Source organism: Balaenoptera borealis, assembly GCF_965194805.1.
Source record: "Balaenoptera borealis genome assembly, chromosome: 13".
NCBI classification, from domain to species: Eukaryota; Metazoa; Chordata; class Mammalia; order Artiodactyla; family Balaenopteridae; genus Balaenoptera; species Balaenoptera borealis.
The window spans coordinates 93393755-93953436 of NC_138870.1; the positions used below are offsets into that span (position 1 = coordinate 93393755).

A 559682-nucleotide genomic window follows, 5' to 3' on the forward strand; every position below is an offset into this window, starting at 1 on the left:
TCATAAAGGGTATACACAAATCCTATAGCAAACCTCTAATCTGATGATGAAACATTAGATTATCTTTAAAGTCTGGAATAAGGTATTATCCTAGACGTCTTAGCCAACACAGTAAGAACAGAAAAGTAAGTAACAGATACAAGAATTGAAAAGGAATAAACAAAGGATAATGACTCAAAGAAATAATTTTCTACAAAGAAAAGCCAAGATAACCTGTAGACATATTATTAGAGCTAACTAGAGTTCAGCAACATTGGTAGTTATAAAGTTAACATGCAAAAAATGAGACTTCCATGTTTAGTTTTATAAGAAACTGCCAAATATTTTCCAGAATGACTATACCATTTTACATCATCAGTGTATGTGTGATTCAGTTTCTCTGTATCCTCACCAGCATTTGACGTCACAGTGTGTAATAATATCTTATAGTGGTTTTAATTTGCATTTCCCTAGTGACTAATAATGCTGAACATCTTTTCATGGGCTTATTTGCCATACATATATCCTCTTTGTTGAAATGTCTGTTCATAGCTTTTGCCCATTTTCTTATTAAATTGTTTTACTATTGAGTTTTGAGAGTTCTTCATATATTCCAGCTATCCCTTTGTCAGATATGTGGTTTGCAATCATTTTCTCCTACTCTGTAACTAGTCTTTTCATCCTCTTAACAGATCTCACCCAGAGCAAAACTTTTTCATTTTGATGAGGTCCAATATTTCCATTTTTTCCCTTTATGGATCATGCTTTTGGTATCAAGTGTAAAAATTCTTCACCATGCCTAGGCTATGAAGATTTTCTCCTGTTTTCTCAGAGTTTTATCATTTTGCATTTTATGTTGAAGTCTACGATGCATTTTGAGTTAACTTTTGTATAAGGTGTGAGGGTTTAAGTCTAGGTTCATTTTCTTGCCTCTGGCTATCCAATTGTTCTAGCACCATTTGTGGAAAAAAAACATCATCCTTCCATTGACCTGGAAAGACAAAGGAGCCAAAATAACTAAGAAAGGAAGAATAAAGTGGGAGGAGTCACTTTACCCAATATAAGACATATTATATAGCTACAGTAATCAACGTTGTGTGGTCCTGGCAGAGGAAGACATGCAGATCAATGGACTATATTAAAGAACCTAGAAATAGCCCCACAGCAGTATGGCCAGCTAATTTTTGACAAAGGTGCAAAAGCAATTCAATGGCAACAAAATAAATTGACCCTCAATCTAAACCTCACATCTTATACAAAGATGAACTCAAAACTGATCATATGTTTAAACATAAACTACAAAACTATAAAACTCTGAGAAGAAAATATAGGAGAAAATCTTTAGGATACTGGACTTGGTTAAGATTTCTTAAACACAATATCAAAAGCACTGTCCATAGAAGAAAAAATGACAAATTAGACCTCATCAAAATGTAAAACTTTTACTTGGAGACAGACCTGTTAAAGGGCTGAAAAGATAAGCTACAGAGAGGGAGAAAATATTTGCAAACTACATGTGTGACAAAGGACTAGTGTCTAGATTTTTTTAAAGACTCAACAGTAAAAGAAATAATCCAATTAGAAAGCAAGCAAAAGACATGAATGGACATTTTACCAAAGAGGATATATGAATGGCAAATAATCACATGAAAAGAAGTACCACATCACTGGTCATTAGGCAAATGCAAATTAAAACCCAGACATGATACCACTAACACCTATTAGAACAGCTAAAATAAATAGTGATAGTACCAAATGCTGACAAAGATGTGGACAAACTAGATATTGGGTGGGAATGTAAAATGGTGTGGCCACTTAGGGAAAGAGTTTGACAGTTTCTTTAAAAAAAACTAAACACACACTTATCATACAATCTAGCAATTACATTCATGGAAAGTCTATCCCAGAATAAATGAAAGTATGTGTCCACCCAAAAATATTCATAACAGTTTTACTTATAATAGCCAAAAATGGAAACAATCAAAATGTCCCTCAATAGGAAAACAGTTAAACAAACTGTGGTACCACCATACCATGGAAACTACTCAGAAATACAGTAAAACAAACTATTGATACACACAACAACTTGGATGGATCTCAAGTGCAATAAGCTTAAGGAAAAAAGCCAACCTCAAAATGTCACATATTGGGTGATTCCATTCATATAACATTCTCAAAATGACAAAATTATAGAGATGAAAAACAGATTGGTGGTTTCTAGGAGCTAGGGATCGTAGTGGAAAGGAGATAAGAGTGGCTATAAAGGGGTAGCAGAGGGAGATTTTTGTGGTAATGGAACAGTGCTGTACCTTGATTGCAGTGGTGATTATACAAATCTACATATGTGATAAAATGGCATAGAACTAAACACACACATTGTAAATGCCAATTTCCTGGCTTTGATATTGTAATATAACCATATATATATATAGAGAGAGAGATCTATAATACATTGTATATACATTATATATACAATGTATTATATATGTATATACAATGTGTGTATATATATAGCTATATACTTTGTGTGTGTGTGTGTGTGTGTGTGTATATATATATATATATATATATATAGTTATATACATAGTTATATATAATAGTTATGAAACTGGGTAAAGGATACAGGGACCTCTACTATCTTTGCAACTTCCTGTGAATTTATAATTATTCAAAATGAAAGTTAAAAAAAGGCTATCAACAATCAATATCTTTTTTCTAGTATGTGAGAAGCCTTCAATAAATGAATCGTTATTATAACAGTAGCGTTATTATGATCAAATGCCTAGTCAGCAATGTAAATGGCAAAGTTACTTTTCTACCGAGTTAGGAAATACTGAAGTTAACTAGTTGCAGAATAGGAAATCAGATTGTTCAGCCACATGTCTCACAGATGTTGAAAGCAGCATGGTTTAGTGTTCTCTAAACTGATGTTAGAGCCTGACAGACCAGGGTGCACTCAGGCTTCACCACTTACTGGTTATCTCTTTGGACAATTCCTATAACTGTCACTAATGGCTCACCTCTGAATCCTTAGCACCCAGCACAGCATCTGACACTCAATAAATAATTGTGGAATTGAGTATCTTGACCTCTCTGAATCTCCATTCCTTCTATTGAAAAATCATTGTTTTTCTCTCTTTTCTGTTTACCACCTGTTGCCTCCAAGAAATTGACATTTTCAAAAACCATATTTACATATGAAATCGGCAAGATTAACACATTTATTGGTCTACTGCACAAAGGAAGTATAATGACAATACTGAAAAATAGCAAAGGAAGATTTTAACAATAGCTGTCTTAGAGTGTGCAAATGGAATTTCTGACCCCCAATCAGGAGGTCAGACACTTGGACTTATTCTAGAGGTGACTGACATCGTCCGCTCCCTCTTGGGAAAGCTCTCTTGGAGTGACTGCTGATTTGGACAATTAGTCAACCCATAGTGAGGCAGCGATCAGATCTTGGTTTCTTTTTCTCCTTTTGGTTCTTTTTTTTCTCTCCTTATTTTTTTCTTTTCTCCATTCCTCTATTTCTTTATTTCCTACTTGAGAAGTATAATTGATCATTTCTATAAACCAGAAGCACAGAACTAGAACAATCTTTGCATCTTCAGTCTCATTAAACTTACGGGGAACTGAGGACAGGACAGCAAGGTGGTTTCCCTAATTCACAGCTCAAGTCAGTGGCAGAGCTGGAAATTCAACTTGGGTCTCCAGCAACCAATCCACACCTCATTTACTCTGAACTGTCTCAGGGAATCTCAGATCCAAAACGCTCTTCTGGAAACTGGTCAGGTTCATTCTCTAGAAAGTTGAAGAGATGTTAAGGGAGTCTCACAGCAGCCTTTCTTTTGAGGTGGCAAGAGGTAAGAGTTATCTGTGCAATGTGGTACATACATTAAATCTGCAATGCCCTGTGTTCAGGACACACATTCTAAATTCAACAGGATAGGTCTAAAGAGAGTTGGAGGAAGATGACTTTGTCTAACTACAAAATAAATCACTTTAAAATAAACATATATAATAAGAAAAATGATTTTAAAAATTGACAATATCAACTGTGGGTAAGAATGTTGGGAAATGGATACTCTCAACCACTAGTACATGGATAAATTAATACACTCTTTGGGGGCCCTACCTAGTAAAACTAAAATGCATATAATTATATATCTAACAAAGTACTTATAGGATCTGTATGAAAACTAAAATAGGCTGATGGAAGAAATCAAAGAAAGCCTAAATAAATGGAGAGACCTATGGTGTTCATGGACCAGAAGACTCAACATAGTGAAGATGTCAGCCCTCTTGAAACTGATCTACAGATTTAGCACAAATCCAATCGAAATGCCATCAGGAATTTTTATAGATAGATAAGCTGATTCAAAAATTCATAGGAAAAGACAGTTGAACAAGAATGGTTAAAACAATTTTTAAAAAGAAGAACAAGGTTGAGGAATTACACCACTCAATTTTATGACTTCTTATAAAGCTATGGTAATTAAGACAGCATGGTATTGGTGGAGGAATAGACACAGAGATCAATGGAATAGAATATGGTTGAGAAATAGAGCTACGTAAATATAGCAAATAGATTTTCAACAAACATACTAAAGCAATTCAATGATACTCTAACTGGAAGTCCATGTGTGAAAAGGAACTCAGATCAATACCTCATACCATATGTAAAAATTAACTCAGACTGGATCACAGACTTAAAGATAAAGACAAAACTAAAAATTTTAGGAAAAAAAAAAGGAGAAAAAAATCTCTGTGAGCTGAGTTAGGCAAAGTGTTCTTAAATATGACACCAAAATCATGATCTTTTAGAGAAAAAAAAAGGTAAACTGAACTTCATCAAAATTTAAAACATTTACCCTGCAAAAGACACTGCTAAAAGATTGAAAAGACAGCTATAGGCTGGGGTAAAATGTTTTCAAATCACATATCCAACAAATAATTTGCATGCAGAACACATAAAGAACTCCCAAGGCTCTACAATAAGAAAACAAACAACCCAATTTAAAAGTGAGCAAAAGACTAAAGCAGACACTTCATTAAGATGTTATTAGTCACAAGGAAAGTGCAAAAACCACAATGTGATACTACCACACATCTATTATAACAGCTAAAAAAAAAAAATTACCAATAATACCAAGTACTGGTGATGATGCAGAGAAACTAGACATTTCACACATTACTGATGAAAATGCAAAATGGTACAACCATTCTGAAAAATTGTTTGGAAGTTTCTTATAAACTTAAAGATATATTAACATATGGCCCAGTAATCCCACTCCTCAGTATATACCCTGAAGAAATAAAAATGTATGCTCAAACAAAACCTATACACAAATATTTATAGCTTCTCTTCATAATAGCCCCAAACTAGAAACAATCCAAATGTCATTCAATGGGTAAATGAATAAACACAATGTAGATCATTCATGCAATAGAACCCTACTCAGGAATGAAAAGGAAAGACCTACTAATACATATAATTTAGATGAATCCCAAAAGTATTATGCTGAATAATAGAAGTCAGTCTCAAAAGATTACAAACTATGATTTCATATATATGACATTCTTGAAAAGCCAAACTATACTTATGGAGAATGGATCTGTGGTTGACAAATTTTACTACAGAGATGGGAGAAGGTGTGACTCTAAAGGGATAGCAGATGGGAGGTTTGGGGATGGTATATCTGTTCTATATTCTGGTTGTGGGGATGATTACACAAGTCTATACATGTATTAAAAGCCATAGAAATGTACCCCCCAAAAAGATCAATTTAACTGTATGATAATTTTAAGAACAAATGTTAAAACTGCATACCATTAATGGCTCTAACCAATGATCATCAAAGGATGACAGGAAGGTTTATGAAAGATGCTCCAGCTGTCAATTCCTGAACCCAGTCAGTGGTGGGAGAAATGGCAAGTCAAAGGAATGAAAAAACAGGCTGACCTAAGACTTTCCCACAGAACATTCAATATGTGAAGAAATAGAACAATATCTGCAAAATCTTGAGAAAAAGAAAATATGGCCCAAGAATAATATTTACATTACCAAATTGCCATTCAAGTATAAAAGCAAAAGACAAATATTCTTTAAAAGCCTCTTTCTCTTTATTATTCTGCAGTGATAGTATGCCTCAGCATAATCTAATTTTTTTATTTTCATGCTCAACATTTGTGCTTTTTGAACTGAGAATTCATGTCTTTTATAAATTCTGGCAAAGTCTCAACCATTAATTCATCAAATGTTGCTTCTCTTTTATTATCTCTATTCTTTCCTGTTAGATACCCACTGAACCTTCTCACTCTAGCTTTATGCTTCTTAATTCCTATTTAACATATTTTATCTTTTTTCTTTGTTATAACTGCATTCTGGATAATTTCCTCAGAACTAGCTCCAGTTCATCAATCCTCTCTTTAATTGGGTCTTAATCTGCTGATTAATTCAACCATTGTTTTTTTTTAATCTATCATATTTTTTTCATTTTTAGAAGTTCTGCTATTTTCTTTTTCAATGCTACTAAGAGCTGTTTTCTAACTCTTTCTTTTATAGCTTTGATCATTTTTAAAATATTTCTTTTATAATTGCCATCCAAGAGATTAATTATATAAAGTGTGAGATGTCCTAATTGTACTGCTGACTTGCTCTGACTTAGTGTAGTGTTGCTTTGTGATATATAACTTTTTTTTTTTTTTTTTTTTTTTAAAGATTTATTTATTGATTGATTACTATGTTGGGTCTTCGTTTCTGTGCGAGGGCTTTCTCTAGTTGCGGCAAGCGGGGGCCACTCTTCATCGCGGTGCGCGGGCCTCTCACTATTGCGGCCTCTCTTGTTGTGGAGCACAGGCTCCAGACGCGCAGGCTCAGTAGCTGTGGCTCACGGGCCTAGCCTCTCCGCGGCATGTGGGATCTTCCCAGACCAGGACTCGAACCCGTGTCCCCTGCATTGGCAGGCAGACTCTCAACCACTGCGCCACCAGGGAAGCCCCGATATATAACTTTTTATTGTGAACTCATCTTCACTGGGACTTTATCTGTGGTAATCCTATGCTATCTGGCTAGAGGGCATTCCTTGCCAAAACAATTTGCTCACGTACGGCCAAATTTTCACTCAAACTCAGTTTGGCCATTCCAAGAACACAAATGTAGTACAAATGTTAATCCTACCCCTACATGAGAGTAGGTCTATGATTACAACTTCTTTTTTTTTTTTCCTTTTGTATCTGATTTATTTCACTTAAGCATAATGTTCATTCACGTTGTAACAGGTATCAGTACTTCATTCCTTTTTATGGTTGGATAATATTCCAATGTATGTACCACATTTTATTTGCCCATGGACAAACATTTGGGTTGTTTCCACTTTTTGGCTATTATGAATAATGCTGCTATACACATCAGCACACAAGTATCTGTTTGAATGCTTGCTTTCAGTTTCTTTAGATATATACCTAGGAGTGGAATTGCTGGATCGTATGGTAATTCTATGTTTAGCTTTTTTTTTTAATAGATCTTTATTGGAGTATAATTACTTCACAATACTATGTTAATTTCTATTGCACAACAAAGCGAATCAGCCATATGCATACACATGTCCCCATATCCCCTCCCTCTTGAGCCTCCCTCCCATCCTCCCTATCCCACCCCTCTAGGTCATCGCAAAGCACCGAGCCGATCTCCCTGTGCTATGCTGCTGCTTCCCACCAGCCAACTGTTTTACATTCGGTAGTGTATGTATGTCGATGCTACTATCCCTTTGCCCCAGCTTCCCCCTCCCACCCCACAGCCTCTTAAGGGAGACTTTCCACACTGAGAGAAGAAGCCAGACAGTTTCCCCTCTTACCTCCTTAGGCTGGTGGGCAAAGTTTTCTCATACACACTTTCACTGAGGATGTAGCTATTTGAGAGTCCTGGCTTTAGTGGCTGTCTCATTTCCAATCAACCCTCTCAGGGAGCCAAAGGCACATATTCTATCTCTACGTGGCCGTTAAACACAATCCTCTTAGCAATGGAAACTAAAAACGAAAAAGAAGACTGCTTCTCACTGTAGTTTTCAGTTTCCTCTTCTTTTTGACCCCATAAAAGTCCTTTACATTCTTTTCCACTCAACAATGCCTTGAAAACTATGTCTGATATATTTAATCCAATACACTAAATGACTTGCATTTCAAATTTATTTTGATTTTTCTAAATTATTAAATTGCTAGAAATGTAAGTTCTAGGGCAAACAATATCAAATATAAAATTACTTAGTAAATATAGCACCTATTAGCTTTTCTTTAAAAAAAAAACAAAAACAAATCTATATAGTCTTATCTGTTTGTGTATGCACATATATATGTCTAAAAATCAACATGCCAGCCTCTCAGTGATTATTCTGAGAGAAGTCAATGGGAAGTCAGGGAGGATCAGATATAGGGGAACAAACTTTTATTCTTCAAATATGTGTGTTGTTTAATTTTTTAAGATAAAGGCTTGGTGATAAAGGCTTTTGCATTTATATAATCCACAGGTTATGTTTTAATGATAATGAAGGGGGAAAGTATTTATTTACCAGCATTCTTTTGAGACCATATGCTTTTCTGTATTTAGAAAAATGTGTTAGTATGTATTGGGGATAGAAGATGAATCCCATTGCGCCAACCCTCACGCAAGCCTTTAAGTAGGAGGTGACACTGCCCTGAATAGGGGCAGTTTGGAATTCCTGAGAGAGCCCTAGGAGAAATCCTTACGTGTAAAATGGGTATCATAAATACCTTGTAAATTCGCTTGAGGATTTAGAATAATACCATAGTTCTTAAACTTAAGAGTAAATCTGAATCACCTGGCATGCTTGTGAAAACACAAATTGTGAAGCAAAATCAGAGGCACAGAAAACAGATCAGTGGTGGTCACCAAGGCCTGGGAAGAAGAGGTGGGGTAAATTTTAGGGAGAGATGGAACTGGTCTCTATCTTAATCATAGTGATGGTTACATGATGGTATAAGTTTAATACAGGAATGTATACTAAAAGTGTTGAATTTTGCAGTATGTAAATTATGCTATTAAAAAACATATAATATTTATATACATAACATATATGCACACACACTAAAGGGTTGAATTTTGCAGTATGTAAATTACACTGTAATAAAAATATTTATAAAATGCATATACACAGAGAGAGACATACACTTTACGAGCTTCACCCTCAGAGAAGTTCTGGGATGGGTCTGGAGAATTTGCATTTCTCAGAAGTTCCCAAGTGCTGCCGATGCTACTGATCTGGCCGTATTTTGAGAACCACTGATCTGGCCCAGGGTAGCTAAGCAGTATTATTGTGGTTATGTGTTTTTTACATGTGCTGTTCCATCTGCCTGAAACACTGTTCCCCCAGATTCCCACAGGACTCACTTGCATCAGGTACCTGTTCAAGGTTCATCTCCTCAGTGATGCTTTTTCTGACCATCATATCTAAGCCTGCAGCCTCACCTCTAACAAATCTCTTCTCCTGGTTTATTTTCCTCTATAGCTTATTAACCTCTCGTATACCACATATTTTGCTTCTTTTTATTGTTTATTTACTGTTTGCTCCAACTAGAATAAAAATTCAGTGAAGGCAGGGATTTTTGTCTATTCTTCCTCTACCCAACCTCCAGGGCCTACAACAGTGCTTGCATGTAGTAGGCACTCAATAAATATTCTTTTTTTTTTTTTTTAATTTATTTATTTTTGGCTGTGTTGGGTCTTCGTTTCTGTGCGAGGGCTTTCTCTAGTTGCAGCGAGCGGGGGCCACTCTTCATCGCGGTGCGCGGGCCTCTCACTGTCGCGGCCTCTCTTGTTGAGGAGCACAGGCTCCAGATGCGCAGGCTCAGTAGTTGTGGCTCAAGGGCCTAGTTGCTCCGCGGCATGTGGGATCCTCCCAGATCAGGGCTCGAACCTGTGTCCCCTGCATTGGCAGGCAGACTCTCAACCACTGCGCCACCAGGGAAGCCCCAATAAATATTCTTGAATGAATGATGGAACTATTAATAACAGTACTGCTGCTACTGATACTAGTAATAACAGTACCGCTGCTTCTGATACTAGTAATAATTCACCTGCCTCCTTGCGTAACCCTCAGGACACAGCATTGGATCTTCATCTCTCCCCACATTGAAAGAAGAACCCCTTACAATATAATACAGCTCTGGAAAATATTTGGCTTTGGGGTCAAACAGCCACAGATTTGTACTTTAGCTCTGACCCTTACCAAGAACTGCTGAACAATGTATCTAACATTTGTGAGCTTCGTCTCCTCAGCTATAAAATGGGTATCGTAATACCTCCCTCCTTAAATGGGCTAATGTGCGTAGTATTATAGAGGGACAAGCACGTGGCTAGGACTCCACAGTTGGTAATGACTGTTCTGAACCTCCCTCAGGCACCTGGTGCAGGAACTAGTTCCAAGTGCCAGTCTTGGCTGAGGGCAGGATTTAGTCAAAGATGAGTTCAAAATACAGACCACACTCCTCCTTCTCCATAAACAATCTATAAAAGAGTTTCTCTTCTCTTCAGCATTACTGAGCAAGCCATTTGCCTTCTCCAAGCCTCAGTTCTTCACCTCTACAATGGGATTAATAGCTGCCCCCAAGATGAGTCTACAAGACCGAACAAAATAAAAGAGTAAAATCAACCAGCACCCAATAAATCTCTAAAACACATCGGTGTGCTCAATGCTCGCTCACTCCAGCCACCTCCTTAGAGGTCCTGAGATCCTCAGGGGAGCCGTGAAGGCTGCATGCCAAGGTGGAGGCCAGAGCCTGCCCTGGCTAGCTCAGAGGACTTCCTGATTCCCTCCTGGGCCAGCACTTAGTTCCAGGGGGGATGCTATACCAGGCCCAGAGAGACCTGTGCTCCTCCCCCACTCCTCGCCTATTACAAGAAAGTTGTGGAACTCACCAGAATCAGAGCTTTTCCCTTCTGAGTTTTATCACTGGAGCTCTGGGACCTTCTAGAAGTATAACACTAGTGCTTTGGGTAATTTAAATGCTGCTACAATGCTCAATCTTTTCTTTTCCACCCAGAGCCAACAGATTCCTGATGAGCTAAAGAAATGCCAAGTGACCTGCTACCCCAAACCCCTGCAGCCTCAGTATCTAGTGCAAAAGAGGCTCATTTGTAAATTGGAAGGCAGCTGGCATCTTTTCCTTCAACCCCCAGTGGATCAGACGCGAAACCCCGTAAACACCACACGTTCATTTCTGCCATGGGGTTTGTCCATCCCAGAACTCGCAGGCTGAAATCAAGTGTCCAAAAACAAATGCCAGACCAAGGAGAAAAGAAGTTGTTGCTTTTTCTTCTGCACGCATAAGCCTTTCACCAGATCTAGGACCTTTGAGGGAAAAGGAAATAAATAAAATATTTTCTTTTCCTGACCCAAGTTGTATGGGGTTTCTGGCAAATAGGAGGCAATCGGCAGGGTATCAAATAACGCAAGTGATTAAAAACTGATGGTGGGTGTCTGGGGGTATGTGTGCGCCTTCCTGCCAGACACAGGCTGCAGCCACTGAGGTCCTTTCCCCACAAAGAGCTCCGCAGGGGCTGTTAAAACCAGGATGCCCGGTTACTTTTTATGAGTCTGTTGGCCTTACTTTGATATGTAGATATATATAGCCACTGTTGTCCTTCACAGCTGAGACATGCCTGCTGACAATGTTACTTCGCACACAGGCAGATTAAAATATTGGTGATAATGATGCACTTGGGCAGCAGATGTGAGAGGCCCCTCCGGCTTCCACACTCAGAACAAAGCAGGCCTGCGCAGGGGCCCCTTGCATGTTCCTCCAGCTCTCAGTGCCCACGGAGAGTTTTCCTCTCGTGCTTCTTCAGGCCCCAGGAGGGCCTGGGTATTTGCTTTTCCACCCACAGAAGAAGTAAAACCAAAAGTTATTGCAGGTGCATCAGGACCCCTTTATAATTGGACCTTTCTCTTCCTGCAAATGCTTTTGCCCAGCAGCACCGACTGTGCACGCAGAGAGGGCGGCGGAGAGGGAGAGGGGTGGGTTCTGACTTGCATTATCTTCCACTCTATTTCCCCTGTTGCCTCCTTTTGTATCTGAGCAGGACCCTATGGGGCCTTCCTGGGACACACCGCTCCCCCATATCCTCCGCTGTAGCTCCTCTCTGAAGGACCTAGGTAACAGTATCTGATGCACACTTCCAGAATTGTTTTCAGATGCTAAAACGCCCACCAAAGGGAAGAAATTAACTACTTGATGACCAGGAGCATGTAGCCCCCAGGCCTACTGGAGCCTAAGAGTTGATAATGTTAACCCCTGTGACACGGCCCTGTTACCTCACCATCAACCAATCAGAGAATTGTGCACAAGCTGATCACATACCCTGGAATTCCCCTCCCTCATCTGGCCTTTAAAAAAGCTTTGCTGAAGCCCATCGGGGAGTTCAGGCTTCCTGAGCACTAGCTACCCCTGCACTCTTGTCTGGCGCCTTTACAATAAACGCTGCACTTTTCTTCACCACAACCCGGTGTCAGTAGATTGGCTTTACTCCCCACGGGCAAGCGGACCCCAGTTTGGTTTGGTGACATTTTCTTTTATTATGTGATGTCACACTCCCTCCCCAAATCCTTCCCCTACCCATTCACTGGCCCACACACCTGGTTCCTTCCATCCCTGCAGGTGGTCCTGGTCCTCCTGTCTCCCCTCTGGCCCCATGCCCATCCACAGTCCATATTACTGATGGAAGGTCTCAGGAATGCAAACCAGAGTACAGCATTCTCCTGGTGCAGGGCAAGCGCCCCCAGCCCCTCTCCAAGTTCGCCAGGTGGTCTGAGAACTGGGCCCCACCGCCTCCTACAGACTCAAGTCCCAGGCAGGCTTTCCGCTTGACCCTCAAGGTTCCAGCCCTACTGCCCTACCCGCTCTGCTGTGTGCCGCACCTGCCTCCCGGCGGCCTCCCTTCCCACTCCTCTCTTACCTGACTATCACTTGCCTTTTGAGCCAAAACTCAGGGGGCGCCTTCTCTGACCTCACCCCTTCCCCTTAGTCTGGGTTGGGCCTCTTTTCTTTGCTCTAAAGTGTGATCTGTTGCCAAATCCAGCCTGCCATCTGTTTCTATATACAAAGCTTTGCTGGAACGCAGCCTCACCCATTCGTTTCGACATTGTCTAGCTGAATGCAGGCTATAACAGCGAGTCGAGGGGTTGACACAGAGACCATATGTCTGGCAAAGCCTAAAGTCTAGCCCTTTGTGGGAAAAGTTTGCCCACCCCTGTTCTAAAGGCCTGTGGATCGAATCACTTCCTTTATACAGCCATCCCTGGACAGACGGTAACATTCTCGGGTTGATGATCTCGGCTTATCCATTGCTCACCAGAGCATGGTGTTTAATGGTCTGACTCTGAAGTCAGACTAGTTGAGTTGGTGGTATTTGGGCTTCATTACTTACCAGCTGTGCAATATTGAGCAACTTACTTAACCTCTCCAGTCCTCTGTTTCCCCATCAATAAAATGGGAGCAACAATGGTGCCCACCTCACAAGCTTGCTAAGAGTACTAAATGACTTCAATGTAAATTTCTTATTACAGTACCTAGTGCATGGAATATGTTATACAAGTATTGACCATTATTATTATTATTATTATTATTATTATTATTATTATTATTATTATTATTATTATTATCCTCAGACCCTAGCACATGGTAGGTGCTTAGTGGATATGTTTGAAGTTGAACTATTCTGTCTTGATTCATGCCTATGGAAAATCAGCAAATTAGAAAACATCGAGGAATGACATCTCTAGCTCTTAACCCAAAGACCATATTATCATCATTGGTTACTTCTCTTTTCATTAGTACTGTCCTTTTTCCTCTCTTTCCCTCACTCTCAGAGTCAATCAGTCATCAATACTTGTCAATACTAACTCTAAAGCATTCCATATCATGTTATACCTCCCCAGAGTCACTACTATCCAGGTCCAAGTCACCATAATTTTTGGCCTGGACAACCTCAATAGCCTCTGTATCAGTTAGCTTTTGCTGTGTAACAAACCACCCAAAACTTAGTGGCTTAAAATCAATTATCTATCTCATAGTCCTGTGGGTCAGCAATATTTGAGCTGGGCTCAGCTGGGGGGTTCTCTGCGGGGCTCACCCATGCATCTGCAGTAAGCTGGTAGATTTGGCTGGGGGCCAGCTGGTCTAGGATGGCCTCAGCTGGGATAGCTCCTCTCTGCCCCACATGGCTGCCCATCCTCCAGCAGGTCAGCCTGGCCTCATTCACACGACAGTTGGCTTAGGTTCCAAGAAGGCATGCCTGGTTTCTTGAGGCCTAAGCTGGAGCATACTGTGACTTCCACCCCATTCCATAAACAAAGCAAGTCACAAGGCCAACAAGATGTGAGCAGTGGTGATACAGACTCCACACCTTGATGGGAAGAGCTGAAAAGTCACACATAAGAAGAGTGGAGACTGAGAGGGGACCAATCACACCTATTTGTGCAAACAACTGACCACAGCCTCTTCATTTGTCTCCCCATTCTCCCTTCACTACAACTCCAATCTAGGTTCCGGACAGGAGCCAGATTGAACTTTCTAAAATACAAATGAGCAGGACAGGAATAAAGACGCAGACGTAGAGAATGGACTTGAGGACACGGGGAGGGTGAAGGGTAAGCTGAGACGAAGTGAGAGAGTGGCATGGACTTACATATACTACCAAATGTAAAATAGCTAGTGGGAAGCAGCCACATAGCACAGGGAGATCAGCTCGGTGCTTTGTGACCACCTAGAGGGGTGGGATAGGGCGGGTGGGAGGGAGACGCAAGAGGAAGGAGATATGGGGATATATGTTTATGTATAGCTGATTCACTTTGTTATAAAGCAGAAACTAACACACCATTGTAAAGCGATTATATTCCAATAAAGATGTAAATAAATAAATAAATAAATAAATAAATAAATAAATAAAATACAAATGAGATTGGGTCACACCCCTACCTAAAATCCTTGATGGTTCTCACTGCTCTCAGAATAAGACCCAGCTCTCCTGCCTTGGCCTGCAAGGGGCACTCTGCCCTCTTCTCTCCATCCCTCCTGCCTGCTCCCTCACTCAGCCTTGCCAACTTCCCTCTGCTCCTTTAAGAGGCTCACCTTGCCCAGCCATAGGGCCTGAGGCTTGGCTTTTCTGACTGGCTGGAATGTCCATCCTTCACACCCATGTGATACATCACTTCTTGTCCCTAGAGTTTCAACTTAAATATTTAATCGTCAGAGATGACCACCCAATTGAAAAGAGCCTCAGCCCTTTGCTTTATTCTCTTCCTAGCATGATTCTATTCTCTGAAGTGTCCTGGTGTATTGTTCAATCTTTCTCTCTCCCCACTTAACATGGAAGCTCCGTGAGAACAGGGTCCGCCTCTGTTCATAGGCTCCAAGTCTAGATGGTTCCAAGTTCACGTGCTCCACAAAGAACCATGCAAAGGATGACTTCCCTGGGTCATACCACAGACCAGGCTCTGAATTAAGCACTTTCTTCTCATTATCTCTTGTAATCTGAGCAGCAACCTGTGAGGTAAAAATGCTCATCCCAATTTTATAGTTGGAGAAATCAAAACTCAGAGAGGTTGATGTTCTTTTTAAACTCTAAGTCATTCTTAGCAGAAGCTATTCATTCTTCTCTGTTGCTTACACTTACTTCTCAGGGTGTGTCTTTCTGTGTGGTGTGTCATTTTTGTTTTGTTTTGTTCCATTTTGCACCGTAGTGCACAGAATTGGATTAAACATGGTATGTGGTACATGATGCTTTTCCTTTGGGGTGAATATTTTCCTCTTGACCTTAGAAAGCCAGCCTCTTAAAATAGAGATGTTATCTATGCATTATTGATTCAATGTCTCCTCCAAGCCCAGACTCAAGGGTGAGGCTGTCCGTGACACTGGGGCACATAACATATGTTGGTAGAGATTATGGGTGTGTTAGGATACCTCCGACTGTTGAAGACGTGAGGTTCACTGGGGGTCACCTAATCAGCCTCCATCACACCACAGTAGGACCTGCAGAGAGCAAGAGATGGGCTGTGACATGCCAAGGCCACCTAGTGACTTCTGCCACTTACTGGCAGATTCTAATGGAAGCAAGGTCTCTCGTGCCATTGGACTCCTTCTGTTCTCTGATGTCCCCTTCATTTTCCAAAGCAAATGGGGGCAATCAGAGGACTGAAGGAAAATGCGGAAGTACTTCAAGTGTTTTTCCTTTATCCCTCTCTGGAAATGATCCATTTTCTTGAAACTCCTTCTAATGCCAAACAACGTGCACTTCTGTGTGACTAAAATACTTTCAAGTATGTACTTTAAAGCTAATGGGTCCGAGTTAACATTCCATCCAATAGGGAGCACTATGGCTGTATGTATAACATTCTGCACAACCCTCTCTTATGGATCCTGAATTACGGGATGGCCTAAGGTTACCACCAGCCATCTACAGAGCCCACATCTGTTAGATCATCCCCTGCCCTTCGTACCACCACCACCACTCTAATTCAAGATGCCACCATCTGGGACCTGGACTCAACAGTCCCTCCTCACCGTCTCCCCCAGCCCCTTTGCTCCCTTCCCCTCTCACTCCCCACAAGCAGGCAGAATATCACCATCCTGCCTCTGTTTACAGCCTTCCACTGGCTTTCCATGCTGAGAATAAAGGCAAGATGTCTTGGCACCGGAAGCCAGGTGAGCTGGTCCTTCTCCCCATCACTACAGTTCTCACCATTCTTATACTTATGGTCCCCTCTGAGGCTACAGGAACCCTTCTGTAGTCTTCACCACGTGTGCCGCTTCTTCCCGACTCACGTCTCCACCCTTCCTGCCCTTTCTACCTGGAGCCGTCATCACACCCTCCCAATCTTCCCTCAACTCCCCATGACCTAGAAAATTCCCATTCAACCTTCAGCCCTCAGTTCAGTGTCACCATCTCAGGGACGTCTTCCCTGAATCCCTGCCTGAATCAGTCTCCCCAGTACATCTGCTCATTCTATGTAGCGGAATGAGCTGCATGTGTTTCTGTCCATGATCATTTGCTTAATGTCTGTCTCTTCCATTAAGTTGTAAGTTATTTGAGGGCAGCAACCATGACTCTTTTGCTGATCACTGTACTTTCCAAGCCTAACACTCTACCTGGCACACAGAAGGACTGTAATTAATATTTCCTGATGGAAGAAAGAAAGAGAGAGTGGAAAGAGAGAGAGGGGGAAGGAGGGAGAGAGGAAAGAAAGAAAGAAAGAAAGAAAGAGAGAACGAAAGAAAGAAAGAAAGAAAGAAAGGAAGGAAGAAAGAAAGGAAGGAAGGAAGGAAAGAAGGAAAGAAGGGAGAGAGAGAAGAAAGGAAAGGGAAGGGAAGGAAAGGAAAAGAAAAGAAAGGAAAGGAGGAAGGAAGGGTGGAAAGAGGGGGGAGGGAGGGAGAGAGGAAAGAGAAAGAAGAAAGAAAGGAAGGAAAGAAGGGAGGGAGGGAGGAAGGAAAGGGAAGGAAAGGGAAGGGAAAGAGGAAGGAAGGAAGGGAGAGGGGAGGAGTGGGGAGGGAGGGAGGGAGGGAGGGAGGAAGGAAGAAAGGAAGGGAGGGACGGAGGGACGAAGGAAGGAAGATACTCCTTTGGGGGTTTTTCAATCACTATAACTTGTTGGTTTGGCAGGTTCATGGGCCAATCAGAATAAGGAGAATAAACAGGTCCCAGAAGTAAGATAGTAATGCCCAGTGGTTACAGCAAGAGTCTAGAGTTGCTCTCTGTGTTATCACTGGGCCTTGGCTTCAACTTCTATAAAAGGAGGATAATAATAACAACAAAAATAATAATACTTATCCCACAAGATTTTTTAAAAATTAAATGAGAGTGTGCCTGGCAGACAGGAAGTGCTCCACAAGTGTTAGCTATTATGGTTATTATAGGGATACATCGAGATGTCAATAGCAAAGGACAATTTTTCTTAACATGCAGAGAGCACTATGGAAACCTTTCCTCAAACTATTGTTAAAATCTTCCTAAAGCCCAAGGGCAAACAGCAGCCAAGCCCTTATAACACCTTGGGATCCTGACCCCATGCTTACTCAGGGTTCCATCTTCCTTGCCTCCTTCTCTCTCCTCCTGTGCCCTTGTTTCTGCCCTTCTTCTCTCCCCTCCCCCCTCCCCCCTCCCAGGAATCTGCTTAGCAACTAAATCTGTCCAACCAGTGGGTGTGGGATGTACACCTTCCAAATCATTCCAGTGTCTCATCTTTCTCCCTTCTCTCTCTCCTTCCTAACTTCCCACGCCTTTGCCAATTAGTCACTTCCTTTCCTGAAGGCCCTCTACTCCCCTGTAATAGGACAGAAATATCACTCCCGTTTCAAAATCTAGAGCACCATTTTCCCACCTCCACCAAAGACACACACTGACACTCCTCTCCATCTTCCCTCCTCTCCTTCCCATTTTCTTGCCCCATTTTACCTCGACATCATCTATTTCTTTCTGCTACTTCTAACTTCAGACTTCCAGATCAACATGGAGAAGGTACGCGAGTGACCTTAGCCATGCCACTTACCCTCACTGAACCCTGTTTGCTCGTCTGCGACGCAGGAGCCCAGAGAAATAGAACTAACTCCTCACACGGCAGTCATGAGGATGAAGTGAGATTAGATGTGTAAAGTAACGAGTATGATGTTTGGCACATAGTAGATACTCAGCAAGTGTTGGTTCCCATTCCTCTTACTGTAGGGGTCTTTTCTAAAGCATAGGTCAGCACTTATGCCTGACAAAGGAACAGAATGTCTAAAACTGGGACTCTTCGGCAGAACCTGTGCTATCTCCCACCTATAGCTTCCACCGGTAACGGGATGCAGCACCCTTCCTGCGTCAGAGTTCAGCCACTCTCCCTGCCTCCTCTCCCCCCACCAACTCTCAGAAAGGTTCTTGGGTGAGATTACAATCTTCAAGGGGAGGAACCACGTCATGCTCAACTTTGTACCTGGTCCGGTGCCTGACAGATACCAAATGCTCAAAAAAGGTCTTCTCAGAACCAGCCCAAGATTGACTGGTACCTCCACAGTTAGCTAGAAGGGACCTTCACTCTCTTTCCAGACTTAGCAGTTGGGCTGTGTGATTGTCTCCTAGGACAGAGACTAATTCCCTGGAACGCATCTATTTTTTTTAATTGAAGTATAGTTAATTTACTATGTCTTGTTAATTTCTGCTGCACAGCAAAGTGATTCAGTTATACATATATATTCAATATATATACATTCTTCCTTGTTTTCTCTTCCACTAGGGTTTATCACGGGATATTGAATATAGTTCCCTGTGCTATATAGTGGGACCTTGTTTATCCATTCTATATATAATAGTTTACATCTGTTAATCCCAAACCTCCCCCACCCCCCAACCCCTTGGCAACCACAGGTCCCTTGCGAAGTATCTTTGCTACATCCTCGGCGAAGAGTAATAGAGTCCAACAGGACTGCATTTAGAGTCTGTGGCATAGAAGCCTACAAATATTAACTCTGCAGCCCACCCCATAGTGCCCTCATTACAGAGTATGCATTCAATCATTCTTAATACACTCTTTTATTTTGTTTTCATTAAAATCTGACTTTAAGAAGACCACCTCTGGGTGAATTTGTAAGTAAGTGTCTCAACAAGTTGGAGCCTACCTCTTAGAAGCAAGATTCTGGCAGCCACAGTGGACCACACCCATCATTAGGATACTGCCTTAATCAAGTTCTTACCTGTCAGCATTTACTGAATGCCCTTCAAGAATTATGCTTGTAAGAAACATTAAACTGGTGAATTTAATAAACCAAACCTTCTCCCTCTCCCTAACCTCATCCATTTCTTGCTCCCCTCCTCTGCCACTGTCTCTACACACTGTTTAGTAATTTTCCTACTACACATAGAAACCGGACAGCTGGAGAGTTTGATTTGCAATGGAGATATTTCCTTTGGTGTGTAATTCTGTCCCCTGCCCTCCACCCCTTTCAAAATAGCTTTTTCTACATATATGTGTTATTTACCAGAGCAAACCAGAACAAAGTCACAGATCGGATAAACCATGTTGGGATCCCCAAAAGTCCCATTAATGGGCACCAAAAAGAAGTTCATTTCGACAATGTAATATCCTTAATGCACTTGATGTGCTCTCTCCTGTTCTAACAAGTTCATGAATAATTGATGAAGGAAGCTTCATCTGTTTTAATTAATTTGGTCTTGAAATTAATTCAATGCAGTACAAAATTAGCGGGCAATTAAGCCTCATTGGCCCAACTGGACAAAAATATGCCAATGTCATTGGCTAGAGAAGCAAACTGGAAATGGACAAGGGCCGTGGTCCACTCTCCCAAACGTGAACACCAAAAACGAGCATCACCGATCCCCATGAGACCACAACTTGATCCCCTTTCCAGATCTCGTAATTAAATTAAAAACCTCATTACTAGGAATTTCAGCATTTATATTTTTAGGACATTCTGGGGGCGGGGTGGGGGGGCAGGAGGTTCCAAATGCATAGCAAAATTGCTTTTGTTTTGGTTACATTTCATTTTTGAAACCTTCAAATAATTGATGAGAATGTACTAGGGCTAAGGAATAGGACATAATAGCAATTATCAACTACAATACTTGGGCACATGCAATAAACACATTTGGTTCTAAGAAATTGTCACAGTTTGTTATGTGCATGAGTTTAGCAAATTCTTGGTTCCATTATCCACTTGGCAATTACATATAGTGTTATAATAATAGGTTATCTTAAAATAGTGCATTTCCTCTCTGGATCTTGGCATGCTTGATGAACACTTTTTTCTTAACCCTCACGATGCCCTTTAGAATTGGGAAGATATAAATATCATTAAAATTACTTTGGGAACAAAGATACATGGCAATAGACAATCACAGCATTATAAGAAGCTTTGAAAGACATCTATTCCAACCATCTCTCTGGTTGCTTGAATTCTACCTGGCTCTTTTTGAACACCTCCAGTAATGGGAACTCATTACTTCATGAAGCCAACTATTCCATCTCTAGTGATTGTTTGATGGATCTAAAATTTATCTCCTGTAGATAAAGACTACTTCTACCCCAGAAAAGTTTGATTCCTCCTACATGTGGCATCTGTTCTTTAGAGTTAGTCATCAACCCCCATCCCCACTCCTCCAGGCAAACCTCAGGACATAGCTCTGAGCCCTTCACCATCTTAGTCATTCTCCTTGGAATCAGCTTCAAGGGACAGTGCCATGTAATAGTAGAAAGCATCAGCTTGTGAGTCAGGCCACCTGGAGTTCAGTTCTAGGGGTATCATATCAAGGGTATCTCTGAGTTGACTTTATGCTTAACCCTTTGGACTTCAACATCCTCATCTATAGAATATGCATAAACTACCTACCTTGTAAGATTATTATGGAGATTTCATGAGATGATGTATAAAGAACATGTAGCATGGAATCCACCGTGATTAAGTGTTCAGTAAATGATAACCAAATAACAATTATAGTTAATCCCAACATAGCATCGACTAAGCACTTTATGCATAACTCATTTGCACTTCACAACAAGCCATGACACTGTTATTATAGATGAGGCAACTGATGTACAGAGAGGTTAAGCAACTTGCCCAAAGTCACACAGACAATAGGAGACAGAGCCAGAACTTGAGCCTCCACAGTCTAGTTCCAGAGTTCATATTTGGTAGCCTCGTCGATCTTAAATTGTGGTGCCCCAAACTGAATGCTTTTCAGGTGTTGTCTGATCCAAGCAGAATAGCAGATCAGGACCCTCACCTTCTCCCGATGCAGCTCAAGATTATACTCTTTTTCCTCAAATGGGCTTTTATCCATTTAGACACCCGTCCCCTGATAAGGTTCTCACTGTGACTTGTGCAGCCTTGAATCCCCTACCCTTTGTTTGTTCAGCTGATTTGCGAATCCAAGCATAAAACTACCATTTGCCTTTTTTAATGTCTTCTCATTAAATTTGGTCTAGAATTCTAAGCTGTCGCATCTTCTGGGATCCTGACTTTCTCACTCAATACATCTTCCCCACTCCCAACTTCCAGTCTTTCACACATTTGATGACAGTGTCTCCCCTAACTTCACCGCAGACACTGATAAAATTATCAGGTCAGACAGGGCACCGTGCCATTAGAGTCCTCTCTCCAAGATGGCATTGATCTACTAATCAGTACCCTCTTGGTAGGGAGCAGTCTTGGACAAAAATAGCATATGATTCACTTTCTCTTTAAGACCCTGGCTTCACTGTTGTTGTTCTTGTGGTTGCTGTTTAATCTTTTCCTTTTATCTAAGGTAATTCTGGTTAGTAAAACATGTAAAGGCAGAGCAGTAATCAAACTCTAAAATTAAGTCATGTCCCTTTCTTGGACTTTCATCTGCCCATGTGTAAAATGGGGAGGAAACTGGTAATCTCCAAGAACACTTCCACCTCTAACAGTCAAGGAAAATGTGAGGATGTGCTAGACTTTCCATGGTCTGGACTTTGCCTCCTTAAATCCCACCACTCTCCTTTCACATGCTGTGTCCCAGCCAAAGACAAAACCCATACAGTCCCATGAATGCATCCTCTCTTTCTTCTCACCACCATGATTTTGCACCTGCTGGCTCCTCTGCCTGTCCTCCCTTTACTTGTCCAGCTGCTGACATTCGACTTATTCCCCAAAAGCAACTCAGATCAACAAATTGTTCTGGAACAACTGAACATCCATATGCAAAAAGAGAACTTCAATCCATACCTCACACCTTATCAAAAAGAGTATGATCACAGGCCTAAATGGGAAACATAAAGATATAAAAACTCTAGAAGAAAACATAGGGAAAAATCTTTGCGACCTTGAATAGGCAACGATTTCTTGGCTATGATGCCAAAAGCGTGATATGTTTTTTAAATGAAGAACAGGACCTTATCAAAATTAAGCACATTGTTTTTCTTTGTTTAATTCAATTTTATTTCATATTGGAGTATAGTTGATTTACAATATTGTGTTAATTTCAGGTATACAGCAAAGTGATTCAGTTATACATATACATATATCCATTCTTTTTCAGATTCTTTTCTCATATTGATTATTAGAGAATATTCAGTAGGGCAATGAAGCACATTGCTTTTCAAAAGACACTCTTAAGAGAATGAAAAGACAAGGTGTGGACCGGGAGAATGTGCTTATAAATGGCATATCAGATACTACTAAGCCCACTCCTAAACCAGTTTCTCTCATATTTATTTAAAGAAAGAATTATTGATCAAAAAAAGAATATATATGTACGTATATACATATACATACATATATAAATATATATATATATATATCCGAATCACTTTGCTGTACACCTGAAACTAACACAATATTGTGAATCAACTATACTTTTGTCAATAAAAAAAAAAAAATTATTGAGCATCTTCTATGTGTCAGGTACTGTTCTAGGCACTTGTGATTGGATAAAACAGCTGAAGATCTCTGCCCATGTGAAATTTACATCTTAATAGAGGGAACTTATATTCCCAGGAAATAACAAACATGACTCATCCTGGACTCATCTCTCCCTCAGACCCCATCAGTATGTCCTGTCAATTCAATCTTCAAAATCTATCCAGAGTCTGAGCATGGCTCTCCACCTCCACTGCAACAAGCCCAGTCCAAGCCACCATCTTCCTCTCCTGGATGATTACTGAAGCCTCCTAACTGCTCACCCTGCCTCTGTCTTTCCCTTTTTCAGAGTGTTTTAGAAATAGCACCCAGAATGATCTTTCAAAACGTAAGCTGGATCATGTCACATCTCCTCTCAAAACTCTCAATGGCTTCCTCCCTCATGCAAAGTAAAGGAAACTTATTATAATGCCTGACCAGCCCAACCTGATCTTTCTCTCCTCTATCTCCCTAAAGTCTTCAAAACCACTCTCCCCCTCACTCTCTTCAATCAAGCTGCACTGGCCTTCTTTTTTCTTAATTTTTATTTTATATTGAACTATAGTTGATTTACAATGTTGTGTTAGCTTCAGGTGTACAGCAAAGTGGTTCAGTTATACATATACCTATATCTATTCTTTTTCAAATTCTTTTCCCATTTAGATTATTACAGAATATTGAGCAGAGTTTCCTATGCTATATAGTAAGTCCTTGTTGGTTATCTATTTTGTATATAGTAGTGTGTGTATGTTAATCCCAAGCTCCTAATTTATCCCTCCCCCACCCCTTTCCCCTTTGGTAACCATAAGTTTGTTTTCTAAGTCTGTGAGTCTGTTTCTGTTTTGTAAATAAGTTCCTTTGTATCATTTTTTTTAGATTCCTCATATAAGCTATATCATATGATATTTTTCTTTCTCTGTCTGACTTACTTAGTATGATAATCTCGAGGTCCATCCATGTTGCTGCAAATGGCATTGTTTCATTCTTTTTAACGGCTGAGTAATATTCCATTGTATATATGTACTGCATCTTCTTTATCCATTCATCTGTCGTGCACTGGCCTTCTTGATGTTTCTCAAATAGACCAAGCAAGGATTCTGCCTCAGGACATTTGCACTTGCTGCTCTCTCTGCCTGAAATTCATGCCTTCATTGCCTTCAGGTCTCTGTCCAAATGTTACCGTCTCACTGACCACTCTACATGAACTAAAAATTCATCTCCCCAACCTCTCCAGAAGACTCCCCACCCTCTTACTGCCTTCATTTTTCTCTGTATTTATCTCTGCCTGACAAAAGATTGACTGATTGATTAATTAATTCTATCTATCCCAATGAGCCCAGTGAGCCATTACGCACCTGGAGAGCAGAGGTCTGCCTGGCTTTTGTATTCCTGGTGCCTGAAATAGTACTGGTATATGGAGGCATTTTACAAATATTTGCTAAATGAATGAATGAATGGTTTCGAATGACAAGAGATTCTTTCCACCTCTAGGGACTCATACACACCAGAGTTGGGTTACAGGTGCTCAAGAAACCCACTATGTGCCACCCTCATAATAACACCTGCAATTAATTGAGGCTTTACCTCTCGCTGTCCTTCATTCATAGATGCTTATGTAAAAATACTGGAGTAACTCCAAGAATCTAAGAGGAGTCACAAGGGTCTCATAGACGGGGACTGAGCAGATCTTTAAATTCCAGCCCTGCCACTTGACAAGTGTGTGACCTTGGGCAAACCATTTGACCTCTAAGCCTCATCTTGGAGTTGTTATGAAGAGTGGAGAATGTTTGCTAGGCACTAAGCACAGTGCCAAGTGTCATGGCAGCCACTATTAAAGAAAGCTCAAAGAGGAGGTGATAGTGGAGGGAGCTTCTCAGGTTGAGGTTGATGGGGATGAAGCATCATCCAAGTCACAAACTTAGTAAAGAGAGTCGGATGTTGCAGGAGCAGCAATGAGACCCAGGCAGGACCCAGGATGGAGACAATTCCTAAAGCACGTAGTATCTGTCCCAAGCACTCAGCTACTGTGTGCAGGGCTCAGAATGGGGCTAAACACAGTAAGTATGAGATCCCAGGACCTAATACATAGCCAGAAACAGACGATATTTAGCATATGTGAATGCATTGGCATTTGAAAGACTTAAAACTCAGACACCAGGTTCTTATGGAAGGTGTGACAGCCGAGACAGGAGCTCTCCACGAGAACTTTGGAAAAGGAAAAAGGTCTTTCCTGGAATGGACTAAAATCCAGCCCAGGTTTTCATCGAGGCCTCCAGTCCTCCAGTCTTAAGAAGCATGATCAGTGATGGTGTGGCTTCTGGGGAGAATGGATGTTTTCAATAAAGGGGCAACCTCTTTCCCTTTGAGGGAAGTTAAAATATATTCATTATCAGCTTTGAAGTTCAGACAGAGTCAGCAAAGACAGTATTTAGAAACAAGGAAAATTCATCAGAGACTGGAAACTCTGATTCTCCTAATGATTGAGTAGCAAACAATGGTACAAGCTTATCCTTGGGGCTCCGCAGAGAATGTGGAGCTCTTTTTCTCTGCCCCCACCTCTAGAGCAAGCCTGCCATATTGTCCTTCCATGGGGAGATTTAATGGAAATTTCCCCTAAGTAAAAAATGCTCCCTCCTTCCAACTTCCTCCCCCATTTACTGTCAACCACTCCCTACCACAAGTACACACACACACACACACACACACACACACACACACACACACCAGAATGCCTAAAATTCCACCATTAGGAATTCATCTGTCTTCCAGCCATTGTCATTTAAGATGCAAATATTCCAGAAGGGGTAATAACAATGCAATTTGCATTTAGTTAGCAACTTAGAGTTTGTGAAACACTTTCACTCCCACTATGTCTTTGCTCTTTTTCTATTATTATGTCATTTTTACAAAACTTATTCCTATGTATTTTATAGTTTTTAATGCAAGCGTGATTGGAATCTTTACACTTTATTTTCTAGCTGGTTTTCATTAGTATAAATTGAAAAAGCTATTGAGTTCTGTATATTTATTTTGTATCCTTCAACTTTATAACACTTGCTTTTGTAGAGTCTGTCACATGTTCTAAGTAAATTTTGTAACTTTCTATCGACTGAAAAAATTAGTATATTTTATTTTCTCCTGGTAATTATTCTACTTTTTTTTTGGTTTTACTCACATTGCATTAGTTGGAACCTCCAGGAATGTTAAATAATAATGAATATCCTGTCTTGATACAGATTTCAGAAGGAGAGTGTTTAGTATTTCAGCATTTAATATGATCCCATATGTCTGATAAATATTTTATAACATTTAGGGTGTACCTATTATTCCTATTTTGCCTACATGGAATTTATCAGAAATGCTGAATTTTGTCAAGTATTTTTCAGGATACTTTTATATAATAATATGGTTTTTGCCATCAGTTTATTAATAATGATAATAGCTAATGCTTATGTCGTTCTCACTATATACCAGATGAAATTAAACATTTTATATTTATGAACTCATTGAGCTATGTCATATCATTACCTCAACTTTTTTATTTCCTTTGAGTTTTCTTATCTTTTTTTTAATTATTATTGGAGTATAGTTGATCTACAATGTTGTGTTAGTTTCAGGTGTACAGCTAAGTGATACAGTTATAAAAATGGATATATGTCTTTGGTCTTGAACACAGTCTTGAGCTCCGCACAACCAACACTAGCACATGACAAAGGCTAAGTGCCAAGGAAACATTCCTTGAATGAATAAATGAATGAAATGAATGAATAAACTGACACTACGAAATTTGTGAAACATGAATTACTGTCTCTACTGAAATCAAGAGTCAAAAAAGTAAACGAATCGCCCCCATTTGGAAACAGGTGATAAAACCTAGAGCTTGAGCCCTTAGTCACACAACCAGAAGAGCGATCAAGTTTGATCAGCCATCATCTTTCCTTTGGAACAAAGCATCTGATGCCAAGTGGGAGTTTGCAGGGTACCACAGGGTTGACATGCAGTGGAATATTGGATGCTGGGCTTGAGGAGATGCTGGGCTTGAGGAGATGCTGGGCTTGAGGAGATGCTGGGCTTGAGGAGATGCTGGGCTTGAGGAGATGCTGGGCTTGGGGCTGAAAGATTCAGGATGATTACGCAACCTTGAGCTTAACTCTTCACTTAGTTTCATTTTCCTAACTGGCAAAATAGAGATAACAGTTTCTTAATGTGCAAGGTTCTTATGAAGATCTAAATAAATAACAGCTATAATAGCACTTTGCAAAACAGTAAAGAGCTACACAGGTAATAATAAAGAGTAAAGAGGTGATCAGAACCTGGGAAGCCCATAGTTCAGTGTAGTCACTTACCTTTAATCTCATTAAAAGTCAATCTCGGGCTTCCCTGGTGGCGCAGTGGTTGAGAATCTGCCTGCCAGTGCAGGAGACACGGGTTCGAGCCCTGGTCTGGGAAGATCCCACATGCCGCGGAGCAACTAGGCCCGTGAGCCACAACTACTGAGTCTGCGCGTCTGGAGCCTATGCTCCGCAACAGGAGAGGCCACGATAGTGAGAGGCCCGCGCACCGCGATGAAGAGTGGCGCCCGCTTGCCGCAACTAGAGAAAGCCCTCGCACAGAAACGAAGACCCAACACAGTCATAAATAAATAAATAAATAAATAAATAAATAAATAAATAAATAAATAAATAAAATTTAAAAAAAAAAAGAAGTCAATCTCAATAAATCTCTATATAAGTTAAAGAGAACCTCTTCTCCATTTTTTATGTCCCTACTCTCCCATCCCACCACCCTTCTCCGTGACTGGGTCCTCTTGGGCATATCTGTTGCACATCTGTTTTGGGGTGATTCTCTTTGGTACTCCTTTGTCCATTATTTTGTACCCAGTGGTTTCCTTGCAATCTTGCTAAGTCGTTACTGCAAACTTAATTTTCTTTGAAAATTAATTGTTAGGAAAAGCAGATTTTACAAAATGAGTTACATAAGTGAGAAAGCAACATGAGGCAATCACATGTCTACTGCCAAGAGGTCATTATGAAAGAAACTAGGACAGCAAACTGTTAGACACTCCATGGCCTGGTCGTTGAACTCCAGTTTGACGGATAGCCCAGGTCATGTGTTCATAGTCAGACATCCAAATCCTGCCTATGCCACTGAACCCCCCTGTCTTTTAGAAATCCTTACTTCAAGGACAAAAGACCCTACATGAATGTCTGTTTAGAGCTAGCAGAGAAATTTCACTCACATTTTCCCGAAACAACAAGCTTTGCTTCCTATGCATCACACTGCTATGTAGGAGTGCCCAGTGGTCTTCCTTTTTAGGAAGCCCACTGCTTCCCATCATAATTGTCCAGCTGTCTATACTTCTGACATATTTAGTTCCATTAGACTTGCAGAACTCCCACTCTGGGGGACTTTTAGAGTCAATTCCCTCAGATGATGAGAATCTGGGGCCCAGAGAGGGGGTGGTTTGGCCCAAGTCACCCAGGTGACTTACAATTTGCCTAAAAGTTGGAACGGAAATTAAAGAACCATCTAATCTAATCACCACCCACTCCATGAGTATCCTCAGTCTACAGGATTCCTGTCAAGCATCATTTATCTTGGCATCTGCTTGAACACCTAACGCAGGACAGAACTCATCACATCCCAAGCCGGCTCAGTTTACCTTTGTTTACCGCCGACTGCTGGGAAGTTGAGCTAGAATCGATCTCTCTCTCTCTCCTTCCCTCGCTCCCTGTCCTTCAATTTTGCCCATTTACTCTGGCCGTCCATGTTCAAGCCACAATGAGCAGATCCCCTCCAGGAGCAAAGCCAGTACTAGAACTGCCTGATTTCCATTCCCTGCTCCTCCCTCACAGTGCTAGCTCCCTCACCCTAGGACAGACACAGGAGAACGATAAGTAGAGTGTTTCCAACAATACTTTTGGTATCATAGTAATATTCATCTGTTTGTCTTATGACTATAATCTTTAATCCACCATTCTCTCATTCACTCATTGGATTTATTGAATATTTTCTTTGTACTAGGCACGGTACACTAAGCATTAAAAAGTGTAGGGCCTGTGTGATCAAGAAGTTAAAAAAAACTCACCAAAATGTGATGTGATAAAGGCTACGCTAAAGGGCTTTGCAAAGTGCTATCTGAGCACGGAGGAGAATACGGCTAATTGGCTGGGAGTCATTTTACCAAAAAAGCCCCATTTATCTTTATATCTCATTGGTTGGCTTGTAGTAAACAATCAACTAATGTTTTAATGAATGATGAATGAATGAAGTGGTATTTTATCAAGCTTTGAATGATATAGAATTGTTCCCAACTTAGGAAAAGGAGAAGATAGCTTACAAATTCTTTACAATGCTAAGAAAATAATACTGTATTAGTATTAATACAGGATACTGTATTAGTTTTCCAGAGCTGTCATAACAAAGTACTACAACTGAGTAGCTTAAAAAAATAGAAATTTATTCTCTTACCGTTCTGGAGGGTAGAAGTTTGAAATCAAGGTGTCAGCAGGGTTGATTCCTCCTGGAGGCTCTGAGGGAGGGTCTGTTCCATGCTTTTCTCCCAGCTTCCAGTGATTTCCAGTCATCTCTGGTGGTCCTTAGCTTGTAGGCACATCATTCCAACCGCTGCCCCAGTCTCCACATCATGTTCTCCCTCTGTGTGTGTCCAAACTTCCCTCTTCCTATAAGGACACCATTCATTGGATTAAGGCTCACCCTACTTCAGTATTTGCTCATCTTTATTAATTACATCTGCAAAGATTCTATTTCCAAATAAAGTCACATACACCAGTACCAGGGATTATGACTTGAACAAACTTTTTGGGGAGACACTATTGATCTTACAACAGACAACTTAAGTAAAAGGGGGATACTTTGCTTTTAAAAACATTTGTCTAGGGCTTCCCTGGTGGCGCAGTGGTTGAGAGTCTGCCTGCCAATGCAGGGGACACGGGTTCGAGCCCTGGTCTGGGAAGATCCCACATGCCGCGGAGCAACTAGGCCCGTGAGCCACAACTACTGAGCCTGCGCGTCTGGAGCCTGTGCTCCGCAACAAGAGAGGCCGCGATAGTGAGAGGCCCGCGCACCGCGATGAAGAGTGGCCCCCACTTGCCAGAACTAGAGAAAGCCCTCGCACAGAAACGAAGACCCAACACAGCCAGAAATGAATAAATAAATAAATAAATTTATAAAAAAATAAAAACATTTGTCTAGTACCTGTTATGAGACAAGCACTGTTCTAGATCTAAGAGACACAGAGACAAACAAAACAGACGAGGTATTTGCTTTCAAGGAGCTTATATTCTAGAGGTGGTTTTGGGGGAGCAGCCAGTATGGAAGGTTAACTAACAAATACATAAACAAGAAAACATGGGTAGTGTTTGCAGAGAACAAGCATCGTATAAGGTGGTTAGGAATGACAACTTTTGAGGGGGCAGTCATGGAAGACTTCTCTGAAGAGGTGACATTTAAGATGAGATCTGCAAGAGAAGCAGGAATTAAGCAGAGGGCGTGTCCTCACTTTAGGCCTTGTCCCAGAAGATCAAAAGAGCAATGAGAAGGACAGTGTCAGAGCTCTGCTTCTCCCTGTGTGCCCACTGCTGTGTCCTCCTGTTATCACAGGGTCACTTTTTTACATATTCCCTCTTCCAAATTCAGAAGAAGCCAGTCAGACTGACTTACCTAATCACAATTGTACCTTCAGACCAAGGCATGAGGCAAGAACAGTTGCAGTTAAAAACAGACAAGGGCATATCCAGTAACTTTGACCCCACTGTACAATACACAGCCACTTCCTACAGAGGGTGTCGCCGACAACGTTTCCATGGTGAGGATCACAGTGGCCACTGGGCCTCTGGTTGTGAACAACTCTGACTTCTGCAAAAATGAATTATTGTCACAGTATGGGTAACTCCCAGACTCAGATGGAAAGCTGGAGAAAGGGGTCTTAGAAAGAATGGAAACTAGGACAACTCTAGGGATCTGAGAGTCAGGAACAAATGGATGTTCCCTTTCGGCAATTGTTGGCATGAATGGATGCCACCGTGTTGTTTTTGTGTCAAGATTCAAATTGCAGGGAGAGAGAGTATTTGATTGGCTGAGCTTGAGTCTCATGCCCGCCCCTTGGCTGGGGGTGGGGCATATTGATAGACAGCCCTACCAAGACTGCATTCAAGAGACAAGAGAACATTTCCCACAATAAAATCTGGGTGCTGTAACTAGAAGAGATCATGTTAATCAGGCAGGCAAAACTTATAGCTGTCCTTCACAATTATCAGCAAATGCATTTCAGTGGACAAGGTCTGGTGAAGTAGAAGAGTCCACAAAAACTCTGTGGAAGTTTCTGGATTTGCTGATTAGTGCATGGCTTTTTGCCTATTAATTTTTTTTTAATTTTCCAGTAGTCATGCAGTTCATTTTTCCCTAGGAAAAATTTTTCCTTCCAGTCAATCTGATAAGCAAACACATTGGCATTTGAAAGGCCAGGGCTGCAGATGGTTTTTTTCCCAAAAAGTAATTCATATTAGGGCCCTGGTGAAGGATGGAAAAAATAACATGCCCTGGTGCTGAATGAGTTTGAACCTTAATGTCACCCAGCTCTGGATGTGGCGGGAGCTGATCTCAGATTAAACAGCTCCTTTAGGGCAGAGGCACTGGGTCCAGGTAATGCCTGGAGAAATGGAACTGTCAGAAGTGGATTGTCTTTCTGCTTCTCAGGGAAATATCCAAATTGCTCAAATGCTGACCCTTCCTGGGGAAAAATCATCCCAGTGGAAGAGACAGGTTTCCATGTGGAGTTCAAGCCTGGGCAGTCCTTCTTAAGCCTTGCAGCTGGCCTGGGGAGGGTCCCAGCCAGAGCGAGGGTACTCACCTCTCCTGATGAGGGTAGAGCCAAGGAGGGGCTCTGTTCTTACTGCTCCATCCATCTCAGGATTCTATCCCACTTCAGCAGATGGGGAAGGAGACTTGAGGACTGCTTCACAAGGAATGCACATGCCATGGGCACCGAGGAAAACCCAGCAGCCTCCTAGGGCAGTGAGACCACAGTTCAAGAACAAGAGATACCTCCCTTCTATTCAGGAAGTTCAGAGCAATGATGAAGAACACCGGCTCAAGGTCCACAGAAAAAGACGGAGCTCCTGCCTCAACCACATACCCACTGAGTGACCTCCATTTTTTCAGCTCTAAAATGAGAATAACAAAAGGCCCAACCCCATAGGGTTATTAGGAGAAATAAATTAGTTAATGGAATCAAAGCACCTGAAATGATGCCTGATGTGTAGTTAGTTAGTGCCGAATAAATGGCAGGCATGATTTTCATCGTTATCGCCAAAGGGGGATAAGCTACTTGTCATCCCCTCTCCAACACTGAGATTTTATTTATTAAACCAAGAAAAAACAAATAGGATCAGAATGCAAGCAGCGGGGAGGAAGAGACAAGGAGCACAGTTGTTCTTTTATGTGTAAACCTGAAACAATAGCCAAGCATGCAAATGTTGCAGAGATTTTGAAACTGAGACCAGTGACAGCCAGCTTTAGTCCCTCTATGTCTAGAGCCTTAGAGCTAAACCATGGCAAGAGCCCCTGCGGGGTCTCCTGAAACCTGTACAGTCAAGACAGGGCACAGAGGTGTGTCAGGCAGGCTGATCACAGGCCCAAGCTGGAAATAAGCTGCACTCAGGGAGCAGAGAATGGATTCAGAGTCTGCACGCTCTCCAACCCTGAGCCTCTTGACTGTGGCTGCAGATTGGAGTCACCTAGAAAGATCTTTGAAATACAGGTTCCCCTAGCCAACTCCCAGAGACTCCTACTTGATTGATCCTGGGTGAGGCTCACATAGTATCTTCTTAAGGCTCCCAAAGTGATTTCCAAGTGCAGCCAGGGTAAGGGACCTCTGCCTACAGGTACACTCAGTGTATTGGTCCGATATGAGACCAGGAGGAAGGACAGGATTGGACCCAGTGCTGGAGAATGGAGCTCTGGGAGGGGATTCAAGAGAGCCTGAAAGCTCCTCTTTTGCTGGAATATTCTCCTTGTTGTGGCTTTGGGGATTGTTTTACCCTCTCGGAACTACTCTTTCAAGGAGAGAGGAACTAAGGAGAAACATGACCATCACCACCCCCAACACCTCCCATCCTTGAAGGACAAACTAGAAAAACTAGGAGTCCGGGGGAAAGAGGCAAATCTAAGCCCCCAGAATAGCCTGCTCTGCCCTCTAACCCAGACAAAAGCAGGTCTCAGGGCCTCACCACTCTCACCTGATCCTGCCCAGCTCACCCCAGTAACCTGAGGCCAACACCCAGTGAGAAAGCAATGGCAGCCATTGGCTCAACGGTCCTCTGCCATATTGGGGTGGTAATGGATTTTAGGGGATCTCGGCCAAGTCTTTCTCCCTCAAAGACCCAGCTCAGAAGCAAATGACAGGAGACAGGCAAGTAGGTGGCAATTTAAATATCTATGAAAATAATCACAAACGCATGTATGCGTGCTACCCTGAACAAGGCACTCCTTTAAGTGCTTGGCATGCATCATCCCATTTGGAACCCCCATCGCTCTTGGATGTGCCTATTATAATCTCTATTTTACAGATGAGGAGCCAGGTCACAGAGAGCAGGTAAGTTGCCTGATGTCGCACAGCTGGCAAGGAGCAGAGGCAGATCTTTCCAATTCGGCCCATCTGACTCCTAATCAGCCACAGAGATGGGCGCTCGGTGGGCAACACCAGTGGAGAATGCCTCAGACCGTATTTGGAGAATGTCTCTGCTGGAGCTTCTAACATCCATGGCCCTGAAGCCATGTTCTGAGGGTTGGGGGTCTCACAGCCACAGTGGGCTCAAGGCCATCTACCCTGGCTGCTGGGAGCAGTTTGCATCTGTCAGGCAAGTTTGGGAAAAATCTTAAGCTTTTTACTAAGAAAATTTGGGAGGTTTAAGTTTTCAGTCTCAATGGGCTTATCAAAGAAATTCCCTTCACTAGAAGGCGAGTCACGGAATTAAGTCAAACCAGTGGGCAGCTCTGCTGAGCATGGAGCTGGGACTTGATTTAGACTCCAGGGGATGAGCAGAGTGCAGTCAGGGTGGTGGAAGGGGTGGCTGAAGGAAGAGACTCATCCCTGCTTCCTGGGAGCTGCTCCCAAACAGGGTGAGGAGGGCATCCCCAGACAAAGGCTTCTGACTATGAATTTGGACCTCGCAACGATCTTTCCCCTCCCCAGACACATCCCTGACATGTACTATATTTGTGTGTAATAAAAATTGTATGTCAGGGTGGATTCTCTTAGCTACATGCGTTCTTCTGACCTCACCTGCCATTGCTCAGCAGGTCCTAATTGCACAGTGCAGCGGGTCCTACAGATGGACCCTTTGTTTCCGCTCGTCCAAGCACTGACCTGGGGAACAGTCCCTGGCTTTCTCCGGAGCTTTTACACCAAAATCTGCCCATGGAGATCCTAAGTAGCTGCTCTGAGTCAGCAGGAATGTCTTTTTAGTTGAAGGAGCTGCATCTCACCCATGAAAGTCTTTTATTACCACCAGACTGTCTAAAATTATCTGTTTATCAAGAGGGAAGTGAATAGCTCCATTTTCCTTCCGTCACACCTATTCCTCCCAGTGGGCTTCATTCAGAGGCAGGTGATACCTTTCCCAGAACATGCTGAAGGTTCTCAACTCCAGCCTGAATTGTTCTGGTTCCCTCACCGTTCACGCCTGACTCCCTCCCTTCCTCCAAACGCCTGACTTTAGCCTCGCTCCTCTGTCTTGATGCACCACCTGGCCACCTTCGCATTTTCCCATCTTTGGCTTCAATTCCTGAGCTTGCTCATCTCATCCCTCTGGCAGAGCTCTGTACAGACTGATACTTCAGTAATAGACCTTCAGTTTGGTATGTCCAAGACAGTTACCCGTGTCATCAGATCCGAGAGGGAAACACTTGAAGCATGGGTTCTAGTGCTTCTTGTTCACCATTACAACTGGAAATCATTGAGTCCTGAAGACTTTTCAGTTCAATTGAATGAGCGCTTACTATACACCTATTATACATCTGTTATACACCTACTATGTGCACATCCCTGGGCTGGGTGATCTAGGTGATAGACAGATGGCTTAGACTGTTGGCTCTTAAAGAGACCAGCTGTCCGTTTTGGAGATTAATCCTTTATCAGTTGCTTCATTTGCAAATATTTTCTCCCATTCTGAGGGTTGTCTTTTCATCTTGTTTATGGTTTCCATTGCTGTGCAAAAGCTTTTAAGTTTCATTCGGTCCCATTTGTTTATTTTTGTTTTTATTTCCATTTCTCTAGGAGCTGGGTCAAAAAGGATCTTGCTGTGATTTATGTCATAGAGTGTTCTGCCTATGTTTTCCTCTAAGAGTTTGATGGTGTCTGGCCTTACATTTAGGTCTTTATTCCATTTTGAGTTTATTTTTGTGTATGGTGTTAGGGAGTGTTCTAATTTCATTCTTTTACATGTAGCTGTCCAGTTTTCCCAGCACCACTTATTGAAGAGGCTGTCTTTTCTCCACTGTATATGCTTGCCTCCTTTATCAAAGATAAGGTGACAATATGTGTGTGGGCTTATCTCTGGGCTTTCTATCCTGTTCCATTGATCTATATTTCTGTTTTTGTGCCAGTACCATACTGTCTTGATTACTGTAGCTTTGTAGTATAGTCTGAAGTCAGGGAGCCTGATTCCTCCAGCTCCATTTTTCTTTCTCAAGATTGCTTTGGCTATTCAGGCTCTTTTGTGTTTCCATACAAATTGTGAAATTTTTTGTTCTAGTTCTGTGAAAAATGCCAGTGGTAGTTTGATAGGGATTGCATTGAATCTGTAGATTGCTTTGAGTAGTACAGTCATTTTCACAATATTGATTCTTGCAGTCCAAGAACATGGTATATCTCTCCATCTGCTTGCATCATCTTTAATTTCTTTCATCAGTGTCTTACAGTTTTCTGCATACAGGTCTTTTGTCTCCTTAGGTAGGTTTATTCCTAGGTATTTTATTCTTTTTGTTGCAGTGGTAAATGGGAGTGTTTTCTTAATTTCACTTTCAGATTTTTCATCATTAGTGTATAGGAATGCAAGAGATTTCTGTGCATTAATTTTGTATCCTGCAACTCACGCAGCTCAATATCAAAAAAACAAGCAACCCAATCCAAAAATGGGCAGAAGACCTAAATAGACATTTCTCCAAAGAAGATATACAGATTGCCAACAAACACATGAAAGAATGCTCAACATCATTAATCATTAGAGAAATGCAAATCAAAACTACAATGAGATATCATCTCACACCGGTCAGAATGGCTATCATCAAAAAATCTACAAACAATTAATGCTGGAGAGGGTGTGGAGAAAAGGGAACACTCTTGCACTGTTGGTGGGAATGTAAATTGATACAGCCACTATGGAGAACAGTATGGAGGTTCCTTAAAAAACTAAAAGTAGAACTACCATACGACCCAGCAATACGACCCAGCAATATACTGGGCATATACCCTGAGAAAACCATAATTCAAAAAGAGTCATGTACGAAAATGTTCATTGCAGCTCTATTTACAATAGCCAGGACATGGAAGCAACCTAAGTGTCCATCAACAGAAGAATGAATAAAGAAGATGTGGCACATATATACAATGGAATATTACTCAGCCATAAAAAGGAATGAAACTGAGTTATTTGTAGTGAGGTGGATGGACCTAGAGTCTGTCATACAGAGTGAAGTAAGTCAGAAAGAGAAAAACAAATACTGTATGCTAACATATACATATGGAATCTAAAAGAAAAAACAAATGGTCAGAAGAACCTAGGAGCAAGACGGGAATAAAGATGCAGACCTACTAGAGAATGGACTTAAGGATACAGGGAGGGGGAAAGGTAAGCTGGAACAAAGTGAGAGGGTGGCATGGACATATATACACTACCAAACGTAAAATAGATAGCTAGTGGGAAGCAGCTGCATAGCACAGGGAGATCAGCTCGGTGCTTTGTGACCACCTAGAGTGGTGGGATAGGGAGGGTGGGAGGGAGGGAGATGCAAGAGGGAAGAGATATGGGGACATATGTATATGTATAACTGATTCACTTTGTTATAAAGCAGAAACTAACACACAGTTGTAAAGCTATTATACTCCAATAAAGATGTTAAAAAAAAAAAAAAAAGAGACCAGCTGTCAATCAATCACCAGTATCAAGGCTGCAAAGAACAAAGAGCTTTATTGGGGAGTCTTAAGAACTGCAATTCAGGAGACACAGATTTGGGTAAAACTGAAAGAGTTCCAAGAACAGAAAGAGTTAGGGGCTTATAAAGGTAAAACCACAAGGTTGTTCAAGAATTATGATTGACCTTGATGCAAGAAGGGAAATATTGGTCCTTAAGGGATAGGCTGTCACGAGTTATTTTAGGGTAAGGGTGCCATAAGTATCTTGAGTTTCTGGAACATTGGGCAGATGTTCTGGATGCCTACATTAAGAAAGAAGTGGTTAAAGTTCAGATTGCATCTGGGCTGAGATGTGCATAAGTCACACTTCCTCAGTGGCCCCCCGGCTCTATTTCAGAGAGCTCTCTTAGCAATACCAACTCCATTTTGATTTTCCTTTTTTACACAATGAAAGAAATTCTTAATACGCAACCTATAGACCCCTGGGGTTACATGGATGGTTCCAAGTTATCTGAAAACACGGCATAAACTTTTTCCTATACTACATTGTAAATTACCTATCTGGAAAGGCATTTTCACGTCAAATGATATTATTAAGGTACCATTCCACTTCTAACAAGTGCTATCATTGTGGTCACCGTTTTATGGTATCTAGAATAGGACCTCAATGATAGGAAAGAAGAAAACATAACTGCAATTATGATTCTAACATGGCTGGTCTACAACAGTCTTAGCTTGAACTTGAACATGTCATCACAGCTCACATATTCTTTGCTCATACTTCTGTGGTGTGGTTCCAATGTAGCTGCCCTTTTGTGTGACTGTTACCTGACCAAGGAACACTCACAGCCAACCTGACTGAAGTGCCACCTGACCCTTATCCATCCTTAGTCTAACATTGAACAGTGTGAGTCACTGGCAAAAAAACCAAAATAGACCCAAAGCAAAAAATCTACAGCATCCTCCTGAAGAACAACAGCAACGACAATGAAAATTTAAAATGATACAAGAATAATGGTTAACCTTTATTGAGCACTTATTACGTACCAGGCATTCTGCCAAGGACTTTGCATACCATAGTTCACTTCACTGTCTTAACAAACCCATGCATTATCATTCTTCACATTTTTCAGATCCGAAAACTGAGGCCTAGAGAGTTTAAGTAACTTGCCCAAGGTCACGCAGCTGGAAGGGGGTAAACCAAGATGCTCATCTATCTTCACAGACCTTAGAGCACTGTGGCGCTGAGCTATGGGACCTCCCCACTGCCACCATTCTCCTTATTCTTTGGAGGGGAGAAGTTTTATGTTCCATCATTGGTGAGAGAAAAATTTCCTGATGGGTGATACATTGTGGAACTACCAATGGAGCTAACATGGGTGCTCAAGGTGTCTGTGCAGCCGAGAACAGCTTTCTGCTCTCTTCAACCCATAAGTGGAGGCACCATCTCCACACCTGTGTCCACCCCAGCTCTTCTGTCCTCTTTGGTGACCTGCCTCCCAGCCCCGGCACTGCCGGCATTTTTCTCTTTCCCAAGAGTACCTATGTAGACTTACCACTGCCTCTAGTTGGATCTTTTGTGAAAATCATGTTGAACTTGGAAAAATCTGCACTGTTAAGAAAATTTGGATTTTCCCAACACAGAAACCTTATCTGGAAGATGTAGAAGGTGCTATAGGAGGATAATATTCTGTGACATTAACTGAGAAAGTTTCCCCTGTATTTCTCAATTTTACCCTCCACACTCTACCATGTCAACCAGCAGCAAAATCTTTCTCTACACTCTGCCTCAGTGGGGAAGGGAGATACAACCTAAAACAAAAGCTCAGTTAGTTTTCAGAATGCCTGCTTTATAGCCATAATAGTCCCAGCCATCTTAAAAGCCTTGAGAGGAAAAAAATCAAGAGCTGAGCCCTGAACAAAGCAAAGTAGAGGCATTAAATAAAAGATAAAGAAGACTGGGCTAAGAGGAGGAGATAATCTACCAGAAATCTGGGAGAGGGGAGTGAGAGAATTAGATATTTGGAGATAAAGCCCAGAGGAAGGGACCATACTTCCTGCCCTTTCTAGTGGCTGAAAGATGGGAAGGAGGGAGGTTTCATAGAAACTCCAAATGATTTGGGGAGATCTCAGAGCACAGCAGACCTGTGCTTTCGCTTCTTGTATCCCCAGGAGAATCTGCAAGCCTTTCAGAGAAGCTGTTTCCAACAAGTGTGAGAGTGGTAATTTAGCAATGATGGAGGGAAGAATCTTGCTGGATGGGCCCAGAGTGTTCCCTCTCAGGAATGGTTCCCTCCATTCCCCTGGGCTAGCATGGCACTCTCCTCGTGCCTCTCCTAGCTTATGTGCTATATCACATTATGGTCACTTGCTCATCTGTCTCTCTCCAGCTAACCTGAGCTTCTAAGGTCAAGGATGGTGTTTTTTTCATCTCTGTATCGCCAGGACCCAGCACAGAACCTGGCTCATTGCAACTGCTCATTGAATATTTATGCAGTTGAGAGAAAGAATAAATGCGCGGCTTCCATTTCCTTCCAAACAAATCATAGCCCCTGTTTGATTTATTTATTAACTGTTATTATTTTAGTTTTAGTGGGAAAAAACTGATTTAAACAGGTTTAAGTAAAGAGGGAATGTATCTTCAGCTAAGAAGTCCAGGTGGCTAGCTTCTGGCATGGATACAGGCGCAGTATCTACCTCTTGCCTCTGCTTTCCTCTGTGTTGGTTTCATATTGATGTATTTGATGTATATGTATGTGTGTATATGTACGTTTATCTATGTATATATGATGTAATGTATTTGTATATATGTACATATGATGTATGCATCTCCCCCTTGGTGGCAAGATGTCCACTGGTGACCTCAGACTTGCATCCTTCCAACCTACCAGTCCCAATGCAGAGTTTCTCCTTCCCGATAGCTCCATAAATGTCCCCAAATTGCAATTCATTGGCCTGATACCCACCCTTAGAGAAAGGTAGGAGGAACCCCACATGACAAGTGGCTTCCCAATGGAAGTTGGGCACAGTCACCAGAAGAAGGGGGGATGGATGCTGAACAGACAAAGATACACATGTCATTTACAGGTTCCCCACCTGGTTTTCCCACCCTGCTTGCTTCTAAACCCTCACCTGGAGACCTGGGCTTCCACCAACACCTACCACCTGCTTTCATCAACAGCAGTTTGTGGATGGCCCCTCCTTATACTCTGAGGAGACCCACCAGCCATCCTCGGTCCTCCTAGGAACACTCTGTTATGGTCAATGTTTGGGTTGACAGGGTCCAAATCCAGGACACCCCTTCCTTACTCTGGTACAAGATCAAAGGAGAAATAAGCCAAGGAGACAGGCAGGGAGGATTTGAAATGTCACTTTCACCATTGATATGGCTGTTAGACAACAAGACTTAAGGGAATGGCAACAGCTGGCTTCCTGATGCCACACCCCAGAACTGGGCAGACTTGCCTCCCTGGTCACAAACAGTGCTGAACCCCTGTAGGCTCCCCCATGGAGCCTGACCCCAAAAATACCCTACAGCATGGAGGAGTAGAGGGAGCGTGCTTTCTGCAGGCGGGTAGAACGAAGAGAAGAACAGGAAGGGGCCAAGTCAGGGATGCCCAGTTCCTTCTCCAAACCAACCAATCAGGTGAGTCTCTGCTCTCCGAGAGGAAGAATAATGGCGGTGAGGGTGTTACTCCAATGGACACCCTCTGTATGGAGCAGGAGCTAAGCGCCTCCCCCTAACAGCCAACCTGATCTGGCTTGTTTGCGCACTTCTAGTGCTGCAATTCTGAAAAAAGAAATCTCCCCCTTTCCAGCCATGCTCTCTTTGCAAGCAGTCAGAAGTAACTAATGGGGATGTCGTCACTCTTGGAAATGAGCAACTTCTATTCTGGAACATCCTCAGGAAGATCCCGCCTCACATTCTGCAAATGGCAGGACGGGGTTTGGGAGAAGGGGATAGAAATGGGGCAACTAGCTGACCCGTAAAACCAACTTGATGGCCGTTCCTTTTGTCTTCCAGAAAACAAAGTGCACAAACTGCCGAAGGTTTTTGCTGACTCTTGGCTTCTTTGTTTTTACATCTAGTGCTATTGTTCACCCTTGGGATTTATGGTAATTCTTACTTCCTAAAAGATATCTCTGTAAGAATGCCCATAAATTTAGGAAACACTGTTTCTATTTTCCTCAGTAATTATTTTCCCTCTCAGTTATTTCCCACCAGCAATTTTTAAGTCAGACGATGTTTCTTAGAGACAATGGGGTACAAGACACAGGGCAGTGGGATTCTGTAGACACCCAATTAAGGGTAAAACAGGCAATTGCATTGACAGAGAACCTACTATGCACAGAAGACCACTCTAGGTGCCAAAGGAGACCCAGGCGAAAAGGAAAGTGGAGCCTGACCTTGAAGAGATAGCCATTCCCAAGGCTACTTCCCATGAATACAAAATGACTTACAAAGCAAGCACATTTTAGTACATTTTAATAACTTTTGTTAAGGATATTTCCCACTACACCAGACAGGGTCCTCTGGATGAGTACACAAAGGAATCAATTCTTTCTGTTCTGTGTAGAAGGAAAATTTAGAGTTCCACTGACAAATTATTTTGTTTTCAACCTATGGACCGTGAAAATCTTACAAACCAATTGTGATTTCTCTTTTTATTTTGGCTGCTAGGGAGCTCAACGCCGATATTCAACCAACACCTAGCAAGTTTACAGGACCTTGTAGCAGGCATTTTACACCATAATCTTAGTTTTATTTGACTTTCCAATCCTTGTTGTCCCTTAGCCCTGATTTCTTCATCCGGTTATTGCAGCCTGCTTACTGGGTTACAGACTCGCTGGCCTGCACTGATCCACAGTTTTAGAAAGAGGTCCCACCTACCTTCCTCTGCTTCTCTACTCAGGATATCAGATGTTCGTCATCATATATAGCTGGTAGCTGCCCACACAGGGAAGAGGATAAGAGGTGCCTGAAATGAGGGGGTTTGGTGACTGTGGGTAGAAGGGAATAAACTAGAGAAAAAACCCTATAAAGGGAGCAGAGAGTAGAACAGACCGTGCACAGCCCAGAAGGATAGTTACAGAATGGGTAACGTCATAAACAAGGAGTTCCCAGCAGCTGAATTGCGGTAGGGGGTACAGAAAAGTGGGGGCACTTGCCTGTGCCACGGAAGGTGGGATCATAGGAAGGAGAACATACTTTCCACGCATGCGGGAAACGTGCTGTCTTGTTTGTTACTGTTCCACATGGTGGCACGTGGTTGGCACTCAACAAAAACGTGTCCAGTGAATAAATGCCTCAACAGGGATTGTTCATCAGTAATCTGATTCTCTGTTGGATCCTCTCTAGTTTTCCATCATCCGTGGTGAAATGGTATTTGAGAAGGTAGAGAAAATGCAACGGCCTCTGCTAAGCACAGTTTTAACACCAGTGACCCCTCAGCATGTTGTGTTGGCTGATATACCAGCCAGACACACTGATACCGAATTATGATTCAGTATCAGAGCTTAGTAGTTCTACCCCGAGTGCATATCCCAGCTCCCCTACTTGGCATCTGTGTGATCTTAGGCAAGTTACATAAATACTCTTGGCCTCACTTAACCTCTGTTCCATGGGGATAATAATAGTAGCAACTGAATAGGACTGTTGTGATGACTAGTTGAACCAAGATACGTACCTGGCATATCATGAGTATTATATCTGTTAGCCAAGACTATTTCTATCTTGAGACCTGGTCTGCTATGGCCATCACCTGCAGACTCTGCCTTCTAGAATGGACCAGACACTGGGAGCTGGGGGCAGGCTGGGAGGGGGCAATACAGGGTGTAGGAACAGAGCAAACTATAGAGAAAAGGAAGAAGTCTAGGTAGGATGGCAGCCAGAATAGGGCACAAATGGGGATGGGGTCAAAAAAGATAGGTGTATACCAGCAGAGCATGTACCTGGAGAATGTACCCCAAATCTCCCTAGGCTAGGATTCAAACACAAGACCCTGGTCTCTGGACCAGACTGGAAAGAGCGAGTCAGAAGCCCAGACCTGGAGGGTCTAGCACACAGGGGAGGATTCCTGATTCCTGATTCCTGGCTCTTTCCTACCCTTTTCCCGGGGAAAAAAGAAAGAAAGAAAGAAAAATCTTAGTTCCTCCCCCGGTGTTTTATAAGACACCTCAGTTCACCTGGACATGCAGACTGAGTACCTTAGAACCATCCTAGAGTCCTGCCTTGTCCTTGCACCCAGAATTCCACTGCCAAGACATGGCTGGAATCCAGCTACCTCTCTCCATCTCCTCCATGGCGGCCACCTGGGCCAGACCACCAGCCCTCATGCCTAGAACATGGGCAAGACCTTCCTCACCTACCTCCCCGGAGCTTCCTCTTTCTTCCTGCTACCCATTCTCCACACGACAAGCAGAGTGATTTTCTTTTTAATGTACGTCTAATCACACCCTCTCCTACTTAAAAGTTCCCACTGGCTTTCTGTCACCATTGGAATTAAATGCAAACTTCTTCCTCTAACTCAGACGCCCGAGTCATCTGGGCTCTGCTAACCTCGTCTTCCATACCCTTTCTTCTCATGCCCTGTGATTGATCTACATTGCTCTTCTTTCTGTCTTTACTGCTTGGTGACCCTTTGCATGGGCTCTTCCCTCTGTTGTTCCCTCTCTGCTCTCCAGTCTTTTTCCAGGATTGGTGCCTCCTCGTCATTCAAACCTCAGCTTAAGCGTAAGACCTCTCCTGACTCTGACTGTTACCGACCAGGGTTCTTGGCCTGCTTAATCAATAGAAATTGATAAGAGGCCAGGCAAGGAATTCAGGCAAGGCTTTACTGGGGTCCCTGCTGCAGCAGGGGGGAGCCAGCACAAACAACAGGTTCCCTTACTTGCTCGCTTGCTAGCTCCCTCAGCGGGGATGAACTGGTTCCTTACCTGGGGTGACAGTAGGGACAGGTCCAGCAGTCCAGCAGGAAGGGTGGCTTAGGTGGTCTGCCCACCCCTCTGGTGATGTTGTGTGCAGGGGGCATGCGCAGTACCCTGCTTTTGCTTCCAGCTCTTCATAATTTGCCCCAACTGCTCATGCACACAGTTATTTTCAGTCCCTTATAGTTTCTTTGAATTTTGTTGCTTGAGATGACATTTGTCCAGGTGCAAGCCCTGCAGCAAAGGGTCCCAGGTCCCAGATCCCAGCCTGTCTCACGACCACCCCATGCCACCTCATCCCCACCCCCTTCGCTGCCCTGAAAACCACCAGGACTGATCGTGCTCCCACCGCGACGAGGAGAGCTCCACAGAAGCAGGGACAGGGCTTGTCTCGCTCACGGCCGCTCCTCCAGGGCCGAGAACAATGCCTACCACCTCGGTGGTGCTCGGCAAGTACTTGTCAAACGAGCAACTTAATCAACAATCAGGAGGTCCCCTGGGGTCTGAGGTGGTTCTGAGCCCACAGGTGAGCATGGGCAGAGGCAGGACACGGAGACCAGAAGCCAGGGAAGATGTGAGCAGGAAAGTTCAACTGGATATTGCAAAGTCCCTGCCCTGGGGAAGCTTGTGTGCACCATGACAGGCACAGCCGCTAAGATGAAGCAAGTCAAGGTGACAGAGGGCCCATCTGATGGGATCATCCTGCCCACAAACCTCCAACGACCCCTACCATGAGCAAGGCACTAAGGGATAGGGACACAGAAGTGAGTAAAAGGTGGTCCCTGCCTTAGGTGAGCTCCTGGGCTCTAGGAACACAGGCAGTGCTGGGGTCCTGTGTTGTAAGTACCAGGATACAGGTAACCTTCAGAGTCTAATGGGGCACACAGGCAGGAGTCGTCACCCTACCTCTACCTTGGAGCCCAAGAGAGCTTCACAGAGGAGGGGGCACTGGAGCAGGGCCTTGGCGGCTGAAAAGGAATTCCTAGGAAGCATGTGGGATCCAGCGGAGCAGAACCTGGAGACTCTGTGAAGTCCCCAAATTCTGTCCCTGTGCTTATTGGCACTCTGCTTCCCCAGCTAAACCTCCTCCAGCCACCGGCCCTGCCAATTGTCCCCTGTCTCCTTGACATCCCCTTTCAAACCGTGCCTTTCATCTGAAACACCTTTGAAGCTCGCTGGGCCAGCTCTCTTCCACTGTTCAAAGTAACTCCTGAAAAACGTTACCTCTTAGCAGTAAATGAGCTCTCTGAACCATCACTGGTGAGAGGTTAAATTGGTGCACCCTTTGGGACAGTAATTTAGAAAACGGTTTCAGAAGTCTTTTTTAAATGACCATGGCTTTATTATTCTAAATCATCCGGCTTTGGGAAATCTAGCCCAAGGAAGAAATCCTAAATTTGGAAGGGGAAAAAAAAAGCTTTATGTGTAAATGTTCACTATATATACTAGCAATGTTAAGAACAACCAAAATGTTCAATTATAAGAGAATACATGTTTTAAATTTTTCCATGTATGGAATGTTATGTAACCATTTTGAAGGGCGTTTCCTTAGAACATGTCAGAGCTCAAGGAAATATTGCTAAAATAATATTAAGTGAGATAAGCTTTCAAGAATAATGGGCAATATCCTCACTCCAAACCAAGTACTTGTTACCCCACTCCTTTCCAATAAATCTTTTCACACAATTATCTGAGGTTCTGAATTTAAGCAGTAATACAGCATTGTCACCAAGAGGTTGGATATCAGACAGTGTGAAAATTATTCAACCTCTTTAAGGTTTCACTTCCTCCTTATAAAATGCTAATGATAATAGTATCTACCTATTGTTGTCAAGATTAAATGAGCTATTGTTTGGCAATTCATGCGTATTATTATTTCTATTGCCACAGTTGTTCTTACGTTCCAAGTATGTTTGATATCCTATTGTTTATGCTAAAAATTTTAATTTGAGTTGATCCAATAAAATACAATATCTTGGGGTAAAAAAGAGTTATGGGCAATATGATCGATCGTAACTATGCAAAAAAAAAAAAAAAAACCTCTCTGCCTTGACCATCTTGTGACAGAAGCTGAAAATGGTTAGGAGGAGTGCCATATGCTATACTGCTGCATCTTGGGGCGGGGGCGGTGTTTATTGGTGATACACAGGAAGCGCCGGGCCGTTTGAAAGGAATGGGTCAGTGCCCTGTGGAAACCCAAACTGAAAGTCGCTCTCAGTTGGGCGTTTTAAATGCCCGATTCCACTGGTGCAGCTTGTCTGCCCCTCCCCTATCTTCCCGCCCCCCCCCCCCCCCACACACACACACGGAGAATACAGGCTCGGGTCACCTAAGACCTGAAAAGAGGCAAAGACTGGGAGGCAGAGAGAAAGAGAACCGTAGCAACACAAAAGCATCGCGGATGACAGGAAACTCACAGAGGCAGCACGTCATCCACGGAAATCGGCTGATGAACATTCGACTGTTTTTTTAAAAGCTGTGCATATTGAATGTGTACAACTGATGCCTTTGGAGATAAGCGTATGAACCCGGAAAATGATATACTGAGTGAAATAAACCAGGCCCAGAAGGACAATGCTTACACGATCCCACATATATGAGGTATCTAAGGGTCAGACTCGTAGGAGCGGAGAGCGGAATGGGGGTTGCCATAGGCCGGGGGTAGGGGGAGGGAGGAGGAAACCGGGAGGAACCAGCCAAAAGGTACAAAGTCTCAGGTATACGAGATGAACAGTTCTCAGCGCTCATCACTAACAATACTGTACCGTATACTTGAACATTTGATAAGAGGGTAGATCTTCTGCTAAGTGCTCCTCTAACAACTGCACCAAAGAAGAACTGGGAGCAAGTACCTAAGCACAAACTCAGAATGATCTCACATCAGTTGGAAGATCTGAGAACTTGAGCCAGACGCTCCAGTTCTGGGCAACTCAGAACTCCCAGGAGAGAGCCAGCGTCTGCCTGAAGACACAGGGTGCCAACCACACCTGAACAGCACCGGGATCCCACCCATCCCATCCCGGGCAAGAGCTCACCCCAGTTCCTCAGCGTGCGGAACCAGAAAGCATAGTGGAATCCACTCTCTGGTGTTTGTCTATGCTGTGAATGTTATGAGTAAATTTTATGTATCTTCTACTCTACAATTTGAGTCATTTTGTTATTTTTACCTTTGCAAAAAAGAAAGCAAAGCCTTTCAAGTTCTAAATATTCGGGGGGGGGGGGAGAGATAAATTAGGAGTTTGGGATTAACATATACATACTGCTATATATAGATAATAGGTAAACAACAAGGACCTACTGTATAACCCAGGGAACTAGACTCAATATCTTGTAGTTACCTATAATGGAAATGAATCTGAAAAAAGTATTTATTAGGATCCCATTAAATTTATGCATTAACTTGGGAAAATTGACATTCTTATGAATCTGAAACAATCTAAAAACATCGTTTTTATTTTTATTTGTTAAAGTGTACTTCTTTCTCCTTGACTATTTTAAAGATTTCCCTGTTTATTCCTAAGTATCTTTTTATTGTAAATGGGGTCTTTCCTATCTTCTGGGTTTTTTTAGGTATATATGAAAGTTTTTGATTCTGTTTATCAATTTTATATCCTGTTACGTATTAAGTTCTCTTATTATTTGTAACAGTTTTTCACTGTTAATTCTTTTTGGTTTTTCAAGTATATTGCCTACATATAAATAGTTTTGTCTTTTCCTTTCAAAAAAAACCCAAAACACAACATTGTAAATTAACTATACTTCAATAAAAAAGAGGAAAAAATTCTAGATATTCAGATTAGATAGATAGATGATAGATAGATAGATTGATAGATAGATAAATGGAGACAGTTTGAATTATTGGAGTCAAGATTATGTTCCATAAATTGACAAAAACAAACAGAACATAAAAGCAGGTCTCCTTACAGACTGTGGTTTTTAAAATGCTTAATTTAAAAATAAATATAATATATATTTATTTGTGTAATATATTAAAATACATATATACACAGGAGGGAAAAGGTGGCTAGAGAAATATATTAGGAGTTAGCAGTGATTGTCTTTGGGTGATCAAACTGGGTGATTTGTTTTACTTTATTTTTCCATTTTTATGAATTATACCAATTTTACTTAATTCTCATGTATTACTTTCATATTCTTAAAAGAAAATCTGCCTCTTGCAAAGATTATGTTGCACGTGAATTGGCAGGGTGAGATGGGGGGATTTTGATGTTATCCCATAGACAACCACAAGGCTTTGTGGGCAGAAATTCTCATCACACAAGAGCTGTCTCCTGGCTGCCTACACATCATCACTGATGCTTTATTTCATAGTGGTACCTGCTCTACTTGGATCTGAATATGCCAGCTCTACCCCAATCCTAGACCTGATCAGGAGAAATATACGAGCCTGGGCCCTGGCTGCTGTTCCTGTTCTGACCTCGATCCCTACACCTAGTAATGGGGCCATTCTAATTAGGAACTATGGTAGACTGACTATACCCGTGGCCCAAATTAATGTCTTTCCTATACCAGTGCCCCTTGCAGTGGAATTTTGAAATCCTCCCACCGCCACATATACACACACATCTAAAGATGGTATCTAGTTCCTCACCTCCTTAAATCTGGCCTGACCTGGTGAACTGCTCTGGCCAATCAAAACGTGGCAGAACTGACAAGGTGCCAGGTTTAAGTCTGGCTTTGTTTTTCATCTCTCTCTGTCTCTGTCTCTCTCTCCTTCCCTCCCTCCTTCCTTCTCCCACATTTCTGCCATGCCATAAGAACATGCCCAGGGTAGCCTGAGACCGAGTCCAAGCTAGCCTGCAACAGAATGAAAATCCACTGTAAGCCCACTAAGAGAGAGAGCCTGTGTAAGACCCACAGGCTTCCTACCAAGCCCACAGCTGATTACAGAAACTATATGAGCCTACCCAAGGCCCGAAGAACCACCCACCTGACCAGTAGATTCATGGGCAATAATTAATGCTTGGTTCAAGCCACAAAGTTTTAGGGTAATTGTTACACAGCATTATTGTGACAATAGATATTGATACTCCAGTTCCCATGACTGTCTTTTCTACCAAATCATCTAAGTCTCTGCCCGGAATGCAACCCCGTGCTCTAGTTTCCAGATAAACTTGAGTCTTACCTTGGTCTGAACAGTGGTCCTGTGCTTTGGTCTTCTCATCTGCCTGGCCAGATCCTCTTCTAGTGCCTCTTGCTGAGACTTTCCAGACACATTTCTTCTCTGGGCCACTACCACCAAGTTCCTTGATAGTGGGTATTAACTTCAACCACTGCGTGCGGAGCCCATCCCAGAGCCTGTGAACACAGACACTCACTAAATGCTTACCAGAGTGAAAGAGCAATTGGGAGAATGAAGAAACTCGTATTTATTAAGCATACATCTGCGCCAGGTGCCATACTAGGTGCTTCCACTAATCCCATTAACACAGTGTCTCTAGGCATATTTATCCCCATTAGGATGAGGAAATTAAAGTTCAAAGAGTTTGAGGAACATGCCCAGGATCACACAGCTAATAACTGGTACAGGTGTGACTTGAATGAATGTTCAACTCTGAAACTCTGGTCTTTCCACAATCACCACGGGTATCCATTAGATTTGCTGAGTAATAAACCACCACAAAACCTCAACATTTATCTGTTACTACTCTGGGGAGTCAGCTGGAGTTTGGCTGATCGAAGTCATGCTAGCTGACCTCAGCTGGGGTCACTCATCCATCTGTGGCCGGTTGGGATTGCGGGGAGCGGTAAATCCACTCTTGACTGTCCTTGGTGGGAGCAGCCTAAGTGGGATAGCTCAGCTCCACGTGTCTCTCATCCTCCTCACCTCGAGGAACAGCAGACTAGCCCAGGTATGCCCTTCTCCTAACAATGGCGGAGGCACAAGAGAACAAGTAGAGACCTGCAAGTTCTCTTAAGTCCTGGGCTCAGAACTGGCGCACCATTGCTTCTGTCTTTTTCTGTCGACCAAGGTAAGTCTCATGACCGAGCCCAGAATCAAAGGATGGAGAAGCACCTTTTGCCTACAGTGGAGGGCTCTGCAAAGTTACATAGCAAAGGCATAGATCCAGGGAGAGGTGAAGTACTGGGGCCATGAAACTTCCATGTTATACCCCCTTATGCCTTTAAAATGGGAACAAACGTGAATCTTACAAAGCAATGCCATGTGGATTAATAGTGTGAGTTTGGGATGAGACTGCTGGGTTCAACTTGCAGGTTTGCCACCTTTTAGCTGCATTTCTTTGGTCAAATTATAAACTTTTCTGTACTTCAATGACCTCAGTCATAAAATAAGAATAAAATTTAAACCAACCTCTTAGCGTTGTTTATGAAGGTTAAATGAGTTAATACATATAAGCACCGCCCTTATATGTATTATATATAGAGAGAGAGATGATATGATTGTCTACATAGAAAATCTCAAAGAATCAACCAAAAATCTCCTGGAACTAATAAGCAATTACAGCAAGGTTGCAGGTACAAGATTAACATACAAAAGTCAATTGTTTTCCTAGATACAAGCAATGAACGATTCAAATTGGAAATTAAAACATACAAAGCACTTAGTAAATGTGAGCTATTATTATATAAAGAGTTTCCAGCCACAGGGAGCAAGGTGTTTCCTCTCTTGTTCTATTCATTTGTCTCAGGCTAAACCTCTATGGCCGGTCCCTGCCTTCAGCACCAATCACCGTGGCGTAATCTCAAGGCACCCTGATGATTGGTCTCTGGCACTGGCCTTGTTTTCCTGATGAGAGGCGGAACCCTGGAGGAGACTTACAGATTTTACAGGGTCACAGGTTGGTCGTTGCCATCATCATCAGTATCATCAGTATCACCATGACTCAGCACCCTCAGTCTCCAGGCTCCTACCCAGCCAGTGAACCATGCTGGTCATCTAACTAAAATGAGGTATTTGCAAGAGAAGATGGAGAGAAATCCTTGGGAAATTTGAGAGAGATGAGTGAAGTCCATAAGAAAAAAAAAAGCACCCTTTTACCAAACAAAACATTCTTGCTTCCCAACCCTGACTTGAAGACACTCTTTGCTCTGGAGGAGTACTCCAGACTGGGTGGGAGCTTTTATTTCATTAGCAATGTTTCCCAAAAGTAGCTGTGCCTCTTTTGCACCAGGCAGATCCTTGGCAAACTTAGGCCAAGTCACTCTGCCTCTTTGGGTCTTAGTTTCTTTGCTTGAAAAGTAAAAGTGATGCCTGCGCTGTCGGCTTATCAGCTATTGTGAGAACCAAGTGAAATGATGGGCAAAAAAGAGCTGTTCAAACTGTAAAATACAGTATTAATGTAACCATTAAAAAAAATGAAAATCAATCCCCTCCACTCAGGCTGTGGCCTAGTGCCTTGCAAATATGTCAAGATTTGTTGTCCTGGTGACATTTCTGCATGAATCCTAGGGAATAAAGAACATGCCATCCACATGCATACCCTCAAGGGCTCATTGTTTGTGGATAGAAATACATGCATGTGCACACACATAAAAAGGCATCAGTTATGGTTCTCTAATAGTTCCTGGCTTTTTCAGCTCAAGAGAAGCTGAAAGCAGGGATCTGCAGGAACCCAGTGGTTCATTGGAGTGATTGTCAACCAAGGCTTTGAAACCAAAGAGAACTGGGTTCAAATTATTTACCTAAAGTCTGTGAGGATCAAAGTGTCCATTGACAGATGAATGGATAAAGAAGATGTGACACATATATACAATGGAATATTACTCAGCCATAAAAAGAAACGAAATTGAGTTATTTGTAGTGAGGTGGATGGACCTAGAGTCTGTCATACAGAGTGAAGTATGTCAGAAAGAGAAAAACAAATACCATATGCTAACACATATATTTGGAATCTAAAAAAAAAATGGTTCTGGTGAACCTAGGGGCAGGACAGGAATAGAGACACAGACATACAGAATGAACTTGAGGACACAGGGAGGGGGAAGTGTAAGCTGGGACGAAGTGAGAGAATGGCATGGACTAATATATACTACCAAATGTAAAATAGATAGCTAGTGGGAAGCAGCCACATGGCACAGGGAGATCAGCTTGGTGCTTTGTGACCACCTAGAGGGGTGAGATAGGGAGGGTGGGAGGGAGATGCAAGAAGGAGGAGATATGGGGATATATGTATATGTATAGCTGATTCACTTTTTTATACAGCAGAAACTAACACACCATTGTAAAGCAATTATACTCCAATAAAGATGTTAAAAATAAATAAAATAAAATAAAAACGATAATTCCAATAGCTAAAATGTGTTGAGTTCTCAACAGTTGACATGTATTAACTACTTTAATCCTCACCACAATCTATGAGGAAAGTATTATTATCCTTATTTTACAGCTGAGAAAACCAAGGCACACAGAGATAAAGCACTTCACCCAAAGTCACACAGCCAATAAGTGGCATTGCCAGGATTCAAGCCCAGTCTCTCTGGCTCCACAAGTTATGTCCATAACCTGTATAACCAGAAAAGATGAAAGATCTAATTCAAAAAGATACATGCACCACATTGTTCATTGTGGCACTATTTGCAATAACCAAGACATGGCAGCAACCCAAGTGTCCATTGACAGATGAATGGATAAAGAAGCTGTGGTACATACATACAATGGAATATTACTCAGCCATAAAAAAGAATGAAATAATGCCATTTGCATCAACATGGATGGAACTAGAGATAATCATACTAAGTGAAGTAAGTCAGACAGTGAAAGACAAATATTATATGATATCACTTATATGTGGAATCTAAAAAATAGTACAAATGAACTTATTTACAAAACAGAAACAGACTTGCAGACATAAAAAGCAAACGTATGGTTACCAAAGGGGAAGATGGGGAGGGATAAATTGGGAGTATGGGATTAACAGATGCACACTACCATATATAAAATAAATGATGATAATTTACTGTATAGCACACAGAACTATATTCAATACCTTGTAATAAATTATAATGGAAAAGAATTGAAAAAATATAGATATTTACATATTATGTGTATAACTGAATCACTTTGCTCTACATCTGAAACTAACACAATATTGTAAATCAACTAGACCTCAATTTTTTTTAAAAAAAAGGTATTCCCATAACCATTGCACCACATAGCATCTTAGTTGATGAGTCTCTTCTCAAGACCTGTTAGCTCCTTGAAGAGAGGGGCAATGTCTTATTCACTTGTCTTGTCCATTCAGACTGCTCTAATGAAATACCATAGACTGAGTGGCTTATAAACAACATAAATGGACTTCTCACAGTTCTGAGGACTGGAAGTCTACGATCAAGATACCAGCATGGCTGCACGAGGGCCCTCTTCCAGGTTGCAGACTTCTCACTTTATCCTCACATGACAGAGGGAATGAGCTAGCTCTGTGGAGCCTCTTTTATAAGGGCATTAATCTCATTCATAAGGGCTCTGCCCTCGTGACCTAATCGCTTCCGAAAGGCCACACTTCCCAAAGGTCACAATTCCTAAAGACCGCCCACCATCACATTGGGCATTAGGATTTCAACCTATGAATTTGGGGTGGGGGGATGCAAACATTCAGACCACAGCACTCTCCTACCCCCAGTGCCCAGCAGGGCACCCAGAACTGACAACTTACTGACCGGATTTTAACTAAATTGAAGGCCTTTTATCACACAGCTGGGAGAATGCTGGATCAATTGGGTGACCCAGAGAATGTGGCTTAATCTCACCACTGCTCAAAAAGTACATCTACAAATGGGAACAGTAGTGCTGCTATCATTGTGTTACCACAATTATTACTTAAGACAATGTCTGGAAAGTACTTTCACAGTGCCTGGCACATGGTAAATTTTCAGCAATGGTAACTATCATTATTAATGGTGGCAGGGGAAGAAAGACAAGAAAACAAATCTGGTGGTGCTGGCCAGACTGTGCATGTGCTCAAAAGAGGTCAAGACAACAATGGCCAGGACATGAGAGCAACCTAAATGCCCATCAATGGAGGAATGGATAAAGAAGATGTGGTACATATATACAATGGAATATTACTCAGCCATAGAAAAGAATGAAATAATACCATTTGCAGTGATATGGATGGACCTAGAGATTGTCATACTGAGTGAAGTAAATCAGAGAAAGACAAATATCATATGATATCACTTACATGTGGAATCTAAAAAAATGGTGCAAATGAACTTATTTACAAAATAGAAATAGAGTCACAGATGTAGAAAACAAACTTATGGTTACCAAGAAGGAAGAGGGGGAGGGATAAATTGGGAGGTTGGGATTGACGTATACACACTAGTATATATAAAATAGATAACTAATAAGGACCTGCTGTATAGCACAGGGAACTCTTCTCAATACTCTGTAATGACCTACATGGGAAAAGAATCTAAAAAAGAGTAGATATATGTATATGTGTAACTGATTTACTTTGCTGTACAGCGGAAACTAACACAGCATTGTAAATCAACTATACTCCAATAAAAATTAATGTAAGAAAACAAAAAAATAAAATAAAACCTAAGACAAATTTTAAAAAAGCAAAAAAGAGGTCAATACAGAAATCTGGAAAGAAGAAGTCACATCTGCTCAGAAAAGAGGGGAAAAGGGATGACTTCAGAGGGGGCCTAAGTCAAAAAAGCATTTTACCTAATCAGCTCTCAGATATAGACTCTTACATGAGTCTCAGAGTCTACTCAGCATATGCAAGGGAGGAGCTCTGCTCTGGGACCCAAGGACTCCTAGAGTCAAGGCCTGGCTCTGCCAAAGACTTGCTCTGTGACCTTGGACAACTCACTCAGCCTCTCTGGTCCCCAGTTTCCTTATCTGTAAAAGAAGGGGTTTGAACTGAAAGATCTCTAGGTCTCCTTCCAGCTTTAAAGAATAATCAAGCTGAAGGACTGGAAACAAAATGTCTTTCAGCCCATCTGGCTGGCTCCTTGGTGGGGGACCAACACAGAGCTTTATAGTCAGGGGTTGGGAAGAAGCTCTAAATTGAAATGATAGCTTTGGGGAGGGTTTTGTTTATTGTGACCGTAACTCACAGTGGCATGGTGTTATACCATTCACAGCACCATTTTATGTAGAATCTCATTTCCTCTGTGTAATAGCACCACAAACGTGGTCAGACGCACTCTGTCGAAGAGGAAGCGCGTTCCAGGAGCGTGTGTATCAGGAATTTATTCAGCTGCAAGTCACAGAAGCCCTTACCAGTGTGGTTTAACGAAGGAAGAGGCTAGAAGGAGGCAGTTACGGGCCGGGGGGGAGGCAATGGCAGCAGGGCCAGCATCTCTACAATTCTCTTGTACTTTCTCTCATGGTCATAAAATGGTCCAGACATCCCATCCGCAGTCAAGGCAGGTGAGGGGGAAATGGGTATACCAGCCGCCTCTCCCGGGAATGCAAGGCTTTCCCAGAAACCCTCCAGCATCCTTTTCTCTCAGGTGGCTCACATTTCATTGGCTAGCAGTTGTGCCACGTGGCCAGACGTAGCTGCAAGGGAATCTTCAGAAGTCCTTTTCCCTGCCTGTATTAGTTCTAGGGCTGTCATAACAAAGCACTACAGACTGGGAGGCTTACACAACAGAAATTCATTGTCTCACAGCCTGGAGGCTAGAAATCCAAGACAAAGTTGTCAGCGGGTTTGCTTCCTTCCAAGGACTCTGCTTCCCTCCTTGATGGTAGATGACTGTCTTATCCCTGTATCATTTTTTTTTAATTTTATTGAAGTATAGTTGATTTACAATGTTGTGTTAACTTCTGCTGTACAGCAAAGTGACTCAGTTATACATATATATATTCTATTTCATATTCCTTTCCATTATGGTTTATCACAGGATATTGACTATAGTTCCCTGTGCTACGCAGTAGGATCTTGTTGTTTATCCATCCTATATATACTAGTTTGCCTCTGCTAATCCCTCCCTTACCCCTCCTCCCCCTGGGCAACCCAAGTCTGTTCCCTATGTTGTAAGTCTGTTTCTGTCTCATAGATATATTCATTTGTGCCATATTTTAGATTCCACATATAAGTGATATCATATGATATTTGTCTTTCTCTTTCTGACTTACTTCACTTAGTATGATAATCTCTAGGTCCTCCCTGTGTCATTTTATATCGTCTTCCCTGTATGGATCTCTTTGTGTCCAGATTTCCCTCTTTTATAAGGATACCAATTATATTAGATTAGGGTCCAGCCTGATGACCTCATTTTCACTTGATTACCTCTGTGAGACTCTATGCCAAATCAAGTCACATTCTGAGGTGCTGGGGTTAGGACTTCAATACATGAATCTGGAGGGAGGGGAACACAGTTCAACCCATGATACTGACTCTGTAGTGGAGGCAGGAGGGGACTGGCCAACAGGGTCTGATGTTGAGAGTTAAGGGCTTTGTTCAAAACTGGTAAGTGGCGAAGCTGAGGCGCAAATTCAGGAAGCTTTGGGCTCAGCTTACTGAGACCCCTTGCCTCTCATTTAGCCTCTCATTAACAGGAAACCATATTGAATAACGGCTGAGGGAACAAACTCTAGATTCCGATTCCCTGGGTTCAAACGTACACTAGCTGTGTGACCTTAAGCAGTTACTTAAGCTCTATGACGTCAATGAAAAAGGCAACTCATTCAACACTTAACAGATACAAGCTGAGTCCCTTCTATTTGTCAGTCACTGTTCTCAGGGCTGACAGTGACCATCACAGAAATAAAAGCACCCACTGAATAGTATTGGGGGGGATTTGATGAGACAAGGCAAGTAAATAAAATACTTAATTCTACAGTGCCTAACACTAGCAAGCAATCAGGAAATGTTATTACCATCAAAGTAATTGTTATCAGTCACCCTCCCTCTCTCCTTTCCTGGGCTCTCTGAGACTGTACTTTATACCCTGGTCACTGCACATAACAGGATGATGGGTGTAGGTCAGCCGTGGACACTGCTGCTGGCAGGCAGAGAAGAACACTTACTTCGCTGCAAGGGAATCTTTCAGGGGGGCATCAGTGCCTTATCCGTGCCTAAGATGCCCTGGAAACTGCCTAATGCTCCAATGTGTGACGTGTGTTTGCTGGCCCAGAAGTCTGGAGAAGGAAGCCACTTTCCCCTTGATGCCCAGCAGAGCAGAAATGATGGAGAGACCAGAACAGCAGCCTCCAGCAACGCAAAGGGGATCGGGCTACCACTGCGACTGTGACGGTCACAAAAAAGTGAGCTGGAGCAAGAAGGAACTGGGGAGCCTCTGGGAAGATAGCAATGGGAAATGAATGACTTACTTTGAAACACTGAGTCCAGAATAAGATGTTTCCATAGGGAGAGCTAAGGTTTGTATCAAAGTGGGAAATTTGAGACTGCATGGCAATGACCTTGAAGAGGAGAGGAAGGAAACTAACATTTAGCATCATCCTACTACATCTCGGACACTTCATAGACTGTATCTCCATGGATCTCTGCCACAACCAAAAGAGGCAAAATGGTACCACAGTTAAAGGGGAAAGTTAAGAGGATGGTCAGATAAAACCCAGATATAAATCCCTCCTCCGCTGGTGGCTACTATGTCCTGTGCTATCTCTGGCAAATCACTTAACCTCTCTGAGTTGGTTCCCTTGTTTGTTAAGATGAGAGTGATAATGCCCAACATATAAAATGAGTGAAAATAACGACACACATGCTCAAAAAAGAGCAATTGCTGCTGTTGTGTTTGTTCTTATTCTTATTCTCACTGCTGCTACCGTCTTGACTCCTAAGTAGATTTCGGCGCCAAAGGAAATTTGGATAATTCTGACTCATTCTGCTAAAAGACTTCTTGGTTGTTTGCATGTGATCATCCATCTTTCATCTCTGAACATACAGAATGGACACATGGATTCCAGGAGAGCTTAAGCCCTTTTGTTCCCAGGAGATAATTTATATAAGTTATAGAAAGTGATTTAGAAAAAAAAAAACATAATAAAGGAAGCCCCACCTCTCTAATGACAAAGCTCCCATTATCAGCTTATCTTTCCCTGCCCTCCCATCTCCCCAATCCCACCCACCCAAAATGGGGAGAGGTCTCCAGGTCTGCTCAGATGGAGGAGACTTCACCAGCAAGGTAATAATCGCTTTTTACTTGATAGCATCTTGAGTAAAAAGCAAAGGCTATTTGAATTTTTTAAAAACTTTCTAATCAATGTCCATCTCTTGAAGTTCTGAACCTTTTATGCAGTGCTTCTGAAAAGAATACATTTTGTGACAGGCAAGAAGAATTTTTACCCTAAAACTTCCCTAAAATTAAGTTCTCTCCATTTTCCATATAAGGAGCCTGAGGCACAGCAAATATTGGTGACTTGCCAACATGAGGCAGACCTGGCTTTTGAGGCACATCTGACCATCCTCAAAGCCTATAGAAGAGAGCACCTCCCCTACATCCTTCCTTTAGACAGAGAACCTGTACACTCAGCAGCCTCAGGGCCCAGGAATGGAGTCTCAGCCTTCAGCGTCTTACCCAGCACATGGGAATAATAACAGCTAACCTGCAAATGAAAACTTCCCAAGTGCCAGTACCTGCACTAACTTTCTCATGAAATTCACTTAATCTTCCAACAACCCCTTGAGGTGGGCACTGTTACCATTGCCCGTCTGTACAAGACCCTGAGATTAAAGCGGTCCAATAGCATGCCAACAGCCATGCGATTGTGACGACTAAGTGATGGGGACAGGACTCGAGCCCAGGCAGAGCGACGTGGGGATGAAGTCTCCTACTCCTACATACTGCAGTCTATGAAGTCAACACACCTACAAGGTGCTGGGGAAGGCTGTGTACAGAGACTGGCCACGACCTGTCTCCCCAAGACTTTCCACCAGTGATTCACCCTGAATAACATTAGTAATAACTCATAGCTATCACTGATGGGCACTCCTTCTCAACTAGGGACTGCAGGCCTAGTAGCAAGAGAAACCGAGAAAGGGGGTGAGTGAGAGAAGGAGAGCAAGCCAAGGCGGGTGCGAGCTGGCCACTGCTAAGGACAATGAATTGCTCCCCCTTGCAGGGCCATCTTCCAATCAGCCATATCAAAGGCATCTCAGGAGTGTCCACCCAGGGGCAGGGGAGAGAAGGGAGAATGTATCCCTTGACTCGTATATCCTATAACCCATCAAGAGTTGACTCCCAAGGGGGCATAAGCAACACCCCCAGTTCTAAAGGTGCCTGACCCTTCAGCTTCAACATGAGTTAGGGTCTTCCCAGCCCACCCCAAGCTATACTATCTTTAATTCACACTCATGATTCTTTGACCAGGCCTGGGAACCTCTTCTCTGGAGCACAGCACCTCTGAAGTTCACTGTCCTCCCATGGATGGGAACTAGCTCTCTCTAGTTCAATAAAATGACCTTCAGGGTCAAGCCTTAGCCAGACCCAAAAAGAAGAGATCACATAGTTACAACCCCCTCTCTCTGTATAATTCTCTAATTTAGATTTGGGTTATATTCATCAGACTCCTGACCACTGAGATCATGAGGCCTTGGGTTCCCAAGCTGCAGTATCCCCTCCCCCATTCTAGCGATCTATTCTAGCTCTACCTGGATACACACTCCAGTTTGCTGAGTAGCCTGCATTATATGCTTCTCAAAATCTGGGACCCACCACACCTAGGCCCTTTATGGGATCCTCACATCATTTCTAGTGTTTACTGGTCTGCTCCTCTCTGGTCCCAGATCTGCCCCTCCCTGCCTCAGGGAGAGAGTTCCAATCCCAGTGTACAACCCACCACTAACTTCCGCCAAAACCATGTGCATTTTACCCCTCTGCTCTTTGCTGCCCACCTGTTCAGCTACTCCAATAAACCCCACTACCAAACCTGGGTCTAAGATAAATGCAGCCCCCAGACCCTACACCTGGATGTCCCAGCTGTCCCTTCTGGAGCCAGCCTCTGTGACCAGGCTGATTTCCCCAGCTCCAACCCTGCCTGGTCCCAACACCCTCCTCCCACTGGTGGGGCCTGCGCTGCCAGGACCCCAGCGTGCTGATTTCTGAGCCCACCCAAACAGAAATAATAACTTCCTTCCCAGAATGCTCTATTCATCATGCCCCACACCAAGCACAGAAATCCAGAATAGAGATAAAGTTAATGCAGGCAGGGACACCACCAGCCCTGGCAGCTCTGGACTTCATTTGGCTTCATCCATTCAGCTGTTTCTCATATTTAACAAATACTTATTGACCAAGTTCTACATGCCAGGCACTGGAAAATTGCAGTAAAAGAGGGAGAGAGATTCATTACACTTAGAATCTAGTGGGGGGAACAGACTATAGTTAGTTATACAAGGCACTACCTAGCAATAACATCTGTGCTGGATGCTAGAGAGAAAATGTATAACCCCGGTCCACAGAACACAGAGGGACCAGTGACTAGCCCTCCGTTTTTCACAACGGACATAACAAGGAGGTTTTAAACTAATCTCTTTTTTGATTCACAAATTCTTTGGCATTATTTCTGATTGTACTTAACTTTAGTACAAGCCACAAGTTTATGATTCAAATAAAAATTAAAAGCAAACTTCAACCTTCCTAATTACCACCATCAGCTCTATTAATAGCTTTTAGCTCCTTGGAAAGAAATTTGAAAAAACAGAAGAGAACCCTCTGGATAGATAAAGGCCAAGCATTGTTTGATGATTGTAGTTCACATTACAGAGAGGAGCAGAGAGCTGGGGGCAGAAAGAAGGCGGCTTTGGGATTTCACAGACTGGAGACCCCATGCGTTTTTCTAATTCAAATAGGATAAGCCTCAGAGACCCTTAATGCAAGAAGGTTAAGTGTTTCCAAGCTTCCTGAGAAAGATAAAACCGCCTTCTTCATCAGAATTATTCAACTGTGGCATTACTGCTTAGCATGGGATGGAAGGTGATTGCATTTCTCCCATAGCCCGCCTAACCTGTGCTGACCCTCTTTTCTCCCAGAATGATTTGCTTATGGCTAGAGCCACCCCCGAGCTCACTCCCTGTTCCTTTCCTGGCCCCTCCCCACCCTGTCTTCCCAAGACCCTTTCCCCTTTCCTCAAATCCCCATGCCACACTGAAGCCACCTGCCTGCCCTCAACCCTCATTCCAGAATCACCTCATGTGGTGAGACCCCGGGCACATTGCAAAAGTGCTTGGTACCTCAGTTTCCTCATCAGTAAAATGAGGGTAACAGTAATGTCTACTTGAGAGGGTTTTGTGAGAATTTAATGAGTGAGTATGTAGAAAACCCTCAGGTAGTGCTGGCAGGTCTGAATCACTGACAATATAAGGGTTAGCTATTTGTCATAATAGCAGTAGTAGAATATGCTTTGCAGGATTAATGTGAAAACTAAATGTGGGAGTGATTGGGACAATGCACTTTGTACTCCAAGGGCTGATGGGAGTCTCAGAACTAGAAGTCAGTGATTGGGTGTCTTAGGGGCAAAGGAGGGAGAGAATGGAAAGAATAAAAACTGTAGTCAGAAGTGGGTCCCTTGAGGGTAAAGACTATGTCTGTTTTTATCACTATTGTATTCCCAAAGCACAGTACAGGGTCTGGCATAGAGTTGATACCCAAGGAAGGAAGGGAGGGAGGGAAAGGGGATGGGGGAGGGAGATGAAGAGAGGAAAGTCACACATACGGTTGGGTAGTGGGAGTTGAGTAGCTGAGGTTGATGAAGGTGAAGATCACTGAATTGGAGAAGGTCAAGGACATATGAGAAGAAAGTACTGGAAGTGCCATCCTCAGAGACATCAAGGTCCTTCCTGATGACGTTAGGAAAGGATGTGGCTAGGAAACCGCTGAGTCAGGATCTTCAAGAAGGTGGAAGAGGGACCAGGAGGTTGAGAAATGTCAGCCAGGAGGAAACATGGGGTGTGGTAGAGCCGGAGAGGCCATGAGTCTCAGAAAAAGGACTTCTGCACCAAAATGGGGTGGGGGGGGGGGGAACAATGGAACATCTGAGTCCAGGAGAATGTTCTACAGCACACAGTGACATGCACACACCCTCGTGGGGTGACTTACTGCAATAAGCAGTGCTTATCACACTCAGGTCTGTAGGCCAGCTGAAAGCTCTGTTTCAGGCTTCAGGTCTGTGGGATGGACGCCAATGTCACCGGGTAAAGGGTGTGGAGACAGGAGGATGGAATACAGGAATGGCAGTGCACTCTGCCACGGCAACCCTGCCCTCCAAGCACCGGGAACTCGGGCCGTCCTTGCATGCTGTCCTCTCAGCTGTCCCCCTCCACTGTCGCTTTACGCCAACTCACGCGGGGTCTGTGTGAGCCACCAGCTTTCACTTAGTTTCCAGACAGGAAGCAGGCACCAGAGCAGGCTTTGGAATCTCCACTCATCATGGGAAACACGTAGCCCCCAACCCTTTCCCTCTTAAAGCGGGAGAGAGGGATACGGTGACCTCTCTCAAAAGTGCCCCCTCTCACCTTTAAGATTGCCTGACCCGTCCTCTGAGAGAGGATGGGACACAAATCAGATATTCTTACACTCCAGAGGGTCTCCTTTGGGATGAGTCTTGGGTAAGTTGGCATCTTTACTTTTAGTGATCTGGGTGGAAACAGAGAAAAAAGCATTACTCAGAGTCCAAATTATTGCCACAGGAAATACTGGATATTCCACTACTTTGTACTGGGAACAGGGCCTTCAGAGTATGGAAAGAGAAAGCACAGAAGGAAGAGTGGAGATGAAAACACAGGGAGAAATATCATGGCCTCTCACGGGGATTAAAGGGGGTTTAAAAGAGAAAACGCGGATGTTTGATAAATATTTGTTTGATTTTGTTAAACTTTTAATTTGCTCCACCTCCACTAAAAAGAGCTCTGGCCAGAAACACCACTGAGTGACTTTACAGAAAAGTAGCAGGATCAGGGAATGTGGTCTGAGAATGATAATGTGCCAGTGTATGGAGGGAATTTAGCCCAAAAAAAGCATTATTTATCTTAAACTTCTATAAGTGCCAACCTGGCCCAGGCACAATTTTTTAAGTGACACACATGCACACACAAACCCTGTTATTATCCAAAACAAATAAATATACTAAGCAGATTTCACACAGAAAGGAAATAATGGCATGAAACAAAGAAAAAGTAATAATGCCTAATTCCCTGAGAAAACCATAATTCAACAAGAGACACGTACCACAGTGTTCATTGCAGCGCTATTTACAATAGCCAGGACATGGAAGCAACCTAAGTGTCCATCAACAGATGAATGGATAAAGAAGATGTGGCATATATGTACAATGGAATATTACTCAGCCATAAAAAGGAATGAAATTGAGTTATTTGTAGTGAGGTGGATGGACCTAGAGTCTGTCATACAGAGTGAAGTAAGTCAGAAAGAGAAAAACAAATACCGTATGCTAACACATATATATGGAATCTAAAAAAAAAAATGGTTCTGATGAACCTAGGGGCAGGACAGGAATAAAGACGCAGACATAGAGAATGGACTTGAGGACACGGGTAGGGTGAAGGATAAGCTGGGATGAAGTGAGAGAGTAACATTGACACATATATATATATTACCAAAGGTAAAATAGAAAGCTAGTGGGAAGCAGCTGCATAGCACAGGGAGATCAGCTTGGTGCTTTGTGACCACCTAGAGGAGTGGGATAGGGAGGGAGGGAGGCAGGGAGGCACAAGAGGGAGGGGATATGGGGATATATGTATACGTACAGCTGATTCACTTTGTTATAGATCAGAAACTAACACACCATTGTAAAGCAATTATACTCCAATAAAGATGTTAAAAATAAATAAAATAAAATAAGAAGTAATAATGCCTAGAAATTGTGGTTAATAAAAACATAAAGCTGGCCAACTTTTGCTCTTTAATTTGCATATTAAAATTATTACAAGGCATATGCATTAGGTTGGCCATAGGCATACACAGCACTTTATCCACCATAGAAAAGATAAAATCTTAGCTTAACCCACAGGCAATACTTCCTACCACTAGAATCAAGTCCACCCCATCAGGCAAGAGGGCCAAGGAAGAGACGATTTGAAGAAACTGGAATGTTGCCTGCCTCCTGCTTGAGGTGAGTGGGAGCATCAGGAGGTCTGGTACATTTTAGGAAATAGAAAGAGCTTGTGCAAAGGCACTGTGGTAGAGGTGACACAGAGCATTCTGGGAATCAAAAGGCCAGTATGGCTGGAACACTGAGTGGGAGAGATAAAGGGCCAGGAGGTAAAACTGGAGAAATATTAATGATTGGACCATTCTGGACCTTGGAGGTCACGTTAATTACAACTTGTCTGATGACACCAGCTTTTGGCTCATTTCAGCTCACTTTCTGAGCAGACATGATTGGTTAGCACACACAGACTCCAATAAAGAATCAGACCTTTCCTGACTCATGTTACTAGACACGCCCTCCTGTAGTTTTCTTTACTTACTTACATCTTAAGTGATCTCTAAAGCAATGCTCTGACAAAACAAAAACCTCACTCCAACCCTTGGCCATGAAGCAGATTCTTTACAAAAGCACAAGTGTCTTTTAATCTTATCTGACAGCTGAGGGATTAAAGTCTACACCACAGCTAACCAGCTGTCCACCAGATCTGTTTTCCTTTCACACTGGGACCACAGCTAGACTATGTTTCCCAGCCTCCTCTGCTATTAGTTGGGGCCATATGGCTGAGAACTGCCAGTGGGTTGTGGGCAGAAGTGATGTATGCCACATTTAGGCTTGACCCATAAATACCCACCAGGTCAACCTTCATTCTATTCCTGTCTGCCAGCTGGATCTCAAAGCCCAGAGCAGCCATAGAGCCACCATCAGCCTGGATCCCTGGATGACTGTGTGGAGTAGAGCCCAGTCCCATCTTCATTCCTCCTTTGATGGGACTTCATGTGAGGGTGAAATACACTTCTGTATAAGTCACTGAGTTTTGGATGCATATATCAATAGCAACTCCCATTACCTTAATTAACATAACACCCAATCTGGCATTTGACTTATTTTCTCAAAGACAGTTTGGGCAAACTTTCTCATCATTTGAGGTTGCAGAAAGCAAGAGTCATGATCCTGGAAATTCTCTCTCAAAGAGGGGATGCAATAAATTTGTTGGAACCAGATATAATCACAGCAGGAGTGCAGTCAGGCAAGCTGGAATCATGGCAATCTGGCTGTCCGTTCTGGAATCCCCAATTATATTTTTATCATCCATTGCTGCACAGTTATTCCCCACCTCCTAAGCCAGCTGAGAGCTCAGAGCCGAGATATGGCTTCTGTCACTCCAGAAACACCCAGACTCCAGACTCCATCAACCACTTCTTCATAAAGGTTTTCTTCAGGGTCCATTTATAGAGCCTGTAGACCCAGAAGCTACAGACCCAATAATCATTAATATTCTGGAGAGGTCCCATAAATGCCCTTCCAACCACTGACACACAGGGACAGAAGGCACTTCTCAGGTGGGCATTAAGCCATCTTATAAGTCAGCAGAGGTTTAGGATTGGTTGTTTCCTTAGTCAATTTCACATTTGGAAACTTCCAATAACTGGAGAGGAACCTGGATAAAGGGCAGTATTTAGGAGATCTATGCCTCTTTAGACCACTGGCCACTACTCTCTATCTTTGGTTCTGGGAACTGAATTTTTTTTTTTTTTTTTTTTTTTTTTGGCTGTGCCAGGAAATAAATCCCACGTGCGTTACGGCACACGGGATCTTCCTTGCGGCATGTGGGCTCTTAGTTGCAGCGTGTGGGAGCTAGTTCCCTGACCAGGGATCAAACCCGGGCCCCTTGCATTAGGAGCATGGCGTCTCACCCACTGGACCACCAGGGAAGTCCCTTTTTACAAGAGTCCCTTTTCCCTTATCTTTTCCCTTATTACAAGAGTCCTTTCACTAGGAAAAAAAGCTGGGTTTAACTTCTATGATGGACGGTTGAAGGAGAAAAGGGGACCTGTGTGTGTGTGTGTGTGTATGTGTGTGTGTGTCTGTGTGTAAACTGAAACAAACTTCTGTGGCAATGACAATTCTATTACTTGGATTTGACAATAGCAAAACCTTAACTGTTCAGTAAAACCTTCCATGTTATTGTCACCCAGAAGAGAGGAAGGCAGTGACCAAGTGAGTTGAACATCCTATGTAAAAATGGAGTGAGTCGTTGAAAATCTTATGAAAGGAAGACTGAACAATGCAAAAAGCATGCATGAACTTCAAGGTCAGACAGCCCTGAATTCAAATCTAGGCTGCACCATGTAGCCTGGACAAGCTACCTAACCTCTCCAAAGTGGGATTGCTTTGTCTGTAAATGGGGATAACGGCAGCTCTTGCAGGACTCCCGGGAGGATCAAATGGGAACATATGTATAACCCTCTGGCACAGAGTAGATATTCAACAAATGGCCACCAATATGGCCTTATAATCAATAAATCCTACCTGTGTACCTGACTTTCCAGAGCAAACCTCTAGAGAGGCACTGACCAGTATGGTAGCCACTAGACTCAGGTGGCTATTTAATTTTAAACTTCAATTAATTAAAATTAAATTAAATTAGAAATTTGGTCCATCAGTTGCACTAGCCTCATTTCAAGCACTCAATAGTGTCATGTGGCTAGTGGCTACTGAATTGGACAGTGCAAATATAGGACATTTCCACCATCACAGAAAGTTCTATTAGGCAGCGCTGGGCTAGAAAGCAGTGTGAAGACTTATGAGCAGTTTTCCAGTCATCCCAAAGGCCTAATGAAAACCGCACATGTACCCACAATGAGGCTGCCCAGGCTAGCTGATGCACCCAGGGGACTGCTTTGGGCCGAAACTAGAACGGGCCACTCCCTGTGAGAAGCTGTTGATTTCTTCACTGCCAAAGATCAAATAGGTGGGCTGGGGAATGAGTTAGGGCGCTAGGTCTTGAGCTGAGACTATGTGGCGGGTGCAATGACTGGTGAGCAGTGGACTGAGTCTCCAGCTCAGATCCACGTCCTCAGAATCCTGGCAGTAGGGAGTGTGCAGGCGTCAGGAGCGATAAAGCCCAGGGGAAGCCTAAGAGGCAGGCAGGAGAGGGCACTAGTAGACAAAACCAGGTGTCAGGGGTGTGGGAGGGAAGGCAGCACTGGCTCCAAGCAGAAGCTGAAATATGTGATCATGAAGATCACAGGGTGAGAGTAGTTCAGCATCTCCATCCTGTGTGTGAGACACAGGCTCTCGATGGCAGGGGAAATGGATTTAGATATTACTTGTCAACATTAAAAATGCTCTTCTTGGGACTTCCTTGGTGGCGCAGTGGTTAAGAATCCTCCTGCCAATGCAGGGGACACGGGTTTGAGCCCTGGTCCGGGAAGATCCCACATGCTGCGGAGCAACTAAGCGCGGGCGCCACAACTACTGAGCCTGTACTCTAGAGCCCACAAGCCACAACTACTTAGCCCACGTGCCACAGCTACTGAAGCCTGCGTGCCTAGAACCTGTGCACCGCAACGAAGAGTAGCCTCCAGTCGCCGCAACTAGAGAAAGCCCGTGCACAGCAACGAAGACCCAACGCAGCCAAAAATAAAATAAACAAATAAATTAATTAATTGTTTAAAATGCTCTTTTTAGAAGTTGTACCTTTGACTCATAAAAGGGGATAAACAGGTTAAATATTACTCTATACATGCAGTTTACTTGGTGGATGTGACGGACATTGCTAAGAACACATAGGATCTAGTCTCCTTTTTTTTTCCTTACTAAGAGGATCTCAATTTTGCCCAGTGTGGTATGTGTCTGGCTAAAAATACTCATCTCCCAAATTCCCCTGCACCTAGATGTGGCCATAGGTCCTGGTTTTAACCAATGCGATTTAAGGGTGGACCTTCTGAAAAAGCTACAATTTCCCTGATTAAAAAAGAGAACAACTTTACTAACTCACTCCTTTGATCCTTTGCCTAACCCCAATGCTTCCCACCTGAAATTAAGGTTTGAAGGCTGGATGTGCAGCAGCCACTTTGTGACTCTCAGGCTAGAAGCTACACCATAACAAAGGCAGAGCAGGGAGCTGGATGAACACTGGGTCCTGGATGGCTTTGTACCTACTCTAAACCACCTAACTCTGGTCTTCCTGTTACGTGGAAAAAGCAAACCCTTATTTGTTTAGGTCATTTCAATCATGTTTAATTATATGCTGTCTTACAGTGGGCAAAATATATCAAAATGCAAACTTTGTGGAGGGAACACTAGAAAAAGGGGTCTTTGGCAGGGAAAAGACATTGACCAGCTTTGTGCACTCAGAGAGCAGGCTCTGAAGTCAGACTTTAGGGCCTGAATACTGGTTCTTCAAGAGCTACTCTATTCCATACCAAGCCTTTGTGCAAATCAGAAAAAACAACTTTGGGCAGATGCAGCCCCAGTGAATCCACAGATTGGTGAAATATTATATCTTTTAAAAAATCAGATAAAGGGTTCATTCCTCAGGCAAATACAGCCTCATACCAGTGCCCATGAGTTGCTAAGCAGAGTGCTGGCTAGATTTCAACCTGCTTGAGCAGATATTATTGAACAGATAAAAATGTCTATAACCACACAAGGTGGCCTGGTGCTTCACCACCTACCAGCTGGGATTGACCTCTCTTTGTCTCAGTTTCCTGATCTAATAGATGAGGCTAATAATAACCTTCTTTTGGGATCAGAGATTGGGGCATTGGTTTAGAGGCTCCTTTAAAGCAATGAACTTGAGCCTTAACTCTCCAACTTTGTCCTGGGCAAAGTCAGTTCATTTTCTGTCAAATAGGCATAACAAGAGTACCTCTTTCTAAGTGTTACTGTGCATTAAATGAGATACCTGATATCTATTATCTATGTCTGGAGATAAAAAGCACACAATTAATAATAGCTGGTGTTAGTCAAGGTCTTCTTCTTCTCCTCCTCCTTTTTCCCCTTCTTCTTCCTCTCCTCCTCCATCTCCTCCTTCCCCCTCCTCCTCCTCCCCCTCCTCCTCCTCCTCCTCCTCCTCCTTCCCTCTCCACCTCCTCCTCTTCCTTCCCCCCTCCTTCTCCTCCTTCCTCTTCCTCCTCCTCCTCCTCCTTCCCCCTCCCCCTCCTCCTCCTCCTTCTTTTTCCTCCTCCTCTCCTTTTTCTTCTTCTTCTTTCCCTCATAATTTGTTTATAAACTATTTTTTTTACTATATTTATAAGTTTGCTTTGGCTGCCGTCAAAAAATATCATAGACTAGGTGACTTAAACAACTGAAATTTATTTTCTCACTGTTCTGGAGGCTGAAAGTCCCAGATCAATATTCTGGCTAATTCACTTTCTGGTGAGGGCTCTCCTCCTGCCTTGAAGACAACTGCCTTCTCACTGAGTCATAACCTCTTCTCTGGGTGAGTGGATAAACAATCTCTCTTCCTCTTCTTGTAAGCCACCAATCTTACTGTATTAAGGTCCCACCCTTATGACATCATTCAACCTTAATTACCTCCTAAAAGCCCTAACTCCTAATACAGTCACATTGGAGGATTAGGGCTTTAACATATGAAACTGGGGGGGGGGGAGGGGGAGGGGTCACAATTCAGTCCATAGCATAAACCCTGAAATGTTGGCCAACAAAGAAAGACTCAATCATCTTTAGTACAATTTGATTGAACAGTAGCCCACCCTCCACTTCCATTCCATTCATATGATCCCCTCATGTCTCTCAGTTAAACATACTACTACTTTGATTCCATTCTTGACCTTCGCCCACCTCTCTCTTGTTGAACACGGATGTAGTAATTATCCTAGAATCTAAGAGTCTTTTTCAATATATATTTTTACCTTTAATTTAACCCTGTGGAGCAGGGGTCTGTAAACTTATTCTACAAAGGGCCAGATAATAAATATTTTAGGCTTAGCAGACTATATGGTCTCTGTCACGACTGCTTAACTCTGATGTTGTAGCACAAATGCAGACATAGACAATATGTAAATGAATGAGCATAGCTGTGTTCCAATAAAACTTTATTTACAAAAACAGAGAATGGGCCAGATTTGGCCCACAGACCATAGTTTAGAGTCAGTGCAGCAAAATAAAATGGGCACAGGCTTTGAAGTGAAACAAATTTGGGTTCTAATCCTGGCTCTAGAACTATGACCTTGAATGATTTTGTTCATGATTTAAGCCTTTTTTCTCAGGTATTAAATGGGAATATTCATCCTTACTTTGGAGGGTTGCTATTTGGATGCAAACCTATGTAAAATACCTAGGCATAGGAGGTACCACATACTAAATGGCCTCTAGTGTTGGCTCTTTTCATCAGTGTGTTTGAAGCTGCAGTTGTTCAGATTTATCAAAGAACAGATGATAGGTCTCTCATGCAACCTGCAGGCTCCCACCTTGGGCAGGTGTTGTTCGACCCCTCTCCCTTTATAAGGAAGGCTTTACTCTCCACCATGAGGGTCAGTCTGTCATCTCTGCAACAGCGTTGGCCCAGAAATGAAACAGTTCTTAAAAGTCATGTTGAGCCAGTTGAACAATGAGGGCTTGCACAATGCCATGTGTATTTGTTGTCACACCAGCACAAGTAGAAGCGTCTCTCAGAGGGAGAGGAAAAGACAGAGGTGGGCTGGGCTGTCCTAAAGACAGGAATAAGGGGCTGTGTCAAGTCTGGGAGATTAGGTCAGGATTCCTTTGCTCAGGACTCAAGAAGGCAGGAACAGAGAGTGATAGCCCTGCTCTGTACTCAGTGCTGAAACAGTGCCTTGTGGAATATGGGAGCCACAAAGTGCCAGGTCAACTGGCAAAAGGAGCTGTGTGATCTATCCTTTCTCCCCTCCCTCCCAGTTATAACCTATAGGTGTGAAAACAGGTGGAGAGAGTCACTGACAAGATGTCCACTTCGGAAGAGCACCGTCAATGTTGGGGAGAAAGCCTGGATGATGTGTGTGGCAGGGACCCCTTCTACCAAGCAGCCCCCAGCCTGAGTGTGGTTGGCTCCAAGTCTTCAGAGGAAGAGAGTAGATGCTTTGAGGAAAGGGAGTGGGGACAGAGTGGAGAGTGAGATTGGAAGAAGACTGAGAAGTCGAAAGGATGGGGACAGATTGAGGTTAACCGAGGGAGCAGTGATACTCCACGGTGGTAGGACAGCCAATCAATGATGCCACCATGTCTCCCACCACTAACTCTCCAGCCAGGTCTCCACTGCCCACCGATACTCAGCGTGAGTGGATTCACCTGGGGGGACACAAAGAGAAAATGAGATGTATGGCTCAGTCCCCACTGTGCTGAACAGAGAAGGCACAGGAAATTCAAGCAGTCCTGAGACAGGGAGGCTCTGGGACCCCACAGAAACCCAGAAACCCAGGGGACAAGCTCTGGACTCCAGGGTTGACAAGGGTTTTAGTCATTTACACCTTCAATGGGCAAGGGGGGCCCAGTGAAGACCTGGGTTAACATCCAAGTCAAGACGGACAGGAGTTCCCACATTTCATCTTATCCATTGTTTCTTTGGAGGCGGGGAGGGGGGCTGGGGAGAATCCAGAATGAAGACTCAGAAGATACCCGTGCAAACGCCATTCCTGCATTTACAGGTTGCTTGACCTTGAGCAAGTTCCCTGACGTCTTGGAGTGTCATTTGCATCTAGCACCGGGGCCTGGTTCCTAATCGCCCTCAATCACTCTTCAATGACTGTGCAAATCAGCCTGATGCTAAAGGCAGCCCTGATGCAGAGCTAGGCACACAGACTCGGCCAGCGGGAGAGCCGTGACAAGCAAGAGGGACACGCTGTGTCTCTGGAGAGGAAGGCGGCACAGGGGCCCTACCCACCGTTTGTCCCGGGTTTTCCAGGAGATCTGCATTTCCCCCCAAATACACACCAACGTGCCATGCCATGTAGAGATATGGAATATAAACTGGGATCGTATTGAAAATAGTTCACAACTGGTACAGTCAGAATGGACGCCACCTGTAAACCAGTGTGTACCAGCCACATATTTAGGCATTGCCTACGAACTATAAATACTACCCCTCGTAGGGATGGTAGCACGTTGTGGTCATCAGAATACGAACGCATGGCCTTTGAAGGAAGACACACTCTCTTCTCCACTGTAGACCCTCACCTCACTTACTACCAAGCGATGTTAGAAATATCCCTTCCCTCCACGAGTTTCAAGTTCCTCATCTGTAAAATGGGTAGAGGAGTACCTTGCAGGGTTGAAGTCAGTATTGGACATCGTAAATAAAGAGCACCTGTTTGGGTCAGTTTTCCCAGAAACAGGCTCTGGGGCAGGGATTGGGGGTCATGTGTTTTAGTAAAGAGAAACCAGATGGGCGTGGAGGGGAGCAGGGCAGAGAGGGGAAGGGGTTATGAGAGTGCGATTTCAGGAGTCCCAGCCTTGGCCTGATCCTCTGGGGAACTTTGGGGTGTAAATAACACCTCAGACTTGGACGATGTTTGTCTGGGGACAGAGAGGCTGGGCGTTTTACACCCGCACTAGTCAACTCCTGGCTACAAGCTGCTGGGAGTGGGGGTGAGGTAGACTCCCAGGCAGGTCCACTTTCCCCGTGGTCAAGAAGGCTCCAGCATCCAAAGGCCGTCCTCTGAAGGTGGCAGGGGCAGGTGCGAGCTGTAGCAACAAAGCACACAGTGGCTGGGGATGGGCACACAGAGCCATGAAAGGGATCCGAGGAGATGGGGCCAGGTGCCAGCACTGCCCACTCCACTACCTTGCACTGTTTTGCGGGAATCAAGTTAAAAAGCATCAATATATATCAGGGGTTTTTTTTCATCTTCTCACCTAGGGGTGTAATCATACTGATAACCACTTACATGGCTCTTTCTATGTGCCAGGCACTGTTCTAAGTATATTAACTTATTTAGTTCTCACCCTCAACCCATTATTATCCCCATTTTAAACACGTGAAGACTGGGGCATAAAGAGGGTAAGTAACTTCCCCAAGGTCACGCCACTAGTAAGTGGCAGGAAGGGTATTTATGCCCAGAAAATGTGTCCAGAGTCCTTTGTTTAAACATTATGCTACACTACATTTGGCCAAGTCCCTGCTTTCTCATGCTCTGTTCAACACAGGAGCTGCCAGGCACATGTGACTCTAAAAAGCTAGTTAAAACATTAAAATGACATAAAATTTAAAATGCTGTCCCTTGGTCACACTAGCCACATTTCAAGTGCTCAAGAGCTCCAAGCAACCAGTGGCTACGGAGTCAGATAATGCACACACAGGACATTTCCAACAGCAAGTTCCACTACATAGCACTAGAGAAAATAGAATCCTGGAGAAAGGGGATACAGGGGATAAGACGCCAGGATCTGAAATAAGAGAAATGTGGTCCCTACCACAGCTTTGGCACTATTAGCCATGCCATTCTGGGCAAGCCTCAGTTTCATGACCCTTTGAAAAAGGCATAGCATCTCCCTCTCCTGTGCTTATTGTGAGAATAAAATGAACATAACGCACTCACACAACGTCTGGCAAAAAGTAATCACTGAATAGACACTAGCTATTTTTACACCTGTTATTTCTACTTATTATTGTTATTGTTACTGTTACTACAGAGCTGGGTGGAGCCACCTACGATCTCACACCACATCACAGATGGAGAAATTGAGGCACCAAGAAGGAATTTGGCATGAAGGCAGCAAAGCCAGGACAGACTCTAAATTCCTCAATTCCCTACACAGTCGTCTTTCCACCAGTTTGTGCTATAAAACAATTCCACAGCCATTTTAGCTCTTCAACTTCAGGCTTTGTCTATTGGGTTTAAATATTCCATCTCTGACCAACCGTGAAACCATGGAAACTGAATGGCAAATTGAAAAGGCAGCAAACAAATTAGCTTGCAAAGCCCCACAAATTATATAATCGTTCCAGTATTTAAGCTGCAGATATTCTCTGCATTTTGGCCAAGGCCTCTCTCAGTTGCTTTTGTAAACCTGCACTTGTGTGTCCCACGATCAGCATCAGCCCACACAATATTGTGGCCAAAATCTACATCCGTGCTGAGCCGCATGGATTCAGAGCCAAACTCCAAATGGTAAAACTTCCGTCTACCCAGTGCGGTACCTCTACCGTCCCATCCTCTGCAGAAAGGTCAAACTGCATAACCAGGTTTCTAGTTCTGCTGTCTGCTTCCTATTGGAAGCTCCAAGAATAAACAAATAGGAGTGGTGTCCTGTGGGTGGAAAAAAAGGAGAATTGTTTGGAGAGTGGACCAAGAGGGAAATTATAATGAAAATTAACCAGAAGCATGAGAAGCATCTGTGGTAGGTTGTAATAATGGCTCAATTCCTCACCCCTCATGGTACCCACACCTTTTGCCATTTAACTGGGTAGCAGTGCTTCCCATATGCTAAAGCACAATTCCATGGCCCTGTGGGACTTTCTTTGGCCAAGGGAATGTTAGCAAATGTGATGCAGAGTCTTGAAATGCTCTTGTGTGATTGCTGCCTTTTGTGCCTCTGCTATGACCATGAGGGGAACATGCCTGCTCACCCAGGAGGAAACAGAAGAGAGTCTGTTGGACCAGAGCTGCCTCAGCTTAGCTAACCCAGATGAGCCTAGATTCAAGCAGAGCACCCATTACCCCCACCCCTGCTGATCCACAAAAGTAAGAGCAAGGCCAGCTGAGATCAATAGGGAACCCTTCTTAGGCCAGCCAATTGATAACCAATCACAGAGGCATGAGCTGTAATAATAAATGATTGTTTCTCAAGCCATGAGTATAGGGATGATTTGTTACAGAGCAAGAGCTAGCTGATACAGCATTCCTGAGTCCTCTCTCCCTCACCTCCCATATCCAATCCATCAGCAAGCTCTAAATAAGTCTACCCACTTCGCTTATAATTCTATAGACACCAACTTAGTCCATTTCAACATCATTTCTCTTGTAGACTACTACAGTTGCCTATTCACTGGTTCTCTCACCAATACTCTTGCCTGCCTCCAATTCAGTTTCTACACACTTTTCCCAAAGCAAAATTGGTTTATGTCTCCCTAGACGTGGAGTAGGAATAAATCGTCTTAGAATAAAATCCCAGCTACTAACCCTAAGGATCCAGCCCCTGTTGACCTCTCCCAGTTCTGCTCATATCACTCTCCCTGAAGTCAGACCAATCTTCTTTTTTGTTTCTGGAACATGCCAAACTCTCTCCCACCTGGAGGCCTTCACACATGCTGTTCCTTCTGCCTGAAACACCTTTCTCCCTACTCTCAGCATGGCTGACTCTTTCTCTTCCTGGAATCTCATCTTAAACTTTACTTCCCTGCCCATAGTCCTAAAGGAAAGCTTCTTCTGTTTTCTCCATCTCAAAGTAGTTATATCTTTCTGTTCTCGAATTATTGGAACTGGCTGTTGTTTTATTTATTTGTCTGCTTACTTTACTCATTTACTCAAAAATTGCTTACTGAACTCCTATTATGTGTCAGATTTTGTTCTAGGTGTTGGGCAGATAGCAGTAAAGAAGACAGACCAGGTCCTCACCCTCATGAAGGTTTCCTTCTAGTGAGGGAGACAGACAGTGAACAGGTAATAAACACACACACCTTATCCTCCCTGGGTGTCTGGTCAACAGACTAAACAGGGGAGACTACATAGACTTAAATCATTTGACTTGTTGGAATTGGCTACAAGTGACATAGTGGGAGAGATAAGTATAAACAGACCCCAGAAGTTCTGGGTCAATCTCTTCTCTGCATGATTCAGTGTCATCCTTTGTGATCTTTTGCTCATTCTGCTGGACAGTTCTTCTCAGTCCCCTCCTCCTCCCCAACCTTGAGTTACCCATCTTCACCGTTGTTTACTCCAGCTGCACAGGGCTTTTCTTGTTACTATTTGAATGGGTCCCAAGACCCAAGCCACTGAGTTGTGAGAGATGAGTCCAATCCAGCTGCCATTGTACCTTCTGCCCCATCCTACCACCCCGCACCCGTGTTCTGGGCTCACCTCCCCCTTGGGCTCATCAGAAAGCAGACCTCTGCTGGGCTGCAAACTCCCTCTTATTTTGTCTATTTCTCCACACAGTCATGATGATTTATACCAGTTCCAATGGATTCCCTAACTTCCCACATAATATTTCTTCTTGCAAAACTTGCTAACTTTCCCTTCTCCGATGCCATAAATTTACCTTCTGGTAAATACTACTGCACTCAAGATAGATAATGTAATTTTCGACCGTGATAAGTGAGATGGAGAAAATAGAGCAGGGAAGAAAACACAGCTGACTCTGTTGGGTGGATTTTCCAGCACGTGCTCAGTAAGTATTTGTGAATTAATAAATTGACAAAATTATTAATTTGCTCTGGATACATTGAGGGGTCTGCAGCTTTTCTCCGGCTCCCCAGATCAAGCCTCCCCTACCTCTTCATTTTCTTTCTTCTCCTGGGAGTTGGACTGAATTAATCGGATGACTCTTCCTCCAGACTTGGTCTGGGTTCAGATCCAAAATATTAGGGCACAGACTAAGCTGTTGTAATAAAGAAGCCCCAAATTGTAGCTGATTAAATAAAATAACAGTTTACTTCTTTCTTACCTAACAATCAAGGATGAGTGGTCCAAGCTGACAGGGCAGCTCTGCTCCACAAAGTCGCATGAGGGCCCAGGTTCCTTCCATATTCTTGCCACAGCAGATCCTAGTATGCCACCTTCCCCTCCATGATCATGGCTGGGTCATCATCTTGCCCATGCTTTGGTTCACAGGAAGTAGGAAGTAAGCATTTTGTTTTTAAAGAAATGACAGGTAAGTTATACATTCCATTGAAGAGAATTTAATCAGCTGACTGCAGCCAGGAGCAAGGGAGTTTGGGAAATGTCATCTATAGCTGGGAGCCAAGTGCTCAGGTGAAAGTTAGGGATATGCTATTTTTAACAGAAAGGAGGCAAGAATGGACATTGGGGAACAGTGACAGTCCTAGCCACACCCAAACCTTTCTGAGGACCAAAACTTGGCAAAGCGCCCTTGATTCTACGGGTCCTTATCTCTTAAATGACTGGTTTCTTCTTCATCATCTATCAAACTCCTACTCTTCCTATAAATCCCAGCTCAGATGATCCCATCACCGTTCAGCCATTCAGAGTCATTTGTGCTGAGGGCTGTGGAGGGAGGGCTGAGCCCCTGCCCTTTGAAGAATTCACCATGAGCTCCTATAGGTAAAGCACTAGCACTGTACCTGGCACTTGCTACTCAGTAAATGACTAGTAAATGACTACGAATAATGCTTCCTCAATACATGCTAACCACTGTCGTCACTGCTATCATTCTTATTTTTATTCTTTTCCCAAGGTTTTCCTGGGAACTGGCCACATGGTATACAGTGGAACAACCACAGGCTTGGGAGCCAGTAAACCTGTTGTTGAATCCTGGACCCACCACTTTCTTACCGTGTGAGCATGGCTGTGGCTTAATCTCTCTTAGACTCAGTTTCCTCATCTGTTAAATGGGGGCAATAGTGGTTCTACCTTATAGGGTTGATGTATTTATTAAATTACATGATCTAAGTGAAGTGTTTAGTACGATGCCTGCAAAAAGTGTTTCAATAAATAAGTGGTTTTTGTTATATTGTGATCATCCTCATCATCAGGGAAGGATAATCATGTGTACCCATCAGGCATGAATTTAGCTACAGAATAGCAGAACCTCATAACCAAGGCACCAAAATATAGGAGTTTATTTGGCTCCCAAATCAAGGAGCCCAGTGGTGGGCAATGGAGTGGAGGCTCGTGAATGTCTCAGGACTCGGGCTCCTCCTCTCTCCTCTTTGCCATCACTGGGGGGTTGAGTTTCCTCCTCATATGTGTCCCTCCTGGCCACCAAATGAAAGCTGTACCTCTAATGACATGTGCATATTCCAAACAGGAAGTGAGAAAAAGAGGCTTACCGATCAAGTGTATTTTTACTTAGGAAAATTAAAGCTTTCCTAGATGGCTCATCCCACAGACCTCCCTGAGGTTTTAATGGCCAAAACTGCGCCATATGATTGCCCCTAAGTGTCAGGTAGCTGGGAGAAGGGTGCTGCAGATGGGGGTTGTTTCAGCCACCAACAGTGACATGGTAATGGGTTGAATGGTGTTTCCACAAAACATATATTCAAGTCCTAACTTTTTGGTACCTATGAATGTGAGCTTATTTGAAAATAGAGGCTTTGCAGATGTAATTAGTAGAGATGAGATCATACTGGTATAGTATGACCTATTACATTAAAACCCACCTCTGATTGCCAAGGGTGGGTCAGAGGGGCTACAGCAGACTCAGTGAACCCCTAATCTTCTTGATGACGCTGGTCCTCGGAGTCTCCAGGGCCCATTGCTCAAGAGCAGGTTTACTTGACCACATGTCAAGTGGTTGCCTGTACACTACTTAAGCCAACATTGAGAGAAGGCTCAGCCCCAAGTGGCCTCTGTGCCTGCATCCAGCTGTACCAGTGGGTAAGGGGCTGGTGATGGGTAAATGTGACCCAGGACCATGCAGCTGCAGAAATCACCTATGAGAATCTGCTGAGGCAACAAGCTTGGTAAACATGTGCTAAGGGTGGATGCAGGGAAAGTCAACCCATAGGACAGTTGGGACAAAAGGCACATTTTTATGCAGGTAGGTAGACTCAAACCCTGGGTTACTGTGATTTATCAGAATGTCTCCCCTGCTCTGCAAAATCTCTTTAATGTCAAACAGTGCTTCTGCCCTAAGATGGAGCCCTTCTCCTATATTTGTTAAAGTTTATTGAGCAAGTATTATGCATCATGCCCCATGCATGATTATACTTCCGTCTCACTACAAAAGGAAAAAGTGGGAAGGATTTTTATAGACAGAGGACCTGAGGAAATTGCCTAAGTCTGCACCATCAGCAAGTGGCAAAGCTTCGACTCAAACCCAGATCCATCTGGTTCTGATTCATGTCCTTTCCCATGAAAACAATTCTGCCAACCTGGAAATCGTGCTTTATGAGCTCAGGAAACCAGTTTCTTTATTCAACCTTGCAGAATTCAAATAAGGTAGTTCCACCATATTTCACAAATATATATATATATTGATCTTCTCACACTTAAGCTTGTTTCCCATAATCTTTCTTTAAAATATCATACATCTTCTGGCCTGTGTGGGCAAAAGACAAACAAATGAACAAATAGAAATGTGTTTTTCTAGAAACCGAAAAAAACTGACTGTGATGTCTTTAAGATTCTTTGTATATTATTTTTCTATTGAAGAATAGTTAGTTTATAATACTGTGTTAGTTTCAGGTGTCAGGATTCTTTATTTTTTTTTTTTTTAGGTTTAAAGACCAACATACACATAATAGAGTCAGATATTAATCTTATCATATTATCAGCAATATCACTTCTAGTTTGATTTCCAAAAGAAAACACATCTGTGTGTCACAGCATTCCATACAGAAGTAAACGTTTGCAAGTACTCCAACCCCTGAATAAATTGGAGAGTTCAGAGAATCCTGGGTTCAAATCCCAGCTCCCCTGTGTCAAGTGAAAAACCAACCTGGACTTTGGATGAGAGAGACATTACTCAAAAAGACTATTGCAGTAGGAACAATTCTTTGACTTCAGGATCTTCAAGCACCTCAAAATCCAAAAGAAAAAGCCTTTTCTTTTGTGGGAGGTGTGCAGTGTGATGAGCTGGGTGGAACTTTGGGGAAGGTTGGCAAGCATAACACGATTTCTCTTTGTAGCCAGCCTTTTGGAACAGTTGTTCTGCACCTTGGTTCTGGCTTAAAACTTGGGGACCAGCCAAAGTTTAAGAGCTTGTAGGAAAGAGGTTAGCTTGACTAAAGTTTGGTCAAGCCAAGCCCATGGATAACTGGGAGCACTTGGTCACCCACTTATGAGCTGTGTGACCTTAGGTAAGTCACTTTTCTGCTCTTAGATTTGGTTTCCTTGTTTTCAAAATGTGGGCAATATCTGATCCATACCTCACAGCATAGGGAGGATTAGATGAAACACTTTGCAGGGGACCTTGGATCTCTATTCTCCCAGGGCGTAGAAGGGCACCCAATAATAATATGGTAAGTTCCTGCCACATTAGCTGCTATCCTGATACACCCCCACCAAGAGGGCTGCAAGAGGCAACCTGCGCTGATGTTGGTAAAGTGCGTCTGAAGCTGCAAAGTGAGAGGGAGGCTGTTTCTACTCTCTATGCTTGAGGACCCTTCACTCCCCCGCAATGACAGCGTCTCCACTGCAGGACTGGTAAATAAATGTGTTCTCAACCTCAGAGAAAATGGATCAGAAAGTTCAATAAAGAAGTAAATTCTCCTTTCTGTTATTTTTTAATGCAACGGGTTAGGGAAAATAAATAGTTTTTATCAGCTAGGACATTCTTCAGATACATTTTAGACTGTGATGCCAGAACAGAGCCAAATGCTCAAAATCTGGAAAGCTTCCAGACAGTCTCAGAATAAGATCTAGAAGATGGGAATGGAGGAAGGGAAAGGAACTCGGTTGTCTGAAGCATGAGGAGTATGGCTAACCCATCTCTGTCCCCTTGCCCAGCAGAGGGTCCAGCAGATGGTAAGTGGTGAGGGATCGCTTGTCCAACTGGCCGTGAACGCCTACTATGTCAGGTACTTTACATGAAGCTGTCTCGCAGAATCTAATTCCGAGACCTCATCCAGAGCTCTGGAGCTCTCCACAACCCAGCCCTGCTCCATCTCACCTCTTTCCCTCCCATTCTTCCTTCTGTCCCCTCAAGCCATGTCGGCCACCTGGCCTTGCTGTTCCTCTATCAGAGCAGGGGGGGTCCTCCCTCAGCCACTGCACTGGCCGCTCCCTCAACCTGAAAGCAGCTCCCTTCCTCACTTACCTCATGTCTCTGCCCAAATATCACCTCCCCAGGAGGGCTCCCCAACTCCCATGTACAACAACAACCCTGCCGTCCCTGTATCCTCTTGCCATGATTCCTTTTTGGATTTATTACCACTTGAGATGATTTTTTTTAAACTTGTCTTCAAGGTTCTTGTCAAGGCCAGCTAGAATGTAAGCTCCATCATGTCAATGACTTGGTCTTCATCACCGGTTCCCCATTGCCCAGAAAAGCCCCTGGCACATAATAAATGCTTGATAAATATAGCGCTATTATCTCACTTAATCCAGCCTGGGAAGTTGGTACTGTGACCCCCCCATTTGACAGAGGAGGAAATGGAGGCTCAGGAAAATGAAGTCACTGGTCAAGGGTTGCATACTAGGAAAAGGCAGCCCTGGCTTTGAACCCACATCCATCATCTTCCTCTGCCAATATCAGAAGACTCCCTTGCTAAGTTCCAGCGCATTGAGATCATCTGTCACCCTTTCTAAATTATTTATATTAAGAAACTGATGGGACTTCCCTGGTGGTCCAGTGGCTGGGGCTCCGTGCTTCCACTGCAGGGGGCATGGATTCGACCTCTGGTCAGGGAACTAAGGATCCCACATGCCGCATGGCAGCGGCCAAAAGAAAAAAAGAAAAGAAAAGAAACTGATAATGAGAACACTTCAGACGTCCACCTTAAAAGCATTTTAAAGGGACCGTCAGTGGGAGTAGTGATCTACATGTTACCTGGTCTTTGCTAAACATCAGCTCAAATACCTAAATAGACTAGTCTCCACTAGAAGTCCAGGTGCAGGTGAGATGAGGAAGAGTCTGGCTGTGTCAGACCATGGCTAGACCCCTCAAATCCCAAGGATGCGGTATGGAACCTGGCCAAGAACTCAGCTTTTTGAGCCAAATGAACACCACAGCCTCCCCTCCTGCTTACCACCTGGAAACTAAATGGGGAAAAGGGTAGGACTAACCTCTCTGAGCCTCATTTTCAATTTCTCCAAAATGGGGGCTAAGAGACGTAACAGTGGTACTGATATCCATGGGTTACTATGAAGAACAAAAAATATGCTGCATACAAAGTGCTTGTTACATTTCCTGGCACACTGTAAGTGTTTAATAAATGATGGTTGACACATTTCTCTTCAGTGTACCTCTTTCCTGAAACAAGCTGCCCCAGAAGTGGGGCTTTTATTGCTTTTTAACAAAGAGGATATGCAATTACAAGACCAGAGTACACTTGGTCATTCTTTGAAAAACCATTCATTGATCACCTGCCTTGTGTTCAATTCTAAAAGAGACAGAGGACCAGACATTGAGAGACCTTCAAGATGGTGGAGGAGTAAGACGTGAAGATCACCTTCCTCCCCACAAATACATCAGAAATACATCTACAGGTGGAACAACTCCTACAGAACACCTACTGAACACTGGCAGAAGACCTCAGACTTCCCAAAAGGCAAGAAACTCTCCATGTACCTGGGTAGGGCAAAAGAAAAAAGAAAAAACAGAGATGAAAGAATAGGGGAAGGACCTGCACCTCTGGGAGGGAGCTGTGAAGGAGGAAAGGTTTCCACACACTAGGAAGCCCCTTCACAGGCGGAGAAGGGAGGTGGCGGTGGGGGAAGTTTCAGAGCCACAGAGGAGAGCGCAGCAACAGGGGTGCAGAGGGCACAGCGGAGAGATTCCCGCACAGAGGATCGGTGCCGACCAGCACTCACCAGCCCGAGAGGCTTGTCTGCTCACCTGCCGGGGCGGGCGGGGGCTGGGAGCTGAGGCCCGGGCTTCCGAGGTCGGATCCCAGGGAGACAACTGGGGTTGGCTGCGTGAACACAGCCTGAAGGGGGCCAGTGCATCACAGCTAGCTGGGAGAGAGCCCGGGAAAAAGTCTGGACCTGCCTAAGAGGCAAGAGACCATTGTTTCGGGGTGCACAAGGAGAAGGGATTCCTTCCCCGTGTGCCCACAGAAGGCAGAGCACCACCTAAGAGAGCTCCAGAGATGGGCACGAGCCGTGGCTATCAGCTCGGACCCCAGAGATGGGCAGGAGACCCTAACGTTACTGCTGCTGCCACCAAGAATCCTGTGTGCAAGCACAGGTCACTGCCCACAACCCCACACCCTGGGAGCCTGTACAGCCCGCCACTGCCAGGGTCCCGAGATCCAGGGACAACTTCCCTGGGAGAACATACGGCACACTTCATGCTGTTGCAATGTCGTGTCAGCCTCTGCTGCCGCAGGCTCGCCCCACATTCCTATTATGACTACCATACCCTCCCTCTCCCCAGGCTGAGTGAGCAAGGCAGCCCTAATTAACCACTGCTTTAACCCCCTCCCATCTGAGCAGGGAAAAGATGCCTGAGGGTGACTTACATGAAGAGGCAGGGCCAAAACCAGAGCTGAACCCCAGGAGCTGTGCGAACAAAGAAGAGAAAGGGAAATCTCTCCCAGCAGCCTCAGGAGCAGCGGATTAAATCCCCACAATCAACTTGATGAACCCTGCATCTGTGGAATACCTGAATAGACAATGAATGTTCCCAAAATTGAGGGGGTGGACTTTGGGAGCAACTGTGGACTCGGGGTTTGCTTTCTGCGACTGATTTGTTTCTGATTTTTATGTATATCTTAGTTTAGTTTTTAGTGCTTGTTATCATTGGTGGATTTGTTTGTTGGTTTGACTGCTCTCTTCTTTTTTTTGTTTTAATTTGATTATTTTTTCCTTTTTTTTCTTCCTTTTCTTCTGAGCCGTGTGGCTGGCAGGGTCTTGGTGCCCCAGCCTGGTGTCAGGCCTGAGCCTCCAAGGTGGGAGAGCTGACTAGATATCAATTACAGGAAAAAATCTGTAAAAAATACAAACACATGGAGGCTAAATGATACACTACTAAATAGCCAAGACATCACTGAAGAAATCAAAGAGGAAATCAAAAAATACCTAGAAACAAATGACAATGAAAACACGATGACCCAGGGCTTCCCTGCTGGCACACTGGTTAAGAATCCACCTCCCAATGAAGGGGACATGGGTTCGAGCCCTGGTCCAGGAAAATCCCACACGCTGCGGAGCAACTAAGCCCGTGCACCACAACTACTGAGCCTGCGCTCTAGAGCCCACGAACCACAACTATGGAAGCCCACTCACCTAGAGACCGTGCTCTGCAATAAGAGAAGCCGCCCAATGAGAAGTCTGCACACTACAGGGAAGAGTAGCCCCCTCTCACTGCAACTAGAGAAAAGCCCGCATGAAGCAACAAAGACCCAATGCAGCCAAAAATAAAAATAAATTAATTTTTAAAAAAAACACGATGACCCAAAACCTATGTGATGCAGCATTAGCAGTTCTAAGAGGGAAGTTTATAGCAATACAACCCTACCTCAAGAAATAAGAAACATGGCAAATAAACAACCTAACCTTACACCTAAAGCAATTAGAGAAAGAAGAACCAAAAAACCCCAAAGTTAGCAGAAGGAAAGAAATCATAAAGATCAGATCAAAAATAAATGAAGGAAACAATAGCAAAGATCAACCAAACTAACAGTTGGTTCTTTGAGAAGATAAACAAAATTGATAAACCATTAGCCAGACTCATCAAGAAAAGAAGGGAGAAGATTCAAATCAATAGAATTAAAAATGAAAAAGGATAAGTAACAACTGACACTGCAGAAATACAAAGGATCATGAGAGATTACTACAAGCAACTATATGCCAATAAAATGGACAACCTGGAAGAAATGGGCAAATTGTTAGAAAAGCACAACCTTCTGAGACTGAACCAGGAAGAAACAGAAAATATAAACAGACCAATCACAGGCACTGAAATTGAGACTGTGATTTAAAATTTTCTAGCAAACAAAAACCCAGGACCAGATGGCTTCACAGGCAAATTCTGTCAAACATTTAGAGAAGAGCTAACACCTACCCTTCTCAAACTCTTCCAAAATATAGCAGAGGGAGGAACACTCCCAAACTCATTCTACGAGGCCACCATCACCCTGACACCAAAACCAGACAAAGATGTCACAAAAAAAGAAAACTACAGGCCAATATCACTGATGAACATAGATGCAAAAAATCCTCAACAAAATGCTAGCAAACAGATTCCAACAACACATTAAAAGGATCATACACCATGATCAAGTGGGGTTTATCCCAGGAATGCAAGGATTCTTCAGTATACGCAAATTAATCAATGTGGTAAACCATATTAACAAATTGAAGGAGAAAAACGATATGATCATCTCAATAGATGCAGAAAAAGCTTTTGACAAAATTCAACACCTATTTATGATAAGAACCCTCCAGAGAGTAGGCATAGAGGGAACTTACCTCAACAGAATAAAGGCCAAATATGACAAACCCACAGCCAACATCGTTCTCAATGGTGAAAACCTGAAACCATTTCCTCTAAGAACAGGAACAAGACAAGGTTGCCCACTCTCACCACTATTATTCAACATAGTTTTGGAAGTTTTAGCCACAGCAATCAGAGAAGAAAAAGAAAGAAAAGGAATCCAAATCAGAAAAGAAGAAGTAAAGCTGTCACTGTTTGCAGATGACATGATACTATACATAGAGAATCCTAAAGATGCTACCAGAAAACTACTAGGGCTAATCAATGAATTTGGTAAAGGAGCAGGACACAAAATTAATACACAAAAATCTCTTGCATTCCTATAAACTAAAGATGAAAAATCTGAAAGAGAAATTAAGGAAACACTCCCATTTACCATTGCAACAAAAAGAATAAAATACCTAGGAATAAACCTACCTAAGGAGACAAAAGACCTGTATGCAGAAAATAATAAGACACTGATGAAAGAAATTAAAGATGATACAAACAGATGGAGAGATATACCATGTTCTTGGATTGGAAGACTCAACATTGTGAAAATGACTATACTACCGAAAGCAATATACAGATTCAATGCAATCCCTATCAAACTACCAATGGCATTTTTCACAGAACTAGAACAAAAAATTTCACAATTTGTATGGAAACACAAAAGAGCCTGAATAGCCAAAGCAATCTTGAGAAAGAAAAATGGAGCTGGAGGAATCAGGCTCCCTGACTTCACACTATACTACAAAGCTACAGTAATCAAGACAGTATGATACTGGCACAAAAACAGAAATATAGATCAATGGAACAGGACAGAAAGCCCAGAGATAAACCCACGCACATATGGTCACCTTATTTTTGATAAAGGAGGCAAGAATATACAATGGAGAAAAGACAGCCTCTTCAATAAGTGGTGCTGGGGAAACTGGACAGCTACATGTAAAAGAATGAAATTAGAACACTTCTTAACACCATACACAAAAGTAAACTCAAAATGGATTAAAGACCTAAATGCAAGTCCAGACACTATCAAACTCTTAGAGGAAAACATAGACAGAACACTCCATGACATAAAGCACAGCAAGATCCTTTTTGACCCAGCTCCTAGAGAAATGGAAATAAAAACAAAAATAAACAAATGGGACCTAATGAAAGTTAAAAGCTTTTGCACAGCAAAGGAAACCATAAACAAGACGAAAAGAGAGCCCTCAGAATGGGAGAAAATATTTGCAAATGAAGCAACTGACAAAGGATTAACCTCCAAAATATACAAGCAGCTCATGAAGCTCAATATCAAAAAAACAAACAGCCCTAACCAAAAATGGGCAGAAGACCTAAATAGACATTTCTCCAAAGAAGATATACAGGTTGCCAACAAACATATGAAAGGATGCTCAACATCACTAATCATGAGAGAAATGCAAATCAAAACTACAATGAGGTATCACCTCACACCAGTCAGAATGGCCATCATCAAAAAAATCTACAAACCATAAATGCTGGAGGACTTCCCTGGTGGTGCAGTGGTCAAGAATCCACCTGCCAATGCAGGGGACAGGGGTTTGAGCCCTGGTCCTGGAAGATCCCACATGCCGTGGAGCAACTAAGCTCGTGTGCCACAACTACTGAGCCTGCGTTCTAGAGTCTGCAAACCACAACTACTGAGCCGGCGTGCTACAACAAGAGAAGCCACCACAATGAGAAGGCTATGAACCACAACGAAGAGCAGTCCTCACTCGCAACAACTAGAGAAAGCCCGCACGCAGCAACAATGACCCAACACAGCCAAAAATAAGTAAATAAAATAAATAAGTTTTAAAATATATATATATATAAAATAAATAAAATAAATGCTGGAGAGAGTGTGGAGAAAAGGGAACTCTCTTGCACTGTTGGTAGGAATGTAAATTGATACAGCCACTATGGAGAACAGTATGGAGGTTCCTTAAAAAACTAAAAATAGAACTACCATACGACCCAGCAATGCCACTACTGGGCATATACCCTGAGAAAACCATAATTCAAAAAGAGTCATGTACCACAATGTTCATTGCAGCTCTGTTTAGAATAGCCAGGACGTGAAAGCAACCTAACTGTCCATCGACAGATGAATGGATAAAGACGTGGCACATATATACAATGGAATATTACTCAGCCATAAATAGAAACGAAATTGAGTTATTTGTAGTGAAGTGGATGGACCTAGAGTCTGTCATACAGAGTGAAGTAAGTCAGAAAGAGAAAAACAAATACCGTATGCTAACACATATATATGGAATCTAAAAAAAAAAAAAAAAAAGATTCTGAAGGACCTAGGAGCAGGACAGGAATAAAGACACAGACATAGAGAATGGATTTTGGGACACAGGGAGTGGGAAGGGTAAGCTGGGAGGAAGTGAGAGAGTGTCAGGGACATATATACACTACCAGATGTAAAATACATAGCTAGTGGGAAGCAGCCGCATAGCACAGGGAGATCAGCTCGGTGCTTTGTGACCACCTAGAGGGTGGGATAGGGAGGGTGGGAGGGAGATGCAAGAGGGAGGAGATATGGGGATATATGTATATATAGCTGATTCACTTTGTTATACTGCAGAAACTAACACAACATTGTAAAGCAATTATGCTCCAATAAAGATGTTTAAAAAAATAAAGAAAAAATAAAGAAATAAAAGAGACAGATGAATAAGACATGAACCTCCAAAAATAATTCCCTGGTGAATATGTCTATGCAGGTAATATTGCATTTTGTCTTTTAAACAAAACATTTTGTCTTTTATTTTGTCTTTTTTTGTTTCTTCATGCTTAATTAACATCATTTCTTCTATATGCTTAGCTTATGGAAACACAAAAAATGGCTTAATGGATTGTTAAGACTGTGGATAACTATGGAGATAAAAGAACTTTTGGGTTTTGAACTTTAGCACATTCTTAACTGTTTTACTCATTCAGTATATATTTATTGGACATTGCCTATGTTCCAGATGCCGTCTGAGGTGCCAGGGATACAATAATGAAAAAAACAAAGTTCTTGTCGCTATGGAGCTCATATCTAGTGGTTTTAAGTCATGTTTCAAATTATTTGACCTTTTTCCCAACAAGAGGTAGCGTCTATATCCCTCACCTTGAACCTGATCCAAATTTAATGATTGGTTGGTCAATAGCGTAAGGAGGAAGTGACACAATGTGACTTCCACACCAGGTCATAAAAGTCAATGCAGCTTCTCCCTGGTTCACTGGAACACTTGTGCTGGAGCCACCTCGCAAGAAGCCTGACCATTCTAAGGTTGCCATGTTGTAAGGAAGCTCAAATTAGCCCATGTGGAGAATTTCTGAGTCTACAAATAAAAAAGACAGAGATGCCAGACCAGGTCCCAGCTGCTCCAGACCTCTGCTGCTCCAGCCACACTCTGACTGCAACCACATGAGTGACCCCAGGACAGAACCATCCCACTGAGCCTTTCCTAAATTCCTGACCCACAGAAACCATGCGAAATAATAAAATGATTGATGTTGTTTTAAGACATTACATTTTGGAGTGGTCTGTGATGTATCAATATATAACCAAAATAGGGAGATAACAATAAACACATTTATCAGGTAGTGATAAATACTACTAAGGAAAGGAAAGCAGGGCAAGATAATAGGTTGACAGGGGTGTCATCAGGGAAGGACTCCTTAGGTGGTGACAATTGCACAGAGACCTGGAGGGAAGAAGCCTCGTATCTACAGGAAAAGCATTCAGAGAAAGGGAACATCAAGTACAATGACCCTGAGGCAGGAATGTGCTTAACATGTTCAAGGTCAAACAAGAAGGAAAGTGTAGCTGGGACATAGGAGGGAAGGAAGGAATAGAGAAAGGGGAGGGCAGAGAGGCAGCCAGAGACCTGATCCTATAGAGCCTTCTGAGATAACATCATCCTAATAAAGGTTAACACTCACGAAGTGCTTGCTTACAAAGTATCAGGCATTATTCTAAGCACTTTACATATATTAACTCATTTAATGCCACAGTATCCCTCAGGATAAATAATATTATTAACTCCATTTTACAGATGAAGAAACTGAGGCACAGAAATGTAAGGAGTCTGTGGATTTGGGACATGGTTTGAAGTTGACAGGACCTGATAACCAAGGGTAACTTCCTACATGTTTCACATGAACAACTGGGTAAGAAGTGATGCCATGTAATGAGAAGGGAGACTCTGAGAAAAGGGCAAATTTGGGCTTCAGTATCTCTAGGGCATTGTCTAAATCTTAGTCCTTTCTGCATTTACCCACCAGTCCCAGCACAGTGCCTAACATATAGGAGGTACTGAACAATATTTTTTGGACAACTGGTCTACAAAGATCCAGGTTGCCCTTGCCAGAGTCCATTCTATGCAAAGATTAAAAAACACAACTTCTCTCTAAAATTATCAGACTACTTCAAAAATCCTTCTTTGTCATTTATACCTTGGTATGAATGATTTTTATCATACCCTCTCCTGGGACTACCTGCAAGTAAATGATTCCATTGATTCAGTGGCTATGATATTCTAGTACTCATTAAGTACCAGTACTCATGATGACTAAGTAATCATCATACTTTATCTCATTTGAGCCCAACAAGGCTGTGTAAGGACAGTACTATTACCCGTTTACAAGTGATACAAATACACTCATAGAAAGCAAATAATTTGCTGAACATCTCACCACTTATAAGTGATAGAGGTAGTATTTAACCCAAGGTTGATTCAAAAGTGTTTTTCCCATTTTGCCACCCTTGAAACTGACAAGGTACAATGAGTCCCACAAGGGGTCATGCATACGACATCCTCAACCTGGCCCCACCCTTCACCAGCTGGGGACCTTAGGCCAGTGACTCTCCTTCCCTGGGCCTCAGTCCCCTCATCTTTAAAAGGGGAATATTAATGATAGTACACAACTTCCTCATGTTTTCTGAGGATATAACAAGTAAGGTGTTGACAGCTATCCTTTTTACAGTACTAACAGTCACTGCACGCTTCTTGGAGGAGTAGGAAGGCAATGTGCATTGGACTGAACTGCGATTCCCCCCGCCAATTCATATGTTGAAACCCTAACTCCCAATGTAATTGTATTTGGAGATGGGGGCCTTTAGGAGGTAATTAAGGTTAAATGAGGTCATAAGAATGGGGCCCTGATCCAAGAGGATTAGTGTCCTTATAAGAAGAGACACCAGAGTGCTGTCTCTCTCCCTCTCTCTCTCCCCTTCTTCCTTCCCCTCACTGCCCTGGGTACTCGGAGGAAAAGCCATGTGAACCCAAAGTGGCTGTCTGCAAGCCAAGAAGAGATGCCTCACCAGGGACAGAATCAGCCAGCACCTTGGTCTTGGACTTCCAGCCTCCAAGAACTGTGAGAAAATGAATTTCTTTGGTTTAAGCCTCCCAGTCTATGGTATTTTGTTAATGACAGCCACAACACACTAAGACCCAGTTCCATACTGTGCTTCCTCTCTCGCTGCCCAGACTTTCCCAATAGTGCTTCCCACCGCCCGCTCTCCCAGGGCTCTCCTCCTCCAGACACACACGTGTTCACTCCAGTCCCAGCAAATGCAGTGCAGACAGCTTCGGAATTCAAAACAGCCTGCAGAAGGCAGCCTCTTATTTTAATGATCCTAATTGATCTCCAGCATTATCAATAATAAATCAAACTAAGTGGAACTACAACAACTTTCCCCGGGGCTATGTCATGTTCTGTTGGAAAAGACGACCCCCTTCAAAAGGCTGTGCTGATCACCAGCCGCCTTGGTCTGCCATTGGGGAGCAGGTTTCTCAGAAAGGCTCTCAGCAGCTTTTCTTCACGGAGAAAGATGTTTTCCATTTGTGCCTAGAATTCACTGCACACCTGGCATCACACGCATTGCCTCATTTAAGGTAAGCCTATGGAATAGAAATGCGTATGGCCCCATTTCAGTGATAGGGAAACTGAGGCACAGAGGAGTTCAGTGACCTGCTCACAGTCACAGAGCTGGGGCGCAAACCCAGATCTCCCCAGTCCCCAGTCCCACATCCCTTCCCATGAAGAAGTTGCTCTGGCCTGTAGATGGCAGCCTGGTGTTCTGGCAAAGGCTCAGGTTTTGGAGTTAGAATCCTGAGGCCCCTCCTCTACCTCCAATAATAAGTAGGTGCTCAGGGAAGTTACTGAATCATGTTGAGCTGCCTTCCCATCTTTAGAAGGGGCAGCTTATAATGCTTACAGGGTCACCAGCTACCCAAGAGGTCCTCTTGGTAGATGCATTCCGGAGAGGTACTCCAGCAAGGACCATGCACAAAGAACACAGGAACAGTGCCCCCTGGAGACAAATCTTAGGATGAATACATCCCTCACCAGGTAGTAGGGAGATTTTTGGATTAATAACTGCAAAGCACATAGCAAAGTATCAATCACATTGTCAATAATCACAATTATTATCATTTATCTATTAGGGTGTTTCTCTGGGTTCTTGTTGATACTCATGAGCTGAACTTGAGGAGGAATAAGAATGGCATTGATTGTACTGCCTACTGCTCGGGCAGTTGAATTGTAAATGATGGTCAGTAGGGCAGAATGTTCTTGAAACCATAGGAGCTCGAAGACACCTCATGCAGCCTGAAGGCCTCATTTGAAAAATGAGGAAGATGAAGTCAAAGAGGCTGTAGACTCATTGGAGGTCACATGACCACCTTGTAGCAGAATCAGGGTGAGAAGCCAGTTGTCTCAATGCCCAGGACTGGCTCATCCCTCGACTTCCTTCCCAGCAGAATAACGGGGCTGGCCTGTTGCATCACGCTCTGTCACTAAGTCACTAAGTTTGGGGGTAACCCGGTACACAGGAAGAACTAAATGATAAGATATGGTACCCCAAATCATCAGGGTTCTAGGTTCTAAAGGAGGTATCTGAACCGGGGTCTGCCTGCCATGGAAGAGGGTCCCTGCCATGTGTGGACGTATTCTCAGGTCTTCATCTGGCTGGCCTCTCTAAACCTTCAGAAGTGGTGGGAAAGGACAGTGTTTGTGTACAACCCTGTACAACCCAGTACAAACTTGGGTCTGTTTTGTTTCCATCTCTCCCTCTTGCTGTTTCCTACTATCACACAAACATATCAAAAAGGAAAAATGGTCCATTCCTGCAAGTCAGCCAAGTGCAGGCTTGGCAATTGGTACAGTGGTTGTGCAGCAAAGGCAGCTGCTGAGATTACTGGCTTCCATGGGGTACAGTACTGCAGGTTGCCTTTCAGACAAAGAAATAGTCTGGGACCCACTGTGAGAAGCAGCCCTGTCCTCACAAACATTAGGGTTTGGGAGTCAAAGAGATTTTATAGTAGTGTAATGGGGGCTGCAGTAAAGGTCCCAGCCTCAGACATTGCATTTTCCTCCCCCCATCACCTGACAAACTGATGCCTGAAATTCTACCACTCATCCCCTTCATTTTGTGTAATAGAAAGTGCTCTGACATTAAAATGTATACAGTCTGTATAACAAAGCCAGTATAATCAAAGTTAAAATGCTTTAGACTGGGAGATGTTTGCAAAGCATGTGACTGACAAAAGACTAGTGTCCAGAATATAAAAAGAATTTCTACAAGTCAATAACAAAAAGACAAACAACTCAGAACAATAATGGATGAAGGCCATCAAAAGACAATTCACAGATGAGTTCACCTGAATGGCCAATAGACATTTGACAAGGAGGTCAGCCTCACCAGAAGCCAGGGAGAGGTAAACAACAAGCAATTGTATCAACTCACCCCCTACCAGGTAGGCAAAAATCATTACAGGGAGGAACATAAACCGATGCAACCACTTTGGTGAGAAATATAGCAACACCTAGTAAATTTGAAGATGCACATACCCTAAGGCCCAGCCATCCGACATCCCAAATCTAAAAAATAAAAGTCTCTCACACACGTGCGCAAAAGATGTGCCCAAGCGGGTTCACTGCGGCATTGTTTATAATCGCAAAAAATTAGAAACTACCTAGATATCCGTTTAAAGGGGAAAAAGTAAATCAATTATGGTATAATCATACAATGCAAATGGAATTCTCCACCAATCTTAAAGTGAGTGAATTAAATTTGCATGTATCATCATGAATAAAATATAATGTTGATATAAAAAAGCAAATTGTAGAAGATTAGGTATTCAGTTTATATAAAATTTTAAAACCCCAGAACAATCCTGGATACACATATAAAAATATAAAATCATGGCCCTGAAGACTACACAGCAAAATCAGAGTAGGGTCACCTCTTGGAAAGTAGGAAGGGGACAGGGACCTGGGGCCTCCAACAGTATTTAGAGCATTTTATTTCTATAGAAAAGAAAGAACTGAGGGAAATAAGGCAAAATGCCAACACTCATTAAACTGGGTGCTGGATACACAGCTGTTTGTAATTTGATTCTCAATACTTTTCATTCATTCATTTTATGAGTATTTATTGCACACCTGCTGTATACCAGACACTGTTCTAGGTGCTGGGGACGCAGCTGTGAATGAGACCAAAGCCTCGATCATCTGGAACTGGCATTAGTGAAATGGGCAGACAACAAATACATGAGTGAGATATATTAAATTGTTAGATGCTGATAATACTATGGAGAAAAAAGTAAAGCAAGGAAGGGCAATAGGAAGTAGAGGTGTCTGGAAAAGGGGGGAGAGGTAATAAAGCAGGAAGCCGGAAAGGACCTGGACGAAAAGGAGACCTAAGAGTCAAAAGGGGCAGGGAGAAGCGAGTGAGCCATGGAAGAGGGAAAGCAGAATGGCAGGTGCAAAAGCTCAGAGTGGGAGAGTGCCTGGCGGGGTCCCAGGGCAGAGGGGGAGGCAGGAGATGAGGTCCAAAAGGTAAAGGGGCAAGGCAGGAGCATCACGTATCTTTTAAATAGATCATAATTTTTTACAGAGAAGGAAGAAAGGGATGGAAAGAGAGAGGGCTTTCCAAATTATTATCTGATTGAGTTCCAACAAAACTATGATTAGGAAATACAAATTTTAAAAGGGATAAATTGGGAGATTGGGATTGACACATACACACTACTATATATAAAATAGATAACTAATAAGGACCTGCTGTATATCACAGGGAACTCTTCTCAATACTCTGTAATGACCTACTTTGCTGTACACCTGAAACTAACACAACATTGTAAATCAACGACACTCCAATAAAAAAATTTTTTAAAGACTTAGTGAACTCTTCAAAGCTTTGATGTACCACTGAGCACACTGAAGACTCAAGACAGGGAGAGAACAGAAGTCCCCACCCAGGAGCTTTAAAACATCCATATGCCCAAGTGCAACCAAACCACTTAAGCCAGAATGTCTGGAGCTGGGGTCAAGCATAGATATACAGAAACGATCCCTTGGTGATCCCAGGGTGCTGCGAAGTTGGATACCACAGGGATAGAGTATGCAGGGTGTCCCTGACCTAGCTGACTATGGCGCCTTCCTATTTTCGTTTTATTTTTCACAGGTCAAATCATGAGACTAGGTTTCCCCACAGAGCGTTGGTTCGTGAACAGTGACTCAGCTGTTTTTGTTTTTGTTTGTTTTTTTAAAAAAAACCTGGTTTAAAAAAGCAGTCTGTTCCCAGTCATTAAACAAAATACAGGTGAAGCGCTTAAAACAGTGCCTGGCACATCATAAGATTATAAATCTAATGGATAAAGATTACTATTAATTGTTGTTCTTGTTATTTATACCTTAAGATGAAGAAGTTTCTCAGCTCTGTTCCTGAGAATAGGTCTTAATTAGGACATCAAAATATCTATTAAGAACATTTAATGCAGTCTTAGGGTATGCCAGGAACTTTATATGTTTGCAGGTCAAAATGCCCTGATGTTAAAGATGAGGAAACAAAGGTTCAGAAAGGTAAAGCAAACAGCCCAAGGTCACACAGCTAGCAGTGGCAGAACCAAGGCAATTTGCATGGTTCTCACCCACCATTAAAATCCAACCTGACTTTATAAGATCTTTGTTTTTCTCTGATATGTAAGGTTCTCCCCTGGGAGAACAAATCTCTCCCCTCTCTGGGCTTCCACGAGCCTTTGTACATCCCTCCATCATAGCTCTTAGCATATTGCCTTACAGCTGGAGCTAAGATTCAGGTTAAAATCAGAGAATGAGGCAGCCTACCCGGACACCAAGGGCTACAGCACTGAATTGTGCTGTGTGTATGGGCTACAATGCACAGGCTGTGGATTTGCTGGGAATGCTGCCCACCCTAGTGAAAGGGATGAGACGACAAAAAGGGAGTGCATGTTATTGGTTGAGAGGGGGAGTCTGGAGACAGACTGTCAGGGTTCCAATCCAGGGTCTGGCCCTTGATTGCTGTGTAACCTTGGATGACCCTCTGGACCTCTCTGTGCCTCCATTTTCTTATCTGTAAATTAGAGATAATTTTAAAAATCATAGGTAATAACAGTACCTTCTTCACAGGGTAGAGAGGATGAAAAGAATTCACATATGCAAAGTTCCTAGCACAATGTCCAGCATAGAGTAAGCACTAAATAAATCCTAGCTATTAGTGTCATGTTATAATTAAAAACTGACCAGCCTAAATCCACAGAGACAGAACATAGATTCGTGGTTGCCGGGAGCTGGTGGGAGGGGTTGACAAAAATGTTTTGGAACTAGAAGGAGATTGTGATCGCACAACATTGTGAATGCATTAAATGTCACTGAAATGTTCGCTCTAAAAAGGCTACGTTTACGTTATGTGAATTTCACCTCAATTAAAAAAAAAAACCTGCCCAACCTGTATTCCCATCTGAGTTCACCATGTGTTAGACAAAACTCTATCTTCCTCACCTGTCAAAAGTAATGATAGTACTATTTTGACCATAGGTCACATGTGAGAGTTAAATTAGGTGGTTATGTAAATTATTGCATGCATATAAAGCACATGGAACATAATAAATGCTGAAGAGATAACACCGATTATTCTTTGAGTTTAGGGCTCAAAGTAGTGAGCACTTTGGAAGTTACCCTCTCTGCCTTTTCATGAGATGGATTGACGCATGCCACCCCTTATTATAGGACTGTCAAGCACGCGTAGATCCTATAAAAATTAAGTACGGAACGTTCTCCAAGATCAATCTTCTGAGATTCACCTGGGAAATTCATTCTCTGTAAGTCAAAAATTCTCACCTTAGCTCTTTTAGAATGAATATTAAGTTACTTAGCAAATATTTGAAATAAACCTGTCAATTACAATCAAACATATTAGTAAATGAGTTATTTCTGTCCACTTTTACTTAAATACCAGGAAATAGCTCCTACTCCCACACAAAAAGACACTGCTCCAACGAGTGACTTTGATGGAAGCCATTGGCAGAAAGGATTCAGTTCTGTTTGAAAAGCAGTCACCCAGGAATTTCTATAACACCTGTTCCAGCCTGCGGGAGGGGAACAGTTTTCCTGAAAGGGGTAAGTGTCTACACTACCCTTCCATTATCTGGTCAAACAACAGAAGGAGGGGAAGAAAAAAATGCACAGAGAGATTTGTAAGATATAAATCATAAGACCGAACAAAAAAAAGGCAGAAATACAAATGGAAGACCAGGTGTGCTGTTTCCAAATTATTCTGAGTTGAGCCCAAATCCCTAACATCTCATTTGGTACCAGCTATCCAAACAGATGTCTTAGCCTTCGGGAAAATTGCTAAAAATGGAAGTGCAAATCTTCATTGGGCTTCTGCTTTGCCCAAACCTGCCACTGTGTTGATGCTGGTGGCATTAAAATTACCAGCAATAGAAGCATCGTGGTAAAACAGAATGCCAGGACGTGTCATGAAACTTTTCTTGTTCACCTACTATGTGACAGGAAACACACTAGAAAGGTTGGCATTTATTAGTTCGCTTAAATCCTTAAAATAACTCTGGGAGGAAGACTTATTAACCAGTTTTTTTTTAATTTTTTAGATTTATCTTTTAGTGAGGTAATGTTGGTTTATAACATTATATGTTTCATGTGTGCAAAACTATATTTTGATTTTTGTATACAGCGTGCTCACCACCAAATATTTAATTTCCATCTGTCACCATACAGCTGACCCCCTTTACCCAATTCACCCTCTGCATCCCCCTTCCCCTCAGGTAACCACTATGCTGCTCTCTGTATCTACGTGTTTGTTTGGTTTGTTTTCCACAGTGGCTGCACCAGTTTACATTCCCACCAATGTGCATAAGTTTTCCCTTTTCTCCACCTCCTCGCCAAGACTTATTCTTGCTTGCCTTTTTGATAATAGCCATTCTGACAGGCATGAGGTGATATCTCAAGTTTTTTTTAACATACAAGAAAACAAGCTCAAAGCCAACAGCCAGAAATGGCCAGGCGGGTTTGTGACCTGTACAGTCACATGAGTGCTGTGTTTGGTTTCACGATCCACCATTGCTGTTTTGAAATTCTTAATTTTTGAACAAAAACCCTGCATTTGTATTTTGCACTGGGTCCTGCAACTTATGTATCAAGTCCTGCCAATAGCCATGGTGATGTTTCCCCAGGCTTACCTCCTCCTTACGCATCTCCAGAGGCAATAGAACCAATCCCCCTGGCTGTTACTCTTTCTCTTGTATCAGGGAGACAGGCTTGCAGAGAGGAGAAGAGGAGATGACACACTGAGGAGGGGTCTTTACAAGATGTCTGGGACTTCCCTGGCGGTCCAGTGGTTAAGACTTCACCTTCCGGTGTAGGGGGTGCAGGTTCGATCGCTGGTCAGGGAGCTAAGATCCCACATGCCTCCTGGCCAAAAAACCAAATCATAAAACGGAAGCAATATTGTAACAAATTCAATAAAGACTTTAAAAATGGTCCACATCAAAAAAAAAAAAACAAAAACTAAAAGATGTCTGACAGTCTACAGTGTGGCAGGCCCTCAGGAGGGACTCTAGACCTAGGTTACAGACCAGAGGCCAAATTCGGCTCACCACCTGAGTTTTACAACCCACAAGCTAAGAATGGTTTTTACCACTTTAAATAATTGAAGAAAAAAATTTTAATATTTCATGACACTTGAACAACATACGACATTCAGATTTCAGTGTCCATAAAGTTTTACTGGAATACAGTCACACCCATTCATTTCCATATCATCTAGACCTGCTTTCAACTACTGTTGAGTAATTGCAACAGAAACCATAGGACCCAAAAGCCAACCATGCCAACACAGGCTCCAGATCTTTGATGAGTGAATGAATGAATGAACAAATGTTTTTAAAATAGCACTGTTAGTATTGGGTAGGCCAAAAAGTGTCTTTGGTTTTTTAAGTAAAAATAAAAGACACATTTTTCATTTTCACCAAGAACTTTATTGAACAACACATTCGTCCTTTCGTTCCACTACCTTCTGCCATTTTTCAGGCAACTTCATAATTCCATCTTCCCAAAACTTTTTTATCTTTTTGAGCAAAGAACTGTTCCAGGTGCCTTTTACAGTCTTCCAGGGAATTGAAATTTCTTCCATTAAGAGAATTTTGTAAAGACCAAAATAAATGGAAATCTGAAGGTGCAATGTCTGGTGAATACAGCGGATGAATCAGAACTTCCCAGACAAGCTGTAACAGTTTTTGCCTGGTCATCAAAGAAACATGCAGCCTTGCGTCATCCTGATGGAAGATTATGTTTTCTGGTGACTAATTCTGGACGCTTTTCGTCAAGCGCTGCTTTCAGTTGGTCTCATTGGGAGCAGTACTTGGAATTAATCGTTTTGTTTTCTGGAAGGAGCTCATAATAGAGGACTCCCTTCCAATCCCACCGTATATACAACATCCCATTCTTTGGATGAAGACCAGCCTTTGGTGTGGTTGGTGGTGGTTCATTTCGCTTGTCCCACGATCTCTTCTGTTCCACATTATTGTACAGTATCCACTTTTCATCACCCGTCGCAATTTGTTATAAAAACGGAACGTTTTCATTATGTTTCAGTAAAGAATCGCATGCAAAGATATGGTCAAGATGGTTTTTTTCGCGTAACTTATGTGGAACCCAAACATCAAAGCGATTCACATAACCAAGCTGGTGCAAATGATTTTCAACGCCTGATTTGGATATTTTGAGTATGTCAGCTATCTCCTGCGTGGTATAACGTTGATGGTTCTCAATCATTGTTTCGATTTGATCACTATCAACTTCAACTGGTCTACCCGACCATGGAGCAACGTCCAGCGAAAAATCTCCAGCATGAAACTTCGAAAACCACTTTTGACACATTTGATCAGCCACATCACCTCCTCCATACACTGCACAAATCTTTTTGTGCATTTCAGGTGCATATTTACCTTTCTTGAAATAATAAAGCATAATATGCCAAAAATGTTGCTCTTTTTTCTTCCATCTTCAATGTTAAAATGGCTACACAAAAATTCACCAATTTTGATGTCTTTTCTTAAATGCACACTGATATGACAGCTGTCGCATACAAACTAACAAAATTGTTTCAAATGAAGTTAAAGACAACTAAGTGCTACTAGAGCCATCTTACGGGAAAAAAACAAACAAACATTTTGGCCCACCCAATATTATACAATGTCAACACAACTTCATAAAAAGTCCAAAACTCAGTGACAGGACCCAATCTCTCAGAATTACCCAAATGTTTTAGAAGTGTAACATTTCAATTCCAGATCTCTCTAGTTTCTGATCTGTGGTTGATTGATTGCAAACATAGCCCCAATTCTTCCATTCTCCATAACTGTGTCCCTTGCAACGTGGCTTTGCAGCTCCTCCCACTGAGAGATAGAGTCTATTTCCCTACCCTCTGAATCTGGGCCGGACTTGCGATCTCCTTTAGCCAATAGAAATGGTGGAAGTGATGGGGTGCCAGTCTTGAGCGGAGGTTTCAAGAGGCCTCATGGACTTCCACTTGCTCTCTTGGAACTGTGTTTGGAATGGACTCCCTAAGGACAAGGTCGGGCTAGCCTGAAGCAGAATGAGGGGCCACATGGAGCAGAGACAAGTCAGCTGAGTTGTCCCTGGGAGGCCCCAGACAGTGAGAGAGACCAGCAACATTAGCAAAGCCACCTTGCTGGCCTATACTTGACCACAGACTTGGAAGTGAGCCCCACCAGATCTGCAGAGCCCCCAAATCAATCCATAGGCTCATGAGCAAAAATTAATGTTCATTGTAGAATGCCACTGTGGTCTGGGGATTGTGTGTTACACAGCATTATTGTGGCAAGAGGTAACTGATACACGACCCTTTTCTGTCCACTCATATGCATTTTCCTTCTCCATTATCATCTGTAGAAGAGCACAGTAATGAACATTTGTCAAACCATAATACTAATAGCAATAAGAACTGCCTCAGACATTTACGATGTGTTAGGCAATAGGCTAAAATTTTTGCTGAATCTTCACATTGAATCTTCAAAGTCTTGGCAGGTTATGTATGATAGGATGGCTCCCAATGGAGTCTGCTTCCTGGTATTTATGGCCTTATGTAATCCCATCCCCCAGAGTGTGGGCCAGACCTGGTTATTCACTTCTAATGGAGAGATAACAGGATGTGACTTGTGAGATTAGGCTACAGAAAGACCACGACTTCCATCCTGCTCACCCTTTTTTGCTCTCACTGGCTCACTCCGATGGAAGCAGCTGCCCAGTTGTGAGCTGCCCTGAGAAGAAGCCCACATGGGAAGGAACTGAGGGAGGCCTCCACCCAACAGCCAGTGGAAACTGAGGCTGTGGATTCAACAACCCGTGAGAAACCAAATCCCACCAACAAACAATTGAGTCAGACAATGTGTGAATCCTCCCTCAGTGTGGTCTTGAGATGGTTGCAACCTCAGCTGACACCTCAATGACAGCCTCCTGAGAAACCCTGAGTCTGAGGATCCAGATCCCCAACCCACAGAGACTGTGAAATTGTAAATGTTTGCTGTTTTAAACTGCTACGTTTGGGGGTAATTTGTTACACAGCCATCAATAACTGATACATTATATGATGTCACTTTTACAGATGAGAAAGCTAAAGCTTAGAGACGTTAGCAAACCTGCCCACATCAAGCAGGTTTGCTGCCTGACTCCAGAGGCCACGTTCATACCACTGGCTGCCCGCTGCTTTGCTGAGACATGAATTTTATTTCCCCTTCCCTTCAGCAGCCCCTGTGCCACTCACCCTCACTTCCTGTCTTTCAAGCTCTTGGCTTCATTGCTCCTTCTGGTCTCATTCTTTCTCTGCCCCTTGTCCTCTCTTTGTTCGTTTTCTTGCTTTTTGTCTTCAGTGGGGTCCTTGCCTCAATCTCTTCCTTTTCTCATCCTTTCTTCCCCTTCCTTCCTTTTTCCAGGGCCCTAGAACCTGAAGCACAGTGTTCACAGGTAAGACGACCTCCATTAAGGCTTTCAGTTGCCAGTGTTCAAAGACATCAACGTAGAACAACAACTAAATGGCATCTTAGAAATAAACTAGTCAAACACCCCCATCTCTGCGGTTCACCTGGGGGAAAATTCTTTCTACCTGACGTTATAGTACCTAATAGTTATTTTCTTATTTATTAACTTTTGTCCTTGATATATGTAAGCTCCAAGGAGGCAAAGACCAGGACTTTTTCACCACTCTTTTCTCCAGGCCTAAATTAGGTCTTACCCCACAGTGAACAGGCAACAATTATTTCCCAAATGAATGGATATTAAATGAGGAAGAGGAGGAGACATAAAGATGGAGAACAGGGTTGCAATTTAATGAACACCTTCTATGGGCCAGGCATTTATCAAGATTATCACACGTAATGATCACAACAACTTTATAAGGTTTCCCATCTTGTAGGTGAGAAAAACTGAGGCTAAGAAAAGTAAATTAATTTGCCCAAAGTAGCACAGCTAGTAAGTGACAGAACAAAGATTTGAACCCAGGTCCTCCCTGGCCTCAGAGCCTGTTTCCTTTGTTCTACATCCCACTACTGTCGCCCTGTGGGTTTCCAGAATAGCACCTCATACTCTCAGACCAGCATCTACATCTCTTTTGACCTGGCTTCTCAGAAATCAGCCTGAGCAACTAGAAATCTCACCTTGGCTCTTACCCAACACCTTTAGAGACACAGGTCAGAGATATGTAACCCTTAGCAGCACCCCTTGCTGGTAACAAACAAGTAAATCCAGGAGATAGAGGACCGGGGTTGGAATCCAGCTCTCCCGATTACTGACTGCATGATCTTGAGCAAGTCACCTAACATTTCCATGCCTCAGTCTCCTCATACAGAAAATGGGTATATGCATATACTTAAACTCATAGGGTTGCTAAGGAATTAAATGAGTTGATACGTGAGATGCACAAAAGTCTGACACATAGCAAGTGCTCAATAAAACTAAGCCACAAGAATTATTATAGTTTATCTTTAAACACCAGTCTCCTGACCCAGTTAAGTCAGGATGAAATGTAAGTGACTGGCCCAGATTATACAACAAAGCTAGGAGAAATGAAACTCCACACCTCACCCCATCCTGTTCACCTCACCCCGGACCCCAAATGGCTTCCCCAACAGCTCTTGCCCACCCCCTCCTGCACTCCCTCCCAAATCTTTAGCCAGTTTATTTAGCCTCACATCTCCAAGCTATCCTGAGTCATCCTTGAGGTCACGGCCAAGAGTTTTTTGGGGTTGTTCAGTGTTTGCTTTGGAATGAGCCTTTTTCTAAGAGAGGAGCGTGAAGCCAGAAGATGGAGTCCCACAGGTAGGGGGAAATTGAGCAGGAGGACAGGAAAAAAAAACAGTAAGAGGACTTCCAGCAGAGCCCTCTCTGTCTCCATGAAACTCAGTATATTCATTCCGCAGCACAAGACTTATTAGTTGCAGAATAGAATGGGGAGCCCACAGTAAGGAGTCTTTAATTACAAAACTCTTTTACCTTATTGCTTTTCTGTGGTCCCAGTGAAAATGAGCAGTGGCAGTTTCTATCAGAAATGTTAATTACTTTCCTGGGTAATTAGACTCACTGGGTACTGCAAGCACCTGACCCTCCTTTCATAACAGCAGAGATGGGAGGGAGGGAAAACACTGGTTGGGGGGTGAGGAGGGGAGGTGGGAGAGAAAAGGAGAGTGTTTATAAATGCTGAGAAAAGCAAAATCATCCAAATTAGTTGAATGGAAAATGAAGTTACAGAGGCCGCGAGGGGAAGGCTGGGAGGACAGGAAACCTACTAGGAGGGGCTTTTGAACACGGGGCGGGGTGAGGGGGGGAAATCTGTCATGAAGATGGAAACAGTGGCAAACCCCTCTCGAAATGATGGGTCTTTAGAGAGATTCCCACTCTTACAGATGAGGCTACTAAGGTGCCAGGCTGCTCAGAGACTTCCCGAGGTCACACAGCGGGTAGAGGCAGGGCTGGACCAGAACCTGGTGAATATTTCCTCCTTCCTTCCTTCGAGCATTCATTGGGTACATGAGAAGGGCTACGTTGGCACCTGGAGAACAGAACTGACACAGTTCTGGTTCTCAAGGAGTTTCAGGTCTGGGGGTGTAGACAGGTAATGGCAACATTGCTGTGAAGTAAGCATATAGCAGGCTGTGATGAAGAATAATTAGGCCAGAGGCCCTCAGTGTAGGTGGAGTAGTCCGGGAGGGCTTCTCTGGGGAGGTGGCTTTTTCCCTGAGACCTGAAGGTTGGGAAGAGTCCTGCTATTTGGAGAGTTGGGGGTGAATGAGTATATTAATTGGTGTTGTGGGTTGAATAGTGTCCCCACCGTCCGCCCCACCAAAGTCATGTCTACCCAGAACCCCAGAATATGACCTTATTGGAAATAAAGTTCTTTACAGATACGATTGGTTAAGATGAGGTCTTACTGGATCAGGGTGCACCCTAAATCCAGTGATTAGTGGCTTTATAAGAAGAGGAAAATTGGGCACAGACACACAGGGAAGAGGTCCCGTGATGACAGAGGCAGAGATCGGAGCAAGGCAGCTGCAAGCCAAGGAACACCGAGGATTTCCAGCCACCACAGAAGCTGGAAGAGGCAGGAAGGATTTCCCCCCCACAAGGGGCTTCAGAAGGAGCAGGGCCATGCTGACACCTTGGTTTCAGACCTCTAGCCTCCGGAACCGAGAGAATAAACGTCTGCTATTTGAAGCCACCCTGTTTGTGGTACTTTGCTACAGCATCCCTAGCAAACTAATGTCCCTGGATCTCTGACATCACAGACTAAATTCCCAAAATAAGATAGGAGGAGGTCATCATGGGAGCCCTGGGCGAGGAGTCCAGCTTTCCTGCGAACCTGCCTTGTTACTCTGGGCAAGTCACTCCCCACTTTGAGCTTTTATCTAAGTCAGGAAGAACTTGGGGTTCCCAACCACATGGTTGGGGAAAAGCTGAATCATCATTACCTTGGGGAGGTCGGTTTAGAATGCAGATCCCTGGGCCCATTCTCCCCGCCGCCCCACCCTGAAACCAGCATCTCTGGTGAGGCTCCGGAATCTGTATTTCTAACAAACTCCCCTGGAGAGGGAGTCTGATATGTCACCAAGTCCTTGGAATCTCTGGATTCCAACACCTACCCTAAGGGTACTCCTAGAGCAGTGTATGCATTACTCTAAAGACCGTCCACTCGCCATGAGCCACGCCTGCCCGTCCACGCTGACTTAACACACTGCTGGTGTCTGTGAGAAAACCCAGGCATCCAAGATGCCAGCAGATGCTTGCGCCAAAGGAGAGAGGCAGGCTTTGTCCTCAGTCATTAAAGAAGCTGTTTACAGAGCCCTGCTCCTCTTTTAATTTGTTTGTCTTTTCTATTGTGTAATTGAATCTCAGCCACGGGGCTCAGCCGAGCCTTGGCAGGGAAGGCAGAAAGCCATCAATACCCAGGAGTGACTGACAGTCGTTTCCAAGGCGAGAGGATCTGTGGGCAGACAGCAGAAAGGCTTGAATCCTGCCAGGCTTCAGAAGCAAGGCCATGTGGTGCAGGGGAGGGAGCATGAACTTTGCCAAGGAGACAAACCAAGGTTCAAATTCTAGCTCGGCCATGAGCCAGCTGTGTGACCTGGGGCAAATTTCTAAACCTCTCTGTTCCTCAAATTCCTAATCTGTGAATCCAAGGGTAACATACCCACCTGGCAGGGTTGCTGGGAGAATTATAAGAAACAAGCCCATGGAGGACCCAACGAATTGTGGGTGCCTAGTAAACTATAAATTATTATTATTGTCATTATTATTATTATTATTATTATTATTATTATTATTATTATTATTGAACAGTAGAAGGCTTGTCCTGGAGAATGCCAGTTGATTTGGCAAGGGATGGTACACAACAGCTAGAGCTGCAAGAGGTTATGAAAAGAGCCCAGGATTTGGGATCAGAATTTCTAATTTTGAATTTCAGTTCTGCTGTACATCCTCTGCGGCCCTGGGCAAGTCACTTAAACCCTCTGAACACCGACGTCTTCATCTCCCAAGTGGAGCCCAGAATCCCTATCCTCCCCACCTCTCCTTGTGATAATCAAATGAGACAACATTTGTGAAACTGGGTAAACTCCCAATCTTTTGACAAGTCCAGAAAAGAGATTACTATTATCCAGCCCACTGGTTCGTAAGCCTGGCTGCCCACTGAAATCCCCCGAGGAGCTTCTAAAATAATACCAGTGTCCACACCTCTGCCCAGACCAAATGAACAGCGGTCTCCAGGACTGGGGTCTCAGCAAGGCCGGCAGCCACTAGAAAGCCGCGGATCTGGCACAAAGCCCCCTTTCTGCAGAGGAGGAAGCAAATCCTCCCCACCCTGACCCTAGGGTGGGGTCTTGCCCACTTTTACACAGCAGCTTATTAACTCTCTGGAGTGTCCCTCACTCCACCCTGCCCTCTGTCAGCATAAAATTCCACCAGACACATTCTCAAGGGCCCATCAGAAAGGATTCTTTGTGGGACTTCCTTGGTGGTCCAGTGGTTAAGACTCCCGCGCTTCCACTGCAGGGGGCGTGGGTTCAATCCCTGGTCCTGGAATTAAGATCCCACATGCTGCGCAGTGCGGCCAAAAAGAAAAGAAAAAGAAAGGATTCTTTGTGTTGAATAGTCTGTCTAGGAATCTAAGGAGCACACAGCTGGCATTCTCCGGGAGGGCTCTGCCCAGAAGCTCCTCCATAGCGGGCACTGACCCAGCAGCGGTGTCCCGTTCCTGGGCCATCGAGAGAGGCTGGGACTTTCCTGCAGGTGTCCTGGCTGGCGACAGGGGGCAGGTGAGCAAGCCTCAGCATCAAACCCGCCTGGTTCCAAGTCCCCCTCTGCCACTGGCTAGCTGTGTGTACACCATTAGGCAGGCGGAATAAATGAGAATTTTGCTGTTTAAACACAGAGTTTCCCTGCCAGGCGGACTCTGGTTCCATGGACATATATACACTACTAAACGTAAAATAGATCGCTAGTGGGAAGCAGCCGCATAGCACAGGGAGATCAGCTCGGTGCTTTGTGACCACCTAGAGGGGTGGGATAGGGAGGGTGGGAGGGAGACGCAAGAGGGAGGGGATATGGGGATGTATGTATATGTATGATTGATTCACTTTGTTATAAAGCAGAAACTAATACACCATTGTAAAGCAATTATACTCCAATAAAGATGTTAAAAAATTAAATTAAATTAAAAGAAAAGAAATGCTTCCTTCAACCCTGGGGTTCAGCACAGCCCTTTGGATGAATCAGCCCTTTGCGGGCAGGAACAACGTCAGGCGGCTCTTTCATCTATAACAGAGCAGGTGGGGAGTTAAAGAACAAGGCCAGGGTGCCAGGAGAAGGCCAGGGAGCAGAGGCAGTGAGGTCTCAGTCTCTGAAAGGTTGTATAGGGAGGAGGTCCCAGGAGCAGAATTAGGGTGCTAGGAGGAAGGCCCAGGGAACGAGATTCAGCCCAACAGAAAGAACTTTGTCAGAGTAAGCTGTGAAACAAAGGAGCCAGCTGCCTGGTGAGGTAGTAAGCTCCCCGTCACACCGGAATTATGTCTGTGGACGTTGCCTGGCCCCTGGTAAGGATGGACATGCGAGCTAAATGGACTCCAAGGGCCCCTCCATGCTCAGATTCTATGTGTTGATGACCCTGAAGTCCCAGCGACCAGATTTGCAAGAAGAGAGTCAGGCAGACGTTCCAGTCCTCACTTCATCACTTGTTAGCTGTGTGACCTTGAGCAAGTCATTTGATCTCTCTAAGGCTGTTCCCTCATCTGCAATACAACAGTCATCACATCCGTTTTGAATGACTGGGGCGAGAATTGAACAGTGCACGGTGCACAGAGCACTTGAATGGGCCTTGTACACGGTCGAGTCTGAAACAGCAAAGCACCCCAGCCGCCCTCCTAATCGTGACCAGGCGCCTCCCAGCAGTTCCCAGGTCTTCTAGGAGACGTGCTCATTAAGCAGCTTAGTGCACAAAACCAACCGTCACTCACATCCTTGGATGCCCAGGATTAAATGCTGGTCGCAGTCTCTTCCCATTAAACTCATGCCTCGCAAAGCCCAGGCTGTTTCACAGGGAGAGAGGTCTTAATAGCCATGCCTAAAAGGAAGCTGCTACTGAGAGGAGAGAAAAAACTAGGCCTAAAGGATCTTGAAGAATGCAGGCGTGGTGCTGGAGCTGAAAACCCACATCTCTGAGTGCGGGTCTGCACTGCTGGGCAGGAAGGCAAGTTCCTTCCTCTGTGCGGGTGCAAGAGCCAGATATTCTAATCCCCAGGGCGCCAGCTGGCTGTCTCCTCCACCGCCTCCCCCCACCCCGGGCCCACCCTAAAGATGGGAGGTGAGCATCCGTCTACTGGACAAAGGCCAGCCAGGGCCAGAGTGACACCACATGCCCTACCTTCTATGTGTGTGGTGTAAGCAGGAGTCTCCCACTAGGATTTGAGGGGACCAGAGCATATTCCCACCTTGGTCTCCAAAGCATCTCCCCTATTAATTTATCACCCAGGCTTGGAGCTTATGACTTTTCAGCTTTTAAAGTACCTTTACTTCTGTTTCCTAAAACTGCATTCCCAGCCGTCAGGAAATCAAAGAAAATGGTCCAAACCATTTCCAACAACTAAGAATTCCTAGTTGGCTTGGAAATCATCTCTGGGTTAAGCCACCTACCCTGAGGAAAAAGTCGGGAAGGGGAAAAACTTCATCTCTGGAAACTGAGAAGAGAGTTTATAGAGTGTCCAGAAGCCCTCACCTCCTTTCCCTCCCCAACACCCACAGACATAGACACAGATACACATGCACACACACACACACACACACACAAGCGGAAATCACCAGAATCTATCTTGAAGCCATCAAGGTTCATTCGAGATGACAGCAGCTAATACTCTCATTTCACACATAAGGGAGCGGCCATGACCAAGTGACCAGGTCCTGTACTAAGTATTCTAAATGGTTCATACTTTAAGGAAGTTAATGACAAACTTTGTAGCCAAAACACAAGAACAGCTGTTTTCTTGAATGGACCAAATAAGGGAGAGTGAATGTGAGGATTCCTTTGGTGTCACCATGCCCATTTTACAGATGAGGAAGTTGAGGTGGTGAGAAGTGACTTGCTCATTACCACGGCCAACAGGTGGCAGAGCTAGCTGCAAATCCAAGTCCTCCAAGCACTGAAGGATATATTATTTTCATTATGTCACATGCATTCTTACCTGAAAGCCTCATTTGGCTTACTTCAGGGTTGAGAGAATTGGTTTGCGCCCTTTGGAAGCAAGGCTACTCCCCAGGACCTGTGGCTGTCAAAATTTAATGAGCACAAAACTTCACCTAGGAAGTCGTTCATGCCAAACATAAGCTCCAACCTAGTCCAGATCAGCTCTAACTTTCGTGTGCACAGAATCATCTGGGGAGCTTGTTAAAAAGCAGATGCTGACGTAATAGCTCTGGGGTGAGGATGAGACCCTGCACTTCTAACGTGCTCCCAGGTGATGTTGATGATGCTGGTCTGTGGACCAAACTTTTGAGGTGCAAGGGACTAGAGTGAGTCTGCCAGTGCTTGAACCCCAGCGTCACCTACTAGCTGCACAAGACCTGGCAAGCTATTCAACCTCTCTGTGCCTCAGTTTCTTTATGTGTAAAAAAATGTGTATCAGTACAGTGCTACCTCGTGGAGTTATTTTTAGGATTAAGGGAGGTGATCCATGTAAGTCACTTAGCACAGTGCCTGGTGCATAGAAAAATTTCAATAAATAATTATTATTGTTGTTATTATTAGTGAGTTTTGTCATACATTATAAGCTTTAAAAAAAAATGGTACCCCAATGTTCATAGCAGAACTATCTACAATAGCCAAGACATGTAAGCAACCTAAATGTCCATTGACAGATGAATGAATAAAGAAGATGTGGTACATATACAATGGAATATTGCTGGGCCACAAAAAAAAAGAAAAAGAAAGAAATAATACCATTTGCAGCAACATAGATGGACCTAGAGATTATCATACTATTTGAAGTAAGTCAGACAAAGACAAATATCATATGGTATCACTCATATGTGGAATCTAAAAATAATGATACAAATGAACTTATTTACAAAACAGATATAGACTCACAGACATAGAAAACAAACTTATGGTTACCAAAAGGGAAATGGGGGAGGAGGATAAATAGGAGTTTGGGATTAGCAGATACACACTACTATATATAAAATAGATAAACAACAAGGACCTACTGTGTAGCACAGGGAACTATATTCAGTATCTTGTGATAACCTATGATGGAAAAGAATCTGAAAAAGAATAGATATGTATGTATAACTGAATCACTTTGCTATATACCTGAAACTAACACAACATTGTATATCAACTATACTTCAATTTTTAAAAAATTAAAAATAAATAAAATGAATGAAAGCTGTTAATGTTATATCTTCCCACAAGTTTACATTTATTCAGCTCTCCCGAGCCCTGTAGCTTCCTCTAGAAATGAATTTTAGAGCCAGCAATAGCACAGTAATAATGCTTTTTCATGTATATTTGTTCTCAATAGTAACTTTGTGCTTAAAACCACCATGATTTATTGTTTCTGCAATTCTGTGGTCAACTGAGTTCCACTGGGCGGTTCTTCTGCTTTACGTGGAGGAGCTGAGGTCTCTCTGTATTCAGTAAGAGCTTAGCTGGGAGCGATGCTGAGCTGAGTGTCACTCTCATCGCCCTTATCCTCCAGGGCTCTGTCCACGTGGCCTCTCATCACCCACTAGTCTAACCAAGTTTCTTTCACAGCGCAATGGCTGCCTTCCCAGAGTGAGGGTCTGAGAGGAGAAACCCCAGCGCGCACGTATGTGTCAATCCTTTACTCGATTATGCTCGCTGATGGCCCATTGGCCTAAACAAGTCACAGGGACACAGACTACCAAGGGTATGAACACTAGGAAGCGTGGTCACGTGGGGAGCCGCCAGGGTGAAATCTACCACAATTAACTTATTTGATGATAAGCCCCTGAAAGACAGCTCGTCTACCCCATGCACTCCTGTATTCCCAGTCCTAGGAGACTGGTGAATACGTCTGATCCTGCAAGCACCCTGAGATACAGTTAAATCAAAAAGGTGATCTCCGTCTGCAGACAGCTGTGAGAGCTTGGAGTCATGCAGCTAGTTAGGGGCTGGTGCCCAGGACATCAAGCCCAGGTCTGTCATCCTTTCCTCTCCACTATTCCTGTTAATCTTGCCATACAAACTTTTTCTGCCAGCCCCTCCTTACCCTGTATGTCTCTTCTCTCCAAACTTCCTGGTGACATGGTTAATTATTTATAAATGAACATTTAAATACACGAGAATATGTGCTATTTAAAGGAAGCCTGTGGTGACTGATAGAGTAATGAAAATAATCATTTATTCCACAAGCTTTTATTGGGGCTCGGTTTGCACCAGGCACTGTGCGGGCAGTGGTGGAGGGACAATGGGGGGATTCGGGGTTAGAAGACGGGGCTGCTGCCCTCAGGGAGCTAAATCACTTATGCTTCCAGCAACAGATATTTGTCAGGCACCTCCTGTGTGTCTGACTAAGTACCAGGCAACAGGGGTGAACCCAGCACCGTTTCTGCCCTCAACGTGCTCACAGACTGGCCGGGAGACCAGCAAGCAAGCATCCCGCATCACGTGGGTGTAATGGGATAGCTGTGTTTGGGAAAGGTCCTCTGAGTGTGGAGAAGGGCCAAACTCTGCCTGGTGGAGAGACAGGGGTCAAAGAAAGCTTCCCAGGAACAGTGACCCACGAACGGTCCCTGGACACTGAAGAAGGTGACATAGTAGACAAGATCCCAGAGAGCCACGCAGGCTGGGACAAGAAGGCACTAAAGATAATCCAAGTCACTAAGTCAGGGACAGAGGGTCTCCTGTATCCTGTGTGCAGAGCCTGTTTCCTAAGATGCACAGCCCAAGGCTGCTCTACCCAGAGGTACCAGCTTGGCCAGAAGGTGCTTTCCGGCCCCATCCTGCAGATCCGGTCAAGGTCATGTGCTTGCACAGGCCTTCCCTGATGACCAGAGTGGTCCCTCCTTTGCTATCACTCCATGTTTATCTTCTTCATGGAGCTTAGCCCTGACATGGCCGACTTGCTCATTATCTGTCACCTCCACTCAAAATAGCTCCATGGGGGTAGGGACTTGGCTGCTCTCTGACATCCCGATTAGAATGTAAGCTGCATAGGGACCAGGACTTTGTCTGGCTCATGTGTCAAGCACCTATAGGAATCTCTGGCACCTAGAATGTGATTAAAGAATGAATGAAGGCAAGGGTCCCTAGCAGGAGGAATGAGGGGCTGGGGAGTAGGGGGGGCACCAGGAGTAAGTCTTAGGAGTCCTATGACTTTAGAACAAGCCCTATCTGAGTGCCCATATTGCCTCTGTCCCTTACTCAATCACAGACTATTGGAAAGCACTCCCCCTCTTCAGATCCCCCAGATTCCTCATCCCCATTGCCAGGCATCATTTTCCAGATCAAATTTCAGAACAAGTACAAGGGTTCTATTTTTGACAGGTCTTGAGATTGTGGGGGCAGCCTTATGGGTGCACCAGGGAGGTCAGGCCTGGCAGGAGCCCAGCCAACATCATATGATCAACATCGTGATGAGGTATGAAATTCAAAGCTCAGCTGTGCTGGGTTCCAGAGAGAGGGCAAGAAGCAAGAGAGATTTCTTATGGACTTTTGTGTTTTCATACATGCTGATCCCTCTTCAGGAAAAGCTTTCCCTCCCTTTACATGGTGAATTCTTATCCATCCTTCAAAACCCCACTGAAATACCCCCCCTTCTCTGAAAACTGCTCTGCAACCCATTGCATTAGTCACTCCCTCTTCTGTACTCCCTTCAGAGCTGGAACATGATTCTATGAATACTTTATCATTTTTGCTGTTCAATGAGACCTTTCCTAGAGCAGAGGTGGCCTGATCTCTCTGTAGCTCCAATGCGCATCACAGAACCTCATACGTACTACACCTAATAATAACCACCACTTGGTACGCACACACTCTATTTCCAGGCTCTATGCTAAGAGTTTTATGTACATCATTTAACTGAATCCTTACAACAGCCCAGAGAGTTGGATTCTAATAGGATCCCATGTTGCAGGTGAGAAAACTGAATGATGGAAGTAGAATCTACTACATGTCTGATGAGTGTGTGTTCAGTAAATGGGCAAATGAGGAAGTGACTGAGTGACAGAATTAAGAAATAAAGTCTTTTTTTTTATATTTTAACTGCCTTTGTCTTCTAGGGAGATGATCTCTGGGAGATCCTCTTAGACTGAAGTGCTCAACATCCAGTCCTTAGAATCACTGGGTGCTCAGAAAGGGAGGAAGGGAATAGGGAGGCCTTCAAGAGGCAGAGGAGAAAGACATAGAGATCACCTTCCTCCCCACAAATACATCAAAAATACATCTACATGTGGAACAACTCCTACAGAACACCTACTGAACGCCGGCAGAAGACCTCAGACTTCCCAAAAGGCAAGAAACTCCCCACGTACCTGGGTAAGGCAAAAGAAAAAAGAAAAAACAGAAACAAAAGAATAGGGACGGGACCTGCGCCAGTGGGAGGGAGCCGTGAAGGAGGAAAGGTTTCCACACACTAGGAAGCCCCTTCGCGGGCGGAGACTGCGGGTGGCGGAGGGGGGAAGCTTCGGAGCCACGGAGGAGAGCGCAGCCACAGGGGTGTGGAGGGCACAGCGGAGAGATTCCTGCGCAGAGGATCCGTGCCGACCAGCACTCACCAGCCCGAGAGGCTTGTCTGCTCACCAGCCGGGGAGGGCGGGGGCTGGGAGCTGAGGCTCGGGCTTTGGTCGGATTGCAGGGAGAGGACTGGGGTTGGCTGTGTGAGCACAGACTGAAGGGGGCTAGTGCGCCACAGCTAGCCGGGAGGGAGCCCGGGAAAAAGTCTGGACCTGCCTAAGAGGCAAGAGACCATTGTTTCGGGGTGCACGTAGAGAAGGGATTCCTTCCCCATGTGCCCACAGAAGGCAGAGCACCGCCTAAGAGAGCTCCAGAGATGGGCACGAGCCGTGGCTATCAGCTCGGACCCCAGAGATGGGCAGGAGACCCTAACGTTACTGCTGCTGCCACCAAGAATCCTGTGTGCAAGCACTGCAAGGTCACTGCCCACAACCCCACACTCTGGGAGCCTGTGCAGCCCGCCACTGCCAGGGTCCCGAGATCCAGGGACAACTTCCCTGGGAGAACATACGGCACACTTCATGCTGTTGCAATGTCGTGCCGGCCTCTGCCGCCGCAGGCTCGCCCCACATTCCTATTGTGACTACCATACCCTCCCTCTCCCCAGCCTGAGTGAGCAAGACAGCCCTAATCAACCGCTGCTTTAACCCCCTCCCATCTGGGCAAGGAAGAGATGCCTGAGGGCGACCTACATGCAGAGGTGGGGCCAAAACCAGAGCTGAACCCCAGGAGATGTGCAAACACACATGAGAAAGGGAAATTTCTCCGTGCAGCCTCAGAAGCAGTGGATTAAATCCCCACAATCAACTTGATGAACCCTGCATCTGTGGAATAACTGAATACACAATAAATGTTCCCAAAATTGAGGGGGTGGACTTTGGGAGCAACTGTGGACTCGGGGTTTGCTTTCTGCGACTGATTTGTTTCTGATTTTTATGTATATCTTAGTTTAGTTTTTAGTGCTTGTTATCATTGGTGGATTTGTTTGTTGGTTTGATTGCTCTCTTGTTTTTTTGTTTTAATTTTATTATTTTTTCCTTTTTTTCCTTCTTTTTCTTCTGAGCCGTGTGGCTGGCAGGGTCTTGGTGCCCCAGCCTGCTGTCAGGCCTGAGCCTCTGAAGTGGGAGAGCCGAGTCCAGGACATTGGACCACCAGAGACCTCCCAGCGCCATGTAATATCAATCAGCAAGAGCTCTCCCAGAGATCTCCATCTCAACACTAAGACCCAGCTCCACCCAACAGGCAGCAAGCTACAGTGCTGGACACCCTATGCCAAACAACTAGCAAGACAGGAACACAACCACCCCCATTAGCAGAGAGACTGCCTAAAATCAGAATCAGGTCACAGACACCCCAAAACACACCACCGGACGTGGCCCTGCCCACCAGAAAGACAAGATCCAGCCCCACCCACCAGAACACAGACACCAGTCCCTTCCACCAGGAAGCCTACAAAAGCCACTGAACCAACCTCACCCACTGGGTGCAGACACCAAAATCAAGCAGAACTATGAACCTGCAGCCTACAGAAAGGAGACCTCAAACACAGTAAGTTAAACAAAATGAGAAGACAGAGAAATATGCAGCAGATGAAGGAGCGACATAAAAACCCACCAGACCAAACAAATGAAGAGGAAATAGGCAGTCTATCTGAAAAAGAGTTCAGAATAATGATAGTAAGGATGATCCAAAATCTTGGAAACAGAATGGAGAAAATACAAGAAACTTTTAACAAGGACCGAGAAGAACTAAAGAGCAAACAAACAATGATGAACAACACAATAAATGAAATTTAAAATTCTCTAGAAGGAATCAATAGCAGAATAACTGAGGCAGAAGAATGGATAAGTGACCTGGAAGATAAAATAGTGGAACTAACTCCTGCAGAGCAGAATAAAGAAAAATGAATGAAAAGAATTGAGGACAGACTCAGAGACCTCTGGGACAATATTAAACACACCAACATTCGAATTATAAGGGTCCAAGAAGAAGAAGAGAAAAAGAAAGGGTCTGAGAAAATATTTGTAGAGATTATAGTTGAAAATTTTCCTAACATGGGAAAGGAAACAGTCAATCAAGTCCAGGAAGCACACAGAGTCCCGTACAGGATAAATGCAAGGAGAAATACACCAACACACATATTAATCAAACTATCAAAAATTAAATTCAAAGAAAAAATATTAAAAGCAGCAAGGGAAAAGCAACAAATAACAAACAAGGGAATCCCCATAAGGTTAACAGGTGATCTTTCAGCAGAAGCACTGCAAGCCAGAAGGGAGTGGCAGGAAATATTTAAAGTGATGAAAGGGGAAAACCTACAACCAAGATTACTCTACCCAGCAAGGATCTCATTCAGATTCGATGGAGAAATTAAAGCCTTTACAGATAAGCCAAAGTTAAGAGAATTCAGCACCACCAAACCAGCTTTACAACAAATGCCAAAGGAACTTCTCTAGGCAGGAAACACAAGAGAAAGAAAAGACCTACAAAAACAAACCCAAAACAATTAAGAAAATGGTAATAGGAACATATATATCAATAATTACCTTAGATATAAATGGATTAAATGCTCCAACCAAAAGACATACACTGGCTGAATGGATATAAAAACAAGACCCGTATATATGCTGTCTACAAGAGACTCATATCAGGCCTAGGGACATATACAGACTGAAAGTGAGGGGAAGGAAAAAGATATTCCATGCAAATAGAAATCAAAAGAAAGCTGGAGTAGCAATACTCATATTAGACAAAACACACTTTAAAATAAAGTCTATTACAAGAGACAAAGAAGGACACTACATAATGATCAAGGGATCAATCCAAGAAGAAGATATAATAATTATAAATATTTATGCACCAAACATAGGAGCACCTCAATACATAAGGCAAATGCTAACAGCCATAAAAGGGGAAATTGACAGTAACACAATCATAGTAGGGGACTTTAACACCCCAGTTTCACCAATGGAGAGATCATCCAAAATGAAAATAAATAAGGAAACACAAGCTTTAAATGATACATTAAACAAGATGGACTTAATTGATATTTTTAGGACATTCCATCTAAAAACAACAGAATACACTTTCTTCCCAAGTGCTCATGGAATATTCTCCAGGACAGATCATATCTTGGGTCACAAATCAAGCCATGGTAAATTTAAGAAAATTGAAATCGTATCAAATATCTTTTCCGTCCACAACCCCATGAGACTAGATATCAATTATGGGGAAAAAACTGTAAAACTGTTTGGAAAAAATAAGAACATATGGAGGCTAAACAATATGCTACTAAATAACCAAGAGATCACTGAAGAAATCAAAGAGGAAATCAAAAAATACCTAGAAACAAATGACAATGAAAACATGATGACCTAAAATCTATGGGATGCAGCAAAAGCAGTTCTAAGAGGGAAGTTTATAGCAATACAATCCTACCTCAAGAAACAAGAAAAATCTCAAATAAACAACCTAACATTACACCTAAAGCAATGTGAGAAACAAGAACAACAACAAGAAAAAAAACCCAAAGTTAGCAAAAGGAAAGAAATCATAAAGATCAGATCAGAAATAAACGAAAAAGAAATGAAGGAAACAATAGCAAAGATAAATAAAACTAAAAGCTGGTTCTTTGAGAAGATAAGCAAAATTGATAAACCATTAGCCAGACTCATCAAGAATAAAAGGGAGAAGACTCAAATCATCAGAATTAGAAATGAAAAAGAAGTAACAATTGACACTGCAGAAATACAAAGGATCATGAGAGACTACTACAAGCAACTATATGCCAATAAAATGGACAACCTGGAAGAAATGGACAAATTCTTAGAGAAGCACAACCTTCCAAGACTGAACCAGGAAGAAACAGAAAATATAAACAGACCAATCACAGGCACTGAAATTGAGACTGATTAAAAATCTTCCAACAAACAAAAATCCAGGACCAGATGACTTCACAGGTGAATTCTATCAAACATTTAGAGAAGAGCTAACACCTGTCTTTTGTAAACTCAAAATATAGCAGAGGGGGCTTCCCTGGTGGCACAGTGGTTGGGAATCTGCCTGCCAATGCAGGGCACACGGGTTCGAGCCCTGGTCTGGGAAGATCCCATATGCCGCGGAGCGACTGGGCCCGTGAGCCACGATTGCTGAGCCTGCGCGTCTGGAGCCTGTGCTCCGCAACAAGAGAGGCCGCGACGGTGAGAGGTCTGCGCACCGCGATGAAGAGTGGCCCCCGGTTGCCACAACTGGAGAGAGCCCTCGCACAGAAGCGAAGACCCAACACAGCCAAAAATAAATTAATTAATTAATTTTTTAAAAAAATATATAGCAGAGGGAGGAACACTCCCAAACTCATTCTATGAGGCCACCATCACCCCGATACCAAAACCAGACAAAGGTGTCACAAAAAAAGAAAACTACAGGCCAATATCACTGTTGAACATAGATGCAAAAATCCTCAACAAAATACTAGCAAACAGAATCCAACAACACATTAAAAGGATCATACACCATGATCAAATGAGGTTTAATCCCAGGAATGCAAGGATTCTTCAGTATATGCAAATCAATCAATGTGATACACCATATTAACAAAATGAAGGAGAAAAACCATATGATAATCTCAATAGATGCAGGAAAAGCTTTTGATCAAATTCAACACTGATTTATGATAAAAACTCTCCAGAAAGTAGGCATAGAGGGAACCTACCTCAACATAATAAAGGCCATATATGACAAACCCACAGCCAACGTCGTTCTCAATGGTGAAAAGCTGAAACCATTTCCTCTAAGAACAGGAACAAGACAAGGTTGCCCACTCTCACCACTATTATTCAACATAGTTTTGGAAGTTTTAACCACAGCAATCAGAGAAGAAAAAGAAATAAAAGGAATCCAAATCGGAAAAGAAGAAGTAAAGCTGTCACTGTTTGCAGATGACATGATACTATACATAGAGAATCCGAAAGATGCTACCAGAAAATTGCTAGAGCTAATCAATGAATTTGGTAAAGTAGCAGGATACAAAATTAATGCACAGAAATCTCTTGCATTCCTATACACTAATGACGAAAAATCTGAAAGAGAAATTTAGGAAACACTCCCATTTACCATTGCAACAAAAAGAATAAAATACTTGGGAATAAACCTACCTAAGGAGACAAGAGACCTGTATGCAGAAAACTATGACACTGATGAAAGAAATTAAAGATGATACAAACAGATGGAGAGATATACCATGTTCTTGGATTAGAAGAATCAACATTGTGAAAATGACTATACTACCCAAAGCAATCTATAGATTCAATGCAATCCCCATCAAACCACCAATGGCATTTTTCACAGAACTAGAACGAAAAATTTCACAATTTGTACGGAAGCACAAAAGACCCTGAATAGTCAAAGCAATCTTGAGAAAGAAAAACAGAGCTGGAGGAAACAGGCTCCCTGACTTCAGACTATACTACAAAGCTACAGTAATCAAGACAGTATGGTACTGGCACAAAAACAGACATATAGATCAATGGAACAGGATAGAAAGCCCAGAGATAAACCCATGCACACATGGTCACCTTATCTTTGATAAAGGAGGCAAGAATATACAATGGAGAAAAGACAGCTTCTTCAATAAGTGGTGCTGGGAAAACTGGACAGCTACATGTAAAAGAATGAAATTAGAACACTCCGTAACACCATACACAAAAATAAACTCAAAATGGATTAAAGACCTAAATGTAAGGCCAGACACTATAAAACTCTTAGAGGAAAACACAGGGAGAATACTCTCTGACATAAATCACATCAAGATCCTTTTTGACCCACCTCCTAGAGAAATGGAAATAAAAGCATAAATAAGCAAATGGGACCCAATGAAACTTAGAGGCTTTTGCACAGCAAAGGAAATTATAAACAAGATGAAAAGACAACCCTCAGAATGGGAGAAAATATTTGCAAACAAAGCAACTGACAAAGGATTGATCTCCAAATTTACAAGCAGCTTCTGCAGCTCAATATCAAAAAAACAAACAACCCAATCCAAAAATGGGCAGAAGACCTAAATAGACATTTCTCCAAAGAAGATATACAGATTGCCAACAAACACATGAAAGGATGCTCAACATCACTAATCATTAGAGAAATGTAAATCAAAACCACAATGAGGAATCACCTCACACTTGTCAGAATGGCCATCATCAAACCTCTACAAACAGTAAATGCTGGAGAGGGTATGGTGAAAAGGGAACCCTCCTGCACTGTTGGTGGGAATGTAAACTGATATAGCCACCAAGGAGAACAGTATGGAGGTTCCTTAAAAAACTAAAAATAAAACTATCATACAACCCAGCAATCCCACTACTGGGCATATACCCTGAGAAAACCATAATTCAAAAAGAGACATGTACCACAATGTTCATTGCAGCACTATTTACAATAGCCAGGACATGGAAGCAACCTGAGTGTCCATCAACAGATGAATGGATAAAGAAGATATGGCACATATATACAATGGAATGTTTATTACTCAGCCATAAAAAGAAACAAAATTGAGTTATTTGTAGTGAGGTGGATGGACCTAGAGTCTGTCATACAGAGTGAGGTAAGTCAGAAAGAGAAAAACAAATACCGTATGCTAATGCATATATATGGAATCTAAAAAAAAATTGGTCTGATGAACCTAGAGGGAGGACAGGAATAAAGAAGCAGACATAGCGAATGGACTTGAGGACACAGGGAGGGGGAAGGGTAAGCTGGGACGAAGTGAGAGAGTGGCATGGACATATTTACACTACCAAATTTAAAATAGATAGCTAGTGAGAAGCACCTGCATAGCACAGGGAGATCAGCTCGGTGCTTTGTGACCACCTAGAGGGGTGGGATAGGGAGGGTGGGAGGGAGACGCAAGAGGGAGGGGATATGGGGATATATGTATACATATAGCTGATTCACTTTGTAATACAGCAGAAACTAACACAACATTGTAAAGCAATTATGCTCCAATAAAGATGTTTAAAAATAATATAGAATAAAAATCCCTGATTATAAAATATCATTTCCCAGGCCCCCTAGAATGAAAGACAGGTCCTAGAACTCTCAACGTGTGGGCAGATCATCACCTCTTAGAGGGCTGCTGGTTCTGGAATTTCTTTCCTTCCATAATGTCCCCTCAACCCCAGGCCACCTGCCTAATCCTCCATCCTGCTTGTGGATGGATTTGTCTGAGATTTGCATTTCTCAGGGCTTGAGCGATCTGTCCATCTGGGGGTGTTAATGCACATACATCTCCTCTCTGACTTTGGTTGGCAGGAGCCTTCAATAGGAGTGGCGTGGCCAGTGTCCTCACAGATGGAAATATATTTCCTCTTTCACTGCTTCTCTCTGAAGCCTTGGGCTGGGAAACAGCAAGCTCTTGTGATTACAGCAGATTCGTGGCTGGGGTGTGAGGATAAGAGCATCTGGACTCAGTCTCAAAAACCACCATTAGATGATGTTGCTGCTAGTTATGGACCAGAGATAAGAGGTAGGTGAGCTTTGGAGCCTTGCGGGAGCCCTGACCCCAAATAGACAACCCCTTCTCAGGTCCACCATCCAAACAGACTAAAGGTTTCCCCAACCTACCCCTTCCCCAAAGCTGTGTGTTAATTACCCCAAGAGGACAGAAGAGGTGCCTCCTCACAGTTGCCAGCTAGAGCCACGGGAATCATTTCAACATGAAAAAGTCAAGATGAAGGCATAACATGTTAAGCCCTGCAACAGATTTCTGCATTTGTTTCAGATCAAGATGGCATAACTTGGATAACAATCAGATTTTGGCATCTTGGGAAGTCTTGCCAATTAAATCGCCTCTGAGAAGAGCTAACAGTTATTGGGCACTCGTTGGAGTTAGGCTCTGTGCTAAACACTCCCATAGGCATAATCTGATAGAAATCTTTCAACAACCCAAAGATGAAACAACTGTTAGTACTACTCTCGTATTATAGGTGAGGAAACCAAGATTCAAATGTCTGGCCCATGGTTTCACAATCCACAGGTAGTGGACCACAGATCCGACCCCAGGTCTGTGTGACTCCTGCGCCTCCATGTTTTCCTGCCAGAGTAAGAGTCAAGCCCAGCTTTGGTTGGCCAGCCATCTGATTTGTGGAGCTTAAAAGCCAGGAATCTCGGAGTTACAGAAGTATACCAGGGCTTCTTGGCAAGCTCTGAGAAAGCAGATGGAAGCCACCATCATGAAGGGAACCATCTACAACCAGTAGTCTGAGCAAACAAACTACCTCCTTGTTCTGACCACCCAGAATGGCTACCTCTCCCAGCCCCATCCACACCCATTCTGACTCTCTAAGGATTCAGCAGAAGGGAACTCCCTCGCCTTCTAGAAACGACCTGAGCTGCTGGACCCATCACCCAGAGTGTCTGTTGATTATTAAAATCCTTAAGTCACTACCCGAGCACTTTACCACACTGGATCCCAGGACAATTGTATTTCTCTGGGCCTCACTTCCTTTCTCGGTGAAACTTGGAATCAGACTAGACGGATTATGATAACTTTGTTAGCTTTGGGATTGTCAGGTCTTCTAGAACAGTACTGTTCAATACAAGTTTCTGCAATGAGAGAAATGTTGAAAATCTGTGCCGTCCAATATGGCAGCCCCCAGCCACATGTGGCTGTTGACACTTGAAATGTGGTAGAATGTGATAAGGAATTGAATTGTTAATTTTACATAAGTTTGATAGATTTCAATTTAAATGGCCACCTGTGGCTAGTAGCTATCACACTGGACACTGCAATTCTAGAATTAATATTAAGATTACTGCTGGGTCCCACAAGATATGGAAGCCCATCCCATATTACCAGTAATATCACTATAATAACCAATAAGGCACCACAGGGTGGCTTGAGGGGTTTTTAACTCCCCTACAACCTCCATCAACCGCCCAGCAAAGACACCAGAAAATAAAAATGTAAATTTTCTGAAAAGAAAAATATTTCCTCTGCAAACAAGCTTCAAAACTATTTACCTGGTTGCCCTGCATAATTACACTGTGTCCCTAACTCTTCCTATACAGGTATTTTGGTGTCACCACAGCTTCTCACATTGTTTGAATATTTTTTAAAGTTTTCTGTCTTCACAAAGCCATTCTCTCTTTGATCCACACAACAGCTCTCTGAAAGAAGTACCATTATTCTCATTTTGTAGCTCCAGAAACTGGAGTTTCCAGGATTCAAATGACTTCTAAACCAATGAGAAATTTCATCCCAGACAATGGGGCACAAGGCCAATTGGCCTATCCTCCCACAGTTGAAATTGATGGAAACCTGGATCTGTGATCATTTTCAATAGGTACCTGTGTGTATCTCTGTAGCCTGGAGATATTTACTGAATGTACAAAGGAGAGAGAAGCGCTCCAGGTCTGGACATAAAGCAGATAGAGCCTGGCTCAACAGAGGGAGGGAGGGGGCACATCACACTTGGTATTATAGGGACACTTTGTGGGGCTCTGTTCAACTTCAGTGCTCTGTGTGACCTCCAACGTATCTCTCCATCTCTCTGGCCTTGGTCACCTTCTCTGGACATCACAGGTGGGGGTACACCAGATGATCTCTAAGGACTCAGACTCCTAGGACTCGAGGAATTGATGGAGTACTCGCTGCTTGCCATTTGCACAGTACTGTGCACCAGGAAGACACAGGGAAGAAGAAGGCAGGGCTGCAAGAAACTTTGCTAGTTGGTCCTCGTAATCTGCAGAGTCACCTGAGCTGCAGAGGTGTATTTGGAGGGGATAGTACTAAGACCTGTGCTCACCATCCTGGCCCTGCCACTTTGAGCTCTGTGACCTTGAGCAGGTCACATAACCTCTCTGAGCCTAAGTTAAGCCAACTGTAAAGTAGCACCACCACCTATCTTAGAGGTTGTGGTGAGGACTACATGAGACAACCAAGAAGTGTCAATCAGTGGTACTTGTACCACAAATGTCACTTCCTTCCCCTTCCCTTTCTCAGCCAACTGAGAGAAAGCATCCACTGTCTGCCAAGAAGCTCCCATCACTGGTTGGGTTCACTGCAGGTTCCCACCCGACCTGCTCTCCATCCCTAACCTGCTGGATGCCCAAAAATTATCAAACCCACCTGGCAAGGCAGGAGGCAGAGACAAGAAGAGAAACTCAGGTCTCCATGATGGAGAGCAAGGGCTCCCTCCCCAGGATGGAATCTTTGGCCAAATCTTCCCGTGTCTTGGCCCAGACAGGCTGGAAAGTTGCTCTCCTGAAGGTTCCACCAGAAGATCCCACTCAGACGTCATCCTCCGAGAGAAACAGCTCCCACAGCTACAAGGAAGAGACATCTGTCCCTCTCCTTCCCACCAACCCCCAGAATGAGCCTAATTAGATTGTATCTTCTTTCAGCTGCCACGATGATCATGCCACAGAAGTGCAGTAACACAGTGGCTCCAGCCACAGATGTCCGAAATGCCACACATTCATCAACCCCGGGCACAGGCGCTTGGCTGGTGTCGAGAGGCTGTAGTCTAACCACAGGGTCCTGCAGAGGGCACAATAGGATGAAGCCAGGATAGGAACCGGGTTTCTGGAAGGAAGTGAACATTTCCTCAAAATGGGCTCCGAGCCAAGCTAGCTTTTGAAATCTTATTCCTGAATTTTGGATCCCTCGTGAGAAATTATATCAGTCAGGGTCTTGGCAGGAAACAGATGCTCACTCAGCCGGTATTTTGAAGAGATTTTTAATGAAGGGACTAGGGTGGGCACACAGGTGTGGGCAGGATTCGGAGAATCCACAGAGAATGTTAAGCACCAAGGGACCAGCAACGGCAGGAAGCTGGGAGCGCTCCTAAGCCCGAAAGGTCAAGGGGAGAGAAAGTTACTATCAGAGTCCATTTGAGAGCTGGAGCCTGGAAAGGGGGTCACCTATATCGACTGCAAAACCACAGCAAAGCAGAGAGGAGCAGAAAGCATTCAGATACCAACCTCCCTTCCTCCCAGCCTCCAACTCCTACACTGGCTGAACCCAACCAGAAGTGACAGGTCAAGAGCCTTGCAGGTGCAGCCCAGAGGAGCGGCCTCCTGGAACATGAAGCAGAGCAGGGCAGGGATGAAGATGAATATGGGGAGATGAGGAGTGTCCAGGTCAGAGCGAAAAGCTCTTGGTTTTGATAATACCGACTCGGGATCAGATCTCAACTCTTGCACATATGATATGTGACAACAAATTCCTTACCTTTTCTGAACCTCAGTATCCTTGTCTATAATGGTATTTTATCCAGTTTCAAGGATTAGAAATAATGTTGGTAAAGGGCATTGGTAGGGGCTGGCACAGAAGAGGTAGACAATCAATGACATGGCAGTGGCTGGAAAATCACAGGCTTTAGAATCAAATACCTGGGTTTCCTCTCCTGGCTCCACCACTTCTTAGTTGTGTGATTTTGGCAAGCAATTTAACCTATCTGAACCCAAGCTTGTCACCTGCTACATAGGTGTTTTAAGAACACCTGATTCAGAGGGTGATGTTAACAATATATGTGAAGTGTTTAACACAGTGTCTAGAACAGAGAGGGCCAACAAATAGTTGCCGTTTTCTTCTTCTTGTTGAAAAAGATTGGGTAAAAACTATCTCTCCTGGGTGCCTGAAGGTGTGTGCTTCCCTCATCTTGACTTTGTTTCCCCTAGCAGGGGCTCTTGAACTTGAATTTCAGTGGTCTCCACTCAGCAGAGCCTCTTCCATACTTACGATTCTCTCCAAGTTCAGACTCACAAGTTCTGGGAAAGACAGACCATCTGTCTTCCCATAGACTTGGCTCCCATCTTCCATAATCGGGCTATTCCTCCATCCAGAGAGAAGAGCAGCCCTTAAGTGATGTATCACAGAAGGAAGCCCAGATGGATGAAAGGAAGTTTGGCCCCTCCATGTCCAATGACAAAGGTGATGGTTTCCCTAAATTATAATGAAGCTGGAGACACAGCCCAGAAAACCTGGGCTTTGGTGTTCCTTTTCCAGTTGAAGAAATGGGTGTGCTCTGACCCAGGCCCACACTCAACCATGGGCACCTGGAGGCTCAGTATGCTCTTATGCAACTTACTGCCCCAGCATCTCTCACAGTGATACACCTGAGCACCCCAGTGTGCCAGGTACTAGGTGTATTTCACTGAACAAATCAGATATAGTTTATGCCTTCGTGATGCTTACAGACTGGCAGGGGAGTCAGGAATTTTATAAGTAATCACAAATGTTATAGCTGTTATAAAAGGTAACATAGGAGATCCACTGCCAGCTAGGATGCACAAGGTTGCAAAGGATAATTGTTTCCATCATTAACAGAAGAAAACATCAGATAAAGTCACCAAAGAGTGGTAGATGCAGAGAAGTTTAAATGAACCAAATTCCAGAGAGTAATAAGCCCCACATTGGTGAGGAAGGATACCTGTGGTAGGTTATCTGATCTGGGTTTGTGCAGGCAGAAAAATAGGCCTGCCATAGACAGAGGAACTTTGCGGAAACAAGGATAAACCAGCAAACTTTTAGTGACCACGTGGGCTGGCGTGACAGATTGGAATCTAGAAGAGTCCAAATGCAATAGTAAATCTCTCGGCCAAACAGTTCTCCTCTACAGGAATTGTGCTGAGTAAGCAGCTGTGGAGGTGGAGCTGGAAAGCAGAGATGGATCTTGCAGTTTCGTGCAGTGCTTAGATTGAATCTAGAGATGAATTAAAACTAACAAAAACTGCAAACCAAATCCCTCCTAGCTCATATTCTGATAATATCAAAGGACCAGTCCCTCAGCAGTGGCAGCATAGGAAGCTGGATTTGGGGATGAAGGACAAAGAGAGATCTCTGTTATCTCATTTAAAACCAGAGGTAAACTAAAACTAATTAAAGTTTCACCTTAGCCCAGCTTAGCTTGGTCATGGTGGACTCTCAATGATCAGCCTCTCATCCTAGCTTCCTGATAGAGAAACAGGTGTGCCCTCTCTTGGGTGGAGGGGAAAATAGATAGATAGATAGACAGATAGATTCTAGTTCAGTCTCTACTGTTCTTTTAATCAAGATATCCAACATACAATTAAAAATTAGAAGACATGCAAAGAAGCAAGAAAATATGACCCATAATCAAGAGAAAAGATAGCCAATATAGATAGACCCGCAGATGACCCAGACATGAGAATGAGCAAATGAGGACTTTGAAATAATTATTATAAACATGTGAAAGAATTTTGGAAGAAAATATATGCAGAATAAGTTCACAGATAGGGAATTTTAGAAAATAAAGGAAATATTGATAAAAAAGAACTAATTGGAAATTCTAGCACCTGAAAATACAATGTTTGAAATGAAGAATTCAGTGAATGGACTTAACAATAAACTGGATTCAGTAGAAGAACAAATCAGTGAATTCAAAGAGTCGTCAATATAAAATACCCAAACTGAAGCACTGAGAAAATAAAATATGGAGTGGGGGAGAGGGAGAGAGTAGGATAGAGTGGGAGAGGGATGGAGAGGGAGACGGAGAGACTTGTAACATAAGATCTAATACTCTAACATACTTATGATTGAAAAGGTAAAGTATAATAACTATAGGAGTATGTACCCACCAGTGTATTTTCACCTAGGTCTTTAAAAATGCTGTTGCCTGTGCCTGGAACTCAGAGAGTCACGCGGATCATTCCCTCACAATCCTTCAGAGTTTTGCTCAAAGGTCTCCATCTCAGTGAGGTTGTCCCTGACCACACTATACAAAATTCACATTGCCTACTCTCCCACTCAGAGCTGGAATTTCTTATCCCCCACGTGCTTATTTTTTCCTTAACCCTATTGTTAATAAACTATATATTTTATTTATTCTTCTTGTTTGTTACATCTCTCCTCTGCTAGAATGTATGTTCCTTGAGGGCAGGAATTTTTATTTTTAATCTATTTGTTCACTGTTGAATCTCCAATACCTAGAACTAGTAGGTATTGAGCCTAGTAGTCTCTCAGTAAATATCACTCACTGATTAACCAATAGAGATGTTTAAACCTGCTCAAAAGTAAAAGAAGTCATGACCAGTGATCCTCATTGATTTATCACCAGAATTTCCACTACGAAGATATCTCCATGAAATACATTAGAAGAGCAGAGTCTCCTGAAGTAAGAGAGGAGAGTGAGGTTCTGTGTGGGCATCAGGGAATACAGAAGGTCAGGTCAGAGAAGGAGATCTCTGGGTATGATGGAAGGAGGACCAGACGCTAATGATCTGGATCTAGTTCTGATTCCATTCCTCACAAGGTCAGGTCACCTTGAAGAAACAGGCTTGTGAAGTTTGTCTGTAAATAAAGGAGAATTTCTTTAAAAAGTAAAAGAAGGCATGAATAAAGAGCTTTCAGCTGTAACTGGAAAGATGAGTATATTAGGCAGGTCCCTTTTGAATGCAAGTGAATTCAGAATAGCCTAAGCAAAACAAATAATGGATCGGTTCACGTAACTGAAAAGTGTAGGGTTTCACACTTCAGGCATGTCTAGCTCTAGTTGCTGAAAAGATAGTGCAAGAAATGTTCTCTGTCTCTGGGTTCTATTTTCTGCATGAGCTTCATTCTCAAGCAGGCTTTCTCCAGGGGTTAGTAAAGAAGGACCCAGAATCTTCAGCTTTGTGTGCTTTCAGCTTAGCGGGTCTAGGAGGAGAACCCCCAGTGCTAGGCTCATGGGCCAGGCTCACAGACAATTCCTGAATGGACTCACCGTAGCCAGGGAGATACAGAGCACTGACTGATCAGGCCTGGGTCATGTGACCACCCTTGGAATTGGAGTGCAGGTTCACTCCTACCAAACCACATGGCCTGAGAGTGGGAGCTCCTCAATGGAAAATCAAGGTGCACTTTCTAGAAGAGGGAATACTGGACAGATAAAAACACACATTTATTTATGAAAGCATCATCTGGAATGTAGAGACAGGGAAAGCAAGAGTTGTACCAAGTGAATGCTTGAGGCCAAGGAGAGCATGAAAAAAAAAAAGTTCTATTCAGTTGGAAAGAGCAAGGAAGGAGTGATAAGAAATGGGGAGGTAAACAGAGGCCAGACCTTGTGAGCCTTATACATCATGTCTAGAATTTTGGATATAGTACTAAAAGCAAAGAGAAGCCTTTAAAACATTCCAAGCAGGAGATTTAAATGTTTAACCTGTTTTAAAGAGATTTTATTAACTACACTGTTTAAAATGGTTCAGACAAAAACAGGACTGGAGCTGGCTACCCATGAGGTTGCAATTGTCCATAGGAGAGAGATGATGGAGGTCTGTGAAGGTGACAGTGGGAGTGGAGAAAGTGAAAAGATTGGACAATTTGGAGACACAATTCAAGCATTCTCTAAACAGATCAGGATTTATCGATAGCTTTCAAAGCCTTTACCTGGAAGATCTCCAAGCTGTCTGCTACTTCTCTGCTCTTCCTCCTTGGGTTGTGAGAAGTCCTGGTAGGAAGGCAATGTTGTACTCACCTCCTTGCCTTCCCCTTTCCTCCCCCAATCTCACTCCCGGGCAGATCCAGCCAAGCTTTTCCCAGTAGTGGGTCCCTGCTCTGAAATCTACATGTAGATGAGCGGTATAAATTTGTGCAGATAATAAAGGTAAGTGAAGAGAGCTCATGCTGGCACCACCTAGGGCAAGCACAGTGCCCTAGAGTCAACTAGAGCCAGGTTTTATTCCTGCCTGCCACTTATTAGCTGTGTGCCCTTGAGCAAGTTACTTAACCTCTCTGAACCTCCGTTTGCTCATTTGAAAAATGAATATATTACATTAGTTCACAGAGCGCTTATAAGATTTAAATGACTGTGCTTGTGAAGGCTCGGACCGCGCCTGGCACACAGAGTGAGCTGAACTGAGATGAGTTCCATTTTCCTCCCAATCCTTCTTCCATAGGTGCCTAAGGACATATTTGCACCTATTTTCCTTTTTGACAGCAATCCTTCATCATGCCCCAGTTTTGTGATATAATTTTGATAAATTAAATGCAAATAGTCAAGCTGTCTAATTCATTACATTTGGTTTCAGTGACAGTTACTAACTGATCCATGCCTCCTGGCAGGACACCACAGTTGCCAGGTAGCCTCAGGATACTGGTTAGGCCCTGCTGGGCCATGAGTTCATTTCTTTGGGCTAATGAGGAAATAGCACTTATAAAAATTAGACATACCTCTTTAACAACTGAGACATTGGTTAGACCCCTAGACATTAGGAAATTACTGTCATTCCCCAGAAGCATGCAGCTCCCACCACCCATTTATTCTCACACATAGTACTTACTCAGGGATACTCATCCCACTACAGCTAAGGATTACAAAGTATGGGGGAAATAAGAAAAAATAACTCAAGTGTGGCTGTAACCTGTGACTTGCTTCTAACCAACAGAATGCAACAAACGTGTTTGGATATACATGATTACATTTAAGTGATTATGTGATTGTGTTACATTAGATTATAGCACCCCTCTTGGTGGAATCTCTTGGTCTCTTGCTAGTTTTGAGCAAGCAAACAGCCACCTTAGGGCATACCTTGTATTAAGGAACTACAGGCAGCCTCTAGGAGCTGAAGGCAACCTTCACTAACAGCCATCAAGAATCTGAAGCTCCGAGTCCCTTAGCTCAAAAAACTGAAATCTACCAAGAACTATATGAATTTGGAAGCAGACCCTACCTCAGTCAAGGATCCAGATGAGACCCCAGCCCTAGCCATTACCTTAATTACAATCTCACAAAGACTCACCTAAGCTATGTCCAGACTTCTAAGCCACAGAAACTGTGAGATAATAAATGCAAGTTGTTTTAAATCACTACTTTATAGTAACATCGTTATGCAGGAGTAGGTAGCTGATATACATGGTAAGTGTTAAATGAATAAATTAATGACTCAGTGAATGAGAAATTAGAGAAAATTTGTAATCAGAAAAGGGACAGACCAAGACAGTTAGATTCAAAACACATATATCGGGCTTCCCTGGTGGCGCAGTGGTTGAGAATCTGCCTGCCAATGCAGGGGACACGGGTTCGAGCCCTGGTCTAGGAAGATCCCACATGCCGCGGAGCGACTGGGCCCGTGAGCCACAATTACTGAGCCTGCGCATCTGGAGCCTGTGCTCCGCAACAAGAGAGGCCGCGATAATGAGAGGCCCGCGCACCGCGATGAAGAGGAGCCCCCACTTGCCGCAACTAGAGAAAGCCCTCGCACAGAAACGAAGACCCAACACAGCCATAAATAAATAAATAAATAAACCCAAAGTTTAAAAAAAAAAAATCACATATATCTATTTTAAGCTTTATTTATGCAGGTTCTAGCTAATTATGCTGAGAGCTGGTGGAGACGACTTATTCACATGGGTAGGCCAACTGTTATAACAAACAACCCCAAACCCTTAATGCGGATGAACACAGTGAAGGTTTGTTTTTCACTCCCAGCAGAATCCCATGCGAGTTGTAGAGCAGTAGGAAGGGAACGGACCTCAGCTCCACTCAGTCATTCAGGGACCCAGGCTCTTGCCATCCTGTGGCTTTTCCATCCCCTGGGCCTCAGAGTCTTCCACTAGGTCCTCTGCATCCCGTTGATAGACGAGGGAAGAGAGCATGAAAACCATAGGCTGGCTTTTTAGTTAGGGGCAGAAAGTAGACAAGTCACTCCTGTCCCCATTCCTTGTTCACAACTCTGTCCTCTGTCACATGGGTTCCTCTGACTGCAAGGGATGCTAGCTTGTGCCCACAAGGGAAAGGAAGGGGTCTGATGAACCCATACTAGTCTCTGACTAGTATTTACTTACCTTCTCTGAGCATCAGTTTTCTCACATTTAAATTTGGAAAAACAACTTAATCTCTCAATACCTCAGTTTCCTCACCTATTAAATGGAAATAATATTGCCTCCCTCAAAAGTTTATGGTGGAACTTCCTTGGTGGTCCAGTGGTTAAGAATTCGCCTTCCAATGCAGGGGACGTGGGTTCTATCCCTGGTTGGGGAACTAAGATACCACATGCCGTGGGGCAACTAAACCCACATGCCACAACTACTGAGCCCACGCACTCTAGAGCCCACGCACCACAACTACAGAGCCCACATGTCACATCTACTGAGCCTACGTGCTCTGGAGCCCACGCGCCACACCTAGAGAGAAGCCCACGAGCTGAAACGAAAGACCTCGCGTACACAACAAAGATCCCACATGCTGCAACTAAGACCCAACACAGCCAAATAAATAAATAAATATTTTTTTAAAAGTTTATTGTGAAGATAATTCATGTAAATAAAATGCTTAGCCTAATATCTGTTACATACCAGATAGTATAATATTAGTTATTATTGTTAATTATCATTACTATTATCATTATTATAAATTTTTGGAAGTGCTTCATAAAGTATAATACGTTTTTCTACATGCAGCAGGTACTTGTTATATTGCCCAAGAGCTTTGGAAGCTGAGAATAAGAAGGGATTCTGACCCTTGGTGATTAAAATGGGCTACCTGGAGGAGGTGGTATTTCATCCAAGCTTTGAAGGATCAGAGCTATTTTCACTCCATGAGCTGTTGCCTGACAACCAGAAAAACCATCCTCTTCATCCCAGAGAGATACCAACTGAGAGGAGAGGGATGAAATCCACAGAATTCAAGACAGGCTGAGAGGTGACAGTGGGTACATTCCTCAGCTCCTGATTGGAGTCTGGGACCCTCCCTCTTCCATCTTTTCTGTAGCTTGGCTGATTTAAACAGAAATTTAAAAAGAAGTACCAGGTGATGCAGCAGGTAATAAACTTATGGAATTCATTTCTCCAGGAGGCTGCTGAGGTGAAAATTTTAAACCATTTCCCAAAAGACTTAGTTAAATTGTTAAATTCATGACTGATTGATTCCTAATGGATTATCAAAGACTGTTAGGAAGTAAATCCTTAAACTTTAAGGTTGAAGTCTTCGAAAACAGATGTCCTCTCCTATGATACTTCTGTCTGCATCTCTGTCGTAGGCAAAATATTAGGCTGTATATATCTCCAAGTTGACTCCCTGTGACAATGCAGTTAGAGAATCACTACAAGAAGACACTTTGGACCAGGAAGGGCCAGTCCAGGGCACCTGTGCCATGACTCCTCCTGACCAGTTCACAGCAGACATTACTAGCCCATCACAGCGCCATTTGCTGCTGAGTCCCATTATGGCTCCAGACTCTTTCCTAGCAGTGTCACTCCTTGGTCATCCCCAACAGATCCCACCTCTTCACGGAAGGCCCAGGGAGTGGGAGAGGTTAGTTCAAGATGTTTGCTCCAGGGTTAGCCCTTTAAACTCTCTAGGCAGGCCATGTAGTGTGGGAATCCAATAAAATCCAGGTGTCCAGTCTAATATCTACACCTCTATGCCAGGTGATTGAGAGACAGGCAATCCTGCAGTCCCTTCCCTCCTTTCCTATTCATAAACCTGCTATTTGCTTTAGGTAATGAAAGTCTGGACTTAGGAGATAATAATATATGAGAGTCAGGAAGAGGGAGGGGGAGAAGATGAGGCGGAGGAAGCATGAGCAGGAAGAGGGGGAGAATGTGGAGGAGGATGAGGGAGAGGAAGGAATCTTTCATGTATGCTTCACATATGACATTTTACAAACACATTTAAATCTACTATTGTATTTAACTCTCACTATATCCCCAGCTTCATGAAGAATGAAAAGATGAGCCTCAAGGAGGTGAAGTTACTGCCTAAGATTACACAGGTCCTAAGTGGTGGACCTAAGACTCACACCAGGCCTCCTATACCAGCTGAGCTCATTTTCCACTCCTCCAAACAAATTCATTTGGAAGCAAATCTCTCTCCTTGTCTAGATATCAGACACCCCGGTTTTCCACGTGGATTGAAGGGGCAAATCAGCTACACCAGACCCTGTCTCCTGATAACATGACTTACTCCCTTGGCTGGTGCTGTTTCATCTCTGTTTCTCCTGCTGCCCAGAGAATGAAGACATATCTGCTGATCCGCTAGCAGAGAATGTCATTTTGTCGCAGCTGAGGAGAGCGCTCAGGTACCAGATGGTCACCATCTCCCAAGCCAGATCTCTGTCCCTCTCTAATGATGATATTGGTGCCACTAAAAACAACCTAATTTCCTGACTGCCTATTATTGATTCACCCAACAAATATTTATTGAGTGTTGACTATGTTCTGGGCACTGGACCAGGCCCTGGGGACACAGCAGGGACAAGATAGTTCATGGAGGATAAATAATGAACATGTTTATAAAGAAATGAAAATCATTTCAGAAGTGACGCATATGATAAGGAGGGTAATCTGATGGAGAGTAACCGGGAGATTAAGGAGGGCTAGTCTACTTCTACTGAGAAGGTGACTTTTCAGCCAAGACCTTAAGGATGGAGTGGAGTCATTCATGTAAAGAGAAGAGAGAAGAGCATAGTCAAGTCAAAGGCTCCAAGGCAGGAAAGCTTGAGTTCAAGGAGTGGAAGGCCAGCAGGAAGCTAGGGCAAGTGTTGTTATCCCATTTGAAAGATGAGCAAAACTGAGACCTGGCCAGTTGGAGCAAATTGGCTAAGATCTCACAGAAATTTTTGAGTGTCTTACATTAAACGGACACCCCCAAATGGATCATGATGTAGTAAATGGTGCCCCAAGGCCTTTGTCAGACAGCAGCCTTTTCTGCAGCTTAATATTCACTGCACCTTACTGTTCAGTCCCTGCTCAGGGTCCTAATCTTCCCAGAGTAGCATCACAGTCAACTCCCAGGCAACTGACCGCAGGACCACCAGCTAGAGGTGATCATCTGAGCTGAGGCAAGGCTGCGAGAAAGGAGGGGAGACGCTCTCTGAACAGGGGAGCTCCTTTCTGCTTGCAACGTCTGGAGAACAGCAGAGAAGGACATAGCACAACAAATGACATGATCAACGAGGCAGACAGCCGGTTTGTTTTTCCAAAAGCATCAGCTACCCTCAGGAGCTGGGCTAGGATTCCAGTGTGTGATGTCTGTTGGGGGAAAGTCCTCTGTGTTCTCTTCATCTAAGTTCGGCAAACTATTTCATGAGCAATTATTTTATTCCTCACCCTGGGTTCGTCCCTCACCTCTAGAACAGAGCCTGCACCCATTAGACACCTAATAAGTAACCATGGAATGAATGAACAGGCAGTAAGAAAAGAATGTAAAAGTGTATAGGCCCATTCATTCATTTACTTGTTATTTATTAATAAACACTGTGTGCCTGACATATGTCTGGCATTCTGCTAGATAGGAGGTGGGAGGAGATAAAAGATGGAAAAGACAGGTTTGTTTGTTGATTTCCTCACTCACCTGTTTTGGGCACCTGGATTAGCATTTCACACCACTTTGTATTTACGTGGTTTCACTTTATAGCAGCCTTTTAAGAGTGAAGTCTTCGGAACCAATCATGAGTTCAAATCAGGCCTGACCATCGGTATAACCTTGGGCAAGTTACCTAACCTCTCTTTTTCCATCAGAAAAATGGGAATAATCACAATACATTTCTTCCTGTGTTATTGTAAGTCTTCCTGCCATAATGTGAGGAAGGGGCTGAGCAGAGATCCCAGCCTATGGTACGTGCTCAGTGAGTAGTAGCCAGTCTCATTACTATAACAGTTGTTATTTTTGATCCTCCTATCAATACCTTGGAGTAGGTATTTTGTCCCCATTTTGCAGAGCTGAAAGTCAGGGAAAGTCACATGGCCAAGTATCTCGAGGAGCCAGAACTAAGTTTGAGACTTGGCCATCCATGGCAACAATCCCCCAAACTCATGCCCTCTGCTTCCAAATAAAGCATTTGGAGGGCTTATTAGACACCAGAGTAGAAATTTTTCCATCTGATGCTCACTTTTTAGATGGGGTCACTGAGCCCATAGAGGTTAAGCAGATTGCCCAAGGTCAACAGTCTTGGTGGAGCTGGGATTCAAACCCAGCTTTCTTGGGTTCTCACTCTACATCAGACAAGGTGCTTAATTCCAAAGATGTCAAAGTAAATAGGGCCCAGGCCCTGCCCTTGAAGGCACTCAGCCTAGGGAAGGATGAGCAATTAGAATGGAGATATATCTCCTGAGAAGAAAGACTCATGGGGAACTTGACTGCAGTCTTCACAAACAGATGAGGACTGTCCTTTGAAAAGGGAAGGCAGCACAATATATAAGGTAGCACAAAACGTGGACGTTAAAGTCAGGCAAACCCAAGTTCAAACCCATCTCCATCACACTCAAGCTTTGTGATCTTGGGGAAGTCATTTAATGGCTCTAAGGCTCAGTTTCCTTGTCTCTAAAATGGACATGATAACACTAACCTCCATAGGCTGCTCACAGCCAATCACAAATGGGCTCCATCCTTAGTCCTGCCCCTTCCCAGAGGATATAAGTCAAAGGAGACTAAGCTCTATGTTCCATTAGGGCGGGGCCTCTAATCGTCTTGCTTATTGTGGTATTCCTCACGGCTGGCACATGGCATGGGCACCACATGGACGGGGAGGGGGGACAGGGCAGGCACCCAGGCACAGAGGAAAGCACGAGAAAAGTCATGGAGGTATAAAACAATGGGGAACATTCAGAAAATTGGAAATAAAAAACCAATATGTATGGTTGTATAAGAAGGTATATGGGGGGGAGGGGTAGGCAGGGGCACCAACAGAGGCAGCGACCTGTGGGCCATACTAAGGACCCACCCTTTCCCACCTGGTTCCTTACCTGGAGTTGGGTGTCAAGTCTGCCCACCCTTGCATTTCTCACAAGGGGGCTGGTGTGGACACTGTGAATTATCTACGCAATGGCTATTTATAACTGATTTCTCTTTGTCTTTCTCTATTAGAAAGGTTGATAATCTAAAACAACCTCTTTGCCACCTGCCTGGGGAGCTTTTAAATGGTTCTGGCCAGTGAGAAGTAACAGAAGTACCAGGGGATCTTTTCCTTTCTAGAAGAAGTCACGTGTATACATGTGTGTGTGCGTGTGATTGTGTGTATCCCTTTTTGCACTTGTCTCTTTCCCATTCTAACCTACAGAAGACTCCTGGGAATGAAGCAGCCACTGTGCAGCTATGAGGTGACAAGCATTAAGGTGTAAGGTCTACGTGGTAAGCAAGGTGGAGCACTTGTTCTCTTTGACAAATAATCCTTTATTTGTTTAAATCATTATAGAGGGTTTTCTATCCTTTGTAGCCAAAAGCAACCCCAGTATATGCAAAAACTGGCTAGCCATCTTACCTAGGTAGCCCTGCACCCGACAGATCTTTGCTGATTTCCCTGCCTCTTCTCCTTAGACCAATCTTCTAGATGTTTCCAACTGGAGTCATCAAGATGCCCCCCAGTCTGCCCCCACGAGATTTAGACTTCTCTTCCAAACCGTGATCCTGGCCTAGTGACCAAGATATTTCCTTTTGCCTTGTGACTAGGGCACAGGAATAATTTCCTTATCAGGGTGAGACTCGAGGTAGAAATGACTAACACATTGATGTGGCCCAGATTTTGCAGTTTCATCTAATGCTGCTTCCTGACAGCTCTGTCTGCCCCGTTGAAAACATCACAACTCCTGGGATATCAAACTTCAATGGGACCTTTCTCGGAATCACGCTGTGGCAAGAACAGCTCTCAATATGTTAATCCTTACGCTTTTTCTCTTCTGCATTGCCTGGAGAGTAATTAAGATTATGATGATCTTTTTACTGTAGTCTTTTACTTCCTCAGTAAGCTCTTTAGAACCAAAGAGACAGACCCAAGAGAAGCTGGCAATGTTGCTTATACCATAATAACAAACCAGAAAAAGAACAGAGAGCCAAAACACCCTGTCACCCGGGAGACCAGAAGAAGGTTCCCTCATGCCAGGAAATGAGCAAAGGATAGAAAACCCTCTATAATGATTTAAACAAATAAAATAAAATTTTGCAAAGACTTGGAAATGAGCAAAATCAAGTGTCCTGCTAGTGGAGTTCTGGGTTTTGTCTAGTAGATCTCAAGGGATTATATGCTCCTACCAGGATGAACACCTTAGACAGATTTCAATCAACGAGGCTATTTTTCAGTTCTATAGAAGTTGTAGGAAACATAGTAATGCAAATCATTCTTGTCCATGGCAATGAAAATGAATTTTATCTGGTAGAGATATAATTGATTTCCACCCAGTAAGGAAAAACTAACCCCAAGCATTCCATTTTATTGCCCAATAGCAGTGAAGCTCATTCATGTGTCATTTGGGTCCATCTGTGGATTGCCCAAGATGCTTTCAGGGAGTCTGTCAGATCAAAACTATTTTCATAATAATATTATTTCCCGGCTTCCCTGGTGGCGCAGTGGTTGAGAGTCTGCCTGCCAGTGCAGGGGACACGGGTTCGAGCCCTGGTCTGGGAGGATCCCACATGCCGCGGAGCAACTAAGCCCGTGAGCCACAATTACTGAGCCTGCGCGTCTGGAGCCTGTGTTCCGCAACAAGAGGGGCCACGATAATGAGAGGCCCGCGCACCGCGATGAAGAGTGGCCGCCACTTGCCACAACTAGAGAAAGCCCTCACACAGAAACGAAGACCCAACACAACCAAAAATAAGTAAATAAATAAATAAATTTATAAAATATATATATATATATTGTTTCCCTATTTTTCTCTCGTTTTCTCACAGGTGTACAGTGGACTTTTGGGGGGGCTACATGACTTGTGATGTGCTTGTTGGTATGCTCCCATGTTTTTAAATTTTCTCAGTCTTAATTTCTAATATGGCAAATATTGGTAGATCTAACCCACATAAACAAAAGCTCTTTGAGATCTTCCACAATTTTTAAGGGTGTAAAGGGATCCTGAGATCAAAAGTTTTGAGAACTGCTACCCTGTAGAATATTAACTAATTTTGCATCTATTAGCTATTTCATCGAGCATTCCTCTTTGGGGTGCGTGCGTGTGTGTGTGAACTGGTTTTAATATCTTACTGTCCCTATATTAATTGAATTAAATAAAATCTTTGTTCATCTTATAGCTGTATGAGTGTCATATTTTTAACTTTTAAAAATTGCAGGAGGGGACTTCCCTGGTGGCGCAGTGGTTAGGAATCCGCCTGCCAAGGCAGGGGACACGGGTTGCAGCCCTGTTCCTGGGAGATCCCACATACCGCAGAGCAACTAAGCCCATGTGCCACGACTACTGAGCCTGCGCTCTGGAGTCTGCAAACCACAACTACTGAGCCCGCGCGCCTAGAGCCCGTGCTCTGCAACAAGAGAAGCCACCGCAATGAGAAGCCCGCGCACCGCAACAAAGAGTAGCCCCCGCTCGCCGCAATTAGAGAAAGCCCGCGCGCAGCAACGAAGACCCAATGCAGCCAAAAGTAAATACATTAATTTTTTAAAAAAATTAGAGGAGATGGTCAAGGGACTTGGACTAAATTGAGGACACCTGGGCAGCACTGGGATGGCTGCCATTCTCTCCCTATGCCCAGCGGCACAGAGCCTTGCAGCGGGTCAAGCCAACAGCCCAGCCCATCCCTCATCCTTCAGACAAGGACAGCACATGGGCCCCCACAGCAGCAGGATGCCAGCGCATGTCCAGAGGCTTGGCTGAGCCCGTCCAGAGCTTCCTGCTTGGAAATCCCTCTCTTCAACAGCCCTGTGTTTTTGGAAGCCCCTCCAAAACAAATGTCGAGGTTCTTGACACCCAGAAGGGTGGTGGTGGTGCAGAAGAGAAAACTCTACTCCCAGCACTAAGGTGGGTGATGTTACGCCGTCCAGATTCATGGCTTAAACCCCCAGAGAAGCCGCAAGACCTGCCGCAGGTGACACCGACTCATAGAGGAGGTGACAGAGATAGAATGTGGGACCCTCTCTCCCACCCCAGGGCTCTTGCTGCTGCTTTTATGCCTCGTTACATTAACAATTCCTATGAATTCCTGTGCTCAGCTCTCCTGGGAATTTGTAGAGGCCTTCAGAGCTCCCAGAAGGAAGATGGGTGTGGACTTTGTCCCCTTTGTCCCTGGCTCTGCTCTCACTGGCAGCTCATCCTCACTCAGCCTTGGTCTCCTGGCCTGATTGTGGAGATAGTAAGAGAAATAAAATTAACTAGCCAGGCCTTGGGCCCATAAAGGGTGCTGAGCAGATAATGCTGACTCAGAACCCTTTTCTCTTTAAATCAATCCCTACCTGTTGCTCTGAATGGAATCCCAGGGCTGGCCAGTGGGGGGGGCAGGGGGTGAGGGAAGGAGGAGAAGAAAGGGGAGTCTTCTCCCAGTCAAATGCAGGTTGCATAGCAGATTTTTCTAAGGTAATCTTTTAAAGTGCGTGTGCGTGTGTCAGTGTGTGTGTGAGCGCACAATATCCGTTTAGTGTAGCAGATACAACACTATAAATGTATGAGTATTCCCAAGGTCCCCCTCCATCTGGATGCTGAGAGGGGAGGATTCTTGCCTGGAACCTCAACCTCCTACGACCCTCCTTCACCAGGAAGAATTTAGGGTAATGGGTGAAGCAGAGGGAATGCTAATGACATCTGAGAAACTAAAATCATCTACCTCAGGGGTCTCCAAACTATGGCTTGTGGGCCCAGTACAGCCCTCTGCCTGTTTTTTGTACAGTCCATGAGCTAAGAATGGTTTCTGAATGTTCAAATGGTTGAAACCAAATCGAAAAAGAATAATACTTCATGACCCATGAAAATTACATGAAGTTCAAATTTCAGTGTCCGTAAACAGAGTTGCACAGAAACACAGCCATGCTCGTTCATTTCCTTCTTGTCCAGAGCTGCTGCAGAGATACAACGGCAGAGCTAAGTAATTGCAACAAAAAAGTATGGTTTGCAAAGTCTAAACGATTTCAACTCTAGCTCTTTACAGAAGTTTGCCTGACCTACATAATAAGTTAAGAGAGACGTAGAACAGAATTCAGGCAGGTTGAGTGTCAGGATGAATGTGAGGGGTAGGGGGGAAGTTAAGGAGGAGGAATATTCGTGCTCCGTGGAATAGAGCGGGGGCAGGGAGATGATTACGAAAGATCTGAGCCTCTGGTCGGACTGCAGAGGTTAGCACAAAAAATCCATCCTGTTCAGAGGAAACCCTGAGACTCAACCCAGCTCTTTCGTTGTCCTACCACCATGCGAGAAAACAGAAAACTGAGAGGACAGGCAGCTCCTGACGCCAGATAAAGAGATGCCATTCCCTTGATTTAAGTGTTTAGTTTAAGAACGTTGAATTCAGTTGAATTTGTTACCCACTCGGGTAATGTATGGATTCTTTCATTCAACAGACATTTTTTCAGTAAGTGTTAGGCACTCTTCTAGGTTCCTAAGATAGAGCCCTCTCTCCTGGTCCTCACATCCCTCCAGTTTAAACTCCACTTAAATGATCTCCCTTAATTCTCTCAAAAATCCTATGAGGTAGGTACTGCTATCATCATAGCATGGTATGCTATGTTACAGATGATGAAACTGAAGTTCAGAGAGCTTAAGGCACTTGCCCAAAGCTACCCAGCTAGTAAGTAACAGAGCTGAGATTTGAACCCACAGCATCAATGCTCAGAGTCTATGCTCTTAACCACTCTGCTATGTCACTCCTCTAGATGGAAATGAAAATGAATGCCTGAACATGGCTCTACTCTCTTAGAAGTCATTCTGAAATAGGTGATAAAAGCCTGGTTTTTGCATATGATCCAGCAATCCCACTCCTGGGCATATATCTGGAAAAGATGAAAACTCTAATTCAAAAAGATACATGCACCCCAATGTTCACAGCAGCACTATTTACAACAGCCAAGACATGGAGGCAGCCTAAGTGCGCATCGACAGATGAATGGATAAAGATGTGGTTTATATGTATACAATGGAATACTACTCAGCCATTCAAAAAAAAGAATGAACTAATGCCATTTGCAGCAACATGAATGGACCTAGAGCTTATCATACTAAGTGAAGTAAGTCAGAAAGAGAAAGATAAATACTATATGATATCACTTATATGTGGAATCTAAAAAAAAAATGATACAAATGAACTTATTTACAGAACAGAAATAGACTCACAGACACAGAAAGCAAAGTTATGGTTACCAAAAGGGAAAGGGAGAGGGGGAGGATAAATTAGGAGTTTGAGATTAACAGATACACACTACTATATAAAAAATAGATAAACAACTAGGACCTACTGTATAGCACAGGGAACTATATTCAATATCTTTTAATAATCTATAATGGAAAAGAATCTGAAAAAGAATAGATATATATGTATAACTGAATCACTCCACTATATACCTAAAACTAGCACAACATTGTAAATCAACTATATTTCAATTTTTAAAAAACCCTGGGTTTCAGAAATCAGACAGGAGTTAGAATTCCTTCCCACTGCTGGCCTCTGTCTCCATGAAGGCAGGGACCATGCTTAGCTTGACACCTTTGGGTCCCCTAGCATCAAGCCTAAGACATAGTGATACTCACTAAATATTTGTTGACTGAATGAATGAGTGAATTCATTTACCAGCAAAAGGATCTTGGAAGAACCCCCTAATCTGTCTTCCCTCTGGGTGCTCCCATGTATCAGTTCCTCCTTACAGAGAAACTGCGAGGACGCAATGAAGTTAGGTATTTCAGATGCATAACATATAGTTTTGCTCAGTAAATAAGTCTGACGCCCCTGCCATGTGTCCCATTCCTGGACCACAGGCAGTTGCTGTTAAGGAACGTGGAACCTGGCTTTGGAAGACAAATCAGCATAGAGGAGACATTTGTTATTTGGGGGCAGGAGCAGGGGAGTAATGAGGGTGGTCCAGAATCCAACTCTTCTTCACATTAGCACCCTCCAGCTCTTTCCAGCATGCCCCCATGGCGGGCAGTGTGGGTGGGGACTGGCACCCACCTGCCCCTGCCCCTGTGGAACTCTGAAGGACCCATCCTCACTCTCCCAGCCCCAGCTTCTTCAGGGGGCCCAGAGATGTGACTCAGATTCAGCCCATCAGGTACCTGCTCGGGGGGGAGTGGTTAGCCAGGGATCAAGTCCACTGTGGTGTCAGGGCTGCAATCCTTCCAGGCTCTTCGCGTACTGCATCTGTGCTGTGGGTCCCACGTACGCTGTGGGTCTAGCCACCTGTTATTTACCTGATGCCTCCCCTAATATCTTTTCAACATTTCCCTTTGTGCTGAGGCAGCTGTTAGGGGCTTAACTATGTCCCTGCAAAATTCCCATGTTGAAGTCCCTAGCCCCCAGGACCTCAGAATGTGTCCGTATTTGGAGATAGAATCTTGAAAGAGGTAATTAAGTTAAAATGAGGTCATTAGAGTGAGCCCTAATCCAATATGACTGGTGTCCTTATAAGTAAGAAGAGGAAATTAGAACATAGACACGCCCAGAAGGAAGACCATGTGAAGACACAGGGAGAAGATGGCCATCTACAAGCCAAGGAGACAGGCCTCAGAAGAAACCAAACTTGCCAACACCTTGATCTTGGACTTCCAGCCTCCAGGACTGTGAAAAAATAAATGTCTGTTGCTTAAGCTCCCCCGCCACTCCCAGGCTGTGATACTTTGTATGGCGGCCCTAGCTGACTAATACAGCACCCAGGTCAGTTTCTATTATTTGCAATCCTTCAACGGCACAGAGCATGACTTCCTAATCTGAGAAGTGGGTGAAGAACAGCACGGGATGGAAGTTAAGGCCTTTGACCTTGGGACCAGGCCACCTGGGTTCAGATGCTAGCCCTGACACTTCTACCTGCAGGACCCTGGGTGAGACACATGACCTCTCCATGAGCCTCATCTGAAAAAGGGGCTGATAGTTGTACTTTTCTGATGGGATTGCTACAAGTAGGACCAATATAGGAAAAACACTTAGAACGGTGCTTGGCACAGAATCAGCGCTACATGCATGTTATTTATTATTTCTGTTGTCCTCTTCATGGAAAGACACATGCTCTAAGAGAACCAGAGGAGTCCTTCCTAGAGATGGGCTTGGACCTGGGCTCTACCCAGCCTTCCACGAGGATTTTCTGTCTCTCCCAGGGCTACCCGCCATGTTTTAAGCCACGGAACCACAAAAAGGGAGCTTGAAGAACTCCACCTCCTCACCCCTTTCTCCCCTCCCCATCTTTACAGTGGAGCACAGTATGGAAACAACCATTTCTAGTCCAACCCACCCATTTTATGCAGGAGGGAACTGAGGCTCAGAGAGGAAACGCCCTGCCCCCAAGATCACACAGCCGGCTCCTAGCAAGGCTGAGAGCTGGAGTTTGGCCTCTGTTTTTTGACGCAGGGAATAAAGAACCACCAAAAGAAACATTTATGACCTCCATAAGCCAGGGAAGGAAATGATGTGAAGAGAAGGGGAAATGGAATTTCCTGCTGCCTGGGACATCAGTCCTTGGAGGAAACTAGCAAACAACGGAGAGACTTGAAAGCTGGCTTGCCGGCCCCCAGCTGGAGCCCTCCCACTCCCTTTCCCATGGACAGCCCGGCCCTGGGGCTGCTCGGTGCCTTCGGAGCTAGTTTACCCTCCCTTGCCTTTCCAGCTGAATGTCTTCCATTATCTTTCCTCCCTCTCACCATGGTTTGGCATGCTGTGGCCTCCTAAAAGGGCCGCTGAGCAAAACAGAGGAAGCTGGGTCCAGGGGGACATCTAAACTCTTCAATAAAGGACACAGTACCGACCCTGGCCATTGGCCCGCCCATGGGCCAGAGTACTGGAGCAGGGCTTTGCCCTCTAGTTGATCTTGAAGTGGTCTGGGGGGTCTTAGGGGAGGGTCCAGGGTGCCCAGCTGTGAGTGAGGGCAATATGGGTGCTTGGAATATCATTGGCTGTTTATGTACCACCAAAATGGAATGGTTTTAACCTTTTAATACCCAGTGTTGGCTGCAATCCAGCATTGACTAAACCCAGATACCTGACTACCAACCAGCACCCCGTTGGACACCTCCAGGGCTCCAGCTGGCATTCAAGGCCCTCCGAGATCTCTCTGACCCCTGTGTCACTTCCTAGGTCCATCTCCCACTTTCTCTCTCTGTGTGGGGTTGTGTGGTGTCATGGGAAAGGCAATGGATGTGGAGTCGGAAAGACCTGGATTAAAATTCTTGCTCTGCCACTTACAAGCTTACAAACTAAGGTGAACTCAGGAGACAAAGTTCTCTGAGAATGATTCATAACAAAGAATAACCAGCCGTCAATCCCTGGCACTGTGCCAAGCATCTTAAACGCTCATTGAATCCTTACAACCACCCTATAAAGAAGATCCCCTCGGGCTTCCCTGGTGGCGCAGTGGTTGAGAGTCTGCCTGCCAATGCAGGGGACACGGGTTCGAGCCCCGGTCTGGGAAGATCCCACATGCCGCGGAGCAGCTGGGCCCGTGAGCCACAACTACTGAGCCTGCGCGTCTGGAGCCTGTGCTCCGCAACAAGAGGCCGCGATAGTGAGAGGCCCGCGCACCGCGATGAAGAGTGGCCCCCGCTTGCCGCAACTAGAGAAAGCCCTCGCACGGAAACGAAGACCCAACACAGCCAAAACTTAATTAATTAATTAATTAATTTAAAAAAAAAAAAAAAGAAGATCCCCTCTGTAGTTTTCTTTTACAGACAAGGAAACTGAGGCACCAGGGCCAGTTCAATAGCTCATCCAAGGTCATCAGCTTCCAAGTTGCAGGATGAGAACCCTGCCTAAGGTCAAGCCTGTGCACGTGACTACATCATTATACGTCCCTGTTAAGGGGGAGTAGCTAATATAACCTGCAAAAGGGCACTGGTCACTCTAAAGCCTCCATGCAGGTGGATTCCCTCCCCTTCCCACCCCCCATAGGTACTCACTGTTCCTGTGCTCAACCCCGAGACGCCAGGAGGAACCCCACCTACGCGCTTCCCTCACACAATCTCACCTGCCCGTGAAGTTGCCTCCTTGCTCGCTCTCCACGCAAGCCCTTCTATCTGCAAAGCTGCAAGACACTGTTAGAAAAAGTCAGATGGGCGGTACTGATCGGAAGCAGACGGGGCGGGGGTGTGGGTCCTGTGTCCTCCGCTGACCAACTGCACGGTCTTGGATGCACTGCCCCTCTCTGGGTCTCAGTTTCCTTGTCCATAAGGTCAGAAGCAACAGCAGCTAACACACAAGGTTGTAGTAAAGGGTTAATGCAAGTCTGTGTGCAGTATGCCAGGCACACGGTAGCTGCTCAAGAAACGCTGCTGCTGTGGACGAGGCTCGCCTACGAGCCGGGGAACTGGCTGGTGGAATCTCTAGTCGGCCTTGATCTGAATCATTCCGGAAATGTTTCACGACAGGATCCACCTAAGCGGGGGACAGCAGCCTGCTTGTGAATCCCCTACAGGTCCTTGGGTGTTCTGTCTCCAGCTAGGAAGCAGGCCGCCTAGGTCTCTCAGGGAAGATCAAGGGCCCTCAAAGTAGTTCTCCCAGCTCACCCAGCCTCCCCATCACCACTCCTTGGAATTCCCACCCACGCTTCATCATCACACAGTGTGGCCTTCCCCAGAGTCTGTACTAGAAGAGGCCACCCCGGCCAATGGAGCCGATCCCAAGAGACAGACAGCCGTCCTCCCCAGCCACCCCAGGACTGCCTTCAGTGTCACTGACCAGTGCTTTCTAACCAACAGCCCTACCAAAAGTGACTGAATCCAAGCGGGTGGTCTTGGGGCCTCGTGGAGGACAGCTGCCCACTGAGATGGCAGTGCCCAGAGAGTTTCAGTGTCTGGGTCTCAGCCTCACACCTCCACCGCAATGGCCACATCAGCCGCTCGTTAATGGGAAGAGAGGCCTCTGACTCTGGATGCCAAACAGATGTTGCCCGTCCGTGTCCTCCCTGCGTCCTTCCCCTCCTCCAGCCAGGCTTCCACCAATAGCACCCTGCCGGCCCCTTCCACAGCCGCCCCGGCAAGGCCCACTCTGAGCAGAGAGGGAGGGGTGGGCAGGTCGAGAAGACAGGAAACTGGCAGGGAGGGGGTACCGTGAGATACTCATCTTGGACCTTATATCCATTCAAGAGGGAACCCAAGAGTTGGCACCATCATTTACAACCACCATCTCATCTTTCGAGATGGAAAAGGGGGGTCCAAAGAGGGGGTGACTTGGCCAGAGGCTGGAATAAAACTCCTGCTGGAGCCCAGCCTGGGTTCTGGAGCACTGCCTTCTACCAATCGGATCCATTCTCGCCCTCAGCCCTCAGACCCACCCAACACACACACAGCCAGCACCCCCCGGGTGTCTGGAGGGCTCTAATTTGGACAGAGGCCTGATATTTCACACCTGAGATCTCACTGAGTCCCGACAGCAAAGCTCGGCATCCTCTACAAAGGTGGGCGAATGCACATCTCTCCCCAGTGCCTGAGTCTGCACTGTCCTTGAGAAATATGATGACGAGCTGACGCCAGCTTGGCAGAAAGACCCAACCTCTCAGTGATGCTACATGGAGTCTCCAAGCTCAGCACCCCTGAAGCCACGAGCGTGGAATGATGCCTGGCTAGATGGGTGGGTGGGCAGGTAGATGAACAGAAGAAGTCATGTTTTTCCATCACATCGTCTGTGATTTTTTTAAGGACTGGGAGTGGGCGGTTTCCAGGCATGCGGCTGTTTTCTGCCTGGTGGGAAGAGCACACAGGCCCCCACTATGGGCTCTCCCCTTAGAGCCGAGTCAAAGGTCATGGGCCCATGTCAATATCTGGAACTTCAAATCCATTTCCTCAGCTTCCAAAATCCCGGTCAGATCGGGGAAACAGAGGTAACACAAATCTCGTTTGGTTAAGACCCCAGGCCCTGGAACCAGGCTGCCATTTCCTCTGCGTAAACTTGGGCAGGTTATTTAACTGCTAAGTGATTCAGTTTCCTCCTCTGGGGACAAAAAATAACTTTTCAGAGGTTCTTTTGTGTATGTGTGTATGTGAATAGAGTAAAGCACTTGACCCCAGCTGAATCTAAAACTCTATGACCCTGGGCACTGGGGAAGGGATGGGGTGTCACCCTGCACACAGCCAGGCTGCTTATTATGGGATGTGGCTGTGACAATTACAGGGGGTGGGACAGGATGAATTGGAGAGGGCTGTGAATGGGGTGACAACGTAGGAATGGTTTGGGGCTCTGTAACTTGGAGTAAAAGCAGATTCCCCACAGCAACGGCAAAATAATTGATCTGTTATTTCCAACCCCCTATATCCCCTGAGGAGGTGAATCCTGGTGATCCCTAGGGTCTTCCGTTCCTGAGCTGGGGAGAGCGTGCCTCCTAGGAGGAACCCAGGCTGAGCTTAACTGCTTTGCCAAGGCACAGGAGAGAGATGGTAAGGCCCCAGAGGAAACCTGGGAGAGGACAGCTGATTGAAGACACAGGGTCTGGAGCCAGACTCAGCTAAGCCGGGGCAAGTCACTTAATTTCTCTGTGCCTCAGTTTCCCCCTCCGGAAATGGGGATGCTAATCGTTCCTTGATTCATTGAGTTGCAGTGGGAATGAAATGGGTTCCTGTGCACCTGGAACACAACCTCCTCCGTGGCAAGGAGGCCTGAGGGTCTAGAATTCCCAGAGGGTATCATCTCAATTGAATGCTTCTTTCCCTAAAAGAATCCAAAGCCTTTTCAGAGGCTGCTCACTTGGTTTAAACAGCTCTCCACATGGCAGTTTCCTCCAAGCTCACTACCATTGTCTCTACCTTACTAGGGTGTCAGAGGTATGCAGAAAGCGTCCCCCGAAAATACGGGGCATCAGGCGAGGAGATCGATGTCCTGGAGAGCGGCACCCGCCGGGAATGCGGGTCTGCACCCTCAAAGCCCGCTTGCGTGATGGAGCAACCTTCCTCACTGGGGACCGTGGGCCTTCACCAGAACCGGGAAAAAATTAAATGAAACCAAACAATCCATAATTAGAATGGTAATAAAGGCAGGGGGGAGGAGTAAGGCAGTGAACTCTATTAATAGTGCTGATAAATGTTCTGGGATAGTACTGCTGTGTTCCGAACCTGCCCGTGGGAAGTGTTGCTTACGCTCATTTGCATATTAATTTGGAAGGAAAATGCCGGGCTTTTTCTGCTGGGATAAATCAATTCCAGTGGAAGTTCTCAGATGGGAAGCTGCTAATTCTTCTTCCCTTTTCCACCCAGCACAAAGACACCCATTTGCTGCCAGGAAAATATTTTTAAGAGCCACCATGGTGTGAAAAAAGCTAGGCCAGAAAACTCCAGGCAAAGTGCAGAATTTGACGATGGCTGGAGCCATGATGGGCTTCGTAAGGCCCAGCTCAGCGGCGGCTCAGGGGCCAGGGTGAGCCTGACAGGTCCTGGCTTCTCTGAAACAACACCTTTGGAGCAAGTATGCAAAGTAGGTTCACCTCGAATCCCAGGGTTTATTGACTGGTACTGGCTGTTAATGGAACATGGAGTTGAGAATTTGAAATCCAGGATTTGAGATCCTAGACCAGACTCAGAAGACAGAGTGCAGTGACGTATTAGTGATGTCTGCCATGGGAAAGGGTCCAGTGGGAGGAGTCATGTCTGCCATGCTGCCTTAAGGAGAATCATGCTTCATATTCTGGAGCAGAGCTTTATAAACAGGCCTTCTGAGGCACAGTGAGGCAGGCAGGGTTGAGAATGGGAATAAAACGGCAGAGCAGCCAAGTAGATAAGAGACAGTCCAAGGAATGGGGTGAGACAGGACGTAATTGAATACCAACATTTTTTGAGCAACTACTGTGCATTGGATACAGTGTCAAATCTGAGGAATACAGAGATGACTAAGATCACACTTTCTTAGACAAATACCATATGATATCACTTACATGTGGAATCTAAAATATGACACAAATGAACTTATCTCTGAAACAGAAACAGACTCACAGACATAGAGAAGAGACTTGTGGTTGCCAAGGGGCGGGGGTGGGGGAAGGACGGATTGGGAGTTTGCAGTTAGCAGATGCAAACTAGTAGGTATAAGATGGATAAACAACAAGGTCCAACTGTATAGCACAGGGAACTATATTCAATATCCTGTGATAAACCATAATGGAAAAGAATATGAGAAAGAATATATATATATATATATATATATATATATATATATATATATATATATATAAATAACTGAGTTACTTTGCTGTACAGCTGAAATTAACACAACATTGTAAATCAACTATACTCCAGTCAAATAAATTTTTTAAAAAGATAATGCTTTCTTTCAAGAAATTAAATCTAATGAAGGAGACACGCATGTAAACAGGACTTATGACATAATGAGATATCACTCCTCTGCTTCTTCTAATGACTGGGCTGCCTCTTTCCACACCTTCCACAAGTCCTATTTCTCCACTTCTCCTCTTATTTACTAATATTCCCCAAGTTCCCTCCTTGGACCGTTTAGCTCCTCTCCTCACTGAACATACTCACAATGGACTCTCTTTTGTTCCCCAAGCTTGAACTTCCTCCCCTGCACCAATGGCTCCCAAAAATCTGTCTCAAGGCACAGTTTTTCTCCCTAACACCATTCCCAGGTGCACACTGGACATCTCCACTATTACAATCCCATTTTACAGATGGGGAAACCGAGGCATGGAGGGATTCACATGATAACAGGTGGTAGAGTGAGGATTAGACTTGCTCTCTCCTTAGAGCGTCCTCCCTGCAGGGAGAGGGAGCGTGGTGCAGGGGCCAAAGGCAAGGGGTCCAGGACCAGATGACTCATGGTCCAATCCCAGCTCTTTCCTACTGGCCGGATGGTCACCTGCTTCCCTGATCCTCGACACCCTCACTAACATGGAAAGAGTCACAGCACCTGCCTCATAGGTTTGTCATGAGGATAACATGAGTTCAAAGATGTAAAGACAGAATGACACCTGGCACACAAGAGTTGATCCCCCTTAGATTCTTACATGCTACTTTCTGTCTTCCCCACTGGCACCGAAAAACCCCCAGGACAGGGATTTTGTTCTGTTCACCACTGGATCCTTAGCATCTAGAATAGTTCCTGGCACCGATCTGAGGTCAATTTGTAGAATATTTGTTCAACACAAGTTCTGCCAGGCACAAAACATGGCAGAGACAAAAGGATTCGGGAGGCAGTAGGAGAAAAGGATTTTTTCTACTAGGAAGAAATGTAAAGAGATTATCAAAACGTGGAATGCTGAGATCTGTGACCCAAAAACCCTAGGCTTTGGGGTCAGATAAAACTGGGTCTGAGCCCTCAAGGGGTGATGGTCTGGAGGTGGGCCTTCACATATGGGAGGCTGCTTCCTCACCTGAAAAGTGGGAGTTCTCATCCCGCGTGGAGGGGTATCGGGGGGCAGATCACCTGCGTGTCTGCAGGTACTTAGTAAATTTCAGTCTCCTTCTCCTTCGGGGTCCCTGCAGAGCCCTCTCCCACCCCATGCATCTCCCCAATCCTCCTGACGGAGTGACGGCTGCCCATACCAGCAGGGACCCCACATTTATCCGCCAGACCTCACCTGCACTCCATGATAGAAGAGATGCGCTTTTTCTGCTACGCTCTGCGCAGGAGGAGGGAGGGGGTTAAGCTCCTGTTTTTGTGTTTACAATGCAAAATTTGTCAACTTGGCGCAGTTGACAGGCTGCCTCTGTGTTCCTTTAATTGCCTTCCCTGCGTGAAAGCATCTGTATGTGTGTGCGCGTGTTCCCTGGGAAAGGCTTGCTTGCTGGCTTGGGCAGAAAAGGAGCTGATTTCAGAAGATGGGTCTGTCCCTTGGGATGTCTGCCCATGACCCCAACCTCGAGAGGCAGTGTGGGGTGGGATAAGGAAACCTCTCTGGGAGTCAGGAGACTTGGACTCAGGTCCACTCTCAGCCCCTTGAATTATAGTCAATAGCAACAAAATCAATAATAATAGTGTGACAAGGATGAAAATGGGCTTTTTCTAGCTCAATTTCAATTTCAGACCCCAAGACATTCTACATTTTAAGGTGAGTATTTGACCCCCGCCCCCTCCAGGATGTAGGAAGCAGGAGGTAACTGAACATCTGCTTTGCAGTCATTGGCTGACCACCCCCTCTGATTGAAAATCAACTATAATTAACTTAAAAAATTTTTTTAAGGATATAGGAAGTACTCAGTAAAAGTGTATTCTGAGAAACCGTTATAGATCAGAGGGAAATAGGGAGACACAGTAGCTAAATGCAATATGGTAGCTGGGATTGGATCGTGGAACAGAAAGAGGACATTAGTGGAAAACTGATGAACTCCAAACAAAGTGCGGAGTTCGGTTAAAAGTAATGTACCAATGTCAGTTTCTTGGCTTTGACAAATGTACCGCGGCAACGGAAGATTCTAACAGTGAAAGAAACTGGGGGAATGGTACACGGGAACTCTCTGCACTATCTTTGCAACTTTTCTATACGAAACCTAAAATGATTCTGAAATTAAAAGTTTCTTTTTAAAAAGTTTATTGAATGACTGATGAATGTGTAAGAAGTCTAGGTCCAGGGATTAACGGAATACCTATCTTTCATTATAGTTACTTAAGTAACTCTACCTACAACTGAACGTTCCCACATCTCTTTCAGTACCTTCCATAGCCCTGTGAGGAGTGCAGCACACAGTACTTGGCACATAGTAGGTGCTCAGTAAATATCCATTGACTGCATGAATTAATCCTCTTTGCATTTAAGGAATTTGAAGCTGAAAGAGGCAAAGTCCCTGTGCCCATGACTCCAAGGCTCACGCTCCTCGACTCCACCACCCTCCCAGCATTAGGGGTAGAGCCATGTCAGAGCCTGGGATTCTCTCCGCCACCACTCTGGGCTACGGCTGCTCAACTTCATGGTTTATGCTTAAGAAACCTAAAAGCAAGAAGCTACAGCCTCTCCATGCCCCAGAAATCAGCACCATAAATCTCAATTCTAAAATTTAATAATATCTGTTTTTGCATTTATGGCATCATTATTACAAGCCAACTTGCTTGGGCTCAAGATGGCTGTAGGAAATTATTTCATTTGACGGACTCAGCCCACCCGCCACACCTGTGACCTGGCCTCCCCTAATGGAGGGAAAAGCGGGCCAAGATAATTCCAAATGGCATGGGGGGGCAGGGTTCCAATTAATGGTGTTCAGGAGGTTGGGGGGGCCTTTTCCTGCAGATCATAAATACCTCCTGAGGGTTTCCATTGCTCTAGTGTTTAGGGACCCACCTGCCTTGGTGGCAAGAATTCTAACAAAAGAACTCAAAGGAAATGGAAGAGATACAGTGGAAAAGTGAAATTGGCTAATCCCCTTCCCGCCACCCACTCCTCCCCTAGACATGACAATCCCATCCATCCTTCAGAGTCCAAGTCAGACTCCACCCCCAACACACACACACACACACACACACACACACACACTCACTCACTCACGCACGTTCCCAGTGGCGATGAATCTTTCACTCCTCCAAGTGTCCTGTATTCCTATCATAGCACCAGTCAGAGTCAGCCTGGATTGGGGAACTCGTTTATTCATTGATTCACTCATTCACTCGACGAATATTTATTGAGAATTTACTATGTGCTATGTTCTATAGATATAACATTGACCATAACAGACACGAACCCTACCCTCACAGAGCCAGCCATCTAGTTGCTTATACGTGAGTCTGTCCCCACTCCCCATTGAATGGTGGGTTTCTGGGAATAGGCATCTATATCTTCATCTCTGATCCCTAGTAGTTAGCACAACACCTGGCACACAGTAGGAGCATAATACATGCTTGCTGAGTGATTGAATCCATGAATCACTCAACACTAAAACCCAGACTGCTTCTCATACTTAAAACTCTCAATTGTCCCCCGCCCCCCATTGTCTGCAACAGGGCCAGCAAACTGCAGCCCGTGGGCCAAATCTGGCCTATCGCCTGTTTTTGTAAATAAAGTTTTATTGGAACACAGCCACACTCATTTATTTACGTATCATCCATGGCTGCTTCCACATTACAATGCAGCATTGAGTAGTTGAGACAAAAACTGTATGACCCACAAAGCCGAAAAATACTACTGTCTGGTCCTTTGCCAAAAAAAAGGTTTGATGACCCTGGTCTGTAAGATAAAGCTTGAACTTCTTAGAGGAGCCCAGGGTTCTGTCCAGCACACATCTCTCCACTCCGCCCTGGGTTCTGGCCACACCAAACCACACACAGTCCCCTCGTGGATCCAGCCTGCTAGGGCCTCGGGGATGCTCCTGATTCCCTGCTTTCTTTGCTTTGCTCAAAATAGTTGTATCTCCAAACCTTTCCACCCAGATGACTACAAGACTTGCAGAGAATCTGTTCAAGCTTCTCCTGCAGGTTGTCTGCCTCATCTTCCTCCCCTCCGCCCATCCTCTGACCAGATTCAGGGCTTCTCCTAGGCTCCAACACAGCCGTATTTTTCTCTCTTATGGCTGTTATCACCCCAAACTGGAATTACCTCTCTCCTAGTTTTTCTCCCCAACTGGTTCAAGTTTCCTGCAGGCAAGGACTTGTCATGGATGTGATTGTTTTGGTGATGTCTTGTGTGTCGGTGTCTTCCAGCAGCTAACCCAGGACTTGGCACAGGGGAAGTTCTCGGTGAATGAACTGCCTAGACCTGGATGTCTCTCTGTCACTTCTCTCATTTCCATGCTCCCCAGTCCCCACCCCGCAGTGCCCAGCCTCCCACCGACTCAACGAGAACAGAAGCACAGAGGTCAAGGAGAAAATCCCAGTTACATAAATTGGGGATAATCTAGGGTCTGGTACCCGTAGACGAGAGCAGAGAACAATGGGGCTCCTGCATGTTGTTATAACACAGCAGAGGGCAGGAATGGGCAAGGGCAGAAACCCAGGAGTGACCCCGAAATCAGGTTCCAGTTGGCTGCCTCACTGGGAGACCAGCTGGGGGTGCCTTCAATGGCAGCTCAGAGCCAGAGATGCCACCAGGGTCTGGCTAAAGGTGGGGAGATGGGAGTGGGCCAAGCCCACTGGTTGGCTCTGAGGTTGCTTAAGTGTTTTCTGCCTCCAGATTGGCTTTACCTGGAAAGCAAGGCTGTGGCTGTGGCAGCAGGAGTAGCGTGTAAGACACTGCAGAGGGAAAGGGTGGATGGGTAGGGGAAGACAACACTTCATCCTGTGGCATCAACTCAGCCTGTGGTTCCCTGTTACTGTGATATCATACAATGTCCCTCTACCTGCCCACCCCCATGCCCCTGCTCCCCATGCCACAATCTTTTTTTTTTTAAGATTTATTGTTTATTTATTTATTTAATTTTTATTTTTGGCTGCATCAGGTTATAGTTGCGGCATGCAGGATCTTCCTTGAGGCATGCGGGATCTTTTGTTGCAGCGCGCGGGCTTCTCTCTAGCTGTGGCATGTGGGTTTTCTCTCTCTAGTTGTGGCGCGCAGGCTCCAGGGCACGTGGGCTCTGTAGTTTGCAGCACGCAGGCTCTCTAGTTGAGGCCCGCAAGCTCAGCAGTTGTGGCGCGTGGGCTTAGTTGCCCCACAACATGTGGGATCTTAGTTCCCTGACCAGGGATCGAACCCGCGTCCCTTGCATTGTAAGGCGAATTCTTTACCACTGGACCACCAGGGAAGTCCCTACACCACAATCTTGACATCTGTGACTTCAAAAAGCCATAGCTGGCTTCCCTGGTGGTGCAGTGGTTGAGAATCTGCCTGCCAATGCAGGGCACACGGGTTCGAGCCCTGGTCTGGGAAGATCCCACATGCCGCGGAGCAACTAGGCCCGTGAGCCACAACTACTGAGCCTGCGCGTCTGGAGCCTGTGCTCCACAACAAGAGAGGCCGCGATAGTGAGAGGCCCGCGCACCGCGATGAAGAGTGGCCGCCACTTGCCACAACTAGAGAAAGCCCTCACACAGAAACGAAGACCCAACACAGCCATAAATAAATAAATAAATAAAATTAAAAAAAAAAAAAAAGCCATAGCAAGACTAAATCCAGGCAAATATAGAGGGGATAACTTTCAAGGTTTGCAAAAAATGGAGACTGGCTACCTGATAGACGAACAAGGAGTCATCTGAGACGGACAGGACAGCAATCAATCTCTGTCTCAAATTCCCAAGAGGTAAAAGCCCAGAAAGCATTGGTCTGATAAATCATCTGGGGCTGACCCTCTCTGGATTCTCTCCTTGCAGTTCAAATTTTGTTCTCTGCCCAAGAAATTGGGAGGCTTTTAGCTTGGACCTCTTGACTTATGTTTTGGAAAGTGATGATGTGAACTTGGATTGTGTGTTTTGCCCCTGGTACCAGGACTGCCCTCTGGGTGGCAGTGGCTTTTGAGATTCTGGGATAAATGGAAATGAGAGAAATGCCCTGACTAATAGGATCTTAGAAGATTTTCTAATTTCTTAAAGCCTATTGGCATGATGGGAGCAAGGCATGGAAGTTTCTCAGTGAACCAAGGTTTCTGTGTCAATTAAAATGAAACCTTTTTAAAACCTTCTCTCCTTGCAAACATTCATAGTCCTCACACAGTTCCAGCCCCTTCCCCCATCTCTATTTCCCTGAAATAAGCTGCATCCCATAAGTGATGAGGGGTACATCACGTAGGAATGACCTTCACCCCAAGTCATCCTTTCGGGGTTCTCATTTTAGAGGGTAAATTCTCAGCCTACTATGCTGCTACTGTGGGCTCTGGAGAGTTTCCACGTGATCAAACATTCATTCAACTTCTTCACATAGAGATGACTTATGCCCCCTCCAGGTCCAACCCCAATGGATCAGAAAATCCCTGAATTATATGGTTTCTCTGTATCGTCTAGGACAGTGTTTCTGAATGTATGGTCTCCAAGTCAGATGCAACAGGATCTCCTAGGGTTCTTATTAAAAATGCTTGAACTGCCCTCAAAACCTACAAAATGGGAATCTGGGATGATGTTGACCATCTGCATTTTACATGTTCTGGGTGAGTCTGAGAACCGCAGGGAATCATAAAAAAGATCACACCCAAAGGTAAGTGGAAATGCATGTTCACCCTGGAGACTATAAATGCCAACCAAAGCCAACGTGGCCCTCAATACCCGCCATTTAACAAATGCACTGAATCGGGCGCCCTCTAACCTCCATTTTCTACCTCCCTAGAGGAAGCGCCATGAGCTCCCATTTGCAGTGGCCGCAGTAACCTCCTGACTAGTGTCCGTACTTTGTCCTTCAGCCCCCATGATCTCCTCCCCCCAGAGCAGCCAGAGTGCCCGTCTTGTAAAGTAAGTTACATCATGTCACTTCTCTGTTCTCTACCCTCCAATGGCTTCCCAGCACACTTGGAACCCAACCAGTCCCATGCTCTTACCATGGTCCACTGGGCTCTACATGACCTCACCTTCTCATCCCCATCCTCTGGAGGAAGGCTGGAGTGCCAGCATCCCATCCAATTCATCTGGCCCTGGTTCCCCAAGTACTACTTCCCAGCACACAGAGCCTCCAATGAGACACTGGCTGGTCAGTGTCTTCCAAATGTGCCCTGATTTGTCACAGACCTCCTGCCAGTTTTCTGTTAGGTCAGGCAAATTAGGCAAGAGCTCATTTTCCCAGCTCTTCCAAAGAATGTCCCTGGACATATGCTGTCTTGCTCTTTCCAGGGCTCATAAAACGTAATATTTACACAGGTGCACGGGAGGCACTGCCCAGCTGAGCCTTCTCTCCCAGCCGGCAGGCATCCAGGATGCAGATCCAGCGTCTCTGTCCCCATGGAACTGTCCTGGTTGGTAGTTCTGCCTCCACAACTTCGTCCCAAGTCTCCCTAACGCCTCTCTTCAGAATCTTTGCCCTCAGATATTCCCTGGAGGAGACTGGAACAGAAGAGTGATTGACAGAGTGACTTCTGCAGGATGGGCTTAGTTGATGGGGATGAAGGGAGAGAGGAAGCAGATTCCATGGTCAAGTAAGATGAGACACCCTGGGTAAGACAAAGGGCCACTGGCTTCTTTACTGTCAGACCTCTCAGGGCCTTGAGTGTGCTCAAGTGCATTAGAAATCTACTTAAGGGGCATCATTTGATTCAATAGATATTTATTGAGGATCTATCAGGTACATTCTTTAGGCACTAAGAATACACCAGTCAATAAGGTAACCAAAAAAGAAAATATTCTTTGTTGGAGACAGACAATAAACAAGAAACATGAGAAATAAGTAATATACATAGGATGCTAGACCGTGGTATGCATTATGGATTTTTTTTTTTTTGAAAAAGCAAGATAAGAGGGATTAAGAGGGCCACAGAGGAGGCGCAGCATTGCAACGTTAAACAAGGTGGTCCAACTAGGTCTATCGAGAAGACATCATTTGAACAAAGATGTGAAAGGTTGGCTGGGCAGATATGTGCAGGACCAAACCATCAAAGAACATACTGGAATGTTGGAGGAGCAGGGGGAATGGGCATCAGAAGCCTTGGTGCTATGGGCATTTGGGGCCAGATCATTCTTTGTCCTGAGCACTGTAGGACGTTTAACAGCATCCCTGGCCTCAACTCCCTAGATGACAGAACCCCTTCACCCAGTTGTGATAACCAAAAATATTTCCAGAAGCAACATAAATGTCCATTAACAGATGAATGGATAAAGAAGCTATGGTACATATATACAATGGAATACTACTCAGCCATAAAAAAGAATGAAGTTTTGCTATTTACAGCAACATGGATGGACTTGGAGGGCATTATGCTAAGTGAAATAAGTCAGACAGAGAAAGACAGACCCTCTATGATATCACTTATATGTGGAATCTAAAAAAAACACAGCAAACTAGTGAATATGACAAAAAAGAAACAGGCACATAGAGAACTAACTAGTTGTTACCAGTAGGGAGAGGGCAGGGGAAAGGGTAATACAGGGGGAGGAGAGTAAGAGGTACAAACTATTAGGTATAAAATAAGCTTCAAGGATATATTGTACAACAAGGGGAATATAGCCAATATTTTATAATAACTATAATGGAGTAAAACCTTTAAAAATTGTGAATCACTATATTGTACACCTGTAACTTACATAATATTATACAGCAACTATACCTCAATTTAAAAAATCCTAAAAAATAAAAATTTTTTTAAAAATCTCATCTCATGTAGATCTGTAAGCGGGCAGCTGGCCCAAGTGCAAAGCCTTGAAGTTCTGTATTTGAGACCAGCCTGGATCACCCACCCAGCAAACTTCTATGTCGTCCTTGGTCCCATTACTCTCAAGGCAAGATCCCAGGAAACAGCTGGGCCATGGAGCCCAGAGGCAGGGAAGCTTCTGGATCGCCAGCTGGGGATCCAGGCTGACCGGGGCTTGGATTTGGCTCTGCCACTTCCTAGTTGCCTGACCCTGCAAAGTAGGGGCGTTGATATTAACCTGCCTTATGTGGCCATGGTGAGGCTTAGGTGAGAAGACATTTGTGAACACACCCAGCAAAATGCCTGGCACAGAGTGGCCCCTTCCGTGCTGGCTTCTGTCTTAACACCTTGTATTTGTTTTCTGTGGCTGCTGGATTCCCACAAACCTGGCTGGCTTAAAACCACAGGAATTTCTTCTCTCACAGTTCTGAGGCCAGACGTCTGAAATGGAGGTGTTGGCAAGGCCGTGCTCCCTCCAGAGGCTCTCAGGGAGAACTCTTCCTCACCTCCTCCAGTTTCTGACGGTTCTTGGGTTCCTTGGCTTATGGCTGCATCACTCCAGTCTCGGCCCCTTGGCCTTCTTCCCTGTATATGTGTGTCTCTCCGTGTTCTCTCCTTTTATAAGGACTCCAGTCATTGGATTTTGGGCCCGTCTGGATGACTGCATCTTGAGATCCTTAACTAATTGCATCTACGAATATCCTTTTCCCAAATTAGGTTATATTCTGAGGCTTTGTGTGGCCATAAATTTGGGGACACACTATTCAACTCAGTGCACACCTCAAGGCCAAGGAATGCAGGCCAGGGCCTTTGCCCTGTACCTCTGCTCCCTTTCCCCAGCAAGAAAGGCCATCCTTGGGTCTTCTGCTCACACAGTCTGGCTGTTATCTCTCCTGCAGAAGAGACCTTCCTGGTGTCTGGGTCCCACGGGTCCAGGTCCCATCCCAAGGCTGACCCAGGGCAAGAGAAAGGAGCTCGCTTTCCCGACATTTCCTGTTGTGGGTTAGTCCAGAAGTTCTCTGGGGACTTCAAGGACACAGTGGGTGCCCAAGTGGAAGAAGGCAAAGTGGGAGCTAGGGGGACGCGCCTAGATGCCCATTTTAACTCTTTCCTTGCCGAAATCAGCTCTAAGCCTAAGCCTCCGGTTGCGGCCAAACCTGAGCCCACAGCGCCCCCTGGCGGTCGGCCTGGGCACTCACTGCGGCTCCCCTGCGCTCACGCAGCCGCGCGCGGCGAAGGCGGCTGAAAGTGAATTTAGCATCAGCACAGTTATTTAAATTGTTTTAATTAATCACAGATTGAGCAGTAAATGAACCACTAAGTGGAGAGAGAGCGCGGAGTGAGCGAGAAAGAAGTGAGGGGAGAAAGGCGGCGCCTAGGTGAAGGCTTAGAGAAGCACAAATGGCTTCCGAAGGGGCAGGGGGAGAGGGCTGGAGGCGCAGATCGCGGAGCTTTTCCTCCCACTCCCGACACGTCTCACCGCCACAGATCGGGCGCCACGCGGTGCGGCGGGAGGCGGCCCAGCCGGCCCGGTGGGGCTGCGAGGGGCGTGCAGCCTTGGCAGGGCGCGCGGGGCGCCTACTCCCTTGACAGAGAAGGATAGAAATTTGCCTAAAAGGGAGAGCAAGCAGGAGGGCGGAGTAACACTTAAGTGTTTAAAACGTGCCTCGGCTGTGCTCAGCACTTTTACACCCATTTCTTGTATCTGAAAAGCACACACAGTTGAAAACACCAAGCAGCCTGACCCAGCAATGCCAAGGGCGCCCCGTGGGACCTCGAATGTGTATTCGGCGCCTGGATCTGGTTTCCCGGGATCTGCAGAATGGGAAAGGGGCCCAGTGGAACTGCAGAAGATAATGCCTAAGAGCTCCCAGGTGTAGGATTCTTTGCCCTTGAACAAGACATTTCAGTGATGCTCTGGGCCCGCTTCCCCACCTGTAAAACAGGTTTACCACCTTCTCCAGAATTTAATGCGGGATTGGGCAACCTGCAGCCTGCAGGCCTGTTTTCATACAGCCTGTGAGCTAAGAGTGGATTTTTTTTTTTTTACATTTTTATACGGTTAAAAAAAATCAAAAGAATAATATTTCATGACACGTGAAAATTATATGAAATCTAAATTCCATAAATAAAGTTTTATTGGAACGCAGCCATGCTTTTTCATCTTAAGGGTTGTCTGAGGCTGCTGGCACAACACAGAGGCAGTTAAGTAGCTGCAACAGAGACTGGATGGCCTGGGAAGCCTGAAATACCGACTATCCGGCCATTTACGTCAATGGTTTGCCGATCCCTGATTTAACACATCATTTGTCAGATGCGCGATTTTTATGTGCCACCACCAAGGAAGCACGGGACCAAATTAAACTATACCATGATGCTTTCATATTACTTAGATTTTATTATTTTACTTTGGTTTAAAGTTATTTAGACTATTTACACCTAGATTTGGATCACACTTGTGCAAACGTAAAAAGGAAAATGTACGTGAAATAAACTGGTTACAGTATTCCCCAGACATCTTCATATCCGGAAACCAACTCTTCTGCATCACTTTTTGACTCAGAATCACGTTTGTCCTTGTCTTGCACACAATCTCCTCCTCAGTGTCCCTGTGTGAGGAAGCATTTCTTTTTTTCTCTTCTTTTTTATTTAAAACAATTAAAACAATTGAGGTAACAATGGTTTATAACATTATCTGAGTTTCACGTGTACAACGTTATATTTCAACTTCTGTATACACTACACTACTTCTGTATACAACTTCTATATACCATCAGAAGTTTAGTTTCCGTTCATCACCCTACAGTTGACCGCCTTTATTCATTTTGCCCGTCACCCTTCCCCTCTGGTAACCACTACCCTGTTCTCTGTATCTGTGTGTTTGTCCTGGTTTGGTTTGTTTTGGTTTGTTCATTTCTTTTGTTTTATTTTAATTCCACTTATGAGTGAAATCCTAAAGTATTTGTCTTTCTCCATCTGACTTATTTCATTTAGAATAATACCCTCAAGCTCCATCCATGTTGGTGCAAATGGCAAGATTTCATATTTTCGTGGCTGAGTAGAATTCCATTGTATATATGAAACACAACTTCTTTATGCATTCATCTGTTGATAGGCACTTAGGTTGTTTCCATATTTTGGCTCTTGTAAATAATGCTGTGATGAACCTAGGGTGCATCATCTCAGGATTTTCCTCCTAGCTGCTGACACCTGATCTGGAAGTTTTGAGTCCAATGTACAGGCTGTGACAACTACATTGTGACTGCTGCCTGACATCCCAATTTCAGAGACGTTAGACTGCTTGTGGAGGGGGTGACATCAATGATAAACTTCTTCAAAACTGTAGCAATTGTTGTCTGACTGGACTATAATAGGAAACAAATCAGATCAAAATTCTGCCCTCAAGGAGCTGCAGTCTAGTGGGTTAAGAAGACAAGAAACAGAACAATATGGGTTGTGTCAGTGGCTGATGAGTGCTCTGAAGTAAAATAAGTGGAATAGGAGGAGAAGTGTGTGACAGGAGGGTGCTACGGAGGCAGGTTATATCCGGTAAGTCCTCCTGGAGGAGGTGATATTTGAGCAGAGACCCAATAGGGTGAAGGAATGAGCCATGGAGAGACGTGGGGCTGGGGGGAGTGCTCCAGGTGGATGGACAGAAGGTGTGACCCTGGTGGGAGGGCCATAAGGTGGGGGAAGGGAGGTGGAGCCACATCAAGCATGAGAGAATTCTGGATTTTATTTCAAATCCGATAGAAAGCCACTGGGTGGTTTTGAGGAGAGGCATGTCACAATCTTATCACGTATTTTTAAAGGCTGGCTCTGGTTTCTCTGGTGTCGAATGTAGGGGCTGGGCAAGAGCAGAAGCAAGGAGACCAGCTCAGAGCGGAGAGGTGAAGGCAGCTTGGACCAGGGTGGCTGTGATGGAAACAGTGGGAAGTGGTCACAATTTATCTATATTTTGAAAGTAGAGCCGACAAGATTGCTGATGACTAGGAAGTGAGTATGAGGGAAAGAGGGACACCGGGGATGGCCCTGAGGGTTTAGTCCTAGGACTGGAGGCAGAAGCCCCCACTCTCTGGGAAGGGCAAGACTACAGAGGATGAAAAAGTCCGGAATTCCATTTAGAACTTGCCCGGTGTGAAATGTCTATGAGATGGCCAAGTGAAGATCCAAGGAGGCAGTGGCAAGGACAGCTCTGTGTTTCAGTGGAAGGAACGTCTGGGAGAGAAACCCTGGGAGACATCAGGGCATAGATGGCGGCCAAAGCCATGAGCCTAGATGGATCACAAAGGGGGTGGGTATCAGTGGAGAGGACACTCCTCCGAGGGCTGAGCCCTGGGGCCCTCCATGAAGAGTCCCGAGAGATGAGAAGGAAGCAGCAAAGATGACAGAAGGAGCCATCAGTGAACAGGACAGCTACGTCATTCGGGGGACCCAGTGCAAAATGAAGACGAGGGATCCCTTGCTCAAAATTATTAAGAATTTCAAAATGGCAGTAGCAGAGCTTTTTTTATTGAAGTATAGTTGATTTACAATGTTGTGTTAGTTTCGAGTGTACAACAAAGTGATTCAGATATATAGATATAGAGATAGATAGATGTTCTTTTTCAGATTCTTTTCCATTATAGGTTATTACAAGATGAATATAGTTCCCTGTGCTCTACAGTAGGTCCTTGTTGTTTATCTATTTTATCTATAGCAGTGTGTATCTATTCATCCCAAGCTCCAAATTTATCCCTCTCCCCTCCTTTCCCCTCTGGTAACCATAACTTTGTTTTCTGTGTCTGTGAGTCTATTTCTGTTTTGTAAATAAGTTCATTTGTATCATTTTTTTAGATTCCACATATAAGTGATATCATGTGGTATTTGTCTTCCTCTGTCTGACTTACTTCACTTAGTATGATAAACTCTAGGTCTATCCATGTTGCTGCAAATGGCATTATTTCATTCTTTTTTTTTTTTGGCTGAGTATTATTCCACTGTATATATGTACCATGTCTTCTTTATCCATTCATCTATCAGTGGACACGTAGGTTGCTTCCGTGTTTTCGCTATTGTAAATAGTGCCACTATGAACACTGGGGTGCATGTATCTTTTCAAATTAGAGTTAAAGCTCAAGGCTCTTCTGAGCATTAGTCCCTAAGCAAATGCATAGGACACACATCCATGAAGCAGGTGAGATTGGGCACCAGGGGAGTGTGGGGTCCCAGAAGCCAAGTGAAAAAGAGAAAGAGTATTTCAAGGAGAAGAGAATGGCTGGTTAACTGGGTCACAGACATGAAGAATGAGGGCCGACCATCAGGTATGGCAAGATCGATGCCACTGGCAGCCTCAGTCAGAGCAGCTCCTAGGGTGGGGTGGGGACAAAAGCCTGATTGGGTGGGTTCAAGCAGAAAGAGAGAGAAGATACAGAGTTGGCAGGTAGACAGCTTTGCTGTCTTTGTTGGCAGGAGGGGTTTTGCTATAAAGAGGAGGAGAAAAGTGGAGTAAGATCCAGAGGCCACTATGGAATCAAGGCAGTATTATTATTATTCATTATCCTTATCACCTATTTATACACTGATGAAATTATTCTGTAGAGAATAGAAAGTTGCTAAGGCAAGAAAGAAAGGGGGTCATTGGTGGGAGAAGTGTCCTTGAGGGTTGGAGGAGTTGACCTTCTGTGGGAGAACAGTTTGCTGATGGTGTGAGGAAGGAAGGCCAGCCTAGGAGTGGGCAGGATCATGTGGTATTGTTGTCATGACAACTACTGTCTCAGTGAAATGGGAAGCAATGCCAGGGCATCCTTGAGACGCGGGACAAAAAGGGACACTTTTGAAGCTAAAGAATTATTGGTGAATTATTAGTGAAAAGCAAGTCTGAAACAGTCATCTAGGAAAGCGTGGGGGAATAAGCCCAGTTCTGTATCCAGACCTCTTTGGACCACACCCCACAGTAAGAAATTCATTTACATCCAGACCCGGTAGACAATGCATTTCACAAAACAGCATTTAACCTTATTATATCAGGGGGGCTCTGACCTTTTCTATTTTATCTCACTTCCTTAATGCTTGTTAGACTCACTAAATCGGCTTGACCCGCGAGTGAATCTTGACCTGTAGTTTGTAAAACACTAGGGAGCTAGGGAAACAGAGTTGACCAGCAGACCCCCCTGGGGGCTTGCTGAAAGGAGCGGTCATCGAGGTAAAGGAACACCTGGGTCCAGGTGTGGAGTAGAGAGAACGTTGGATTTAACCTAGACCCTGTTTTGCCAAGCAGGTGCCAGCCAGCGAGAAGTGATGGGTCATAGTCTCTAAGGAGGGCGCTGAGGGCATGAGGGGTGAGAGGCAGTAAAAGGATGCTAGTGAGGGTGGCAAGGAGGGTGAGGTCCAAGAGCCATGGCGACAGGGAACCGCAAGGAGTGATGGGGAATGACAGGGGGTGTTGTTGGTTAAAGCATGGAATTGGGTGGGCGGTAGGGAGGGGCAGATGTCAAATATTGGTAGAAACAAGGTCCACAGTGTAACCGTGGGCGTGACGGGCTGAGACAGGGTGAGGAGTGGAGTCTAAGGAACCAAGAGGCGGGGTTATTGGAGGGATCCTCCCCGCAGATACTAAAATCCCCCCAGATTAGCACCCCACAAGTCCAGGTTCGAATCTTGGCAGGGGCTAAAAGCTTCAGTCTATGAGACACAAACTCAGGCGCTAGAGATGACGGCAAGGAAGGAGGGGTGGCAGGAGGCTTGAATCTCACAGTCTATGGCTGACCCTGGGCAGCAAGGATGGGCAAGGAGTCCCCGTAGTATGGAGTATGGGAGAGGAAAAAAAGTCTACCTGACAGGCTGCTGGGGCCTCGTGTGCTCAGGGGAGATCCGGGTGTCCCCCAGAGCAAGAGGGCACAGGGAAGGCCCCGGGGAGGAGGCTGAGTGCGTGGGGAATCTTGCAGACCGCGCTGCTAAGTTCTAGAGGGCACACCCCAAGGGTCTGGGCAGTGGCGTCCCTGGGGAGGGGGGTGGGCGGGGGAGGGGGAGGGGGACCTCCTGTCAGGGAGGGAGGAATATTTTATCGCTGACATTGTTTAGAATTGTGGGTGCATGGTGATCATGGAAAGCAGACTGACTTTGATCGGTTTCATTCTTGTTTTAAATTCTCTACAGCCCTTCCTGCCTGAACCGGACTGCTGGCTGGGGGAGTTGCGAGACACATGAAACTGAGTCCGTCAGGGATGCACCGAGAACAGTAGGGGATGAGATTTGGGGGTTGGGGGTTGAAACAGCTAATGCCCCACGTGTGCCACCCTCTTCTAAGGGCTTCTTCACACAAAGCCACTCATTGAATCCTCACAACCACCCGTGAGCTGGGCTCTGTAATTAGCCCCATATTACAGAGAAGGAAACTGAGGCACTGAGATGCACGTGACCGGCTGGAGGGTCTAGAGATTCCAAGTGGAAGAGCCGAGGCTCCCACCGAGGCCGGCTGGCTCCAGACTCTGGGCTCTGGACCCCTGTGTGCCCTTGCCTCACGCTGGGCCCCATCGTGTTGACCTGGGGTTCTGGTTTCTCGTGGCAGCTGCCGTACACAGGGTTGTGAGCGTGTTGGGTTCATCCTGGTGGTCCCTCAGTCTGTGAGGGTTGAAAGCAGGGTGTTTCCTGGGCTCCTGAATCTCCCTTCCCCTACCCCCCACTCAGTCACTCCAGTGGCTGTGACCTTGAGCAGAGGGCCGGTCCCTTGGGCCCCAGGACCTCAGCCGCCCCTGTCTCTGTCTAATGAGGATGGGGATGAACAGATTTCTGGATGCAGCAGTGACTATTAGAGGCAGGGAGATGCAGGACTCTACACCTGTTACTGGAGATAAGAAAATTTCTTTTTTTTTCATACATCTTTATTGGAGTATAATTGCTTCACAATACTGTGTTAGTTTCTGTTGTACACCAAAGTGAATCAGCCATATGCATACATAGATCTCCATATCCTCTCCCTCTTGAGCCTCCCTCCCACCCTCCCTATCCCATCCCTCTAGGTCCTCACAAAGCACCGAGCTGATCTCCCTGTGCTATGCGGCTGCTTCCCACTAGCTAACTCTTTCATCGACAGATGAATGGATAAAGGAGATGTGGGGGGCTTCCCTGGTGGCGCAGTGGTTGAGAATCTGCCTGCTAATGCAGGGGACACGGGTTCGCGCCCTGGTCTGGGAAGATCCCACATGCCACGGAGCAACTAGGCCCGTGAGCCACAACTACTGAGCCTGCGCGTCTGGAGCCTGTGCTCCGCAACAAAAAGAGGCCACAATAGTGAGAGGCCCGCGCACCGCGATGAAGAGTAGCCCCCGCTTGCCGCAACTACAAGAAGCCCTAGCACAGAAACGAAGACCCAACATAGTAATCAATCAATAAATAAATAAATCTAAAAAAAATTCTTAAAAAAAAAAAAAAAAAAAGGAGATGTGGCACATATATACAACAAAAATGTCTTTTTTAAGGCAGGTCGAGTTGGAGCTTCCCTCGCTTGCAGCCACAGCATCGTAAGTGAATTACAAGGAGAGTCTGCCATGCAAGAGGTCCAGGACAGAACAGCGCAGAGTCTAGGGAAAGCCAAGATTTGGAGATTCGAGCTTCAAAGAGGACTGGCAGCCGGGCTGTACCCACCAGGAAGACCTTCATGATCCCTGAACAGGGGGGCCTGGAAAAGTAGTGGGGGGCCCTATGGGAGAACCGGATGTCAAGCAAGGACCCAGGATGTACCATCAGGCCATTTCCTGGCATGCAACATGGCAGGAGAGGTAAGAATAAAAGCCGGAGAGTGGAACTGCCCCTACTGGAGCCTGACCCCCACCCTGTATTAGCTGTGTTCCCTCAGACACACGACTGAACCTCTCTCTGTATCAGTTCCCGTCTCTGCCGAGTGAGGATGGTAAAGTAGCTGCCTCCAGGGTTGCCAGCTGGGCAGATGAGACCATCCTTGCCAGGTGTTTAGCATGACGCCTGGCGATGCTGAGAAAGTGCCGTCGATGAATATTATTCCCCTCCCTCTTCTCCCCTAGGTTAGCTGCCTTGTGGTCATGTCCTCCCAAGCTCCACTCCCCTCCATTTCTGCCTGTCTGACTTGTGCACATCCTTGAAGAGACAAACTTAGGCGTCACCTCCTCCAGGAAGCCCTCCCCGCTTTCCTCCTACTCCAGGTCTGGGTAGATGTCTTCGCTGTGCATTTCCCTGTTGAGTTTTGAAATCGTCCTCCCAGCACCTATTATAGCAGGTGGCACATTATAGGTTCTTGGTGATTGTTGAACAAATAAGGGTGTGAACAAACAAGCTGGGAAAGTGGGGACTGGGTTTCAGGAACAAGGTAGAGGTTTATTTATTAAAACTGGGAATCAAGGGACAAGTGATGAGAAGGGCTCATACTGAATGTCCTGATGCCTCCTCCTACACACATTCTAGGTCCTGTTGGTCTCAGAGCCATTTTTCATTCATGCAACAAATATTACTGAGCTCCTGTTATATTCTATACCCAGTTCTTGGCACTAAAGATAGAGAAGTAAACAAGATATTCATCATTCCTCATCTCTTTGTGCCTGTTATGTTCTAGTAACAGAAACAGACACACAAGGAAATGCATAAAACACAAGATAATTTCAGATCAAGGTAAGTGTTAGGGAGAAAATGAAAGCAGGTGGGGGCGGGGCAGGGGGAACCAAGGCAGAAAGTTCCTCTAAATGAGGTAGTCAGGGAAGATATTTAAACAGAGATAGGAATGAATGATGAGAGGGAGGAAGCCAGGCCAAGTCCTGAGGAAAGACTGTCCACACAGGGGGAACAGGCAGCAAGTGCAAAGGTCCTGAGGCAGGGCCAGGCTTGGTGTGTTGGAGGAACTGAAAGAAACAGGGAGGTGGTGCTTGGGAAGCCAGATGGAAGAGGAAAATGTAGGTAAAGGTAACACAAGTGCAATAGGAAGCTTTCAGAGGGTTAAGCAGGTTTTAAGCATGATCTGACATGATTTTAAAGGAGCAATGCGGGTGCTACATTAAGAAATGACTGTGGGGGGCAGGGGCAAAGGGAGTAGCAGGGAGCCGGTGAGGAGGCTTTCTTGGTTGTCCAGGTAAGAAGCAATGGTGGTTTGAAAAAGAGCAGTGGTGGCAGAAGTAGAAGGAAGTGTGGATTGGGATATAATTTGGAAGAGGAGGCAATAGGGTAATCAAGCGGCCCCAGCTGCTTGAGTACTCAGGCCCGAGAGGTGGCTATTTTCTCTCCAGCTTTACTCCGGCTTGGCCCTGAGCTGCCCACGCTCTGAGCCCTGCTGCCAGTGTCTGCTGTTCACCCCGCAGCTGGCCACCAACAGTGGGTGGACACCTCCTGCCCTGGAATAGCCTTCCTCCCTTCCCCGCCTCCTGTAGCTAACACCTGCTCGCAGAGTTCTTTACCTCCATTCTCTTCCCTAAGGATTTCTGCCTCTGTCTGAAAACACCTTCTATTAATATAAGGGAAATACCAATGGCCAGCCCCAGCTCTGCCCAGTGTTCTGTCATTTGCAAAGAAACTTTATGCGTTGTGTCTTCTATGAGACTCAGAAGTCATAATAATGGCTAATATTGATTGAGCACTCACGAGGCACTGGACCAAGCTAAGTGCTTTCCTTACTGTTATGGGTTTAATTGTGTCCCCACAAAAGACATGTGGAACCCCCAGTACCTGTGAATGTGCCCTTATTTAGAAATAGGGTCTTGGCAGGTGTCATCAAGTTAAGATGAGGTCATTAGGGCGGTCCTAATCCAGTCTGACTGGTGACCTTATAATAAGAGAAGGGACAGAGAGATGTGCGGGATTTCAAGCCTCCACCTCTCCGCCTCCCCCCCGGAGCCCCGCCCCTCCCGTTTGAGGGCTGTCACCTTGCGGCAGAGCTCGGTGCCCACCTGGCTCTAGGAAGGGTGCACCGCTGGATTCCGTCCAGGTGTGCTGGCCTGCGGAGCTCCGCTCGTTACCGCTTTCCCACCCCAGTCATACCCGCTCCCGTGTTGTTCTTGCCCCAGACTGCGACACGGCTCGTTCGGCAGCCCAGCACGACGCAGGAGACTGAGGACCGGCCACCAGTGATTGAAAGACCCATTTTCAGTATCACGGTATTCCAGATTTTGGAAAAATACAAAATTTGAATCATTTACATCTTGAGACATACCGGAAAGTTATATGCGGAATAAAAAAATCAAAATGAACCAAAGTGACTGCTTCAGAAAGCATTCCCATCCCATCCCTCCCTCATATAAAACAAGTTCCAGGTTGTCATCTAAATTCCCAGGACTTCCCTGGTGGTCCAGTGGTTGAGACTCCGCGCTTCCACCTCAGGGGGCACGGGTTCGATCCCTGGTTGGGGAACTAAGATCCCACATGCCGCGAGACGTGGCCAAAATAATAAATAAATAAAAATTTTAAAAATTAATTCTCATTTTCCGGGTTATTGATGAGATGTAGCCCTTCTCCTTATGTTAATAATCATTTAGTAATCTTAAAATGTTAATAATAATCATTGCCATTTCCTCCAGAGTCTGTTTGAACCCCAAGACTATTTCCCAGAGTCTTCATGGAGTCACCTTAGCCTAGGGTGGGGAGACTGGAGGGCGATGAGAAGGGAAACTGAGGAAGTTATCATATGGGGAATGAGGAAAGAGGGAGGGAGGGAGGCAAGGGAGGTCCCAAGTCCAGCACAGCCTCTGGATCCTGACCACTTCCCTTCCTGCGAGGCGAATCCCTCTGTCCCCCTCTCCACCCCCATCACCACCACCATCAGGGCCCTGACTACCTGTGATTGTCTAGGTTGTACCTACACAGGAACGCCAGCTGGGAGAGCTGGGAGAACCCAGCTCTCACTGTTTACCAGGTTCTACCCCCTCCCGCATCTGCCCCGAGGAGAGCATCTTCATAACTGGCCCCAGGCCCTGTACTGGCCGACAGCAGCTCTGGCACTACAGAGGATGGAGGGTGCAAGGGGGCCCTACTCAACGCATCTGGACCAAAAGGACGCTGTTGACCCTCAGCCATCTAGGGAAACGGAAGGGAGAGAAAGGAGGTCTCCCAGCCTACACACACTGACTGCGAGATGTGTGTGGCCCCCCTCTCCAATGATTCCTGGATGTGCCAAAAATATCACCCACTCCATCAGCCTCCAGGCCGGGAGGTGGCCGGCCGGAGCTGAGCAGAGGCCTGTGTGGGCTCGGGCACAGACAGATGCTCCTCTGCTTTATTTCCTATTAGCCTTGTAATACACCGAGTGTAATTGGTGCGTGAATCAATAGACTCACTCCCTTTTATGTTCTCTGTGGAAACCGCCCTGTGTCCCTCTGCCTCACTCTGGCACTGTCCATCTGGTCACCCTGACATTTCTGAAGCTGGCAGAGAAGATACTTTGTTACAGCCCCTAAACTGGGGAGTGACATATTCTCAGGCTCTTGTAAGTGGCAGCTATCACATCATGGGAGGACCAGCCTCCCTTTTCATTCCTGGAGAAAGAGTTTGTTTCCAAATATAAGGAATTGGTGAGGCCAGGTGGCAGCCAGTGGGAACCGAGGCTGGTGAGCGGGCCCCGCCATGTTTGTCCAGGGCTACAGCTTCCTGCAGGCCCCGCTTCTCACTTCCTGCCACCACTGCCACCCTGGCTACCTCCCAGCCCAATTCTGCCAGCGATCCCCAAGGTCCCCCGCACAGCTAATCTTTCCGGACTACCAAGGAGGCAGTGCCATGGGAAAAGTCTGGCTTTGGGAGACCCACAAACCCAAAATTGAATCCAGATCTGAGTACCCAGGCCAGGTGACTTCACCTCCCCATGCCTTGGTTTCTTCATCTGTAAAATGGGCAGGTCATACCTTTCTCCCTGGCTTTTGGGAAGGATTAATTAAATCTCCCAGAAGCTCTGGCACAGCATTGGTGTCCAACAAATGTTAGTTTGAAGCCCCCTTATATCCTCCCTCCAGTCTGCTTCCCCTATCAGATTGTCATGAAGGGCTTTCGTTATGCCAAAGAATGAATCCAGGAAATAGTGTGGGGAAGGCCCGGGCTCTTCACTCTAAACACATAGCTGCGGGTTTACTTATCCCTAGAGCAATTCTCATGCAGTTCCTTCCATGGCCAAACATAAAAATCATCAATGAACTGGCCACTTATATACACATCCTTGCCCGAATGTCCCACCCCATTTAACACCAGTGTCCCTGGTGGCTCATCACACCATCTGGTCAGTGGTGAGTCAACCTCACAGACTGACCTCGGCATCCCATGATGCTGTGCCCATGAAATTCAGATTAATTTCATTTGAAAATGCAAATCTCACAAACAAGGCAGGATTTCACGAGCTCAATGAAAGTGATATTAGAGCATGGTTCCAATCACACACAAAGCCTTTGACCAGTGAGCAGCTAAGAAGCAGCCTTGTGGATTAAGCCCCTCCTCCTCCCCTTACTCATTACACACCCCTAAGCAAGTTGCTTAACCCCTCCTTGCTTCAATTTCCTTGTAAAACACACCGAATATGTCCTACCATGTAGAGTTGCGGTAAAAATAAATCCATTAATATACACAAAGAGCCTGGCACATGGTAAGCACTCAGAAAATGCTGGTTATCAGTACAATGTAGAAGGGTGAGACCAGTTAATAATTAACAAAGAGGAAATCAATGAGGATAATGAATAAGTACGTCCAAAGAGAATAATTTACATATCAAAGTACTAAGAGAGGCCCTTAGGAAAACTTGGGACGCCCTCAAGCATTTTTGCAAAAAAAGACCCTCTTCACAGTGGTGCTGTGAAAATCTAATAAGAAGTGAAGGTTGTCCTAACACACAATTAGACTGTCTTTTCAGAAAAAATCCACCAAAAGGAGAAAAATGTGATTCATTCTTTGTTCATTCTAAAAATTCGAGGGACTCGTTTAATTATAGTAAAATAGTGTTCAATGTAACTTACAATTTACTTACTTTCATAAATTTTGCTTTATGTTTAGTGACAGGTTGGTCTCATCCAAAGAGATGGCACACGGGCTGACACTGGGCTGAGATGACACTGAGGTCCTTGCCCTTGTGTGACATAAATACTTGTGTGGCTGGAGAGAGGGTTCAAGCCAGAGGAAATGGAAACAGGAGATTGTCTTTCTTTCTTTGGATCAGTAAATATTTACTGTGCCAATTACTGTTCTAGATCCTTGGGATACAGTCATGAACAAATAGACAAAAAATCCCAACCCTCAATTATGATCTAATTGGCAATCTAACTGGCAAGAGGGACAGAGAGTAAGCTCTAAGCCATAGACACACACTTATTTAAGTTACTTAAATTAGTAACTTATATAGCGCGTAAGTGCTGTAGAAAAGGAAAGGAGGATCAGGGTACCAGAGCAGGGGTAAGCAGGGAGGGCCTGGCTGAGAAGGTGGTGCTTGAGCAGACGAGAAGGAATGAAAGAGTGAGCCATGAGATTGTGCAGGGAAAAGCATTTCAGGCAGAGGGAACAGCAAATACAAAGATGCAAGTGTGTCTGGTGTGTTCAAAGGATCTGCCCGGAGGTCTGTGTAACTGGAGCACAGAGAGGCCGCGGGTCAGATTTCACAAGGCCTCGTAGGCTGTTGGTTCTCCTCTGGATTCATGGGGGATCAGGGAAGGGGCTTGAGCAGAAGAGGCCAGATGTGGCAGCTGTATGGAGCAGAGACCGGAGGGGAAAGGAGAAAAACAGGGAACCAGATGCAGCTGTCCAAGGTGGGGACACAGCTGGCTCACCCCAGGGGCAGCGGAGGTGGGGTGGGAAGTGGTGGGATTCCAGACACATCCGAAAGATGTAACCAACAGGAGTTGCTGATGGATTAGATGTAGGATGAGAGGGAAAGGTGTGGGATAACTCCTAGGTTTTCGGTTTTGGCCCCTGTGGGCCCAGGCCTGGGACCTAGGTCAGCTCCCCATCCAACAGGTCAAGGCCGCAGTGAGTGGTGGAGAGTCAGACACAGCATCCCACAATACAGCCACCGCCAAGTGCAGCCTTGGAAGTAATAATAACGGCACACGTCAAGTGGGGACTTACTGGGTGCCAGGCACGGTGCTCTGCTCTGCTCATTTAAGGCTCACAACAAGCCTGTGACATGGGCATCATTAGTTCCGCTTAAGAAATGAAGGACCCTGAGCCCAGAGACGGCACTAAAGTTCACAAAGGTAGGAAGTGACACGACTGAGACGTGAACCTAGGATTGTCTGACTTGATAGCTTGGGTCCCTAACCACTGTGTGACCCTGCCCCACCCCCGTGCCAGGCAGGTCATTTCCCCTCCCTGACCATCTCGCCTATGGGAGGGATGACCTCTAGTGGTCTCCCAGCTCTGGTATATTTTGTGCTACAAAATCAGGAGTCAAGAGATCCACATGCCATCTGTCTTGACTTTCCCACTAACTGAACCTGTGACCCTGGGAAAGTCGCTCCCCTGATGGGTCTCACCTGGGCTTGATGATCCCTCCAAATCTTTTCTGCTCAAAAACCCTCTGTCTATATGAATACCACCATTTCCAGAAAGTTCTGGTGGGCACCAGTGGACCTTTTCAGAATGAGTGATGGATTGTACTGCCCTCTACACAGAAGACTTCCCAGAGAAGCCCTGTCAAGCCGCCCATCACCCCGGCCTGGCCTGTCAGCATCCCCGCTCTAGCCGGCTGCCCCTCCGAGAAGGTGGCGGATGGAGCGGGCAGCTGGGGTCCTGCCCAGGCCCGGTCCCTCAGAGCTCCATCCACACCCGCCTTCCTCCTGAGCTCCCGACCTTCCACCTGTCCTCCCTTTCTCTCTTTCATTCCCTTAATCAAAACAAGAACTGTTCAAATTCAGGGCTTCGTTTCAACTGAGATAAGGTCTCTAAATGCAAGTCAACATTCACTGCACCCCTGCGACACTGACCCTGTCAACAACCAGGGAAGGAGACAGTTTTATCCCCACCTGTGTTAGTGAGGCGAGGGCCTGGCACAGGAGGGTGGGTCCTCGCCTCCCTCCACCCCATTCCCTGCTCTGGGCAAACCCAGCCGCGACTCTTCTCTGGGCAAGTCCCACCCCCTAGGTTAACATCCCCATCTCCACAGCACCTCCTCCTCCCCTTCCTCTCAGAGATGCCTCAAGTGCTACCTCCTTCAAGAAGTCCTCCGTGGTTTCCACTGCCCACACCCCACCACCCTCCGCCCTGGGTGCGGGGGTGATCAACATTCCAGTGAAACCACATAGACAGTTTCATCTTCTTTTTTTCATTTTATTTTTTAATTAAAATTGTATATATTCAAGGTGTACAGCATGATTTGATATACATATACACAGTGAAATGATTACTACAGTCAAGCTAATTAACATATCACCTACTCACACAGTTACCGTGTGTGTGTGATGAGAGCACCTGAAATCTACTCTTAGCAGATTTCCAGTATTCATTACGCTGCTCCTAACCATGTTCCTCATGCTGCATGTTAGATCCCTAGACTTCTTTATCCTCTATAACTGCAAGATTGTTCCCTCCACCAGCGTCACTCCACTTCCCCACCCCCCTGCCCCTTGTGACCACCATTCTACTCTCTGCTTCTACGGAGACAACTTTTTGAGATTCCATATAGGAGCGAGATGATGCAGTTTTTTCCTTTCTGTGTCTGCTGAACATGACTTCTGGTTTTGGTTATTAGGATGAGAGCTGGAAAATAAAGTGCTTTCTGAGTGTAGAGGCTCTAGGGGAAAACGGATCTGGGTTCAAATTCCACTCCTCCTGTTTCTTCCCTCGGCAGCCTTGGGCAAGATATTCTCTGGGCCTCCCTTTCCTCATGAGGCTTCCAGGATATTTCAACTGAATGATCAATTTTAGGGACAGGACTGATAGCAGTACTTTCTGCAGACCAGGCACTGTTCAAAGCCCTTTATGGTCAATTCTCACAGCAGCCTTGTGACATGGGTTCTATCAATAAACCCATTTTACAGAAGAAGAGACTGAAGCACAGAGTGTTGAAGTAACTTGCCCAAAGTTCCCTGGCTTCTCTCCTTCTCTGCTGTGTGGCTTTGGGCAAGTCACTTCACCTCTCTGATCTTGGACAAGTTATTTTACTGCTTGTGTGCCCCAGTTACTTTCTCTGGAAAATGGAGTATCTGGCGTGTATTAATACTCAAAAACAGATGGGGTGGTTTTTTTTAATCCTTATCACCTTCATCATCACTACTGATGCAATTACAGGTTTACCCAAAGAGATACTTCGTATACATTCAACAAAGGGAGGAGGGAAGGCGGGCAAGAAGGAAGGAGTAAGTGAATGAAGAATGCATGAACATATGAATGAATGAATGTTATCACCCACCCAGAGAAAGCTCTGGAATGCAGAATGGGGGCAAGAGGGTGTGAAGCATATTTAAGTGATACACCTGTGAATTGATGGACCCTGTGGGTGCAGAACAAACAAGGAGCCACATCACTGTAGCTAAATAACTCTCCACCCCTCAGCTGATATCTCCCTTCAACCCCCAGAGCACGAGTCGAGAGGCATTTGCACCCTGATGGATGGTGATACAGACGGAAACATCAATTGATCATAACTGGTCCATAAATGGACCCCACAACCCAAATTATCAGTTTAAGATCCCAGGGATGCTTTATTAATATTTCTAATGTATAGGCTCATTTGAGAAGTCATTAGGGGCGACAAACCTAATAAATCATGGGTTAAAAGGACTCCAGACAGCAGCGCACAGGGTCTTCCACACAGCACATGGCGGGTGGTAGCCATTGAACTTTTCAGACAGTCATAGCAACTGTCACCAGGGAAACGGGCTGCCAAAGGGAGTCTGGAGTTGGCGGTGGTGACAGCTGGAAGCAGATTATCAAGAAGACAGCATTTCCTGGTCCAGCAGGGTAGGCAGGGGAAGAAACTGCTATCAATTGTTCAGCGCTTTGTGCAGGCACTTTATGTGCATTGCCTCGTTTAAGCCTCCTCGAGTCACATCTGTGCAATTGCTGCCCTGATTCCCACCTACAGGTGAAGCAACCGAGGCTCAGGGAGACTAGGTCACTGGCTCAGTTAAGAGTTAAGCTGGGATTTAAAGGCAGGAGGCACCCACCCAATGATCCATGCTCTTAATCACTGAACTTTTCTGGCCACCAGTCTAATGTCCCCATTCTACAGAGCTGGAGACTGAGACCCAGTGATGTAGACACACACACAAGTCAACAGCAGAGCTGGGATATGGACTCAAGCATCTCGACATCTATTGTCTCATTCTTTCTGGAGTTCTTCCCTGATTCTCTGTCATTCTCGTCTCCTTACTCTGTTGTTTTTGTTTGTTTGTTTTTTCCTTTCCTTCATAGCATTTATCACCTGCCATATTATAGATTTATTTCTTTGGATCTCAGCATGCTCATTTGTGAGGGGAGGGTTTGGGCTGTTTAGTCTTATAACAACTTGTACCCCAAGTGTTACAACTGGTTGCACACCCATCTCAAGCATAGGATCTTCCCAGTGGTACCAAAATAACTAAAGTCCACTTGCTAAAATTCTCCCTTTGTTTACACTCCCTGCTACCAATGGTCAGGAAGAAATGGGACCTCCTACGTTTGCCCCTTTGAGAGTTTTCTCTGTGCCCTGGGGAGTGGACCAGCCCCTTTCACACTGACACGTTTCTTCACAGGTTACAGCTTTTGTGTCTGCTTAAGTTGCCTTTACACTTCTCTGTTTCAGCGTTTTATTTGTTCATGATTAAGTTTGTCACCAAAAAGGCCATCTCACTTCCTTTTCTAAGTTTTTAAGGGATTTGTTCCTTGTAGCTCCAAACTACAAGCTGTAGTCAGGCAATTATTCTTGCTTCCCTTCTTGTTAACAATAGAACCCCAATCTTATTCATGGTGGCAGTGTTCCCAGGTTCTAGATTACATTCCCTAGTCCCACCTTCAGCTAAGAGAGGAGGCTTAATGAGATGAAAGAGAAAGTCATTGGATGAGTTTCCTTCCAGAAAGCCTCTTGACAGGGGGCAGACCAAGCTAAGAGACTGGTCCTTCTTCCCTTCTACCTGGAATGTGAACTTGATGTCTGGAGCCCCAGCAGCTAGCCTGGACTGTGGGGCAAGCTCGAGGATGGAAGCTGACAATAAGGTAGGTAGACCCTAATGATAGTGAATCTGCCAGCCCAGCCCTGACCTGACACTCCTGGCTCCATTTACATGACAGAAAAAATAAATAAATACTCTATGATCCCTCTTGTGTGTGAAATTTGTGGTTATTTTTATCCAGGATTTCCACCTGTTGGAGCAGGAATGGGTTGCTTCCACAAAAGCTAAACTCTTCTTGTTAAACTCATGTGCCCAGATCATGGTCTGACAGGAGAACACCAGTGAGGCAGTCAGGAGACCTGGGATCCAGTCCTCAATACTCAGGAGTTGTTCTAGGATGACAGATGGATTGTTCCATTCTTCACACTAGTGTTTATTTACATCTCTGCCTCATTGTGGAAAAGAGTTGAGAAGGTTTATTTGAGTACAGAACAACCCAGCACATATTTTCAAGGAAGGAATTGATGAAGAAATCAGGGTGAAGGAAAGGAAGTCCAACACACTCTAAGATCCAAGAGGCCAAATGAGGTGTTTAACTTAGCTTCCTAGGAGCCACAGAGAAAACAGAAACACGACTACCTACAAGTGGTCAGGATGACAGTGATTCTGAAAATTAGATAGCTGCTCAGGTGCTCAAGAGAAGTGGGCTTTTCTCCTGGCCTGGTGGTCTGAGAAGAATTTAACTGTGCGTTCATTAAGAAAACATCATGTGAGCCTCAGCGAGAGCCAGTTCCTCCGGGGAATTCCCAGGACTTCTCCCCCCATCTCTGTAGAGATGAAATGTGGATAGCAGACAAGTTTGACGTTACAGTCTGGAGTAAGAACTGGCCTGTGGCACGGGCATACTGTGCTACCAGTTAAGGGAAGATCTATGTGCATTAACAAACAAGTGGACCTACCTCTACACAGAGAGAGGCCAAAGGAATACCTGTGGGAATGCCTGTGGGAATACCTCTGAGAACACTTGTGGGAATACCTTTGGGAATACTTTAGGGAATACCTCTGAGAATACTGGTGGGAATACTTGTGGGAATACCTGTGGAAATACCTACAGAAATACCTGTGAGAGTACCTGTGGGAATACCAATAAGAAAGCTTTTGAGGATGCCTGTGGGAATACCTATAGAAATACCTGTGAGAGTACTTGTGGGAATACATGTGGGAATACCTGTGGGAATACCAATAGGAAAGCTTTTGGGGATGCCTGTGGGAATACCTGTGGGAATACCTGTGGGAATACATATGGGAACACTCTGGTAATACCTGTGAGAGTACCTATTGTAATACTGTGGGAATACTTGTGGGAGCACCTGGGAGAATACCTGTGGGAATACCAATAGGAAGGGGATGCCTGTGGGAATACCTATGGAAATACCTGTGAGAGTACCTGTGGGAATACCTATGGAAATACCTGTGAGAGTACCTATGGGAATACATGTGGGAATACCTGTGGGAATACTTGTGGGACTACCTATGGGAATACATATGGGAACACTCTGGTAATACCTGGGAGAGTACCTGTTGTAATACCTGTGGGAATACTTGTAGGAATACTTGTGGGAATACCTGGGAGAATACGTGTGGGAATACCCAAAGGAAAGCTTGTGGGGATGCCTGTGGAAAGCTGTAATCCTTAAGAGAACAGCTCTGGATATATTCCCACACCAAGAAATAATGTCCAAGTCCATCAAGCTGAGCCATAATAATTTTAGCTTAAATTTTTTTTCAAAGTATATTTTACAAATCACCCAAGAAGGCATTAGAGAAATCCTAACACTGCATCCACAGACACCTAATGTTAAGCAAGTGTCACCTCCTGGTGAGTCCCACAAATGGCTGAGTAGGCAAATGTAGCCCTCAGTGACTACATGAGTGAATGCAATTCACAGGTTGTTGAATAAGAGCCAACTCAATGTCGGAGGACATCTGCCAACAGTGACAATTGGGGGTTGCAGCAGTTCATCCTGAGCCAGTTTTTTCTGACAGTAATGAGGCCATTCCTGGTTTCTGACAATAAAACCATGTCATTTGCATAGAAAAGACTTTCAACTTTCTGTTCCTGATAGCAAAGGGCAATTCATTCAGCTCATCCAAAAATTCTTTCAAGTCACAAAGCACCCGTTAGAGGGAGCAGGGACCAGAGCACACGGCTCCTGTGCTCTGTTTGAAATCATGGTCTGCTTTGTCAGGACATGATTCCTCCCAATGCCAGCCCTCAGGCGGTGCTAAGGGGCACATTCTGTCTCAGTGCCCGTGGCAGGGTGGGGATGGATACCAGCACCTCTAGGTTAGCCCATAATTGGTTTCTCTCCACATAATTAGTTTCTCTCCACTGAGTCAAAGGTCAAAGTCAGTCATTGCTGCTGCAATTCTTATATTGTTCCTGACAAATTTTTGCACCAGTGGCATAAAAAAAGTCAATCATGTGGAATAAATATGCTGAAAACCCAAGGGTTTCTTCATACAAAATATCAGCCAGAGAAACCCAGACTTGCCATTTCTAAAAGAGGAAATTGGCAGGTGATTTTGTTAGAATAGCAAGTAAACCAATAGGTCTGTCATTTGGGGGGAAATAGAGGATGAGCCTTTACAAAGTGGGATAATCTACCCTCTGGGTCCATCCAGACAAGGCTACCTGTAGAATTAAGGAAAATAAGCAACTCGGCTAATGAACACTTGAAACAGGGCAAGTCCTAATAGAGGTGAGTTGTAAATGTAAAATATACATCAGAATTCAAGCTTAGTATAAAAAAGAATGCAAAATAATTTTATATTGCTTATATTGATATTATCATAGTATTTGGATATGTTGAGCAAATAAAACGTATCATTAAAATTAATGCCAGCTTTTCTTTTTTAAATTTTTTTATGTGACTGCTAAAAAGCTTTAAATTACTTGCATGCACACTGTGGTAGCCATCTCCAAGGTGACCCCCGGTGATTCCCTCTTCCTGATAGTCACACCCTCTTGTGATCCCCTCCCACATTGTATCAGCATTGGTCTGTGTGACCCACAGAATATTTTTGTTTAAAAGTCCATTTATCATTATGATGTCAATGTTTATGTAACTTTTTGTGTGCATCGCTAAATGTGAACGCCACATGCTTGTCTATGACCAGTATACAGAATGCAAGGCATCTTCTAGGTTCAAGTAATTCACAAGTTGGTGAATGTCACCTTACCACATGCCCTGTATGGCTTCCTTAAAGAAACACTACAGTATTCTTTTAGTAGAATATATCAGAAGCAATGGTATGTCACTCAAAATTAGGTTACAAAAGCCACTGCTGCTTCTGCCTTGGTCTCTTTCTCAATCTCTCCATCTCTCTCTCTCTCTCTTTCTCTCTCGTCACTTACTCTAAAGGAAGTTAGCTGCTAATTTGTGAGCAGCCCTATGGAGGATCCTGCAGAGTGAGAAACCAAGGCCTCCAGGCAACACCCATGTGGATGAACCTTCTTAGAAGCAGGTCCTCTGGCCACAGTCCAACCTTCATATAACGGCAGCCAAATCGACATCTTGACTACAGCCTCACGAAAGACCCTGTGTGAGAATCACCCAGCTAAGCGACTCCTGGATTTCTGGTCCTCAGTAACCATGTGACATCATAAACCTTGTCTAGGGTAACTTATTGCACAGCAATAGATAACTAACATGCACGCATTTTATTTCTATTAAGTGGCACTTCCCTGGTGGTCCTGTGGTTAAGACACCGCGCTTCCACTGTAAGGGGCACGGGTGGAATCCCTGGTCGGGGAACTAAGATCCCGCATGCCGTGCGGGGCCAAAAAAAAAAAGAAAAGAAAAGAAAAGAGAATCCTCTAGAGCAGAGGCTCCTACCCCTAGCTGCACATTAAAATCACTTGAAAAACTTTTTAAAATAGCTGATGCCCAGGCCCACCCCCCAACAGTTGAATGAGTCTCTAGGGGTAGAGCCCCAGCATGGGTATGTTATAAAACTCACCCAGGTGACGTGAATATTCAGCCAAGGTTGAGAGCCCTGCTCTAAGGAAAGGCTTCTCCAGTGTCATGGTGCTTAATTCCACATATCATCTAGGGCTTGGCTACCCCAGGTGTGCTTCCAAAGCCACCTGGGAGCTGTTAGAAAGGCCAAGTCTTGGGCTCCAGCTCAGGTGGACCAAATCAGAATCTGCATTTTAATAAGTTTCCCAGGGAATGTGGATGCACACTGAGCTCTGAGAAGCACTGATTTAGGGCATCAGTTCAGAACTGGTCCTCAGAACCCACACTCCAGATCCCTGCTAAGGGTATCCCAGAATCTCTTCTCCCATAAGCGTTTATTAAGATTGAGCTGTAGGGGCTTCCCTGGTGGTGCAGCGGTTAAGAATCCACCTGCCAATGCAGGGGACACAGGTTCGAGCCCTGGTCCGGGAAGATCCCACATGCCGCGGAGCAACTAAGCCCGCGAGCCACAACTACTGAGCCTGCGAGCCACAACCACTGAAGACCGTGCCTAGAGCCCGTGCTCTGAAACAAGAGAAGCCACTGCAATGAGAAGCCTGTGCACCGCCACGAAGAGTAGCCCCCGCTCGCCGCAACTAGAGAAAGCCCGCGTGCAGCAACGAAGACCCAACACAGACAAAAATTAATTAATTAATTAATTAATAAGATTGAGTTGTACACGATCTCCCTCGCCAAGGGATTCTGACACACTGGTGTGTGTGGGGCTGAGCCACGGAGAATTTTGTCAAAGTTCCCCCCAAGGGATTCTAAGCTGTAGCCTGGGTGGTGAGATGGGTCTCAATCCGTCCTTTCCCTGAGTCTCTCATCTCACCATGACAGTGGGAGTCAAGAGTTTAAAGATGTCTTATTTCCATACAACATAAATCCTACGCGCCAACTGCCCCATCTAGAACTTACCTAAAGAAACAGTCATTTCTTCCAATTCTAGAGAGGGAAAACTTGCCACATAGGATTTACCCAGTGCTAATGTGTTCATCTCAATGCTGAGGACCAGTCATCATGCCCTGAATCACATCCCTGGGGACGAAGCCCCAGCAAGATGCACCACTATGGCATAGCAAGATTTAAATTTTATTATAACTCTAATAAGCCTCCAAACTCCTCTTCATACATCAACTCACTTCTTTGGTCACAGTTTAAGAATTGTTTTTATTTCTTAGTTCATTTATTTTCTTTTTCCTTCCTGACAGCCTTTATCAAACCAAGAACTACAATGACAAAATCCACATTGAGCCAAATCAAAATGAGCCAACAAAGCCAGTTTTCATTTACTGACAACTCCATTGATAATGGGTGAGCAGTAAAACCCAAGGCATTTCACGGCATTTCAAGAGATTTTCAAAAAAGCAACTTCAACCAATCTGAAAATTCCATTCCTCTCTTTGAAATGCCCCCATTCTTTGAGGTATAACCATGAGTTCTAACAGGCCTGGCCATACCTGTGGTTGAGGTGAGATGGATATTATCGCTTTGTCCCTGTCTCAAAATCACCTTCCTAAACATAGTAAAAAAATAAGACCAGCTAACTAACTGTAATACAATTTACAGCACTATCTCCTTCAAACTGCTTACTATAATTTGCAATATCTATTTGACTGCTTGCTTATCATGTCTCCTCTCTGATCATAACCCTATCTGGACAGGAGTCATGTTGGTCTTAATATATTCCTCCTCCTTAGCCTAGTATCTGACACATACTAGGTACCAAATGAATGTTTGCTGAATGAAGGATTGAGTGGAAAATTTCCCAGATCCATGCCATGCACCGATACTCAGAAATACTAGACCCTATAAATCCATTGGTGACGAACTGCCCTCTCGGCTTGTTACAGCTGTCTACAGGAGATATGATCTATAGGTAATCAAGGCGGTTCAAGCTGACCCCTGCAAGCCCTATGCCAATATTGATGTGCTGGTCTTCCGAGGTTATTATGACTGACTCTATTTTTTCTTCAATATAGAAAATTTATATTTGTATATATGAACAACAAACATGTGGGAAATGAAATTAACAAAACAATTCCACTTACAGGGGAGGCTAAAAGTAACATAGACCACTTAGAAATAAATTCAACAAAAGATGTGGAAAAACCTCTACCCTGAAAACTATAATACATGACTAAAGGTAATTAAAGAAGATCTTTTTTAATTTTTATTTTATATTGGGGTATAGTTGCTTTACAGTGTTGTGTTAGTTTCAGGTGTACAGCAAAGTGATTCAGTTATACATATACATATATCTATTCTTTTTCAAATTCTTTTCCGATTTAGGTGATTACAGAATATTGAGCAGAGTTCCCTGTGCTATACAGTAGGTCATTGTTGGTTATCTGTTTTAAATATAGTAGTATGTATATGCCAATCCCAAACTCCCAATTTTTCCCTCCCCTCAACCTTTCCCCTTTGGTAACCATAAGCTTGTTTTCTACGTATGACTGACTTTAAATACATGATGAAAATAGAGGATTTTGACCATCACACACAACCCAAAGTCCAAGCAGACTGCACATACCTGACCAGAGAGATATGAATCAACTTTAAACTAGGTCCAGCCCCTCTGGCTACCAAATGCAGAAAGGAAAGAGCTTTGTGTTCTGTCCTGTGCACTGAGTATCTCCACTCTCCATTTTAAGGCACCTATAGCATATGCCCAGCCTGCTTGGAAGGACAAGTTTTCATTCCCAAGTAAGGGAACATAAGGACCCAGCAGACTACCGAAGGGCTTTGAATGCTCTCAACAGAATCCAGGGTGAAAAAGAATCAAACACAAGCTCAAAATGGCAATTCTAAGCATCTCAGTTCCCCCAACAGACCACGTCAAATGCAAGTCTCAAGTACAAAGAGTGCAAGGATGGGGGTCCACCGAGAACTCCTGATCCTCTCACCAGGCCATCCCATGATGGGCCATCTTTATGTCCTTGTCCCATTCCCTCAGTCCATATAAAGTAGCCCACAGAATCCCTGATGCACAGAAGTCTAGATCCTGAAAAACTGCTCTGGAGAGAATAGAATGGGAACCCCCTACCTCCAACCTCAAACCTCTCAACCACCAACCCATTGAGGTCTCCATATAGACACTTTTTGGGGAGTTCCTTCTTAAAACTCAGAATTTTGAAATAACTCAAAGAGGCAGCATGGGGGTGCAGGGGTCAAACGGGTTAGGATGGGTCATAGAAAGATTGGGTTCAAGCTGGGACTCTGCCTCACTGGTAACTACCAGACAGACCTTGGGCGAGTCCCTTCCCTCATCAGGCTTCAGTCCCTTTGACTGCACAACAGGGAGAGTAACTTCCACTTTCTGTGCAGGCTGCAAACATCAAACACACCAACATGAAGAGGACTTAGGAAATGGTCCAGCTGTGAGCAGTGCAAATACGTTCAAGGGTAACCAGGAGGGGAGGACCGGAGGAGTGCTGTTTCCTTCCTGCCTTCCTTCCTCTCTTCCTTCTTTCCCCACATCTTAGGAGGGAATTAGTCAACGTGCACGTTGCTGAGGAACAGCCCCCATCCCCAGAACAGGTGGTCACACACCTTTCCGGACACAACATCCCAAAGCAAAACGCACTAGATCTGCCACACACACACCGCTGCTCATCCCCCCTACAGCGATAAATGACCTGCCTTCTTCCTGCCCATCGGGCCCCTGGATTTATCCAGAAACGGAGCAGCAGGGGGATGAAGGCAGGCGGCCCTGCTGCAGCGTCCCAGGGAGTGAACGGTGAATAATGAGATCCCCATGGCTGGTTCACTCTTTCTGCTAGCCATGGGTTTAAGTGTGAGCACGTGTCACAGTCCTGGCCAAGGGGAATAAAGGAAATCCACTTGGAGGTTTCTGGAGAATGTTTTCCTCCGTGATGAAAAGAGTGACAAAAGGCCAGTCTTCCCCTGCAGCCTCGGGATGAGTGTGTGAAGCCACGAAGCCTGGAGCTGCAGAGACCATCCCCAGCCACGCGGGGACAAGCTCAAAGACAAAACCAAGGCACTGGGGATGGCAGAGGAGAAAGATGCAAAGTGCCCACCCTCGGCATTGTTACTGCGCCCAAATGAACCAGCTCTGGAGCCTCCTACCTACAGATATTCTCCTGTGAACTAAAAGACCCCTACCGTTTAAGCCTCTTCAAGTTGGGTGTTTGGTTACTTGCAACTGAGCCCATCCTGATACACACCTCCCCCCAGACACCAACACACACAGCCTGTAATTCATCTCTGACTTATTCAAATCCCCAATGGATGCTCCCCTTAACCCTACAGTGGGGTTCATGAACCACCGTTCACAAAAACACCCACGGCTCTGTGTCACCTGTGGGATAAAAGTCAGATCTGAAAAAACTAAAGTACCTTCCCTCACCTGGTCGCTCTCCAGCTCATCATCCGGTTTTGTTTTCTTTATAACATTGTCACAAACGGAAAATACATCATTGGACATTTATCCATTACCTGTTTATTATCTACTTCCAATGTAAGCTCCATGAAAAGAGGGGGGCTTGTCTATTTTGATCACAACTCTATTTCCAGTACTGCAATCACAGTCTGGCACATCACTGTGGGTACTTTAAAAATATTTTTAAATTTTTTTATTGAGTTATAGTCGATATACAATATTATATGCTTCATAGTGATTCACAATTTTTTAAAGTTCTATTCCATTTATAGTTATTATTAAATATTGGCAATATCCCCCGTATTGTATAATATACCCTTATAGCTTATTTATTTTATACATAGTAGTTTGTACCTCTTAATCCCCTTCCCCTATCCTGCCCCTCTCCCCTGCCCTCTCCCCACTGGTAACCGTTAGTTTTTTCTCTATATCTGTGAGCCTGTTTCTTTTTTGTTATATTCACTAGTTAGTTTTATTTTGTAGATTCCGCATATAAGTGATACTCATACAGTATTTGACTTTCTCTGTCTGATTTATTTTGCTTCACGTACTACCCTCCAAGAACAGCCTTGTTGTTGAAAATGGCAAATGGATGGACATATAAATGAACAGATGGCTCCAACATACCTTTCCAGCGTGTTCTTCCTAAATGCCTCTTCATAAGATAAAATCTCTCTCCCATCAATGAACTAGTAACAGTGCACCATGCAGCCAAGTGTCTTTCCTTGCTTGTGTGTTTTAGGGTAGATTGAGGGAACTTGTGCGACGGCTCTCCTTCTCTCCTTCCTCCGCGTCAAAGCTTTCTTTGATCCAAACAGCTGCACAGAGTTACTCCTCTGAACTCCTCTGACACTGACCACTGACCACTTTCCACCAAAATGACCACTTTGCCACTCGCTGGCCTGTCTGCCGCCATCTTCTCCCCTCGCCGACACTCCCCACCCTAGAGTGTGATTCCCTCAGGGCAGGGTCTGTGGCTCATTCATCTGCATCTCTATGTGCCATCTAGTGAGTGGCACATAGTAGATGCTCAAGAAACATCTGTGGGATGAACACACGTGGGAATGCCCAGGCTGTGGCTCACCATGGGGGTGATGGTTTGGAAGGAGAGCAAGTGTCTAGGTCCACACCACAAGGGCTGCTTTCTTACCCTCCGGGGGGCGGGGGGCAGGTGTTGGAGGGCGAGGCTCACCCCAGAGAGAGAGGGAGAATACAAGGAACTCAAATGAGGTGCCGAAAAGAACAGGTGTGACTCTGGAAACTTCTCTCTCTGAGATGTGGTTCTTCATCTGCACGGTGAGAAGTTTGGACCGGATGGTCTCTGGGGATTATGGCAAAGGGAGCAGAGTGTGGGTTTCAGAGCTGGACTCACCTGGGTTTGAGTGCTGCTTCTTCTACGGGTTAGCTGCGTAGCCTTGTAAGCCGCCACTCATCTCTCTGGGCGCATCTCCTCAGCTGTAAAATGGCATGAGTGACCGCAGTTGATAGGGCTGTTGGGGGGATTAGATGAGGCAGTGCGTGCACAGCCCCTGGCTCCAGGCCTTCCCTCCCCTCCGCTGCTTCAGCCCCTGGAGTCCCTGTCCTCCCTCCTCACCGGCCACCGCAAGTGTCCATCACACCTCCGCCCCAAGCAGAGGGAGACCCACCCTCCCAATGCAACAACTCCTTTGGCCGCCAACAGGGGGCTTGACTCCTGTGGGACTCTGGCCACCTGACCGTAAAGGAGGCATTTCCCTGTGCACCAACCCAGCTGGGCTACTTTCCTCCTGGCCCAGACGAGAAGTCCCCTTCCCAGCATCTAGACAAGGCCTTATGACTCATTCTGGTCACAGAATAGGAACAGAAGTCACTTAACCGCTTCCACTGCTGACGCATTACCATTCCCTCCTCTGCTCTCTCCTCTTCCCTGGAAATCCTGAAGCCCACAGTTGGAGGACGGGTGGTATCACAGTCTGGAAGGAGCCTGGGTTCCCAAAGGGTTGCTCAACTACACTGACTGTGACGTGAGTAAGCAGTGAAGCCCCCAAGATTCGAGCGTTTGCCTGTGACTGCAGCGGTGGCAGTCTCCCCGAGCTAGACCAGACCACCTGAGCCTTCCCAGGGCCACGGCTCCTGAAACAGGACAGGTGCTCTTTGCTCTGACTCGTCCTCCTCAGGGAGTAAGGATCAGCCTTCCCCTTCCCCCTCCCTCTGAGAGAAGGTCTGGATTCTAATGCCCCATTCACACTCCCAGTCTCTCCCAGGGTATCTGTCACCCTCGTGCAGATGGCACCTTGTGGCCAGCCTGGCACCCTGGAGCTCCCCCAAAGGCCTTAGATGAGACTGTGCCGTGGTCTGGGCCTCAGTTTCCCCACACACCCCATGAGGACCTCAGGAGACCCCTCTCGCTCTGACATTTGCAAGCCCAGGAAAGCACATCTTAGAGGGACTGCCCTCGGCCAACACCAAGCGGACCACACCCTGGCCCAGGCTCCAGCCTACGCGTGACCCATAAACTCTCCCTGCTGAGTAAACATGTTTTATGGGGCCTGGGGACACTTCCTGGCCATGCTGTTCCCACCTTCCCTTGTCCCGCTCCGGCCTGGCCAGCTCCCCAGCACACACCCCCCCGGGACCCCCAATTCCCATCCTTCACTTTCCCTCTGCTTCTTACCCCTTTCCCCCAACACCTGCATCCCCGGCTGGCCGTAAAGAGGGTGGAGAGTTGCCTCTCTTATCAGCCGTTTTCTCCTCCTCCCTGGTTACACAGTAATTGGGAACAGAACTCCTGGCAAGGACGGGTGGGTGCCTATCGGCTCCCAGGGAACAGTTTCCTGGACAAAGAGAAAGTGCCCCTTCAGTGCAGTCTCAGGAGGCAAGAGGCATGCAAATAGGAGGGGGGGCAGAAAGGACCCCAAAAGGAAGGGAGAGGCACCCCGGGCCAGGATCCTATGGAGAGGCTTGTGCAGTAAAGTCAGGGAGAGAATGGAAGAAAGCGATGGTCGGACCAGAGACGCCAGGGGAGATTCAGACACCAGTGCCCAGCGCAGCCCCATCACAGAGAGCCAGCCTGGCAGTGGTGACCCAGTGACCCCCTTCCAAAGCCTCCATTTGCAGGGCAGCCGAAGCACGGGTACTCTGGAAGGTCTGCTCTGGAGTCTGGGAACAGCGGAAGCAAGGGAAACCCAGGAGGGTTTCTGGGAGCGCCCCTCCAGCTACACTGCGGCCCAGGACTGAGCTGGGCACCTGCGGCCCGCCGGTGGCACTCCAGCCTTCCAGAGGCCTGGCCGGATCCAGCGGAAAGGGCCACCAGCCAGAGAAAGGGCAAAGGTGGGCACCCCACCTCCAGATCTCCCTGGGGCAGGCTCCCTCTTCCTTCCAGCTCTTTGCCGTGTTCCCCACTGTCCATGACCTCGGGGTCCCCGGTCTATGCTGGGGATTGTGAAGGTGACCACCCCGGAGAAGACTCGCTGCAGTAGGACTGAACCCAGTTCGGCAATAGTGACTCCCTCGACGTGGACCTGGCGAGGGCTCTGAGCCCATGGGCACGGGGTTCAGCCCCTTCCGGTGTTCCCGACGTGACCTGCCTCCTTGATCCCAGGGTGTTTTGAGGTGACCCACGGAAGTCCCCATGGAGACATAACCCTGCTTGGATAATCCCACATGAGGGTCCACCTCTGCTCACCTTCTTGATTCCAGGAGCTTCAGGAAAGGAAGGACGCCACCCTCCACTGGCATAGGCCCCTCTGTCCCCCTTGCAGCTGCCCGCGGAGGGTGCCAAGGCGGGCCCGGCTCTCCATGGGGGGATGGAGAGGAAGAGCTCAGGGTGCTGTGGGGCCCCAAAGAAGCGGGGCCTGTCCTTCTCCATCGAGGAGATCTTAAAGAGGCCGGCTGAGAGGAGTGATGCGGTCAGGCCGGAAGGGGCAGGTGGGCAGGGCACCGGGCAAGCAGCAGCTGCAGACTCCCGGCCGGAGAGACCCCCGCAGGACCAGCCCCAGGGTAAGTGTCTTCTGGTCATTTCTCATCTGCTCCGGGGTCTCCAAGACCCAGCTGCACTCAGGCAGAGAGAAAGGTGCTCCATATCAACAGAAGCGAAGCCTTCAGAATTCAAAGAGATGTTAGGCACTGGGCTGGTAGCCTTAAATACTTTTCTACCCAGCCCGGGACTGGGGCTGTTCCAATTGTGGACCAAGGCTCGGTTCATTGCAGGATGCAGGGACCTGGGGCTTGTTCCTGTAACCAGGCCACAGCTGAGAGTTATCATTTATTTATTCAGCATTTACAATGTGGTCGGCACTGTCCCGGAGGCTGTGCATGTCTCTTCCTTAACTTCAGTAGAAAAGCATAATTATCATAACTTGACAGATGTGGAAACTCATCTGTAAAGAGAAGAGGTGGGTGATGCCCCCAAGTCACAAAGCAGAGGACCCGAGACCCAGCCGCCCCCAAACACCTGCTCGCTCTGTCATGTTCTTTCCCTTCGTAAGCAGAGTTCAGCCTGCACGGCCTCTAGTGGCTGAAGCTCTGCCCCGGATCTGCCCACCCTGATCACACCCCAAGCCAGTGCCCACCCCAGGACTTGCCCCCAAATAACAATGACCAGATCCCAGGCCCCTGCTTGAGAGCCAGCTTGAGGAGGGCTGGAGGAGGGCACATACACGCTAAGAGTCAGGAGTCAGCAGTCAGTGTCACCTCTCCCCCGGCCTGCTGAGCCACCTCGGCAAAGTGCCTTTCCACTCTGGCCTCAGCTTCATCCTCGGTGAGACGGCCGAGTGATGGAGGAAATGGAGCTGGTGATGCCTCGAAGGTCCAATGGAGTCTGATAGGAGACGAGCCTGGAGTATCTCACAAAAGGGTCCCAGTCCTCTTTCCTTTCCACCCCTTTAATCCAAGGAAAGGAAGCTCAGGGGGGCCCGTGATGTCTTCTCCTACCAAGCATGGAGCTCCAATCCCTCCACCAAGTCAAGTCTCCCAAGATGGGAATTGTGCTCAGAGGCGGGCCAAGGGAAAGACCCTGGCGGGCAACACGTCCCCGGGGAGCTGGCAGCTTTCCCAGTAGCTCAGCCTATCAACAGGAAAGGGCCCCAGCTTGATTTTGAGAAGTTCATTAATATCTTCCAGTGAATTGAATGAGCAACGAGCATTCACAGAAACCACTCTTCTAAGGGTCTAACCAGAGTCTCTCCTGCTGCAGCCACATAAAATCCATGTCTGTCCTCTCTGCCGTGGAGAAAGAGAGAGATCTAATTTCCCCTCCCAGAGCAGCTTCCCTTCTCCTAGCCTGACACTGGCTGATGGCAAAAAGGAGGCCGGTCATTCTAAACCTCCCCTGAAGCTGCTGGCATGTTTCATGCCAGCTATCCCGCTGGACCCAGAGGAGACCCCCCAGTAAGTGCTTACGAAAATAGCAGTCATAAGATTGGACGGTACTCCACGGCTCTCATGGCAATCTCACGGCCGTTGTTCTATCCATTTGTCACAGTTGTGAGCCCTGCCTTAGAGCTGATGAAATCAAGAAGACAAATCACCTGCAAAAACCGCAGAGTAGGTAGCATTAGAATTGAACCCTGGTGGTCTGAGACCATCCAATCTAGATTATTCCTGAATGTGGCCTAAATCCATCCGTCTCCCCGCTGGGCTGGAATTCAGCATGTCCAAGACTCGTAAGGGTCGCCGTGGTGGTTTTCAAGATGACTTTGAGGGGCAGGCAGACAAAGATTTTTTTTTTTAACATCTTTATTGGAGTATAATTGCTTTACAATGTTGTGTTAGTTTCTGCTGTATAACAAAGTGAATCAGCTATATGTATACATATATCCCCTTATCCCCTCCCTCTTGTGTCTCCCTCCCACCCTCCCTATCCCACCCCTCTAGGTGGTCACAAAGTACCAAGCTGATCTCCCTGTGCTATGCGGCTGCTTCCCACTAGCTATCTATTTTACATTTGGTAGTGTATATATGTCCATGCCACTCCCTCACTTTGTCCCAGCTTACCCTTCCCCTCTCCCCATGTCCTCAAGTCCATTCTCTACATCTGCATCTTTATTCCTGTCTACAAAGATTATTTATGTCAATCATTCTGTAATGATTTCTACACTAACCTTCTATTTATGACACATGATACCATTTACCCATTTATGGTCATGATGTGAGGTTTTCTTTTAAAATAAATGTATTTACTTAGGTAAAACAAAAAAAAAGTCTGTTTAAATGTGAAGTAAATAATAATGCAGGTGAGATGCCAGCTTGTCAGAAACTACAAAGGTAACTTGCACAAACTGCAAAGAGCTGGATTCTGTGAGATGCTAGGCTGGGCAGGGAGGGCAGAAAGCTGGGGTTCCAGAAACCTGGCCTCTAAGACCTGGTCTGGCACCGATGCACTGGAGGACCTCAGGCAAGCCGCTCCCCTGGCTGGGCCTTCATTTCCTCATCTGGAACACGAAAGAACAGAGCTAGAACATTCCTAAGGGCCCTCCCCGCTCCGACATGCCATGACCGATTCCACAACAAGCTGCTTGCGCAAAAGCCTCGGTGGTGTCACTTGTGGGCATTTTCCATGGCAGAAGCTTCCTCCCTGCAGAGGGGTGTCCGTGCCAGGCAGGGCAGGACCTACTCCCCACCTCCACCTCTCACTGCCCCCCAGAAGGCCCCACCCCCACCAGTGCTGGTGGCCCAGCTGATGCCTTTCCACCTCTGTCCTGTTCCCCACCAAACACACACACACACACACAGATACACACACACACACACACACACACACACACACACACAGCATGCAGGAGCCCTCAGGGAATGGGCAACAGGACAGAAGAGGTGCATCCAGGGCCCTCCCCTGTCCCAATAATAACAACAGAGGAATAAACTCCTCTTTGTCTCCACTTAAAGGGCTTCACAGAGGGGCTCCTGGAGGTTGACCAGCAAGCGTTACCTTCGGATCCCAATCCCCTAGGGAGCTCGTGAAGCTGCAGCATTCCAGGCCTGGCACCTAAGACTCTGCCTCTAGTCTAGGGTGGAGCCCAGGAATCTATTCTAGCACGCTCTCCCAAGTGAGTCTGACGCAGGTGGTCCAAGGACCATTTTTTTGAGAAGGCTGAAGTCCAGAGAGACAAACTGGCTTGTTCGGTGCTACAGAGCAATACGTGCCAGAGCCGGGGCCAGGTCAGCGATCCAGACCAAGGCCAGTGCTGGGCCTCCCTCATTTCTCATGGCAGGGACCAAGGTCCCTCCCCACAGCTTCCCACTCTCACAGGGACCCTCATAATCTAAGGCTTGGACCTTCCCCAGCCTCAGTGGAAAAATCCAAGAGGGTCTCTCAATTTGAAGGGATGCTAAGCCCAGCTGCCCTCTCACTCCTCCTGAGAGAGGAAAGCCCCCCCAGAGTTCGGGGAGCCTCAAAGTCCAGGGAGACCCAGTCAGGAGGAAGTCACTTTGTACTGGAGGATCAGACCCTGGAAAGAAAGAGGTCATCTCTGCACCTGTCCCACTGATGACCCTCTGCAGGGAAATTGCGAGTCCCGGGGGGGAAAGGAGAGAGGAAGATGGGCAAAGAAGGGACCACTTCAGTGGGTAAACCAGTGTGGATCTTCTGGCCTGGGAGGGACACAGATATCTTCCCTTGTCCATTCACGGGCCATTCAGTCCCTCAGTGAATCATTGCGGAGTACTTACTCTGGGCCAGGCTGCAGGCTGGGGAGGCAAAGGTGAATAAAACCAGAAGTAGTGGCCACCCACCTGGAGCAGAAGTGGGGTCAGCAATGAGAGTCCTGGCAACACCACCTTGGGGCGGTGCTGACTTCTGCCCCTCTTATCTGGTGGGGGTGGCCGGGGGCACCGTGCAATTCTTGAGACTGGAAGAATATCTTCTTGCAGTGGTCAGCAGCGTTTCTACAAAGGGCCACACGTTAAGTTTTGATAGCTAGATGGTCTCTGTGGCAATTACTCAACTCTACCATCATAGCTGAAAAGGAGACAAGGTATAAATGAACGCGTATGTTTATCTTCCAATAAAACTTTATTTACAATGACAGGCAGAGGGCCAGATCTGGCCTCAGGCTGTAGTTCATCAACCCCTAACCCACTGGTGTGACATTCAAAGTCCTTCACAGACTGGCCCTGCTGATCTCCAGCTTCCTCCCCCATCACGGCCTCCTGCCCCTCACCTTCCAGGCACATGGAGCATCTCTCCCACTTCAATCTTTCTTGCCCTTTCAATGCCTCCAGACTTTGCCCTTTAGAAGCCTCTGCGCCCCTCCCCCTTCTTCTTCCTCCTTTTCCTCTTCTTTCCCCCATCCTCTCCCTCTGTCTGAGCTTCCTGTGGCCATTGTACCAAATTACCACGAACTGAATGGCTTAAAACAACAGAAATTTATTATCTTAGAATTTCAGAACCAGAATTCCAAAACCAAGGTGTTGGTAGGGTTGATTCCTTCCAGAGGTCCTGAGGGAAAACCTGCTCGATGGCTCTCTCCCAGCTTCCAGCGGTTGCTGACACCTCTGGGTCTGTGTGGAATCCTCCTCTCCTTTCTCTCATAAGGACACCTGCCATTGGATTTAGGGCCCACCCTAAATCCAGGAGAATCGCATCTCAAGATCCTTAGCCTAATCATATCTGCAAAGACCCTATTTCCACATAAGGTCACATTCACAGGGACCAGGGGTTAGAACTTAGACATTTCTTCGTGAGGGGAACACAGTCCAACCCGCTCCACCTTTCCTCACTTCTTCGTCCCCCTCATTTTCCTCTTTCCCCCCTCTCTTCCCTGTCCCCTTCCTCTTTCTTTTCTCTTCCTCCCCCTCCTCTCCCTCCTTCCCCTCCCCTTCCTCCTCAGCCCCCAGCTGCCTAGAGCTAAAGGCAGTGGCTCTGCTCTGCTCTGGGCCCTGGGAGAGGGAGCCCTGGCTCAGGGCTGGGGCCAAGCCTTCTTCTCACTGTTCCTCTTCTTCTCTCACACTCTTCCATGCTGGGGTGATGGTTTCTTATTCCTTATGACTCCTCATAGGTCGCTTTCGGTCCCCATATATAGAACTCTCAAAGTTCCTTTTTTCCTTTCTTTTAATCAATGCTTGTTGCTACAGAGGTTTACTCCTCCAAATACTCCTTGTACTGTGGCCCTTGTTAATCATTTTTTGGCCAGAAATGGCTCTTCTCCCTGTTTACAGGGCCTGGGGCTTTGGATACCTCTAATCTTCGTGCTCTGCATACCTGCACTCGGGCTGGCCTTCTGTATGTATTTTCACAGAGATAAGAGCTAGTTAACTTCTTCCCCAGTTCTCGGCAGGAAGGGTAACTGAATATGGATTCCCGCATTGAATAGAAACAAGTTCTGTGACACTTTCTGTGTCACATCAGGAAACATCCTCTAGCTTCACAGCTTGTGTTGTCTGTCTGTTCCCCTGCATTGTCACAAGTATAGAATGGAAAGGAATAAGGGCAGGAGGGAAGCAAACACACACACACACATACACACACACACACACACACACACACACACACAACTTCTCAGTGAGGAAAACAGTTATAACTGTTGAAATATGATGGCACCTTGAAAGCACATGTAATCAGCCCATGTTCCAGTACCCTGTGCCCAAATCCAAGCACACCGTCTCGAGAGCCACACTGTAACAACACAGAGAAACATACAAACCTGGCAAAGTGCTTTGAGAATGCAAAGGAGAGAGCAACAAACTCTGCTTGAAGGAAGGCTTCAGAAGGAGGTGGCATCTGAGATAGCAGTCAGGCAGAGGAGGGGAGAGAGCACGCCAGGCAGAGGGAAGCAGGTGAAGCAGCCCAGAGGAATAAAAAGGAATATTCCTTTTGAGAAACAAAGAAACTCAGAGTGGCTGGAGTTGAGAAATCATGGACCAATGTCGGTGGAGATGAGAGGAATGAGGTAGGCTGAGGTCACGTGTGCCAAGCCAAGCACCTTGGCCTTTATCTATGTCCATCAGCATCTTTAAAACCTACGTTTGGGGAATTTCAGGCTTCCGCTGAGACGCACAGTCAGAGAGACCTTGGATGAATGGGGGACGGAGCAGGCTACACTCTGGTGCCCTCACAAGGTGTCAAGAGAGGAGCCCTCCTGCTATTTGTTTTGTAGCGTTCCTGCACAAAATCCTTTAAACAAAGGAACAACTTCTATTTTAAAAAGAAAAAAAGCATATGAAAATGAAAAGTGTGGTAGAGTATGAGGGGACATATATGCTGAGAGCCGTATATAAAAAATATTATGAAAGGGAGACCATACATGTGGAAAATAACCATCTTCACACTGCTGAGGGGCGGATGGGCACTGACCCAGTAACCCCTGGGAACAGGGCGCAAATCCGTGGCTGGTGAGCTTTCCAATGGTCTCCCAGCTGTTTCTTTTAGCAATCTCTTTATCCTCATCTCTTTCCACTCTAGCTGTATTCTCTGGGTTGTTTTTTATTTATACAAGTAATCCACGTTTATCATAGAAAAATTAAAAATACAGATAAACAGAAAGAAGATAAAAGAAAATGTAGCTATAACTCTACCATCTCCTATCCAGTAGTTAAGCACCATTAACACTTTGATACATGGATACATAAAGATTGAGAGAGATTTTTTTGGTACAAATATGGAGGCTGGTTTCTTGCACACTGAAATTTAGCACTCTTTACTTATCGATTAAAAAAAAAAATCTGTTGTGTTTCCACATGGAGATTCACAACAGACCTTGGAGAGAAGGAAATCTTTGACTGATTTGGGCTTTGATGGATGAGTAAGAGTTTACTAGGCAAAGGAGGAGGACAGGCTTGCAGATGTAGGGGGTAGAGAGAACAAGTCCCTGGAGGATAAAAAGGCATGGCCGATTTGGGGAATCTAGAAGCGATCAGGTGGAACAGAGATAATGGAAGTGATGATGGGGCAGAAAGCAGGTGACCCTGAAAAGGGGGGAGCCTGAAGAGCTTGAATGCTGGGCCAAGGAGTGTGCCTTGCACGCTGTGGGCACGGGGAACTGTAGAAGTCCAGGACCACACCCGGAGGGAAGAGGCCAGAGCATCTCTGCCCTGGGAGGCACCTCCCTGCACCCCACCTGTCCTGTTCAGGTGTCCTCAGCCTGCAGGAGGGCCCCCAAGGGAGCCTGGATCTCCATCCTGCCCAACCCGCTGCCTTGGGAAGACAAGGACAAGGCCCATTTCCGGAGTCTTAGCCCAGCTGCAAAGCCCCCGGGGCCTTAGCTGAGCGGCCAAAGCCAATTAGCAGACCGCAGAGAAGGAGCAATCAGGGGAGGGAGACATGCACGGAAAAACATCAGTTTATAATTAGGTGGCCTAATCACCTGTGTAAATTGTGTATTTCTTATGATCAATGTGCTAAACGTCTCAGGTTTAATTAAGTTCTGCTGACTCGTTCTCTTTGAAGACCCACTGAAGTGTGACTCACAGCTCCAACAATTAATAACCGGGTGAGAAGCAACTTGAAAGGGGCGGCAGTTCCCTGCCCCCTTCCCCATGACTAAGAATCATCCCATGCAATGGGTGCTCCATCCATGAACTGGTACTTCCAGCTTCCTGTTTAATGAGGTTCCTTCTGGTTCCAAAATTCTACCTGCAGAGTCCTGTGTCCTGCCTTCTTCTCTGTTCCATATTCCATTTATGCTGTTCTGCCTTCCCTCACCTGCTTCATCTCTCTCGTCACCTACTGCGGTCTGTAACCCAAGCATCAGGCTTCCTGGCCCCTTCACTCCTTTCCTACAGCAGCCTCCCCCTGCATTTGATGGGCAAACTGAAGTGTTGACCTTCATACTTCCTGAGCCAACCCCTCAGATTCTGCTCTTCCCCATCCTCCCCGCCCTGTGGACCATGGGCAGGTCATTCTGCCCTGAGTCACCACCCGGAGCTCCAGGGCACCATCCTCTCCACTGGACATGCTCCTTCTCCCCAGGCACCAGCAGAGAGATGGGCCTGGGCCAGTCTTCCCGTCCTCTCACTTTCCCTGTACTTCCAGTTTTCCCAACACCATCAAAGTCAGCTCTATGACTGATGGATACTCTCCTTCCTAGACATACGTGGCAATTAGAGGAAACTGCAACACAAGAAGAAACTTAAAGTGAGACCCAGAATATGACTTTTTCAAGAACCCAATGAGAAAACCTGTAAGGTAGCACTACCCAATAGAACTTTCTCTGATAATGGAAATGTTCTATATCTGTGCTGTCCAATATGGTAGCCACTGGCCACATGTGGCTATTGACCTATGGCTAGTGTGACTAAGGAACTGTATTCTTTATGTTATTTTAACAGCCATAGGTAGATAGTGGCTACCATATTGAACAAGGCAGACCTAAGGAGTTAAACTTTTAACAAGGTCCAGCCTTAGATCCTAACCTTGTTTCCCTAGCTCCAGGTTCAAGTCTATCTGTCTCCCAAAATGGCTCTTCTGGTGGGGTGTCACTAGTCATATTTCAGGGACCCCCACTCATTGGGGATGATCTCAACTCCAGGACCCCTCTCCCTACCACTCCTTTTTATAGTTCTCCAATTTAGGGATATTCAGTCTCAAATAACAGCCCAAGAAGAGTTGTATGGGGATAATCAGTGTTTGACTATTGACACCCCAAGAACCCATGCTCAGTCTTAGGGGAGGAGCTTTGGCCCTTGAGTCCTGCAAACCGGTCCCCTTGGGGCTAAGCCTCCATCTCGCCAACCATGTGAATTTTAGACACCTTTCTTCACAGGAGAAGTCACTACAGCTGTTGGGCACATACACATAGATCCCATAACCATCATTATCATCATCTCTCAAGAATAAACATTTATCCTGAGAATGTATAGTTCAAAGCTAATGAGAATAATATTTTTCTTACTGGCCCATAACTTGCCAAGCAGCCCCTCCCCAATTATTTTGCAGGGTAGGATTCAGATCTTTTCCTCTTCACCTTATCTCCAAATTATGCCCTTCTGGTCCTACAGGAAATATGGGAAAGCCATATATATCTTAATAGCTGCTCCCTTAATTACACAAATGGAAACTTGAAATAATCATTTTATTAAGGAATCTATACTTAGTCATGAGCCCTTGTTTGCCTAATTTTCCTTCTGGGGAAAAAGGAGGAGATAGCTTATTTCTATTGCAATCTACATTCTGTTTCTAATCCTCTGTTCTCCACATTGCTTACTTTCCTGTATTCCGGTTTGGCACCCTACGTTTTCTGTTCAGTATCCTCTATTCCAAAGCTCTGTATTCCCAGAAGAATCCCAGATCCATGCTGTCCTTGACCTCAGTTTTCCCGTCCAGCCTGGAATCTTCCATTCTGTGAAATTTTTTAGCAATTTTCTATAGAACTGCACTGTATCACTAATATCATCTAAAATGCTGACCTCATGAATGAATGAATGAGATACTGTCAGCATGGCTTGCCATTTCTCTCTACATCAGTTCTGGCTGGGTTTGGCTCTATCCCTTAAATACACCACCAGCTCTAAACATAGAATAAATCTCTCTTTTTTTTTAATTTAAAAGGTAGGGTGGACTTGAGGAGGGAAAAGGGGATAGAGAAGGAGAGAAATCAGATCACATCAGCTGGTTCAAAATCCAATAGCTTACTCTAGGGGGTAATCATGTTTGAAACCTCACTGTCCGGGACTCCCATGAAGCTTCCAAGAGTCAGAAAAATGAGTAAAAGTACTTTGAGGGGATAAAAAAATGGACTAACAAAAATGAGGGGTAGTCAGGAGGGGTGAGACCAAAGGCAGACTATGAAATGCACTTGTTGATTCTCAGAGATGCAGGAGCAATTCAGCCAGGAGAGTTACCCTCAGCAGAAATCTCTCCTCTCTGGCCCTCTCCTTTCGCCCACCAGGCAAGCCCAAGGCCAGGCCTTTTAAGCCATTCAGCCTCCAACTGAAGAGAAAAAGAATTACAGAATGTCAGGACCTTAGCGACTTGATCATTCAAACCCTCTCTCCTCCCCCATTTCTACAGATGGGGAGACTGAGGCCCAGAGAGTAAATAAAACATGGCCCAAGCTGTAGACTGGAGCCAGGAACAGAGCTCAGGGCTTCTGACATCCAGCTTCATGGGTTTTCTACTGTCCAATGATAGCAGGATGGATAATAAACGCACACACACACAAAAGTTAATTGATCTCTTCAGCTGCTAAACCATCACAAGTGAAATCCATTTTTCACTGTGTCTACTCCAGCTCATAGTTTGTGGTGGTTTTACCTCTTTTGGGGGGAAAAAGAAAGTGGACTGAGTGGAAGTAAGGAGACCTCAACAAGAGTTTAGATCCCCACCCCTCCTTTCCAGCTAATTCTGCTCTCTCCTGACCTGTGACATCTGACAGTGCACAAGAGTCCAGACAAATCATTCCGCGTTGCTTCTTGTGACAGTGTCTTATCTGCCGAATGGGTTGAGAACAGAGCCTAAATTTCACCTTTATTCATTTAGAGCAAATACTTAGGAAGCTCCCAATAGGTGCCAGTTACTCAGCAAGTCCAATGTATAGTCCCTGCCCTCCAGGAGCTCACAGTGGAGAGAGACACAGAGACACAGAGAGACAGAGAACAGCAGCCTTCTTTCCCCAGAGGGTTTGAGTCTTGCCAATATGCGTGAGGGATGCCAGGACAAGACGTACCTAGATTCACCATCATTTTCTGAGAGCAGACTTTTCTTACAGGAGTGAGAAAGAAATCAGGAGCCATGGTGGTCAACTAGAATGGTAGGAATTGGCCCCAAAAGTGAAGGTGATCTGGGGGGGGGGGGGGGGTGTACCTTTCCTACTATTCCTAAAATTGCATCATGTGGTCTTTGTTGCAAGTCAGACTAGAATTGTAACCCTGGCCTCAGAAGTCCATGGTCAGGGAGACAAACCTGCCCCACCTGGTTTGGTGCTTCCTCCAATGTTGACCGTCCCTTGGTTCCATCAGGAGGTACAGCAAGGCTGGTTGAATCTCCATCCTCCCTACTCTCCTAGCTTCTCTCGCCCTTCTCCAGAGCAGCTTTCCAAATCCCTTCTCCATTCCTCCAGCCTCTAATCCCTCCCACCTCCTTCACTCTCTGCTGATGACCTGAGCTCCCGTTGTCCTGTCCTGAACAACTCAATGCCGGGTTTAGTGAGCACCTCTGACCCGCCTGCCCCGCAGCCCTGCTCCATCAAGCAGCCGCCAAAGCCCTCACTCTTCTTCCTCAGTTTCTCCTCCTGAGAGTCTTTAGGTATATGCTCCAGGCTGCACTCCAGACTTTTCCCCAACCTCCCTCTAGCCTTTTTCGCACCTTCTCGACATAAAAGTTCCTCTTTTCCTCCCTGCCTTGACTTCATCCCAACCACTCACACCTCAATCCAATTTAATACAACATATACTTGTTGAAGTTCCTACCCAGTATCAGAGACACTGTATTTAGTGTGTTTGTGGATAACACAAAATTGTTCTTTTTCGCTTGGCTCTGACCATCCTAATTCGACCCAAGTGGTCTTCCTGCGGACCTCAATGACGTCCTAAATGCCAAATTCAGGACCACATGCCTCACAAATCCATGTTGGAACAAGGCAAGGTAAATATACATACACACAGGCCAAGGTCAGGGTCTGGCACTATACCTGGTACTTAATAGGTGTTGAATAAACACACTGATTGTTTCTTATTTTTCTTCCCCTTCATCCTCTCGAATTTAAAGTCTGTGATCACTCCTTTCTTTCCAAACCTCTCTTCCCCCACGTTTTCTATGGAATTTTGTGGATCTGAGCTCCCTCTGTCTTAGGTAGGGTTCCCCCAAAAATAGACTGAGAGAGAGATTGGCTGGAGAGATTACATGATGTTATACTGTTAATTTGTTTTAAATCCCTGGGACCACATGAACATGGTCTCTCCAGCTGTCAACTGCAACATTTCCTCCACATTCCAGCAAACCTTTCTGAAGATGTGCACAGTTGTTACGTCCTCCAATTCCCCTCCCCTTCTCTCCTCTGCCCACTGCCCCTGAGCCCTTGCTGCCCCTATTCTGTGGGAACTGCTAACGTTAAGGTCCTCATGCAGCCAGGTTCAAGGACCCCCTTTCTGTCCTCATTGCAATTAATCCAGTCACAGCATGGACACAGCTGAGCCTTCTTTCTTAAAGGAGTTTCTTCACTAGGTGTCCATGTCACTGCACTTGTCGCCTACCACAGAGACCTGTTCTTGGCCTCCCTCACTGATTTCTCCTGGGTCCCTCGTTGGCTCCTGAACCTCTAAATGGTGGACGGACACAGGCTCACTCCTAGACCCTCCACTTTTCTCGTCCTGCCTAAGTGATCTCACCCACTCTCATGAGATCAAAGGCCAAATATACGCTGATGAGTCCCAAATGTGAACCTCAGTCCCGAGATCCCCTTTGAGCTCCAAACGCATAAGCATCTGCCTATTTGATCATTTGCTTTGAATAGCCAACAGGCATCTCAAATTTAACACGTCCAAACTGAATACCTGATTTCCCATCTCTCTCTCACAAACACCCACACATACACACACACACACACACACACACACACACACACAGGCACGCAGGCCTAGCTTCATGGGCCTGTGTGTGACCAGTGTAGTTGCACAGGGCCCTGTGCTCAGAAGGAGGCCTGGCACTTGTGGGTTAAAGCTCATGGTCACCCTCTTGAAATTCTTAATGATTTTATGTCTGAATCTGTGTTTCGTAAGCGCAATCCAGTGGAACCACGAAGCACGTACCGGGGGCCTGGAGCCTCAGCTCAGGCTCAGGGCCCCTCTCACCGCCTCCCTGCTTCCCTGGGATGGGCTCTCAGCCACCTGTTTCCCCGCCCCTACCCAGTGACTGCTGCCTCCTCTGTCGTCTGTGTTGGGGGTATTGGGGAGGGAAGGGCACGGATGTGAGGAGGGTCAAGGTCAGGCACAGGCACCCTGGCACCAAGTTGAAGGGTGGGCCCTGTGCGGGTCCACACTCATGCTATTAGTATCCCTGTGCCCAAGGGAGCAGGGCCTTAAGTAGCAAATAAAAATCCACCCTGACAAGTCAAGAGAGAGAGGGGAAGAAAGGAAAAAGCTTTCTTTCTGAACCCACATTTTCCTTTTGCACTAGGACCCCACCTATGATGCAGCGGCCCTGAGTGGGCATGAGACTAGTCAAGTGGTTGGAAACAGGCTGTCAGGGGCTGACTGCTGTGCTTTTTCTGTAAAGGGCTGGATGGCAATTATTTTAGCTTTTGCAGTCTCTGTTTCGACGACTCAACTCTGCCATATAGAGTCGCCTATGGCTGCCCAAAGCAGCCATAGACAATACATAAACCCATGGGTCAGGCTGTGTTCCAATAAAACTTTATTTCTAAAAACAGACAGTGGACCAGATGTGGCCCCCAAGCTGTGGTTTACCATTCCTTGTTACAGACAAGGGAAATTTGTTTGAAGGCATCTGAGCAGCAGAAAGGACAATGAAAGAAGTTTCTAGAAGGTCATCTTGGCCACACTGTCCAGGATGGATGGGAGAGGAGGGTCAGCCTAGGAGCAGAGTTTCTAGGAAAGAGAACCTTGTAAAACTCCAAACCTAAGGAGCTAGAGGCCAAGTAGTGGCAACAGGGGTTGAACGGGTAGAAAAAGAGAGCACAAAAGCTTCACTGAGACCAAGGTCACTAACCCAACTTGGACCCTCTTCCATCCAGAGGAGAGGAAGGGCAAGCGGAGGATCCGAACCACCTTCACCACCGAGCAGCTGCATGAGCTGGAGAAGATCTTCCACTTTACCCACTACCCTGATGTCCACGTCCGCAACCAGCTGGCAGCCAGGATCAACCTCCCAGAAGCTCGGGTACAGGTACAGCTATCCCCGCCCTCGGCCCCCCACCTCAGTGCACTTGGGGCCGTGGGTAAGATCCCATGTATCCTGCACCCTCTGGGGCTGCCCCAGCAGAAATTTTCCATTGGCTTTATCCCACGAGTACAGTTATATGGGCCAAATATCATTTTCCAGGAAATGAGGCCACCATAGTTATAAGATGGTTTCTCACCTTGCAGGATGGACACGGAGGTAGCAGAGATATCTGCTTCCACTCCCTCCTTCTGCACTTGGCTGTAGCTCCAGAACAACGTTCACCACACAGCCTCATTCACAAAATAGGTCTTGACAATCTAGACCAGGGCTCAACAGACTTTTTCTGTAAGGGACAAGATGCTAATTAAGTTAGGCTTTGGGGGGCCATAACGTCACTGTCACAACTATTCAACTCTACCCTTGTAGCACAAAAGCAGCCGTAGTTTACAGTATGTAACAAATGAGCATGTTCCAATAAAACTGTACTGGTGAACACTAAAATTTGAATTTTGTATCATTTGCATGTGTTACCAAATATTATTCTCGTTTAGACTTTTTTCCCAACCATTTAAAAATTTGTAAACCATTCTTAGCACAAGGGTTGTACAAATACAGGTAGGAGGCCAGAGAAAGCCCAAGGCTCTAGTTTGCCAACCCCTGACCTAGAACACGTGGGCATCACTTTGGAGGCAGCACAGAGAGGTGGCAAGGACCCTCTATGGTCAGAGACCTAATCTGTAATCTGTCATTTTTTCCCCCCAAGTGTCTATGGCTTCCTCTGTGGTTAGAGATACAGTAGCCCCTTGTCACTCACTAGGGGTATGCCTCGCCGTCTGCATATCCCCAGTCCTGCAAGAACCGCTCTAGCAAATCCAATTGTTACATGTTGGCACTCTCTCTAAAACAGTTTTCTAAATCACTCTTCATTTTTTTTTAACAAATATGATGGAGGAACTATACTCAATATCTTTTTTTTATAATTTCATTTTTAATGAATAAACAAAAAAGCAATCCTTGAAAAACAGAACAATATAAATTTTTTTATTTTATATTGGAGTATATTTGATCTACAATGTTGTGTTAGTTTCAGGTGTACAGCAAAGTGGTTTAGTTATACATAAACATATATCTATTCTTTTTTTCAGATTCTTTTCCCATATAGGTTATTACAGAGTACTGAGTAGAGTTCCCTGTGCTACACAGTAGGCCCTTGTTGATTTATCTATTTTATACGTAGTAGTGTGTATATGTTAATCACAACCTCCTAATTTATCCCTCCCCCCATCCACCTTTCAATATCTTATAACCTATAATGGAAGAGAATGTTAAAAAAGAATATATATATTTATATGTATATGTATAACTGAATCACTTTGCTGTACATCTGAAACTAACACAACATTGTAAATCAACCTTATTTCAATAAAATTAAAAAAAAAATATGATGGACTCATTTGAATTCAAAATCTGCTCCAGGGTCCATGTCAACATTCCACCCTTCATTTCACTGGAACCTACTTTTCTTCTGGTGAACGACCACCTCTGTCTGGACTTCTCCCCTTTTTCTTCCTATTTGAAATCAGTCACCAGCTAGGTGGGTAGCATCTGCATCTAGTGTAAAGCCCAGAATTCAGCATCTGCCTCGGCAGAATGACCAAGTGCAGACGGCAGCATGTCATGGACAATCAGGGCACTTGTGAACACAGGGAACCGTCAACATTCAACCAACCTATAGATGCCACGGGGCCCAAAGGGGTTGCAAACCGGTGGCCCACCAGCAGGAAAGAACCCAGATGGGTTTTATTTGAGCTGCACGGTATCTTAAATCTCAGCGCTTTCACATAAAAATCAAGATTTCTGCCTTAGAAGTTGGATGAGGTTGCAGCGCTGGCGTCACATTTCCGCATGGTGACTGTTGGCTAAAGCTGAGAAGCTGCCCCCTTTAGCCCTTGTTCACCGCAGACCCCACCACTCCCAGTTACATGGCACCCAGCTGCGTCACCCCCTCCCATGAGCCCACACCCCTGCAGGTATTGAAGGTTGTGATCCCGGATCCCCTCTCCCAAGGCAGATCAGATCCAAAGAAATCCTGGATGCCACGGAGCTTCCTGAACTGTAAAGGGTTGGTCCCTTGGAAGGCGCCGTCATTATGCATTTTGGGGGGAGGAACTAGATGGAGAAAATCCCTTTTGCTTATGTCCATCCTCTCTCGCCTTCATCTCAGATCTGGTTCCAGAATCAGCGAGCCAAGTGGCGGAAGCAGGAGAAGACCAGCAGCCTTGGGGCTTCGCCGCAGCCGAGCGAGGCCGACTTGGCCCCGCCCACAAACCCGGACGTGGTCGTGAGTGGCTGAGGCGGAGGGCGGGGGGCGGTCGCTGGCGGGAGAGGGGGTGTGGCTGGGGACCTCGGGAGCTCAGTAAAAAGTGCAACTGCAATTCTTTTAGAAAGATAGTGGGCACGGATGCTCGGGAAGTCGCTGCCTCTGTCCCCGTGTCCTCCTCCACTGAGTGACAATCCCACTCCTCTCCCTCCTCCGGGGACCCACGTGTATTACTTATGCAAAAGTTCCCAGTTTATGGAGCAGGATCACAGAGTAAAGGGCGGTGCGTGGAGGTCGAGCCCACTGGCTGGGGGGTCAGGCTGCCCCGGTTCGAATCCCAGCTCTGCGCTTAGCAGCAGTGTGGCCTGGAAGAGTCACTGTGCCCCTCAGAGGACAGTCATAGATTTGATGAGGATGAAAGACCGCTCATCACCTAGGAAATGCTCCCTAAGGATTAGCTGTCCACTGACTCAACACAGATTTGGAATGTGTACCAGACGCCAAACAGAGGGGCGGCAGCAGTACACAGAATAGACACTCCTATGGGTAACGGTTTGTACAAAGCCATGAGTGACCCTATGAGGTAAGATTTTTAATGTACCCATTTTTTGCTCATGCAGAAACTCGACTCTGAGAAGCAAAGTGACTTTTCCACAACAAACAGTTGCTGTAAATTCCGGGGTGGGGACGAGGTTTCCTGGCCCCCCTGGGCACACACTTCTCCCCAAGTTGGTCCCCCTACCCACTCCGAGCTGCCCTAGAGTAACGGGGAAAGTTTGGGAAGCTGAGGGACAGCCCAGGGTAAAGCTCAGGGCTCACTTCTCTCTCCTGGCCTCTCCTTGTGACAGGGCCCCATGCTGCTGCCCCCTGCACGGCCCAGGCTGGCTCCTCCCATAGGTTGGTATCCACCGGCTCAAGGTCAGCTGGCCTCTGGCTGGCTCCCCGCCCAGATCGCCCTCCTCCCATGCCACCCATGGGAGACACAGCCTCTCCCGGGCCCTCTCATCATCCAGCAGACCTGCATCCCTGCACTTTGCTTTTTTTGCACCTCCGCACCCCAAATGGGGCAACATCTGTGCCACTTCCACACAGGGACCAGACATCCTCTCCTTAGTGGAGCTGCTCTCTTCTCCAGGTGAAGGCAGGTGGCGGGAAGGTGCCCAGGTCTCTGGGGGAATCAATCTCATGATCCAAAGACAACCCACAGCCCAGGAAGCCACCCTGAGCTTGTCCCTTGGAAGGTTGCATCGGACTCAGCAGCAAGGTGACCAATAAAGGAAGCTCTCATCTCTCCTGGCCAGTGTCACCCTCCTGCTTCAGGCGACAGACACTGTGTGAGGTCTCAGGATGATCTCTGGAAGGAAGAGGTCGTCCTCTTGCACCTGTGCTTCCTCTAATTTGCTGTGTGACCTCCAGCCAGTCACTCACCCCCCCTGGGCCTCATTTGTAACACAGGCAGTTGGACAAGGTGACTTCTGAGGGGTCCTTCTGGCCCTTACTTTGGTGAGATGAACTATGGTGAGAACAGAGGCACAGAGGAGAGGAAGGAGAGGTTTGTTCATTCATTCATAAGCGCTCACCTACTGAGCGCTTCACAAATGGAACTGGATATTGACATGAACAGCTGAGGCTCTGTGCCCTGAAGCTCAGTCCAGGTTGGTGGAAGGAATGGTACTGACCTCCCCCTGCAAGCAGAACATTTGCTTAATGACCTTGCAAGAGGCCCATGTCTAACACATTCTGTTTGGCTTTGATATGAATGTCCTAAAGAGGGAAGGAAATATAGAAACATTTCTTTAAAAATTTAAACAGAATTTAGTGTCTTTGGTTATTCTGCTGGCTTGGGGAGGGAATTTGTCATTTCTGGTTTGAATGAAGGGTAAGAGAGTAAGTAAGCTCGTTTCAGAGTTTTACTTCCCACGATTTGTGCAAGGGGCCTAGTTAGAAGGCCAGCCTCACTCTATGCTGAAAAGCCTAAGAAAGAGGGAGGGAGAAAGAAACTGGGGTGATTAACTTTTATGGGCTGGGTAATCTCATAGGCTAATGAGTGGAAGGATTATTCCAACTACTTTGGAGAGGGGGTGGGGACTTCCAGGAATTGGGCCACTGCCCACTTTTTGGCCTTCTATGTAATGGCACTGGTGAAAGTCTCGTTTAGCGTATGCTAATGTATTACAATGAGTGTATAATGAGGCTCAAGGTCTACTGGAAGTCGAATCTTCCACCACTTTGGACCTAATTGGTTCTAACCAGTTTATGTCGTATCCTCAACGGCTATCTCATTCTTTTAAAGGTTGTGCCCTGTCCCCTTCCCCCCTGGTTTCAGTATGATCATATAAATATAAAATGAACAAGTGCCAACGTTTTACCTAACTCACTAATTAATGGGGGAACCAGTAAGACATCGTAACAGTTCAAAGGAGAATTCAAAGAACAGACACAAGCAGAGGCAATCAGGAATGCTGAAATGAATTACAAATGGAGACAAAAAGGGTCAATGGCCATAGGGGAGTAATCAATGGCATCTCCACCAGGCAAAATTCATTTGCATTTCTATAGACAAGTATCATTTGCATTAGTACCAGTTTCCAACAATTATAAAGAGTGGAAAAATAGCTCACAGACAATGAAAGGGGCAGAAATTCTGGAAGAGTGAGCTAGACAGAACAATCTTTTTATGCCTATTTCAAAGTCTTTCACAATTTTTCCTGACCTAAAAGTTACTTAATCTCTCTGGGGATACCAGGACCTGCCTCAGAAGTTAGCTATGAGATTATATTAGATGATATAGCCAAGTGTTTTGTACTTGTAAAACACCATGATGTTAGGAAATGATTATTTATTGCCTTTCAAACTCCTCTAGAACTCAAGTTTAAAAGTCTACATCTAGAAAGTGTTTAGAAATACAGTAACATTTCTTTAATATTCATTGACCTTTGATGGTTCAGTTTTTTAAAAGGCTAAACAAGACACAAAACGGGCAAAGAGCAGAAATAAGAGATTCGCAGGAAAAACATATAAATAGATACTAAACATACAAAAATAGTCTCAACCTCATCCATCATTTTAAAATGTAAGTAAAACAGTAATGCAATACATTTTTTTTTACCTTTCAGGCTGGCAAATATTTCAGTGTTGGTAATGGCTTGATGAAAGTCACTCTCATATAGAAGGAAGTATAAATTAATAAATTATTTTGGACGATAACTTCACAACTACTAATATTCAAAATGCACATCTCTTTGACCCCGTAATTGTTTTTGCAAGAACTTATCTGATAAATACACATGGATATAAATACTGTCTATAAGAATGTTCACCAAGGCTTTGTGACAGCAAACCCTGGAAACCACCAAAATAAGACACTGGCTGAGACGACTGATTATAGGATATTCATCCAGCTGTTAAAAATAATGAGAAAGACTGAAATATACCTCATGGGAAACTGTCATTAGACACATCACTGAATGGAAAAGGCATGTTTCAGAACAATATCATGGTCTCATCTGAGTAAGAAAAAGATCAGATATCCTGATATTTAAACACATCATCAAAATGTGATGGTTTCTGCACCATAATAAATCCCACCAAAACTTAGTTGCTTGAAATAATGATTTCTTTGGCTCAGGCTTGACCGGGCTTCTGGTCTAGTCGGTGCTGACTTAGCTGATCTCGGCTGGGCTTGCTCATGTGTCTGCGGTCAGCTAGTCGGTCAGTGGCCACTGGGGGAATCTCAGGTGGCCTTACTCACAGACAGGCCTGGGTTTGGCAGGCTGTTAGCTGAGGCCACAGGGTGACTGGGCCTCACTAGGCTTCCTCGTAGTGTGGCCACAGGATTCCAAGAGCACAAAGGCAGGAGGTACAAGGGCTCTTGAGGCTTGGCCTGAGAATTCACTTCTCACTTCCACTGCATCCATTGGTGAAAGCAAGTCATAAGGCCAGCCCAGATTCAGGGGGTGGGAAAATAGTCCTCCTCTTGTCAGGAAGAGCTACAAAGTGTGTGCCATGTTTACCATCCACCATAACGCCCAAATAAATTTCTCATCTAGACTTCTTCCTTGAAAGCTCCTGACACCTCCACTTGACTGTCTAATGTCATCTTGAGGCGGGAGATTGGTGGGCCCCCGGCGCAAACAGTTGGAGTTTGTTCTCTGTGGACCGATACTCCGAGACGAAAACAGTCGGACAATCGATGGAGGAGGCTGGGCCCTGCCCAGATAGAAGATAAAAGACCACATATCCCTCATTCTCAAAGTCAGGAGACCTCCCCAACTACACATGCGCAGTAAAGCTCCTTGGAGGTCAAAAGGGAGGGGGCGCCACCCCATAGTAAGTGACGTCAACCACCCATAGGCCTCTTCAGTAGAATCCATCTTGACTAAGAGATGCGCGCACACACGGGAGGATCCTGAGATGTACCAAACACGGACTCTGAACCAGGCAAAGCGAAATGATTGGCCAAAGAAAACCCAGAAGAAATGCCCCAAACAAGTGATTTAAACTACCACGAGAGCGCGACTCTCTCCCTCTCTGAGCCCGCCTGTGTGTCTGTCCCCACGTACTGTACTCTGTTTTCTTCTAATAAACACTTTACTTGTTTCACTACTTTCCATCTTTGTGGGAATTCTTTTCTGCAAAGCCGAAGGGCCAGGGCCTTGTCACTGGTCACTGGTCGAGTGGCCAGCATTTGGTGCTCTCACCGCCGTGACCCGACCTCAATCTCTCGCTGGGAACCGAAAGCCTGTTTCAAGCTGCTGCAGGCCGCGGCCACCTGACATCACTCTCAAACTTAACACGTCTAAAAACAAACTCTATTCACTCCCCACCCCAAACCTGCTTCTTTCTCAGCCTTTCTCCTCAGCACACGGCAATGCCTTTCTTCCAGTTGCTCAGGCTAAGATCTTTACAGCAATTTTGATGACGATCTTTTCTTTATAAATATATTTTTTTAATTGAAGTATAGTTGATTTACAAAGTTGTGTTAGTTTCAGGTATATAGTCAAGTGATTCAGTTATAAATATATTCTTTTTCCGATTCTTTTCCATTATAGGTTATTATGAATATAGTTCCCTGTGCTAAACAGTAGGTCCTTGTTGTTTATCTATTTTACATATAGTAGTGTGTATATGTTAATTCCAAACTCCCAATTTATCCCTCCCCTTCCCTTTCCCCTTTGGTAACCATAAGGTTGTTTTCCACATCTGTGAGTCTATTTTTGTTTTGTAAATAAGTTCATTGGTATCATTTTTTTAGATTCCACATATAAGTGATATCATATGATATTTGTCTGATGACTATCTTTTCTAATCAAGCAGCAAACCCAACATCCAACTCCATCTCCTTGATGCCAGCCACGATCATCTCCCCACCGTCTCCTTGTGGTCACCTCGCCCCACCTGGGCTCTATTCTTCTCTCCGCAGCCAGAGGGATGCTGGGAGAATGTGAGTCAGATCATGACTCAAACCCTCAAGTTCTTCCCTGCCTCACGTGGAATAAAGTCAAAAAGTCCTTCCCGTGGCCAACACGGAAGTTTCCGTGGCTCCCATCATTTTCCCCAGGGCTCCCTGCTCCGGCCTTGCTGGCCTCCTACCAGCTGCTACTCCACAGTGCTGAATACAGTCCTACCCCAGGGCTTTTGCACTTCCTGTCACTGCCTGAAACATCCTTTTCTAGCTATTTGCCTGGCTCACTCCCTCACTCAAATAGTACTCAGACAGCCCTCCTCAGGCCATCCTATCTAAGAGAGCACGCACGTACACACCTTGTCATTCCCTACCCCTTACCCCATTTTTTAATTTTTACAGTGCTTATCAATATCTGACATACTATGCATTTATTTATTGTCTATCTCCCAACAGTAGAATGAAAGTTCCATGAGGTCAAGGATATTATCTGATTTGTACACTGCTGTATTCCCAAAACAGTGAACAAAACAGGGCCTGGCACATAGTAGACACTCAATATTTGTTATGTGTGTGTGCATACTCACATCTATATATCTAGAAAGTTCCTAGACAAATACAAAAAAACCCTGACAGCAATTACTTCCAGAGAGTGGGCTGATGGTCTCACATAATGGAGAGAGGAATATTTCTTTTCCCTGATGCCTGGCAGTGTTTGAATTTTTTGCCCTAAGTATATAATTTTAGAAATTAAATGTTAACAAATAACAGGACAATGATGCTTTTTCTCACTTCTCTTGTGCTTTACAATATGCCCTTTTGCTATCAAAGAAAATGCTTTTCTGCCTCTTCTGGTGATGGAGGGGTCCCATGTGGGGACAGGGGGTCACCCAATGAGCCACTGCGGAGAATCATATGAGGGGATGGAGGTCTGGAAAGCATCCTCTGGAGGAGGGGAGGGCAGACTCAGGACACAAGGAGAAGTGGACCAGGAGCTCTGGGACAAAAACCAATGGAGATCAAGTTCATTCACAGAAAAAAACAACACACGGAGCAGGCAGGCTCGGAATCTGAGAAGAGAAGGTGCCGGGCCAAGAGCTCTTGGCTGTAGGATGGATTTTTAATGCAATCTCAGGGAAATAAATGCAGAAGATGGTCAGGTGGAAAAGACCTTTTATGGCAATTAGACCAAGAAGCTGATTTGCTGCCTGGTGGTCTAATAAGAGGGCAGATCCGCATAGGAACAGCGGCGATGGCTTGAGAGAAATCCTCTAGTAAATTTCTGAGCGAGATGTTACAGGGGAAATAAGGAAGAGAAGCCCAGGGACTGGGTACTGGCTCGTGAGCAAATCATCTGCAGAATTCGGCAAAACACGGATTCACTTTCAACAAGGATTTGAGCCCCTGCTCTGGTGACAACTTTTGTTTAAAGCTAAGTGGCCCCACCTCGTCACTAAGTCTGGACTCCTGAAATGGAAGAGAGTCAGCTCAAGTAACTGAAGAGTGTGAGTGGGGCTGGATCTGAAATTCAGTTATGTCTCCACCTCGTTCCCATCTCTCCACTCTGCTTTCCTCTGCGTCAGCCAGACTCTCAGGTCTGAGGGAAAGAGTCTCCCTTTCCTAGGATTATCACAAAGGTCCTGGGATTGGGTGCCACTGGCCACACCCAAGGCACAAAGCATCCCTCAATCTGTCTATCCCTAAGGTTGAGGGGAGGGTGTGAAATGCTCTGACGGACCCTAGGGTACAGCCAGAGGTAAAGTCAGCTCCACCCCAACCATGTGGATTGACAGTAGAGGAACAGGGGATCCCCTGGGGAAACTGGGATGCTGCTACCAGAAGAAAGGGAAATGGATTCTGGGTTGACAAATAATAGTCATTCACTAGAGAGAACCCAAAATTGTATCTATTTTATACCACATAAGAATGCTTTCAGCTACAAGAAACCAACAGTAGCTTATACCAATGTGAATTTGGATTTCTCATCTAACAAGAAACCTGGAGGTATGGCCAGCATGTGTACGATTCACTTGATCTTTCTCCCGTGGACACATAGTGTCTGCTTCAGTTCCAGCCATCACATCTGCACTCAAGTTAGGAAGAAGCAAAGAAAGCAGTGTCAGTGACGTCTGTCTCTTCTATCAGGAAAAACAAATAGACTCACAGACATAGAGAACAAACTTGTGGTTGCCAAGGGGGAGGGGAGGTGGGGGAGGGATGGACTGGGAGTTTGGGGTCAGTAGATGCAAACTAGTATATATAGAATGGATAAACAACAAGGTCCTACTGCATAGCACAAGGAACTATATTCAATATCCTGGGATAAACCATAATGGAAAAGAATACTAAAAAGAATGTATATATGTGTATACCTGAGTCACTTTGCTGTACAGCAGAAATTAACACAACATTGTAAATCAACTATACTTCAATTAAAAAAAATAGATTAAAAAAAAAAAGCCCTCCCAGAAACCCCCCAGCAGACTTCCACTTAAGACTGTGTAGACAAAACTTTGTAAAAAGCCACACCTAGATGCAAGGGAAGTTGAGAGAACAAATATTTAGATTCTCCAAGCATGTTTGTTTGATGGAGGCTGGCAATGGAGGAGAAGGTTGGAAATGGGTGTCCGATCATTCAAAACAACTGTGGCTACCACCCAGGCAGTGACTTGCCAGGGTGACAAGGTCAGAAAGCACAGAGCTGGGTCTTGAACTCAGGCCTTCTGAATCCAGAACTATGGCCCTATCTCCTTTGCCATGATTTCTCTAAAAACCAGGCTGGGAGTCAAGAGCAACCAAATAAACAAATTCTTTTTCTTGTACACAAAGGAGGAGAATCATTTAGTTAAAAGACAACAAGCCCCCAAAGATGGAGACAACGAGTGCCTCTCCCTCCTTCTCCCCTCCCAGGGTGCTGGTTAGGCTTAACATCTTCCACAGCGGGTCTCTAGGTGCTCTTTATTCAGACTTTCACAGTACAAAACAAACTTCTGACTTGGAATTCAGGAAGCCTGAGCTCTGGTCCCGTCCCCATCATGCGCAGCAGTGGCCAATTTGCTCCCCGTCTCCACAGCTCCGCTTCCTCATCTCTAAAATAACATTGGTCAAGATGGCTCTTGGGGCCTCTTCCAGTTCTGATGGTCTTCGTTCCTCAGAAAGCCAGGGTCTGAGCCCAACTCGTCACCTGAGTTCCCAGGAGACATTGACTCACTTCCTCTCTGGTCCCCAGGGTTCTAGCCGGAAATTGGCTCAAATAAGCACTGACCCCTTCTCCTACCCCCCACAAAGGTTCAGTGTTAATGAAAGATCAGGGTTAATGAAAGTGTTTGCCATGAGCCTCAGGCTCTGCAAAGAAAGGTTCCAAATGGAAGCTATTACTAATCTTTCTCTGGGGTCTCAGCTAAAAAAAAATGGTCCCCCTCAGGGCTGAGTCACTCCAGCTAATTGTTTGGTTCCTTGACCTGGAGTTAAATGCAGTGGATGAGCAGAAGAAACTCGCTGCATCACACAAAAGGACTTTTCCACTTCTTACAACAGAGCCCTGCCCTTTGGTAGCATCTTGGGAAGCTGTGAATCTATGGGTGTGCCCAGCTTTATCAAGCCAGTAGTTGACCTTGAGTCTTACAAAGGAATGGGTAGTCTCCAGGATTTGACAAGGGTTCATCCATCCCATAAACACTTACAGAGTCCCCTTCTGGGTCCCAGAGAAACAAAAACAAGAAGACACAGTCCCTGGCCTCAAGAGTGGATCTGGCAGGAGAGGACAGACACTTAGGTTAGACAGAACATTAGGATCTGGGGGGATGTGAGTTAAATGGAGCAGTGTGGGAGCACTGTATTGAGGTGACTCAATCTGCTTAGGGAAACCAGAGAAGACTTCCAGACAAGGGAACATTTTACTCATACTTCAAGTATGAGTAGGAGTTTGAGAGGTAAAGAAGTAGGAGAAAGAACACTTTGGCTGAAGGAATGGTTACATAAATGGGAGCAGAGATGGATTTACTGAAAAGCTATGAAACTTCATTTTCGAGGTTCCTCCTTCGTACGGGTCCCTTCCAAGATCTTGGACTGAATTTGATACTTGTAATGTTGCATTCTCTTGCTTTGAAAAGGTCCCCCGAATTGCATAAAACTTAGGCTCCATAAAATATGAATCTGCCTCTGAATCTAAGGAATGGCACACAAACACAGGAATAAGGATGTCTCAGGCTGCGTTTTTCTTCTACACCAAGCTAGATTCCAAAATCTTCCTTGGTGTAATTAGATAGGAGTCACCTACTCAATCCAGGTACCTGTTCAGACAGTACCTGAATGGATTCTGTAATCCCAGCATTATTGCATAAGGACAACAAAAGGATGGGTTGCAGATGGCTGAACCCACAAGAAACCTGGAAGGAGAACTCAATGGATCTTTCTCTGCAGACCTCAACTCAGCAAACCATCAAGCGCAGGCTCTGTTTCCTAATAGCGATGCCCAGCTATTTATACTAAAGCCCTCGTGAAGATCCTCAAAGCACTGTGACCAAGGAATGGATCTGGCAGTGGTTTTGAGCACCCTGTGTGTCCCATGCCATGGCTCAAGCCATGCGACTGCATCTGGGGTCTCTAGTCCTCACTTCCAGGCCCTCAAGAGCATGTCTTGATCTTTGTTGGTTCATTTGCTTGAAGTCGAGGTTGAAGCCTTGAGTTTATACTTATATCATTCGATATTTGAAGCTTTCAGATGCTCCAGAGAAGATCGACCCTCTGCTGTCCTTCTTCATGGAGCAGCAAGTTGTGGACAGCTACCCGGGTGTCCCTCTCTAGCCCCATCACCCTGTGCTCTCAGCCACTGGAGGTCCCTCCCCACTGGCATCGCCAGGGTGAGCCTTCCAAGAAGACAAGCACCAGTACCTAAGTGCTCACGGAGCCTCTGCTAACATTGCTCGCTAATGTCTCATTGGCCAAAGAGAGTCACGTAACCACTCCCCCATGTGGGCGGAGGCTGCATAATCAAGTGACCACCCGGAAGTGTGGTTCAGCGGGGGTCACCAGCATAACTGTCTGCCCCATGGTGCGTGACCCTGAGCAACTTAACTCAAGAAAGGGAATTTCTCTATACTTCATTTTCTTCATCTATAAAGTGAAGGAGCTAAAATCAAGGCTCTCAGCAGTCCCTTCTCCTATCAGCCTTCCTATAATGACAAAAATCACAATGGAAACGAACCTTGAAGAGTTGGCTGAGACAAAACAAAACTTCACTTTGAATAATATAATACATATATAAATGTTATATATGTATAAGATATATAAGGTTTATTTGTATAAATATAAGGTTTACTTCAGACCAAAAAACCAAATGGGAAAGTTCCTGAAGAAAGAGGTGGCTTATCAGTAACCCATGAAAAAGAGGCTTAGGGGATTTATTTAAAGTGAACTTAGGGCTTCTCTGGTGGTGCAGTGGTTAAGAATCTGCCTACCAACGCAGGGAACACGGGTTCGAGCCCTGGTCCAGGAAGATCCCACATGCCACGGAGCAACTACGCCCGTGCGCCACAACTACTGAGCCTGCGCCCTAGAGCCTACGAGCCACAACTACTGAGCCCGCGTGCCACAACTACTGAAGCCCATGTGCCTAGAGCCCATGTTCTGCAACAAGAGAAGCCACCGCAATGAGAAGCCTGAACACTGCAACTAAGAGTAGCCTCTGCTCGCCACAACTAGAGAAAGCCCGTGGGCAGCAAGGAAGACCCAACGCAGCCAAAAATAAATAAATAAGTAGTTTTTTTGTTTTTTAAGTGAGCTTAGTGGAAGTTAGCAGCGTGCTGCAGCCCCAGAATGAGTTAAGGGAGCCGTTGGCTGCATGAACAGAAGTATGAGGTACAGAATGAGGGGTGTGGGTGATACTTCTTTTCTATAATCCAACAACAGCTGGAGTGATGCTTTCCTTTCTTGGTGCCTCTTTTTAAGAGAGAAGGGTAGACAGAAGAGATGTCCAGAAGAGACGACCTATAGAGAGATCCGACTGACACCATCTAAACCCCCATCAGTTTCCGCCTCATTTAACAGTGGAGCAACACTCCACTGTGTGACTCCTAAACATTAGGTAGTGGGGAGCACATACCACCATCTGTGAATTGTTCTCCCCTAAAAAAGAAAAAAAAAAAAAAAAAAGAACTTGACTCCAGTTATGCTGTAGACTTAACTACCTGTTTCAGGAAGTATAGACAATAGAAGAATAAATTAAATTAAATACCAGGAAGAAGCAATCAGTCATATTCAGAATATGGGATAGTCAACAGAACAAATGATTGTGTTTCTCCAACAAATCTGTAGCATGGAAAAGACAGGGGAGGAATTGTTACAGAGTAAAAGAAACAGGAGATATAATAAGCAAATGCAATATATGAATCTTTTCTGGATCTTGATTTTTTTAATCATAAAATCTCGAATACAATCAAGGAACTCTGAACATGAGTAATAGAGGATATTGAAATTTTCTGTTAATTGTGTTGATTGTCAAAATAACATGGTCAGGGGGCTTCCCTGGTGGCGCAGTGGTTGAGAGTCTGCCTGCCAATGCAGGGGACACGGGTTCGAGCCCTGGTCTGGGAGGATCCCACGTGCCGCGGAGCAGCTGGGCCCGTGAGCCACAACTACTGAGCCTGCGCGTCTGGAGCCTGTGCTCCGCAACAAGAGAGGCCGCGATAGTGAGAGGCCCGCGCACCGCGATGAAGAGTGGCCCCCCGCTTGCTGCAACTAGAGAAAGCCCTCGCACAGAAACGAAGACCCAACGCAGCCAAAAATAAATAAATAAGTAAACTACATTCCTTAAAAAAAAAAAAAAAATAACATGGTCAGGTTTTTTAACATCCCTTTTTTGTTAGTGATGCATACTAAAATCTTATGGATGAAAAGATGTAATGTTTGGGATTTGCTTCAAACTACTTCAGCAAACAAACACACAAACAAAACAGAGGAGGAGAGAACAGAGAAAACTTGACTGGCAAAAATGATCATAGTTGTGGAAACTTATTATGAGCGTGCAGGAGTTCATAAGCTATCCTCTCTAGTTTTGTATATGCTAGAAATTTTTCCTAATAAAGAAATTTTAATCCAGAAGCCATTCATTTAAAAGAGGGAGTGCAGAGCAGGAAAAAAAAATGACCTGGAAGGCACAGGAGCACAGGTTCTAAAAGCCAGGCCTCCTGAGGGTCGCATGAAAGCACCAGGTATGTCTGGGACACAGGTGAGGGATACCAGGAAATCTAAGGTTTGAAGGGCTTGTCAGGAGAAAGAGGGAAGACTCGCTCTGTGCAGGCACCCCAGAGGGCAGCATCAGGACCAATACAGGAATTATAGGAAGAGAAGTTTAAGGCCAATGCAAAGAACACTGGAACTAGGTTTTCCAAAGGTCCCTTCTCCCTCACCTCTCTGACTTTCTCTTCTCCTGCAGCCCTTGGTGAGCCCCGCATTCCAACCACAGTAAATCATCTGAGGCCCCTGGAACACAGCAGGTACATTCCTATCTCACACCCTTTGCTCTGCATTTTCCTTGGCTAGGAATGCCCTCCCCTCTCCCCAGCTATTGGAATTCTACTCATGCTTCAAGGCCCCACTCAAACGCTGCCCTGCCCGCCTTGCCCTTGATCTCTCCTTTGAAGTAATTGCTCAGAATCTGCTGGTGGCTGTTACATGCATATCTCTATAGATAGATATCAAAGATAAGTTATAAATTACCTTTTATAATGATTCCTCCGTTTCACTCCCACAACTCTGTGTACCTTTATTGTGATAATAGTGGCCTCCACGTATGGAGGGTCCTACCACGAGCCAAATGCTTTAATTCTCACCCCAGTCCTAGGACACAGGCACCATAAGTGTCGGAGGGGGATGCAACTGAATGTCACACAGCAAAGGTCTGATTTCAACTCAGACTTGCCCGACGCCTAAGCTTTAAACAAATGTATATGTTATATATGTTTATAACATATACAGTATATATATGTACATATATGTGCATATGTATATATACTATTCTTTATACTATGAATGTATAAAGGGTGTGTGTTTATGTGTGTGTGTATACACTCCTCCCCTTATTAATAGAGTCTGTTTTCCTTTCTAGTACACTGTCTGGCATACGGTAAATGCCCCATAAATATTTGACGAAGGATGGATAGATGAATGAATACATCCAGCATAATGACTAGTTACACAGACGCTTTTCCCCACAAAGCCCCACCGTGGTAAACTCTGGACGACACAATAAATAAATGGGACTAGCCTCCAGGATTCCACACGGGGTAGAAGGGCAGTCCAAGTGGCAAGAGCGGCAGGGGCCTGCCAAGGTCCCCAGGAAGTCGAGGGGGTGACAGAGGGAGGGGAGTTGCCAACAGGGTCCCTGTGGACCACCACCCGGGCTGGCATCAGCCCAGGCTGCTCCTAGCCGTTCCTGGAGCCAGCGGGGGGCGGGGGGGGGTGGGTAGGGAGGGAAGAAAGCCTCTCTCTTCTTCTCTAGCTGCCAGGGCCCTGACCGCTGTGTGACCCCTGGGGTGGGGACCTGTACTCCCCAGGGGAGGAAGGTTTCAGCCCTGTTATCGCAGGAGGCAATGAGGCCATTTCCTGATAATTAGAATCCTAACCAATTTAAGTCATTTACAGCTCTCAAACAATTCCCTGGTGATTCTTATCTCCCCAAGAATCCTGAGGTGTTATTCGCAAGGGGTTATAAACTAAGAACCTGGTTGGGGGTGGGGAATGAACACAGAGGACAAGGAGGAAAGATGGCCTCCCAGGGTGATGGGAAAAGAGGAAAAACAAATTTTTTTTAACATCTTTATTGGAGTATAATTGCTTTACAATGGTGTGTTAGTTTCTACTTTATAACAAAGTGAATCAGGTACACATATACACATGTTCCCATATCTCTTCCCTCTTGCATCTCCCTCCCTCCCACCCTCCCCATCCCACCCCTCTAGGTGGTCACAAAGCACCAAGCTGATCTCCCTGTGCTATGTGGCTGCTTCCCACCAGCTATCCACTTCACGTTTGGTAGTGTACATATGTCCATGCCACTCTCCCACTTTGTCACAGCTTACCCTTCCCCCTCCCCATATCCTCAAGTCCATTCTCTAGTAGGTCTGTGTCTTTATTCCCATCTTACCACTAGGTTCTTCATGACCTTTTTATATATACAATGGAATATTACTCAGCCATAAAAAGAAACGAAATTGAGTTATTTGTAGTGAGGTGGATGGAGTTAGAGTCTGTCATACAGAGTGAAGTAAGTCAGAAAGAGAAAAACAAATACAGTATGCTAACACATATATATGGAATCTAAGGGAAAAAAAAAAAAGAGGAAAATTTTTAGGGCCCCATTCGCGTGCCTGGTCCTTCATTGGATGTGGGCAAGGTAGGCCTATCCTTGTGGATTTTGTAAGAGAAAAGTGTTCTGTCTCTAGAAGGTTTCTCTCTAGAATCATGAAATCTTGGCTAGAAAAGCTAAAGAAACACCTAGGAAAGTATTTCCCAAATCAGAAACCCTGGACATCTATGGTTCATGAGATGTTCATGGGTGTTGGATGAAAATCTTCCTAAGGTGAATGGGTTTGGGAAATTCATAAACTGTGACTCCCTCGTAGAAATCACAGGCCCCACTGCATCTCAAAGATTCTGGCAAGATTTATAGGAAAGAAACTAAGATCTACAGGAAAGTTTAACTCAGTGAAACCCAGTGTGTTCAGACTTTGACCACTGAACCTTTTCACCCCCACAGGAAATCTATTGATAACAACACAAGAAGCCTCTAGAAATATGGATCTTTTTATCCTAGTTTCCTTCTCATTCTTGGACTGAAGTTAAACTGAGTGGCTTTCTGTTCTATAACACACCCCTAGTTAGGACAAGTATTTGCACTCAACAGTGGGCAGTCAGCCATCTGTGGATGCCTTTGGAAGATAATGGGGGACAACCTCCGTTTTTTTTTGGTCTTACCTGAGAGGCCATGTGAAAGAGGAAAAGGAAAGGAAAAAGAGAATCTTTTGACAAACCAAAAATCGGATCACCAACTGGCCTCACCTCCAAAGGTGATAGGAAGAGACTTAGTCTGTGGATACCAAAAGGGCAGAATTGATCCAGTTAAAGAAGGAACTTTCTAACAGTCAAAGCCGCAGACAGCAGAACAGATGGCCTCAGGAAGGAATGAGCTCCCTGACAACATGTGCGTATGAGCCGAAGCTGAACAGCCTCTTAGGGGTGTAGTACTCAGTCAATTAGTAAATACGTGAGAATCTGTATTGTTCAAAGCACTGACTGAAGGCAGAAAAATAGTGATGAGCAAAGTCCCTGCTGTATGTGAGCTTATATTCTGATGGGGAGGGAAGAGAAACAGGTAAGAGCCAAGTAAACAAAAATAAATGTAATAGTGACAGAGAACTATAAAGATCTTAAAACGGTGATGTCCTAGTAGTGGGAGAGAGGCTAGTGAAGTTATGGTGGCCAGGCAAAGCCTCCGTGGGATCAAGACACCTGAGCTGAGAGCTAAGCTCTAGGAGCAGTGAACCAAGCATACAGTTCAACGTGTCCAAAGGCTCTGCAGTGGAAATACTTTGAGTGTATTCAGAGAACCAAAGGGAGGCCAGTGTGGTGAGTGGGGCTGGGAGAACGCTGTGGATGAGGGAGGAAAGGGACAGCACAGTCTAGCATCAGTGGCCTAGGCAACCCCATGTATCCTTCTGGTTCTGAGAATCTTTGACGGCGCCCCTGACTGATCAGATTGAGATCGTAGAGTCCCTCTCCCTTGACAAATGTCAACAATCTCAGGCTCAAGCCTCAGTTTCCTCATCTGACAACTGGAAGCTGTAAACTTTGCAAAAATGCTACCCAGATAAGGGATTATGTACTTACTTAGCAAGCACAGAATCAGTAATATGTGCCATTCTAAACACTTTATAATATTACTCATTGACCCCTCCTAATATCCCTAGGAGGTAGACACTGGTAGTATTCCTATTTTATCAAGGGGAAACTGAGGCACAGAGAGGCACTTGGCACATTTAATCCTAGTAGATGCTAAGAACATCAGAGCTACTGTATGCTTAGATTTTAAAGTTTCCAGGAGATGTAAATAAAATATTTTCCATGGTCTTTGTGCTTCCCCACCCCCACTTTTGGAGCTCCCAATCTGGAGCATATACATGTCCTTATAGATTCTCAGTAAAGAATTATTCAATTGAGTCATGTGGCACCAATAAATACAACCCACCTCCAGAACCTGAGGATAATTAAGAGTCTTGCAGTCATCCCTATCAAAATTCCAATAGCATATTTCACAGAAATAGAAAAAGCAATCCCCAAATTCTTATAAAACCACAAAAGACCCAAATAGCTAAAGAAATCTTGAGAAAGAAGATTGCAAACTATATTACAAAGCTATGGTAATCAAAACAGTATAGTACTGGCATAAAAACAGACACATAGACCAATGGAATAGAACAGAGTACCCAGATAGAACCCAAATAAAACCACACATATATGGTCAACTAATCTATGACAAGGATGTCAAGAATACGCAATGGCGAAGGGATAAATAAATGGTGTTTGGAAAATTGGCTATCCAATGCAAAAGAATAAAACTGAACTCTTGGGGCTTCCCTGGTGGCGCAGTGGTTGAGAGTCTGCCTGCCAATGCAGGGGACACGGGTTCGAGCCCTGGTCTGGGAAGATCCCACATGCTGCAGAGCAACTAGGCCCGTGAGCCACAATTACTGAGCCTGTGTGTCTGGAGCCTGTGCTCCACAACAAGAGAGGCCGCGATAATGAGAGGCCTGCGCACCGCGATGAAGAGTGGTCCCCACTTGCCACAACTAGAGAAAGCCCTCGCACAGAAACGAAGACCCAACACAGCCATAAATAAATTAAATAAATAAATAAATAAATAAATAATTTAAAAAGAAAAAAGGGAAAAAAAAAACCAAAAAACCCTCTTTAAAAAAAAAAAAAAAACTGAACTCTTACACCACTCACAGAAATCAACTCAAAATGGATTAAAGACAAATATAAGACCTGAAACCATAAAACTCCTAGACGAAAACATAGGGGAAAGCTCCCTGGCATTGATCTTGGCAGTGATTTTTTTGGATATAACACCAAAAGCACAGGCAACAAAAGCAAAAATAAAGAAATGGGATTACATCAAACCAAAAGGCTTCTGCACAGCAAAGGAAACCATCAACAAAACTAAAAGGCAACCTGCAGAATGCGAGAAAATATTTGCAAACCATATATTCAATAAATGGTTAACATTCAAAATATACACGGAACTTTCACAACTCAATAGCAAAAAAAAAAAGACAATAAAAAAAAAAACCCAAATAACCCATTTTTAAAATGGGCAAAGGACCTCAAAAGACATTTTTCCAAAGACAACATACAAATGGCCAACAAGTACCTGAAAAGGGGCTTAACATCACTAATCATCAGGGAAATACAAGTCAAAAGCAGAATGAGATATCACCTCACACCTGTTAGGATGGCTATTGTCAAAATGACAACAGATAAGTATTGGCAAGGGTGTAGAGAAAAGGGAACTCTTGTGCACTGTTGGTGGGAATGTAAATTGGTACAGCCATTATGGAAAACATTATGGGGGTTCCTCAAAAAACTGAAAAGTAGAACTACCATGTGATCCAACAATCCCACTACCAGGTATATATCCAAATGAAATGAAATCAGTATCTCAAAGAGATATCTGCATTCCATGTTCATTGCAGTGTTATTCATAATAGCCAAGATATGGAAACAACATAAGTGTCCCTCTATAGATGAATGGATAAAGAAGATATGGTATGTACATACACATAATGGAATATTATTCAGCCATAAAAAAGAAGGATCACCTGCCATTTGGAACAACATGGATGAACCTGGCGGACATTATGCTAAATGAAATTAGCCAGACAGAGAAAGACAAATACTGTATGATCTCACTTACATGTGAAATATTAAAAAGTTGAACTCATAGAACCAGAGAGTAGAACCATGATTACCAGGGGCTGGGGGCTGGGGGAAATGGGGAGAGATTGGTCAAAGGGTACAAACTTTCAGTTATAAGATGAATAAGTTCTGGGGCTGTAACGTGCAGCTTGGCAACTATAGTTAATAATACTCTGTTGCAGTCTTGAAATTTGCTAAGAGAATAGATTCTCAGTGTTCTCACCACATGGAAAAAAGAAATAACTATGTGAGGTGATAGACGTGTTAATTAATTTGACTGTGGTAATCACTTCACAATGTATACGTATATCAAACCATCACGTTGTACACCTTAAACACATACAATTTTTATTTGCCAATTATACCTTGGTAAAACTGGGGGTTGGGGGGAGTCTTACAGTTAAAGGAGAGGGTACTGCACAACTATAGGACCACAAGGGAACTCATATTTGTTTAGTCTCTACTCTGCATCACATCCCCGTGGGGTTTGGATTATAATCTCCACTGTATAGCTTGTGAAAAATGAGGCTCAAGTAAAATCTATGGTCACCCATAATAAGTAGTAGAGCTTCATACTCCAAAGAGTTTCCCCCAGACCCAGTCCACGTGGACTCTGGGTAGGGGGAGGAGGCGCATCTAGCCTTCAAGAGATCATTTCCTTATTGGGGGGGGTGGGTGTCGCTCCCACCTGGGATATAATAGGTCCAATTCATGAGAACCAAACAGTACACTTACACCTGAGCTGTGGCTTAACAGAGGGAAAAATAAGTTCCCTCCTATGCTGAAAAAATAAAAAAATAAAAAGGTATCTTTATTACAAAATATATATTTAACACAGTTTACCGTGTTAAAACGTTTTTAAAAGATTGAGAAAAAAAGACCTCATAAAGCAAACAAGGGTATTATTTAATATCTTTCCATTTAACCTTATTGCAATCAATTTATTCAAAACACTAACCTTTTTTGAGCCTTTGGCTCAGACTATTTTCTTATTATACATCCACAACCGTGGGCGTGTGCATCTGTATTTTCATGAACCTCTAACTAAGATGTAGCATTTCCTTCCATTAAGACTGCAGACAACAAATTACACGGTGGTGTATTCACAGTACCCATGACCTGCAGATACCTCAAAATATCTAATGTATTAATAAAGAAGCACATGTATGCCACAGTATCACAACTGTTTTACTATTTTGACAGCTGGATTTCAGTATAATTAATTACTTTTAAAATCTGTATTTTATATCATCAATTCATTATTCAGAGAAACGGTCATGAGTTTCGCCAGACAGCCAGATTCTACGGTTCCAAAAAGCTAAGAACCCCGCCTCCACAGGAAGCCTTCCTTCTCTGCCAGGGGCTTCCAATGAGGAGACCCCAAAAGCCTTTTGTGACTTTTTTTTTTTAACATCTTTATTGGAGTATAATTGCTTTACAATGGTGTGTTAGTTTCTGCTTTATAACAAAGTGAAGCAGCTATACATATACATATATCCCCATATCCCCTCCCTCTTGCATCTCCCTCCCACCCTCCCTATCCCACCCCTCTAGGTGGTCACAAAGCACCGAGCTGATCTCCCTGTGCTATGCAGCTGCTTCCCACGAGCTATCTATTTTACATTTGGTAGTATATATATATGTGTCAATGTTACTCTCTCACTTCGTCCCAGCTTATCCTTCCCCCTCCCTATGTCCTCAAGTCCATTCTCTGTGTCTGTGTCTTTATTCCTGTCCTACCCCTAGGTTCATCAGAACCACTTTTTTTTAGATTCCATATATATGCGTTAGCATATTGTATTTGTTTTTCTCTTTCTGACTTACTTCACTCTGTATGACAGACTCTAGATCCATCCAAAACAAATAACTCAATTTTGTTTCTTTTTATGGCTGAGTAATATTCCATTGTATATATGTGCCACATCTTCTTTATCCATTCATCTGTCGATGGACACGTAGGTTGCTTCCATGTCCTGGCTCTTGTAAATAGTGCTGCAATGAACATTGTGGTACATGACTCTTTTTGAATTATGGTTTTCTCTGGGTATATGCCCAGTAGTGGGATTGCTGGATCATATGGTAGTTCTATTTTTAGTTTTTTAAGGAACCTCCATACTGTTCTCCTTAGTGGCTGTACCAGTTTACATTCCCACCAACAGTGTAGTAGGGTTCCCTTTTCTCCACACCCTCTCCAGCATTTATTATTTGTAGACTTTTTAATGATGGCCGTTCTGACCGATGGGTGTTGTCACTATTTTTAATTTTAGCCATTATGATAGGTATGTAGTGGTATCTCATTGTGGTTTAAATTTGCATTTCTCTAATGGCTGATGATGTTGAATCTATTTTCATGTGCTTATTTTTCCATCTTTCTATCTTTTTCAGTGAAATCTCTCCAAGTTTTTTTCAGAGTTTTTCCTGAAAACTCTGATTAGAATAGAGAGCTTTATTCAAAAAGTCTCTGTGTTGCTTGGATCCCACTTTTCTGGCCCTTTGGCTAGAAAGAGCGGGCTTTGTGGGGCTCTTTGTCTATTTTCTTGGTGGGTCCAGGTTTCTAGCTTCAACTCCAATTCTTGGAAATATGAGGCAAAGAGAAAACCCTGGGAACTCCCCACCATGTCCTTCCTTGGGTCCCAAGATCCCAAGCCAGTCTCCTTCTTCTCTCCACCTTTCAGAGTCTTTTCGTGTTTGTTTTACATACCATGTCCAGGGTGTTTAATTGTACTTAGTGGAAGTCACTGGGAAAATGCAACAACTAATCTACCTTCCAGAAGCAGATGCTTTTCTGGATTATGCTTTTCACATCTCTGTGCCTTTGCATATGCTGTTCCCTCTGTCAAGAACAACCCTTCCGGGGCTTCCCTGGTGGCGCAGTGGTTGAAAATAAATGTTGTTTATCCATTCTAAATGTAATAGTTTGCATCTACTAACCCCAAACTCCCAGTCCATCCATCCCCCACACCCTCTCCTGCTTGGCAACCACAAGTCTGTCCTCTATGTCTGTGAATCTGTTTCTGTTTTGTAGATAGGTTCATTTGTGTCATATTTCAGATTTCACACATAAGTGATATCATATGGTGTTTGTCTTTCTCTTTCTGACTTACTTCACTTAGTATGATAATCTCTAGGTCCATCCATGTAGCTGCCAATGGCATTATTTCATTCTTTTTTATGGCTGAGTAGTATTCCATTACACACACACACACACACACACACACACACACACACACACACATCTTCTTTATCCATTCTTCTGTCGATGGACACATGGACACTTAGGTTGCTTCCATGTCTTGGCTATTGTGAATAGTGCTGCTCTGAACATAGGAGTGCATGTATCTTTTTGAATTATAATTTTGTCTGGATATATGCCCAGGAGTGGGATTGCTGGATCATATGGCAACTCTATTTTTGGTTTTTTGAGGAAGCTCCATACTGTTTTCCATAGTGGCTGCACCAGTTTACATTCCCACCAACGGTGTTAGAGGGTTCTCTTTACGAGAGTGAATCTTAAACATTCTCAACACAAGAAAAAAAAAAAGGTAATTATGTGAGGTGATGAAAGTGTTAGCTAACTTTATCACGGCGATCATTTTGCAATATATGTATGTGTTGAGTCATCCTGTTGTACACCTTAAGCTCACACAATGTTATATGTCAATTATATCTCAATAAAGCTGGGGGAAAAAAAGAAAGAAAGGGGAAAAGATAAGCCAACGAGTTGAGTTCTAGTACCTCCACTGTGCGTGTAAAGAGCCCGAGGCTGAGGCTGATGAACCGCCCTTAGGCACAGAGTAAGTGTAAGAAAAATGTAGGCTAGGAGTCGAACCTGGATCTCTCGGCCTCTGTCGCCCTGTGTTCAGATGAAATTCCACAAGACGTTTCTCCTGAACATAAATTGGATCAATTCACACACCGTCGTAGGATGCTTGCCCTATGCTAGGAGTTGGAGATTTGCTTAAATCTCCAAAGTTACAAAGATTGCAATCAAAATCAGATAAAGATTTCAGAGGTGCTTAAAGCATTAAAAGGGAGGGGATGGGAAGGAGAATAACTGCCTCTCATAGAGCGTCTCCCTCTCGATCCTCTCCGTGGCCCTGCGGGGGTGTTCTTGCTGTCTTCACTCTCCAGAAGAGGAACTGTGCTCTTAGGGAGGGGAAACAGCAGGCCAGAGGCCAAAGGACAGTAAGCAATGCAGCCAGGTCTGGAACCCAGGACATCTGTCTCCAACAGATACAGGTACCATATTGTGATAGTGGCCTTAGTTCAAGAAATGAAGAGGGCTTCCCTGGTGGTGCAGTGGTTGAGAATCTGCCTGCCAATGCAGGGGACACGGGTTCGAGCGCTGGTCCAGGAAAATCCCACATGCCGCGGAGCAACTAAGCCCGTGAGCCACAACTACTGAGCCTGCGCGTCTGGAGCCTGTTCTCCGCAACAAGAGAGGCCGCGATAGTGAGAGGCCCGTGCACCGCGATGAAGAGTGGCCCCTGCTTGCCGCAGCTAGAGAAAGCCCTTGCACAGAAACGAAGACCCAACACACCCAAAAATAAATAAATAAATTTTAAAAATAATAATAATAAAGTACAGACAGTTTAAAAAAAAAAAAAAAGAAATGAAGAAACTAGAGGTCAGGCCTCATCCTGAGGTCCCTGTAGATTTAAACCTATCGAGTGTGATGAGTTAAGTATCCAGATTCTGAAAGTCCTGGGCTTGTGTCCCAGCTCTACAGGCTGTGCTAGCTTCTTTAAGCCCCAGTGTCCTCATCTGTACGATGCGATGACAAGAGGACCGCTGGCTCCAGAAGGCAATGTGTGAGGCCATCTGGCATATCCCTGGCACACGGCAAGCTGTCCATCAATGGTACTGAGGGTCATCCTCCTCAGCCCCATTGGGCCCAGTGCTGTGCCACAGTCCTCTCAGTCTAGAAGGCGTGACACGTGGCCTCCAGGAAATATGGCATCTGGTTGGAGAAACAGGCAATGAAACAGCTAAATTCCAAGGTAAGGTTCAAAACTGTGGCAAAATTAATTCTGCCAAAGGAGTTCAGTAAAGGATGGGAGATGAGTGAATGCTTTGAGGAGTCTGAAAAGGTTTTATGAAGGTGGGGTGGATTCCTAACTGCCAAGAGAAAGACAGAGACAGACACACAGACAGAGATAGAGATGGAGGTCTAGTTCTCCCAGAAGGAGAAACAGCATGAACAAAATCCCAGAGGCAGGAAGAGAAGGCCGGTGGGAAGGCAGCAGGTGACCTTGACTGGAACAAAGAATCGAGAAGCCCTTGGGCTTCTCAGTAAGTCCCAGGAAGTCTGATTCTCCAGGCTTGGGTCCTTCCTTGAACATTTTTTGAACATTCCTTGACGCAATCAAGCCCAGGACAAAGTTGTCTTCTTATCCAGCATGTGATCTCTGAAATTGCATTTATGGCCCTAAAGCAAAGTTCAGTTTCCACTTTCAGATGACCATCAGGAAAGAGATGTTCATTCATTCAGCAGCGTTTGCTGAGCACCTACTATGTGCCAGGGAGCTGCACTGGTGCTGGGGATTCAGGAGCAAACAAGTTGGACATGCTTTCTGAGTTTGCTTTCCAGGAGGGCAGTCAGATCATAAGCAATTTCCTACACAGTTCTAGTAATTCCTTTACTGTCATTGTGCTGTGTGCACACAGGTAGAGGTGTGACAGGGGATGATCCTCCCTGGGGGCTCAGGGCAATCAGATGGGCTATGAAGCCTCTGGCAAAACCAGGGCAGAATTGAGAGCAGGGAGGTGATCTTCACCCCAAGGGGCTGAATGCCTTTTTAAAGGTCAAGGGCAGGCCAGCAGGACATTTCTCCTACATCCCGGGGTCACCATCTCTCATAGGAACCAGTAACAGAAGCCAGATCAGGTCTGATTTGACAGGTTATAAATGCAGGCCTTCTTGGGGATGACAGCGTTTTGGAAAGGAAAGCTCACAGGCCCAGAAGCTTCTGCGAGGGTATGGGTTTCAGTGTGACGTGGATCACCAACTTAAATAGGTCATCTAACCGCAGCTTGGGAATGTAGAGCCTGCCCAAGAGGTGGGAATTCTCCTAGACCCATGTTTTTAGAGTATATTCTGTTGAACACTGTTGTCCTGCAATATCTGAATAGGGACGGTCTCTAAAAACAAAACAAAATTAAAGTTCCTTGGCTATTTTTTTTTTTCTCAGAGCCTTGAATTTGCTGATGTGCATGTGATTTTTTAAGATGGGCCATAGTATACAGCATTTTCCAACTTTATTTAACTAAGAACATTTTTTAGGGACAGCTTAATATTTTCCCTCAAACAGTTAGGAAAACACCCTCCTAGGGTTAACATCTACGGCTGCACAAGATGATAAGCCTTAGGAGGCTCATTTTCAAGCTGGAAGTTACTTTGGGTATGGTCTAGTGCAGCCTCCTCTCACTAACGGGTTTCTTTCATTCCATCCTGAGAAGTGATCCCTCAGCCCCTGCTTGAATGCCTCCATTCACAGGGCACTCATTACCTGATGGGGCAGCCCACCCCCACAGTTGAAAGTGGAATTCCATCCAGAGCCCTTCATTAAGCTGAACTGAAATTCACCTCCTTGACCCATTCATCTATCGATACAAGTAATAATTATGGCTACCATTTATTGAACACCTTCTATGTGCCTGGCTCTGTGCTAAGTATTTTCCATATGTGATCTCAAAGAAACCTCTCAAGCTCTCTGAAATCAGCATGTGACTCTTCTACAGCTGAGGAATCTGGTTTAAGAGAAGTTCCTTTACTTTTCCATGCTTATCCAGCTAGGGAGGAACAGAGCGAGGACTCAAACTCTGACGGTCCGACCCAAAGGCCAAGAACATCAATGTACCTAACCACTGTACTTCCCTGCCCTCCACTCAAAGCTCTGCCCTTGGAACCCTAGAATAATAACACCCACACCTGTGGGTCGTTCCCACATACCAGGCTCCATTCTGATGGCTGAACGCATCTAATCCTGACGGCACCCATGAACTAGGGTCTGTGACTATCCCCGGTGCACAGATGAGACCCTGGTCAATCACCCGCACGGAGTGCACAGACCCAGGTGGCAGATGGGAGCTTGGAACCCAAGCCATTGGGCACTAGAGCCCACCATGTTGGCCACCACTCTGGCCCTGTCTCTGCCCTTTTCCAGACCCCCTCCTGCACACTGGCTGAAGGGACTGTGTCCACGTGAGCCTCATCTTCCCCGTCTCATTGGTCCCTGACCCCTCCCAGGCCAGGGTGTCTAGACCCCTGTCCATCCTCGCCATTCTCCCACAGCCCCATCCTGCATTCTGTGCAAATAGCCAGGTCACTTCCATGGCCCCAGAGAAGCGAAAGGTCAAGAAGCCAGAACTGAAGACAAGAACAAGAAGAATACAAATAGCCATCACATAGGGCCTTGCTGGGTCCTTGTCCTTCAGGGGAATTATTGTGTTTAGTCCACGTGGCAGCTGCTGGGATCTGGAAGAAACTCTGTACACATCAGTTGAATCAATGGAGGAATCTTCATTGCCCTCATTTACAGATGAAGAAAGAGGTGCCCAGAGGTCTTAGAACAGGCTCAAAACCACACAGCTAGCGACCAATTCAGAATTCAAACCCAAGTCCATCAGCCTCCATAGCTTTTGCCCTCTCTTCTGCCCGACACTGCAACCCTGCTCCACAGAGGGAGTCCAGAGAAAGGGACGTTCACTCCAGCTGTGTCTTGGACCCCTTTGCTGGCCTCGGGGCATCCAGGAGATCTCCAAGGCCCCCCCGCCAACCCAGGACGAGGAGCCGCCTGAGTTTGGTGGGCATGGGAGGAAGGAGGGAGAGATTCCATCAGCCGAAGCTCCAGATCACGCAGCCAGCGCCGGCACGCCACCAACACAACTTTCTTTTCTGACAGGAAAACACTCTCTCAAATGACTCACTCAAAGAAGTGTCTTTAAAGAGTTCTGTAAAACTCTGCATTTCGGTGTGTGCCTAGTGGATTAAGCCAGTGTGGGCATGATGGGCCTACAAAATAAACAGGGGGGAATGTCAGGCAGAGAGCTTGGGGTGGTGGATTAGATTACAGGCTGGGGTCCTGAGCACTTTCCAACGTGCTCAGCTGGCCCTGGCCTGTGTCTCCACTGCAGAGGGATGCTGAAGGCTCTGAACTTAACAGATGAGCCAGGCAGGAGCAGGCGGGGCTCTGAGTTCAGAATCTGCCGATGCTGGTCATGGGAATTTCAATGATCCCTCTAAAACATACAAGGATTCCCTTGTACATTCATTCATTTCCACTGTCCTCAGTGTGACCCCTGGATGAGAACGGGACTGAGCTCACCACATTGTACCCTGACCCTCGGAGGCCATCCCACCATCGCATGGCATTGGACAAGTCACTGCCCTTCAGCTTCCTCTCCTGTAAAATGAAGGGTGGGCAGCGGATTCGAGCACAGATCCCAGCCTCAGATCCCCAGCCGCCAGGGTGAGGGTTGCAAATGTGTTCTATAAAGGGCCAGGTAGCGAGTATTTTAGGTTTTACAAGCCTTATGGTCTCTGTAGCAGCTACTTAACTCTGCCCTTGTAGCTCATAAGCAGCCAGAGGCAATATGCAAATATATGGGTGTGGCTGTGTTCCAATATAACTTTATTTACAAAACAGTCAATGGGCCGGATTTTTCCCACAAGCCATCACTTTCTAACTCCTGCCCTAAAGTGTCCCCAAAATGCTGCTGGACTCTTGTGGAGATAAAGAAGATTTGAACACTAAGGTTTCTGTGGCCAGCCAAACTGACCACTTCACCAAATCTGTCTTGCCATTGACATGAGACTCTGTCTTTTAAAACTTGAGTAACCCCAATTAGGACAAGTAAGAAGCACCTTCCTTCTTCTGATGCTGGGAAGTACCCCCACCTCCCTGGGCCCCTAAAAATGTATATATTGAAGGCTCTTCTAGGACAGATTCAGCAGCCAGTGGGGTGTCCAGATGAACAGCCTCAGAACATCAGTACCAAAATCTGCCTCCTATGAAGGTAGAAACTGGGACTCAGAGAGGTTAAGAAACTTGCCTGAGGTCACAGAGCTAGGAAGGATCCAGGCTGGAACCAGAATTTAGTTCTTTGGGCTCCTGACTCTACCTCTCACCTCTTCCCAGGGATGATTCCAAGGCCCCTTCAGGTCCACTTCTCTGAGCCCTAGGAAGGTCGAGGGTCCCACAGGAAAGAAGAGAAGGATGGCAAAGGGAAGACCAAGGAGCTTCTTCCATCACCCAACTGTGTGCCAGGCTATGACCTCAGTTACAGGAGGTGTTGCCCTCCCTGTGGACAGATGAGGAATCAGGCCCAGAGAGGTGGAGGGACTTGCCCAAGGTCACACAGCCAATAAGTGGGAGTCAGGAGAGGAACCTAGGCCTGTCAGACCCCATATGGCAGGGCATGGTTGATTTCTCTGGCCATGCTCTGCCCCTCCATTTACATGCTCAGAGTAGGGCAGGAGCCAGAGAAGACATCTCCCCAGGTGGCATACAGGTGAAAGATGGGAAAGATGGCAACCCACCCCCAGTGCCTGTCTTGGGGCACCACCTGAGCCAACAGGTGTCTATCAGTCCAAGCCCAGAACCATGAACACTGGCCCCCCTTATTCAGTCTTCGAGAAACCTCTGTGGCTGGGACACCAGCTGGTTTCAGCACCCAGGGAGCGTTATCAGTCGCCAGGAAATGCCTGGAGGTCTTGAACTTTTGAACCCCTCACTCACCTCCACTTGAACCCAACAAAATAGCCTCTTTGCTGTTATTACTTTATAGCCCTGATTGTAAATTCTTCCCCAATCCTACTTTATGGCTGCAGGATAAAAACCTGTGCCTGGGGTGTAGCTCTGGTGGAGAGTGCCTGCCGGCTTTATAAAGTGGTGCTGTCACAGCCAGGAGGAGGGGTGTGGCTCGGTGGGCCCAGGCCAGAGCATCCCAGGGCTCACTCAGGTGGGAACCCTCTGGGCTCCAAGGAGGGAAAGCCGACCAGACGACCAGATGCTGCCACAGCACCGAGCGGGGCAGTGCAGAGCCCTAAAATCTAAGCAGCAGCCCCGAACCCTTCCTGAGGATTGCGGCATCCATGGCAAGGTCCCCGCCATTTGTTCATGCGTCCCTGGGACCATATATTATGATTATCTTCATTCTGCAGATGAGGGGACAGAGGCCCAGAGAGGTGGCACGTCCAAGGCCACACACAAAGCCCAGCTAGGACCAGAACACAGGTCCAGAGCTCTGTCCCCACAAACTCTCCTAATCAAGTGTCTGCAGGGCAGCGTGTTTTAGCCGAACTGGTTCGGCCTCCGGGACTCCTCAGCCAGCGAAGGAGAGCAAGCCTCACCCTCCCCGATCTGCAGACACACTCTCGTCGCACAGATGTTTACTAAGCACCCACTCCACGTGCTCCGTTAATGAAGGACGCGTTAGCCTCACCTCACTCCTGCTGTTGACTTCCATGTGGGAGACACAGATCGGCACCCACCAGCCCCCGCTGCCCCTCATGCCTGTGGACAGATGGGCCTGTGCAGCCCGGCCCCTCCTCTTCCCAGTTTCTCGGGAGCCACAAGCTCACAAGCCCCCTCCATGGGGACCCCTGCCCGTGGAGGGATGCAGGGAAGGAAGGAGACAGCACCCCTTGTGGGCTGTCACATTCTGGCCCCCGGATCCAAGCCACATCCCCCAGGCCCTGCTCCATCAGTAATAAAGATGCTATTTCAGCCCCCATTTGCCTTCCTCCTTTGTCTCACTTCAAGGTACAGGCACAGGCTGGCAGGTGGCAAATGCTAGTGTGTTTGGGGGACAGTAGGGCCCCCCTCACTGCGATGACTGTCCCCCCGTGTGCCTCTTTTTGCCACTGGGGACGGAGCCGTGATAAGACAAAGGGACCTGTGGCTGAGACTAATTGTTCAGCATGGCTGGACATAGGTACGTCCTCATGGAGTTCTTTTCATCTTTCCTCACAAATCAATAACTGCCTACCTTGGAGGAGTTTTCATTAGTTAATGCCTGCTGAGTACTCTGCTGATAAACTAGCCGGTTAATAACGCCTTGTGGTTGCTACTTTTATTATTATATATTGTCGCTGTTTTGAAATCCTCATTTCCTGAGCCACACAGCTGGCTTTTACTCAAAAGACCTGGGGCTTGAGCCCCCTGCCCTGAATCCTGAGGAAAGGGGCCCTTCTGGACAGCCCAGCTCGTCCCTCCCTCCTCAACCTCTTTATACCCTCAACACAGCAGTCTCAAAAGAAGCTTCCTTCAGTCCCAGAAAACCACCACTGCCCTGGGCCTCTGGCTTCTGAAGCAATGGAGTCGTCTGCACTCTCTGAGCCCCACCCCCTGAAATCAGCCACCAGCGGGGAGAGCAGGAGAGAACATTTATTAAGCCCCGACCGTGTACCAGCAATGGTGCCATGTGCTTACTGCTGGGACCTCATCTGGTCTTCAGCGCCCCTGCCCCCCAGGTGCCAACGCAGGCCCAGTGAAGTGACTGGGACTTAGGTTAGGCCACTTGTTCAAGGTCACAGCATCAGCAAATAGGGAGAAGTGGATCTAAGCGCAGGTCTGTCTTTCTGGCTCACACCTGATAAGCCCCTCGGGGATCTTTTCTAGCCTTGACCAACTTCTCTCGCTCTTTTTACATCCCTTGTCACAGGCTCCAGGACCCCAGCCTGCCGACTTGTCTTGCCTTCTTTCAGATTGCCCCCACTTACTCCAACTTTTGGGTTTCTGGCCGGCTGGAGGGGCAGGAGGGGGGCACAGGGCATGGCCTCTCCCTGACAAAGGCAAACGCCAGAGACCTTTGTGGTCATTACTTAAGGGATGAAAAGAGGGACACAAATAAGAAAAATAACTTCTTCTTGGAGGAAGAACCAATATCTGGGCTTCTGTGGCCAAGTGGTTCAGAACCTGGGCAGAGGAGCAAGGAGGCCTGAGTTCAAAGCATACATGTGCCTCCCATTAGCTGTGTGACCCTGGGCAACTTATTGAAGCTCCAGTCTTCCCATCTGGGAAATGGCCATTCAGGTAGCATCTGCCTCACAGATTGTTTTAAGTGGAGAGAACCCATGTGAAGGGCTTGACTGCTGCCCAAAGCAAGGTGGTTCTTTATATTGGTAGTGCTAATTATCGGTAACATATGACAAGAAAAGACTACGCGTCAGGTGCTGTTCTAGGGAGTTGTTTTAGCTAATTTAGTCACCACAACCACACTCTGATAATTCTATTTTACATGTGGGGATCCTCCTATGATCTCCATTTCACAGTTAGGAAAACCTGAGGCTGAGAGAAGTGAGTAGTTGGCTGAAGGTCATTCATTTTTAATTAAACTTTTTTATATTGAGACAGTTGGAGTTTTACATGCAGCTCTAAGAAATACTACAGAGAGACCCTAAATGCCCTTTATCTTGTTTCCCCCAATGATAACATCTTGCAAAACTGTAGTACAATATATACAATGTATACAATCAGGATAATGACAGTGATACACTCAGGACACAGAACATTTCATACATGCACCCCAATGTTCAGAGCAGTCTTATTTACAACTGCCAAGATTTGGAAGCAACCTAAGTGTCCATCAACAGATGAATGGATAAAGAAGATGTGAGATGATAGATAGATAGATAGATAGATAGATAGATAGATAGATAGATAGATAGATAGACAGACACAATGGAATATTACTCAGCCATGAAAAGAACAAACTTCTGCCATTTGCAGCAACATGGATGGACCTGGATGGTATTATATTTAGTAAAATAAGTCCAATAGAGAAAGACAAATACTCTATGTTATCACTTATATGTGGAATCTAAAAAATAAAACAAATGAACGAATATAACAAAACAGAAACGGACTCTCAGACATAGACAACAAACTAGTGGTTACCAGAGGGGAGAGGAAAGGGGAGAGGGGCAGTATAGGGGTAGGGGATTAAGAGATACAAACTACTATGTATAAAATAAATGAGCAACAAGGATATATTGTACACCACAGGGAAATATAGCCACTATTTTGTAATAACTTTAAATGGAGTATAATCTATAAAAACATTGAATCGTGTTGTACCCCTGAAACTAATATAATTTTGTAAATCAACTGTACTTCAATTTAAAAAAGGAACACAGAACATTTCCATCATCACGAAGATCCCTCAGGTTGCCCTTTTAAATGACACCCACTTCTCTCCAATCCCTAACCCCTCCTTAAACACTGTCTGGAGAACTTTCTTTATCCATTCTTTTAGGGTAGGTCTTTTGGTGGCAAATTCTCTTTGTTTTCCTTCATCTGAGACTGTCTTGGTTTCCCCTTCATTCCTGAAGGATATTTTCACTGGGTTCAGGAATCTGGATTGATACTTCCCAGGGAGCTCTTCGTCATATCATTCCAAAGCCCCCATCCAGGCTGGCTTCTTCTCTCCACCTTCCAGAATCTTCTTACATTTGTTTTCTATTTAACGCCCAGGGTTTTTGGTTGTGCTTTGTAGGAGGAATAGGGAAAAGTCTGTCTACTCAATCTTCCTGGAAGCAGATGTCCCACACACACATTTTAATTAGTGATAGAATCTGGGTTCAAAGCCAGGCAGTGGAGGCTCAGAGCCCTTGGATGTAATCACTAGGCTGATTGCCCCAGACCAGGTCGTTCAGGTTGCTTCTCTCTGGGGACTGTCCCCCTACCTTGCTCTTCCTTATCACTGTGAAGTCCTCGGAGGTTCACAGGCCAAAATCTCTTCTCAAGAATGACAGTTTCAGGACTTCCCTGGCGGTCCAGTGGTTAAGACTCCGCACTTCCACTGCAGGCAGTGCGGGTTCTGTCACTGGTTGGGGAACTGAGATCCCACATGATGCGCGGTACGGCCAAAAAAAAAAAAAAAGAATGACAGTTTCAAGTCCTGTTGTTCCAGCTCAGACATCTTTGCAGGAGGTAGACAGAGACCTCTCTGGGGTCCGAGCTCATGTTCTGTTAGACTGTGAGCCTCGCCATTTAAATATGCATGAGGCCCACTTACAGAAGACCAAATACTTGTTCTTTCTTTTCATTCATCCATTATTTAGTGAATGTAGGTTACCAGGAATACAAAATCATAAATGTCTTTTAAATTGTGCTCTAACTTTGTACCAGGCACTTTGCCTGGCACTTTACAGATTGGCCACTTCTTGGGTAACATTTCTAATCTTCTCCGCCTCATGTCTTATTCTGGCCCCTGCTGGAGGAGGGGGAGGGTGTAGGCTTCCATCAGTCTCATGAACATGCACCCTGATGGTGCCCCACCTCAGGCCCCATACGCATTTCTCACTTCCTGTGCCCAGGTGCCTGGGGGACACCCACTCAGCACCCATTAAGATGAGAACTGCAAGTGTGGGGCAGCTAGCTCCCGTGGGACAATTCTTGGTGGAGAGATACTCTGCCTTTCTTTTCTTGGGCAGATCGTTCTGAAACCTAATCCAGAGCCTTTTAGAAGGTACTTTGGGATCGACTAGTCCTCCTTAGAGGTGACCAAAAAGGATAACGGTTCCTTGTATTGGCTTCCCTTCTGTGCTGTTTTTATTTTCCTGGATCCTCCCTCCTCCTTCCTGAATCACATTCCCAAATAAACTAGCCATCCATACATAAACCTTGGGGGGAACCCAAGTGAAGACACTGTGTACTGGAAGTGGCCCTGGAAACAACCCCTCAGGCTCACATCTGGGAGCAATCAATCACCCCTGGAATTCAGCAGCATCACAGATGCTCTTACCTTCACCTGTGGCTGATGGGGAGAAGGTACAGACGGACAGTGAGACCCTGAGCTATGTAGTGGCTGTGACACTGGACCAGCCTAGGGGTGATCATAATTATCAAGATTGTGGAATGGGCCGGCTTTTCTTAAGGGCTCAGGAAACCTTGAAAACAGCCAATAACAAGCCCAGATCAGCCAGATATCAACTCGAGGCAGAGTCATGCTGCTGAAACCACAGAAATGCGTCTGGGGGCGCTCCAAGGAGCTCCGGTTCTTTATGTCTTAGTGCAGAAAGAATTCAGCGAGAGGCAAAGTGAAAAATAAGAAGTGATTTATGAGAATAGGACGCCTGTGGGGTTTACAAGCAGGCAGGCAGGAGGTTCCCTTCCTGAGAACTTAGTGGGCTACAGTTTTATAATCAAAGGAAAAGTGGGGAGGGGGAGAAGACCACTTTCTACCTCATTCTTGAGTAGACGTCAAGCTTCTATCACCAGCTCCTCCTCCTCCTCCTCGTCAGGCGGGGGAGTTTTCTTGTCCCTCCAGGGTCAAACTGGGACTGTCATGGTGCAATGGAAATGAGCGAAAGGTGGTAACATATACTAAAATATGGTAAATCGTCTCAGGTTTCAGTATAATGTCACCTTTTCCTTATATTTTTGATTTTAGTGTGCACAGAGAAGCATGTCCTAGGAATCATTAACTTACTGAGCTCACTGGGCAGGATGTGGGCATCATGCCACCATTGTTTTACTGTTTGGGGGCATGTCTCATGCTTTTGTTGCATGGTTTGGTTGTTAAGCAAGCCTGCTTGGTTTTGTGGTTAAGCAAACCTGCTTTCTTGAGTGATCATTAGCTTATAGGGGTCTCCCATACTTTTTTTTTCTACTTACAATTCCCTGGTGGGATTAACTACTTAATCACCTACTTTGTCCGTTTACTCTGTCCCTATCACTGCCTCGGTGGCAGCATTAAGGATACTCCCCCTTACCTCCTGCAGCTGCCCAGTGGTGGAGTGTGCTGAAAAGCCAGCCTGGGATCTAATTCTGGGGTAGAAGGACTACAAAGAAAACTGAATGCATAGCTGCAGGGGGCCTCCTATGATAATCAGGGAACTCAGGGGCAAAGGGCAGGACCCTGAGGCCCAGAATGAGGACAGTTGGATGAACCGGCCTGAGAACACGGAACCCAGATTCCTCTAACCCACCAGCTTGGCAGACACAGCCCTCTCCCCTCTTTTAGAAAGAGGAGCTCCCCTTTGCCTAGAGACCCTGCCAAGCCCTTTCCTGAGGCTCAGAAGTTGAGCCCCTCGAGCTCCTCATTGCCTGCAGGATGACATCAGGTCTCAGCCCAGCCCAAGCAGGAAAGCACCATTGCTGCTCTGGGTAGAGGCAGTTTTCACCCCAAAGGAGTTTCAAGACCCAGCTAAGAAGCAGGCCTGTGTGGGTTTTCACCAGTGAAATATAAAGATGGGCAGGGAAGAATTCGCTGACATGGGGGCACCCGCCTGTCACCTGGCATTTAGCGTCTGGTAAGGATACTTGGAGCCACCCTAACACTCTGCTGGGATGGCTCCTTGAAGCTCGAACACAATGATGTTCTCTAACAAATATGGTGCAGATGCTGGAAATGCTCTGGCATAGTGCTGAGAAAGGGGCCAGAAGATTTGGGGGCAAGAAGGTTAACTGGGTTTATTATGTGAGATGGGTGAATCCATCCTTCACTGAGGCTGTACGTGAACACAGGGGGTGGAGGCGGGGGGGGGGGTGGTTCAGTTAGGACGGAAGGAGAGTAAACCGGCATCTTTGAGAAATACGGGGGCAGCTGTCCTCTGCAGGCTACAGTCATCCTGAGGACTGCTTTCTGGGGCCATTCCTTTTTTTTTTTTTTTCTTTTGGCTGTGCCACCGCGCAGCTTGCAGGATCTTAGTTCCCTGACCAGGGATCAAAGCCGAGCCCTCAGCAGTGAAAGTGCAGAGTCCCAACCACTGGACCACCAGGGAATTCCCCCACTAGGGCTATTTCTGGTACCCAATGTCTGTGCCTGGGTTCCCCCAAAGGTTTGTGTGTGGATGGTTTATTTGGAAATGTGATCCAAGAAGGAGTGAGGACCAAGAGAAATAAACACCGGACGGGAGGGAGACCAAGACAAGGACCTGTTATCCTTCTGATAAGGGTGGGAGATGCTGCCCCAGAAAGACAGTGTCCAGTATCGATGGAGATGATGGATTCCGGCCACATGGCTGTGCCTCGTCTGCAAAGGCCAAGTTGATGAGTTTACCCAGATAGACAGCAAGGCCGAGTGCCAAGCTGGGGACGCCCTCATCAGCCTCTGCCTCGGGCTCCACTCGGGGGGATCCCAGACACAGGTGTGAACATGACCTAATTTCAGTATCACTGATGCCCCTGCCCCTTTACAGGTGAGGAAACGCAAGCTCTGAGAAGTCACCTGACAGAGGGGTGAAGACAAGCCCCCTGGCCACATTCTGACCTTTCCCACCCCGAGGTTTTGTAGGACGAGGCCAGGGGAGTAGCAGCCCAAGCAGGAAAGTACCATTGAGGGGATCATCTCTCATCCCCTACCGATGTGGCTCCTGTGGTTTCAAATTCCACCACTCGCTGACAGACTTGTCACCTGTCATAGTGCAGAATCCATTATTATTATCAATAGCGGTAACGGATCATTAAACAACAAATGCACTAATCTCATTAAGTCATTTATTTAATTAACTTATTTTAATTCATGTAATTAGTTAATATGATAATGCTTTCTTACATCCAAAGACAGCCTGCAGGCTCTCCGAGCTCCCTGTATTATTAGTAACGGATTTTCACATGTTGAGAAGGAAGAAGTTTGGGGAGTTGCTCAAAGTCACAGAGTGGCCTGGTTGGGGGTCATTTAGCCTACGGGGAAGCCCACGGCCCTTTATCTCCTTTTATCCCTCAATGTCAATGCCACCCATCCTTCAAGACTCGGCTTAGGGGTCACCTCCAGCAGGAAGCCCCCCACCCCACCCCACTGTCTCCTGGCTGGGTTAGATGGCTGTCTGTGCAGCATGTGTCACAACTGCAGGCTGACGCCCCTCCCCATTAGAACGCACATCCTTTCAGAGAAAGGGCTAGATTATCACAACAGCGACAACCAAAAACACAGCGACTACCTTCCTTCACTGAGCACCTACTCTGTGCCAAGCATCTTCCCAAGCACATTGCAAAGATAGTCATTTCTTTTTTAATTTTATTGAAGTATAGTTGACTCACCATGTGTTAATTTCTGCTGTACAACAAAGTGACTCAACTATATGTATATATATTCTTTTTCATATTCTTTTCCATTATGGTTTATCACAGGATATTGAATATAGTTCCCTGTGCTATACAGTAGGACCTTGTTGTTTATCCGTTCTCTATGTAATAATTTGCATCTGCTAATCCCAAACTCCTAATCCAACCCTCCTCTACCCACTCTCCCTCTTGGCAGCCACAAGTCTGTTCTCTATATCTGTGAGTCTGCTTCTGTTTCATAAATATGCTCATTTGTGTCGTATTTTAGATTTCAATGCCACATACATATAAGTGATATCATATGGTATTTGTCTTTCTCTGACTTACTTCACTTAGTATGATAATCTCTAGGTCCATCCATGTTGCTGCAAACAGCATTATTTCATTCTTTTTTATGGCTGAGAAATATTCCATTGTATATATACACTACATCTTCTTTATCCATTCCTCTCTCGACAGACATTAAGTTGCTTCCGTGTCCAAGCTATTGTAAACAGTGCTGCTATGAACATAGGGGTGCGTGTACAAGATAGTCACCTTTGACCATCACTCCAACCTTGAGAGGTGGAAATGGTTTCCTTTTTGGGTTTTTTGGTGTTTCTTGGAGGGGGGGGTTGGATTAAGGAAGTGGAAACTTCAGGCAGTAAGAAAACTTGCCCAGGGACACCCCCCGGAACTGGGATTCAAGCTCATGTCCAGATGACCCCAAAGCCAGCTCCCTTAACTACCATGCTAGGCTGTCTTATTCATTCTGGAAGTCTCCACCTCTAGCATGAGGTCTATTTACTAAGTGCTTGTATAATGAGTGAATGCCTCAAATGCTCTCTTGACAAATTTAGATCTCATAACAAGAGAAACACAAAGACCCTGTGGTTGAAGGAGAAGTGACAATGGCAGGTTTAGAGGAGTTCTGTTATTATATTGATCATTTACGGTAATGTTGAAGGACATTAAAAATTTCAGTCTGTTGATGGGATTACATTTTATACTAAGGCTTAAAACCACACACAAAAACAATAATTCTATTAGCTGTTGAAAATGGTAATAATCCCAGTGAATACGAATTTTATTGCTATGGTAACTGTAAAGCCCAGAGATAATAAACAAAAAGTTCCTGCATGTTGTGGGGAGTATATTTTGTTGCCCATACTCCATAAGGCATCATAATTCCATTAATAGTTAAAAATTGTAATAATGCCCTTGACAATAATTTTTATTGCTATACCTGTAAAACACAAAGATAAGAAATAATTTTGTCAACTGGAAAGTGGTGATAATAACTCAGTTGTATTAGTGAGAAGCCTGTGGTTTGGTTTCAGTGTGACTAGCCTCTTGACTGGGGGGAGGAAGCTAACATCTGAAAGAGTCACTCAAAAGCTGTTTGGAATAAGTCCTTCCTTCAGTTTCTAGTGCCTTCATGGCAGAGAAAGAATGCACTCAGAAACAGGTTGATGGTGGCTCTGCCACTATCTTGTGATCTACCCTGGGGCTCAGTCTTCCAATCTGTTAAATGGGACTATGTGGATTCTATTTCGGTTTAGACTGATATCTGGGGATACAGCCACATGTCATGTTGGCTCTGACCACATGGGGCTTACAGTTTGGGAGGAAGACAGATATTAACACTATTCACATACATGATTTTTGTATCAGTGAGGAATCTGTCAAGAAAACAGAAGCCACTCTGTGTATTCCAAGTATGAAGGGATTCAGGGTAGGAAATCTGAGGTTTGCCTGATGCTGGAAGGCAGGGAGCCACCCCTGATGAGCTGGTTTTCAAGAGCTCACCTAGAGGCCACTGGGAAGCTCCCATGAGCCACCTCAGCCTGCAGCCTTGATGTAGGTGCCCCTCCAGAAGCCCACCTGGGCGCTGCTTCCAGCCTCACGTCTGCACACCTGTCGGCTGCAGTGCCTCTGGAGAACAATGGCTCTGTTTCTCTTCCATGGATCACATGTCCCCCAAGTGCCTTGTTGGCCAACTCTAACCCAGAACCATCCTGGGAAGGGGATTCTGGGAAATGGCAGCCCCAGCCTTCACTCCACATTGGAAGGGTGACAGTGATGCTGAGCTGGCCGCAGGCAACCCCATATAATAGGTAAGTTATCACTTGATTAGAGCCTGGAAGGGCAAGCTCAAGGACCAGGAGGGATGTGTAAGGGGGGGACCTGGGGGACTTCAGGGATTCTGGGAAGGCTTCCTGGAAGAAGTGTCATTTAACTTGAGAACCAGAGGATGAGTAAGACTAGGTCGAGTGAAGGGAATGGTGACAGGCTGAAGAGGGGAGAGAATTAGGGAACAGAATTCCAGGCAGTGGGAACAGCATGTGCCAAGTAGGGCTTTGCTTTCACTGGCAACAACCTCTGGGGAGCTTCTCCTGCAAGTCAGCAGCAGAGTCCCATCGGTGGGCTGGGAGTGGGGTAGGGGGATGACACAGAGGCTTCTCGAAGGCAATGACAGAGTTTGCTCATGTCACCAAGTGTTATCATCCACAGACTTCACCGTAGCACGTAATTTCTTTGATGAAAAGTTTTTCATGAATATAGCATCTCAGAGTGACTAGAACGTTGACTCATGTTTCACAACTTATATGCCTCGTTTAACTTATTTTTGACAGTGTTGTCATGTTTTTGACAATTAAATAATTTCCTTCCCCTGCTTAGGACTAAAGGTCACAGAGCCCTCCATGACTCCTCCCACCTAGACACACCTACCTTCTTCCACATAATCCAGGTCTCGGTTAGGAAAACATTGAAAAGACAAAATAAACAGGACCAGATATTTGGGGGTGATGTGGAGGGGGAGACAGGGAGAGCTTCAGTTCAGTTTTAAACATGTGGATTTCATGGGACGCTGGAGACATCCCAATAGGGGTGACAAGTGACCATTTCTGTACTGGTCTGGAACCCTGCAGAGAGGGCTGGGCTACAGATAGAGATTTTGAAGACGGATACAGGTGGTAACTGAAGGCATGACGGTGGATGAGGAAGAGCAGAGCAGTTAGGAGGGAGCTTTGGGGAACACTGACACTTAATGTCAGATAAGGGGACAAAGGACAAGTGTCCAGAGAAGTGGGAGGAGAGCCAAGACACTACTGCATCAAATAAGCCAACGGAGATGGGCTTTTCAGGAAGAAGAGAGATAACGAAAAATATCCACGCATTTAGCAGCGTGGAGAACACTGGCGACCATAGTGAGAGCAGCTTGTTGGGGGAACCCAGACCAGCGTGGGCCAAGGAGGGAGAAGAAAGAGGACATACAGGCACCCAAGAGGAGGAGAGAGGCAGGGTGGCAGCCGGAGGGGAGCGTGGGGTCAAGGTTGAAGTGGAGGTGTTTGTTTTTCAAAACAGGGGTGGGATTTGAGCACATTGAAAAGATCCAAGAGAGCAAAATGCAGGAGAGAAAAAAGGCAACCAAAGCAGAAGAGGGAACTAAGCTAAGGCAAGCAGGATGCGGGGCGCATTTCCAGCAGCATGGATGGACCTAGAGATGATCCTACTAAGTGAAGTAAGTCAGACAGAGAAAGACAAGCACCATATGATATCACTTACATGTGGAATCTAAAATACGACACAAATGAACTTATTTACAAAACAGAAACAGACCCACAGACACAGAAAACAGAACTGTGATTGTCAAGGGGGAGGAGAGGTGGGGGAGGGATGGATCGGGAGTTTGGGGATAGCAGGTGCAAACTATTATATATAGAATGGATAAACAACAAGGTCCTACCGTCCTATGATTAAATTATAATGGAAACGAATATGAAAAAGCATGTGTATATATATATGTATAACCGAATCACTTTGCTGCACAGCAGAAATTAACACAAATTGTAAATCAACTATATTTCAATAAAATAAATTTTACAAAAGAGATGCACGGCGGGGCTTCCCTGGTGGCGCAGTGGTTGAGAATCTGCCTGCCAATGCAGGGGACACGGGTTCGAGCCCTAGTCTGGGAAGATCCCACATGCCGCGGAGCAACTAGGCCCGTGAGCCACAACTACTGAGCCTGCGCGTCTGGAGCCTGTGCTCCGCAACAATAGAGGCCACGATAGTGAGAGGCCCGCGCATCGCGATGAAGAGTGGCCCCCGCTTGCCGCAACTAGAGAAAGCCCTCGCACAGAAACGAAGACACAACACAGCCATAAGTAAATAAATAAATAAATAAATAATTTTTAAAAAAGATGCAGGGCGCAAACTTAAGGGGGCACTCACTCCTTAAAGTGCAGGGGCATTGCCCAGCCCTGAGAGCACGCATCTCCTTAATTTTGTACCCAAGGAGCCTGGCTGGCTTCACCCTGAACTGAAAGATCTTGGGGTCCTGGAAGTGGCAGGTTGTGGAGCACAGGGGTGACTGAATGCTGCGTCTTCCCAAAGGGGACGTTATCGTCAAACTTTTAGGACTTGAAAGATCTGTAGAGTCCCTCTACTTCTACAGCTTTTCAGACTGTCCTTAGGTGGGAAATCTTCCTTCAGTCTCATGCCGAAGCGTGATAAATAAATCAGGAAAAGCACAAGGCTCCGGTGGAAACTGGGAGCCAGGATCATTGAGCTACAGAGGCGGCGGCACCAGGGGGCACAGAAGCCTGGAGGCTCCACGGGTCACTTTGCAAACCTCTGGTCTCGTTCGGGTGAATTCATCTGTGAATTCACTGCAAATTTCAGTCCAGGCTCTGAGGGCGGGAGGGAAGCCGAGCGATGGGGAGCAGCGGGAAGCCCACGCAGCTGCGGAATCCTCTCTCAGCTGCAAAGGTGAACTTTGCTTTCCCCTAACCTGGCACGTTTAAATTCAAATGTATTTATCTCTGCCCCGCCTTGTTCTGTTCCCCAGAGGTTTCAAGGTAGTGTACAGAGATATGTGTGACACAACAAGATAAAAGCTAATGAGGTATACAAGTCGATAACAAAATAGCAGAGGGGAGTGAATGGGAGAAAGGTTTGGATCTGAGGTGTGCTCACTGTTCCAGGCCCTGGCCGAAAAGGGGTCACAGACAGAGAGAGACAGAGAGAGGGAAAGAGAGGGATAGGGACATAGAGACAGACAGACAGACACAGAGACAGAGACGGACAGAAAAAGAGAGAGAAACAGACACAGAGAGACACGCACAAAGAGAAAGAGAGAGAGAAGACGAGGGAAGAGGTTGGTGGGGGGGAGGGGAGAGGAGGTTAGAGTGAGGCTGAGATTCAGACCGGACAGGACACACTGGGGCTCAGAGGAGCCTTTCACATCCCAGCTCCGCTGCTCGGCTGTGCCATCGTGGGCAGGTCCCTTCCCATCCCTCGCCTCAGTTTCCTCATCTGGGAAGTGTGGGTAATAATCTCTGCTTCTCCTGGCCGCCCCCCATCCCACCCACTCCTGGGCTGCCGGCAGCACCAGGAGATGACAGCTGTCAGCCTCTGGAGTTTGGAGGACGGGAGGGATGCCGCGATGCTGATGACAGCAGTGATTTTTTCTACTCCACGTAGCAGGCTTCGCGTAGCTCCCCGACTTGACTGGGCTCGGAGTCCCGGTGCCCATCATCAGGCCTGGCAGGAGGACTAGTAAGATGGGGGGCTGTGTCTGGCTCTGGGGGAGCCCTCTGCCTCTTCTCACCGAGTGGAAAGGCCAATTCTGAGACGTTTTCTCTCCACCACTCTGAAGCCTTCCGGGGACCCGGGAGGGGTTGACAAGGAGGCAACAGTAGAATAGAAACGCCCCGTGTGGCTGGCGTTTCTCCCCCACTTCTCTGAGTGTGAAAAGCCCATAAAACAATTAGAGCCCATGTTGCCCTCCTGCCAGAGCAGGACAGGTGTTGGTGCTTTGTCAAGTGTTATCAGTGCAAGCTCCCCTTGCAGCTGTGGGAGAAGATAGGCAGCCCCATAAACCTGGGTCACCAGCAGGGCACAGTGGTAAAGGGAGGAGAGGGCAGCACCCCACCCCATCCCAGAGAAAGTTTCCAGCTGGAATTCTGACCTGGTCAGCGGGCAACTTCTCTGATTCCACTGGGCATGGCCCAGACTTGGGGCAAGTGGCTGGTGGGGGTGGAATCAGAGCTCAATCACTTTTCACCAACAACCAGGGGTGACAGTACGCCTAGAGGCACGGGTACAGGAAGGCCATTTGTCAAATATCGAGTCATTTCTATTCTGAGCCTGCAATCCTGCGCCTTGCCTCTGCCCTAGGACTACCCACCATGTGGCCTCAAGGAGCCGCAGGGGTCCCCAGGACCCTGCCTAGCTACAGCCTGCATCAGTTCTGATTAGACAGTGCCAGGAACTGCCAGGGGTTAAACACTCTGAATATCCTCGCTGCCAACAACCCTGGTCTCGTAAGCATGAATATCTTAGAAGAATGGCCCCTCCTATATTTGACAGCAGGAGGACCAGGGAGAGGACAGAGGGAGGGAACAGCCCTTCAGTGCACTTGGGGACCGATGTGCCTGCCATCAAATACTTTCTTCCATTTAATTCTAAACACAGTGAGGTGGCTCTACCCTTTGAGAGTAACATACAGGAAAAAAGCCATTCACCAAATTTCCACCAGTGTGTCCTCAGGAGAGACATTTTGGCAAAATCCTGAGGGTGATGGGTGAAGGCCCAAACTCTTGGTCATTCTGAAAAGGAAAGGAAATTGATCAGTGCCAGGCGACAGGGCCTGGCAGTGACCTGGATGGTCTTATGGTTTGGGATAAAATTCCCAGAACTGAGGACAGGTGGTCTGAGGCCAAGCCCCTTCCTGGGCGAGAGGGGAACTGGGTGGGGAGGCTGGTGAGCTAGCAGTTTCTCTTCGTGATTCAAGATGTGTCCTTAGCAGTCACTTCTACCCTCTGGTTGTCAGTTTCCTCATCTGGAAAATGAGGGACTAGGATTTGATGACCTCAGTTCTACTCCTTCTGTGATTCTGTTTCTCATCCAACCACTAAATGGAAGGAATATCTATGGAGGAGGCAATTCCACCCAGCTGAGAGGTGGCATGACGTGACTTGAAGAGCACATGATTAGGAGACAGACTCAGGCAGGGCTGCCATGTATGTTTGTTGAGGTCGCGCACTGCACAAACGTGCTCAGCTGAGGGAGTGAGGAGGTCTGCTGGAATACCGCCTGGGTTCAATTCATGAAGCAGTGCATCCTGGTACAGGGCTTCATCTGCCTGGAGGATGGACCTTCTTCTAATGCGCATAATGAGCTTCATAATGCCATATGAGCTAGTGGGAGCCTTGAACTTGAGTTCTAATCCCAGTTTTGACAGTTTCTAGCTCTATGGCCTCAGGCAAATCAGACAACTTGAACTTGAGTGTTGTCATCATAGAAATTGGAATTGTCCTTGTTTCCTGGCAGAAATAATGTGAGGCTGAACTGAGAATGTATCTCCAGTATCCAGCAGAGCACCTGACCCATAGCAGGTGGTCAGCTGAAAGAGTTTCCTTCTCACCTCTTCCCCTCCTGGGTTTCTCTTGGAGAACGTTCACTGGTGTTCTGATGTTAGAAATAACTGCCCTTAATGCAAATCAAAACTACAATGAGATACCACCTCACACCACCATCATTAAAGAGTATACAAATGATAAATGCTGGAGAGAGTGTAGAGAAAGGGAACCCTCCTACACTGTTGGCGGAAATGTAAATTGGTGCAGCCACTATGGAGAACAGTATGGAGGCTCCTTAAAAAACTAAAAGTAAAGTTGCCATATGATCCAGCAATCCCACTCCTGAGCATATATCCAGAGAAAACTCTAATTTGAAAAGATACATGCACCCCAATGTTCACAGCAGCACTATTTACAATAGCCAAGACATGGAAGCAACCTAAATATTCACTGACAGATGAATGGATAAAGAAGATGTGATACACACACACACACACACACACACACACACACACACACACAGTGGAATACTACTCAATCATAAAGAAGAATGAAATAATTCCATCTGCAGCAATACGGATGGACCTAGAGATTATCATACTAAGTGAAGTAAGTCAGACAGAGAAAGGCAAATATCATATGATATCACTTAAATGTGGAATCTAAAAAGATGATACGAATGAACTTATTTACAAAATAGAAACAGACTCAAAGACTTCGACAACAAACATGGCTACCAACGGGGAAAGGTGGGGGGAGGGATAAATTAGGAGTTTGGGATCAGCAGATACAAACTACTATATATAAAACAGATAACAAGGTCCTACTGTATAGCACAGGGAACTATATTCAATGTCCTGTGATAAACCATAATGGAAAAGAAAAAGATACATATCTATATAATTGAGTCACTTTGCTGTACACCAGAAATTAACACAACATTGTAAATCAACTATACATCAATTTTAAAAAGGTAAAGTTTGGCCAAAGGCTTGGTCAGCTGACTGCTCAGTCTCTCCTGACCCCAGAACTGGAGGGTCGGTGGGTCCAGGCTCCCAGCAGCTGAGAAGAAAAAGCACAGCGGGATTCCCACAGTCCTTGCCTTTGCTGTCACCTGCATGACAGTGGGCAAGTCCCCTCACCTCCATATGCCTCAGTTTCCCCATCTGTAAAGTGGGAGTGATACTGACTCAGAGTTTACGGGAGGGGTTTGATGAGATGATGCACAGTCTGGGATGGCACATGGTGGATGGCATCACACTGGCACATTTCAACCATCAAACATCTCCATCCAGGACCCCAAATCACAGCCAATGACCTGGGGAGACCAGCAGGGCTGGAGCCGCCTGGAATGAATTACTGTGGCTGCCGTAATTGGGCCTTTGAAAGCCATTTGCCTCATTATCCCCCCATCTCCCAAGAGGTGGTGAGGCTGAATGCAGCAGTCAGGATGTGCAGAAAACCCAAAACGGGATTGTTTAGGAGACAGGACGGGCCAGCTAATTAAAATGGGTGCATCTGTACGCGGGGCCATGTCTCTCCTGCAAGGCCTGGAATTCTGGGAATCAACACAACCATCAGCAAACAGTCGCTCTACTAGGCACTGGGACTCGAGGAATAATGAGTCACAACCCTGCCTCCAGAGGCCCCGGGCTCGAGGCCCTCGGTCTACTGGGGAAGAAGGCGAGCAGGTAAACAAAAAACCATAGCCCACAGCAATAGGTGTCACGAGAGTGGGGATGCCAGGGTCTATGGCGGTGCCGAGGGAGCTCACGGAGACACAGGGAGTCACCTGGGCCACGTACTGAAGGGCGAGTAAGAGTGATACCGAGCAGGAGCCTGTGGGGCACGTGGGCACAAACGCCTTTCTGTGTCGCCCATTTCTTGATTACAGGAAATAGGCTTCATTCAGCCTCCATGCCTTTCCCTGAGTTCCAACGGGCAGGTTCAAACAGATGCCAACTAGGAAAGGAAAGGGATGTGGACACAAGGGAGCAGCAGTCAGGAAACAATAGTGCAGCCTTGGGGCAGGGTCCTGGTTCTCCCTCAAGGGATACGCATAACCGTATCTTTGAGCTGATTTGCAGATACTGAAACCCCCCACCAGGTGGGAGGAGTTATCGGTACGCTGCCCACAAGCACGCAGACCCCAGACCAGCTGGAACCAGGTTGATGATGCCGGCTCCCACTTACCTCACCCCCAACCAATCGGAAGAATGTCCACGAGCTGATCACGCCCTCTTTGAACCATTACTATAGAACTTCTCGAGACCCTCTCCAGGTTGGGACACACAGTTTTGAGGGCATTAGCCCCCTGTGGCCCCCTTTGCCTGGCAAAGCAATAAAGCTATTCTTTTCTACTTCACCCAAAACTCTGTTTCTGAGATTTAATTCGGTGTCGGGGTACAGAGGCCAGATTCAGCTTCAAGAGTCCACCAGGAGGGGAACGGGCAATCCAAGCAGAGGAACGTGCCCGAATCAGGTCCCAGAGAGGGAGGCGAGGAGAGAGAAAATGAGCCCCCTCGGTTCTCCCGCAAGGAGGGCTCCCCACGGCCACTGGCATCACAAGATGACCAGGTCAGAGTCAACTCAAGGCCCTTGCCTGGGACAGCAGCCTAATGGTCACCTGACCGTCCAGTTGGCTCCAGGCATTTTATACCAGACTTCGGGCATCACCCAGCTCGACCCCCTCACTTTGGAGATGTATGCTCCCCACCTGCCAACCACCCTGCCCTTCCTTCCAGGTGAGCCCAAGGGACACCTCCTCCTGAGAGGGCTTCCCCGAGTCCGCCGGCAGACAAGCTCAAACCTCTATTACGGAACTTACGCAGTGTATTCAAATTACCTATCTGCTCCTACACCCAACTTGTGAGCTCCTTGAGAGCGGGGCTGTGCCACCTGTGTGCATTCATCGCAGCAGGGTGTAGAGGATCAGGAAGGTAAACAATTAACAGCCAGGATAACAGTAACAACTAACAGTTATTGAACATTTATTACTAGTGCCAGATATTAGGCTTAAGGCCAGGCTCTGAGTGTCCTCATCACCTTCATTAGTTCACTGAATTCTCAACTTATGGTTACCAGGGGGGAAGGGAGTGGGGGAGGGATAGGGAGTTTGGGATTGACATGCACACGCGGCTATATTTAAAACAGATAACCAACAAGGACCTACTGCATAGTGCAGGGAACTCTGCTCGATATCATGTAACAACCTAAATGCGAAAAGAATTTGAAAAAGAATAGATACATGTATAGGTATAACTGAATCACTTAGCTGTACACCTGAAACTAACACAACACTGTTAATCAACTCTACTCCAATATAAAATAAAAAGTTAAAAAAAAAAGAAACCCTATGAGGTAGTGCTACTATTATCCCCATTTTACAGATGAAGGAACTGAGGCTCAGAGAGAGGAGGTGGATTAACCGAGGTTAGACGGCTAGTACATGTCAGGGCCGGGACTCAAACTGTCTGACCCCAAAGCCTGGGTCTTCACCAGTGAGTATCTTTGATATGTGATATGTGATAAATTTGAATTGGATTAGATTGGACCAGATTAACTGGGTTAGTGCCATAATGAAAAGAGGGAGCAAAGTGGCATGCGAATGTGAAAGAAAAAACTACAGGACATGACATCTGGAGGAGGAGGGTTGCTGGGAAGATCCTTCTAAAAAGAGGGAATTACAGGAGCCTAAGGTCAGAAACCACTGCCTGGGAGTTTTATTAGTTAATACTCAGCCCCGCGCTCAGCACCAGGTAATTGCTCATTCAATTTAAATTGAACTGGAATTAAAAGATCATCCCAGTAGCTACAGAGGCAATTGCACAGGGAGAGTAGCAGGAGAAGAGCCTGGAAAGGCTCATTGGGCCGGCTTAGGAAGGGCCTGGAATGCCAGGCTAGGGCCTTGACTTTAACCTGAGAGCAGGAAGAAAGCCATCAGAGGCTTCTGAGAAAAGATGCTCTTTGGGAAAGGAGGACACTTCCAGTATCCGAGCCGGCTCACGGGGAATGGGAATCCCACTCCTAAGGAGAGGGAGTCTGGGCACAGAGCACACGCATCTGGGGGACCTACTGCTCATCTGGGAAATACTAGACTGAGACCTAGCTGGACCACACTGTGTCCTGGGCAGGATCAGGTCCACTCCCAACATTTGTGGGGAGACGAGCTGGAGGCCCATGTGATGTGCGCAGTACTGCCCTGAGACGGGCCCAGGCCCAGGGGCCCCACATTTAGCATGCCTTCTCGAAAGTTCTAATCCTCCTCCAGGGCCTCTGACCAGCGACAGCCAGCAATGCCAGCCTGGAGTGATGCTCCAAGTGCAGGCTGGGTCCCATGTGGGCCACAGTTCCCACTTCTCCCCTCTGTGGCGCTCTCTGACCCTCTCCCTCCCACCCCCAGCCCCCTTCTCTGGCCATGACCCGACTCCGGTTCCAGGAAGGGGGCTGGGCAAGCAAATGGTCCCCACTGGCCGGCGTGGTACTTCTTTCCTGAGATCATTTGGGACTGGGCCGCAGAATGAGGCTGGAATACTGATTTGGCGTGGCCCAGGGTTGTTCATGTAAACAGGGACCCGCAAATATTTGCCCCAGCTCCCATACACCCTAGAAGCAGCCATAACCATACATCTAAATATTTAAAAATTATCACTCAAACTACATACTATTACATAAAATATGTTCTATCCCCCTTCCTTGACAAGTAGATCTTCATCGCAATGAAAAGTGGGGAAACCGAGGCTAGCGTTGTCAAAGAGCCGAGCTAGGGTTTGACCCCAATCAATCTGTCTGCAGGGCCCAGGCTTTGTCCCCTACACGAGGCTGCTTCTACTGCCTCACCAATGGTCCCCTCTCCAAGCATCCTTTAATTTACAGTGGGTGCTCTCCTCCATCTCATGTAAGTATGAATGGACCTTTATCCCAAAGATATTGTGGGCCTCTTACCCAACCCCTGGAAAATAGGGTTCTCTTTTTAGAGAAAGAAAAGAAAGAGGCAGGTTTCAGAAGGAGCAAAATCATTTGAAACCCATGCCAATTGTCTTGCTTCCAGCCCACTCCCTCACTCCTCCTTCTATGATCTCTGCATTACAAAGGAGAACGTGGGAATCACACTTTCCAGAACCTCCTGGCCTATATGACTCTGGGGTAGAGTCTGCCACTGAAAGGAGCTGGCATAAGATTTGGAAGGCGGAAGAGAAGGGGAAGCATCATTCTCAAGAAGTAGCAGATCTTGAGAACCACTGGCTTCACTGCAACCAACCAAGGTGGTCGGAAGGAGGTTCTAGAGATCCCCAGGCACTGCAGCTGTTTCTTGGCAGACTTTTGAGAACCACCTGCTTCAGTGCTTCAGGCCAGGTCAACATCCCTGGATTTGGGGAGCAGTTCCTCTGACCTCTGTCCCCCCCCACTTTTCCAACTGTTACGTAGGCCCCTGCTTCTGTAGTAAACCTTCCTGCTTGGAACACATAGAGAGGCTCCGTTTTCCTGACCAAACTAAGGCCGATATAAAAGTCAACGCCATAAAAGAACATTGACTTTTGAGTGGACTACTGATTTATGAAAACTGTCGAAATTTTAGAACGAGATTTCTTTTTGTTCCATTAATTTCCCAGAAGGGCCATGATCCAGAAATGAGCTGAATTTGTAACTCATGTCAAAAAAGAAGCTGAGCTTTGGGGACAGACTTACAAGGGGCCCTGACAGGTGGGCCAGTGGTGGTCCACGGCCGTGCTTCCTCTCACCAGGACCGTCTCCAGACCATTTTGTCCTTGGAATCCCATTTGGGGGGCGGGGGTTGGGGGGCAGTGGAGAGAAACACAACACAGCTCCTCTTCAGAGAAGGCAGCAGAGGGGAGGGCAGTGATGAAGGCAGGGAAAGAAAAGGAGACTTGCCCTGACCGGACAGCTGACCTCCACCCGGCTCTCATGCTGGTTTGGCCCGGGAGGCCCTGACAATAGACCGTGCCTCCTACAAACATCCACTCCTTCCATCCCTGGTAGGCATGGCAGGCCAGAAAATGGCCCCCCAAAAAAATCCACATCAAAACCCTGAAACCCGCGAGTGTTACCTTATCTGGAAAAAGGATCTTTGCAGGTAGTACTAAGGACCTTGAGAAGAAGAATTTACCCTGGATTATCCTGGTGGGTCCTAAATCCAATGACAAGTGTCCTTATTGGAGAGAGGCAGAGGGCCAGTTTCACAGCACCAAGGACCGAGAGCTGGGAGGCACTGCAGGAGGTTACATCACCTGATTAGATGGTTGGAAGGCTGTCGCTAGGTGAGAAGGGACAGTGGCATCTACTGATCAGCCGGCCCTTCCCAGCAAGCATGGCCTCTCCCCTCGACAGGCTGTGAACGCAGTGGATCAGCTTCGCTCAAAGGCAGGGGAGCAAGACACGTGGGAACTGAGGTGACCCAGGCCGCTGACATGCACGGGTCCGCTCTGGTCTCACACCCTCCTTAGGTTGGGTTCACTAGAAACCGACTCTGAGATGGAGATGTGTCTGCAGGCTGTTTCCTGGCGGGGGTGGGGTAGGCGGGGACCTTCTCAGCACCTGTGAGAAAGTACAGGTTTCAGGACTGGGCAGAGGGAAAAGCTGGGCTCAGACGCAGTGATTACAGAAGCTCAACTGCTCCTACGAACTGTTCCAGAGCTGGGATGGCCTTTCAAAGTTGTCCCGAATTATATTCCTCAAGGCACCAGTCACTGCATACAGGTGGCTCCTGGCAGGGGGCTGGGAGATTATCTAGGACAAAGTCACTCTCTTCAGCAGAGCACAATGCCTAGAAAGGGACTCAGCCGTGAGCCACCAGCAGCCTCTGATCCCAGCAGCTGAGGGAAAGAAATGGGGGCTCCAGCCTGAGAGCTGGGTAGCAAACCACAGGACCACCGCATACACTCCTCACCACCAATATCTGATAGAAAATGATGCCTAAAGGACTTAGTAAGAAGCCACGGTAAGAATATTATGGATGTTTTGCTCATGGGATGAATATCCCTGGGATTTAATAAGATACCAGAGTTGGAATGAGCCTTAGAGTTCATTTGGTCCAGGGGTGATAAACGAGTAGCATTTATACTCTCCCAGGCTGGGCCACGGCAGACATCACTAATCAATCAGAGCCTTCTGTCTTTGAAGAGCCCGATGGATGTGGCCTTCACGGGCTTCTCAGCAAGACATTCAGGCAGCCAGGACCAATCAAATAATGTTGGCCTGCAGGATGGAACCTACTCTCCACGTTTTCTGAGAAGGTGCTGCGCAGAGGAGCGGCTAACTCTCCAGCGCACAGCATCTAGAGGCAGAACTGGGTGGGAACCAGTGGGGCGTCTCCCCCCCAGGGCTCCTTCCAACGGTGCCCGTCTCACAGAGCATCTGCCAAGACAGCAGCGCTGCCTGGTGCACAGTAGGCACCCAGCCCCCTCTCCTTGTTGGATCCCTGTCTCAGGAAGCCAGGCCACAGCCTCAGGGTCAAGGTCTCACACCCCCTCCTCCGACGGCCCTGTCAGAACTGAGGGGACAGGTCTGCACCAGTGCTGATTTCTATCATTCTCTCAGCGGGTTAGCAAGGGCTTAGAGTAATCTGCGCCCCGGCACCAGGAGGCCTTCATTAAGCATTACGGGATAATCCTGATTGTATCAAGGACTCGTCCCCTAACTTGGGAGAAAAGAAATTCACATGCTCAAAAACGGGAGGGAGAGAACCCCCCAAAAAGTTGTCATCATTATGCTGCTATTTTTAATCCTCCGTGACAGCTGGAGATGGCAGCCAGATGTGGGGCTCAGCAACCCCGTCGCAGAACGCCAGGGCCGGGAGGAGGCTGGAGAGTGGGGACGACGGCCACTCGGTGCTACGAATGGGGCATCCCAGAGCCGACGAGTGACAAGCCCAAGGACACCCACCAAGCCCCCCACCCAACCTGGGATTCGTGACACGCGGGCCAGGGCTTTTGCTATCACACTCTGCTGCCTCGTAACCGGGTCCGCAGCAGGACACCGGTGACCAGGTGATGGCACCAGCTGGTTTGCCCCTGCGGGTCTGGCTCCCAGCCGTGGAGTGGGCGCTAGAAGCTCTGTCTCCCCCTGGTGGCCGGACCAGAGATGTGCCCCGAATGATGCTGCCCATTGTCAGCTGGAAGAGGGCAGCCAAGAGGGGGACGGAGATGCCCACCACCCACACCCTGCAACCCGAGTCACCGTCAATTTTCTCATTAGAGTCTCTTGGTCCAGTTTTCACCTCCTTAAGAGTAACAAACGTGACCTCAAACACCATCATGGGCTGACTTGTATCCCTACAAAAATTCACATAGTGAAGCCCTAACCCCCAGTAATTCAGCATGTGACTGTACTTGGAGATAGTGCCTTTACAGAGGTGACTAAGTTGAAAATGAGGTCATTAGGATGGGCCTAATCCAATCCAACTGGTGTCCTTATAAGAATAGGAGATTAGGGCACAGACGTGCACAGAGAGAGGACCATCTGAGGACACGGGGAGAAGATGGTCTTCTGCAAGCCAAGGAGAGAGGCCTCGGGAGAAACCAAGCTTGCTGACACCATGATCTCAGACTTCCAGCCTCCAGAACTGTAAGTAAATGCGTTTCTGCTGTTGAGGCCACCCAGTCTATGGTCCTTTGTGATAGCAGCCCTAGCAAACGAATACAGACCCCCATCCTCCTTCCTCCTCTGACTCCCCCTACCCGAGTCTCTCCCCTTCTCCATCTCTGAAGATAAACCCTTGGTCATTCATTCTACAAATGTTTCCCAAGCATGACCATGAACTAGTTCCTGGAGAGAGAGAAATGAATAAGAACTTTAATTCATCCAACAAATATTCACTGAGCAGCTACTAAGTACCAGGTTCTGTTCCAGGCATTGGGATATGATGATACACAAGAAAGGAATGATCCTGCATTCAAGGTGCAGACAGCCTGGTGGGGGAGACTGACACGCAAACCTCTAACACATCTTCCACCAAGTTCTAGGTGCAAATTCAATATGGAGTTTGCACTGGGTGCCCAGCTGCTCAGAGGAAGCAGAAACAAACTCCCAGGAGAGTGGAGAGGAAAGGGCCCAGGAAGCCAGGAGGGAGAGGTGATGCTTGCTTGCGCTAAGCCTTGCAGGATGAGGAGGGATTCACTCTCCTTCTCATTCTCCAGAAAAGTGTCCATCCCCCAGCAGTGCTTGGTGGATATTTGCTGGCCACGTGAGCAAAGAAATTAAAGGATTCAAGTCTAGACGGATGGAGAGAAGGGGGGACAGAGGCAAGGGATGGGCAGGCAGTGGCAGAAAGAAGGCAAAGAAAAAGCACTCGCCCCAGAGTTGCTAGCCCTCCCCAAGCTGACATCTGTTCTGATCTGAAAGTTAGTTATGGTATTTGGATGTTTTATTTTCCATCCTGCTTAATAATTACAACAGAACCCGAAGTGTGAGATAACACTGCATCATTATAAAATGAGATTTAATTATTCTCCCGACTCGTGAGAATTAACAGCCTTCGGAGAAAACCCATGCTTTCATGTAGCGATTTGGCCAAGCAGGTGTCTCCGTCCTAATTCTTCCAATCCCTCGGAGGCAGGGTGCAAAGGGGCGGAGATGGCAGCTTCTCCCCCATGCCCGCGGGTGTGAGCACGCCGGGGCACAGCTACACGGGGCCACAAGCCCACGAAAGCATCTGGCTATTCCTCCTGGGTTGGGCGCATTCCCAGGAGTCAGGACTGCGAATTTATTCATTCAGCAGAGATTTATGGAGTGCCTACTGTGTGCCAGGCATCGATTGTCCTAGGTCTTGGGGAGACAAGGTGAGCAAAGCAGGCGAGATCGCTTCTGAAACACTGATTACACTCTAGCCAGGGAGACTAGACTCGTAGACAAGCAGAATATGAGACAGTGAGGATGCTGTGCAGAGAATTTAAATCGGAGGTTGTCCCAGGAGAGGGGCGAGAGGGCCACGTGGACCCGGTGGGCTGAGACAGACTCTCTGAGCAAGTGACATTTAAATTGAGGTCTGAATGAAAAAAGAAAGAGGTAGCCACCCCAAAGTGGGCTCAGGGAAGAGCAAATGCAAAGATCCCAGGGTGGGAGTGAGGGACAGACAGCAAGAAGGGGTGGAGGGAATGAGAGCGAGTAGGATGCGCTGAGGGGGAGCACGGCAGCGGAGGAGTCTTGTACATCAGAGCCAGGAACTGGGTTTCATTTTAAGGCCAAAGGGAAACTATTGAAGGGTTTTAAGGGGTGGGCGGGATCATAAACTATTTTTGATTTTTTTAACATTTATCTTATTGAAGTATAGTTGATTTACAATGTTGTGTTAATGCCTGCTGTACAGGAAAGTGATTCAGTTATACATATATGTCCATTCTTTTTCATATTCTTTTCCATTATGGTTTATCACAAGATATTGAATATAGTTCCCTGTGCTATACAGTAGGACCTTGTTGTTTATCCATTCTCTATATAATAGTTTGCATCTTATTTTTTTTTTTTATTAATTTATTTATTTATGGCTGTGTTGGGTCTTCGTGTCTGTGTGAGGGCTTTCTCTAGTTGTGGCAAGCAGGGGCCACTATTCATCGTGGTGCGCGGGCCTCTCACTGTCGCAGCCTCTCTTGTTGCGGAGCACAGGCTCCAGACGCGCAGGCTCAGTAATTGTGGCTCACGGGCCCAGTTGCTCCGCGGCATGTGGGATCTTCCCAGACCAGGGCTCGAACCCGTGTCCCCTGCATTGGCAGGCGGATTCTCAACCACTGCGCCACCAGGGAAGCCCCTGCATCTTATTTTTGATTTTACAACATCACTCTGGCTGCTGTGTAGAGACTGGATTGTGAGAATGATGGAAGATGGGGAACAGTGAGGGGACCTCCGCAGCCAGGATGACATTGGTTCAATAGTGTCTGTCCTGCCCCTCAAAACTCCTCCTTGTCTCTTAATGCCCCTCACCCCCAGTCACGTCTCACTTTGTACAGTGCTCTGCGGCTGAGAAGGTACCTTCACTTGATAATGACATTGGATTGTGATCCTCACAACAAACACAAGAGACAGCACTGTCATCCCCACCTCAGAGATGAGGAGACCAGAGCTCAGAGAGGGTGAGTGACCTTTCTGCCACAGCTAGTTAGTGGCAGAGCCAGGGACTGGAAGAATATCACTCCCTGACGAGAAAGATGGTAAACACACACAAACACACACACATACACACACACACACACACACACACACACACACACACACAGCTTTGAGAGAGTGACATCTAGACCCACAATGCCCAGGGACAAGTTTTTTGGACAAAAGGCCAGGACTTTTACAGCCTGATGACCTTCCTGCCCACATCCTTCAAAGAAGTCCCCAATGTGACTAGACATTCATTCCAACAAGGCGCTTGGTGTTCAGGGCATTACCGGGGCCAGGGCGGAGGGACAGATGGGCGTTGGCTTTGGAGTCAAGGTCCTCAAATGGGACTCCAACTTAGCTGCTTCCCAGCTGGGCCACCTGGACCCTCTGTCTCCTCAACGACACATGGAATTAACCCAGCTTTGAGGGTGGCTATAGAGCCTGGGGCCCTTTCTCTGAATCGTCTACATGGGGGAAATCTTTCTCCGTAGGGCTAGTTTGGATATCTTGAAACATCCCAAGATTGCTGGGAGTTGGGGGACACGTGGGTATGGACGGTGGGGACACTTTGAAGCCTGAGACATTTGTTCGTTTGCAGCCCAGAGCCTGGCTGGCTCTGCTTCTGCTCGGCTCAGCCTGGCGATCCCGCAGCTCCATTCTGGCCTCGGCGCAGGCAACACCCCCACCTAGTGGTGACGCTCCCCCTCTCCAGGATGCGCAAAGAGCCTGGGAGACGATGAGGCTTTGCATAGGAATCGCCGGGGCAGATTCGGACTCAGGAGGTTGGGGACGGGGCTTGAGACTCTGCATTTCTAAGGCGCTCCCAGGAGAGGCTGGTACCGGTGGTCCTCAGACCCCACTTCGAGTGGCAGGGAAGATGGCATTCCTGAGCGGTGCCGACCAGAGGCAAACCCGCAGGGGCTTATCCACGAGGCTTGTAGGTTGTCAGTGGCCCCAGTGGGCACAGCCTGCCGGTGGTCAGAACGGAAGAAATGCAGTTGGACGGGGTCACACATAAGGAAACGCTTTCTGGTGTTACCCCAAAGCACTCATACGTAGAGAGTGTCCACAAGCACCAGACCACAGGGCCAGGTGCTGGGGATGCCAAAACAAGAGCTCACAGCCTGTGGTCCACCTGATTTCTTCACAATCTTAGGAAGAGTGACTATTTCCAGAGAGCCCAGCAGGGGGCAGGAGAAGGACGATGTCTCAGAAAGGGCACTAGATTCAGCGTTCAAAGACCAACATTTAATCGTGTGTGTTATCATAGTAGGGGACTTTAACACCCCACTTTCACCAATGGACAGATCATCCAAAATGAAAATGAATAAGGAAATACAAGCTTTAAATGACACATTAAACAAGATGGACTTAATTGATATTTATAGGACATTCCATCCAAAAACAACAGAATACACTTTCTTCTCAAGTGTTCATGGAACATTCTCCAAGGTAGATCATATCTTGGGACACAAATCAAGCCTTGGTAAATTTAAAAAAACTGAAATTGTATCAAGTATCTTTTTCGACCACAACGCTATGAGACTAGATGTCAATTACAGGAAAAAAATCTGTAAAAAATACAAACACGTGGAGGCAAAACAATACACTACTAAATAACCAAGAGATCACTGAAGAGATCAAAGAGGAAATCAAAAAATACCTAGAAACAAATGACAATGAAAACACAATGACCCAAAACCTATGGGATGCAGCAAAAGCAGTTCTAAGAGGGAAGTTTATAGCAATACAATCCTACCTTAAGAAACAAGAAACAACTCAAATAAACAACCTAACATTACACCTAAAGCAATTAAAGAAAGAAGAATAAAAAAACCCTGAAGTTAGCAGAAGGAAAGAAATCATAAAAATCAGATCAGAAATAAATGAAAAAGAAATGAAGGAAACAATACAAAGATCAATAAAACTAAAAGCTGGTTCTCTGAGAATATAAGCAAAATTGATAAACCATTAGCCAGACTCATCAAGAAAAAAAGGGAGAAGACTCAAATCAATAGAATTGGAAATGAAAAAGGAGAAGTAACAACTGACATTGCAGAAATACAAAGGATCATGAGATTACTACAGGCAACTCTATGCCAATAAAATGGACAACCTGGAAGAAATGGACAAATTCTTAGAAAAGCACAACCTTTCGAGACTGAAGCAGGAGGAAATAGAAAATATAAACAGACCAATCACAAGCACTGAAATTGAGACCGTTATTAAAAATCTTCCAACAAACAAAAGCCCAGGACCAGATGGCTTCACAGGTGAATTCTATCAAACATTTAGAGAAGAGCTAACACCTATCCTTCTCAAACTCTTCCAAAATATAGCAGAGGGAGGAACACTCCCAAACTCATTCTATGAGGCCACCATCACCCTGATACCAAAACCAGACAAAGATGTCACAAAAAAAGAAAACTACAGGCCAATATCACTGATGAACATAGATGCAAAAATCCTCAACAAAATACTAGCAAACAGAATCCAACAGCACATTAAAAGGATCATACACCATGATCAAGTGGGACTTATCCCAGGAATGCAAGGATTCTTCAATATACGCAAATCAATCAATGTGATAAACCATATTAACAAATTGAAGGAGAAAAACCGTATGATCACCTCAATAGATGCAGAAAAAGCTTTCAACAAAATTCAACACCCACTTATGATAAAAACCCTCCAGAAAGTAGGCATAGAGGGAACTTACCTCAACATAATAAAGCCCATATATGACAAACCCACAACCAATGTCGTTCTCAATGGTGAAAAACTGAAACCACTTCCTCTAAGATTAGGAACAAGACAAGGTTGTCCGCTCTCACCACTATTATTCAACATAGTTTTGGAAGTTTTAGCCACAGCAATCAGGGAAGAAAAAGAAATAAAAGGAATCCAAATCAGAAAAGAAGTAAAACTGTCACTGTTTGCAGATGACATGATACTATATATAGAGAATCCTAAAGATGCTACCAGAAAACTACTAGAGCTAATTAATGAATATGATAAAGTAGCAGGATACAAAATTAATCCACAGAAATCTCTTGCATTCCTATACACTAATGATGAAAAATCTGAAAGAGAAATTAAGGAAACACTCCCATTTACCATTACAACAAAAAGAATAAAATACCTAGGAATAAACCTACCTAAGGAGACAAAGGACCTGTATGCAAAAAACTATAAGACACTGATGAAAGAAATTAAAGATGATACAAACAGATGGAGAGATATACCATGTTCTTGAATTGGAAGAATCAACATTGTGAAAATGAATATACTACCCAAAGCAATCTACAGATTCAATGCAATCCCTATCAAACTACCAATGGCATTTTTCACAGAACTAGAACAAAAAATTGCACAATTTGTATGGAAACACAAAAGACCCCGAATAGCCAAAGCAACCTTGAGAAAGAAAAACGGAGCTGGAGGAATCAGGCTCCCGGACTTCAGACTATACTACAAAGCTACAGTAATCAAGACAGTATGGTACTGGCACAAAAACAGAAATATAGATCAATGGAACAGGATAGAAAGCCTAGAGGTAAACCCACGCACATATGGTCACCTTATTTTTGATAAAGGAGGCAAGCATATACAGTGGAGAAAAGACAGCCTCTTCAATAAGTGGTGCTGGGAAAACTGGACAGCTACATGTAAAAGAATGAAATTAGAACACTCCCTAACACTATACACAAAAACAGACTCAAAATGGATTAAAGACCTAAATGTAAGGCCAGACACTATAAAACTCTTGGAGGAAAACATAAGCAGAACACTCTATGACATAAATCACAGCAAGATCCTTTTTGACTCACCTCCTAGAGAAATGGAAATTAAAACAAAAATAAACAAATGGGACCTTATGAAACTTAAAAGTAAAACATAAACAAGACGAAAAGACAGCCCTCAGAATGGGAGAAAATATTTGCAAATGAAGCAACTGACAAAGGATTAATCTCCAAAATATACAAGCAACTCATGCAGTGCAATATCAAAAAAACAAACAACCCAAACCAAAAGTGGGCAGAAGACCTAAACAGACATTTCTCCAAAGAAGATATACAGATTGCCAACAAACACATGAAAGGATGCTCAACATCACTAATTATTAGAGAAATGCAAATCAAAATTATAATGAGGTATCACCTCACACTGGTCAGAATGGCCATCATCAAAAAATCTACAAACAATAAATGCTGGAGAGGGTGTGGAGAAAAGGGAACCCTCTTGCACTGTTGGTGGGAATGTAAATTGATACAGCCACTATGGAGAACAGTATGGAGGTTCCTTAAAAAACTGAAAATAGAACTACCATACGACCCAGCAATCCCACTACTGGGCATATACCCTGAGAAAACCATAATTCAAAAAGAGACATGTACCACAGTGTTCATTGCAGCACTATTTACAATAGCCAGGACAGGGAAGCAACCTAAGTGTCCATCAACAGATGAATGGATAAAGAAGATGTGGCACATATATACAATGGAGTATTAGCCATACAAAGAAATGAAATTGAGTTATTTGTAGTGAGATGGATGGACCTAGAGTCTGTCATACAGAGTGAAATAAGTCAGAAAGAGAAAAACAAATACAATATGCTAACGCATATATATGGAATCTAAAAAAAAAAAAAAAAAAAAAGATTCTTAAGAACCTAGGGGCAGGACAGGGATAGAGACGCAGACATAGAGAATGGACTTGAGGACACGGGGAGAGGGAATGGTAAGCTGGGACGAAGTGAGAGAGTGGCATGGACATATATACACTACCAAATGTAAAACAGATAGCTAGTGGGAAGCAGCCACATAGCACAGGGAGATCAGCTCGGTGCTTTGAGACCACCTAGAGGGGTGAGATAGGGAGGGTGGGAGGGAGACGCAAGAGGGAGGAGATATGGGGATATATGTATATGTATAGTTGATTCACTTTGTTTTAAAGCAGAAACTAACACACCACTGTAAAGCAATTATACTCCAATAAAGATGTTAAAAAAACAAACAAACAAACAAAATCCTGTGTGTTACCGGTTTGCATAACCACAGGCAAATGAATCCTCCTCTCTAGGCCTCAAGTTTGAAAAAAAAAAAAGGGGGGGGGGATGGGGTAGGGAGATGGGGGAGTGCCACTGGTTGAGATCATCTCTAAGAAATTTTTCAGTAATAAGATTTCAAGATTTGCAAGATGGTGTATATAGCAGTTAGGCACACAGACAACTAGACTGCCTGGGTTTGCAGTTTGTCTCTGCCAATCACTAGCTCTGTGACACTGGGCAAGTTACTTAACCTCTCTGTGCCTCAGTTTCCTCATCTGTAAGAAAAGAAATAAGAATAGTGCCTACTGGGACTTCCCTGGTGGCGCAGTGGTTAAAAATCGGCCTGTCAGTGCCGGGGACACGGGTTCGAGCCCTGGTCCGGGAAGATCCCACATGCCGTGGAGCAACTAAGCCCATGTGCCACAACTACTGAGCTTGTGCTCTAGAGCCCGTGAGCCACAACTACTGAGCCCGTGTGCCGCAACTACTGAAGCCCGCGCGCCTACAGCCCGTGCTCAGCAACAAGAGAAGCCGCCGCAATGAGAAATGAGAAGCCCGCGCGCCTCAACGAAGAGTAGCCCCCACTCGCCACAACTAGAGAAAGCCCACACGCAGCATTGAAGACACAACGCAGCCAAAAATAAATAAGTAAATGAATAAATAAATTTAAAAAAAAAAGAATAGCGCCTACTTATTAAAAAGAATAAGTAAAATTGATATATAAAACACCACCTGCCCCTTTGTGTCACGTCAATGCTCGGTACTATTATAATGTGAGGTGCTCTGAAGTCCGTATCAGCCCTTTAAAAGCCTCATTAAGACAGGCAGACTGAGAGGAATTCTAAAATGATGAAGACGCCAGATTAGAAATTCTTTGAAAGCAAGGCAATTTTTAAATGCCAGGCATGCTTTCTCTGCCCCCTTTTTTCTGGCCATAGAGCAGCTTTCCAGGGGAAATTCTCAACAATTCTCCCCACACTCTCTTTTTTAAAAGTCTCCATATGACCAAGTTTTGGCCAATCAGAGCTCTCCATCGTCAGGCTCAGTGATTGGTTCAGGACGGGCATATGACCCAGGCCAGGCTAATCAAAGAAATCTCTGGGGCTTTTGCCAGAGATATTGGGAGAGACAACCTCTTTCCTCTGGGATCAATAAAATCCTGGCACTACCTAGATCATCAAAGCTGCTACAGGGAGAGAGCTGACCTGACAATGGGGCCAATGCAGAAGAAATCCGAGCCAAAAGATGGAAAGAGAGTTCTGAGAGCATCATTTGAATTCCTGATCAGGCACTCCTGACTCCAGACACCTATACTTCTGCGTTATATACGCCAATAATTTTTTTTTTAATTTCTTAAGCTGGATTAAATTGGGTTTCACTTGAGAGTTTACCAAAGAGTCCTATGATGGGTATTATGGAATGTCTGTCTTCTATCCTGTGATGCCCAGATCTGAAGTCCCTGTCTTTGTGGAGGAGACGGAAATGTCTATTACCACAATGCATGATGGGTGTGATAGTGCCCATTCTACAGATGGGGAAAGTGAAAGCAGCATCACATAAAGGTCACACAGGTGGCAGAACTTGATTAAACCTGGTCTATCCAGCTCTAAAGGCCATGCTTTCTACATTAATCCACACTGTCTTCTCTGAACCCACCCACTCCCCTCCCCCTAGAGGAATTAATCACTTATCTGAAAACAATGATGTTGAATGTTGACTGTCCATTCTCAAAGGGTGGTTCCTAGATCAGCAGCATAGCATTTCCTGGGAACTTGTTAGAAATGCAAAGTCTGGGCCCCAACCCAGACCTACTGCTTTAGAAACTCTGAGGGCGGGGGCCATGAATCTGCTTTAACAAGCCCACCAGGAGATTCTGATGTACACTAAAGCATGAGCACTTCTGCCCAAAGTGAACAAATCAGCTTCATTTTGGTTTAATTAGGTATTTGCTGAGCAGTTTGCCAGGGCTGGGGGTGCAGAGATAGGCCAGACGAGGCCTTTGACCTCAAAAAACTCCCAGGCTGGTGGTAACAGCCAAATCAGCACTCCACATCCACCGAACCAACATTCTTGTTTCCTTGGTCTTAGCAAACATTCTCAAACCTCCAGGCCTCCGGATATTCACCCTGCCTGCCTCCACCTTCTGCATCTCAAAGGCTGCTACCTTGCTTCAATATCCAGCTTCAGTGTCACCTCCCTGAGGCCTCCCAGCAGAATTATTAGCCCCTCACCTAGGAGGTGGTCCCCCAGCAGGACTCAAGACCGAATCACATTGCACTAGCAGTGCTTGTGAAACAGTGGTCTCTCCCATCCAACTGTGGGTAAACTGAGGGCAGGCACTGCGTTCCATCCCTCGTCTGCCCCCAGCGCCCAGCACAGGGCCTGGCACAAAGCAGACGCTCATATATGTTCGATGAATGGGTTAAGAAGGGAATTAAAGGCAGCCCTGAGGGGCAAAGGCTCGCAAGCACCAGCATCTCCTGGGAGCTTGTAAGCAACGCACAATCTCAGGACCATCCAGACCCGCTGAGTCAGAGGCAGCATTTTAACAAGATGCCCAGGTAACTTACACATTTAAAGTTTGAGAAACCCTGCAAGGGGCTATCTCACTCCCTCTGCATTCACGTACAAGGAATTATCATTGGGGTTGATTTTATGCATATAGAACACATCTATAGACGCCATCAGCTGAAGCCACTTTCTTCTCCCCTGGGGAAACTCGCAACCTTGACACCCCCTGGAAGACTGAGGAGCCCACGGACAGACAAACGTCTAATTTCCCCCAGCCCAGGACACGGCTACCGGGCAACATCCTGAGAAGGGAACAGAGACCCAGCTTCCTCTCTCAGCCGAGCTCTCGGCACTGCAAAGACTTCCAAGAAAGAGACACAGAGCTTGGTTCTGGTCGAAAAGTCTCCACTCATCTAAGAATACAGTCAATAATGGCCTGGGGAAATCAGCAGCGCCTGGAGATCGATCTCTCTGTGTATTTATGGAGCTCGTTTCCCAGGGTGGCAGGGGGGCTGCGGCGGACGGGACAGCGTCCGTGCCTGCTTTCCGGAGATCCTGATTCCCTTCCCAAGAATTATGGGGTGTCCTTTGTCTCTGCTCGATAACACCCTGGAGTTACAGAGCCATTTAGAAACGAATTGGCTCATTTTTCTCCCTCCCCCTTGCTCACGGTGACAGGTCACCCTGGCCTAGGCCAAGGTTTTGCTCCTTGACAGAGATATAACATTTTAGAGAAAAGAAAAAAGTTGAAAAATTGAGAGGTAGGTATTTTATTTTATTCCAAGTATTTTTTTTCCCTTGGATGGAGAACATAGCATTTTTTTTTCTGCAAACTTTCCCATTTTTCCCCCCTCTAAATATGCCAGACCTCATAATCCCATGATCAGACAGTGACAATACTGGGTTTATTTTTCCCCAAAGCTGCAAAACCGTGTGCTAAAATTAAACTGACGGCAAGAGTAGGATTGAGACGAAGCATTTAACCTCCCTAGGTCTGTTTCCCCATCCATGAGGTTGATAATCCCAACTGCTAAGGTCACTTCAAGGAAAGTGCTTCATACCGTTCCAGTAGTTATTCATTCATATCCATCTACAAAGTGTTATTGTAAGAATATTAAGTGCCACGTTCTGAGCTTATGTATCTCAGGCTCTCCATGAAGTTGGCATCACTTGTCACAGGGAGTGGCCTGCGCAGTGGTCAAGGCTTTGGTGCCACCGCTTATTCCCCGGGATGGCAAGTCATCTACCCTCGCTAAGCATCCTCATCTGTGAAATAAGGATGCCACACAGGGATGGAGGGGAGCTTACAAGAGAATATATTTAGAAACCCATGAGGAACAGGGCTTGGAAGGGGTGAAGCACCATCACTTTTAGTCTTCACTGGAATCTTGGTTGTAGTGTCGCTGTCCCCACTACACCAGCAAGGACCCTGAGATTCACCTACAGTATCTGCTTAAAGTCACACAGCCAGCAAGTGGCAGAGCCAGGAATTAAACTCAGGGGTCCGATGCCACTGGGCCACACTGATTTCTTGCCCCTGACCCTCTGGCTCCCTGTGGGGAGCACCAATGGCAGGCAGCAGAAGGAGACTGGAGGGTGGGAGGAGAGAGGGGCTGGAGTATTTATTCCCCAGCTCCCTCCCTCCTCAACCCAAAGCCCCTGGTCTCCTGGCCTCTCCTGTGGCTACAACTCTCTCCGGATCCTGAACAGCTGCATCCTTTGCAACTTCAGGTGGAGGACTGATGGTGCCTCCAGACGCTTCCAGGCCCGGGAAGCTTCACCAGCACTTGAAGGTTTCCTAGCTCCACCTGCGCCTTGTAAACAGTCCCTTGAGTACACTCCCTCCAGTTTGAGGGGGCCATCTGTCTCCTGCCGGGCTTCCTGCATAGAGGACGGCATTGGACTGACTTTCCCCTGAGGTCCCTTGGGGCTCTCGGGATACGTCCGGGTGGGCAGGTAAAACACATCGCCTGGCCTGGGATGTCACTTCCTCATGCCCTCTGAGGTCCCTTTGGTCTCTGACACAGCTAACCACACAGCTCTCAGGCCAAAGGCAGGAGGGTAGGCCAAGGCTGAAGTTTCCTCGGGCAAGGCTGGCCGGGCCTGGCCTTTCCCCCAGTGGCTGAGGGCCCCATCTGGAGCAGGGCCCTGGTGGCGCTCCCCACCCCCATCAGCAGTAACCGCACTCTTACTGGTTGTCAGGGTCAGTTCCTCCCGCCTTCCCCATTTCGCCCTACTCGCCCCCTCCCTAGAGAGGGAATCCTAAGGCAGAGGGCCTGTGAGCAGGGCTCAGACAAGAGCATATCCCAGACGAATCTCGCTCCCAAGGAGAGGACTAGAGTCAGAGAAATCTCCCAACGCACACAGACGGAGCCCCCCGGAAAGGGGGTCCCCTTGGCAAATCCAACGGGCTTCTGGCTCATCCTGAAATGTACTCCCGCCCCAGTGTTTGAGTCATGTGTGCCAACTAACTTCTGGGGTAACCAGCAGAGTGGGTTAAGAGTGAGCACATTCTGATGCCAGAGGTCTCTGGGATTGAATCCTGGTTCTGCCTTTTACTAGTTTGGATAAGTTAATTTTTCTGTGCCTCCATTTCCTCGTCTATAAAAAGGAAATAATAACAGCACCTCACGCAAAGGCTTTCTGTGAAGATGAAGTAAAAATATTACATGAAAGGCTCTGGCACATAGTAAGGGCTCAGTAAATATCAGCTATTATTATTCCTGAGCATGAGTCCCCCGGCCACAGGCCCTTTTATGCTTCTGTATCTTTGCACACGCTGCTCCCTCTATTTAAAATGATGTTTCTCTCTTTCTCTGCCTGGTGGACTCCTGTTTATCCATCAAGACCCAACTTAAATATCACCTCTTTCAGGAAAGCCACAGGCAAAGATAGTTGTCCCCTCCTCCCTCCTCTACAGCAGCAGTTGCCCACCTGGGGGCATCAGATCCGAGGAGAAGTGGAGTGAGGGCAAGGGTTCCTGATCCAAGCACACACCTATCACCCTCTAAAGGCTGAATAAGTAAAATGCCTTATAATGTGTGAACAACTGTTTTGTTCATGGCTGCTGTCGCTCCCAGAGGACCTAAGAAAGATGCTTCAAGTTCAACTCCCTTTGAAGACAAAATAAAAGATTCTGAAGTCAGGGGCTGGGAGCCATGTTGCCTTCACTGGAGAGGGAGGTAGGTCAATGTCATTCCCTAAGGAAAGCGGGTGGGGCGATGCTTAATGATCCCAGCCCCCAGCTCCTATTTGAAAAGAGACTTTTAAATAACAAAGTGAGGGCAAATGTTTACCAGAAATACTACAGAACAGGGATTAATATCATTATATTCAAAGATATATAAATAGATAACAAAAAACCATTCACCTCTAGTGGAAAAATGAGCAAAGAACAGGAAGTTTATAAGAGGAAAATAAAAAAGGTTAATAAACAGTAAAATACAAACCCTCACTAACATAGACATGTACATTAAAATGACAGTTAGACACAATTTTTTACCCATGAAATACGCAAAGTTGTTTCCTGTTAAGAAACGTTCATTAGAACATGTCAAAAGTTGAGCTGATACATTTCATGATAGGTATAAATTTGTCCGACCTTCTTTGAAATAGTCATAAAAAGTACATATCCTGGGCTTCCCTGGTGGTGCAGTGGTTGAGAATCTGCCTGCCAATGCAGGGGACACGGGTTCGAGCCCTGGTCTGGGAAGATCCCACATGCCGCGGAGCAACTAGGCTCATGAGCCACAACTACTGAGCCTGCGCGTCTGGAGCCTGTGCTCCGCAACAAGAGAGGCCGCAACAGTGAGAGGCCCGCGCACCGCGATGAAGAGTGGCCCCCGCTCGCCACAACTAGAGAAAGCCCTCGCACAGAAACGAAGACCCAACACAGCCAAAAATAAATTAATTAATTAATTAATTTTTTAAAAAAAAGGCAGATGCTTGCTTTAAAAAAAAAAAAAAGTACACATCCTTTTGCCATATAATTCTGGTCCTAGCAATTTAACCGAAGGAAATAAAGATATAAACAAAGATTCATATATAGGGATAGTCATCACAAGATTAATTTCAATAGAGACCCAGACATTGAACAAGGAAATGGTCAAGTATATTCATATAATGTACATATAATGAACATGTAATGGTACATTCATATAATGAAATACAAGCATTCATGACAAGTCATGTTTTCCAAAAACATTTAGTGGCATGAAGAATTGCTCACAATAAAATATTAAATAACAATACAAGACACAAAACTGAATATGTAATAATACCCATAGGTAAAAATATGTAATTTTGGAATACCTAAATATGGGCATAGAAAAGAACATGGCAGGAAATATACCAGAATGTTAGCAGTGAGAGTGTAATCAAGAAAAAAACATTTAAGATATAAAAGGCCTTTGGCTAAGACTTGAAATCCTATAGGAATGATTAGGCTGAAATCAGATTTCCTTTTAAATTATAAGATTTAAGCCTTGAATTCCACTCTCTCCAATACAACTGCATTGAAAAAACATAATTAGTCATTCATTCCACAAACACAGAGCACTTTTATGTCCAACATTTTAATAGATTTTAAGGATTTAGAAACAACTAAGTCAGAGACCCTAATGCCAAAGACTTTGTTTGTTGTCAGTTGAGGAGGAGATATACACTAATAATTACAGTAGAATACAGGTGGCTTCACAGAAACTTAAGCAGGGAGTGATTGACTCCCAGCACACAAGGAGTGCAGGGAAAGTTTCTTGGAAGGCAGGGGAGAAGGATATTTGAATGAGCCTTGAAAGGTCCATAGAAGTTAGCCAGGTGGACACAGAGGAGGCAAGAAATTCCAGGCAGAGGGAACTGTATGTGTGTGGTAGGCAAAATAACAAAGATGTCCGTGTCCCAATCCCCAGAATTCGTGAATATGTTGCCTGACACGTCAAAAGAAACTTCGCAGATGTGATCAAGGTTAAGGACCTAGAGATGGAGAGGTTAGCCTAGATTATCCAGGTGGGCCCAATCTAAGCACATGGGTCCTTAAAATCAGAGACTCTTTCCCGGCTGTGGTCAGAAGGACATGTGAGTACACAAGAATGACCAAAGAGATGCAACACTGCCGGCTTTGAAGGTGGAGGAAGGGGGCCAAGGGACAGCCTCTGGAAGCTGGCAAAGGTAAGGAAAGGGATTCTTCCCCAGAGCCCAGCGAAAGCAACCCAGCCGGCACTATGATTTTAGCTCAGGGAGACCTGTTGCAGACTTCTAGCTCAGTGAGAAATGTAACGTCATAAATTCATGTTGTTTCAAGCCACAAAGTTTGTGGTAATTAGTTACAGCAGCAGTGGAAAACTAATACATGGTGCAAAGACATGTAAAACAGAAATGCACATGGAAGGAACTACAGGGAGGTCAGGGGTGTGCTATGTAATACCTATTAATCACCTGCCAAACATAAGATCCTCTCTTCGGCTTTGCACAAGACCCAGTGTCCACCCTTTCGGGGCTCACAGAGCAGTAGAAGACACAGACAGGTGATAGATAAGTGACAAAGGGCTCAAGGGAGGGCAAGACCAGGGTGCCTGGGGGACTGGGTCATGGCTCCATTGGGTTGGTTGGGTCTGGAAGAGTGAGTAGCCATTGATCTGGGAGAAAGATCTTCCACGCTGAAGAACAACGTGAGCTAAAACACTGAAAATATCTTAGCATCTTTGGGGAGCTGAAATCCATATATCCAGCAAGGCCATGTCGTGATGTCAGGATGGGGGTGACAAGTAAGGGCTCCCATGACTAAGTAGAGGATAGGGCTCTCGCCATCTGTGGACCTCTGTCTCTGCGCTTCCACACTCGGGGTACATCTCCCCCTCCCCCTCCATCGTGAGCCCCAAAGGGCAGAAGCTGTGTCTATTCACCTAGGTTTCCCATGAGTCAGGCACAGACAGTGAGCCTCATGCATAAAATTGCTGGAAAGCGTTTATAGAACAAATGAATGGAGGACAAACAAGTAAGTGAACAGAACTCAGGTGTAAGGTGCAAACACAGGCTCAAAGGGGAGACAGAAGCCCATCATTAAGCCAAAATCAAAGTAGCTCAAATAGCAGGAATGGACGTGGTTCCAGCATTAAACTCGAGCTACCTAAAGCTCTCCAATCCCAGGTAAAGACTAGCTCAGGGCAGGCCTGAGCCTTCAGGTCAAGGAGCCACAGCTGTGGGGGACAAATGTGGAGTCGGGGGGAGCAGGCAGGTCGTGGCCACTGAAGGCCCCTTCCCACCAGAAAGCCAGGCTCCGGTTTCCCGCGTCTCCAGAATACAGGCAGAATCAGTAGTGTTAGCCACGGCCTGGACACCGCCTGGGGTGCCCCTGAGCACTTTGGTGAAAGGTGACTCCTTCTTCCTTCCTTTCGGGCCCATGAGGCTAATCATAAAATACTCTCTGCTTCCGAGTCCATAGGAGAAAATGCCTTCTAAATCCATTAAGTTGCTAATGCATGCATTCACAGACCAGAAAGAAAGGTACGGGATTGATGGATGGACTTGTCATATTTATGGTTTGTAGCCATGTGATTAATGGGCTCTGTGGTTTAGAATGCAATGCTCATTTCACTCTCCTCTTTAAGCTCCGGGTGATTTATAGGACCTGGCATTGCCGTTGCATTTCAATGGGATGACAGTGATAACATTTTATCACCCTGGATTATCAATTAGTCTCCTTTTAAGAAAAGGATGTCCCAAATTCAGTATGGAGACAGGATGGAGGGAGGGATGCTCCTTGAGAACATCTGTGCCGGGCCTTCAGGCTTTTCTCCCTGAGAGCCACATCCCAACTCATCTCTAAGACAAGAGGCTGCAGGCATCTGCAGACAGGACGGGAGCTGGGACCTTCCACCCCAGAGCGTCCTCTCACCCCTCACCAGGCTGTGTCGTGGCTCCTCCCGGGTCGCCTTACCTCCTCCTACCCACTCTGATCCAGCTTCCACATACAGCCTCCAGAGGGACCGGTATGAGCTGAAAAAATTCATATGTTGTAGCCTTAACCCTCAGGACCTCAGAATGTGACTGTACCGGACATAGGGTCTTTAAAGAGGTAATTAAGTTAAAATGAGGCCCTTAGGGTGGGCCCTAATCCGTTATGACTGATGTCCTTATAAGAAGAGGGGATTAGGACAGAGACAACACACAGAAGACCACATTAAGACACAGGGAAAAGGCCACCATCTGCAAGCAAAAGAGAGAGGCCTCAGGAGAAACCAACCCTGCCAAAACCTTGATGGTGGGCTTCTAGCCTTCGGGACTGTGGGGACATAAATTTCTGCTGTTTAAGCCCCTAGTTTGTGGTGCTTGGTTGTGGCAGCCTGAGCAGACTAATACGAGGATCCCCTCTCACATTCACATCCTTTCCTAAAACCTCCACCATCTTCACTACATTCTCACCATGTGGCCTTGGCCATCCCAGTTAGCCTGCCTGCGCCTCAGTTTCCTCATCTGTAAAATAGAACGAATAATAATTACCTGGCAGAGTGGTTGAAAGCATTGAATCGCTTAGCCCAGTCGCTGAGACACACCCCATGCTGCAGCCACAAAGAAGGCGACTTGCTGTTGGGCCATCCAGCTGCCGCCCCCTCGAGCCAGAGTGCCCTTCTCCCCACTTCTTTTTCCTCCCAGGAAATCACGTGCCTCCTTCGAGTCCCAGCCCAGGCGCCCTCTCCTCTCTGAGACCTCTCTGGCTCTCCTGCCACTTCTCTGCACTCGTCCCATTGCGTCCATGCCTGCTTCTCTGCTCCACGAGCCTCATCTCACCAGGGACAGTGAGTTCGCTTACGATTGGACTAGGTCCAAGCCTCCTCTATCACCCACACCTAGTGCAGGACCTGGCACACAGCAGGTGCTCAATACAAGGGCCTGGAAGGGCCAAGGGCAAGTTGAGCCGGAACCCAGGAGTAGCTGGTGAGATCTTGGGAACCAGACAGGGCTCAGTCAATTAGGAAAGCTGGGTGTGGGTCTCACCTACTCACCTGCTGTTGCCTACCCCCTGCACTTTTATCTCATCCTCTCTCTTTACCCCCATCCCCTGTTCTGCTTCTGCCCTTGGTCCCTCATCCAGCAGATATGAACCGATGCCCACAATGTGCTAGGTGCTAGATACACACGGGGAACCAGACAGAGAGGGCTCCTGCCCTCGGGAGCTGGCAGCCTGGTGGGACATCCAGTAATAAATAAGTCAGCATGTAGATGCACAATTCCAAGTTTGACAAGAGCTAGGAAGACCAAAGAGGGAAGTAAGGACCAGAACAGCTGCGGAGACCCACACCAGACAGGGAGTTGTGGGAAGCCTCTCCAAGAACTGGGGTTCAAGCTCAAGACAAAAGAGTAGTCAGGAACAAAGGCTGGATTTCAGTTCCTACTTGCCCCCCATGGTAGGCAGCCTCTTGTGCAGTCCACAACCTGTGCAACTGAACACAGTGTACAAACGTCCCATTTCTGGCCTCACCCATTTCTGGACTTGATAACTCAACCTAGACTTCCTGATTTTGACCTTCTGTGCTTCCTAGGGCCTGAGTTCACTTTCATAATTGGTCCCCTCTCACTCTTGGCTGCTGGTATTACACCCTACTCCACAGATTCAGCTCTTGATTCTGGAAGCAGATGTTGGCTTGAGCTCCTGGCTGGTGTTTCTAGGAGCTCGTGTCAGCCCCCAAACAAGAGGACACAGATACCAAAGCAGAAAATTCATCAGTGAGTTGGAAGTTAGCATAGAGAGAAAGCAAGGAGGAACACTGGCCAGGAGCCCCTTAAGGACAGGGACCACACTACCATCACCTCTGGATCCCCAGCAGCCACTCAGTGCCTGGTACAGAAAAGGCATGCAGCAACACTGATGGGTGGGGGAAAGCTGAGGAAGGGGACAGGGAGGGGCAAGGAAGGGAGCGGGAGGGAGGAAAGGAAAACCTTGGGGACAAGAACCCCGACAAGCAGTCAGAGCAGCAGATCCACAGGACAAGGGTGGAAGAGGGACCAAAATTAAGGCAACGGTGTCATCCAGGTGAGAGATGATAGTGAGAACAGTGGGCAGAGTTATGTTTTGGAGTTGTAAGTTTGACATGTTTGTGAAATATACAAGTAGAAACAGGCAACTGTCAAGCAGATAATTGGATATACATATCCTAGCTTCAAATACGCATGGGCTAAAGGTATAAATTAGAGAAGAGTCAAGGTATAGAGAGTCTAGGTCAGCCTTTGGAAGTTGAAGAGAGGAGGAAGAGCCAGACAAGGAGAGTGAGAGAATGAGCAGGGCAACAGCAAGAAAAACAGGGAAAGTGTGGTTTCGTGAAGCCAAGAGAGGGGAGTGTTTCTAGAAAGAAGGAATGACCCACAGGGTGGAAAGTCGCTGAGAGGTCAGTTAAGACAAGAACACAAATACCCACTAGATGTGGCCACTGGGGGGTTTAAGCTGCTGGGAGATGTAGGAGCAAATGCCTGATTGGATTCAAGAGTGAGTGAGAGGGGAAGTCGTGGTGATGGGGAGAACAGTAAACTCCTTCAAAGAGTTTCGCTGTAAAGAGGGGTAAAGAAAGGGGGAAGGGGCCATAGCCGGCCTCCATTCTCAGAGCTCCCATCCCTGAGACGTGCCAACAAGCAGTGCCCTGGACAGGCACTGATGGGCAGGAGAATGTGGTCATGCCCTTGGCGGCCACCAGGAAGCTCTGAACAGCTGGCAGCCCCGGGAACTGGACCGTCTACACAAAGCCAGGGACCTCTTGCCAAATGTTAGTGAAGTGTCCGAATGGAAAATTAAAATGCTGCCATCCCTATTCTCTGCTGCCTCGCCTCTCTGAAGCAAGCCCCTTCCACTGCCCTGTCTCCCAGAAATTAGAGGAGAGAGGCTAAGCCGGGCATGTCTACTGGAGCCAGGGACAGCTGTGATTGAAAAGAGAAATTGGAGAGCACTGAACATCACAGAAGCATCTGAGGAATGCCAGGGAGATGCAGCCAGTGTTCTCTGTGGATTCTCTCTGCTGGGGCATCCATCCAAGTACATCCAAATGCACAACGGCTGAATGGCTGGCAGAGGGGTTAGGCACAGGAGGGGACGCTCCCATTGATTCCAAATTTTGGGGGTTAACTTTCTGGTCTTCTTAACAGGAAGTTGCCACAGACAAAGCTCAGCTGGCTGGGGAGCTGGGACCAAAGGAGAGGCAGCCCCAACTCTGCCTCTCCCAGCCCCCCAGGTGCTGTCCTTACGCTGCCGCCATCCAAAGGACCGTCTCCCAGCCAGAGACCAACAATTACCGCTGTTAGCTGGAAGGCGGTGGTTAATTAGTTGGTAAATATTTCAAAATAGCGGAAGATAGTGTGAAGTCCCTACCTTTAATGAGTCAGAAAGAGTGTGAGCCCTGACTTATCAAAACCTCAGTGAACTGAAAAGATACATGTATCCAATGTTCATAGCAGCACTATTCACAATAGCCAAGACATGGAAGCAACCTAAATGTCCATCAACAGATGAGTGGATAAAGACGATGTGGTGTATACAATGGAACACTACTCAGCCATAAAAAAAGAGTGAAATAATGCCATTTGCAGCAACATGGATAGACCTAGAAATTATCATACTAAGTGAAGTAAGTCAGAGAAAGACAAATATCATATGATATCACTTACATGTGGAATCTCAAAAAAGTATACACATGAACTTATTTACAAGACAGAAATAGATATGCAGACATAGAAAACAAATTTATGGTTACCAAAGGGGGAAAGGGGAGAGGAGGGGTAAATTGGGAATTTGGGATTAACAGATACACACTACTGTATATAAAATAGATAAACAACAAGGACCTACATATAGCACAGGGAACTATACTCAATATCTTATAATAACCTATAACAGAAAAGAATCTGAAAAAGAATATATATATATACGAATGTATATGAATCTGCCTCCCTGTCTCTTTCTCTCCTCTTCTGCTCTCTCCCTCACATTTTTCCTTCTTTTACTCTCCTCCTTACTCTATCTTGCCTCATCAATCCCACTTCCTTTTACTATTTCTCTTTCTCCACTGCCATGCTCCTTCTCTCCTCACTGCCCCCTTCTTCTAAAACAATCAGGAGAAGAGAGTATGCATATTTGCTAACCAGCCTCTTATTCCATGACTATTAGTATCAACCCTGGAACTAAAATCACTAGATAATACTATAGATATGTTTATACATAATCCACACAACCCAGAAGGGTAGTAAAGTAATAGTAATAATAATAATGATATGCTGTATGCTTACTGTATGTCACATGCTTTTTAAAACACTTTCACAAGTATTAAAACACATTTAATCCTCACAATAACTCTAAGGCCAAGTGCTATGATCTCCCCTATTTTACAAATGAAAAAAATTGAGGCACACGTGACTTGCCCAAAGTCACACAGTTGTGTTCTTTACGGGGTCAGAATTCAAATTCAAGTAGTCTGGATTCAAAGCCTGTACCATTGAGACTCAAAGAGGTTGAGCGACTTGGCTAAAGTCACACAGCCGACAGTTTGTACAGCCGGGATGAGAGCTCAGGAACATCTGATCCCAAAGCCCAATTCTTGCTTCCCATCAGAGGTAACGCATGTGATCCCTGCTCCTAATTTGGAATGCACAAGAGATGGACATTCTACACTTCTTTCTGAAACTCCTTGTCAAATTTTCAGTTTCTTTTATAGGTGACCTTGGATAAACTATTTTCTCCCTGTGGATCCCAGACTATGATTAGAATTTAAAATTTCCCACCCCTTAGCTTACCGGAATTCCTCTCTTCAAAGGATGCATGCAATTAAATACACTTCCAACTAAAATTGCCAGGTACTAATCTTTTTTTCCCTTTGAGGATTCATAAGTGTCAGTGGTTCACATATATTAGATGTTCATGTGTATTTAACCATCACATTTTGAGTGCCCACCACACGTTGGAGATAAAGCGTTTCCCAGCCCTCAAAAAGCTCACAGTCTGGAAATGCATATAAGGCAGGGCCATTAACTCTCAGTCAAGATTAACTCTCAGTCAAGGCAAAAAAATGATAGGAGCCTTAAAATTGGAATCGATAAATACTACAATAAATTATTAAATATTTATTGGAACCAATAAAATTGGTAAATTGATAACTTATTTGCCAATAATTTATCATGATAAATTGGTAAATTGATATACAGGGAGACAGATTCATATACATTCATATATATAATTACATATACATATATATAATTACAATAAATTATTAAATATTTATTGGAACCGATAAATATCTAGCTTGGGGGCTAGAAGGATCCTGGAAGGCTTTCTGGGGAGGAGGCACTAGAGCTGGGATCCTAGATGCACTAGATCTCAATATTTCGTTTCTTGTAGGGTCTCATTATCACCTTTGGAAACCTGCACATATGAGGATGTAGAAAGTTGCAGACACTGGATATACTCTATGTTGTGTCTAGAAGTTGGATTTTTTTTTAATAAATTTATTCATTTATTTATTTTTGGCTGTGTTGGGTCACCGTTGCTGCGCGCGGGCTTTCTCTAGTTGCGGCAAGCGGGGGTTGCTCTTTGTTGTGGAGCACAGGCTTCTCTTTATTGCAGAGCACGGGCTCCAGGGCACACGGGCTTCAGTAGTTGTGGCTTGCGGGCTCAGTAGTTGTGGCTCACAGGCTCTAGAGCGCAGGCTCAGTAGTTGTGGCGCACAGACTTAGTTGCTCCGTGGCATGTGGGATCTTCCCGGACCAGGGCTCAAAACCGTGTCCCCTGAATTGGCAGGCGGATTCTTAACCACTGAGCCACCAGGGAAGTCCCTAGAAGTTGGATTTTTACTACTGTTAACCCCTCTATGCCCACCTGACCCATATCACTTTATAATTGGTCTCTTTTTCCTTAAAAGAGAAGAAAAAATAATCTAGGTTTTCTGGTTTTTTTTTTTTAAAGCTTCCTAGATGTCTCAATGCCAGAAAAACAGGCTAATCTTCTTAAAACACCATTCTTATCAAGTTTCTCCCAGAGTCTAAAATCCAATGCCTCTGTACTCCACATGCCTGCAGGATTCTGTCCAAACACATCAGCTTGGCATCAAGGTCTTCCATGATGTGTTTCCAAATCACTCTTCTGGTTTTAACTCTAACATAATGGCATATGCATTCACTATAGGTATACTATGGGAGTGACGCATGCGCTGAAAAAAGAACACAGAATTCTCTGAGATTCGATTAAGGAAGAAGGTAAAAAAGTGCTCCAGGTAGTCAAGTGCACTCGGTAAAGACCTAGGATATTCCCCACTGAGCTTTCCCTTCCCCCTTAAATTGTCCCAACTGGCTCCTGCTTAAATAGTGGACTAGGGAAAAAACAAAAAAACCCCAAAAAAACCCACAAAGAACCAAATATTGAAACAGAAAGTGGTCTAGGGATCCAGGAGGCAAACCAGCAGAACTTTAGTTGGCTCGATATGTCAAAAGAATTCAACCATGTGATTCAATCTTTATGGAATATCTATTAAGTATTGAGTATAATATGATATAATACAGTAAATAAACTTGTGAGACTTGCTTAATAATCAGACACAAGGAGAGCTGGGGACGTCCTAGCGGAAGCACTTGATATCCCAATAATAATAATAACAGTCACCATTGCAGATGGAATCTACACAGCCCAAAAGCTCACAGATGCAAGAAATAAAACTTTTTATCTTATTGTCACTGCATTTAATTTCTCTCTTAAGCTTCATTTTCTTTGATGGCAGAAACTAAACCTCACTCAGTTTCTAGTCTACTTTCCTGCTGTGTAGTCCCATATTCTTAAGAGTTAAATAATGTCCAAACACAGGTATAAAGAGCAGAATCTGATCCTCAGACATTATTATCTAATCACGTGGCGTCTTCAGAGAGTCTGCACTGTTGTGTGTCCTTGTCCCAACAGTGAAGCCTACCGGCTAAATTCTACTCAGGGCCTTCAGAAAACTCGCTGGGGGAAGACTGAAGCTTTTCTTGACCTCTAGTAATACAAGTGGAATCCAGAAAAGGCATTCTTTGCTCCCCAGGAAACTTATGAGACTGACCCAGTAATCTCTGCCTGACAGACACCTGGAACCATTTCTACTCAATTCCTCAGGCCAAATAGGGCACAGGAGAATCGTGGGGTCTTGCCATTTTCCCAGCGCTTATGCAGGAAAGGGGGCACATGTTCCCTCTGTTCTCAGGTACCATAATTAATTGGGAAATTCTGTCATTTCCTCTCCCCTTTATTTTTCCCCAGAAAGGAAGGGCAGGCAGAGCTTTTTCTAGGGAGTAAACAACGAAGCTCCAATCTTCACTAAATATTTTCTCTCTGTTTCTCAATCCAGAAGATTTGTATCTCCTCTGTGGTGGGAAAACTTTTAAATCATAATGCATTCTTGCCACTATATTGAGAAGAGTAGAAAATTTATGTGATGGGTTCAACAAAACTTACTTTTTTTAAACTTTGTTTTAAACTTCATCTCTACACAAAATTCAAAATATTTTAGACCCAGAGATCCAATAAGAATGGTGAACCCCAAGCAGGATAAATACAAATAAATCCACACCTAAGCACAGCATAGTTAAACCACTGAAAAGATTTTTTAAAATCTTAAAAGTGTCAAGAGAAAAATGCCATATCATATATGGAAGGGACAATAATAAGAATGACAGCTGACGTCTCAATGCAAACAAAAGTGGCTGGAAAACAGTAAAACAGCATCTTTAAAGTGGGGAAAGGAAAAAAAAAAATCTGTCAACCAAGATGTCTATGTCCATCGAAAATATCCTTCAAAAATGAAAGTGAAAGAAATATATTTTCAGCAGACAAAAAAGAGAATTTGTCTCCAGCAGACTTGCACTATAAGAAGTGCTAAAATAAGTTCTTCAGGCTTATGGGGAATTAAATCAGATGGAAGCCTGGATCTAAAGGAAGAAATAGAGAAATAAGAATGATAAATATGAGGGTAAATATTTGTATAACTCATTTAAATTATCTTTGTGTTATATATTTTAAAAGACTGTTCAAAGCAAAAGTAATAGCAATTTATTGTGAGGTTTAGAACATGTATAGAAGGAAACTACACAACAACAAGAGTATAAAAGGCAAGAAGACAATAAAAGGAAAATATTGTTTTAAAGTTCTTATATTGTGAATTAGTATATCATTTGAAAGTACAGTGATGAATTAAAGATACATGTTGTAATCTGTAGAACAATCACTTTTTTTTTCTTTTTAAAGATTTTTTTTTTTTTAATGTGGACCATTTTGAAGTGTTTATTGAATTTGTTACAACACTGCCTCTGTTCTATGCTTTGGTTTTTTTGGCCCTGAGGCACATGGGATCCCAGCTCCCCGACCAGGGATCAAACCCGCACCCCCTGCATTGGAAGGCAAAGTCCCAACCACTGGACCACCAGGGAAGTCCCAGAACAATCACTTTTTAAAAACACACATAAAGAAGCACAGCTAAACATACTAAAGGAGGTCAAACTGAATGCTAAAAATTACTCAACTCACCCCAAAAAAAGTCAAGAAAGGAGAGGATCAAAAATAGATAAGACAAAACAAAAACATATACCAAGAAGGAAACTCAATACTTTCATTAATGTAAAAGGACTAAGGATTCTGATTCAAAACCAGAGATTGTAAATCAACTATATTCCAATAAAAAAAGTTTTTTAATAAATAAATAATAAAGTAATTTTAAAAACAAAACCAGAGATTATCAGAGTAGATTAGAAAACAAGACCTAACTACATGCTATTTGTAACAAAAGCACTTTAAATATGAAACTGACAGATTAAAAGTATTTTGAAAAAGACACACCATGTAAACACTAAGCATGAGAAAGCTAGTGTGCCTATATTAATATTAGGCAAAGTGAACAAAGGATAAAGTGGACGAATCCCTTGAAATACACAACTTACTGAAACCAACACAAGAAGACTAGAAAGTCTGAATAGCCCCATATCTATTGAAGAATATGAATTCTTTTTTTTTTATTTATTATTTATTTATTTATTTAGGCTGCGCCAGGTCTTCATTGCAGCAGGCAGGGTCTTTGTTGTGGCATGCGGACTTCTTAGTTGCAGCATGCGGACTCTTAGTTGCAGCATGCAGACTCTTAGTTGCAGCATGCAGACTCTTAGTTGCAGCACACGAACTCTTAGCTGCTGCATGCATGTGGGATCTAATTCCCCGGCCAGGGATCGAACCCGGGCCCCCTGCATTGGGAGTGTGGAGTCTTACCCACTGGACCACCAGGGAAATCCCAGAAATTGAATTCTTAATCAAAATTGTCCCACAAGGAAAATTCCAGGTCAAGATGGTTTAATGAATTGTAACATCTAAGAAATAAATAAAACCAACTTTACATAAACTCTGTCATAGGTTGAGCTCCCCAAGAAATAGACATTGGGATAGAGTTTTAGTGAAGTAGTTTATTGGGGGATGCTCTTGGGAACAACATCTATAATGGAGCAGAGGAAGAAAGACTGAACAGAAAAAGTTGACCAATGATGGAGTTGCAACAGAGGTTTCAGCCTCTTTAAAGTCATCCCAAACACAGGAGGGGTCCAGATCTCTGTAGTCCTACATCAACCTGTCATTGGGTGCAGAGTAGGCAAGACAACTCCATTTGTCTCAGGGCAATTCCTGGGGCTGATTCATCAACAGGCACCATTCCCAGAAGCTGGAAAAATGAGCCCTTCATTCCTGAAAGTGGTATCTGGAGTGGATAGGGACACCACAGGATCTGTTACAAACTATTTCAGAAAGTAAAAAAGGAAGAAACACTTTGCAACTCATTTTATGAGGCCAGCAAAAATTCAATAACAAAAACTGAAAAAAGGTATAGCAAGAAAAGAAAATTATAAGCCAATAATCCTTTTGAACATAGATGCAAAGATCCCTTAATTAAATATTAGCAAATTGAATCTGCAAGAGAGTAAAAATACATAATACAGCGTGGTCACGTGGTGTTTATTCCAAGAACTCGAGACTTGATTTAATATAAAAGAAGAAATCAATGCAATTCACCACACTAAAAGAATAAAGGATAAAAATCACATGATCATCTCAAAAGATTCAAAAAACGCCTTTGACAAAACTCAATTCCAATTCATGATTTTTTTAGTTCTCAGAAAACTAGAAATAGGAAGGAGCTTCCTCAGTCCGATAAAGAGCATCTATGAAATATCTACAGCTAACATCCTACCTAATAGTGAAACACTGAATCTCCCTAAGATCTGGAAGAAGTCAAAGATGTCTGCTCGCACTACTTCTATTGAGCATGATACTGGAAGTCCTATCCAGTGCAATAAAGTGATAAAATGAAACAACAGCACAAATATTGTAAAGGAAAACATAAAGATATATTTATTCCCAAATGAAAAAAACTCTTTATATAGAAAACTCTAAGGAATCTACAAAAACACCAATAAGACTAATAGGTGAATTTAGCAAGTTCACAGGACACAAGACCAGTACATAAAAATTAATTGTATTTCCAGAAAGGAACAATTGAAAGATTAAATTTTTTAAAACAACCTAGTTAAAAATAGCATTAAAAATTAATTACCAAAGAATGACTCTAACAAAAGACACGTAAGACCTCTCTATTAAAAATTAAAGATCTAAATAAATGGGGAGATACTGTGTCCATTCTCTTCAAATTTATGTACCATTCAATGCAATCTTAGTTAAAATCCCAGCAGACTTTTTTGAAGAAACTGATAAGCTGATTCTAAAACAGATGAACATGTAAAAGACCTAAGATGGCCAGAGAATTCTTGAAAAATAAAGTTAAAGGACTTTCACTACATGATTCCAAGGTTTACCATAAAGTTACAGTAACCAGGACAGTGTGGTATCAGTGCAAGGGAAGGAAAGAGGGAACTTAAAGCATGACAGAAAAATAAGAAGCAATCAAGGTCACCAGACAGATGTTTAAAATAGAATTATAGAAATAAAAATATAATTAAAATTTAAAACTCAGTAGATAAATTAGAACTAGCCAAAGAGAAGATCAGCAAAACAGAAAATAGATTTAATTATTCAAAATGCCCATGAGATAGAAATGGAGGTAGGAAAAGTGAAGAGAAATAAAGAATAGAGCGAAATATCCAACACATGTCTAATTAGAACTGAAAGTGAGAGAGTAGAGAGAATGACGAACAGGCTGTATCTGCAGACATAAAAAGAAAAAGACTAAGGTTTTACCAGAACTGATGAAAGACACAAAACTAAACAGTCAAGGAACCCATGAAAGCCCCAAGCAAGATAAATTTAAAAGAAATCCCTATCTTGATACATCAAAGGCAAATTTCAGAATGCCAAAGATCCAAGGATATAGGTTCCATGAAAGGAAGGAGCACCAAGCACATAATAGCCATCAATAAATATTACTTGGGCAGTGAATGGATTAAATAGGAAGTCTCAAAAGAAGTCAGAGAAAAGGCATCTATTATCAACACATACAAAGGAATAATCAGGTTGACAACTGACTTCATAGCAACAATGGAAGCCACACGAAAGTGAATTAACATCTTTGAAGTGCTGAAAGTAATCATCAACCTAGAATTCTGCACCGAGAAAGAAACTATATATAAAGGTGAAATAAAGGCATTTGTGGAGGGAGGAAGGGTAGGGGAGAGAGAGAGAGAGAAAGAAAAGACTATTAACCAACAAACTTTCACAAAGGGAACTTTTAAAGCATGTGCTTCACAAGGAAGGAAAATGATCCCAAGAGAAGATTTCACATGAAAGAAGAAACAGGAACAAATAAATGGTAAATATGTGGATAAATTTAAACAAAAATTGATTTTATAAAATATTCACAATAATGTCCAATATATGAGGTTCAAAAAAACCAAGAATTAAAATACTGAAGAATGACAAATAAGCCTGGAGGCAGATAATAATAAAGTATTCTCATAGCCTTGCTTTGTTCAGGAGGAAGGTAAAGATGTTAATTAATTTTAGAACAATGTCATATATATGTATATGCTACATATAATATATATTATATTTGTGCATGTTATATTCTTATATTATATATATAAGAATATATAGTATTACCTATTATACTTTAGTATATTTTATTTAATTATAATATATATGTTGTAATATAGTATAATATATAATAATATTATATATTATTATCATATATATTTCTAGGGAAAACACAAAAAATAAAAACATAGGTTTAGTACAACTTCCAAACAAACAGAGGTAAAATTGAAATAAGGATTAAAATATCTCAGTCAAGGCAAAAGAAAATAGGAAAGGAAAGGTAAAAAAGCTAGAAAAAGTGAGATGCATAAAAAGTCAAAATTGGATAGCAGAAATGAATCTAAATATATAAATCATAATTGATATAAATGGACTAAATTCTCCAGTTAAAAGACTGAGATTTTAACACTGGGTTAAAAATTCAACTATATGGGATCTGGGAATGGGTTCTGCCTGGCAGCCTATAGGGGTTTTCTGTTCTGATGCACCCTCTGGGGTCAGGATGGGGTATGACAAGGATATGGATGAACATTTGTTCGCTGATATACTACTTGATATCCAAAAGGAATCAATGTGGCTTACAGGGATGCATACAGTAAAACAGAATTTTTATGATGAAATCAAAGAAAAAGGAAAATAGGTTGAAAATAATATAAGATGAAGTCAGATTAGCACATAAAATGCATCCATAAAGCCTTGCTGGAGGTCAGCTGGAGAGTTAACTCTGAGATTCCCAGCAGCAAAAGCAAAGAGGGAAACATGAACATTATTGTAACATTCCCAATGTCCAAAGCATCAAATACAAACTGAAAGAAGAATGACAGCTTTCCCTGGTCCCCAATACAGGGGAAAGTATGCAAGGTAATGGATACCACTTTCTAGATATTTCTTTAACAAATCCAAGAACATGGTTTTTTGCCCTAGTTTTTTATAATGCCCTTCAATGAAGGCCTATATGAAAGCAGTTCTACAAGGGCCAAGACAGTAAAGTCCAAATACACAGCTCCCTGATGTCTGGCTTGATCCAAAGACAATATTGATATGAACTGGGATAATGGTTCTTGACTGTTTTGGGGCCACTCAGATAATCCAATTAAAGCATAGCGGTGTCAAGAACATTTCCTGAAAGAAGTAACGTATTTGCTGAGTCTCAATTCTAATTTCCACAAGGTCCTGCTGCACTGATTTGTTACCCTTGGATTCTATTAGCGATTAATAATAAAAATAACAGCAACTACAATAATAAGCAATAATATCACCAGCAGCACCAATGCTTATACAGTACCATGTCGCAAGCACTTTTTTAAGCACTTGGACAAATTTTGTAACCCCTCCCAACCCGCATGCACACACACTTTTCTTGAGCAAGCTTGTATAGATTTTCTTTCCTTAGACAAGCAGTAGGCATGAAAAAGCCACAGTAGGTTCTTTTAAGAAGTAGAATAAGACAAAAAAACCCTCTTTCAGGAGAATCTGTCTTTCTGTGAAGCTAAACAACCTGAGATGGAAGAGACCCAGGCAGGAAGATCAGTGAGGAGGGGTTGCAGCAATCTTGGCATAAAGTGGTGTAGAAAGGATTAAATATATATATATGGTATATATCATATATATTATATATATTATCAGAAGAGTCAACAATGTCGGACCAATTAATGAAAGGGGCCATGGAGAGGGAAGAGTTAAATATAGGTGACCTTGCATGAGTTGCTTTCTTCCTCTGCCCTTGGTCTCCTCTCTGTAAACAAGGGAGTCTCTGATCCTCTGATTATGTGAGCTGGCACGTGGGCACAGAAGCAGTGCAACAGTGGTGATATTTATTATGCATGCTGATTGATTTAAATGGATGGCCTTGAGATGTTACGGAGCCTTCTGAACACCGAGGAATGATTAAATGACAGCCACTGCAGCTCTGTTGTTAAGTGTCTTGTCTTTATCCATCAAGACGTTTTAGAAAGGCCACCAGGTGCCATACACTGAGCTAGGGAGCTGGGTCCCTGAGATAAGAGACATAGCTCCTAGCCTGGAAGAGCGTGCTGTCTGCAGCCCCCAACCCGGGGGAAGAAGCATCTCCTCCAGATGCTTGAAGCCTAGCCTGGGAGACAAACACAGAAAGAACCACTGAAGACCCAACATAGATGTGCTGTCTGAGCTCGCACCCGGGCTCCGGGGCTCAGAGGAGGCCGAGATGGATTCCTGTGCTGCCGCTTAGAAACAAGTTATTAATCACAAAACCCATGAAGATGATTTTGTTCTCCCCAAAACAAGTTAAATCGTGAAAGCTTATTACATGGGGAGAAGTATCAGAGGGATTTGAATACCATTAAAATATAATCAGGGCTCTTAAGCACATTGTTTTCATAGCCTGTGAAAACACAAACTTTTGTCGAAAAACATAAATAGCTGAATAGCCAATGTCAACTTTGAGAGGTGGCCGATGGGGCTGGAAGAACAATGGATAGGGATTTTGTCTCATCTGTCCTAAGCAAATCCGTGGATTTTCATTTCCCCACGTATAAAGTAGCTGTAACCGTTTCTGCCCTGCTTCTCCCATGAACTTCACGGCTACCATTTACTGAACACATATGATGGGCCAGACACCATCCTAGGAAGTTTCCATGCATTTATCATTTCCATTCATCTTGACAGTGCAAGGGCAGGTCATTATTATCTCAGTATGACAGAGGCCACAGAGAGTTGACATAACTTCCGGAGTTCAAAGGGCTATGTGGGGTAAAGCTACATTCTGAACCCAGAGCTGTGTTGCTTTAAAGCCTGTCAGCTGAAGCGGCCTTTGAGGGTCTGTAACTCCAAGGAAATGAACTTGGTAGATGCACGCCTGACTGTGAAGCTCCTTGAACATCAGGCTGGAAGACACCTTGACAGAATCCACTCTTTTAAACCATGCCCTCTCCTGACCTAGGCAACTCTGCCGCCAAAATTAAGGATCCAAGTGTCCCAAGAAAGACAAAGGTTCTTAGCACTTGTCTCTCAGTTGGCAGGTGCCCAAGAAGAAATAGTCACGAGTGGGTGGAGTTGCAGAAAACCTTACCTCCCCCTTCCTTCCAAGAGCTTTCCACCACAACCCCCATCTCCGTGGAGCCAAGCGTGCATGCGGACCCACACAGGAATCCCGAATTAGCTCAACCTGCCTCCCAGCAGCTGGATGAGCCTAATTAAACCAAATTAATAATTTATTCAAGCAAAATGAGACATGCCAAGAATCCCCGGGGAGGCTGTAAAATGATAAAGCCGTCTTACTAGGAAAATGTGTCAACATCCCATGCAAACTCTTTGGCTCTGGGATAGAAGTGGGAGGCCCATCTGACATGAGTCACCTTCTGAGGCCGGCTCCTGGGTCCCATGCAGATGGGAGCATCTGCACCTCTCCAAGCGTGACATCACCTGTCCTGCCACACGCCCCTCTGCTGCCCTCCTCCTTTCCATCCTCTTCCTCCCCGATCCTTCTCCCCCTCTTCCCCTCCTCCTCCTCCTCCTCCCCTCCTCTTCCTCTTCCTTCACCCTGACACATCATTAACCTAAACTTTCAAGATCACTCTCCCCCACCAGAAAGGAAAGCTGGATGACAAGCTAATATTTCCATGTCACACACTGAGTGGTTCTTACATAAAAATTAACAGGCGCTTGACAAAGTCATAATTACTAACTAATGGTGCATTATGCAATTTCCATAATTAGTCATGTTATTGATATTTCCTTCCGACCACAGAGCCGGTGAGGGAAATGGCTAGTCTGTGTGCAGGTTGTTAAGAAAAAACTTCTGGGAAACACTTCCCTTCGGACTCAGACACACACCCAGACCCGGCTCCCACCCTCCCGGGGGCCAGTCCCCACTGGAGCTGGTTTCTTTCTTCAGCGCAACAGGAACCAATCAGTCCATTACGTGCAACGGTTAATGTGAAGACGTTGAGGCTTGGCACTGGGACAGATTTCTCAACTATCTCAGCCATTTGAGGCCTATCACGAAGGCAGTGGTGGAAGTTGAAGATTTTTATAGAACTTTGCAAACAGCCTCTTCACCCATGATACTCACAGCCATCCTCCTGGAGGTTGTAGCTGTTAACCCACTTTAACAGGTGGGAGGACTGAGGCTTGGAGAGGTGAAACAATATGCCCAAGTACACAGCGGGCATGTGCAAAGCTGGGACACAAATGCACATCTTCTGATTCAAAGCCTGGGAGGCTGTGCCGCGTAGTGGGGTCAGGCAGCAAGTTCAAACACTGGCTCTGTACTTCAACAGTTATGCTGTCTTCCAGAGAAAACTCTAATTCAAAAAGATACATGCGGGCTTTCCTGGTGGCGCAGTGGTTAAGAACCCACCTGCCAATGCAGGGGACACGGGTTCGAGCCCTGGTCCGGGAAGATCCCACATGCCGTGGAGCAACTAAGCCTGTGCGCCACAACTACTGAGCCTGAGCTCTAGAGCCCGCAAGCCACAACTACTGAGCCTGCGTGGCACACCTACCGAAGCCCGTGCGCCTACAGCCCATGCTCTGCAATGAGAAGCCACCAGAATGAGAAGCCCGCTCACTGCAATGAAGACCCAACGAAGCCAAAGATAAATAAAATAAATAGATAAAATTTTTTAAAAAAGATACATGCATCCCAGTGTTCATAGCAGCACTATTTACAATAGCCAAGACATGGAAGCAACCTAAGTATCCATCGACGGATGAATGGATAAAGAAGATACGGTACATACACACAATGGAATATTACTCAGCCATAGAAAAGAACAAAATAATGCCATTTGCAGCAACATGGATGGACCTAGAGATTATCATACTAAGTGAAGTAAGTCAGAGAGAGAAATACAAATATCATATGATATCACTTATATATAAATCTAAAATATGACACAGGATGACGTGAGAGAGTGGCACTGACATATATACACTACCAAATGTAAAATAGATAGCTAGTGGGAAGCAGCCGCATAGCACAGGGAGATCAGCTCGGTGCTTTGTGACCACCTAGAGGGGTGAGATAGGGAGGGTGGGAGGGAGACGCAAGAGGGAGGAGATATGGGGATATATGTATATGTATAGCTGATTCACTTTGTTATAAAGCAGAAACTAACACACCATTGTAAAGCAATTATACTCCAATAAAGATGTTAAAAAAAAAGCTAAAAAAAATAAAGTATGACACAAATGAACTCATTTACCAAACAGAAACAGACTCACAGACATAGAAATCAAACTTATGGTTACCCAAGGGGAAGTGGGGAGAGGGATAAAATGGGATTAGCAGATGCACACTACTATATATAAAATAGATAAACAACAAGGATTTACTGCATAGCCCAGGGAACTATGTTCAATATCTTGTAACAAACTATAATGGAAAAAAGAATCAAAAAAAATAATATAGACATATACATATATTATAGATATGTACAACACAACCAAATCTCTTTGCTGTACACCTAAAACTAACACAATCTTGTAAATCAACTCCTCTTCAATTTTAAAAAAATGTGTTGCACTCCAAAGTGTTGAATCTGGGACCTGGACCAATGGACGGACGCTTCAGAGAAATAAATTTGGGTGCAAAAGACGGAAAAACAAACAAGCAGACCTGAACCAAAAGAAAACAGGCTTATACAGGAAGCAGTGAGAGTCCTGGCCCTGAAGGCATGAAAGCCAAGGCTGGGGAGCACTGAGTAGGGATATGGAGGGGAGCTGAGTATCAGAAGAAGTTCAAAAAAGATGACTTTAAGTAGGGTGGCCCTATGTCGCAGTGAGCCCACCGCAGTCCCTGTTACCACGGTTGTCCCAGTGCAATTGTTAACAGCGCTCTTTTACTCCCCAAAAGTGTCCCAGAGTGGACCCCTAACTTTATACCACTTTCAACCCTGAGAGTCTGATTCTCTTCCCTACCCTGTTGCCTCTCTCCCCGCTCTTCAGCTGCAGGACTTGTTTGAACATCACTTCCACAAGAAGCCCCGCCCTGTGCCCCCAGACTAGGTGGGGGCCAGTTAGTTCCATCTGCCTGGCAGACCTTCTCCTGTAAAACCAGCCTGAGTTTCCTTCTAGAAGCCTACTGTCAGTCCTCAGGGAGTGGGCAGGGTGGGCACATGACTTGGCCTCTGACCATCCTCCTGACCACGGTAATCAGGGTAGGGACTGAGGGCACCACTTTGAGAGCCTGTGGAGAACAAAGCCCACACAGAGGCAAGCTGAGCTGAGAAGTGAAGTAGCGACTTCGTTCTAAAGCCACCATTAGAACACCTGGATTCAGCCATGCCTGAAGCCAACCTAACCCACCCTGTAAATTACCTGAACCAGCAGGGCCCTCTTTTCATTAATCCAGTCGAGTGGGGTTTCTGTCACTTGCAGAGGAGAGACACATGAATAGGTGGTGTCCTCAGAGTGCCCTGCATTTTTCCTGTGGCAGCTCTTGTCACCCTTGCTTGTAGGTCCAGACATCACATCTGACTCTCCCACCAAAAGTCTCATGAGAGCTTGATGCCTGCCTAAATCCTCCCAATCCATTGAGGAACATGGCCCACTCCCTCCCATCATTGGAGTCTCCACAAAGGTAACCTCCATGAAGAGACCTTCCTCGACCACCCTGCTTAAAATAGTCCCTCCCACGATGCCCTACTTCCCAGGCTATGTGGCGTCCCTTCAGAGCATCTCTCTTGTCCCTTTATAACATTTCACTGTAGGTGACATTTTTGTTAGCTTCATGTCTGTCTCCCCACGAGAATGTAAATTAATGTAACTGGCTTGGAGCAGGGACCCTGTTTCTTGGGTTCTCCACTGTATACACAATGCCTGGCACAGTGCAGCATCCAATAACCATGGTCAGTGAGTGAGTGAGTGAATGAACAGCACTGGCCTGGGAATTAGATAAGATAATGGATGCAAAAAGCTTAGCAAAGTGCCTGGGTAAGGATAAGGGTTCAATAATCGTTAGCTGTTCTTTCTACCACCAATTCTACTGGAGTTATTCTTCCAGCATGTTAACCACACCTGGCCGTGTGTCACGCACAGTGAGCCTGCTAACACATTAGAGCTATAGCTAAGAGCTTTACACGTACTCTTTCCCTTAGCTTCACAGCCACCCCAGGAGGTAGGTATTATTATCATCCCCAGTTTACAGATAAGAAACTGAGGCACAGAGAGGTAAAGCAATGTGCCCAAGATCACACAGCTAAGTGGCAGAGCCAGGGTTGGAACCCAGGAAGTCTGGCACCAGCATCCATCACATCATCACTAATTAAACAGCCTGTATCTTGTGGAAATAAGACAGAATCTCTGCTCCCAGAGAGTGGGCCAGATACATAAAATAGAGTGCCCACCACACAACTGTTTAATTAATTAATTAATTAGTAATTCATCGCATTTGTGAGGAGGGGAGCCACTCTGAGCCACAGAAGCCAAACTTACTGTCTCTTTTCTGTGAGATTTACCTTCACAGATTTACCTTCATTTAAGCTAAGAGGTCATTTTAAGCCATAATTTCAGCTTTTTACAGTTCTGGAGGATTCAATGGAAGGGCAGGCTTACCTGAGATCTTTTCCTTCGAAGATTGGTGGGGGAAGATGTGGAGTGCAGGGAGGTAGGCAGAAGAGTGACTGTTGGATTATATTCAAGATTATATTTGAAATAATTTATAAAATGTCACATAGAAAATGGTCCTTTAAATGGAGACCGATGCTCCTTCACGCTGCCATTTTTCTCCCCTCCACCTGTGAGAAGTGTTCTCTTTTTACTGTCTCTCTCCCTCCCACCTCTGAGCAGCGTACAGGCACATTTCAGAGGAGCCAAGAATTAAATCAAAATTACATTTCTCTCGCTGTCTCTCAAACAAGTAAGACGGTTCACTTCCATTGGCTCCTGGAGGCCAGGCGAGGGTTAATAATAATAATACTCCGTATTCATAGACCGCTGTGCGGCAGGGAGTGCCTGCAAACATCATCCTGCAGCAGCCCGTATTATTAACTGGTAACTGGGCTCTCAGCCCTAAGTCATAGGCTGGAATGAGACCCCACAGGCTAGTGAGAACCAAAAGCTACGTCTAAAAATGGCTAGATCCAAGGGTTAGTGCTCTGTAAGAGCAGCCAGCATTTCCTTGGCCCCCACCCTCCATGCAGGCCCTTCCTCCTGTCTGAAGATCTCGGTGCTTCACCTCTAAGATGAGCTCAACAAGGGGAAAGGCAGTTAGAGATGCTTTCTGCTGCTGGTAACAGAACATCTGACTAACACAAACAAACAAGGGGCTGCCAGAATCCACTCATTAGCTCAATGATGTCAGGGCAGTGTCTCTGCAATTCTCTCGGCCTTTCCCTCATGGTTATAAAATGGCTGCTACAGCTCCAGGCATCATACCCACATTCCAGGCAGGATGAAAGGCAGAGGAGAGCAAAGACAACTCTACCTATCCCTTTTACCAGTAAAGCAAAAGCTTTCTTGGAAGCCTCACTTCACCTGCAACAAATTTCCACTTATATCTCATTGGCTAAAATAGGACCACATTAAAACACCTAGCTGTACTCTAGATTGACTAATCAAGGGAGAAAATGTTGGGAATGAGTCCCGGGTTAATCAGCTAGCAGTGTAAGGTAGTGGAAAGAGCACTGACCCAGGAGTCAGATGATCAGGCTCTTCTACCATCTGGGACTATGGTCTCAGTTTCCTTGCCTGTAAAATGGGAAGTATTGAACCAGATGATCTATAGCTCTGACACTGAGTCAGTTTATGACTTCTACAGAAACACCTGGGGCTGACACAGAAAGAGCCAAAAGGCTGTAATCCCCTGCTCCTTACTCTACCCTGAAATTGTAGCCCTAAGTGCTGGAGCCTCGTCTAGGAGGAAAGGAATTACAGCCATGGGGAAATCAAAGGAACTGGAGAGTCAAGACACTTGAGTTCCCTTTCCTTGTTCAAACTGCTAACTGCCCAAGGGTTTGAGTGTGCTCAGTATAGAGTCTTCCAATCAAAAGTCATGTAACCTGAAATAATAGTAAATTAATAATGCCAAACATTGAATGAAACTTTACTAGGCACCAGACACTATGCTAAGAGCTTCACCTGCATTATCTCATCAAGTTCTAACAATCCCATAATGTAGGTGTTATTAACACACCTATTTGATAGATGAGTAAACTGAGGTCCCAAGTCATGCCCGTGCCCAACTTCACACAGCTATGAGGTGGAGGACTTTGGGTTCAGACCCAGGGACTCGTACCTACAGCCCATGTTCTTTTTTTTTTTTTTTTTTTTTTGTGGTTCTGACAATTTATTGGAAAAAAAACACATGTCACTCATTTACAGAGCCTGTGTCACTCCAAGTGCCCCAGAGGGATGCTGTTCTATTAGCTCGAAAGAGCAGCCCAGGTTCTTAACACAACCTAACATTTATCCTCTACCCATCCGTTATCCTGCTTATCCTCATTCCCATGGCAACCCTATGGGGGATGCATTGTCCTCGTCTTCTACAGATGAAAAAAGCGAGTCTCCAAGACATTACATGACTGACCTAAAGTGACCAGCTGGTACGTGCTGGAGGGTGAATGGGAACACAGCGCTTGCCCTGAGCCTGAGCCGCGCCCTTGCCACGGTGCCCCGCTGTGTGGGAGTGTGTCCGGGCAAGAGGCCCTGGGAGGCTCCTCGCCTTTGGATCTGTCCTTTGTAAGCCCTGCCAGAAAGCCAACCAGTGCTGACCCTGCTTGGCCTGGAATTTGCTAATTCCTGCTAATTCTGGAATCTGCATTATTAGTAAGAGCCCGGGGAGGGGCATCCTTAGCTGTGCTGCCCCTTTGGGGGTTTCTGTGGCAGCCGGGGGTGTTGGAAGAGCTGAGTGATGACAGGAGATTGACAAACACCGCAGCTCAACCTCCGCCTCAGCCGGCTGTCCTGGGGCTCAGGGTGGCCAGTGACGGGTGCAGGAGGGGAGACTGAGCCCCTCAGCCCCCGTCTCTGACCCTCAGTCCCTACAGGAGCAGAAGGCAAATCCCATGACAGCCGTGCCTTCCAGGAAGAGCAAACGCTGGTCTGAGGGATGCTGGAAGCCTGACCCTTCGGACCACAGTTTACAGCTGTGCAGTGTGCAGATCCCCCCGCCACGAACATGGTGGTCCTGCCAGCCTCCCCTGAAACCCCACAGCGGACCCACGTCCCAGCCATACTCAGTTCCAAGGCGGAAGGGGGCGGGGGCACTACTTCTGAGGATGCAGCATCAACGGGATGCCTTCAGGAGTCAAAAGGAAGCTCAGAAGATCATGTCATGTCAACACCCCCGCTTCCTTCAGTCCACACGTCCCCTTTGCTACAGCCAAGTAAAGAGGGGGCCCCCAGGGACTTCCCTGGTGGTCCAGTGGTTAAGACTCCGAGCTGCCAATGCAAGAGGCACGGGTTCCATCCCTAGTAGTGGAACTAGGATCCCACACGCCGCACGGTGCGGCCAAGAAAATACATATATTAAAAAAAAAGAGGGGGCCCCCAAACAGGGTGGGCACCTAGTAAGACCCCCCCCTGCCTGCCCCTCCCCTGGCCCAATACTCATGACTGCCAAATGTCTGGAGACCCCCCCAGGTCTATTCTCATCATGCCCTTCATGTCCATTTGCATCAGTCCCCAGGAGAAGCCCAGGACCCCTGGCACTCTCATCTCTGGACACATCCTCATTCGGTTCTACAGGTGGTGAGGCCAACCCTATTCCGGGAGCCCCCTTCCCTACTTTATTTTTCCCCACAGCCTTCATCCCCATCTGAAATTCTCTCTGTTTCATTTACTGATTTGTCCATTTTCCACCTCCCACATCTGAAAGTAAGTTCCGTGAGGGCAGGGATATCATCACGTTAGCCCCAGTATCTTGAAGGTCCTGATACACAGTCAGACATCTACAGATAGTTGTCAAACAAATGAATAATGAAGAATGAGTGCAGAAAAGGATGCCTAACTAAAAGCGGCTTGCAGAAATGTATTTTACATCTCAAGAAGTGCAGAGGCAAATTGCTTCCGGGGTGGATAAATCGGCAGCTCCATGACATCAAGGGATCCAGCTGGTTTCTCTGTGGTTCTCCTGGCTTTTCCATCATGCTTGCAAGATAGCTGTCCCAGCTCAAAGCATCACATCTTGATGTGACAATGTCCAAAGTCAGGAAGCAGCAGGTGTCCACTCTCTGCCCCTTTTTAAGGATGAAGGGAAATTTTCCCACAAGTCCCCAGCAGCCTCATGGGACAATTTGCATCACATGTTTATGCCTCAACCTACCATTGGCCAGGAGAATGGGATTACTGTCTTCAGCTTACACCAATCAGCATTCAGTTTCCACCCCCCAACTAGGGAGGGGCCCATGGAGTACCTGGGCACTCATTACCTGAACAAAGCCTGGACGCTCTAAGAAGAAAGGAGGTGGGAAGGAAACGACTATCGCGGAGGCTGTGCTGGGCATCTGCCATGGACGCCTTAATTTTAAATGCAGTCTCCTCCTTCATTATGCTTTTCACGTGGGCAGAACACTTCACTGTTCCCCAATGCTTTACTGCCTCTTATTCTACTTTATCCCTCACAAAGCCCTCACGACGTAGGGATGCCAGATAGTGTTGCCAATTCACAGAGGAGGAAACTGAGAACTAAAGAAACAAACGTCTCCAAGTGGTGGCAAAACCGGAAGTGATTACCACGTGTGTTTGACACCCAAGTCGAGAATGCTCTTTCCATGGTGTCAGAGTGTCTTCCTGATGAAGGTTACTTTATATAGAAAGCTCCTTTCCTTGGGAGAACCTCAAATCAATCAATCAATCTCACTCTCTCTCTCTCCCCCTTCCATATATGTATATGTATATGTATATGTATATTTGTAACATCATTACTTTCATTCCATGTAACCCCTATAAAACCAAGTGGCGGGACTTCCCTGGTGGCGCAGTGGATTAGACTCCACGCTCCTAATGCAGGGGGCCCGGGGTTCGATCCCTGGTCAGGGAACTAGATCCCACATGCATGCCGCAACTAAGAGTTCGAATGCCACAACTAAGGAGCTGGTGAGCCGCAACTAAGGAGCCCGTGAGCTGCAACTAAGGAGCCCGCTGCCGCAACTAAGACCTGGTGCAACCAAATAAATAAATAAATATTTTACAAAAAAAAAAAAAAGTGGCCTTAGGGTTCTACTGAGACCCAATATTGCATGTGACCCTGTACTGTATTCCAAACCAACAGTCTCTATGCTCTGGTTTTTTTCTTTTGAAAAGCAAGGTAAATCCTCACTTGAAGAGCCTCACAAAACTTCTAAAGAAGGAAAGTCTATTTATAACGCACAACAAACATCTCACAACTCCTCTTTCCTCAACTCTCTCAATATCTCCCATGAACCACCCCCCAAAACCCTCTTCTTCCTTTCTCCAAACTTCCCTAAACTCTTCCCCCAATCAGTCCATCTCATCTTTCTTCCATCTTCTCACACCTTTCATGTGTATTCTTCTGGCTTTGAGCTGTATCTCTCTGCATTTCCTTCTCCACCCACATTAATCACTCCAGCCAGCCTGAGTGACTGTTTCTGCCCTGACCCATTATCTCAGCTCTACACAAGGGCCCAGGAATCAACCTGACACAGACAGAATCCCCTTGGCAGCCTGGGGAGGGAGGAGGATGTGCCCTATCACATGGTAACATTCTCCCCCATCCCAGTCACAAGTCAGAAGTTCAAAGAGCTTCTCACACCAGCACTGCCTCTAGGAGTACCCGATGAAGAAAGACACGGTGAACGAGAAAACAACCTTCCTCCCTATTCATGGTGCCTTTTCATGCTCTAAAAAGCAGTTTCCCTTTCAATTGTCTCACCCAATCTTTACAACAAGCCTGTGAGGTGACTGTTACGCTCACCCCCATTTTACAAATGAGGAAATGAAGAATCAGAGAAATAGAGTGGTTTGCCAAAGGACAGAGCCAGAAGGAGACCTAGAACAGTTCTGGCACATGGCTATTGCATAAATGAACGCCAACTTGAATGCATGGGTGGATGGATGGGCAGAGGGGTGAACGAACAACTTCAAAACCCATATATGTTTCACCACATCACACTGACCCCAAGACAAATGCTGCTTCTGGAAGCTTCCCCAACGATCTCTCCTCTGAATTTTCTTCTCAGGAATTCCAGAAACCATTTTGACAGTGGCACTAGATTCACCCTGTAGCCCTACATCAGGTCCCACCTGGGCCCCCATCCCTCGAGCCCTCCTCTCCCCACCACCAAGGCCATTTAGCAACCCTGCCCTGGCTGTGGGTTCAGACCCACTCAAGTCAGACAGAGTGAGGACTGAGCCTCAGTGGGATGGATTTAACCACTTGACACTCTAAGCGGGGTCCCCAGCCCAGCAGCACCAGCATCACCTGGGAGTGTGTTAGAAATGCAGAATCCCAGGCCCCACCTTAAATCACTTGAATACAAATCTGCGTTTTAACAAGATGCCCAGGAGACTCACAGGGGTGACAGCAGCCTCAAGTCTTCTTTTAGGGTACGGCACCATGCTCTTGGCCTGACCCTTCCCTTGTGCCTCACTTCTGCAAGGAGAGCTTTGCCTTGTTTCCAAGAGAGATCCCTGCCTACATTCCACTTATGATAACTACGTCCCTTCATTGTTCCCAGTAAATGAATGTTTTGGGGGGGGGGCCCTGCTTACCAGCCCCACTCTCTAAGGCTGAGAGCCCCAGTTTAAAATCTCACAGTCTTAGTACAAGGTAAAGCATGTTCCCGTATGTCTATAGATCATGGATAGACTTTGAAATTAGAAAAACCTGTATTTGAATCCTGGATCCACTATTTAACTTGAAGTATACTGCAAACTCTCTAAGTCCTACCTATGAAATGAAGGCAGAAACCTCCACTGCAGGATTTTTATGAGTATTTCATAGATCAAAGAAGAAAAAGCCATTGGCCCAAGATAGGCACTCAATAAATGTTAGTTCTGTTTCCCTGCCCCTGCCATAGATGGCTTTGTTAAACCTGCAGACGAACCTCTGTGGTCCTGACATTGTGAATCTGTAATTACTCCCCTAAATTTGTTAGGATGCTCTGGGCTACAGGTAATAGAAGACCCAACTAGAAGTGACTTAGATGATAAGGAATTTATTATCTCACATAACAAGGAATCCAAAGAAGTCCAGGATTGGTAAATTCAGTGATTCAGCACCTTGAAGGACCCAAGTGCTTGCTTGCTCTCAGCTCTACAATCTTCATCATGCCTTACGGGCCCAAGAAGGCTACATCATTTTCAGGCATCACACATCACATCCAGCAAAAGAGAAGTTTCCTATCATGTACTTTTTTAAATCTTTTCAGAACAACAGACAACAGGCCTCCTCTCAGTTCCCTGGGCCAAGACTGGTTCATACACCTATGCCTGAACTATTCATCGGTTTGACCACTCATGATCTCCTCCCTGGGGCTGAGTAAGGGCCCAGCGTCTAATGAAGCACATAGTTCCTCTGAGCAGGGAAATAAGGTAGGGGAAGCTGTTGGCTCATCAATCAACAGTATCTGCTACCCGCCTGCTTCCCAGGGTGGGCCTTCCCTCCACCGCCTGCTGCGCCACCCAAGCCGATGGCCATGCTCTCAATGTGCCCATTCTGCCTACGGCACTGGTTCTCAAACTCACTTGCACCTTGGAATCTCTTGGAGAATTATTTTTTAAGTACCGATGCCTGGGTCTCCATCCCAGAGATTCTGATATTAATTGGTCCAAGGTGAGGCCTGAGCCTGGAGATGATTTAAATCTCCTAGAATAAGCTAATGTTTGAGAACCACTTGTCGGTACCAGTGGTTCTCAACCATTAAGGTGCATCAGAGTTTCTGACTGAGCAGGTCTTGAGTGGAGCCTGAGGGTTTGCATTTCTACAAGTTCCCAGGGGATGCCAATGGCGCTGATCCAGGGACCACACTTTGAGAACCAATGGTCCAGATTACTGCTTTTTAAACTTCAGTGTGCATAGGAATCAGTTGGAGAATCTTGTTTAAATGTAGATGCAGACCCAGTAGGTCTGGAATGGGGCCCGGGAGTCTGTATTTCCAACAAGATCCCAGGTGACACTTGCAGCCCAAACTGCATTGCAGGGTCTAGAACAGAGATCAGCAAACTAGGACCCATGGGCCAAACCCAGCCCACTGCCTGTTTTTGTAAATAAAGTTTTACTAGAACACCACCTCAATCATTTATTTACACATTGGCTATGGCTGTTTTTGCAACAGTGGCGGAGCTGAGTGGTTGCAATAGAGAACACATGGGCAGCAAAGCCAAAAATATTTACTATCTGGTCCTTTACCAGAAAAGTCTGTGGACCCCTGGTCTAGAACGATAACTGGTTCTCAAACTTGGCTGTACATTGGAATCAGCTTTGGAGTTATAAAAGCTACTGATCCTATTCCCAGAGATTCTAACATAATTGGCATGGGGGTTCAGTCTGGGCCTCCAGATTTCTATAAACTCCCCAAATGATTCTACTGTGCATTTGAGAAATGCAGGTCTCCCGGACACACCCCCAGCCCTGCAGCTGTGCCAGTCCTTACATCCTTCACTTTAGCTGGAATCTGCTTCCAGAAGAACTAGGCTTCTGCTTTTATCAGCTGCTTTAGTTAAACACAACAGCCAGCTGGGTCCTGAGCCGTGCCCCTCCCCAGGGGAGAATTTTGGAGGAGTTTCTGCTCCTTCCGATGTGTCAAGTTTTGCACGCTCGTTTGCAATAAATAAATGGACATTCCCACCCCTTCCCAGCTAAATTTCATTCAATATGCAAAAAAAAAAAAAAAAAAAAAGTCCATCCTGCCCCCATCCTACCGAGAGAGTCACCGTTGTCTGGATTGAGCCATGGCATGAAGTCACACACCAGATGTGCTCCTCAAAACATGTGAATTGTCCTTCCTGGAAATAAGGAAAAGAGAAAGAATTACTGGTAACAGGAGGGGAGTTTTCAGGCCTCCCTTTCCAAAGGTAGTGTATACAAGCCCTCGGCAATGGGCTCCAATTAAAGTCCTTAGGAGTCCCCTGGTTAAAATATTTGCATATAGCACAGGGAGATCAGCTGGATGCTTTGTGACCACCTAGAGGGGTGGGATGGGGAGGGTGGGAGGGAGGGAGACGCAAGAGGGAAGAGATATGGGGATATATGTATATGTATAACTGATTCACTTTGTTATAAAGCAGAAACTAACACACCATTGTAAAGCAATTATACTCCAATAAAGATGTTAAAAAAAAAAATTTGCATATAGCCCTTTAGTAAACCCCAGCTTTGCATATAGCCCTTTAGTAAACCCCAGCTTTAGAAGGAGAAATGTTGAAAGAAAAAAATCAAATGGGCACTGCAGATAAAGCAACTGAAGGTCACGAGGTTATTTCCCAATTTTACATCACAGATAATGACAGAACCAGATTTTGAGACCTAGTGACTCATTACATTGTGATGCACAGTCTTATAATGCATGTGTATTCTTTTTTTCATTTGAGTTAGAAAAAACATGTTCCAAAAGGTCCCAGCCCTGATCATTGGATGCCTGTTATCCTCGGATTCACGACGAGACAATACAGTGCTGGCTGCAGCTGTCAGCCAGAGGGAGAGAAAGTTCCTTCTAGCTCCTGCCAGGCTGAGGGAAGAGGCTTGATGTGCAGGTTCAACGTGTGAAAAAGGTCATACGCATCCCTCTGTTGGCGTGCAGTATTGCTTCGGCAGATACTGACCATCGCCTGCCTAAGCGTCATTCCTCCCTTCTCCCTTGCTAATAAAACGTCCGTTTCATTCAGGTGACAAAGTGCCCAGCTCAGGAGATAAACCATGACTGATTGGTCCAAACTAGTTGTACAATCTTATTTCCCTTTGCCAGGTATTAGGTCCGAGAATGGGCATTCGATCCAGTTCTGGAAAAAAAGATACTCAGAGGAGACAACCAGGCGCTTCTGGGAAAGCTATTTCTACCTAGTAAGAGAGAGACATTCTCTCCCTTACTGATTGGTCACTGCAGTGAGGGCATGATCCTCAAAGCTGAGGCAACCATACTGCCCTCATGATAAAAGACATTACCCAACACACAAGAATACTTGACAGAGCAGAAAGATAGGAAGATCTGGGTCCCTGATGACACCATTCAGTTGCTGAAACAGCCTACCTAACTACCTAATTTCCTGTTAGGCAAACAATCTCCTTGTGCTTTAAGCCACTGGTAGTTGGGGTTTCTATTACTAGCAACCAAACACATCTATATTAGTTATCCATTGCTGCATAAAATTACCACAAACTTAGCCATTGAAAACAACACGTATGTATGATCTCAGTTTCTGGAGGCCTGGAATCTGGGCACAGCATAGTTGGGTCTTATGCTTCCGGGCCCCTTAAGAGGCTGCAGGCAGGGTGTCTGCTGGGCCTGGGGTCTCATCTGAAAGGACTCTGGTTGTGAAAGGATTTGGTTCCCTGCTGGCTGTTGGCTGGAAGTCACCCTCAGTTCCCTGCCATCTGGGCCTCCCCAGAGGGCAGCTCACAACGTAGCCGCTGGCTTCATCAAAGCCAGCAGGAGAGAGATCCCACAAATATAACGGAAGCCAGCGTCTTCCATAATCCAGTCACAGAAGTCTGCACCTTTGCCATATTCCACTGGGTAGAAGAAAGTCACAGGTCCTGCCCACTCACATAGAAGGATTTAGACATGGCAGGACTGCCAGGGGGTGGGCATTACTGGAGCCATCCTTCAGCCTGCCCACCATCCTTACTGATACATCTATTGATCGAATTCAGATTAAAATCCTCCCCTCCCACCTCACCTGGATCCTGAGTGAAACAACCCAACTCCTATAAAATACTTTTAAGGCACTTGGGAAATTTTGAATATAAACTATATATTAGATGATATGAAGAAAATAGAGTTAATTTTATTAGGTGTGCTAATAGCACTGTGATTCTATATAAGAAAATGACCTTTTTTTTTTCCTTTTATCGCCATGGTGCGCGGCTTGAGGGATCTTAGTTCGCCAACCAGGGATTGAACCCTGCCCCGGCAGTGAAAGCTCAGAGTCCTAACCTCTGGACCACCAGGGAATTCCTGAAAATGACCATTTTTTAGAAATACATAATAAAGTATGTTGGGATGAAATGCCATAGTGCCTGAGGTTTACTTTCAAGTATTTCAGCAGGGAAAAAGGAAAAGAAAAAGGATAGAGCAAATGTAACAAAAACACAGTACTTACTGATGAATATATGAGAAGTCATTGTACTATATCTCAATTTTTGAGTATGTTCAAGTTTTTTATAATCATTATTTTAAATCTGGCTATCCTTTTATGACCTCCATAAAGCTAAGAACTCCACATTAAACATGGAAGATTGAGCAAACTTGTGCTGAGAATACACGAGTGGCTCTGAGCTGATGTCCTCCAAGGTCTGTCCCTGCCTCCCTCTCCATCCTGCTGCTTTCCTACACATATGTTCTCACCCTGCCAACCGAAAACAACCTAGTTCCCCAAACAGACCACGATCCTTCATGCCCCCAGAAGCTTTTGCATTTTCTGCACCTTTCCCTTGTGGTTCTTCCAACACCTTCCTCAATGCCATCTATCTATCTGGTCTACCTCCAAAATTCAGCTCAAGTGTCAGATCTTCAGTGAGGACTTCCCTGACCCCATCTGCTATGTAGAATGGACCCTCCCTCTCTGGAGCTCCCACTGTGCCTTGTGCACTATAATGATAATTATAGTATGTATCACAATGTATTGGAATTATCTGTCTTCATATCCGATTTCCCCACCAGGCTAATGGCTTCTTGAGAATATAAGATTTCTCATTCATCTCTGTATCCAGTGATTAACACAGGACTTGGCACACGGTAAGTGCCAAACAAATGTTTGTTGAACAAATAAATGAGAGATCGAATGAATGAAAAAATCTATACATCCAATTGCAATGTATTGATCGGGTAGAGATGAGTCCTGGAAGAGCGTCAGCTCACTAAGTGATTTCTGCAACCCAGCCATGACTCCCTCACCATCTGAGTCTCCCTTGGTCTAAATACAGGATCGTTGCAAATCCCAATACAGAAAAGACTCCAGGACACTGATATTAAGACAAAGCACCAAGCACAATTCCTTTATATGGCTCAGAAACAGGCACCAAAAACCATTTTTAAAGAGGAGCTGCAGAAATTGTCTTCAAATTGATCTTGGAAAGGATAGCTTCGTTGGCAGCTACCATTCTGTGCGGGTAGCGCTCAGAACAACAGGGCCATGGGATAGGAAGGCAGATTTGGGCTCAACATCGAGAAGAACTTTCTTGAGGCAAGTTCCCCATTTTCTGAAGAAGTTCCCCATTTACCTAAAAGTGAACAGTTACTTACCAAGCACCTATGGTTCCAGGTGTTGGATTACTCCCAGGAACAGCATAGAAAGGTAACTACCCTTGGAAATGACATGCTGGATAAGCCAAGGCAAAGTCTGGGTGATTCCAAGAATATTGCAGAGGGGGTCCTTTCAATCTAGACCCCCAGACATTGGACCAGATAATCTCTACAGTTCCTTCCAAATATCAGAGCTGTTTTTCTTGCCCTAATGCTCCTTTCCCAGTTATAAATTTCACATAGTGGCTTCTAGGGATCTTCTAGGGAGACTGGAGAAGATACTAAATATCTTCTATCAATGAATGTAAACTGAATCGTATCTCAACAAAGGGAGATAGAGGGAGGGAGGGAGGGGTGACGAAGGGAGGGAGGGAAAGAAGTGAGAACCTCAGGGACAAGAACCCAGACAGGCAGTCTGAGCAGATCCACAGGGCAAGGGTGGAAGAGGGACAGAAATTAAGGCCACCGGCGTCATCCAGGTGAGAGATGACAATAAGAGTGGTGGACACAGGCCTGGGAAAAGCTGGGGGGAAAATGTAAACTTGAGAAAGCAAGAACCACGTGCCTCTGGTTTGCCATTACATTCAGAACTTGGCACATAAGAGAGAACACAAAATTGAATAAATATATAGTAATGGAAGTGGGTGGGAGGGGACAAAAGCAAGAGGGCCATTATAGTTGGGATGATTGGGGTGAGGGGAGCTTTATGTATGTGAGAGATATGAAGAATACAAGAAATAAGGAGAAATGAGTATTAAGAAGTTTTGTTATGCCTTTTAATGTCAATTCTCTTTGTCATTTTCTCAAGAGGATTGCAATAAAAAATTAAGTTGCCTGTTCAACTACTTTTGGATTCTGGACTGATCATTCTTTGCATGAGATTCCTGTTGAAAACAGATAAAAAGTGGCCTACAGGGCTTCCCTGGTGGCGCAGTGGTTGAGATCTGCCTGCCGATGCAGGGCACACGGGTTCGAGCCCTGGTCTGGGAAGATCCCACATGCCGCAGAGCAACTAGGCCCGTGAGCCACAACTACTGAGCCTGCGCGTCTGGAGCTTGTGCTCCGCAAAAAGAGAGGCCGTGACAGTGAGAGGCCCGCGCACTGCGATGAAGAGTGGCCCCCGCTCGCCGCAACTAGAGAGAGCCCTTGCACAGAAACGAAGACCCAACACAGCCAAAAAAAAATAAATTAATTAAAAAAAAAAAAAAGTGGCCTACAATTTATATGCGTGATGATGTTTTTAACATGATAGGAGACCAAAGCATTAGTCAATCGGCAATGATATCTTTGAGACGCCGGTCTTACGCAAAATGAGAACGCCACAGAATTAGCTCGACATACAGCAAACTTAAAAGTCACTCCTAAGGTTTACTGATCTACAGTCAACTTGTTGTCTGGTCTTGTTAGATTGTCCAAATTTCCTTTTTGTGTTTTTTTCATGCCCTAGCTAAGGAAGAAGGCAGGAGTGGAGAAAGGACCAATGAGAAGATTTGGTGTGTGTGGTTTTAACTGGCAGTGACAGGTCCAGCACCTTGAGATACAAAAGGCCCCAGTAGCTCATGCAGCATGGGTTGTCCAAAGCAGCAGGAGAGGAACTCTCGGATGGATTTACAGCAGAAGTTAGATTCACTCTGACTTCCCAGCGGGTCAGTGGGCCACGGGATTGGATGACCTCTCCACTGGTGGGCATGGAAAATACTCTTGCCCTTGCATTGTTCTGGGAGCCAGATGCCGCTGGGAGCTGTCTCCTGCTCCATCATTCCACTAAGGAGCCACAGCCTTCAACATTTTCTTCCACTTCAATACAAAATATTACCTGAATTAATTCATGCAAAAGTCCCAAGAGTTAGCTATAATTGGCCTAATTTTATAGATCCCAGGGTCACACCGCTAGTAAACAGAGAAACATGATTCTCAGATCCAGTTTTCCAACGACTCTGTTATGGACTGAATGTTTGTGTTCTCCAAAATTCACATGTTGAAGCCCTAACCCCCAATGTGACTGTATTTGGAGATGGGGCCTTTAGGGGGGTAATTAAGGTTAAATTAGGTCATAAGGGTGGGGCCTTAATCCTATAGGACTAGTGTCCTTTATAAGAAGAGGAAGAGACACCAAGGATCTCTCCCTCTCTTTCTCTCTCTCTCTCTCTCTCTCTCTCTCTCTCCCCACCTCTCTCTCTCTCCCCTCCCCCCACCTGCACAGAGACAGCAAGAGAGCCCTCATTAAGAAACCAAATCAGCCAGAACCTTGATCATTGACTTCTAGCTTCCAGACCTGTGTGAAAATAATTGTTGTTCAAGCCACCAGTCTGTGGTTCATTGCTCTGGCAGCCCGAGCAGACTAAGACAGACACCAGCACCGTCTTAATGTGCCCCTGTCACCTGCCCCTCACTCTGAACTTTGCTCATCCTACTTCCCTGCACTTAGGTCCCTTTCCTGGCTCAGGTGCGCCAGCACCACTCAAATCTCTGAACAAGCATCACCCTCTCCAACAAAACGTTCCCAACCCTCCTTACACTGGCCCTGTACAGATGTCAGTAATCAGGACAGCAACAAACAGCATTTATTAAGCATAACCAGGCACTCTGCCATGCATGTGTCATTTACTCCTCCCATCCACTATTTCTACCCACTTTATCAAATGGGCACTATTTCTATCCACTTTGCAGATGAGGAAACTGAGGGTAGGCACCTTGCCCAAGGAAGTGGCAGGGCCCAGATTTGAACCCTGGCAGTCTGACTCCAGAGCTTGTGACTCTCCAGAGCAAGCTCCAGACCTTGCCCAACCTCATAGCACGTGAACACCTTATCACCTGCCCTGTTTATCACTTTGTCTCCTCCCACCAGACGGTGAGCTCGGCAGGGGCTGGGACCTTGTCGACCCATCTCGGCACCTCTATGCCTCCAATGCCCAGCTCAACGCCTGGTGCATCCTGGGTCTCACAGTGGCTTGGGGAATGAATGAACAAATGAATGAATGAATGCCTCAGCCTCACACTGGTAGCCACCTGTCACAGAGATCAGAAAATCTGCAGTGCCTTTGACTGTGGTTATTAACAAAGAACCTCAGTGTGGGATAATGAAAGTTATAGCGTGTGCCGTCTGTCCACACGGCCTCCCTCTGTCTCCATGCACACACGTCTGAGTGAATAGATAACTCACGCTGAGATTTACTTAAAAGGCATTTAACTCAGCTCGCACGTCTGCCAACCAAGCCTATTACTTGCAGTAATCTATTCTATGCATTACAATTTTGATTTCCAGCGCGGAGAGACGGTGGTGGGTTGGTAGGGTTATTTTTCCCCCTCTCGCCAGTTGAGTTATTGTCTGCTTTTGTGGAATAAATTGCTATAAGTTGAGTCACCAGCACCCCAAAATGGGCGAAAATATTCTAGATGCTCTATGGGCAGCTGACAACGTTACGGAAATACACAAAGTGTATGTCCAAGTTTACACGGATGGTGATGAGTTGTGAGGGATGTCGGGAGAAGGGAAGGGGTGGGGGGTGGCCTCAGGCAGAGAGATGCTCACAACTGCTTTTCCTCCTGCAACGGGGTTCAGCCTCTAGGAAGGGAGTTTGGGAGGTGAAAGGCCAAGATTTCAGCTACGAGGATAAACAAGGGGGCTGATCGCTGGAAAAACCAGCTTGGGAAATAAAATAAAACCAGCCTAGTAGGGATGGTACTGGGGACAATGCTGGTACCCTGCTCATATTCCCTTAGATGGCTCTTACCTGTCCTGTGTGCCCATCACCCAGCTTCTAGGTGCTTTGATTCTCAAGGCTACACCTGTAAACTCTCTTTGGAAGCCTGCCCTTGGGCTACTGGAGTGACTTTGCGACTCTGCAGTCCACCTCCCACCTCCAATCTCCAACCCCGTCCCCCCACCCCCAGGACAGCTCTCAGCCAGTGACTGTCTGGTGTGACAGTACGAAAGCCCAGAGCCCAGAGCTCCGAGTGGGGACGTGTTCTGAGGTTTAATATCCACTCCAGAGCTTCCCATGGAACCAGACTGATGCTGGGGCTTCGCCTAAGGTCGCGCGGTTGCTAGGCTTCTTCCCCTTCCCTGTCCTCCTTTCCCAACTTGCTTACAGGTTTCTCCGGGGAGCATCTCCTTAATAAACCACGTGGACACAAAGGTTGGTCTCAGGATCTGCCTCTGGGAAAGGACCCAGGGTTTGCCAGTCAGGGGGCTTCTAACAACTGCAAGGGTCTGTGGGAGTGGATTGTGGGAAATCCAGGAGCTGATGAGGCAGAAGTGTCCAGGGGAATTGAATGGGAGTTGAGGGCAGCAGCGGGATCCCCAGAAAATCCATCTGGCGCCCGAAAGAGAAGGTCAGCTCCACTGACCACTCCAAAGATCTGGAAGGCATGTGATGACACTACCAGGCAAATAAGAACTTTCCTGACCCCTTTTCCTCCTACCCTCCACATCCTCCTACCCAGTGCTCCACAACCCCAGAGGAGCCAGAAATAGCAGCTCTCAGTGGGAAAAAGAGAAGGACCATCCCCTTCCCAAGGCCAGAGCCCTATCTGCAGTCGGCCCAGCTGGATGGGGGAGGGAGGCATCTTACCTTGGAAACACACTGAAGTGCTGACTAATAGATTGGACTGTACATTCCAATTTCCGAACAAAGGTTCTGTTTTGTATCTTAAAGTGACCACAGGGGTTTCTCTTGCCTCAGCTGACCTGCGGAGCCATGAGGACACCAGAATTTTCCTCCAGGACCAGGGAAGGGACAACTCTTCTAAAGCCAGGGTTAGAGGGACAGGGAGAGACAATAATAAAGTGACTTTTAGAATTACACCTCACAAGTCCTGAATGTTCGACACACCAGTACACATATAATAGACATTTGCCATGGGTATTATTATTACCATCTGTACTGTAATTGATTTGCTGCATATAATGGTTTCTTATGACCCTAAGACAGACACTTTGTCAATGGGAACACTGGTGAGAATAGAGACAGAAAGGTCAGTTAGGAGGCTGATGAGATGAGGGACGATGTAGCAAATGCCAGGATTGGCTACCTAAAGCCACTTGCATTCCCCTTTCCCCCGCCTCCCTCTCCTATAGAGCCTGGAAAGTGAAATACTCACCTCCCCAGATTCCCCTGAGACCCGTGGGAGTCATGTGACATGGTTCTTGAGACATAGATGGAAGACTCTAGAGAAGGGTCCCCTTCCCAAATAAAAAGACGAAGGCTCTCAATTAAAAGGAGTGATGGCCTAGAATGTGGAAGTGATGGTCAGAGAAGCAGCAGCTATCTTGTGACCGTGAGAAGCAATGCCAACGCTGAGGATGGTGGAAGAGAAGAAGTAGGAGGAGCCAGGGTCTCTGACGACATCCTTGGGCTTCCGTTCCAATCCTGAACTGCCTGCCCCAAACTTCTTTTTGCATGTGATCAATACACTCTTTACCTTTTTAAGCCACTACAGCAGAGTTTCTTGGTACTCAGTCCTAGCCGATCTGAATGATGAGGGCTTGACCTAGAGAAGCTGTAGAGGGACAGAAGGGGGAATGTGGGTGATGCTTCGGAGATATAATTGATAAGACTTGACACCTGATTGGACATGAGGGGAGGAGGGAATCAAGGATGAAAAGAGTGAGTGTCTTGCCCTAGATAAGGAACAGAGGAGTAGAAGCAGATTTTAGTGGACAGAGGTAAATCCTCATCATTTTAACAAGTTGCTAAGAACTGAATTGTGTCCCCCTAAAATTCATATGTTGAACCCTAATGTGATGGCATTTGGAGCTGGGGCCTTTGGGAGGTAATTAAGTTTACATGAGGTCATGAGGGTAGCGCCCTCGTGATGGGACTAGTGAGCTTATGAGAAGAGGAAGGGACACCAGAGCTGTCCCCCTACCACATGAGGACACAACAAGAAGGCTGCCAGCCAGAGAGAGGGTTCTCACCAGGAACCCAATCGGCCAGCACCTTGACCTTGGACTTCCAGCCTCCAGAATACCGCGAAATAAATATCTGTTCCTTAAGCAAGCCAGTCTATGGTATTTTGTGTGGCAGCCCGAGCAAACTAATACCTAAGTACTGTGTGTTGTGCTAATGAATGAGTTTTTTCTCCTATTGTCCCAAAGTTGTACATAAACCCCAAAACTTAGGACAATGGGCACCAAATACTCTCACATCTGAACAGAGCTGTGACACAGCCACGGAGGAGGGGCTAAGAGAAGACAGAAGCACCTCTGCCCCCCAGTTGTCCCCCCTCCTAGAGCCCCTCCAGCCTCTATTAGCAGAAGAGCTAATATCTAAATTTAAGGGGATGCATTAGAGAAGGGAGCCTTGAACTAGGGGGAGAGGGCTGCAACTTTTCCTTTCCTGCCACATACCCCTCCTCTCCCCCAGCCAACCTCAAGAAAACCACTTACAAAGATTAGGGCTCAGTCTCCATTTGGGTTCCCCCAGAAGGAGACCTTGACACAAGGGTTGAAGGACAAGTGGTTCACTTGAGAGATGATCCCAGGAAACACCAGGAGGGGAGTGAGAAGGAGCTGGGGAAATGAGGGCAGTGAAAAGGGTTTGGTTATTGAGCAAGGGACCCCTTGAACAACGGAGATGAATCCCGCTGGGGAGCTCTGGGGTCAGGGATGAGCAGGAGCCCCAGATCTATCCCCCATCAAGGGACAAGGGAACAATGGGGGTTAATTCACCAACACTCATTAGCCATCAGCTGGGGGCTGCTGCTGGGCTGTTGATTCCCTGCACTTCTGTCTGCCACTCCTGCCAAGGCCCCCGTAGAAAGCTCTGGGGCAAAGAGATGCAGGGGCTGCCCCAGAAGTGAGCGAGTGAGCACTTCGGGGGGGAGCACCCCAGCACCTGCTCCAGGTGGCCTGAAAGGAAGGAGGCTGAGTCTGTGTTAATGTCGCAGGCTTTCCAACTTTCCCTCTAAGTCTAACTCAACGGGGAAGAAAAGAACTGGAGAGAGAGGATGGAGGAAGAAGCTGTGAGCTCCACCGTCAGCAACGGCGCGGGGGCGGGTGGTGAGGATGGCCAGAGGGCAGGACCGTGGAGAGGTCTCCACAGGGCCCTCAGAGAAACCCACACGGGGGCCCCTTGGCTCTCAGCCTTCCCACCCCCCGGCCCGTGCAGGTCCTTGCAGGTCCCTGGTGCCCCGGGTCAAGTGTGCGCTGGAGGGAGGGAAGAGGGCACGAACTGGAATGTGGAAGTGAAGTTCTCAGCTGCAAATAACCAGAGAGCTGTGGGATCCGCCTGCAGCAGTATGAGAGGGAGACGGTAGCATGTATTGCGCCCCCACGTGGTCAAGAAGGTCCAATACATCCATATGGCGATGCTATTGAGTACCAGACGCACAGCCCCGTGCTTGGCATGGGTGAGCTAGGTTAATCCGCTCAGCAACCTTACGAGGAAGGCATTACTGTCCTTATTGTACAGCTGAGAAACGTGAAGCTCATAAAAGCCACAGTTTGCTGAGAATCGTACAGCTGATATGTAGCGGAGTCCAAATTCAAACCCAGGCAGCTCTGCCTGACTTTTAGGTTAATTTTAGATGCCTCGGTCATTGACTGGTAGGTGAATTAAACAAATCATGGTAAATCCATACAACAGAATACTACTCAGTCATAAAAAGGAACAAACTACTGCTGCAAGACAGAACATGGGTGAATCTCAAAGACATTACCATACGTGAAAGGAGCCAGGCACTAAAGACCACATTCTGTGGGACGCCGTTTCTGTGAAATTCCAGAAAAGGCAAAATACAGGGACAGGAAACAGATCAGTAGTCGCCAGGGGCCAGAGATGCGGGAGGCAAGGGGGCCATGAGGAAACTGGGGGGGTGACAGAAGTGTTCTATATCGTGAGCATGGTAGAGCTTATGCTCTTGCGTGCCTTTGTCAAAACTGACAGATGGCCGCTTGAAATGGTCAATCTCACTGTATACAAATTATACCTCAATAAAGCTGATAAAAACCTTGGACGCCTGAGATGGAAGTGCCAGTGGAAATATCATGGCAGAGATGGGTCTGGAGTTCAGAGGACGTGCTCGGCTGCAGAGTTTGTGAGTCATCGGGGTATCCACGATAGACACCTGGGGAGTGGAGGAGCTTACCAAGGGAGAATATGCAGAGCGAGGAAGGCAGAAAAAGGAGCGTGCAACCCTGCAAAACCCCAAAACTGAAGGGGCAAGCTCAGGAAGGAGACTGCAAAAGAACCATCAGAGCAATGGAAGGAAAATCAGAAATGGTGTCCAAGAAGTGACCAGAGGGCTGTTATGTAAGCCCTTGGCTCTTCCTTGGCTGATGTGGCTCTGGAAACCGGGATGGCAGAGCGGGAGGAAAAGTGAAGCTAATGGGGGCAGCAGAGGGGGACCAGGCAGGAAGGGAGCAAAGCCTTTCCTGGTGCTTGAGTGGGTGCTGAGAAAAGCGTGGCTGACCTTCTCCCCATCCCCCTGCCCATGCTACCCACCCAGTGTCATCCTTGGTTCCTCAGACACGGAAACCCAGAAAACCACACCCTGCTGAGGACTCCAGACCTCCCCCAAGGGTGTTAGCAGAACCAAGGGGGCTCTGGCCATGTTAAGGCACGGGCTGGGGGCAGGGGTGGGAGGGGGCAGAAACAGAGAAATTAAAAGTCAGATGAGGGGCTTCCCTGGTGGCGCAGTGGTTGAGAATCTGCCTGCCAATGCAGGGGACACGGGTTCGAGCCCTGGTCTGGGAAGATCCCACATGCCGCGGAGCAACTGGGCCCGTGAGCCACAACTACTGAGCCTGCACGTCTGGAGCCTGTGCTCCGCAACAAGAGAGGCCGCGATAATGAGAGGCCCACGCACCGCGATGAAGAGCGGGCCCCACTTGCCGCAACTAGAGAAAGCCCTCACACAGAAACGAAGACCCAACACAGCCATAAATAAATAAATAAATAAAATAAAAAAATAAAAAAGTCAGATGAGAGGCAGCAGAGGAGAAAAAAGGAGAGAGGATAGGGAGAGAATCTAGAAAAAATCTCTGGCCAGGAGGGGCCTCAGATGAATTCTAGACCACCTCCCCCCACCTTGGAAATTGAGCAAGTGAGACAAAAGAGGAGAAAGAGGAAAAGATAAAAGCAGTGACACTGGCTGATGTTTGCGCCTCATTTATTCACTCAACAGACATGTGTAGACAGCTTACTGTGTGCTACAGACCAGGAATCAAGGTCAAAAAGGGCAGAGTCCGGCTCTCTGGGGGTCCACAGTCCGAAAGAGGGGACAGCCACGTCCCGTGGAAAGTTACTCTCTGTGCTGCTCACGAGTGTCAGTGTCTCAAAGCTCCCAGCCCTTAGTTCTCAAAGTATTTGCGTGAGCTGGGGTCAATACAGATTTGGGGGGTCTGAAGCTTATTCGGAGACGCCTCTTGTGGAAAAATAATTCAAAATTATAAATGAAAAATTGGGTACAAAAGTAGAAGGGGTCTGTGCAAGTGAGAGACCCTGACGCTTAAGCTTTTTTGGTTTTTATAGCAATTCCTGCTCTGACCACATATAAGTTGTAGGGAAAGTTAAGTACTTCTAAACTGGGCCAGCAGTGCCCTCTAGTGGAAACGCGGAGGAAAGCCTCAGAGGGCCCCAAAGCTCGGACACAGCTGCCCGCACAGCAGAAAGCCAGGCAGGCCAATTTGGCCATCGGCTTCCCCGAAGTTTCTCATCAGCCCCACCTTCCAACCCCAGAGTTGTGTCATTATTATTAGAGGTTCAGAGATCAGCATGTACAGTTACCTGTAGTTGGATTTGAGGCAAGTAACTTTACCCTTCTGAACTTCAGTTTCCTTTCCCATAAATAAGATGTATCTGTATACGATTAAATTAACTGTCTACTTCGGAGGGTGGTTCTAAGGATTAAATAAGATGACTCACATGTAAGTGCTTTATACAAAGGGCAGTTTGATGTGTACGTTATTTTTTAAGGAAAATGTATTGACATTGACCTATGTTTCTGCTTCTGAATCAACTCTTCTGAAGAAATCACCTTTACTATGCCCCCAAGAAGGACCATGCAGGGCCCCAGTTACACTGTGCAGGATGGAAAGGGGGTGTGTGTCTACCTCACGCACCACTCTGCAGCCCCCAGGAGAGTCAGGTGGGAGTTTATTCATCTCCGGAGCACCCCCAGCATTTCCACGTCTCACGGGCAATCACAGGCTTCAGAAAAAGCCACTGTGTGAAAGAGTGATTGGACAGGGTGTGAGATGGTTGAACCTAAGTAAGCACTGTCTTTTCATTCTAAGTATATTTTGACATAATTTCAGATTTAGAAAAAAAGCTGCAAGAATAGCGCAAAGAATTCTCATGTTCCCTCCACCCAAATTCCCCATGCACGCACCTGTACCACGTGTGCTGTATCCTCTCTCGATAGATGTGAGTGTATGTGCATTGTCTTCTGAAGCATCTGGAGTAAATGGCAGACGTGAGGCTCCTTTGCTCCTAAATCTTCAGTGCGTATTTCCAAAAAAAACAAGGACAGGCTCTTATAGAATCACAGTTCAATTATCAAAATCAGGCAAATAACATAAACTCAATACTATTATCTACTCCAAGAACCTTATTTTGATTTCACCAACTGTCCCAATCATGTCATCTATACAAAAGAAAATCCAGGATCATGCATGACATTCAATTGTTTTATCTTTTTAGTCCTCGTGAATTTGGGCCAGTTCCTCAATCTTGTGCCCTTGTGCATGCATGTGTGTGCACGCTTCACCACACTGACTTTTTTTGCGGGGGGGGAGTATTTTCTTTTGGCTGCGCTGGGTCCTCGTTGCTGCGCGCTGGCTTTCTCTAGTTGCAGCGAGTGGGGGCTACTCTTCGTTGTGGTGCGCGGGCTTCTCATTGCGGTGGCTTCTCTTGCTGCGGAGCACGGCCTCTAGACGCGTGGGCTTCAGTAGTTGCGGTGCACAGGCTTCGGTAGTTGCAGCAAGCGGGCTCAGTAGTTGCAACACCTGGGCTCCAGGGCACACAGGCTTAGTTGCTCTGCGGCATGTGGGATCTTCCCAAACCAGGGATCAAACCCGTGTCCCCTGCATTGGCAGGTGGATTCTTAACTACTGCGCCACCAGGGAAGTCCCCACACTGACTTTTTTTAAGACTTTTTTGAGGGGGGACATCCCTGTTGGTGCAGTGGTTAAGAATCCGCCCGCCAATGCAAGGGACACGGGTTTGAGCCCTGGTCTGGGAAGATGCCACATGCCACGGAGCAACTAAGCCCGTGTGCCACAACTACTGAGCCTGTGCTCTAGAGCCCGCGAGCCACAACTACTGAGCCTGCATGCTGCAACTACTGAAGCCTGTGCACCTAGAGCCCGTGCTCTGCAACAAGAGAAGCCACGGCAATAAGAAAACTGCGTACCGCAACAAAGAGTAGCCCCTGCTCACCGCAACTAGAGAAAGCCCGTGCACAGCAACGAAGACCCAACACAACCAAAAATAAATAAATAAAATACAGAAATTTTTTTAAAAAAAGACTTTTTTTTTAGAGCTGTTTTAGGCTTAGAACAAAACTGAGAGAGAGGTACGGATATTGACATTTTAAAGAGGACAGCCTAGTAATATTGTAGAACATCTTTCATTTTGGGTTGTCTGATGTTTCCTCCTAATTACATTTGGGTTATGCATCTTTTGTAAAAATAACACGAGAGTGATGTTTTCTTCCCAGTGCCTCGTATCGGGAAGCACATGATGTCAATTTTTCCCCTGCTGGTGATGTTAACTTTGATGCCTGGCTAAAGTGGCATCTGCCAGGTTGCTCCAGTAATGTTGCCGGTTTTTCCTTTGCAATTAATAAGTACCTTGTGGAGAGCTAATTTAAGACTATGTAATATTCCATTACTCCCCAACTTTACCCACTATATCAGCATCCTTTGCCCACTGCCATCTGAGTCAATTATAACTATGATAGTTGCCAAATGGTGATTGTCTAATGCCATCATTTTTTTTCTCTGTTTATTGGCTTTTCTTCATAAGGAAGCACTTTCTCTTCTAGCCCATTTTTTATTTACTTACATTTATCAGTGGACTCAATGATTCTTCCTTTATTCAGGGGTTGTAATTTGTTACTACCATTGTTTATTTTCATGCTCGAATGGCCCCAGATTTGGCCAGTAAGAAAGATTGAGAGAAGAGTAGGTTTGGGGGCGAGTGGGAATAAAGTATATTTTTAATGTCACAAGAAGACAGTCCTCAGCAAGGGCCTAGGATATAGCAAGGGCCTAGGATTTAGCAAGGACTGGAAAGTAATGGGAAGTCATCCCTCTCATTTGCATAGCCACAGTTTTACATACAAGAAGAGCCTGCAGGAAGAAGAGGGAAGAGGACTCTGATCCCTTCCCTCTATAGTTTAAAGTCACTAAAATATTTCTTATGGGCCACAGTAGCCCCAACTGGAGCTTGATTGCTGGAAAGGAAGATGCAGGAAGGAAGTCTGCCCTGGGATGGGGAGCTGGGAATTGAGGGGCACAATGATGCACCAGTGACCTGGACTCAGCACTGAGATTCTGTCCTCAGGGAGAGGTCATGGTCCAGCCATCTGGCGCTGTGGATGTGCCATGGGGACAAGACATGGCTGCCATCATCCTCTGGGAGCTCATCACTGGAGAGCTGCTGGGACCTTTGGGGACCCATGTGACTCCCCTGACTGAGCATAACACAGAGAGAAGGAGGAAGGCAAAGGTGGGGTCACAGGGAGTGGGCAGTCCTGCTGGAGGTCAGGGAGGGCTGTTGGGGACCAGGAGGGGCAGATGAAAGCCAAATCATGGGTATGTGAAAAGACCTCTGGGCATTTAGGAGACCCAAGGGAAAACTGGGCCCCCTCTAAATAAATTGAGGGCTCAGAGCAGTTGCCATTTGAGCAACTCTGCTGGGTCCATGAAGTGGAGAACTTCAGGGATACACTTCCTGAATCCCTGGACATTGAACCAGAATTACCAGCCTTCAGACACAAGGACAGGGTGGGGAGTGACTTGTCTGGGGGGGGTCAAGAAAAAGTGAGTTTTCATCTCAGTAATGCCATCAAATTACTGTGTGATCTGGGATATGTCACTCTTCACATCTGAAAAACCAATAGGATAAGACCAGCCAGGTACCAAAAGGAGTACTTATGAGAAGAAAATGTATATCTTGAATGACCAAGCAAATGACTTGGTATCTGTGAATGTGTCCTTCAGTTTGTTGGGTAGTACAGAAAATTACCAGATATGTACACCAGGTTGATTTCTCTTACACTGGACTTGACCAGGAGATCGCGGCTTTGAGAACATTTTGAAAGAGTAAAATTCAAAAGGTTATTAATGCATTTCAGGAGGTCTGGGTGAAAGAGGTAGCGTTGTTTCCATCATCAAGGATCAACCTTAATTAATCATCTCATAGGCAGAAGGCATAGAGAGGAGGGAGAGAGATGGAAGCCCCCAAATCAGAGACATAACAGAATCCAGGAAGCCAAGGGTAGGAAAAATACAGAAGTCCATTCAACCACTTTGGAAAGCAACCTGGCAATATCCAGTAAAGGTAATTATATGAACTAGGATACAGCATTTCCACTCCTAGGAGATATCTCAAGGAAACTCTCACACAATTGCACAGGGCACTTAAACAAGATTGCTGTGCTACTGTTTACAATAATTTTTTTAATGGATACAATTTATTTTATTTATTTATTTATTTATTTTGGCTGCACTGGGTCTTCATTGCTGCGCATGGGCTTTTCTCTAGTTGTGGAAAGCAGGGGCTACTCTTTGTTGTGGTGCGCGGGTTTCTCTTGTTGCGGAGCACAGGCTTTAGGCACGCGGGCTTCAGTAGTTGTGGCATGCAGGCTCAGTAGTTGTGGCTCGCGGGCTCTAGAGCACAGGCTCGGCAGTTGTGGCGCACGGGCTTAGTTGCTCTGCGGCATGTGGAATCTTCCTGGACCAGGGCTCGAACCCATGTCCCCTGCATCGGCAGCCAGATTCTTAACCACTGCGCCACCAGAGAAGTCCTTGTCTTTCTTTAGAATGTCTTAGGCTGCTGTAACAAAATACCACAGACTGGGTGGCTGAACAACAAACATTTGTTTCTCATAGTTGTGGAGGCTGGAAGTCCAAGATCAAGCTGCTGGCAGATCCAGTGTCTGGTGAGAACCCACTTTCTGGTCTGCAGATGGTCTTTTCCTCATTGCATCCTCACGTGGCAGAGAGTAGGACAAGAGAGAGGAAGAAAGCTCTCCTACATCTCTTTTTACAAGGGCACTAATCCCATTTGTGAAGGCTACATCCTCATGAACCTATTAACTCACAAAGGTCCTACCTGCAAACACCATCACATTGGGGATTAGGTTTCAACATATGAATTTGGGGGGGGGGGGGACACTTTCCGTCTATAGCACCATATTTTTTTCCATATTTTACTTTTAATTTATTTGTGCTTTGTATTTAAGGTGGGTTTCTTATATAAGCAGCATATAGTTGGGAGGTTTTTTTCCCCAACCTGTCAATTTCTTTTATTTTTGTATTGTTTAGGTCATTTCCATTTAATACAATTATTGATATGGTTGGTTTCAAGCTACCATCTTGCTACTTGTTTTCTGTTTCTCCCATCTTTACTTTGTTCTCTTTTCTCTCTTTTTCTGCCTTCTTTTGGACTAATTAAGTATTTTTATGATTTCCTTCTATCTCTTTCTTTGGCTTACGAGCTGTAACTCTTTTGAGTGTTTCTGTGATTGCTTCAAGATTTACACTATACATCTTTAACTTATCTCAGTCTGTCTTCAAGTGATATTTACCACTTCATATATATTACAAGGATCTTTCAACAATTTACTTCTTTTTTTACCACTCTTGACCTTTGTGATGTTGTTGTCATTCATCTTATTTTACATATGTTTTTAAAAACCCACAATTCGTTGTGAATATTTTTGCTTTGAAAAGCCAATTTTCACTTAAAGAGATTTCAAAGGAAAAAAGCTTTCACATTTACACACATAGTTACCACTCCCAGTGCTGTTTATTCCTTTATGCAAATCCAGATTTCATCTGGGATCATATTCCTTCCATCTAAAGGAATTCCTTTCACATTCTTGTGAAGGTCTGCTGGTAATGAAATTTTTAGCTTCTGAAATTATTTCTTTTTTACATTTTTATATCAGTTATAGCTTCATTTGAAAGATACTTTTGCTGGGTATAGAATTCTAGGTTGACTTCTTTTTCAGGACATTACAGATGGTGCTCCACTGTCTTCTGGTTTACACTGTTTCGAACAAGAAGTCTGATGTCATCCTTATCTGTGCTCTTTTTTGTGTAATATGTGTGGGGTGCCAAAGATCACCCACATATTCAGAAATCTGTTAGAAGGACTCATAGGATTCACCATATAGCTGTACTCATGGCTAAGATTAATTATAGCAACGTATAAGGATACACCGTAAGGATACAATATAGTAAGGATACACAGTAGGGGTACACAGTGAGTATACATAAGGGGAAAAGACAAAGGAACAGCCTGGAGGAACCCATGTACAGACTTCCTTATGCTCTCTCTCCCATAAGTCGTCACACAGTGCACTCTTCCTCTGCAGTAAAAATGAAGGAACATGTGTGATATTCCTGCCCAGAGAAGCCCATTGGATACTCAAAGCTTATATTGGGGGGTTGGTCATGCCAACTCTGCCTAGCATGTACTAAAATTCCAGACTTCCACAGAGAAAGCAGGTGTTCATCATAAATCACATTGTTTGCACAAACGGCAGGCACAGTGCACCACTCCTACCAGTTAGGAAAGGGTGGAAACCGCCCCCCCCCAAAAATCCAACTTCATAGACACCAGCCAAGGGCCAAATTTTCTAAGGAAAGTAGTCTTAGGCCTGCAATGTTAAGTCTTTTCTGCACAAAATGTCTTCTTTTTCTATTTATGCCTTTAAGATTTTCTCTCTATCACTGCTTTTAAGCAATTAGATAATGATGTGCCTTGGTGTCATTTTCTTTATGTTTGTGATTTTGGAAAATTTGGAAAATTTTATACCAATATTTCTTCAAATAGTTTTTTTGTATCCACTCTCTCTCCTCTCTCTCTTCTTTCAGGGACTCAAATTACACTTTACATTAAACTTAATCTTTTCCTACAGCTCACTGATACTCTTCATTTTGGCGTGGGGGGGGGGGGTATTTTCTCTCTGTTTCATTTTGTATAGTGTCTCTAGCTATATCTTAAAGTTCATTAAACTTTTCTTCTTCAGTGCCTAATTGACCATAAATCCCATTTAGTATATTTTCCATCTCAAATGTTGTAGCTTTCATCTCTAGAAATTTTATCTAAGTCTCTTACTTTCTGATATTTTTGACATCTTTATTGAAATATAATTGACATGTATTAAACTGCACATATTTAAAGTATGATATTAGATGAAGTTTTGACATATATAAACACCAATGAGACAATCGCCACAATCAAGGTAATAAAATAATATAGAGTGCATCCACGGACCACAGTCGAATCAAACTAGAAACAAAGATACAGGAAAATCTCCACATGCTTGAAAACTAAGCAACACACTTTTAATAATCCTTAAGTTAAAGAGGAAGTTTCAAAGAAATAGACAAATAACACTGAATGAATATAAAACATATGAAAATCATGGGACACAGCTAAAGCAGGGACAAGAGGGAAATGTATAGCATTAAATGCACAGATTAGAAAAGAGGAATGTGGGTGACATCAGAAACACAGCAGAGTGAAAAATCTACCCTTGTCTCTCCCCGTCAATCTACAGCCAGTAAAAAAAAATCCACAACTCAACAAAGGTGCCTCTGCCCAACATAACAGGTCACCGAAGAATTTCACACATTTGCACATCTAAAGGTGGGTGGGCTGTAACACACAGAGGAGGGAACAGCAGCCATGGTTCCTGCAATCCTAGCGCTCTGACCAGGCAGCAGAGCCCACAGCTTCAGAGAACCCAGTGACAGCAAGGAAGGCAGCACACATGACTCCAGTCACCCAACCACACCAGTGCCCACAGCCACTGCTAACTGGGCAGCAGCAGCAGTGAGGCCTGGGACCCCATCCCTCCAGCTGCTGAGGCACCCATGATCCCAGCCCCCACCTCCCTCCATTCACAGTGGCAGAATTCATGAACCCAACAACAATGGACAAGGTAGAGGCACCTGCATGACCCTGGCTTCTCCCGCTGCATTGACCCCTCCCTCCACAGCAGCAGAGCCTGTGACTCAGGGGGTCCCAGATGCAAGGGAAGAGCCCACCATCCCGGCGATGACAGAGGCTCTGGCAGAAGCAAGGCAGCAAACACCCAGGTGGCACACGAAGCAACAACAAAGGCACAGAGCCACACCTCTTACAGAGCCAGTGGAGGCTGGAAAGTGCCACGCTCAAATTTTACCAGGGGCAGCTCAGGCAAGAGAAACCAAAAATGTGTATGACAGTGCCACCTACCAGAAAACAAAAGAAAGGAGTCAAACACCTAACCTGTCTTTTAATATCAGCAGAGGAATAATCATCAAACAACATGAAGAGCCACAGTAACACTACACAAAAAGAAAACGACAATTCTCCAAAAGCCAAACTTAAAGTCACAAAATATTGCAATCTAATGGATAGAGAATTCAAAACAGCTGTCATGTAGAAACTCAACAAGATGCAAGAAAACACAGGAAGGCAGTTTAATGAGCTCACGAATAAAATTAATGAACAGAAAGGATATTTTACCAAAGAGATTGAAATTCTAAAAAAGAACCAAACAAATTCTGGAGCTGATGGACACAATAAACGAGATAAAGAATGCATTAAAAAGCATTGGAAATACAGCAGACTATATGGAAAAAATAATTAGTGAGCTCAAAGACAAATCTAAAAATGATACAAGAGAAAAGGTAAACAAGACATTTTTAAAATGAGGAAATCCTACAAGAGCTATTCAACTCTTTTAGGAAGGGCAGCATTAGAGTAATGAGTATCCCAGAAGGAGAAGAGAAGGAAAAGGGAGCAGACAGATTATTTAAAGAAATAATAGCTGAGAACTTCCCAAACCTGGGGAAGGAACTGGATATATAAGTCCATGAAGCTAAGAGAACACCTAATTACCTTAATGCAAAAAGACCTTCTCCAAGACACATAATATTAAAATTGCCAAGAGTCAATGACAAAGAAAGAATTTTAAAGAATTTCCAGCTAGGGGAAAAAGGATGGTAATCTACAAAGGAACTCCAATTAAGCTATCAGCAGATTTCTTAACAGAAACCCTACAGGCCAAGAGGGAGTAAAATGACATTCTCAAAATACTGAAAGATTAAAAATTGTCACCCAAGAATATTCTAGGGGAGTTGCCTGGTGGTCTAGTGGTTAGGATTCAGCACTTTCACTGCCGTGGCCTAGGTTCAATCCCTGGTCAGAGAACTGAGATCCCACAAGCTGTGCAGTGTGGCCAAAATCTTTTTTAAAATTCTATACAACAAAGTAATCATTCATATATGAATAAGAAATAAAGACCTTCTCAGACAAACAAAAGCTGAGGGAGTTCATCAACACTAGACCTGCCTTATAAGAGATGTTGAAAGGAGCTTTCTACCAGAAAAAAAGCAGTCAAAATACACAAAACTTTGAACAAGGTGATAAGCAGACAGAACCAGAAAACTGCAACTCTCTATCAGAATTTATAGGTTTTTACATGCTCTATTATAGTATAAAGGTTAAAGGGAGAAAAAAGAAGGCAGAAAAATAACTACAGCTATCTCAGTTTGGTAACAAACTCACAACATAAAAAGGCATAATTTAAGACAAAAGAAACATAAAAGGGTAAGAGGTAAAGGACAGAATACATAAAACTAAATGAAGACAAGATGCAAGCAACAGAAAAAGGACAACTTTATCTTTGAGGCATTTTATACAAGCCTCCAGGTAACCACAAAACATAAACATGGAGCATAGAAACACAATATTTTTTAAAAAGGAAATTCAGAAAAATATAGAAAACCACCAAACCAAAATGGCAGCCAGAAATACAAGGAAAAGAAACAATAGAGATATAGAGCAATCAGAAAACAAAAAATAAAATGGCAGTATCGGGACTTCCCTGGTGGCGCAGTGGTTAAGAATCCGCCTGCCAATGCAGGGGACACAGGTTCAATCTCTGGTCCGGGAAGATCTCACATGCCACGGAGCAACTAAACCCATGCACCACAACTACTGAGCCTGTGCTCTAGAGCCCGCGAGCCACAACTACTGAAGCCTGTGCTCCTAGAGCCCGTGCTCCACAACAAAAGAAGCCACTGCAATGAGAAGCCTGCACACCACAACAAAGACCCAACGCAGCCAAAAATAAAAATAAAATTAATTAATTAATTTTTAAAAATGCAGTACCAAATCCTAATATATCCATAATCACCTTAAATGTAAATGGATTGAATTCATCAGTCAAAAGACACAGAGTGGGACTTCCCTGGTGGCCCAGTGGTTAAGAATCCATTTGCCAATGCTGGGGACATGGGTTCGATCCCTGGTCCAGGAAGATCCCACATGCCACGGAGCAACTAAGCCCATGCACCACAACTACTGAGCCTGCGCTCTAGAGCCCGCGAACCACAACTAGTAAGCCCTCGCGCAACAACTACTGAGCTCATGCGCCACAACTACTGAAGCCCGCATGCTCTAGGTCCTGCATGCTGCAACTACTGAGCCCATGTGCCACAACTACTGAAGCCCACGAGCCTAGAGCCCATGCTCCGCAACAAGAGAAGCCACCACAATGAGAAGCCCATGCACCACAGTGAAGAGTAGCCCCTGCTTGCCACAACTAGAGAAAGCCCACGCGCGGCAGTGAAGACCCCAACGCAGCCAAAATAAATAAATAAATAAATAAAATTTTAAAAAGACACAGAGTGACTGGAGGGATTAAAAAACAAGACCCAACTATAAGCCGCCTCCAGGAAACATACCTCAGCTCTAAAGACACACATAGGCTAAAAGTGACGGGATGGAAAATAATACGTCAAGCCGATACTTCAAGCCAAAAGAAAGCATGTGTGGCCATCCTCATATCAGACACAATAGACTTCAAGCCAAAAAGGTAACAAGAGATAAAAATGGACAGTATATAATAACAAAGGGGACAATTCATCAAGAACACATAATAGTGATTAATACCTATACACCAAACATAGGAGCACCAAAATATATAAAACAATTATTAACAGACCTGAAGGGGAAATTGACAGCAACACAATAATAGTAGGAGATTTTAACACCCTGCTTACATCAGTGGATAGATCATCCAGACAGAAAATCAAAAAGGAAACAGCGGCCTTAAATGAAACATTAGACCAGATGGATTTGATAGATTTGTACAGAATATTCCATCCAAATGCAACATACATATTCTTCTCAAATGGAAACTTTGAAACTGCGTGCAAATGGAACTTTCTCAAGAATAGACCATATGTTGGGACACAAAACAAGTTTCAGTAAAGTTAAGAAGATTGAAATTAAAGACTGAAATTTAAGAAGGCTGAAATTGTATCAAGCATATTCTCCAATCACAATCGAATGAAACTAGAAGAAAACTGCAAAAATCACAAATATGTGGAGACTGAACAACATGCTACTGAACAACTATTGGGTCAATGAAGAAATCAAAAAGTACCTGAAGACAAATGAAAATGAAAATACAACATACCAAAATCTATGGGATACAGCAAAAGCGGTACTAAGAGGGAAGTTTATAGTAATACAGGCCTACCTCAAGAAACAAAAATCTCAAGTAAATAATCTAACCTTACACCTAAAGGAACAGAAGGGACATACCTCAACATAATAAAAGCCATATAAGACAAACCCACAGCTAACATCATACTCAACAGTGAAAATTGAAAGCTATCCCTCTAAAATCAGTAACAAGACAAGGATGCCCACTCTCACCACTCTTCTTCAACATAGTATTAGAAGTCCTAGCAAGAGCAATTAGGCAAGAAAAAGAAATAAAATGCATCCAAATTGGAAAGGAAGAAGTAAAACTGTCATTATTTGCAGATGACATGATTTTTATATATAGAAAACCCTACAGATTCCACCAAAAAACTATTAGAAATAATAAACGAACACAGTGAAGTTGCAGGATACAAAATCAATATACAAAAATCTGTTGCATTTCTATATGCTAACAATGAGCTAGCAGAAATAGAAATTAAGAAAATAATCTCATTTACAATTGCCATAAAGAAGAATAAAATACCTAGGAATAAATTTAACCAAGGAGATGAAAGACTTGTACATTGGAAACTACAGTAAGTCCCCTATGTACAAACGAGTTCCGTTCTGAGAGTATGTTTGTAAGTCCAATTTGTTCAAAGTTAGCCTAGGTACCCAACTAACACAATTGGCTATGTAGTACTGCACTGTAATAGGTTTATAATACTTTTCACACAAATAACACATAAAAAAACAAACCTTGAAAAGTACAGCAGTACCAGCTACATCGCTGCTGCTTTTACGCTTGCTTCCATACATGCTGGGCTTGAAATAAAAGATACTGTACTACTGTACTCTACACAGTACTGTAAAGTACACAAAAGTGCAACCACTTGTAGAGGATGCATGCACATGACAATGTATGCCAGACGTGTGAACTAACTTACATGATTGGACATGTGACACACATTCATATCTTTGAAAGTTCGAAACTTGAAGGTTTGTATGTAGGAGACTTACTGTATAAGACATTGTTGAAAGAAACTGAAGACACAAATAAATGGAAAGATATTCTGTGCTCATGGAATGGAACAATTAATGTCAAAATGTCCTTATTATCTAAAGCAATCTACAGATTCAATGCAATCCCTATCAAAATCCCAAGGACATTTTTCACAGAAAAAGAACAAAAGATATATAGTTTATATGGAACCACAAAAGACCCCAAATAGCCAAATTAATCTTGAGGAAAAAAAGAACAAAACTGGAGGTATCACACTTCCCGATTGCAGACTATATTACAAAGACATAGTAATTAAAACTGCATGGTATTGCCAGACAAATAGATGTATAGATCAATGGAAAAGAACTGAGAGCCCAGAAATAAACCCACATATATATGGACAATTAATTTACAGCAAAGGAGCAAAGAACATACAACGGAGAAAGGATAGTCTCTTCAATAAATGGTGCTGGGGGACATCCCTGGTGGTGCAGTGGTTAAGAATCCACCTGCCAATGCAGGGGACACGGGTTCGATCCCTGGTCCAGGAAGATCCCACATGCCGCTGAGCAACTAAGCCCGTGTGCCACAACTAATGAGCCTGTGTGCCACAACTACTGAAGCCCGCATGCCTAGAGCCCATGCTCTGCAACAAGAGAAGCCACCACGATGAGAAGCCCACGCACCACAACGAAGAGTAGCCCCCACTCACCACAACTAGAGAAAGTCCATGAGCAGCAACAAAGACCCAACGCAGCCAAAAATAAATAAATAAATAAATTTACATAAATAAATAAATAAATGGTGCTGTGAAAACTGGACGGCCACGTGCAAAAAAATGAAACTAGACCACTATCTCACACCATACACAAATTATTTCAAAATGGGTTAAAGACTTGAATATAAGACCTGAAACCATAAATCTCTGAGAAGAAAACATAGGCAGTATGCCCTTTGACATTGGTCTCAGCAGTATCTTCTAGATATGTCTCCTCAGGCAAGGAAAACAAAGGCAAAAATAAACAACTGAGATTACATCAAACTAAAAAGCTTCTGTACAGCAAAGGAAACCATCAATAAAATGAAAAGACAACCAACCAAATGGGAGAAGATATTTGCAAATGATATATCCAATAAGAGGTTAATATCTCAAATATATAAAGAACTCATACAACTCAACAGCAAAAAAAAAAAAACATACAACCCAGTTTAAAAGTGGGCAGAGGAGCTGAATAGGCATCTTTCCAAAGAAGACATACAGACTGCCAACAGGTGCATTAAAAGATGTTCAACATCACTAATCATCAGAGAAATGAAAGTCAAAACCACAGTGAGATATCACCTCACACCTGTTAGGATGGCTGTTATCAAAAAGGCAAGAAATAACAAGTGCTGGCAAGGATGTGGAGAAAAGGGAACCCTCTTACACTGTTGGTGGGATATAAATTGGTACAGCCACTATGGAGAACAGTATGGAGGTTCCTTAAAAAATTAGGAATAGAACTACCATATGATCCAGCAATCCCACTTCTGGGTATTTATGCAAAGAATACAAAAACACTAATCCAAAAAGATATCTGCACCCCCATGTTCATCATGGCATTATTTACAATAGCCAAGATATGGAAACAACCAAAGTGCCCATCAACAGATGAATGGATAAAGAAGATGTGGCATATACATACACAATGGAATAATACGCAGCCATAAAAAATACGAAATCTTGCCATTTGGGACAACACACGCATGAACCTTGAGGGTATTACACTAAGTGAAATAAGCCAGACAGAGAAAGATAAATACCATGATTTCACTCATACTGGAATATAAAAAACTAATAAACAAACAAAAACAAAATAAATGAGCAAACCAAGCCAAACAAAAACAAACACATAGATACAGGGAACAGAGTAGTGGTTACCAAAGAGGAAGGGGTGGGGGGAGGGTGAAATGCATAAAGTGGATCAACTGTATTGTGATGAATGGAAAATAAATTTTTGGTGGTGAGCATGTTGTAGGGTATACAGAAGTAGAAATATAAATGCTGTACACATCAAACTTATATAATGTTACAAATCAATGTTACTTCATTTTTAAATAAATTTTTTAAAAACTAAAAAAAAAAAAAAAAAAAAGAGGAATATCTCAAACTGATAATTGAAGCTTCTGCCTAATGATCCTAGAAAGGAAGAGAAAATTAAGCCCAAAGCAACAGAAAGAAGGAAATAATAAAGTTAAGGGCAGAAACCAACAAAATTGAAAACAGGAAAACAACAGAGAAAATCAATGAGACAAAAATCAATAAATTTACAGAGAGAGAGCACAAGGGGGTAGAGAGAGAGAGAAAGAGAACAGAGATTACCATTATCAGGACTGAAACAGGAGCTATCACTACAGACCCTGCAGACACCAAAACAATAATATGGAAATACTATGAACAACTCTATATACAGTTGTAGGTTTGTGACTCTTTTGTTTTTGACAAATAAAAAATTTTATAATTTAAGGTGTACAACATGATGTCTTGGTACATGTATATATTGTGAAATGATCAAACTAATTAATATATCCATCACCTCCCATAGTTATCATTTGTATGTATGTGCAATGAGTATACTTGAAATCTACTCTGTTAGCAAATTTCAAGTACATAGTACATTATTATTAACTATAGTCACCATTCTGTACACTAGTTCTCCAGAATTTATTCATCTTACAACTGAAAGTTTATACCCTTTGATCAATACCTTCCCTTTTCCCATACCCCACAGCCTCTGGTAAACACCACTCTACTCTCTTTTTCTGTAAGTTTGGCTTTTTCAGATTCCACATATAAGTGATATCATACAGTATTTGTCTTTCTCTGTCTGACATTTCATTTAGTATAATATCCTTAAGGTCCATCCATGCTGTCACAAATGACAGAATTTCCTTCTTTCTCATGGCTGAATAATATTCCATTGTATACATGTACCACAACTTCTTTATCCACTCATCCATTGATGGACACTTAGGTTGTCTCTATGTCTTGGCTATTATGAATAATGTTGCAATAAGCATGGCAGTACAACTATCTCTTCGAGATCCTTTTTCACTTTCTTTGGATAAACATCCAGAAGAGAGATTCCTGGATCATATATGGTAGTTCTATTTTTAATTGTTTTAAGAAACTTCATACTGTTTTCCACCATGACTGTACTAATTTACATTCCCACCAACAGTGCACAAGGGTTCCCTTTTCTCTACATCCTCACCAACACTTGTTATTTCTTGTCATTTCGATGATAGCCATTCTAACAGAATACGGTTTCTCATTGTGGTTTTGATTTCCATTTCCATAATAAGTACTGATGTTGAGCACCTTTTCGTGTACCCTTTGGCCATCTGTATGTCTTCTTTAGGAAAATGTCTATGCAGTTCCTCTGCCTAGTTTTTAATTGGATTGTTTGGGGTTTTGCTATTGAGTTGCATGGGCTCTTTATATATTTTGGATATTAACCCCTTATCAGATATATGATTTGCAAATATTTTCACCCATTCCATTGACTGCCTTTTCATTTTGTTGATTATTTCTTTTTCTGTGCAGAGACTTTTTCACTTGATGTAGTCCCACTTACCATTTTTTCCTTTTGTTGTTTGTGCTTTTGGTATCATATCCAAAAAACTGTTGCCTCGTAAGGTAGTTTTAATTAGGTCCCATCACTCCCAGAAGTCACTCCCAAAAGGGCCCTGACTAATGTACAACCCATCACTGCATCACCCATCAGGCCTAGCACAAAGAAGCCGATTAAAACCCAGCTGAAAAGGGCAAAGCACAGAAAAATGGTCTGAAGAAGAAAATGTCCAAATGAAGCACAACTTGTTGGGCCACCACCTGCTACTGCCATGCACTGGGCAGTTTTACTTGGGTCAGGTGGACCAGAGAACAGCCCCAGCCCCAGGGAGTGCCCAATCTTCACATATCTTAAATGCCATCCTCCACTCATCACGGGACAAAGCATTATCACTCACAAAGCCCACCATGACCAAGTCCCTCTCCAACTCAGGCTACCAAGCAGGTCCTCCTTTCTCTCTCTCCAAGTTTCAGAAACGAAAGAACCATGATAGGATATTCAATAGAGAACCTTTTTCCATCAGCATCCATTCCAGGATCTATGACCTCCGGGCTCCCACACTGACCTACTTCTGGTTGAGATGGCCTCCAAATGTACAACTCATCAGGCCTCCAGTGTACAACTCATCAGAGAAGCTTCTCCTGATCACTGTTTTAAATAACAATCCTTACCACCTCCACCCCATCCTGGTATCTCTTCCAGGTACTTTTCTCTACCTTTAATCATCATCTAACATGGTACCTATTTTTTTATGTTCTGCCCTCCAAGTCAACTAGAATGTAAGCTCTAAGGGGTCAAAGACTCTCAGTTTTGTTCCCTGTTCTATGCCCAACATCTAGGACAGTGCCTGATGCATGCTGTTTTCAATAAATATTTGTTGAATGAATGAATGAATGCACATGCAGTGATGTAAGACTAAGACCAAGTTAACAGAGAGAGCAGACAGAGGAGCGATCCAACTTCCAGTCTACAGGAGGTGAAGATGAGCAATAACTTGCTATGCCCATCCTCAGGTGGGATAGAAGAAGGAATGGGACAAATGGGACTCATGAGGCATTCAGGTCCAAGCTAGTAGTACAGTTAGGCGAACAGCTATGGTTTTTGCCTACCTAGCACCCATTTACCCTTCTGACAATAACCTCTGACTTTCCTTGAGGTTCTGCCTGACCTACTTTTGGGGTGAGGATGTGACCTAATTTAGCCAATCAGCATACCCCACACCTTTGCTCATACCAATTGCTTTCTGTTTGGACACATGATCCAATTCAGGAAAGAAGAGTCAATCCCATGATATCTACCAAAACAAATGGGAAAAAGAAATTTCCTCTCCAGGGACATTGCTAGCAACAAAGACGATAAAGCCTGGGGCTGTCGGAGTCACCACCTGGAGCCTAAGAATAAAGCCAACTCAGAAGAAAGCATCAAAGAGAGCTGTCAAGAGACAAACTTGAGTCCCTCCCTGGATCCAGCCACACCTGAAGGTACTGGACATTTCAATAATGCCAGCCAACAAATTCTCCTTTTCTGGTAAACTATTTTGAATTGGGTTTCTGTCACGTACAACTAAGAACATCCTGACCCGTACTAAAGAACAGGAGGGAAATACATTCTTGAGGCTCTTAAATACCTAGCTGAGAAGCCTAACGTCAGGCAACGTGTCCCAGAAGGGCCATCCCATTCCTTTTGGTGAAACTCATCGCCAGTCTTTTTGGTGAGCAGGATAGGGGCTGAGAAGAAGGTCATGATGCTAGTTTTTTATTATTTGCGTTTACCTTTAGGGAATTTATTCAACAACTCTGTCTCAAGAGAGCATACTATGGTGAAAATATCACTGAACCAAGAGTCCAATAACCTGGTTTCTAATCCTAATCTGATCACTAACTGACAGTGTGGGCTGAGACAAATCACCTTGTTCCTCTTGGTCTCAATTTGTAAGTATGTAAAGTGAGCAGAATAACTATATCATCTTCAAGCACCTGTCCAATTCCGGAGTGGAAAGCCCACTAGGAAAGATGTTCTTAATCTTTGATGGGATCAAAACCCCAGAAAAATACACATGTGCACAAACACATAATTTTGCATAGAGTCTCATGGGTTTCACAACTCTAGAAGCCATTCTATATCTGTAACCTCTCTGCTCTGCAGAAACTAGGACACTAGCTTCTGCTTGGACTCCTCTGGTGACAGGGAGCTCACTACCTTAAAAAGTAGCCCAACGTAATTGAACTGCACTGGAAAAATTAATTCGTCTTCATATTGAACCAAGATCTGCACACTGTAACTTCTACCCATTGGTCTAAATTTTCCAGAGCAAAACAGAAAAAATTTTTCTCTCCTGTGTGTAACATCTCTTCATTTCTCTGAAGGCTGTTTCTAACTTTTAAATGCAAATAATTTATGGGGAGAAATGCAGATGATGTGCCATGCAAATTATTTTACAGTGCATCGTTATAAAGATATATTCTGCCACCTCACCCTAAATATGCCAAACACCCAAATGTACACGCTAAATTCCAGACAGGCACCACTGCTGTTAATCTGCATGGTCTAGGTTTTGCAAAGACAGAAATTACTGTATAAAAATATCTTGAAGGAAATAGCAAAGTCTTTTGGAAAGAGCACTTCATTAAGAATCAGAAGACTTGGAAGTAGTATCTATCTCCCACTCCAACTACCTGTGTATCCTTGGGCAAATCACTTAACCCCTCCCTCTGAGCCTGCTTCTCATTTGTAAAATGTGACAAAACCTACCTCACAGGGATGCAGTGAGAATCAAATGCTATCGTGTTCGTAAAGCTTCTAGCCCAAGCCCGGCACAGAGCAAATTCTCACTACAGGCGAGCTCCCGAGCTCAGCAAGCCCGGCGTCGCATTCGATGCGCTCGGCGCTCTTGCACCAACGGGATTCCCCTTCCCAAGCGGAGTCTGCGCTCTGGGCTCGACTGAGGCTCCCTGGCCGCTCGCGCTTTTCTCTCCTTCTCCAAGATGGCGGCGGTCGGCGGCGCTGAGGCGGGATCCGAGCGAGCCTAGTGAAGGTAGCGGCGAGCGGAGCCCCCACGAGGCCGAGCTGGGCCCCCACCCCCAGGCGGCAGTGGCCCCGCCCCGCCACCACCCGCCGCCTCGGGCCGCGACACCGCCCTGAGGGCGCCCGGGGCCAGTTGCGGCCTAGCCCAGGGGCCGAGCCGGGGACTGGAGTAGCGGCCGCAGTCCGCCCCCGGGAAGGGGCTGGAGCGGGTCGAAGGAGGAAGGCGGGCGGGAGCTGTTCAAATGGGGAAGGCGGGAAAGTGCGGGCCGGGAGGGGGCGTGCGGCCGCCCCGGGGGCCCGCGGGCCGAGGCCGCCCCTCCCCCTGCCCAGCAGTCTCCGCCCTCGGGGGCGCCGGGAGCCGCCGGGACGCGGGAACCCGAGTCGGGGCCGCCTGGCTCAGGACCCGGGACGCAGGGTCCCTGGGCTGTCAAGGGGCGAGGGGGCCGGGGTGACGGGGGGGCCGGGGCCGCGGCTGGCAGGAGAGGATGCAAGGAGCTTTCTTCTTTTCCTCTTCGCACAGCTTTATTGAACTAGCTGTTGCTGCAGAAGTGCCGGGAGAATCCTGTTGGTTTGCCGTGGGGACCACAAAGACGGTGGTCCTTGGGGCCCTTTGTAGCAATAACCCGGTGTGGTGTGTACTCTTTGCGTGCGACCCAGTGTGAACGAACCTTCCGAGTGGGCTCTTCTGCATCCAGGCCCATTTCCCCCCAAAGCTGGTACTTGTAGATTTCACTTTATTTTTCTATCGGGCGGAAGAGGAGAACCGTCTGTCTCCCTGCTTCCTGATGGCTAAGCTGGTGGCTGACTATATTCCCCCATAGCAGAATAAATAAAAAACGGAATCCAAAGTAGAGCCCGTTGGTTGGACAAGGCTTGTCAAAATTTGTACCGCTGGTTTTTCGGGAATGTGTGTTGTCAGCCGCTCTGTGAGGTCGTCGTGGTTCCGCTCAATTGCGCTACAGTGAGAGGATTCAGTCCCCATCCCAGGCTGTCGGGATCTCTGCAGTTCCCAGAGCTGGCAGGGGCTGTGAGTGCTGCATAGGTAGGTTCGTGGAGAAGGGAGTGGCAAGAATTCGGAGTCGCTGGGTTCTGAGATTGGAGGAGATCTCGACGAAAATGAGAAGACATCCCCTGCTCCTATCCTAGAAGTAACAACAACGACAACAATTCAGAAACTGGCAACAGCTGGATGTGCATCTTCCTTTTCCTGCACTGACTGGCAATTTGAGTTCCTGAAAGAAGTGCTGGAAGAAGAGAACACGGAATCTTGAGCAAGGCTGTCCTCCTGGACTGGACCTGGGTCTCAGGATTTTGCTTACTGCCCCGTTTCCGAGGCTGTACTTTGTCTTTTTCAATACACACTTACATTTTGGGATGAAGAGGCTTGTTAGTGATTGCTGGGGCTCAGATGACCTCAAAAAATCACTTTCTGAAACTTTTTTTTTTTTTTCAGTATTTGTAATTTGGACCTTCAAAATAACAAAGTACTGTGTCTGGTGATTTTCAGTTTTTCCCTGATTCCTTTGATAATTCTAAAAGCAAAGCCTGAACATCACGCATGTACTTATCTACAAGTGGAAGAGCAGCTCTGCCTCTCCTTTTTCATCTCCTAAAGAAAAGTACCACAAGAGCCATTTGATAATTTGCACCTTTCAAAAGTACACATTTTTTATGATGGCATATTTCTTACTTCCATAAACAGCTTTAAGTAATGAACTTTTACTTCTGTTGTCATTTGTTAGCCCACTGAGAGGAACATAATTGTAAAATTATCACTGCCTCTTGAAGTTGACAACATTGGATTCTGTAAACTCCAAAATTTGTGGAATTCGGGAGAATGAACTTTAACACCTGTTTTACATTTGCCAACGTTTAATGTAATTATGGCTTCTGTTTTCTAATGTGAATATCAAACCTAATATTTTTCATTTTCATTAATCCTGAATCTGCTGCCTAACCCTGGACTCTGAATTTATCGTGGATAATATTCAAGACCTGGAAAGAATATCACAGGAGTCGTCTGATCTTATATAAATGTTGCCCTAACTCTGCCTTTCTTCCACACTGTTGCTTGAGACTTCTTTATCTGGTTTCATCTTTCTTCTATGAGTGAGCAACCAAAACTAACCTCTGGGCTGCAATAATATCCTGATTTTAAAGAACCCAGAAGTTCAGGGTCCATCAGTCTGCCCAGGCTGTGAGTGAGATAGTCCATTGCGTCTAAATTTAGTTTTTTAAGCTCTTGGCTGTCCCAGTTCTTTATTGAATTAGACTTGCCTTCAGGCCCTGTTCATTTTTTACTATCGGTTGTTTAATCATGTAATTTATAAAGTGCTCTTCCATGTCTTTGTAAAAATTAAATAGTAGCAGGCCTAATTCTAATACATAATGCTAACAACCAGCACATGTGTTCTGTGCTGCTCTGCGCCTCTGAGGATCAGCTCCTAATTTTCTGTTCCCTTTTACAATTTTTTCATCCACTGGTTGTTTTTCAAAGCAGTCAGTTATGAGACCATGAGCACTTCTTCACAGTCCAGTGACATCATTGTTTTCCTTCTCGTACTGTCTTCAGAGGTACTTAACTCCTATTCTGACTGTTCGTTGTTCAGCTCTGTTTTATGTTAGTTTTGATGTTACCAAAGGGAAGGCCTGGTTATAAGTCTCAGGACCTGCCTTTGCTTCATACAGAAGAGCATTTTGTTGTTGACAACAGATTGGTGGACACATTGATGATGTTGAATATTTAAGATTTTTTGCCCATTATTTCTCAAATGTTCTTTGCCAAACTCCATTTGTCATGGAAAACATTTAAGCTGAGGTCTCAAGATGTGGTATTTCTTGGCATTATCGGCCTATGAAGATTAATGGGATCCATATACTCTGCTAATAAGCTCACTACTTTAGTGCCAGTGAGTGGATATACTATTTTTAAATGAATGGATATAATTCCCTTTCATGATCCCCCTACCCTAACCCCTTGTGGAGTTACACCACTTGGGTGGACAGGGGATGACAGTAATTTCTATTTGAGAAAGTTGAACGCCTAATGCTGGAACATGAAAAACTGGCTGTATTAAGTATCTTGCCTCCTCGTAGTTTCTACATGAGACCTGACCTCATATCCCCTTCATTTCCTGTGAAAAGCCCTTTGAGTAAATAGTTCTCCAATTACCTGTAAAATAACCCAGTTCATTTCTTCACTTTTACCTTGACCAAGTTCATTCTTCATTCCACTTCTTAGGGAGGTGGAGAAATGCTTTTTTATGTTTCTGAATCTCGCTTGTAAATCATTCTTGGTAATACTTCTCTTTCTGTTTTCAACTTAGGCATTATCTGTGCATTGTATTATCTGACTTGTGCAAGTAGGTCTTTTTTCTTTTGGTTTATTTTAAATGTAACTCTTATGAAAGTTTCCTTTGTTAATTCATCTTTTTCTTTCCCAAAAGTTACATACTTCACTATTACCGATACCTTCCTGAAGGGACTGGCAATGTCTCATTGAAGTGTCCTTCAGCATTTCTAAACCCCACTATAGTGATGAAGGGAAAATAAAATTTAAGTAAATAACCAGTCAGATCAACTTTTAAGCATTTCACTAACTGAATGAGGACATTTTCAATATATTTAGTATATAATTTTTAAATTTCCTGAAAAAACTTTTCCTGCGGGAATTGTGACATTGCCTGTCCTAAAAATATTTGAAGAACTTTACCTTCGAGTGCAGTTTATGGCTTGTCATCTTCAAAGTCAAAATGGACGTATAAACTTGAATGCCAAAAAAGTAATTTTAACAAATTTAAGACAATATTTAGAAGATTTAAATTTTAGTAGTTCTTCAAATCAGTGAAAATCTTAATAATGATAAAAATTTCATCACCAGTGGACAAATGACAATTCCTCCTTATTTTCACCTGTAGCCTTTAAGAAAGGCTTGATAGCGCTGAAAGCTGTTCTGTGGGCAACTAATATAAGAAGTGTGCCTACTTTTACACTTCTCTGGTTTTGAGCAAATTCAGAGAGCCCAACAAAATGCATACCAAAAAATTATGCTCTCAAGATCTTTAATATCACTATCATGTTCTCATCAGTTCTGTTTAAATTGCAATACAATAGATTTTAGACTTTCACCGATACAAATGGTAGGATTTTGTGGTCCCGAGTGCATGGTATAACCTGTCTTCCTCTGCATCCTGCTTTATCTGTGCATTTTGTAACCGTGATTGAACCTATCCCTCTGACTTAATGTCGGTTTTCACCCTGTCTCAGTGTTGTCAGACCTGTTGGCATGTCAGAAGTTCTCATTAACCGTGAAGTATTTTTTTATATGGGAGGTGTTTTATATACTTCCCCAAACAACAACTTTAATTCATGAATCAAATCAAATTAAGCCTAGTGCACTTCCTACAGCTTCATCCCTAGTATGTTTACAAACAGAAAGAGGAGGTGACAAGACACTCCTTTATTCCTTGCTGCCCTTCCAGTCTGCCCTTGGATCACTACGCATTTCCATCTGGAAGGTTGCTTCTCCACAGTGATTTCGCATTACAGGAGGGTTTTCCTTCTTTGTTTCTCAGACCTGGTCCTGTAGACGGGAAGGAGCCTGGACACAGGGACCCATTCTCAAAGGCCCGGCAGGACCGCCATGGCTTATGATGACTCCGTGAAGAAAGAAGGTATGACCCCTTAACCTGAGAAGCATTCCAAAGGGGGTGTCCTCTTCAATCCTTGCAGCCCATGGACATAGAGACCAGGACTGGCCATCAGAGCCTGGACTCCCAAGTGATGATCCAGAGCACTAGTAAAACTCCACGGCATCCCCAGACTGGGCCCATGGAAACGAAAACCAGGACAGGGTTCCAACACAAGAGTCCGCACCGTAAGTCTCTGTAGTCTGTTGGGGTGATCCCCTGCAGCACTCGTGGTCCTTGCCAGCTCCAGTGTGCAGGAGTCTGAGGACAGGAGTCCCACAGTGGACACCCACAGAGCAGCACAGCACGTGAATCCTTATTCTTTTCAGCCTTACCTCTGCAAGTCTGTGTCCACCTGCCAAATCACCACTAAGAAACCATGTCTAAGGATGCACCTTGGGCCTTTGCATAGCGTGGAAGCATTGTTTCTTCATGTTTGATTCCTGTATTTGCAGCCAAGCCATCGAGACATATTCTTGTCCCCTTGGATCTAGCCCTGTGTTCCAGTGGACTTAACCAAATAACATGATTCTAATTTGGAAGTGAAGGGACTGTTGCATTTCATATGTGGCGGTTTGGTTGTGACTTACTTGACTTTCTCATTTCCTTTCCCAAATGAACCTGTGCTTCTCAGATTGCTTTGATGGTGATCACAGCTTTGAGGACATAGGGCTAGCTGCTGGCCGAAGCCAACGAGAAAAGAAACGTTCTTACAAAGACTTTTTAAGGGAAGAGGAAGAAATCGCTGCTCAGGTCAGGAATTCTTCCAAGAAGAAGTTAAAGGTAAATTCTAAACATTTGAATTAGGAAAGTTTTAAACTATTTCGTATCATGTTTCCTAGTATTTGAAGAAAGAGGTTTCTTTGCAAAACATTTAAAAAGAAAAATAAACATCATTCACATCTATTTTCACTATTTCCTGTGTTTTACTTTATTTTCCAAAGTCAGAAATCATCAGAAAACAACATTGGTTCCAAACTGCCTTTGCCTCATCATCTTATCCATTGCTCAATTCTTCCTCTTTAATTCTAGGATAGTGAACTTTACTTCTTGGGGACGGACACGCACAAGAAAAAGAGGAAGCACTCCTCTGATGATTACTACTATGGAGGTAAGGATGGGAAGGGGCAACAGGTGGGAGAAACACATCACTGGTTCTTGGAGTCGGGGTAGGGGAAAGGGATCCAGATGTTGCTGACTCAGTGGCCTATTTAACAGGACAGTGGTTCTTGTTCTGAGTGCCGATAAACCAGTGTGAAGGAGGAGAGAGGTGGAGGGCTGGTATTTTGGAGGATTCAGCATAGAAGAACAGTCTTCATTTGTGATACACCAGGTACCAGGTTCCTTCTCCCCTCAATCATCCACTTATCTTGTGCCCATTGCTGTCTAGCATCCCTTTTGCCATATGTGGTCCTGGGCCCTCTGGCCTGCACCTGTGGGTTACTTCTCAGTCCAGCGTGTATCCACTCACAAGACCAGTTTTTCTTAGCTATATTATGCACGTAGCTGACAAGACTAACTCTTTCCTAGAATGGATTTGTCCTGAACACAGGAACAAATGATGCTTTGTCTTCAGCGTAATCTAAATTGTAACTACTCGTAACCCTGCAGCTATGGTCCAGTCTTCTGGGTATGCTCTCTTTGATTGCTTGTGAAGACTCAGTGAAGAAGAACAACTTGAGTGGCAAGAACTGTCTCCAGGGTCAGAGGCAGAATCTATCAAGCCAAGAAGCACGTGGGCGTCATCTCTGAATGTTCGGAATCAGTTGAAGGGCCTCCCCTCCAATCATTCCTGTTAGCCTCTTCCTCATCTTAGTTGGGTGTTTTTGGTGAGAGAGGAAACTTGCTGGAAGTTGCTTTGTCAAATGGACAATTACTTCTCTTGATTATTTCTAGATATTTCGTCTTTGGAGTCGTCACAGAAGAAAAAGAAAAAGTCTAGCCCGCAGTCTGCTGATACAGCTATGGACCTGTTGAAAGCGATCACTTCCCCTCTGGCAACAGGCACCAAGCCTTCCAAAAAGACAGGAGAAAAGTCCTCCAGTTCTTCAAGCCATTCAGAGAGTAAAAAGGAACACCACAGGAAGAAAGCCAGCGGAAGCAGTGGGGAGCTGTCCCTGGAGGATGGTGGTTCCCACAAATCCAAAAAAATGAAACCGCTCTATGTGAACACAGAGACACTGACTCTTCGTGAGCCTGATGGGTTAAAGATGAAACTTATTCTCTCACCAAAGGAGAAGGGAAGCAGCTCAGTTGATGAGGAGTCTTTTCAGTACCCCTCTCAACAAGCGACTGTGAAAAAATCCTCTAAGAAGTCAGCTCGGGATGAGCAAGGTGCTTTACTCCTAGGACATGAGTTACAGAGCTTTCTGAAAACAGCCCGGAAGAAGCACAAGTCATCCTCAGACTCACGTTCGTCTCCTGGCCCTGAAGGCTGTGGGTCTGATGCCTCCCAGTTCCCAGAATCCCACAGTGCTAACCTTGATCTTTCAGGGCTTGAACCTATTCTAGTGGAATCAGACTCCTCCTCTGGCGGGGAGCTGGAGGCTGGGGAGTTAGTGATCGATGATTCTTACCGGGAAATCAAGAAGAAAAAGAAGTCAAAGAAGAGCAAGAAGAAGAAGGACAAGGAGAAGCATAAAGAGAAGCGACACTCCAAGTCCAAGAGAAGTTCGGGACTTCCCGCTGCAGCAGTGGGAGAGGTCCCGGCGCCGCCCGGCCCTCCTCCCAGCGTCCCGTACACTGGAGCAGCCGCCCCTCCTCCACCACTTCCTGGCCTCCACGCAGATGGGCACGGTGAGAAAAAAAAGAAGAGAGAGGAGAAGGACAAAGAGAGGGACAGAGGAGAAAAGGTAAGGCATTTTTTAAAGTATGATGCGGGGTAAGAGGTGAAGCAGGTTTTTCCTTGACAGTAGTAAGCGGACTTGGAATTTAGCAGATGAACCACTGGGAATGTAGCCAGGTAAACCTGCTGGAATGATACAAAGTAGAAAATATTACCAATGGTACAGAAATAGCAGCGACCTTAATTATTCATGGGTTTTCTTGATAGAGTTGTTCTCCCACAGTGCCAAGCAGAGGTTTAGAAATACAGAGCTTATTCTAACTGACCCTTAAAATTCACAGAAGGAACCAAACCCAATTTCTTTCACTCAGCAGCGCTGTCTGGCTGAGGCAGTTGAGAGATACAAAAACGTATTCATTCTGTGAGTTCGTTGTGAAAAACAGATTTTCAAAATTAGAATGATGGGGAAAAAAAAATTAGAATGATGACCGATTAACAAAGTAAGCTAACGGCTTCCCGCTAACTGGTGTTGGCTACTTTCTGGTATTCTTTTTAGTGTCAAAGGTGTGTGCTCGCCCCATTTGAGCGCTTCCTGTGTGCCGAGCCCAGTGCTGCCATAGGAGTTGAGAGGTGGAAAGAGGAGCAGGAGGACGCAGCTCTCGGCCTCAGTGATCTCACTGTTTGTTGAGGAGACAGGAATGAGAAATCAGCCGCCTTGGTGTGATTTCTTTCTCACAACTCAAGAAACTTTCTAGCAGTTGTACTACAGTACAGGGGCTGATGACTGTGTCATTACAGGTTTCCTTTAAAAGATAAACTCTTTCCCCAGATTACCAAAGTAATATATTATTTTTCTAGAAATTTAGAAATTCAGAATAGTAGAAAGAAAAAAAATCATAGTTTTGCCACCGAAGGACAACCACTTTCTTCCTTTGCTCTGCAAAGTTAAATGTCAGGTAAAATCTGAAAGAAAGGCAGCTAAGAAAGAGAAAAGCAAATATATTAAGAATATGGGATTGGCGATTTCATTTCAGTCTATAATTGAGGCACAAGTGATTTTCTCCACTAGTAGGAGTGCCTTTTAAGCAAGTATACAGATCAGAAAGAAAAAGCTGTATCTTTTTTTTTTTTAACTGTACCTTCTGAGCTAAGAATCAGGTGAGCATCAAGAACTGAACAGTCCAGTACTAGGGTGGGTTTTATTCATTGTTTATTCCAAAATTGTTTCATGAAATAGTACATATCCTGTGTAAGAGTCTGTTTATTCCAAGAATTTCCATTCTAGTGATACATGATAATGCCGTAAACTAATGTTACAGTGCTAAATGTGAGGAGGGCAGGGTGGTCAGAGAAAGCTCTAAAGAAGAAAAAGGTTATCAGCAGAAGGGAGCACGTGGAGGCAGAGAGATGTTTAGGAAGCAGCATAGCAAAACAGCTGAACTCTAATCCTGTGTTTCCAACTGTCTGATAAATATTTCTTCCTGGACGCCTTGGCTACCTCAGAGCCATGTGTCACTAATGGGCTCATCGTCCAGACCCTTAAACATGCATCTCTTCCTCCATCTCCTTCTGTAGTCCACGTGTCCTACCAGTCAATCCAAACTAAAAACTATATGCTGATTATTTTTCTCAGTACTTCATTATGAAATTTTTCAAACAAAAAGCATTGAAAGAATTGTACAGTGAATACCATATGCCACCCATAGAGATTCTTCAGTTAACATTTTGCTGTTTGCTTTATCATCCATCCATCCATCCATCCATCCATCCATCCATCCATCCATCCATCTTACCTTTGTTAATGTATCTTGAAGTAAGTTGTAGGTATCATATACACACCCCTAAACACTTCAGCTTGCATATCATTAACTTAAGCTCAATATTTGTTTTCTGGGCTTTTTTTAGGTAAAATTCACATATGGTAAAATGCACAGGTGTTAAGTATAGCACCTGATGAGTTTTGATAAGTTCACACACCTGTGTGACCAAACCTCTATCAAGATACAGATATTACCCTCATCACAGATACCCAGTGGTGTTTCTCATACCCTTTCTCAGTCAAGCCCCACCCCCAAAACCAACCACTGTTCTGATTTTTTTCCACCCTTATGGTTCACTTTTACATTTCCCTCTTCCCTGCCCACACCCACCACTATTTCCACTCAGCTGTTGAGCCTGATACTCTTCCTCTTTAATAACTTCCCCACCTTTATGCCCTCTATCACCACTGCCTCATCCCTCCCAGTACTTAATGTAGTAATAAATGGCCCCCTTTCCATTTCTTCCCCCATGCAATTCATCTTACTCTGATGCCGGAATGAACTTAAGGACCACTTTGATGATGACAGTTGTCTGTTCAACGTCCTCAGTGGATCCTTACTGCCTTTATGTTAGACCCATAAGCTCCAGGAGGACCAGGATCATGTCTGTCTTGCTGTCTACTCTGTCCCTGGTACATAACCCACAGTCTGGCCCATCGTAGAAAGTCAGTAAATACTTCTTGAATGAATAAATATCAAAGTCCAAACCCTTGACCAAGCATTCATAATTGTGATTTAGCCCGAAACTTCCCTTTTCAGCTTTACCTCCTATTAGTCTGCTTTGCATGTACTGTGTGGAAACCAGACTTGTTCCTTACAGTCTTAGCTCCACTCCTTGGATGGTATTTTGCAGTGACCTTCTTCCCCTTGTTTTTTCTCCTTCGCATATTGAAGCCCTGCCTTCCCTTCAAAATGCAATCAAATGCCACCTCCTCTAAGACATCCTGACTCTCCAGTTATAATTAACTTCTGAATTCCCATAACACCCTTGCTATGGGAAGTTACTGCACTTGTTTTCTTCCTTATATTGGATTCGTCTTTGTATATATTCGATTTCCCCTACTGAAGACTCCTTGAGGGCATTTTAGCTCCTTAGGGACTCTTAGCCACCTTAATGTTATTACCTTCAACTCCTCAATGTCCTTGGTAAGCATTTTGTGACACATGTCAAATGAATGAATATGTGGATGAAAACATAGCATCGGAAAGGTAGATTGTAAACAAATGGTAAAGAATCTTGAATGCCAAAGTAAGGGATTTGGCCATGGGCACTTTGGGGTTATGAGCAGAGTTTAAATATGCTGTAAATGATAATTTAAGAATAAAATGATGAAGCTATACCTGGTGACTTAGACCAAGGAGAGACTTGTGGCAGATCACCCAGGAGGTTATTATAGTCGGAGGTCAGTAATGAAAGCCTGATAGAAATAAAATTGAAGAGACAGATTCAAGAAAGACTCTGAAGAAAAAACTTACAAGATCTGGCAGCTGGGCTTGGCTCTGGGGAGCCAGAAACATAAATGAGTATATAGATGTCCCTTAAGGTTTTGAACCTGGGTGCTTTGCAAGATAAAATTATAATCTCCTCAAGGGTAGGGACTTATTTCTAATTCCCCCATGCAGCTAGCAGTTGCTAGTGAAAAGTGAATTTCAGTTTATAGCAAAAAATCTTACTATGAATCAGTATTTGATTGTGACTGTCCAAACCTGAAACCTGATACTTTGAATGTAATCATTTATTTAGCCAACAGATTATTTATGGCACATACACCATGTTTTTTAAACCTGACCTGTGCATGAAAATTTCCATGGAGCTTTAAAAAAAATCCTTTCCAAAAAAGTAAAGAAAGAAAGAAATTTTTTAAATCCTGGGTTTTGTTTCAGTATAAAAAAAGAACTATCTGAGGGAATTCCCTGGCAGTCCAGTGGTTAGGACTCTGCGCTTCCACTGCAACGGGCACGGGTTCAATCCCTGGCTGGGGAACTAAGATCCTGCAATCCGAGCAGTGCGGCCAAAAAAATAGTATCTGAAAGTCCACCTAGAGATAGAAAGGAAGGTTTCAGGAATAGCGTTCCCTCGGCCTGCAGTGAGCACACACAGAGAGCCCACTGGTGGAAATGCAGGAGGCCTCTGTGTGCCCTTTCTACCCTAGAATCTGTGACCAAAACTGCAATGAAAATAGAGAAGCAAGAGAATGGCTGGTTTGGGAGAAGAAGAAAAGTTAGGTTTAGATTCCAAGATATAAGCGTCTAGAGATTCAGCACAGCTACGTGGTTAAGAGTGTGGCTCTGCAGCCAGACCCCTTGGGCTCCATCCCTGGCTCTGCCACTTAGAAGCTGTGCGATGTTGGACAGGTTGCATGACTTCTCCACCTACAAGTGGGGATGATGATAGACCTACCTGGTAGGGTTGTTAAGGGTTCAGTGAGGTAATACATGGAAAGGTGTTCAGGGCCTCAGTGTGCCAAGGCCCCCTGGGGCGCCACAGCAAACTCACAGTGGCACCACTAGATTTTTTCAACATTAAAATTTCAGGAGAAACAGTCATACTTGCCATCTGTCAGGTACCTTATGAACTAGCGCAAAGTAATTCACAGTTTCAACGTCTTTTTATGTTCCATTCCTTTCAGTGATCGCTGTGATAAAAAGCACGTACCACGTGAAGACCCACACAGGAACCATGAACCAACAAAGTTTGGGAAGCTTGGCTTTGCACAGCGTTCGGCACGTTAGCTAAATAACATTCAGTACGTGTTAGTTGTTACAGTCACCATCTCAGTAGACTTTCCAGGGAGCAGTGGAAATGCGAGACCTAGAGTTCAGTGGACCACCTGAAACCAGGGTTAGAAGTTGGGTGTTCGCAGGCAGTAAATGACAACGTGTGAGTGGATGGGAGGTCATACAGCCCAGAGCGGAATCGTGTAGCACACACACCAGGGCACTGGATGGGGAAGAGGGGCCATGGTGCTGGAGGAGACACTGAGAGGCGTAGCATCACAGAGGGAGGAAGACAGTTTCAAGAACAGATTGGTCTCTTGCTTGAGAAGACAGGAGTACAGGTATAGTGGGGAGAATGGAAGCCAGGTTGGCAGAGTTCACACGAGAGTGAGAAGCGAAGGCAGCAGGGGGGACTCTTCCTGGAGAATTTTGACTGATACGAAGAAGGGAGATTGGACTATCTCCCTTGTGAATGGTGACGCTTTCAGTGTGGAGTTTCATTTAGGGAGTGTTTTTTTAGCTTTTCTGTTTGCCTGTTTGTTTCTTTGTTGTTGAATCCTGCTTTCCAGGAGGAGAGAGAAATCATATGGTGATACCTTGATGCATCGTTTCCCCTTTAAGACCATTCCGTTGGAGTGGGGATCTTTTGGTTTATATTGGAGGAGCAGGATATTTCAGAAATACCTTACTTTTGGTTTTACTAAATCAGTAAAAGCCCATTCACTACCACTCAAACTAAAATCTGTGATGTTGCCACTTCAGAGGAATGCCTTCACTTATCTGTATGTTTCCAGAATGTTCTCACTTCCTCTAAGCAAACGAAGCCTGGCCCAGTGGCCTAGTGCCTGGCACACTCAGGCATTGCTGTTGATCTACTAATAAACTGAATTCTGAGAGATAACTAGACTTGTCATGGTGTTGCATAAATTCTCCCTCTGGTAAGACTGAAGCTGAGTAACAGTAGCGATAAGTGGTACAAATCAGGAGGTACCATCTCTGAGAGCCTGCTATGTGCCAGGCTCTCTGAGGCATTTTTGCACATGTAGGGGTCTTGACTGATAGGTATTGTTAGCCCCCTTTCACAGAGGAGGAAGCTGAGAAGAAAAGACGTGGAGCCAGAATTTTAATAGAGGTTCTTTAACCCCAAGGCCGTACTCTTTCCACTGTAGCACATGCCTTTCTAAAACTTAAGAGACGGTTACCCGGTGCCACAACCAATCTTTGACAAAGCTAAAAGTAGGTTCTAGGGTAAGGGAGACATGGTGCGCTGGTGTCTGAGATTTGTCCTATGGAGGCATACAGATGTTGAAATGAAGGGGCTGAAAGCTTGGACTCGAGTTCAGCAGACTTGGTTCTTGTTCTTGTTGCTACTTACTAGCCTTGTTCTCTTGAGATTGCTTCCTCACTTCCCTGCTCACTTGTGAAATAGGGTTACTTAGATTAAATTAGGTGTACATGTAGCACGCTTGGCACAGGGCAGGGCTCAGTCAGTAGCTGCTGTTACAACGACTGTTGCTTTCATCCCATGTTCTTTGGAAGCATAAAATATACTTGAAAACACCTATTTAAGAGTTTTTTTTTCAACCACTCATTTCACATATTCGACTAAGCAAAAGGGGCTCTGCTTTTATGGTTTTATGTTTTCTTTTGCTTTTTAATATTAACATCCACCTTTAAGGAAGCAAACTCTGTAGCTATCACCTATTTGGAAAGCAGTTAAGAACCAGAAAGAAAACAGGGTCTCTGAGGACCAAAAGCAGATGTTATAGAGCAAGTTTCCTACAGCTCCTTGGAGCACGTCGTGGGCACTGGGGAAAGGAACATCAGCTGGAGAGGAGTCAGGGGACCACCCTGACCCTGTTGTTTTCTTCGTAGAACTTCACCTACGAGGGTGTTGTGAAAAGCAGACAAGGTAACACAAATGAATGTGCGTACTGGCCTTTGCACACACAATTCTGAGCCTTTGTTATGCATTCAGTACATATTTATTCTGCACTTGCATTGTGCCAGGCACTGAATCAGGTACAGTGTTAGCTCTCAAAGAGCTCCGGGTGTAGTAAGGGGTTGGAAAGCGTTCAGAGTGTTGAACCTCAGCAGAGGTGGGTGCAGAGTGCCAGGGAGAGCCTGTGGGTGTCCAAGAAGCTTTCAGGGGGAGGCAGCCCTGAACCGAAACTTAAGGCCAAATAGGTATTCCAGTCAGGGAGTGGAAATGCATGTGAAGGCCCAAGAGGGCATAGGATGTTCAGAGAACCACAGGAGGTCCAACCAGCAGAAGGTTAAAAGTAACCATGTGGAAAGCAGGAAGGGGGCTTTAGTAAATTACAATAATAATAAGAGCTATACTTACTGAGTTGTTCATATGTTCTAAGCACTGCACTACGTTTTTTATCCATGGTGTATTGGTGAATTTTCACAGGAACCCAATGAGATGTAGGTATTATCCTGTCCATTTCACAGAAATAAGCTCAAAGTGAAATAACCTGCCCCAGGATGCACACCTGTTTAGTGGCAGCACAGGAATTTGAACCCAGATTTTTCTGATTACAGGACCCAGAAAGAATGTTTAAATTATATTCAGTGGTGTATTATGAGAGAGAGCAGAAATAGATTCCCATTCAGAATGGTTAAAATAAAAGCTTTGGTGTGAAAACTTTACTTCTCTGTCACCCTTTCCTTTAGCCAGATCGCATTTAGGGATCTGAGTCAAGTTAGTTCAGGAGAGCATCAGATGGTGGCCCTGCCACTCCCTGGGTAAATGACTCTGGATCTGTTTCTCATCTTTAAAATGGCAGGAATGATGGAACTTACCTCGTAGGGTTGCTGGGCGGGTTAAATGAGTTTCTATAGGTAAAGCCTTGGTAACAGTGTCTCCTACACAGTATTAACATCAATGAAGAGATTGGGTTCCTGTCATCAGCAGAAGAAAGCCAAGTTTTATTTTGAAGATTCATAAATGATGTTTTGCCTTAACTCCCAGATGTTTTATCCTTTAAAATAGGTTCTTAAACTAAAATAGGTTCTTAAACCTAAGCTGTAGGTTCATAGATGGGCTTGAAGAGGGATTTCCATCAGAGTTTCTCAAAGAGTTCTATGATCTCAAAGAATTCAGCGTGACTGCTTTAAACAGGGCATTAAGAAGTTGCTTTTAGAAGGTCTTGATGTTGTGACACATATCCTCAAACATTTAAAAAGAGGTTCTGGCTGTAAAAATTACAACTTTGTGAGTCACACTTAAGTGGATTTGTTGCTAGTCATTTGCTGCTAGTAATAAAGTATCCAAATTTTTAAAATATTAACATTTTGTTAAAGGAGAGCCCATGTTATTCCAGATGTAACTACTGTGATTTACTTGCCATACTGTTTTCTTGCACTAGAAAGTCTAGGGTGCAGTTACTAGCCTTGCATTTAGAGTCACTTGGAAATATTTTGATGTCTCGAGATCATCCGTTATTTGTGTTATTTCTAACTATTAATGTAGAAAAATGTCTGTTCCCTGGAAAAAATTTAACTCTTAAGTTCGAATTCCAAACTTTGGATCCACAGACCTGAGTTGCATCTTAGAGCACAATGGTTAGGTTCTAAGGTCAGCACATAAGGTGAAAATTGTCAGAGTTTCCCTTGAAAATCCCTTAGGAAGGCTCCACGATGAAGGCCAGCAGTTGCTCAGTCCAACAGAATGTCAGCCCAGTGCACCTGGATTTTACTCTCTTCACCAGGTGAAGTCATTGGTATATGTTAAAGAGCCATAATTTTATTTTTTAAACTATGTCAGCTCCAAACATCAGAATTACACTTGGGTAGCGAGTTACACACACTGAGGAAGACATACAGGAACTATCTGGGGAAAGCAGATCTCATGCTGTCACACACACTCCAAGGAATGGGTTCTTAGAGCAGAATCACACAGACTAAACAATCCATATCTCCCTCTCTCCGTCTCTCTCTCATGGCCAAACAGAATTATATGAACTCATGCCTTTCTTTGTAATGCAACCTCATTTTATCTTGGGCCCAGTAAAGGGGGACTTGAAAGGATTAGATCACTTAGAGCATTTGGGGATATGAGGCTGCTACTAAATTAATAAAGGAGATGCAGCACCCAGACCTCACTTGTGTAGCATCTCTGAACATGACCAACTTCACCAGAAGAATACTGGAAATGGGACTTTTACTACTGAAATGAAAGTTTCAAGTGAAGGCCTTGCTGCTATTTTCTTTGTCTGATTTAGGTCAGAAGGTTTCACTCTATCCTCCCTCACCAGAATTTCTATTTTTAAAAAATCTTGTATTAGCTTTTTGGATGCTACAACTTCTATTTTGAAAAATACAGAGGGAATAGAAAGGTACTTTCCTATTGTGGCATAACAAATTACGACAAATTTAGCAGTTCAAAACAATATCCATCTATTAGCTCACAATTCTGTAGATCAGAAGTCCAGATAGGGCTCCACTGGGTTCTCTGCTCCGTCTCTCACAAGACTGAATCCAGGTGTTGGCTAGAACTGGGTTCTTAGCTGAGGCTAGAGGTCCTCTTCCAGGTTGTTGGCAGCATTCAGGTCCTTGCAGTTGTAAAACTCATGGCAACTTGTTGTCTTCAAGTTCAAGGCCAACAGCAGGAGAGTGTCTCCTGTTGGGTCTCACCTCTTTTAAGGACTCACTGGATAAGGTCAGGCCCACTCAGGATAATCTCCCTTTGGATTCACTCAGATTCAGCTCACTTAGGGACCTTAATTACATCTGCAAATTCCCTTTTGCCATATAACATAACATGATCATGGGAGTGATGCCCCATCATATTCACCAGTCCTGCCCACAGTCAAGGGGAGGACATTTTACAGAGTGTGTCCACCAGGAGGCCAAAATCCTGGGCACCATCTTGGAATTCTGCCTACCACAGAAATAGCATGACTGAGTACCTACTGAAGTGCCTAACGCTGATTAATTCCCACCTCTGGGAATGGTATTACCCAAGTTTTACTGACAGGGAAACTAAAGCTCAGGGAAATGAAGCAGTTTGTGTAACTAGTAAATAGTATGGTCAGGATTCTAACGTAGCTCTGTCGGCCTCCAAAGCCCAGGCTCTTTCCACTTTTTCACATTATCTCTGATAAATCCTGTCACTTCTCCCTCCCTTTCAATTTATCTGCCTTTCTCCAACCCCAGTGTCTTGGCTGTAAGCCTTCATCATCCCTCTCGGGCGCTCCTGCAGCAGCCCCCCAACCCCCATCGGGCTTCCTGCCTCCGCTGTTGCTCTGCTCCAGTCCATTCTCCATGGTCCTAACGTGCAACCTGACCATGGGACTTCCTGCTTAAAATACTTGCATCACTTCTGTCCAGTGGAGTCCATACTCTTTAATACAGGTTACAAGGCATCCATCTCTAAGCACTCCCTGCTTCTCTGAGATCATCTCCTACTTCTCTCTCTGATGAATGTTACCACTCTAAGAGCCTAGAACACCCGTAACCACTCTTCACCTGGCTAATTCCACCCAGCTTTCCAATGTACATTTAACGTCACTTCCTCCAGAGGCTTTCTTCGATTGTCTAATTTGTGAGGTGCTCCTATTACACGTTCCTGTAATACCCAGTAGTTTCCCTATAATATTGTCGCATTTTATTATGACATATTTATCTGTCTTTTCTGTTAGGTTATGTGTCTGGTTCTTGGCTGTATTCCCAATGTCTGGCACATAGTGGATGCTCAGTAAATATTTATTAAGAAATGAATGGCAGAATACTTTGGTGGGTTACTTTTTTTCTCTTTCCTTTTCAGTCTCCTTCTTTTTAGTCTCTGTTTTTCCTTCTTTGCCACTGAAATACTTTTAATATCACATGTCAGGGGACTTCCCTGATGGTCCAGTGGCTAAGACTCCGCATTCCCAATGCAGGGGGTCCGGGTTTGATCCCTGGTCAGGGAACTAGATCCCCACATGCCGCAGCTAAAGATCCTGCATGCCACCACTAAAAGATCCCGCATGCCGCAATGAAGATCCCGCACATGGCAGTGAAGATCCCGCGTGCTGCAACTAAGACCCGACGCAGCCAAATAAGTAAATAAATAAATAACAAATACAATATTTTTTTTTAAATATCACATGTCAGAGAGCAATCCACTTCTCATGCGTTTTATTCAGGATCAAATAATTAGTATAAGGTGAAGCTAAAATGGTGAGAAAAAATGGTGGGCCTTTAAACTTTACATTTCATATGTTTTCCACTACTTTATGCTGCTTGACTGCCTTAGAATAAGATCTGGGCTTCAAAAGCTCATCCTCTTAACTACTCATTGTACCCAGTACAGATACTCAATAAATGCCGGTATATTTTCTACATAATTGAATAAAGTCCTTTATAAGAGCTATGAGACGAACCCCTTTCTTCACTATGTGGATTTGGATCTAACATATTGGGTAAGAGTTGTGATTAATTTTGTAAAGGTAGTTTCAATTTTATGTTATAGCTGTAGATAGCCTTGTGGAATAGAGAGCATTGACTTTTCGTAGTCTTATATCATGTTTGAGAAAACATTGTTAAAACTCCTTGCAAGTTTTATTTTATGGCCAAACGTCAGGCCTATGAATAAGCTGTTTTTAAAAGATTAGTCTAAAATTTTTGAAGCTAAATTTATAACAAACATGGCATAATTTTCGTAGCCAAAGAAGTGCTGTCTCATTCAAAGCAGTTACTTTGGAAGACGTTTCAGGGTTGTTGCCATTCTTCAAAAATGGTTTCAGAATTCCTTTTGGAATTAAAGTCTGAGCCATCACACAGCTTTTTTATTGTCATAAGTTTTGGCTAGTCTTTGGCCTTTGAGGATAGTTGTTTTATGAAAACAACATTAAGAACTAAGGTGAGGGCTTCCCTGTTGGTGCAGTGGTTAAGAATCCGCCTGCCAGTTCAGGGGACACGGGTTCAAGCCCTGTTCCAAGAAGATCCCACATGGCGTGGAGCAGCTAAGCCCGTGCGCCACAACTACTGAGCCCACGCTCTAGAGCCTGCGAGCCACAACTACTGAGCCCACGTGCCACAACTACTGAGCCCACGTGCCACAACTACTGAAGCCCGCGCGCCTTGAGCCCGTGCTCTGCAGCAAGAGAAGCCATCGCAATGAGAAGCCCGCGCACCGCAATGAAGAGTAGCCCCAGCTCACCACAACTAGAGAAAGCCCGCACACAGCAATGAAGACCCAATGCAGCCAAAAATAAATAAATAAAATAAATAAGTTTAAAAAAAAAAAAGAACTAAGGTGAATAAAGTGTGTGATCAGGCTTCGTTTAAAAACAAGGTGCAGGGGCTTCCCTGGTGGCGCAGTGGTTAAGAATCCACCTGCCAACACAGGGGACACAGGTTCATGCCCTGGTCCGGGAAGATCCCACATGCCGCGGAGCAACTAAACCCGTGCACCACAACTACTGAGCCTGTGCTCTAGAGCCCGTGAGCCACAACTACTGAGCCCACGTGCCACAACTACTGAAGCCCGCTCGCCTAGAGCCCGTGCTCCACAACAAGAGAAGCCACCGCAACAAGAAGCCGGCGCACCACAACGAAGAGTAGCCCCCGCTCGCCACAACCAGAGAAAGCCCATGCACAGCAACATAGACCCAACGCAGCCAAAATAAATAAATAAATAAATTTGTTTAAAAAAAAAAAAAGGTGCAACTCTGAAGTCACGAGACAGGACTGTGTTGTTTGTTGGTTTGTTTTGGTTGTAAAATCAGATTCTTGAGGCAAACAGAAATTTCTGGTAGCTTTTAAAGCACCAGCCAACTGTTCATGTCATTATAACTGCAGAACCAGAAAGGACTATCTTGGGAGGCGGTGGAGGACCGATCATCATGTTTTGATACTTACAGATGAGGTTGTAAGGAAAGCCAGACTGAAGACATCTCAGTTTATTAGATAACGGTTATAAAGGGATAATCTTTTCTTTCGAAAAGTAGTTTTTTCTGTTACAACATATTTCTTTTCTTTGTCCCATAATGCATAGCCTTGGAGGTCAGGCTAGGTTGTAGCCATTCTCGTGTTATAACTGGCATAGCTGCAGGACCCAGGAAAGTCACTATTTTTCCAAGTTTCCTTCCTCATCCTCAAAATGAGAGGTTTGAGCAGGTGCTATCTAATGCACCTTTTCAGGTAGGAAAACTTTTTTCTCCTGAGTCTATGGATAATTATAAAATGGGATGCACAGTAATATATAATATCTTGTTTTATATATCCCTGATTGAACTGGTTTTAAAAGCTCATTTTGTTTTTGTTTCCCAAAAATCATGCATTGCTTTTGGAATTGTCATAAGTGAAGAATAAACATATTTCAGGTAGTACAAAGCAGTTTGTTGAAGTGAAAGAGGTTCGTCTTACGTTAAGTACCAAAGAATTGTCTTCAGTTATTGATTTACTTCTCACCTTGGACCACAAGAATGTGAATAATAAAATAACGATAAACTACAAGTGACAGTCAAAGCAGGATCAGGAAAATTTTAAGATTAGAAATCAAAACCAGAGGAACAATATGAACACAAATTTAGCTCTTGGTTTTCTGGCCCCAAAGCAAAGGGAAATTATGTGGTTCTTATTTTCAAAGAAGATGAAAACTAGACACCCCAGGAGAGGTAAAGATTTTCTTAGCACTTAATTCTAACTGAAATATGTAACATTTGTAGGAAGGATGAAGAGCTTTACAAGTAATTATCAAGTAGCTGCAACAACCTGAAAAATCTAAAATTAATTTAGCATGTGGTTTTTACCTTCTAAAATAAAACTGATACTCATCTCTGAGTCATAAGTAACATGGATTAAAAATTAATTATCGTGTTTAGGAAAGCTGGTTAGTAATTTAGAACTCTTGATGAAAAAGTGCAGGTATCTTTTTTGTTTTGTTCCCATAGATGCAAGGTTGCTCAACCTGTGTTCTAATTAAGTCTTACCCTGTTCTATTTTTATGTGGTACTAGCCAAAAAAGAAGAACATGTCAGCCTACCAGGTGTTCTGTAAGGAGTATCGTGTAACCATTGTGGCTGACCATCCAGGCATAGGTAAGAACATTTCTCAACTTTAGTGATTTTACTTTCCATTTGTGTCCCTGAAGCAGTGCAGTTAATCCAGTCAGCAGGCAAACTTATTCCCATAGTATGAAAAGAACACAAATCTCATTTCTTTCCTCAGTTGTGCAAGTCACTGTAGATTTTGTCTTAGTTCACCCCGTCCATAAAGCACAGTACATAAATACGCAGTTGTTTCTTTCCAAGATTCTACAGTTGACCTTTTCCTTAAACTGCCCTCAGTGTAGAGTCGGAGTGAGATGACATATTATATTGTTCATATTTGTCTCTATACGGAAGTTAGGGAGGTGAGAAGCACACTACACCTCAGGCCTTAGACAAGTCACGTACCCTCTGCACATCTCATTTGCCCAATGTGTGAACTAGCTTCCCAACCTGCTCACCAGGGTTGTTGTGAGGCACACTGAAGCACCGTGAAAGACACAGATGTGCTTTATAAAGCATGACCTCGCTCTACATGTGGAAGCACAGCATTACACGTCTGGAAGATCGCTTCCGAGCTGCTCTAGGGAAGTTTGTCTCTGAGCTCTCAGAAATTCGGTAAAACTCTAACATCTCTTAATCAGTCAAATTCTCCATAACATATTTTCTCTAACTTAAGTAGATAAGCCCTGTTCCGTGGGATCAAATTAAAAGACACCAGAAAGGTGCTTAAGGAATAAATCCTTAGAGAGTAGACACGTGAGAATTTGAGCCTGTCTCACGGCCACCAAAACAGCCCCTTCCTTCCAGAAAAGAATCAAGGAAAGTGACGGGGTTTGGTTTGATTTTCTGAAAGACTCTTGTGCTATTTAAATCTGATCTTCAAGACCCTTTTCCTAGTTGTTGCTCCTATCAATCGTCTGTTTTGTTTATGGTTAAACCTTTATTGTTTTGGGTTGTTTTTGTTTTTTATTTTTTTTTACTCTTTTATGCTAGATTTTGGGGAACTGAGCAAAAAACTGGCTGAGGTGTGGAAGCAATTGCCAGAGAAAGACAAACTGGTAAGTACAGTTTATTACGGACACATTTTTCATTGCTTTATGCCTTCCAAAATGTGTAATCCTCCTATACACCATCCCAAACAACACTGAACATAGAAAAAAAAAAATTACAAATCAGTGTAAAATGGTTTAGCAGAGGACAATAAAGTAGTTGGTGCCAGTTCACTCGACATGAGGATTTAGCTGCAGGGAGGCTGTCTTCTAACCTCATCTAATTTTTTCCCAACAACCTGACATTTGAGCCAAAAGATGACCTAACTTGGGCAATGAGTCGTGTTAAAAGAGAATCTAAAGTCAGAGGCCTTGACCACAAACACCTACTAGTCAGCTGTGGTCTGAGAACTGAGGAAAGTGGTGCACCTGATAGTCCCAGCAAATAATAAAGACATGGGACAATGTTTACTAGGTAAGTAGGTTCCAGGTCATCATTCTCATCAACCATTACCAAATAATAAACCTTCCTGTCAAAAAGCTAATAAGACAACGATAAATAGTCATATTTGAATCACAGTCACTTTCCAGTTAGATGAGATGAAGGTAGTCTAGGCATTACAATTACCACCTTGCTTTTTTAAGGTACAGCTCATCTGGGTGAAACAACATATATTTTTCACCCAGGTCAATTATCTTCAGTTTCTGTTTTCCGTGTCATTGTTATCCTAGTATTGGTGTTTCCAACTGGCAGGTTAGAAGAAATGTTTAAACCACATGGACATTAGGATGAGCCAGATGTTTCCTCTGTGATTTTGCATTTCAATTTTAGAGTGATCGCAGAATCAATGCTGTGATGTGACCATTAGCACTGGGGGGTGTTCGTGGTCCTCTCCTAAGATACTATTGTCACCGCTACCTGAAGCCTGTTCACTGACCCTCCGCTTAAAAGTTAACATTAACCCTCTGTCTGCTCCCCTCCACTGTTCCCTTTCTTTTCTTCATTCTCCTCTTCCATGACTGCTTTCCCTTTTACTTTTTTGCCCTTTTAAATTTGTTTGCCTTGATCTGATTGCAGATTTGGAAGCAAAAAGCTCAATATCTGCAACACAAACAGAACAAAGCAGAAGCTACAACTGTGAAAAGAAAAGCATCCAGCTCAGAAGGTTCCATGAAGGTGAAAGGTAGTGACCACACCCCTCTCCTCTTTTCATTCTTTTCCCTAGAGCACTGTGAATTTTGCTTCCTCACTGAGAAATGGGGAGAATAGCCTATATTAGAAGCAGATCTTGATATCCAGATATTATTACTGAATATTAAGGGTTGCCAAAAAAATTTAGAAAATGTTAAGTCATAAGTCAGCAAGCTTTCCTGTAAAGGGCCAGAGAGTAAATATTTTATTTTTTGTTTTTTATTTAATATTTTATTTATTTATTTATTTATTTATTTATTCGGTTGCACTGGGTCTTAGTTGCAGCTCTTGGGCTCCTTAGTTGCGGCATGCAAACTCTTAGTTGTGGCATGCATGTGGGATCTAGTTCCCTGACCAGGGATCGAACCCGGGCCCCCTGCATGAGCTTGGAGTCTTAACCGCTCTGCCACCAGGGAAGTCCCTGAGAGTAAATATTTTAAGTCTGAGGGCCATATGCATTCTCTGTCATGTACTCCTCTTTGTTTTTTCTACAACAGCCATTTAAAAATCTAAAATCATTCTTAGCTCACAGGCCAATACAAAAACAAGTCATGAGCCAGATTTGGCCCACAGTCCATAATTTTGTTAATGCCTGGTAGAGCTCATAAAAAGGGAAAATCTGGAAGAACATTGGCAAGCTTTCTCTCTCTATTTTGCCTCTGTTCTCAGCTTCCCCTGCAGGAGTACTGTCACCCCAAAAGAAATCCCCACCCACCACCATGCTGCTACCCGCCTCGCCAGCCAAAGCCCCTGAGACAGAGCCCATCGACGTGGCTGCTCATCTCCAGCTGTTGGGAGAGTCCCTGAGCCTCATTGGACACCGCCTGCAGGAAACCGAGGTGAGGGCCCTGCCAGCAGCATGACTCCAGTTGCTTATGTGATTTGAATCCACTTGCTCATTCCACATACATTCATTGAGCAACTGCTGTATGCTGGGTTATGCCAGGTGCTCAGGATACGGTGATAAAGAAGAGAGATGGTGATAGAAACGTCTAGAGATTTGGAATCTACCTACTGGCTCTCAAAGTTTACACTGATACCATCCTATTGAAGCAATGGCACAAAAGGAAATTAGACTACCCTGTAACTTTTTTTTCCCCAGTTTTACAGAGATACAATTGACATATAATCCTGTAACTCATTTTTATTTTTTAAAAATGCAATGGGAAAAATGAGTACAAATCCCATGGAAGCTTTGATCATTTTTATTTCTAAGAGAGTTTGGATTTTTCTATGCATTTCCAGCAAGGTTTTCAATAGACAGATTAGATTGTACAGGGGATTAAGTGTTCCTCTGCTGCTTTGAAAGTAGGTAGCAACTGGGAGATTGAGGCTCTCAAGCTCTTCATTACTCTGCACTTGAATCATACTGTGCTGTGTACCCTAAGGAGATCTGTGTCCTTTTAAGCTTCAATTTCAAAATCACTTAACCTGCAAAGCTGTCATGTTCCATTTCTATTACCATATTCAATTTCTAATCATATTTCTCCCGGCTAACTCAGTAAGTAGTGTAGTATTTCAGTTTTCCACTGGGTCCTAATAGGACATTTCAGCAAAGAAATCAGTCTGAATTACTAAAGGCATCTTTAAGCTGAGAAATCGGTGTAGGGATATAAAACTCCTCACTTGCTTTTATGTGGAAGTTGAATTATTATTCAACAGATAAAATGCCAAAGGCCGCAAGAGATGAAGCTTTGCCTAAGTTCTTTGGCTAGTTTCTCAAAATTTAGTAGGTGTCAAAACAGTTACTTTCCTGTAGGCCCAGGTACTTGAATGGATATAGATATTTCCAGAATAAAATATTCTGGGATCCTTACTTATTTTTCATATTTAGACATTCTTACGTTTCCTAAAAAGTTAAAATTTTAAATGATTTGTTTTTTTCACCTTCCATATTCCAGATTTTCCCTGACGTTTCCATTGAGTTTAGCAAATACTTGTTGAGTACTTAGGCATTATTCCAAAAACTGGGGGGAGTAGAAATTATGATGATTTCGTATCCTCAGGAAACTTACAGTCTAATTGGAAAGATAGAATAGATTAATAATTAGCAAATAAAACAAGCCAGCTTCTGTGAGCAGTTGCTGTGGGAGAGTTACATGTACATATTGACCAGAAAAGGGAAAGAATGTTGCAGAATCTCTAGTCCCCTTTTTTTTTAACATAAGGAACAGTCTTATTACGATATAATTCACATACCATAAAGTTTACCCTTTTAAAATGTAGAATTTAGTGGCTTTTAGTATATTCACAGATTTGTGGCTCCATTACTACTGTCTATTCCAGATCATTTTCATTACCCCCGAAAGAGACCCCATATACATCAGCAGTAATTCCCCATTCCCCCATACTCCACTTTTTCCCAGACTTTAATCATTTGTGTGTATCTTCACAATTCGGCCATTTCCACATAACACTTTATACTGTTATTTACTTTGTATTTTTTTAATTTTAATTTTATTGGGGTATAGTTGATTTACAATGTTGTGTTAGTTTCAGGTGCACAGCAAAGTGATTCAGTTACACATATACGTATATTCATTCTTTTTTAGATTCTTTTCTCATATAGGTTATCCCAGAATATTGAGTAGAGTTCCCTGTGCTATACAGTAGGTCCTTGTTGGTTATCTGTCATATATAGTAGTGTGTGTGTGTGTTCATCCCAAGCTCCTGATTTATTTATATTTTTATTTAAATAAATTTATCCATGCTTTCACAATGATGTCCTCGATATCACAAGTGAGATACTCTAATCTTTTTTCTAATGTACTTCAAAATGGATGTATATCAAATAATTAATGTTCACCTCTACGCCACCTGAAATTAGTAAACGTACTACACTTTAAGGAACACTGACTTATACAGTTTGCTCATTTAAAGATTGAATACCTGAAACCTAATGAAATTAAGTGACCGTTATTACAAGTTTATGCAACTCGCTGTGACTGAGCGCAGCTTGCCCCACTTCTCAGCCTGCTCTCATTCTGCGGCTTTGTGCCACCTGAAGCAGTTACAGCAGCGCTCGAGAGCAGAGAGTTAGGGGGTCAGGAGAGGCTCTGTGAAGGGGAGGTGGGGTTCCAGCAGGACCTGGAGGGATAAGCAGGACTTGGTATCACGGAGATGTTGGAGAGAGACATCGTAAACCAAGAGAACATCTGCTTCTCGGCCCTGGGGTTTTCTGCAGAGATGGGTCAAAAGAGACCCAGTGGGGCTCTAGACCCCCCATTCTCACTTTAACCAGATCTTTTAGCTGTTTTATATATTGGGGTTCCACTTTATGTTTTATTTCCAAAGGGGTTTATTGCTAAAATGATGAAAAACTAGAACAGCCAATGCATAAGGTAGAGGAAGGCTGAATATTAAGGGCATAGTCCAAACTACAGAGGGAAATGACTGCTCAGGAACTACCGGAATTTTTTGAGTAGGGAGGAATGATCAGAGCTCTCATTTGGTTTTCACTGAGAATATCTTCTATTTTATTTTATTTTTTTTTAATTTTTTTTAATCTTCTATTTTAGATTGGGAGTGAAAAGAGACCAGAATTAGGGAAAAGTTATAACAATAATCTAGTCTAGACATGACAAAGATTTGAATTTAATTTAACAAATATTTATTGAGAGCTTACTCTGTGCAGAACCCCAGTAGTTATTGGAAGGGTATAAAAATGAGTATGACTTGGTTCCTGCTCTCAGGTTGCTTATTGGGAGAGTCAGACATAAAATATTAGCTATCATTAACTGTAGGGCAAAAGTAGGGAATAATATTACTAATTGCTGTCTTCCGTTGAATGCTCACTCAGGCAGCTTTGATTCAGAGTGCTGTACATGGATCCTTTCCTTTAATGCACACTGCAACTTTGTGAAACAAAATTTGTGTTCCCTTATTTTAGAGAAGGAAAAACAGACTTAGGTTAAGGAACTTTCTCTAGAGTTTAGCCCATAAGTGCTGAAACAGAGCCTTGAGTTTGGTGGCATGACCTCAGGGTCCATGCTTGTAACCCTTTGCTGCCTGCCTTGGAAGTGGGGGCAGACATTGGACAAGGAGAATGAAGGGAAAGAAAACTCAACGGTGGCAAGGCCTTGAGACTGGGCAGGTGTGTGAATGGTGGTGATTTTAGCAGACGAAGGGATGCTAGGAGGAAGGGTAGGTTATTTCTCTTTACCGTATGTTGAGATTGAGAAATATCCAAAATGAAAGCCCTAGCAGGCAGCCAGAAAGGCAGTTTTGGAGATGAAGATGTTGGTAATAGTAGTAATCATTATTGATACTCTCTGAGCACTTCCCAGGTGCCAGGCACCACCCCAGGTACTATGTACTATATGTCTGTTGTCTCACTTAATCCGCTCCATGCTACAGACGCTGTCAGTACTGTGTTTTTCAGGCACAGCATAGAAAGCCGCTTGCGCCTCTCGGTGAGCGGGATAGCCAGGTTCTCGACCCCGCCATCTCGAGCCCAGAGCTCATTCTCTGAAGGACGCTTCTGTGCTGCCTTCCTAGGTGACATATCCTCACAGTACTTCTGGTTGAAGCAGATTATACAAGAGCTGGGCAGCATTATTTGTAGCAAGCAATCTTATTTGTTATCTCTTTGAATCACAGAGATATAAACAATATGCATTTTGTAAGAAGTTAAGTTTTAAAAAGAACAGAAAAGTGGTATCATCCACTATCAAAACAGCCACATATGTGGAGAAGTGTGTGTGTGTTTGCGTTATATGTTAACATGTAGAATTCTCATGGTTATCACATTTGAGCTATATTTGTGGAGTTCATAAGAAAAATACTTTTGCATACATGATCTCCACAAATCTTCCCAGCAGGTCTCCAGAATAGATGAGGCATTTTTTAAGATGTTTCAGTATAGGTTTTTTTGCGTTTTTTCCTACTGTTCCTAAGTGACTAACCTAAGGTCTCACAGAGGGTACAGTGGATTAGGAATATTGGAAGGAAACCTGGGAATGTATTCTTATCAAAGCAGAGACCTTCCATTTCTGCCACAAGGAACTCACCCAGAACCTGGCGGGAGCCTCATGAGTGTGATTCAAGTTGCAGTCCTCTCCTGTCACGCTCTCCTTTTCAGGGCATGGTGGCTGTGTCCGGCAGTTTGTCAGTGCTTCTGGATTCCATCATCTGTGCGCTTGGCCCCTTGGCGTGTCTGACCACACAACTACCTGAGTTGAATGGCTGTCCCAAACAGGTCTTGGTGAGTTTCCTTGTTTCCTGGGATTTTGGGGGCCAGACCCCTTGGGAGCCAGAGAGGCCCTGCCTTAATGAGCCCTATCAAGCACAAGCCCATAAAGCTTCCTGGATATAGTGTTGCCATAGGCTGTCGGCCCATGGAACCTGACACTGAGTGTTGAATGCATGCCAGGCTTTCAGTGAAATAGCAAACACGCCATTTCCTAAGATTTCTCTCCTTTGGAGAGAAGCGTTGTAGCCCTTAAGGTACTGCAACTCCTGTGTTGCCTATTTGCTCTTCCAGAGACAAAGAAAGTGCAGGAGTCTCCTGCCTCTAGTTTACTAGGATTAGTGGGAGAAGTCAGCAGAAAAGCTCCCAGCATAACAGACAACGGCGTGACATCTTCTCTCTCCCTGTTTTCTCTAACTCTAGATTTTCTTTCTCATCTCTCTCCCTTGAACAAAGAAATATGTCTCAGGGAACTAAGGTAAAATACTCTTCAGCTGAACCTTTTTCCTTTGTTTTGCAGTCAAACACACTAGACAACATTGCTTACATCATGCCTGGACTGTGACAGCAGAGACTCCTGGGACAGAACGCTTATCCCGCCTGCTGCTGGCTTGTGTACGTGACTGTTCCAGACCCCTTCACTGGCCTCGGGGTGTAGCTGTTAAATTTTTATATATATGCATATATATATATATATCTAATGTATAATATATACATAGGACTGTAACTACTTTGCTTTTAATAATTTTATGAAATGGCAAAGGTTTAGCCAAGAGGAAACCTTGGCATGAATGTGGGCTTGGGATTCTTTCTTCTACTGTGGTGGATAAATCTGCCTTAAAAATCAGTGTAACTTGGGGGCTGGGGGCTTGTTCTGGATGCCAAGTGCATCGCTTTAAGGTCAGCTAAAATGTGATTTTTTTCCAAACTCAGTTGTACCTCCAGACCCATCACTGACCATTTGCCTTACCTGTCTTACAGTCTGAAATGTAGTGGGAAAGATTATGGGAAGATGTCAGTTAACTGAAAGTACAAAGCTTTTCAACTTGAAGTGACCTAGGTGGGAAGTGATAACATCGTTCCTATCTGAAAGTTATTGCGATGGCTTAAGTGAACTTAGTAGGGGGTTCATTCCAATTCCTGCTCTACCAGTGTCCATGTCTCAAAACTTACTGTAATCATTGGTACCATTGGCAGCCTCAGCCGGAGCCAAGGAGATTTGTGAGCCCTGGAGAGGGTAAAGCTGTCAGTGCCACCAGTTGAATGGCCTATATCGTGAGCTGACCCAGAGCATTTGGTCTGCAGAACTAAGAGCTGGTATCTTCCATTGGCAGCGTCAGCTTAGCTCACAGTTCTGCTGCTTAGCTGCTTGGCGGGTGTGGAAGGTGAGCTTTGCCCAGGCTGATTCCTGGGTTCATCTCATTGGTTCCCCTGCTGGGCAGATACACAGGGTTCTGCATTCCACACGTAAGCGAATTGCAAAAAAAGTACTCTGTTCTCATGTAGGGTTATTTATGTGCGTGTGTGAATGTGTGTTTTAATTATGTGTATTTAACTCTTTAAACTCTCTTAGATTTTAATTTATCCTGTAAATTTCTGTATATATAATTTAAAAACAAGAGCCTCCACCAGCAACAGCATGTGGAAGATACAGATTTGTCATTTCTGCCTCCCTTCCTTCCTCTGGTCTCCTCTGCAAACTCCAAATCATCTACACTTTAAGGTATCGTGCCTCAAAAAGGAATCATTATGTTGGGATTCTAGTTCTTTACAAATGAATAATGTCAAGAAAGTAAATAAAAAGGAATGTTACCATTCCCAGCTGCCCTTATTTCCAAAGAACGAGGCTTTTGCTTCCCAGTTCCAAAGAAAACAGTTGAGCACTTCAGCGTTGTTTTTAAATTCAGTTTGAGAGTCCATGTCAAAACCAAGCTCTGAGGTGACTGCTTTCTTCCCTTGGCCTGGACAGAGCACTGCAGCATCAAAGTAGATCTTTGAGGACAGTGCCGCCAGCCTATTTAATTCTGCTGCATCCTATTTAATTCTTTCCTTTTTTCCCACCAGTGTGGTCACAGGGCTGTGTTTCTTAAAGGTATTCTGGCTGCTGAATGCCTTTCTCACCTCAGAGCAGTCTTGAAATTTAACTGGGAAACAGAAGGAAACAGGAATGCTTGGGAACCAAAATCACGAAGAGCAGAAATCCTGGTTTAATTTTGTGTGTTAGCACCTATCCCACGCCTCCTCTGTACCCATGTCAGTTTTCTGTTTGACACAGGGTATCAAGGAAGGGCCTCGGAGACGTGGATTAGTACAGAAAGAAGTCAATCCTACCATTGTCATTTGTACACATTAATGAAGTCCTGACGAGGACCTGCTTTTTGTTTGTTTTCCTTTAAAATCCAAACCTATTGTATTTGTATTTAAAATTTGTACACATTTGTATAATAATCGGTTCCTTGTGGTATTTGGTACTATTAGAGGAAAAACTTTGGATTCAGACCTTCTTGCAGTTTTTATATCATTGTTTTATTTTGTTTTTTAAATAAATTCTAGCTGTTTGATCCAAATCCCATTATAGTTGTATAAAGAAATAAAATTTTGTACTTATATTATTAAAAATCACATTTTTAATATTTGTAGTCTAGTGTCAGCTATCTTTTCCCTGTTGCTAACGAAAGTTGCTACGAAATTTTAAACCATTCACACTATATCCTACCATAATTTTCCTTAAAAAAAAAAATCCATTTGGAATAGAGGTCAAGTTTCTGATCATAGCCATCTTCCTAACAAACATCTTGCTCTGTTTCTAGTAACTTTTACATTGCGGACTCTCATCTTCTCTCTTGCAAACTGCAAAGCCAGTGGCTCTGATAAGCGTAGCTCTATTCATTGGCAAATGAAATTGTCTGTACGTTACATTGTTGGCCTAACTCAAGAAATACCTATCAGTCTTGTATAAGAATCACATCCAAATCTTGTGCTAAACCATGTGTTTCAGTACTGTCCTTACTGAGTGATACTGGATTGGATAGGTCACTTAATCTTTATAGGCATCTGCAGTCTCATCTGTAAAATAGTGTTAAAGTCACTTCCCTGTCTCCAAGCCTTGAAGCCAGCCAGCCTGACATGAAGTTTAGTAGTATTGTGAACATTCAATATATGAGATTAGACCTTTCAAAGTAAAATTTTCAATTCACACACAAGGTTGTTAATAGTCATAAATAGCAAAATACTATGATTGGTTGAAAGGCTCACTTCTTATGGAGAGGCAGCAAAAAAGAGACCGCTATATTACTGAATGACTAGAGTGATTGGCATATTTTATCACACTTAATCCTCCCCAAGGCCTTATGAATATTATCCCGCTTTACAAATGAGGAGACAGATGCAGAAAAGTACTTTTCCTGAGTTTATACAGCTACGTAAATGGCAAAGCCAGAATAAACACACTGGTACAGCTGACCCCAAAGCTGAGGCTCTATTCAACCCCAAGCCACTTTCAAAGTTAAATTGTGTATGTAATTCATCAGAATCCTTCTCCATTATCTGCAGTCCTGAGCAAATGTGATTGTAGGAAAACTGTCAGACCTTTTCATTGTTCAAATGTCCTTTTGTCCTAGCTGGATTTTTACTATACAGACCTCACTTTTCTTGTCATCCTGTTATCTTTAAGCTTTGGAGGCAAAGTATCTTGATTCTTTTGTCTAAAAGTACTTAAAGGATATAATTATTGTTACATTTATGCAATATGTCAATTTTGAAGGACTTAAACATTTTTATCCTTAGGAAGGCATTTGATTTTTTTTCTTTTTTTTATTTTTAACATCTTTATTGGAGTATAATTGCTTTTCAATGGTGTGTTAGTTTCTGCTTTATAACAAAGGGAATCAGCTATACATATACATGTATCCCCATATCTCCTCCCTCTTGCCTCTGGCATTTTGATATTGATATTGCTAAAACACTTAAAAGGAAAAATTAAACAGACTTTTTACTAAATGAGTTTGTTCCTGTTAGGAAACACTTTGAACACATAGTTTTAATTAGTTCTGTACTACACTTAATGTTTTCAATTTACATTCCTATCTATTGTATTGACAAAATCCACACACTTCCATTTCTAATATAATAGCTAAATAGCTTTCTGTTTACATAGAGCTATGATTTCACTCCCTGTTTGGGGGTATATGGTTTCTTACCATGAAGGATAAAACCTATGGCTGTTTTATTCTTGGCAGAAAGCCAAGATCTGCCCATAATCACTTTAAACCAGAGTGGTGCAAGAAGGCAAGAACTTCTGGTTAAATCACCACCCAACATGGGGATGTTAAAGGTTGTTAATGGAAGAATCCAATGGAAAACCATGCTAAATATATTCCATACAACCAAGCAATATGTTTAAATGAAGAAAAACATGGAAGGTACCTGACATGAAGATCATCTTAAGTGTACATCCCCCCCTTATAGTCCAAATACCGTTACAGAAAGGTAGATTGATTTAGATTTTCATGCATTAGTCATTGTGCTGGACAACAGTGAGAGAAATGGACGTAGCATCCCAGCCCTCAAGGAGCACCTAGACTAGTGGGGGGTATGGACATGTATTAACAGGTCTCATGAGCATTATTAAAACAGTTCAAAGCACAGAAGTACATGACTTCCATAAAGCTTTTATGTTGTATGGTAAAGATGTCAGCCCCTATGCTCAGATTAACGGAAGTGATTAAGTTCTAATTCAGGTTTTCTATCGTCCTAAATTTCTGCAGTTTACTAGCCTTTCACATTTAAAATTCACAAATATCATGCCCAAAAAATACTAAAGCATCCTGCAGTAACCCAAACTACCAAAGCAGTGGTTATTGTATCTTTTGGAGTGCATGTCATTAGAAGCAAAAAAACATAACCAATAGATCTAGTATTGGTATCTAATGAGTAGATGACATAGCTGAAACACAGCACACGGGAACGCTGAAGAAGATATTAGAATTACAAGGCTGGGAAGAGCCTTTGAGATTCTTAATTCTTAGCTTGGGGTCCACTGCTGCACCTCAGGGACCCCAGAAACTCCCTGAGGTCAAATTGTATCTCTGCCTTTTTTCTTCAGAAAGGCTCCTCTGCTTTCTACACTTTCTCAAAGGAGCCAGTGACCTAAAAAAAAGAAAGGTCCTTGACCTAATTCCAGAATCCAGAGAAAATGGAAGCCCGCTGTTTGAATCACACAATAAATGAATGGCTGAGATGGGTCCCAGGACCCACTCGTGACATCTGTGTGCTTTCTCCCACCCTGGGCTCTAGCCCGTCCCTAGCTGCAATTCACTGAGTTGGCTCTCAGTGTCAAGGTGTCGCAAAACCCTTGGCCCTTCCCTCCTATTTTGAGGTAAGGGAATCTGGGCTGCAAACAGGATACATTTTGCAGCCGGGAGACCTCGATCTCAAATAGGAAGAGTCTTCTCTGGGCAGGGAGACAACAGGCCAGGGAGGCTGTCAAGCCCAGCAGTGCGTGTGTAGTCACTGTGAGGTCCTAGAGGCTAAAACTAAGAGCGAGAGCTGGAGTCTCAGCTTGCTGGGTAACCTTACCCAAGTCATTTCCCTGGTCTAAGGCTGGGTTTTCTGGGTGTGTACAGATCAAAGACAACGCCCCTAAATCCTTAAAAAGACGTGGAGGGCGTGGCTTAGACCCAAGCGCCCCAGGAACGCCCGGCATCGTGCGTGACGTCCACCGACGCCGAGTAAACCGCAGTGAGGTCATCGCCCTCCGCCTCGAGGCGCCGACCCTCCACGTCAGGGGCGGGGCCTGCGGCCGGCTCCAGCCTCCCTCCGCCCCGCCCCAGCCGCGCCTCCTCGAGGACCGTCCGGCGCATCACGTGACGGGTCCGGCGCTGGCGGTTGCTGTCAGCTGATTCCCCGGCTTGGTGGCAGTGGCAGCGGCAGCCGTGGCGATGGACTTTCTCCTGGGGAACCCGCTCAGCTCTCCAGTGGGACAGCGCATCGGTAAGTCCCCGGGGCTCGGCCCAGCCCCAGCGCAGGGTTCCGCGCCCGGCCCCGGCCCCCAGGCGCGCCTCCAGGTCCCCAGTTACACACCTGAGGGAGGTAGGGAGAGGCTGGAGTGTCTCTCCCTGACCTGGCCCCGCCCAGCCTCCCGCCTGCTTTGATTGACAAAAACCGCGGTCCACTAAGAAGCCTCGGCTTGTGATGGATGCCTACAGCAACCAATAGGTAAAGAGAGAAGGCGGGTCCGGGCGGCCGCGATTCAGCCAATGTGCGGCTGCTAGGGTCGCTAATCCAGGGAGAAAGTTTGGGGGGTTAAAGGGACTGCGTGGTTTTGCAGTCCGTGGGCCCCTCGAATGTTTCTCTCGTCGCCTACCCAGCGCGGGTCGCGCCTCCTGGGCCCTTGCCGTCTCATTCCTCGCTCACTCGGCGCTGCGGACACGGATACCTGAGAAGGGCTGGAAGCCCATTCTCCAGGACCAGGAGACAAGGGCTTGGCGGCTGGGTGGGCGTCTTGCGGGGAGGGGGACAGGGAGCCCTGCCTCCCCCGGGCCGGGGCTAGACGCTGAGGAACCCGCTCCATGAGGAAGCCAGGCCAAAGCCTCAGGACGTGCCGGCCTTGGCCGCCCTCACCAACCGGCATCAGATGGACCGCATGGAGTCGCAGACTCTGAGCTGGAAGTGATCTTAGAAACCACCTGATTCGGTCTCCCTCATTTCTCAGTAGAGGGGACGGCCAAGCCCTGTGGCCGAGACACAGGCTCACTCAGAGCCCAGGTCTCCTGAATCTCTCGCCCTCTATTGACGGGAGACTTATTAGTTCTGTGACGTTGCCTCTGTAGGGAGGATTCCTCACCTGTGATTAGGGGATAATAATGATCCCTACCTCCGTGGGGTTGTTGTGTAGGTTAAACTCGTTAATAAATGTAAAGGACTTAGCGCCTGGCACGTGGCCGATGCTATATAAAAGAAAGTGGTAATATTTATTATTGTTACTGAGACACCGCCAAGTGAGGGTCCGGAATTCCTGAAAATGGCTTGGACGTTTGGTCTCATAGGCACTCATTTCTGCCCACCAACGCAGAGAGGACCCACAGGCCATGGCCCAAACAGCTAACACTTCTCCAGGGCAGGCTGGGTGTGCCTCCTTGCATGAAGAAACCCAGGGCAGTACTGTGAAACTCTCTCCAACTTTTGGATGGTTTTTAGCCTTAAGTTCAAACTGGGAAAATTGGATCTTTTAGACAAGATATTCTTTCCATTCTTACTGTCTTAGAAGCCAAACCTCGCTTAAGTCTGTTGACCCAGCTCTGTTGAAATCGCCCCCGTGGCCGTTTGTGGCTCTTCTGAGGTTTTGTAATGAAATGTCTTCAAGAGGAGGCTGTCAGTAGGGAATTTACACACCAGGAAGCTCCTGGACGAGAGAGGGGAAGCTGCACCTCTCAGGACCACCACCCTGCCCCACCGACTACACACACACACACACACACACATATGCACAGGTGAGTCATTGTTTTGGAGCTGAAAAGAGAAGGCGGCTTGTCTCTCATCTTTATTTCTCTAGCTGCAGATACCACTGCTTTCATCACATGCCAAGTTTGAGACTTCCTACCCCTCCCCGCCCAAAAAATTCTGGCCTTCACAGTCAGCCACATGTGTCTGAGCCTCTCTAGAAAAGCTCATCTGGACTCTGGGCTTTAGATGGTCAAAGAAAACAGTTTCTTTTCTTACCCTGAAAGGTTGCCTGTCGTGGGCAAGAGATAACTCAGTCCAAAGAGTTACTAACCCTTAATACCTTAGCGCACAGAGCAAGTTTTCTGCAGGAACAGTCCTTACCCTGGGGCTCTTGTGACCCAGGGCTCTCATCAGAATGCCCTGGAAGGCTTGTTAAAGCATCGAAGGCTGGGCCCCATCCCCAGAGTTTGTGACCCTATAGGTCTGAGGTGGCCACTGGATTGGAAACCACACATTAAAACCCTCTGTTCTAGCCCATCCCCTTCATTTTATACAGGAGACTGAGGCCCAGAGAGGGGAGGTGGAGACTAGGACTCACCCAAGGACCCCAGTGAAGTGATAGGAAAGCGGAGATGAACTGCCCTGAGCCCCTGATACCTGAACCAAAGCTGAAGAAGCTCTAAAAGTAGGATTGAATGAAGAATGTCTGCCATTTGAGTTAATACCCTCAGTATTCCTTTTTTCTTTTCTTTTCTTTTTTCTTTTCTTTTTTTGATAAAGAGACGGCAACAGCCCTGATCGGCTGTGATTACTATTACTAATGACCTAGTATTAGCTGCTTGCATTTCTGTAAACTGCAGGGGTGAAATAATCTCTTCTCAAGCCTGCCAACTCCATCTCTCTGTTGAGAGTAGAGCCCTGTCCAGTTGGCAGCCCTGAGCACAGGGGTCCTGATGGTGTTGATCAGGGGTGAGTGTCTCTCAACTCACAAAGTCCCCGGCCCCCCACCCACACCCCTTTGTGCTTGCTGCTCCCTCTGCCTGCTCCCGGTGCATCCTTCAAAGCCCCGGGCGTCGTCACCTCCTCCCTGAGGCTTTCTCTGACCCCTTCAGATCCAGCCATTGCTTTTGTGCCCTCCCATCACCCTAGCTCTGCAGGCTCCCTCACTGTCTGCCTTTGGGCTCTGAGCCTCTGCTTCTTCCTGGGTGGAATGGTGGTTATACCAGCATCCACCTCTCAGGATGGTTGTGAGAGTGAAGTGAGATGCTCCGTGGAGAGGGCCTGGCACATTGTCAGTGCTGGGCAAACATCATCATCATTTTTATTATTTTCACCATCGTCACTCTAATAAAGCTCTGTCCCATTCTGTTAGTAGTTGTGCATGTGTCTCCCTGGCTGGCCTGGGCTTCCTGAGGGCAGGTGCTGTACCTTACTGATCCAGACCCTTGGCTCTTAGCATGGGGCCTGGCACATAGTAGGAGGGAAGAAAGGAGAAAAGGAAAGTAACAGTTTGTGAGCAAATGCCAGGTGCCATGCTGGTATCACGGCCCTGTTGTTGAACCCAAGTTCGTGTGCCCAATGCACAGTGAGGCTAAACAAACCAAACAGTTTGGAGCAGTGAAAGGTTTATTGCAAGGGCCAAGCAAGGAGAATGGGCTGCTTGTGCTCAAAAGACCCCAACTCCCTGATGGTTTTCAGGGAGGAGTTTTTAAAGGCAAAATTGGTTGCGGGGTGGGGGTGGGGGTGCAGGGTTTGTAACTTTCCTCTGACTGGCTGGTGGGGAGGTAACACAATGGTGCTCCAGGAATCTCAGGCATCAGCCTTCTGGTTCCCTCCAGTCTGGAGTCTCCTTGTGCAGACCTGAAGTCACCATCCTCCCCCTGGGTGGGACCCCCAGGTCCAGCAGAAGAACTCAGAGATTTGTATCAGATTGTTAAGTAAATCCCTTGAGGAGGAGCTGGGACTGTGCTTTATCGTTGCACCATTGTTTCTTGACTGCTTTTTCTTTGTTTCTGCCTTCCCTCCCTTCCCTAATAAGTAACTGTTTGAATCTGCCCTTTGGCTCTCGGGAAGATTTAGGAGGCTGAAGCCTTTTTCCCACAAACAAGAAATGGGGGACACGGAAAAGCTTTTGTGCCCGATGGGGCCCCACAGGGTCCCACTCAGTTTCAAAGCCCCCTTTTCTTTGATATTCATCAATCTTGAGGGGAACAGGTGTGGGACGAGAAAGGGAATAGTTTTGGATGGAGAGGTTAATCAGAAACTCGGCAGAGGAAGTCGGTTTTAGGGGCACTCAGTTTCTCCCCTGCAGGGTTTTGCTATTTTTTCTCATGTCACTAAAGGTAAGTCTGAAGGCAGGTGTCACTCCCCAAGGTTTCACAGCTCCGTAGAGTCTCTGGCTGCAGAGCCCAGGTCCTCTCTCGCACCCTCACCGCACTGCCTCTGGCTGACCAACACCTGTTTGGAATATGCAGCATCCCAGCCCTCCAACATACAGTTATTGTTTGACCCACAGACTAGCTTTTCTGATTGCGACGCACGCCTGGACCTGTGCACATTTCCAGGTCACTCACCTGTCCACTAAAGAAAAATATGCACCGCCTAAAAGTTGAGAATTGTGTTTTATCTGGAGACCTTACTGAGGATTACAGCCCGGGAGGCAGCCTCTCGGGTAGCTCGGAGGGACTGTTCCAAAGAGGTGAGGGAGGAGCCAGGATTTACAGGAGTTTTTGCTGGAAAAAAAAAAAAAAAAAAAAGTAGTCAAACATCAAAAGATGACTGCTAATCACAAAATACAGACATCTCAAGTTAATGATTTTAGGGCTTTTTCCTCTGTGTGGGGAGATGCAAGAGTCTGGGCTTATTGAAATCAGTCCTTTGACATGCATCTTCAGTATCTAGTGCCAATATCCTGTTTTTCTCCATCCTGAATTCCACTCAGGTGCACCTTTGGTGAGGGGAGGGTGCTGCAGTGGCCAGTGGCTTGATGGCCACAGCTGCCTTTGTTTACTGAAATGGCGGGTGACATTTTTTGTCCACACACCCTTATCTATCAGGAGAGCTTCCCGTTTCCCGTGGGCAGCAGCCTGGGGCTGAAAGGATCCCAGATAGTTGAGTACTATCTGGTGTTGACACAGCCCTCTTCTTCCAAGGATTTAAAAACCCATCCCAGGTATTCGCTGAGGACAGCCCTTACTGGCTGTGTCTTATAGAGAGATGTCAGAAGGCAACCCAAGAACCTCATATTCCACTTCAGGCTGTCAGCTCACCCCTGGCACTTTGAACTTGAGATGCAGGTGACTCAGGAGAGCAAGCTGCAAACAGCAGAGACTATAACCATGGGCACTGCCTGGGGACCAGCCCCTGGTAGCGGGTGGGGAGAGCAAGATGGACCAGGCAGAGAGCCCAGAGCCTAAGACTGAGTCCTGGGGTGGACGGGAGAGGAGAAAGGTCGGGGAGAGCCACCCTTAGCTCCACAAAGGCCGAGCCAGGGGGACCACCAGAAGGCATCATAGGTAAGAGACCATAGGCATTGGCAGGAAGAGAATACCTCGGGCCCTCGGGGCTGCCATTTGGGAGTGATGAGTGGAAACCAAACTGGACACTCAAGCACGGTTGTCAAGGGGACACCAGGCTGGGCGGCCGGAGACCTGGGTCCAGCGGCAGTTCCACTGCTGACTATGTCACACTCCTTCTCCACCACCTCCCCTTACCTGTAACACAGGGGTGCCACCGTTCTCGCTCTGTTTCCCAGAGGATTGAACAACTGAAGGGACGATGAGGACGGGGAAGGATTGATGCTGGAGGGAAGAAGCACACGGATGGCCAGTGCGGAGGGGCGATAGAACCGACTGCACAGGCTTAGAGGGCAGAGTGTCCGGTTACCAGAGGAGCTCAGTGCCAGCACCCTTCACAGTGGGCCTGGCTGCCTTGTTTGGTAGTGAGCTCCCCAACCCTGGAGGTATGAAGGCAGAGGTTGGAGGGAGGGGGGAGGATGCCGCATGGCTGGCAGGGCAGACTAGACCAGGATTTGCAGACTTTTTCTGTAACGGGCCAGATAGTAAATATTTTGGATTTTATGGTCCATATGGCCTCTGCTGCAAACTGCTCAACTCTGCCATCAGAGCACGACAGCAGACAGACAGTAAGTCAATGAAAGGGCACGACTGTGTTCCAGTCAAACTTTATTTATGGACACGGAAATGTGAGTTTCATGTAATTTTCACATGTTACGAAATTTCATTCTTCTTTGGATTTTTTTCAACCATTTAAAAACATAAAGACCATCCTTAGCTTGTGGGCCATGCAAAAGCAGACTGCATTTGGCACGTGGGTTCATAGTTTGCTGACCTCTTAGCCAGAGGCAGAGTGGTTAAGTTCTTTGTTCTTCAAACTGGGGTCCCAGAGCACCTCCTTCAGAGATGTTTGAGGATTCTCCAGCCCTGGACCCCCTGAGTCAGAATCTCTACCGCTTCCCACTCTGTGCCGTGGGGAGCCCTTGCATCTTGAAGCTCCGACTCCTTGATCCATAAGTGCTGGTGCCAGGTGAGAACCCCAAATTTCTGTCTTAAGGATAACAGGGACTAATGTCTAGAAAGGGCTTCGTGTCAGCTAGCCGCATGGTACATAGTAAGGCATCCAGGATGTGCTCCTGAGTCAGCCCAGGTGGTCTGAGTCCTGGTTTATCCTTCACCTGCTTTGTTACCTGGAGCAAGTTACTTAACTTCTCTGTTCTCCAATTTGCTGTCTAAAAATAAGGATAATAATTGCACGTATCAGTTGGGATTGCTGCATTGCTGTGTTGGGAGATTGTAGTATTGTCACGTTGTGAAGCACTTGGCCTGGTGCCCGCCAGACAGTAATCGTCCATCATTGTTAGCTGTTGTGATTTTTTACCCGGTCTTATCATCACTGCTGGGATGTAGTCTAAGTTCGAGGCAGAGCCCAGGTGCCCACCCAGGGCCCTGGCTCCAGCACAGCCTCTGTCTGGTCTTGGTGTCACTGGGAATGAGCAGTCAGCAGGCTGGGTGGCAGCCACTGTCACAGACAGGTCAGGTTTCAGGCTGTGGGGTGGAGCCGGTTCTCACTTGGGAATTAAAGCCTTTGCCTGACCCTACAGATGGAACTGGTGAATAGGTTTTGTTCCCTCCCTGAGCTCAAAGAAATAAGAGTAAAGTCCTGGAGTTCCGTCCTTCTGGTTTTAGAAAAAAAACAAAAACCCTCAGTGTCTTCTAATTAGCTTGGGACCGTCACCCCATGAGAAGCAGGAGGATTCAGGACAAGTTAACTCTTTACCTTCTTACCAAGGAGGCCTCGGTCTAGGCTAGCACTCTCCAGACTTCTGCCCTTCGTGTACCACCTTTATGATATGTGTCTGCCCTTCATGTGCCACCTTTAGTTTTATTTGCAGAATGTTTTCCTTTTGTTCACTCACCTTTTTAAATTTGACCTTATCCTGTGTGATTATATCCTGAAATCATGACTTTGATAAGCTAGTTTGTGTTTTTTCCCTTCTACTTGATATTAAAGTAAATAGGTAACTCTAAAAATGTCTTTATGTTTGCCCATGAGCCCACCTAGCATGTTCCCGGGTGGCACGTTTTGACCACTCGGACATAAGCAGTCTGAATAGGGTCAGCACTTAGACCCTGCATCAGAAGATCTGGGTTCAAGTGCCAGCTCCTGCCCTTCCCAGTCGTATCCCGCAGGCAAGTGACAAAACCTCCGAGGGGCTTGTTCCCCCATGGAGGTGGGAAACTTGACAATTGATAAAGCACCAAAAAGTGCCACAGAGCCAAGCAGCTGTGCAAGACCCGTGGGGAGGAACTGGGCTTTGCTCCTGCAGGGGAGGTAGAGAAAGGAAGGAGGGAGCCAGAGAGGAGGGGAGGGAGGAGCCAGCGAGGCCACATAGGCTGAGACCAGGAGAATTGAAGGACAGACAGAGGTGTCCCCTGTTCCAGTGGAACTTGTTTGTATTGATGCAGGATGAACCCTTGGGGTGGTTAACTTCATGTATCAACTTGGCCAGGCCATGGTACCCAGATATTTAGCCAAACATTAATCTAGATGTTTATCTGAAGGTATTTTTTAGATGAAATTAACACTTAAGTCAGACTTTGAGAAAAGCAGATTACTCTCCGTAGTGTGTGTGTGCCTCATCCAATCCGTTGAATAGAAGAAAGACTGGACTCCCAAGAAGAGGGAATTCTGCCAGCAGACGACCTTCAGACTTAAGCTGCATCTGTCCTCTGGGTCTTCAGCCTGATGGTCTACCCGGCAGATTTTGAACTTGCCACGCCTCCACAATAGCACGAGCAATTCCTAAAATCTCTTGATAGGTACATACATACCTACATACATACATTTGTCAGTAACATCTTTTACATTCGTGAGTTGGGGGAACAAGGAAAGAATGTCATATATACCTTGGCCAGCCACTTCAAGCCTCTCTACTCTCATGGCCTTGCTCCTTCTTACCTAGATAGTTTTCTAAAAGCCATCCTTCATCTAACTGAAATTTTCTTCAGTTAGGTACTATAGTTAGTTGTATCAACTTTAAAATTGTGGGTTGCCAAAGTTATGCCTCTGTAAAGTATTTTAGAGTTCCTCCTGTGGCCTGTGGTTACAGAATGGCCGGGGGGAGGCAGCCAGGGCTTTGAGGAAGGATGGCTCAGCAACTTAGGAGACTGATGGAACTTTCCATGCTAGGCCTGGAAAAGAGCTATTCGTTTGGAAAATAGGCTTCAGGACAGTTTGCTGGCTGGGGAAAAAAGAATGGCTTCTGCATGTATGTGATTTAAAAATCTATTTTATGGGAATGCTTGAAATTTTCAAACAATGATTTTTAGGTTGATATTTTTGTAGTTGGCAACGTTTGTTTTGGTGTTGGCTGTTGTGCTAGGTGGGATGCAAAGCACATGAAGTGCCTTCTCTCATTTCCTCCTCACATAACCCTGGAAGGTGAGTGCTTTAGTTATCCCTGTTTTGCAGGGGAGGAACGAGGGCACAGAGAGGTTAAGGAATTCACTCAGGGACACACAGCTAGTGAGTGCTCCAGTCAGGACTTGCACTGGGATTTGTCTGTGTCCAGATCCCACTCTCCTAACTTTCCCACCTCATTGCTTCCCCTTAGAATTGAAAGGGACCTGGCGGGTTTCCTTTAGAGTGCAAATGTCTGGGTTCAGGGTCCATCTAGGATGAGTTTGTTCCTAATGGTTCTTTCTGTATTTCTCCACCCACCACCCCAACCTTTAGCATATTGGTTTCCTCCTCCTGCTAGTCCCCGTGTAACAGAGAGCACAGGTGAAGGCACCCTCTGGCACTGCCTCTGTTATCAGGAGACGAAAACCTTCCCCAGGAGCCACTGGGAAGAAAATTCCACTTACATCTCAGTGGCCAGAACACAGGGCCTCTTCTGGCTGCAAGGGAGACTAGAAAAGCTAAAGAATGTGGGCCAGTGGAGAGTGTCTTTCACAGCAACAAGCTCTGCAGGAGTCAGTTCCATGCAGTAGAGTTGATAAACATCCAATGTAGTCACAGGGTGAATTAACACAAATACCATATCCCACGTGGGTTCCCACACAGTTTCCAGGAGAACAGCACAGCTGGGCGGTGTCCCAGGGGGATCAGTGGGAACGGTGAAGGCTCTAGAAGTCACTTCCAGAGTGGAGTGGTCACAGGAACTGAGGATGGTAACGTGGAGGTCAGATGAAGGAGGGACATGGTGCTTTTTAAAAATATTCACAGGACTGCTGAGCTGAAGAAAGATTAGGATTTCTGCACAACCGCTACTAAGGGATCGATGAGGGCCAAAGGGTGGGAGTACTTCATTTAAATTAAAGTGCTCTAAGAGCTTATGGTCTTGGTGAATATAGCCTCATCCTTCATTCAGTCATTCATCAAACACATCCTGCAGGTTTTTCACAGGCCCCGTCATCCTGTGTGGTGTAGAGAATTCAGTGACTCACAAGCTGTAACCTCCATCCTTGAGCTCACAGCCTAATGAGAGAGACGTAGAAACAAAGAAGTAAATGCTATAGGGTTATTGTAACACTAAGCAGAGCTTGTAGTTGTGGTGTGCGCAGGGTGCCGTTGGCCCAGCATGGAGGGGAAGGCCCTCTGGGGGTCAGGGCAGGCCCCGCAGGGAGCAGACGCGGGCAGAAGGCCCAGGTGATGGGAGGACGAAGCGGGGAGAAGACGCTGCAGCCTGCCATCAGGCTTCGGGGTACCTTGGCTGCAATGACAGAGAGACACAGCCGAGCCGGCCCCACGCGCTGGGCTTACCTGGCAAGAAGTCGGAAGGTCGGCATTTCCAGGGTTGGTCTGACAGATCCGCGATGTATTGCAACGCCCAGGCTCTTTCTTTCTCTGTCCTGAATACGTTGGCTTTGTGTCCTGAGCGTGTCACCTCCTCGGCCCAAGCTCCAGGCGCCGTGCTCCCATGCTGGCTCCCAGAAGAGAGGACAGAAGGAGACGGGGGCTGGGGAGGGGTAGACAAGACTCTCCCCTCCCTGGCGAGGCCCCCCAGGGATCGGGATTGGGTGGCTCACCCACTCGTGGACCGGGCTCTGGCGAAGGGGGGAGGGGTTGCTGCTTTGGGCGGGGAAGAGGAAGGAACGGCTTGGGGGCAGGCTAGGGGGTGTCTGTGCCTGATTCCCTCTGTCTGGCTTTGAGGACTGGTCTGCCAAGCCATTGGCAGCATGGCCTTTCTCCTCCGGCTGCCTTGCGCCCTCCTGGACCCTCAGCCTCCCTTGGGCTCCTGGATCTTTCCCGGTCTCAGCACGGCCTTTCCTCCCTCCCTCAGGTCCTTCAGACTGACCCTCAAGGCCCTCGTCTCTGCTCTTCTTCCCGTCATCCCTGAGGTTTCATCACGCATTCATTCATCCAGCACGTGCTCTTCCTCTGCCAGGAGCGTCCCTCCTCACCTTGCCCGGCCTGGCAGCCTGTGCTCTGCGCTCAGCTCAGTCGGCACCGCCTCACTGGAGCCTTCCCGGTTCCCCTGAGGCGCTGACCCCCTGCCCCCGGCTCCCCCAGCGCCCCAGACTGACCTCAGTCACATCACCTGTCATTTTGCACTGAACACGCCTGTCCCGCTGTTCTCGCTGACCGCTGTAGGGCCTCCCTAAGGGCAGGGATTCTCTTCTCCCTCTTTGCCTCTCTAGCACCTGGCACAGGGCCGGACAAACAGTAGCTGCTCAGAGCGTGTCGTAGGATGGAGAATAGATGGGCGGGCAGAGGGCATCTAGAAGGCAGCTGGGGGGCAGATGGGATAAAGGGGCACTGGGCAAGGGATGGAGGCAGCTGGTGGGTGGGGGGAGCGGAGGGGAACAAAGGGGTGGGTACTACTTACAGCAGATTCCAAACAGCATATCATTTCGTTCATAAATATTTCAGCGTGTCTCTTAAGGGTATGGAATAGGATTCCCATTTAGAAACCAACAAACAAGCCATAATCACGATACCATTATACACTTTAAAAAAAAATGATGCAGATGTGTTTTTTAAAGCCTGAAAACAGTAAAGACTAGAAGGAAATCTCCTCAGAGGTTCACCATGGTTCCTTTGAGTGACGTTAGTAGGTGGCCGTTACACTGGGAAGATGACATTCCATGAATGTGGACTAAAAACAAAACGGCTGTGGGCACCTTTGCAGGGGTGCCGGTCATAGGAGGAGGATCTCGAAAGAGGGCCCCCATGGGAGCTCTGGGTAGAGCTGACGCACCGTGTCACTGCTTGCTTGATCACGGTCAGCTAACTCCCATTCTCTCCCTATCCCCCGGGTGGGTGAGCCCTGCCCTAGACCTGGTCATAGTCAAGGTGGGACTAGGGCTGCTATCGGCCTTGGCCTTTAAGACAGTTCCTTACTATTTACAAACCATATTTCATTGAATCTAGAAAGAAAAATCTACCAACTGAGCTCTGACAGGTCATTGTTTGTAAGAAACATCCCAATATCAGAGGGGCTCAAGAGTGGACGAGGGGGGAATTCCCTGGCGGTCAAGTGGTTAGGACTCCGCACTTTCACTGCCGGGGCCCGGGTTCGATCCCTGGTCAGGGAACTAAGATTACGCAAGCCGTGTGGCGTGGCCAAAAAAAAAGAAGAGCGGACAAGGGAGCTTAGGGTCAGTGAAACATGAGGAATGTTCCCCGGGACGGGGGTGGGACGGGTGCTCAGCACTGAACTGGGGTGGCGAGGTTGTCTGGAGGCTCGGCCGCTCCTTCCGCAGACGTTGGCCGAACCTCTACCCTCCTTCCCACCAGAGGGTAGGCCCCGGTGAGACAGAGGTGTCCCCGGAGCTCAGGGTCCAGCCGAGGCAGGCGGGGGCGGAGCAGAGGGAGGGCACACGGGTCCAGAGGCCCCCGGGCCCGGCTCTGCATCCCCGTCCTCCACTTCCGGGTGTGGGCATCAGCTGTGCCCACACGTGATGGGGGCTGTAGGGCAGTGACAAGAGGTCCGCGCCGTGTCCTGCACAGGCTGACATGCAACGAAGGCCGGTCATTTGGTCACTGTTGTCCACAGTGTTATGCCGCAGTGCGGGACGGGGCCTGGCACGGTTTACCCAGTTGGAGGCAACACTGCGGTGCTGACACTGGGGTAGGGCCTTAAAAGCCGTCCCCGTCGGCATGTCTGAATCTCAGCCCCTCTACTGTCTCGGCGCCTGCTCTTTTCCATCGGGGCATTTTTGCCGTCTGTAATGTCACTTGTGGCCGCCCGCCAGACTGTAGACTTCCCAATGGCAGGACCTCGTTGATTTTGCTCTCTGATGTCTCCCGGGGCCTGCGTGACACGTGCTGAGTATGTTCGAGAGGCACGTAACCTGGTGGTTAAGGGTACAGATTTGGGAACCAGACCTCTTTGGGTTCAGACCTCTGCTCTGCAACATACAAGCTGTGTGACCATGGGCAAGCCACTGGCCTCTCTGTGCCCCCTCAGCGTACCCATCCTCTGCCTTAGGGGCTGTGGTGAGGGCTGGCGGAGCTGGGGTGAAGTGCAGAGCCCCGTGTTTGGTGTGTGGTGACAGCCCAGCGAGTCAGTGTGGTGGGCCGGCGGGGGGCGGTCTCGTCATCACCTGTGAACCAGTGCCGGCCTGAAGGGGAGCCGGGCATCCCCGGCAGAAGCCCCAGCGCCTGAAAGAACAAGGCCCGCCAAGGGAGGGAGAACAACACAGTGGGCCGGGGCGAGCTCAGCCCCTGAAAAGGCCCGGTTTTTGACCCTCAGGCAGTGGGGGGTCATGGATGACATTTAGACAGAGAAAAAGCACTGGTTGGATTTATGTTGGAAGAGGAGAGTGTGCAGGTGATGGTCCAGGTCTGGGTGGGAGACAGTGCCTGAGCCAGGGCCGTGGCCCTGATGATGGAGGCGTTGAGCAGCTGGAACCCTCAGCCGGAACCCCGGTGAGTGAACATGCAGGGTGGTGGGGAGAAGGCTCTAGGCTGTTGCCCTCGGGCTGACCTGGCAGGAGGTGGTCAGCGTGACACGCATCCACAGTGCTGACCACGGGTCCCCTGATCGCCGCAGAAATGGCTTCCTGCAAAGCAGGGCTTCCCCCGTGGCCGAGAGGGCAGGCTCGCCAGATACCCAGGGCGCCCCCGAGGACGCGCAGGCTGACACCAGGGCCCCGGAGCTGGAGAGTGTCTGGTGGCCACTCTCTGCTGCTCTCGGTCCAAGTCACAGTCATGGGACTTAGCAGTGACCCGTCGCTGCCCTTCAGCTGACACCATACGTACATTGTCTGGCTGAAGGTCCCAACACCTGTGAGGGAGGCAGTCAGTCTTCTCCCAGTTTCACAGGTGAGGAAACCGAGACTCGGAGGCTCGGATCCTTGCCCGTGGTCTCTGAGTTCAGAGGTGGGGTCGGGCTCGTCCCACTCCAAAGCTGTGCCACCGCCCAGCCCGGCTGGGCGGGCACCAGCCCCACATGGAGAGGACAGAGCAGACAGCAAGACGCCCAGCGGATCCCATCCACCGCCTGCCAGCCCCCGACAACAGCAGGTGGTTTGCAGGGCCCAGCTTCCTCAGGAGCTGGGGACAAGGGCAGGGCCTCTGAAGGTCACTGCCAACAGCCCAGAGCTGGGCAGGTCAGCAGGCTGTCTTTTAGAACTGGTAACCATTGTCAGTGTTTTTATCCCCCCTTCTTAAAATAGCCAGCTGAGTTACTTTTGCGGTTAAAACCAAAACTAAAACACATATCCCCAGATTCCTGTGGGTTTAAATTTCTGCCCTTAATGGAACATGCCTGCCCCTTGGACATGTTTATTAAGGAAGTCTTAGACCTCTCCCCAGATCTGGGCACACCTCTCTTCTGGAATTGCTCAGATGGCTCTTGTCTCTCCTCTGCCTCTTCCTCCTCTTCCTCTCCCCACCCCCACCTATTTAGACTGACTGAAGCTCCCCCTTTCCCCCCACTCCCTCCAAAAAACTCCATCCTCTTAATGGCTCTGCCCACGACTGACACTCAGGACTAAAGAACTTGGCACCTGTGCTCAGGTTAGCATCAGACTCGCGCTCCAGGGGTCCTGATGCGTCCACCTTGGTTCCTTGGGATGGCTTGCCTCTTACTCATAAATGTCCCAGCTGCCCCCTTAGCAGCCCACTTGCCGTTTCAAAATGATCATAGTCCCTTCTGAAACCTTGCCCTTCTCTCCCGCAGGAGAAGGGAGGTGCCCATCGTTTTCAGCGGTCCCTGGGAGAGGTCATAGGGGATCCAATGGAGGAACCACTGAGAGGGCTGCTAGTGGAGGAGGGGGCAGATGGCCTGAGTGGCCCAGGCGGAGCCTTCTGGGAAAGCAGAGCTCCCTGACTCCTGATGGGAGGCGGGGGCAGTGGCATCAACAGCCATCCTCCCTTTCCACCATGTGTGACCTCTCCGGGCCTCAGGTTCCTCATTAGTTAGACAAGGGCAATAGTGTACACCTTATAGGTGTGAGGGTTGAATCACCTTCTTTACGTGAACAGCTAACAGTGCTTGGTGTTACCTAGCATCTAACTTGGGAAGTTAAACTATTCCCGTTGTGGAAGGGCCCAGCCGGGGGCAAGGGAGCCTTTGAAGGGGCATGGGAGGGACACGGTCACTCTCAAGCTCCGGAAGGTTCACTTTGGGTCAGCATGAAGAACGGCTGGGGGCAGGGAGGCAGGGGGAGCCGAGGCCGTGGCTGACGAGGGCGGGGAGGTGGCCCAGCTGGGGCAGTGGCCAAGGGCAGGGCGGGAAGGGAACGGCCGGGAAGGAGAGAGCCTCAGGGGCTGGAACTGGCAGGACTCAGGGGCCCATTAGAGGTGGTCGGGCGTCAGGTTGGCGAATCCCACGGGCCAGGAGGTCACTGAGACGTGGCTTCCGAAGGAGGAGCAGTTGTGCATGGTTGATCAGCCACCATCCCCCAGACCCTCCAAAGCAGGGCCCAGCCCCCCGCTCAGGAGGCACTTGTCCAGCTCTCTTTGGTTCTTCTTATGTGGTTCAGTATGTGTGTGAGTCCCAGGGGTGGGAGTGTGGCCCAAAGGAGCCACACCCAGGACATAGTTGTGGGATGAGCGAGTCCATCTTTCACCCATTTAAAGGGCACCCTTTCTCATCCCCTCTCGCAGCCCTAACCCAGGAGCAAAGCAGCCCACCCTGCTGCTGGGTCCATACCTGGATGCCTCAGCTGCCTGGCACGTGTCCTGGGCCACCCTGGCATCCATCCAGCCCGCAGGACCCAAGGGGGACCCAGCGTGGAACTGAAGTCAGGCCAATTTCAAAACCAAGATCATGGAAGCCACCATTCTAGGGAGCTGACTGTGCCAGCCCAGCCCAGGCTCTGCCCGCAGGATGGGGCTGCCTGCCCAGCTGGAAGAGGGCCCTGCCCAGTCACACAGAGTCTGCCCCGTCTATCCTGATGGGCCTGGCTCGGAGTGTGGCTTCTCTGGGCACCACAGGGCAGGGACCGTGTCCATCTGTCCACGTTGCATCCCCAGTGCCTAGAGCAGGCCGGCACGTCAGTAGCTGTGCGACGCGTGAGGGGTCTCACCCGAGAGCAGGGTGGTGAGAGAGCCTCCCTTGCACCATCGCGTGGAATAAGAGCTCCGTGTGCCCGGTCCATCGGGGCTCCTGGGAGACAGCCCACAGAGCTATGCCCGCGGGTGCACTGAGGCCGCGGGTGTGAGGCTCTGAGCCTGGAGCCAGGCTCTGAAGCCAAAGACACAGCCATGATGGGGGAACTTGGCTACTGCCCTAAACGCCGATCCAACCGATGGTTAAAAACTCGTGCGTGGGCCTGACAGACCCGCAGGAGTAACGTGCGGGGCAGAATCTTGCCTGAGACAAGCAGAGTACAGAGTTGTCTCTGCACACTCTGCTGGAACTTGGTCTTTTTCTTTTTTTTTTTTAACATCTTTACTGGAGTATACTTGCTTTACAGTGTTGTGTTAGTTTCTGCTGTATAACAAAGTGAATCAGCTATATGCATACATATATCCCCATATCCCCTCCCTCTTGCATCTCCCTCCCACCCTCCCTATCCTACCACTCTAGGTGGTCACAAAGCACCGAGCTGATCTCCCTGTGCTATGCGGCTGCTTCCCACTAGCCATTTATTTTACATTTGGTAGTGTATATATGTCCATGCCACTCTCTCACTTTGTCCCAGCTTACCCTTCCCCTCTCCCCGTGTCCTCAAGTCCATTCTCTTATGTCTGTGTCTTTACTCCTGTCCTGCCCCTAGGTTCATCAGAACCAATTTTTTTTTTTTTTTTAGATTCCATATATATATGTTAGCATATGGTATTTGTTTTTCTCTTTCTGACTTACTTTACTCTATATGACAGACTCTAGGTCCATCCACCTCACTACAAGTAATTCAATTACCTTTCTTTTTATGGCTGAGTAATATTCCATTGTATATATGTGCCACATCTTCTTTATCCATTCCTCAGTTGATGGACATTTAGGTTGCTTCCATGTCCTGGCTCTTGTAAATAGTGCTGCAATGAACACTGTGGTACATGACTCTTTTTGAATTATGGTTTTCTCAGGGTATATGCCCAGTAGTGGGATTGCTGGGTCGTATGGCAGTTCTATTTTTAGTTTTTTAAGGAACCTCCATACTGTTCTCCATAGTGGCTGTATCAATTTACATTCCCACCAACAGTGCAAGAGGGTTCCCTTTTCTCCGCACCCTCTCCAGCATTTATTGTTTGTAGATATTTTGATGATGGCCATTCTGACTGGTGTGAGGTGATACCTCACTGTAGTTTTGATTTGCATTTCTCTAATGATTAGTGATGTTGAGCATCTTTTCATGTGTTTGTTGGCAATCTGTATATCTTCTTTGGAGAAATGTCTATTTAGGTCTTCTGCCCATTTTTGGATTGGATTGTTTTTTTTTTTTTGATACTGAGCTGCATGAGCTGCTTGTGTATTTTGGAGGTTTATCCTTTGTCAGTTGCTTCATTTGCAAATATTTTCTCCCATTCTGAGGGTTGTCTTTTCATCTTGTTTATGGTTTCCTTTGCTGTGCAAAAGCTTTTAAGTTTCATTAGGTCCCATTTGTTTACTTTTGTTTTTATTTCCATTCCTCTAGGAGGTGGGTGTAAAAGGACCTTGCTGTGATTTATGTCATAGAGTGTTCTGCCTATGTTTTCCTCTAAGAGTTTTATAGTGTCTGGCCTTCTATTTAGGTCTTTAATCCATTTTGAGTTTATTTTTGTGTATGGTGTTAGGGAGTGTTCTAATTTCATTCTTTTACATGTAGCTGTCCAGTTTTCCCAGCACCACTTGTGGAAGAAGCTGTCTTTTCTCCATTGTATATTCTTGCCTCCTTTATCAAAGGTAAGGTGACCATATGTGCGTGGGTTTATCTCTGGGCTTTCTATCCTGTTCCACTGATCTATATTTCTGTTTTTGTGCCAGTACCATACTGTCCTGATTACTGATTATTGCTTTGTACTATAGTTTGAAGTCCGGGAGCCTATTTCCTCCAGCTCCATTTTTCTTTCTCAAGATTGTTTTGGCTATTCGGGGTCTTTTGTGTTTCCATACAAATTGTGCAATTTTTTGTTCTAGTTATGTGAAAAATGCCATTGGTAGTTTGATAGGGATTGCATTGAATCTGTAGATTGCTTTGGGTAGTATAGTCATTTTCACAATGTTGATTCTTCCAGTCCAAGAACATAGTGTATCTCTCCATCTGTTTGTATCATCTTTAGTTTCTTTCACCAGTGTCTTACAGTTTTCTGCATACAGGTCCTTTGTCTCCTTAGGTAGGTTTATTCCTAGGTATTTTATTCTTTTTGTTGCAATGGTAAATGGGAGTATTTCCTTAATTTCTCTTTCAGATTTTTCATCATTAGTGTATAGGAATGCAAGAGATTTCTGTGCATTAAGTTTGTATCCTGCTACTCTACCAAATTCATTGATTAGCTCTAGTAGTTTTCTGGTAGCATCTTTAGGATTCTCTATGTATAGTATCATGTCATCTGCAAACAGTGACAGTTTTACTTCTTCTTTTCCAATTTGGATACCTTTTATTTCTTTTTCTTCTCTGACTGCTGTGGCTAAAACTTCCAAAACTATGTTGAATAATAGTGGTGAGAGTTGGCAACCTTGTCTTGTTCCTGATCTTAGAGGAAATAGTTTCAGTTTTTCACCATTGAGAATGACATTGGCTGTGGGTTTGTCATATTTGGCCTTTATTATGTTGAGATAGATTCCCTCTATGCCTACTTTCTGGAGGGTTTTTATCATAAATGGGTGTTGAATTTTGTCAAAGCTTTTTCTGCATCTATTGAGATTATCCTATGGTTTTTATCCTTCAGTTTGTTAATATGGTGTATCACATTGATTGATTTGCATATATTGAAGAATCCTTGCATTCCTGGGGTAAACCCCACTTGATCATGGTGTATGATCCTTTTAATGTGCTGTTGGATTCTGTTTGCTAGTATTTTGTTGAGGATTTTTGCACCTATGTTCATCAGAGATATTGGCCTGTAGTTTTCTTTTTTTGTGACATCTTTGTCTGGTTTTGGTATCAGGGTGATGGTGGCCTTGTAGAATGAGTTTGGGAGTGTTCCTTCTCTGCTATATTTTGGAAGAGTTTGAGAAGGAAACTCTTCTCAAATGTTAGCTCTTCTGTAAATGTTTGATAGAATTCCCCTGTGAAGCCATCTGGTCCTAGGCTTTTGTTTGTTGGAAGATTTTTAATCACAGTTTCAATTTCAGTGCTTGTGATTGGTCTGTTTATATTTTCTATTTCTTCCTGGTTCAGTCTCGGGAAGGTTTTGCTTTTCTAAGAATTTGTTTATTTCTTCCAGGTTGTCCGTTTCATTGGCATATGGTTGCTTGTAGTAATCTCTCATGATCCTTTGTATTTCTGCAGTGTCAGTTGTTACTTCTCCTTTTTCATTTCTAATTCTATTGATTTGAGTCTTCTCCCTTTTTTTCTTGATGAGTCTGGCTAATGGTTTATCAATTTTGTTTATCTTCTCAAAGAACCGGCTTTTAGTTTTATTGAGCTTTGCTATTGTTTCCTTCATTTCTTTTTCATTTATTTCCGCTCTGATCTTTATGATTTCTGCTAACTTTGGGGGTTTTTTGTTCTTCTTTCTCTAATTGCTTTAGGTGTAAGGTTAGGTTGTTTATTTGAGTTGTTTCTTGTTTCTTGAGGTAGAATTGTAGTGCTGTAGACATCCATCTTAGAACTGATTTTGCTGCATCCCATAGGTTTTAGATCGTCATGTTTTCATTGCCATTTGTTTCTAGGTATTTTTTGATTTCCTCTTTGATTTCTTCAGTGATCTATTGGTTATTTAGTAGCATATTGTTTAGCCTCCATGTGTTTGTATTTTTTACAGTTTTTTTCCTGTAATTGATATCTAGTCTCATAGGGTTGTGGTCAGAAAAGGTACTTGATACGATTTCAATTTTTTAAATTTACCAAGGCTTGATTTGTGACCCAAGGTATGATCTATCCTGGAGAATGTTCCATGAGCACTTGAGAAGAAAGTGTATTCTGTTGTTTTTGCATGGAAAGTCCTATAAATATCAGTTAAGTCCATCTTGTTTAATGTATCATTTAAAGCTTGTGTTTCCTTATTTATTTTCATTTTGGATGATCTGTCCATTGGTGAAAGTGGTGTGTTAAAGTCCCCTACTATTATTGTGTTACTCTTGATTTCCCCTTTTATAGCTGTTAGCAGTTGCCTTATGTATTGAGGTGCTCCTATGTTGGGTGCATAAATATTTACAATTGTTATATCTTCTTGGATTGATCCCTTGATCATTATGTAGTGTCCTTCTTTGTCTCTTGTAATAGTCTTTATTTTAAAGTCTCTTTTGTCTGATATGAGAATTGCTACTCCAGCTTTCTTTTGATTTACATTTGCATGGAATATCTTTTTCCATCCCCTCACTTTCAGTCTGTATGTGTCCCTAGGTCTGAAGTGGGTCTCTTGTAGACAGCATATGTATGGGTCTTGTTTTTGTATCCATTCAGCCAGTCTCTGTGTTTTGGTTGGAGCATTTAATCCATTTACATTTAAGGTAATTATCGATATGTATGTTCCTATTACCATTTTCTTAATTGTTTTGGGTTTGTTTTTGTAGGTCTTTTCCTTCTCTTGTGTTTCCTGCCTAGATAAGTTCCTTTAGCATTTGTTGTAGAGCTGGTTTGGTGGTGCTGAATTCTCTTAGCTTTTGCTTGTCTGTAAAGGTTTTAATTTCTCCGTGGAATCTGAATGAGATCCATGCTGGGTAGAGTAATCTTGGTTGTGGGTTTTTCCCTTTCATCACTTTAAGTATGTCCTGCCACTCCCTTCTGGCTTGCAGAGTTTCTGCTGAAAGATCAACTGTTAACCTTATGGGGACTCCTTTGTATGTTATTTGTTATTTTTCCCTTGCTGCTTTTAATATTTTTTCTTTGTATTTAATTTTTGATAGTTTGATTAATATGTGTCTCAGCATGTTTTTCTTTGGGTTTATCCTGTGTGGTACTCTCTGTGCTTCCTGGACTTGATTGACCATTTCCTTTCCCAAGTTAGGGAAGTTTTCTACTATAATCTCTTCAAATATTTTCTCAGGCCCTTTCTTTTTCTCTTCTTCTTCTGGGACCCCTATAATTCGAATGTTGGTGTGTTTAATGTTGTCCCAGAGGTCTCTGAGACTGTCCTCAGTTCTTTTCCTTCTTTTTTCTTTATTCTGCTCGCTGGCAGTTATTTCCACCGTTTTACCTTCCAGCTCACTTATCCGTTCTTCTGTCTCAGTTATTCTGTTATTGATTCCTTCTAGAGTATTTTTAATTTCAGTAATTGTGTTGTTCATCACTGTTTGTTTGCTCTATAGTTCTTCTAGATCCTTGTTAAATGTTTCTTGTATTTTCTCCGTTCTGTTTCCGAGATTTTGGATCATCTTATTACTATCATTACTGTGAATTCTTTTTCAGGTAGGTTGTATATTTCATCTTCATTTATTTGGTCTTGTAGGTTTTTACCTTGCTCCTTCGTCTGTAAAAATTTTTTTGTCGTTTCATTTTTTTTGTTTTTGATAGGTGGTGCTGTATTCCTGTCTTACTGGTTGTTTGACCTGAGACGTCCAGTACTGGAGTTTGCAGGCAGTTAGATAGAGCCGGGTCTTGGTGCTGAGATGAGGACCTCCGGGAGGCCTCACTCCAGTAGATATTCCCTGGGGTCTGAGGTTCTCTGTTAGTCCAGTGGTTTGGACTCGGAGCTCCCACCACAGGAGCTCGGGCCCAACCTCCAGCCTGGGAACCAAGATCCCGCAAGCCGGTCACTGGGTGTTCCTCCCATCCCCTTAGGTGTCTGTGGTCCCCCACCAGTGCCTGGTAAGTGCCCTAGTTGTGAGGAGACGTGGATTCTGCATCCTCCTAGTACGCCATCTTGTGTCCAATTGGAACTTGTTTTAAAGTCAGGTTTGCATGAGGATGGAATCTAGAAGATGGAGAGGGCAGGGAAAGTGGGTGATGTGAACGCAAGGACAGCACTTCAGTTTTTGTTTTTTGGTTTTTTTTGGCTGCGTTGGGTCTTTGTTGCTGTGCGCGGGCTTTCTCTAGTTGCAGCAAGCGGGGGCTACTCTTTGTTGCAGTGCGTGGGCTTCTCATTGCGGTGGCTTCTCTTGTTGCAAAGCAACAAGGCACCCGGGCTTCAGGAGTTGTGGCTTGCGGGCTGTGGAGCGCAGGCTCAATAGTTGTGGCACACAGGCTTAGTTGCTCCGCGGCATGTGGGATCTTCCCGGACCAGGGCTTGAACCCGTGTCCCCCTGCGTTGACAGACGGATTCTTAACCACTGCACCACCAGGGAAGCCCCAGCACTTGGATTTTAAAGAACGTTTTTGAAAGTCCTACAGTATGTTCTGTTCCCGTGTTCACTGTTCACCCACCTCCTCTCACTAGAGCATACAAAAGGCGGCCGGGTCCCAGCACTGAGCAGATCTTACAGCAAAGGGCCACCGACTGTGGCCTCGACAGGCCTGGAGAATCTCGTAGTGACTCCTGGCCTGGAGACCTCACCCCAAGAGCCAGATAGACAGGATGGTTGCACAGCATTGTGAATGTACTAAATGCCACTGAACTGTTCACTTTAAAATGGTTAATTTTATGTTGTGTGACTTTCACCTCAATTGAAAAAAAAAAAAAAAAAAGACCCACCGCCCACTGAGTACCTGTTTTGCACCAAGTACCATGCATATGCCTGGTTTGCATCATCAGACACCCCAGGGCGCTTCTACCCATCTACAGACAAACTAGCTTGTAGAGGAAGACCACGGCCAGGCCTACTGTTGGTAACAGAGTCGGGATTTAAAACCCCGTGGCCTTGGCTTTGGAGGTAAAGAATATCTCTGGGAGATTTGAGAGGAAACTGGGGGCCTCCAGGAAGAGGGAGCTGGGGGCAGGGGAGGTCTGTAGATTTACTCTCCATTCGATGCCTCTTTGGAGCTTTTTACATTTTGAACCATGTGAATGGTTTCCAAGTCAAAAGATAATAAAAGGGTCAAGAGGGAACATTTATTTACAAATCTAAAACAAAACCCTGTCTCTATATTGTCATGTCAAAAACAAGCACTCTGAGGCCAGGCCCCCTGAATCCCTGTCCCGCTCACCCAGCTGGTAGATTCAGCCATGGCTTCCGCCCCAGCCTCGCATGGCTACTATAAGAATTAAGTGACGAAATGGGGCAATGAAGGTGACACCGTCTACATGGTGCCTGGCCCATATCGGGTGCCCAGAAAGCATCCATTGTCCTCCCCACTCCCGCTGAGTTTGTCTGGGAACCCCACACACCTGTGTGACCTGTGGTTTCTTGTCCTCAGAGAAAGCTACAGATGGCTCCCTGCAGAGCGAGAACTGGGCACTCAACATGGAGATCTGCGACATCATCAATGAGACCGAGGAAGGGTGAGGACCCCCGGGGAGAGGCGGGACGCCGGCGGGGCGGCCACAACAGCGCGTCTTAAACGTTTCGGAACCACGATCTAGTCTGACTGTCTCATCAAATGGATGAGGAGCCCAGAGATACCGGGTGTGCGGCCCACCCAGCAGCAGCAGGGCAGTCGACTGGCCCTTCCTAGGACGTCACCTGGACGGCATCTTCCTAGGACAAGGCCAGCTGGCAGCTCTTAGAATTAGGAGGAAGCCCCAAGCCCCATCTGCATGCCGTGGGCTAGACTGTGCAGCAGGGACTCCGAGCTTCCCCAGTGAGCAAGAACAGACTTTCGTTCCCTTAAGGTCTGAGACCAGCAGGGAGGGTTGTGGTCACAGGGAGGGGAGTAAACGTGCAGTGGAACCGAGAGGCTGGTCAAAGTTAGCCCTGGCCGAGCATTTCTGGTGCTCGGGTCCCGGCACCCTGCTTGGGGTCAGGCAGCCCCACCAAAGACGTGGTGTGGGGCCAGCACCGTGGTCCTGGCTCCTGGGCTCTGACCGGCATCCCTGACCAGCGGTGTGACCTTGGGCAAGTCACTTTACCTCTCTGGGTCTTTGTCTCAGAGACAGAGCTCTTCGATCCTTCCAGCCATCTGCCCAAGGCCCTGAGGGGAGAGAGAGGGGATGGATGCAGGGTCACTGTCCTTCTCAGGAGAAACCAGGGAAGGGTTGGGAGGGGTGTGATGACCACAGCCAGCAGGGGGCGCCAGGTGAGGCCTCCATTCCAGAGAAGCAGGCTCAGAAGTTGGAGCAGGATCTCAGTTCTCTCCCCGTTTTTCACTGGGACGGTCCATTCGCCCTGCGAGGGGTCATCTCACCACGTGGTGCTTTGCGTGTGGAGGGAGCAGACAGGGAGCCCCCAGGTCCGAGCCTGAGGAGGCTGTGGGAGTCTGCAGCACACGGTCAAGGCCGATTAGGACTGCACGGGGGCTGCCAGAACCTTCCAGCTCCCCAGCCGTGTGCCATGGGCTTGCCGAGGCGCTGGGAGGGGACACGCCCTCCTGCGTCTGGACTCATAGGTGTCGGGGATGAGAGTGGTGGGCAGGCGGCAGGGCCACCAAGAGAGAAGAGTGAGGCAGAAAACCTCACGGAGCCTCGTCTTGAATGTCGGGGCTGAAAGTCAGTGCTGTGTCCTTGGAGAAGCAAGTCCCCATCTCCCTTGTAAACGTCGGCAGAACTGGGGTCAGACTTGTTCAGGTGCTATTGATTTGAGCACCTCCTGGGTTCCAGGCTCTGCACGAGGCCCAGGGGACCCAGCAGTGAGCAAGGCAGCCGTGACCCTTGACCTCACGGAGCTTGTCATCTAAGCTTTGGTCTCCTGTCCACTCCTGCCTTGGGTTGTGTGTGGCCTCGTGCCACCCACTTTGTGCTGTGCTCCTGGCAGAGTACTAGACCCACGGTAGGCCCACAGTAGTGGCACACAGGCCAGAACTTCTGGGTCACTCTGTAAGGAGTGGAAACAAGTCCCTTTAGAGAGCTGACGTGGCCACAGGGGAGTGGCCAAGCCAGGAGCAGAAGCCAGCTTCCCCTGAGTTGGAGCCCCGAGGGCGAGGAGCTGCCCCAGGGCATTGGGTTGAAAAGCGCCCTCACACTTCAGGGACAGGGTCCCACCCCGTCCGGGGCCGTGGCCCTTCACCCCTCGTGTCGTCTCCGTCACAGCCACCGCCGTGCAGGTCTCTTCCAGAAAGCCTTGCCTGCCGCCTTCAGTCCTGTCGGGGGGCCCATGTCATGTCAGGGTTCCCAACTCTGTCGACTTGCCCTTGATGGATTTGGCACTGACAGTCTGACAGATGCCCAGCAGACAGCAGGACAGGCCCTCCCCGGCCTAAGAAGCGGTGCTTGAGCTCCTGTGGCGCGCTGGGCTCTGGGGAGGCAAAGTGTCAGAGGAGGACGCCACTCCTGGCCTCTAGGGAGCTTCCTCTCTAGCCGGGCAGTCCTGGGGTCAGTGCACCCAGGAGATGGAGGGCTGGGAAAGCGCCATGGGCGAGGCGGATTTTAGCTGGGCTTCTACCCGGTAGATGTGGAAGTTGGGGGCGGCCACGAAGACTTCTGGGCCAGGGCAGTCCGGGCAACGTGGGTTTCCCACGTACAGGGCTGAGCGGCAAGGGTGCAGGCGGCAGGCCTGGGGGCGGCAGTGGAGTTACCGATGGGGCGGGGAGAGCAGGCTGCCGCCGGCTCCACTTCCCCGCCGTGACCACGCGGCCTCCCCAGCCCCTCCCTCCACCTTCCCCCAACGCTCGCGGCCTCCTTTCATGTCCTCCCCGCCCGGGCCCTGGTCCAGGCTCCTGCCTCCACCGAACCGCGTCGTCCCCTGCTCCCCGCAGCTGGCTGCATCCCATCTTCACGCTCAGCTGTGGCGCCACCTCCTGGGAGAAGACTTCCCTGACCTCCGGCACCCACCCACCCGCCCACGCTCACACACTCACACTCGCTCTTACCTCGGGACCTGCTTGCTTCCCTCCCTTAGGTGGGTCTCCCTGGAACATGTGATCCTTGAAGCAGGGCCGAGGGGTCTTATTCACCAGTGCGTCCCAGCACCCAGCCTGGTGTGGGCACATCTGGTGCCTGATAAGGCCTGGGTGGAAACAGGGGTGAGTAGAGGAGCTGGCCAGGATGGGGCACAAGAGCTCTGTGCCTGCAGCTTGTTGGTGCTTGACCTTCACTTATGCATATAAAGCCCCAGGGGCACGGTGGCATGCAGATTCCCTGAGAGCTTGGTTCAGGGGGTCTAGGGTCGGGTCTGGGGTTCCGCATGTTTAACAAGCGCTCACACCTCCCCACTAAGGGATTCTAGTGCAGGGTGTCCAGAGACTGCACACTGGGAATCCCCGCCAAGCAGTCGTCATCTACGGAGGATTTTGGTGGAACAGGAAGATTCTGATGTGATTAGAACCTGGACACACAAAACAGGGCGAGACCAAGGGAGACGGGCAAATAAGAGCTGTTCCCGTCTTCCAGTGCCTCCTGATCTTAGGCACACAGCCGCCTCTGTTGGACAAGGAGGTTCCATGCCTCAGCCCATCCTTCCTCTTGTCCTTCTGCCCAGTCCCAAAGATGCCTTCCGAGCAGTGAAGAAGAGAATCGTGGGGAATAAGAACTTCCACGAGGTGATGTTGGCTCTCACGGTGAGTGCCCCATCCCTCCATCCACGGTGGGACCACAGTCCCCTGGGGGCCCAGCAGGACTCCCAGCCACCCTGGGGCTCCTCTTTCAAGGGCTGTGGGCAAAGCACTGTCCTGTCTACACGGCTGGCCAACGAGGAGTGGCAAGAGAGGCTATTTGGAAAAGTTCTCTCTAACCTACCGGTGCAGAGAGCAGACACACTTGAGGCCCACATCCCTCAAGGGCCCGTCATGGGACGCGTGGGCAGAGGACCTGCCGGTGACACAGAAGCTCAGTGCACCCAGGCCTCTGGGGGGCGGTACCCAAGTTGGGTTCCAATTGGCACTTGGCCTAATTGGCCCTGAGAAACGAACGTAAAGCAAACGCCAGAGGCTGAGGACAGTCCTTGCTCACAGCAGGGCGGGACAGGCATGAGCCGGCAGCCTGGCAGTCAGGGTGGGCTTGGCTGGGGAGTGGGGATGGGAGCGCTCTGTCTCCGCCTCCCCCGTGGCAGCACTTACATCTGGATCCACCTGCTCAACTGGAGATCAGAGGCAGCTCCTGCCCGGGAGTAGAGAGACAGGAGCGGGGACAGGAGTGGGGAGGGAGGTTGGGCGCCTTTTTCCCAGGCCACGAAGTCACCATTTGATTGAAAGTTCTCTGGTTTACACCTGGAGAGCCACCTCCCCTCTAGACTGTGTTCAGCTCAGAGACGGCCTCAGGACAGGGTTCTGTGGGCACCAGAGCCACTCAGCCAGGGGCCTCCAGCCAGCACTCGGCCCTCTGCCCGCCCAAGTCCCGCTCCCCACCCCAGCCAACCAGCTGCCAGATCTGGTGTCATCCCCGCTCCTCCGTGTTCTGGGTCTCACTTCAGGGAGCTGTATCCTCTGCTGGGCCTCCCCACTGGGACGTGGGTGGGGTGTGAGGGTGGGGTCCGGGCGCTCCCGCTCCTCTGCTGGGTGCTCACGGGCACCGCACGGCCTCCAGGTCTTGGAAACCTGCGTCAAGAACTGCGGGCACCGCTTCCACGTGCTGGTGGCCAGCCAGGACTTCGTGGAGGGCGTGCTGGTGAGGACCATCCTGCCCAAGAACAACCCGCCCACCATCGTGCACGACAAGGTGCTCACCCTCATCCAGGTGAGCGTGGGTGGTGGGGGCGGGCCGGGAGGAAGGTGCCCCCGCCAGTGCTATTCCCCCCCGCCGGTGCTACTCCCCCTGCCAGTGCTACTCCCCCCGCTGGTGCTACTCCCCCCGGCAGTGCTACTCTCTCGTCTGCTCTCTTGGGCCCGTCTTGCTCCTCTGCTGACGGGACGTCTGAGCCGGGGGTCGGGGGGAGCCTTGTTGGCTGAGGGCCTTGCTGAGGAGCGGGCTGTCCAGGTGATGCCGCCACCTTTGGCGAGTCCAGGAGGGAATTTCTGCTCCCTGGGGACCGGCAGGCAGGCTCGCAGGGGAGCCGGTGAGCAGTGGTTACCGGCCGTGTCCCCTTGTCCCCTCAGTCCTGGGCTGACGCGTTTCGCAGCTCGCCCGACTTGACAGGTGTGGTCGCTGTTTACGAGGACCTGCGGAGGAAGGGCCTGGAGTTCCCCATGACCGACCTGGACATGCTGTCCCCCATCCACACGCCCCAGAGGGTGAGGAGCAGTGGGCAGGGGCGGCGGGAGTCATCCCCAGAGGGGCTTCTGCGGCTGCTTCCTGGTGGCCCCTGACCTGCCAGCCTCACTGATTCAGCTTGTTGCCTTGTAGACCGTGTTCAACTCAGAGACACCGTCAGGACAGAATTCTTCTGTGGGCACTGATGCCTGTCATCAAGGGGACTCCGGCCAGCACACCACCCCGCTGCCCACCTTGGCCCTACTCCCCAGCGACACACCCATAATGCCAACCGCTGAGCAGGTAAACGAGCCTGGGCCTAGCCGCACAGGTCAGGATGTAGGCCTGCCCCTCCCCACAAGTCAGGGCGGGCCCCTGTCAGTGTGGAAATTACTCTGCCCAGTCCTCAGGGCAGGCCCACAGGGCGTGTGTCATCCTTCCTGTTGGGAGATGAGGCTCAGAGAGATCAGTTCACTTGCCCAGAGCCACACAGTTCAGCAGAGACAAGAGTTGGGGTTCAAGCGCAATTCTGACCCCAGGCAGGCTCTGTCCTGCACCTGGGCCCTTCTCCAAACTGTGCCCTCCGTGGAGCCCTGCGGGCAGCTCCAGGGAGAGGAAGCACCCAGCAGGCAGCCCTTTGGCCTCAGCAGCTCCACTTCCTTGCTGGGGTTTGCTCAGGGTCTCACGTAAGATTTCATTTGGACAGAGGTTCTTGCTAAAAACGATTCTAAAACATCTGTATAGAAAAAAATTTAAACCCTTGCCTTGCACCATGATGCTTCCCACCAAGCCCCAAGAAGAAGGTTTGAGGCATAGTGTAAGATCCTGGAGGCTGGGCCTGGGCCTCGTTTTCTGGGGCCCCATGAGTAGCTTTGCAGGACTGCCTTCCTCAGACCAGGCCGCCTGTCCCTCAGCCCCTCCCTCCTGCCAGTGAGGCCAGCGCCCTGCGCATTGGCCTCGAGCAGTTTGTGGCGGCCTTAGCTGCTGCCCTACGAGGGACTTCCACAGCCATGACTGGCATTCCTGGGTGCGCGGTCATTTTAGTTGTGCATGGCGGAGTTGCTCGAGGCCTGCGCACTGGGGGTGCACACTTTTGAGGTGTTTTACAAACTTCTACGGTATCGTTTGGTCTTAACAAACAAATAAGCTTACCAACAGCCTTTCATACTCAAACCTATTTAAAGAGAAACCTCTGTACTTATAGCAAGTTATGAAATCAACCCCCAGAGTTACAAATAACATTACTAGAAAAGTTTTCCTAACAGGCCCAATAATTAAAAGTGCATAAAAGTGGTAAAATCACCCTGTGATCCAAAACTGATGTAACCTGGTTGTAATTTTAACCAATTTGCCTGAAGTCTGGCACCTTTGTGGATTAAGACTCTGATTATGTCCAGTGGAAGAAGGTTCTTGCTAAACAAGACCGAGTAGTCTGTTTAATTTCAGAGTCCCCTTCTGTCTCCTGGGACACGTTAAGGCTTTCAGGCAGCACTGATGTAACTCCCACACTCCTTGTAATTAGGTCCCATCTGACCCGGACACGCAGGGTTTGTGATCAGTTGTTTTTCCCTTGCTTCTGCCAGGAGCGTTCGTTAAACAGGCCAAATGTACCAAACGTTTTACGGGTCTGGAAGCTGCTGGCAAACCGTAGTGGGCCTGTGTCTGCACTCCCACTTCTTCATCTGTAAGGGTTGGGCAGTGATACCTTCCTCACGAGACTATGGTCAAGGTTAAGTAGCAACATACGTTAAGTGCTTGGGCCTTAGAGGTGATCAGAATGATTCTGCCCTCACAGGCAGGCGCCGTGAATTTATATGGTGACGCTGATTCTGAAATCACCTGGTTCAGCCAACTGAGAATGCACCAGCATTTCCCAAAATGTAGGCTGCTAAATCCTAGACCCGTGAGGTAGCCCATGATCAAAGGGTTCATCAACCAGATCAGGTTTGGGAACGTCCACACTGGTCCCTTCCTGGACATTCACAGTGTCCACGTTGTCCATGAGGACGGGAAACGCCCCGCAGAGCCCACCGCACGAGACGCCGCAGCAGGGGCCTTTCACCACCTCACCTGGGTGCAGAGACTGTGCGACTCGATTTACAGCTGTTCCCCAAGCCAAGACTGGGACCCCTGATCGTTGAAAACCTGCGCACGTCCCTGTCACGAGTGCTCAGTCTGAACTTCATACTCAGGGTTGGGGGGCGGCACTGGGTCTCATCCTTGGAAGAGTCTGGGGCCCCAAAGCGGACCAGGAGCAAGACAGAACCGGTCCTCCTAGGAGGGAGGCCTCCCTCCTCTCCCCTCAGGGGAGCCCCCCTCCAGGGCCTTGTTAGGCGCCAAGCACCCAGGAGATGCCAGAGCCCTCCAGCCACACTCCGGGCCGCCTCCGCCCTCAGCTTCTTTCCCCCTGGTCTGTCCCTGCACCGGGCGCCCTGTAACAGTTGCTAACATCTCTGTAAGGGGGTCAGCGGGGGTGAGGGCAAGCCTAACATGGGCCTCTTGGCGCAGGGCTGTGGCCCCGGAGCCTAGAGAGGGTGCCGGCAGGCCGGGCTGGTAGTGCCAGGCTGTGTGCCAGGAGTGGCAGAGGCTCCAGACCCCGGCCTCTCTCAGCGGGGCCGACCGTGTGTTCCAGATTGCGAAGCTGCGCAGTGAGCTGGAGATGGTGAGTGGGAACGTGAGGGTGATGTCGGAGATGCTGACGGAGCTCGTGCCCACGCAGGCGGAGCCGGCAGACCTGGAGCTGCTACAGGTGAGAGCAGCCGCCCCGGCCCAGCCTCCCTGCCCCGCCACCGCCACGGCGGTTCCCGTGGGGGACTCTGAGCTCCTTGGTCACGATGGGAGATGATAAAGCCGGGGACTCCGGGCTCCATCAGATTGGAACTCGGGGCTCTACCACTTGGTGGTTTGAACGAAATAGCCCCTCTTGTCTCAGTTTCCTCATCGGTCAGTTTGCTTCTGTGGTACAAGTTTGACATGAGTATTAAGTAAGGCTTTGCACGTGAAACACCCTCCCTGTGCCTGGTTCCAAATAGCTCCCCGTCAGTGGTCTTGAGGAAAAGCTGGAAGGTGAGGAGGTGTCCACCTTTCAGAATATGAAACTTAGCAGGCAGGCCGGAGCTGGGATCTGCAGGCTGGGGCTCCCGTATGTCACGTGATATCCCCAGGGTGCCACCCCCAGCTGGGGCCCCACTCGAGTGAGGGGGTTGTGTGTGGGTAAAGGCACCCTCCCCACAGAGGTCAGTTCCAGACACGCCAAGAAAGCTAGGGACCCCCGAGGCCCAGGAGTCACCTGAACCTGTGAGGGGACAGAGGGCTTGGTATGATTGTCTCCTTTGTGTCATTCCTGCTGGGCCTCACACTCCTGGAGGGCGAGGCTGGGTTGTACTGATCTCTCTGTCCCTGGGCCCGACCAAGCTGACACAGTGTTCTTGCTCCGGGGTCCTTACGTTATGGTAGGAGCAGGGGGCAGGGTGGAGGGGAGTGAAGTCGGAGTCTCACAGTTGAGTAAACACACGAATATGAAGAATAAATGACAGGGCTTCCCTGGTGGTGCAGTGGATAGGAGTCTGCCTGCCAGTGAAGGGGACACGGGTTCAATCCCTGGTCCAGGAAGATCCCACATGCCGCGGAGCAGCTAGGCCCGTGCGCCACAACTACTGAGCCTGTGCTCTAGAGCCCAAGTGCCACAACTACTGAAGCCCGCGTGCTTAGAGCCCGTGCTCTGCAACAAGAGAAGCCCCCGCTCGCCGCAACTAGAGAAAGCCCTCGTGCAGCAACGAAGACCCAACACAGCCAAAAATAAATAAACAAAAAAAAATTTTTTTTTTTTTTTAAAAAGAATAAATGACAGAAGCTTGAGTGAGTTGGGAAGCGGCAGGATTGCTGTAGCCCAGTTAATTTTGGGTGTCCCAAGCCAAGGCCTTGCGGGTATGAGCGATTTTGGGGACTCAGAAGGCTGGCTGGCAGGCAGGGGTGACACAGGGACAGCTGATGCGCACTGAGCATGTCCTGTGTGCCAGGCTCTGATGTGGACACGTGATTATATACATTCACTCACTGACTTACTTACTCACCCTCCCCCCCATGAGGTAGGTACTCTTGTTATCCTCACATCCCAGGTCAGCAAACTGAGGCAAAGAGAGGTCATGGGATGCCCCCAGGGTCACAGGGCTGGTCAGCAGCAGAGCTGGGGTATGAACCCAGGACCGTGGCTCCACCAGCTGCTCTTCAGCTCTTGAGAGGGGCAGGAAAGGAAGTAGGGACAAAGCTGCGGTGTGCTTGGTCATGGGGGGAGGAGAGGGGAGGCCCGCCCGATGTTGGAAGTCCCCTGGGCCTGCCCTGCCCCACACTCAGGCAAGAGAGGAAATCCTGGGAGAGGGTCTGACCCGGGGGGGGAGGCGGGGGCAGCAGGGTCTGAAAAGAACCAAAATCAGTGGTCTTCATGATGCCAGGAGAAAAGTGCTGGCGCGTGGCCACAGTCAGCAGTGCCTGACCATCTGTTGGGACCTCAGGACCGTGACCCGGGCCCCCGTCCACATGATGTCAGGCACCTGAGGACGGAAATACTCAGCCCTACAAATAAAAAGCCTGTAAATGCTTCGGCTTCTAATTTTTTTTCTTTTTCCCAAACAAGTTTAAATATATAACACTAACTGATTAAAAGTCAGTTGGCGACGTGGTGACTAAATGCAATGTGGGAACAGAGAAAAAAAGGACATTAGTGGAAAAACTGGTAAAACCTGAATAAAGTCTGTAGTTAGTTAACAGCATTGTACCCACATTAATGTCATAGTTTTGACAAATGCCAAACTCAGGAGAGGCTGGGTGAAGAGTTTACAAGAACCCCTGTGCTGTCTTATCTTGGCAACTTTTCTGTAAATTTAAAATTATTCCAAAATAAAAAGCATTAAAAAAGAAATTAGAGTAATGAGGCAAACATTCAGAGTGGGGATAATAGTTGGGTCATCCAGTTTATTTTTTATGCTTTGGTCACAAAAAACCTCAGTACACCCAGAGAAGTGGCAGGTGTTCCGCCAGTCACCTCGCAGTCTTGATTTTTCCCCGAAGCAGAGGTGTGGGCAGGAGCTTAATCCTGAGGTCCGCACAGGCAGGTTAAACCCACAGCACGGCCCCCATGTTGGTCGTCTCCTGTGTGCTAAACACTTAGAAATGAGACGCCAGTGCTCGTCCGCAGAACCCCAAAAGCTGTTCTGTGCAACCTCAAGTCCAGTCTGGAAACCTCTCCACCTCCAAGGTGCGCCCGGGGCCGGGCGTCCGGTAGAGACGGCCTCGCTCCGGGTCCAGCAGCCGTGATTGTCTCACTTCCTCCCCCGGCAGGAGCTCAACCGGACGTGCCGGGCCATGCAGCAGCGGGTCCTGGAGCTCATCCCCCGCATCGCCAGTGAGCAGCTGACCGAGGAGCTGCTCACCGTCAACGACGACCTCAACAACGTCTTCCTGCGCCACGAACGGTAGCCCCACTCGCCGCCCCGCCTCGGGCCAGCCTCCCCACCTTCTCCCTTCCCCTCTCCCCTGTTCGCACCCTCTGACTTCTCACCTCCCTCTCAAACACCGGGTCAGCCGCCCAGCACACGTGCCCTCAGCCATCTTCATCCAGCATAGGCAGAAGCGCCCGCCCTCCACCCCACGCCTCCTTTCCTGCCGCCTACGCCCTTGCATCCAGGATCACAGCTTAAGCTTTCTAACTTAAGCAGAAAAAGAAGTCATTAGGAGAACAGCCTTTATTGAATGGATAGCTTTCAGAATCCAAAGAAGAATAAAAGGCCTCCCAGTGGGGCAGGAAGGACAGATGCCAGGGCAGTTCAGGGGCCTCCGGGGCAGAAACTCCTGGACCATGACCCCAGGGTGTCATCATGAATACATGGGCTCCAAACGCTTGCCCACCTTGTACCATTCTGTCCAAGAGTCAGCTCCCCAAGAGGAACTCTGATTGGCTCAGCGTCCTTGTGGACGCAGGTGTGGGAGGAGACAGGCCCCCTTGACCACAGTCCCGCCGGAATCACAGGAAAGGGGGGGAGCAGCTCCCCAGAGGAGCACTTAGGTGCTGTTACAAAGGCAGGGAGAGGTGCTGGGCCTGCAGAAACAATGTCCCCCACGCTTCCTCTGAATCTGTAAAGCGGAGCTCATGATTCCTTGTAGGTAACTGAGGGCCCATGCGGTTATCCCCGTAAAGCACTCGGTGGTCAGGCTGTCTGGCACAGGGTACCAGTTATGCCAGCCGCCTGCAGCCCCTGGTTCATTTCATGTTTTTATCTATCAGCAAACACTTGCTGAGTGATTCTGAATCAGGTGAGGGGGCGGGGCCGTGGCAGGCCACGGCTGCCCGGCCTCTCCTGCTCGCTGACCTGGTGGGACTAAGAGCCCTCGCCATTTGCCGTGTGGGCCGTGAGGTGGCCCAAGGGCCCGATCTAGGGGTGACTGGGACCCCACTGACACCTGTTGATCAGACCTTACATTTGTTTGGTGGTTCACTTGATCCTCACACCTGGGAGGCAGGTTCCACTGTCACCCGCTTATTAATAGACAGGAGACTGAAGTTCAGAAGTAAGGTGATTTACCCAAGGTCACACAGTGAGGGACAGGGCCAGGTCAGGAACAGATCTCAGACCGAAGTCCTCAGTCTACCCACCAGCCCCTTGACCTGTCTAGGGCGGTTTTAAGTGGCTCCATAAAGCAGTGTAAGAGGTGTGTCTTCCTTACACCGCTTTAGAGACACACACACACACACACGCATACACGCACACACGCAAATGTATGTTACCGAACAAGTTCCAAAAAACAGTACTGACCTTTGCTGTGTGCACGCACCTCCGTTTCCTTTTCTGCTTTAGTCTATGCCTGTTGTTTATTTAATGCTAATGGTGACTAAGGTGACCAGATAATTGATAATCTAACTGGGACACTTGCAAGTGAAAAAGGGGCCCTGCTCATACTTCCCTGGGGCAGCAGGCATAAACTGGATCGGTCCAGGGTAAACCAGGCCGTGTCATCACCCTGTTGGTGACCCACGCTGCTGGTTTTGAGACCCGCAGTGGGAGGAGCTCCAGCCTGGCTGTGCTAAGGGGCCGCCTAGTCCTTCTCCTTGACTCAGGTCTTTTCTGTCTCGCAGGTTTGAACGCTTCCGAACAGGCCAGAACGCCAAGGTAAGAGGCTCCTTCTCCGTGTTAACGGGAAGAAGGAGGGCTGGGCTCACTTCCCTCCCCAGGTATCCTGGTTGGGATGTGCCTTCTTAGCCAGAATCTCCAAGAGGGCCCCTTCTAAGTTCTTATGTCATTGTGCCATTAGGGTAAATAACATTCTGCCACCAGCTGATGCCCCGGGGTCTTCCGGACCTCCCAGGCCTCCAGCTGAGCTAGATAGGCCAAGGGGAGGAAGAAAGACTCCTTGACTCCCAATCTCTGCTGCAGGGACGGGGTGTGGGGGCGTGGGGATATTGCTGGTGACAGATCCTCAGGCAAAGAATGAAGGCGCCAGTGCTTCAGGACAGAAGGGAATGAGGCTGCAGGTCAGGTTGGGAGGATGACGGTGGCCTCTCCCCTGCCCCCAGGCCCCAAGCGAGGCCGAGGCGGCCGCTGACCTGATCGACATGGGCCCTGACCCTGCAGCCACCAGCAGCCTCTCGTCCCAGCTGGCGGGAATGAGTAAGTGCAGCGTGCGGGTTTCTGGGCTGAGGGTACCTTACATACTGCGGGCACCCCTGCAGCTCTGGGGGTGCCGTCCCATTACACAGTTGCAGCTGGAGCGCCAACAGAATCTTGGCCCAGACCCCTCCTCGCCAGGGTCCAGTGCTGAATATTCCTGCAAGGCTGAGCGGCCGGGACAAAACACAGGGGACCCTCCCTTGCAGTCCCACAACTCCTGAGCCCCCTCAGATCTCAGAAATCCCACTGTTGTGTGATTTCCCATCGACACCGTGAATTCTCCCTGGCCTGAATCATCTGGTGAACCTGGGCACGTCACTTGGACATCCTGGGCCCTTTTCCTCCTCTGTAACAGGGGCAGGAATGGGCCCTGCTCACAGGTCATCGTGAGGCCTGGATAAGCTTCTGCACAGAGCGGGCTTAGACCAGGGCCAGGCCCAGAGTGCACTCCTGGTACACGTTAGCCATCGCCACCGTCGTCGCTGTGATTAGCGTTATTGGCCGCCTGCTTCATGCCAAGCCCTTGGAAGTAATTGAGAGGGAGGAAGTGACTTGCCCCTGGTCCCTCAGCCAGCAGGTGGCCTGCCCCGTCCGTACGCCCCCCGACCCCGCCGCCACTCCAGGCCACGCTGCTTCTCCAGAACCGACCTGGGCCTGGCAGGGAGCAGCTCAGCCATGGCTCAGTGTCCAAGGACAGCCGGGCAGACCCTTCACGTGGCCTTTCTGTCCCCACAGACCTGGGCTCCAGCAGCGTGAGGGCTGGCCTGCAGTCTCTGGAGGCCTCTGGCCGCCTGGAAGATGAGTTTGACATGTTTGCGCTGACGCGGGGCAGCTCGCTGGCTGACCAACGCAAAGAGTGAGTGGCTGGGCCCCGCCCTGGGCCCCTGCAGTTTGGGTCACCCCCTATCAGGGGAGGGCCTCTCTCCAGGTCCCTGAGCCCAGTTTGTTGGTGGGCACACCAGCCCCTGCCTGCACCCCCTCAGGATAGCAGAGTTCCTTCCCCCGAGCCAGTCCTGCGAGGCCCGGGGAACCCTGTGCCCTACAGGCAGGGACGGATGGGGGGAGGGATGCCCGTAGGTTGATGACCAGCTAGGTGCCAGGATCTTACATGATCTGCTCAGATGAGGAAACCAAGACACTGAGGGGCTGGGTCATTTGCCCCAGGTCAGGCAGCTAACGTTTGGAGGCACTAGGTTGGGAACCCAGGGCCGTCTGGTTCCAAAACACAGTGTCTCCAGCCCAACCCAGCTCTCCACTGCGCTGTAGGCTGTGTACCAAGCCCTCGGGGGCTGGTCCAGTCATTTCTGCTGCTCCGTAACCAGCCAGAGAAGTCCTGTTACCCCACCCAAGTCTGCCTGCTCTGCACTGGAGCTGGGCTTCTGTCCTTCCCGGGACTGTCCATCTCCGTCAGGGAGATGCTTTCAGCAGCCGCGGCACGCGGCCGAGTGTCCACCGGGGCCAGCTTCCTAGGACCGGCTCCATACAGGCTGGAAGTAGTTTGCTTGGGGTTGTTGTCAGCCCTTTGCTTATAACCCCGGGGCAACCAGGATGTACAGCCAAGGAGAGCTCTGGATTAAGGGACCTTCCCAGCGGACTCCCCGGCTCCCTAGTGGTCCTTCTGGTGTCTTGGGGAACTGTTGACGGGCCTGCAGAGGGCCCAGGGGTCCCCTCTCCACCCTGGCCAATCCAGGTGGAACCGGACAGGCTGCTCGCAGCCCTGCCCGCTGGCCTAACCAGCCCTGCGCTGTGAGCCGCACCTCTAGTCTGGGGCAGAGCCTGTCCTCCCGAGCCCAGGTGCTCCAGGACTAGGGGCTCACGGTCGCCTTGGAGGTAGGGGCACAGTGAGGCTGCTGTGTGGCTGCAGGCTGATGAGTCTGGTGGGGCTTGCAGCCTGGAGGGCAGCCTACCTGAGAGCCCCAGCCTGGCTGAGGTTTGCTGCTGCACCATCACTCCTCTGGGGAGCGGGGTCCGGAAGAACAGAGAAAAGCGCACCCCGAGCTTGCCCTCTGGGGCCCGCAGCCTCACGGGGGGAGTGACATGCGTGCGGACCACTGCTGTGCAGTGCCAGGTGCCGTCCTGGAGGGGTGTACCCAGCACTGTGGACTCGGAGGAGGGCACTCAGGACTGGACCACGCAGTGGGGAGGTCAAGGCGGCCACTTCAGGCCATGGAACCGTACGTGCAAGGGGTCAGAGACAGGGGAGCACGTGAGACGCCGGGGCCAGGGAAGACGTACTGCAAGGGCAGCACGAACCGTCTCAGGTCATGGGTCCTCCTGCAGGCCCTCCCTGGGGAGGGGTTTCCACCCCAGCAGAAAGCGCCCTGCGGGATGGGAGTGTGCCCGAGCCTCCTCTTTGCTTTGCCAGCCTGCCTGGCCGTCCTTCTCTGGGGCATCAGCTGGGTCTTCTAGCCCTGGTCACCTGGCTGGCCTTTGGACTCCCCACCTTGCCCTGTACCCTGGGGCTCTTGAACCCTCCAAGACCTCTTCTGTCCACCGAGTGTCTGGCCCATGCCTCCCTCTGGCCTATGCTGACCACAGCTGGCACAATCATGGCCTCACCAGCTGACCAGGCTCTTCCACTCAGGATGCCAAGTAGAGCCATGGGGACATTTGGGTGAGCAGAGTTAGGGTCACCTTAGCCAGGTTTGGCCGGAAGCAAGGGTGCTCTCTTTTTTTTTTTTTTTTTTTAATAAATTTATTTATTTATTTTTATTTTTGGCTGCATTGGGTCTTTGTTGCTGCATGCAGGCTAAGTGGCGAGTGAGGGTACTCTTCGTTGCAGTGCCCAGGCTTCTCATTGGGTGACTTCTCTTGTTGCAGAGCACGGGCTCTAGGCGCGTGGGCTTCAGTAGTTGTGGCACTCAGGCTCAGTAGTTGTGGCTCGCAGGCTTAGTCGCTCCGTGGCATGTGGAATCTTCCCGGACCAGGGCTCAAACCCGTGTCCCCTGCATTGGCAGGCAGATTCTTAACCGCTGCGCCACCAGGGAAGCCCAAGCGTACTCTCTTCCTCAACGTCTTCCACGCTCACTTGCTCCCCAGTGCCGCTGTGTCTTCTTCAAGCACTGACAAGTGTCACCCCAAGTGGCCCCGGGTCCAGCCCCTGCCCCCCAGCCTCACCGGGACCACCTGAGGGGTGGCCCTCCTCCCTCCTGCGCCGGGCACAGGGCCGGCAGTCCTGTGTGCGTCGTGTGGGCCCCACCGCTGCAGGCACGGCCCCCAGGGATGGCCAGGCTTTGGCCTTGGGGACTGTATGAGAGCAGGAGAGAGACGGAAAAGCTGAGGTGGTGGGGAGTAATTAGGAAGGAACACATGGTTCTTTTGAATGAAGGGCATCGTCGTTTTCTGTACTTTCCTGGGGCTGGACATGCCTCATCTCTACCTTTCCCCCCAGCACACCCGCTGCATCTTAGGTGCACGGCCACTCCCACCCCAGAGTGAGCGGGCCTCCCTGGGTCAGGATGCGCTGCTCAGGCTTTGGCATCTCCTCCTCCTCGCCAGCCCTTGTTGCCCCAATTAGCCAGGGGTGCTAATCTGCCCTCCAGAAGGACTGGCGCCTCGCCTGCCGCCCGGCCTTCAGCTTGGCCGCAGCCCACTTGCATGGGCGCCGGTCGTGGGGGGCGGTGAGCTCGCTGATGGGCGCACTCTCCTGGCTGCCTCCGGGTCCTGTGGGAGGAGCAGACGGCCGCTCTTCAGAGAGGCTGCCTGAGAATTGGGGGCTTTTACTCGAGAGGCCTGTTTAAGTGCCAGTCTACCCAGTCCCCAGGAGGGCAGCTTGGCGTTACGAGAGTCCCATGTGCTATGGTCTCGGCTCCTGAAGCCTCGAGCTGGACCAGCCCTGGCTCCAGCAGAGGGTGAGATGCTCCCCAACCCGCCCCACCTGGAAGAAGAGCCCTCATCTCTATCCGTAGCGGCTTTCCCGTTGAGGCTGGAATTCCGCGCCCTCGTCTGTGCCTCAGTGACTGACCCCGTCTCACCTCCTCTCTGCCAGCAGCTCAGGGCGAGGATACCTGCTCTTTCCTAGTGCCAGGGCTGAGTCCCCAAAGCCTCCCCTGGACGTCCCCTCTGTAGCAGTCAGAGAGACACCCAGCCCCCTCGTTAGCACAGGTTTTCCTCCCACTCCTGGTTCATTCTCTCGCTCCCCCTGGAACCTCACCTCAGACGCCGCAGACACCTCCTTCCCCGTCCTCCTCTGCCCGGAAGCTGTGGTGTCAGCTCTGATTTCCTCCCAGTACCCGCCGACCGGCATCCCCCAGAGGACATTCAGAATCCTCCTCACCCGCAGTCTGCACGTTTGTTTTCAGCTGCAGAATGGGATTCCCCCGTTCACATGCAGCCTTGCACAGAACCGTGATTTCTGAAATTATGGAATGGGAGCAGCTGGGAAAAGGGTCTAGATACAAATTCTCTATGACTGTGGGGTCAGTGACGCTATTTCTCATCCAGATCTGGTCACAGGAGGTTGGTGGTCTTGGTCTTTGGCCCCCAACACCTTCCCTCCCCTCTCCAGCCTTGCTCTGCCTGTCGTGCGGGTCACACGTCTGATCCCGGTTCCCAAAGGCAGGAAATGAGACCCTTCCTACCATCCTCAGGCAGGCCTGCAGAGTGGGCGCCCTTCCTGGGGTCTGAGCCGCCCCTGCCCAGGCACGTCCCAAGTCCCCACGGGTTGTGAGTCCAGCTCATCCCCACTCAGCCGCCTCTGTCCTCACGTCAGCTGGCATGCCTGGTAAGGCAAGGGCGGCACGTAATGGCCACGGTGGCCTCTTTTTCAGGGTAAAATACGAAGCCCCTCAAGCAACAGATGGCCTGGCCGGAGCCCTGGGTGCCCGGCAGCAGAGCACCGGAGCGGTAAGCAGAGGGGCCCTGCCGCCACCCTGGGGCCTGTCCAGAAGGAGGGCCAGGGGACGCTTGCCCAGCGGTGCCCACGGTGGTTGATAATAGGCAGCGTGAGAGGGCAGACGGGAGCTGAGTCAGTATTCGGCCTCACTGCCCCTCCAGAGACCTGTCATCTGCAGGAGTGTGGACAGAGGGGGACGGCAGAACAGACCCTAAGACCACAGGGTGGCATCCAAGGGTGCCATTTTTGTTCCATTTAACTTCTGGACTCTGTGGAGTGACAGCCACATGCCCACACTGCGCAGGCTCTGTGGGCGACCCCTCCCCCTCGCAAGAGCTCCCAGTACAGTTCTCGCACCTTTGCATTTGTTTCTGGATGCCTTTGGGGAAGAGAGAATTTCTGTCCCAGTCAGTGGGCCGAGTAGCTCCTTGGGAGGTGGTTAGAAAGTGCAGGACCTGGGAGCTGGAGATGCAGGGGCAGTGAACAGCGTGGCAGAGGAGAGGGTTGGTGACAGCATAGGGCTTCAGAGGCCGAGGTGGGACTGGGTGCTCGGAGCCCGAGGGGCAACTGGGAGGACTGGGTTTATGCCACGTGAGGTGGGGGCCCTGAGCAGTCCTGAGCAGAGGGGAACGTTTATCTGGCTTCCGTTTTAGAAGGACCCAGCCTGGAAGCTGGGAGAGCGGTCAGGAGGCCGTGGAAGCTGCCCAGCCTTTTGGAGTCGGGCGCGGGGCAGGGGGTGCAGGAGGGATCCCCAGCGACTCCCCACGGGCGCCCCCAGCATCCCAGGAGTCATTCCCAAGTCAGACAGGGCAAGACCTGGAACACTGTGGAGGTGGGACCAGCGAGGACTCAGATGCCTCCTGCGTGCGTTGTGGACCTGCTGCCACGCAGAGCGCGTTCACGCCCCGGTCTCAGAGCCTCCCACCATTTTTCTTTGTAAGCAGTCATTTGTTGAGCCTGTGCCCTGTGCTGAGGACTCGGCGTCCCCAGCTTACTGAGTGAGTCATCACACAAACCCTTGAGGTGTCCCCTTTCACAGATGAGAGAATTACAGAGGGGGGTTAAGTGAGACCACAGATGTCACGTCCTTAGCCCAGTGCCTGGCACACAGTGAACCTATTAACCTTACGTCCCTGCAGCGTGGTCACTCCCACTCGGGGGGCTCCGCGGCTGAGAATTGCGGTCGTTTGCCCATGGTCTCACAGCTGTTGGTCTGTCCAACTTGGAAGCCAGTGCTGGTAACGAGAGCCCCAGATGGCCTGCGGAGCTCTAAAGAGCAGAGGTGCTCCCCTGCTGCTCGCCCTTCCTTTCCCAGGGGCCATCATTCTGGCTCCAGGACTCCGTATGAATCAAGACACTCGGGAAGCCCTGACCTCCCACGCCACCTGACCTCCCATGGGCGGAGGCTGGCCGAACAGCCCAGCTGTGCTGACCGCTGCAGCCCAGGACGGGTGTCACTTGCCCAGGGGCACACAGCACCTCAAGGGCACGAGGAGCACTAGATGCAGGTCTCCTGACTGCTGCCCCACCCGGCAGGTGCTGCCCCACCCGGCAGGTGGCCACGGGGCAGAAACACACACACTCCACTGCCTGCAGAAAAGCAGACGCTGGTTAAGTTCTGCTCGTTCATCTCTGATGACTTGAGAGATTTAAGTGACTTCCACCAAATCAGGGTATGACTTCCTTAAAGCCAGGTCATAAACATCTGCTCCGAGGTGCTTACGTCTGGCTGGGGGGTAAGGCTTTCTCCCTCTCGGTTGTCAGCACGTGATCCCAGGCAGCAATGTACAGAATGGAATCAAGTGCCAACTCCGTGGGCAGCCAGTGGCTGCCCCCCGGGGTTAATGAGTCCTGGGAGGTGGGGATGCTGGACGGCATGTGACAGGCCCCGGGCTGGGTCTGTCCAGGCGGGAAAGGCAGTCACGGGGTCATGGGCTTGGAGCCAGATCCCTAGGCTTCCTCCATCGTCGCTCTGCTCTGGGGCCCTAGGGATCTCCTCTTTGCCTGTCAGTAAACATGAGGGGACCGGGTAGAGCAATGCTTCTAACCCTGGGTGCCCATCAGAATCCCCTGAGAACCAGTGGGGGGCCAATGGCTGCCTGCTCCACCATCCCAGGATTGCTCAGCTCCCCACCCCCAGGGACCCCAGGATTGCTCAGCTCCCCACCCCCAGGGACCCCAGGATTGCTCAGCTCCCCACCCCCAGGGACCCTTGGGGTGAAAAGTAGGGGAGAAGCTTTGCCCTGCCCATCCAGGACTCTGGGGTCCCCACAGGGAGACGCCCTCTGCTGCTTCCTGTGCCCTTTTACCGCCCGCCAGCCCAGCACAAGCATGGGCACGCACACGCGCACAGAGGCTCCTGAGGCGGTAGCAGGCCCCTGCTGGAGGAGGCCCCCAGCGCGCCAGTGGCCCTGGCCCTGGCCTTCCCGCCACCCTCAGCGTGACCCTCTCTCACCCAGATGGGAGGCGGCGGTGAGAAGAGCCTCAGTGACTGGATGGTGAGACCAGACACGGAGAGGAGGGGCCGGGCACACTCGCAGGGGGCCCACCCAGGCGGTACTGGCCGTCAGAACCAGAGGAGAGCAGGGTGGGCAGCCGAGGGCCTTCCGGGGCCCACCCAGCACGGTCCCGCCCCCTCTGCTCTCGCTTCCACGGCCCCTCGGTGCTGCCTTGGAAGCAAGGCCCGGGCAGCCCCTGTGGCAGCCGGGAGGCGACCGGGGCTCTCCTGGGCTTGGGCCGAGTGCCTGCAGAGGGGGCTGAGGTGGGCAGCCCAGAGAATTCGCTGCCGCTGCTGCTGCGAAGTCAGCTCCCGCCTCTTCTCTGGGGGCCCCTGCTGCCCCCTGGGGCCCTCGGTGCTGAGGATGGAGCTTGGGGACTGACCTGGCTTTGGTTGGAGAGAGACTCACTCTCCCTCTGTTTCCCGAAGTAGCTAAGTGGTAACGGCATTTCCCGAGCACCTCCGCTGTGCCGGGCGCTGTGCTGAGCTCTTTCGCTCCCTCATCTCGTTTAATCCTCACAGCGATCTGGACCTGGACGGTAGGTCCTGTCATCCTCTCTAACCATGAGCGAAGTGAGGGTCAGAGGAGCTGAGTAACCTGCGCCGAGTCGCAGGGGTCCAGCCAGCCTCTGGTCTCTCTGATCCCAGGGTCTGCGCCCCTAACCTCCAGCTGGATTCTCCCGCTGTAGACGCATTTCGCGTGGGAAGCCCCCAGGCCCCAGCCCTGCCCCAGTCCGGCCCTCAGCCCCCGGCCCCTGTGCAGGAGCCTGTGTGGTGGAGCCACAGTGCCATGTCCCCGTGCATAGCCGCAGCCCCTCGGGATCCACCGGCCTGGCCTCGTCTGGTCGTCTCAGCCCCTCCCTCTGTCCCGGCCCACCTCTGCCCCCTTCCACCACGAACGCGGAGTCTGCGGAGGTGTCGGGAGACAGCCTGCAGTCGTGCCCCCTGCCCCAGCCTTGCTGGCTGGCCGCTCCCTGGGCTGTGAATATTCTCGTGTCAGATGCCCCTGAACACCTGTGCTTGGTCCCGGCCCTGGGCCTGCGCACCAAGCCCGCACCCTTGGCCTGTGGGAGCCAGGGGTCCATTCTCCTCGTGGCCCTGCTCCAGCTGTCAGGAGCCCTTCCCCATCCCCTCCTCAGCCTGCTGGCCCCGCCTCCCCCTTGCCCACAGCCTGGCACAGCGGGCAGAACTCGGGGTCCCAGGCAGCTGGGCAGGAGCCATCCTGGAGGGACTGCCGGGGACGGGGGTGCAGGGCAGGTCCGACTGGCCCCATCGCATGAGTGAGGAGGCTCAGGGGTGGGCAACTGCCCCAGGCCGCAGCCGGTGGACCCAGACCGGCGAGGTGCACTGCCCTCCTGCCTCACCCCCTGCCCTTCCCTCCAGATCCCCGTCACCCAGGCCTGCCTCATGGAGGACATCGAGCAGTGGCTGTCCACGGACGTGGTAAGTCCGGCCCCCTCCTCGCCCACCTGACCCGGAGCTCCCGTTGTCTCAGGAGGAGGTGGTGGGGGGCGGGGTCAGGACGAGCAGCTGGTGAGGAGAGCGTTGGCGGGGTTAGCGTCCCCTCCCCTGCCGCTGCCCCCGGTTCTTCCCTTTAGAGGAGGGCCCGGCCCCGCACCCTTCGCAGCCTCTGGGGCCTCCCCTTCCCCGAGCCTGCTGCCGATCGGGGTCCCACTGTGGGCAGGACAGGTGGGCCGAGGGCAGCGGGGACCATGGCAGCACTGAGCTCGGCAGCCCCTCGTGCAGGTCAGGAGGCTGACAGACAGCTGCGAGGGGTGCCGCGCCCGCGGCGGGGGGCGGCAGTCTCCAGAGCCCCACTGCCCCCTGTGAGCGGCAGGGGCAGTCAGCCCGGGCCCCCCTCCGGGCTCCTCCCCCAGCATCTGCCACCCCACCCCCCATTCTTGGCGCCAAGGACCAAGTGCCTGGGCACTTCCAGGCCCAGAGGCCGCCTTCTGCAAGTGGCCAAGACCATGTTTCTGCCCAAGGTCAGGAGAAGGTCCATCCGTTTCATCTGGTGGGTGAAGGCTTATCCGCTCCCCAGCCCCCAGCGTGAGCACGCGTGGCCTCAGGCTTGGGTGTCAGCCTTTCCACCATGGGGCGCGTCTGCCCATCCCTCTAGACACTGGAAGGAAGGAACTAGCGATTGTCAGGGGCCCACCAGGCACCCTACCCTGCGCCTGGCCCTCTGCGAGTAGTCGTCTGTTACAGCTTCCCGACAACCCTGTGAGTGTCACCAAGCAGAAAACCGAGGCTCAGAGAAGTCCAGTGGCTCGGGCCAAGGCCTGTGGCTCAGGAAGGGGTGGAGCCGAGGTCTGGACCCCTCTGGGTCAGCAGCCTGAGCCCCAGCCCGCTCCGCAGTGCCCGCAGCTAACCTCACCTTCTGCTTTCTCAGGGGAACCACGCGGAGGAGCCCAAGGGCGTCACCAGTGAAGGTAGTAGACCTTGGCCCTGCCCACCCCTCCCCGGCTCCAGCCTCCGAGCCCACCCGCAGCCTCCCTCTCGTTCCTCCAGAATTTGACAAGTTCCTGGAAGAACGAGCCAAAGTGGCCGACCGTTTGCCCAGCCTCTCCAGCCCCTCAGCCGAGGGGCCCCCGGGTCCCCCGCCTGGCAGTGCCCCTCGGAAGAAGACCCAGGAGAAAGATGACGACGTGCTGTTTGCCTTATGAGTGTGGGGTCTGGCACCCTGCAGCCCGAGCCCCCGCTGCTCCCACACCCTGCGGCGGGGACCTGTCTCTCCTTCAGTGTTAAGGCTGCTTTGGGGGTGGCTTGTTACGTATGCCCTTCTCTCCCCCTTGAGGTTGGGGCCGTGCTGCCTGGGGGTGTGGGGGGCAGCCGGATGAATTGGGGGAACAGGTCAGTTGCACTTCGGGACCCTGGACACCCCTGCCTCCCCTCCCGCCCCAACTGACCACTACGACTTTGCTGAGAACCCGGAGGCCCCGGAACAGACAAGGCCGGCTGCTTGGTTGCCCCAGCGTGAGTCCCCTTGCCCCTCCCTGGACCCATGCCCAGAGGAGCCCTCTTCCGAGCCCACACTGACAGTCGAGGCCTGGCCGTGGGCTGGAGACAACAGAAGTTTCTGTCGCAGCCTCAGGTCCATTCCCCAGGCCCTGCCTTGGAGCCCTAAGGCTTTGGCCAGCTGTTGAGGGCAGGGCGTGTGGCCCTCTGCTGAGCGCACACTGTCCAGATATGAAGCTGCACATGGTTGGGGGAGACCTCACCAGGCCCAGGCCGCCAGGGGAGGCTTCCAGGGATGCCTGGGGCACCTGTGGCCCCCACGACCTCCACTTCCTTGCCCTCCATCCTTCCTCTGTTCCTCCCAAGCAGGGCTCCACCAGGCACTGGGCCCCCGCACCTGTTGGTTGATCCTCTCATACCGGGAGAGGTGCCTTTTGTACCCCCAATTAAAGGTAGAAAAGCAGCCTGCTAGCAGTGTTCAGTCTCCAGGAGGAGGTGACTTCTTGGCCTCACCAGAGGCAGGGACTCCTGTGGGCTGGGCTGGGGGCCGCCCATGAGATGGGCATCTGCAGACGAGGCAGATGCGGCAGCAGGACTGGGCACGCGGCCGCGGCTCACACCAGCTCCGGCTGCAGCCACGAGTTGCCTGCCGAGCGGCCCCATTGCTCTCCCAGGTGACGCGCCTGCATCCTCAGCACCTCACACTGCCGTCCCCGCTCAGGCCAGCTCCTGCCCAGCAGCGGTAGCAGTGTGATCACAGAGACGGAGCAGGCGGGGGCGTGGTGGGGCAGTGAGCCTGCAGGGAGGACACGGCCACCCCGTCTGAGGCCTAGGTGCCAGGTGCTGTACCAGGCTATACGTGGGCTCGTGGAATCGTCTCGACAACCCTGGGCGGAGCAGAGTTGCATCTTGTTTTACAGACTCAGTGGGTCATGTGAGCCGCCCCAGGTGCAGCTGTTTATTAGGTGCCGGGCACTTCCTCACACATCAGTGCGTCCCCATTTTTCAGATGACAACACTGAGGCTCAGTGTGGATGCCTGGGCACACAGCTCAGGCGCGGGTGTCAGTTCTTATCTCCGTGGCAGTTCAGGCGCCCCAGGTCTCGGGGTACCACCTTTTCTGGTCTGGGATCTTCACACCAGGCTCCCTGGGAGTCGCTGCTTGAGGCACATTGGTGCCCCCTGGCCCAGCACTCGGTGGTGGGAGGGAAGGGGGCTGAAACAGTTGGTCTGCCTGAAAGGTCAGCCCATGAAGGAGAGCAGAAGTCTGAATGCCTGGGTCCAGGGGGCCTAGGCAGCTGGAGTGGGGCTCACCCGGGTCTGTGAGCAGCCCACAGCTCCCATCAGCAGCGGGCGGCTGTACGTGCGTTCTGAGGCGTGGCCTGGAGCCGGGCACACAGGAGACCAGGCTCAGCCAGCCCTCCAGGTGGAGCTGGGGCAAGGGAAGCAGCTGGGAGGTGGGTACAACGGACGGCAGGCTTGTCCATCCCCTAAGCAGGGAGGAGGGGCCTTATCGTCTAGGCCGAGATTCAGAGCTTTGCAGAGGAGCCAGCCTGGAGGAAGGCGGCTGAACGTGACATCTGACCCATTTCCCCAACCTAAACCACCTTTTGTTCCTCTCCCCGCCACCCCTGCCCAAGGGGAGCAGCCATATCCCTGTCCCCTGGGTAGCCAGCCATCGGCCTGGTCGGGCAGCTTTTCGGGAGATGGAGGCGCGCTGGGCCCTCACCCGTCAGTCATACCAAGCTCAGCTGGTCCAAACTCAAGGTTACCGCCTGCGTCCTGTGTAAATTAGCTGTGTTCGCCCAGGTAACGGGAAGGCTGTGGTTTTAACGAGGTATTAAGCATCTCCTGGACATGGTCCAGCTTTGCCTAGTTACTCGGCAGTGACGCCTGTGCCGAGGTGGTGGAGCTTTGCCAGCCCTGCCCAGGCTGCTGGGACTCAAAATTGGGAAGAAGCCCCACTTGGTGTACCCTGCTGTCACACGGCCGCCAGCACCCCCGCAGTCTTCTGCTTTAGGTCACGCAGAGGTGGCCAGGTGCTGGGGACCGCGGCCCGACTCTCCAGACTGCTTTATCTTGCTGGCCCGGCCGCCTCCCCCCGTCAGCACACATGACAGCAGGTCGCTTCCAGAGGCCCCTTCCCCGGCCGCTTCCGGCCGATGGCCAGCTACCACACGCCGGACCACCAGCGTCTGGAGCCGGTAGCCGAAGCCTGTGCTTGACCCCACATAGCCTGTGAAGGTCCCTAAAGCACCTGGGTTTGGTGACCATCTTTTTCACAGTGTGCACCTGTATCATGAGGCTGGCAGCACCTGGCGGTCAGACGAGAGGACTGTGGGGATACTCGGTGGGTTACCCACCCCCGCTGCTGGCTAGGCTGGACGGCTGCCGCTCGTGCTCACACACGCGCGGTGGGGCGCTGTGCCGCTGAGCTCAGACAGGCGTCCCACCTGCTCGCACGGCCATTCCAGCCACCTGTCCTGGGGCCTGACCTGAACCCCTGGGATATGGGGGGCCTGTCCCCTTTCCCTGCAGCCCCCCAGCTCTCCCAGGTCCTCCCCTCCATCCCCACCACATGCCTGCTGTGGGCCCTACCTGGCCTGGGCCTTTCCATGCCTCACAACGGTCCCGCGGGGTTAATGGTTTTGACCACTGCTTACAAGTGGGAAACTGAGGCCGGGGGACGCCAGGACCAGTCACACACTAAGTAAGGGAAGAGCGGGACCTGTTCCTCTCGGCACCGTTGCCTCTCCCCTCTGCTTGCCCCTCCTCCACATGAGCGACTGCGAGCCAGGGAACCCTCGGTGGCTCCCGGGGCTCATGGCCTGTGAATGGCTAAAGTTGCCAAGTGACCTGTTCTTTCCTGCGTGTGGATAGGAGCGCCGGCTGCACACCAGGCATGGTTCTAGGTGCTGAGAATACAGAGGTGAATGGGCCCGGTGGGTCACGTGGAGGGAAGGGGGCAACATAGACAGGTGTAAGTTCCAAATGTGCCACCTGCTCTGAAATGAAGGAAAGGGAGACTAATGCCAAGTGACGGGGGCTAGGAGGCCAGGGAGGGTCTCTGACCAGGACCCAAGGCTAGTGAGGCAGGGCCTGCCCGAAGAGCCCGGCCGTGAAGGTGTCCAGGCTTCCCCGGAGGGCGCAGCTCTGTGCGGCCCCACCTTGAGGGCCCCTCCAGAGAGAACGCGTCCGGGGCTGGGCTGGGCTGGGCCGGGCGAGGGAGCCCCGGCAGGAGGCACCAGTGCTGGCCAGGCTGGGTTTCCTGGCACCAGGCAGTGTCTGAGGCCACAGGTCCTGGGCCAATCGCATCAGTGGGAAGTCATGCGGCCCCACGTAAGAGGACCAGCTGCAGGCAGGAGCCTTGGGCTGCGGCCACCGCATCAGGATTAACCAGGCGCCAGTGGCTCCTGCAGGGCCCTCTGCCTCAGAAATGACACCTGGCCAGGGGTGTAGGGAGGTTGAGTGGAGGCAGGCAGGTTGGTAGGGAGGGGCCACCTGGGAGGCAGTCCCTGGAGCCTGGAGGAAGCACTGACCAGAGCTGCCTAGAAGCCCCTTAGCAGGGCCTCCACCCCCTTTGCACCCTCCCGGCTTCCCTGACCACCCCCAGACCCAACCCTGGGCCTGGACGCTGACCCCACCCCCAATCCCAGTGTCAACATCCAGCCTCTCCAGTTGTCATACAACAGCAAATCATGATGCTACCCTTCTGAGCTGTGTGACCTTAGGCAAATTACTTAACCTCTCTGTGCCTCAACTTTCTCACTTGTAAATAGGCTAATAGCAGTTGCTCCTTCATAGGGTTCTTATGAGGGTTAACTGAAAGGACCAGTACCACAACATCTGTCAAGAAATGTTCCAAACATGTTGTCATGGATGGTACCCCCTCCATCCAGAACGGCCTCTGCATCTGACACCCAGCCAGGGGCACTGCCCCGCCAACTCCTGGGTAATTTCAGAGACCCCACCTCAGCCTCTGGTATTGCTCTCCCAGCTCTCAAGGGTGCTCGCTGCCTCCCAGACAGCAGTTCCAACAACAGGGCCCTTGTGCCCCTCTCTTGGGTCTGAGCTGCTGCCCCTGAGTGGGGCCGTAGTGTCTTGATCCCGGCAAAGAGAGAGAGGCGGGAGCTGCCCGCTGGTCCTGGATCGGGCTCTGCTGACGCACAGTGGGGAGCTTTGGAAAGCCCCCCCAACCCCTTCTCCAGGGGTGACCCTGGCTCAGGACAGTGTCCCACAGCGACCACGAGATGGCAGCAGCGCTGCATGTAGCAGGGCCAGCGGGGCCAGCACCCCCAAGTTGACAAGCTGGGAGGGCCAGCAAAAAGGAGCTCTGAGTGCCTCCTGCGAAGCCCGGGGTGCACTTGTTCCTGTGGGCCTGCTCAGCGGACCGCCGAGTTCAGACCCCTGTGTATGTCTAGTTCTACCTGTATAGGCAGAAAAGCACAAGTTTACACCAACAACTCCAATCACAACCCAAAATCACAGATTCCTTCTAGTTTTCCCCGTTCCCTATGACCCCCTTCGATAACAGTGAGAAGCCTGGTTCCTGCTGCCCTTTGTGTACAGACTTACTTGTTCAGTCCCATCAGTAGCCAGTCTCCCACTGCCCCCGCTGCCCCGGCCCTGTAGGCGTCCTCACCTTGTTTGGGTCCCGACATCCCTGGATGGACCACCAGAGCCCCTGCTCAGACTTTTCCTCACCCAGTGCAGGTTCCAACACCCCACTCGGGGCCACTGCGGCCCAGCCCCGCCTCCGGGCAGCTGCCTGCCTTGCCTGGTCCCATCTAATGGCTTTCAACCAATTATTCAGGACAGGAGTGGAAGAGGAACAGGAGATTTCACTTTAAGAAGAATGATGAGACTCCAAAGTGATGTCTGAGCCCCGCTGTCTCCTCAAACCATCCAAATGTTTGTGTGAACCTAGTACTGACACCTCCAAACTACCCCTGCCTACCTCTTGCATCAGAAAACACCACCAAAGTCCTTGGCCAGTGTATTAGCGTGCTAGGGCTGCCATAGCAGAGTTCCACAGACTGAGGGCTTAAACAACAGAAGTGTATTATCTCGTAATTCTGGGGCATGGAGGTTACGGTGCCAGCAGCCTCTTTGTCCTGAGGCCTCTCTCCTTGGTTTGCAGATGGCCATTTTCTCCCTGTATCTTCACATGGTCTTCCCTCTGTGTGTATCTGTGTCCTAATCTCCTCTTCTTACACAGTCATACTGGATTAGGGCCCATCCTAGTGACCTCACTTTACCTTAATTACCTCTTTAAAGACCCTATCTCCAAATACAGTCCCATGCAGAGGTCTTAGGGGTTAGGACTTCAACAGCTGAAGCTGAGGGAGACACAATTCAGTCCACAGTTGGTCAGAAATACAAAGGCCTGGCCCCTCTGGCCATGCTCCCAGGGCATAACCACTCTGCTCTGGACCCCATCCTAGAACAGCATCACCCCTGACCCACGCTGGCTCTGCAGAGGACTGACCACATGTAACACCCACCTCCACACCCCTGTTAGGGATTTGAGGGTGGTTTGATCCATCCTTGGGCCAACCTGGCCTTGGGATCCCAGGAAGGGCCAGCCACTGGGGCCAGGAGCAGAGCAGAACAGGAAGGAGGTGGAGGCGAGGAGGCCACAGGCACCCAGAGCCTGGGCTAGGGGCTGTCCTGGTCCCCACTGCCACCTACTGTGTTTTAGAGCAGATCCAGGGCAGCGAGCTGGCAGGGTTCTCTTCTACCCGCCCTGGGCACCAGGGCCAGGCTAGGGGAGTAGCCTCACATGGCCCCATCTTCTCCCTTTGCCTCTGGCTCAGGACTCTTGTGGCCTCTCCCTGCCCCTGCCCTAGGGCAGCCTGCACCCCTCTTCCCCCCACAGTCCAGGCTGGGCCACTGTGGTATCACAGACAGGGAAACAGTGGCCCAGGGAGGGGAGGGGCCTCCCTGCCCAGGAAGAGGCAGCCCTCAGCCCACCCTGAGAGCTCAGCGAGGCCAGGGCAGAGGCCTTATTTGTCTTGCAGAGGCTGTGTGGCCCCAAGCCCTGGCGGGGAGTCAGCAGACACAGCTTCTGGCCCATACCACCACTGATTTACAGTTTGACTTGAGACAAGCCCTTTCCTGCCTGGGCCTCAGTTTCCCCAACAAGTAACCAAGGAGATTGATTAAGTGATCCTGAGGCTTCCTCCCACTCTGCTCTTCCACTCCCTCAACCCCCAAATTCCACAGTCCTCCCTCTGGGAAAAAAATGTGAGGCTACAAATCCTAGTAACAGAGGTGGCAACATGGGGTCCCAGGGTTCTTCTTCTGCTGCAGGAGCCACAGGAGTGGGAAAATGCCTGCTGACCAGGTCAGCAGACATGGAAGACCCCGGGCCACCTCCTTGCTAGCACACGGGTTGCCCCCTGGAGAGCTGGCAACCTCAAGGGCAGAAGGGAAGTGAAACCCAAGCTGGGAATGTCCTTGCACTCCCCGCGCAACCCCCCCGCACCCCCCCCCGCACCCCACCTCCCCCCCACCCCCGTCCCAGCCCAGCCCTGGGATAGCACCTGAAAAGGAAAAGCAGATGGTCCAGGAAGAGGGCAAGGAGGAAGCCTGTGTTCCTGCCCTTGGGCTGCACTGGGGTGGCGACCCGGAATCCCCATTTTATGGAGGAGAGAAGTGAGGCTCAGAAAGGTCAGTTGCTCAAGGTCACACAGCTGGGAAGTGGACTGGCCTCACTGAGTCTGCTTTTTCTGGGAAAGAGAGTCCTAGTGGGGATCGGATGAGGTGCATTTTATTCTGATACTGGGGCTGTGCCTAGGGCTGCTGGGGCTAGAAAATCCACCATGTGTGCGTGTCTGTGCATTGCGTGTGCACGCCCGCACAGCTAGATGTGTGTGTGGCCCTAATCCTGGTGGGCTGAACGTGCCCTTTAGTCTGCAGGAGCTTCCGGTCACCTGCAGGAAGGGGGCTGCCAGGGTGAAGCAGGGCAGGGTCCCTTCTCAGGCCTAGAGTGATGCAGAGACTTGGCCAAAGCCACACAGCAAATCTGTGGCAGAATCAGGACTAGAATCCAGGTCCCCCACGGAACCTGCCCAGCAGGGATGGGGGAGAGGATGGCAGCTGGGAGTCCCTCTGTGGAAACACCTCCTGGCCCCCTGTACGCACCCCTGGCTCCCCCAGAATGTTAAACCTCAGAGACCCACTGGTTCGCAGGTTATAAACCTTCTCTCACCGAGGACCTCCTTTATCACAGTTTCCCCAGGACCTGAATTTGCACGTTTTTTGTTGGTCTTGGTTTTTTTGTCTACAAAACACTTTGCAATGCAATGAGGAGTTAATACTTTACCTTTTGTGCATCATAATCAGACTGCACCGCCTACCGAGGCAGTTTCTCATTCCAGACAGAAGTGTCCCAGCAGCTCGTTCTTGGGAACTAGCTGTACAGCCTGTTTGTCCAGCCCCACTGGGCCTGCCCACTGTTTGGGGCAGTCGCACCACCCAAAGGGGCAGGGGATGAGGGCAGCTGCGCTCACCATCGGCCAGGGCACCCGCCAGGCTCCCACAGGCCTCGGCCTTCGCCTGCACCACACGTGGCCATTCTTTTTTTTTTTTAAATTTATTTATTTATTTTTGCCTATGTTGGGTCTTCGTTGCTGCATGTGGGCTTTCTCTAGTTGTGGCGAGCGGGGGCTACTCTTCGTTGCAGTGCGCAGGCTTCTCCTTGCGGTGACTTCTCTTGCTGCGGAGCACGGGCTCTAGGCGCGCGGGCTTCAGTAGTTGTGGCACTCGGGCTCAGTCGTTGTGGCACTCGGGCTCAGTCGTTGTGGCTCACGGGCTCTAGAGCGCAGGCTCAGTAGTTGTGGCGCACGGGCTTAGTTGCTCCGTGGCATGTGGGATCTTCCTGGACCAGGGCTCGAACCCACGTCCCCTGCATTGGCAGGCGGATTCTCAACCACTGCGCACGTGGCCATTCTTGACCCCTGGCTTCTGCACTGGTCTCTCCCATGTGGACACAGTCTGCTCCCCACTTCCCACCTCAACTCTGTGTTACTGAGTCCAAGCTCATACTGCTCACCACACAACAGGCCAGTAAATCGGGAGGTGAGTTGTTGGGGCAAAGAATAGTGACTTTATTCTGAAAGCCAGCAGCCCGAGAAGATGCTGACTAGTGTCCCAAAGAACCATCTTACCCGGGTTCGAATTCAGGCTTCTTTTATACTGAAAGGGGAGGGGGCGTGGCTGGTTGTTGTAAACTTCTTGGTGCCGGAATCCTTTATTCTTGCAGCTTGTAGATCTGGTCGATGTTCCTATAAACCTCCAACAAGACAAATGTTATTCTCCGTTCTGCAACTTTTTATCTCTATGTGAATGGAAAAGTGTTATACCTGTAAAGGTCAGAGCCTTGAGAATGGGTTATCCCGTATATTTCAGGTTATAGGCAACATTCTTTTACTGATTAACTTGTAGCAAAAGCAATAGAATACACAGGTTAAAGGAAACAGATCCAATATGGAGTCAGATTTGTTCTTCCCTATGACACCTGCAAACCCAGACTCTCAAATTGAGTCCCATTTGCCCCACCCTCCCTGGCACTTGGAATCTTGGCTTTTAGACCCCGACTTGCGCTGAGAAGACCCATCCCCTCTCTCCCTCACCCCTCCCCAGTTACTCTCCCACCAGGTTCTCTACCCATTGCCCACCCACTGAGGATCAAGAGCGGATACTGCTGAGCCTTCTCAGATGTTGCCATGGAGCTTGAGGACCAGACAGGGGCAGTCAGAGACCTCCAGGTGAGAACACCCAACGCCTTCCATTCCCTCCTCCATCTCTCGGTGTCCCTTTCCCCCCATCTGTGCACCACCGATCCACCCACCATCCCGCCATTCATTCATCCAACACAAATGCCAGTACAGCCTCCTTCCTTCTATCACCCATCTATCCAGACTGCATAGACACCTGCCACACAGGGGACATCAAGAGCCACCAATGAGGGCCACAGAAGCAGGGACATCACACAGAAAGGACCACGGCAGCACCACCTGATAAGAGATGAGGCCCTTTCTGTGTTTCTTGTGCCCAGCATAGCCCACCAGAGAAGAAAGGGACCCAAAGGACAGGGGGAAGGGGGGTGAAGGAGCAGGCCACCCCACCCCCTCCAAGTCCCTCCAGTAAGGCCCTGGGAGCTGAGGAGGTGGGTGTTCAATCAGATGTGAGATTTAACTTTGGACTTTTTCATGCTTGAAAGCAACAAGAAAGTTAACAAAACTGCCGGAGGTGTCAAAAAGGCTGCAGAAAGGCTGCAAATGGGAGGCTGGGCTCCATCAAAGGCAGGCGTAGGAGAAAATGAACAGAAGTCACGGTCAGGTTTGTGAACTGTGACTTGGGATCTGCAAGCTTGGAGAGGGAGCTGGGGAGAGCGGAATTGCTCTGTGTGTCAGCGGGAGATGAATCCTACAGTTCCAATGCCCCCTGGGAGAGGGGAGGGGAGCCCAGAGACAAGCGAAGGGGAGGAGGAGAGAGGAGCCGGGGTGACCAGGCAAAGGGTTGGGGGAAGATCTGGAGATGAACTACTGGACTGGGGGAGGGGAGGGAACAGAGTATCCCCAAAAGGTCTGGAAGAATAGACTTATCTAAGATGCCCTGTAAAGTGTCCTCTGTGTGGGACCTGATAATCACCCCTCTCTATGACCCCAAGATCTATGTTCCACTCACCAGTATTTGTCAAGAGGAGGGTTTTATGGAAATGGAGAAGGGGTGAAGTTTCACGTCTGAGTCAGCACAGTACCAAGCAGAAATCGCTGAGGAAGAAGCGAGAATGGCAGGGGAAGTGGTGAAAACATAAGTGTCCAGGGATCTCTGAAACTGTGGAGGATTTTGGACTTTTACTGGACACAAAGTTAGAGCATCAAAGCATCAACTCTGCCTTCCCCCCAGTGATTTCCTCACACACAGCCAGAATAAATTTCAAAAGGCAAATCTGACCCTGTTTTATAACACCTGCACCCCCGAGCCCCAACACACACACCTAAAACCCTTCACTTGTTCTTGAGTTAAAGGCCCACTTCCTGGCCTGGCCTGCAAGGCCTCTGGGGTCTGGGCCCTGCCACACTCTACAGATTCTCTGCACTCTAGACATACAGCCTGGCTTTCTCACCTCAGAAGTTTCATACTCTACTGACCACAGGGCCTTTGTACATGCTGTTCTCGCTAGAACTGCCCCACCCCCACCCCAACCCCCAGTTAACTCACTCACCCTTCAGGGCTCAGCTCAGACAAGCCACTCCTGAGCTCCTGACTAAGTCATCCGTCCATCTTGGGATTTACCGCCACGATTACAGTGGCAAAGAGGAATGGAGTAACCATAACATGGCTCAGAGTCCACACCTTAGAACTATCATGATTCATGCCCTGGCACTGGGCACACCTTCCCTGAGTACATCTGAATCCCAAACAAAGTGAAGGTCTGTCATCGAGGGGGTAGGGGGATGGCTGTTAAGTAGACAACCAACAGTGTCTGCACCCTCTTGCAGGGGTGGAGGGGGGCTATCATGTATTCTGGAAGGTGATGGAATGGGCAGAAGCATGAATGAACTCGCCATGTCTCAGGTCTGGACTCAGACTGGCTTGATGAGATTGAGGGCTGCGTGAGGTATGATGGAGCCTCATTATTGGACAGCTTCTTTTTAATACAGGTAAACTGCATGTCCAATCATGTCCCCTGGGACACACAAAAAACCCACACAGCAAAACCTCCCACCTCAGCAACAAGTGAGGCTTTTTGTCTCATCCTCCGACAGAATCCTGGTAAAAACCAGTACAGAGTCATAGACTAGTGCCATTCAGCTAATCCCTGTATCTGACAGCAGTCTTTGCTCGCTCACCTCCAGCGATGGGATACCCACCAACTCCCATAGAAGCTCATTTCACCTGACCAGACCCCCACCACCGACCCATCATTAAGCCATAAAATCTAATTGACATATTGTTTAATGGGAACAGAGTTTCAGTTTGAGATGATGAAAAAGTTCTGGAGATGGATGGTGGTGACGGTTGCCCAAGAATGTGAATGTACTTAGTGCCACTGAAATGTACACTTAAAAATGGTTAAAATGGTAAATTTTATGTTATGTATTTTTACCATAATTTTAAAAAAAAGTGCTCTGGGCTTCAAAACTTACAAGCTTGTGTGGCTTTGAGTACTTCTATTTATTTATTTATTTATTTATTTTATTAATTTTATCGGAGTACAAGTGCTTTACAATGTTGTGTTAGTTTCTACTGTACAGCAAGGTGAATCAGTTATACGTATACATATATCCCCTCTTTTTTGGATTTCCTTCCCATTTAGGTCACCACAGAGCACTGAGTAAAGTTCCCTGTGCTATACAGTAGGTTCTCATTAGCTATCTGTTTTATACTTAGTATTGATAGTGTATGTACGTCAATCCCAATCTCCCAAGTCATCCCACCCACCCACCCCTTCCCCCTTGGTATCTCTACGTTTGTTCTCTACATCTGTGTCTCTATTTCTGCTTTCCAAATAAGATCATCTATACCATTTTTTGAGTACTTTAAAAGTAACCATTTAAAGGTTACTCTAAAAAAAATCTAATTAAGAGTTAAGGGACTTCCCTGGTGGTCCAGTGGTTAAGAATCCGCCTTCCAGCGCAGGGGACTCAGGTTCCATCCCTGGTCAGGGAACTAAGATCCCACATGCTGCGGGGCAACTAAGCCCATGTGCCACAACAAGAGAGAAGCCCGTGCGCCAAGACGAAGATCCCACGTGCCGTGACTAAGACCCAATGCAGCCAAATAAATAAATAAATATTTTTTTAAAAAACAAACAAAAAAATAGTTAAGGCAAACTCTTAGTGTGCCCCATGCTCTTTGATCCTGATTTGCTTTCATTCAGGCCTCAGAAATCTGGGCTCAGTATTTCCACCTTCAAGTCCTGCCTCTGCCCCCTCAGGGATTATAGTCACCGTGACCCTCCCCTGCTATGAGGCTCTGAGGATGCGTCAAGGAATAAGTCAGAGCCCTTGTCCTCCCAGACACACACGGAACAATCAGAATTTTTTTTTTCTTTTTTTTTAGTAAAAACCTACAGGGCTCCAGTCTCCGTGAAACCTGCAGGACTGGCCCACAATGATTCAGCCTTGAAGACCACACCTGGGTAGAATGATGACAGTGGCACAGGATGACACTGGTCCCTGAGCACTCAGCACAGGGAATGTTTGTTTGGTGCAATGTGTGGCCTCCTGGGAATGTCGGGTGCCATGTCAAGTCTTGTAAGGGGATTTTTTTTTTCGATGGAGTTTATTGTCAATATCCAAAAAAAACCTGTGAAATTTCTCATTTCTCTTATTAAAATAAATAAATAAAAGAGGGTGTCTTTCATGGCAAGAGCTGGCTGGAGCTGAGTTCCAACTGCTCCCTTTGGACGGGACCCATGGGCCCCAACAGTCCCTACGCCTTAACTTCCCTTACTCACATTGCCTGCCGGGCCCCCTGGAGGCCTCTGAGGTCAGGATTTCTGATCTAATCCAATATCTCTATGTCACAGAGGAGTCTGATGAAGCCCAGAGGGGGAGTGACTTTCCCAGTAAGTAACTCCTCTGGGACCAGAAAGATCTAGAATCCCAGGGGGCCCACCCAGCGTCCACCACAATCCTCCAAAGAGCCTCCGGAGTGGCTCTGCTGATGGGCAGCCAAGTGGGCTTGCCTGTGTGGTGAGGCGAGCAGGTGGCTCACTGGGAAACCTGAGGCGATGGTCAGTCAGGCACCCCGTCCAGCTGCAGACGTGCCCCACTCCAAGGGGACAGCGACGAATGGGGCGCGGTCCTCACCCCTCGCCACAATCCCTGTCTCCCCTGGTCTAACCTTGACTCCCTGTCTCCTCTCCAGCTCTGGGAGCCCTGGTTCTTCATCTGTGAAGTGGGGGTCCTCATCGCGGCAGGCAGAACTGAGGTCCCCTCCCCCGCGTGTGTAGGAAACAGCAGGTGTGCAAGTTGAAAGGCACTTGGGGAGGAGCGTGGGAAGGAAGTGGGCTGAGGAGGACAGAGAGGAAGGAGAGACGAGGCAGCCGCCACGAGAAGAGGGACCTGGGAAAGAGCAGCGATGGTTACGGGGGCGCCAGTCAGGATGCGCCGGCTGATGCTGAGGTAAGAAACAATCCCTCCTCTCAGCCACTCCACTCTTTCACTCATTTTTCCCCCAATTTTATTGAGATATAATTGACATAGAAGTTGGTATTAGTTTCAGGTGTACAATGAATGCCCACCCCCCACCAGGGGCTCGGGGGGGAAGATCATCGCTCCAGGCATAGAGCAGCAACTTCCTCAGATGTCATTCACATGGTCCACAGCGTGGACTGCGCCCCAGCGTCCCCAAGTCTTGAGTCCTGTGCCCTGCAGAGAATCCTGTGACATTCCAGATTCAGGCCATGCCTTTCCTCCTGTGCGGGGCTCGCTAAAGTTCCAGCTCTTCCCCACCTCTACCTCCCTCCTGCTCACTCACTTCAGGGAGAGGAGAAGGCGGAAGGGGGCAGGACCAGGGCACTCTTATTTCTCAATCATCATAATTATAAAAACATATCCACATGCAACTAGAGATTGTCATACTAAGCTAAGTAAGTCAGAAAGAGAAAGACAAATACCGTATGATACAGCTTATATGTGGAATCTAAAATATGACACAAATGAACCTACCTATGAAACAGAAACAGAATCACCGACATAGAGAACAGACCGGTGGTTGCCAAGGGGGAGGGGGTTGGGGGAGGGATGGAGTGGGAGGCTGGGGTTAGCAGATGTAAGCTTTTATATACAGGATGCATACACAACAAGGTCCTACTGTATAGCACAGGGAACTATATTCAATATCCTATGATAGGGACTTCCCTGGTGGTCCAGTGGTTAAGAATCCGCCTTCCAATGTGGGGGACACGGGTTCGATCTCTCCTCAGGGAACTAAGATCCCACATACCACGGGGCAAATGAGCTTGCGTGCTGCACCTACTGAGCCCGCACACCACAACTACAGTGCCCACACGCTCTGGAGCCCATGAGCCACAACTAGAGAGAAGCCCACGCAATGCGACAAAGAGCCCGCACGCCACAACTAAGACCCGACACAGCCAAAAATAAATAAATATTTTAAAAAAATCATATGATAAACCATAATGGAAAAGAATATTTAAAAAAAGAATGTCTATATGTATGTATAACTGAATCACTTTGCTGTACAGCAGAAATTAACACATCGTAAATCAACTATACTTCAATTTTTTAAATATTAAAACTGAAAAAAAAAAGAATAGCTTAGAGGAATGAAGTGATTGAGAAAAAAAATAATTGACAAATCAGGTGGAAAAGCTTCTTTTAAAATCTGTTTTTTATATGTCACTTTTTATTAAAAAGAACATATCAGTTGCAACTTTTAAAAAAACATATCCATGGAAATAATTACTTTTTATTGCTCAATTATAACAAGCCAGGCACAATGCTAAATATTTGACATGGATAATTTCATTTCACACAAGCTAGGCAGTAGCTACTATAATTATCCCCATTTTACGGATAAGAAAACCCAGGCGCAGAGACTGTAAAAGACTTGGCCAGGTCACACGGCTTATTACTAATGGGATTCAAAGCCAGGTCTAGATGTGTTTAACCACCAGGCTTTATAAAGAAGGAATAGCATCGTTTATATTAATAAGTCTGTTTCCCTTTGTTTAGTGAGCATCTCCCACTTGACACAAAGGCACTTTTCCGAGAAGTCCTACATAATCAGTCATAGGCCTAATAAAGGCAAATTAAAAATCTGGTAATAAAATACATCTAAACTCTGCCAGCAGCTAACCGGGTCTCAGTTTCCTTATTTACCTTATGAGGAGGTTTAACATAACCACATAGTATTCTTGCCAAAAATGTTTCACCAGAATCTAATCAGGAGAAAAAGACAAAGCTAGAACATGGGACATTTTCTTTTTCTCCTTTTTTTTCTTTTCTTTTTTTTTTAAATAGATCTTTATTGGTGTATAATTGCTTCACAATACCGTGTTAGTTTCTGTTGCACAACAAAGCAAATCAGCCATATGCATACACATGTCCCCATATCCCCTCCCTGTTGAGCCTCCCTCCCATCCTCCCTCGCCCACCCCTCTAGGTCATCACAAAGCACCGAGCTGATCTCCCTGTGCTATGCTGCTTCTTCCCACCAGCCAACTATTTTACATTCAGAAGTGTATGTACGTCGATGCTACTCTCCCTTCGCCCCAGCTTCATCCTCCCACCCCATGTCTTCAAGTCCATTCTCTATGTCTACCTCTTTATTCCTGCCCTGCAACTAGGTTCATCAGTACCATTTTTTTTTTTTTTTAGATCCCATATATATGCGTTAGCATACGGTATTTGTTTTTCTCTTTCTGACTTACTTCACTCAATATGACAGACTGACTCTAGGTCCATCCACCTCACTACAAATAACTCAATTTCGTTTCTTTTTATGGCTGAGTAATATTCCATTGTATACATGTGCCACATCTTCTTTATCCATTCATCTGTCGATGGACATTTAGGTTGGTTCCATGTCCTGGCTATTGTAAATAGTGCTGCAGTGAACATTGTGGTGCATGCCTCTTTTTGAATTATAGTTTTCTCAGGGTATATGCCCAGTAGTGGGATTGCTGGGTCATATGGTAGTTCTATTTTTAGTTTTCTAAGGAACCTCCATACTGTTTTCCATAGTGGCTGTATCAATTTACATTCCCACCAACAGTGTAGGAGGGTTCCCTTTTCACCACACCCTTTCCAGCATCTATTGTTTCTAGCTTTTTTGATAATGGCCATTCTGACCGGCGTGAGGTGTTACTTCATTGTAGTTTTGCTTTGCATTTCTCTAATAATTAGTGATGTTGAGCATCTTTGCATGTGCTTCTTGGCCATCTGTATGTCTTCCTTGGTGAAATGTCTATTTAGGTCTTCCACCCATTTTTTAACTGGCTTGTTTGTTTTTTTGATATTGAGCTCCATGAGCTGTTTGTATGTTTTGGAGATTAATCCTTTGTCTGTTGTTTCACTCACATATATTTTCTCCCATTCTGAGGGTTGTCTTTTTGTCTTGTTTATGGTTTCCTTTCCTGTGCAAAAGCTTTGAAGTTTAGTTAAGTCCCATTTGTTTATTTTTGTTTTTATTTCTGTTACTCTAGGAGGTGGGTCAAAAAAGATCTTTCTGTGGTTTATGTCAAAGAGTGTTTTTCCTATGTTTTCCTCTAAAAGTTTTATAGTATCTGGTCTTACATTTAAGTCTTTAATCCATTTGGAGTTTATTTTTGTGTATGGTGTTAGGTAGTGTTCTAATTTCATTCTTTTACATGTCGCTGTCCAGTTTTCCCAGCACCACTTATTGAAGAGGCTGTCTTTTCTCCATTGTATGTTCTTGCCTCCTTTGTCGTAAATTAGGTACCCATATGTGCATGGGTTTATCTCTGGGCATTCTATCCTGTACCATTGATCTATATTTCTGTTTTTGTGCCAGTACCATACTGTCTTGATTACTGTAGCTTTGTGGTATAGTTTGAAGTCAGGGAGCCTGATTCCTCCAGCTCCGTTTTTCTTTCTCAAGATGCTTTGGCTATTCGGGGTCTTTTGTGTTTCCATACAAATTGTAAGACTTTTTGTTCTAATTCTGTGAAGAATGCCATTGGTAGTTTGATAGGGATTGCATTGAATCTGTAGCTTGCTTTTGGTAGTATAGTCATTTTCACAATATTGATTCTTCCAATCCAAGAACATGGTATATTTCTCCATCTGTTTATGTCGTCTTTGATTTCTTTCATCAGTGTTTTATAGTTTTCTGAGTACAAGTCTTTTGCCTCCTTAGGCAGGTTTATTCCTAGGTATTTTATTCTTTTTGTTGCAATGGTAAATGGGAGTGTTGTTTTCCTTTTTTAATATTTATTTATTTATTTGACTATGCCAGGTCTTAGTTGTGGCTCACAGGATCTTCGTTGCAGCATGTGGCATCTAGTTCCCTGACCAGGGTTCGAACCTGGGCCCCCTGCAATGGGAGCATGGAGTCTTAGCCACTGGACCACCAGGGAAGTCCCAAACATGGGATATTTTCAAGGCAACTGACCTAACTTTTCAAAACAATTCTTCACAAGTTAATGTCAAAAGATACTGTTAAAAGATACTAAAAAGACATGACAAGGAAAAGGAAGGTGTGAAACTTGACTGGGTTATGGGGGAGGAAGGTGTCTTTTAAAGAGCTGTTTTGGAGATCCCTGGGGAAATGGAATGTGGACAGATGGTGAAGGACATCATGGAGTCAGCAGTCACCTTCTTTAGTGTGATGATGATAGCATGAGCCCTTTCTCTCACAGGTGAAGGGTTATGATGTCTGCAATTTACTTTCAAACAGTGCTGAAAAGAAGAATGCAGGCATACCTCTTTTTACTGTGATTGCAGATACTGCATTTTTTTTTACAAATTGAAGGTTTGTGGCAACCCTGTGTTGTCAGATGATAGCATTTTGTAGCAAGAAAATATTTTTATTTTTATTTTTTAACTTTTTTAATTGAAGTATAGTTGATTTACAATGTTGTGTTAATTTCTGCTTACAGCAAAGGGATTCAGATATATATAGATATATATTCTTTTTTAAAATACTCTTTTCCATTATGGTTTGTCATAGGACATTGAATACAGTAGGACTTTGTTGTTTATCCATCCTATATATAAAAGCTTACATCTGCTAACCCCAACTTCCCACTCCATTCCTCCTCCAACCCCCTCCCCCTTGGCAACCACCTGTCTGTTCTCTATATCTGTGAGTCTGTTTCTGTTTCATAGATAAGTTCATTTGTGTCATATTTTAGATTCCACATATAAGTGATATCATATGGTATTTGTCTTTCTCTATCTAACTTACTTCACTTAGTATGATAAGGAAAGTATTTTTAAGTTAAGGTATATACATTGTTTTTTTAGACATAATGCTATTGCTCACTTAGATTACAGTATAGTACAACTTTGATATGCACTGGGAAAATCAAAAAATTTGTGTGACTCTCTTTATTGCAATCTTGGCTTTATGGCGGTGATCTGGATCCGAACCTGCAAATATCTCCAAGGTCTGCCTATAAAAGAGAAAAGGAGGGAGAGAAACAAAAGCAGCAAAGTGTCATCAGTGTGTGACCTCAGGGACGGCTGTGCTGGTGCTCACCATGCTGTTCCATTCAGCTTTTTGGAAGGTCTGGAATGCTTTCACAATAAAAAGGGAGAAAAGGAGAAGAGGAGAGGAAGGCAGAGCTGGATAAGTCTTATCTCTCAGGGTCCCTCCAGGTTTTGGAGTTGGGGACCCCATGTTAGTTTGCTAGGGATGCCAGGACCAAGTGCCACAAACCGGGTGTCAACACACATTCATTCTCCCAGTTCCGAAGGCTGGAGGTGCAACAGTCAGCAGGGCTGGTTTCTTCTGAGGCCTCTCTCCATGGCTCGCAGATGACCCTTCCTCTGGGCATGCACCCTGGGGCTCTGTGTATCTCTCCTCCTCCTAGAAGGACACCAGTCACATTGGATTAGGGCCACCCTAAGGGCCTCGTGTTAACTTCATCTCCAAACACAGTCACATTCATATGTTGAAGTTAGGCCTTCAACGTATGAATTCTGGGGGGACACAATTCTGCCTGGAACATTCCCTAAGTGCTACTGAGTCCAAGCTTGTACTGCTCACTGCACGACAGGCCAATAAATCAAGAGGCAAGGTGTTGGGGCAAGGAATAGTGACTTTATTCGGAAAGCCGGCTGACCGAGAAGACGGTGGACTAGTGTCCCAAAGAACCATCTTACCCAACATAGAATTCAGGCTTCTTTTGTTCTAAAGCGGTGGGGGCGGGTGTTTGGTTGTTGCAGACTTCGTGGTGTCAGAATCCTTTGTTCTTGCAGCTGTCCAGGTAGGTCAGGTCATGATGTTCCTGGAACCCTCCAACAAGACAAATGTTATTCCCTGCTCTGCAACTTTTTATCTCTATATGCATGGAAAAGTGTTAGCCCTTTAAAGATCAGAGCCCTCAGAATGGGCTATCCTGTGTATTTCAGGCTATAGGCAACATTCTTAACTTGTAGCAAAAGCAATAGAATGCAAAGGTTCAAGTAAAAGAAACAGAACCAATGTGGAGTTAGGTTCCTTCTTCCCTATTACATAAGGCTACCTTGAACTTCACCCCAAACTCCACAGGGGCACATATCAGCCTTTTCAGCCAGTTCTGCTTCCCCTTCTCGCAGAGGCCGAGGCTGAGCTCCGGGCAGGAGGAGGGAGGGAGGAGAGCTCTTCCTCCCCCTTCAACACACCACCAAGCTTCTCCTCCATTCCTCACCACCTCCTCCACCACCCCACTGCATCGCTGCACAACACATGCACACACAACACATGCACACACAACACATGCACACACAACACATGCACACACTTACACATACCTACACCCAGCTGCCCAGCCAACTGCTCAGGGCAAAGTCACATACTGATGTACTGCGGGTTAGGGCTGCCAAGTGACCTGTGAGAAGGTTCCTCCCTACCCTGGGTGCAGCATCACAGGCCTCTTCCTGGAGCCCCAGAATCCTTTCTCCTTTCCTGAGGGGGTGGGTCCCGGACCCCTCGCTGCCTTCGCTCACAGGACCCCGAGGTGGTCCTTCCCCCAGGCTGTGACTCAAACAAATGAAAACAATCCCCCCCTCCCTCTGCTTCAATAATAAAAGTCGGGGCTTCCTTGGTGGCGCAGTGGTTGAGAATCTGCCTGCCAATGCAGGGGACACGGGTTCGAGCCCTAGTCTGGGAAGATCCCACATGCCGTGGAGCAGCTGGGCCCGTGAGCCACAATTACTGAGCTTGCGCGTCTGGAGCCTGTGCTCCGCAACAAGAGAGGCCGCGATGGTGAGAGGCCCGCGCACCGTGATGAAAAGTGGCCCCCGCTTGCCGCAACTAGAGAAAGCCCTTGCACAGAAACGAAGACCCAACACAGCCGTAAATAAATAAATGAAAATTAAATAATAATAATAATAATAATAAAAGTCATATTTACTATAGAAAATGTGGGAAATATTCAAAGTTTTAAAAAGCAATAACTTACTTTTACCTATAATTAGGTAAAAGACTCTAGAGGCCTTAAAAATATGTTTATGCTTTGACCCAGTAATTCTGCTCTCAGGTTTCTACGGAAACCCATAGTCAAAAATGCAGGAAACATTTTTTCAATAAACTTTCTTTTATTGAAGTACAGTTGATGTACAATGTTGTGTTAGTTTCAGGTATACAGCAAAGTGATTCAGTTATACGTATATACATATATATTCTTTCTCAGGTTCTTTTCCATTATAGGTTATTACAAGATGTTGAATATAGTTCCCTGTGCTAGACAGTAGGTCCTTGTTGTTTATCTACTTTATATAAGGAAACACTTTTTGCCTGAAGCTGTTCCTTTTGTTGTTATTCACAATGATGTGTAACCCAGTGTGTGCCTCCCTGGTGCCCCAACTTCTTGAATTATGTAGAAACACCCTGTTTTTTAATTTTCAAATACAAAATCCCCGGCCCCCCCCCAAGGCACCTCTTGTTGGGGGAGCACACAGTCCCCCAGGCCACCCCTCCTTGCCCGCATTTCTTGCTTCCGAAACCTCCATCTCTTTTCAGGGAACCCATTTCTTCATTCCTGCAAAGACCGCTGCCTGAGACTTTTGTGAACTGCAGATTTTGACTGAGGGTCTGGGGTGGTGGAGGAGAATTACAGGGCACGCAGGAAAGGCAGCACCTTAAAGTTGAATATTTGCTACCTATGTCCACAAGCCCAGTGGCCATTCACCACTTTCTCACCCTAAGCCTTAGTTTAGCAGCAGGGCTGTATTCTGACTTCCGTGGGCTGACTTTCCAGCTTCAGCTGAAGGACCCTGTCTCAGAAGCCCCTCCCTCTTCACCCTTTCTCCACCCTTTCTCCTTCTGTTTCACCTTCTCCTTTCAGACCTTGTGGGGTGGGTGTGAGGCAGTAAAGTGTGTTCCAAAACCAAAAAGGCAAATCTCTGATATGAATTATGCCCCTCCCCTGCTATATGAAATCCACTGAGGTTATTTTTGTTTGTTTTAAATACTCATCTTCCCCTTTTGATAGAAAAAAAGGAAAAGAAAAGAAAAAGAAAGCAACCCAAAGGTTAAACATAGGGGCTGGCCACTTAGGCATATTATATATTGAATGAATGAATATGTCCACTCAGTGGATTTTTGTGCAGCCTTTGAAATGATGCTTACAAGGGGCTTGTGATATCTGGGGAAAACAGTTAAGTAAAAGGGGAAAAAAGGCACAAAATAGACATGATCACAACATATAGAATTTGCAAAGAAAAAGGCTGTAAAGAAAGACACCTATTTCTTAGGCTGTGCTCACTGTTTCTTACATATCATCATGTTGTATACTTACTCTTTGTATGACACACTTTTTCATTTTTTCAATTAAAAAAATGCTAGCATATTAACACTGATTGTCTGCAAGTGTGAGATTACAGATTTCACTGTTGCAAATAGCCATGCAATACTTTCATAACTGGTAGATAAATCAGATTATTTTAAAAATTTATCTAAGCTTCAAAGATGATAATAGACCCATGGAATGTCATTAAGTGAAGGGAGCTTATCTTGTCCCTCAGTTTTTTTTGTTCCTGTTAATTTCTTTTTTAAAATAATAAATAAATTAATTAATTTTTGTCTGCGTTGGGTCTTCATTGCCGCGCGCGGGCTTTCTCTAGCTGCGGCGAGCGGGGGCTACTCTTCGTTGAGGTGCACATGCTTTTCATTGCAGAGGCTTCTCTTGTTGCGGAGCATGGGCTCTAGGCACGTGGGCTTCAGTAGTTGTGGCATGCGGGCTTCAATAGTTGTGGCTCGCAGGTTCTAGACCACAGGCTCAGTAGTTGTGGTGCACGAGCTTAGTTGCTCCGCGGCATGTGGGATCTTCCCCCACCAGGGATCAAACCCGTGTCCCCTGCATTGGCAGGTGAATTCTTAACCACTGGCCACCAGGGAAGTCCCTGTCCTTCAGTTTTAAGATAGGGAAACTGAAGTCTCAGAGAGACAACCAAGTGTTTATTGAATCAGGCAGAAGGAAATCGCTGATCACTCGGCTGGGCCAACCACCTTCGAGGCGCTGCAGGAGTTCCCACACTGCTGAGGCAGTGAGTGGCGGAGTCACTCGCTCCAGGTCATTTGTTAAGGTACCCTGTGAATGTCTGCCATTCCAGAGCTCATGTAAGCCTCCCAGCAGCCCTGCACGCTTGGCCCTGGTGGTAAACGGCAGTTAGAGCTCAGAAAAGTGAGGAGTTGGGGAGGAGTCGGCGGTCAAGGCCGGCACGCCGTCCCCTTCCTGAGGACTGCCTGGGCGCCAGCGCACGTGGCCGGGCTCCGCCTGCCCTGCTGAGCAATCCTTTCCCAGCACGTACAGCTGAGTCACGGTCTCCTTCGGCTTTTCGCTGAGTCACGGTCCCGAGATCTGTTTTCGCTGAGTCACGGTTCCAGCTGCTCCCGGTTTAATCCCTCGGGGCAAAGTCCCCGCTGCCGGGCGGGCGGAGGCGGGAACTCCCTGGATCCCGCACGTCCCCACTGACAGCGGAGTCCAGCAAGGCGAGCCCTGCTCTCCTCCTCCCTTCCGCTCCTCCCCAGCCTGCTGTCCTCGCCTCATCCCTGTTTTAGGGAACTAACATTTCTTAGCGGCCAGGCGCGGTGCTGGAGGCTTCACGCTTCAGATTGCAGAGCCCAGTGGGGTGGGCGTGAGGATCCCCTTTAGCAGATGGGGATCCAGTGAAAGGCAGGGTCGTCTGGGAAACAGCCAGTCCGGGGCATCCCCAAACGACAAAGTCAGGAAACACAGAGGCTGCAGAGGGCAAAGAAGCAGGACGACTAAAGGCAATGCAGCATCTGGGTTAGAACCTGGACTGAGGGAAAGGGCTAGAAAGGACCTTTGAGGGCAATTGGTGAAATTTGCATATAGGCTTTATATAATGATTTGTATAAAAGTCAAATTTCCTGATGTTTATAATTGTACTGCAGGTTACAAGAGACAGTCTTCCAGATATAATACATACTAAATGAGCCAGGAAAAAAATTTTTTTAATAAATATATATTATATGGGGACTTCCCTGGCAGTCCAATGGTTAAGACTCTGCAGTCCCAATGCAGGGGACACGGGTTCCATCCCTGGTCAAGGAACTAAGATCCTGCACACCGTGTAGTGTGGCCAAATAAAATTTAAAAATTTTTTAATTAAAAAATAAATAAATATATATTATATCAAAAAGAATATGTATATATATAAAATCGAGAGAGAGGATGAATGATCAAACAAATGTGACCAAATGCTAACCTAACAACAGGTGAATCTAGGTGAAAACATACAGGAATTCTCTGTATTATTCCTGCAACTTCTGCATATTTGGAATTATTTCAAAGATTACTTTTTGAGAAAAAAATAAAGATGAGGAATCTGATATTCAAAACTCCCAACTGAGAGCAAGGTTTGTCAGATGTTAGTGACCCCACCCTACTCAGAACCATCCAGAGACTTCTAGATAGGAAGAAGGCTCTGGGGGATCCTGAAAGGGGAACTGGATGCCACTTTCTGACCAAACAACAGCTAACACTCATTACAGGCTTCCGGTGCCAGGCCCGGCTCTGAGCTTCCTACAGACATTAAACTGATTTAATCCTCACCTTATCCCCTTGAGTTGATGCTGTTATGACTCCTCATTTTGTCAGACAAGGAAACAAAAGCTTAGTGGAGTTGAAGTGTACACATGAGGTAAGTCATGAATCCCAGATTTGACGGCAGTCCTTTTGCTTAGGGTTCATTGTTTTGACCAGTCTACACTACCTACAAGTGCTGTGATCAGATTGAACCAGGTCCAACCAGGTCTTGGAGCCATAGTCAGGCTCCGTATCGGCCAAGCTCTCCAGCCGTCTAAGCTCCCAAACACTGGCCTGCTGCCTGGTCTCGCCATAGGTCTTCAGCCCCTGGATCTGTGCTAATGGAGGCCAGGCAGTGTGCGAGAAAGGTGCTGGTCCTTCTCCATCCCTCACTGCCTTAGGCCCAGCTCAGTGTTGTAGAACTTAAGTATGCTTTAGAGCCAGACACACCTGGCCTCAAGTCCTAGGTGAGCCGTGTGACCATCGGCAGGAGATTTAACCCTGCTAAGCTTCTTTCATTTAATACATAGTGACTTCTTGCCTTGTGCCAGGCTCTGGGCATAGAAGTGACACGATCCTTACTGTCTTCAAGGAGCTCACGGTCAGGATGGGGGCAACTGGGACACAGGGACCTCAGTGGGGGGACCCCATAAGGTGAAGGGAAGAACATCAGCAAAATCTGGGCTGAGTTAGTTTGTTTTACAGCTTTATTGAGATGTAACTGACATACGATAAACTCTACATATTTAAAGTATGCAAACTGATGAATTTTGACATATGTATACCATGAAACCATCTCCACAATCAAGATAATGAACTTATTCATCATTCCCAAAAGTTTCCTCATGGTCCTTCGTAATCCCCCCCTCCAATGAGATAACCACTGATCTGATTATATTAGTTTGTATTTCCTGAAATTTTATATATTTCTATATACATTTCATATATAATGTATATAAATGGAATTATACAGTAAGTACTCTTTGGGGGGGGGGCCTGGCTTCTTTTACTCAGCATAATCATTTTGAGGCTTATTCATGTTGTGTGGGTCAATGGTTCATTCCATTTCATTGCTGAGTATCCAGAGTATGTCCATACCACAATTTGTTTATCCATTCACCTGTTGATGGGTTGTTTCCAGTTTGGGACTTTTGCAAAGAAAGCCACTGTGATCATTCATGCACAAGTGTGAACATATGCTTTCATTTCTTGTAGGTAAATATGTACCTAGGAGTGGAATCACTGGGTTGTACAGTAGGTGTTACGTTTAGCCTCTTAAGAAATTGCCAGACTGTTTTCCAAAGTGGTTGTACTGTAGGGGAGGAAAAAACCTTTTTCCTCTACCCTCCTAGGTTCCCAGCTGGGGACCCTGGAAATTAAGCCGATGAAAGATAAATTAGGGACTTCCCTGGTGGCGCAGTGGTTAAGACTCCAAGCTCCCAATGCAGGGGGCCCGGGTTCGATCCCTGGTCAGGGAACTAGATCCCGCATGCATGCCACAACTAAGAGTTCGCCTGCTACAACTAAGGAGTCACGTGCTGCAACTAAGGAGCCAGTGAGCCGCAACTAAGACCTGGTGCAACCAAATTAATTAATTAATTATTTTTTAAAAGATAAATTAATAAGAGAGAAGCAGAGTGTATTAACACACACATGGGAGGAACACAGTGCTGAGTAACTCAAAAGAGTGGTTAGAACTGCGGCTTATGTAGCATCTTAACAGAATACATGTGTAGACAGGTGACAAGAAAAAGGAAAAAGAGTTTAGGCTTTGGCGGGCAGCAAGCTGAGGGAGGGTAAATATATGGGGGAAACTAATGGAAGATAAGGGCTAATTTGGTAAGGTTTGTTATGCTGATACCTCTGAGTGCCATCCCTGGGCTAAGAGTCTGGAGTTGTCTAAACCTGCTTTGAAGCAAGTAAGGGGGAAAGCGGAGAATGGTTTCCTGGCATTTGCTGTTTCTCAGTTGTCTTCAGCTCAAAATAACCCTTATACCAAAGTGGTATTTTGGGGGGTGTCACATTCTGGCCTCCTGCAAGTACCGTTTTATGTTCCCACCAGCAGTAAATGAGTGTTCTCCTTGCTCTGCATTCTCAACAGCAGGAAGAACCAGCCTTTAATTTTAGCCATTAGGATAGGTGTGTAGTGATGTCTCATACCAGTTTTAATTTGCATTTCCCTAACAACCTATGAACTTGAGTATCTTTTCATGTGCTTAGTTAGCATTCACATATCTTCTCTGGTAAATTGTCTGTTCAGACTTTACCTGTTTTTAAAAATTCACTTATTTGCCTTCTTATTATTGAATCATATCAGTTCTTTACATATTCTACAGACAAGTCCTTTGTTGGATATATATATATATATATATATTTTTTTTTTTTTTTTTTTTTAAAGGAACTCCTTTATTTATTATTTATTTTTGGCTGTGTTGGGTCTTCGTTTCTGTGCGAGGGCTTTCTCCAGTTGCAGAAAGTGGGGGCCATTCTTCATCGCGGTGCGCGGGCCTCTCACTATCGCAGCCTCTCTTGTTGCGGAGCACAGGCTCCAGACGCGCAGGCTCAGCAGTTGTGGCTCACGGGCCTAGTTGCTCCGCGGCATGTGGGATCTTCCCAGACCGGGGCTCGAACCCGTATCCCCTGCACTGGCAGGCAGATTCTCAACCACTGCGCCACCAGGGAAGCCCTGGATATATTTTTGCAAATATTTTCTTCTAGTCTCTGATGCCTCTTTTCTTGGTCACAGTGTCTTTGAAGGAGCAAAAGTCTTAACTTTTTATGAAGTCGCATTGGTTGTTTTTTTTCTTTAATATTTTGTGCTTTTTTTTGGTTTTTTTGGTTGTATTTGAGAAATCTTTGCCAAATCTAAGGTCAGTAAGATTTTCCTTTATGATTTATTCTATATGTTTTATAGGTTTAGCTATTTCATGGAGGCCTATAATCTGTTTCTGGGCTGAGTCTTGAAAGGTGACCAGCCCAGCAAAGGGACAGGAGAGAGCATTCTAGGCAAGAGGGACCAGAGGCATGGGAGCCTCGGTAGCTCAGGGGGAGGTAGGGATTCCTGAGACTGGCACACAGGGTGTGAGGGAGCAAGAAGGGTGAGATCCCTCCCACTGGAGACGTGGCCGAGGGCTGGGAGTGCCAGGCTAAAGAGTTTGCACTTTATCCCAAGGGCCATGTGGAGCTAGCCGTGCATGTTGACCAGAGGAGTGGTGCCAGCACTTCAGTTGCCTTATCAGCAAAATCAGGGGCAGGAGAAGGAGTAGAGGAGATAAGGAATGAAAAGGTGTTCCATCAGGGCCAGGGCCCCCCCTCTTCTCCTGCTTTTTTGTGGGTGAGGGCACCCAGCCCTCCCAGGAAGGTCATGATAAGCAACCCCTGTTAAATGCTAACATTTCCTCGTGACCGTCTTACTGCTTTGGAGAGCTCTTTTTCTTTTTCCTCTCTCTCTTTTTTACTTTATTTTTATTTGTATTAAGGTACAGTTAATTTACAACGTTGTGTTAGTTTCAAGTGGACAAAGTGATTCAGTTATACATATATAATATGGGGAGCTCTTTTATTAGGAATGTTCATCTTTTGTCTGTTACACGTAGAGCAAACGTTTTTCTCCCATTCTCCTGGTGGGGTTTCAACCTTCTTTATGAGGTCTCTCACAACCCTGAAAGATTCAGCGTTTTGCAGTCCAGACTGAGGATGGTTTTCAGGGCTTGGGCTCGTCAGCCTTGCGGAGAGGAAGGCTGTGCTCCATTGCGGCTGCACATCACCGCTGCGCTCCCCATGCCACCCCCCCACCCCACCCCCGCTGGGTCAAGGTCTGTGTGGGGCATGGGTGCGGTCAGGACACCCTGAGTGACCCTGTTTACCTGGGATGCCCCCTGCTTGAGGACACCCAGGCGGGGGTCCACCGATTCTCCTGGAACACCGGTCCAGCCGAAGCTAGAGGCCGCCCACCCCCCAACCCCGTGTTCCCCCAGCCTCAGCGGGGGCCTCGCCTCTGTTTTTCACTTTGGAGCCTCGGGAGCTGCAGCCCTGGCCCCTCCCTGCAGCCCAAACCACTTCTGTTTTCCAGGCAGGCGTGCGGGCGGCGCCTTCGGAATGCTGAGTCTCCGTTTCCACGTTCCCCTCGCGCCGCTGGCGTTTCTGCTGTGTCATGGTTGGGAGGGGGGACTGGCGGAGACAGGAAAGGCAGATTTTGCTGAGTCACCAGCTGCTTCCTCAGCCTCCAACGGGGTGCTTGGGGAAAGGGCAGCTTTCACAGCTGGCAGGAGGAAGTGAAACTTCTAGAAAAGGGTAGAAGCTTCCCACTCAAGTGTTTGCACAGCGTTAGCAAAGCCCTGTCCCATACATCTCAAAATGGATTTGTCCAAGACTGAGCTGCTGAGGTCCCCCCACTGCAGTAAACTGACAATTCCATCCTCCCACTTGGCTGAACCAAAATCTTTGGAGTTACCCTTGACTGCTCCGCTTTCTCACATCCCATTTCCTGTTCTCCGGACAGTCTTGGTAGCGCTGCCTTTAAAATATCAATGTCCTAGGCCACTTCTCTCCCCGTCCTTTCCAAGCCACCATCATCTCTCCCTGGATTTGTGCAGTAGGTAGCCTTCTGCCCATGTCCTGTGTCACCCATAGCAACCAGTGATTGATCCCAGGACACCCCAAGTGAGACCCCAGCACTCCTCCCCTCCAAGCCCTGCAGTCTCCCCTACTCGCAGAAGATCCTTGCAACGGCCTGCAGGCCCTACAGGCTCTGTTCACATCTCTTCTGCTCCCATCTTCTGCCCTGTCCCCTCCCACTCTCTGCTGCAGCCACACTGGCCTCCATGCTGCTGCCTGTTCCTGCCGGGTCTGTGCCACCTGGGGCCTCGGCTGTGCCTTTTCCCTGCGGCCCCAAAACAACGTCCCACCCCCCGACATCTCCCAGCCTGTATGGCCCACCCTGACCTGACTCTGATTTAGCATTACGATCGCTGAGTCCTTCTCACGCTTCATGTCTCTCTGACTTCTCCTGCCAGGTCTCTTCTGCCTCCAGCCTGGGAAAGTTCTCTACTTTTAAGGGCTCCTGTGACTAGACTGGGCCCACCCAGAGACTCGAGGGTGATCTCCCTACTTTGAGGTCTGTAACCTTAATTACATCTGCAAAGTATGACCCTCTTCGATGGTAATAGAACATATTCACAGGTTGCAGGGATTAGGCAAGGACATCTTCGTGGGACCATGATTCTGCCCACCACAGATAAACGCCCACCTCCTGGGTTTGAGGAGGATGAAACGTGACCATGCTTGGGAGAATGCTTGGCTCAGAGCAGACCCCAGTGTTTCTTTCCGATTTCCACTCACATTTGTCTCTGGTGCCCCCTGCCCCCTTTCTGGATCATTTCCCCAGGCCCAGACTTCATTAGGACCCTGAGCACCCACATTCTGTCAAGGTGGGCTTCTAGCCTCTTCAGCTTTGTACCTCCAGCACACATACAAAACTGGCCCGTTTCAGCTGCTCAAGCATTTGACTCTGAAAGGAAATCCCAGAGAGAGGGTGGTGGGTTCTCTGATGCAATAAAGCTGTAACGCTGGGAAATGGCAGGAAGGGTCTCTCTATCCGTCCCTGTCCTGCTTCCCAAAGCTGTCATGGCAGATACCACAAACACAGTGGTTTGAAACAACACAGATTTATTCTCTGGAGTTCCGGAGGTCAGAAGTCTTGAAATGAGTGGGCAGGGCTGCATTCCTTCTGGAGTTCTAGAGGAGAATCTACTTCCTCGCCTTTTCTAGCTTTTGGAGGGTGCCTGCTTTCCTTGGCTCGTGGCCCCTAACTCCATCTTCAAAGTTAGCAGCACAGCATCTTCCAATCTCTCTGTGTCCTGCTTCCCTTATCACATCACCTTCCGTAACAGTAACCCTCCAGCCTCCCTCTTATACAGACTTTTCTGATCACATTAGGCCCATGAGGATAATATAGGATAGTCTCTCCATTTTAAGATCCTTAATTTAATCCCATCTGCAAAAACCGTTTTGCCATGAAAAGTAACATATGCAGAGGTCCTGGGGATTAGGATGTGGACATCAGCCTGCCACAGGAGGAGAAAGAATACTATTCAAATCATTCCAGTTGCTTGAGGACAGGGAAGGGGGGGGGGGGAGTCAGGAAGCTGAATCAGCACGGAGAAGGGCCGCAAGCTCAACGCTGGGACAGACGAGACACTAGATCAACTCTGACCCGGCCTCCTTTGCCCGGGTTGTCTGGGACGGAGGGGTGGTCTCTTCTTACCAAGTCAGGGGCTCCCAGGGAAGAAGCTGGAATGAGTAGCAAACCTGGACTGGAGCCAGGAACTCTGGGTCACTGAAGGCTCTGTGTCCTATGGGGCACAGCCTGGGGAAGTCACTCCCCTCTTGGGCTCTCTGCTCCCCCATGTTAAGTACGAAGATGTCAGATCACACGAGCTTTACCATCTGGGGTTTCTGAACGGACAGGCTGATGGGAAGCATTCAGACCTTCACACTCTTATCCTCTAAACTCCTAGAGGACAGACTAGCCCCCCTGTAAGAAGGCATGTGGTGTGGGGGTCAGGATTATGGGCTGTGTGGCTTCAAAGCGCCATGGTTTGAATCCTGGCTCTGTTATCACTAGCTGTGTGACTTGGGAAAACTACTTACCCTCTCTGTGCCTTAATATTTACATGGACAAAACGCAGATGAAAATGACAGAGCTGTTGCCAGGATTAAATGCAATCTTGCACATAAAGGTTCTGCACATAGTAAGTGTTCGATAAAGTTTGGCTCAGATCGCAATTTGTAATTGTAGCTTGATTCCAGCCCTTTCTGGCAGCCTAGCAATATTATCATGTTTACCAGAAAGAGATCTTGTGGCAACTATTTATTCATTCATTCATTCAATGTTGTCTGCTACTTGCCAGGCATGGTTCCAGTCTCTGGAGATTTCCCAAACCAAGCAAAGCCCCTGCCCTCCTGGAGCTTACATTCTAATGGGGACATCTGTTTCTAATAGTCGTTCTTTCTAGAAAGTTCTTGGCAACTCTTTTTCGAAATCTTTTACCAGCTCCGGTTCTAGGTCTGACCTCTGTGAATCTTGTGAACCAGTAAATGCCACCCTTTGTAGAATGAGCCTTTCTAGGACAACCTTGGAGATGACTTCTGGGCTGTAGTGGGATAACCATGTTCCTTCGGGTCGTCTTCCCCTCCACTGTATTCTGGGAAATGACACTGCACCTTAAATTTTGAAATCTTGGTGCCAGACTGCTTGGGTTCAAACCCTTAACCTCTCTGCCTCAGCTTCCTCATTTGTAAAATGGAGACAATAACAGTACCAAACTTATGGAGTTGTTATGAGGATTTAATCAGTTAATACGTGTTCAGTGTAGCGTCTGGCACACAGTAAGTGCTCAGTGAATATCAGCTGTTAGCAGTGCTCTCACTGTTCATTGAAGCAGAAGGTGGGTATATAATTTATACCAAGAGCTGAACTCCTTGGCATATAGCCCTTCTATCTAGGAGGCTCAGCAACCCCCAGGTCGCTGGATTGATCTGGTGACTGAAATTCAGGTCAGTGACCCTGGAAGAGTGTGGATCGTGGGCCAGGGCTCTGACCTTGGACTGGATGGACACACTGACCTCCCGTACCTGCCTGGTTCTTCCAGACTGTCTCCAAACATTGGAGACTCCTATAGGGGTACAGCTGGGAAGGACTGCCTCAGCCACCATAGTCCCCCAGTTGGGGAATCTGTGCTTGACGGGCGGTCCTCAAGCCTGTACTCACATTCCTTCAGAAGTGGGGCACTTGCTACCCTGTTTACAAACAACATCCTTATAAGGAGCCAAAATTACCTTTTTTGTTTGTTTTGTTTTGTTTAATCTAGAATCCAGTATTGCAGCATTGCGAAGGGGCTTTAGGAATCATCCTCGCTGTTTGTTTTGTCATCTGGGCTCACCCAGTGACCTACTTATCCCCAGTCCTAAGGGATCAGTCTCCTGCATAATTAATTCCATAGTTGATCAGAGGGCCAGCTCTGTTCCAGGCCTGGTGCGGGCACTGAGGATGAGATGAATCAGACCTGATGAGTCCTGGAAGAGCGCCCTACGCAGGTAAGCAGGGAGGTGGTCTGGGTGATCAGCATTGGGTCCAGTTGGGTACCAAGTGCTAAGAAGGCCTGGAGGAGGCAGGCAGCGACCTGGACTCACTCTGGGGCTTGGGTCCCGTCTTCCTGCTTTATGTGTGACCTTGGGCATGCCACTTCATTCCCCAGCCTCAGTTTCGCTGTCTGTAAAATGGTAGTGATCTACCCCACAGGGTAACTGTAGGGATGAACCATGAACACAGTGCAGTCTCTAGCACTTAGTAGGTTCTCAAGGAAAAAAAAAAAAGGCCCTAAATGGACATTTAAAGGGAGTATGAGGAGGCAGGCAGGCTGTCAGCTGAGGGACCCGGGAGGAGGTGATATTTAGGGAGCAGGCAGGGTCTGGGGTCGGTGAGTCCCTGACGTTGCCCCACCCCCCCACCTCCTGCTCTGAGAAGCGCTGCCTCCCAGCTTTCTGGAACCATTCAGATCCCTGGAGCGTTCAAGTCCCATCACTGGGTGGGAGGCTCTGGAAGTGGCAAGATCACACAGCTGCTCAGATTTCCAGCAGTTGTTGGTTTTGTTTTGTTTTTTTTTCTTTTCATGTCCTGTTTTAAATAGCTTTGTTTTCCAAGGGTCATATGACCGCTCCTCCTCCACCCCCGCAGGCCAGGGGCGGGTGGGGCGCGGGCCTCCGCGGGTGTTGCAATGTCGGGCCAGTAAGTGTGGGTCGGCTTCTGGCGGCGGCCACGTGACCCGCCCCGGGGATAAATAGACGGCGCGGTCCGGGTTCTGCACAGTCGCCCTCCCGCCTCCTGGAGCCCGTCCCGAGCCGTCGGAGCCAGCACCGGATCCCGCACCAGCGCCGCCGCAGGATGGAGCGCCCGCAGCCCGACAGGCAAGCGCGGGGCGAGGGACCGGCCTCTCCCGGGAGGGGCAGCCCTTGCCCCTGCCCCTGCCCTCTCGCCGAGCTGCCGAGACTCAGCCGGGAAGCAGGAAGCGACCTCGCTGGGCGGCCGGTCTGCTGGGCTTTGGTATAATGAGGAGCGGGGTTCCAGTCCCGCCCGGTGGGGTAGTCGGAGGGATGAAAGATGATTTACATGTCTGGCTCCCTGGCTCCGGGTGGGTGGCCCGATGGGAGTGTTGCCGTGGGCTCCAACTTTGTTTTTGGCTTTGGACTTGTGTGTGCTTGGAGGTGGGTGTGTGCTGAATCCGAGATCCTGGGGGCTGTCCAAGGCTGGGTGAGAGTGCCTGCTTTTTTTTACTCGAGCCGCCTCTTGGCCGCATCCATCTCTCACTACCTGTTGAATGCAGGAGCAGGACATCACTGTGGCTACTGTGTCCGCGTTTAGCGATGAGGATGGCACAGCTGGGGGAGGCAGCAAGGCCAAGGTTCCCTGGCTAGCTGAGATGTCAACCTTGGTCTGTCCGCCTCCAAGTCTGGCTCCTTCCCTTCTCCCAAGAATTTGATCACCACGTACAGAAGAGGGGATGATGTTTCTGGAAGAGGTGTGGGAGAGAAAGGAGAAATGATCCTTTTCTGGGAGGCGGATACAGACATACGGCAGAAATACTCTCCGAAAGGGATTTTTTTTTAAGTAAAGCTGAGTTTACGTAGCCTTTTTCACTCAAACACTTCTGTGATGAGCGGAAATATTATAAGGGGTCATGAGATTTGTATCTGAGCTCAACAAAGTTAATGAATAAAATCTTGAGTCTAAAAGCCAATCAGAGCGCTTACAAATTTGACTGTGAATGTGCGTCCTGCCCGCTGCTGCTTCTCCCTGGGTTGTGTTGCTCCCTTCTCTCCTCCACTGAGAATAACTGGTACCACGACTTCCCTCTTGGTCTGGGGGGAGAACCGTGTTACATAGTATCTTAATGACTGGAAAGCGTGGGTGGGGCTGCATGTTAAGGCAGTTGGGAACATGGCTGTTCATTAGGTGGGAGGCTGGATTTCTGCAGAGAAGCCTGATAAAAGCTGGAATCTCTTTAAGTTTTGCCGCCAGGCGGGGGTACCCTCAGAAGCTCAACGTTGGGAAGAACTCTGCTCAGAGCCACCCCCTTGTTCACCTCCCTCCCTTTCTCTGTAGCATGCCCCAGGATTTGTCAGAGGCCCTGAAGGAGGCCACCAAGGAGGTGCACACCCTGGCAGAGAACGCCGAGTTCATGAAGAACTTTCAGAAGGGCGAGGTGACCCGAGAAGGTTTTAAGGTATGTGGCCTGGTGGTACCAGCCCTGGCAGAGGGTATGTTGGGTGTGGGTGCTCCCAAGGCTCAGGGCAGTGGTTTAAGTGGGGATGGGGACCAGGGATGCTGAGGGGCCAGATGGGCATGTTCAAGGGAATCTTTTTACAGATCGTGACATTGAGGCTCAGAGAGGGGAGGTGACTTACCCAAAGTCACACAGCAGATTCACAGCCTGCTATGTGGTGGTGTGGAGGGGCTGGGGCAGTACTACCATCTGCTGACCACCTAGGCTCTGCTTGGCATTTTACTTAATTTCTAATTAGTGCCTCAGTCTTAATAAGGAAGATGAGGAAGGGAAGGCTCAGAGAGCTTAAGTAATTACCAGAAGGTCACACAGCCAGTAGGTAAATGGGAAAGGCCAAAATGGAACCAAGGCTGGTTTCATTTCAGAGCTTATGCTTCTGACCTAGTTCTCATCTGCCTCTGAAGGCAAGGGGGGACGTGGGTTCGAGCCTAAGCGCATCCATTTCCTAATAGTAAGACTATGGACACCTCATCTGTCCTCCCTAAGGTACCTTTTTCTCATTCATGAAATGATATTCTTCAACAGCAGGGTTTTCTTTTCCTTTTTTTTTTTTTTGTTTGTGCTGCATGGCGTGCGGGATCTTAGTTCCTTGACCAGCGATCGAACCAGTGCCCCCTGCAGTGGAAGCGCAGAGTCCTAACCGCTGGATTGCCAGGGAATTCCCCGCAGGGTTTTCTTTAGTGCCCGTTGTACGTGAGGCACAGGTTTTGCTAGTTCCCAGTACAACTGTGAAATTCATGCAAGTAGAAGGAAAGCATGTGGCAAAGAACCAAGCAGGTGCTGGGTGTGAGGAAAGGCTCGTTCGGGTTGAGCTGTGGGGCTGGGGAGCTGTAGCCCTCCACTCCTGACACCCCTGCCTTTTGCTTTCGGGAGCCTCTCCCACTTCCAACATGAGAGGTGCTTCAGTGAAGGGAAATTTAAGGTGCAGCTCTAAGGGGTTGGGGCCCTGGGCTATCCCTTGCTCCCTCGTTCTCCCCCCTTCCCCCCCCAAAAAAGCTGACATACAGTTGCTGAAATGAGGCTGGGCTAGAGGCAGTGGGGACGTGGCTGCTGGAGTATCCCATCCCCAGCCACTGTAGACTTTTTGGGTCTTTCTTCTCAGCCACCGAGTTCAAAGGCAGCACAAAGAGCCACGAGAGGACCCAGTGCTCGCTCGGATTATGGTGATGGAGGTAGCATTTTTTATCACCATGGCTTTTGACGCATGTGCTAAGTGCCAGGCTGCACCTATTGCTTTACCTGTGTCATCCTGCTGGACCTGCACACCAGCCCCATTACTGTGTGGTTGGATTATCCCTCTTTGCAAGGAAGGGAACTGAGGCTTGACTTGTGCAGAGCCACTCAGACCTCACATCGCCCAGAGAGGGCGAGTGGCTTATCCATGGTCACACAGCTGAGGACTGGCTGAGCCGAGTTAGAACCAGGTCGGTCATAGTCGAAAGCCCAGGCTGTTCTGTACCAGGCTGCCTGGCTTTCTGCCCCGGTGAGAAATGGCGCTGCTGTGAACGTTTATGGCTCAGAAATCATCTGGAAACCTCAACCAGAACATTTAACCTTTGTCCTCCTTCAAACTCAAACTAGAGAATTAATGTGTAACGGGAGTTCCCTGAACCAAGGAGTACTGGCCCTGTCCCCCAGCTCAGCTTCCAGAGGGGTCCTTTGGGGAGGAGAACCATGCCCTGTAAATGGTCACCCAGAGGTCAAAGGCCGGAGGTGCCTGGCATCTCCTATAAGTACTTTCATTCACATACGTTTTCCAGAGCCAGGATGGCCCCCCCCCAGCCATGCCTGGGCTTGGCTCCATTTCCATTTCTTACTAGCTGTGTGACCTCCATGTCGCATACTCTCTCTGAGCCTTAGTTTCCTTTTCTGTAAAATGGGCATAGCTATGCCTTTGTTGGATTTTTCCAAGGATGAAGTGAGGCTGCGTCTTTTATCCAGTGTGATAAAAGGGTTTTAGGCCCAGACAGCGCATGATCGAATTTCTCTCTTGTGACACTCCCTCTGGCTGCTGTGTGGAGGGGATCGGAGGGGCCGGCAGGAGGTGGGGGCCCGGCCCGGGGAGGTGGCGAGGGTCCCTCTGAAGGCAGTAGTGCGAAGGCGCTGGATGGGGAGTTCTTATACCGACCTGCTCGCTCTGGTTTCAGCTGATAATGGCGTCTCTGTACCACATCTATGTGGCCCTGGAGGAGGAGATCGAACACAACAAGGAGAACGCGGTCTACGCTCCCCTCCACTTCCCGGAAGAGCTGCACCGAAGGGGGGCCCTCGAGCAGGACATGGCCTTCTGGTACGGGTCCCGCTGGCAGGAGGCCATCCCCTACACGCAGGCCACCAGGCGCTACGTGCAGCGACTCCAAGAGGTGGGGCGCGCCGAGCCCGAGCTGCTGGTGGCCCACACCTACACCCGCTACCTGGGTGACCTGTCTGGGGGCCAGGTCCTCAAGAAGATCGCTCAGAAGGCCCTGGACCTGCCCAGCTCCGGAGAGGGCCTGGCCTTCTTCACTTTCCCCAACGTCGGCAGTGCCACCAAGTTCAAGCAGCTGTACCGCTCCCGTATGAACACTCTGGAGATGACCCCCGAGGTCAGGAAGAGGGTCCTCGATGAGGCCAAGACTGCCTTCCTGCTCAACATCCAGGTGAGGGTCTGGCCGCCCTGCGTGGCCGCCGCGTCCCCCAGCTTCTCCAGGGACATTTCACGCAGAGCAGGGGAGGGGGGGCCGAGGGTCACGGTTAGGGGCAGGGGCTCGGGGGCCAGGGTTCCAGTTCTGCCACTTACTGGCTGGGTGATGTTGGGTAAATCCCTTAATCGCTTTGTACTTCAGTTTCCCCATCTGTAAAATGGGGAAATGACATTACCTCGTAAGAGTTGTGAGGTTTAAGTGAATTTAAATCAATCAGGTCCTAATAGCACGGCCTGGCATGGCATCAGCTGTCTAATATTAGCTAGGGTTATTGTGGGGTGTGAGCGTCGCCATTGTGGCACTCTGTGACAATCCTCTGTGACAACATACAAGTTGCCTGTGCATGTGTGTGTAGCCGGGTTGGCACTGCAGGGGTTACGGGTGCTGCAGACATGGCCTCCGCCTTCTGGGCCTCTCAGCCCAGCCAGGGAGGCGGGATGCGTCTTTCTATAGGTGCCTCAAATCTAGGGGAAGGTGAGCTTCAAGCAAGGCCTTGCCTTGAAGGATGACTTCTTGGGCAGAGCTGGGGGTGGGTGTGTTCCCAGGGCGGGTGAGGTTTCTTCTAATCCGGATGTTGTAGAATCCCATCGCTCTCCCCCCACCTGGAGGCCCCATGGGGACTGGGGCTCCCAGCTTATGCTCTCCCTGCCTCTTTATTCCCAGCCTGGGCCCCCAGAAGAGCCTGGTCCGAGCACTCCTTACGGAGCAATGCCTCCTCTCCCTTGCATTCCCCTAAAAAACATCATCACCCACAAAACCTGGTCAGTCCTCCAAGAAAATCTGTCTTTCAGAGAGGTGGTGTAGAAAGAACGGGAGGTTTGGAGCCAGAGCCCCGTGGGAGGGTTGGCTCGTGCTGCCTGACCTCTGGGTTACCCTTGGCCCCAGGCACTGAATCTCTGGGAGCTGCAGTTTTCTCATCTGTAAACCCTGGCTCATGAATACCCTGGAGCACACTTACCAGGGGCGAACCTCACCCAGAGAACTGAGTGCATGCCGGGGTACCACTCGTGACATAAGTTGCAGAGGGGTGCAGCATAGGGCGTGAGTGGCCACGGTGAACCCTGAACTCAGGGTGGCTGTTACTGGGGAGCATTTGGGGAGGAGCAGGCAGGCGGGTCAGATGGACTTGGGACGTCTTATCTCTTAAGCTGGGTGAAAGGTCCATGGATGTTCAGTATATTTTCCTGTGATTTTGGTATGTCCTAATGTTTCACAACCAAACCTCAAACCTCCCGTCAGCTGGCCGGTCCCCACCTCTCACAGAGACATGTGTCTTTTGTCTTGCAGCTGTTTGAGGAGTTGCAGGGGCTGCTGACTCAGGACGCCAAGGACCAGAGCCCCTCGCGGGCACCAGACCTTCGCAGGCGGGCTGGCAGCAGGGCGCAAGGTGAGGGCTTCCAGGGGGCGGCATTTGGAGGGCGTATGGCGCAGCTCTCTGGCTCCAGCACCTGTTGACTCTTCTGTCTCCTCAATGTTTTAAATGAGAAGTCGGGCGTGGGGCCAGCCTTCAGCGGGTGACTCCAGCCACGTGGGTGACCCCTCCACGCCTCAGTCTCCCCAGTTCTAGAATCAGGGAGGTTGGGCTGGTTCTAGGTCACTGGCTCGAAAGGAAGACTTGCACACCAAGGACCCTCAGAAGTCGTGGCAAAGCTCTCTCCCCTCTTAATTGAGGTTCCTTTGGGGGCCTTTTAATGGCTCCCACGCAGAGACGCCCTGACATGGGGCAGGGAGCCCAGGACAGCTGCTAGCTCTTCCCCCGCCATGGACGCAAGGAAGACATGTAACCTCGGGGTCGTGTCTCGTGTTAGTCCCTCCCTCACACTTCTCAGACAGCTCTCAACGGGGTGGCTGTGCTGAGAGAACATCTGGGAAACTTCCAAAAGCACCAAAGTGCTCCACCAGATGTCCCCTGACACCCCTGTGGGTGGCAGTGTGGCTTTGGGAGTTGGGGGAGGGGAGGCGTGAGGCTCAGCCACCTGCTTGGCGGGTCACCTCAGGCCTTCGCTCCTGGGGCCGCCCTCGCCCACCTGCCCTGCGGCTTTCTCATGTGTGCTAGGCCCACGTCGACCCCTCTGTTGGTGGGATTGAGCCCAGGAACGTTGCAATGTGGCCAGTCCTGGTGGGATTGGCTCCCTGGTGGGGGTGAGGGGACTTGGCCCTAATGCACTAGTTCTCAAAGTGTGGTCCCCTGGGTATCCCTGGAGGGTACTTCCTCACAATGTGGCCGAAAATGGAAGACTGGAGAGCTTGGAGAAGTAGTAAGCTCCCTGTCTTCGGAGGTATGTAAGCAGTGGCCAGAGGGCTACTGGTTTGCATTGCGCGGGACTGTACTAGACCCTGCTGAGGCCCCTCTGCTTTGTCTTTCTGTGATGTCAGACGGACCCACCTCTGTCCTCCTGGTGTTGACACTGTCCCCTTTCTCTTTCAGACTCTGCTCCCACGGAGGCGTCCAGGGGGAAGCCCCAGCTCAGCATCCTCTCCCAGGTGCCGCTCATGCGATGGGTCCTCATGTTCAGCTTTCTGGTGGCAACGGTCGCCGTGGGGCTTTACACCATGTGAGTGTAAGCATTGCTGGCTCCTGGCCGTGAACTCTTTTTGGAGAGGGACAGCCTCTTGGCCGGCTTCCTTCCCTTGGGCATGGGGAGTGGGAGCAGCTGTTGGGGTCCCTGCCGTCTCCCTGCGTCCCTCTCTCTCTGGAAGAAAGGAGTCTGCGGCATCTCCCCCAACCAAAAACACATCCAGCCAATGACCTGAACTTCAGAGTGGGACGAGGGGTCCTGCCCAGCCCCGAGGGCCCCCTCCCCACCCCGTTCCTGCAGCAGAGCCCAAAAGATGTAGCCAGAAGCGACCGCTGTCGTGAACCTCCAAATGCCCTGGGTCCTCGGTCTCCTTGTTGACATGCTGTGACCGCCTGCCCCCTGGGCCATGGCAATTTTTGTATAAATATGCAAAGATGTTGTGTCTCGTGTTTCCGTCTTGTTTTTGTTGGAGCCACTTTTCGTTCCTGACTCGGCCTGAACTGCGGTATTTTGTTGTGTTCTGTTTTGTTTTTATAACAGGGTTGGGGTGGGAGGGAGGGGTTTAACAGCACTGTGGCCTTGGTCGCTAACTTTTATGTGAAATAATAAACTACATGGCTTAATAGTAACTTGAAGTGTTTTTCTTGGGCTCTGTTACCTTTGGGGAGCTGATTTTTCCTCACTTGTTTCTTGAAAGCCTGGTGGGGAGAAGGGATGAAGGTGGGGATGGCAGGAGCTGGTTTGGGATGTTGTGCTCTGTTCTGAGGATGGGGGGGGTGACCTTTAAGCAGTCGGTGGGCAGATCTTTGTGGTGAACCCTGCTTGATGCAAGACTCAGCTTTACTGAGGATGGGATTCCCTGTTAGGCTGAAATGAGCAGATTCTGGGATAAAATTTGTGTCCTGTACAGTGAATCCTAGGGACTGGAGTATGAGCCCTGGTTCAAATCCCTGCCACTCCATTTTGTGGCTCTGCCTTTGGGGTTATTAACCTTTTGGGGGCTCAGTTCTGTCACCTTTAACATGAATACAGTGAGACCCAGCTCATCTGTTTTGAGTAGCAAATGAGATGCATGTAAAATGCCAACAGTGTACAACACTATTATGAAACAAGGGAGATCAGTGTTTGTGATTCTTGCTAAGTGACTCTCGTGCTGTACAAATCATCTCACCCATGATATCATCTCATTTGATCCTCAGAGAAAAGCTGTGAGGAGTGTTAACGCTCTCTGAGGGTCAGGAAGGATTTAAACCAGGTCTGGCCAGTTCTAAACCCAAGTCTTTTCCACTCTCCGAAGTCCCGAAAGCCACTGAAATGGTAGAAATGCAGCCTTCCAATCTGGGAGAGTGAAAGCCCTTGGCTGGAGGTGTACTTAGCAAAGCAGGGGACGAGGCTTTTCCTTACATGACTCCTTTGTGCGTGAGGACTGGGCGCCAGGAGACCTCTCCCTAGTTCTGGCTTTGTCACCAAGTCTGGAACCTTGGTTAAGTCACTTCAAGTCTCCTTGAAACTAACAATACACCTGCCTCCTACAGCTGGTAGGAGGGTCCAGTGGCCTCCAAACCCCAGTCTGTGGATGGTGGCATCAGAACACCTGCGTATCCTGGGCCCCACCCGGAGAGGTTCTGATTCTGGAGATCTGGGACAGGACTCCGGAATCACTGTTTATGGAAAGCTTCGGCGCAGTGGTTAAGAATCTGCCTGCCAATGCAGGGGACACGGGTTTGAGCCCTGGTCGGGGAAGATCCCACATGCCACGGAGCAACTAAGTCCGTGCGCCACAACTACTGAGCCTGCGCTCTAGAGCCCGTGAGCCACAACTGCTGAAGCCCACGTGCCTAGAGCCCGTGCTCCACAACAAGAGAAGCCACCACAATGAGAAGCCTGTGCACTGCAACGAAGAGTAGCCCCCGCTCTCCGTAACTAGAGAAAGCCCGCGCACAGCACCGAAGGCCCAACGCAGCCAAAGATAAATACATTTATTTTTTTAAAAAAAGCTTCCTGGGAGATTCCAAGGTGCAACCAGGTCCAGGAGCCACTGTTCATGAGATATGTATGCCAAGGGTAGGCATTCAAAATAGCGACTTAGCTCTTCCCACCCTGGGCCCTGTTTCCAGTTTTTTGTGACAAGGGCATTGATACCGTTTGTAGTGACGAAGGAAGAGAGGGAGAGGAGAGAGAAACATCTTCAGTTCTACTAACAGGAAAATGGCTGAATAATTTGTATTCTATTCACACGGTGGAAAATTAAAGAACTGTTAAATAGAATGAGTTAAAGCTATGTCTCCATGCAGAGGGACCTCCCTGAAGGTTCAGATTCATTTGATCTAATTTTGAAACCCAATAAACAGACTCATATTTTAAACACTCGCTGTAAGTATGTGCCAGTGTAGCCTATGGAATAAAAAGTTCTTTCCAATAGTTCATGTTGCGGGACTTCCTGGTAGCACAGTGGTTAAGACTCTGCGCTCCCAATGCAGGGGGCCCGGATTCAAATCCCTCGTCAGTGAACTAGATCCCACATGTATGCAGCAACTGAGTTTGGATGCCACAACTAAGGAGCCCACGTGCTGCAGCTAAGGAGCCAGCCTGCCGCAACTAAGATCCAGCGCAACCAAATAAATAATAAACAGAAAAAACAGTTCATGTTGCCAGTGAGAATGGAAAAGAAGGGAGGGGAGATTATGCAGTCCTTATTGCCGCTTGAGAATCCGTCAAGTTTTGCCAGATCTTCCCGTTTTTCAAGTTAGGCTGGGAATCTTGTCATGAATTTTCACAAATTTTAAGCATTGCCAAATAATGAAAATTCTTATACAACTAAAAAAAGAAAAAAAAATCACCAATTGGGTCTAAGAAAACATCCCTCGAGTCCCAAGTTTGAGTTTGGTCCTAGAGGCGTTAACGAGACCAGAGGTGGCTTCTTTCTGATTAATCCCCGACTTTTGGAAGCGTGTTTAGGGTGAGAGCTGGGAGTGCAGGCAGGCAGCGCCCCCTCCAGCCGCTAGGGGGAAGCAGGCTCACACCCGGCAACGGCGTCCTTCTCAGGGACCTATAGCTTCTTCCGCCCTGTGGCTCTGAAAGGGGTCGTTTCCTCCTGCGACTTTGAAAAAGGCTTAAAGAGTACACAGAAGAGCCCTCGCACGCCCGCGCCGGCCCTCGGCCCGCCCCTCCGCCATCTTTGCGCCCCGCCCCGCCGCTACCTCCGGGTCTGTTTCGCGCCAAATTGTCCAGCACGCAAAATGGAGCCCGGAAGGAGGCCAGGAGGCTTGACGTCATGCGCCCTGCCGCCAATCCTCTTCGGCGGCCCGCTCGTGGGGGGCGGGACTCGCAGGCGCAGCATAGTCCAATCACTGGCCGCGGGGTCCCGGCGAACCAATGAGGGCGCAGCGGCCGCGGCGTCCAAACGCTGCGTCTGGTTTTTCCCGCGAAAGGCGGCGGCGGACCGTGGGGCCTCTTGTCTCTTTGGTTCCAGGGAGCGCGGGAAGGGACAGGTGAGGCCAGCGGGGCTGGGGAGTGGGCACCGCGGAGCCGGGCCCTGGGGTCGGCAGGCATCTGCATTTGGGGCGCAGTAGGTCTGGGCAGGGGTTTCTCCTGGGAGAACTGGGGTAGGGGTCCGGGAGGCGGAACCGGGCTCACGCCCGCCCCGCATTCGGAGCCGAGGACCCAGGTATGGGAGGGGACGCCGCGCGCCCCTATCACCCCCTCCCCCGAATCTGCTCCAGCTACTTGTCCTCACGCCAGGTGCAGTCATGTCGGGCTTCGACGACCCCGGCATTTTCTACAGCGACAGCTTCGGGGGCGACAACGCGGCCGATGAGGGGCAGGCCCGCAAGTCGCAGCTGCAGAGGCGCTTCAAGGAGTTCCTGCGGCAGTACCGAGTGGGCACGGACCGCACGGGCTTCACCTTCAAGTACAGGTGCGGGCCGGAGGGGTGCAGGAGGGAAGGTGCGGTCCCAGCGGTGCTTCGTCCACTCACTGGGGCCCCGCACCCCCATGGCTATGGTTTTGTATGTTTCACATCTGAAGTTAACGATTGAGTGAGTCACCTGGGTTCTTCGTCCAGGATTTGTTCCTATTCATCTATTTCTTACTGTCCTTCCATGTAATGTCTGCGATACCTTGAAACCAAGTTCTCAGTGGGTGCAAAAGGTGAAGATTGTAGTTATGTTTTATTTCACTCATTCATTCATTCTTCATTCCACTCAATCAACTCCAATTGACTGAGCACCTGCTGCATGACAGACACTGTTCCAGGTGCTGGGCTGCAGCACTGAATGAGCTGGGCAAGGCCCCTGTTTCTAGTGATTGTACATTGGTGCCATCGCACCAGATCCTCACAGGCCGTTAAAATGCAGAGAACGTGAGTTTGCAGGTCCAGGCTTGGGCCTGATTGATTATTAGCTGAGTGACTTCCAAGTGACGGTCTCTCTGGGCCTTAGTTTCTTCATCAGTAAAACGGCACAGCCACTCCGGCCTCCATATATTCATGCACCAGCCGACATTGACCATCTATGTGCTGGATTCTGAGATGCAAAGATGAAAAGATTCATACTACTTGCTTTCAAGGAGCTTCTAAATCAGTGGGAATGAGGCATAGGGACCTACAAATAAGTTACAAAGTGATAATTACCTCAAAGGAGGAATGTACAAGGGGAGTTAGGGAGGCTTCCAGGGGAGCCGAGGTGACCTTGAGCTGAGGGGAGAGCGTCAAGCATGGAAGGCATTTCGGATAGGAGCAGTTGCATGCCTGGGCAGGGTATGGGGTGGCGTGTTACAGCAAGGGGCTCTCGGGGCCAGGCTGGCTGTTGTATGTGGCTCCGGACATAAGGCAGACAGGGATGAGGCCGAGGAGGTCAGTGGCCCCCGAATGTGTTTTTGGGATAATAGTCCCACAGGATGCTCTGTAAAAAGAGTCCGGTGGTTGACAAGACAGGCATGGTCTCTGCTGCCTTCAATCTCCAGGTTCTAGCCGGGTGCCTTGTTAGCATCTGAGAGAGGGTTAAAGGCTCCAAGGAGTCCAGTGAAAGGACTGGTTTGCAGTGAGAGTCTTCCAGACACCTGTGCACAGAACCCTGTCTGTGAGCGTTGAACTGTCCTTTGATTACTGCTTGGACCCCTTCCGCGGAGCTTTCTTTGGAGGATGCCTTTCAGCAGTGGGGGGGGCCTCTGCAGGGTTAAATAACAGAACCACCTGGAACTAGATGTGTTTGGGAAGCGGGGTGGCGGGGCAGTGGTGTGGGAGACTCAGGGTGCGGGCGCACCTCAGCCAGCGTTGTCTCCTCTTCTCCGCACCCTTCTGCACCCCCACCCCCACCCCAGGGATGAACTCAAGCGGCATTATAACCTGGGGGAGTACTGGATCGAGGTGGAGATGGAGGACCTTGCCAGCTTCGACGAGGACCTGGCTGACTACTTGTACAAGCAGCCAGCTGAGCATTTGCAGCTGGTGAGTGGGACCTCCCCGCCCCCCACAAACCCCCAGGGCTGGCCCCGCTCTGCTCACTCACAGCCTGTCCCCCTCCTCCTCTCCAGCTGGAGGAAGCTGCCAAGGAGGTGGCCGATGAGGTGACCCGGCCCCGGCCTGCCGGTGACGAGGTGCTGCAGGACATCCAAGTCATGCTCAAGTCGGATGCCAGCCCGTCCAGCATCCGTAGCCTGAAGGTGGGTCCACTCAGGCCAGTTGAAGGGTGGCGGTGGTGGCTGCATGTGAGGAGGGGCTTTGGAGAGAGACCTGGGTGCCAGCTGTGTGACCCTGAGCAACTCACTCGACCTTTCTGAGCCTGTTTGCGCCCCTGAAAACTTAGCTCGTTGGACAAATGTTTGCCGAGTTCCTCCTGTGGGCAAGGCATGAGTTGGGTCCTGGAGAAACAGTGGTGAACTCAGGACAAGCTGCTGTCCCCGGGGAGACTGGATAAGCTGGTGAACATCACCCATGATAACTGTAGGTGACCGTAAGAGCAATGGGAGAAACCAAGAGGGTGATGAGAAAACGCGGGGGCCCCTCTGGAAAACATCGAGAAGGCTGCTTTGAGGAGGGCACGTCTGAGTGGGGATCTGAGGGTGAGAACAGGCAGCATGCACACAGCTGGGAGAGAATGTTCGGGGGGGCAGGGAGGGCATGGATGGTACAAAGCCTGCGAGGCGAGTGGGGCAGGGTGTGTGCCGGGCCGAGGGAAGGACAGCCAGCACGGCTGGAGAGCGATGAGGCCGAGGGAGAGTTTGGCAGAGCCAGTCTGCCATCCAGTCTTTATTGGTTTTATTCAACGAGCACTTATCGAGTGACTGCCCCTCGCCGGGTGCTGGGGGACCCTCACTGTAGACAGACAGAACCTGGTTCCATGGAGCTTACAGTGGGAGAAACAGACAAGGAGCAGTGAGCGGATTTCAGGTCCTGTGATACGAGTCATGAAGCAAAGGAAACAGGCAATGTGACAGTGGCCGGGGGTCCGGGAGGTGGTCGGAGAAGGTCCTCTGAGAAAGTGATGTTGGTGCGAAAACCTGAGGGATACGCAGCCCTGTGACAGCCTGAGGGAGGAGCGTTCCAGGCTCCTGGAGAAGCAGGTGCAAAGGCACTGGGGTGGGGACAGCGACAGGTTTCAAGGGACAGAAAGAAGCCAGTGTGGCTGGACCTCAGGGAGTGAGGGTGGGGGGAGAGGCAGGGAGGGAGCGGGTAGAGAGGCCAGATGGCCAGGGCCTTGGCTGCTGTGGAATGCAGCTTGAATTGAAGGTTAGGTAGGAGGATGGGCCGATTCTATCTTTAAAGGTTCCCTTGGGCTGCCGTGTGAAAGGAGAATTTATACCACAGGCAGGGGTGGGACAGGAGAGCTTCCTGAGGAGGAAGTGGGGGCCTGACGTTGGTTCTTCTGTCACAAGGCTGTTGTGAGAAGCAAATGAAAGGATGCGTGTGGCTGTGCCTTTGAACTGTGGGCCCAGATAGTGTCACCTCCTCCGTGTTACTCACCAGAAGGCCACGCCCTGGTCTTTGCTGGAATCCCCGTGTCCTGCAGCTGGGCTGGGGTCCCTGCCAAATCCTCCTTGATTAGCACAATGGCAGTTCTGTTCCAGAAGCAGGGCTGGGCTGTGGGCTCTCGAGGCTGTGGAGCGTGTCGTCTTCGTCTCTGTGCCCAGCACCGGGGAGGGGACCTGGGACCGTGTGTGGAACTCACCCGAGCATCACGCATTTGCCTGTCTGCGGAGGCGGCATGGGACTTGTTTTGCAGGGCAGCTGTTTCCTCAGAGAAGCAAAGCTCAGCCCCACGTGGGACAAGCTTCCTATTCTCAGACCCACTGGAAAACCCAGTGACCGGCCTGCCTCGTTTGACGGGTGTCCTGTGGTAGAGGAGGGGTCCTCTCTAGAAGGATCGCTTGTCGGGGTGGCTTACGGGCTGAGGCAGCCTCAGTCCTTTCCAACCGTGGGATCCTGGAGGGCTAGGCTTCCTGCAGCTTGTAGATAGTTTTCCAGAAGACAAGCTCTAGGGGGGCGGTTTCAGCAGTTCTGGGGTCCCCTGGGCCGTGGCAGCAACACATGCCTCTGGTCTCACTTATTGGGGGCGGCAGCCTCCTTCCCGAACCTTTCCCCTTCTGCTCTCCTCCCCACCTTCTGGGCTTTGAGGGGGCCTCAGCACGAACCTGTAGTCTGCCTGTGTGTCCCAGAAAAGCTCCTGGGAGAGGGAAGAAGAGATGATGATGAAAGGAACTTTTCTTGTTTTTTGCTTTTTATTATTAAAAGAAATCACACACACAAAAGTAGTGAGAATAGTGTAATGAACCTCATCTACCTCTGCCTGGATTTAATGGCTGTTAACATTTTGCCTTATTTGCTTTCTTCTTTTTTCTGCTAAAGTATTTTATTTTATTTTTAAAATAAATTTATTTACGTATTTATTTATTTTTGGCTGCATTGGGTCTTCGTTGCTGTGCGCGGGCTTTCTCTACGTGCGGCGAGCGGGGGCTACTCTTCGTTGCGGTGCACGGGCTTCCCATCGTGGTGGCTTCCCTTGTTGCGGAGCACGGGCTCTAGGCGCGTGGGCTTCAGTAGTTGTGGTGCCACGGGGCTTAGTTGCTCTGCGGCATGTGGGATCTTCCCGGACCAGGGCTCGAACCCGTGTCCCCTGCATTGGCAGGCAGATTCCTAAGCACTGCGCCACTAGGGAAGCCCCCTGCTAAAGTATTTTAAAGTAAGTTACAGACATGGTCCTGTATCCCTGAATACTTCAGTACACATTAGAAAAAGATTCTCCTACGTGATCTCAGGTGTTCCTGGCTCCCTTTAACCAGCCGCCCTCCCCGTGGCTCTGTTGCAGTCGGACACGATGTCGCACCTGGTGAAGATCCCCGGCATCATCATCTCCGCCTCTGGGGTCCGTGCTAAGGCCACCCGCATCTCCGTCCAGTGCCGCAGCTGCCGCAACACCCTCACCAACGTCGCCATGCGCCCCGGCCTGGAGGGCTACGCCCTGCCCAGGAAGTGCAACACGTGAGTGGGCTCTGCATGGCCCTGCGGCACGGTGGGGGTGACAGGGTGACATCTGAGCGGAGATGTGAAGGAGGAGGACCCGGCCTGCACCACCTGCAGCAGGGAGGGGCTGGGGCAGCGGTGTGCCCTGTGGGCCTGGGGCAGACCTGATGCCCTGGGGCGGTGGCGTCCCTCTGCAGTGGTGAGTTCTGTCCCTCCAGGGCTCCCAGACAACCTGTGCCGGGAGCCAGGGTTGGGAGCCCACCTGGAGTCTTCTACAGCAAACCTTGGCTCGCTGGGGCAGGTCTGGAGGGAAGGCCCAGGAACATGCCAGGCTCCTTCGTTTACACATTGCCTATGGCTGCATTTGCGCTTCGGAGGCAGAATGTGTGGCCTCATGGCCCACAAAACTGAAAATGTTTGTCTCTGGCTCCTTACAGAAAACCATTGCTGACCCCTGATCTCAAGGGCCCCTACCCTCTCTGGCTGCTGGTTCCCCTCAGCTTCCTGACCTCAGGCCTCAGCCACCCTTCTTTTCTCTATACTTAATCCCCTTGCCTGTCTCGGGCTTTGAATACCATCTGTGTGCAGAGGACACGCAAATGTGTGTTTCCACTGAACCCCAGCCTCACATGCAGCTGCCCGCTGGACACTCTCGTGTGGGTGTCTACTGGGCATCGCAGATTTGCACAAGCCTCACACCCTGTGTGGCAGATTCCATCCCATCCCAAGATCTGCCCTCCTGCAGCACAACCCCTACCCCAAATGAGAAGGCCATCTTTTCAGGTGTTTGGGTCCAAATCCTTGGTCTCGTGGTGTTTTTTCCTATCTTGTATCCAAACAATCAGGAAGCCCTTCTGCTCTGCCCTTAAGTTTGTACGTGGAGAATCAGGTCTTCTCTCGCCCCCTTTGGCACGTCTCCTTGCTCCACGCTGTTGTCATCCCTCACCCGGCGTGGTGCCCTGGTGCCCCCTGCGCCCGCCCACCCTCGTCCCCCAGTCTCTCCACCCCCTGGCAGCCAGGTGACCCTTTACACTGCAGGCGATTCAGCTGTTTCCGCCTCTCCCAAAGACAAGTCCCATCTCAGCCTGCATGGCCCTCCTCGGTCTGCTCCTGGCTCCCTGTGGCCTCCTGTCCTCCCTCCTCTCTCGGCCCAGCCTCCCTGCCTCCCTGCCGTTCCTGGAACATGCTGAGCGCGCTCCTGTCGCAGGGCCTTTGGACTTGCTGCTCCTCCGCCCGGAACTTTCTTTCCTCTGACCTCCAAAGTCTGTGACCTCCCTGCTTCCTTCAGCTTTCTCCTCCAATGTCACCTCACAGGGGTGCCTCCCCGCCCCTCCCCCTTAGGCTTGGGGCGCGTGTCCCTCTTGCAGACCCATCTCCTTGATGGTACCTCTGTTGTCCTGGTGTGTGGTTATCTGCTGGTTGGCGTTCTTGGCCTCCCATGACCAGAACTTGAGCTCCAGAAGAGCAGGGACTTTTTGTTCACGGCTGTGTCCCCGGTGCATCGAATAGTGCCCGGCACAAAGTCAGTGCTTTGCAGTAACGCTGCTGTAACAGTGGGATAGTGGTTGCATTATGTCGAGGTGCGTGGGCGCCTGGAACCCTGAGTGGGGTCTCGAGGCGCCCAGACCCTCACTGGCAGAGCCTGGGATCTGAGTGGGGCTGGAAAGGTCACTGGCAGAGCCTGGGATCTGAGTGGGGGGCTGGAAAGGTCACTGGCAGAGCCTGGGATCTGAGTGGGGCTGGAAAGGTCACTGGCAGAGCCTGGGATCTGAGTGGGGCTGGAAAGGTCACTGGCAGAGCCTGGGATCTGAGTGGGGCTGGAAGGGTCACTGGCGATTTGGCCCCGCTTCACCTGTGGGGACACTGAGACCCCCTCGGGAGGGCTGGGAGTGTGACTTATCTGCCTCGCAGCAGGTTAATGGGGGAGCCAGGCTCAGCAGGTCTCCCCACTCCTAGCCCTGTGGGTATCCCCCGCTGAGCTGCCCTCCTTCAGGGCCTTCTCCCGGGGTCCTGGAGACCCCTGGCTTGTTGCTGGCCAGTCCTGTCGCCGACTCCTGGCCTTGGGGCTCTGGGGGCAGCTCTGGTGACCCTTCCCCTCCCCACCGACAGGGATCAGGCCGGGCGCCCCAAGTGCCCGCTGGATCCGTACTTCATAATGCCGGACAAGTGCAAGTGCGTGGACTTCCAGACCCTGAAGCTGCAGGAGCTGCCGGATGCGGTGCCCCATGGCGAGATGCCCAGACACATGCAGCTCTACTGCGACAGGTGAGCCGGCTCCCTGGCCGTGCCCCTGAGTCGGGTGCCGCGAGTGGCCGGCTGAGCGCGGCGGGGTGCGGGGGAGGATGGCTGGTTACAGCACGCTTGCTCCGTGCCTGGTGCTGCCCCCGTGCTTCCTCTCATGTCGTCTCCCCATAATCTGCAGGGGCGGGTCCACCCCTCTTTGCAGACGAGGATGTGTGACCGGCTCAGTGAGTGGAGGGGCTGGGCTGCCAGCCTGCGTTCTTCCTGCGGGGTCTCCGCAGCCCTCTTAGAACTGGGAGGCCCAGAGCTGGACAGCCAGTAGCTGGGGGAGCCTCTTTCCAGCCTGACGCCCACCCCAGGCTTTCTGTTAAGATTCTTCCTTGGATGTTGCTGGGTGATTGGAAAGGGGGAGAGGGTGCTGGGCCAGCCCGGTGCCCTCCTGGTGACCTGGGAGGAAGGTGTGGAGGTGTGGACTGGGCTTCTTCACCTGGGCTCCTGCACCCCGACGTCGCGTGCAGATGGTCTGTGCTGCACGTTTCCCGGAGGAGGGCGTCCGTAGGTCAGTAGCTTCTCCACCTGGGCTCCCGCACCCCGACGTCGCGTGCACATGGTCTGTGCTGCACGTTTCTCGGAGGAGGGCGTCCGTAGGTCAGTAGCTTCCTTAGTGGCTGTGGAAGGTGTAGAGGTCAGGCTCTTGAGCAAGTTACATGGGCTCTCTGAGCCTCAGTCTCCTTACCAGGAGAATGGGGACGTGACAGGCCTTAATCTCATCAGGCTGCTGGGAGGTTTAAATTGGAAAATGCATGTTGAGTGTGTAGCACGGTTCCTTTTTCTTTTTTTTTTTTTTTTTTTAGTTGAGATATAGTTGTTTTACAATGTTGTGTTAGTTTCTACTGTATAGAGAAGTGGAGTTCTCTGGGCTATACAGCAGGTTCTCGTTAGTTATCTATTTCATACATATTAGTGTGTATATGTCAATCCCAATCTCCCAGTTCATCCCACCCCCCTTTTCCTGCACTTGGTGTCCATACATTTGTCCTCTACACTGTGTCTCTAGCACAATTCCTTAACACAGATTCAATATTCGGTATTTATTAGATTATTCACATGGTCTGTGATTAGATTATTCAAAGCTGAGGAAGTGGGGTCTGGGAAGAGGGGAGCCGTAGAACGTTAACAACGACAGTGAGGGTCCTTTGGGGGACGTGACTCTCTGGTGGATAAAGCACTTTTGGGTCTCGTACCTCACTTGATCCCACAGTAACCCAGCAGGTCAGATCACTTTATCATCCCCTCCCAGGCTCAGAGAGGTCACACAGCTTCTAAGCAGCAGAGTACGGATACATGCCGCAGTGTCCTTTCTGTGCTGCACAGGCTGGAGGGGCTCAGAGACTTCCCTGTTTCTCTCTCTATATATACATATATATATATATATATATTTTTTTTTTTAATATTTATTTATTTAGCTGTGCTGGGTCTTAGTTGCGGCAACACAGGATCTTTGTTGCGCCGTGCGGGATCTTTTGTTGCGGCTCTCAGGCTTCTGTCTGGTTGTGGCGTGTGAGCTCAGTCGTTGTGGCGTGCGGGCTTAGTTGCCCCGCGGCATGTGGGATCTTAGTTCCCCGACCAGGGATCGAACCCGTGTCCCCTGCGTTGGAAGGCGGATTCTTAACCACCGGACCACCAGGGATGTCCCTCAACATCTTTTTTTTTTTTTAAAGAGGAAATTAAAATCCAGAGGCAAAATGACTTGACTGAGCTCGTGGAGCCGTGAAAGAGGCAGAAGCGGGGCGTGGCCCTTGCAGGGAGGCTGGGAGGGCGTGAGGAGGAAGGCTTCCCCCGAGATGGCCAAGGGGGACCCTGCAACGCGTCTGACAGCAGATGAGATGGAGGCGGGGCACCTGAGGGGCTGGGGTGGGCGCCCCCCAACTCCAGCCAGCATAACGGACGAGCTCTTGAGGCCCGTGGAGGGGTCAGGCCACCCCCATGACCAAGGCCTGTCCTCCTCCCAGCAGCTGGGCCGTCCAAGCATGGGCTGGGTTGTGGTGAGAGGGAGGGGGCCCTGGGGGGTGCGGGGGCTGGAGCCAGCCCGTGGGGCCTCGTGTAGAGATGCCGAGGTGGACGGACGGCGAGCGTGATGGGGTCGGGGGAGCCGGGGGCTCCCTGCCCCCACCAGCCTCTCACCTTCTTCCTCCCCATCCTCCTCTCAGGTACCTGTGTGACAAGGTCGTCCCTGGGAACAGGGTCACCATCATGGGCATCTACTCCATCAAGAAGTTTGGCCTGACCGCCAGCAGGGGCCGCGACAGGGTGGGCGTGGGCATCCGGAGCGCCTACATCCGGGTCCTGGGCATCCAGGTGGACACAGATGGCTCCAGTGAGTGTGCTTTGGGCCGAACCCCGGTCGTCCCTCCCCTGGGCTGTTGGTGGGCCTCGTCCCGGTCTCCCTGTCTCCACCTTTGCCCCTGTGCTCTGTCCCGCACGGCAGCCGGGTGAGCGGTGCTGTTCTAACCAGAGACACCATGTCACCCCCGTCGGCAAGATGGAAGGTGTCCCTGAGGGCCCCTGTCACCTGGCCCTCCGCAGATCATCCCCCCGCCCTCCACACTCTTCTGCTTGCTCACTGGACCCTGGAACACACAGGCGCACGCCTGGTGCGGAGACCTGGGGTTCTGTCTTTGCTCAGACTGACGCTTGTGCTGCCCGGCTCTGAGGGCCCTGCCCTCTGGGAGGCCCTGGGCCGGCCCAGGGTGGTGGGCCACAGGCAGCAGGTTCTCCCTCAGGGCGCTCACGCACCCCCCTGCTCTGCCCGCCCAGGCCGCAGCTTTGCTGGGGCCGTGACCCCGCAGGAGGAGGAGGAGTTCCGGCGCCTGGCTGCCCTCCCCAACGTCTACGAGGTCATCTCCAAGAGCATCGCCCCCTCTATCTTCGGGGGCACAGACATGAAGAAGGCCATTGCCTGCCTGCTCTTTGGGGGTTCCCGAAAGAGGTGGGTGTCCAGGCCCCCCAGGTCCGGGGAGGCGAACGAGTGACTTGCCCGCAGGAGGGCAGCTGCCGGATGGTCAGGACTTGAATGCTCTTTTCATTTGCCCAGGACCCTCAGCCCCGTCTGGTCCTCTCAGGCACCCTCCCCGCCTCCCAGGCTCGCTGCTAGCCGGCTGGGGGCTGGCCCACACCCTTCCTCCGGAGCAGTTGCCCGGCCCTGGCTAGACTGGGGACTTGGCGGGTGTGAGGAGCCTGGCCAATGCAGGGGAGAGCTCTGGGCTTGGAGTCTGAGTCCCGGGTGACATCTCTGATAGATGCTTATTTACCTTGCGACCTTGGGCAAGAGACACCACCTCTCTGAACCCATGTCTCCACATGAATAAGACGGGTGAAAGCCTCATACTCGGGACGTCGTGTCCTTTTAAAATAGTAGAGGTAGAGGAAGTAATAATATTATTAGCAGCTGCCAGTTACCGAGTTCTTACCACGTGCCAGACGTTCTTCTGAGTGCTTTTATGTGTTTCCAACCCAGTCAGTCCCCAGATTAGCCCTGTGAGAAAGCTACAATCGAACCCATTTCATAGATGAGGAAGTTGAGGCATAGAGAGCTAAAGGGACTTGCTCACAGGCACACGCGCTGGGGCCCGGAGCCTGCCCTCGCGGTGTCCGCTCCACAGTACCGCGTGCAGCCCGCTGGTGGCTCCCTCTCTCTCCTTCTTTCCAGCTGGGGGGGGGTTGTTCATCAGATGCCGACTGTGTGTGCCCGAGCCCAGCTCTAAGTGCCATTTCCTCTGACCCTCCCCTCCCTCGGAGGCAAGTCACCACGGATGAGGCTAGGGGACACAGCTGGCCATGAACGTGGCTCTCAGGCCAGAGCCGCCGCCTCCCCGCCTGCTCTGAGGCTCATGACAGGCCGGGGGGCCGACAGCCAGACCGCTGTGACCAACCAGCCCTGGGTTTCTCTCCTTGCTCCCCTGGCCCGCCTGCCCGTCCTCCCCCAGGCTCCCCGACGGCCTCACTCGCCGAGGAGACATCAACCTGCTGATGCTGGGGGACCCGGGGACGGCCAAGTCCCAGCTGCTGAAGTTTGTGGAGAAGTGCTCTCCCATCGGGGTGAGTGCCCAGGGTGACCTCTGTCCGCCTTAGCTGCGCCGTGGAGAGGAAGGCTGCGGGCGGGGCCGCAGAGGATAGAGGAGGAAGGGGACTGACGGCGTGTGTAGGTTTGGGGCAGCGGGTGGAGTGCTGGACTGGATGGGGTTTGTTTGGTCTCAGCCTGGCTGGTAATTAGCTGTGGGCCTTGAGCAAGTCACCCAATCTCTCTGAGTCTCAGTTTATCCATCCGCTAAGTCTTGACATCGATAGCAATAGATGACAAGGGACTGAGGGTGGGGATGCCTTTCCTGGGAGTCAGGAGTCGACGCAGCCCTGAGGCCCCCTGGAACGGTGTCACTGCTCTCCTCTCGGCCTCAGTTTGCTCCTCCGTGAGCCGGGCCCCTGGGGGCTGCTTCATGGGACAGTCGTGGGGTTCAGGTGAGCGATGGATGTGAACGCTCCCCTGTGGGAAAACCGCCAGGCCGGGGCTGGGGTGGCCCCCCCATCAGGGGGAACACTGAGATTGTCTGTGCTCTGCAGCCAGCTGTGATGTGTGACCTTGGTTGAGCCCTAGCTCCCGGGGCCCCTTGACTTACTGGGTCAGCGTGGAGCCATGATGGGCCCTGACCCTCCTGCCTCCCTCCCCCAGGTGTACACGTCTGGGAAAGGCAGCAGCGCGGCCGGCCTGACAGCCTCGGTGATGAGGGACCCCTCGTCCCGGAACTTCATCATGGAGGGCGGGGCCATGGTCCTGGCTGATGGTGGGGTTGTCTGTATCGATGAGTTTGACAAGGTGAGCCTGGCAGGGTGAGGTGGTGGCCCAGTGGTGGTGGCACCTGCTGGCCGTGGGCTGGGGGCGTGGCCTTCTGTGCTCGGACGGCAGAAACCACCTTTGACGTGGAGACCTCCCGTTACTGTCGGGAAGTAGCTAAACCTCTCTGAGCCTCAGTCTCCACACCTGAGAGTGGGGAGAGGAGAGCCAAGCCCACACACTGTCCCCGTGACTAGAGGTGACCCGGTTCCTGCCATCGGCCTGGCACAGGGTCGGGACTTGGGAATGGTAGCTCCTGTAGGGTTTCCTGCTGCCACTGTGCCCCGGCCCCTCACCTGGGTCTGGTGGACGTTTCTCTCTCCTACACAGATGCGTGAAGACGACCGCGTGGCCATCCACGAGGCCATGGAGCAGCAGACCATCTCCATCGCCAAGGTGAGCATCGTCCCTGGTCCAGCCTGGCAGAGCTGTTCCGGGCGCGTCCTCAGGCTGCCTTGAGCGGCCCGGCCTCTGTCGGCCGCAGCAGTGGTCCTGGAATTCTGTGTGTGCGTGCGTGCGTGCATGTAGGCAGGGGTGTGCACACCTGAGAGGGCCGTGACCCCGCGTTCTCATCTCCCTGTCCTCTGCTGCCCCTCACGCTTCCCTGTCAGGCCGGCATCACCACCACCCTCAACTCCCGCTGCTCCGTCCTGGCTGCTGCCAACTCGGTGTTTGGCCGCTGGGACGAGACGAAGGGGGAGGACAACATCGACTTCATGCCCACCATCCTGTCCCGTTTCGACATGATCTTCATCGTCAAGGACGAGCACAACGAGGAGAGGGATATGGTGCGTGGGGGGCCGGACTCCAGCCAGGCCCGCGGTTCTGGGGGTCGGGGGGCGAGGGTGGGCAGCCAAGGGGCTTGACCCGAAGTCCTGGCCACCAGATGGGCCCATGAGTGGGCCACCAAGGAGGCGGGGTTGTGGATTCCAAGAGCGCTGCACTGGGCGTCCCGGGTCCTACCTCTCCTGTGCTCGATGTGCCGTGAGATTGGGGGTCAGTCATTCCCTGGGTGTCGGTCCCTTCTGTGTGAAATGAGGGGTTGACCTTTGGATGCAAGTACTAGAACCCCAGTTCCGGTCAGTCAGCTTCTGAAAGGAACTCCGGCGCTTACGTGATGGACAAGCCTGGAGGTGTGAGGCTCGGCTGGGTCAGGTCTCTGGGTCGTCTGGGCACCACTGTCTCTGCCGCTCGGCCTGGCCTCCCTTATTGGAGGCTTGTTCTCAGGCAGCTGCGCCCCTCGTGGTGGCAGAGAAGGGCCTGGCAGCTCTGGGATGTTATCTTTACCAGCTGACAACCCCCAGGAAAAGAGAGGGCCTCCTCCTCTCCACCAGTTCTAGCCCTGGCAGCTCTTCCCTCCCTGCCTGCTCCACCTCTGTGCTGGGACCTGGCTTGGGAAGCCTTGCGGGCTGACCCCGTGTCCCCTCCGCCTCCCAGATGCTGGCCAAACACGTCATCACTCTGCACGTGAGCGCGCTGACACAGACCCAGGCCGTGGAGGGCGAGATCGACCTGACCAAGCTAAAGAAGTTCATCGCCTACTGCCGCGCGTGAGTCCTGGATGCAGGCCCCACGGGGGCGGGGCTGCCCGGCTCCCCTGGGGTGGGAGAGAGCCCCATTCAGGAGGCCTGAGATCAGGCCCTGAGGACTTTAGCTCTGCTCCTTCCTGACCCCGCACAGTCGCTCAGTCGCTGAGGCTCTTGGCCTCAGTTTCTCCATCTCCGAAGCCAAGGTGGAGAATTTAGATGGTCTCTGTACTTCTCTGGCGGTCTAATGGTTAAGACTCCACGCTCCCAATGCAGGGGCCTTGGGTTCAATCCCTGGTCGGGAAACTAAGATCCTGCATGCTGCACGGCGAGGCCAAAAAAATAAAAAAAATTTAGATGGTCTCGAAGACCCCCTTGACTCTGGCATGCAGGGAGGCATTGTGGACATGGGCTCTGGGTAACTCCTGCCCCCACTGTGTGACCTTGGGCAAGTCAGTTGAGTCTCGCTTTCCCTGGGTGGTTGTGTCCTAGGGTTTTTGTAAGGATCACACAAAATGATGAGTGAGTGGCACAGCCCTGCACCAGGTAAACACTCAGTAAATGCCAGCTGCAACCTTAAATGTTGTTATTCTCATAGATGGCCAATGACAATAGTCATACACATAGTAATTATTCTGTGCCAGATGTTATCCTGGGAGTTTTATGTATAGGTGAACACCATCCCTCTCCCCAGACCTATGAGGTTGGCATATTATTATTCCATTTTACAGATGGGGAAGCCGAGGCAAAGAAAGGTTAACTTGTCCAGGGTCACAGACAGGAGGTAGTGGAGCCAGGACTTGAACCCAGGTACCTGGCTCCAAAGGCTGTGCTTTTAGCCCCTGTACCAAGATTCTGGACACACACCTGAGCTGTCTCTTATTGGAACTAAAACCCAAGGGTGGAGGGATCTTTGAGTGCCTTTCTAGTGGGAGGTGAAGTGCTGCATTCAGGTGGGTCCCTACTCACCGCTTCCTCCTGGGTGATGGGTGGTGCGGTGCCCACTGGTACCTGGGTCTTTGTCATGCCTGAGCTCTTCATGGCCCCGTCCTCAGAGGCTTGGGCCCTTGGGTGTGAGTCTGAGAGCCCCAGATTCTAGTCCTCCCTTGATGCCAGGTCCCACGTGGCTTATGGGGAGTTTCCTCCCCCCCCTGGTCTTGCTCACCTCATCCTCAGAATGAGGATTGGATTAGGTGATCTAAGGCTTCCCTTAAATCAGTGACAGTTCAGTTGGCTGGGGCGGGGCCGCGGGCTGGTGGGGATAGGATGGGGGTAGATCCTGAGCAGACATCCCTGCTGCTACCCTCCCCCACCCCCAGTCTGGCGTGCTTCCTGCCCTGGACAGCGGTCTCTGTGAGCCTCTTGTGGGTGTCATTGTGCATCTTGCCCCTCAGTGTGTTGGGGGGAGGACCACTGTGAGGCCACCGTCTGGTGGGCCCGGAAAGCATATGTCTGCAAGCCAGCAGAGGGCCGGGGATGGGATGGGTACCCCAAGATTTCTTCCTGGCCTCATGGCAGCCACTCCCCATCCTGCAGGAAGTGTGGCCCTCGGCTGTCGGCAGGGGCTGCAGAGAAACTGAAGAACCGGTACATCATCATGCGGAGCGGGGCCCGTCAGCACGAAAGGGACAGTGACCGCCGCTCGAGCATCCCCATCACCGTGCGGTGAGGAGGCGGGCGGACCAGTGCCGGGCTGGGCAGATGGCCTGGTTTACAAGGCACGATGTGCCCAGCAAGTCTGGGGCCAGGGCTGTTGCTGACTGCATGGTGCAGGCCGTGGCCAGGGCTGCTGGGCAGGGAGCACTCCTTTGGGAGTGAAAACAGTGGCCTCCCTGATTACCTGTATCTCTTGGTTTGTTTACTGTTGAGAAAATCTGGAACCCTTCTGAATTCGGTCTAGCTTCCCCCATTGCCGGGAAGCCTGAGGGTGAAGGAGGGTCCCGGCTGGGAGTCAGGAGACCTGGTCCTATCCTCCAGCCCACTGTGTGACTGCAGGGAAATTGCTTTCCTTTTCTGGACCTCAGTTTTCTCAGCTGTTAGCTCTTGTCACTCTTGTGAGTTTATACAGTAGAGTGACTAAGAGCTTGAACCTATCTCGTTTGAATCTTGCTTCCAGCACTGATTAGTTAGAAGTGGATTTGGCTGTATGTAATAGAAAACCCACATGAAATAGCTTAAGTAAATTGGGAGTTTATTTCCCTCTTCTGTAAAAACATTTGAGGGTAGGTAGCCCTACCTATGTGATGGCTCCTCAGTCATCAGCAACCTGGGCTCCTTCAGATTCACCTTTATCCTCATCGTCCAAGGTGGCTGCTGGAACTCCAGCCATCACCTCCACATTCCAGGTGGCTGGAGAGGAAGAAAAAGAAAGGTCCATCTTTTAAGGACACTTCCTGAAGTTCCCGTAAAATATTTGGACTTACAGCTTATTGGCCACATCTTAGTCACACAGACACACCTAGACGCAAGAGAGTCTGGGAAATGTCTTTTAGGTGTGCGCCATGTGCTAGAATAGAAGTCGGGGTTCTGTTACTGAGAGAGATGGATCACGGGGACGGCCAGCAGTCTCCCCTGTAGTCTTACTGCCTGGGGCAGGCACCTCCTGGAGGTCAGGGTGGGATGGGGAGAGAAGATGGGCTGAGTCCGCCCTGGCGTCCCGTCGCTCCCACACAGGCAGCTGGAGGCCATCGTGCGCATTGCTGAGGCCCTCAGCAAGATGAAGCTGCAGCCCTTCGCCACGGAGGCGGACGTGGAGGAGGCTCTGAGGCTCTTCCAGGTGTCCACGCTGGACGCCGCCTTGTCCGGCACCCTGTCAGGTGAGCAGATGCAGGGACACAGGCTCGGGTGGCCTGTGGGCTCCGTGGGCAGGGCTCATGCTGGACACCTGCTGTGCTTGTTGCGTCTCTGCATTTGCTTCTCCGCGCTTCCTCCTGGGAATAAGCCCCTCTCCTGTCCCCAGCCCCCACCAGCCAGTTTCCCCCAAGATGGGAAGAACAGCCTCTCTCCAGACTCTGGAGCACAATTCTTTTGACCCAGTTCATTATTATAATTCACAATTTTATCATCTGTTAAGAATGGTAGTTGGCACCCGTGTTTTTTTTTTTTGGCTGTACCACGCAGCATGTGGAATTTCCCTGACCAGGGATCGAACCTGCACCCCCTGCAGTGGGAACATGGAGACTTAACCACTGGACCTCCAGGGAAGTCTGCTTGCACCCCTGTTTTTGAGCCGTAACCATTTGAGTGCTTCCAGAGCTCTTCCTCCGTTTCACTTACAGCTGCCCTCAAAACCCCCAGAAGCCAGGCTGGGCACTTAGCCCTTCACCTCCTAGAGATGGGAAAACTGACACCCAAAGAGGCCTTTTCACAGTGCCCAAGGTCACCGTTCGCCCAGCTAGATTGCAGGTCTCTTGACCCCGAGGCCAGCGGGGTTCAGGCTGCCGCGAGTCCTGCTGCCTGCTTCGGGCTCAGCCTCTGAGCACCTTCTGGAGCACTGATTCTGTGCCAGGCTCCCCTGGGACGAATTCATTCCTTCCCCAGCAGGAACTTAGTGCTTAGAATTTGCCGGGCTGTTCTAGGTGCTGGGAGTCTAGGAGTGAGCAGATCTCTTAAGTCTGCGCCTTGTGAGGCCCCCTTTCTCCACGGGGCAGACACTGCAAAGAGGCAAACCAAGCTCAGGGGGTAAAGAGCGCGGAGGGGAGAAGTCCAGCAGGTCAGGAATGTTGGGGAGGGATCCCCTGCCCCTCGGGTGGTCCAGGATGGGCTCTGAGGAGGTGGCAGGAAGCAGGGACTGGCGTGAGTGAGGACACATGGCTCCCCGGGGTGTGTGTGGGGTTGGGCACCACACGTAGAGCGAGGGCTGAGTGGCAAGACCCCAAGGACAGCAGGCTCGGCGTGTTCAAGGGCCAGTGTGGCTGGAGCCAGGGAGGTGGGTGGGCTCTGAGCGCCCCGCCGTCCCCTTGGTGAAGATGACTCAGTTTCTGCCCTGGAGGGCCTTCCTGGCAGTGAAACTGGAGCTGGGCTTTGCAGGCTGGGTAAGAGTTTGCCTTGCAGACTCATTTCAACTTGGAGCCTTGACGTCCCTCTCAGTGGCTCCCCCACCACGGTCCCACCCTCTCTGCAGGCCTGGGTCAGCAGGGGAGATCCATCCTGGGGCAATAGTTGGAAATTATGAGCCTGCTTGCCTGGGCTGCTCGGGGCGCCTCACAGATGTGGCCTCCGGGGCAGACTGTGCGCCCTTCTGGGTCACTGCGGGGTCCCCTCCAGCTCTCCGTCTGAGGTAGATTCCTCCAGGAAGTCTCCCTGCTGCCTGTGCAGCTGCCTGGGGGCCAGGTGCTGTCGTCGGCTCGTGGCCCTCCTCAGAGCCCTCTAGTGGCCGCTCCGCTCACCAGAATCAAAGAAAAACCTGTGCCGTGGCCTCCAGGGCCCACAGGACCTGCCCCCACTCTGGCCATGTCCCTGGCCCCCTGACCGGGTTTTGATCGAGATGGGCATATTTCCCACCTCCGGGCCTTTGCACCTGCTGTGCCCCCTGCCTGCAGCATCCTTCCCCACACGTCTGCCCCGTCGCTGACTCTGGTTCTCTGTCGGTCATCTCCTCGGTCAGGCCCTGGTTGTCCCCGGGCACGCTCTTCCTCTCTTTCTCTTCCGGGCCTGGCTCCCTCTTACCCGCTGTGGGCAGACTGAGGTCCCCACCCACCCGTCTCCCTCCTCACACCCACAGGGGTGGAGGGCTTCACCAGCCAGGAGGACCAGGAGCTGCTGAGCCGCATCGAGAAGCAGCTCAAGCGCCGCTTCGCCATTGGATCGCAGGTGTCGGAGCACAGCATCGTCCAGGACTTCACCAAGCAGGTGGGCCTTCCCGGGGGCCCGGTGGGAGTCCTGCGGGCTCCCTGTGGCCTGGTTCCCACCCACCTAACACCGCGTCCTGTTGCTCAGCAGACAGGCCCAGGATGGGGAAGGGGCAGCTGTTCCTCGGCCCGGGCCTGTCCCCAGTGTGCCTCGCCTTGTGACTTTCTCTGTCACATTAGGGGGAGGGGAGAGGTGGCTGAGGTCCTGCTGGAGTCTCCCAGGCTTCCCCAGCCCTCCACCTCTCCCTTCCCCGCATCGCCTGGCCTTTGTGTGGGGGGAAGGGAGGGGCAGAGCCAGGAGGGTGAGCCACCCAGCTCGCCGGGGACAGTGCTCTTGACCCCATACAGAAGGGATGGGCCTTCTAGAAGCTATGCAGAACTTGTCACCGTCTTTGAAATCATAGGGACAATCCCAGTTTCTGGGCTCAGCTCCCTTTCGTGTACGTCATCTCCTCTTTATCCTTAGAGCAGTTTTATGCAGTAGGTGGTACCACACTCGTTTGAGAGATGAGCAGACGGACACTTAGAGGGGTTTAGGGGTGTCAGGAGCTTGGGTTCTAGAGTCAGATGGGCTCAACTGAGGTCTCAGCTCTACTACTTAATTGCTGTGTGACTTGGAGTGAGTGACTTAGCTTCTCTGTGCCTCAGTTTCCTCCTCTGTAGAAAGGTGATGATCACAGTACCAGCTGTGTAAGGATGTTATGGAATAGAACGAGCTCAAGTATGTGAAGACTTAGAACAGGGCCTGGCACGTGGTAGGCGCTCAGGAAGTGTGAGCCTGTCTTAGGATGCAAAGAAGTAGGATGTGAAGGCTGGAGAGTTCCCCATGAGCACGGGGCACCTGGGCTTCCGGAGGGAGGGGTGTCTGGGGTTCCGTGGGAGGCATGCCCCTCATCCGACCCCGTGTCCTACAGAAATACCCGGAGCACGCCATCCACAAGGTCCTGCAGCTCATGCTGCGGCGGGGCGAGATCCAGCATCGCATGCAGCGTAAGGTCCTCTACCGCCTCAAGTGAGCTGCGCCTCCTGCCACAGGAATGCCGTTGTCACCCCACCTCCACCTCCTTGAGCCTCCCACGCGCTCTGGACAGAGGGACCCCAGCTGCCCTGCCTCGCTGCCTCTGGCTTCTGCCTCAGCGTGCAGATCCAGGAAATGTGCTTTTGGAGTTTATTGAAATAATAAAGCCGTGGTATGTTTGGATATCTGTGGGCTTCTGTACTGGGTGGCCTGTCACCCCCATCCTGCCCTCATGCGGGGCAAGGACAGGCTTTGGAATCTGACAGACCTGGGTTTCTGACCTGCATCTGCCCCTTGGGCTCCTGGGCAGGGCATTCACCTCTGTGCTCAGGTTCTGCAGCTGCTCGGTGGGGAGGGTCCAGCCCGCTTCTTGCCAGCACTGGTGAGAATTCAGCAAGATCCAGTGTGTGGAGGTGCTTGGGAAAGTCCGCAGCTGTTCCCTAGCAGCTAATGTGTGGGCAACAGCCGTGGGTTTACATCAGACTGGCTGGATTCACCAAAACTTGCCACGCCTCAGTTTCCTAATCTGTAAATGGGGGTGACACAGGGTTGAGTTTAGGAGAAGAGAGCTACTGGCAGTGAATGTCCAGGAAGGACCAGGCAGTGTGGGGAGACTGATGGCATTTGGATTCCGGGAGGTGGATTCTCACTGAGACTTAAAGCAAAGTAGGTAAGAGAGGGGTGCTGGAATTCAGTAGGCTGGATCTCTCCTGGCGGGCCACCTGCAAGCTGTGTGGCCTTGGGTGAGGCTCCTGACTTCTCTGGGCCTGAGTTTGGTTTTTTGTTTTTTGGCTAGCCACGTGGCTTGCAGGATCTCAGTTCCCTGACCAGAGATTGAACCCGGGCCACAGCAGCGAAAGCCTGGAATCCTAACCACTAGGCCAACAGGGAACTCCCAGGTTTGTTTGGTTTTTTTTGATATGCCATAATTTATTTTGCCATTTCTTTTCTTTTTTTGGTCTAGTTAGCGTCCGCCACCATACATAGTTACACACTTTTTTGTTGTTGTTGTCGTGAGAACTTTTAAGATCTATTCTCTTGGCAACTTTCAAATACCCAGTATATATTATTAGCATAGTCACCGTGCTGTACATTACATCTACATGGCACATTTTATGCCTGCAAGTTTGCACCTTTTAACCCCCTTCACTTGTGTGTTGTCCCTTCCGGCCCCCTCCTGTTCCCGCTTCTGGCAACCATCAATCTGTTCTCTATCTCTGAGCTTGGTTTTTGTTGTTGTTGTTTTAGATTCCGTATTATAAGTGAGATCGTGCAGTACTGCTCTTTCTGCGTCTTGCTTAGTGTGCCTATTACAGTGCCCTCAAGGTCCATCCATGGCACAAATGGCAGGATTTCCTTTTTTTTTTTTTAAAGGCTGGATAATATTCTGTTGTGTATATGTACCACATTTTATCTTTCCATTTACTGATGGACACTTAGGTTTCCGTACCTTGGCTATTGTAGATAATGCTGCAATGAAAATGGGAGTGCAGATACGTTTTTGAGTTAGTGTGTGTTTTCTTCAGATAAATATCCAAAAGTAGATTGCTGGATCATACAGTAGTTCTATTTTTAATTCTCTGAGGAACCTCCATACTCTTCCCTAGTGCCTGTACCAATTTACCTTCATACCAGCAGTGCACAAGGGTTCCCTTTTCTCCACACCCTCACCAACACTTATTTGTTGTCTTTTTGCTAGTAGCCATTCTAACAGCTGTGAGGTGATAACCTCCTTATGGTTCTGATTTCCTTCTCCCTGATGATTAGTGACGTTGAGCATCTTTTCATGGACCTGTTGGCCATCTGTATGTCTTATTGGAAAAACATCTATTCAGATCTACCCATTTTTTCAAACACTTATTTATCTATTTATTTATTTTTGGCTGCGTTGGGTCTTCGTTGCTGCGTGCAGACTTTCTCTAGTTGCTGCGAGCGGGGGGCTACTCTTCGTTGCGGTGTGCGGGCTTCTCATTGAGGTGGCTTCTCTTGTTGCGGAGCACGGGCTCTAGGCACGCGGGCTTCAGTAGTTATGGCACACGGGCTCAGTAGTTGTGGCTCATGGGCTCTAGAGCACAGGGTCAGTAGTTGTGGCACGCGGGCTCAGTAGTTGTGGCGCACGGGCTTAGTTGCTCCACGGCATGTGGGATCTTTCTGGACCAGGGCTCCAACCCGTGTCCCCTGCATTGGCAGGCAGATTCTTAACCACTGAGCCACCAGGGAAGCCCAATGCCAGTTTTTTGGTCATTATTTTGCCTAATACTGAAATACCAATATGAGTACATTTTGTTTTTAAAAAGGTAGAATTCACAAAATTAAAAACATATCAGTGAAATAAAATATTTGATGTTTAAAATACATTTGGAAATAGAAAACCTCAAGCAAAGCACGAATATACCAATATATGTTAAACATCTTATTCTAATAAATTATTAAAGAGTTTAAAAATAACTACCATGTAAAAAGGAAGACAATCACGAGAAACCCAGAGTAAGACGATTTGATTTTCCTAAAAACTTGAACAGGAAGACTTGATGCCACAGTGTGGTCATTGCTGAATCACAAGTGTATTTTTGTGCCACAATTTCCAGCTGCTTAAAGCTCTTTCCGACGGCACTGTTCCAGGAAATGGAGAGATGAGAAGGGCTAAATCAGCTTTCCTCTGACTCACTCGTGTTCAAAGCCCATTTCTGCTTTGATAATTGGAGGAGAATCTTTCACACAGTGCTTTGTTGTCTCGTCTGGATGCTGACCTCCTGAGAGCATCAGAGCATTTCCGGTTCCTCTTTACCTTTCATCTTGTGCAGCCAGAGACACTTGTGTTTGCTGCATTCATTGCAGGACCCATCCTTCTGTTCCTTTGTTTGAGGAGTGTTGGAGCCTTAACCCTGCAGCCGGGTTGGATTTGCATTTCTTGGGGATGGAGAGGGAACTTTCTCCCAGGAATATGCTCACCGGAGGTCTCAGCCAGTGAGGGTTGGTGCCCAAACCCATGGAGACTGCAAAGCAGTGATTTTCCAGCTCCATCACCCCACATTTGTAAGCTGGGATGCACTCGTCCCCCCAGCAGTCATGGCTGCTGTTACTGTTACAGATGGGGAAACTGAGGCTCAGAGAGGATGGGTCACAGTGAGTGAGGGCGGGGTCAGGATTCAGACCCGGCTGTGCTCTGAACCTGCGCACCACGCAGCCTCCCGGACCACAGCCTGGCGGAGGTGCCGGTCCAGGGGGAAGCCCTCCCAGGCATAGTCACTGTACCCTGGGGCAGATGGCCCAACTGTGGCTGGCGGAGGGCTGAGGGCCCAGATGGGGTGCGACTAGCTTGGCTGTGGCTGGTAGGGGCGGGAGAGGGGCTCATGCTGAGAACTTGGACAGCTACAGGTCGGCGAGCCCCGAGCCTTCCAGGCAGAGGGGCTGTGAAGGTGTACTACTTGGGCATTTGGGGAAGCCGACGGAGCCTCCACAGACACTGGAGGGGAGAGCAGGAAGGCTGTGTGGGTGCATCCAGAGTGGGAGCAATGCGGGACTGGGCCCGGGGTCTTGGTGAAATCTGAGCGGAAGGGTCCTAGCCCAGCTTGGGTTCCATCCCGGGCAGCTCCCTCTCCTGAGACCTCGCTGCTGTCAGATCTCTCCCTCCCCTCGCCCAAGGAAAGCTCGCCTGCAGACTCCTCCACTGGGCAAGTCCCGTAATCTCTCACCTCCCGTTTCTAATCTGTAAGAAGGAGGTGACAAATAGTCTTTCCCTCCTGGGGTGGCTATGAGGACTCATGAGGTGACCGATATCCCATCAGGCCTGTGCCTGGTACAGAGGAGGGGATTGCTGGAAGGGCTGGGCATCGGTGGTTTTCTCTGCCTCTGGCTTCTGCATTCTGTCTCCACCTTTTCCTACCCAGATGGCTCAGTGCCTCTCCTGGCGCCCTTATCCCCCACCCATCCCTGGTTTCTATGGGTCTTTGAACTTCTGTTTCCACTAAGAGAACCACCCTGTACCCCGTCTCCAGTCCACAATTCAGGAGAAAGAGCATGAGTGAGGAGAGAGCTGGTGAGGGTCTGTGACTTAGGCCCTCTGCCCGTGAGCTCATGACCTTGGGCCACTTAAGTACACTTTTCTGAGCCTTGATTTCCCCACCTGTCAAATGGGGATGATACTGTCTCCTCAGGAGAGATGTGAGGATTCCATAGGTTAGTGTTTATAAAGCACACTGGACTGTGCCTGGTACACAGGAAGTGTTCTGCGCATGTGCTAATATTAAACTTATAAAAAGCATAAACATTTCAAAGTGGGTTCCAAGTTCATGGCACATGTTACTGTTTGTGAATCAAAAAAAACCCAAAAGCTGGAGAATGTGGCAGGCCCTGGGGACAGTGGATCGGCCACCTCAAGTGAGCATTTAGAACATTCGAGCACAATGCTGAATAAGCAAGTTATCATTTGGAAACTTCGCAAGAGGCAATTTATGATTCCCACCCCCATGTTCTGAGTCTCGAGAGCTATTTTAGTGGGAAGTGGAATTGGCTGGGAGCAGTCGACTGGTAACCAGCACCTTCCACCCAAACTCAGCAAAAGGCCAGTTCCGGCGAGCCTGTAACTTGTCCTTTGGATTTGGGGGTGGGGGTGGGGGTGGAGCGGTTTGCTAGGGCTGCCATAACAGAATACCCCAGACTGGGCGCCGTAAACAACAGACATTGATTTTCTCACAGTCCTGGAGCCGGAAGTCCAAGGTCCAGGGGTTGGAGAGTTTGGTTTCTTCCGAGGCCCCTCTCCGTGGCTTGCGTGTGTCTGCCTTCCTGCCGTTGCCTCACGTGGTCCGTCTAGGCCGGAGGGGTTACTGGGAGCAGGCTTCACCTGGGGACCAGGGTCTTCTGGTGCTTTCCTTTACCCTGGGCTGCTCCCTGGCAGTTCGTGTGTAGGTTAAGTCTAGTTCCCCAGCACAGTGCTCGTTGGATGAGTGAACGAATGCAGCGACCCACACTTCTCGAGCACCGCTGTGCGCTAGGCGCTCCTGGTACCGTCTAGGATCTGATCCTCCCTGAGACCCCGTGAATTCGTGGTTTATTACCCTCTTATTGTAGATGAGGACACCGAGCACAGAGGCGTTAAGCAAGTCTGCCAAGGTCACACAGCTGAAGAGTGGTAGCAGTGGCATCACACTGAGGACTCTCATGTGCAGATGAGCTGCCTGATACATGTATCAGACAAAGACAAGTCTGATGTTTTGCTGTCCATAGTGTCGGAAGACCCCGGAGACTTTGCCAGGGTCTCTTCTCAAACAGTCCCCTGCACCTCCAGAGAGGACTTTATGTGACTTTCAGCCTTGTTCTGCGGCACAGATGGGGTGAGAGGCCTGGGGCTAGGATGGACCTCGGAAGCTGGAAGGGCCGGAGCTGCTGCTCGCTGGAAGGCCCAAATGCTCAGCTTGCTTTCCGGGTTAATGCCTTCCTGGGTCAGTGCGGGGAGCGGGGTGGGTGGGCGGCGGGTGGTGATGCCGCCGTCGCTGCAGGGGGGAGGGTGCTCACAGCCAGACCCCCCCTCCCAGAGAGCCCTGGGGGCAGGGAGGTCCTGCCGGGGCTGGGCCAGGTTGCCAGTGAAATCTGCCTGAGGAAGCAGATCAGTAATCAGGGGGGTCAGGTGATATCAGGAAGGTGAACCCAAACTCAGGCAGAACCGTGGCAGAGGCAGAGAGAGCGAGGAGGAGTCCACATCTCAAATTGGTCAGAAAGCTTTTTCCTTCTCCGCTGGCACAGGCTGCTCCAGCCCAAACCCTGCCCAGATACTGAGGGCTACCGTGGGAATTAAATGGGTTAAAACATGCAAAACACTTAGAAGCTCCTGGCACAGAGTAAAAGCTTATTAAACGTGGGAATTCGCTGGCGGTCCGGTGGTTAGGACTCTGCACTTCTGCTGCAGGGGGCATGGGTTCGATCCCTTGTTGGGGAGTTAAGATCCCGCAAGCCGCGGCCAAAAAAAGAAAAAAAGAAGCCTATTAAACGTTCATAGACAGGACTTCCCTGATGGCGCAGTGGTTAAAAATCTGCCTGCCAGTGCAGGCGACACGGGTTCAAGCCCTGGTCCGGGAAGATCCCACATGCCGCAGAGCAACTAAGCCCGTGCGCCACAACTACTGAGCCCACGCTCTGGAACCCGTGCGCCACAACTACTGAAGCCCACACACCTAGAGTCCATGCTCTGCAACAAGAGAAGCCACTGCAATGAGAAGCCCGTGCACCGCAATAAAGAGTAGCCCCTGCTGTCCGCAACTAGAGAAAGCCCGCACGCAGCAATGAAGACCCAACGCAGCCAAAAATAAATAAATAAATAAATTTATTTATTTATTAAAAAAAAAAAAACGTTCGTAGACATACAGGAACCGACATGCATTGGCACATGCTAAAAGATTGGCTGTGTTGTGGGATAGTAAGCTCCCTGCCTCTGTAGGCAGTCAAGCACCCATTGCAGGGCTTGGTCTTCCAGGTCTGGGGGTCTAGAATTCTCCCTATGTGCCAGGGACTCACACGCATTAATTACGCGTTGCTGTGTTTACGTTCTCTTGCATGCCGGCTTTGCCGTGGGGACTCAGTAAATACCGGCTGTACGAATGAGCAGCACTGCAAGGTTATTACCCTCAATTTCCAGATGGGAAATCGAGGCTCAGGTTTTACGGAAAAGAATGTCTCAGCCCGTAAGTGGAGGGTCCAGGTTACCAGCCTAGGGTGGTCTTATTAGGGGACATTATTAGTGCCTTCAAGGGCTTCTTGTCTCTCCCACCGTTTCTTCTCACCCCCTCCCACTCTCTCACTTTGTTCTTCCTTATGGAACCAGCTCAGCCTGTGGGTTTTTTAAAAAAAAATATTTATTTATTTATTTGGCTGTGCCAGGGTCTTAGCTGCGGCATGCAGGATCTAGCTCCCTGACCAGGGGTCGAACCCAGGCCCCCTGCAGTGGGAGCATGGAGTCTTAACCACTGGACCACCAGGGAAGTCCCTCAGCCTGTGTTTCTTTTTTTTTTTTTTTAAAGATTTTTAAAATATTTATTTATTTATTTGGTTGCACCGGGTCTTAGTTGTGGCACGTGGGCTCCTTAGTTGCGACAGGTGGGCTCCTTTAATTGCAGCTTGCCAGCTCCTTAGTGGAGTCATACATGTGGGATCTAATTCCCCGACCAGGAATTGAACCTGGGCCCCCTGCTTTGGGAGCGTGGAGTCCTAACCACTGCGCCACGAGGGAGGTCCCTCAGCCTGTGTTTCTGAGCTACTTGACCTGCCTCATTCTGGAGCCAGACTTCAGGCTCCACGCCTGATAGCAGTGCTGTCTATCGCCGTCTCTGAGAATTTGTCCATTTCTTCTAGGTTGTCCATTTTATTGGCGTATAATTGCTTGTAGTATATCGCCCTCTCTGGATCTCAGTTTCCTTGTCTGTAACGTGGGTAGGGTGTTTCTGGTGTTAGCACCAAAAGTCCTACATCCCAGAACTCCCTCCATCCTGGGCAAACCAGGACAGTCGGTCACCCTGCAATGGGGGAAGTAAAAACCTACCTCGAAGAGTTGTAATCAGAGTTGAACAGCATGTGTGAAAGCACTCAGCTCGGTACCCGTCACAGGGCCAGTGCTCTATCAATGGGAGATGCAAGTACTGATCCTTCCTGAGTGCGAGGTAGAGGCTGAAAGGCCCGAGCCTGGATCCTAATGCCGCCACAACCTGGCTGTGTGCCCTGAGTTTAGTTTATCTCCCTGGGCCTCCGTTTCCCCAGATTTTAAAAGAGGTTAATAGTCATGCAGACTGAGCGAGTGTGAGGAGGATGAAGTGAAACAAGGCAGGCAGAGCACTTCATTCGAGAGTGCGGGCATCGCCTTTGGCTCAGCAGGTGGTGCCTGTGGTTAATAATGTGGTTACTAAGTCATTGACAAGAGCTGCGGAACTTTTGCCAAGTGCTGTATATTGGGCTGGGGCCCCAAAGCAGCCAGTGGGTCTCTTACCTTGTCCCTAGCATTGGTCCTTTTTAAAAAAATAACCCCAAGCAAAGGGAGATTTTTTGATAAAAGCGAAGCCTCCCGTTCTCCCAGGGGTGTAAGGAGGACAGTGTCCAGGAGGGGGCGCCAGAGCACCAGCCACAGCAGCAGTGTCTGTTTCCCTCCCTCCCTGCCCGCCTGCTGTCACCAGCGGCTTCCCAGGGACCTCCTGTCCCTCCCTGGGAATCAGGAAACGCCCTGGCTGGGACTCAGCCTGGAGAATCCTCTAGGCTCTGGGTATTCACCACTGCTTTGTTTAGACAAAGGCTTCGTGGTGTCCCAGACCCTGGGGGGACACCTGACATACTTTATCTCATTTAATCTTAAAATGTTACAGGGGAAGAAGGTATCCTTGTCTCCGATTCCAGACCAGGAAACGGAGGCACCTTGAGATTAAGTCACAGCAATGGGTGCAGCCAGGGTTCAAACCCAGGGGCATCTCAGCCCCATGTCTTCGCCAGCTGCCTCTGACAATCCTAGTCTTAGAAGGATCTTACAATCTTAGAGGCTTATAAAGCCTAGACCCATAGAAATTTTTATTCAAGTCAAATATATACTTGTTTAAATTTTTTTCCACTTAGGTAATACCTGGTTGAAAAAACAAAAGGAAGACTCAGTCCCCCTGAGGCTGTCCCCAGCCATCCACTTTTCCTCCCTGGAGGTGACCACTGTTACAGTTTCTTGGGTCTCTTCCCAGATGTTAGAATTAGGTGGATTTCTGGGTGACCTGGTCTCCCAGGCCCCAGCTGCTTTTAGCCCCCTGCCCTCAGGCTCCCACTGGTGTCTCTGTCACAGCCCAGGTGAGCTAAAGGGTCTTTCTTGGCTCCTGGAATCCCCCCCGACACCCAGCTTCAAGTCCACCCATCCCTTTAGAAGGGGCAGTGGCACTTAGAAGAGTGTCCCCACCAGTACAAAGGAGGTTGGTCCTGCATTCTCTCTCTGCCCCTCCTCCTCCAGGGGTCCGCATCCCAGAAAGGCCCACCTGTTCCTGGTGTGGACCCACTTTCTATTTGCCCCCTGTGGAGGGAAGAGCGGAAGTGCCCAGAGTCACATGGTAGGCATTGGGCACCGAGGCTAGACCCCTGTCCCCATGGGGTTCCCTGCAAGATGGGGGCTTAGGGTGGTGGGTCCACCCAGGGCAGACCTCACCGTGTCCTTTCTCTCCACCTGGGATCTGGGTTGGAAGGCTGGCCTTACTCAGCTCTGTGATCTCCTCTTTCAGAAGCCCTCCTGCTCCCCGGGGCCAGGTCAGGGACCCCTCTGAACATCCCTCTCCTCTGTCAGAGCTCTGTTCTCACTGGATTGTGATTTTCTGTTTATCTGTGTTTATCTGTTTCCGCATTAGAAGGTGTGCTCTGGGAGGACAGGGCCCTGCCAAATTTCGTGTTTCTTCCCATTGCTTAGCACAGAGCAGACACTCCATAAATGACTCAGTTAACCCAATACTTTCCACCCAGACCCACAGTTCCCCCTTCTTCTGGGCCCACCGAAGATTACACATCCCAGCCCCTTGAGTTTGCTATGTGACATGCTCTGGCCGATGAAATCGGAGCCAAAGTAACATGTCACTTCTGGGTGGAGACCTTTCAGAACTAGTGCATAGTTCTTCCTGCTCCCCTCCCCCTGAGCAGTGATGGGAAATTCCAGGTGAGCTCCTCAGCAAGGACAGCAGGGGGCAGAGATCCCTGTCCCCACCCTCCTACTGGATATGTTGCACAAGTGAGAAATAAACCTTGGTTGTTTTAAGTCACTGAGATTTGGAGGCTGTTTGTTACATGGTTTTATCTTACCTATCCTGACTGATACAGATCGGGAGAATGGGGATTATGACAGTATTTTTTAAAAAATTATTTTATTGAGGTATAGTTGATTTACAATGTTGTGTTAATTTCTGCTGTACAGCAAAGTGATTCAGTTATACACACACATACACACACACATATTCTTTTTCATATTCTTTTCCATTATCATTTATTACAGGATATTGAATATAGTTCCCTGTGCTATACAGTAGGACCTTGTTTATTTTTGCCCTTTATACCTCCCTGGAGAGTTGTGATAATCAAAAGAGATGTATGTAACAGGGAATAGATTATTATCTTATCACTCAGCCTCACACCCTCTCATGCTTTATGCCTGGTGATGTGTCTGATCTCTCGTGGGTTAGTGCCTTCCCATTGAAAGAATATGGCATTCACTCATTCATGCATTTGTGCTGTGGAGATATTAATAGTACCTCCAATATAAGATTGTGATGAGGATTAAATGCATTAATGTGTATAAGGTTCTTAGGAGAGTGGTTGGCACATGGTGAATACTCTATAAATGTTTCCATTATTATTATCAATCTTTTCTGGTTCATTCAAGAAAATTTACTGAGCATCCACTGTGTTTCCTGGGACTAGAGAGAACAAAGCTTGTTCCTTCCTGCCTTGGGGGAGTAAGGCCCAGAAAAGAAGGTTGGTGCCAGTGTAAGGGTGCCGAGCCTGTGAGCAAGCACAGAGCGCTAGGGGATCTTCCAGTAGGAAGGGACTCCGTGTAGGCCTGGTGTGTGGGCACTGGGGTGGCCTCGTGCTTTGAGATGGAGCCGAGGGGGCTGGCTGGGGCCGGGGGTGGCCAGCAGCACTTAACATAAGCCCCCAGCCTGGGAGCCAGAGCGCTGCTCTGCCGGGTCCATTCACAGCCCCCACATGCACCTTGCTCCTCAGCACGAGCAGGGCTGGGGTGGGGAGGGGCGAGGAGGAACCTCACAGAGCAGCGGCTTCAAGTCTGCAAGCGTCTCCCCCCACCTTCCTGGGGGAGGAAGACAAGAGGCCAGCCTCCAGAGCCAACCCCTGGCAGCAGCTGAACAGCTTCCGGCCACGGTGTGGTCCCTGCCCAAGCCACCTGCTCTGCCCTTTCCTCAAGCCCAGTCTGGCCTCACCTGGCTCAGGGGCAGTGGGGGTGGGCGGGGGGCTGGAGGAGAGGGAAGGAGGTTGGGAGCAGGCTGGGCTGTGTGAACACAGAGATGGTGGGTCAGGAAGGAAGGCCAGGGAACCAGCACCGAGGAGAGAGGCAGAGGGAGAGAGGATGGAGGGGAAGAAGGTAAGGGCTGCTGGGGGCGGGTGCCTTGGGGGCAGGTGGTGGAAGCCCAGGCCAAACCCCTAGGTTGCCTCCATCCGATCGTGATCCCCTTGGCGTGGAGGGGAACTCTGACCGTTGGGGCCCAAGAGCACCTGGGCAATATCAGATCACCACCCCTGTGTTACAGCTGGAGAGACTGAGGCCCAGAGAGGGTGTGTAACTTCCTCACAGACACACAGCCAGTTAGGGGCTTACCCAGAGTGAGAACCCAGACCTCTCGACTCTTAGTCCAGGGCTCCTCCCATGATACCACGCCGCCTTTTGGGGCCTCGGGGCCTCCTGTTTTATTGGAAAACCCTAATCTGAGGGGGCCACATTGCTGGCGTTGCTGATGTGTGTAACCCTGCACTCCGTCCTGTTCTCCCTCCTCCGTCGTCTCCCCTCAGGGGAAGGGGCACGAGCAAGTGCAGATCCAGTTCAGCTTTTCCACCCGCAGGGCCCAGGGCTGGTGCAGAGGAGCTGGGAGCAGCCTCCCTTACCCCACTGACCCACCTTCTTCTCAGAGGCAGGCTGGGCCTGGGGGGCAGGGACCTGTGGTGGGGCTTCTCCCTCAAGCTCTGTGGTGGGCGCCCTCTCAGATGGCCTGGGTGACCCCACCTCCTGGTACATGCACTCTTGTGTCATCCTCCCCCCTTGAGTGTGGGCTGATCTAGAGACTTGAGTCTAAAAATGGAATGAGTAAGTCCCCTACATACTAACCTTCAAGTTGCGATCTTTCAAAGATGCGAACGTGCGTTTGCATGTCCAATCACGTTTAGTTCACGTGTCCGGCGTACATTGTCACGTGCGTGCATCCTCTACAAGAGCCTGTGCTTCTGTGTACTTTACAGTACTATATAGAGTACATAGTACAGTATCTTTACTTCAAGCCCAGAATGTCTGGAAGCAAGCGTAAAAGCAGCAGTGATGTAGCTGGCACAGTACAGTACTACCCAGACATCCCTGGATCGTTTTTTCAAGAGGGCAGATAGAATTGAATCCAGCAAGGAACCAGAACCTGTGCCATCAACGTCAGGCATGAGTGAAACTGCAGCTTGCCCTCCGTCTCCCATTGCTGACGATCCTTCAGCTCTACCATCTCCCACCTCCCCTCCCTCCTCCAGCCGGTCACTCTTCTTGCCTGTTCACTCAATGCCAGCCCCCGTATGCCAGCTGTTGTACTGTACTACTGTACTTTTCAAGGGACTGTACCGTAAGATTAAAAATGTTTTCTTTATTTTTTGTTTGTTTTCTCTGTATTATTTGTGTGAAAAGTATTATAAACCTATTACAGTACAGTGCTATATAGCTGATTGTGTTAATTGTGTACCTAGGCTAACTTTGTTGGACTTAATGAACGTGCTGTCGGAATGGAACTTGTTCGTATGTAGGGGACTTACAGTACGGATATCACTTCTGAGATTTTGTTACTAAAGACGGTGGCTTGTGTCGGGAGTGCCCCCTCCCTCTCTCCCTTTCTCTCTCGGTTGCTGGCGGCCAGCTGCCATGTCATGAGCTGCCTGGTAGTGCCAACAGCCAGCCAGCACCTGAGGCTGACCAACAGCTGTGGGAGTGAGCTTGCAAGTGACCCCTCCCCTGACGAGCCTTCAGATGAGACCATAGCCCTGGCTGACACCCTGACTGCAACCTCATGGGAGACTCTGAGCCAGAGACCCCAGTTGAGCTGTGCCCAGATTTCTGATCCTAGAAACTATAATAAATGTGTGTTGTTTTACGCTACTAAGTTTTGGGGAAATTTGCTATACAGTCATGGACAACTTAATACAACCCATCACCACCACCTCTTGGAGCCACCCCGCCCTTTCCCCCTGGTCCTCCTCGCTCCCTCCCACTCCCCTGAGACCTAAGGGAGAGTTCACAGTCTCAAGTTCTAGTCCTCCACATTTTATTGCCTGACTTTGACCTGACCTTGGGAAAGTCATTTCGGCCTCTCTGGGTTTATTTTCCTCTTGGTTAAAGCCATTTACTGACTAGTAATAACTTCCCCAGGTGCTCAGGTCTGTGCAGTGGACAGGGCCTTTCCCACATACTCTCTCACCTTGACCTTCATAACTGCTTGGAGATGTATTTGGGACACGTCTCCACATCCCCAAATGACAGAAGAACAGACTGAGCCCCACGGTGAGAGATGGTTTGCTGGAGGACACACAGTGAGGAAACAGCAGAGCCCAGGCGAAGTCCCTGACTCCAGCTCAGGGCAGTGTGGGAAGTGGTGACAGCATTTCCTCGGATGACAGTGATGATGGTGAGAGTCAGCCTTTGCCTGTGACATGTGCCACACTGGCCACACCCTCCACGTAGCATGCCTTCTGTGCTGCAGAAGCTGCAAAACTCCACAACTACATTTTCCAGGCTCTCCTGCAGGTAGTGATCCAGCTGTAACATAAATCCTGCCATAAAGAACACTTGCATGGACTAGAATTTGGAACTGAGTTTTGTGTGGAAAGAGAGCACAAAGCACCCGTTTCCCTGCATGGATCGAAGTCGAGCAGGCATGGTTCTGGAGCTGGCAGCCAAGTGGTGACTCCCACAGCTTCCTGATGGAAGCAGGGACTGCAGCCCCCTTGGTGGCCCAGTTCTGCAGTGTGTTTTGGGCAGTTGTTCCTGGATGCTCGGCCACTTAATATGCTTTAAAACAAAATCTCTTTTTGATTAGACTAGCTAGAATAAAATCTGTTGTCACTGAAGCCTGGGAAATAGTCACATCTTCTCCAGTGTATGGGACAAGGTCACTGGAAGTCCCAAGTCAACAACCTCCCCCACCTTCTGGGAAAGCAAGAGCTTCCTTTTCTTGGTATCCACATATCAGTCCCAGGGGAGCTCTCTGATTGGCTCTGCTGGGCCAGTCCTTCTCTCTTAGACCAATCACAGTTGTCAGAGAGATGCGGTCAATGACTGATTGGTCAGACCTGGCTCATTTCCTGCCATTGTGGCCAGGGGACAGGGCTGGTTCCCAGAAGAAGGGGATGAGAAAGCTTGGGCACTCATAAAGTGTTAATTAACAAGTCTGTTTGACACTACCTGCCAAAGGGAAGCACTATTAGTGAATCCCACGAGGGCCATTGCTGTAAGTAAGCCCAGAGGGCAGGAGATTATTACAGGAGTCCCAGAGTCCCTGCTTATGGGCGATCATGCCTGCTCCCCCCACCCTGCCACCCTGGAGGGATGCAGAAATACCCCCATCTTTACCCCTGACAGTGCTTTGGGTGGGGAGGGGGCAACTGAGGCTCAGAAGAAGTGGGGTGCCTGGGAGGCAAGGAGACAGGGAAGGAGATGGGAGTTTGGATCCAGGCTTCCCGATTCCTGTCCATTGCGGGATGACTCTGGCCGGGGCCTCTGTCTCAGCCCAGGTGCCCTCATCTGCAGAGTGAGGATGACGATGGCTTCAGTGGGACAGCATGTGTGTAAAAGTGCCTACCCCCGGGCCTGGCCATAGCAGGCTCTTCCCCGTGACACTGACGGTGATTGATTCCTTCTGTGGAACAGCTTTCCTGTTGCCATGGTGACTACACTCTCGGCGAGTGGGGCTTATTTTAGAACTTGGTCCACACAGTGGTGGCGATGTTCCCGGGCCCTCCTGCTGCAGCCTGTGTCCCATGGGCCTGTCCCCTGATGCCTGGGCCAGGAGGGGCAGGTGGAGGAAAGGGGAGCTCCTCCGGGCTTCTGCCTCAGCCCTCCCTGCTCCCTCCCGTCAGCCTCTCGACTAGGCCTCTCCAGCCTCTACTGGAGGCTGAGGCCCGGGTTCTAGGCCTGCTTCTGCTGCGGGCCTGCCCGTGACCTCTGGGGCCTCTGTCTCCTTGAGAGTGAAAAGGAAATGATGTTTTGGCTGGGCTTCCCCAGACAGAAGGAAAATGTCTAGCGCTGTGTGATCCAGGTGTTGACTGGGCCCCCGGCCTTACAAATTCTGAGAGCAGCCCCCTCCCGCCCCTCCTCCCTCAGGGCCCCGTGGCTGTGCCTTCTCTGACTGAATCCAGCTTCTGGAGCTTCTCGTGGCGTCACTCAGCTCCCTCTGCTACGTGTGACTTCACCCCAGATGTGGAAGTCAGCCCTTTCCTCAGTTTCTACAACATCCCTCTCTCCAGTGTGAGGCAGCAGACTTCATGGAAGGCCGGGGGGAGGGCAGTGATGGTGGGAAGGTTTGCACTGAACCCAAACCCACGGCTTCCCGTTTTCCCTGAGCAGCCCCATGTTCTTACTGTTCCTTTGCCACTGCCCACCCAACCAGGCCCACCCACAGGAAGTCCTGGCCTTATACTATCTCCTAGGCATGGTCCAGAGAGGGAGCAATTTGCCCAAGGACACACAGCAAGTTAGTGGTAATTCCCCACCTGTCCTTTTCCTACTCTCCTATCTTCCCATTCACCACCTCAGGAGTGAGGGCCCAGAAGGGAAAGGTTTGAGATTCCCCAGGCAGAGGGACCCTGGCATGGACCATTGTCTCCTAGGCAACCACATCACTGCTTCTCAGACAGAAGCTGAAGGATATATAGAAATGACCTGCTCTTAGTTCCCTGGGAACTACTACTTGCCTGATGTCCTCCAGCCATCCATCCAACAAGTACTAAACACTGTGTGTACTTGGGACAAACCAGTTCATGTAGCACATTTAGGTAATTTTTGTCTTTTCTCATTCCCTCCCTTTTTCCTACCTTCCTTGTCTCTCCACCCCCACTCGCCATTGAAGGGAATAACACTGAACTTGGAACTGGAAGTCCTATGTTCAAGTTCTCTCTCTGCCACTTAGTACCTACATGAACTGGGCACTTACTTTTCCTAAATAATTGGGAACCACATTTTCCTCATTTTGAAAATGGGGATGAGGAACGTTGCAGGACTGTTGCAGCAATACAATTGAACCCTGTGTGCACTTTGCCTGGTGACCAGAGCAGTGTAGGCACACGGAGGTGTTGCTTGCTCTCTCCTTCCTCATGCACTGATCTCAGAGTAACACGGAAATGTTCAAATAGAAAGAAAGGAGAGTCCCCTAGAATCCCACTGGTTCCCTTGGTTGCTTTCTGTCAATTTCCCACATCTCCCTCCAGTCCTAATTCACAGGCAGACATCGTTTTCATGCAGGTGTGATCCTACCGTAGATGCAGTCTGGGGTCCCAGCCCTTCCCCTAATATCATATCACAATATTTAGATATTCAAAGAGTCTTTGATAAGGCCCTGTGATAAAGGATGTTAGTGAAAAAAAAAATCGTGAGAAACAGGGACTTGGCCTGGAGACAGAGCCTGAGTGAGATATACGGGCCCTTCTGGGGCTGGAGAAGCATGCAGAAGGTCCCCTGGGGAGTCGTGATGGAAATGGCAGTGAACCAGCCACCAGGACCTCACTGGACCTCAGCTTCCCCATCTGTGAAATGGGATCATTGAACTAGCTGATCCCTGAGGCTCCTTGAGGCCCTGAGGTTCTAGGCCTCTGTGACCCATGAGCTGGCTGGAATATTTGTGGCAAGCCAGGTGCTACGGGGGATAAGATAGGAAGAGGCATGGACTCTGCCCTCAGGGACCTTACAGTCCAGTTGGAGCCACAAAGCCAGGCCACAAAATCCAGCTCAAGAACTATAATTCAAGAATTATAAGGAAGAAAAGAATAGAATTCCAATTGCAGCAATACAAACAGCTACGCTGGAAACTAATCTTGTCCCAGGAGGCTGGAGCAGGACTCCTGTTTCCAGAGGCTTCGAGGAAGTCAAGAGCTGCTCTGAATGCAGGGATGGCACCTTCCTTGCCTCAGGGCCCCCAGAACCCAGCACAAAGCCCGGGGAGAGTGTGGTGAAGGGACCTTGTGTCCAAGGTGAGCCCTGCCCGGGAGTGTGCTGGGGAAAGGAGCTTGTGCAGAAAGGTCTGGAAACCCCACTGTGGGAGGTACGAGAGAGGGACTGAGCAGCTTTGCCTGGAGGCAGGAAAACTCAGGGGACGCCTGATTACTGCCTTCAAATATTTACAGGACGCCTTGTGGAAGACGGATTTAGATGTGTCCTGGTGGCCCGGGGGCAGGGCTGGGGCCAGTGGGAGTGATGTCGCATGACCTCGGCCTGCAGCAGCTTGAAGGAGGCTTTCGGTTCCCGGCCAGAGATTGAGGTCGGGTCACGGCGGTGAGAGCACCAAATGCTAGCCACTAGACCAGTGACCGGTGACAAGGCCCTGGCCCGTTGGCTTTGCAGAAAAGAATTCCCACAAAGGTGGAAAGTAGTGAAACAAGTAAAGTGTTTTATTAGGAGAAAAAAAAAAAAGAGTAGAGTACGTGTGGATAGACACATGGGTGGCTCAGAGATAGAGTCGCGCCCTGGTGGTAGTTTGAATCACTTTTAAGGGGCATTCCTTCCGGGTTTCCTTTGGCCAATCATCTTGCTTCGCCTGGTTCTGAGTCCGTGTTTGGTACATCTCAGGATCCTCCCGTGTGTGCGCGCATCTCTTAGCCAAGATGGATTCTACTGAAGAGGCCTATGGGTGGTTGACATCACTTACTATGGGGTGGCGCCCCCTCCCTTTTTGACTTCCAAGGAGCCTTTCTGTGCATGTGTAGTTGGGGGGGGGTCTCCTTGACTTCGAGAATGAGGCATATGTGGTCTTTTATCTCTTATCTGGGCAGGGCCCAGCCTCCTGCATCATCCTGCTTTTATGGGGTTCCTGCTATTATGGAGTTCCTGTCCACAGGGGAGAAACTGTTCAGCCTGGGGCCCATCTATCTCCTTCCTCAAGAGGAGTGAGCATACAGCTACACCCAGCTCAGCTCAAGAAGGGGCCCTGCACCCCTGAGCCCTCAGTTTGGGGCTCATCACAGCAGATGCACACATTGCTGGCTGCCTATCCAGCGCCCCACAGACCCTGTGCGGATCTCCGTGTGTTCGTGTCTGTTTAGTCCTCACAACAGCCCTACCAAGTAGGTGCTACCACTGTCCTCAGTTTACAGCTGAGACATCAAGGCAGAGAGGGTGACTCACCTGCTAGGAAGTGGAGGGGGTGGGATTTGAATCCAGGTGATGAACATCCTGGCAGTGGGGCATGTGAGCAGAGATGAAGAGGGGTGCAAGAGAGCAGCAGAGGAGGGAGGGATAAATTAGGGATTGGGAGTAACATGTACACGCTACTATATATAAAATAAAGAACAAGGACCTACTGTATAGCACAGGGAACTCTACTCAATATTTTGTAATAACCTATATGGGAAAAAGAATATATATATATAACTGAATCACTTTGCTGTATACCTGAAACTAACATAACATTGTAAATCAACTATACTTCAGTTTAAAAAATTAATTAAAAAAAAAGAGAGAGCAGGGGAGGGGCTGGGTGAGATGGTTCCTGAGGCCCCTGTGGCTTTAGAGGCTCATCAGGGATGGCTCAGGTGCCCTCAAACTGAAACTCTCAGATTGGGAAAGCTCAATGGGGAGGAGAAGCAGGGGTGTCCCCAGGCCAGGGAAGCAGTAGGTACAGAGGCCTGGATGTGGGAACATGGCATGCGTGTGAGGGTTGGGCGGGGACCAATGGGCCAAGGCTAGAACTGCCTACAGGAGACCCGAAATCACAGGTAGGGTCTTGGCTGGATGTAATAGAACTGGGAGGCAGGTGAGAGAGAGAGAGAGAAAGAGGGAGAGAGAGAGAGAGGAGGAGGAGTTTGGGAAGAGCTTTATGGGAGGGAGAGGACGCAGAGAGGGGGCATGAGGCTGGGGAGTGAAGGCCGACAGGCGGCCTGAGGGGGAGGCAGAGAAAGCAGAGGGCATCAGCCAGGGTCCGCCTGGCTCAGATGAAAACTGCTCCGTCACGAGGTGCCACCTGCCAGCCAGCTGCTCTCAAAACAGCTGTTCCTGCAGGGGCTGGGGCTCAGGGAGGGGCAGGGGAACCCTGTCTGGACACATCCTGGGGCCCTGGGCTCTTGTGGTCCTGAGCCTGGCAGGGAGCCCCTGTGACCTATGCCTTGAGTGGCTGGGATGGGGGCTTGGGAGTCCCTTCTGCCGGGTCTGTGTGTGTGTGTGTGTGTGGTGGGCTGGCATGGGGAAGGTGCCTTCCTGGCTTGGGCCTGGGAGGTGTGCTGGGGACAGGCAGGGAATGGCCATAATAATAATGATAATCACCATAGCGATCATCTTCATCACCATCATCCAGAGCGAGGCAGGCACAGCAAAGTTGCCCAGCCACGTTCATCCTCCTTCGTCCTTTCGAAAGAAGGCCAGGTGTGTTCGGGGCTGTGAACACACCCACCCCCCAGACTCCTTTGCAGCTCGGTTGACCATGTGACCTACCTCTGGCCAATGAGATGCAAATGGGAGTCAGCTAGGAGGGCCCCGGGAAAGCTATCGTTTTCCTGTTTGGTCTGTACCTCTTGGCTCTGCGTGTCTCTGTGCTGGGCTCCTTCCCTCCTGCTGCGGATGGGTCTTCTCCAACTGGTAGAGGAAGACAAGGCAGGAGAAAGCCCAGGCTATTTGGAAAACAGGAACTGGACTGTCATAGAAAGAATATAGATGCTGGTCACACTGGTCTGAGTTTGCCCCCCCAGCTCTGCCATGTCCCAGCTGTGTGACCTTCCTGAGCCTCAGTTGTCTCACCTGGGAAATGGCAATAAGAGTGTCTCACAGTCCTAATGGTCCTTCTGGGCCATAAAGGAAAATGTAATACGCTGTTAGATGCATTTGACTGTGTTTTGGGAAAGTTTTGGGCGTTTAGCCCCTGAATTCAGTTCAGCAGACATTCTTAGCGATACGTGATACTCGGAAACTTGGAGCGACCACACAGATGTAGTTCTTCATCACGTCGTATTGCGATGTTTTGACCTGTGCCTGTCACCAGCCCCAGACCCTGTGTTCCTGCAGGCCTGCGATGCTGTTTCTGGTTTGTGTGCTCAACGCCTGGCCCGGAGCCTTGCACATAGCAGGCATCGCCTAGATATTTACTGAACAGACGAATTTGTCTGTATCCAATCAGCAAACACCCCACGGTGACCTTTCATGCCCGGCTCTGTACTAAGCCCTGGAACAAATAAAACCAAGGACCCACCAGGGGTCACTGATGGACAGGGGCCAGTGTGTCCTCCTTTGGTGGGCAGATCTAACAGGGAGCGACGTCTGGAGCAAGAGGAACAAAGCCTTGCTTGGGGAATGCCAGGCTGTCGTGAGGAGAGGGTGGGCCACTGTGACCAGTTCTTGGCTGGAACATGCCAGCTCCTGGATTCCCCACCGAGAAAGTCAGGTGCCCAGGTATGGGAGCCAAAGAAGCCCTCTCTCCTGCGCCTCGTGCTGGCTCCCGCCCCGCCCGTACGTAAGACCTCGTCCAGCCGTTGTTGCATCTCCAGCTCCTGGAAGTGCCAGGCAACCTGGGAGTCGATGGATGAGTGAATGAATGAGTCGAGAGCAACTCAAAGTCTGCAGACGAGGCCGCCCCAGAAACCACCGAGCAAAATCTCGCCGAGGAATATGGGAGGGCGTGCAGAGTCACGTCCTAAGCGCCTCGTGGAACAAAAGGCTGCCGGTCTGATGGAGGAGGAAGTGAGGAACTGGAAGCGTCCCTGGACTCCGCCCATAGAACCTTCCAGACTGGCTTCTCTTCAAGTCCCAGCCCGCGCATCTCTTCCTCACGATGTCACCTCACCCTCACCGCCTTCATCCTTCTCTCCCTCTGTTCTCTGAGCATCTCATCACCCAAGTCTTTTCTGAGAGTCTTCTCCGAATGTGAGGTTTGTTCTAAAGATTCCCATCCCCTCCCCTGACCTGCTGCCCGGACACGCCCGGTGGGTCACCAGGCCCCTGCGCCCCTGCCGAGCCCTCCTGGGGTCTCAGCACCCCCCTCACCTCCACCTCCTGGAAGTGACCCACTGGACTCAGGGCGCAGAACAAGCTCAGGAGTGGCAGTTAGACCGGGGCCCCAAGCCAGCTCTGGTCCCTCAAGGTCATGTGCGCCGGAAGAAGTCGGTGGACTTCAGTCTCCTCATCTTTCCTGGGGAAGACGGCAGCCTCCTGTGGGGTTTATATGCGGGGATGTGTAGGACAGTGCTTTGTAAACTGCAAAGAGCAAAGCAGATGGAAGTGTTACTATCCAGGCTTCCTCCCTGCCAGTTTGGGGTTCCTAACCCAGATGAGATTTGGGGGACCTGCACAGAGACCCCCCTTCTCCTCCTGGGTTTTCTCCCCTGTTCTCTCACTGGTGCCTGCGATTCCGTCACTACAGTGTTTTCTCTGCTTTGTCTCTAATCCTGCGGAAGGGTGTGGGTGGTCTACATGTGGGTCAGTAGCGCTATTTTCGGGAGTGGCAAGGAAACAGAAACAGGGAGGGAAAGGCAGCTGCGTGGGCTGTGGAGCCCTCGGCCTCTCTGCCTCGCTCCAGCCCAGCCGGGGTCGGGGGCCTCTGGAGCCTGGCATCTGTGCCCAGTAAGCAATCCAGGGCCATGACCCAGCAGGTTGAACTAAACCACAAAAAGCAACCACACTCTCCCTGGTTTCCCTCCGGTGGTGAACCGTCCCCTCCTCCCCCGTGTGCTGGGGGTGAATTTCTCGGTCCCCAACAAAGCCCTCAGTGTCTCGGGTCTGCTGACGTTTGCTCTGAACCATGAGACTGGAGTGGTGGTGGGGAGGGGTGGCACGAGGATGCCAGGGCTGGACGGCCGTTCACTCTCTGCCTGGCCTAGGAAGGTTTCTGACTCTCTCTGTGCCTCAGTTTCCTCTTTTTGAAAATGGAGATGATCAAAGTACCTGCCTGGTAGGGCGGTTGTGAGGATTTAACGAGGTGAGAGGTAGGGAGAACCTGGCCTACAGGACAGGCTAAGTCAGGCTTAGCTCTGTGCTTACCCTTCTCTGCTCTCTCCTGGGTCCCGGCACCTTTGTCCCCTTCTGGACCGTGGCAAGAGCTTCCTCCCTGGCCCCTTTGCAAAATCCTCCCCCACCACGTCTGTCTCCTCTTACAACAATCAATCATCTTCCTGGCCCCCCTGTACACTCATGCCTCTCCTTTGCCTAAGACCCTTCCAGACATCACATTCATTTATTCACTCATTCAACACATATTTGAAGTTCTCCCACGCATCAGACCCCATGCCAGGCACTGAAGACAAGGCAGTGGTCTAGTGTAAGATGAGACAATGGTGAAATGGGTAGACTAATGAGAAAGTGTTAAGTCCTGTGTATCAGTCACTTATTCTCATGCTAATGCCACCTAACAAACAATCTCCAAACTCAGTGGCTTAAAACAACAATCACTTATTCTCACTCACACGTCTGCGGATCTGCTGGGGCTCAGTGGATCTCCCCCGGGCTCAGTGGGCCTTGGCTTCAGGGCTGCTCCACAGGTCTCTCTCGTCCCTGACTTCCTGGGACAAGTTTGTCCGTTGGGGATGGCAGAAGGGTGAGGGGGCAGAGAGCAACCTGGAAGGCCTCTTAAGGCTCAGAAGTAGGACACTTCTGCCCACATTCCACTGGCCAAAGCCAGTCTCATGATCAAGTCCATCATCAGTGTGCTGGGAAAAGATACCCTGCCTCTGGGGTGGGGAGATCCTGCAAAGCCACAGGACACACAGGGTGGGTGCAGGGAGAAGAATTGGGAGCAGTGAGGGAACCTGTCCCAGGCTCTGCAAGAGGCAGAGAGGGAGCTGAGACAGATAATCCCTGAGGCGGCCACTTCTGATGGCTGGTCACGGTCAGCCTCTCTGAGCAGCCCAGGCTTGTGCCTAGACCGGAGGAGGAGGAGAGCCCGTGTGCAGACAGGGAAGAGCATTCCAGGTGGAGGGAACACCAAGCGCGAAAAGCCAGGAGTGAGAATGAGCTGCTGCGTCGTTGGCACCGACAAGTGGCAGGTGAAGGAGGGGATATGTGTATACGAAGGGCTGATTCACTTCGTTGTACAGCAGAAACTAACACAACATTGTAAAGCAACTATACCCCAATTAAAAAAAAAAGGCAGGTGGGACAGGAGCGCCCTCTCTGTCATCCTCGTCACCCTTGGTACAGGGCCAGGTTCCTCTGCCCGCCCACCAAGGCCTCCACACTCTGGTCCATGCTGAACACCCCCGCCTCGGCCCCCTGGGCGCCTCCCTGGCGCTCTCAGCCCCAGTCACACCGACGTAGGCAGTTCTCCCAGGGCCTGTGCTCCGTCCTATCGCTGGGCCTTTGGCTGAGCTGTGTCTTCTGCCTGGAACACCCTTTCTCTTCCCCTGGAGAAATGCTACTCCTCCTAAGATTAAACTTAGAAATCACTCCCTTTAGGAGGCCCTCCCCGATGCCTGAGACGGGGTGAGGCTTCCCTTCCAAGGGTTCCCATAGCACCTGGCCTATCTCCAGCACACTCCCCAGAGACCCAGCCTGGTAAATCCAGTGCCAGCATAGGACTTGGCAAGAAGGGGTTTCCTAAACATTTGTGGAATGAATAAATGAGGAAATGCATTCATCCCACTCTCAATCCTACATCTATGGTTAAAACTGGCCCAGGCCCAAAGCCCGAACCACGGCGCTGCTATTCTTCAGAATGCACTTCCATTGCCGTGTCTGATTCTTTCGCTGACTGGGAAAATATTTACAGAGCACCAACTCTGTGTCCGGCACAGACCCTTGGGATTCAGATGTGAGCAAGACAAAGCCCAGCTCTCATGGAGCCGCCTACAAATGGTCAGCTAGACACACGATATCAGGTGGAGTCAGATACGACGACGAAAATAAAACAGGGTGATGGGATAGAGAGTGGGGGGAAGGAATGTCAGTTTCTAGTATTTGTTATTTTATTTCATTTATTTACTTTTTTAAAGTCTTTACTGAATTTGCTACAACATTGCTTCTGTTTCATGCCTCGGCCCCTTGGCCGCTAGGCATGTGGGATCCCAGGTCTCCGACCAGGGACCAAACCCGCACCCCCTGCATCAGAAGGCGAAGTCCCAACCACTGGACCGCCAGGGAACTCCCCTAGTATTTGTTATTTAATTTTTTTTTTTTTTTTTTTGGCTGCGTCGCACAGCTTGTGGGATCTTAGTTCCCTGACCAGGGATTGAACCCGGGCCACAGCAGTAAAAGCATGGAGTCCTAACTACTGGACCACCAGGGAATTCCCTTTAAGAACTTTGATTATGGGAAATTTCAAACATAGAGAAAGTTACAGAGAATCGATTGATGACCCCCCGAGGTACCCATCACCCAGCACAGCGGCCTCGCCTCATTCGTCTGGCACCCCCTCCCCCGCCCCCAAAGCTGATTATTTTAAGCAAAGGGGGTGCTTGTGTCAGGTAAGATGGTCAGGGGAAGCCTCTCAGAGGAGGGGACGTGTAAGCAAAGTCCGGCATGGAGTGTGAGTGGCCACCTGGGGGAGGAACGTTCCGGGCGGGAAGGCGAGCGAGGGCCAAGTTCCTGGGAAGGATGAGGCCTGGAGGGTTTGAGGAAGGAGGCGGAGCTGGTGGCCTGACGCGCTGTTGAAGGTCTGCTGCCCGGGGCTGCCCTCGCTGCGTGTGGGGGGCAAGAGGAGCGGAGCGCAGAAGCAGAAGCGTCCCCTCTGTAGCCGGAGGGACCCCGGAGGTGAGGCAGAGGCCTGGTTGGAGTCTCAGATCTGCATGTCCTTTGGTCGTTGGGAGCCTTGGATGCATAGCTTCATGTGTCTGAACTATGCTTTCCTCCTCTGTAGGGAGGAGACGCAACTCCCGCACCTCCTGGCTCACCTTCTTCCTTCCCCCCTTCTCCCACCCCCAGCCTTCACACTTCTAAGGGGCTTCTGATCAGTTCTGCGCTGCCCGGACATCTGGCACTGACAGTTCCAGTGAAGGAGCAGGACATGGGGCTGTCCTGTCCCAGCTGCCTGCCTGGCTTCCAGCCTGTGTGCACCCCCGTGTGGCCGCAGGAGCTCGGCGGGCCCCGCCCAAGCCCCTCTCCCCCATCTCGCACCGGCACCAGAGGCCAGGCCCGGGTCCCAGCGAAGCCAGGCTGGTGAGGGTTGAGGGTGGTGCAGAAATAATAGGTTGATGTCTGTTCCCCTTCCGTCCCTCTGCCCAGTGACTTCTGGGCTGGAAAGGCTTACTCCGGTCCCAGGTCTGGGGGTTTGGGCTAAGCGGGCATGGGAGGGAGCTGTGTGACCTCACTTTGGTTGGCTTTTCCCATCCACGGAGTGGGGATAATGGAATCCGCCTCCTAGGACTGTTGTGAGAATTACGTGAGGGATTTTGGAAGGAGCGCAGCCCACGGTTGAATTCTGCATCGACTTGCTTGCTTTCTGGGTGACCTTATTCCACCTCTCTGAGGCTCAGTTTCCTAATCTGCAAAACTGGGGGAAAGAAGGCTGCCTGGTGGGGTCGCTGGGATAAAGCGAAGGCCAGGAGGCCCTCCTGGAATGTCACACTCCTCTCTCGCTTCCTTCTGGGACCGACCTCAAGGGAGGAAGGAAGGGCTCCTGTCTCTCCGAGTGGGTGAGGACCTCACCAGCCTCGCCCTCTGACTTGGCCCAGTCTCAGTTTCCAAGTTGCCCCCCTCAGGATCAGCCCTCCCCCGCCACTGGAGGACCACGCTGGAGCCACGGCTGCTGCCCACATGCTTCTCAGGGGCAGAAGACCTGTCTCCGTGCCTTGTTATGGGCACTTGGGTGTTTGTTACTTCCAGCATCTTCAGAAGCAGGTCCTAAGTCTTACACTCCATTTATAAGAGGAGAGTGTCAAGGGTCTAAACAAAAACCCAGGGCTGTCGGGTTCCAAAGCCAGGCACTTTCTGTTCCCGCTTTTCCATGTGGGCTGTACACGTGTGGAGGCTTGGTTTCTCCTCCATCCGCCCAGCCCGCAGGCAAGAAAGAGCCAGAAAACAGAACGGATGCTCAAGTGGCAAGCAGGGAGTGTGCAGGTGAGTGAATGAATGAATGACTTACAAGCGAGGGAGTGAATGAATGAGTGTGTTTGTGGAGGCCCATCGTCCTCTCTTTCCAGAACCCCAGATGTGTTCACCTCCGCCCATCATGGCCCTGGACCCCTCCTCGGCCCATCGTGCAGCCATCTCGGGCCCCCAACAGACAGATCCCCGCCTCACCTGCAGCCCACCTGCATCTTCAGGGTGCTCTAAGGTGGTTGCCTTGGCAACCATAAGTTTCCAATTGAAGCAAAAACTTCCTACCACGGTTTTCGATGGAGAATGACAGGGGAAGAGCCAGCCTAGAAGGTTGCCATGGCAACCGGAATATTTAAGTGGACCGCCTGGGTTTCAGTGTGGGGAGATTACCACCCTTAGCCAGTCATACAGACTCAGCCCCCTTGCCAGGCAGTTCTGCCAATGCCACGCTGTGCATTTGTGGGGAGGGAGGCCTGCCTCGAAGGGCCAAGACGATTGCTCTGCTGTCTCTGGTTTCCTCCGACAGGGGATAAGCCCCACGCGACTTCGCACAGGGCAGCCTCCAGGTGGACGGAGCTCCCAGGGGGTGGCTTTTGGGTCACCTTTGTGTTGGGTTGTGCTTTTTGTCACCGTCTTACTGCCTCCCCCCGCTTGTTAACTGGTCTGTCCTTTGTCCCCTGGCAAAGCAGATGGGGGCTCTCAGCACAGATGAACGTGACCCTGGCTTTGTCAGCAGCAGCTGCTGAGTGGGTTAAAAGAATGAGCACCTCTCTCGGGAGAAGGAGGGAGAAACTGAGACCAGCGGGTGACTAGGAGAGAGGCCACCATCCGATCTGTGACTAGACAAGGCCACTTAGAGGCCATCAGGCCCTTTGGCCTCCTCGGGGGGCTGTCTGAGCCCCACCGGGATCCGCTTTGGGGCACCTCGTCCTGCAGGGCAGCTGGGGTGGGCCTGGCTTGGGAGGGATTGGGTCCCACAGCCCTGGCAGCCTCAGTCCCTGGCCTCTGCCCTTGCCCTTCCCTCTGCTCCAATCCTGTCCTCCACCCTTGTGTGAAACCCGCTTGGACTCAGATCAGGGTTGAACCCAGGGCCTGCCTTACCCGGTGGGCTGCATATATGACCCCGCCTTGCTCCCCCCATGGTCCCCTTAACTATGGACATCCCAGCGACTCTGTCCTGCTCCCCGATTCCCCAAATACCCTCAGCTTGGTCCTCCAGGCCTTTGCACCTGCCGAGCCCCTGCCCAGATCACGATCCCTCTATACACCTCACTCCCCTCCGCCCCTCACGCACTGGCCGGGCTCACGACCCTTTGTCCACTTTCTCCGTTGCTGGTGTCACACTCTGAATCAGGTCTGTCTCCACGCGACGGGAACTTTGTCTCACTCATCTACCCCTTCCCGCCCAGGAGCATCAGGGCCATAGCAGTGACCACGTGCTGGAGGAGAGGCCGGTGGCTGCCTCAGGTGCCCCCTGGAGAAGTGAGACTAGGGATCGCACGTGCCTCCACATGGGAAGGTGCCTGGCATGGGGCTGGGCTTCCATGATGACAGCCGTTGCTCTTAACTTTCTATGTTGCATGTGAAGTGACAAGGAAGCCTCCAGGAGCAGAAGCCCAGCTCTTCATCGACTTTCCAGCTCCTGGTTTGCCCTATGTGTGTGTTTCTGCTCCAGAGCCACTGTCACCCGCTCTCCGGGCCGTGACCCTGGTGCTGGCGTGGCCAGCTCTTGTGCAAACAGAACGGTTGTTAAATAGTTCTGCCACGTGTGGAGCTTGTTCTCCATCAGAAATATTTCTGTGTGATTTCTCCTCTTTTCACCTCCTTTTCCACCTCTGCCCCCTCCCTCTGCTCCACCCTGGGGGGTGTTCTTCAGGACCTCACTTCACCCCAGGACCGGGGCCTCCCACAGCTCTCGATGGGTAAATATTTACACCTCGAGGGTGTCCTGGGGATTGTCGCAGCCCTCCGTTGAACAAACAGATGACACTGAAGGAAAATGGTCCCCTGAGTATCTCCCTTCTCTCCGCCCAACCCTCCAACCTCAGCCTGGCGGGGACAGCAGGAGCTGAGGTGCCTTAGTAGATGCCTGCGCAAGAGTGTGCTGTCTACAAGCACGCTTTCCCATCTTAAGGCATTGGTGGTGTGACTCCCGCTGAACTCAGAGAAGTCGAGCAACTTGGCCAGAGCAGCACAGCCAGTCACGACAGAGACGGTGCCTGCCTGCACGACAGCGAGCCCGAGGAACTGTGCACAATTCATGAGCACGTGTTGGGTGCATAAGGAGACACCCATCGGTGGCTCTGGGTTCTTTTATCAGCCTGGGCAGTCTGCCCACCCTTCTCTTGTTCCCGGGGTGGGGGAGTGGTGGCCACCCTCTCCTGATGACAGCTCATTTCCGGGGTTCAGTGGGGGAGAAAGAGGACAGTGCCAGGGCAATCCAGCAGATCTGGGGGGCTGGGGCTTGGTGGTACCTCTTGAACCAGGATTCTGGTTTAATAGGAAAGTTTATCTGGTGGCAGCCCAAGCACCCTGCTGAGGGAAACGGTGGCATGGGTGGCAGGTGGCCAGGAAAGACCCTAGTAGCTCTTACTCTAAGCAAAGTGTGTCAACCCTCCTGTTTCTTTGTGACCCAAATCCTACTGTAGATGCACCAGAGAAACAGACTCCCTTGACCAATACTTATATGAAAGGGAAGTCCAGACGATCCTTTTGGAGCACGAAGAATTGGAGCCAGGCAGCCAAAGGCTGAGCTCTTGTTGTGCTCTTATCTTGTTCTGTGACCAGGGAGCAGGCAAACGCTTGCCTTCTCTGAGCCTCGGTTTCCTCATCTGTACAATGGGGGTGATGATAATGTAACCCAAAAGCAATCGTGTTCCATATGGTCCAGTCTTGGCTTGGTGACACATGCAAAGAAGCACAGTCTAGCAACCAGGAAGTAGTCAAAGGGACCTCAGGTCTTTACTTTTTGCCTTTCTAGGAAATCTCAAAGTGGGCAGGAGGGTTGGGGTCAGGGAGAAGTTTATTCCTAATTTATAGTAACATTTAGAAATTCTTTCTCCCAAACCCACTCTCTCTCTCTCTGCACCTTGCCCAGAGGATGACGGTGCAGCATCCCAGGACCTGGGTGGGTGCTGTTTACAGTCACTCTCTCCAGCATTCTCCCAGGCCCTGGGAAGGGGTCCTGGTCCCCAAGGGCAGGTTTGACTGCCCCAGCTTTTTTTTTCCCCATAAATTTATTTATTTATTTATTTTTGGCTGCTTTGGGTCTTCATTGCTGCGCACGGGCTTTCTCTAGTTGCGGTGAGCGGGGGCTACTCTTCGTTGTGGTGTGAGGGCTTCTCATTGCGGTGGCTTCTCTTGTTTCAGAGCACGGGCTCTAGGTGTGCCGGCTCAGTATTTGTGGCTCGCGGGCTCTAGAGCGCAGGCTCAGTAGTTGTGGCACATGGGCTTAATTGCTCCGCGGCGTGTGGGATCTTCCCGGGCCAGGGCTCAAACCCGTGTCCCCTGCATTGGCAGGCGGATTCTTAACCACTGCGCCACCAGGGAAGTCCCTGCCCCAGCTTTAAAGAGTTTAAAAACCATACCAGAAGGGCTGGCGCCCAGCTCCATTTGCATGCCAGCTTCCTCGTTCCTTATCTCAGGGAGCCCTTGGCGGGGTTCCTTTCAACTGTCAGCCTCCGGGTTGTGGAAAATGGGATTCAATTACAACATCTTTTGGGGAGCGCTGGGCTACTGTAGAGAGAGGTCCTCCCCCCACCTCTCAGCAGAGGATCCAGAAGAGGGTAGGGAGCCCCAGAGAGGTCAGTGAACACCTCAGGGTCACACAGCTAGGAAGGTGAAGGGCAAGTTCCCACCCCAGGTCCGTGCACCCCCCAAACTCTCCACTCTCTGCATCACACTGCCTAGGGCCTCAGATCGGGGTGGGAGGCAGGAGTCCCTGAGGGTCGAACATCAGAGAGGAAGGGACTGGAAGACTCATAGCCTCCCCAGACAGAAAGAGGCATAAAAGTACTGGCCCCAGCCAGGCAGGCAGCCCGTGGTTCCTCCCCAGGCAGCTCGTAATCTTCTAGACTCCGGTGGCCACCCTCAGCTCTGCAGGTCTGGGAGAGTGAACTTTCTGAGTCCCAGAGCAGCTGGAAGGGACAGCAAGGATGCTCTGCCCTGGTGCCTTTAATGTTTCAGTCGTTTGCACACAGTGTTTCTCCAGATAACCGCCCACCCCCAAATCCTACAGTGAGGTATTTATTGTTACTCCCAATTCACAGATGGAGAAACTGAGGTTCAGAGGAAGGTTCAATGAGGGACTAGATACAAAACCCTGTGCACAGAGCTGCACACCTCAAATTCCTCTCTCATTTAGTTTGAACAGCACCCCCAGTGAGGTAGGAATCCCCCATTCTTTTGCATGAGAAAATAGGCTCAGAGAGGTTAAGGAAGGTGCCGAAGCTTGCACAGCTGGTGGATGGCAGAGCTGGGCAGAGTTTGGCCTGCCTCTGGGTCTGAATTCTGTCCTGTGTTTATCTCTGAGTGTTTCCAGGACTGCACGGAGAGCTTTTCCCCAGTTTCTGCCCAAGATCTCTGACCACTGGTCTCCCTGTCTCTGCTCAGCGCTGAGGGAAACTTCCAGTGGGATCCCACCATCTGACTGAGCAAGATTGTTCAGCAACTATTCTCTTCCAGGGAAGGCTTTACTTCTCTGTCTTGCTGATTTTGGGGCTCAGTCATATGACTTGCTTTGGCCAATGGAATAAAACATGGCAGGGACAGAGATATTAAATGTGCATGCATGGTGTGGTCTGGCCTCTTGTACTCCTGGCCTCTTGCACACCATTCCTCAGGAAAATGCTGGTCCAAGAAGGAGGAGAGACATGTGGAGCAGACCTGGATACCACCCACAGCCAGGAGCTGAGCCCACACATCCTACAGCCTGAAGCAGATCTGCCCAGAGACCCATTCAAGAGAAAAATAAACTATTGTTATTGTAACGAGCTTTGGGGTGCTTTGTTATGCAGCATTATTGCAGTAGTAGCTGCCTAATACACTTATGAAGTATGAAACAATCCCTACAGCTGTACCCGCCCCATACCTCTTCCACATCCCTCCAAGCTACCCAGATAAAGACCATTTTTTTGTGTGTGAGAACATGAAAACAGCTTTGAAAGGCGAAGTTGAGGAGGAATGTCAGCCAGGAGTGATGTGCAGACTCTAAGGTGTGTGGAAGGGAGGAGAGAATGAAAGACCATAGTTGACCTTTGCACACTCCCTCTCCTTTTATCTAATAACAGACCATCTCTTTCCTGTGGAAATACATTTCTATTTTGTGGATGGGGAAAAATGCTCCCATCCTCCACTCCCCATTCAGGGACCTGTGACTCAAACCTGACCAATCAGCATGTCCCCCATTCCCTTAGCCACTGCTCAGGAATGGACATATGTCTTTGTCTCAGTGGAATTCTCCCTGGGGATTTTTGTGGCACTCTTTTGCTGGCTTGTGGGCCTCATGCTTGCTGTATGAGGATAGTCTATTTACAAGATGGAAAGAGAAATGGAGCTCTGATGATGTCATTTGAGACCCTTGAAACAGCCAGACCTGAAGCCCACCCTAACTCTTCAGCTCTATCCCCAAACTTTTCAGTCTTATGAATCAACCAATTCTCTTCAGCTGGTTTAAAGTGAGGTTCTGTCCATTGCAGTGGCAGGAGTCCTGAGGCTGTGGGAGGGCAGGAAGGAAGGGAGGGGGAGGGAGGGAGGAGGATGACGGCAGGGCAGGCAAGAAGGCTGAGAAGCGTCCTTACATGGTGTCTACCCCTGCAGATGCACCGAGAGGGAAGGAAGGAAAGGTGCTAGCCGGGCCTTTGTGTTTTGAAGGCAGTATAAGCCCTTTTGCTCTCCAGGGCTGACAGAGAGGTTGTCACATGGGGTGGTTTCCCTGAAGACCTTGTTGTCTGAAGCTCTAGGGGCTGAGCAAGATTGTCCAGTGGGGGTGTGGGCCCGGCTCCAGGACTAGAGGCGCAGAGGGGCTGTGGGTCCCTTCAGGCCTTGGGCCTTAAGCCTGGTGCAACCGAGGGTTAGGGGCTTGGATGGGGATGGCCGGGCTTGGGGATGTCTAGGCCTGAGCTGGTCCTCCTATGGCCACACCTAGTGGCAGGGATTGAAGGTGTTTGTGGAGGGACCCACTGTCCTGCACAAGTGAGTCTGCTTGGGCTGCCATAACAAAGCACCCCAGACTGGGAGGCTTAAACAGCAGAAATGTATGTTCTCACAGTTCTGGAGGCTAGAAGTCCATGATCAAGACGCCAGCAGAGCTGGTTTCTTCTGAGACCTCTCCTCTTGTCTTGTAGACAGCTGCCTTCTCACTGTGTCCTCACCTGGCCTTTCCTCTGCGCCTGTGCGTGTCTGTGTCCAAATCTCCTCTTCTTATAAGGACACCAGTCACACTGGATTAGGGCCCACCCTAAAGACCTCCTTTTCTTTTTATTTTAAGATTTATTTTTATTTATCTGTTTATTTATCTATCATCTATCTATTTATTTATTTATTTTGGCTGCCCTGGGTCTTAGTTGCGGCATGCGGGATCTTCATTGCGGCATGTGGATCTTTAGCTGTGGCATACAGACTCTTAGTTGCAGCATGCATGAGAGATCTAGTTCCCTGACCAGGGATCGAACCTGGGCCCTTTGCACTGGGAGCGTGGGGTCTTACCCACTGGACCACCAGGGAAGTCCCCTAAAGACCTCCTTTTCACTTTAATTACTTCTTTAAAGGCCTATCTCCAAATGCAATCACATTCCGAGGTCCTGAGGGTTAGGACTTCAATTCATTCCCCCATGAATTTTGGGGGAACACAATTCAGTCACAATAGCTGTGTAGTGGCAACCACCGCAGCTGAGGCCAGTGCCACCTCTATTTTGCAGGGACCAGGTAACCTTGGGGTTCTGTGGCATCAACAGGAAGGGGAAGGAACAGAAAATGCCCCCCCTAAGGATTTCCTGCCAATCTTGGGGGCAGGTCAAGCTGGATTTAATTCCATTTGCTTATTATTATAAGAATTTAAATTTGCTCTTTGCGTAGATACTATGGGCACATGGAACAGAAGGTATTAGGGGTATTCAGAGAAAAATCCTCCTCCTTCTCACCCGCCACCTCGTGCCCCAGGCCACTGGGTTGCCCTCCCAGATACACTGTCTACTGTGACCAGTTCCTGGGGTCTCCTTGCAGAGTCTCTGTCTTGGACCAGAGCTTCTCAACTCCGGCTGCACACTAGAATCTCCTGGGGAGTTTAAGGGTCCTGGTGGCCAAGCCTCACCCCACATCAATGAGACAAGTGCTTCCTGGCTCCGTGGGCACCTGCATCTCAGTCCACGGAGAGGAAGAGGGAGGAAAGGAGGATGGTGGGCTGCCTGAGTACCAGACCCTTGCAGGCATGCTCTAGTTTCCTTTTTGTGACATCCCTGCCAGGTAGTATCGTTGTCATCCCTGTTTTACAGGTGAGGAAGGTGATACTAGGAGCGGCCATACAATCCACCCAGGTCCCCCAGCCAGGGATGGGGGAGCAGGATCCAGGCTCAGGAGGGTGGGGCTGACATCTTCCTTCTTGGGGCCGCACTGACAGAAGGATAATAATAAAGCCGCCCCTCAAGGATGTTGTGAGACTGAGCTGTGTTAATGGAGAGAAAAGTGCTCAGGAATCAGCCAGGCAGGCTCTTACCCACATGCAAGCTATCAAAGTGCTGAGAAGGGACTGATTTATCATTGCCCAATTTATCTTTCCTTTAATCAAGTATTCCATCTGCCTCCAGCTTTTGTTTTGCCCCCCTCCTCCTTTTCTCCTCCACCTGATGAACGTTTTCTTTCTGCTTTCCCAGACTTTTATTCTGGAAAGCTCTGCCCCCACCCTCTTCCCCTGCCCCCAGCTCCTCCCTCATTCTGCCTTTATCCTCTGTCAGATCTTGTTCTTTAGTCTGCTGCTCTGTCCCTGTCTGGGGGGCTCAGGGGCCGACCCACTGATTAGAGCGACCAAGGTCCCTGAAAGGACCAGTAGAGGAGATATCACGAGCTCTCAACCCTGAACAGCAGATGGAGAGGAGACAGATGGTCTACCTCAGCCCCCAGCCCGCAACCCCAGCTTTTGCTGGGCATCATTTATCCCATCTACCCATCTATCCATCCACTCATCCATCCATCTGTCCATCCATCCATCCACCCATCCATCCACCCATCCATCCATCCATCCATCCATCCATCCATCCATCTATCCACTCATCCAACCACTCATCTATCCATCCACCCATCCACCCACTCACCCATTCATTCATCCATCCATCCCCCCCCGCCACCCACCCACCCATCTATCCATCCTCAGTTGCCCTCTGTGCCAGGCCCTGGAGGTACAGCCACGAACAAGAGAAACACAGCCCCTCTCCTCATCCATCTGGAAGACATCCATTAAATAACTGAATTAAACAAAATGCTGTAGGACAACACTGTGCTCTGGAGAAGGCAGCCTTTTGTAGTAATGCTCATGGTCAAGAATCAGACAGACTTGGACTTCCCTGGCAATCCAGTGGTTAAGACTCCGCGCTTCCAGAGCAGGGGGCACAGGTTCGATCCCTGGTGGGGGAAGATCCCATGTGACCAAAAAAAAAAAAAAAAGACAGACTCTGTTTTAACACAGTAAGATACACGTGATGCAGCAGATTTGGGGGGGAACCACCCTGGGAACTGACCTCGATGCTGATCCCCTCCCCTCCGGGACCTGCAGGGCCTGAAATTTCCCAACCCTCCCCTGCCCCATCCACGCAGCAGCAGAAGAAATGGAGGGACAGACAGAACACCAAAGAGGGGCTCCAAGGAGGATGCTGGATGGTTATCAGGAGGGACCCCGGTTATCCCGGGGTCTAACTCTGAGACCCTCCCTGCCCCTTGGATGGGGATGGGCTGAGGAGACCAGAGCGGTGCCCCTGCGTGTGGGTGAGACTCTATCACTGGGGCCTGCAGGACGGGTGGACGTAATTTGAGACTCTGGCTGCGGTTAGACCATGTTATTTTGACCTGTACCTTCCCTTCCTTGCACAGTATTGAAAATGCTCTTTGAGACCACACTGGTTGCGCTCCTGGAGAGCTGGTCCCTGCTGGATGCAGCTGTGTGTACTGTACACACATTCACTTGTTAGAGGCTCGCAGTGGCCTGGGAGGTTCGTGCTACCATTATCCTCTACATAGACAACGCCCGGGCACAGAGTGGTGAAGTAACTTCTTAAAGTCACACAGCTGTGGCAGAACCGAACGAGGCGTTTTCGCTGGGCTTACACAGGAGGGACCGGTGGACAGTGTCGTCCAGGGGTGGCTAAATTGCACCCTCCCATGGGACTGCCCTGGGGACTGCCCATCCCGCCAGCTCAGCTCTTAGAAGGAGGTGCCTGGGCCCACAGTGAACCACTAGGAACAGTAATGGCTCTGAGCACAGTCTCTAGAGGAGGGTGGAGGTGGAGGCTGCTCGCCTCTTTAGGGGGAAAAGAGACTAGTGGCTGAGAGCTGAACCTTGGGGCCAGTCTCCAGGTTCGACTCCTAACTCTGCCTTTTTATGAGCTGTGTGACCTTGGGCAAGTTACTTGACCTCTCTGTGCTTTTTTTTTTTTTTTTAGGTATAAAAATTATATTTATTTCAACCAAGGAAAGAAATCACGAGTTACAAATTTTAAAAGTTGACCAACATCTCTGTGCATCATTTTTCTCATCCATAAAATCAAGGTTGCTGTGAGGATAAAGGGATAATGCATAGCCTTGTTGTTATTCATGTTTTTAGCTGGGAGACTGTGAGCAGGTTCCTCGGTCCCTCCAAGCCTCAGTTTGGTCTCACATGTGATGGGAATAAACCCAACATGGACCTCACATGTGAAAAAGGCTCAACAAGGTGGGGAGCCCCAAGCATCCCGAGGGATGGATGCTCCCGGACAAAGGCGCAGGTTCTGGGGTGTTTGGGGGCTGAGCCAGCAGGATGCGCCCGTGGGCTGGATGAGGTGGCTGAGGGAGGGGACAGGCTTTCTCCCACTGCAGTGTCCTCTGTGCTGGCCTGGTCTGAGTGGCCGGGTGCCCAGGGGCTCCTTCTTTTCTAATCCTATGTTTATTTCTGTGTTTATATTTATATATGATTTCTAGTCAGATTTCTTGTGGTGTTATCTACTGAAGTCTATCATTTTTAGTGCACAGTTCTATGAGTTTTGACAAATGCACTCAACTGGTTAACCATCACAATCAAGACACAGAACAGTTCCATCACCCCCCAATTTCTCTCTTCTCAGCCTCTAAGCATCTCCACGTGCCCCACTTAAGCAGGTTTGCCCACCCTTGGTAGAGGGAGGACAGAGTCGCTTTGCAAGTCTGTGGACCAGGCTGACTGTGCCATCTGCCCCTGTGGCTGAGAGCGCCGGGCGAGGAGGACTGTGCGGGCCGGGGGCAGGTTGTGCCGGGACCAGGGAGTGAATATTCCAAGGCTGGGGAGCAGCCTGAGTTTGCCTGCATCTGGGACAGCTGACGCTCCCGCTGCCTGGGGCCGATGCGGGGCCTGCAGCCTCCACGGGGACCATGGGCTGGGCTGGCACCCATGCGTTCCTGGCCCTGGTCTCGCTGCCCCTTTGAACACAGCCTTTGGGCGTCTAGGGATACTGTGCAGAACGAGGGATGGCTTTGTGGCGCTGGGCAACTGTGCCAGCTCAGGAAGTCAGCGTCTGCCCGACACGGGGGCCCCGGGAGGTGCCCAGGAACTCCATTTGTTAATAAAAGAGCAGGAGGTGGGGTGGCAGCTCCCATCACTTTGTGTGCTGTGAAGGGTCCTACCAGAGGGACCTGACTTCCCTGTCATGGGACCTGACCACTGCCACTAGAGTCATGTCTTTGCATCAGGTATGTCCAGGGTAAAGGCATTTAGTGAACTGGCTACACGTATGACAAGCACATGCTGAATTTTGGGGCCAGAACTCTCGGGGTTCAAATCCTCACTTCACCACTGACAGGCTTTGTGGCTTTGGGAAAATTGTTTAACTTCTCTGGGCCTCAGTTTTCTCATCTATAAAATAAGGATACTAATAATACCTATCTTACAGAGTTGTGAGAGTTAAGTGAGAAAACAGACATAAAACACTTAGAAGAGTGCCTGCTACATGGTAAGGGCTAGCTGCTATTATTGTTATTGTTATTTTTATAATTATATTAAGTGGAGAGAAATGCACATTCTGGTTCCAGCTGTGCCACTAACTGGCTGTGTGATCCTGGGCAATTCATGTCCCTTCTCTGAGCCTTCGTTCCTGTACATATGATTATTAGACAATAGCAACAATAGTAATAGTAATAGTGATATTTATAGAGTTCTCTGCTCTAGCCCCATGCTACATACTTTATATTCTTTGTCTTATTTGATACTCACAACTGGTCTGTATGGTAATGTGTTTTTTTTTAATTATAAAAAATTTTATTTTATTGAAGTATAGTTGATTTACAATGTTGTGTTAATTTCTGCTGTACAGCAAAGTGATTCAGTTATACATATATATATATACATTCTTTTTCATATTATTTTCCATTATGGTTTATCACAGGATATTGAATATAGTTCTCTGTGCAATATAGTAGGACCTTGTTGTTTATCCATTAAATATATAGTAGTTTGCATCTGCTCATCCCAAACTCCCACTCCATCCCTCCCCTACCCCCCCACCCCCTTGGCAACCACAAATCTGTTCTCTATGTCTGTGAGTCAGTTTCTGTTTTGTAAATAAGTTCATTTGTGTCATATATTAGATTCCACATATAAGTGATACCATATGGTATTTGTCTTTCTCTTTCTGACTTCACTTAGTATGATAATCTCTAGGTCCATCCATGTTGCTGCAAACAGCATTATTTCATTCTTTTTTATGGCTGAGTAGTATTCCATTGTCTGTATGTACCACATTTTCTTTATCCATTTATCTGTCAATAGACATTTAGGTTGTTTCCATATCTTGGCTATTGTAAGACTTGACCCCCTTCAGAGGCAGGTCATGTGTGTGCTTCCCTTCCCAGGGGCACCTGCCTTTTAAGCAAGGAGGCTGGAGAGGGCAATGCTTAACTCAAAGGAATAACTCACTAGTGACCAGGTCTCTTCCCTCTTAAAAGGACCGTGGCAGCTCCTCACGGCCTTTGGGATGAAGATCAAACTCTTGGGGTGAAGAGCAGAGGGAAAGGGGCAAGTGGGTGAAAACCACAGGGATAGTGGTGACTGGTGAGGAGGCTCCTGTGCTTAGACCCTCGGCTGTGGAACTGGAAGGGGGCACAGCTGGAGGACGGAGGGGCACAAATGGTGTGAGCCTCCACTCTGGAGTCAGATGATCTAAGTCCTGTTTCCACCACCTACCAGGTGGGTGACCGTGGTCAAGTTCAGGGTGGTGTGAGGGCTAGGAGAAGCAGTGCCTGTGAAGTGCTCGGCCATGTGCCTGGCACATGAACGGGGTTTAGTCTGTTTGTGGCCCTCCCTCCCTTTTCCCAGATCATGTTTCACATGCTAGGATGGAAAACATCTGGATTGGAATCATGGTTCCACCATATTATTTATGGGGTATTGGGCAAATCCCATGCTGTACCTCCAGTGATTGAAAAAAAAAAGCCAATTATACTCTGACACCCAATGATTATTATAAGCTATATCTTGATTCCAAAGATGTCAAAATGTGAAAATATGGTGTATCATAGAATTGCTAAACTTTCCTATCTTGAACTTTTCCATCCTGAGAAATTGGTTTTCAGCCTTATGCTTTGTTGCCTCATGGTCTCAAAATGGCTGCCAAGCATCATGTCCTCACACCATCATCCCCATGAGGATGGATGAAAAGGACCAGCTCAGCAGTGGGTGGGTAGGGTGTGGGGAGGACACAAGACCTTTTCTAGAAGTTTTCTAGAAGTCTGCTCAGCAGACCTGCCCTTACATACCATCGGCCAGAAGTGCATCACATAGCTACTGCTACTGCAAAGCAAGCTGGAAAAGGGTCTGGCAAAGGGGAATGGGGTAGATGTAAATGGCTTAGAATAATCATTTTTAGCCTTTGTATTGGGCATTGTGATGCTCCGCCCTGAATGGGAGTTTCGTTAGTAAGGCTAAAGTGAGTCGGCGGTTGGGTAGGCAAATCCCAGACTCAGCCACGGGTGGGACATTACAAAGTCAGCTGACACCACTTCCCACCAAGCTCTTTGCTCTCTTTATTTTTCCAGCATCCTTAATACATGGTCATCCAGCCTCAACTCAAACCCCTCTAACAGGGGACTCAACTTCACGAGCCAGCTTTCAACCTTTCTAACTGCTAAATTGTTGAAATGCTCCTACTAACACTGAGCCCAACATGCCTCCTTTCATTAGTCCTGCCTTTGCCCCTTGGGTTCCCCTAGGTCCAGTCAGTTTCCTCTTCCCAGTGAGTGCCTTGCAGGTTTTGAAGACAGAACTCACCCGTCCCCACTGCCCCCTCGAGTCCCCATGCACCTACAGCATCTTCAACCCTCTTCATTTCTTTTTTATATACTTCCTGATACACTTTTTTATATATTTCATCTTCCTTAACAGCTTAACATCTTAACAGCTTTCATCTTTTGTCATGGGCCTTCCAATTAAGCAAATCATTTCAGCCGTTTTTCCTGAGAGTTCGCTTTTGCCAGGCATTGTCCTCAGTCCTAGGGAAATAGAAGTGAACAAGACAGACCTTCCTCTGTCTGAGCCCACTGAGAAACCACTTGTACCTGTACCCTCTTCCAGGAAGCCTTCCCTGATTTCTGGATTAGCATAGGAGGTCCCTCCTCTGGGCTCATGTAGCCTCCAGGCTACTCTGCCATGATATTTAGCACACTCTGGACCTCCTTTGTCTCCAGCCCTGGACCATAAGCCCCAAGAGGAAGGGACTGTGTGTTGGTCATTGCAGCTATGCCCAGCTTGGAGCTGGAGTGTGGTAGATGCTTGGTGCATGGCTGTTTGCTCCATGAATGAGCAGTTACAAAGGTGGTTCTCAGAAGACCCAGAAGGAAGGGAATTTTTTTGCCATTTCTGGAGGTGAGGACAGTGCTCATGACATTATCCCCTGCTTGGGGTGGCCTCCATTCTCTCTGGCCTTATGTCTCCTCCTCGCTCTGCATCTCGAGCTGCAGGGGCAGGAGTCTGGTGTGCCTCTGGCCCCCAGAGCATCATGGCAGAGGACAAGCAGCTGACTTTGCATTGACTTGGAATCCTGGCTCAGCCAATAACTGGCTGGGTGTTCTTGGGCAAGTGACTTAACCTCTCTGAATCTGAATTTCCCTATTTATAAAATGGAAACCACTGTTTTTTCACTGGGTTACTGAGAGAAGTGAAGGAGTTCATACCTGACAAGAATCTGGCACATAGTAGGTGTGCCACAAAGTTTAGTTCTTGCCGTCCACCAAACGGGACTCTGCCAGCCTTTCACCTTTGCTTTGGGGCTGGAGGACAGTGGTGGAGGATGAGAGTGGGGGGATGTCAGGCAGCTTGAATACCCAGTGGCTTTGAAGAAGGTTGGGCTTGGCATTCCCATGCAGCAAGTCCCAGGGGACTGGGAGAAATCTGGGAAGTGACCTGCATGGAGACCCAGGACAACTGTCCCAGACCACAGGCTTGATTTCCCAGGCCAGCGGGGCAAGTGCAGATTAATCAGCATCTCAAACAGCACCCGTGACCGAAGATGAAGCTGACGTCCAGAGAGGTCAGGTGACTTGTCCAGTGTCACATAGCAGCTGGTCCCAGATCTCCAGATTCATGGCCCAGTTTTTTTTCCCCTCCTTCTTCCCAAGAATGTCTCCTTAATGGTCTCTCCTTGGAGATGACTAGAACATGAGTTGCTTCTTTTATTCTTTTTTTGTGAATTTTTTAAAATTGAAATATAGTTGATTTACAACGTGTTAATTTCTGCTGTACAGCAAAGTGACTCAGTTATACATGTATATACATTCTTTTTTATATTCTTTTCCATTATGGTTTATCCCAGGATATTGAATATAGTTCCCTGTGCTATGCAGTAGGACTCTGTTGTTTATCCATTCTATATATACTAATTTGCATCTGCTAACCCCAAACTCCCAGTCCATCCCTCCCCCCAACCCTTGGTAACCACAAATCTGTTCTCTACGTCTGTGAGTCTGTTTCTGTTTCATGGATAGGTTCATTTGCGCCATATTTTAGATTCCACATATAAGTGATATTATATGATATTTGTCTTTCTCTGCCTTACTTACTTCACTTAGTATGACAATTTCTAGGTCCATCCATGTTGCTGCAAATGGCATTATTTCATTCTTTTTTATGGCTGAGTAGTATTCCGTTGTATATATGTACCACATTTTCTTTATCCATTCATCTGTCAGTGGACGTTTAGGTTGCTTCCATGTCTTGGCTATTGTGAATAGTGCTGCTATGAACACAGGGATGCATGTGTCTTTTTGAATTATAGTTTGGACATGAGTTGCTTCTTTATCCCCCCAGTGACACAGAGCTGCCACCTCCAGCCAGTCCCCTCAGCTGCATTGGAGGAAGCCTGGAGAGGGTAAGAAGGTCTATGGGGTGTCCTTTATCCTTGCAGGCGCCATGCCCGTTCCCTCCACGCCTTTGCACTTGCAGCTTCCGCTGAGCTGCCAGGCACGTTGGCGGCTCGCATACACTGTCCCAGGGGCTCCTGGAGCGCAGCTGCCAGATGAGAGGCCAGCAACTCGCCGACTGCCCTTGCCAGACTGCGAGCTCCTTGAGGGCAAGCACATCATTGTCATTAACACCATCTTGAGAATGGCCACCCCCGTGCCAGTCACTGTATTCAGTGCTATAAAGCAGTGCGATGACTGTGCCCATTTCACATCGGAGGTAGAGAGTTGTGGCTTAGGTAACCCGCCTAGGGCCACCCAGCTAGATGAGCTGAGAATGAAATCTTAGTCCAGTGCCTGGTGCCCTGGGCTAAGCACCCAAGGCTAACACTGCTGGTGTTCTAATGATTTGCCAGACACAATTTGCAACACTTAATATATCTTAACTTGTTTCCTTGGCACAGCGACCCTAGGAGATACGCACTGCTACCGCTCCCATCTCCCAGATGAGAAGACGGAGGCAGAGGGAGATTCCGTTTCTCACCCGAGGCCACACAGATAATAAGTGCCAGAGGTAGGATTTAAACCCAGCGGGGCGGGGCCCCGAGACCCCTTTCTTACCCAGGATGCACCTGGTGAGCATCTCTCAGTGATGCTGAGGCTGACAGTATATGAGCAGGTAGGGTCGGGGGAGAGCGGGATGTCTGCCTCAGGGGTCACAGCAAAAGGGAGGCAGTGTAAAGGGCGGGGCAGGAGAGAGCCCTGGGGAGGGACAGAGCCCCACCCTCAGCAGGCGGCAATATTTTCCCCTCATTCGGTCCTGCCTGGGCTCCTGGAAGTAAAGGTATGGGGCAAGAGAGAAGCAGAAGATTTTAGCTTTCTACCCAGCACAGGCCCAGCTCTAGACTTGTCTTCTCTCTGAGGTTTTCAAGAACAAGAGTGATGGAGGATGTGGCAAAGGGCGGGACCGTTCTGCCTGCCTTCCCCGCGCCCGCCCCTTTCTCCTCCTGACTTCTGGTCACCTCTGCCCAGCGGTGTCCGGGAAGTGAAAGGGAAGGCACAGATCTGGGAAGCAGGAACCAGGTCTCCATCGCCTCTCCCTCGCCCTGGCTGAGGAAGGAGAGCAGAGTGGTTAGAACGGTGGGCTCTGGAGTCTGACTCGCTTTCAATGCCAGCTCCGCCCCTTGAGCAAGTGGACCTCCCGGGGAGGAGGAGCCGGGCAGGAGGAATTAGAGCTGTCTGGGTAAAGACGGAGGGAAGGGTGTGAGGCTGGTGAGACTGGAGGGAGGTGGTGCTGAATGGGGGGCAGGAGCAGGTCTTGAAAATTTGGGCGCCAAGGCCAGGGCATCTGACCTCGTCTTGTGGGCGGTGGGAGCCCCTGCAGGATTCTATGCAGGGGAGAGGCTGGTCAGATTAGCATCCAATGCCCACAAACTCTGCTGTGTAACACTGAACAGGTGTCTCCTCTCCTCTATCAAGCAAGGAAGCTGGGCTTGTTGGTCCTAAGGTCCCATCAGGTTCCTGTGTCTGGTTAGTAGGCAGAGCCTGGGCATGGCATCAGCAGAATGCCAGCCACCTCAGGAGGGTTCTCATGGGCACGGGAAGACCCTGGTCCCCAAATCACTCCCAATGCAAGCGCCACAGGGCAAGAGATTCCTCCATCGGTGCTAGGATGGTCCGGACCTCATCTTGACCTGCCTCCTTCATTCCCAGTCACGCTTTGGCCTCTGTGGTCCTGCATCCATCCTGCAGTCTCAGGATTCTTCTTAGGGAGGAAACAGTCTTTGCTGAGTCCTTGTTGAATGCATGGGGTGGGAGGCCTGGGCGTGTAACAAGGCAGAGGGAAGTGGGTAAAACCACTCTGCAGGAGACCAGTGGATCTGCTGTTGGGGCAGGAGTGGGGTGGGGTGGAGGGACAGAGGGAGAAGAGACGAGAGAGACAGGACATTTTTAAAAACTTTATGAAAATATTTATTTGACCTGAATTACTCTTTTTTTCCATTTCAAAAATAATGTTAGTAATTCTGTGGACATACTTAATTCAAAATAAGAGGAAAACCATACATATAACACAAAGATAAAGAACACTAATCAAGGGGACTTCCCTGGCAGTCCAGTGGTTAAGACTCCGAGCTTCCACTGCGGGGGGCGCAGGTTCGATCCCTGATCAGGGAACTAAGATCCTGCATGCCATGCGGTGCGGCCAAAAAAACCCAAAAAACAAAACAAACAAACAAAAAAACCCACAGAAACAAACAAAAAAACACTAAGCAAGACATATTCATTAGCATGAAGTGGTTAAGTGCTTATTATATAGAATGGTTCCAAACCCTTGAAAATATCCAAGGGACTTGACAATGCAGCTTGATTCTGTAAACAGGTGGAAAGAAGCAGTGTATTTAGCTTTTCTGTTGTATTAACACATAAGCCCCTGTAAACCACTGTGAAATCCCAGGGCACTATACGCTCTCCTCAACCTCCTTAGATTTCAAACTTGCCAATAGGTATCACATTACTGTTAATATTATTGGAGCAGGAATGTTTTCTTTGACTACCTACTGTGCATTCCACAGGCATCTCAGAAAGATGCATTTAAAATTTTGTGTTATTATGTGACATTTTATTATGGAAATCACTAAACAGGATAATAAGTTCCATGAACCCATCACCCAGCTCTGCCACTCTGGTTTCATGTCTTCCCCCCTCCATTTTTTCCCCCAAGAATTACGTCGTTTCTCCCATACATAGGATGATGTTTGAACGTGGAAAGGCATCTCCCTGGAACATTCAGTGTGGGTGGATGGAGTCAGGCCTGAACGAAGCAGCTGAGTCTCAGGTGTAGGTTGACGCTCTCCTGAACACCAGGCACCCAGGAGGCAGGGTGAGAATGTGAGCCCTTTGGGGACTTGCTGGAATATTGGGGAGCCCTGGCACCTCCTCTGCGTGTGGAACTGGGAGTGGATGGGGTGGGGAAGTCAAGGCTATTGTGTCAAGGCTATTGTATGACATTTAGCTGGTGACCTCTAGAATTCCAAACGCCTGGGCTGTCAGAGCTGGAACGCCCCTTAGCCACCACCCAGCGTGTCCCCTTAGTGGACAGAGGAGGAAGCCAAGGCCCAGGAGGGGAACGATCTTGCTCGAAGCCACACGTCGAATCAGTCAGGGTCCGGGCAAGAACCCAGGGGCCTGGCTGTTTGCTACCAGGTGTCCATGCAGCATTTGTGGAGCCCCTGCTGTATACATGGTGCTTTCAGGGGCCCTGTGCATCCCAGGGCTTTGCTGAACACTGCATAGGGGCGGAACACCGGCACCCTGAGAAGGGTGGGGGGCTCCTTGGTGCAGCATTCCCAGCTGCCTCTCCACCTGGGAGCGGCCTGGGGGCCCCGAGACGTCCTCCCCAACACAGGCATCCATGGGAGCACCTGCAGTCCAGCTGAGAGATTCTCAGGGAGGGTTTTCCCTGGACCTGCAAATGCTGGTCAACCAAGCCCTTCCTGCTCATACAAACACACACCCTGTGTTGTTTCTCCTTAAATTCTCTCTTCCCTCCTCTCTCCTCTTCTTTTTATCAACCATCGCTCATGTCTCCAGCCCATCTCTCCCCACTTCCCTCCTCCCCGTCTCATAAATTCTCTCCCCTGGGGCTTTTTGCCAAGGGGTTGAATAAACAGGAAGGGAGAGGGAAAAAATCACAGCGGAGTCTCCAGACAGGCTCTGGGAAGCTTTCTGACTCTGGAGACCATCACAAAAGAACCGTGTGGCCTCAGCTTGGGAATCACAGCCCGTGTCTGGAGGGCCTGGAGGGCTGTGGGGCAGGGACTGGTGAGCAGTGGTGGGCAGTGCCATGTGGGGTCAGCATCAGGCTGGCGATCAACCTCACGACCCTCAGTGTGAATCCAGGAGAGAGTCCATGCTGGGAGTCGGCTTCTGCTGTGTGACCCTGGGCAAATCTCATCCCCTTTCTGAGCCTCAATCTCCCCATCTGTAAAAGGAGGGGCTGGATTAGATGGCTGGGAGGGGCTCCTTCCTGCCCTGATACTATAAAGTTCTGAGGCTCCATCTTTCATACAATGTGGGGGGCTCTGGAAGGCTGGACCTCTCTGAGCTGCCGTGATGGTGGAGATCATGAAGACCCCAGCTTCCCTCCTACTCCCTGAGGGCCTCAGCCAGAGCCCCCAGCTGCCCCGTGACATCCTCGGGGGGATGAGGGTAGGAAGAGGTGGCCCCAGCTGGAGGCCCACAGCTCGGAGCTGGGTCCAGCTGAAACCTCCACCCCACGGCCTACTCGGACCCTCCAGGTGAGCAGGGACATTGAGACCTAAGGCTGGGAACAGGAGTTTGGGCTTCTGGTTGGCAACAGGAGCTGACACCATCACCCCTCATTCCAGACAGGCCAGGGATTTTGGGAAAACAGCCACAAATAGGTGGGTGGTGGAGGGAGAGGAAGGGTGAGGAGACAGAAAGGAAGGAAAGAGAGAAGGCAGTGAGGTCTGGGGGAGGCCTGGATCCCCGGAGCATGAAAAGCCCGGTGTGTGCGCGTGCGTGCGTGCGTGTGCGTGCGTGTGTGTGTGCGTGCGTGCGTGTGTGTGTGTGTGTGTGTGTGTGTGTGTGTGTGTACTGCTGTGAGCATCAGTATCCCAGCATCAGAGGATGGGCGTACACATACGTTGTGCATCTGTCTGTGATTTAATCTGTGTGTCCCTTGGGGAGATGGTGTGTGTCTCTGCGTGTGGCTCTTTGCGGGCAGCCCGATGCCTTGGCAGAGCATCTCCCAAGGTCTTTGCAGCCATCAGCGCTCTGTGAGCTCAGTGACAGAGCGCTGGCCTGGAGGTTAGGAGACCCGTGCTCTAGCCTGGGACCTGCCGGTCTTGCTGGGCTGCCATGGGCGAGCCCCTGCCCGTCTCTGGCTTGAGAAGCCTCAGTGGCAAATAAGAACAGCCGCCAACTCTTATGGAGCACTTACTGTGTGGCAGGCCCTGTTCTGAGCACGTTCGTTACAGGCCAGAGTTGTGGCGAAGGTTCTGTTATCATCTCCATGTTACGGACGGGGAAACTGACACACCTAGGAAGTGGGGGAACTGAGATTCCAGCCCAGGCAGCCTGGCTCGGAGGGCGAGCTCTTAACCATGGCCTGCCCAGTGATCCTGCAAGGGGTGAGGGTGGGGGACGAGTTTGATCACGTAGGGACGTGATTCAGACTCTCAGAGGTTCCAGAGCAGCCCTGTGGCCCTCGCTCTCCCCTCGCTGAGAATTGCGGCTCCCCTGGGCCAGGGTGACTAGCTGGGGTGTGACTCCTCTCCCATGGGTATCGGACAGGCCTGGGTTGATCCCTAAGGGTTCTTGGTGTTCCAGCATGCCAAAACTTGGTATCTGAAACATACAGTCAGAGCAATAAATGTCACAGGAGGAAGGATGTGACCAGGCTGCAGAGGGAAGAGACCAAGACATTCCAGAACATTCCAAATCTCCCCGTCTCCCACCCCCCATCCCAGGCCTGGAGACCTGATTTACCCCAGAGCCATCAGATATGCTGTCCTTTGATCCCAGAGGCCACCAGCTGCTAACACAGCTCTGGTTGGTGGTGGAACGTCTACTCCCCGCAAAGCTGGAGGGTTGGTGCTGATCTGAGGGAGTGTCTGCGTTGCTTTTCAGGCTAGGGAACACGTCTTCTTTCTGTCCTTTTCTTCTGTGTCCCTGGACAGCCTGATTCAGCCAAAGAAGGGGGAGGGGGAGGCATTGGGGACAACTGGGGCCGGGAGGGAGAAGTCCAGCTTGGTGACATTAATGGGGAGACATTAATCAATTACTAGACTCGCCTGGCTTTTCCGTTTCTAGACACGGGCATGGTCATAAAACTGAGCAAACCCAGGCCTCGTGCCGGTCCGTGGCAGCCCCAGCCTTGCCTGCTGCATGAGGTAAGGGGTGTAGACCGAGCAGAGGGGGTGGGCCACTTTCCTGAAGCGAGTTGTCAGGCTGCTGACCCCTGGGAGACAGCACAGAGCCTGGAAGGGCTTGCTGGGTGCTGACTGCTTTGGAGGAAGGGGCTGTCAGCCAGTGTGCCGGGTGCTGAGGGTAGAGAAGAGGCTGAAATGGTCCCAACCTGGGAGGAGATTGTGACTGAGAGGCGGCAACAGCAAACAGGCAGAGGATTGAGACAAAGAGGCCAGGGCAGAGGTGGCCTAGGGGAATTCAGAGCCCAGGGGAGGCTGAGGAGGACTTGGGAAGCCCATCCCCGCCATGGCAGCCAGAGGGAGCGTTTTAAAGCAGAAATCAGACTGAGCCGCTTCCTGGCTTAAACTTTCTCACTGGCACCCCTTAAAATGGAACCCAAGCTCCTCATGCCACCCTACAACCTGGCTCTACCCTCTCTCCACCCTCTAAACATGCTGAGCTATTTCCCACCTCAGGTCGGTTCACCGTCTGGAAATCTCCCCACCCTGCTCTGTGCCCTCGTTCAGGGCTCTGATTAAATGTCACCCCCTCAGAAGGGCCTTCTTGATGACTCGACCAAAAGGGGTTCCTTTGGCATTCTCTATGTCAGCACCCTATCGCTCCATGTATAAAACTCATCACCATTTATAATCAGTTCAATCATGTATTTAATTATTTTTGTTTCTCTTCCACTGAGGCAGGAGATAGATGGGCTTCAGGCCAGACATTTACAACTGGCCTCCTGTTTACATTTCATAGGGCAGGAAAAGTGGGCTTCAGGCCGGACACTTAAAACTAGCCTCCTGTTTGCATTTCCTGAGACAGGGGATGGGTGGGTTCCAGGTTAGGCATTTACGATCAGCCTCCTGTTTGCCCTCCGAAATGGAAGTAACAACAGAAACAGGGTAAATAGCCAAGCTTTGTCTCTTGTGGACGCCTTAAGACAACAGTCATGGCAGGAACTAAGAGGGACAAAACCTTGTCTGAGTAAAAGATCAAGAGATCACGTATCCCGCCCCCGCCCCCGCCCGAGGCAAGGGAGACATTACACATGCGGAGAAAGACTCCTTGGGGGTCAAAAGTCAGGGGACAACGCCAGGCCATAATGAGCCTTGCTTCTCCCAGACGCCTTTGCATCAAGATCCATCTTGGCTGAGAGGTGCGTTTGCACCTGGGGGGAGGGGCCTGAAACAAATTAGCCAGGGGGGGGAAACAACACGATTGGCCAGAAGGAAGACAAACACCCGGAAGAACTCCCGACATAAATGACTTTACCGCCTCTTTATTGCACTCCTCCTTAGGGGGGACGCCCACACCTTCTCTCCGGATGTGCAGCTCTGCCTTGCTTCTATCTTAACTAAACTGTTTCTCTGTGTGCTCTCCCACTTGTGCTATGTCTCTAATAATAAACTTTGTACCTGCTTTTACAGTTTTTGCCTCCGTGAGAAATGCATTTTTCACTGGGGGTAAGAGCCGGGGAAAAATAGCTTCTAGCCTCTAGCCCTCGCTGGTCTGGCGGGTAGTGTTCCTGGTTTTCATCCAGTCTCCCCAGGATCAATTACTAGGCAGGGAATTAAGATCTTGCTTCATGCCACCGCTCACCGCTACCTCTCCAAGATCACCACTATACTGTCACCTAAAACAGGGGCCATGTGAGTGCTTGATAAATATTTGTGGATAGTCAGCAAGACTGTGTGAAGGAGGGATAATGGCTCCCCTGGCTTTGGAAGGTTAAGTAGGAACTGGGGAGGTGAAGAAAGGGTGTGTTTAGCTGTAATAACAGAAAACCCAGCTATCAGTAGCTTATGTCACAGGGCATCTATTGCTTACTCAGCAAGATGTCTGGATGTAGGTTGTCCTAAGGTTGATTCTGCAGCTTAACAGTGTCATCTGGCACCTAGTTCTTTCCATCTGTCTTAGTCATTCAGGTTGCTATCAAAGTCCCGTAGACCGGGTGGCTTATAAACGACAGTCCAGAGGCTGGAAGTCCAAGATCAGGGTGTCAGTATGATCGGGTTCTGGATGGCAGTCTGCCAACTTCTCCTTGTATCCTCACATGGCAGAAAGAGGGCATGCGATCCCTTGGGTCCCTTTTGTAAGGGCACTAATTACATTCATGGGGGCTCCATCCTCATGACCTAATTACCTCCCAAAGTCCCCACCTCCTAATTCCATCACATCCAGGGTTAGGATTTCAACATCTGCAATTTGTGGGGACATAAACATTCAGTCTATTGCATCGTCCTCCACTCTAGCACCCTCAGCTTGTAGGTACTTGTCCTTAGGCTTGACCTCTCATGGTCTCAAGATGACTGCCACAGCTCCAGGCATCACATCCTCTTACAACAGTGTCCAAAATAGGAACAGAGGGAAAGGAGCAAAGAAACCTTCTCCTCATGTGGCTTTCTCTTCCATCAAGAGGAAAATCTTTACCTTGAAGCATCCTGCCACTCACCACGCCTTCCAGAGATTCCTTTTTATATTATTATGACTCTGAATGGGACCACATGCCCACTCAAGACCAATGAGTGGTAAAGGACAGAGACTGCCATGACAGTCTTAAGCCAACTGGGGTTCATCTCCTAATCATCTCTTAGGTTGTGTGCAATTCAACCCTGTTAGTGGGGAAGAGGGCAGACCATGGCAGTACCTGCTTTATTGTCTCTTGGGAACCTCCCAGTGCCCTGTGGGGAGGTGGAGCTACCTATCCTAGTCCCTAGGGCTTCTAATTTTTTTGGTCATTTGGAAAATCAAAGCTCAGAAATGTGCTCAACATCACATTGAAAACTAGAAGGAAATACAATTTAGCCTCCATCTCTCATCCCAGAACCTGGGGTACACCCAGGGTGCCTGTGCTGCCCCTTTCAGTCCCCTCCCCACCACCCTCAGTGCTGTTGCTTGTTTAATTAACATCCTTCCCACTAGACTGTAAGCTTCCCAAGTGCAGGGACCTTGGGTCTGCCCATGCCCCAGTCCCTGGCACCTAGAACAGAGCCTGTTGAATGGATGAATGAGTGGGTCTTCTGTGTATAGAATAGAGGGCATCCTTGCCCACGGTTTAACAGTTCTGGCAGCAAGCACTTAGTGCGGAGCCTTTGGGCCCTTAACTGGTGCAGGTTAATGGCACTGATGATGAATTTTACTCGTGTAAATCTGCCCCATGGAAGAGAATAAACAAAAATGGAAGGTACGGACAGTCCTCATGGTGGGTAGAAGTTCCCAAGAAGGCCTCAGCTCTCAATCAGAGCTATTTGAAAATAGAATTAGCTGCCTCCTGAGGTGGTCAACTCTGTTTTCGGAGGTGATAAGCATCTCTTGGTTTGCATGCAATGCACAGTAAGGTAGAATTAAAGACCACCGAGGATTATGCTTCTAAGATATGTTGGCCTAAGAGTGTGTCGTAACAGCATCCACAGAATTCTCGTGACAGCCCTGCTTTGATTTTACAGCAGGGGAAACTGAAAAACAGAAAAGTGAAGTAACTTGCCCTGCATCACACAGCTAATCTGTGGAAGCGACAGGATGAGAATGCAGGCATTTAAGTGTTCTAGCCCCCTTCTCCTAACCACCTGCCTCGTTAGAGATCTAAGGCTCTATGATTCTAAGAATTTTGACTCTGGTACCGTAAGGGTATATTTCTCTAAGATTCTATGAGTCAGAGCCAACTCTGAGATTCTGAGTCTCCGTTCTCTGCGATTCTGAGCACCTATCATGCTGCCCTGTTTTTCGGAGATCCAGCGGACTCCTTCTCATGTAAGCTTGATTTAATTAAAAAATGATTGGCTTGTTTTGATTTTTTTGTTACTTTGTATGGAAAAAAAAAGCCAAAAACACCAAAACCCCAGCAGCTGCTGGTCCTGTCCCCCGGCCTGCAGGTCCCACCATCTATCCTGGAACCGCTGTCAGCGATCTGCTGGGTATCATAACCGAGATGCAGGGGAGCCGTCAGCATCCTAGGATCTGACCAGACTCCAGCCAGTGCCGCCCTAGGTGGGGGCTGGCGGGGGGGCTCCCTCGTGGCCACTGGGCCAGACGGGGACCGATGTGAGGGTGCTGCTCTGCGGGTGAGCAAGGGGGTGGGAGGGGAGAGGCCTGGAATAAGCAGGGGGGTGGGGGGAGGTGTGGGAGACGGTGTGGGTGCCGGCAGGCAGCAGCCTCTTCCCTGGGTCCATTCCTGCAGACCCCACAGGAGGCCCCTGGTGAAGCATCCCTTCACACGCCTCCCCGACAGCAGATGGAGGGGAACGCACTGTTGGGGCGCCTTCCACGCACCGGCGCTGGGCGAGGTCCTCTGCATCTCTCAGTTACTTTAATCAGCCGCCCTGTTTCTAGGGCAGCCGTGCCCCACACGTGGGCTTGGTCCCTCCCATCTGGGCATCCCATCTGATGCCTTCTGGACATCACTCTCGGGCTCCTGCAGCACCAGGCTCTCCCCCTCTGTGCGCTGGCTCCCAGGAGCACACAAAGGAGAGTTAATCTCCCCCAAGGAGAGAAACAGAGACACAGACTGGGAGACAGAGGTCTCTGGCCCTCGTGCTCCTCTAGAGACTGCCCCAGTTTTCCTCTTTCTTCCTAGAAAAACTACTCATTTCCTTACCTCCTTTTCTCTCTCCTGCCTGTGCCGGTCTGGCTAATGTTTTTTTTGGTCACTGGTGATCTCTTGCTGCCAAATTCTGATGGTGCCTGTTTTGACAGTGTGGCTCTGCCTCTGCCCTCAAGCACTCCCCTCTCTCGGCTGGGGTGGCACTCCACGCCCCTGCTTTTCTCCTTCTGCCCCTTCGTCTCCCTCCCAGAGCCTCCTGCTCCTGGGCCACCCCGAAGTGTTGGAGTTTCAATGGCACCAGCCTAGGCCCCCTTCTCCCCTCCCCTTCCCTCCCCCTCCTCCTCCACATGCTCTTCCTTGGTGATTTCATGAATCCCTTGCTTTCAATCCCGTGTCTAAGCTGAGGCTCCCACACCCCAGCCCCAGCCCAGCACTCCTGGGTCCAAGCGTGTGCATGAAGCCGCATACTTGACATCTTCCCTTGGCTGTTGCGAAGGCACCTCCAGCTCAGCTGTGCACCTGAACTCCCGCCTTCCCCGATGTTTCCCCGTGGCATCTGCATCCACGGGTGCACCGACCAATCCACAGACTTGGCAGTCACAGGCTTCTCATCCTTACCAGACTCTTTGTCAAGTGTTGAGACTGAAAATAAAAGTTTCATTAAAAGCATGACTGATGGACTTCTTTGCTGGCCCAGTGGTTAAGAATCCGCCTGCCAACGCAGGGGACACGGGTTCGAGCCCCAGTCCCGGAAGATCCTACATGCCACGGAGCAACAAAGCTCATGCGCCACAGCTACTGAGCCTGCGCTCTAGAGCCCACGAGCCACAAATACTGAGCCCGCATGCCACAGCTACTGAAGCCCGCATGCCTAGAGCTGGTGTTCCACAACAAAGAGAAGCCACTGCAATGAGAAGCCCACGCACCACCACAAAGAGTCCCTGGCTCACCGCAACTAGAGAAAACCCACATGCAGCAACGAAGACCCAACACAGCCAAAAATAAATAAATAAATAAATTTATATTTTAAAAAAAAGCATTACTGAACTCAGAGCAACGTGGTGATATGATATTATTATATTATTATCTTTCTCCATTAATGAATACTTGAAGTGAAACTGTTCTCCATAAAGTCCTTTAGAGAGAGTCCATAGAATCCTTTAAAATTACAAAGGTTTCTAAAACTGGAGACTTTTGGAAACACTTCACTAAAGCATTCATAGTTTCATTCATTCACTATGTATTGGCTCCTGTGCCAATATTTATTATTCATGTGCCAGCAAGGGGGCTAGAGGTAAGTTGGTGAACAAATGGGTGGGCACAGTCCCTGCCCTCACAGAGCTTACATTCCAACGCGGAGACAGATGGTCATAATCCAGGTAGGTGTGTATCAAGCTCCCGCTAAGGACCAGGTGCTGTTCTAAGTGCTTTACTGCACAAGCCCATTTGACTCTCACAGCAGTGCCACGAGGAGGTAATTTTACTGGATCATTTTACAGACAAGGAGACTGAAGAAGCACAGAAAGATGAAGTAACTTGGCCCGGGCCACACAGCTCACGTGAGGGAAAACCTCTTTGTAAACCCACGCAGTCTGATTCCAGAGTCCACGCTCTTGGCCATGGCTCTCTCAGGATGCAAGCAATGATATAAATAAAATGTGCAATCACAAGCTGTGATAAGTGCTATGGAGGAAAAGCTCGGGGTGCTGGAGAGCAAAGAGAGAGGCTCAGCCTAGTCCGAGGGGCTGGGAAAGGCATCTTTGAAGAAGTGCTATTTCAGTGGAGACTGAGAGAATGAGTAGACATAAGCCAGGTGAAGAGTTCAGGAAAGGGCATCACAAGCAAAGGAAAGAGCCTGTGCAAAAGCCCTGAGGCAGCAGAGTTCAGCAGAGGGAGGACTGTTAAAGCCAGTGTAGCAAAAATAAAATAAGGGAATGTACATGTGGTGGGAAGTAGTGCACAGGGGTGGGAGGTGGACACTAGGAGCGAGAAGATTTGAGGAAGATGGGGCTGGAGCTGGCAGGCACCAGACTTTAGATTTTATCCATCCTGCAGCAGGAAGTGTTTATAGCAGGGCCGGGTCCAGGTGATACACACTTGCCCACACCCCAGAGGGACACAGGCAGCTGTTGGCACAGTGGGATTTAGGGGGCTTGTAGGGCCTCAGCTGATTAAAACATCTCTTCTTTATGCTCTATCCTTCATCGTAAAAATCCACCACTCCTGATTCTGCCCTTGGGTTTGTGAAAAGCAATTCCTGACTTCTAATCCCCTGTGGAAAGTCAGACATCTCTGGTAGGAATAAAGCCCGGAGCCTTTGTCAATCGCTATCTCAATGACTGGCTTCTCCATCAAAAACGAGCCCCTGCTCTGGCTCCAGGGAGAAGACTTTGCCGGGACACTGTGAGGGGGAGGCAGCCGAGTGATGGACCTCTGTGCTGTGGGACCCAGGCTGTGGCCCAGGGGTGGCTGAACCCAGTGATGTTTCCAAACTGGGAACTATATGCCCCATGTAGAAACATGAGGGCCAGGGAAGACGTCCCAGCAGAGGTGATATTTGAACTGGACCTTGGGCTCACCAGGTGAAGAGGGGGAAAGTCATTCCAGGTGGAAGGCACAGCACGGGGGAGGGGAAGATGCACTGGGGTTGTGGAGAGGCAAAAGGAGGGCAGGGAGCTTCGGCATTCCTCAGAGACCCTGACCCAGGTATGGTTCTGGGAAGGTGGGCTTCTTTATTTATTTATTTATTTATTTATTTATTTGGTTGCTCCGAGTCTTAGTTGCGGCAGGCGGGCACCTTAGTTGTGGCATGCGAACTCTTAGTTGCAGCATGCATGTAGGATCTAGTTCCCTCACCAGGGATCAAACCCGGGCTCCCTGCATTGGGAGCGCAGAGTCTTTTTTATTTATTTATCTTATACTTTTTTTTCTTTCTTTCTTTTCTTTCTTTCTTTTTTTCTGGCTGCGTCGGGTCTTAGTTGTGGCACATGGGGTCTTCGTTGTGGCGCGTGGGCTTCTCTCTAGTTGTAACGTGCAGGTTTTCTATCTCTAGTTGTGGTGCACGAGCTGTAGGGCGCGTGGGCTCTGTAGTTTGTGGCACGTGGGCTCTCTTGTTGAGGCGCGCGAGCTCAGCAGTTGTGGCGTGCGGGCTTAGCTGCCCCGCGGCACGTGGGATCTTAGTTCCCCAACCAGGGATCGAACCCACATCCCCTGCATTGTAAGGCAGATTCTCTACCACTGCACCACCTGGGAAGTCCCAAGGTGGGCTTCTGAATCCAGGAGATGACGAGGATCATAATCTCCATTTAACAGATGGGGAAATTGAGCCCAGAGGTTAACTAATTTCCCTAAGGGCATTCTAAGTGGCAGAGCTGGGATCCAAACCCCCTGACTCCAGGGACAGGGCTCAGGACATCCGAGATACATTGCTCCCCAGGTATGGAAAATACCCCAAGTATCTGGACAGGTGTTGACAAGGCTGTGGAAAAGCATTAGACTGGGAAATTGGAAGGTTCTAGTCTTTTTTTTTTTTTTTTTAAGATATTAATCATGTTTTTTTTTTAACATCTTTATTGGAGTATAATTGCTTTACATTGGTGTGTTAGTTTCTGCTTTATAACAAAGTGAATCAGTTATACATATACACATGTTCCCATATCTCCTCCCTCTTGCATCTCCCTCCCTCCCAAGGTTCTAGTCTTGACAGCCACTCACTCTGCAGGTCTCTTCCCCCCTCTGGCCTCGCGTCCCTCATCTGCAAAGAGACCAGACCTTTCTCCACCACCAGCTGTAGTGAGGGGCCAAAGTGACAGAGGCCACAAACCTTTGGGGCGGAGACCCTGGCAGCTCCTGGGAGGGCAGGCGCTGCCCGACGAGGGGGGCTGAAGGAGGCTGGGAGGAGGGCCCTGAGATGCATGAGGTTGCTGCTCTCCCCGCCCCTCCTCCCCGCTACCGGGCCGGTGTAATCGGGGCTATCCATCACCCTCCCTGGGGCGGTGGCAGCCTGCTTGGCAGCGACACCATTGCCAGCTCGTCCATATTTCATCAGCCTGGAGAGAGAGGAGCGAGGGAACAAGCGCCGGGGAGACGGAGCCAAAGGGAACCTGCCTGCCCATCGACCGAGGCGGCATTCTCACAGCAGCCAGCCCTTCGATAGAGGTTCCATCAACCGGCCCAGGCCACAGGCCAGACGCCCTTACTGGGGGGCTCTGTGCTGTGGTTTGGGCAGATGAAGCGCAGTAGAAATAACGATGATGGGATGACGATAATGGGGATATAAGGAAGGTGACAGTGTTGATGATGATAGTGATGCTGATCACGGTGACGATTTGTCATCACTTTGGAGCCTTGTCTGGTGCCAGGCGCTGTGTAAACACTGTGTACTGCATTTTCTTTTCTTTTTAAAAGATTTAGTTTTATTTATTTATATTTATTTTGGCTGCGCCGGGTCTTAGCTGTGGCATGCGGGCTTCTTAGTTGTGGCATGGGGACTTCTTAGTTGTGGCATACAGACTCTTAGTTGTGGCATGCATGTGGGCTTTAGCTCCCCGACCAGGGTTCGAACCCAGGCCCCCTGCACTGGGAGTTCGGAGTCTTACCCACTGGAGCACCAGGGAAATCCCCTGTGTGCTGCATTTTCTAATCCTCTAAATTACCCCACGAGGAGGGCTCTGCCGTGACCCTCATTTAGAGATGAGGAACTTGAGGCTCAGAGTAGCCTGCTTGAGGCTCAGCTAAGATGTGGCCAGTCTGAGGTTCGACTCTCATTCACCAGGTCTCCGGCATCCATGCTCCAGTCCCAACCATTACACTTCCCTGTGTGGGTTCAGAATCAGTGGACTTGGGTTTGAATCCTGAGTTCACCACTTACTGGTTGAGCAACCTTGGGCTATGCATTCACCCTCTAAGCCTGTAAAACAGCTGACTCTGGAGCTGCTGTGAACCTTGGGTCAATGACTGTGGCTCAGAGCTAGCTCCCCCCAAATCCTTCAAGTCTGCCCCAACGCCACTGCAAGGCCTAGCCTGACCACCTCTTTTAAACTGCGGCCGCCCCGTTCCCCTTGTCCTGTGCTGCTTCGTCCCGCCTTCCACGTCACGTATCGCCCACCTTCTCTTCTATTCCATTTAGTGCTCTCTCTGTGGCTGGCATGTGAGCCCGGGAAGGAGGGATCCCTGCTCAACCGTACTGCACATGCCTGGGACAGCACCAGGGTGGGCAGTTCACACGTATTTTCTGAGGGAATGAATACACGATGGGTGTTCTCTTTCCTTTCCTCAGGGGCCTCTTGGAGACCGGAGGACCCAGGGGATGAAACAGCTGGCAGGGTTGGGATGGGCTGGAGAAGCTGGGAAGGAGGTGTTTGCAAAAGGGAGAGAAAACACACAGGCTTCTGGGTCAGGAGGTGCAGTGAGGCGCGGGGAGGCTGGGATGGGCTCCTCCAGGGCAGGGGGTGTAGGAGGGGGGGCAGGGGAAAGGCTCTGTTTGCCATTTCAGGTTTGTCTCCTAGCTGCCCTCCCTCCCTCTCATTTGGCTGCAAGTGGTCCATCAGCCTGGTCTAGAGCTTGCCCCTAGCCCTCCTCTGCACTCCCAGTTCCTTCATCTCCCAGAGGCCACCAGATGGGTCCTGCTCCCACATCCTGGCCTCTCCCTGGCCTCACGCACAGCCCCGCCCAGGGTCGGGCACCCCCATGCTCCTCAGTAACGGTGCTGATTTCATAAAGGTCATTCCAACCCCGAGTCATAAATGTCAGAACTTCATGGACTCTTGGAGATTCCTATCCTCTGTGGAGGGAACGAGTTCAGAAAGAAAAAGTGACCACTCAAGTCAAACAGCGAGGTCAGCCCAGTCCTGTGTCCCAGACTCAGTGGATGAGGAGTCCCGGTGTACCACCCGCGCCGCTCCCTGCACCTTCCCAGCTCCCGGCTTCCGTAAAACGCAGCCTGGCTCTCAAGCCCCCAAAAGAGCCAGGAGCCACCCATCCGGGTCCCCAGCCCTCACCCTGCCCTGCCCCAGAGCTCCCTGCCCCAGAGCTCCCTGCCCCAGCTGTTCTCCCTGCTCCAAGCACTGCTCGGGAGCTGCGCTGTCCCTGGGCCTTTGCACACGTGATTCCTCGGCCCGGATGCCTGCGCTGCTCCAGCCAATTGCCCCCCCCGCGCACCCCCCCCCATTCTTAGGACCCAGCACGAGTCCCCACCTCCTTCAGGAGGCCTTTTGTGTCTGCCCTGTGGTTGAGTCTGCCAGCTTTGACTCACAGGGCGCCATGTATTGTATGTTTTCAGATCTCCTCTGAGTTTTAAGGGATTTGGAGGGGGTGTGGAAGGAGACAACAAGGCAATAGGAGGGCCTATATCTTCCAGTTCCTCCAAAGCCCCACGACCCTGGATCAGCTACTTAACTCCTCTGAGCCTCAGTTTTGTCCTAGTGTACAAAATGAGGCTAGTGAAGGATCCCTTCCTCAGCTAACTCAGGGGCTGATGTGAAGGGGCTGAAGGATACACACGTGAGGCCCACCCTCATTCTTGGGGTCAGGAGCTGTGATGGGCCCTGGTGAATCTCCATGAGCAGGACAAGCCCCTCTTGGTTGGGACCCAGGTTCTTTATCGTCTCTCCCTTGGGCCCTGACCCTGGGGCTGGGTGCCTGGGAGGATTCAGCATGTACGGGAGAATTCACCTCGGGTACTGGGACCATCCCTGGGGCTGTCAGTCCCCCACAGACTGCCCTTTCCTTGAGGACAGGGACGGAGTCTTCGGTTTTCTCTCCCCAGCACCCAGCATGGGACCTGGCTCAGAGCAGATGCTCTGTTCCTGATCCTAGAACTAAAGGGCGGTGCATTTCACCTTGGGAGTGTGCTCCAGCCCAGGACAAGCCCTTAGAGATCATCTCGTCAAGAGCATCATTGTACAGATGGGGAAACCCAGGCCCAGAGAGGGGGTGGAGCATGCTGAGATCAAGTAGTGACACCTACTTTGGGGACAGAGAGATCTGGGTTGGGATCCAGTTATTCAACTTCCTGGCAGTGGGATCTTGGGCAAGCCATTTGTCTCTCTGAGCCTCAGTTTTCCCATCTATAAATGGGGCTAATAACGAAGTTTGTCATGGGGATAAAGTGAGATTGTGTCTGTGAAAGTGTATGCACAGCTCCTCACTGTGCTCGGTCTCCAATAAACCTATGTTTTCTTGCCCACCGTCCTGCCTGCTGGTGGCAGATCTGGGGGAGAAGGGGTTGAGGGCATGGGGAAACAGATCACTGCCCCCTCCTCAGCTCCTTTCCACCCTCTTTGATGAGAAGAAGCTGGCTGGTCTCCCCTCTCAGCTGGCCCAGCCCAGGCAGCCAGTACCTGATTCCACCCCATGTGCCTTATCTATGGAAAGGAGCTACTGAATCTCCCCAGGAGGTTGTAATCAATGCAGCTACAGGCATTTTCTGCCAAGATCCAGATCCGGTGTCCACACCTTCTCCATTACACGGGCACCAGTACCACCTCTCAAGTCGCTTCCAGCCCAGAAACTCTGCTCTTTGAAGATCAGGTCACCTCCTTCCCCAATCCCCAGACAAAGGGTTCCCCTCCTCCCTCCTTCCCAGACAGGCCCCCCCCTCCCCATGCCAGACACCTTGGGGAGAAGGAAGAGACACATCCCAGTGACCACAGCTGGACCACTGGATCCTAGCTGATGGCGCTCCAGCAGTGGAAGCCACTTTATATGTGAGCTGCGATGGGGTAGAGGGAAGACACTTGGCAGCCAGACAGACCCGAATGCGAACCCCAGCTCTGCCCCTCGCCAGCTGCCTCCAGGCCAGCCTCTCTGCCTTCCGTTGAATGGGGACCAGAACCTCTGCTTTGCACATTTGCAGATGAAAGTGCCCAGTGCAGCGCTGTCTCCACTTTTGGCTACTCCTACCCTGACTTTGGCAGCCCCATCCTCCTTTGAGGAAGCCTCATTCTCTGGTCTAATCCTTTCTTGCTGCCACAGGCCTGCCTGTCATGACCACCTCCACCTGCCCTCCCCGTTCTGTGTCCAGGCCCTCCAGGGTTGGACTCTCCTTGCTGTTACCCCTTAGCATGGCATACCCCGCTGGCAGTGCTCAGATCAACTTATTAAACTCACATAGCTGCCATATGGGGACAGTATTATTATCATCTCCATTTTGCAGATGAAAAAACTGAGGCTTAGGGATGTTCAATGCTTGCTCAAGGTCAACAATTAGTAAGAGGCAGAGCTGGGATTCAAATCCAAGCACACTGGTCACCACACCCCCAAGCTGCCCAGCTTCTTACCACGCATCCGTCCATCTCTTATCACCTGCTTGTGCACCCTCTTTCCATCAAGCCATGGACCTGTCCACCCATCTATCTACCCAATTATCAGCCATCCCTCCTTCCATCTGTGCTGCCCCAGCTGACCATTACCCCGCCACCAGATTTTTGCACTGACCACTGAGGCAAAAGTGGTGGCCACAGTCCCGCTCTCGTGCATATCAGTCTCTGGTTAGAAAGACTGACAGGCAATGGCAACGCATTGCAATGAATGCGGTGAAGGGCCTTGGGCTCTGCAGGAGTACAGTGGGAACGCCTGCCCCAGGCTGGGTGTCCAGAGAAGGTAACACCTGGTCTGAGCCCCGAGGGGAGGGATGCTGAGAGAGGAAGAGCATCTCTCTAAAGAGAACAGCAAGTGCAAATCTCAGTCTCCCGGGAGAGTGTGGCACTCAAGGGCAGCTGCACTTAATCCCTTCTGGCTGAAGGTAGGATTCCAGATGAGGCTGGGGACGGTGCGGGGGAGGCCGAGGCCAGGTGGTGCAGGGGTGTGAAATCGGGCCAGCGTGTGGTAGTGGTGACAGTCAGTGAAGGGTTTAAGTGGGGCAGTGATGCGGTAGAGGGCATCACGGGGTCCCAGAGCACTCTGGCCACTGCAGGGAGAAGAAGGTGAGACCAGAGGCAGAGAGAGGGGAGAAGGCTGTTGTAATCGGGCAGCTCCCAGTAGGAAGAGCCCTGGGCCAAGATGGTGGACAAGGAAGAGGAGAGAAGTGGGTGGGTTAGAGGCATGTTCAGGATGTAGTCTTGATGGATCAGCTGTAGGAGCAGGGGTGTCATCTCTCCAGAGGTGACCCTCAGGGGCCACCCTCTGGCTCTTACATCCCCAGGCTTTTGCGTCGCCTACTTGGCCAGCTTGGAAGACCCCTACTGTGAAGGCCATGTGAAAAGTTTTAACTTAGCCAGCCGGCAAAGGGGAGTCACTGCTGACTTACAAGCAGGAGAGTGGCGAGGTCAGATGAGGGTGTTAGAGACACTCTGGCCCCAGGGATGGCCAGGGTTGGCTGGGGGCAGGGTGGGGATGTGAGACTGTGGGTATCAGATCTCAGCAGAGCCATCCCTTCTTCAGATCATCCTTTCCTGACGCATTCACCCATCCTAAGCCGGGTCTCTCTCTTGTAATTAGTCATCCCACTCTGGACTTATCGACAGATTGCAGTTTTATATTTACACCTAAGATTGATTAATTAATGTATATATCTCACTCTAAACTATATGCTCCTTGAATATGGGGACATTATCCCTCTGTTGTCATGTTATCTCCAGCATCTAGCACCGTCCTCGGCACATATTAGGTGCTTAATGAATGTCGAGTGAATAATGAGTGAGTGATCCTGGCTGGAGTTTGGGTAGCACTTGCATCCCTGGATACGAGGTTAACTGGGAAGAAGCTTCCAATTGATAGACCTTGGAGGCCAAGCTTAGCAGATGAAACCCCAACTCCCCAACACCCACTTTGAGGAAGAGGCACAGAAAAATAATTTTTAGGAATTCTAAAATATGAAATGGGTTCAAAAAGACATCCCTCAGGCATCCCAGAGGAAGGCTGGCAAGGCTCAGGGGCTGCCCATTTTTCGGAATTACTCATCTGGTGCCAGCATCCCTCTACTGGCACAGAGAATCGAGCTGCAGTCCTGGCTGTTTTGTTCATAGGGCCTGGATCCAAACCAGGTACTAAATAAAGGCTGGAACAAAATGTGCCACATTTTCAATCCTGAACGTATCTCAGAGTTGACAATAAAATACATGTTGTTAATTTTTTACTAAACTACAAAGTGAACAAGATTTTCTTCTGAACACCCGGTGAACCAGTTGAAACCAGAAGGCTGATGTAATGGAGAGAGAGCTCCATCCGGAGCCGGTCTTGCCTCTATATGCCAACTTCTCTACCCCGCCGGCTCTGTGATCACCACCAGTCACTTTGCTCTGGGATCCTCAGTTTTCTCATCAGTAAAATGAGGGGAGTGTTGTCTCCCCACTCAACTCACAGGTGTGGTGGGAACGTTGGAGGTTGAAATACACTGAAAACTGAATGGCCTTGGATAAATAGGAGGTGGGGCTTAATTAGTCCAACTGAGGTGCCTTTCAAAAGCTAGGATATTGGAGCATCTATATGTCTTTCCAACCTTTGTGGGTACATGTGAATATATGTTTTTGGTTTGCTGGCTTCATTCTCTGCATCTCCCAATTCACAGAGAGAATCTGATGGGCTCAGCTCATTTTCTGCCCATAGCCACATCATAAGCCCCTGGCCAATGGGCTGGCTGCCTCCGCATCAGGCTCCCGCCCCTTGTCCAATCAGCTGCAGCTCATGGCTCACGTGACATGCAGACAACCAGGCTTTCTAACATGCTTTTCAATAGCCCTGGGTAGGTGCTACTATTATGTCCATTTCATAGATGAGGGAACTGATGCACAGAGAGGTAACCCAACCAATGACATAGAGCTAGTAAAACGGAGACTCATGATACATGCCTTCCATTGTCTTGTTCATCTCTACCTCTAGGTCTTCCAGGGGTGCCTGGCACGTAATAAGCACTCTGCCTGTGTTTGCCGAGTGAGAGTTCAGGAATAATGACACTTATTTTACAGGCTTATTATGAAAATCAAATAAGTTAATATTAGTGAAAGCATCTGGCACTGGCCCCAGGATTGAGCGGTGGTGAATAAATATTGGTTTAATTCACCCGTGGATCATTCACACATCCTCCCTTATGGCTTGGGGGCCATTGCTCCTGGAAACCATGGGAAGAAGGCAAAGCCTCAGCCCTGCGTTCTGCAAGTGGCGTCGGTTTTAGAGCCTGGTGCCCTTTCTTTCCCTCTTTCCCTCTGCTCATCCTGAGCACCCTATTTGCCAGGGGAGTTGGTGGTCCAGGTAAGCCCCTCTCTGACCAGCCTCCCCAGGCCCGCCTCCCTCCTCTCCTAGGTGACCTTCCCCGCCCCCACCAACACACACTCCAGCTGCAAGACAGGCTCCGGGCTTTTCCTCTCCTGTGACCCTGCTCCTGGTAGGCTTCCTGCCCAGCCTTCAAGGGTATTTTCTTTCCAGCAAGAAAGCACCTCTCCCCATTACTGCTCCCCTGTTACTTTATCTGCATCTCTCCTAAAGCACTTTGCACTGGGAGTGCCACCGATTGCCCTGTAAAGTGCATGCACGATAGGGTGGGCATGCGTGGCTGGACCGGTCCGCACTGGCCCTGTGCCTTGGGGCTGAGTGGCCCTGAGTCCATGCTTCCTACGTGTGAAAACTGAAGTGAACAATCCCCATTTCGCAGAGCTCCTGTGAGGGTTAAATCAAATGATTAAATTAGAACACATAATAAATATTAGTTCCTTTCTACATATTGTGCTACAGACTGTCAGATCTGAAGGGGGCTTTAAAGGAGTATCAGATCCAGTGCTTTTCAAATTTCTTTTTGGCTGAGAGGGACCGCTGTTTCCCACAGAAAGTCAGGTGAAAGTTCAATATATAGAAACATCCACAAAGGCTGCTCTCCTGGAGGCTGGGCCCAGAACTCCTCCCCCGGCCTCCCACTCCCCCCAGGGCCCTAGGCACCTCCTGTGAGCCTCCAGGACTCTCAGTGTTGATTGGAAGCCTCTAAAGTAGCCTCCCCACCCGGAAGGTGCCTTTGGGGAGTTTATAATGCAGGATCAGGAGACTCAGAACAGGGGTGCTGAGAGTCGAGTGGGCTCCGGCTGTGGGTGGGAGTTTCTTTTTTGTGGTTGGGAGACTGCATATCCACTTTACAGAATTTGGAAAAACAAGTGAAGAAACTGCTGACTTTCTCCCCCAAATCAGTTTTATTGAGGTATAATTTATATAGAGTAAAATTCACTTAAAAATTTTTTTAAAATTTATTTTTGGCTCCGTTGGGTCTTCGTTGCTGCGCACAGGCTTTCTCTAGTTGCGGTGAGCGGAGGCTACTCTTCGTTGCGGTGCACGGGCTTCTCATGGCGGTGGCTTCTCTTGTTGCGGAGCACGGGCTCTAGGCGTGCGGGCTCAGTAGTTGTAGCGCATGGGCTTAGTTGCTCCAAGGCATGTGGGATATTCCTGGACAGGGCTTGAACCCGTATCCCCTGCATTGGCAGGCAGATTCTTAACCACTGCACCACCAGGGAAGTCCAAATTCACCTTTTAAAGTGTACAGTTTAGTGAGTTTTAACAAACAGATACAGTCATGTAACCACCATCACAGTGAAGATATAGAATATTTCCATTCCCTTAAAAATTCCCTCATGCCCTTGGCAGTCAGTCCCTCTTCCTACCCCCAGCCCCTGGAAACCACTGATTTGAATTAAAGATAATTCAACAGTTTCATTTCTGTCACCATAGTTTTGCCTTTTCCAGAATGTCACATGCAGCTAATCAAACAGTGATTAGCCTTTTGTGTCTGGCTTCTTCCACTTACCATATAATGTTCAAAAGTCATCCATGTGGTCACATGTATCCATATTTGTTCCTGCTGATGGCTGAGTAATATTCCATTGTGTGGATGTACCACCATTTATTTATCCATTTACCAGTTGATGGACATTTGGGTTGTTTCCAGATTTTGGTCGTTATGATTGAAGCTGCTATGAATATTCATATAAAAGTCTGTGTGGACATATACTGTCATTTCTCTTGCATAAATATTTAAGAGTGTGATTGTTGGGTCACACTCAACTTACTATCTTACTGAAGATAGTAAGTTTATATTTAACTTCATAACAAACTGCCAAACTGGAATTATTTTTTCGTTAGTGAACTGTGTTCCTTTGTCTGTGACCATGTGACTCACAGTTTTATAAGGGTTGCTTTGTACTTCTGGTGAGTGAATTATAGCTTTCTATGTTGTCTCTCCCAAGGACATTTGCATTTTAATCAGAACTCAACTGTTCCATTCATGAATCACTCCCTCATCACCTTAAGTCAAAGGATTAGCTTCTTCCTCCATGAGGAAATGTTTCCCCTGAACTAGCAGGTAGGAGGTGATGACCCTAGGCAAGGAGAGATGGGAATGCCATGTGGGGTACCAATGAACCACATGTTTGCCTACAACTACAAGGTTGATGGATCCCCTAAGTACTCTGACACCCAGAATTCTGCAAGGGAGGGTGACCAGTGAGGAAGAAGTTCCGGAGAGAAGGCTGCTGGAGTGGTCCTTCCCTCCTAACACTGTCCCTTGCTTTTTTTGCTCAAGTCCCTCTCAGATCCCACTTCTGCCACCAGGTGCAAAACAACCACCTTTTAGACAAAAGCTTGATGGAGGAGAGCTTTCTGGGGGACAGTCTCTCCTGTCTCAGGTTCTCCTCTTCCATTCAAAAAGTGACAGAAGGGCTTCCCTGGTGGCGCAGTGGTTGAGAATCTGCCTGCCAATGCAGGGCACACGGGTTCGAGCCCTGGTCTGGGAGGATCCCACATGCCGCGGAGCAACTAGGCCCGTGAGCCACAACTACTGAGCCTGCGCGTCTGGAGCCTGTGCTCCGCAACAAGAGAGGCCGCGATAGCGAGAGGCCTGCGCACCACGATGAAGAGTGGCCCCCGCTTGCCGCAACTAGAGAAAGCCCTCACACAGAAACGAAGACCCAACAAGCCAAAAATAAAATAAATCAATTAATTAAAAAATTAAAAAAAAAAAAAGTGACAGAAGCAGAGCAGAAAGGGCTGCAAAGAGAATTCAGTTTTATTTCATGCATATCTTTGACTTTGTCCATCCACTTCTGTCCATCCTTACATCCCCAAACTACCAGCTCCTAGATGATGACTCACTGACCTGCTGACTCCTACTCTCAGCTTTCAACTCAGTCTCCACACAGCAGCCAGAGGAACCACTTTATTTGTAAAGTTTCACTCTATCTATCTATCTATCTAATCTCAAGAAACACACAGTTCAAAATTAAAATGGTACAAGTCTCCTTTTCATCTGTCTTCCCAGCCACCTGGCTTTCCTTTCCAGAGACAGCTAATATATCAGTTTTTAAAGAATTTTTCCAGAGGTGGTTTATGTACATATGAATATGCAGATGTGTACCTATTTTTTCTCTTCCTGCTGGGTTTCACACAGATGGCAGCCTATGATAAACACTGGTATGCCCTGGTCTTTCTCAGTTAACTTATCTTGGAGACTGTTTCCTCTCCGGACATGAAATGTCACCACCTCCTCTTCCTTGCTCTTTTTATTTATTTAGTTTTATTTTTTTTAATTAAATTTATTTTATTTTGGTTGCGCTGGGTCTTAGTTGCAGCAGGTAGGCTCCTTAGTTGCGGCTCACCGGCTTGTTAGTTGTGGCACGTGAACTCTTAGTTGTGGCATGAATGTGGGATCTAGTTCCCTGACCAGGGATCGAACCCGGGCTCCCTGCATTGGGAGCGTGGAGTCTTAAACACTGTGCCACCAGGGAAGTCCCCCCTTGCTCTTTTTAAAAAGTGAGTTTTCCATTGTATGGAGTACCATCATTTATTTACGTGGTCCGTTATGGATGGATGTTTAGATTGCCTCCAATCTTTTGAGAGACTTCTTTTTAAAGCACAGCAGTGATCATGCTTTCCCATTTCCCTGAGGATAAAATACCAGGTAAATGTGGCCCCAGAGTCAGGCCTGGTCTGGCCCCCACCCCCTCTTGGGGATCTTTCCTCCCACTCAGAGTTGCAGACCCCCAGGCCATCCTTCAGTTTTTCGGGCATGCCATACTCCCCCCACTGCAGGGTTTGTACGTGCCTGGAAGGTTCCCCCACTTCACCTAGTTAACCCTCCTCATCCTTCAGATGTTAGCCTGAAAACTGCTTCCTCAGGGAAGCTTCCCAGGATCCCCACAGCTGCCCAGGTCGTGTGGCCACAGGACCCTGTGATTCTGCTTCGAATCTCTTACCACCATTTATTACTATTCTGTTTCAAGTGACTAGCTGATCCATGTCCGTAGCCCCCATTAGACTCGAAGTGCCAAGGTAGTAACCCTCCTGCTTTACTCATCCCCAGACCCCCAGTGTCCAGCATGGTTCCCCGGAACGTAACGGCAGTAACTAACATTGACTGGGCACTCACTGTGTGCCAGGCACTGTGTCAGCACTTTACATGTAGTAATTCTTTTAATCAACATGAAAACCTATGAGGTAGGTTGATCAACCCCATTTTACAGAGGAGGAAACTGAGGCTCAGATGGGTGAAGCAAGTCACCTAAGATCACTACCAACTCTGACACCACACGCCTCCCTGCCTCTGCATATATAGTTTAATAAGTATTTGCTGAATGAGCAATTAAAGAATGAGAGAATGAAAAACAAAATGAACTCCCATTTTGGGAGTTCATGGAAAAGCTGAGGCCCCTCTAGGGAGGAGCAACTGGACCAGGTCATTCAGTGAGGCAGAGACGGAACTGGGAGGGCAGTGCAGGTGCCTAAAGGTGGGAGTGGATTCTCCACATGCCCCCCTGCCCCGGGCCTCCCAACCATGTTCCTCCCGAGCCAGGAGCCCCGGCTCAGCCCAGACCTCACTGTCTGTTGCCTCCTTCCCCCATAAGGCTCTCCTTACACTCTCCCTAGAGCTTTCCAAAGCTTGCCCCTGGGCAGCTCCTCCCAGAGAACTAGCAGGAAGCTCCTAAATCCCCATGCCTTTCCACTCCTGCTCTGACACCCTTGACAATCAACCAGGCACAGCTACTTCTTCATCCCCCTTTCACCCACACATTTTCAGCTTTTCAAATTATTCTTGCCGTCTCTTCAGCACCGAGGTCTCTGTGTGATTCTGGGAGTTCCCTCCTTGGATTTATTCTCCCAAAGAAGTTTTGTGTTCAGTACAAATGTCTCTGAGCAACACCTTGTAACTCAGCTCCTCATAGAAGGTATTTCTCTAATGATCAAAGGTCTACTTTTATAGACTTTTTCCTTCTCAGGATTGCAAGAATAATATTTCTGCCTCATATAGGTCCAGAGTGTTTTCATTCAATGATCCTCATGATAACCACAGGTGGTGGGTAGGACTTACCCCCATTTCACAGAGGAGGAACCGCAGAGAGAACTCTGACCGTGTGGGCACTGCAATATGTCCAGACTCAAAGGTGAATCCTGATTGGTCTAAACTAAGCCTGATGATCTCATTCTCCTTTGCCAGTGATTGGTGAAGGGGTGGGCACATGACCTAGTTCTGGCCAGTGAGATGTAAGGAAAATTTTCCTTCCTCCATAGAAGAGAGAGCTACCCAGAGAGAAAGCAGCCCCCCGCCTTTTTTGGGTAACTCCTTTTAGCTTTGGATACTATTTATGAGGACTTTATAGCCAGAGTTGTGGCAACCATTTTGTGACACGAGGCAATAAGCTTGAGGGTAAAGAGTCAAAATCCTCAGGATGGCAGAGTGGAGAGGCTGGATCCTTCTTGACATGGCTGAGCTAGTGGTCCCGCCCTGGGGCTACCTCCCTCCGTGGTCTCATTAAGTCAACACTAATGTCCTTACAGTTGAGCTGCCATTGATCTGGTTTTCTGTAACTTGAAGCTGAAAGCATTCTTTACTGATAGTGAAGACGCTCTCACTGACCCCTCTGACATGCCTGTGCTGCCTTAAGATGTGACACAGGAACTGCAGACACAGGTACGGGGTGGGGATGGGGGGCTTGGGGACGTTGGGGGGGTGGGGAAGTGAGTAAGCCAAGCACAGACTCCAAGTTCCGCTCCACCACTAATCCTTGATGTGGTCCAGGAGCAAGTCACTTCCCCTCTAGCTCTTCTGTTTTCTCCCTGGTAAAATGCCGGGTTCGGTTCCAACAGGGACATCTCCTAACAATGACTCACAAGCTCCTGGAGCCACACGGACTGCCTTAGCTTTTACTGATGACAGTGATGAGTGGAGAGGGTCCAAGCTCAGCTCGGTGGTGAGTGTTTGGAGGTGACTCAGTGAGGAATCAGAGGGCCTCAGAGTCTTTATTTTTTCCTCTTCCCCATTTGTCAGCAATCTTTCATTGTGCCCCAGTTTCAGAGTGTATTTTTAGTGGAAATAAACTTGAACAGCTCAGGATGACACATTTACTTCAGGAGTTTCAGCATCACTTGCTGGAGAGCAGGGCAGGTGGAGTCGGTGAGGCCCCCTGACCCAGTGGTTCAGGCAGGTGGGCTAACTGGTGAATCATTTAATTTGCCATAAAAACAAAGCAAAACAAAACAAAAATCTCTAGCGGCTGCACGCCTTGGGTGAGGTGAGTGCATTCGGCCTGGGATCCAGAATCAATGCCTTCAAGATAGTTAGCATCTAGCTAGGGAAGCAGAGCTGTTGTTTGAAACCCTATGTGCCTTCTAAATTCAGGGCTGGATCTTGCTTATGTTTTGCTGAGACCTCTGATATGTTTGGAAAATCCTGTTTGGGAGTGGGCAGCTGGGGGGAGTTTAAATCCTCTCCCTAAATAAGGGAGGAGAATTTAGAGTTTCCAGAAGCCATGGAGAAGGCAGAGTGTCATAGACACTGTTGGGGACCTGCCCAGACACCCTGGCATGACTGGTTCACCGAAGCCCCTCCTGCTACGGAGGTTGACTGTACCCTTCAACTGAGAACGCTTCCCCTACCGAGACCTGGGCGGTCACCCTGCCCACCCTCAGCCATTGAATGACCAATACAGAGTCTAAAAGGCCACCCTCTTTGGCTCAAGGAGGGATAAACCTGTAATGCCTTTCACACTCCAGAGCTCCCCATGGTACTGGGCTGAGGCTAAGCTTCCGTGGAACCCAGACCTCTGCTTTGCCTCTTCTTCTGCCCTATCCTGCTTCCCCCCTTCCTTTTTAAGTTCCTCCTGAGAGCACAGCCTCCAATAGATCATTTGCACAAGAATCCCTATCTCAGATGCTGCTTCTGTAGAACCAGACCTACCATAATGGGAATGGGGAGGAGAGAGGGGCCACTGGGCTGGATGAGGTCCCTTCATATGGGACAAAATGATGTGCTATTTGAACTGCTACTTATTATATGGACTGACTTGGGCAAGTTTTTTATTCTCTGAATGTGATATGACTTCTTAGCCCATCTCCTCCAATCTTAAGTACAATCTCTCATACATAGAAATGCCTTGCAAGTATGGATTTGTGTGTGTGTGTGTGTAAACGCGCAAACATAGGTAAGGTATTCCTCAGTTGGATTCACCCAAGACAGACACAGAACATGAAGGACAGCAAGACAACCCATAAATGGAATTAACTCAGTGGAATCAGGAGCTAGAGGTGGCCATGGGGGTGTAAATCCTTTGAGAATTTGCATATATGTTAGGGGTTGGGTGCTTGGGACTCTCTTGGGGAATAGAATGGGGATTGGAAGCATTCTTATCTAGATCTTAAGGAGCAGAAAGACCCCAGCTGGGGTGGAGGACACTAACAGATATATACTCAACAGCAATGTGCCCAGTTGAAAGAATACATTCCCCAGAGTAGATGGGGTGGCCACTGAGACATAAATACAAATTTTTGAGTGGAACTGCTCAGAAGTCTCCTTAAGAAGAGCACAGCATAGCCCCTTTTTGTCTTTTTCCTTTCTCCTCCTTCCTGCCTGGAATATAGATGTGATGATTGGAGTTCCAGCAGCCATCTGGACCTTGAAGATGAAAGCCAGACAATGAGGATGGCAGAGCAGGAAAATCCAAGGACCCCGAGTCTCTAAAGACCTCATGGAAGTGCCATGCCAGCCTCTTTTGGTTTATGCTGAAGTTGAAACTCTAGTACTTGTAGCTCTATACAATTCTTGATGAAAACAGGCTTTCACGAGCAGAGCCTTTACCAAATACTCCTTTTTTCCAGGATTATCATTATCACTTACTACCATGTTTTCCATGGAAACAGCTTTGGGAAGCAGCCTAGTGTTGGGAAATGGCATGGGCTGGAGTCAGACTGAGCCGGTTTGGATCTCAGGTCTCCTGCTTCCCACTTGCATGACTTTGGACAAGTCAGTTTCCCTGATGGTCATTCATCCTCTGTAAAATGGGTATAATAGAGTTCTCATATGTCTTTAGATTCCTTTCCATTAAATGGAATTACAAATTTGGGGTGGGGATTATAGGGGCAGATAGATAGATAGATAGATAGATAGATAGATAGATAGATGATAGGTCTCACCTGTCTTATGGTCTGGCATATAGTAGGTACTCAAAAAATGTTAGATACTTGACTCCCCAAGCCCTTCCATCTATCTGCCTTAATGAAGTTTGAATGAAACAGACTGAGAATGTTACATGAAAACCTGACCATTTTGATGGCGGCCTGGGGCTGGGAGTTGGGTTAAGCTAAGTGGTTTTTAAGACCCTTCTGCATCTCACGTGATGGGCACCAGAACTGCAGGGGTAGAAGTGGGGGAAGAAGGTGGGGGACTGATTTTCCTTTGTTCATAATTGGCAATATACCTTCTCGGTTTGCTTGTTCAGCGACTGATGTTAAAAGAGCCACAATAACTGGAGAATTCTCCCTCTTCGCTCCAGATGGCTGGGCCATAAGCACATGCCCTTCAGCTGGAGACCCCCTGAGGGTGCTGATGTAAAGTGGCGAGTTACACTTCTCCAGCGACTAAGGTTTGGGAAGCCTAAGGTTATAGCCACCCTTGGATTTAGGCTGCATTAGCCAAGGCTTGCGTGGGCTCCATGTTTTCTTCCATCTTGAGTTAGTAACAGCAGGGCAGGACCATGTCAAATCCTTATGTTATAATCACAGTAAAAACTTATATGGTGCTAGGCTCAGTTCTGTTTTTTTTTAAGTTTTAAAAGTTATACTAATATTTTTTTTATTGAAGTATAGTTGATATACAATGTTGTGTTAATTTCTGCTGTACAACAAAGTGATTCAGTTATACATATATATACATTCTTTTTTTAATATCCTTTTCCATTATGGTTTATCATAGGATACTGAATATAGTTCCCTGTGCTATACAGTAAGACCTTGTGGTTTATCCATTCCATGTATAATAGCTTACATCTGCTCAGCCCAACCTCCCACTCCAGCCCTCCCCTAACCCCCTAGGCTCAGGTTTTTTTTTTTTTTTAATGTTTATTTATTTTGGCTGTCTTAGTTGCGGCATGTGGGATCTTCGTTGTGGCATGAGGACTTCTTAGTTGTGGCATGTGGGATCTAGTTCCCCGACCAGGGATCGAACCCAGGCCCCCTGCATTGAGAACGTGGAGTCTTAGCCACTGGACCACCAGGGAAGTCCCTTGGCTCAGTTCTTGATGCTTTATAAAGATTAACTCCATTCTCCCGTTTTACTATTGGGTCAATCAACTAAGACAGAGTGGCAAGTGACTTGCCCAAGGTCACGCAAGTGAGCCTGCAGCTGGCCCCCGGGCCGTGGCTCCCAGCCTCTGTGCCGTCCTCTCCCAGAGCTGGAAGTGGGGGGCTGTGGAGAGCACCATGTCCAGCCACCTCACTTTATGTTTGTGAAAACCTGGCTGAATGAACCTCCCTCCTCCACGACGAAGCTGCAACGTGCTCAGTAATAAACTCAGCAAAAGGTCAGGAATAGCAGATCACCCTTGACATTTCCTTAGGCATCGTCACATGGCAGCCCCACAGACTGTCTCTAATCGGACCAGTACGACCTGTTTTTCCTCCAGTTCTGACTCCGATCCCTGGCTCCTCACCTGTGTCCAGAAACAGGAGCTGGTGTGCGTGCAGGGCCCAGGGAGCAGGAAAGGCGTGCGTCTTGGAAAACTGGATTCTGGCTCCAGGAGGGGAAGCAGGACTGGAGTTGATAAGGAGAATGGTTGGGAAGTGCCCTCACTCTGGGGGAGGGTTGCTTGGTTGGGGGAGGGGCTGTGCATTTGGGGCGGGCAGTTCTTTGCTGTGTGGGTCTGTCCTGTGGTTGCTTCTACCCACTGAAAGCAAGTAGCACTTCCATCATACAACAAAAAACGTCCCCACGCCATTTCTGGATGTGCCCTGGGTGGGGGGGGCTGGCGGCAGAGGACCAGCAATCTGGACTAATGCTCTTTGAATGACATGGGGTGGAATAGCCATCATATTCTCTCTCTCTCTCTCTCTCTCTCTTTCTCTCTCTCATTGCTCATAGGGTTAAGTTCTGTAACTCCATCTGGCTTGGGGAGGCCTGCTGACACCCACACAAATAATAAAAAGGAACATTTATTTTACTTTCCCAAAGGTTAATTTGTCCTTATTGCTGGTGCAGTTTTTATAATATTTGGATGTTAAAAATTCTTCGTACTTCAGAACAACTGTTCAGAATGATGACGAACACGCTCGCCTACTTGACACAAGTCCACAGGCGTTCTGTTTTGGTTTCTGGTCCAGGCGTTATTCATTACACTGAAAATCATTTCTCCACCAGCATTTGGAGTGGGAGTTAGTGCCCCCAAACAAAATAACTTCAGCAGTTAACTCAAAGGAGACAGCCTGCTGTATGTGGTGTAAATTGAATGCTGGGTTCAAGGGTCCTTATTACAGCGTAGTTCTCAAACTTGAGCGCTTATCAGAGTCACCGAGAGGGCTTGTTACAATGCAGATGGCTGGGCCCTCACCCAGTGTCTGACTCAATAGGTCTGAGTGGCACCCACGAGTTTGCATTTCTAACAACCTTCCGAGTCACACTGATGCTGCTGGTCTGGGGACCACATCATCTTCACGGGTACCACACTACCCTAATTACAAAATCTCTTGCCTGTCAATCATTTAAAAACTAGGTACTTCATATGTGCATTCATTTCAACACATGGTGCATTCACTCGCTCAACAAGTAATTTGGAGCAGCTACTGAGTGCCAAGGTCCAGGCACTGGGGACTCACGGTGGAGGAGAGAAAACCCTTGACATCAGCCAGGAAGCTAACATCCTAGTATCACCGATTAAAAATATCATAAAGTGACAGGCAGCGATAAACGCTACCAGGAAGAGTAAAGCAGGAGATGGAGAAGGATGGGAGATGCTACTTTAGAGAGGATGGTCAGTGAAGGACTATTTAAAGAGGTGACATTTGCAAAGACTCAAGTAAAAAGATCGTGAGTGGTGCAGACATCTGGGGAAGAACATTAGAGGCAGAGGGAACGGCAAGGGCCAAGGCTTGCGGGGAGGGACACGTTTGGTGTGTTCGGGGACCCAAGGACCTCTGTAGGGCTGGAAGAGCAGGGGCAAAGGGGAACAGGGGTAGGAAGAGAAGGCAGAGAGATGGGCAGCGTGTGGAGGGTCTTCTAGCACAGTGAGGGTTGGGATTTTAGCTGAAGGAGAAGGAGAAATATCCCAGAGGGTGACACAATCTGATTTCTGTTTTCAAACGACCTCTCTGGCTGCCCTGTGGAGATAGGATGGAGAGGGCCAAGGCTGGCTGCAGAGACCAGTTAGGGAGTTGCTGCTGTCACCCAGGCAAGAGATGACCATGGCTAGGTTAAGACAGGAGACGGCTGGTGATCACTGGACTGATTTAGGTAGGATTTAGGTGGACAGAGCCAGTTGGGTTTACTGACAACCTGGATGTGGGGAGTGAGAGCCAGATAGAGTCAAGGGCCACTGGTAGGTTTTTGACTTGGGCAGCCAGGTACATGGTGCTTCTTCAGCAGTTCTTAAGTGCTGGGTTTGGCTCCTGGAAAGGCCATCAGGGAAACAAATCATGAAGCCATGATGTCTGCCCTCAATATCTCATATCTAGTGAAATACTCAATAAATGTTCATTGAGGGTCTGGATAAGATGTTGCCCCAGAGCAGGGGCAGTCCCTCTTGGGTCACGTTTTGCCAGTTTATCTGGTTAGAGACATCCCTTTCTGGGCTCCACTTGTGTAACAGATGTCTGGGGAGAAACTGCCTTGGCATCAAACACTCAACTGGCTGGACATCCCTGTAGGTTAGAGATCTGTGGTTTATAAACTCGCTCGAATTGGAAAGAACCAAGGAAATTAGTTAAGAAGAATCAAAACAGCATTCTAGATGAACTCTATATAAGCTTGCTAAAATAACTCAGCATCTACAGAACTAATTATAGCTATTATATCATAGGTATGGTCTACTCTAACAGATTAGTACTCTTCCAGCCATGGGTGACCAGAAGCAGTGTTTTAGTCTTGATTATTCATCGGTTGCTAGCTGGCAGGAGAGAGGAGGGGGATCTCAGATTTCCTGGCATTATTTCTAGTAGTCAGTTATTCCTATGTAATTCAATGTCAGATGGAGCCTTCCTACCCCTTGAAAGCTTCAAATATATTAGTATCAATCTCCAATTCCATGCCTTGTGGACATCTAAATCAAAATTTCTGTGAATTTGGGTGGGGGGAGGCAAGGACTCCTATTATCAAGGTCACTGCTATCTCCAGACTATTGCTTCCTCTTGTACTGTGTCTCACACCAAACTGATGACATGCGAAGCTCATTTCCTTCCTTATCCTTGTTTTCTACTGTAACCTGATCACAAGCAAGGGTCCCAAGTGGCCCAGTCTTTGGATGGAGTTGTATTCAGGATGCACAGTTCAACGAACAAAAGTAATTAAAAAGTAATTCCAATTTTTATCTGTGTCTTTCCCATCAAACTTAAGAGGATCTCAATCAGATCTCATAGTTTCATTTCTCAAGACTCTTTTTCTTACTAGTTCTCACTCACATTCCCATGTGCTCCTGTATTTTTTCACCTGCCAAACCTTTCCATCTTTCTCCTGTCTTCCCCCTTCCCTTTGGCCTCTATAGTCCCTGTTTCTTTATTTCTGACTGTTCTTCAAATTATCACAAAAAGATGTAAAATAAGGTGCAAAAGACTGAACTTGCATTAGAAGGTGTGTGCGTGTGTATTAATTTTATCCTCATCTCCTCTCCTGAAATCTGCCTACTAAAGTACTAAAGATAATTTTCTTTGTTCACTTAACTTCTCCCCTTCTGCCGCAGTCATACAAAACAGTTATTAGCATAGAACACTTCACTGGAGATTTGGTGGGAGAACAGGAGCAGGGAGAAAGCTAGGGTTTCCATCACAAAAATGCAAATCACCTTAAAATGCACATTAGGCAGCTGTGCTCTTAAGGGACCTTTCAGCCACCACCACTGGGGGTTTGCCCCCATTAGCCCATCTCAACCCGTTTTAATGGCTTCTTTATATCACTTGTCTACACTGATCTCCAGTGTCTCTCCTCTGCTCCTCCCAGGAGCAAACCACAAATTCCACTCCTTGTCTTTGCAAAACAGTCCAGCCTGTGAGCAAAGGGGTTGAGAGCAGGGGCACCAGAGTCAGTCTGCCTGGTTGAATCTTGCCCCAGTTTGCTAGCTGTGTGACGTCGGGAGAGCTTCCTAACTTCCTGCCCTTTAGTTTCTGCATCTGCAAAATGGAACTAACCCTCAGACCTTCCTCATAGGGTCATTAGGAGGATTAACTGGGTAAATCGACTTGCAGTACTTGGGGAGGCACCTGGGGCATGGCAGGGGCTCATAAAGCCTCAGCTCTTACGACTTACTTCTTGGGTCTTGGGCTCACGTGTCACCTTCTAATGGAGACAGTTGTCAAAGTATTTTCCAAATAAAGGCCATTTCCTCCCCAAGAAGGATTTTGCCACCTGTTAATGCTGTTTCACCCTGTTGCTTCTGTAAAGGGCTTTGGGTTAAAATTCTGCTCTGCCATTTTCTAGCTTTGTGACCTTAGGCAGATCCATCAACCCCTGGGAGTCTCAGTCTCCTCATCTTTAAAATGGGAATAACAAGGGTACTTATTTTCTGTGACTGTTAGGATTAAGGGAGATTTATCCATGATAAGAGCGGTTTACTGAGTATCGGCTGGGGTACTGGCCACTTTCCCATGTACAGGTACCCCTCACTTTTCGAAAGTTCACTTTACATCACTTCACTTTTATGAAAGACCTGTTTCCTTAACCAAAAGAAATCTGAAGAGGATTTTTAATTTTACAAAAAAAGGTGAAAAGTGAAAATGGCGTTCAGTGTTTGTTTTGCAGAGAGCTGTGATAGAGGCACTGCAGAACCCCAGCAGCAAGAGTGGCCCCACCAAGCCCCTTCCTGGGAACCACACTCAGCATCAAGCCACCATAGCTTTGAACTCTGTGAACGTCTGTGTTTTATCTCGATCTATTTTGTGCATCTGTTAGCAAGATGCATCCTCAAGTAATTGCTTCTTCACTTTACATCATTTTGGCTTACGGAAGTTTTCATAGGAACGCTCTACTTTCGGATAGCGGGGCACACCTGTAAATTCTCAGCACGGTGACCAGCACCCAGGACGGTCGACGAATGTTATATCAGCTCGCCCCAAAGAGCTGGGGAATGTGGTTCCTTATGAAGCACAGGTGCTCCCAGGTAACATATGGTAAGAGTTGGGATCAAGGAACAAGGTGAGCTCAGGGGAGGGCAAGATCCCTGTGGGCTGGGAGGACTTCCTGAGGGAGGGGGATATAATCAGGGAGGATCTGAACAGGGAACATGGGGCAGGAACTTCAGACAAGAGGGGCACCTGAGCAAAGGCTGGGAGGTGGGACTGCTCTTTGGTGCGATGCTGCTTCCCCAAACCCCCCTTCTGATTCAGCTCAGTCCGCAGGCAGGAAGCAGAGCAGCTGGATTGGAAGGGCCAGAGGGTTCTCGTAGGGGGCAGGTGAGTGACAAGAGCAGAACAGAGGGCTGTGGAAGGCTCCCTGCCAGGCGGAAGCGTTCGGACTTCAATGTTATTATTAATAATAATAACAAAGCTGTAAGAATGAGCATCATTTTTTGCACTCTGACGTACCAAGCATTGCACCACAGGGGCTGGAGTCTCTTATTTCTCCCATTTTCCAGATGAATAAACTCAAGCTCAGAGAGCAAAGACCACACGGTGATCAGTGCCAAGGCCCGGACTGAGTCTCAGGTCCACGTGACCCCAAGGCCAGGTCCTTGGCTGCAGTAAGAGTCAGCGTCCTCTGGGGGTACCCAGCAGCCCCTTCGACAGGGGTCACTCTTTATGGACAGTACTCTCCCAGGGTGGGGGTGAGGTGGGGACAATCTTGTCCTCTCTCCCTTCCCCTCTTTTTCTTTCCCAACTCCCTCTGCACAAGGTCACGGTCGACTGAAAGATCCCTCAGGCTGTCCTCAGCCCCCGGTGGGTCTGTCATCCATGGAGTCAAGTTTAATAGCCTTTGTGGGTCCAAGTGTCCCAGCCTCTCCCCCGAGGTCTGGATGGGACCAAGCAAGGTGGAGATGGCGACAGCAGGGGAGGGAGGAAGAGACTCCTCTCCAACGAGAGAGGGGACCGCACCACCCCAACCCAGCTTTGGCATTTTATGTGCCGGGAATGAGAAACCCAGCGTTGCTATGGAAACTACCATCCCCTGCTCCTTCTGTCATTCTCTGTGAGCAGTTCCTGTGTGTAAGGTAGACGTGCAGGGGCACCTCTGCTGCACAGGGCGTTGGAATGCAGGAGGACTGTCTCTGGGGGTGGGGATGCAGGGGTGGATGGGAGCTGGGAGAGGGGTCCCTGGTGGTCCTGCTCCGAGGAGGGGCTTCAGGGCCTCCGACTTGAGGGCAGTCTGAGGGGCCACCATGGAGCTCAGGTTGCTTCCCTGGAGCAAGCCTGGTAATGGTCATTCAGACTCAAAAGGCAAAGAAGAGTTTGCAAAGTACAGTCAGATGGGCTGTTTGGAAAGAGCCTGGGCCCTGCAGTTCCTGAGATTCAGACCTGAATACCAGCATTGCTGGCTTCCCCAAGCTTCCATTTCTCCATATCCAGAAGAAGTACAACATCATAAGTGGTCACATGGGATTGTGACTATGTCCCTCTCCCCTGCCTGGCGGCTACTTCAAAGACAACATCCAGGCAAAGGGGGTCCCTTCTTCACCCTTCCCCATCTTACCTGATTCCACTCAGGTAGGCAGTATGAGCCCACTTTACAGATGAGAAGATTGAGGCCTAGACAAGGGAAAGAAGGGGCTCACAGTCCAGAGTCAGGGCAGGGCTGGGGACTGAACCAGGAGACTTGCACTCTCCCCGCTTCCCGGCAGCCCCTCTCCCTCTTGGCACTGCTGTCTGGAGCCGGCCTTAATTGCCAGGCACGTGACCCTCAGGACTCCCTCCCTCTGAGCCATGTGCTAAGCCCCAATGCCTCTTGATGCTGTCATGGGCGGCCAGGCCTGGGGCAGAAACACCTCTCTTTTTGGCTTTTAATATTAAAATAGAATCAAGTGCTGTGCCTTCTCTGTGGGAAATGGAAAATGAGACTGGGGAGAAAAACAACCTTTCAGGCCCCAACCTCAGCACCCTCACCAGTACCCCTCTCAGCTTCCAGAAAGGAAAAAGTTCCTTCCAGGTGATTTGTTAGCTCTTTCTGGGGCAGAAGAAGGTGGAAAACTAATTTTAACTTCTCAGGGATATTTTTTTAGCTTTTATATTTTGCAGACCAGGGGTAGGGCATCAGGTGCCCCCTGCGTCCACTGAGTTGGGGGAAGAATTGAAGCAGGTGGTAATTTTGCCTTCACCAGCCAGGTCCTGCAAATCTCAGTGGGCAGAGATGCCAAGAAGGTCAAGGTCTGGTGCTCCCCCTCCCCAAAAAAGCTCCTGCTCCTTCCTCCCCCAAATCCAAGGAAAGTGTCACCCTGAGAGTTAGGAGACTGAAGCCAGATGTGTGAATCTGTGAAACCTGGATTTGCTGTGTGGCCTTGGGCAAGTCACTTTCCCTCTCTGGGCTTCAGTGACCTCATCGGTCACAGGGGGACAATAATTGCTGTCTTGCCCACTGCCCAGGGTGGCTATGAAGGCTCAAAGCAGTGCTGGGCTGATTTCTTGGCCCCAGTATTTAGAGGGACATAGCAAAACTGATGAGGGTCCCACAAGGAGTCGTCAGAATGGGGCAGGGACCCCCTAGTCCACCCACTGGAGTGGGAGAACCAAGAGATCAGGCTCTATCTTGTGCTCAGCCCAGTGCCTGGTACATGGAGGGTCGTTAATGCAAATTTATGAACGAGAAATCAATGAGAGTTCCCATTGGGAATGGGGACAAAGGTTAGCCTGGAGAAGGGATGGATGGGAAATTGGCTAATTGATCTCCAAGCAGCAGAATGGTTGTGACAAGGCACGAAGAAGAGATGGTTAGAGACAGGTCCTGGGGACAATGAGCAGACTATAAATAGAGGACAGATTTCAATTCCACATGAGGGCCATGGGGTAGGGGTAGGGAAAGTGAGCTTGCATTAAGCGTTTGCAGTGTGTCTGGGTTCTGAAGAGAAACAGCTGAGTTTTATAAGTCCTTGCTGAGAGTCTGTAAAGGTTAGGGTAAGGACCCAGTGTCTGGAGCCAGACAGCCTGTGTTCAAATCTTGACTCTGCCACTAACCAGGTGTGTGGTCCTGGGAGAGTTACTTCCCATCTCTGAGTCTCAGTTTCCTCATCTGTAAACTAGGGATAATAATGTTATCCAACTCAGGAGTAGCTGTAAGGATTACAGTGTATGTACACATAGACATACATACATCAACCCCAGAACAAAGCCTGGTGAATAGTAAGTGTTTAGTAATTGTTGTGTGAGTGTTGGCCAGTATCATGACTTTCCCTTGGTCCCAACCTACTTGGTTTCATTTAATCTTCACAATGATCCTATGAGAGGTGCTGCTATCATCCTCATTTTCCAGATGGAGAAACTGAGGTCCATGTAGATTCAGCAATGTGCCTGAGGTCATCTGTCTTGAAAGTGACAGTACAAGAACTTGAGCCCAGCTCTGCCCACTTGGAAGCCTGCACTCCTAATCACTGCAGTGCTCCTATCATCTCCCCGAGGGGGAACCCCGCCATGCCCCCATTTCCCAGCCCAGGAGGCAGAGGCCCAGGAAGAGCAAGGTCATGACTCAAAGTCTCAGAGCCGACCAGAGGCAGAGCTCACATTTGGCTCCAAAGCCCACAGGCTTGCTTTCCACTGCACACACCTTCTAACCACGGGTGCCATCGAGGCCAGAAAGGGCCCCCTGGGGAAGGGCAAGTCCCTGCCTGTTGTTCGGCCAGCACAGGGAGGATGCCCTGGTATGAGCCCTTCCGGAGGATGCTGGGGTTCAAGACAGCACATCTGCTCTTTCGCAGGCCTCAGGGTGGATGATCTCATGAGATGATGGACGTCAAAGCTCTCCAGAAGGTGGCAATGCGACACACGTGAGAGAGGTGAGAAAGCATGCAGCCATTGCTCTTGCTGTCACTGCCAGCTGGGGCCAGAAGAGCCCAGAGTCCCGTTGATGGGGGAGCAGGGCATCCCGCAAATGGTCCAGATAATCCCCACCCCCAGCCTTGTCTCCCTCTGTCTCTGTCTGTGTTTCTGTCCCGCCCCCATCCCTCTGTCTCCCATTCTCCTTCCCTCCCTCTCAAGAAAATGAATCATGCCCACTCACCAGCAATGCTCAACCAAGATGAGTAATTAATCCTCCATCTTTCTTATCTGGTCCTCTCACATTTGGTTACTCTTGGCCGAAGCATATTCAAAGACACGTGATATCCAGAGTAAGTTACAGGGTTTAACCGAATTTCTCTGCATGAAAATGTGTAGCATTCTAAAGGTCATGTTATAAAAGCAATTACTGGATCAGTGCAATGCCGCGTCAGCTCGATTGCCTTGTCAACGTAAGAAACCAGGGCAAAAATAGATAATCTGAGTTATTTACTCGTCTGTGTCAGGCATAAGCTATTTATCTTTTCTGGAATTGAGTTGAAACTGTTCCCAAGGCATTTTAGACAACGATCCTGATATAAAGGATGGAATAAGAGATAATAATAGGAAGTTGTGCTGGCTTGAGGGTTTCTTAAATAGAGAGTTGATGAACTGGAGGAGTCTGGAGATATCTGGCTTTCCTCCAGACAAATAATACATCTATTCATTCTTTCTTTCTTCCTTCCATTCATTCGGAATCGAGGGTTTACTCTATTCTAGGCCCTGAGAATACAAAGGAGACGGAGATAGACACTGACGGGCAACGGGGACACGTCCCTGTCCTTCTGGAACTCTGGGTCCAGGGGAGGACAAGACAGGTAAACAGGCAGTTAGGATGGAGCATGCAGAATGCTTTGATGGGGGCACATGAGGACCACAGGGACCTGTGGAGGGGCCCGTGTGCTGGCACCGGGCGAAGCACTGGGGTCGTGGACACTGCCCCAGACAGGCTTAGGGTCAAAGTGACTGATGGCACATGGGGTTCAGCTGACCAGACCCAGCCCTGTGGATGCAGCCCTTGGAATGGCCCGGAACCAGATGGGAAGGGAGGCCATTTGGGGAGTGGACGGCAAAGCCATGGAGGTGGGCATGCGCAGA

The 559682-nt window shown here is 47.6% G+C and overlaps 5 protein-coding genes and 4 long non-coding RNA genes across 14 annotated transcripts; 6 read left to right on the forward strand and 3 right to left on the reverse strand.

The window, feature by feature from the left end:
* Positions 1 to 62441: 62441 nt before the first annotated feature.
* Positions 62442 to 189783, reverse strand: LOC309608645. 2 transcript variants are annotated; one of them, XR_014233031.1, is made up of 6 exons: positions 189647 to 189783; positions 187355 to 187437; positions 101644 to 101823; positions 98039 to 100766; positions 76926 to 79481; positions 62443 to 63022 (listed from the first exon to the last, which is right to left on the reverse strand). It is a non-coding gene; the product is annotated as an uncharacterized lncRNA (long non-coding RNA). The 2 variants fall into 2 exon arrangements; XR_014233030.1 differs by having other exon boundaries at positions 62442 to 63022; positions 98039 to 101823.
* On the forward strand, positions 189752 to 212480 carry ISX (intestine specific homeobox). Its single transcript, XM_082348962.1, is given in 5 exon segments — positions 189752 to 189960; positions 203586 to 203737; positions 205959 to 206075; positions 206903 to 207091; positions 207093 to 212480. Coding segments are annotated over 5 exon segments (888 nt in total). The 5' UTR covers positions 189752 to 189767; the 3' UTR covers positions 207330 to 212480.
* On the reverse strand, positions 190213 to 334975 carry LOC309608644. The gene is made up of 7 exons (XR_014233029.1): positions 334856 to 334975; positions 317154 to 317260; positions 303280 to 303363; positions 193693 to 193918; positions 191362 to 191489; positions 190620 to 190780; positions 190213 to 190340 (listed from the first exon to the last, which is right to left on the reverse strand). It is a non-coding gene; the product is annotated as an uncharacterized lncRNA (long non-coding RNA).
* Positions 334976 to 335057: 82 nt separating this feature from the next.
* On the forward strand, positions 335058 to 368141 carry HMGXB4 (HMG-box containing 4). 4 transcript variants are annotated; one of them, XM_082348947.1, is made up of 12 exons: positions 335064 to 335138; positions 335649 to 335844; positions 339703 to 339801; positions 340451 to 340599; positions 340849 to 340927; positions 341713 to 342668; positions 356090 to 356171; positions 357117 to 357181; positions 358191 to 358296; positions 358974 to 359143; positions 363385 to 363507; positions 364013 to 368141. In XM_082348947.1, exons 3-12 carry the CDS (start codon positions 339771 to 339773, stop codon positions 364055 to 364057), a joined length of 1806 nt encoding a protein of 601 aa, XP_082205073.1. In that variant the 5' UTR covers positions 335064 to 335138; positions 335649 to 335844; positions 339703 to 339770; the 3' UTR covers positions 364058 to 368141. The 4 variants fall into 4 exon arrangements, with proteins under 4 accessions (XP_082205072.1, XP_082205073.1, XP_082205074.1 ...); XM_082348946.1 differs by lacking the exon at positions 335649 to 335844 and having other exon boundaries at positions 335058 to 335138; XM_082348948.1 differs by lacking the exons at positions 335064 to 335138; positions 335649 to 335844; positions 339703 to 339801 and adding an exon at positions 341035 to 341149 and having other exon boundaries at positions 340539 to 340599.
* A 1182-nt stretch (positions 368142 to 369323) lies between these two features.
* TOM1 (target of myb1 membrane trafficking protein) lies at positions 369324 to 415442 on the forward strand. Of its 2 annotated transcripts, XM_082348958.1 has the most exons (15): positions 369324 to 369483; positions 392229 to 392313; positions 395384 to 395462; positions 396427 to 396576; positions 396936 to 397070; positions 397183 to 397332; positions 399662 to 399778; positions 402367 to 402500; positions 404159 to 404192; positions 404597 to 404690; positions 405426 to 405546; positions 409460 to 409535; positions 413405 to 413464; positions 414414 to 414453; positions 414533 to 415442. In XM_082348958.1, the coding sequence occupies exons 1-15, from the start codon at positions 369432 to 369434 to the stop codon at positions 414685 to 414687; spliced, it is 1482 nt and encodes a 493-aa protein (XP_082205084.1). In that variant the 5' UTR covers positions 369324 to 369431; the 3' UTR covers positions 414688 to 415442. The 2 variants fall into 2 exon arrangements, with proteins under 2 accessions (XP_082205084.1, XP_082205083.1); XM_082348957.1 differs by lacking the exon at positions 409460 to 409535.
* A 7871-nt stretch (positions 415443 to 423313) lies between these two features.
* On the forward strand, positions 423314 to 425130 carry LOC309609698. The gene is made up of 3 exons (XR_014233534.1): positions 423314 to 423750; positions 423904 to 424324; positions 424656 to 425130. It is a non-coding gene; the product is annotated as an uncharacterized lncRNA (long non-coding RNA).
* A 22364-nt stretch (positions 425131 to 447494) lies between these two features.
* HMOX1 (heme oxygenase 1) lies at positions 447495 to 454851 on the forward strand. Its single transcript, XM_082350375.1, has 5 exons — positions 447495 to 447650; positions 448846 to 448966; positions 451174 to 451665; positions 452998 to 453097; positions 454139 to 454851. The coding sequence occupies exons 1-5, from the start codon at positions 447628 to 447630 to the stop codon at positions 454267 to 454269; spliced, it is 867 nt and encodes a 288-aa protein (XP_082206501.1). The 5' UTR covers positions 447495 to 447627; the 3' UTR covers positions 454270 to 454851.
* A 2725-nt stretch (positions 454852 to 457576) lies between these two features.
* MCM5 (minichromosome maintenance complex component 5) lies at positions 457577 to 477393 on the forward strand. Its single transcript, XM_082350330.1, has 17 exons — positions 457577 to 457720; positions 457971 to 458145; positions 459549 to 459675; positions 459762 to 459890; positions 462533 to 462705; positions 464797 to 464952; positions 467139 to 467305; positions 467746 to 467917; positions 468915 to 469026; positions 469655 to 469798; positions 470147 to 470212; positions 470428 to 470604; positions 471254 to 471366; positions 472879 to 473007; positions 474016 to 474158; positions 476066 to 476193; positions 477107 to 477393. Exons 2-17 carry the CDS (start codon positions 457979 to 457981, stop codon positions 477206 to 477208), a joined length of 2205 nt encoding a protein of 734 aa, XP_082206456.1. The 5' UTR covers positions 457577 to 457720; positions 457971 to 457978; the 3' UTR covers positions 477209 to 477393.
* A 13587-nt stretch (positions 477394 to 490980) lies between these two features.
* LOC309609208 lies at positions 490981 to 502705 on the reverse strand. The gene is made up of 3 exons (XR_014233313.1): positions 496424 to 502705; positions 495466 to 495505; positions 490981 to 494789 (listed from the first exon to the last, which is right to left on the reverse strand). It is a non-coding gene; the product is annotated as an uncharacterized lncRNA (long non-coding RNA).
* Positions 502706 to 559682: the final 56977 nt, after the last annotated feature.

Bases quoted from the DNA above. Each gene is read 5' to 3' on its own strand.
- HMGXB4 (XM_082348946.1), top strand. From the start codon at position 339,771: ATGGCTTATGATGACTCCGTGAAGAAAGAAG. The intron at 340,928-341,712 runs GTAAGGATGGGA...GATTATTTCTAG, and splicing joins TGATGATTACTACTATGGAG to ATATTTCGTCTTTGGAGTCG. The intron at 342,669-356,089 runs GTAAGGCATTTT...ATGTGGTACTAG, and splicing joins AGAGGGACAGAGGAGAAAAG to CCAAAAAAGAAGAACATGTC.
- TOM1 (XM_082348957.1), top strand. From the start codon at position 369,432: ATGGACTTTCTCCTGGGGAACCCGCTCAGCTCTCCAGTGGGACAGCGC. The intron at 397,333-399,661 runs GTAAACGAGCCT...CGTGTGTTCCAG, and splicing joins TAATGCCAACCGCTGAGCAG to ATTGCGAAGCTGCGCAGTGA. The intron at 404,691-405,425 runs GTAAGTGCAGCG...CTGTCCCCACAG, and splicing joins GTCCCAGCTGGCGGGAATGA to ACCTGGGCTCCAGCAGCGTG.
- HMOX1 (XM_082350375.1), top strand. From the start codon at position 447,628: ATGGAGCGCCCGCAGCCCGACAG. The intron at 451,666-452,997 runs GTGAGGGTCTGG...TTTGTCTTGCAG, and splicing joins CCTTCCTGCTCAACATCCAG to CTGTTTGAGGAGTTGCAGGG. The intron at 453,098-454,138 runs GTGAGGGCTTCC...TTTCTCTTTCAG, and splicing joins GGCTGGCAGCAGGGCGCAAG to ACTCTGCTCCCACGGAGGCG.
- MCM5 (XM_082350330.1), top strand. From the start codon at position 457,979: ATGTCGGGCTTCGACGACCCCGGCATTTTCTACAGCGACAGCTTCGGG. The intron at 459,676-459,761 runs GTGAGTGGGACC...CCTCCTCTCCAG, and splicing joins CAGCTGAGCATTTGCAGCTG to CTGGAGGAAGCTGCCAAGGA. The intron at 474,159-476,065 runs GTGAGCAGATGC...TCACACCCACAG, and splicing joins CTTGTCCGGCACCCTGTCAG to GGGTGGAGGGCTTCACCAGC.